At 41.8% G+C, this 576,716-nt stretch overlaps 7 protein-coding genes and 2 long non-coding RNA genes across 33 annotated transcripts in view; 6 read left to right on the top strand and 3 right to left on the bottom strand.

The window, feature by feature from the left end:
* PTCH1 (patched 1) overlaps positions 1-1,446 on the top strand; it is a 97,321-nt gene extending 95,875 nt beyond the window's left edge. The window contains 1 exon segment of the mRNA XM_080972264.1: positions 1-1,446. This exon segment is cut by the window's left edge and continues 1,420 nt beyond it. The gene's annotated coding sequence lies outside the window, so the exon portion shown is untranslated.
* A 25,131-nt stretch (positions 1,447-26,577) lies between these two features.
* FANCC (FA complementation group C) lies at positions 26,578-99,865 on the top strand. Of its 11 annotated transcripts, none has more exons than XR_013977168.1 (18): positions 26,578-26,687; positions 30,245-30,337; positions 43,521-43,693; positions 48,984-49,068; positions 51,125-51,219; positions 69,795-69,914; positions 70,912-70,976; positions 72,298-72,459; positions 77,347-77,503; positions 83,297-83,349; positions 85,110-85,209; positions 87,030-87,105; positions 87,271-87,352; positions 89,758-89,929; positions 93,106-93,306; positions 95,008-95,227; positions 97,860-97,979; positions 99,224-99,865. XR_013977168.1 is itself a non-coding variant. In XM_080972762.1 (16 exons), the coding sequence occupies exons 2-16, from the start codon at positions 30,274-30,276 to the stop codon at positions 95,149-95,151; spliced, it is 1,749 nt and encodes a 582-aa protein (XP_080828888.1). In that variant the 5' UTR covers positions 26,578-26,687; positions 30,245-30,273; the 3' UTR covers positions 95,152-95,504. The 11 variants fall into 11 exon arrangements, 1 of the variants encoding a protein (XP_080828888.1); XR_013977170.1 differs by having other exon boundaries at positions 99,329-99,383; XR_013977166.1 differs by having other exon boundaries at positions 43,487-43,693; positions 97,860-99,865.
* On the bottom strand, positions 99,578-279,498 carry AOPEP (aminopeptidase O (putative)). 11 transcript variants are annotated; one of them, XM_080972537.1, is made up of 18 exons: positions 279,349-279,422; positions 275,168-275,296; positions 273,074-274,054; positions 265,809-265,975; positions 261,345-261,501; positions 258,577-258,825; positions 218,436-218,625; positions 215,705-215,811; positions 210,885-210,987; positions 210,679-210,786; positions 202,292-202,335; positions 195,429-195,489; positions 177,525-177,587; positions 176,747-176,830; positions 126,807-126,923; positions 107,105-107,191; positions 103,349-103,551; positions 99,578-100,318 (listed from the first exon to the last, which is right to left on the bottom strand). In XM_080972537.1, exons 3-17 carry the CDS (start codon positions 273,880-273,882, stop codon positions 103,411-103,413), a joined length of 2,487 nt encoding a protein of 828 aa, XP_080828663.1. In that variant the 5' UTR covers positions 273,883-274,054; positions 275,168-275,296; positions 279,349-279,422; the 3' UTR covers positions 99,578-100,318; positions 103,349-103,410. The 11 variants fall into 11 exon arrangements, with proteins under 11 accessions (XP_080828663.1, XP_080828665.1, XP_080828664.1 ...); XM_080972539.1 differs by lacking the exon at positions 279,349-279,422 and adding an exon at positions 279,084-279,187; XM_080972538.1 differs by lacking the exon at positions 279,349-279,422 and adding an exon at positions 278,090-278,531.
* On the top strand, positions 177,924-191,659 carry LOC308458452. Its single transcript, XR_013977428.1, has 3 exons — positions 177,924-178,276; positions 180,539-180,609; positions 183,454-191,659. It is a non-coding gene; the product is annotated as an uncharacterized lncRNA (long non-coding RNA).
* Positions 279,499-279,798: 300 nt separating the features above from the next.
* LOC308458447 lies at positions 279,799-281,630 on the top strand. The gene is made up of 2 exons (XR_013977423.1): positions 279,799-280,773; positions 280,844-281,630. It is a non-coding gene; the product is annotated as an uncharacterized lncRNA (long non-coding RNA).
* Positions 281,631-305,614: 23,984 nt separating this feature from the next.
* Positions 305,615-322,615, top strand: LOC308458208 (fructose-1,6-bisphosphatase 1-like). Its single transcript, XM_080973062.1, has 7 exons — positions 305,615-305,889; positions 309,010-309,172; positions 311,256-311,348; positions 313,849-313,989; positions 317,223-317,360; positions 318,413-318,532; positions 322,247-322,615. The coding sequence occupies exons 1-7, from the start codon at positions 305,720-305,722 to the stop codon at positions 322,436-322,438; spliced, it is 1,017 nt and encodes a 338-aa protein (XP_080829188.1). The 5' UTR covers positions 305,615-305,719; the 3' UTR covers positions 322,439-322,615.
* A 6,791-nt stretch (positions 322,616-329,406) lies between these two features.
* On the top strand, positions 329,407-350,207 carry LOC308458202 (fructose-1,6-bisphosphatase isozyme 2). Its single transcript, XM_080973051.1, has 7 exons — positions 329,407-329,720; positions 334,888-335,050; positions 335,500-335,592; positions 337,014-337,154; positions 338,205-338,342; positions 346,393-346,512; positions 349,796-350,207. The coding sequence occupies exons 1-7, from the start codon at positions 329,548-329,550 to the stop codon at positions 349,991-349,993; spliced, it is 1,026 nt and encodes a 341-aa protein (XP_080829177.1). The 5' UTR covers positions 329,407-329,547; the 3' UTR covers positions 349,994-350,207.
* Positions 350,208-359,520: 9,313 nt separating this feature from the next.
* CTSL (cathepsin L) lies at positions 359,521-367,910 on the bottom strand. Of its 2 annotated transcripts, none has more exons than XM_080973061.1 (8): positions 367,779-367,910; positions 365,946-366,103; positions 364,883-365,005; positions 364,645-364,800; positions 363,298-363,522; positions 361,546-361,714; positions 360,438-360,555; positions 359,521-360,043 (listed from the first exon to the last, which is right to left on the bottom strand). In XM_080973061.1, the coding sequence occupies exons 2-8, from the start codon at positions 366,069-366,071 to the stop codon at positions 359,944-359,946; spliced, it is 1,017 nt and encodes a 338-aa protein (XP_080829187.1). In that variant the 5' UTR covers positions 366,072-366,103; positions 367,779-367,910; the 3' UTR covers positions 359,521-359,943. The 2 variants fall into 2 exon arrangements, with proteins under 2 accessions (XP_080829187.1, XP_080829186.1); XM_080973060.1 differs by having other exon boundaries at positions 365,946-366,083; positions 367,761-367,902.
* A 22,776-nt stretch (positions 367,911-390,686) lies between these two features.
* DAPK1 (death associated protein kinase 1) lies at positions 390,687-471,769 on the bottom strand. 4 transcript variants are annotated; one of them, XM_080972285.1, is made up of 26 exons: positions 471,589-471,769; positions 470,324-470,490; positions 440,664-440,885; positions 432,442-432,580; positions 431,494-431,623; positions 426,825-426,873; positions 426,710-426,736; positions 426,121-426,273; positions 425,236-425,281; positions 425,016-425,105; positions 422,919-423,011; positions 420,815-420,934; positions 419,190-419,288; positions 418,707-418,805; positions 417,394-417,492; positions 415,482-415,679; positions 413,092-413,289; positions 408,796-408,894; positions 406,132-406,209; positions 405,485-405,707; positions 403,421-403,609; positions 400,669-400,866; positions 398,351-398,489; positions 397,347-397,467; positions 393,415-393,603; positions 390,687-393,085 (listed from the first exon to the last, which is right to left on the bottom strand). In XM_080972285.1, exons 2-26 carry the CDS (start codon positions 470,383-470,385, stop codon positions 391,853-391,855), a joined length of 4,293 nt encoding a protein of 1,430 aa, XP_080828411.1. In that variant the 5' UTR covers positions 470,386-470,490; positions 471,589-471,769; the 3' UTR covers positions 390,687-391,852. The 4 variants fall into 4 exon arrangements, with proteins under 4 accessions (XP_080828411.1, XP_080828410.1, XP_080828412.1 ...); XM_080972284.1 differs by lacking the exon at positions 471,589-471,769 and adding an exon at positions 470,918-471,486; XM_080972286.1 differs by lacking the exon at positions 471,589-471,769 and adding an exon at positions 447,036-447,088 and having other exon boundaries at positions 470,324-470,487.
* Between the last annotated feature and the right edge of the window lie 104,947 nt (positions 471,770-576,716).

Consider the following 576,716-nt stretch of genomic DNA (forward strand, 5'->3'; position numbering starts at 1 on the left):
GTTGCCATAGTGCCGTATATCCCCATAGTTTCGGAAAACTTCAGGTAAATAAAAGGCAGCTTCCATTCAGGAAGTAGTTGAATTGGTCTCTTAATACCTCCAGGTTCTTAACCCTAGGAGAGGCACAGCCCTGTTTTGATCATGCTTGAACTGGAAGGACCAGTGGTGGAAAGAGAGACTTGAGCGAGAAGGCACCGCATTGTTTCAGTGGTACATAAGCTACTGTTTCGAAGGGCACCAAAGCTCAATCTACAGCTCCAGCGTCCTGTCCAACGTGAAAAATGCTTGTGGCAAAAAGGGCCCAATTGGGCCCTAGAAGTGTCACGATGTCAGACGATAAAACAAGGACAAAAGCTGTGCAACAGAACAGGACGCTACGAATTGCAAGCTACCTTTCACTGCCAAGAGTTGCAGCGGCAGAGGTCATGGTGGTGCCCCACGGATTATGCTTTGGGGCCACTCACTCTGCGCTCTAGCCCCATGATTATTATTACTGAAACAGGAAGAGAAGCAGAAAGTGGGAAAGGCTTTGATGTTCAATAGCCCCTTCACCTTAGCCTGTGTGTGTGTGTGTGTGTGTGTGAGAGAGAGAGAGAGAGATTCCCCCCCTCTTTTTTTGTGGGGTGCCTGCTCCTTGGTGCATAGTATAGACCATCTGTCTTCTTGTCACATTGGCAAAAAGAGATCTCAGTGGCTGGCTGTTCTGTTTTTTGTTTTTGTTTTAATAAAAATCTTTAATTTTTGTTGATATTTATATTTTTGTATCATAAGAATGTTTTCTTACAGTATTTGTCATGCCAGTTTATAACAAACACAATGCAGGGATTTTATTTCTATTGGAAACACTATTACAGCTATGTTTCTACTTTTTAATGGAATCTTTATTTGTATAGAATGCTTACTAATGTTAAATAGGAAGAGAGTATATAACATTTACATTAAGGACTCATTTTGTAGCTTTTTAGAGTGAGGAGTTAAAAGGAAAAAAAAATATTCAGACTGGGTCTCATTGCCTGCTTTGTTTTGAGCAGAAATGGGTTGTGTTTCAGTTACAAAGATAAAAGTATGCCATATAATTTATTTATATGAAAATTTATTTTTGTAGTGTATATAGTAGCTCTCAATTCTTTTGACAGAATTATATTTTTAAAGAGTTTATATGTAATGATGATACCATTATGTTTTGGAACATTACTGAGACATAAATACAATGCACATTTTTAATTACAAGTCCCATTTGCAAACAAAGAAAATGTTAACAGTGTTAAAAGAGAGTGTGGATATTCATGTCATTCTGAACTGTTTTAGTTGCCATTTTGCGATCTAGCATGGTTCTCAATTTTAAATCATGAGTGAAAATTTGTACAAACTCTCTAAACTTTAATGTTCAAACACTGATAGAAATTCTAACATGAATAAAAAATATTATAACTTATTGGTTACGTATTTAGTTGTTTGTGGAATGTTTATTTAAAACACGGAGAGTCGTATCGTTTAATTTGAGTCAGGCAATGCAGCAGAAACAATGGTATAGACAACCTTTTTAGATGATGCAAATTGTTAGGTTAAAATGCTACTCATTCATTCATTTATATCCCACCAACGAACTCATGGTGGTGTACCTAATTCTCCACCCCACACTTATTTTATCCTCACAACAACCTGGTCACCCAGTAGGCTTCATGGCTGAGTGGGAATTTGAACCCGGGTCTCTCATGTTTTGGGCCATCTTTCTAACCACTACACCACACTAGCTCTCAGTATTAAAGTAGGTTGCCCAAGTGCACAGCCAGAACTTTGTCTCTGATGGACTGAGACTGCTCTGCTCATCAGAAATGGCAAAGAGAACATAAAAGAGGAGGCCTACTGCATCAGACCAAAGGTTTCTGTTGCCCAACGTCCTGTTCTCACAATGGTCCAACAGATTCCTATGGAAGAAGAAGAAGAGTTTGGATTTGATATCCCGCTTTATCACTATCCTAAGGAGTCTCAAAGCGGCTAACATTCTCCTTTCCCTTCCTCCTCCACAACAAACACTCTGTGAGGTGAGTGGGGCTGAGAGACTTCAGAGAAGTGTGACTGGCCCAAGGTCACCCAGCAGCTGCATGTGGAGGAGCAGGGAAGCGAACCCGGTTCACCAGATTACGAGTCCACTGCTCTTAACCACTACACAACACTGGCTCTCAAAGCCCGCAGGGGATGCCAGGAAACAGGGAATTATGTTCACATGTGGTGGAGGTGTAAATATGTACAATTCTTTGGGCAAAGGGTGTTCAAGGAGATAACAGAAACCACTGGGTTAAAGCTGACCAAGAGTCCAGAGGCAGCATTATTAACAATTTACAATGTGGTGGAAGGTTTGCAGGCTATGATGAACTCGCTCACAAATTTATTGACAGCTGCACAAATTATAATAGTAGCTAAGAAGTGGAAGGGGCAAGCAGAGTATAAAATGGAAGAATGGGACAAAGAGGTTTGGGATATAACTACTAATGATAAATTAATGTGCCATTAAGGCAAGATGGGGAATATGCAGGAGAAATTGTTTTGAGGAGATATGGAAGGTGTTTGTATAATTTGTACTGTTAAAATGGAAAGGGGTCAAACCATCCTAAGAGGTGTTGAAATTTTGGGAGGTTGGAATGGTTACAATGGAATGGTCTCAGGGGTGGAGTGCACATTTTTATTCTTATTTATTTATGATTATTACTTTGTCAAAATAAAATGTAAAAAAATAAAAATTAATAAATTGCAGTACTGGGGGAAAAAAGGAAAGCCCGGAAACAGGACATGAGGCCGATAGGACTCTGTTTCTGGAGCACCAGAAACTGGTTTGCAGAGGCATATTACCTCTGATACTGGAGACAGTACATAACCATCATGGTTAATAGACATTTATAACCTTATCCTGCATGAATTTGATGCCTATCACTACATTTTATGGTAAGAGATTCTGTAGTAACCATATGTCATGCGAAGAAATTGGATTCTTTGGCACCAGATCCAGAGCATAAGCCGTGTTAGTATGTTGCAGCCAAAACAATAGCATTGTAGCACCTTCAAGGCTAATAAATTATATGTATTGCAGCATAAATTTTCATAAGACTCTGTCCATTTTATCTTGCATTTGGCAACGTGGGCATTTGCCCACAAAAGCTTATAGTACAAATTTAGGCCTGGTCTCTAGATTTCTGAAGGACAGTCAGACTCAACTACATTCGTCACAATACGATTTGAATGCATTATAAACATCCAACACCAGATGGCGCCAGAGAGCAAAAGAGTTTATATGGATTTTTACATAGGCTTTTTCTTTTCTTTTGTTGATTTCATTTCTGACATATTTATAGCGGTTTTTAACCTGTGTCTAGATCCACCAAGTCATCTTCATGAATCTGCCCATTTGTTAAGATGATCTTCAGAGGATTTCCTCAAGGTGGCTGGCATGCAACAGGACTATGGATTAAGCTCTGCTGGGGCGGCAAACAGGGTGCAACCTAAGAAATCTGAGAGACTGTGTTAAAGGGGTATCTAAAATTTACTTGGAGGAGCAAGCTCAGTTGGTTAGAGCATGGTGCTGACAAGAGGGCGGTGCTGATAATGCCAAGGTTGCAGGCTCAATCCCTGTACAGTGGTACCTCTGGTTACGTACTTGGTTCTTTTTGGTTGATTGTAATTTTTCTTTTTAAATTTAATAAAGTAAATATATACAGTGGTACCTCGGGTTACGTACTTAATTTGTTCCGGAGGTCCGTTCTTAACCTGAAACTGTTCTTAACCTGAAGCACCACTTTAGCTAATGGGGCTTCCCGCCACTGCGCAATTTCTGTTCTCATCCTGAAGCAAAGTTCTTAACCCGAGGTACTATTTCTGGGTTAGCGGAGTCTGTAACCTGAAGCATATGTAACCTGAAGCGTATGTAACCCGAGGTACCACTGTATTGGACAGCTGCCTATTTCTTCATTTCAGGGGGCACGTCCAACAGGTAGATCGTGATCTACCGGTAGATCACTGGACGTCTGTGGTAGATCACTGGTAGTTCACCGGCTCCCCCCAAAGAAGCTCAACAACTTAATAGTTTTGAGTCCCCTAAAAAAAAGCTCAACATTTCAGCCCTGCACCCCCCCCCAAAACGGGGCTTTCCTCCTTCTTAAAAAAAGCTCTAAAACTTTGACCAGCACCCCCAGAAAACAGGGCTTTTCTCCCCCTAAAAAAAACCTCAACAACTTTGACCTGAAAAAGGGGGTAGATCACTGCCAGTTTTTAACTGTGAGTAGATCAGAGTCTCTTGGGAGTTGGCCACCCCTGGACTAGACGATGATTGTCAGGGTCCTTTTCAACTCTATGATTCTATATTCATTCATGATGGTCAGTAGAAGGCCAATTTTCATAGGGTATAACTGCAATTTTTTTGCATTCCCTGTGGAATCAAGGAAGGGAGTTGATGGGCCTGGTGGCTCCTCCAATCTGGCTGGATTCTGAACCAGATGGGCATCTGGTCTGAATCCAGCAGAGCTCTTTTTTGTTAATCTGGCATGGTCACGTGATCAGACATTTTGCACCTTCAGTCATGTAGTATGTAATCCATATACCAAACAGGGGAGGAGCATTGACACCTTTACACTACCAAAAAAGGTGGAAGTAAAATATGAGAGCTTGGAAGAGAGACCTGATTGATTCCTCGCCATGGACGCCACCACAGGGGGAGCAGAGGGCAAGCACACACCCCCAAACAAAATGCTTGTGTTCCGAGGACTTCCGGGGTGGCGCCATCGGCAATGGCGGACTCCCTCTGAACTGGAGGGACTAGCTCTGCGTGAAACGGGTCCTTTCCGCTACGGTGAAGCAGGGACCCTGTTGAAAATCACAGGCGGATGAAGCCTGTGACCATGGGACTCGGCGGGCACCCTTAGCACCCCCCCAACCTGCAAAGGAACCCACTAACGGGCTCCGAAGTGAAGAGGGGGAAGTGGCGCGGTGCTGTGAGTCAACTGCTATTTCCGTGGAGCGAAGCCGCATAGCCGTTGCCGGAGAGCGCTGCCTTTTTCCTGGGACAATTTGGCTTCTAAAATAAGCACCCGTGAGTACTTAAACTTTGAACAATTGGACTTTAAATAAGGACTTGCGAGCAGAAAGGAATTGGACTTAAAGATTTACTTCAATTTGGTACTGAAACGGGAAGGTCTAAACAGGAAGTCAGCCTTCCGTTTCTTTGTAGACAGAATAAAGCAAAGACAACGTAAACTAGAGCTTAGAAAATCGCTTCTAAAAGATTGGCTTTCATCATTTAAAATTATTGAACCGCCCTTCAGCAGCAGGAGAAGAAGGGGGATCTTTTTTTGGACTGTTTAAACCTGCAGAAGTGAGTTTAAAGTAAAGTAACTTTCCACCGTCCTGATCCTGGAGCGGGGTGTCAGGACTGATGTTTGAAGCTCATTGACCAGAGACAAACATTTTTGACAGATAGTTAAAAGAAGAGAAACATAGTGATTCCACTGTTTCCTTTCGCACTTTAAAGGAACAAATATTGACCAAATATCTCAAAAAGGATACTTTGTTGCAAGAACAAATAGAAGTTCTCCCCCTAGAGGGAGACTGTGAAATTGTAACTAATTCTAGGGAGCTTGCAGCTGTCACAGATTACAATCGTGGGAATGGACTTGTGACCTTGTAGGACAATGTATTCAGAGGCTCTGTTGTGTGCTCTCTGTAAAACAAGTGCCCTACTGGAACAGTTAAATGAGAAGACGGATTTGATGACTAATGCGGTCAGAATTTTTGAACAGGCAGTGGGAAACTATGTGGAGCTCACCCAGGAATCAGATCAGGAGTGCGTCCTGACAGAGCAGATGAGAGAAGAGGATGTTGCTGAATCTTGGGCGCCAGAGATGGAGGGAGCTGCGGCCTTGCAGGAACATGAGCTTTTGGATTTGACAAATGAACTTGGAAAAAGCCAGATTTGGAAAGATAAAGTTTGGATTGGTTTGGAAATGGGGGGTTGGACAGACCCCCCCTATGCAGGGATGTTTGGACTTTCCGAGTCTGGCAATGGGCCGTGAGATGTTTGGAGCTGTGGGGGCTCTCAATTTTGGAGGGATTCTGAAACATGTTTTTAAATACCACATGGAGTTTAGTCTGGACTATGGAAAAGGGGCTGATTTGTTGAAAAGGGTCAAAAACATTACCAAGCTGGAGTTCCCACGAGTGAAAGGAGAATATGAAGAAGAGCTGCGGAAGGGACATGGAAGTGACTTAAGGGCCTTGGATATAAGGTTACCAGGTTAATGCGCTAGATCGATGGGAAAAAAGGACTGACAAAACCCGGGACCAGGAGGAAGGGACGCTGGATGAAGATTGGATTGTTTTTATTTCTTTTTTTTTTTATTACCAGGATTGTTTTATAAAATTGATGAATGTTAGAAAAATGCTGGAACGAAATTACTTGGCTCTAGTAAAAATGTTTAAAGAATTAGGTAAGAATATTATGGTTGTGAGAAGTCGGTAAAAATAAGATTTAAGTTTAAGTTTTAAGGTTTTTTATAAGATAAGATGAAAATAGATTAAGGTAATGTAAAGACAGAATATTATGAAATATGGAAAGGATTTGCTGCGATAATTATTAACTAGGATACAAAAAAAGGGAGGAGGAGGAGGTCAAAGAAAGAAGGTAATGAGAGTTGAGGATTTGAGAATGATGGGTTTATTTTTGTCTGTTTGCGGTGTATTTTTGTTTTTTGAATTTGTATTGTTGGATGTTGTCAGGGCTGCCTCAAGTCTCAGCTCACAAAAGACCAACGCCTTTCTTTTCTACAAAAGTGTTAATCGCAGTTCATTGTTTGCTTAAGATCCGAGGCGCGCAGCCCTACGTCTGCTAGGCTTAGACCGCTGAAGTCCCTTCTGAATCCGTCCCTCCCCTGCACCAGTTTAAGAGGCTTGCGCTGCTCCACCTCTTTCTCTCTTTCCTTTTCCGCAGGGTCTTTCTGCCCGCTGGGGTTTCGCCCCTCCTGGATTCCTCCGACGCGGAATCAGACTGCTCTTGCCCCCTCCTGCGGGCTTTGGGACCTGGCCCCTCCTCCGGGCTCCCTGTACTTCCGCGCGCCTCTACATTTGAACTTGGCGTGCGCGCCCAACCTCTAACTTTCCTTTTGACAGCTACGCTACTCCCTTCACTACTCCCCTCCCCTTCCGGGAGGGTGGCTTGCTCCGACCTCCCTCCTTTCTCTACTGCCAGAGCCGCCTCCCCTGATACACTGGAACCTCCACCCCCTTCGCTGCACTCTGGCGGGGAGGCTGGTCCTGACGCCCAGCTGCCACTTTGGGATGCCCCGCTGGCCCCCTGCTCCTGACACGTCCCCCCTGGGGCTCCCCTGGCCTTGACCACCGGCGCCCCCTTCTGGGAATCCTCTGATTCGCTGGAAAGACTCATGGAATCTCTAGAGTCATTGTCATCCTCTTCCTCGCTGTCCTGGGATTCATCCCCATCGCTCTCCATCTCCTGCCTACCCTGTGCCTCTGTCCCTGAACCCCTGACATCCATCCCCCCCTCGAAGCCCCCCCTTCCCCCCTCCCGCTGCTCGGGCGCAGGTTCCGGGAGCTCCGTTGTAGCGGGGGTAGATGCTGGATACAGTTCATCGACGTTGATCTCCTCTGCTTCCAGTTCAGTGCATGCATGCTCGAAACCGGGGTCCTCCCCCAACACATCCAAACCCTTCCCTCCCCCTGTTACTTCAGGCGATGCTGCTTGCCAAGGCCCCCTTCGCCACCCCACTTCTGGTTGATCGTCCCACCAATAAGAGCGGTCCGTGTCCACCCCCGAGCACGATCCCCTTGGAGGGCTCGATTCCGGCGTGGTCTCCTCTGCGGAGGAGAACCCCCGGAAGGTGCTGCCTGAAAGTGTGGGCGTAAAAAGCCAGTCATCAAAATACTCCTCTGGCATGGGCCTGTGTGGGAAGAGTGCATGGAACTCATCTTTAAGAAGAGGTTCCTCCAGAGCATAATCTGGCACCCAACTGTTGGCGCTGGCCGGGGTACCTTCCCTGGCGAGGAGGTATTCCACTCCCTCCTCCCCCCATCTCGAGTCCAGAATTTCCGTGACCTCGCTGAGTGTCGGGGTCCTCGGTGACTTCCCCCCCCCGGTGACTCTCTACGTGGGTCTGGTGCCGTCCCTGGCTCCTGAAATCTGTGTGGGGCCTTGTAGGGTGTAAGCACCAACCTATGAAAGACCGGGTGCATTCGGGAACCTTCTGGGAGGGTCAACCGAAAAGCTATGGGATTGATCCTGCCCTCAACTTGGTATGGCCCTAGCTGTTTGTGTCCTAGCTTCTTCTTAGCTAACGACTTGGCCGGCACCGCCTGGGCTGCTAACCATACCCAGTCCCCCACCTGGATGTCTTCTCCTGCCCTCCTGTGCCTGTCTGCCTGCACTTTGTAGGCGTGTTTAGCTAGTTCCAAGTGCCGTCGTAGCTCCTCGTGGACCTCCTGCAATTCTGCTGCTAAATGCTCAGCTCCCTGCGACTCCCCCTGCGTCGTTGTCTCCAACGCCGGGAAGGTTCTGGGATGTCGCCCATTGTTGGCGAAGAACGGTGTCACCCCCGTTGACGCGTGCTTCGTGTTGTTGTAGGCAAACTCGGCCATCGGTAAGTAGTCCACCCAAGTTGCAGGCTTTTGATTGGCGTAACATCGCAGGTACTGCTGCATGATGGCGTTGACCCTCTCCGCTTGGCCGTTGGTTTGCGGGTGTCTCGCCGACGCTAAGTTGATCTTGACATTCAGGATGCCCAGGAGTTTCTGCCAGAAACTGGAAATGAATTGGCGACCCCGGTCGGACAGGATGGACCGCGGTAAGCCGTGCACCCGGAACACGTGGTCTATGAACAGCTTGGCGGTCTGTTCCGCTGTTGCCACCTTCGCGCAAGGAATGAAGTGCGCCATCTTGGTGAACAGGTCTACAACCACAAGCACCGCCGTCTTGCCCCGCGAACTGGGCAGATCAGTAACAAAGTCCAGCGCCACCCTTTCCCACGGCTGTAGTGGCGTCTCCAGCGGTTCCAGCAATCCCGCTGGCTTCTTGTGCACTGGCTTGGACCTCTGACAAGTGTCACACCTGGCGACGTAATCCGCGACCTCTCCCCGCATCTGGGGCCACCAAAAGTCTCTGGCTACTAAGTCCGCCGTCTTTTCTTTGCCGAAGTGACCCGCGCTGGGTGCGTCGTGTAACTGCTGTAAAACCTTCGCGCGGAGATCGTCTCCCGGCACGTAGAGAGCACCTTTGCGGGTCAGCAGCCCGTCGCGTATCTGGAATTCGCCGTCCTTTGCTGTCCCTCTTCGCACCTCCTCCATCTTGGATTGTGCGAACGGATCCGTCTGTAGCGTGCGTCGTACCGCGTCCAGGTCCACGGCGGCGGAAGCGCACGCCCACGCTTGCGGTGCGAAAATGTGCCTGGCTGCCACTGGTGCCGCTTCCTCGAGATACTGCGGTTTCCTGGATAGCGCATCCGCTATGACGTTGTTGTCTCCCGGGATATACTCTATCCGGAAATCGAAATCCGCAAAGAACTCCGCCCATCTCATGTGCCTCTGGCTCTGGAGCTTCGCCGTGCGCCAATACTCTAGGTTCTTGTGGTCCGTGCGGACCTGCACGGTGTGCTTGGCTCCGATAAGGAAGTGCCGCCACGCCTTGAAAGCCGCGTGGATGGCCAACAACTCCCTGTCCCAGATGGTGTAGTTCTGTTCCGACTTGCTGAGCTTCCGGGAATAGAAAGCGCAGGGCCTCCAGTTCCCTTGCGGATCTTCCTGCAAAAGGACGGCCCCCACTGCTCTGTCAGATGCGTCAGTCTCAACCCGCATGGGCCTGCTGGGATTCACGTGTAGCAGCTGGTCTTCGGACGCGAAGAGACTCTTAAGTCTCCTGAAGGACTGCTCCGCCTGGTCCGTCCAGGTGAACTTTTTCTTCTTGGAACTGAGGGTGTCCGTGATAGCTGCCGTCTCTTTCGCGAAACCCCTGATGAACTTGCGGTAAAAGTTGGCGAAACCGACGAACCTCTGGACCTCCTTCCGATTGCGCGGGCTATTCCAGTCCAACACCGCACGGACTTTGGCGCTGTCCATGGCTAGTCCCTTGTCGGACAGCCGGTAGCCCAGGAAATCCACCTCCGTCACGTCGAACTGGCACTTCTCCAGTTTGGCGTAGAGTCTGTGCTCCCGTAGCCTCTGCAGGACCTCCTTCACGTCTCTCTCGTGAGTCTCCTGCGATTCTGAGAAGATCAGAATGTCGTCGAGGAAGCATACACACTTCTTGTAGAGGAGTCCTGCTAGCACGTGGTGCATGAATGCTTGGAAACAGTGGGAGCCATTTTGGAGACCAAACGGCATAACTCTGTATTCATAGGTGCCCAGCGGCGTGAACATGGCCGTCTTCCACTCGTCACCTTCCCTCATGCGTATTAGATTGTATGCTCCGCGTAGATCCAACTTGGTGAAGATCCTCCCCTTCCTCACCGTCGCGAGCAGGTCGTCAATCTTGGGCATGGGGAAGGCCTTGGGCTTTGTCATCGAGTTGATGGCCCTATAGTCCACAATGAGCCTTTTTTGGGGCGTGTCCTTCTTCTTCACGACAAACACAGGACTGCCCCCCACGGCCTTGGATTCTCGGATGAATCCCCGCTTCAAATTGTGATCTATGAACTCCCGGAGTTCCTGCATCTCATCTTCAGACATGGAATACAGCTTCGCAGTCGGCAGCGTCGCCCCTGGTAAGAGGTCAATTGCACAGTCGTAGGGCCGGTGGGGTGGTAATTGGTCAGCTTCCTTTTCGCAGAAGACCTCCAAAAACCCCTTGTACTTGTGGGGCACTGCCTGCACCATGCCTAGATGCAACTGTTGCCCTTCCTCCTGGCCCTCCTCCTCCTGGCCGGTCTGGATGCAATGTTGTGCGCAGTAGGACGAACCAAAGGTGAGCTGCCGCTGGTACCACGCTAATGATGGGCTGTGTCTATCCAGCCAACTCATGCCTAACACTATAGGCGTGTCTGACAGTTGGGTGACATTGAAACTGATGACCTCGCGATGATTCCCAATTTTCAGCAGCATGGGTGGCGTCTGTTGTACCACTTGCCCACCCAGCAACTTTCTGCCATCTACCGTGACGACGTTCAGAGGCAGCGTGGCTGGTAATAGCGCTATGCGATGCTGCTTGATGAACTGCATCCCCACGAAGTCCGCGTTGCTCCCTGAGTCAATCGTAATGGGGACTTCCAGGGTGAGTCCATTAGGTAGCTGGAGAGTAGCAGTGAGCTGCACCACTGGCTTGGGTGGTAAGGGGTCTGTAGGCTGCAAAAGCGCTGGGGACTGCTTCACTGACTTGCCTGGCGGAGCCCCAGCATCTCTGCTTCCAGCCAGGCATTCTCGTTTCCCTGAAACTGTTCTCCTTGAAACGCTTCCCCTGTTACTGTTGCTAAGGCTGCAGTGTGCTTCTGGAGCCTCTGGGGACACTCTTTAGCCATGTGCTGTGCACTGTCACAGATGTAACACTTCCTGGTCCCTCTAGGAGGCTTCGCCTTGACTGCTCCGGACGCTGAGGCTCCGGCAGCTGTCTGAGCCTTTGCAGCACCCAGATCCATTGGTTCCTCCCCTCCCTTCAGCATAGGCGAGGGATTTGTACGTCCCAGGTCCCTGGGAAGAAGAAAAGGAGGCGCTCTAGCTGGTGGGCGGACGTGACGCCCCTCCTCACTGTGCCAAGGGCGTTCTTCGTGGCGCACCCCTATCGTGAGTGCCCTCTGCACGACGTCTGCTAGGGTTTGAGGTCTGTCTCCCCTAGCCAGCTCATCTTTTACTGAGCCATGAAGCCCCTCCCAGAACAAGTCTCTCACTGCCAGGGAGTCCTTTTCCCAGCCCAGCACATTCAGCAATGCAAAAAAGCGAGAATGGTACTGACGCACTGTAGCCTTGCCCTGCCGCAATCCATGCATCTCCTGGCGCGCCACATCAACGTCAACGGTAGATTGGAAGCAAGCGTCCATGGCTTTGATAAATTCGTCAGAGTCCCTGCGGGCAAGACCATCTTCGCGCCACAAATTGCGTAACCATGTTCTAGCTTCCCCATGCAAATGGGACACAATAAAGCCTACTTTCTCCTCCTCATCTTTGAAGTCTTTTCGAAGCAAATGCAGCGCGTATAGGACGTCTGCTCTGAAATTGGGATAATGCTTCAGGTTCCCATCGAAGTGGGCTACTAAATTGCCCCCCCTCCGTCCGAGACCGATTCCCTCTGATCTGGACCCCGGGAACCCCTGTTTGCACGCCTGATCCCACCTGGCTTGCAGATCCTGGCATCGCGCTTCTGCTTCGGCAACTGTCTTCTGAGAGACCCGTACTGCAACGGAGAGTTCAGCGACTGCGTTTTGCAGGGTCGTTATCTGCTCCTCAGTAGTCATGTCTGCCAAACTTCGTGAGCTTTGCAAAAAATTTTTTTGCAGTTTTTGAGAAGGGACTTACTGTCAGGGCTGCCTCAATTCTCAGCTCACAAAAGACCAACGCCTTTCTTTTCTTATATACAAAAGTGTTTATTGCAGTTCATTGTTTGCTTAAGATCCGAGGCGCGCAGCCCTACGTCTGCTAGGCTTAGACCGCTGAAGTCCCTTCTGAATCCGTCCCTCCCCTGCACCAGTTTAAGAGGCTTGCGCTGCTCCACCTCTTTCTCTCTTTCCTTTTCCGCAGGGTCTTTCTGCCCGCTGGGGTTTCGCCCCTCCTGGATTCCTCCGACGCGGAATCAGACTGCTCTTGCCCCCTCCTGCGGGCTTTGGGACCTGGCCCCTCCTCCGGGCTCCCTGTACTTCCGCGCACCTCTACATTTGAACTTGGCGCGCGCGCCCAACCTCTAACTTTCCTTTTGACAGCTACGCTACTCCCTTCACTACTCCCCTCCCCTTCCGGGAGGGTGGCTTGCTCCGACCTCCCTCCTTTCTCTACTGCCGGAGCCGCCTCCCCTGATACACTGGAACCTCCACCCCCTTCGCTGCACTCTGGCGGGGAGGCTGGTCCTGACGCCCAGCTGCCACTTTGGGATCCCCCGCTGGCCCCCTGCTCCTGACACGTCCCCCCTGGGGCTCCCCTGGCCTTGACCACCGGCGCCCCCTTCTGGGAATCCTCTGATTCGCTGGAAAGACTCATGGAATCTCTAGAGTCATTGTCATCCTCTTCCTCGCTGTCCTGGGATTCATCCCCATCGCTCTCCATCTCCTGCCTACCCTGTGCCTCTGTCCCTGAACCCCTGACAGATGTGGTTTGTTTTTTCTTTGTTTTTTCTTTTTTCTGCTTTGTTTTTTCTCTGTAATTCAAAAAAATTTTCAGTAAATATCATTTAAAAAAAACAAAAAAACGCTTGTGTTCCCACTTGGCTACCCTACTGCAAAACCCCTGCCACTGACGTGTACTGTCATTTTTCTTTCAAAAGCCTTAATGTGGGACACAGCTCACCTACCTAGAAATATGTGTTACCCCTCCTGCATCTCCTCCCCATTTATTTTCTTCTGATGCCACCACTGTTCCTCGTAGACTGAACCATAAGAGGTGATTCTGGCCTGTGTGCATGAAGAATGCTTGAAACATGAGAGGTGGCTCACGACATAATGGGTAAAAAAACTAGGACATTTGACAGGAAATTTTTTTTTTTGGAGGGAAGCATGTTATCCTTAGGCCATTCGTCACAAGGATGTTGTGTTAAAATATTCTCTCACAGACATGTGCCATTTTTGTGTGCACCTAGAATTTTATTTTGAAATAATGTTTAAAAAACGCAGGCAACCAAAACAGACACACAGTACGGCAACATGATTAAAGGAATAATGACAGTCACTGATTGCAGTCCTTAGTACAGATGACCCTCAACTTAGGCTGGGGTTACGTTTTAGGGATAGCGCCAAAAGCCAAAATCACGTATTGTTAAAACACTTTGGGTTTAATGGCTGGTGGGATTGCCAAAGTGTTTCTCTCCCAACCCCAACTGCGCGCCCCCTTTCTGCCCCTTTTAAAATTTATTAAACATATTTGCCAAGTGCGTAGATCTGGATGCGCAAAAGTTAAATAAGCGTAAGTTGTGAGTTATCTGTATATAATGCTTTTGGGGGCAACTAGGGTAAAACAAGGGACACGGGTGGCGCTGTGGGTTAAACCACAGAGCCTAGGGCTTGCCGATCAGAAGGTCAGCGGTTCGAATCCCCGCGACGGGGTGAGCTCCTGTTGCTCGGTCCCTGCTCCTGCCAACCTAGCAGTTCGAAAGCACAAAAGTGCAAGTAGATAAATAGGTACCACTCCGTCGGGAAAGTTAACGGCGTTTCCATGCGCTGCTCTGGTTCGCCAGAAACGGCTTAGTCATGCTGGCCACATGACCCGGAAGCTGTACGCCAGCTCCCTTGGCCAATGAAGCGAGATGAGCGCCGCAACCCCGGAGTCGTCCGCGACTGGACCTAACGGTCAGGGGTCCCTTTACCTTTACCTAGGGTAAAACAGACTAGTGAGAAACTTGTTAACTATAGCTTGTATGTTACCTATGACATAGGCATCATGGTCAGAAAAATATATACACCTGTACATGCCTGGAATTCAGTCAGAAGCTGGAATGGCTTTTATGCAGGAAATCAGTACAAACCATAGTGCTTGTTGCACCTGTTGGGTAAGTTGGTGACCTGGACCTACGAACACAGCCAGTTATGTAAGTAAATCCCAGATGAATATCTGTCTACAGGGTGCTGTCTCCAACCAGTGGGCCATCCAGCTCATTATTGGCCACACTGACTAGTAGTGGCTCTGCAGCCAGTGTGGTGTGAGACAGCCAGCGTGGTGTAGTGGTTAAGAGCGGTGGACTCGTAATCTGGTGAACCGGGTTCGCTTCCCCGCTCCTCCACATGCAGCTGCTGGGTGACTTTGGGCTAGTCACACTTCTCTGAAGTCTCTCAGCCTCACTCACCTCACAGAGTGTTTGTTGTGGGGGAGGAAGGGAAAGGAGAATGTTAGCCGCTTTGAGACTCCTTCGGGTAGTGATAAAGCAGGATATCAAATCCAAACTCTTCCTCTTCTTCTTCTTCTGCAGCATTTCAGACAAGGAATGCTTCCAAACTCACCTGGAGATGCTTTTGCATCTGGGACCTTTTGCATACAATACAGATTCTCTCCCTAATGATACACACCCACGTACTGTGTGTGTGTGTGTGTGTATATATATATATATATATATATATACACAGTGGTACCTCGGGTTACATACGCTTCAGGTTACATACGCTTCAGGTTACACACTCCGCTAACCCAGAAATAGTGCTTCAGGTTAAGAACTTTGCTTCAGGATAAGAACAGAAATTGGGTTTCGGTGGCGCGGCAGCAGCAGGAGGTCCCATTACCTAAATTGGTGCTTCAGGTTAAGAACAGTTTCAAGTTAAGAACGGACCTCCGGAACGAATTAAGTACTTAACCCGAGGTACCACTGTATTCCTCTGTGAGTGTAAGAGTGAAACAGGTGGCCAAAATGTAACCCTGTGCCCTGAGTATTTAAGGAGCAAATAGACCAGTAATACTCTTTGTGAAGACTGCCTCTAGTGGTGATTAGGGGGAACAAACCCCATGGTTAATTTTTTTAAAAAAACTGATATTAACAGAGGATTCTTTCCATGTGTTAAACACCAGACAAATCTAATGCAAGGAATTTGTTTCATGAACAAGCCATTCTGTTCTGGGAGTTGCCTTGAAAGACCCCTAAGAAATACAAGGAAACTAAATAGATGTAAGTAAGCAATCTATAGCTTGAAAGCCTGGAGCATAAACTACAGTAGTTCATAATGAGGCTGATGCAATGGAAAATAAAATTACCAGGCCTGATTAGCTGAAAATGCCACACTGGTCATTCTAGTAACAATTATGGCTGAAATAATTCCTTCTAGTATCATCAGACTGGGGAAAAGATTAATTTGGAGACAGTTCCTTCCGCTTAGAGTATTTACTATCCCATTTTATATTAAACATAACTTTGTGACTAGAGGGAACAAACCCCATGGTTTTATTTATTATGGCCTACCTATGTTTATTATGAACATATTTTCTTACTTACAGTCTAATTAACTTTAGCTAAAGAATTTAATCAAATTTTCGTCAGAGACTAGAAATATTTGTTCAGGGCTAAAGTAAACATGTGGCTAATTTTTTTGGCATAATGCATATAGCAGCCCCAGGAATGCTGCTCATTGAGAAACGGCCCTGGATTGATGTATAAACAGGTGTTCCCTTTTTAGCAGTTCAGGTAAGTTACACCTCCGAGGAGAATCTGAAACAGAGGCTGGTTATATCCGAACAATCACATGCGTGCCAAACTTTAATTGCTTTTAATGACCAGCACAAATAATGAGAACAATTCCTAGGCCCCGTAACTCACAGAATAAATTCTTGCTCTATTTGTTGCCGTCGCAGTGGACCCCATTAGTGGAACAGGATGCTTGCCAGGAAATGTGGCATAAATGGCTTAAAAATACTTTCCTGTTCTAACTTTACAAAGTTGATTTTAGCTAATAAAAGCTCTGGGGAAGTCGTGTGTGCTCTCAGTTACTGAAACCTGAAAGCTTCAAGGGGGATATTGTTGAGCCTGGTAAAAGTCAGGCAAAATCTCCAGCTATGCAGCAAAATGACACAATAACGGGAGAAGAAGGGGCTGTTAATGATCCCTGCTTCTTCCTCTTGCCTATTCTGGTGTGCTTTTGCTGTTCTCTGCATATCAGACATGTCAAGGGGGTTAGGGAGGGAAACACGAATCCTGCTGACTTAGAACAAAGGTGCGTCTAGTCTAGGGATGGGGTACCTAGGAGGTTGCTGGCCTACATCTCTCAGCCATCATGGGATCATTGGACATGCTGGCTGGAGTTGAAGTCCAATAGCCTTTGGAGAATCAGAGGTTCCCCATCCCTGATTTTCCCCCCAGTCTCCTGCTTCCAACAGTGTCCAGCCAGTGTGGAAATCGGAAGCAGGGCATAAAGCCAATATCCCTTTCCTGCACACCCTCCAATATTCCTCAGATTAATAAAGGGACATTTCTCACTTCCTCCTGCAATGGATCCCTCTCAACCCCCCAATTTTATTTTATTTTATTCTTTGGTAGATTTACAAAAAGAAAAACACACACCAATAATTAAATTTTAGAAAGGGGCATGATTAGATAATAATAATAATAATAATAATAATAATAATAATAATAATACTAAATTTATTGTTTTTACCCTTCCCATCTGGCTGGGTTTCCCCAGCCACTCTGGGCAGCTTCCAACAGAATATTAAAATACAATAGTCTATTAAACATTAAAAGCTTCCCTAAACAGGGCTGCCTTCAGATGTCTTCTAAAAGTCTGGTAGTTGTTTTTCTCTTTGACATCTGGCAGGAGGGCGTTCCACTGGGCGGGTGCCACTACTGAGAAGGCCCTCTGCCTGGTACCCTGTAACTTGGCTTCTCGCAGCAAGGGAACCGCCAGAAGGCCCTCAGCACTGGACCTCAGTGTCCAGGCAGAACGATGGAGGTGGATGCACAAAGCATTATTTTTTTAAAAAAGTAAGACTCCTTGCACTCCCTCTTTCTTCCTGCCCAGACGGCCCTGTCCTCTGCCTTCTCCTCTGAGCCGGCGCACCTCACGGAGCTGGGCCTCAGGGCAGCAGCCTCTTTTCCTCCTCGCCTGCTCTCCAGCAACCACTAGGAGCTGCCCAAGGGAGGAGGCCGGCAGCAGCAGCCATGGAGAGGCAATGGGATGCTCCTTCACGGCAACGGCTACTGGCGCTCAGGGCAAGCGCCAGCTCATCGTCCTCCCCGAGCTCAGTGTTGGTGGGGGAAATACAGTGGTACCTCGCAAGACGAATGCCTCGCAAGACGAATGCCTCGCAAGACGAAAGAGTTTTTCGTTTTTTGAGTTGCTTCGCAAGACGAATTTCCCTATGGGCTTGCTTCGCAAGACGAAAAATGAAAACGTCTTGCAAGTTTGCTTCCTTTTTCTTAAAACCGTTAATACCCAGGGTGACTTCGAGGAGCAACTCATAGCACGCGGTGTGGTAGCCTTTTTTGAGGTTTTTGAAGACTTTGGTGATTTTGAAGACTTTGGGAAACCGTGCTTCGCAAGACGAAAAATTCGCAAGACGAAAAAACTCGCAGAACGAATTAATTTCGTCTTGCGAGGCACCACTGTAGTGGCATTCCAGGATCAAAACAGAAGCTGGGATAGCTTTCATAATTCTGGGACTGCCCAGTGAAAATCGGGACACTGTTTGTCTGTCTAGCTAAAGCATCAGAAAGAGCTGTTCCATAGATCTAGCTATGGTTAATGTGTTGAATCACCTTCTAAAGTGATCTTAACTGATAGGAGAGGACCCACAGGACTGTGCTGTAGACTACCATGGGTAGGCAAACTAAGGCCCAGGGGCCAGATCCAGCCCAATCGCCTTCTAAATCCGGCCCATGGACGGTCCGAGAATCAGCTTGTTTTTACATGAGTAGAATGTGTCCTTTTATTTAAAATGCATCTCTGGGTGATTTGTGGGGCATAGGAATTTGTCCATTCCCCCCCCCCAAAAAAATATCCTTTTACACTTGAACGTCATCTGATCATTTCTTGCATGGGAAGGTAAAGGTAAAGGGACCCCTGACCATTAGGTCCAGTCGTGGCCGACTAGGGTTGCAGTGCTCATCTCGCTTTATTGGCCGAGAGAGACGGCATACAGCTTCTGGGTCATGTGGCCAACATGACTAAGCCACTTCTGGCGAACCAGAGCAGCGCACGGAAACGCCGTTTACCTTCCCGCCAGAGCGGTACCTATTTATCTACTTGCACTTTGACATGCTTTCAAATTGCTAGGTTGGCAGGAGCTGGGACCGAACAACGGGAGCTCACCCCATCATGGGGAATTGAACCGCCAACCTTCGGATTGGCAAGTCCTAGGCTCTGTGGTTTAACCCACAGCGCCACCCACGTCCCTTAGATGGGATGGAAAGGTAAGGGGAGGTTATTGGATTACATTTGCCACCTGGCACCTACCCCAATCCCCGCCACCATTTCCTCCTATCTAATGCTTTCAGTTGCGAAGGGAAATGCATTTAAATAAAGTAATTAGAAAATGTCCTTTTTGGAGGGAGTGGAGGAATAAAACAGGTAGGAGAGAGACAAAAACTTATTCTAGGTATGTACATAGCATAAGAGTGTTTGCTGGTAGATGCTGGAAGAGAAGTTGATCTACATGGAGAAACAAATTGGTACATACAAAGCAACTTTCCTGGAATATGAGGGTGCCTAATTGTGAGAAGGCAGCACTTTGTGCGTTCTTGGTGTTATCGTGGGTGGCACTGTGGTCTAAACCACTGAGCCTCTTGGGCCTGCCGATCAGAAGGTCGGCAGTTCGAATCCCTGCGACAGGGTGAGCTCCCATTGCTCTGTCCCTGCTCCTGCCAACCTAGCAGTTTGAAAGCACACCAGTGCAAGTAGATAAATAGGTACTGCTGCAGTGGGAAGGTAAACGGCGGTTCTGTGCGCTTTGGTTTCTGTCACGGTGTTCTGTTGTGCCAGAAGTGCTTTAGTCATGCTGGCCACATGACCCTGAAAGCTGTCTGTGGACAAACACCGTCTCTCTCGGCCTGAAAGCGATATGAGCCCTGCAACCCCATAGTTGCCTTTGACTGGACTTAACTATCCAGGGATACCATTTTATCGTGTAAAAAGTAAGCCTAGATTGGGATAGCCAATGCAATGGCCTTCACATGTTGGGCACCAAGTCCCACCAGCCCCTGTTAGCATAGCCAAGGGACAGGGATGACAGTTGCGGACGGCACCACATTGGCTTCCTCTGAGTTTGATTGTGACAGCGTGCCACAGTTCACAGCCCGACTCTGCCCAATGGGGGCAGCATCCTCCATTGTGTGTTGGCAACTGCTTTTATTCTTCATTGCTGTTTTCCTGGTTTATGGTGGCTTTAGAACTCCTTGAGAGGTTAGCCTAAGATGTGATATAGAAAAACCTGTAATATATATGTGCCACCATCACACTTGACCGGGCATGCATGTTTCAGGGAGGTGGCGCCTTACCTAGGCAAATGTCCCTACTTCCACGCTGCGGCCACTTTGGAAAAACCGAGCTTTCTAAGCAGTGATCCAAAAAGGTTTTATATGTGCAACTCGCCATTAAGCTATCTTCCAAGGATATTCATTAACAGGCGGCAACGCTCCACAGTAACCGTTACAGTCCATTGATTCAGCGGTCCATGAAGTACGAAGGATTTACACGTTCATCAGTTATGGCTCCTTGGGAACTGTTAACTGTTTTTCAACATTTCATTGCCGAACTGAGACTACAAGGAGTATCACTGAGATTTGTGCTAAATTAACAATTCTCTTCCACCACAACCAACCAGCAGTTTAGCAAAACAGCAGAGTAGTTTCAGTACATCAGTAGATGCACACAAACAGCCTCTTTCTTTCTTTCTTTCTTTCTTTCTTTCTTTCTTTCTTTCTTTCTTTCTAAGAGCTGGGAGCAAACCCAAAGGTCATCTATTTCAACCCCCTGCAATTCAGGACTCTTGCCCAACCTGGTGCTCAAACCTGCAACCCTGAGATTACGGGCCTTTTGCACTACTGACTGACCTTGTATTGTATTTAAAATAGATATATCCTGTCTTCCCTCACATGGTTCCAGGCATCTATTATTCCTTAGCTTTAAGGGGTATTTCAGTGTAGTGTGGCCACACACCCTAGTTTATGGAGGCTGATCTGTTTGATGAGCTGTTAGACAACTGACCTCTGTTTGAAGGAATCTTCTATTTGAACAGCTGTCTGGTCCAAGTCCACTTCAAAGAGAAAACCAAAAGAAAGAGCCCATCAGTGGTTGCCACCCGGACAGCCAACAGAGCAGGCACACAGGTCGTCCCCAATACAATGAAATGTTTTGCACTTCCATTTATAGTAATTATTCCTAAAATAGCATATACAAATATTTCCCCCTTTTTTTTTTGGGTGATGTGTAAATGGTAATCCTCTTTGCATAATCTTCATATGGCAGCTTATCAAACTGTTACCTGATTTGCATTTCTTTATGAACCTATCGTTAAGTACCCACTGAATTCCTGAACAATGATAAGTCCAAGAACAGCACTACAGAGCTTAATTTTCTTTGGGTAAGAGGGCAATGGAGTCTTAGGGTGCCTCTGGAAGATCTGTTTCATTTTATAAGCATTGCATAATGGAAACAATGAGATGCTCCTATAGCAGGTGGTCTATCCATCAGTCTTGCATCAGATTCCTAGAGACAGGACCTTCAGCCAACTCACAGCTCTCTCCCCCAAATCACACTCCCAAAACTGGCTCTAAACTATTTATCTGTTCCCTCCCAGTACCCGTAGGGTTCCACTTTTTCAAACTCCAATGTCAGATAGAGATGTTCAGCTATCAGGAAAGCATATTCTGTCATTAGTTCTCACTGATCTCATCAGCTTGGACTATTCACAGTCCATTCACCTAACAAGCTATGGTCTCCTAGACTCCATAACACCAATAAGTTACCTTTTCTGACTGAGTCAGCATGGCTGTGCTGATCAGGATTGTAGTCCAAAAACATCTAGTGGGTACCAGGTTGGCAAAGGATGTTATAGCAACTGATGGGGCACATTTTGCTTCAACATTTATTCATTACATTTTATAAGTCCACCCTTCCAAGAATTTCAAGGCAGCATAGGTATCATCGATCCATTTCACTGTCACGACGCCTCCTTGAGAGTTAGGATATGTGGTAGTTGCTGGCCTAAGATCACGTTGCAAGCTTCGTGCCTGAGCATTCAGCTCAGTGATTTGTTGATCAAGTAATTTAATGTTTCGGTAGGACCATCCCACTTGGTCAGCCAATCAGTACAGGCCCTAGCAGCTAAGGGACCCTTGGTGCTCTGACTGCCCTAGTTGCAATGGGCCAGGGATTGGTGGCCTGTGGTCCACCAAATATTGCTGAACTGCTTCTCCTATCTTCCCTTGGCTCTGGTGATCTTGGCTGGGGCAGATGGGGACTGGACTATGGACAGCAACTGGGGGAACACCAGTTGCACATTCCTGCTCTAGGCAGCAGTGGCCGTAGCACAAAGCAGCAGGATCTGAAAGCTCTTCCATGCCAGGGAAAATAAACAAATGGCCTTCTCTGGTTCTTTCCTCCTGTGTTATCTCTGGCAAATGCCTGAGCAGATGGGAAGCCTGGTGTCTGAGGCACTATCCGGCCACTGCACTGTGCCTGAGGGGCACACAGGGTTTCCTTATAAGAAGCTGTGCGTGGACCATATAACAAATGGAGCCTTTTCCCCTGAGAGAGCCTTGGCCAATTAGAATAGGATACAGTGGTACCTCGGGTTACAGACGCTTCAGATTACAGATGCTTCAGGTTACAGACTCCACTAACCCGGAAATAGTACCTCGGGTTAAGAACTTTGCTTCAGGATGAGAACAGAAATCGTGCAGCGGTGGCACAGCGGCAGCGGGAGGCCCCATTAGCTAAAGTGGTGCTTCAGGTTAAGAACAGCTTCAGGTTAAGAACGGACCTCCAGAACGAATTAAGTTCTTAACTCGAGGTACCACTGTACTAAATTATTCTTGGGCCCTGGTATCACCGCTCACAATTATTCTGCCGAAAAGTCCCCCCCTCCCTTAACCAAAAACTCAGCCACACTTTTCAGTGCATTTCCCGCATCAGTTTCCTAAATGCAAAAAGTCCATTGTTGTTGTTTTTTAAAGTGGAATTGTTGAATGATCTACTTTAGCCATGCAAACATACCTTTTCAGTACAGTATGTGCTTGAACCCCTCCAAAAAATAAAGGCACCCCCAGTGGCATACTCTCCCAACTGCCACCTTGATGAAAGTTCAGCGCAACCTGGACATTTGCAACTGATTGCTGCAATAAAACACAGCAACTTACTGATTCAACATCTTTAAAACAGAAGGGAAGCCTTATTCAGAGTCAATGCACTGTAAACCATCCCTAACCATTAAAGGTTTGAAACTAGTGCCAGGCAGGGGTACAGCTCTGAAGGCCATTTGAGGCTGGGCCACTTGGCTATAAATAAATGGATGGTAAGAATAAGAGCCTAGTGTTCGTACCTATAAGGGAGGTGCTAATCTGCTTTGGGGGTTCTTTTTATAATGTTGATGCTGGCTTTTTGAATGTTTTTCCATAGCGTACGTGTGTGTGCGAGAGAGAGAGAGAAGGGGACCACATGAGAGCGTATAAGAAACTGTGGTTTTGGTGTTTGGAATTTGCTACTGGCAAGTTTTTATAGTACGGAATCCAAGATAAATATCAGGTAGGCCTCTCTCTCTCTCTTTTGCATACATACTTTTCATTTGGAAATGTTTTTAAAATCTCCTAAAATGCAGGATGTTGCACCTGGTGTTCCAGAATTTGCTTAGGGAGGGAGACCTTTGGGATTCATCTTCGCACTTTTTTTTATTTCCTTGCCATTTTTGTTTAGCTAACGGCTGCCTTGATAAAAGCAGTGGTAAAAGCTTCCAGCTATGCAGTGGCTGTTTGCCCCATACCCAGAAACACAGAGGAGAGGTTCATCACAGCCTCAAAACCAGGAATGGGCAACCTGTGGATTATAATTTCCATGATCTCTGATTATAGGCCACGCTGGGTTGATGGAAGTTGGAGTCCCAACAACTGGAGGGTCCCAGGTACCCCATACCTGCGCCAAAAGGCCCCCAGGAACTTGCAGCATCAACTTGCCCCCACCCTATTATGCTTACTTTGTACTTATAGGTAAAGGGAACCCTGACCATTAGGTCCAGTCATGGCCAACTCTGGGGTTGCGGCGCTCATCTCGCTTTATTGGCCGAGGGAGCCGGCGTACAGCTTCCGGGTCATGTGGCCAGCATGGCTAAGCCGCTTCTGGCGAACCAGAGCAGCACATGGAAATGCCGTTTACCTTCCCACCGGAGTGGTACCTATTTATCTACTTGCACTTTGACATGCTTTCAAACTGCTAGGTTGGCAGGAGCAGGGATCAAGCAACAGGAGTTCACCCCGTCGCGGGGATTTGAACCGCTGACCTTCTGATCGGCAAGTCCTAGGCTCTGTGGTTTAACCCACAGCACCACCCGCGTTCCCTACTTTGTACTTATACAAGGCTGCAATAATACCACAGTATACGAAAGGACCCTGGTTTATATGAGAATGTTTACCGTTAGATGCAGCTTTTCAATATTGACTTTTAAACACAAATGTATTAAGAAGTAGCCTCACAAAACAAGCAGGCCTTGTATAGCAATGCAATATTAATTACAGAGTCTTTTTTGTGGAAAATCATTTGTGAAGTTACTTATGCATGCTAATTCGCCAGAAAGCTTTGCCATGTAAGATGGTATATATTTCTTGTGAGAGGAGGCATGTCCTGAACTCCATCTGACTCTGATGGAAGGCTTTGCCTCTTTGAACAAGGGTGTGTTGAAACAAATGCATACCTTTAATTGTAAAAGGGACATGTCAGGAAAGCTGCCAGTTCCAATTCATTTAATTTCAGTCAGTACAAATTGGCTAGCGTGTTTTGCTGGAGTTCATAACCTCTGAATTTCTATAGTCCTTGTGCATCTCTTATTAAAAGATGGAACCCTGGGAACACGTCAGTATTTCTCTATGGGCCTCCCAAACTGTCTGGAGAAGGGTAGCCCTTTGAAGCTGGCAGAGAGCCTCTGTGCTGCAAGGAACGGGTATTCCTGAGCTTCTGCAAACAGCAGCTAGCTGAATCAGTACCTACAGTGGCTCAGCAGCATCCTTTAGGTAATTAAGGACCAAACGTGACAAGAAGAACAAATCCAGCTACTCGCCGCAGGAAAAAGTAGTCAGCAGCACAAACCATGATTAATCTGGGACCTATCCCTCCCAAACACTGATCCAGAGTCAAGCTTGCCACTGTTCGAGATACAACATTACTTCCAAATTTTGTCAGTTAACCATATAAATATAATTTTATATTTGTCCAAAGCTGTGATGCACCCATAGTCTAAAAAGCAATCAAATCTACTTGACGCAGAATTTTTACAAAATTATTCCAAAACAACACAACCAGTTACACATTTTATTTTTGGATGTTAGCTTTATTAGTTGTCTGAGATATCAGACACAGTCCTAAAACTACTCACCAGTGGGGAAAAAACTCATTAAGGATCAGGCTGATGGACCTCAGAAGGTAAAGTACAGGGAGTAGGGGGGTGCTATGTGAACGGGGTAGAAGACAACAGCAGTTCCAGCTGGAGCTCAGAGTGATATATATATGATCTCTGCTTCCTCTTTTATCGTCTCCACAACTCTGTGAGGTAGGTCAGGCGGAAAGTGAATAATTAGCCCAAAGCAGGGATAATAGAATCTGTCGATTTTAAGGTTCTCTCAGTTTCTCATTTTTTGCATCTTAAGTTCTGTTCTCCACATCAGTTTGCATTTTTTATTACAAAAACCCTCTTGCAAATTTACCAGCAGTTAACTGTAAATTTCTCCTAAGATACATGTTTGTATGCAACTTTGCCTAATCTACATATTTTAACAGAGCAATTTCCTGTAATGCCATGCATGTTTGTATCTTATTTTCAGGACTATGTGCACACTTTACTCCAGTATATGCGTTTTTGTAAATATTACTTGGTAGGAAAACTGTACAGTACTGTAAAATTTGGAGAAGTGAATTTTGAAGGATGGCATAGGTTCTCCTATGGTTTTGGAAAAACTGATTTGCCTTCAAAGGTGAACTGAATTGAACCCCCCCACCCCCAATTCCCAGAAAGCTTCATGCTCGTGAGGATTTGAAATCTCTCCAGACATTCTAACCATTCGGGCTGAATGTAGATATGTTAATAAAATGATTAAGAAAAACAATAACCTTCTCGGTAGTGGCACCCACCCTGTGGAACGCCCTCCCACCAGATGTCAAAGAGAAAAATAACTACCAAACTTTTAGAAGACATCTAAAGGCAGCCCTGTTTAGGGAAGCTTTTAATGTTTAATAGGTTATTGTATTTTAGTGTTTTGTTGGAAGCCGCCCAGAGTGGCTGGGGAAACCCAGCCAGATGGGCGGGGTGTAAATAATATATTATGTTGTTGTTATTATTATTATTATTATTATTATTATTATTACAATCCCAGAATGCATGGGGGGGGAGAAGGGTCAAAGAAGGAGGGAAGAGTCACTGCTGATTATCCTCGCCCTTTTGAACCAGCCTAATTTCAGCATCCTGTTTCCAAGGAAGACCCAACACTCCCTAGAGTCTTCAAACAGGACCTGAAGAACAGCCTTCCCCTGCTGTATCCGCCCCCTTCGCTTCTCAGTTCCCCGCAGCTCACATTCAGTGACACACTGACTGCCACTGAACCTGGAGGTTCTACTTCTCATCTGCGCAAGCCCCGTAGCCTCTGTTTTCTGCCCGGATCGCGGGCTATGAAGGGTTAAAGGCCGCGGCGAAGAAATCCCGCCTCCTGCGTTTAAGGATTGGATGCTACAGGCCTGGGCGGGGGGAGAACAACAGCGGGAAAAACCACCCGGCCGAGCCTTCATTGGCCGCCGCGGCTGCCACTCGCTGCTCCCTCCCGGAGCTCCTTTGCGAAGAGGCCGCCCCACCGGAGCTTTGAACTGCTGCGCGCGGAGGCAGCAGCAGCAGCGGCGGCGGTGAGTCTCGCTGCGCCGAGCAGGAGAGAGTGAAAAAGGCCCCGAGCCCGAGCGCGCGTGCAAAATATACGTCCGAACAGAGAGCGGGCCTGAAACTGGGCGTGTTTACTCGCGTGTAAAAAGGGCTGGCGTGGAAGGACCCTCTTTTTTTGTGAGGGGGGGGGGAACGGGACACAAGCGGGGCTGCGACGGGGCTTCTTCCTCCCCCCCCCCCACATACTCACCCCCCTCACAGGTGTGCAAAGCGCCTCCCTCTCCTCTTGGCGTGGCTGCCCCGTTTTGAAGTGAGGCCGGCGAATACGGTTCCCCGGTAGGCAGTGAGGGGGGGGGCGCGTTAAAAATAAAATAAAATTGCAAGTGCGAAGCTAAGGGGGGAGCGCGCGCGGGAAGAAGCCAACGGCCCCCCTCACAAGGCTGCCCCGCCAACGGCTCCTCTGGGCCAGGCGCCCTCATTGGCCTCGCCAGCGGCCCTGCTGGCCCAAGTTCCCGCGCTTTTCTCCTCAGGAGAGCCGCGCGCCGCCGCCGCCGCCGCCTCGGTCGCCTCCCTCAGGCGGTCCCGGAGGAAGGCGAAGGAAACCCCCGCCTTGCCCGGGGCCGGCAGAGTCCCATTGCAGCCGCTGGGGCTTACTCCCGAGTAGCCACGTTGAAATCCCTGAGGGAGAGAGGGAGGAAAGCGGGTGTGGTGTTAATGTGGCCGCAGCTACATATGGGCGAGCTTTGAAGGCAAGCGAGCATAAGCGGCTAGCCTGCCCAAAAAGGAAAAAAAGAGAGAGAGAGAGGCTTATTCGGCTGCTGGCAGAGAATAAGCGGCCAGGGCCACGGCCTGCAGTTGGCGAAGCCCAATAGAGATGCCGACTTTGCCAACCCCCCCCCCCCAAAAAAAAACCCACACCCCAAACACTTGGTAAATAAAAATCAGGTCTGGTTCACTGAGCAGCATTGGATATTGGATGGCTCGTTCCGGTCATAGAATCAGTTGGAAAGGGATCCCCAAGGGTCATTAGTCCAACCCTCTGCAATGCCGGAATCTCAAATTACCGTATTTTTCGCCCTATAGGATGCACCGGCCCATAGGACACACCTAGTTTTTTGGGGGGGAAATCAAGGAAAAATTTTTATTTCCCCCCTCAGGTTTACGCAGCCATCCCCAAGCTAGAAGAGAGAGACGGAGCCCCCCCCCCGCCAGCCTCCAGATCAGGTCGGGGAATAGCGGGGTGGCGGCACTGCGCCTCCCCGCTGTCCCCCGAGCTTTTGGGCTGCAGGCTGCTGCCCGCAAGCCTTGCGAGCCCGCGGGACATCCCGCCGGGCTTGCAAGACTTGCGGATAGCTTCCTGAAGCCTGCATTCGCCCCATAGGACGCACACACACTTCCCCTTCATTTTTGGAGGGGAAAAAGTGCGTCCTATAGGGCGAAAAATACGGTAGTTCATACATGACAGGCGGCCACCCAACTTCTGCATAAAAACCTCCCAAGGAAGGAGAATCCGTCACCACTTTTATTTCCCACAGTGACATAGGAGCCAACTCCTAGGGGCCAAAATAAGATACTTGAGGGGTGGCCGTGGCCCCCAAAGTTAATGGGCATTGCCATTCAAATGGTGTGTGTGCGCGCTGTGTCATGCAATCAGTTGTGCAGGGCAGGGCTTACCTCCCCCCCCCCCCCCGTATTTTATTCAATGCTTGGAGGCATTGTGGGGAAATGTAAATGGTGATCTCCAGCTCTGCTGCTGCTTTCCATTGCTGCCTGGGTAGCTTGCCAGGGTGTACTACTGACAAGGTAATGTACTGATTCAGGAAGATTTCACCCTGGGGTTTCCTCAGCCAGCAGTATGGAGTGTTCTGTAGAACACTTCCTGCAGTAACCTGCATTTCTCTGCACGGTGTAGGGGAGCAGTCTTCCCTCTGCCAGATTATCTACTGGTTGCATATGGGACAGGGGAACCATTCCACCCTTCCTCTGCCAGCCTGCTCATTTGCTTGCATGGAATTATTGGTTGTCTCTTGCTACTAGGCCAGGGGTCAGCAATCTTTTTCAGCCGTGGGCTGGTCTACTGTCCCTGATATCATGTGGTGGGCCGGACTATATTTTTTGGGGGGAAATGAACGAATTCCTATGCCCCACAAATAACCCAGAGCTGCACTTTAAATAAAAGCACACATTCTACTCATGTAAAAACACCAGGCAGGCCCCACAAACAACCCAGAGCTGCATTTTAAATAAAAGGACACGTTCTACTCATGTAAAAGCACGCTGATTCCCGGACCGTCCATGAGCCGGATTTAGAAGGTGATTGGGCCGGATGTGGCCCACGGGCCTTAGGTTGTCTACCCCTGTACTAGACTAATATATGACATACAAGACTGCTATAGGCCTAGTCAGACTTAGGGCTCCTGTACCCTTGTTAGGTGTATAGAAGAGGGAATTTCATGACTGTGTAGGTTGTCACGAAAGGTTTTCATATACTGTACAGTATATACTTTAATGCTGGCTCTTTAAGAGCTTGGAGGTGTTGCTTCAAGGCAAGCAGTGTGTGTCATACTCATTTCCTGCTCTCCAAGGAGCTTATATTTGCAGTCTTCGTGTACACGTCTGTCCTCTTGCAGACATCTGTCCCACTGGTCTTGGAACTGTTTAAAATGGTGAATGATAGCACACATCAACATATAGTTCCATCTAAAGCTGATTCTGCTGATCTGGTGCCTGTCAGCTGGGCAGGGCAACAAGGCCACCCACAGTTAAGAGGAGATACCTGCATACTTGGGAGTCCCCAGGTATGTTGGAAAGTAGTAAGTAAATTAAAAGAAAAACAGCCACTGAAAATGGACTGGCACATCATGCTCAGTGGCTTTTAACGCCAAATGTTGAGAGAAAATGGGGATGTGAGGGAATTACGTGAGTCCCTAAAAAGTTCATTGTACCCTGGTGCTGGGGAAAAGGCTGGGGGAATTCATGCTGCAAAGTTAAAGAACTTATCTCCATGCACTATATGGTGAGGTTTCAGGAGGAGAAAGGGTGCTGGTTCCCACACTAAAAGGCTCCCCTCTGCCTGCTATATAACACATTCAGGTTCAGAATCAGAACTGAGCACAATGGGGGAAGGTTTTTTGGGGGGTAGGTAGCAAATATAGCTTTCCTTGCCACACTTACCAGTTTTAGCCTTTGCTAACAAGGCTCCTGTTCGAGGCTGGTTGTTAGGGGCTAGTGGGGAATGCCCTGCAACATTAATATGACATAGGAAAGGAGAGCTGAAATATTGTAAAATGTAATGAATGCTGTAAGTTAATAAACTGCATCCCAAGTGCAGCACTTTACATTTATCTCATTTGCAAACAGGTGGATGTGGGTGTGTTGTCAGCCTTTTGAGCAGTGGTGGTGGTGGTGGGGGACTGCTCTTGTACTTTTAATAACAACCTGACACAGTTATTTAGTAAGTGAAACTTCTGTGGATCGGCCTGCAAAGGAAGCAAAAAGACTAGATATATCAACAGTTTCTTTAATTTTGAAGACTATTTATATTTGTAATGTATAACTTTTGGTATATTTTGCTGATCTGCAGGTGCAAAGTAAGATGCCTCAATAAACAAAATGAGCGTGTTTGGTGATTTTGATTCACAGATTAAAGTTGATGTCAAGAATCGCTTCAGCAGAGGTAACCTTAATGGTTTAATTCAGTCTATTATTTTTGTTTTAGCTAAAGATTAGTTTTCAGAAAGCAGAAACTCCATTTCTTTATTTTTATGATTAAAGAATGATAGAATTGTTCCCTGAATGTTGTGTGGTCATTGTTTTTCTCCATTTTGATCTTTTGCAGTGTTTCGGAGTTTTAGTATTTTCAAATGTTCTGCTGGTGGCAGTGATCCCTTCCATAGTACAACAATTATTTAAGAGAAGTTTGGGAAGTTATTATCTTGCCAGCAACAGTAACATACTTTGTGAAGGGGTTTCTTAAATTTTTCTCTCCCCCCACACCAATTTTGTTGGCAATATACAGTACAGGCTGATGATTGATCTGCCACTGCCATCTTTTGGATGGAAACAGATTTGCTAAATAAATACTGCTGTTTTTGCCCTCTTGTGGACTGGCATTTATTTTATTTTATTTTTTTAAAAACCCAAACACTGTAGTCCTTAAGCCACTTTTTCATAAAGGAGGTTATTTTAGACAAAATTGTTTCTCTATTATCCATTATTTTCCTTCATTATTTTTCTGCACAGAAAATATACTTTTGAAATGTGGATTTGATGTACACTGTATAAATGGTTTAGTTATAGTTTTATCCTGAATTAATTAAATCATCTTTAAATGGTCTTTTATCTCATAATTCTTTTTCTATCTCCAGATCATGGCGTTTTTAGAGAATTTATTTAGGAAAATTATTGTAACTGTAGAAATAGTTTTACTGACATGCTTAATTCATTTTGTAATTATCAGGTTTTAAATCACTCATTTTAAAGAATATTTTCATGTAAGTGCAACTGATGTTAGTGAGGAGAGTTAAGTTTGTCTTGCTGCTTCCAACTGAAATTAAGGAGATTTGAAACATTTGGCTGGAAAGTACTTAGTCTGGAGTAGGTGTGTAGATCTTATTTTTTTTAAAAAAAATTCTGCCTGCAGCAGGAATTAGGGATGGGTGCTAGATCAGTATAATGACCTAAACTTGTTTGAAGTTCATATTGTCATATTGGTTTCATAATTTTTGACCTGGAAATATATCATGAATCATGGTGTGTGTTTGTCATGCAGGGAAAAACGGTAAAGCCAGCCAATGCCTCTACATAGCTCCATCCTTATTTTAGACATTGTGATATGTCAGTATCTTGCAGTGTTTAGCTGGTGATATATCAAGATGTTGAAAACCAGATATCACCCAGCCCTAGCAGGAATCCTACTGAAGTGAGGGAAAAGAAAACAATACTGGGTTTAAAACAGCCTAATATTTTGTTAGCTACAGCGTCAATGAATTTGGTTGCCTAAGGACAGGAGCACACATGGTGTTGAGAGCCTGCCTGTTTGACAGAAGAACCTCAGCCTATAGTTGGGGAACCTGGGAAAAGTGGAATGGCATAAAATGTCACTCAAGTGCTACAGGAGGAAGACAGCTCTTTTAGTCTAACTCCACTGCCAAACAACTGAACGCCGTTTCACTAGTGCAGCTGCATTGATTAGTTGGGGAAGTGTGAATGAATATCCTTCAGCCAAATGTCATTGTCCATGTTTGAGGGGTGAACATTGCCTGGCCAATAGAGATCAGGAAGCTTGTGAGAACTGTCCAAATGCTGAATCATCCCATTGCTACAGATATTTATGAAGAAGTGCAATGGCCTGTTTGCTTTTCTCCACTCCTTTGAGGCAATGTGCCCCCCACCCTACCATTCCATTTTCTCTAACATCTCACACCAGATTATGCAGTTGCCAGGAAACTGCCATAGGCACTAGTCCAAATTGTGCAACACTGCCAAAGGAGAGGTTATGGCTTCAACCTGGGTGCTTTGTCCAGATTTTAGCATGTGCAGATCCACAAGAACATGGCAGAACTAGTTGCAACAAAATAATAGAGACAGGTCACCAACTTAATAGGCTGATGATCACCAGCTTTTCATTGCTCTAGATTTTGCTTATATTCCCATGCCACAAAGGATATGGCCACAATCCAAAATAAATAGGTGCTGAGCTTGCCTGCTGAGGCTCAGAAATACAATCCCCAAGTGTAAAACTGCAGTAACTGTTGAATGAGAAAGGGGGGAGGATCCATTGATGGGAGAGAGAGAGAATTTCTGGCAGCTGACAATGGGCATGGGCTGGAAATAGGAAAGGCCAGCAAATAAATGTTATTAATATAATAGTTCACTAGCTGCCTAATACCATCCATCTGTACACAATCTACATCAAATTGAAAACACACAAATGTTAACACTACACTGCATCTGGTTGAGTTTTGACCTAATATGTTGAGTGAGCTCATTATGGGTTGGTGCATATGCCCCCAAAGGTTAATGCCCTCAGGCATCCCTCAGAAGAGATAACTAAGGTGGTAAAAGGATGAGAAATAAGACCACTGTCTTTACTGCTGGAACTGCCTGCGAAACTCATGGCACTCAAATAAGCAAGCCAGGAACACAAAAGTTAGCAGCCTCAGAAGGTGGTGAACTCTTCTTCATTGGAGTTTTTTAAACAAAAGTTGGATGGCCATCTATGAGGGATTATTTAGCTGTGTTTCCTGCATTGTAGGGGGTTGTGATCCCCTCCAACTCCACAATTCTTTGATTCTATGTGCAGTCTGTCCTGTTGGACTTGACAGTGCACCAGCCTTGTTCCTGTGTGGCCAGTAGCAGGTGCGTTTCCAAAGAAAGCCTTTGGCTTAACTCTAAAAGGAGAAAACATCCAAAGAGATAGTAATTGTCTTAGGAGTGAGACTGCTCACTAAAGGGAGACCAAATGTAGCAGTAGAAATGGCTCAGAGACCGACCATTTCCCCACAGTGTGCCACAGGATTACAAAAAGGCATTAAGAACTGAAACGCTGCAGTATAGGAATGCGGAATACTTGTACTATCTGTGCAAGTGCCTGTTGAATCAGGCCAGTGGTCCATCTAGTCCAGCATCTTGTTCTCACAGCTGCCAACCAGGGGCACTGAGTTTTATTCTTAAGGTTGAGTTTTAAGAAAGGTTTAAGAACCCTTTCAAAAAGAGATCTAGACTGCAGCTTGTACCAGGTTCTGAAGAGCAGAACCTTTCTTGCTGACAGCAAGATTGGTATAGTGGATATATCCTGTGTTCATATTTTGTATGTGGCAGGGACTCTCTGAGCGTAGGAAACATAAAATTACTTGTCTAGGTCTTACTCAAAGGTTGAGGTGCAGTGATTGGTCAATCATAACTCTAAGGTCAGGATCCACCAGTAAAGATGAAACAAAAGTTGTATGATAATGCAGGTATTTGGCAGAGAGTACATCTTGCTTCAGGGACGCGGGTGGCGCTGTGGGTTAAACCACAGAGCCTAGGACTTGCCGATCAGAAGGTCAGTGGTTCGAATCCCCGCGACGGGGTGAGCTCCCATTGCTCGGTCCCTGCTCCTGCCAACCTAGCAATTCGAAAGCACGTCAAAGTGCAAGTAGATAAATAGGTACTGCTCCGTTGGGAAGGTAAACGGCGTTTCCTTGGGCTGCTCTGGTTCGCCAGAAGCAGCTTAGTCATGCTGGCCACATGACTCAGAAGCTGTACGCCGGCTCCCTCGGCCAATAAAGCGAGATGAGCGCCGCAACCCCAGAGTCGGCCATGACTGGACCTAATGGTCTGGGGTCCCTTTACCTTTACTTTACATCTTGCTTCAGTTCCCTGACTGGCTATATATTCACATATAGACTTGAGTAGGCTGCTATTTCTTAGACTCAGTTCTTCCGTGGGGCAGCTATTTAATGACTTCAAACAAATATTGAAGGTGCTATGTGTCAATGCCATTGGATTGAGGAAACGTGTACATCCAGGGGGACCTTGGACCCTTCTTTTAAGGAGTACCCAGCAATATATACTAACACCCTTTTTATTTTGGGTTGTTCCTGTACTCAAAGGAGGAACACTGTCTTGCAGGTGCATAGTTATCTATCTTACCACTTCTGGCTTGAATGCCTTTTATTTTCTGGCTATTTTCAGACACTACAATGTAGACTTTACATAGTATTTAGTTGCTTAGTGTTAGGTTTTGGCAGCATTGATCTTGGCGGATACCTAGAGGCGTCAGTTGCCTCTGATCCTAGTATAGCTCCTGCACTGAGAGGGAAGACTTCAAATGTTGTACTTCATTCTTGGCACTTTTTTCATTCAGTTACATAGTACTTTCCATCTATAAATTTCAGTGGACTTCACTACTATTAACAACTTAAAATGCAAATTTTATTGAAGAATAAATGTTAATTAAAACAGTATATTTATAATAAACAATTTTTTTTTGTTTTACTATTTTGTTTTACTTTATTTTGTCTCAAATGCATTTCTTGTGTTGTAGACTAGAGATGCATGTGTTGCAACCTTAGAAAATTTGGCTTTCCCATTTTCACTGCTTTTCAGATTCTTTATTCACATTTTTAATGTACAAAAACACATGAAGCTGATTCGTGTTCTTGGTATTAAAGGAAGCTCAGTCTACATGTTAATATATCGTTTCGATTTTATGTTCTTTCCTATGCATCATAAAGTGCTTTAAAATAAACTGGAATGTGATAAAGGAGACCCCATCAAAGGAATGGTTTTCTTTGCTTTTAATTTTGAGGATTATTTTTTTCTTACTATTGTCACTCTGAAGATGCTTACTTTGTGGACTCTTTTCTGTAAAGTTTGAAAAACTTCATTTGCTGATTTAATTTAGTGTGCTCCTCTGTATCCTCTCTTACTGACTCAAGGCTTTTACAATATCTGAGGTTACAGATAGTCTCTGTATCCTATGCAACCCATGATTGTAGCTTTTGGGTGTACTGTAGGGAACTGCCTTTAAAACATGACAAAAGTTACTGACTATAATGTTACAATTCAGACACTAATCCAGATAGCTTACTTGATGGAATAAAGTTAATCCGTTCCATGTTAGAAATGCTGCTTACAGCCTCTGAAGGATGTAACAAATACCCCATGCCTAAACTCCACAGGGTTCCCAACTTCCTAAAAGTATAGAACAACAAGCACTTGACTGGGTGGTTCTGAGGCAGGAGCAAGGCTTTATTTTGTTCTCTCCCCGAAAGCAGCTGGAGTAAGTGGAGGAGAATTATAATTGTCTAGAACTCCTCAGTCAGTGGTAATTTTGTAGCAGCATGAAATGTAATAGGAAGACAGACTCAACGGTCACAGTTAATATGGGGGAGGAGAGGAGTCTACCCTTGCTGTAGTGTAGGCATTAATTGGAGGAACTTAATTGTAACTGAAAATAAACCAGAGGGAATAGTATTTCATTGTCAATGGCAAAGGTTACGTGACCTTTCCCATCTATATAATATATGCTAACAAACTCGGTTAAGGTCTAATGTGTCAGGCAACCTGATCCTATGGTGCCTTTTTCAGCTGCTGCTGGGGCAGCACAAGCAGGATTCTATTGTTTTCATGCTCAGCATCTGTGTGGTACATCAAGTCAGTCTTCACAGTCTTGCTTTCGTTTGGAAGACTGAAAAGGCCTTTTCAAGAGAACTATTCTAGCTCTGTTTGCACCTTCAAAACATGTTCACTGAATACAGGGGATGTGGGATTCCGTGCTTGCCATCTCGGCTCCCAAGCTCCATAAGCAGAAGGTATGAGTTAGGCCCCATATACATTTAACAGTACAGGAGTGGACTCAATACAGATTGAGGTTGAATCCTGACAAGACAGAAGTACTGTTTTGGGGGGACAGGAGGTGGGCAGGTGTGGAGGACTCCCTGGTCCTGAATGGGGTAACTGTGCCCCTGAAGGACCAGGTACGCAGCCTGGGAGTCATTTTGAACTCACAGCTGTCCATGGAGGCGCAGATCAATTCTGTGTCCAGGGCAGCTGTTTACCAGCTCCATCTGGTATGCAGGCTAAGACCCTATCTGTCTCACGAGAGTGGTGCATGCTCTAGTTATCTCTTGCTTGGACTACTGCAATACGCTCTATGTGGGGCTACCTTTGAAGGTCACCTGGAAACTACAACTAATCCAGAATGCAGCAGCTGGACTGGTGACTGGGAGCGGCCGCCGAGACCACATAACACCGGTCTTAAAAGACCTACATTGGCTCCCAGTACGTTTCCAAGCACAATTCAAAGTGTTGGTGCTGACCTTTAAAGCCCTAAACGGCCTTGGTCCAGTATACCTGAAGGAGCGTCTCCACCCCCATAGTTCTGCCTGGACACTGAGGTCCAGTGCCGAGGGCCTTCTAGTAGTTACCTCGCTGCGAGAAGCCAAGTTACAGGGAACCAGGCAGAGGGCCTTCTCGGTAGTAGCATCCCCCTCCCGTGGAATGCTCTCCCACCAGATGTCAAAGAGAATAACAACTAACAGACTTTTAGAAGTCATCTGAAGGCAGCCCTGTTTAGGGAAGCTTTTAATGTTTAACAGACTACTGTATTTTAATATTTTGTTGGGCGGGGTAAAAATTAATTATTATTATTATTATTATTATTATTATTATACACACAATTGGGATCTCCTGTCTTTTGATTTGTGCTCTGCAAATAACATGGATACTGTTCTGAAATATTTTATCACTCTTAAGTTATTAAAGGCATTTTGCTATTTTTAATCTTATAGAAATTATTAAGCAAAGATCAATCTTCATTCCTCTCCCTCCCTCCTTCTCTCTCCCTCCCTGCTTTCTTCCAGTTGTGATGTTTTGTTTTTTCATAGTTCAAGAGGAGGTAGAAAACTGCTTCCCATTCCCTATTCCCAATCACCCTTCTCAATTGGTTTTTTGCCAGAATTCACTCAATGGACCTATTTTTTAAAAGATTTGAATGGGAAATCAGCTTAGGGGTGTGGATTTGGAGTAGGGAAATGGTGGTGTTTCCCCAACTGTTTCTCTGTTCAAAATCACTTGCAAAGCTTTTTTGTTTAATCAAAATACAGTTTTCTTTGACACAAGCTTGCATGTAGTGTGTAGTTTGCCAGACTAAATTAGAATGCTGACTCTCTGAAAATTGGGCGGGGGGGGGGACACCTTGAGTGTTGGGATTTCTGAAACTAGTCTTTAAACTAGTCTTTAAAGAATTTAAAGACTTTGTAGTTCAGATGGTCTCTTTCATTTGAGTGCCATCAAGGCTGAGTGGAGTTTGTTTTAAGCAGTGTGCTGCTTAAACAGCCTGTACGCATAGTGTTGAGTTCCTTCCTTGATTTCACTTAGTTTTGGTAATGCAGAAATTCTTTTCTTCCCTCTAGGGAAGTGGCAGACTTCTTTGAGAGGTATACATGGAATGAGTGAAATCATTGCTTTTCTTGGCCTCTTGGGAAGTATATAGGTATATTAGAAAGTTATAATGAAGAAATGGAAAAAGGGATTTCCTCATTGGTTTCCATGTTCATTTACTACTAAGATGTCATATACAGTAAAGTGCATTTTAAGTCTCTTTTTGCCAACTATCCAGAAGCTGTTTGTGAATATGGCCTTATTTTCAAAAGTAAGTCATAGTTCCCTTGGGTCTCTTGCTTTTTGTTTTTTTAATTTATCATTGCAAGACCTTAGACTCTCTGGTGCTAACAGAACTGGTACTGATAGTAAATATAATTTACTGTTTGGATATCTGTTTAAGTTGCCTTAAACCTCAGCACATAGCAAATTCAAGTGGAGCACTTAGCATGAGAATTCCTGTGGTAAATAACTTTGTAAAGCACCATGTGCAGTGATAGAAATGCTCTGTCTTTCCCTCTCTAAAGCACACACATACGCCTTTATGAAAAAGACAATGAGTGGCATTCAACTAAGTTTACTCAGAGTAGACATATTGAAATTAATTCACCCAACTTAGTCATATTAATTTCAGTGGGCCTTCTCAGAGTAAAACTCAGTTCACTACTATCCCATGTTAATTTTTAACATGTTAATTTTTTTAGATTTCACCTGTAGCAAAGGAGGGTATCTGACAGCTCCCTTGTTGAGAATATATAAAGGAAAAGTTTTTACAGGTGATGGATAGTTTAAGCTCTCTGAGGTAATAGAAAATACATTTTTGAGAACATTACTGTGCATCCTCTGTGGTGCTTAGTTGAATACCAAAGTTTGGATTCCCAGCCCTAAAGTTCAGGTGCATAAAACTGACAGTGTCAAATGACAGACTCCTTAAAAATGCCTAGTGTAGCAGCTGCAAATTAGTAGCAGAGCTAAACAATGCAAATCTCTAATGGCTAATTAACATATTTCCCTGGACCAGTTGCAGATTACTGAGACTGTTGAGAGACAGGTAAAAGATCACATTTGGAGAATATGTTTACTAAAACATGGAGGTCATAATGCTCAACCGATTTTCACTATAGTGTTGCTTTTTATATAAAGCATCGACATCCTCTTTATATGGCTGAAATGCTAGCGTAAGATGTTCTTAATGTTATTCATTCAGATTTTCTGGATAATTGAAAAGCCAACTGTGTTTGGGCTTATTAGCCTTCTTCAGTGGCCTTGGCTTTTTTCAGCATCCTTTATGCTGAGTTCAGATTATCCAAAAACACACACATTCTTTTAGGGAAAATATGTGTAATGAAAAACCAAATCAGCCATTTTTTTTTGAATTGTTAAACTAAAAGCTATCTTCTGCTCACCAAATTATATCCCAGTATCACCCTTGCTTGTGTCAATATCAAAAGTTATTATATCTAGATTGCAAGAATTTGCAATCATCTGTTAAAAAAACAACATCTAATCTTATCTCAATTTATAAATGTATATATTTGCTAATGTAAAATTGTAGGACTCAGTGGTTATTAGTTGTTTCTGTGAACTCGTGTAAAATTATATGCTATTGAAGTACCAAAATAATTCCATTGTACACCTGACCTTACAGTGTTAATCAAGTTTCTTGCTCTATTCCATAGATTCATAGAATTTCCATGTATTCTGTAAAGACTCTCTGTGACAGCAATAATCAATATTCCATTCACATATATCTTAATACAGTGTAATAGCCATAATGGCAAGAAGTGCGGCATAACTCCTTGGAAGATTATATCTTTGAATTATAAAATAACAGATATCCATTCTTTATCCTCATTAAGTCCATAGAGCCAGCCACCTGACCTTCCTTTTTCAATGTGCATATAATTGTTTCCCTGACCACAAGAAAGATTAAGCTCATGATAGGAGAACACAAAAGTTGTATTAGGACCCAGAGGCTTCATGCACCATTGGTTATACATTTTATAGAACACTGTGTTAAATCTCTAAAATTTTGTTGCATTAAGATGGTAAGAATTTGAAGGTCTAGTTTTAACTAATTCACTTCAGTTAGAGGAACTGCTTGAGACACATCTAAAGGATTGTTTTACTTGTGAAGAGTTTATGGTCTACATATTACACCTGTGCACTAGTTGTGCTTCTGATTGATGCAGTTTTGATATTATTCATGGTGCATTTTGTTCTTTGCAAGGAATCATAGAATCAGGGCTGTTTTTCTAGAAAAAGAGGTGCTTCTCTTATGCCACCACCCTTCGTCACACCAATTGCCACCTGCAGCCTCCATCACACAAAGCACCATGTTTTATAGGATAAATAAGTATGCTTTTTGTTCTTCACTGCTGCAATGGCCCTTCAGCAACTTGAATGCTCATTATCTTTTTTTCCTCCAGTAATTGACTAATAAAGAATAGGAACTATAGTTTGACTTAATCCAGATCCATAAAAAACTTTAATAGTAATTGCAATGAAAACAACATGGCCTTTGTGTATACTTCCTTTGATATATATAATGCAGACATTGTTTGAACACTAGCCACCAAGTTGAATTGTTGCTTTCCCCACTTTGAGTAGTATCCAAATTCATAAAAGTGTATGGAAAAATACTGTTTTCTGTTATTGTTGTTTCTCTACCTCTAAAAAAAACTCAGCCAACATCAAGATTGGCAACTACATATAGGTTGCTAAGTAAGGTGTTGCTTTCTATTTCTTTTTCTGGCAGCAACAAATTTCTGAATATAAATATTCCCTTCTCCTGTTGATTCACCAGGGCTGTCTACAAATCATGCCTCGCACCTAATGAAACTGGTACAATGTGACAGACAGCTGAGCTAGACCAGAATCTGGTGGTGTGATACTTTGAAACTCCAGCAGGGTTCTGGAGCTCCTCTCTCATTGACTATGAAGACAGCTAGCCAGTGGGGGGTGGAGACAGCACTTTTTCCGTTTCTAAGAGAGTGTTCAGATAGGGAGATAGTTTGAGGAGAAGAGCTAGAGAGAGCGAGAGCTGGAGAGTTGGTTCTGATCTGTGTGTAACATCCACTCTGAGGAAAATGTCTACAGCTAGAGAAAGGAGTCTCTGAGCTTAGAAAGAAATACAGTGTTTAGTGTCTTGTTGTATTTGTAATAAATCTTTCTTATTTGTTCAATTTCTGCCTGAGTCTCCACGTATCAAAGTTTAACCTCACACAAAAAGATAACCTGTGGTGACTATAGGGTACAGTATATGGAGGGGGGGTTCGCCTCATAGGATGTGGAACCCTGCCCTAGTTCTCTTGTCCCTTTGATCTTGTCCCTACTCCTAATAGCCAAAGCTAGAGAGCATAAAGTTTATGCACCCGACTTCCCCACTACCCCAGGTAGGAATCTAGGGAGGTAGTGTTGTCTGCACCTGGGTCATGACACCCAGGTATCAACAGCAGTAATCTATAAAGAAGTATTGGTTTGCCCCCAAAGCATGCTCTTCAGTCACTGCTTCTTCTAAGCCAGAGGTCAGCAACCTAAGGCCCATGGGCTGGAAGCAGTCCATGAGGGTTGCTTAACTGGCCCATGAGCTGCCCCCCAACCGAGCTGTGTGCTGCACTAAACCAGCAAGGCGCGGGGACTCTCTTCCGCGGCTCCGGAAATCACTTCTGCGCACGCCCAGACACAAAAAATTGCTTCTGTGCAGGTGCGATTTTTGGCATCTGGGCATGCATAGAAGTGATTTCTTGCGCTGCGGACATGCGCAGATGTGATTTTGGGTGTTGTACTGCTCCAGTCCGTCCCATGGAGAATGTCTGCTGGAGTGATCCGGCCCATGCCCGGTAAGCCTTGCTGACCCCTGTTCTAAGCAGTGTTTGAGAACTGTGATCAGATCTCCTGTATCTTTAGTTAGGCACCTCCAATTCACCTCTGAGATTGGGATGTTAGGGAGGGCTTTGTTAAGTGTTTCCCCAGTGTAAATCTCATCATGCCCCTTAAGCTCCTAGTTTCTTGGTTAGGGAAAATCATTTTATCCATAAGTTTTCTATAAAAAAGCAAATGGCACCTGAGTGGATGGGTATCTGCAAGAGTGCAAGAGTGCAAGAGTGAATAGATTTTAAAAGACCCACGAGCCCCAAGTATGATGGCCCCAATGTGAATTGGAGGGCCCTGTTTACTTTTTTTTTTTTAAGAGCTAGGAGCTCTCAGGCAACTGGCTCTCAGGTTTCTCATTTAATTTGCTTTTTAGATTTTTCCATCTTGCTACTTAAAATGCAACTCCAAGCTCCTTTTCTTTGCCACACATACATACCACATTAATTTGTCTTGAGTCATACCTTGATTTGTATACATGCCCTAGCTAGTAGTAGCAGTAGTAATATAGTAGTCTACACCTTAACGAGTGTAGACTACTGTACTACTACACCTTATACAACTGGCAGAGTATTCGTCGGCCCTGTATCCTTGGTAAATACAATAAATTTCCACCATGTGGCATAGTTTTTTGTGGTTTTTCTGCAATACAGATTTTAGTTCCAATGGCATGAACAATCTTTGTCACTTTCTGGCTCACATCTTAGAAGTTTTTTTGGCTTAGCGTTAGCTGTGATCTTGATCTTACGTGTTGGAGAAACTTGGCTGTCATGAACCAAATGGCAACTTGTTGGGGGATCCTCACATCATGGGTGTAGCCAAGGGGGGCAGCTGACCCCCCTAGATCAAGTAAAACAATAAAAATACTTAACTAACTCACCAATCACATCAGTTCTGCCCCTCTCACAAAGTCCTTGCCCCCCCATACAAAGTCCTGCCCCACAACAAAAATCCTGAGTATTCCCACATCTCACATCACCATCATATAAACAAATAAATCTGCCCTAGGGGGGCATGGAAAGTGAATTTATTATTATTAATTTATTTATTGAGCTTATATACCATCTTATACCTGGAGGTCTCAGGGTGGTTCACAGAATAAAATCAAAATATAAGACCACAAAATACATAATCAAAATAAAAACTACCCAATAACACCCTGCTCCCCTCAAAAACCCACATTTTAAAAGGGAATAGGATGTCAATTAAATCAACCAAAGGCCTGGTTAAAAAGGAACGTTTTTGCCTGGCACCTAAAGGTGTAGAATGAAGGTGCCAGGCAAACTTCTCTGGGAAGAGCATTCCACAGAAGGGGAGCCACAGCAGAGAAGGGCTGTTCTCATATTACCACCCTCCGGGCCTCTTGAGGAGGAGGTAGACGAAGAAGGGCCTCACTCAGAAGATGATCTCAGGGTCCGGGTACGTTTATATGGAAAGAAGTGGTCCTTGAGGTGTTGCGATTCTGAGCCGTTAAAGGCTTTATAGGTCAAAATCAGCACTTTGAATAGGTTATTGCAATTTCTAGGAAGAAAAAGGATAACCTGCCTTCTCTCCATGTGAAACATTTAATTTGTGGTTGAATTCTGATGTGGTCATAGAACATTCAGATATGTATCTTACATGGAAAGTTGTGATTTATGATATTTTAAAAGACTTCTGATTTGTGAATTCTGGGAATTAGTATTGCTCTTGTTCCAAACATGTGGTTTCTGGGTGAAGTATTGCAGCCCAAGGGTGTCTTAAGTTTAAAAAGTAGAATTCGGACTGTGCATTTGTTTCCCAAAGGTTACAGTTTGTACATGCCTCTGTGTGTGTCTGTTTCCTTAACTATTCATACCAGAATGCTGTTTCACTGCTGGTTTAGCAAATTATTGATTAGAAAATAGTAAAAATGCAGGAACATGATAACAGTTTTTTTAAATATATTGTGATGATGATTCTTCTTCCACTTCTACACAGAAATGTAGAAATGTTCCATTTTAGGAGCCAATAGATTCACATGCATCATGCAAACTGCAAATATTTTTAATCATGTACCTCATGTATTAAATGTTAGCAAAGTGTTACTGGTTTTTTATCACAGAAGAGCTTTCTCATACTTCTTTTTAACTATCAAGGTGAGGGGATGGCCAAAGATACTAGAGTCACTAAATTCAGCTTCGAGTTTTGGCTGCACAAGACTATTGAATGGGGGCAGACAAGCACTTCAGAATCTCAGCAAGATGTCTGCCTTCACTTGCCTGAATTACAGGAATTTCTACTACAGATTTATGGAGCTTTGAAACATATGGTAAGTGAATTAACTGGAAGAATGAACTGTTTTGAAGACTGTTACAGAAACGTTCTGCACCCCACATTTTGACAAGACAGAAAGCTAACAGTAGCAGAGAGCCTTGTAGCATTGACCTAATGTATTGCTGGATCATAGAAGCAAATTGGTGAAACAGCCACAGGTAATGCAAACAGGAATGTGTTTCCTGTGTTCCTGATTTATTGTGAAAGGAGCTTTTTCTTTTTGATTGGTTATGTTCTCACATGAGATTTCCTACTCAACACAGTAACCTTTTTAAAAATACTTTAAAATAAACAAGTATTTGATTCTGGTTTTCAGGTCATAAATTGGATTATTTAAAGACTCTTAACATGCAATACTATAACTTATCTCTTAAATCTTAAGGAGTCTGCTGACACAGTAACCCTACTGATGTGGCATTCAAAGAAATTTCAGGCCACCATCGTTGGATCACAAGCAAATATTTCTTATTTCTAGTTGCGCCTGTGCAAAATTCGTATTGCCCTGGAATTCCTTACCATTTTTTAGAAGACAATTTATTAATCATTGGGGCATTTTGCTATATCTGTATGCATGAAAATGTATTTTACTGCTACAGCATTTAGCTTACATTACTAGTATAAAAGATGAGAAAAATGTTTATAGATAATTGTCAAATATCTGATGGACTATAGAAAAATAAACTATAGACCAGTGATGAATTACATTATGTGTTTGTGAAACTGATTCCCACCCCCTGAAATGCCTAATTATAATGAATGTCTTGTGAAACTTGGCCACAGATTCATTTTATGTATTTGCCCAATATTCATTTATTTGTTTGTTGAATTTATATTCTACCTTTCTACAAAATCTTGCTCAAGCCTAGCTCCAATTATGGGATGAATCTGAAACATTTATTGCAGCAGCTTGTGACAATTTTCTTTTCTGCTACTTATATATTATCTTAGGTTAGTACCATTTTAAAAGCCTCTGTTTATTAGACAGTAAAACTACAAAAATGGAAAAAATGGACTGATTGCGTAAGAATGTTTATAAACTACACCATGCATTACTTTTATAGCAAAGCTGCTTTCCATTTGGTTAAACGTTGTTTAGGTTTTGTAGCTTTAGTGTCTGTTAAATTTCAGGTTATAACTGACTTAAGTATGATGTCATGTAGAATATAGCAAACAGTAACAGAAACTTCATGACTTCTTTGTACTGTAGTTTCTACTCAATCCTTCGTATAATCCATAGTATGATGTAAGAGGCATGACATTTTGAATAATTTGTTATTTTTATTTATTTGACTTAATCCATCCCATCTTGAAAGCTAGGGAAAATAGCAATATATCAAAACCATGTGTTAATTTTTAATTTCTTCTTCTTCATGTAACAACTATTAAAACCGCACGCTTTATAAGCATCATCCTAGCCACACACAGAAAGTGGGCTAAATAGAAAGGTCTTGCAATATTTATTAAAGAAGTTTGATCTATGATGAGGAATTATTGCCAGTTTTGGAAAGGAAGCCACCAAACCCACCTCTTTTTGCCCTCAGGCAGGCCAGGTGCAAGTCTCCAGCCCTGTATTGCAGCCTTCAATGTGTTCTTGCACTTTTAGGCATACAGGAAGCTTTATTGCAGGAAGCTGGTGGACTATGTTGTATGTTGATACACCCAGAGGGTACTCTTGGTCAACTACAGATTATGTTTGAGTGTCATGAACATGTGACTATCTCACGTTACATGTGGATTTCATGCTTTCTAACCTTGAGTTGTATGAGGTTTTTGTGTCCTAAAACAGGGATAGGGATTCTGTGGCCCTTCAGATGTTGCTGGACTACAGCTTGCATAATCTGACCACTGACCATGTTAGTTGGGGCTGCTAGTAGGTGGACTTCAACCATATCTGGAAGGCCACTGAATCTCCATCACTGTTCTTGTTACTGTCTCACATGTTTTTAACTGCATCTTGCAAGAAAGAATACTGAAGTGAGTACTGTTTGGCCAGCAGTTTCTATGCAGGATAGGGGAGGGGCACATTGTCCACATGCTCTCCACCCCGCCCCCCCCAGTGTATGGTGGGAGCTTAACCTACTGTATTTTGAATTTGCATTTGTGTCCCGCAAAGTTTCTCCATTATGGTCAGTGCAATCTTAAAAGTGCCATCCAAAGATGTTATTTTTATTTTTTTTTTATATATATAAAAAAAAAAAAAAATTTTAAAGATAGAAAATAGAAGAAGATTCCAAAAGTTGATTACATAGCCTTTGGATTCTAGAATTCCCCCTCCCTTCCCCGGTTTAGATTCCCTATGTCCATCAGTCTGTATGTTGTCGGCCTGGAGGTCTCAAGTCCACAGCCAAACTTTCTCAATTCATCTTGCCGGTTTTCTTTAAATTTACTTATTTTGATAATATTTAATTTCAAAAGTCCAGTCTAATCGAGGCCTTTAATTTCCCTTGATCATTGTTACTCCTCCCATTGTTCTTGCCGTGGCGTAGTTGGTCCTTTACTCTTTTGTTTCTTACTTTCTCAGGTTTCTGTCTTGTTCAGCTGCAAAACCATTCTTATTCTGAAATCTAGTATCTCTACAGAGGTTTGTTATTCAGGAGCTTACTTAAATAGAAAGATTCTATTGTGTTGTCACCTCTGTAGACAAAACAAATATTTCAGTTTTGCTACTTTCCCAGGAGCTAAGACCAGTAATACACATCCCAGAGTAGTTTTCCATATACGCCGCTTGTAATGTCCCAAAGCCCCTCTAGAGGGATTGCAATAACTTTGTGTCCTCTCATCCAAAAGTCAAATTGTTGTTTCTTTTTCCATCCGACATTTTGTATCCATATTTATATCCAATTGTATCAAAATCAACCAGCAAAATACTTGTAGCGAAGTCCTCTTTATATTCTCAAGATTTGACAGCTACTTTGACAGCTGTCAAACTCTCCATCTCTCTCCGCCAGGTTCTCTGAATCGCCCCGGTTCCCGGGGGGGGGTTGCCTTTTCCCTCTCACCCTCGACTCTCCTCCAGCACAATTCTTGTAATGATTCCATCGTGGAATTTGGTATTTTTAGTCAGCAATAAACTTCAGAATTGATCTTGGTTTCTCAGTCCTTGTTTTAGCATGTTTACAATCAGGGAGGGGACTGACTTCCTTTTTAGATCCCCCCCGCTCGTGCCGAATCCGAAAAAAAAAAAAATTCCTTTTTTTTTCCCCTCCTTTTGTACCCGGTTACCCAATTACTCACGGGTTTTTGTTAAATGTCCGAATTTCAAATGGAAGAAGCCAGCGCTCTCCGACGAATGGCATGCGGCTGCACTCGGCAGGGGAAGCGATAGACTCAAAGTACCACGCCACTCCCAGGCACCCAATCCGTAGCCTTTAAAAAGGCTCCTTCACGAGTCGGGAGGGCGCTGACGGTACCAGCCGAGTCCCCATGTCCACGGGCCCCGTGCCCGTGGTTTTTAAGGGTCCCCGCGTCGCCGGCGCGGTAGGACCCAGCCCCTGCCGAGCCGGCTCCCTCCGGAGCTCGGAGGGAGTCCGCCATTCGGCGATGGCGCCAACCCGGAAGTGGGCCAAAGATGTTATTTTTATTCCAGACTATCCCTATAATTAAGGGAAACAAGATTTTCAAAGAATGGCAAAGAGCAATTTCAAGATATATTTGGCAGGGCAAAAAGCCGAGAATTCAGTTTAAGTTATTAACAGATGCGAAAGAAAGAGGAGGCTTTGCCCTGCCGGACTTGAAATTATATTATGAGGCATCTTGCCTTTGCTGGTTAAAAGACTGGATAAAACTAGAAAATAAGGAACTGTTAGATTTAGAGGGGTTTGATAACAGATTTGGGTGGCACGTGTATTTATGGTATGAGAAAAAGAAAATCCATAAAGGTTTTGAGAGCCACATCTTCAGAGGTCCTTTGATTGAAGTATGGAATAGGTACAAAAACCTATTAGAACCTAAAGTACCACACTCGTTATCTCCGTTAGAAGTCATGAGTGTAAAGAAAATTAATATGAGAGGCAATTGGATCACATATGGTCAACTGCTATTTAAAGAAAGGGGTAAATGGAAAATGAAACCATACGAACAAGTTAAAGAACATGTATATGATTGGTTGCATTATTTTCAAATAAATGAAATGTTTAGGAAAGATATCAAAGAGGGTGGTTATGCTGATAAAGATTCAAAATTTCAGATTGAAATAATAAATAATGATTACAAAATTCTATCCAAAATGTACAAGCTGTTGTTAGAATGGAATTTAAAAGATGAGGAAGTTAAGTCGGTAATGATACACTGGGCCAGAGATGTTGGATATAATATACAATTTGAGGATTGGGAAAAACTATGGAAAGAAAATCTAAAATTTACAGCATGTATGACGTTAAAAGAGAATGTTATGAAAATGTTTTATAGATGGTATATAACACCGGTGAAATTAGCAAAAATGTATAAGACATGTAATAAGTGTTGGAAATGTAAAGATAAAGAAGGCTCTTTTTATCATATGTGGTGGGAATGTAAGAAAGCGAAAGGCTTCTGGGAAAGGATATATAATGAATTGAAGAAGATTCTAAAATATACATTTACAAAGAAACCTGAAGCCTTTCTGTTAGGAATATTAGGAAATGAGATAAAGAGAAAAGACTGTAAATTTTTCCAATATGCAGTGACTGCAGCAAGAGTGTTACTGGCTCAGAAATGGAAACAACAGGAAATACCGACAGTGGAAGAATGGAGAATGAAGCTGTTAGACTATGCTGAGTTGGATAAATTGACTGGGAAAATTAGATACCTGAGAGACCAAAAGTTCATCGAGGACTGGGGGAAATTTGTGGAATATCTGGAAAGTATAAGTGAGGGACAGATAACGCTAGAGGGGTTTAAAAAAGCACTGTGAAAAACTAAGAAGTATTGTTTAAAGAGAAAGGAAACTAAGGGTATGAATAATGACAATATAAATTACGAAATGCGCACTTAAAATAATGACTGGATGATTTACGGAGAAGCTGAAGGAAGTCCAGAAAAGAAGCAATTTGTGAAAATTGGATGTGAAAATTTTATGTATGTTTTGTTTTGTTGTAAATTAATAAAAAAAATTATGGGGGGAAAAAGTGCCATCTTTGTGGAAGCATCTGCAGAGTTCTTAGGGTGAGCTCAACAATGATGGAATACAAGCTTAGTCTTTGAAGAGGCTCTGCTCTACAGATACTTTCTCCAAACCCCTCTTATTTTGGGCCCCCAATACATTTTGACACGCAATATTTTTGGTTTACTATTCCCTTTAATTTCAGAACTGTACTAGTTCAATCCAAGAGTTTCCACTAATTGGTCAATTATTGGGAAGACTTTGTTGGAACCCCTTTGTCATTGGCTATGGTGAGTTTTTGAAGTCAGCTTTGTGAAATAAAAATATTTGTTTTTTTATTTTGTTAGTTATTGGAATATTGACTATTGGAATATTGACTATTGGACTCTAACTCGCATCAGCCCCAGCTGGTATTGGCAGTGGTCAGGGATGATGAGTGTACTTATCAAACAACACCTGGAGGGCCACAGGTTCTCCATCCCTGCACTAAAATAATAATACCTTAAGTGATACAATGTTTTTTAAAAGATCTTATTGTCCTCCTATCCACTTGCAGTTAGAATGTCTTAACTCCTATTGAAACCACCGAGACTTGAGTTGTATTTTCTGGAACACATGAAGCTATCTTTATGCTGAGCCATAGTTAAAATAGACAGTGGTTTAATGTGAACTAGCAAATGCAAAAGACTATTCTCATGTTCTCTAAAAGGGTCATTTATCACAACTTTTGAGACCAAGGGTCTGTTGAAAATTGTCTAGAGCAGGATTTCCCAAACTTAGGTCTCCAGCTGTTTTTGCACTACAACTCCCATCATCCCTAGCTAGCAGGACCAGTGTTCAAAGTTGATGGGATTTGTAGTCCAAAACCAGCTGGAGACCCAAGTTTAGGAAACCCTAGACTAGAGGATTTTGTTGTTCAGCTGTTACTAAATATGCAGGAATAAATATGATACATGTTTTCAAGAATAACTCTTTGAAAGCACCATTAAAGCTAGTAAAGCTAGTTTGGGGATCCATCATGTCGCTATCTTGTTAACGCATACATTACAGCATAAACATTTCCCCCAAAACACTCTGACAACTGCCCAAGACCACCAGAAATGAAATTATGAATCCTTTCCCTCTCCACCAGTTACATCTGTTGAAGCTGCTAATATGAGATAAACCTAATATGAGATAACAGGTACCACCTGTGAACTCGTTTGAAAGCAATAAAATGATTTTGGGCAGAATTGTTGTATTTACTGCCATAATGTGGTCCAGCCATAATCTACCCCACCTCCTGTGCTTTAGGTTCTGTTTAACTTTCTTCATCACTCACCCTTCATTAAGCATCCTTAGATAGCATATAAATACCTGAGAACTTGGTCTAAGTTACTTCATAGATTTGTGTGTACTGACAGTCCCAGAAGCATCTTAATATTTTACTGAATGGCTAGGTTTATGCCCAGAGTACTTCTGATTTTAGATAATTGAGTTGCAAATTAGCTATAAATTTGCTGGCTCTGACCATACGTTAGTTGTAGGTGATAGTAGCAAGACTATTGTTTCATCATTGTACAATCTAATGACTTGAATAATTTCATTAATTTTAACATCCTTTACTATGCAACACATTAGCTAGTGGCTCTTTAGAAATTGCAAAGAGCAATGGAAATAGTGGGCTCTCTGGTTTTGTTCCCTCATTAAAATTATTTACCCCTATTAAATGCATTCATTCTAATTACGGCTGTGAAGGCTTGCTGAAACTGAGCAATAATTTTAATAAATATCTATCCCATATTCATTTTTTTCTAACTTTTTTTCTAAGACGGCCCATTATAACCTGCTGTAGTCCTTATAGGCACCAAGAGCTGAGATTGAAAGTTGTCTTTTAGTAGCCCTACTAAGATGTTTTGCATTTAGAAGCTGTCTGGCTGGAGTATAAAGTTATCTACATGGCAGAAAGCCAGCTTGGTCTGACTTGATATAGCTTGTAATAAAAAACATTATGCTGGACCGTTTATATGATGAGTTAATCATTCTCCCATAGTTCAGGGACTGCTGTTAGCACGGAGGTCCTCAATATATTAGGAATTCTGCCCCTTCCCCTTCCAGTATGTCATTGAAAAGCATTGTTAAAAACAATATTAACAGGTTCCTACATTGTTTAAACCATTATTATATGGGACGAATGGAATTACTTTGAAATAATATATATATATATATATATATATATATATATATATATGGATAAAGACTGGCTTTAGACCTTGGGATTTTTTTGTTTATTAACATGAACAAAAGATTACTCTTGCTCTGCTTTGATTTTTTTTTTAATATTCTTATTTGGTTTGCTATCTGCAGACGAATGCCAGAAGATTCTAATGTGGTGCTTATGTTGTCTGTACAGTGGTGAACCACAGAACCCTGTGGAATTGAAGGCCAACAGCTGGATACAAGTAAGCAAATGAATCCTCTCCCTGACTGCTTTAAATTAACTTGATTATTTAAAGGTGCAGCATCTACAGCACAGAGACAGTATGTCATTTTTAGAAACCACTCTAGAGACATCCTACATTCACATTGTGTTGAAATATGTTCTACTTTAATTAAAATACAGTCTGTGCTGTCTCTCCTTTTGAATGTTAAGAAAGATGTGGTGTTTAAGTAATTTTAATAGCTCTTAATACAGTGGAGCTTAAACTGGCAACTTCAAGTGAAGACCAAAGTCTACAAATCAGTAAGCAAGAGAGCACTATAAAAGCAAACTTTCAATTAGGGGAAAATAATGTAATCTGGAGGAATGCTTTTGTTTGTTTTGAAAACAATTTATATATGCTCTATAATTTTGCTCTATTGTTTTTGTTTAATCTTTCTAGTCTTGGGAGAAACTAATTGTATCCAAGTTTTATTCAAAGACAGTGAAAGAAAATATTTGTGTGCAGCTTAAATTTTTTTTAGTTCACTCTTAGTTAAATGAATCCACAACTGCTTGAAGTCTTCAATGTAGGCCTTTATGGTTTTTAAAAAATACTCATATTGCGCATTTACTCCTTAACCTAGAAAAATACTTAAACTCATGCATTGTTCCATTTTCAGCCTGTTTTATGCAGAGGTTGAGCTGCATGATTCATAATTATATTTTCATGGAACAGACTCCTTTTTTTCCAGGAATATATTGTGAAAACGTGAGTGGCACAATAACAATATTTCTCTTCAGTCACATATAAAATCCTTCTGACATACTGTCTCAGTTTAATAATTTTGGAGAACTGTTTGCTTCTTAACAGTGTCACAAAATAATACTTGCATGTGTATCTATGCATTAAGTCATTTAAATTTCAGTGATAATGGGAGTGTGAAAGGCAGAATTGCTTCAGTGTGAGAAATGTTTACTATTTTTCTGGGTTACACACAACTGAACAATTTGATAAGTTTTATTTGTAAAGTAAGTATGGACTTTGCTGCTGCTGCTGCTGCTGGAGGTTCTCTGTATGTATCTCAGGGTAGCTGTTTCTACATTTGTACAGTTTTAATAGTAATGCCGTTTGAGATCTTAATAGTGCAGTTTATAATCTGATCCCCTTCATGGATCACTGCCTTGCCGTGGCGAAGGGGCTTGAATAATTCAGAGAAGCTATGAACTATGCTGTGCAGGGCCACCCAAGATGGACAGGTCATAGTGGAGAGCTTTGACCAAACATGATCCGCCTGGAGCAGGAACCGGCAAGCCACTCCAGTATCCCTGCCAAGAAAACTCCATGGACAAAGGCAACAGGCATATAAAAGTTATGGCGCTGGAAGATGAGCCCCTCAGGTCAGAAGGCATCCAACATGCTACTGAGGAAGAGCAGAGGACAAGTACAAGTAGATTCAGAGCTGATGAAGCGGCTGGGCCAAAGCCGAAAGGACGCTCAGTTGCGGATATGCCTGGAAGCGAAAGGAAAGTCCAATGCTGTAAAGAAAAATATTGCATAGGAACCTGGAATGTAAGAACCATGAACCTTGGTAAGTTGGATGTGGTCAAAAATGAGATGGCAAGAATAAATATTGACATTCTGGGCATCAGTGAACTAAAATGGACAGGAATGGGCGAATTCAGTTCGGATGACCATCATATCTACTACTGTGGGCAAGAATCCCGTAAAAGAAATGGAGTGGCCCTCATAGTCAACAAAAGAGTGGCGAAAGCTGTACTGGGATGCAATCTCAAAAATGATAGAATGATCTCGATACGAATCCAAGGCAGACCTCTTAACATCACAGTAATCCAAGTTTATGCACCAACCACTGGTGCTGAAGAAACTGAAATTGACCAATTCTATGAAGACTTACAACACCTTATAGAAATGACACCAAAGAAGGATGTACTTCTCATTATAGGGGATTGGAATGCTAAAGTAGGGAGTCAAGAGATAAAAGGAACAACTGGCAAGTTTGGCCTTGGAGTTCAAAACGAAGCAGGGCAAAGGCTAATAGAGTTCTGCCAAGAGAACAAGCTGGTCATCACAAACACTCTTTTCCAACAACACAAGAGACGACTCTACACATGGACATCACCAGATGGGCAGCGTCGAAATCAGATTGATTATATTCTCTGCAGCCAAAGATGGAGAAGCTCTATACAGTCAGCAAAACAAGACCTGGAGCTGACTGTGGCTCAGATCATCAGCTTCTTATAGCAAAATTCAAGCTTAAACTGAAGAAAGTAGGAAAAATCACTGTGCCGGTAAGATACAATCTAAGTCAAATCCCTTATGAATACACAGTGGAAGTGAGGAACAGGTTTAAGGATTTAGATTTGGTGGACAGAGTGCCTGAAGAACTATGGATGGAGGCTCATAACATTATACAGGAGGCAGCAACTAAAACCATCCCAATGAAAAGGAAATGCAAGAAAGCAAAGTGGCTGTCCAACGAGGCCTTACAAATAGCAGGGGAGAGAAGGCAAGCAAAATGCAAGAGAGATAGTGAAAGATACAGGAAATTGAATGCAGATTTCCAAAAAATAGCAAGGAGAGACAAGAAGGCCTTCTTAAACGAGCAGTGCAAAGAAATAGAAGAAAACAATAGAATGGGATAAACCAGAGATCTATTCAAGAAAATTGGAGATATGAAAGGAACATTTCGTACAAAGATCACCATAATAAAAGACAAAAGTGGAAAGGACCTAACAGAAGCAGAAGACATTAAGAAGAGGTGGCAAGAATACACAGAGGAATTATACCAGAAATATATGGATGTCTCGTACACCCCAGGTAGTGTGGTTGCTGACCTTGAGCCAGACATCCTGGAGAGTGAAATTAAATGGGCCTTAGAAAGCATTGCTAATAACAAGGCCAGTGGAAGTGATGATATTCCAGCTGAACTATTAAAAAATTTAAACGATGATGCTATTAAGGTGCTACACTCAATATGCAAGCAAATTTGGAAAACTCAGCAGTGGCCAGAGGATTGGAGAAGATCAGTCTACATCCCAATCCCAAAGAAGGACAGTGCCAAAGAATGCTCCAACTACCGCACAATTGCACTCATTTCACACGCTAGCAAGGTTATGCTTAAAATTCTACAAGGCAGGCTTAAGCAGTATGTGGACCGAGAACTCCCAGAAGTGCAAGCTGGATTTCGAAGGGGCAGAGGAACCAGAGACCAAATTGCAAACATGCGCTGGATTATGGAGAAAGCTAGAGAGTTCCAGAAAGACATCTACTTCTGCTACATTGACTATGCAAAAGCCTTTGACTGTGTCGACCACAGCAAACCATGGCAAGTTCTTAAAGAAATGGGGGTGCCTGATCACCTCATCTGTCTCCTGAGAAATCTCTATGTGGGACAAGAAGCTACAGTTAGAACTGGATATGGAACAACTGATTGGTTCAAAATTGGGAAAGGAGTGCGGCAAGGCTGTATATTGTCTCCCTGCTTATTCAACTTATATGCAGAATTCATCATGCGAAAGGCTGGGCTGGATGAATCCCAAGCCGGAATTAAGATCGCCGGAAGAAATATCAACAACCTCAGATATGCAGATGACAGAACCTTGATGGCAGAAAGTGAGGAAGAATTAAAGAACCTTTTAATGAGGGTGAAAGAGGAGAGCGCAAAATATGGTCTGAAGCTCAACATCAAAAAAACGAAGATCATGGCCACTGGGCTCATCACCTCCTGGCAAATAGAAGGGGAAGAAATGGAGGCAGTGAGAGATTTTACTTTCTTGGGCTCCCTGATCACTGCAGATGGTGACAGCAGTCATGAAATTAAAAGACGCCTTCTCCTTGGGAGAAAGGCGATGGCAAACCTAGACAGCTTCTTAAAAAGCAGAGACATCACCTTGCCAACAAAGGTCCGTATAGTTAAAGCCATGGTTTTCCCAGTAGTGATGTATGGAAGTGAGAGCTGGACCATAAAGAAGGCTGATCGCCGAAGAATTGATGCTTTTGAATTATGGTGCTGGAGGAGACTCCTGAGAGTCCCATGGACTGCAAGAAGATCAAACACATCCATTCTTAAGGAAATTAGCCCTGGGTGCTCACTGGAAGGACAGATCGTGAAGCTGAGGCTCCAATACTTTGGCCACCTCATGAGAAGAGAAGACTCCCTGGAAAAGACCCTGCTGTTGGGAAAGATGGAGGGCACAAGGAGAAGGGGACGACAGAGGACGAGATGGTTAGACAGTGTTCTCGAAGCTACAAACATGAGTCTGACCAGACTGCGGGAGGCAGTAGAAGACAGGAGTGCCTGGCGTGCTCTGGTCCATGGGGACACGACTAAACGACTAAACAACAACATAATCTGACGGTTACTTCAGCATCAGGCATTTGGGAGTTTTTACAGAACTGATGGTAGCTTGCTGTGACTTGTTTGCAAAGCATTTTAAGGATCAAATCGTTTGTATCCACTGGGATCTTGACTCTGTTACAGCAGATAAATCTTGAAAGGTGTCCAGAGCACTGTCTAGTCCTGCTATGTTGAATGAATTTCAGTTAGTAAGTTTCGAGGATATGGACAAGGTGCTTGGATCAGTTATTTGTTTATTTATTAGAGAATAAGATCTAAGGGCAGTTCACAGAATAAAATACAGGATAAAAAAAGTAAATAAGTAGAGCAGCAAAACAATAACTCTGCTTCCCACAGACACATTTAAAAGGCTGTAGAATATTAATTAGCCAAAGGCCTGTTTGAAGAGGGAATATTTTTGCCTGGCGCCTAAAAATATTTAATGAAAAACAAACTGAAGCTCAATCCAGATATGACAGATGCACTGTTAGTGGTTTGTTTCCTAGACTGAATGGATGAGAGGTTGTCTGCTCTTGATGGGGTTACACTCCCTCAGAAGCAGTGGGTATTTCTGGATCTGCTGTTGCCGCTTGAGGCTCAGGAGGCCTTGATTTGGCTGGTGGCCTAGTTGCACGCCTATCTGGACAGGGATCGCCTAACATCTGTTGTCTGTTAGGCCTGGGCAATATATTGCCCAGTACCGGTATGAGGAGCAGACCACGATGTGGGCTTCACTCAGCAGTATATATCACTGGTGAAACCGCCGCCGCTCCTGAGTCCCTCTCCTAGCAGCATTTGCTGGAGGGAGTTGTTCCTTCCTCCAGTGAGCACTGCTAGCAAAGGGACTTAAACACTGCACCACTCAGCTGGCGGGGAGGGAACATTCCCCCTTGCTGATCTGCTGTCAGTCAGTGTAGATAGTACAGAGCCGGATGGGCCAATGTCAGCTCCTGTGTTCCTGTGTCTCCAATGCTGTGATGATTTTTTAAAAAACTGAATATATTCATTGTTAGCTTAGAGCCTAAATATGCATTATGTGATTATTGGCTTTTCAGATGTCATTTGCTTCTTACTCAAATTGTTCCCCATTCTCCAAAGATATATAATTGTATCACCAAAGTATCATCTGATTAGGCTCACCCTGTTGGTTTAGAAATGCTGTAAAAAAATACTTTTTTGACATTGTGTGAGTTGGTGTTTTCTGGACTAGGAGTCAGGACACACCTTAGTACAGTGGTACCTCGAGTTACAGACGCTTCAGATTACAGACTCCACTAACCCAGAAATAGTACCTCAGGTTAAGAACTTTGCTTAAGGATGAAAACAGAAATTGCCCAGTGACGGTGTGGTGACAGCAGGAGGCCCCATTAGCTAAAGTGGTTCTTCAGGTTAAGAACAGACCTCCAGAACGAATTAAGTTCTTAACCTGAGGTACCACTGTATGTGCCTCTTTATTGCCACATCCTGTTTCAGTCTTCAAGTCTTGTCAGCAAAACGTCCACTTGTAATGACACAACCTGCTGTTTCTTCATCCTTTAAGCAGGCTTCCCAGTGTAATAGCAGCTGCCAAATATAAGGGTGCTTGTCTCTTCCATTTCCTTCCAGAATACTGCATAGGAAGGAAATGGAATGGTATTTGCACTTCTTTCCGGTTGCCTATATGCGTTCCACGATGATGATGATGATGATGATGATGATGAATTGCAGTTCTAAGCTTTGTGTTGCATTATGCAATCCAATTAATTCTGCCCTGGCATCTTTGCCGTGATCTAGCTTCTGGCATCTTTGCCATGACAATTTTTTCTGATATTTGATAAATGGTAACAGGTATGGATAAGAAGAACCTCTTAATTCCTCCTTCTCACTGCAGCCTGCACATGCCATCTCATGCTGTTCCAGAGGGTCACTTTAAGTGGAATTCAAATGGGGTGAAGAGGGTTGCAGTGAGGGAGAGGAGTGCCATATTCCCATTGCTCAAATGGAGGTCTGCTTGCTCTTCTTTAAATTCAAATCTAGTGTTGTTAATTAATTTACAAAATCCTTAAGGATTTATCATTCCATTTTGTTCTGAAGATAAGAGTATTTGGAAATTGAAGGTGTGCTGCATGATGTCAAAATGAAATTTTTTAGTGTTCTTGAAGGATCTATCCAGATTTTTTATTCATGTATTAACCAGATGTAGTGAAGAAAGATGTATTCCTCAGATAGCTAAGCCATGAAATCAGCCATGACCTGGTGAAACCACTCTATTAATGAATAGAGTTTCTGTTTTAATCAGCATCTGGTCTACCTTGCATGAAAGTTTTGGAGCGTTGCAGCGTGTGTTTTCTACGGTTGTGCATAGGCTGTTGTCTAGAGAGCTGAAGGTTTTTTTTAAAAAAAAACTACAACAAAAACCTAAACTCCTTCAGGAATAGACACTTAATTCTTAAATCAATATTTCAGATGAAAAAGGTTCCTTCTGCTCTAACTGTAATCCACATTAATCTATTTTCTCCTCGGTAGTTTCTCTTGTAGCAGGCAGCAATGGCCTAGAATAGCCTTAGGGTTTGTTTTGTTATTTTCTCTTCGTGTTAGATACTTTATACTGGAGATGAGGAACCTGTGACCTTCACTGACCATTGGCCATGCAGGCTAGGACTGATGGGAGATGGAGTCAAGCAACCCCTGGTAGGCCACAGGTCCCTCACCTCTGCTCTTAATCAAACCCAGGTTTCAAAAGAAATATTTTTAATTTCTGTAACCACAGTTTCCATTTTCATGAGGAAGCCTTTCAGATAAATGAGCTAATAGTTCAGCTTGTTTAGTAATATGCATTTAGCATGCTGCTTTGTGGTGATGATTCATAATAGCCATAGTACTAAATTATTTGGTAATCAAAAAAACCTTAATGAATAATTTGCTCCAGTGAACATATGTAGGGTTTTTTCTTTTTTGACAGTACACATTATGGTCAGATGATGTTATTATATTACCTTGCAAATGGCAGTCTCACAGTCTGAGCACCACACACAGAACATTAAGCATATTCAACCCAAATAAAATAAATGGAATTTAAGCACTTAACTGTCCTCTCCAGTTCTGTTCCCATCGGAAACTAAAGTGCACTTACCTTCTGCATTGCTGCCAATGTCTTTCAGTGGCTTTGCCTTTTGTGTGTACCATGCCAATAGCTAGTAATAATAAAAACCTTCCTAGTGAGTCAGATATCTTTGTATACCTATTATGCCCCATATTTTCTACATTTCGTGTAATTTTAGCTTAATATATTTTCCCCCCCACAACTGAAGTATACCTCTCTTTCTGCATAGTGATTAAGCCAGTTTTTTAAATGCCTCTGTGATAAACCTGCTTTATATTCCAAAATATTGGAATCTTTTGGGACTGGTTTCATGCCTTTTTCTTGACGCTAAGAATTATTTTAGACCTTTGCTTGCAACATTACCTGCAGATTGAACACATGACAGGGAGAGCAGGATCACATCCAGTGGTCCTGCTCCATTTGTATTTGAAAGTCAATACAGTGACTGAACATGCAGAAAAAGATTTGTGGTAATAAGTAAATTTGTGTTTATGAGCCTCATTTTAAGTACTTCAAACCTGTCTATCTCTACTCATAAGTAAACCCAGCTGAGTTCAGTAGAGCTTTATCCCATGTAAATATGTGTAGGATTGTAGCCTAAACGTACTATTTTATATTGTAACAGGTTGTTATTCCTAAAGTAGACAGCTACTGCCAGTTAGGCATAGACTATTTTAGTGATGATTTGTTGCTGTTGTCCCCTGCCCCACCCCTTGACCTAACAACTGTTTTAATGGCATTCTCTCTCTGTTATTGATAAAGCAGCATAAACAAGTGACTAGGTCTAGAGTTAAATACCCCTTGAAGTGAACGGATGTATCAGAGTGAAGTGACTTGGAAGAACAAACAACTCCATCTGAAATTAGGAACTCCTGCTATGTTAATAGTAGCAGGAGTTGTCATCTGTGTTATGCCAAAGTGGATAGAATGCATAATTTCAGATAAATATGCAACGTATGCCTCATTCCATGGAGAGGATGCAGTAGGTGTGCTAAAGTATATAAAAACCCCTCACTGGTTTAGGGGCTTCAGGACAGCAAGGAAGATTACTTCTAATGTGCGTGGAGTGTCAACATTCCTCATTCCTGTGCCCTTCCAATCTTGTTTATGGGAGAGTAGGGTATAATATAGATCACAGCCCTATTTTTAAATTGTTCATCACCTGAGCCTGTTTGTTTCCCTAGCATTATTTGACATTTTTGGAGTTATCAGGACTAGCACTTCACTTTATAGGATGAGGCTTGGGATCGAAGTTCAAAAGGTTCCAGTTAGTGATAGGCCCACCAGTTTTTCTGTTCCTGAGCTTATAGGACTCACAAATTTATGTTAATTAAGGGCTGCCTCCTAATTATTCATATTTTGAAATCCTTGTGCTTGTAATTTTCTGCAGTGGCAAAGACCGTGGACATTTGGAAGTTTAGATAACTGCACCACCTGAACAACAAGGTTTAGTGTGATTGGCAGGGCAACTGGGCAAAAAGCTTACCTTGTAGAACTGATAACATATTCACCGTATTGTCTTGTTCCTCTTTGGGCAATGCTGAAAAAGAAGCCAGAAATTGTTCTTTTAGAGCAAAGGCAGCCAGCATGGTGTCTGTCAGATGCTGATGGACTACAACTCCCATCTGAGGCTGATGGGAATTTCAGTTGAACAATTAAACAATCTGTGACCTTTTTAACTATGTGTTTGTGAGAGGGTTATTGTTTGTGTTACGTTGTGGGTGAACATATCAGACAACACAGCGATTCTTCAAACAGCTCTTGTTTATTCACAGGCCAGAACAGAACTGACTGAAGGGTTCAGCCAGCCTGCTTATATATACAGTGGTGCCCCGCAAGACGAATGCCTCGCAAGACGGAAAACCCGCTAGACAAAAGGGTTTTCCGTTTTGGAGGTGCTTCGCAAAACGAATTTCCTATGTGCTTGCTTCGCAAGACGAAAATGTCTTGCGAGTTCCTGCGGGGTTTTTTTCCTCCCCCCCCTTTTTCCCAAGCCGCTAAACCGCTTACCAGCTGATCGGCTAAGCTGCTTAACAGCTGATCGCTAAGCCGCTTATCAGCTGATCGTTAAGCCGCTTATCAGCTGATCCTTAAGCCGCTTAACAGCTAATCGCTAAGCCGCTTATCAGCTGATCCGCTAAGCCCGCTAAGCCGCTAATACTGTAGCGCTAATCCGCTAAACCGCTAATGGGCTTGCTTTGCAAGACGAAAAAACCCGCAAGACGAAGAGACTTGCGGAACGGATTCTTTTCGTCTTGCGAGGCACCACTGTAGCTCCACTACAACGCAACTGTAACACTTTCTGTAACTATCCAAACACTGAACGTCACTTTCAATCCCTTATTTGCATATGTGGACCTGAGTGAAAACTATCTACCCTGGCCCAGGGTGAGAACTTCAGTACATAACAGTTTGCTACTATGGTATGCACATATTTGTGTTCTTATATTGAAAACTGCCCTGTGACCCTGAGATGAAGGAAGGTATAGAAATTTAATAAATAATGGATCACTTGCAGTAGTTGGAAAAATAGGCTTATGGGCCCCAGATTTTGAAGCAACACTCCCAGTTCTTAGTTGTCTACTTTCCCATCTTCATCACAGCCAGTGAGATTAGAACTAATATGCTGATCTAATCTAGTCTGAGCTGCTTGGATAGTTGATGTACTGTTCACCTGTAGGTTTCCTTTAATCGCCAAAGGCTTTTAATGAGGTTACAGAAAACTCTTGTTACTGTTTATCCACTAAAAATAAATCTGATATTGCTATCAAGCAACATGCTGCTATTAAAAGTAAGAATATGTCTCTGCTTTAGTTTTTTTAAAATAAAACTTCCACATACCTAAGATGAATTGCGCTCTTGCAGAGGTTCAAAAGTTAAGATAACTGAGTATCTCATAAATGCTATTGCCATATTTTATCATAATGTGGACAAACCACAAGAGCTATCTTATTAGCTTGTGGGTCTAAATTACTTAGCTGAAGTAATTTGATATCAAATATTGTGGAGTGAAAGAACAAGATCCAGCTCTGTTCTGTAATCTTGTTCCACCTTGCTTTTCATATCTTGCAACCTTTGGGAAAGCTAATTTGGAAGCAAGCTGTTCTAGTTCTTTCTTCAGCTCACTTAGATGGTTATAAATGGATGACACTGTCCTAGCTATGAAGCACACTGCTTAGCCAAAATGCTTCCATACTACCCATTAGAAACAGGGTTAGACAGAGCAGGTTTAGATGTCTCCATGGTGTGTGTAAGAATAGACTCTGGTTTAGATGTAGGTTTAGATGCATCAGGTGAGCATGTGGCAATGCACAGAATGCATATTTAACGCGGAAGAGTTAATGAGATTTTTTTTATCTTAAACATTTCAAAAGAAAACATTACTAAAAGAAGTTAGATATAAAATGCACATTTTAAACAGCATAATTAACAAGAGAATAAAATATGATCACAAGCAGGGAGCATATCTACTACTGTTGCTGCCAATCCTGCCAATGGTGGTTCATGGTGGGTGGTGGCTGTGGAACCTCAGGCTCAGTTACCTGGATCTGCACTAAGAGACAGACAAGACTGTCTCTGACTTCTTCAGCAGCCTCAGCTTTCGTAGCTGTAGTCAGGGCAGGCGGGAAAAGGTCTGCAAGGTCTACCAGGACTCAGCCAAGAAAGAGTTACAGAAAAACAAGAAAATAATAACTTCCGCTAAGTGGAGGCAAGGAAGAGGACATAGTATAGATCTTTTGTCACTGGGTATGAGAGGATGTTATTGCCCAGGAGGACCCAAGTGGCAATTCTCTTTCATTTTAAGCTGTATTGGGCACTGCCCCCATGTACCTTAGCCCATCTCATGTGATGAACTGTGAAGTGAGACATGGGTTCTCTTCTTTTTGTTTATCTCCGCGTATATGTTAATTCCACTTCTTATACTTTTTTTCTTGTAGTGGCATGTATGTATATATTTAAAGGGTTTATATATTTCTTTTTAGCAGTGTTTGCAAGTTGTTTTTAAAATAGCAGCAACATTTAAAGACTTGCACTTTGTAGATCTTATTTGATGCAATTTGACTTACTTCTGAGTACTCAAAGAAGGATTGCACTGTTAGTCTTTTATTTTTGTAAAATAAAAAGAGATCAAAGAAATGCTTAAATCATGCTGTAGCTTATTCATGCAAGCATTAAAGCAAATTCTTTGGTAGTGTTCATTGTCATTCATTAGCAGCCATTACAGTTAGCTGCTGCAGAGGAAGAGGTTAGACAGCACATCCCACTTGTATCAGCTCCTTCCGATCTGGGGCCAGCTACCATTAGCTGCCTTTCTTTCCAAGTCTCCCTTAGTGGTCATTCTGCCTAGGCATTAAACATTTATGTACGTTTATAAGAAACAGGGACGCGGGTGGCGCTGTGGGTTAAACCACAGAGCCTAGGACTTGCCGATCAGAAGGTTGGCGGTTTGAATCCCCGCGACGGGGTGAGCTCCTGTTGCTCGGTCCCTGCTCCTGCCAACCTAGCAGTTCGAAAGCACATCAAAGTGCAAGTAGATAAATAGGTACTGCTCTGGCGGGAAGGTAAACGGCGTTTCCGTGCGCTGCTCTGGTTCGCCAGAAGCGGCTTAGTCATGCTGGCCACATGACCCGGAAGCTGTACGCCGGCTCCCTTGGCCAATAAAGCGAGATAAGCACCGCAACCCCAGAGTCGGTCACGACTGGACCTAATGGTCAGGGGTCCCTTTACCTTTACCTTATAAGAAACAGTGCCTGAATTGTCTTGTTTCTTTCCCATGTCTTTTTCCTTTTGTATCATCCATATTAGGCTGTAAGTTTTCAGGCAAAGAGCATTTTGTTTGTTTCGTTTGTTACTCTTTACAGTGCCTAGAAAACTTTAGGTACTTTATAAATACTGCTTTTTTCATAATGTTACAGTATAAATTGTTGGTCAAAATGATTTTTGTTTCTTTTAAAACAAAGAATAATATCCAGCATACATTGTATAATTGTTCATGTACTTAAAAACAGGAATGTTCATTGCTTTTCAAGTTAGTGTAAGGATACATGCTACAACATGTGAAAGTAATTAAAAGATGACTGCAGATATAATAATTACAGCATGGAGCAGACTGTGCTGGCCGATATAGGAACACAGAACTCACTTTAATCATAGTGCTTCCCATAATGTGGGTGGTCACAGCATGCAGATATTTGTCAGTCTTTCCCTCTGCATCACTGATGGTAACAGTTCTGAAGTAAACAGCATTACACAGGCCTCTTAGTACTTTTTTTGCTTATGCCAGTTTTTCTGATAGGTTGATTCCCTCCACTTTCTTTGTCCTCCTTGTTTTTGTCAGTTGTAATTATACAGGGCATGCTCCGGGGTGGGGGATGGCTCTCTTTGAAGTAAACATACTACCATTAATTTTTTTCCACCCCTCAAATGAATGTGTTAACTCTTTCGCCAAATATGGTGCCTGATTGCTGGAAAAAATCCAGTTAAACATTAGGAAGAACCTTCAGATAGTAAGAACTGTTTGACAGTGGAATGGACAACTTCAAAAGGTGATGGACTCTCCTTCATAGAATTGTAGAGTGGGAAGGAACCCCAAGGGTCATCTAGTCTGCTTAAAAACCTCCAAGGAAGGAGAGTCCACAGTCTCTTGAGGAAATCCATTCCACTGTCGAACAGCTCTTAATATCAAAGTTCTTCCTGATGTTTAGTTGGAATCTCATTTCTTGTAACTTTAGGGTAAAGAGACTTTGTGTTCATCATCAGGCAACTGCCTTTCCACCTGTCTTGCCCCACCCTCCAACCCTGGAAGCCTTTATAAGACAGCTGCTCCAGAGGAAGAACTGTGTGTGGGGGGAGACTTTCTGTTCCTCATCAGGCAATGGTGTTTCCTCCTGCCTTGCCCCACCTAGCCTTTCCCAGACGATGACTTTGAGAACAGTAGCAGCAGCAGCTGGGAAGAGAAGAATTCAGTGGGTTTTTTTAAAAAAATAGTTTTATAAGTTGTGCAGTCTGGTGGATTGTTAAATGTTGCTTTGTTTGATATAAATTGTTTAAAGTTACTGTGTCTTTTATATTGGATCAGATTGTTTCTATTAATGTTTAATGTTTTATTATATTTTTATGTCTTGGAAGCCGTCCAGAGTGGCTTGGGCAACCTAGCCAGATGGGTGGGTTGTAAATGAATTATTATTATTATTATTATTATTATTAAATTAATTTGTGGTGCCCAGAACTGGACACAGTATTTCAGGTGTTGTCTGACCAAGGCAAAATAGAGTGGTACTATAGCTTCCCTTGATTTGGACTCTATATTTCGTTCATTTGAGGTTTTTAAAGAGAAGTTGGATGGCCCTCTGTCAAGGATTATTTAGCTGTGATTCCTGCATTACAGGGGATTGGACTAGATGATCCTTGGATTGGTATATATAGAAATATATTTGGCATCCCTCTCTCAAAGAGATATTTAACTTGTTAGGTTAGTTCATGTGACTTGTAGACTTTGAGTTGGATACATAGATGGTCTTCCTCTGACAAAGAATCTTCCTTCATAGTTTCTCATTGCGAAGATCATGGATGAGAAACTTGATGTTGTTAGAATACAACTTTTGTCATCCTACAACCCTTGCCATTGTCCATACTGGTTGGAACTGATGAAAGTGTATAGAGGTCTTGGGCTGTGCAGACACCAAGCCCCCATCTTGACCTCACTGATGTGGTCCAAACAAAAGCAGAGCAATACATTTGGCACCAGCTTGGCTGCAGGAGTTGCCAGAAAGAGGCACAGAATGCACCATCCAGTCATATTAGGGATTCCACTCCAGATTTGTGTAGGGTTTACTCCTTAGCCTTTTCTTCTCCCAACGATACCCTGCAAGGCAGTAGAGGGTAAAATCCAAGAGTTCAGCATTTGTAATTATGCACTTTCAAACCCTAATTTGTTCAAGGTTTTCAAATGGATAATATTCGTATTTCCCTCTTTGATTCATTTTTTGTATGTCGGGAAACAACACTTAATGTTCTGGTTCTATCAGCATACATGCTGATAATAAATTCTTGTTAAGTTTACTGTTAGGACCTTAATAAATATTAGCAGAAATATAATTGTGTAGTGCAAGCTGTATTCTGAAACTTATTGTATTATTTAATGTATTTTGGTTAGTAGAAAACTGATTTTACATTCCCTCCCCCAATGGACTAATGAATAAGCATGCAAGAGGTCTTGTAAGCAAAATTAGGATCTGCAGACTTTGTTATGATTGGATCAGAGTGTGGAAAATCAGTAAGCTGTATTATGTCAGCATCCTGCTCATGGAATAGGCTATATAAACAGAGGGTGTTGAGACAGTCTGCAAGTGAGCAGGCTTCCTTCTCAGTTACTTGAACCACTATAATTCTCTAGGTTTCTGTTTGTTTTGTAGTGAAATGGATTTTTCCAAATACTAGTGTTTTATTGTTACTAATTTCATTTAAATGGCATGGGGGACACAGAATCATGTAAGCAGGATTTTAAAAGAAAAGAGGCAGAAACACAGCAGTAAATTTAAGAGGTTCTAAACATTTCAAGAAGAAAGTTAAGAACTGGTAGATTTTAGTGTCTTAAAGACCTCAGAAATGCATGCTTTAATCTTGCTTTTTTAGGAAGTGGCTGAAAGTAAATGTGAATTAAACTAGTGAATTAATAGGGTTATTGACAAGGAGGAAAAACATGAAATGCAAATGACTCACCTTTTTCAGAGTGGTCCTCTTCAGGATGTGAACGCTATAATTTGAGAGACCTACTTTGGACATGACTGAAAATAGCAAGATTCTTTGTGTAATTACAGAGAAGTGCAAGATTGGGAGAGACGGTAGCCCAGTGGTATAGCACTTTGCATGCAGAAGGTCTAGGTTCAATTTCAATTAAAAAGATTAGGCAGCAGGTGATGCAAACGATCTCTGCCTGAAACCATTGAGAGCCTTGGCCAATTAGAATAGGATAGTTTGGGCTACATGGACAAATCATCTGCCCTAAGGTATAAGGATGACTTCCATTCTTTTAATGTGATAACTTGTGTTTTCTTTGTAAACTTTTGAGATCTGCGCTCTGAATGTTCTCCCCATTACCACCCACCATCCAGTCAGCTAATGGTTTTACCAGCTTTTCCTTAAGGAATTGTGAGCACACATTCCTTGTTGGTTTGCCACTGTTTGGAAGAAGAGGCTTAGAGAGGTATCTGATGACTTCAGCAGTTCGGAAATTTTCATTGGACAAGATAACTGTTAGGTGGATTTGTATCTGGTTGACTGACTGAACTCCAAAAGTACTAATTAATAGTTCTTCATCATCCTGGGGAAAAAGTGACAAGTGGGGTGCCGTAGGGTTCTGCCCTGAATCCATTGTTGTTTAAAATCTTTAGAAATGACTTGGATGAAAGTATTGCTCGTCAAATTTGCAGATGACACCAAACTGGGAGTAGCCAATGCCTCTTGAAGACAGAAATTGGGATTCAATATGACCTTAACAGATTGGAGAATGGGCCAAAACTAGCAAAAGGAATTTTGATAGGGACAAATGTAAGCTTCTAGACTTGGGCAGGAAGAACCAGCTATACAAATATAAGACGGGGGACACTTTGCATTCCAGTAGTACATTCTAAAAAGGATATAGGGGTCTTAGTAGACTACAGCTTACCATAAGTCAGCAGTGTGATACAGCAGCAAAAAAAGCTAAAACTGTTTTAGGCTGCATCATAAGAAGTATAGTGTCCCGATCAAGTTGCTCTCTATTCTGCCTTGGTCAGACCACACCTGGAGTACTGTGTCATTCTGGGCACCACAATTTAAGAAAGATACAGTCATACCTTGGTTGCCAAACGCCTTGGAACTTGTACGTTTCGGCTCCTGAACAATTGAAAACTGGAAGTGAGTGTTCCGGTTTTCGAATGATTTTCAGAAGCCAAACGTCCGGTGTGGCTTCTGCGGCTTCCAAATGGCTGCAAGACATTCCTGCAGCCAATCAGAAGCCACGTCTTTGTTTTTGAACAGTTCCGGAAGTCGAATGGACTCCCAGAATGCATTCTGTTCGAGAACCAAGGTACGACTGTAATGACAAGCTGGAACATGTGCATAATAAATGAAAAGGAAATGAAAGATTTTATTTATCTGCCTTTGATTTCCAAAGCACTTAGAAACAACCAGAAAATGTGAGGGAAGAGAAAGGTTTCATGTTATCCATAGCATTGTTGTGAGCCTATTCTTTGCTTATACAAAATTAGGAGGAAGCTGCCTTTTACTGACTCGTTGCTCTATTTAGTTCAATATTGTGTACACTGATCAGCAATAAGAATTCTAGGATTTCAGAAAGGAATGTTTTCCAGCCCTGTCTGGAGATGTCAGGAATTGAACATACGACTTTTTCTGGACAAAGCATGTGTTCTACCAATAAGTGAAGGTCCAGATAGAAATTGAGTTCTCATTGGGTTTGATGGTGGACAGGAGGGTCCTGATTAATGGCCTTTTGATGGCTAGCAGTTAGACCAAGCCATTGGAATTAGTATGGTACTCTGCATTCTACGTTGTGGCAGAATAACAATTTGTGCAGGCTTGAATTGGGCTAGAAAACACTAACATTTTTTAAAAATTAGAGCTGATCTGCACCTTCAAAGCAATTATAGAAGACTAATGACTGAAATTAGGATAAATCATCAAAATATATTGGTTTGTGTTTGTTTTTATGTGTGAAGTTTGGCCACTATAATGATCAGTCTAGCTTTAAATCCAAAGCACTATTTCCTGCTTTAACATTTAAGCCACTAGATGGCAGTATAACAGTTTTCTTTCTGCGAACTGTGGGTAGAACAAATACTTTGTGTTCTTTCTTTTTTTACAGTAGTTCTATGAAAGTATTGATTTTGTCTGTTCAACTTGTGCTCTGCAACAGTAAGAAATAAAGGCTTTGGGGTTCTACTTTTTGGAAGCTATATTTCTTTTCCTATATATTGTTATGTATTCCATTTTATCACACTGTGTAACAAAACTGCATGTGTTTAAAATATATATGACTCATTGAGCAATTCACTTCAAATACACACACACACACACACACACACACACACTTAAAAATAATTTATACATGGATAATCCTGGTTTCATATTACTATACTAGTTATGGAGTCAGATCTAAAATGTGCAATATGCCACAGCCTTGATCTACTTCATACAGAATTGTGGGAGACACTGGGCTTGAAGAACACATGCAGACATGGATGTTTCTGGTGTGGCCTGTAAAAAGTCACTGTAAATAAGCCTGTGCAGGATCACAAACTATTCTAGGATCTTGTAATTTTGAAGAAACAAGAGATATAACTTCGCAGGGAAGAGGGAACCTTGTAAAGGGTTGCCAGAGCACTTCTATTTAAATCACAACGCAAGAGACAAGAGGTCTGAGTCCCTAAGAGGAGCTCTCAGACTGTCTCAGTTTGGGCCTATCAGATGCAGATTCCAGAGGGGATGTGCAGCACACATCATTCATAAAGTCTGCGGCTATTCAAGCCCTATCAGGGAAAGCCTTTCCCCACAACCTTTAAGGCTCTTCATAGTCTACACATATCCATAGGATGATGCATCTCAGAGCTATGTCACACAATAATGCTGTGCAAATGATAAGTGTGTGGAACTTTACCATGTCCTTAGAAGGGGAAAGCTGTGACTATAGAACAACAGGAGAATCTTCTCAGTGGGGCTGGAATAGCAGCCCACGGAGATAGTATTAGCATACCATAATTTCCCCATATACTGCCCTTCAGGCTTTGTGTTTCTTATAGCCCATTTGATTCTGCCATTTAAATCATGTTGGCATATTTTTCAGTTTGTGCCCTTTCAAATGTGTGATAAATATTTTATCTGAGCATTCATTACGTAATTTTATATACATTCCCAAGATTCATGAAAGGATTTGACACTTGCTAATTTCCATTTGTTTCTTTTAATTATTCGTTCCCTATTTGAGATAAAATGTTTTGGATTCATTGCCTCCTCTGTAGGTTCCATAACTTTGTGTTGAAGGTACAGATGTTGAATTGAATTCAAGTTATATAAAGCCTGTAATCGGTGCATATGCTTTCCTGCTGCCTGTGACAATAACAGAAGTTGCTTAGTTTTTAATCAGATATTTCTCTCTCCTGTTGACTTTTCCTCTAGGGTTCATTGTGCCACTTGCTCTCATTTTCTGGGCTGAGAAATCATGACACTGATATCAACAACTTTATTTCAACTCTTGGGTTCACGTCTGCAGATTACTATTCTAAATTAATTGAAAATGTGAGTACTTAGTACATTTAACCTTTAGCTGCAAGCATGGTCAATTGTATCAGGAGCCTACAAATGTGCTTACCATGCTTGCCATGGCAACTGTTGGCAAGTGCCCCTTTTCATCTTTGCCTTCATGGAGTGCTTCAGAAGCATGCAAAATGCCTTTGTAAATTCAGTGTGTTAGTTCAGAGCCATTCTCTAAGCCAATTGACACATTATGTTGCCATAGAAGCTTGAGAGATGGAGGAACATATAAGAAATCGCACAAGATTAAGAGAAAGGCAGCCACTTCTTAGCTAGAGTTTATTTGTCAAGGATGTCTGATAACCATTCCCCCACCTTGCAGAGAGTACAAGGACAGTGAGAAGGGGGAAAGTACTTAGCACTCCTCCAGCCTCCCCTGCCCAGAGGGACAACTTGTTAGCCACCTTCAGTCTCTTTGAAGAGAGTTAGGTGTGATATAAGTTTTTAAAATAAAACAAATAAATTCCACCCATGGTTTCTTTTCAGTTCTTGATTTACGGTCAAGACCACAGGTCACAAAAAGTACAGAGATTATTAATTCACTTGGAGATGCAAATCATAACAACGAGAAAATACTACTTTTTTGTAAATATTTTTTATTAATTTTTCATTAATAACACTCCAATTGATAGAATACCAAATCTTGCCACATCATAATACTACGAGAAAATACTACTGATGCAACCTTCACTGAAATATGTCTTTCTTTGTAACATGTAACAAACTACAAGAAAGAAGATTCCACCTAAACATTAGGAAGAACTTCCTGACAGTAAGAGCTGTTCGACAGTGGAATTTGCTGCCAAGGAGTGTGGTGGAGTCTCCTTCTTTGGAGGTCTTTAAGCAGAGGCTTGACAACCATATGTCAGGAGTGCTCTGATGGTGTTTCCTGCTTGGCAGGGGGTTGGACTCGATGGCCCTTGTGGTCTCTTCCAACTCTATGATTCTATGATTCTAACATGTGATTGACTTTATTAAACAGGTGGTCTTATCATTAGTGACAGAACTCAGCAGAAATCAGTTTAATAGAGTTAACAGACAACAAAGGTTAGTATTATCTTTCTGTGATTTTAGTATATAGATGACTAGAATGAATGTTCTGTTTCTTTTGTGGAAAAGCACTTATACTGGAAAAAAAAATTAAATATGTCTATTTCAAACTGTTCTTAAACATTATTTTTGTAGTAAGTATATTACTTAGCAAAACAGCTCACAGTGAATCCTCAACCTGCACTGCAACGGTGCCTTTCTCCCAGCTAAAATCACAGACATATGTACTAGCTAATTGAACATTGCATCATCCTTCAGTATTTTACTTGATTCAACTGCAACTCACCCCAATCAGTGTTTCATGATAATCTTCCCTTGAGCCTGTGAGCAATTGGGGGACCACGTTCTGCAGTATTTAGTTACTGAACTGTCTACAAAGGCAACCCAAGGTAAAGCACATTGCAGTAATCTAATATTGAGGTTACCAAAGCATAGATAGATCACTGCAACCAGATTATCTCAGATAGCGTCATAGTTTGGCAGTTGATGGAAAGCACTTCACACAACCAATACCAGTTCTGCCTCAAGTGGCAGTGGCAGACCGGTTGTCTTTGCATATTTTATTTCACATGCCTCACAGCTCAAACAATGTTATCTGTTTCTATATCGAGCCATAGCCATGCAGCCAATGTTCTGCTCCAGGTATAGCACTTTACTGCTCCCCACTGCAGCTAAGTCATGCAGCAGCTCATCTTGTATATACGCTTGCAGATTTGAATGAGCTTTGTTTTCTTTAAATGTAGATTTTACTACTACAATAATGCAGGGCATTTCTCCAGTAATCTCCATTACTGAAACTATACTCCTATTGCTTGGAGACTTGATTTTACAGTTTTTGTCTGTCCACTTGGAAACCATGGAAATTAGATTGCATTGTGCACAAATCACAGAATCATGGAAAAGAGCCAGAGAAAGTTCATGTTTCTTTCAGCTGCACACCTGATGTCAGTCAATAGCAAAATTTCTGTTGAGTTAGGATTTCACTGTGAATCTGCTGAAAGCTCTGTCATGGGTAATATGTCTCTGGTGTTCTCTTGAGCATTGTTCTATACAAGTCCAAGTGTTTATTGTTGTCAGAGCCTGAACATATGAATGTAATTGAGGTATGTAATGTGTTGTGAATGTAGCTGCATTTCAAATAAATATTTAATTTTTTAATTTTTTTAAAATTTTATTTATTTTGCTAGTCCTTAGGATAAAAATGTCTTCCTTTTAGCTACAAGTAGGTATTTGTTCTAGTTCTCTGTGTTTAATGTTTTAGAAAAGTAAAAATATAACTGTTTCATCCTACAAAAGAAACCTTATTTTGTTTCTCCAGTATGTCTTCACGAGTAAAATCCATATCCCTTCTCTGTATACCTCTTATTACATTGCCTGATGTAATGCCACTGCTGGAAGCGCTTCTTAGCTATCATGAAGACAGATCACAAGAGGTCCTCCATACTGAATTTTTAGAAGCGGTGAATGAGGCTGTGTTACAGTAAGTAGCCTAAAAACTCCCCAGTTCCCCTTTCATTGAAATTATGGTTAACCATCTGTTGAAATTTCATGTTTGATTCTTCTGATATCTACCGTATTGGAACAGCATACAGTGGTACCTCAGGTTACATACGCTTCAGGTTACATATGCTTCAGGTTACAGACTCCGTTAACCCAGAAATAGTGCTTCAGGTTAAGAACTTTGCTTCAGGATGAGAACAGAGATTGTGCTCTGGCGGCGTAGCGGCAGCAGGAAGCCCCATTAGCTAAAGTGGTGCTTCAGGTTAAGAACAGTTTCAGGTTAAGAACGGACCTCCGGAACGAATTAAGTACTTAACCCGAGGTACCACTGTATATTCATTCCATAGCACCTCTATGTAGCTAATATACATGCTTCCATATAGGAGTGCACATGGGCTCACAGAATGTCTGGCTGCTGTTTGATCTTACCCTCTTTGACAGGCTTTTGTGTCTCCTGTATGGTTGATACAGGTGAACAAATTTATTTCTGCTCATGAATTGCATTTTGTGGATCAGGAAGAGCATGTTCTCCTTATGGATTGCATCTCTTAGTGATCACATTACTTAATTCTACCCTGCAGTGACTTTTTGCAGTGATGATTCAGGTGAGTCTTTGAATTTGTTCCGCCTGCTGCCACCCAGCTATCAACTGAGGTGTTTAGGGCAGGTGAATGCATTTTTTATTGTTCAGGCAAGGAAGTACAGGAGTCTCTGGCATAGAAAAATATGCAAGTCCACTCACAAGAGAGAACATAGTGAATGGTTTCTCCTTGCCAAAAAAACCCAGGGAAATTATTCATTAGCACATTTATTTCTAAGAAATCCTGAATTATTACTTAGCTTCTTTGAAAACTCATACATTTTCTTCTAATTGACAATTTCTGCTCTTAATCAAAGGGGAGTAGTTAATCACACCCTATGTGCTCCTGTTGCATTTCATGCTTCCGTCCACACCTTTACTTGAAGGGAGATCCGTTTCTCTCTTTCTTACAGCATCTTCTCCTTTGTCCTCAGAATGTCCTGAAAGTGGGCAGCCAGGTACACTTGCCCCAGGCCTTGGAGGGCTAAGCTGTCTGGGGGCCCCCACCAGGGACTGGCTGCTTTTTTGTTTGAGTTTATAACTTGTATTCTAACAAGATTCCTGTTCAGGCTTCAGACAAGCTCTGCACGGGCCTGTTGAAAGGAAAGGAGAGTCTTCTGGTTCCTGACTGATGTTTTCATTGTTGGGCTGCCTTTTGCACCAGTGGGTTTTATATTTTTGATGCTGATGATACAGAAGCACTCTTAAATCTGGGATTCTGAATGTGGCTCCTGAGTGCACCCACAGAGACCTACCAGGGCACCTGCCAGACACTCTAATCCCTTCAGCACCAGATTACAAAGTATAAAGTTTCATTTCATTCTTCCTGCAGTGTCCAAGCTTTCTGATTAAGACCACCACGGTTCTAACTGGTCAGCACACTTGGAAAAGAGAACAGTTCTCTCTGGGTAGCGTCCAACTAGACATGAACAGCAAGAGGAAGAAAGCTATTTCATTGGGAGGGGGTGGTGTGTTGGCTGGCAGAGAGAGAAGTTTCCTTCTGTGAAATGGTGGGTGGCTTGCCTTCTACGAAATGAAAGATCTGATAGAGCAAGCAACACTGAGTACAAAGGAGTTGTTTTGCATTTTGGGGCTCAGGCTCTATATTGTCATTGTGGCCAACCAAAGTTATGATTTTGTGTAGCGATCAAGCCAATTGATTAAAAAAATTAAAGTCGACTACTTCATAGTAAGTTTTAAAGATACTCTGTTTTGTCACATAGCATCACATTTATGTGGGGGCTTGGCTGATCCACAGGGAAAGGCAAGCTCACTTTATTAGGAGCACCTGCCCTGCCACAAGGAAGGCCCGATTCAACACACATCTATCTCAAAACAGCAGTGTATGCATTAATGATGGCATTAGGGGCCAGACCACACCCCAAACAAGAAGAAGTGTTGCTTTGTTTTGGGAAGAATGTATGCCTCTTGGCATTTTATGCACCAAAGGGCACCATGAGAGAGGCAAGCAGTACACCACACAAGAAGAAGAAGAAGAAGAAGAGTTTGGATTTGATATCCCGCCTTTCACTCCCTTTAAGGAGTCTCAAAGCGGCTAACATTCTCCTTTCCCTTCCTCCCCCACAACAAACACTCTGTGAGGTGAGTGGGGCTGAGAGACTTCAAAGAAGTGTGACTGGCCCAAGGTCACCCAGCAGCTGCATGTGGAGGAGCGGAGACGCGAACCCGGTTCCCCAGATTAGGAGACTACCGCTCTTAACCACTACACCACACTGGAAAAGTATGTTCTATCAAAACTGGATGTACCCCTCAAACTGCAATCTATGTCTTTGTAATGTTTGAATAATTCAAACAACTTCATGATGAAGCCAACATAGAATATATCACAACCTTCGGTATGGGACCATGGGCTGAAATTGATCTGAAACTGAGAAGGTCTGCAGGTAGTGGGAGACAGCAGCAACATTTCATGGCAGTGTGAAAGTCAGATTGTTACCTGTTCACAGTTGTCCACAAGAAGCAGTGAGCCACTGACCAGAAGGAAGAATTTAGGTTAAGTCATCTGAAAAAAGCCTGTGAGGGGAGAGGGTGAGGGCGACTGGCTATTGGTTTAGAATACGGAAGAGAACTAATGCAAGGGAGATAGCAACCAAAGTATCATTTATCATGCAGCATGCTAATAATCCTATTATCTGCTATTACAAATACACGCGAGGACGCGGGTGGCGCTGTGGGTAAAACCTCAGTGCCTAGGACTTGCTGATCGTATGGTCGGCGGTTCGAATCCCCGCGGCGGGGTGAGCTCCCGTCGTTTGGTCCCAGCTCCTGCCCACCCAGCAGTTCGAAAGCACCCTTAAGTGCAAGTAGATAAATAGGTACTGCTTTATAGCGGGAAGGTAAACGGCGTTTCCGTGTGCTGCGCTGGTGCTGGCTCGCCAGCTGCAGCTTCGTCACGCTGGCCACGTGACCCGGAAGTGTCTTCGGACGGCGCCGGCTCACGGCCTCTTAAGCGAGATGAGCGCGCAACCCTAGAGTCGGACACGACTGGCCCGTACGGGCAGGGGTACCTTTACCTTTATGCTAATAATCCTATTATCTGCTATTACAAATATTAATAAATCATATTTAACTCTCCTGATCTATTAGTTCCTTAGCTTAAACTTAGGTACTGTGTGATCATTGGCAAATAAGGTAATATATAGAATTAAATGGTGTCAGCAGAGATTAAAGGAATAAGAAAAGCAGGCACCTTCAATATGCACTGAAGGGTCCTGTCTGAAATAACTTAAAGGTGAGATCTTATAACTAGAGATAATATAATGAAAAGTAACAAACCATCACACCCTCATTTCCCACCCTAATTACATCCAAGTTCAACTAAGCAATGTTACAAGGTGTACAGCAGAGCCCATATGTATTCCTACACACTCTCTCAAGAGGTTTAAGAACCTAAACTGTTAGATTAAATGTGTGTCCACTATGACTATGTTCCCCATCCTTGTGCCCACAAAAAGTCCACACATCTGAGGAATACATAAAGATTGGATTATTCCTTGAAATAAGAGTAACAGAATATGGCTGCTGCTTTTAGACAGCAAAGTTACAATATAAGTGGGCAGCATACCACCTTGATCTTGAGAGTAAAAAGATGTTCTAACTCCAAACGCCTGGAGAGTGAGTGTGATTGTTTGCCGCAGTACCCACAATAAAGTGATGTGAGAAAGGGTGGAGAAGGGGTATACCTGTCCTGAAGTAAGCAGAACCTAAATCAATGGTTTTGTTTGAGAGTTAGGTTCTCCCCGTCAATGTACTATACGTACAAGCCTACAGTGTCACTCTCTTCCCTTTCTTGGTCCATGATCCAGTGAAGTGTGAGGCTGGTCCTTGAGAGTGTAGAGTGAAAAGGGGGGGGGGGTATTTTTCACAGACAGTTCCATTTTCTGTGCAAAACTCCATTTTTTCCTATAAGAGGTGACAGTTAAACTTTGCTGGTAACATGGGATTCATGTGCTGATCTTTATTTTAGGTATTCAGAGATCGGAATATTTACTCATGCCTTCCGGGCCATATTTAAGATATGGACCAGTACAAAGGTTAAAATAGTTTAAAATTCAGGGGTATGTTTTTATATTAAATTATGCCAACTTCAGTAATGCCATGATTTACAGAAATAAATCATAGAAAAAGTTCACATTAGCACCCATCATTAGAACAGAACAATGTTTCTGGTCATGAGCATAGTGTGCTCGCAGTAAGTTGGAAATGGTTCATAAAATGAAGAAAAGGTTGCTAATTATTATTCTTACTGTTCTGTAATTATTCTAATTCCAGCTTGCTTCAGTTAGCACAGCAACTGGAAACAATTATGAAAGGGCAATGAAAAAGGAAATTCTGGACTTGCATATGATTTTATGTTCTTTTTAAAGGAAGGAGGGCAGTTTTGTGGCCAGGAATGTGAACTCTAAGATTAAAATGGAGGAGGAGAAAATCTCATTCACAACCAGACACTGGAAACTTAGAGCAGGGGTTCCCAACCTTCTGGGCCCATTTGGAAATTTGAGACTGTTTTTGGCCATCACTATTGCAATTGGGGGGGGGGGGCATGAACAATGGCTTTATTGCCCTCATGTCCTGTTTGTGAGTTTCCTCTAGGCATCTGGTAAGCCATTGTAGCCAGAATGCTGGACCAGATATGGCCTTGGCTGATATAGCAGGGTTGTTACGTTGTTATGGCACAGCATGGCTACTGAGGTGGGCATTGCCAGTCACAAGACATCTGTTTCATAGTAGGCTGAGATGAACATTTTATTTATTTTTCCAATACAGAAAAAAGATTTTCTTGCCTGAATCTGCTGTGCTGCAGTTGTGGCTTCGCCATCTGCCTGGTCTGGAGAAAGCTGTGCTGCAAAATCTTGAAATTCTAATCTCTACTCAGCCAAGTTCACTGGAAGAGATGGCATGCCTGATAAAATCTTCCTTATTGGTAAGTGGGATGTACTGGCATTAGAAAACTATTAAGATTTTGCTGTTCCTGTTGTACCAAAGGTCCTTTAAATATTTCTAAAATACACAATATAAGTATATTCAGGAGCAAGCAGTCCAAGTGGTACTTGTAGGCTTTGTGCATATGCAATACTAAATCATGGTTTATTTGTTCATCTGAATGTGGCTTCATGGCTTGACCATGAATAAACCATGCTAATAAACCATACTTTGGTGGTAGTTTCTAAACCTTGGTTTACATTAACCATGGTTTAGCGTTATGTGCCAACGTGGCCATATAGTCCTAGCAATAAGTAGAAGAGTAAATAGCATAATGATCCATGGCTTTAAGGTTTTAATATGAGAGTGCAGTATTATTAGTAAGAAAAAAGGGTGTGATTTTCATTTTTTAATTGTTTTTATTGAAAGATTTTCAGGGCTAACAAAGGTATATATAACCTCTCTGTTTTCAGTTCATGGAGTCCTATTGATGAGTTGACTTCCTGTTATACATTTTAACAACACAATATTATTGTTGGCTAAAACTGATTGTGAATGCATCTGTCAAAAAAAAGCCTCTAATTGGGCTGTAATTAGGGTTGTTTGGTGCTGAGGGATGGGCCCCTATCATCCAGAGCAGCCAGTTAAAGATGGGTAGGAAGAGAGAGTGGTTTGGAAGCAAGGATTCTTTTTGTTTCTCAATAGTTATATGCCTCCCCTCCAGGTTACCTTCCCACCCATCTAGTAGGAAGAGCTACTTCAGTTTCATAACCAGGCAAGAGATTTTTGCAATTCCAAGTGCTTTTGTCCTTGGTTTCACATTATAAGCCTGGATATTCAGACAACCATAGTCCTTTTAAGAACCAAAGAAATAATCCCAGAGATAAGCCTGTTATTTTAAGTTACATGCAGCTGCTGGGTGACCTTGGGCCAGTCACACTTCTTTGAAGTCTCTCAGCCCCACTCACCTCACAGAGTGTTTGTTGTGGGGGAGGAAGGGAAAGGAGAATGTTAGCCGCTTTGAGACTCCTGAAGGGGAGTGAAAGGCGGGATATCAAATCCAAACTCTTCTTCTTCTTCTTCTTACAATTAATTTAAATAAATAAGCAACCAGGACAGTAATTGATAATATTTCTAATGCAACCATGAATAGGGCTTTGCCTGAATGATGTAGGACAATGTTATATATCCGCATCTTGTAGAATACAACATCGAGCAGTATACAGAGCAGCAACTTTTAAAGTTTAGTCTTGGTAGTGGAAGACTGCTGTGCTTTATTATGGAAGAAATATGATACTCAACACTGTTATATTAGGGCTCCAAATGTAATTAAAGTGTGATGGTCTAGTAACTTCTAGTTTATGTGGTGTGCTGTTACTTGTGTTTCCACCCCTTGGGAAAAAATGAAATTGGTAATGGAAATTCTATAGTTACTAGGAAGTATAAAAACAAAAGATAAGTGTTATACAGGTTGCACATAGTGAAATGTCCTCTATAAATACTGTTTTGCTTTTCAGGAGTAGGTAACACTAGTTCTTTTTCCAGATGGTTAAAGGTGTGTGCATAAAACATACCAAAATAATCAGGCAAATACCTTGTGTGAACTGCATGGGGAAGGGAAACAGTTACAGGTATTGTCAGAAATTAGTTGTATGGATGTTGCAGTCTTTTTGCACTGATGCCCAGCCACAGGTATCACCAGAGTGATTTTCTCATGAATGCAAAAGCATTCTGCTGGCTCACTGGTCTTCTGTGGCCAACTCTGTTCAGTAACACCAGCAGGCAATGCTTGTGCAACTTGCAACAGCATGAAAATTGTTTGCATAATAGCATGAGAAACTGGAGACCGGGGCCCACACATGGGTATATATCTGCTGGGATGGACTTTTAGCTCAGTCCACCAGTTAATTTCAGCTGAGCAACTGCTTTTGGAACACAGTCTGTTCCCAGCTTTCGATTTGATGTGATTTTGTTTTTCAGTCTTGATATCTTTGCCTCTTTTGTGTCAAGAGATCTGAAACTGATCCCAAGGTGTTCATCTGCCCCTAAGATAATTTATTGCTCCACAACTGTGAGGAAAACAACATTCACAAATGGCCAATCTTGTGGATTTTGGGAGTTGACAAATATGAGACTTTTGCTGTTTTGTTGTGTTGCTAGAGAAGTGGACAAAGTGTCCCGGCATTCTGATGGTAGCAGCTATTTCAACAAAAGTTAACGTAAAGTAACCAGTTCGGGGTAGGGATCTCTCCCTGGTGTCTCATCTTGGAATCTTTAGTTGAAGCTGCTACTGTTGCTAAATAGAAACTGGTAAACACACTTGTCCCGTATCCTGTCTGCATCAAACTAAGTTGGTTGCAGCTGCTGTGACAGTGGTGGCTTCGTTACAGGACTGATAGATGTGGGAAGAGAGCTCTCTGCCTCAGAGTTCTGAAACAGGTGCCACCATCGGGAAGAGGAGCACTTGGTCCTTTTCCCTTCCTGTGACCTCAGTGTTTGGTGAAGAGTTGAGCTGACAGCAGTATGAGTGTGCCTTCACAATGAGTACTAGGGAAGAGGAGAACAAAAGCCTTTATAGCTCACTGGCTAAATATGCACTACAACCTGGTGTAGCACAAGGCTTTATTTTCTGCCCTTTCCTGGCTACCCATGTAAAAAGATGGAGTTCAGATAGAGATAGGGGCACTGACAAGGAAAAGCACCTGCCAGTTTCTGATGCTCTTGGGCTAGTTTAAATAAAGTCACATTTCACTTTGTGCAGATTTTGTCAGATTCTTTCAGTTGACAGCTTTTTATTTAGATTCCACTAACACTGTATATTGCTCAAGAGATTTTCTGTCTTCTGTTAAGAACCCTTTGAGCATGTAAACATTCGCTGTAACATTTCAAATAGAACACAATCAGTGTTTGAGACTAAACGTCAGCTAAGCTTAACTTCAACAGAAAGTTGTAGAATACCAAAAATCAATGCAGGTGATACTGCAGTGCAAGTCCACGTGACATCAATTTATTGCTAGCTAAACCAAGCTATTAGTTAATCTTACATAGAATTCTTGACTGGTTCCAAAATGCATTTGATATTGCAGACTCTGCAAACTAAAATTACGTATGGCCATGATCAAGCTTATTAATAAGTTGTTTGTGTCCAGCAAAGCCTGGTGTTTTAGCTTCACAGCAACTTTATGAGGTAGATTAGTTTGAGAACTTCACAGCTGAAAAGGAATTTGAACTTACATAGTTCACTTTGGCACTTGCATAGTCAAACTAACCACCCATGTGTAAGAAGGCATCTGTCAGAACTGAGCATGCTCATTGGCCATGAAACATACTTGTGAAGGAGAAAGGGAAAATGGGATAGGGGGTGTGTGAATGGAATGGTTAGGATCCTGAACAGAAGCAACCCACAGTGCAACATTTCATTGCAGGGCCCCACTTGTACACTTTTATTACCAATCTCAATTCTCCGAGTGCTGATCCATCCGAGAGTGGGCCATCCACCCACACAAAGGAGCTATCAGTAGGCTTGGGGGAACCACAAGATTTGAAAAAGTGCAAAAAATCTTTAGCGGGGGGAAACCACAAAACCATTCCACAAGTAGTGAGGATGCTCAGTGGTCCCACAATAATAATTGACCATTGGGGGGAGTGGCTAGAATCCTGAATGGCAGCACTCTACAGTGTAACATTTTGTTATGGATCAACTTTTTCCGTACTGTGTTTAAATATGTGTATGTGTGTGTGTGCGCGCGTGTGCTACTCTTCTTGGCAAAGAAAGGTGAAAATGCAGGAGCATTGCTAAAGTTAAGGAAGTGTTAAAGGCTGTCTAGTAAATAAGGTTCTATGGTATGGTTAAAAAAGATAGTGGTGTTAACCTTAATATGAAAACTACCAGCCTCCAAACTGTACAAATATGTGAAACTGAGCAGTCTAGTAGCAGTTACTGTGTGCAAGAAAGGCACTACACCTCCTGCCTACATTTTGTCATTTTAACATATATCACCCAATTCACTTTCAAAAGGAATTTGGAAATGACAGTTCTTCAACAATCTGTAATTTTTATTTTTTAATTTTTTTTTAGAAATACGTGATAAAGCCAGCTGTGAATAGTCATGAACACTAGGTGGCATACATTTAATATGATAACTTAAATGCAACTATATGGCAAAACACTGGAGTACAACATGAAAATGAGGTGACATGTAATCTTTTCAATATGATAGTGACATGTGAGGAAAAATGAGAAGATGTTTAGACTAACGGTTCTCTTCTCATTTCCGCCTTTATGCTTTGTGAGATCTATACTTCCTCAAAATATTTTCCCCTGTGTAGCTGGCTTGGCTACATGAATATTTGCTTTGAGCACTTGGAGTGGAGCTTTCCCAACATGAAAGTTGGATGGAACAATTTCTGTTTGCTCAGTGCTCCAAGTTGGGGCAGCTAGTCATAAAAACTGTCTGGAAAGCCATTAACCCATCTTTTTATCCTGTGGCTGATTTTCTTTAAAAGGAAACGAAAAAATATAAGAAAGTGGACTTTGCATCAATAAGGTGAATTTGTGTATTGTAAATATTAGTATCTTTTGAATGCTGATATTCATTAATTTTTAACTTTGAGAGTAATAGTAAAAGTTAAAAATAACCTCTGACAGTCACTGATAAATCTCAGATGAAACAGTCTTTAGCTAAGGACCAAATTGATACAGAACTTTTACTAAATCATATTGTTAAACACCCAAAACAAGCCTCATGACAGCATCATTTCAGATATTTACCTGCCTCCTGTGAATTTGGTTACATAGACCTTAGAAATAGACATTCAAATCTATAATGGATATGAAAAATGAACCCTGGGAAAACCAATGGTACTTTGGGGAAACTTTTATACCTGTTAAAGGTTTGATAACACTCGCCCACAAGTATGGGGCCACATTGCTCGGAATAGACCCATGGAAATGTATGGCTATGATCAGCTTAGGTCAGTTAATACTCTTACTAAGCCCCTTTCCAATTTGCTTTAGCCTTCCAGAGCAGATTTCTGGTTAAGGGTTAGGAAAGAGGGGCTGCAAGAGAGGGGAATTTGCTGGAAAATGCTTCTTCCCCATTCTGCCAAGCCCTGTATGATAGCCCACAAGAATAAAGTGTACATCCTAGAACACTCAGAATCCTCAGCAGCACGCAAGGGTTCCATAGCAGGTAAGTCAATGTGTCAAGTGTTTCATGAAGTTAGAAAGTTTAAACCATTGTCCTTGGAAATTCAAAGACTAGGTAATTAACACAACAGGCTTGGAAAGGGTCCCTCCCACCCCCCGCTGTTTGGTTTTTTAACATGTTAACAGTAATATAAATTGTGACCCTACTGGATTCTCTTCTCCTTTTTTGGGGGGGGGGGAGTAGTGTATTGCATCATGGTCTCTAGAAGTTATGCATCTTTTATTTTATTTTTTACTAATTTCAGTAGCTTGAAAACAACCAGGCTCTCATCATTAATTTCCAGTTTCCATTTTTATTATAACAAACCATCCTCACTTGCTTAACGTCACTGTTAGTCTCAGTCATTCCCCTGAAGTCACTGCATCATGGGAGAGAAGAAGCACATGTAAGTTATTGGACTAAGATAGCCTTCTCCAACCTGGTGCCCTACTATTGTTTCAGACTATCAGCTCCAATCTATCGAGAACTATATTCGAGTTACATGCTTTGGTGACCAGCTGTTGTTTGTCTTGTTGCTTTGTGTTGAGTTTATGATACAAGCTCTGTCTAAACTATCTTACTTGTTCTTTTGTTATTTGCAACAGCACCAAGCTGCATGTCATCCGGCTGTCTTCAGAACTATAGACGAAATTTTCAAGTAAGATTACATACAATTTACGTGGAAGGATTTTGCCTATCCATCCCAAATCAGTAAACAATATAGAACTGCATTAGAATGTCCCAGCGTTCCCATATTTTAAATATGGTGCATCTTGTGATAGCATTCACAAAATTATGAAGAATTTCTTAATATCGAGAATCTGATCCACAGAACAACATACGCAGCTCAGTTCCACTGCTGGCTATTCAAGGCAAAGAATTAAATGCAAGATGTTGTATAACTGATAGTAGAAAAACCAGCCTGTGCTTGAGGTACTTACATACACATTTTATCATAGCAGCCCCCACCCCATGCAAGTCCAAGTATAATGGAATCCATTTTTGTTTAATTGTTTGATTCCACTACATGTCACAAAGATACTGGTTTTTGAAATTTATCTACCCATGAAAACTAAATAAGTTGTAGAATTCAAAAGTGGCAAGGAATATTCAGGAAAAGAAATTTGAATGATCTTGAGGGAAGTGGTTTTCTTTTACAATTATTTTCATTTCAGATAGTTTGAAGGGGTATCAAATCAATAATTAGCCTGTCTTTGAGTTCTGAACTTGAGAGGGAGCTTTAGGAGCAAATCCCTGGCTAAATATGGATGTGCTAAAAGTGAACTCTTCCCCCACTCAACAATTCAGAAATCACTGAGCCATTTACCCCTCCCTGTTTTGGATTTGCTTGTGGTGTAACCCTCCATCAGTTCTAGAGTTCTCTGCTGCCCATTCCTCTCCCTACTTTCTGGACATACTAAGCTGCAGGATGGGGAAAGAAACCTGTAGCAGCAAAGACTGGCAGCAGGAGAGCTTGTCCTAAGTTTCTCTTGTTTTTATCTGCAGTTAGAACTTATGAGATGCTCAGAACCTCCATTGTTGATAGGAATTTGGGGAAATTCCTAATTCCTTAGAAGGAAGATTTTCAAAAACAAAACTAGTGTAGAGTTCTCCTTGGCGGTAGACACTGAGCATGCAGGCACTACAGACTGGAAGCATGGGAACTAAGGGTGAGCTCTAACCTTTGGAGACCAGGTGAGGAGAGGTAGCAGAGACATCAGATGAGTTCTTTCAAAGCTTCTGATGAATGTTGGAAGGTTGCCCAAGCTTCCTCCAAGTAAACTTGAAAAGAATGAATCACTTACAAATCAAGATGGGGGAACGAGAGCGGAAATAAATCCTAGTGCACACAAATAAATCATAATCCACATACAAAATGCCTATTGCGCATCAACTATTAATATGACAGCAAAAACAGATATGCTGAAGAGTTGGGAGAATGAGGATTAGGAAGATGGAAACATGTTTAACCAGAGCCAAGGGATGAGCTCAGAGGTTTGATGCCACCAAACAATAGCTGTGCCATTTCTTCCTTTCATGTCCCTGCTTCCAGAGCAAACTCTAGTATGAGATTTAATATGTAAAAAACTGAGCAACTAGATACTGTGTTTACAGTTGTAGCTGGAGGGTTTGCAGTTGCCAAAACAAGGTAAAACAATTGTAGCTTGACATTGGATTTGTAATAACAGCAATTATATTGCAGAATGGTATTTGTATGTTCGTTTAAAAAAAAGAAGAAGAAGCAAAGTGAAGTTAGTGTTTTATTTCCCAGGTTGCATAATAGCTAGATAGGTTTAAGACCACAGCCCAAGGCATGGGAAGAATGCTCTCATTTGTTTTTACCTTCTCTCAATTAATGGTTGCATGATTGGCACACTCATAATCTGACCTGTCATACTTAAACTTTTTGCTGCTCAGGAATGCACTGCTGGAAACTGATGGAGCACCAGAAGTAATGACCGTAATGCAGGTATTTACACAGTGCTTTGTTCAAGCATACCACAAGAATAATAAGCAGGTTAGTTGAATTCCATTTTTCATTATTATTTTTTTAAATGAGATGCTTCAAAATGTAGCATAAAAAACAATTTTAGGTTGCAAAGTGCTAAAAGAATACAATGAGCAAAATAATGCCTTGCTGCTATAGTAAATGAACGCCAAGATAAATCTGAGGTGTCTTAAATGGAATCAAATGTAAGAGGGTTTTTTAGGGGGAGGAGGCTTAATCCACAAATTATTTTCACAGCATTAATTCACAATTGTAGATTATATACTTGTACAAGTTATAAGAAACTGTCCATTTGACAAAACTATGCTTTTTATTTCTGTACTACATCATGAATCTAGTGTGCCTTTCCGCCTCATAGGGATGTCTGCTAGTTAATGATCTCTCTTTTCTCACAAACACACTCTCTTTCAACAAATATTAATGAATAAATATTTATTCTAGATTTACACCTAGAAAAACTGTAACAACTTGACCCTACTTCTTAACACCCTCATGTAACGTCTGATTCTTCCCTATAGTTTTGTACCTGTAGTACCATTGGGATTACTTCATTTTCCTTTAGGCAACCAAAGTATCCATACTTGGTAGTCTGATGCTTTAGTTTGGGGCCACATAATCTTTTCAGGTTTTACTCCCATAAAACTTTTCAGAGAACCAAATACTGCATTGTGACTTTTAAATTTTATTGGGGGAACTGTTAGTTAGTGAAAAGATGGGTCTTACTGGAACTAGTACAGTAATTGACTAATTAGCATTGTGATTAAATCTCTCTTTTAGTTTCAAAAGGTATAAATTAGAGTTGAAATTGCAGCTGTCTCAGTTAATATGTACAGATGCCACTCCCATTAATTTTATGCAGCTTTATGTCTACGGCAGCAGCACATTTTGCAGCCTCAGGGTGGCGGGGGCGACTGAGTGGAGAACGTAATCCAAGATCCCACACACCCTTCAAATAGCTAGGAGCCAACTATGCTGTAGAGGTTGTTTGTGTGCTTTGTTGTTAAGCTCTTTTTAAAACATTAACTAGATCTTCTATATGTTGTTTGCATGAGATTTCATTTTCACTCTTTATTAGAGAAGAGAAATACTTGGCTGTGCTTGCAGGAGTGCTTGCAGCTCTTTAACTGGACATGTCTTGAGTTCTGTACAAATCTTTAATGTAGAGGATGACTGCAAAACAGTTAGAATTTCTCTAAATTTTTGTGTATATGGATATAAAATATATGGACAACTTCTGCTGGAAACAAAATGTTGTTTTGTTCATTCAGCCTTGTGAGTACCACATGTTAGTCTTGTAACCATATGCAATTGTTGTGGGCAGATATGTTCAGGAAGTTCAGATAGTAATATTACAGAAAAACTCACTCACAAAAAATGCTACAATGCTAGACTATCTACATGTGTGCTGCATTCACACATCTTGGTTAGCCATAAACCATAGTTTACTGTGCATTTCTTTGCTTTCCTCCCAGCTCACTCTGGGAAGGAAACCAAGACAAACCAGGGAAGGTTTGCTTCGGGTTACTGATTGCAAAACAAATAATGATCCCTGGATCAAATACAACTCTCAGCTTGGGATCATGGTTTTTCCCCTCTAGATCACCCCTTACAACTCACCAGTTCTATGTTGAGATGGAAAGGATTTTTTAAAAGTTGGCTAGGAGGACTTTGAGCAAAGTTGTGAGGTTTGTGGCATTGTAAGAATGCAATCTGTAGGGTTCATTTCCTTCAATATGAATAGCATGTTTTGTGCTGTATTTGCATATTTTCTGATGGGGCAAGTTTTAAGAACTAGTCCATAAGTGATACTTGTATTGACTTTCTTTTAGCTTAAGTTTCCACTGAAGGCCTACTTTCCTAATAATCCTCATTCACTTGTGATGGCTTTCCTTAAACATCCCTCAGGTAAGATCAGCTATGAAGTGCTTTCCATATTACCAGCTGTGTTTATTTTTGAGATTGATGTACTATATTACAAATCCTCTAGTTTCTTAAGAATTTTCTCTAATACAAAATAGTGCATATTTTGGTTTTCACTTCAAATGGCTCCTATTAATATTTATCTTTTAGACTTGCCAGCTACTGGTTTGCATCAACACTTGACCCACATTGCAGAAATGCTCAAAGCAGCAGTAGAAGCCAAGTGCACTGGGTAAGCAACAGTAGCAATGGTTTCTTTTTTGGCTTTTTCCCTTTTTCTTTTATTTTGGGAATGCCATTGGCTTGGGATAGCTTGATGGTTTAAATTTCATTCCCTTTAGTTTTGATTTATTACTGGATTGGTTTAAAAAACAACAAGGCAAGCTTGAAATTAAACAAATGGGAAGACATTAGTAGCCCAGACCATTCATATATTGCTGTCTTAGAGCACTCTTGTCTACAAGGGCTTCCCATTTAGTTCAGTGGGGTAGCATCTTCTGTGCTCAAAAATACAGCAGGTGGAGCTGTCTGTTTGCATGGAACCGTGAGTGGGGAACCATTTTCAGCCTGAGAACTGCATTCCCTGGTGGCTAATCTTTTGGGTAGCGGGTGAGGCCAAAACAAAATGAGTTTAGCCAAAGCAGGAATGGGAGGTTTGCACCATAATCTCTCATTGCTGCAAGCCAGATTTTCTTGAGTGTAATGACAGCAAGATTGGGCTCAGAAGGTGAGCAAAATCCTTGACCAGGATCATATGGGAAGGAAATGATTCCTGAGATATGCTGTTCCCTAGTGATGATTTTTCAATTGCTCATTTTTCCAGTTCTCAGTTTGCTGCATTTTTGTATTGGTTTCTGGTTTGTGGGGGTGGGGGGTTAAAGATGTCCTCATGAAATTTTGTCAGTCTTTTAGTGTGCATTTCTCTTAAAACACTTTCCCCCTCCAAGCAAATTCCCCTACAATACTGCATTTCTGCATGTTGTTTTCACTAATATATTCACTATCATGTATACTTTCACCTAATATGTGTATGTTTATATACTCTTATTTGGTTGGGGAACTGCATTGCTTTTAAGCAGTATTTCAGTTTGCATATTTCAGAAAGTGCAAATTGGGCAAGTGTGAATTAAAATATGAAGCAAATTAAATTTGGAGTCTTAAAGATAAAAGCTAACACCTTGAATTGAGTCCAGATACAAAGTGAAAGTTAGTGAAACTAAACTAGCATAACTGGAAGTGATTTGGACACAAACTACCATGGTCAAGTCAGCCTTCTCTAGGAAATGGTGGTGTTGGTGAACCAGAGTTGGTAAAAAGCATTTCTGGCTACTGTTGTCTGTACTGTACATATAAGCAGCAACAGGTCCAGAAATACCCCAACTCTGTGAACCGGGTGCTTCTGGGCAGTGCACTGCTGACCAGCAGTGGAGTTCCAGGGTTTCAGGAAGGAGTCACTTCCAGTCTAACCTGGAAATTCCAGGAATTGAATTTGGGACTTTCTATATGCGTAGGGACGCGCTGTGGGTAAAAGCCTCAGCGCCTAGGGCTTGCCGGTCGAAAGGTCGGCGGTTCAAATCCCCGCGGCGGGGTGCGCTCCCGTTGCTCGGTCCCAGCGCCTGCCAACCTAGCAGTTCGAAAGCACCCCCGGGTGCAAGTAGATAAATAGGGACCGCTTACTGGCGGGAAGGTAAACGGCGTTTCCGTGTGCTGCGCTGGGTCGCCAGATGCAGCTTGTCACGCTGGCCACGTGACCCGGAAGTGTCTCCGGACAGCACTGGCCCCCGGCCTCTTGAGTCAGATGGGCGCACAACCCTAGAGTCTGTCAAGACTGGCCCATACGGGCAGGGGTACCTTTACCTTTACCTTATATGTGTAGCACATGGTCCACCACTGAGCTATGGCCCTTGCACAGTTATGTTGTCTATATTTTTTATGTCAAGAGTTGTTGTGTTATGTCAGGTTTTATCTTTTGCTTTGCTTTGGATGGATAGTTGATCTGAAAACTGGCCTAAAATATTTAAAATAAAATACATATAAATAAATAACCATGGCCGGCTCCTCAAACACTATACAGTGGTACCTCGGGTTACAAACACTTCAGGTTACAGACTCCGCTAACCCGGAAGTAGTACCTCAGGTTAAGAACTTTGCCCCAGGATGAGAACAGAAATTGTGCGCCGGCGATGCACTGGCAGCGGGAGGCCCCATTAGCTAAAGTGGTACCACAGGTTAAGAACGGTTTCAGCTTAAGAACGGACCTCAGGAATTAAGTTCGTAACCAGAGGTACCACTGTAATCTCGTAACAGAAATGAGAAACAAAAGTTTGTGTTTCATTTGCATGTAAAAGTTGTTCAAGGCAGAAGAGTTTTCAAAGTGCAGTTTTAAGAAAAATGTCTAAAATATTTGTGAGCTTTTTTATTATTTAAGTGCATATTGGAAATTAATTGCTAGATACCTCTCTGCTGAAGGAATTACTTTTCCTGTTATGAAATATTATTATTGTACTGCCATGGATTGCCTTGCCTCATGTGCAGATAAGACTGCACAGGTTCCAAATGAGCACCTCTTGGGAATCTATGATGAAATTTAAAATTATAATTAATGGAAAAACTGAAATACATTTTGTGCTATTCCAGATATTGTGGAGACCTCTTTGAGAACTGGTTTTTGTTTGTTCATTTTGGAGAATGGGCTGATATCGCAGCAGAGCAGTTGTTGTCACAAGTGGAATCCTCAGATGCTTTGTTGTGGCTTTTGGCATTTTACTATTATCCAGGTGAAGAGAATCGGCGGAGAACTCAAACAATGGTGGGTAGTTCTATCTATGCGTGTGAGAATTCAGTAATCGCCCATATGTCTGAAATGTGAGGCATTGGTGTAGAACAAATATTTTGCCACAGTTGTTATTTAAGCCAAGGCTGTAAAGGCTGTTATTGAAATTCAGTGATGATCGCAAACCCCACTTTCTGCAGGGATTGGCTCCATTCAGGAGCTTGGAAAGTGGGCCTTGCCTCTGGCAGGAAATTTAAAAGGCACTGAATGCAACACAGTTTTGCCAAGGAATAATTGGGAGTGCATTTGCAGTCATGGCTTTGCCTGCCCTATACCTGATTTCATATGACATCAGGCAGCTGTGACTTAGAGAAAATGGCCTTTTGGGCCAAATTAGGAGCCCTAGCAGACCTAATTTGGCCCGTGGCCCAGATGTCCCCTGTTCCTGGTTTAAGCTTAGAGATTCTTTCTAAGGATCTTCCATTCATTAAAATTTCCAGTCACAAGACTTTCTATTAAGTCTGTTGCTGGCCACAGCAACTCTGCTGTATCAGTAGTGGAAAATAACAGCAGCTCTGAGGATTAGACTATTAGTAGGGCAGGTGAATAAAATGCTAGCTGTCCATTTAGCATTTATAATGTAATAATCTCTATTCAGCTATCCTTCTACACTGCCAGTTGCCACTCTTGAATCATTCACTAGTAAAATTGTATAGCTCTTGGCAGTCTCACAGTATGATCACGTTAAAACTTTGTGTGGTGGTAACGAGACAGTTCTTCCATTATCACCAATAGCAGTGACATTAGGTTAACCTTTCCTGTCTAATATACCTTTAGAAATCATAGTGATCTTGTGACAAAGGAGCTGCAGGCATCCTGACTTACCGCCAAGTACCCTTTTCATATAAAGACATGGGAGCTATTATTCAGTTAGCCAATTAGTTGATTTCTATCCTGACTTTTTATCCAGAAAGCTCTCTAAAATAATTTAAGTTAAAAATAAATGAAACACAATTATGTTGGGCTATTTCTTCCCCTTCCCAACAGCTGGCATTGTTCTAGGGTAATGTACACTCTTCGCATTAGTCCATTATGGATGTTTCCATCAACTTTATCCCATGGCATTCCTTTGAATTCTGGCAACTGGGCGGTCTGTTGCCTGACTGTGCACTATGTGCTCACTGCCCAAAGGCAAAGAGGGACAGAACCAGGGGCTGCTGCAGCTGTGACTCAGGTAACCTGCTAAGTGATAGCAGTTATATGTTCCATGTTAGTATGTGTGCTTATTAATACCTCTACGTGCCTCTTGTGTTTTGCACAAGTAAGAGTGTACACAGTAAGTTTTCTGTACATTAATGGCCTCCCTGAAGTTTAGGGAATAGTTCTGCTTCTAATGGTAGTGACAGTAGTAGTAAAAAAATGCAGTGACACTAGAATGCAGTCTTCTCTTGATGCAAAATTGCACTACAGAGGGGAGCCTGGCACCTTCATTATGGGCACCACAAAATAATAGTAACCTCTGGAAATTTTAATTGTCACTTCCTTTACTTACAGAGTCTTCTTTCATTAAAATGCTTCCAGGGGTTAGTTCTGTTTACACCTTTTAATTTCTTTAACCGCTCATGCCCTAACTTGACCCTTTCCAGTAAATCTCTCTCCTCCCACACTCCTTTTTCTTCAGTTGCAAAACTGAAATTAAGGATAAAAAAGAAAAAAATTCCTTAAGCATGTGGTTTTGCAGCCGTTTCCACAGAGAGGAAAATTTTAACCCCTGAGTAGGCAAAATAAAAAGAGTGAAACTGCAGTCATTATATACATGTTGTGGGGGCACCAGAAGTTACATTAATGTTGAAATCAATTTATGTATAATTACAGAATGGAAATAGACCTGTAGATTTTCTGAGACCAGGGAGGGATTCTGGAGGAGTGGTTTTAGCACTGCCTCCTTCAAGCTGGCAGGGACCACCCCATATTGCAAGGAGGCCTTAATCTGGCCCAGTCTACTTTGTTACCTTCCCTGCCACTAGTCCTCACTTTCATTCGACCAAAGTTTTCCTCCACTTGTGTTTAAACTGTCTCCCAACTTGTTTCCTCATCCTAAGCTCTGGGGTATACCAGGAGGCTAAATGGGTTCCATGAAGTGAGAGAAAGACGCTCAGGGGTGATCATCTCAATGGCTTGAGCTATTTGGATGTCCCAGCCAGGGCTTTGACAGAAGCACCAGCCATATCAGCCAGAAAATCCCCTATAGCTGTCTGGAAACCCATTGGACCCATTAGCCTATGATGGCGGCCCATCCTAATAGGTCCCCCACCACTGCAGAGGGGAGAAGGTGCTGAAAGCCTAAATCTGACCATGACAAGGGGCGATGTCAATATCCCCCACTTTCAGATTGCCCTCTTCCTGCCCAGTTAAGAAATCAAGATCCAGAATGCAGCCTGTTGCATTCGTTGGGCCAATGACATAGACATTTTTAAATCAGGAAGCATATTTATAAATGTTAACAGAGGGGGAAAGACACAATACGGAAATAAATTGCTTAAAACTAGTGCGCTTAGGGTTGCCAGGAAGGAGATATTTTCCATTTCCTGCCATGCCTTTTATGTAGCAAATGTTTTTAGGTAATACTTCTTAGGATCTAGCCAATAATTTCCTTTAATGCACAGACTCTCAAATCCTGCCTCTGTTTTGGCTCCAGAAGCTGTTTGTTCTGGCTGCTCCAAGAGGGGAAGGTGTGGGGGGGATGTATTTTAAACAATACTAGAAGGAAACCAACCCCCCCTGGATTCATATTAGATTTTTTTTATCAGACGAGGTCAGATTGCATGGGGATTAATTGATTTGTAGCTGCTGTATTGTCATGAGCTTTCAAAGAGCCTTCTGTTCTTTTCCCCACAATAGAACAACCAAACTTCATTCCACTTTGTGACTTTCACCATTTCCGTTTACCAAAAAAAGAGAGAGGTCAAACCCTGTATCATGGTCCTTGGTACTTAGTTTTTCAAGACTACCAAAAGCGGGGAGTTTCTAGTTCTTTTGAAATCTTCATTCTGCTCTTTGTGGTCCAGAAAGTAAACGATGCAGAATCTCTCCCTCTGTGACCCTCCGTCACTGGCCCAGGAATCAGTTATGTGCTTTTCTGCAAATCTCAAGAAAACAAATATTTATCTTTCACCTTGCAAACTTTTATTCCTTGCAATGCTTCTCAACAGGTGGAAGCAAGATCTGTATGTGACCATCTGACTGCCCTGTTCAGAATTCCAACTATTTCTGTCACAGATCTGCAGACTGCAGTTAGCAGTGGAACAAAACAAAACAAATCAAGTAGCAACCTGGTAGTTACACACCTGATTATCAGCTTTCTGCTGTTTACTCCTACTGGATACACAGTAGCCAAAGAATTTATTACCCATGTAAGTATTTTTCTTCATTTTTTTACTGATAGCAAGATACCTACCAGTGTGAACAAATAAAAATTCTGCAGAATGTCCATTGTGAACAAGGAAGCCCCTGCTTGTGCCTTAGTTGTGTGTGCACTCATCACAGCCTCTCTGTCACATGGTGGAGCAAACCAAAAGGGTGTGTGTACCATTTTCCTACACCTGGATTAAAGTTATGGTGGGGAGAATTCTGGTTTGATGATGATTATGATTATTTTCCCCAGCCACTCTGGCCAGCTCACAGCATATATCAGAACATGCTAAAACATCAAACATTCAGATGTCTTCTAAAAGTCCGATAGTTGTTTATTTCATTGACATCTGAAGGGTGTTCCACCACCAAGAAGGCCCTCTGCCTGGTTCCCTGTAACTACGCTTTTCACAGTAAGGGAACCAGCAGAACACTTTCGGAGATGGACCTCAATGTCCGGGCTGACTGATGGGGGTGGAGATGCTCCTTCAGGTATACTGGGCCGAGGCTGTTTCAGGTTCAAAACCGTTGAACTCAGAAAATTTAGAGTGCTCCTAAAAATATTTTTAAATACCGTATTTTTCGCCCCATAGGACGCACTTTTTCCCCTCCAAAAATGAAGGGGAAATGTGTGTGCGTCCTATGGGTCGAATGCAGGCTTTCGCTGAAGCCTGGAGAGCGAGAGGCATCGGTGCGCACCAACCCCTCTCGCTCTCCAGGCTTCAGGAAGCTATCTGCAAGCCTTGCAAGCCCGGCGGGAGTTCCTGCGGGCTCACAAGGCTTGCGGGCAGCAGCCTGCAGCCCCGGCGAGTGTCCGCAAGCCTTGCACGTCCGTTGGGAGGTCCTGCCGAGCGTGCAAGGCTTGGGGCGGCAGCCTGTCGCCCGAAGCGCGGGGAGCCCTCCGGAGGGCTCCCCGTGCTTCGGGCGAGTGTCCACAAGCCTTGCATGCCCGGCGGGAGGTCCCACCGAGCGCGCGAGGCTTGGGGCGGCAGCCTGTCGCCTGAAGCACGGGGAGCCCTCCAGAGGGTGCCCCGTGCTTCGGGCAGGTGTGCACAAGGCTTGGGGCGGCAGCCTCGGCAGGGGGGGAAAATAAATTTTTTTTATTCCTCCCCCCCCCCAAAAAAAGGAGGTGCGTCCTATGGGCCGGTGCGCCCTATAGGACGAAAAATACGGTATGTGTTGCGAACTGCATTGTGGAACCCCCTCCTCTGTGAAGAGGAACTCGTTTCTAGTTTGAATGCAGAACCGAGAAAAGAGTTAGGTCACCATATCACTTTATTTTTAGAGGGTTAGAAAGTTGCTTTGCTGCCTGCCTTCTTGCAAGGCCCCAAATGGTTTTTTTCTGAGATGGGGGCAGGGTGGAAAACAGATGGGGATTATTATCCCTGTCAGTTCACTGACCCATGTGCTGCTGAAGGTAGCGAGGTGATGGTGCCTGCAATGCTACAATGGGCTTTTCTCCCAAGTTATGTGTGGAAGTTAGAGAAGCACTGGGGATGACTTCCCTAGTCACTTTGCTGCCTGTCTGTGTGCAGCTTGAAGACTGTTCTGTTCTGTTGTAAAACCCAAAGAGCTTTTTCTCTTCGTGCTGTAGATTGGGATGGTTTCCCTGGTTGTTTTTTCTTTGTCTTCTACAGTGTAATTTTCTACTAAATACTAGCATTTCTACTTTCTCAATTCTGTTGTTTTTTCTCCCTTTTCAGTTTGTAGTTGCAGGCAGTGAAATCCCAGAAGTTACTGGTCTTCTAACTCGTCTTGCAAATAGAGTCAGCCAACTTGGAATGAAATATCAAAGGACTGTAAAGCTGGTGAATGATCTCCTCCTAAAACTAAAATGTGGATTTTAGTTTTCTTTGTGATACTCAGCTTGGCCCAATAGTCAGTCTAACTAATCAGAACAGCCAGATGGAGGATGGAGAGAAGGTAGTTGGTCTTTTTGCTTCCTTAAATATGAAAGCGTTTTGTGTCTATGTGTATGTACAGTTGAATGCTAAAGATAAAAATATTGATGTAGAAGTTGTGAGCAGTATTATATCTGACCTTTCTCAAGTCACTCTCTGATTTAATATGGTTGCATCCTAAAAGGACCTTCTTCTAATTAACTTTGTCCCAAAAGTCATAAGGCTGAAAACAAAATGTAATTGTACTGGAGGGTTTTCCTTATGTAGCTGAATACCAGTAAATTTGAAGTGATATTTGAGCATGGATTGGATCAATCTTTTTCTGTCTTTGCGTTGTGAGAGAACTTGTGAGAAAAGCTACATGATTAATGGTGTCTTTCCATACTCTGGGAGCTACACAACTGTTTGTTTCTGAGACACTGCTTTGTAAAATATAAGCCCTATCACAAGCGATTGTTAATGATTCCTTTTGAAGTAAATCCCTGTGTCAGATTAGTGACCAATCACCTTCTTATATTTCTTCTGATCCCCCCCCCCCCAAGGAAGCAGATCTATATTTTGTTAAAAGGGCATTAGTCAGCAAGTGTACTACGGCAATGTGCACCACAGACCTTTCTAAACCACAGGCCGCCTTTGAGCAATGCCAAGAAAATACTTGTGCAGCTTAGAAATGAATTTTGTTTGATTTTTCCTTCACAACAAGCCTCTTTACACCCTACCAGTCAATTCGCATATTTAGAAGCACCAAGTCATAATGTTCCCAAGTTTGCAGCTTAAGAGTCTTCAGTGGGAAGAAATCGTAGATTGGTCTGGAAATCCTTCACATTTTTTATTTACAGAAAGGACATACTTCCCAGAAAGTACGCACTTAGATGTTTACTCATTTCTGAGTTCACTTGGCAAGCTTTCCATTCAAGACTTGTCCCAAAGTGTGGATAATAAAACTCTTACACACACATACTTCTTAAAATATGGAATATATTGCAATAAAACATCTAGAAAAGGGAGTACTTCCTTCACCACTCCAACTATGATGTGGCTATTTCAGATGTTGGGTATTTTGTCAGCAGACATCTCCATATGCAAACCAGCCAGTACAACAGAGCTTTCCAAACTTGTGTGTCGTGACACAATAGTGCATCAGCTGCAGTGTGCAAGCATGTCACATAAACCCTCCCCACAGGGCTAGAAAGGGGTTAGTTTCACCTCCGGTTTGCTAGTAAAAGTGAATTACCATTTCATGAAATTATGCAAAACTGAATCACTGTGTCACAAAATGATGCATGTCTAAAAAGTGTGTCCCCAACATGAAAAGTTTGGAAAGCTCTGCATTACAAATTAGTGGGTTCAGTGTGCAGCTCAGTATATTGGGATGGAATTTAATGGGTTCAGCTCGGATCACAAGACTGTGGAACAGGCCTGAAGTTGTTCTACCTAGTTGAGGCAGCCAGAGGAGGGAGCTTTCCAACAATGTATAAATCATGCCGGATGAAAGATAGGGAGTTCTCTCCCTGTGCTCTCTAATTGGCATGTGCTCTTCCCACTCATGCATACAAATTATAAACTTTTATACAAGTGTATTTATTCATTATACTTTGCATATTCTAATATGATCTTCTACAAAAATTTGTATTTCAATACGTATATTAATTTAGAGGCAGGGCAGTATTGCTTTCCTCCCTTTATTTAGAGAATGTACTGTTCCTACTGCTCTACACCTGTGGAGCTCCTAGACTAACTATTGGACGCTTTGCAGTCTGTGCATTGCAATCTTCACCAAGGTTAGAAAAACAGCATATTGGCAGGTGCTTCAAGTGCTCATAATTCTCAGTAACATCAACATGTGGGTCTGTTTAAGTCCACCTACCAAGCAGCCTAATGCTTGAAAACTGATGTGTTTTTTATTTCAAATGCTTGCCTGAACTTTTAAAAAGACGTGTTCATGGTTGCAATTTCAAATGCTACCTTAGCTTTGATTCCAGGAATTTGCATTAGGGTGGTCCATGTGAGAGCAAATGCCAAAAAGGAGTTTCCCTTGCTTATTCTGGCTATCTTCCTTCAGCCATCTGTCTGACTCTTTTAAAGGCGTTAAAACCTCTAGAGCTGCTTTCTGAAGGGCTTAAGTGTACTCAAAACTGACTGGGGCCTTTTAATGCCCAACATCATACAGCTAACTCAGGCTGAAGCTGCCTCCCTCCCTCAAAGCAACTCAAAACACCCTAGGCTACTTTCAGCTGACAGCAGCAAAGCTTCAGTACTATAGTCCCTACCAAGCAATTGCTTTGCTTTAAATAATAGTAAGAGAGGAAAAAGAAAACAATTTCATGAATTCATTGCTGCTAAGAATTTGGTTTTTCTCCTGTTTATTTTAAATTTGCTTTTTGCTTGTTTTGGTTTAATCATAGTAGTTCTCTTTATTATCCAATTAAGCTCATCTGTTACAGTGTGGGATTAAAAAAAAAGTCACTACAGTAATTTCCTGGATAGTGTTGTGGATTCCTAAATTATTCCTATTTTGACATCACTCCACTTTCCATGTTTCTTGTAAATTTTAATTGTAAATTATGTCACAACTCCTTCATGCACTGGGTCAGGCAAATAGTTCTATGTTTGAAGACAGCATGCTTGCTTCTTTTTCCCTGAGGGTTTTGCAGAGCTTGCATCTATTTCTGCTCTCATTTTGTCTTCTTGGAAACTACACTGCCATTAGCTAAATGAAAGTCCTCTGCAGTGTTTTCTTCAAGCAAGCCTCCTGGTTCTGAAGAAGGAAATAGGTACACTACTGTAATGCTTTATGGGCTTTTATATTTAGGTTTTGGTAGCCTCAACATGAAGTTGACTTATTCCAATTTGTGGTAGAAATCTTAAGATTCTTCAATGCATTTTTTTTAGGAAAAAAAAAGTGCATGAAGAAGCAGCCTAGGATTCCTAATTTACTGCATCAACAGTCTCTAAAGACCTTACCAGTAGGGTTGGGCAATGTATGAATACATCGCCCAACACTGGTTTGTAGACCATATCGTGAGAACAGTTTCAAAATAACTGAGCTGGCAAAGCACAGCCTTCAGTCGCAATGTTTAGCTGCTGATACATCACGATGTTGAAAACCAGATAACGCCCAGCCCTACTTACCAATCTCTGACTTCAAGTTCTATCTGTGTTATTTGGCATAACTTCTGGATTGGTTTACTCAATTTCAACATGTCATAGAACCAACTCGTGTCAGCTCGTCACAGCAGTGTCTTGTGTGGCCCTTTAAAAAGTAAAGATTGTAGCATATGCTCTTGTAGAGTTCAGTGTATTAGATGAATTGTATTGCCTTAAGCAATTATATAAGAATTATTCCTCAATGTCTGATGTACTGCCTTTTCTACACTACCATGATCCAGAGTTTTACATGGTAAAGAAGGTGCAAAGGGTGCTGCTCTAACCCAGAGAGACAAAGAAGTTGCCTTATACTGAATTAGACTACTGATCCACCCAATTTGGCAAATCAGCATATAGTTAACAATAGTATAGCGTAATCTATTGTTATGTCAAAATAAGAGCCAGCACAATGTGTTCTTGCCCACCAGAGAGGGTATGATATTTGGGAGACAAAGTTTATTTTATTTAACAAATGGAAGTTGGCATATCTATGTAATCCAGGAGGAATTATTAACTCAGTGTAGGAACTGTAACCCTTGGGCAAAACCATACCTGTTGTTTGACAGTGAAACAAGCTAAACATGAGCATCCATAAAGGATGACGACGACAATGGTGCTGCACTTAAGGCAATGCTTTTTCACTAGGTTAACAGGCTGTGCTGAGAGAGATGCTCGGCAATATAATTTATATGTTGACATTTAACAAATCAAAATAAAATCACAAGGACAGATAAAAAGGCAACAGCTCCTTCATGTACAGTGGCAAATACATTTGAGTCGCCTTACTCAGCTTTTGCATCTTTCACAACTGAACAACAAAAGAATTACTTGCCTTCTCTTTGTTATTTTCTGCAAAAAAACTGTGAAATAGAGCATAACTTGCTTCATGAATGCAGCAGATCCTTTCTTGAATACATCAAAAGGTCTACATTAACTGTGACTGCAGTAACTCAGTATGGTGCCATACAAACTCCAGATTTCTCCTGAATTTGGAAGACTGAATCCAGGACTGCTGTCGGAGCATATTTCAGCTAATTAGAGTTTGGGAACTGAACTCCTCTTGTGTGCATATGGGCACTTGGTGAATGCCCCTAAGGAAGGTAAGCAGGAACAGCATTTCTGGTTTTGTGCATTCATAAAGGTTTATTATTCTCTCCTTCTCTTTTCGTAGTCATCAGTAAACCAACTGATAATTTTGAGACGAAATAAAACTTTGGCACATGCATGATTTACAAAATTGTTTATTTATAAAGCTTATTGCCATTATTTTACAAGACAGGACTTCCACAACTACTGTGATTAATAAGTAACATGATTAGCTTCATTCATAGCAAAGTGATGTGACCAGCTTGTCACTATTATATTTCATGGTTAAGAGTTTTAATGATGTGCTCACAATATTGTGGCAATAAGTTACCCATAAAAAAGACCTTGAGAAAGACAGACATCTTTGTCACTTCAGTTTTCTTCAGATTATTTTATTAGTGAAAACATCCCCCAAGAGTCCATTTTGCATCTAGTCATTTTCCCCTGTGGCTGTGCTAAACATGATAAAAATGTCCACAATCTCAATATTAACAATTTAGATTAGTAATTACTTTTTTGCAGCAGATTTTAATTATCAGTTTGCTAAATGCAAAAGTAGTACAAAATACCTATTTAAATAAATCTGTCTCTGGTGATTTTCTGGCCTGGTTTGCATAATACCTCATGATAAATATTACAATAAAGTGTCTTCTGGCAGATAATAAGTTGGCGCCACAGACACTTACAGAAGTGAAGGGATATTGGAGTTTTTTCCCGCTTCATTGCCATTACCCTCTGGCAAAAAAAGTATGGGGTAAAATGTTTGTCAGCTGATTGTTTTTTAGCAGTCACATAAATTGTTCCTTTGATGTCCAAGGTCAATGAAATCTTAGTACCACCAGCCTTTGCTAGAAGATACATTAAAAGTCTCTGATCTTTCCTGCAAGGGAAACAGTGGTAAAACTTATTACTCTGTCACAGTGAAGGAATGCTTGTAAAAAAGTTCAGTAATGTAGGGGATGGCTTTTCTTTACTATCCTTCTTGAAAGGGGGCATCTCTCTCAATCTCATTTTCCTTGTATGCATGAAGTGGGAGAGAATCGCAACAGATGTAATGGAGTAGAAACTGGAACTTGATATCCATGTGAATGTCACATGCTCTGTCATAAGGCTGACTGTAACTTGAGAAAACATCAGGTCCAGTATTCCACAGCATAGTATAAAAAGTCACACCACAGTATTATTCTGTGACCACCAGCACAGCTTCCTTGAAAATAGATATTAATTGGAAAGAAGAGCAACAACAAAACATTCTTCCCCTGTTCAGAAAATAGCAACTAGTAGGTTGAATGCCAGAATAAGTACCCAGGATGCTTCCTCATTGAAGGAGTAATCCTAACTTGACACAGCCTACACATACCTCACCCACCCACTGGCAAAGCTACTAGTTCCTTTTGCGAGAGCATGGCATGTAGTCCATGTAAGGATTTGTTTGTGATCCACATCAAAGTACTGGTCTGTTCTATCTTTGGTTTCAGACATGAAGTAAGAGTTAGGTTTTCACAGACGTCTGTGCATTTAGAAAAGAATCTTTTTTGCTTTAGGGCTCGACTCCTGTTCCTGCTGAACTGAGCCAGTATATAAAATCAGAACTGATATCAGCTCAGTAGGCACCGGAGGACGGGTCCATCGACAGCCAGGAACAGTATCTGCTGCAAGGGGACAGTTCCAATAAGAAACAGCCATTTAATATCAATATACACACTGGACTTTGCACCCATCGGGGCTGCTTTAAGAACGGCACACTCTTTTATAAAATACAATACTTTTTAGCATTAGGCTCTTCCACAGTTATTGATTACTTCTATACTGTAGCCAAGCAAGGGTGTTTTCTCACGTGGATTCTTTGCATTCTTGGCAGGAGGAAGGGTACAGGGTTTGCATCTTTCCCACGGCTTCTTCGCCTGTTACAATCTGCAAACTAGATTCCAGGCAAACATGTGCTATGATACTACTACAGCAGCAGTCAACATTTTAAGAGTTTTCCATCTCACCTTCTCTTCAGGTGCAGAACTTAGCCACTGTGAACAAAGAGGAAATCAGTCACTGTTCACCAATCAGCTAAGCTCTGCACCTCGCTAGAGAGGTCTTCATCTGAACATAGTTACAATAGCAGCTGAAGTCCTTCAGTGACTTGTCTGTACATTTTTAGGAGAAGTAGATTCAGGGGTTCCAACAGTGTGGATATGAGATTGCCATACCCACATGCAGTTACAGATGCCAATGTCATGGTTATGTGGTAATCCCTGGCAATGTGATTTTAATCTTAAGTCACAAATCAGCATGCCAGGAACCCAAACAACCAAAACGAAGGAAATGTGGGTGGCTTTTCTCTTTTCCATCAAGATAACTTGAAAAAGCTAATCTTTTCACTCATTTCGTTTACATGCTAGAATATTCGTTGGCTCACCATTTGGGCTACTCAAAACAAATCATACGTATCAGCTCTATAAAACAGTATAAAAAGTTCATAAAACAGTATGAAGAGTATTCTATTGCCAACAGAGTTAAGTGTTCTTAATATAAATTGTTATTTTTTTAATAAAAAAAATTAGGGTGGTGGATTGAATGAATTGCTCACCCAGCAGAAGAATAACCCATTTTAAATTTGAATTTCTGACTCTGTTCTAAAAAAATTAAGGTGAAACTGAACATGTTATCAAATCACTAAACCACATTTTGCTAGTTCCTTATAATCTACATTAACCAGAAGCCAAGCTTGAATATATGTTTGCAAGCAAAGCCCACCAGTTTATTTGGTATATCTTTGTCCTCCCACATATGAAGAACAAGATTTTCCATATTCAACTTCATAACCAGAGCAGCCCTTTCTACAAAAAATAAAAATACACAAACACAATTAACACTTTTTATATCCTGGTGCATCCTTTCCTAAGCATTCATTTCTAGTGGAACAATTTTGTTACTGGTTGGTCTTTTAATACTACCTCGTTTAAAAGTTATGTGAATAATCCAAATTATTTGTGTCTTTTAAATTGTTAACCTCGTTAAATGAAAACCTAGGAATACTAGCCTGGAAAGGATCCTTCTACTAAACTTTAATTATTCTGTATAACATAAACCAAATAGAAAATGAAATATTTCAGAGTAAATTATCCACTTACGACAGTATGAAAATAGTTGCTGTTTAATGCATTGTCCAACTGTATCACAGGCTGTCAAAATGCCCACCATAGGATGACAAAGACCAGTTCTATTTAGCATTACACAACATGCTGATCACATAAAAACTGAGGGAACGCCGATGATTTATAAATGGGTTCAGGCTGCTTCAAAAGCCATATATAAGAAATGGCCAACCCTCACCTGGTACTGCCAAAACTGGCCAGCAAAATGATGTTCAACTTGGTATAAAGTTGTTATTTTCCCTTGGCAATCCTGCCTCAAATGAGGCATTAAAAAGGTTCATGTTAAACCAATTAATTAAATACAATAAAAAGTTACCTATTTCTACCACAGATATATCCAAATATTACATGTATTTAGGAGCATAGGTAATTTTTATTTGCTGGGAGCTCCCATCAAAGATACCAGCAACTATGCAAGAATGTAAGCTATAACACTTGCCATTCTCACATGCTCCAAACGTATGTAAAAATTGTGCGGATTCTTTTCAGCCTCAAGAGTTCTATGTTTTGAACACAGTTTGTGTATGATACACTATAACAATCTTAGCCGGAGTCCCGATTTCAAAATATCTGCTTGCTCATAGAAATACAGATACCATGGAGAAAGCTGCTTCTTTCAAAAACTTACATTGAAGCATTCTTGGCCATCTTTTATGATTTTACCCTATTATTATCCTACTTTTTAACACAGCTCCCTCTCTGGATAGCTTTCTTTACTTTGAGGATTTTAAGAAATTTTAGGTTTTGATAAATAAACTTACTCATTCAGAAACTATTTTCTTCCCCTGAGAAATGAACTATCTGGGAAAGAAAAACCACCTCATCAAAACAACATCTCTGCCACTACTTTAGCGGAGGACGCATCCATTTGGTCACGGGTTGTGGCAAAACTTTTACGTGCAATTTCTTGTTGTTTTGCATCCTCATTCACCATTAACTCTCCATATAGGTAGACACCCATTGCCTGAAAGAGGAAGAAAACAATAATCCTATAATATAATCAATTCCAGTGTGGTGCTTTTCAAGATAACAGCAGCTGTACCAAACTTACAATTTAAACATGCACAAGCTTTCCTTCCTAAGAACTTTCAGGGTTATTTGTAAGACTTTTTAAAAAGCATAGCACAACTGGAAACCCACAAAGTTGTTTCCTACTATGGTCTACTCAAAGTAGATCCACTGTAATTAATAGTTCTATGTTAGCCATGCCCAGTAATATCAATTGGTCTATTCATAATATTATTAATATTCTATATAATATTTTATAACAATTTTTTTTGTAGTTGAGGTTGAAAAGTAAAAATCTTTATAGCCAAGTGAGCTTCACTGGAATAAAACTGAGTCTTCTACTGAAATATTTTTACAGAACCTTTCTGCACCCAGACAGTAATTCTGTACTATCCTGAAAATACAAGATTGTGCCTGCTGCACAACCATGGGGAATTTTAAAAAATAATCTGGATGATTGCAGCAGCAAGCAAGCAAGCAATTTATTATGGATATAGACCAATATCTATTTCCATTTTCTAGAACTTGCAGAGTTGGTTCTAGAAGTGGGAGGCATATAGCTAAGAAGTCACGTTTTGCAAAACTTGGGTAGCCATATTGTTAACTAAAATTTCACTTTTCCTCATGCAGTTGTGCATTTAATACATATGAATATGTTATTTCATTTTTTCAAAACTTCAACAACTTTATAAGTTTCAGTCGCTGGCTTTGGGCCAGAATCTAGTTAAAAGACAGAAAACAGAGGGTAAAAATAAATGATTTTTGCAATGAAGAGGTATAAGCAGTTGGGTTTATGAAGGAGCTGTTACTAAAATCAGTGCGATTTAACTTTAAAAAATGATCTGAAAAGAGATTAACGGAAAGTCAAATTAGCATGTGATTCTAGATTATTTATGATGGCAAATCCTCAAACTGAGTAGCTGCAACAGCATATATCCAAATTGAGTGATTAGGCAACAGAATGGTCACGGAAACGTAATAAAAACCCTAGCTCCATATGCATTTGGATGGGATCTAAACTGGTTTGAACCATACAAACACATACAAACCTAGGCTCATGATTTGCCTGTCCTACACAAACCACAAGCTGTAGTCAAGTTTCACCACAGTCTATGATACTAGTCACTAGTGGAGGGCTGGGGAATTTGTGGTCCTCCCATTGTGGCTGGACTCCAGCAACCATCATCTCTAACCACTGATTGTATTGGTACTGGCTGATGGGGGTTGGAGCCCAACAGCTGCAAGACCATAGATCCACCCCTGCAGTGATGAAGGATGTATGAGACAAGTTAATAGTTTATAGCTCTAACTCAATTACTGGAACCTCCATGTATCAAACAGCATGCTAGGGACAATCCAGAATGGGGGACTAGCTTCATGATTTCCTAAAATATTGCTTCCCAGGGGCACCTGGCTAGCCACTGTTGTCTTAGATGGCCTCCTGGTTTGACCTAACAAGGTGATTCTTGTGTTCTTACTATGAAAATTGCACTAGTTTCAGTACAATAGTTAACAGTTACTCTGCAAACTGCAATAGAATAATAGGCATAAAATATTTTTGGGACATCTCTCTTACAAATACTAACTGACTAGTATGTAGTCATCTAGGGGAAACAGTGTTGGTTAGTGCTGTTTTGCTAGAAAAAGAGGTGTTGGAACTCACCATGAACACCTCCCTTGTTCTCTTGGAATGGAAATGGCGCCCACCTGAGAGGTGCCAGAACTGAGTTCTGGTGAGTTCCGGCTGGAAAAAAATCCCTTCTGTTGGCAAGATTCCACCAACCTACCATTTACTGCCAAATTGGAAAGTAAAACCGACACTGAGAGTTCTCATTCTGATTGACTATTCCATGAGCCATAACTCAAACATCCAAATTTAGTAAACACTGCTGGTTCTGTTACTCTAAATGTTAATGGTTGCATTTGCATTTTCTTCAGACTTCTGAAGCAACCAAGTCCCCTTTCACTACTGGAAAACACATAAGACTTCAGTTTCATGCATTATCATTCCATAGATTGCACAAGTTCTTGGAGATGATTGAAATAAAGGACCGATAGTGATCTGCAGCTTTAGTGTCAGGAATTCTACTCCTCAAACAGCACACAAATGTAAATATACAGTATAAGTGTTCTGAAGTGGGAAATCTGGAAAATTGCAGAGGCTACTTCTATGAAAAGCACAATGCATTTCCACCCACCTTTCACGGAAGTACCGTATTTTTTGCTCTATAAGACTTACTTTTTCCCTCCTAAAAAGTAAGGGGAAATATATGTGCATCTTATGGAGCGAATGCAGGCTGCGCAGCTATTCCAGAAGCCAGAACAGCAAGAGGGATTGCTACTTTCACTGCGCAGCGATCCCTCTTGCTGTTCTGGCTTCTTAGATTCAGAATATTTTTTTTCTTGTTTTCCTCCTCCAAAAACTGGGTGCGTCTTGTGGTCTGCTGCATCTTATAGAGCGAAAAATACGGTAGTTGCTACACTCCAGACATTAGTTTATACATAGAAAAACAAAATCATAACAACACTATGCTTACTTGAGACATAATTATTTTTCCAATTGGCGTGAATATTGCATCTTTTAAAAAATCTGAAATACGGTTTTAATATAATTAATCTATGCTAAAATGTTGTCATGTGCCCTTATTTAAGGTCTGGACATGCAGGCAGGGGAACAAACCAAGCAACTAAAATAACTTGGATGATACTTTATCCCATGGGCTCAGGGCAATATTGTTACAAGCTAGTGGATTCTGCAGCGTTCAGGAGCCCAGCAATGTCCAACTACTATTGAACTGAGCTGCTCTGATGTTAGGGGCTGAACTCGTCTAATCCTAAGTACCTTTGGCTGGCCACTGCTGAAGTCTGAAAGAAGAAATGGGGCAGGCAAAACATCTTGGAAAACAACAGCTTAAAGAACGAGGAAGAAAGTTAGCCCAAACTGGTCCAGAGCAATGTAATGAAGATGAGAGGAGTAGAAGAGAAGGAAAACTGAAAAAAGCGGGAACAGAGGAGAATTGCAAGTGACCAAGAGTTAGGCTAAGGGATGCAGAGTTTAAGTAACCAGCCTCAGGGTCTCTAGTAGCGTTTTTAGCCCAGACCTTGCTGCCTCACCCCTTCCCCCATTCAGTAGCAACGCTGCTGTCAGAAGGCTGTTGATGTGGTCCACACAAGTTATGACAAATACAATAGGATTTATTGGTGGGACCATTTAAGGGTAATTTCCAATGAGCAGTGGGGGAGAAATCAGTTTGCCTCACATTTTTAATGTGAACTACATTTCACACCACCTGAAACAAAACACAGAATTGAAATGCAGCTACCCTTTGAAATCTCCTTGCCTCCAAATTTTATGAAGTTCTCCAGTCAAAAATGTATTCTTGTACAAAAATGCATCAAGGAAATTTGTTCATAAAATAAGCAGTTTCATCTATCTCTTTTTCAAGATACCAACACTCACATACCTATGATACTCTGGCTAAATGCAAATGTTAGTAAATAGTACTGACCTGGTCTTCCTTGAGGAATTTCTCAACATCAACATACCCTGCTGTGTATTTATGTTTGATAACAAGCTCACACCATCGATGTCGAACCTTTAGCAAATGAGAAAGAAAAGTAAAAGATTAGCTTCAGAAACTACAACTGGTTAAATGAAGCTCATTAAAATGCAGTTTCCTATTTTTAACACCAGTTGCCATCTTCAGAACTTGGCCATCAAGCCTTTCTCCCTGACAGATCATTAATACTAACCAGACATACTAAACATAAAATGTGGCTTAATGAAAAACACTGAAATTCTAAATAACCCCTCTCTAGGATTGTTACAATAGCCAATATCTATAGATAGGAACAATGGCAAATGAATTATATTGATATATAAGAACTTGAAAAATTGTTTTATACTGAAATGCCTTATTTCATTAAATTATTTATTATTTCTCAAACTGTTTTTTTTAACAGGTCAGTGTTTAAAGTGAGAGAAGTATTGCGAAATAGTGTGGTGAAATAGCTTTCTCTGCACAGTTGGGGCTGATAAGACTGCTCAGAAGAAACAACTGTGCCATCAGTGTTCACAGAGGGCTGCTTCTTTGGCGATCATTCGTAGCTGAGTATGATTGTCTTCCATAAACACGGTTTATGGAAGGGCACACTCCTAGTGACTGGAACTGTCACAGCCAGCTTATAATTGGAAGCCCAAGCTTTATATGACTGGCAGGTATGGTGAAAGGAATGGAAATGGCCCTGCTGGTCAGCATCCAACAGGGGTTTATGTATTCATAGCACTGATAAGTTGCCTTTCCAAGATGGAAACAGCCCATTATAACATTACAGAATAGAAAGAGCAATGTATATAACATACATAAAAGGTAAAGGGACCCCTGACCATTAGGTCCAGTCGTGGCCGACTCTGGGGTTGCGGCTCTCATCTCGCTTTATTGGCCAAGGGAGCCGGCGTACAGCTTCCGGGTCATGTGGCCAGCATGACTAAGCCGCTTCTGGCGAACCAGAGCAGCACACGGAAACGCCGTTTACCTTCCCGCCGGAGCGGTACCTATGTATCTACTTGCACTTTGACATGCTTTCGAACTGCTAGGTTGGCAGGAGCAGGGACCGAGCAACGGGAGCTCACCCCGTCGCAGGGATTCGAACCGCCGACCTTCTGATCGGCAAGTCCCAGGCTCTGTGGTTTAACCTATAGCGCCACCCGCATCCCTATAACATACATACAAACAACAAAAATAGAAGAGGCAGCACAGCCATGAAAAAAATAAAAACATGGGAGGTAAATCCAGGGAGGGAGGGAGGGAGGGGGAATGGCGATAATTCCGCAACATTGCTTGGGAAGGGGGTACTGTCAATGAGTCTGGGCGGTGGGCCTAGACTCTTTCACAGAAATGCCTTGAACGATGAAGACCAAGCTGGGAACTTGCTGTCCTATGGTGCAATCAGGTCACTGACAATGTGTGTGAATGAAGCAACTAGATGGACAGGCCCAATCGTGCTGGTCTTTGCCACCCAACAGTTGGCTTATGGTATGGCACCACAAGGAAGCAGTTTCCATGTTAGTGCAGGGGCAAACAGTGAAGATGCCAGTATCTTTAAGCCTTTGGGAGAAAGGGGAGAGTACTGCTATTATGGCCCCTCCTCAGCCATTAAACAAAAAGGGATATCCATTTCAGTCCCTAATGCTTTTAAACAGTGTTGCAGCAAAAGCATCATGGAGAAAGCAAACCCATTATGCAATGGAGTGTAAAAAAAGAAAATCGTAAGAATACTTAAGGTGACATTCTATAGCCCAGCACACTGCCTGTGCTGATTATCTAGCATAATAACTCCTCACCAAAAGTTTCCTGCCAGAAGGTCTGATGCCAAGGCTGGCCCTGCCGTGCAAACAGGTGGCATGGCCTGCATCGGGTGGCACCATAAGGGGAACAGAAGAAGGCAGGAATTGGTGTGCGAATGTTGTAGCCAGGCTAGCTCATTTAACAGAAATTGTTTGGAAGGTTAGCTACACATTTTATTTCATAACTAAAAGGGCTAGGAACGCTTTCCCCCTATAATGGAAGCTGAAGAGTCTTTTTGAAAAAATGACAGCTCCGAGTCCAGAGTCCCTATTGGGGATACCGATAAAGGCTGCTGGGTTGGTGACCCCTGATCTAAACTAATGTTTTTCTGCATGAGTGTCAGGTAACAAGATAAATGTCTGCAGATCTAACACAAGGTCAAGCACCTGATTGATCAAGTTTAGTCTTGAAAACACTTAGAGACAGATACAGACTGGAGGACAGAGATTACTTAAGATGTTTTGCTGTCTGAGGTGGGACAGTAAATGGACTCCCATCATACCTTAAGTCAAAGTACCCAAGGGCAGCCAATTTACTTTAGAACCTATGGGAGAAAATCCCAAGCACATCCCATTTCCCTGGCAGCAAAATGCAAAGATAATAAAATTATATAAATCAATTTGCATTCCTCTCATGATTCCCCAAAATACATACTGCCTATTGATAGGGCCATTCTTGCCAAGTAAATGGTGTCAACCTTTGAAATATGAAATAACTGTTATAATGGTTTGTGCTACAGTCTATCTGGACTGTGCTGAAGTAGTTAGCCATTTTTCTTTTACAAGCTGGGCTACTGCTGTTTTACCATATCAGATACATAGAATAAATAAGCCAAGTAAATGATCAAAACTGACCACTGTGGGCTCATAATAAGGATTTATCTAAAAGGATAAGCAACTCTACAGACTGAGCAAGACTGATTAGCAAGGTCGATTACAAATAGATGATGATTACTGCAGCAGGATTTAGCTTTAATGTGGGGTTGGGGAACACATAAAAGAAATTGTTGCGCCTGCAAATAAGCATTTATCGTGGAATGTTCCATACAACTGCTACATCCACACATCAACACATTAAATCACAAAACATTGCATTATGCCAGCCCTGCAAGTGAAAACAGCATCAATATTCACCACTGACCTACAATTTATAGTGCAATCCTACGCATGTTTATTCTGAATTTAATGCAACACGCCCAAAGAATTTATGTACAGAACTGCAGCTGTAGACATGATTTCTGTGGGATTTCAGCAGCCTAAGTACAAGAATTCAGCCTTGGGTGTTAAAATTTATAGCTTTTAAATACAGGTGTATTTTTATAGCATACTCAAATGTTTGCTCCGTCATATAAAGCTGCATGCATATGGCTGGAATTCTCTGCACACTTACCTGGGAGAAAACCCCACTGCATACAGTGGCTATGTTCAGACAGTTGTATCTTGGTTTGCAATCCTTGTTTGGATTACACTCACTGTGTGAGTGTAAGTGTAAAAAAGGCCTGATCAAATGAGGATGTACGAATGGAAGAAAAGAGTATGAGAGGAAGCACACAGCAAAAACAGTGCTCCTTCTTGATCCTTCAAACCATGGAAGATCATAAACATTACATCTGAATGCAGCTGCTTCCTGTCTGGAAGGAATTCCCACTCGAATCAATGGATCTTACAAGCGAGTGTTTTAGGTTTATTTAGTACATTTCATGTAGACTGGAAATGAGATAGTTGCATCCACTTCTACTTGCCCCCCTCATCTGTTCTGAAGAGAGAGGAAATCCCATTGCACATGCTTAAGTCCTTGCGCTAATGTGATGATTTTGTTGGAAACAAATCACAGTCTTTAACTGGCAGCCGCCACCCCACCCCCCAAAGGTTTTCTTTAAGGTGCTTTTAATGAAACAACAAAATTAAAACTTGCCTATAATTTGATCATTCCCCATTAAGGCAAGTAGCCCATCAAAAATGGGTCAATAATACACACTTAAAGGTTACTGAGTCTTTCCAAATACGCTGGGTTGGTATTTTGGAAGAAAAGTTTGGATTAAAAGTTGTATGTGCTTGTATCCCTGCTGCTCAGACCCGGAAAGGCACCTGGATTTGCCCCACACTCGGAGAGAACAGATTACAGTTTTAGCACCATGGTATCCGTTTCCTTGAAGGTCTAGTAAATAAAATTTGTGCTACACCAAACTTTTGTGAAGTTGGGTTCTTTTGCTGCAAAATTGCAACGAGGAACTAGTGAATGGGAAACTTCTTCTACACACCTGTTGTTCTTGTCTGAAGCCATGCTTTTCCCACCGCTGTTATTTGGTGTCCCTGTATGAATGTATGGATTATAAAAAGGGCTTCTTCATGGTATGATCTCAACCAATCACAGATCATGTGATGAAATGCCACAGTGCTGTGATCTGGATCTGTGACCGAATCACGGAGGGCAAACTCTGCTACCTACAGTCCTTACATTGAAGGCGGGAAGGAAGGAATGCCCCAACCACATTCCGATTCAATTAGTCAATGTGTGATTGGATAAGGAAGCAATGGACCGGTTGCCTTGGAAATAGGTAAGCCTTCCTTCTTTCACCAAACACCCATCTCCTTTTACCCCATTTTGGGAATATGTGTGAAAACAAAAGGTAAGACATGTTGAATGGGAAGCAAAAAGTATTCACCTAGCAACTCCCTATCCCTGCTCAGCCAACTTGAAATACCGTAATAAAATTATTCCAACTTATATCTTTGTGCCTGCAGTTCTTGTAGAAATAGCTGTGGTGTGTGTTTGATGTGTTTGACTATAACCAAATATGTGCCTCCTATGCTTCCTATTAAAAATATAGGTCTTGGGCTTGGCATATGTTTTTAGCTGGCATTTACTTGGATTTTTGTTTTGGCATGGACATTGTTCCCTTTCAATGAAATTTCCAGCAATGCTCAATCTGGGAGAGGCAATGATGATATAATAAAAAGACCATGTATGTCACAACTGCCCTGTTCAGGTCAGTAATCTCAGAGGAAAAATTCTTTTAAAAGGCCTATGAACAAGACAAACAATTTGAAGTGTTATGCAAAACTGGTGATTATATAAAGTTTACATTCCAACCCAACTTTCTTGAATGGTTTTCTGGACTAAATAATGCTATGTTTGCCAGGGATATGTCATTAAGCAGCATGAGCCAGGACCTGCTTTTGACTTTGGCTTCTCTTGTACACACAAGGGCTGAGCTCTTAACCAAATATCACCAAATATCAAAGGGAACTTGAATATATTCTATACCCCAAGATACATATAATGCACAGAACCATTAAATGATGGACATTGACATCCAAAACGTATGGAAGGCACTAGGTTGGAGAAGACTGATAAAAGCCAAGCAAAACAGCAAGGCGGTTCCTGGAAATAGACTAATGGATTCCCCAGAGTTCCATTCTTGGTTTCTGAATTAATGAGTCTAGTCCTAACACAACTTTAGATCAGTACTTATTTCTGTATAGTTATTTCATTTCATTTATTCTTTGCTTTGAATATTTACGTCCTGCCATTTTAGTACAAAGTCCTCACAAAACAGCTTGCAAAATAAACACAAAAAACAATATAGAGTTGTACATTGGATCCCAAACACCCTGGATCTCGGACGTTTTGACTCCCGAACGATCAAAATCCGGAAGTGACTGTTCCGGTTTTTGAACATTCTTTTGGAAGCTGAACGTCCGACGGGGCTTCCGCAGCTTCCGATTGGCTGCAAGAGCTTCCTGCAGCCAATGAGAAGCCGCAATTTGGTTTTCAAATGTTTTGAAAGTTGAACGGACTTCCGGAACGGGTTCCATTTGACCTGCAAGGTACAACTGTAAATGTAACATCATCTCTAAAACAGCAGCCATCAGTTAGTTACAAGGCATAAAAAGCCAGCATAAAAAACAATAAAAGGTTTTACCAAAAAAGAAAAAAGTTAGTTTTCTGGGTGACTATATATAGACATTACTATTGTTCCTTAGCAGCCTTGAAACATGTCTATATACGCATTGCTATGGTGGGACTATGACTGCCACCTTGGTTCCCATGTCTCCCATCTGAAACCCTAGAGATATGCCCCATCAACAGGCACCATTTAATACTTGTTCGGCACTTGCAGGAAACTGATCCTTTAGTATGGCAGCACCTACACTTTTTGGAACTCCCTGCCTATGAACACCAAGCTGTTTTCTTTCTGGCAACTGCTTGAAATATTTTTATTTAGGCCAGCCTACCCAGACATGAAGTTAAACGTGTGTTTTATTTCTTTTTAGCTACTGTTATCATTTTTGAATATTTTAAAATACCTGTTTTTATCTATAATAAAGAATTTTATTATATATATTTTTGTAAACCACTTAAATAGTTAAAAACAGCAGATTTACAATGGTTTCTTTTTGGCCCAGTGGCAAAAGCACACCTTGCCATCCTCCCTGCCATTATAACCCAACAGGTACCAAAGGCTTCTGGACTACTAAGAACCTCAAATGATATCAATAGGCAGACGCCAAAACAGGGCAGAACCTATAATATGTGAAACACTCCTATCTTTCCAAGACTCCCTTTGCCTGAATGAACCTTCCCTCGTGCTCCCACATTTTGCTGCAGGATCCACTAGTTCCGTTTATCTTTCACTATAAACAGATAAAGGGATACAAGCCTCACAATAAGGACTGGAGTGAGAGGAGACAGATTGCAAAATACCTTCTTGAAGAAAGAACTTTCCCTTTCTGTGTCTGCTGTCCCGTCCCCCCGTCATGTCATCCTCCTTCTACTGAAGAATGAGGCACAAGACACTGACGCAACACAGAGCCTGCAGTTCTATGACCTTTAGGGTGTCCTACATTTAACACAGTATATTGAAATGAGAGCATTAAATGCAACACATTTCCTTGCCACGTACAAATAAGGAGACACATATATGCTCTTTTAGCAGCATTCAACATACGGAGGGAGCTTTCTGAGGCACAGCTGTGTTTATTGCCCTATTCCAAACATTTATACCACACACATCATTGTGATCTCTTGGTGTCTTGGTAACTGTTGACTTTCCATAAACTATTCCCGAGAGTAGGTATAACTTTTACCATTAATATACTGAAAACTCTGCAAGGCAATAAAGCACAAAAAAGCCAGACGGAATAACTCTTGCAGATGGAGGGATGGATCAGATTATTAGTGAGGAAGACTCTCACTGTTAGGCAGACTGAGTGGCTCATTAGGAAACCAGAGCATAGTCTGGAAACTACATGCACAGTTCTTTATTCCACTACCAGAGGTGGAGGCACACTCTGCAAAAAATCTGGTCAGTTGTGGAACAAGAAGAAGACCTTTACATGCTAAGAACCCCCACCCTCCCCAACTGTATGATTATAGTTCTGTCTCAAAGGATAGTTCATTTTCACACAGATTAGAACCCTTCTCTTATAGTTTCAGACAACTCCACAAAATAGTCCAATGTGGATAAATAATGGAAGACGGCTATTGTTTTCATGCACTGCTTGTGATTTCCCAGTGGCTGTTACTGTTCGAAATGAAGTGACCAGCTGGAAGGATCTCTGGTCTAATCCAGTATAACCCTTCTTATGTTCTCACATCCCTCAAGCAGAGGACATGATATATTTCCAACAGTGTTTAGCCTTTCAATTAAGGCAATGAAGTAATAGCATCCTTGGATCCTAGCATCAATTTTCAAGAGGATTATTACCATTTAAACATTTACCTTTACAAATCATGTACAGTGGTACCTCGGGTTACAGACAATTCAGGTTACAGACTCTGCTAACCCAGAAATAGTACCTCAGGTTAAGAACTTTGCTTCAGGATGAGAACAGAAATTGTGCGGCGGTGGCGCAGCGGCAGCAGCAGGAGGCCCCATTAGCTAAAGTGGTGCTTCAGGTTAAGAACAGTTTCAGGTTAAGAATGGACTCTGGAATGAATTAAGTTCTTAACCTGAGGTACCACTGTATTCATGAAATGTGAAGTTTCAAAATTTGAGTTTGGACTGTTAAGTCAAATTTATATTTGGAATTGTTTCAGTTCTCTTTTAAGAGAGGATATGAAGCACGACTCTATTACATGTGGCAGACTGCAAACAAGGCTTTATTGGAAAACAGAGCAGCTTTCTCCAATACAAGGCACCCCCTATGCGCACAAAGCAGGAGTGGCTAAGCCTTTTTCAGTCCGGGAACTACATTCAAGGTTAGCCAACCCTCCAAAGGCTGTGCATGCGTTCATGTAAGCATACACATGAATGTGTGCGCTCGCCACACCATATGCAGTACACACCAATCCGCACATGGACACATACACAGGAACACAACACACAATCTCTCATTCACACACACAGCACACTGCGTGCCTCTGATGGGCAGGGGAGGGAGGGAGGGAAATCACATCCCTATCATTCCTCCAGTCTGGGAGGAGAGACTGAAACCTCTCCACTCGCCATAGCTCCCTCCTCCTCCTCCTCTGTTATCATTAATCAATTATTGTTGCAAGTGGCAGCTGTTGTTGCACGTGGTCGCCTCAGCTGCTCTTCAGAATGATCTTGAGGTCATATCTTAAACAGCTGAAGCTTGTGGTGCCAGCAGTAACTAGTGCCACCTAGTGACTAAAGCAGAGAGCAATGGAGAGTGAGATCTCTCCAGCAAACATCACCAAAGGTTCCCAAGCACTGTGGTAATGCTCTCCATTAGGAAGTGGACAGCTGAAATTTTCAAGAGGGTTCTCTCCCCAAAAAACCACTGATTAACTATTAATTGCAGAGGGAAGACTGGACTGGCCACTACAAAAATATAAATATAAATAATATAAATAATATAAATATAAATATTAACCTGCCCCTCCTGACAAAAGGGGGGGGGTACTTTTGGGAGCTACAAAAAGACTTCCAGGAGGCTAGATATATCATGCAGGCTAGCTACCCTTGCCACAAAATTAAGGGGGAAATGACCCAAAATTCACTTTAAAGTTCTATAGGTCCCTTCACCACCACCCCCCCCCACTAAAATTACACAACCATGCACAAACCTTTATTTACTACAGGGTCACAAAAGTAGTTTTTTATAAAGCACAGAGATGTGCTTTACTAAGAATATAAATATATTAGGCGAGAAATTCCCCTCTGAAAAACAGGAACATTATTGCCCACTACAATTCAACATACATACACACTATTTGATTTTACACAGTGCCTCTTTCTGAATATCAGTGTGGGCATGTAGGAGCTGTAAGAAATAGCTGATTGCCTTTGCTTTGCTCAGGTCATTGTGCAAATCTCCTATCTAGGAGACACAGGCTGATAAAGAGTTCTGTAGATATTTCCCCAATTCACAGCACAACACAAAGCATGCTGGTATTTCACTCTGCAATCCAATATGACCTTGACTCAGTTAAGAAGGCTAAGGAACTTAAAAAATTTGTGTGCATGGAATGAAACAGGGAGGATGGGAGGCCTTAGTGTTTATAGAAGGAAACCAATTTTCATACAGCATCAAAAGGTAGTTAGGCGCCTTGTTTTACAGAACTGTTCCCTGCAAGGCCACAGGCAAATTCTTAAGACTATACCTACTTTTCCAAGGGAAGGGGAACTCATCACTTTTGGCAACATGGTAATTGACTTTCTTTCTGTTGTGTAACATGTTATACATGAAGCTGCGGTGCTGTTTTTAAACACTACTTGGTCACAACCTGCAGAATAACTAGGAAGGCAGATAAGACAATAAACTTGAATCCATGACTGGCAAACAGTGGCATTGCTATGTGGTTAACATGTTGTATGCCTGCTAGTTTTCCCATGGTTTGGGAAATAGATAAAAGTGGCATGCTTATAAATTTTATTTAAAAACACAACAACTTGAGAACTCTACATTGTTTGTAGTAAGTAAGGTAACTTCATTTGGTCTGTTAAATAAAAGGTCATCAGTTTACAGGACCATGTACAATGAAGCTGTTGTAGGAGAAAGGCTACGTACCCCTGGATATGATATATGGACTTCTATTTTTCACATCTTCTGCAAAAGCACTTATATTTCTTCAGTCCATTCTCTCTCTCGCTCTAAATATTTCATCTGATGGCCTTGGTATGCATTGCACATTATGAAACTGAACATTATTAACCAACTTGATGAAAGAAGAAAAAATGTACCAAAGTAACTTTCCATCTGCTGTGAAGACTTTTTTGGGGGGGGGAAGTAAGGACTCAGGAACATATACAGGAAGGAATATAAAGCTAATTTTAGAGCCAATTTTATTTTGTGGAAAGTACTAAGGCGATTCATATGCAACATTTACCAGATGGTGGTAACATAGTCATACCACTCAGTAAGATGGGGAAGCAAGGAACATGGAAAATCTTGGTTTATACTTAACTGTGTGACTGGAGAGTACAGGTGATCCAAGCTCAGTATTGAAAAACTTCTTATCCTCAGCACCTCATCTCTAACTGAGATTCTAGCAATCTCCTAGCTGTTTGGATTAATTAGACAATAGTGATGTATATCTGTATAATTAGCCAATGAAGATCTTCTGGTGAAGCCTGCTGTACATGCTACTGCCATCTGAAGTACGGTTGCTAAATACATGGGACAATTCTTGCCCTCAGAAGAACTGTCAGCATGTATAAGGTTGATAGAATACCTCCTTATCTAGTGGATCTTCAGTGTTAAATTGTTTCTGGATTATGTTTTGTTCATTGGTTGCCTTTTTGGTTGAAAAGGGATTTAGTACATTTTTAAATAAACAAGAAAATACGTAACATTATTATATTGCTGTCTCTTCCTTTGCAGTGGACAGGAAAATAGGCTATAAATCTACTTTTCTTACAATTTACTGTTTTAAATGTTTCTACTAAAGTTTAAACTCAAATAGTTCTGAAATGGTCAGCTCAGATATTTAGTCCTGCGCATGCTAGGTTGCAGACCTGAGCTTCAGGAATGTCTGGGCCCACTGCTATGCTATGTTTAAATCACATGAAATCCACCCTTTTTTTAATCCTTCACCTCGCTCCACCAATCACAGAAATCAAGTCAACAGTGTGTACCTTCTGCAAGCCACTGTCCAGTTCACATAAGACTTCATTAATGCAGAAGCAGGCATAAATGTTCACAAAGTCTGAGTCACTTCCAAGCTAAGTTCTTACCAATCTTGACTTATTTACGGCTGAAGCTATAATTGTTCTGCATATTTCTCTGCATTATTTTGCAAGATTTTTCCCCAACTACAATGAAGTACACAAAATAAATCTAGGAAAATCTATGGGATCTGTTTAACATAAAGATATTGCTGACTGGGGATAACTGCAAAGTCCTTTTCTGGTTTCCATGTATATTTAATACAGTTTAGAAATGCAAATGCTCTTGGAGGCAGGAGGGAAATAAGGCAAAATGTTAAACTAAGGCTGCAATCCTAAGCACATTTATTTGGAAATGAACACACAGCGGGATTTGCGGTGGATAAGCATGCATACATTTAGGCTGCATGTTCCCTCAGAAGCTTATGGTCAAAATTGTATTTTAAAACTACCACCCATGATTCTGTTTACAAAGCAACTACCATAATAATTCAGTTCTGGCTCCCAACACATCTGGAAGTTCCAAGAAAATATTAAGACAGTTAATACAATGGACCTAAAACCCAGGGTTAGTTGCATTATCTCAAAAACATCCCCATGTAGTTGGAAAGGCTATTATTATTACTAATAATAAGTTACTGTGTTATTTATTATTTATTTTATTTTTATTAGTATAATGATGAATACAACATAATTTTATAGGGAGTTCAATATAATACTATTGAAATCATTCTGTCGGTACAAACATTTCAGCTTGCCAGTCAAAACGATCAGGGAACCAGGCAGAGGGCCTTCTCGGTAGTGGCACCCGCCCTGTGGAATGCCCTCCCACCAGATGCCAAAGAGAACAACAACTACCAGACTTTTAGAAGACATCTGAAGGCAGCCCTGTTTAGGGAAGCTTTTAATGTTTGATGCACTACGGTATTTTGATATTTTGTTGGAAGCCGCCCAGAGTGGCTGGGGAAGCCCAGCCAGATGGGCAGGGTATAAATAATAAATTATTATTATCATTATCATTCCCCCCCCCTCTCCTCCCCCTACGACCTGCTATGGCAAGTGCAGCGGGAGGGGAGAAGAGATGGGTAAAGTATCACTGCCCTAGTGGAAGTCTACCAGTGGGACCCCTAACAATTAGTGTTTCTTACGAGCAGTAATTATTTGATCTAAACAGTAATAGTTAAATGATTAGTGCTTTTCCTAGACGCTTGAAGGATTTCACGTGCATTATTTCTGAGTTGAGTAAATGTTACAGTAGTGCGACTGCCACTGAATGCAGCTACCCTCGTATTTCTTCTTTCTACTCAGTAATGTCTAATAACAAAAAGGTGCTCTCTAATCGTACAATGCTTTGAGTTTTCTTAGCCAGCTGACATGCACAGGGGCAGGGAACATCAAAGAGCAAAAGAGTGCCTAGTTCTGCCCAAAGTAATTCTTACAACAGCACCATAAAGTAAATCACAAGGGAGACTTCTTAGGCCAAGTAAAACCATGTGCCCATCTAGTCCGTTAACACCTGCTCTGGCTAACTAGCTGCAGATCTCCATCATTTCAGACATAAGTCTTTAATACCACCTGCTACCTGATCCTTTTTTAAGTGGAGATGGCAGAGATTGAACCTAAGCTTCATGCGAAACAGGGGGCTACTGAAGCTTCCCTGGGTACCACCCTCTTACTCTGAATTCAATTCAGGCTGTAAAAGAAGGTTCCAGAGGGCACTTAGAGGGTACTCCTGGTCTCCCTTTCCAGCTGTGAGTCAGTGTTTTTAAATTTGGTGCCTTTTTCTGCTGCCACAGGGCAAACAAAGAAATAAACAAGAGTCAAATTCAAAAAGCACCAAATTGTTCCAGTGGCTTTAAGGGAAGAATCCAGAATGCATGTAGCGTGTTCCCAATTATTCCATTTCAGGTTGCACCCACCAGTTTACCTGTCCTGCACCTAACGTATTTGACCCCATGCCAGGGGTCAAATGAAGAGGCCTGGTGAATATAATCAGGCCCAGGGGCCAGAGGCTCTCCATCACTATTATATTCCATGATTTTACACTTCCTCTCAATGATCCCATTTGCTAAGCGGAGGAGACTTTAATAACATTTTCAGGCATTTCTCCCATGTAAGCCTTTTACTATACAGTTGTAGCTTGGATCCTGAATGCTTTGGTACTGAGATGTTTTGGCTCCCGAATGCCGCAAACCCGGAAGCGAGTGTTCCAGTTTGCGAATGTTCTTTGGAATCTGAACATCCAGCGGGGCTTCCGTGGCTTTCGATTGGCTGCAGGAGCTTCCTGCAGCCAATCAGAAGCCGTGCTTTGATTTCTGAACGTTTTGGTAGTCAAACATATTTCTGGAACGGATTCCGTTCGACTTCCAACGTACCACTGTACTTTATTTATTGCTCACACCTACACACTTTTCATCCCTAGTCTGGCATTTTTGAGATGGGGTACCCCAAAAACAGCAGCCCTCAAAATTCACGTATATCACGGATGGATTTTTGTTTTTAACAGTGGATATCCCTATGTAAAAAAAACAACCACCACTTAAGTCACTCTTCAAGGAACAAACACACTTGAACAAAAATGAAAGGGGTTGTTACGTGAGCCCATAACACACTTTAATTAATGCCTTCTACAGAAGGACTTAGGAGAAGTAGAAACCTTGTAAAAACACAGCATTACTCACTGATCTCTAGCCTTAAAAGTAGCACAACAGGAGAAAGGAGTGAGGATTAGGAATGTAAAAGCTGCCTTGTATGAAATCAGGCTAATACCTCATATTGATCAGAACTGTCTGCACTGGCCTTTCCCAACCTGGTGCCCTCCATATGGTTTGGACTACAATTCCCACCAGTTCTATCTATCATGGCCAGGGCTGGTCCTTTCTTTCTGAATTAAGCAGCTTGTGATGTAGGAATCATCCCTTCTTTGACAAGCACTCACAGCTCACTAGTGAAGCCTATCTAGTGTGAAAACTTTTCATATCAAGCTATTCTGCTGCTTTCTGAATTATTCTGCAATATTTCATGTTTAGCTTGTAAGTTTTAGTGCACACCTCAGGGGTTTTTCTATCAAAGCTCTCTAAAATGGTAAGATCTTTTAAACTAGAATAATCAATTTCAATACCCCAACGTGCAAGCTTAAGCACCTCTAACATCTGCTTACGGTATACAGAAACTGTACAGTGAGTCATTCACAATCTCTCTGGTTTTTATACAATTAAGACTAGCACACTTACTAAGGTGTAAGCCCCACTGTACAAAGCAGGACTAATGTCTAACTAAGCACACACAGAATGGCACTGCAAAGTTGTTTTCTAAGCTTCTCTAAATGTCAATTCATTCTCTGATGAAAATCTGAAGCAAAAAGATCAATATGTAATTCTTTCCCAGAACAAGCCACCTCACTGGAACATACAACAGATTAACACTGATGGTTAATCTAGGTGCCCAGATGCAAAAGAACAGCCTCTGCACATTTCACAGTTGTGTAGAAGTTTCAGCAGATGCACCTAGCATGCCCACAAGCTGAAATTTCCTCTTTTGTAACATCGTCACTAGCAAGGCAACTTGCAAATTCCTTCGAAGTTGATTCCACTACCACCCCACTACCAAAACCCAAGACAGTAGGAATCTTACAAAAGAACTGTAACAGTATTTCAACAATATTTCAGAGGCAAGATATCTAGTCTAGAAGCTAGAAAAAACAATCAAAATCCTCTAAGTTTCTGATAGCAAGCATTGGGCAGGAGAAGTGGTAAACATACCTGAAAACTATTTAAAGTCTAACAAAACAGATAGGCTAATATCTTACATACACTTACCTGGGAGCAAGTCTCACTGAACACTATGGAAGCTTCTTGTATAATATTATTAAGATTTTAAAAATACTTTTCTTATTTGTATGGTGGCTTCTAAATTGACATACATGGAGGAGTGCACACTTAGGTTCATTCTTCAGTCTTCAGCACCTCACTCTTTGTTTCCATTATAGTGTCCAAAACCAGAGTGTATACATTTATATTCATTTTGCTCATATTTCTACTGCTTTAAATCCAAGCTTAGAAGCTCAAAAGAACAAATGAAACATTAGTCAAGTCCACTTTGTAAACTCTAATATAGTCTAAAAATAATTTTTAGAGCCAATTTTGCTAATACTGAAGAGGTAGATAGTTCAGATAAAATGCCTTAAAAGCATACTTCAGATTCGACCTATCTAGCAGGAAAGGAAGGAAATTAGCCTTAAAATTGTTTTTCTCCTTGCAAAAATTTTTGGCAGTGAAATGTCCTCTGTGGTAAAGCCAAGACTGTTCCAATTATGTATTGTTTAGAACCACACAGCCTCTGTAAAAAATATTAATTTTTTAATATTTAAACATGAATACAACGTGCTGCAAGACCAAAATTAACTGAATGCAGAATATGGGCTATACGAGATGCCATTTTAGACTTGGGGTTCTCTGATTAGGGCCCTATAATAAAGTCAAATTACCATCCACATGGATGGTTCCATTATATGCCATCAACGTTTTGAACAGCAACACATGCAAAAGACACTGGTGCATATCCAAGGTCAGCTAGTGCATGTAAGCATATTCAGTGTAGATTACAACACACTATATAAATACATTCAGAGGCAAATCTTCGTAAATGAAGCTGCGGTGGCCTTTTATTTTGGTATCCTTGCTCCACAATTTGAGTGTTTTAATAATGGCTGTGGTGTATGCCTGAATGCCCTAAAGGTAAAGGTAAAGGTACCCCTGCCTGTACGGGCCAGTCGTGACCGACTCGGGTTGTGCGTCCATCTCGCTTAAGAGGCTGGGGGCCAGCGCTGTCCGGAGACACTTCCGGGTCACGTGGCCAGCGTGACAAAGCTGCTCTGGCGAGCCAGCACCAGCGCAGCACACGGAAACGCCGTTTACCTTCCCGCTATAAAGCGGTACCTATTTATCGACTTGTGCTTAAGGGTGCTTTCGAACTGCTAGGTGGGCAGGAGCTGGGACTGAACGACGGGAGCACACGCCGCCGCGGGGATTCGAAACGCCAACCATACGATCGGCAAGTCCTAGGTGCTGAGGTTTTACCCACAGTGCCACCCGCGTCCCTACCACGTGCTTATTTAAATGCCCTACCATGTGCTTATTTTAAAAATAATAATAACAACAGGATTTAAAGCATAAATAAATGTGCAGGCTCTGTTTCTTGTGCTAATCATAGTACAACTGAATGGGTGAGACGTGTGTCTAAATGTCGGTGTTGTGGGTCATGTGTTGTAACAACGTTGTTGACCTTTTGGGAGGCAGGTTGGGTGGGCGGGGCGGCATGTCATCCGAAACCTAAAGTTCTACATTCCCTCTTTGATCTCCGGCCCTTCCCAATAGCTCATCAGGTTTTGTCAGAACACATGCTGTCAGCGTGCATTCTCTTCTCATTGATCTTCTGTTCTTACAAATAGCCCCTGGTTATTTGCATTTATGTTCTACACCCAGTGATCCCCCTCCTACCCAAGGGGAGTTTCTTGTGGATAGATGCACTCTGTCAGCAGAATAAATAAAATCAAACACATCTGCAGAAAATATTCTCCTCTGTTTCAGTGTCTCATTTACCAATCCATGCTTTAAAAAAAAGCATAATCTGCTGAGTGGAACTTATCTCTGAGTACAGTGGTACCTCGGGTTAAGTACTTAATTCGTTCCGGAGGTCTGTTCTTAACCTGAAACTGTTCTTAACCTGAAGCACCACTTTAGCTAATGGGGCCTCCTGCTGCCACTGCGCCACCGCTGCACGATTTCTGTTCTCATCCTGAAGCAAAGTTCTTAACCTGAAGCACTATTTCTGGGTTAGTGGAGTCTGTAACCTGAAGCGTATGTAACCTGAGGTACCACTGTACATCTCAACATTTACAGCAGAAAATTACGGTAACGTAAAAATTTCTGAGTGACCACCTGAAGCCTGCCTACACGATCTTCTCATTTCTACATTTTAGTTTATTTATAAATTGTTACTTTTATATCCCACCTTTCTGCCCAGGAGCTGAAGGTAGCATACATCGCTCTCCCCCTGGCCAATTTTATCCTGGCAACAACCCTGTGAGGCAGGCCAGGGTGAGAGGCAGTGGCAGGCCCAAGGTCACCGTGTGAACTACATGGCCGAGTGGGAGTTTGAACGGCACAAAACATCCTGAATAAAGCAGTCGCCCTAAAAACTTGATTTTTATTTTATAACCAGGAAACTCGCCCTCTTCAAATTGAATGTTGTTGATTAAAATCCTCATGCTCAAAACTTCCACACTGGTCCTAGAACTTGCCAACATTACAAGGAAAAAACCTTCAGCAGAGTGCTAACTGTATTTGAAGATACGAAAAGCCCCTCGCTTCGACAGGCGACAGTATGTAAACCAACATTCCCTTTTGAGGGGCGTAGGTGCCTGTGATTCAGTAGCTGCAGAAACGTTAATGGTAATGTTATCTTGGTTGCCCTTCTTAAAGGGTCTAGTTAAGCCCTTGATTTCACCTTGCAAAATAAAGCCGACGTAGTGTTTCTGCTACAGAGGTTATAACTTTGTTTCAAAGGCCAAAACTGCATACAAGTTCAGTAGCATGAATTTGACACAATTTATGGTAGAAAGGGGAAATAATAATATCAGTAGGGTGTGAAAATCTCACAGGCCTAGATTCTCTGGCATGAAACTGCAACAGAGGAGTTACAGCTTTGATCTTACCTCCTCAGTTATTTCTCTTCCAGATATAGAAGTCCTGACATTTCTCTGGTATTTGTGTGTGATTAAAATATACCCTAAATATATCTTAATTCCTATAAATAGCAAAGTGAAACTTTCAAGGCTAAGTAAAAATAAATCTGGCATTCAGAACACCATATAAACAAATAAATAAAAGTTGAAATAAACTTGCAACTATTATCATATTACACTGAGCATTTCCTTGGAGAAAGTAGAAATTTTTGAATTGTGTGGTTTTAAATCTGATGTTCTGATCTACAAAAGCTCATGCTAGCACTCCAGAACCTGCAAAAACAAATTACTACAATTATAATGGCTACTCCCCCTGCCATATTCAGTTCTAACCACAGCAATAATTTTTAAAAAATTAAATTCCTACAGACACTTTCTCTTGTCTTCACACACAAGTAGTTAAAAGTCAAGTTTTGAATTTTTTTTCCTTTATGCCGGGATAGGCAGTGGCCAATTGGCAACTACTTCTGAAATGCAATCAACGAGCTCTCAAAGCTATTTAATTCTTCTTTCTGAAAATGTATGTATCACCGGTTTTTGCTTTGGACCAATCCCCAAAACAGAGGGAAAGCAGGATACCATGGAGGTACTGAGGGCTTCTTGAAGAAGGCAAAGGATAGCTACAAGATGACACCATTCAAAGCAAACACCATTTTGGCAATCTGAACATTAAACAATGCTCCAGACAAATATCTGCTGTAAATAATGGTACTGTCTGTAAAGGTAAAGGGACCCCTGACCATTAGGTCCAGTCATGGCCGACTCTGGGGTTGCAGCGCTCATCTCGCTTTACTGGCCGAGGGAGCCGGCATACAGCTTCTGGGTCATGTGGCCAGCATGACTAAGCCGCTTCTGGCGAACCAGAGCAGCGCATAGAAACGCCATTTACCTTCCCGCCAGAGCGGTACCTATTTATCTACTTGCGCTTTTCACGTGCTTTCGAACTGCTAGGTTGGCAGTGCTGTCTGTAAGCTTACCATAATGCCAGGTGGGATGACAGGAGAAGCGACAGCAAACACTTGAGTAGGGAGAGCGCACAGAGCAAGAGCTCCATTGTGATTTTCAGGTTTACCTTGTAATCATAAGGAATGGTTTTATCAGTGTTTTCTAATCTCAGTGGGTTTTGGGAGGGGGAGCTCAGCAAGAGTGAAATCTATATGTCCTGGGTGCAATGAAGAACAGAAACTGGGTAAGCCTCTGGGCCAGAAGCACTATATTTCTGCCTGTCCAGCATTATGATGCAGTTTTTCCTCTTTTTTCTCAGCAGAAGTCCCTCATAGTCCCTCAGTTGCCAGAAACAAATTATCACATTTGCAATATATGCTATAATTACAATGCTTGTTGGCTAAGAAACAACTGTTGCTTGGAATTCATATCACTGAAACGGCATTTTAATTTCTCACAAATGTTAAATCTTTATCCTGTATGGATCAAAAAAGAAGAATTATGTGGATATACAATGAGATACCCCCGGTTAGTGGGGGAGAAAGGGAGACAGACTCAATGATTTGTTGTAATCTCTATGTCTTTTGTATGCTTGTTATACCAATAAAAACCAAAAATTAAGATAAAAACAAATGCTCAGCCTAACATTTGTGCATTACAATTCTTGATCATGGCTGAACACAAGCATTAAACAATTAAGCACTGGACAAATATGAGCAGGTACTGGATCACAGAAAGCATTGAATACCAATGTGAGACTTTTTTTAAAAAAAAAAACACCTTCTCTTGGTGAGTGATTTTTCAAACTCAAAAGACAAAGCTGAAGGATGAGACTTGGCTGTACTCAACTAACCATGGGTTCATACATGTACACACATGCTTAATTAGAAACAAAAGCTTATTAAAAACATAGTTGCACAGCTGAAAGCAGTAAATGCAACCTATGTACTGCCTATACTGCCTCCAGGATAGATTTAGACTTTTTTCATTTATTAAAAAAATTCAGATTAACTCTTGATGTAGCATAATGGGGATAGTCCCCCACTACTGCCTTATTTGCCAAGTTTATGAGCTCACTATGTCTGTAACTGGATTACCTCTGCATCCTGCTCACGGAGGTGGTAAGTTTTCTGTAAGCACTCCAGCGTTTTTGAACATAATGTCTTCTTTTCCAAGAGGCACTCCAGAAGTAAGACCAGCTGGTCTGGGGAAAGCTAGAAGAAAATAAATAGCTTGTGAGGGGTTTTTTTTTTATAAAAAAATTGCTTAGTGTATAATTTGACTAAAAGAGACTAGACAGTGAATAGTCTGAGATAACCTGTGTAATTATATCATGTGCATGAAATTCAGGAACAGTTTATTGTAGTTCATTTCTGAAAAGCCTTACATTCTCTGTATTCCAAAAGACTCTTTCCAAAAGGCTAATCAAAACTTATCTACAGTAGTTTCTCAATCAATATTTAGATTAGATGAAAACCATATTTAGCTTAATGAAATGTTTTTAAAGTTTATTGGGCTCCAAGCTTTATGGAATACATATGCTTGTGACTCTGTTTTGATAAAGGCAGAAAAACAAGAGTGCAAGTTAAACTGCATTCAGCTCCCGAAAGCTCAGAAACACAGAAGACTGCTGAACTAGACAGAGGTCTGTCAGTTTTATGATATGAAGCATTCGTTTGTACGACTGAGAAACAAAAACAAGTTTGGTGGCAGACAAGTACATATTGTGATGGTACATTTCCAGTGCAAAGTTGACCAAGTTCCCTTTCAGTTGTACAATTGATGAAATATGCGAATACTTGCATCTTTTATGGTGCAACTATATGCCTATTTACTCAGAAACAAGTCCCACTGTGTTCAATGAGCCTTACTCACAGGTAAGTGTGCCATGGACTGCAGCCATCTTGTGTTTACAGACAAAAAGAGCTAAGAATTTAAGTTCAGGTAATCTGAAGGAAAACGTCTGATGGAGCTTAAGTGTTCCATTTACTCTGTTTTTATCGGATGGAAAAATAAATAATTCATTGAAAACTAAAGTACTAATATATGTCAGCTACCAGAAGATATCATTTGATTTGGAAATTCTGGGTCCTGAATGTCCTGTAAAGGTTTTCTTATTTACTCTCTACAAGTCTACAGCATAAAAAAGAAAATAAAAAATGCCATGTGTAGAAATAAGCTTGTGCATGCAAAACAGAAGCATGGTATTACTCAGTAATCCCACTTTATCACATCTGAACACCAACTGTTGAAATGCTTCCAGATCTTTTTGTGTGACGACTTTGCCTAGTATACCCATACTTGCTATATTTTGGTACGGGGATCAAATTCTAACAAATAAAGAACACGGACTCCATATGGATAGATTGATTACATTAACCCACAAATTCCCACTTAAAATCAATACTGTACAGATAATGCACTTTAAAATCCTAACTGTCAAACCAGATGAAAAAACAACAACAAATTTAAGCAGAAGGCCCACTTTCCAGATTCTTAGAATAACCCTGTATCGCTTGCAGTCCTAACCATGTTATGATTTTCTTCACTGGTGTCACTTGTGACACCCTTAAAACAAAAAAGGAACAAGGTAATAGCTGATTATCCTAGACATTTTTGGTTACTCAAATGTCCCAAACCCTGAAGATTAAGCTCATTTGCAATAGAAAATACTATGGAATGAATTCCCTATCTTGGGAGAAATCATTGTTTTCTCTTTCCATCTGCTTTGGTCCCTTCCTCACCAGTCTGGTTGTTGTTGTTGTTTAAATATGTATACTGCCCTTCATCTGAATATCACAGAGCAGTTCACAACATAAAGATACAAAATGAGAACACAATTTACATAGTAAAACCAAAACAAAAAACCCCAGTAACCCTCCTCCCACAAACACATTTAGAGACCATAGAATCTCCAGCCAGCCGGCCAAAGGCCTGGTTATAGAGAAATGTTTTCTCCTAGTGCCAAAAGATATGTAATGAAGGTGCCAGGAAAGTCTCCCCGGGGACAGCAATCCACAAACGGGGAGCCACTGCAGAGAAGGCGTGTTCCCGGGTTGCCACCCTCTGGACCTCTTGTGGTCCTTGAGGTGTTGTGGTCCTGAGTCATTTTCATTTAATTAAGAGTCTCTTGTGTATGAATCAGCCATGAAGGGACAGATGATTTTGTGCTCATTGACTAGCCTCTACATGTCCTCAGGTAAATGTAAATTTCTCATCACTTTGTAACCTGCAATCATTCTTTGTTAGTCTCCTTAAATTGAAGAGATGACATGCCATAAAAGAGTACAGGTTTATAGAATGATTTGTTTTTTGAGTCTCTGGATGGCGTCTCAAAGGGCCAATTTACACAACTACTTCAGTACATGGCAGCTGACTGAGAAACCTAGTCCGAGCTGACTTCCAGCTTCTCCAGCCTCAGCTGAGCTTGTCACATGCATTTTACTTGTCACAAGCATTTTACTAGCCATAATAGTGCCAAAACAAAACAAAACAAAACAAAACAAAACCACTGTGGTGGTGCATGAACCTGACTGGCTTGGCATGCTCATCCGAAACTGACCCCTGCTTCTCTGCGTGATGATGCATTAAAACACTGTACTTAAAATATATTTCTTAAATATATGTGAGCACAGATACACATATGTGCATGTTTAAAGCTGCAACCCTAAGCACACATACTACAAAGCAAACACCACTAAACTCAATGGAACTTGCTTCTGTTTGGGATCATGAAGCAAACTACTTGTTTCTTGGAAATCAGAAATGCACCAGTAAGAAAACATAAAATAAAAAGTTCTTAAAGGCAGCAATATTTTAAACATAGGTTTTTATGCCCCCCCCCCTTTAAGTTTACTTCAACTTTAGTAAAGGTAAAGGGACCCCTGACCATTAGGTCCAGTCGTGACCGACTCTGGGGTTGCAGCGCTCATCTCGCTTTATTGGCCGAGGGAGCCGGTGTACAGGTCATGTGGCCAGCATGACTAAGCCGCTTCCGGCGAACCAAAGCAGTGCATGGAAACGCTGTTTACCTTCCCGCTGGAGGGGTACCTATTTATCTACTTGCACTTTGACGCGCTTTTGAACTGCTAGGTTGGCAGGAGCAGGGACCGAGCAACAGGAGCTCACCCCATCACGGGGATTCGAACCGCCGACCTTCTGATCGGCAAGTCCTAGGCTCTGTGGTTTAACCCACAGCGCCACCTAGCAGGGGTTGCCCAACCAACATTGTGTCCTGCAGATGTTGTGGACTATGACTCCCAATGCAGACCATTGGTTATGCAAGACTGAGCCAATGAGAGTTGCTGTCCACTATATCTGGAGGGCTCCATGTTGGCTCTCCCAAGTTTAGCAGATAGGTCTTAAAGATTAACTGTTTTGAGGACATAGGGAACCTAAACTAAAACTAAAAAGCTGGGGAGACTTCTTGGAAATTAATGTCTTGGCAAGGGAATTACTTCTGAATGTAAATTGAATTTCAAATGCTGCATAACACCATCTAATAAATGTCACTTCTAAAAGGAAACGGCACCAAAGATTTAGAAATTGAAGGGTAGTTGCGGTTTCTTTTGAAATGTATCTTTGGCAGAGACCTTACATGCTACACATACAAGGAGCTATTGTTTAAAAGAAAGTTCATTAAAGATCTAACTTTGGCCAAGAAAAGCAGAGAAATGTAGAAGCAAGGTAACCACATGTCCTTGCTTTACCTCACTGAGCCTCATATATAGCTCTGTATTTCGTGGCGGAGGCCTTTGGCTTTGAACAACTGTGAAAATCTAGAAACACAGCAGATCAAAGAGTTGGCTATTTTTCATGCATTCCCCCAAGAAGTGACACCCCCCGGTTCTTAATTTCATGTTAAGAGTTAATGCTGACAGATCTGTAACTAAAATAAAATTAATGGGTGTATAAGTACTAATAACATTAATAAAGCAAGACAGAGTACTAATGCAAATGCTTGACTATAGGCCTCTGGGCCTTATACTGATTCCAGGACTGAACTTGTATAGACACAACAAAGCCTACAATGTTATACCCATGGACCCAGGAGTAAGCTTCATTGAACCAGTGGAACTTGTCGAGTTGACACGTATAGGATTGCACCAAAAACCACACTGAAAAATGTGTTTTGCTCCTCTGGTTCCTTTGCGTACGAGGGACCCTTTTCCAATAGATTTTAATCAGTTCAATAAACTTCCAGTCCTTGAGGACAAACTTGGTCCATTTTCACATAAGGTACATTTGTGACATTCTCAAGATTCCCTCTCACACCAGTATTGCTACATGTGAATAGTTATTGCAGAATACAATGCAGAAAACAAAGGAAATGCACACTGTAATCACTATACTGTTATATTCACATTATAGATTGATTTAAGCAAAAACAACCAAATAAATAATCATATTAAGAAAAACTCTCTTAAAACTACCAGTTTACCTGATGTGACAAGATTTTCATTTATCAGCTTTCTCCATTGACACATAATTTGTTTATGACCAAATGTTCCCATGCATGATGTCTGATCTGCAGCAGCAGTTTGAAACAACTGTAACCATGTGATTTATATCTTCTGTATTCCTATCACTTTCTTGTCATCAACACACACTATTCTCAGCTGTTTGCTTATATTTTCCAAAAGTCAACAATACCACCGAAAGTGCCTTTTGGGCAGAATGCCACAATTTTCAAATAACCTACGTCAGAGTACTTCCACAGAAGGCAACACAAGTTGTTTGCTGTCAGCACTCAAAGTGGGATAGTTACATTTCAAATTAAGGTGAGACTCAATTACAGCTGTTGAAAAGTGGTGGAATGTTTTCAGATCTACCAGGAAAAAAAGTGGGAATACGTCTTACCTATCATCAGGCTCTGCCTGCTGTAGAAGATAAAGACTCACCACCACAACTCTAAAAGTGTTACTGTGCAAGTGAGCTTACTTCTTGATTTCAGTGAAAATCATCCATATACAACGGGTTGGATCAATATATCGTTTACAGAGGTGGGAGCATTCCCTGAGCAGTGATCTCATCACTATGAGGACTCTCCTACCATCCCATCAGCAGGGTGGGAGGCAGGGGCAAATTTACTCCTCCCCTGTAAGTCTCCAACACCACCTACTACACCAGGCATCCCCAACCTGCGGCCCTCCAGATGTTTTCGCCGACAACTCCCACGATCCCTAGCTAACAGGACCAGTGGTCAGGGATGATGGGAATTGTAGTCCAAAACATCTGGAGGGCCGAAGGTTGGGGATGCCTGTACTACACTGTTCCAGGGGGTTCCTAATCTGCCAGGAGGATCTCTCTGCTGGATCAAAAGCTTTCCATGGATGGAAGGAGCCTTTCTGCCCGCATGAGGTGAAGTCCAGACCCAATCCATTAGGCATACATGCTGTGACTAAGCTGCTTCTGATATAAAAGCTAATGAGGAGATACATGTGCCCTTGAGACCTTTACGTCTGCAAAGTGTTGGTAAAAGCCTAGAGCAACTGAACAGGAGTGAAGATATGCAATGGTCATTTCTGAGAGCTTTGGCTAGGAAGTAGTCCATAAAATTTAACAAGCAAAGCAAGTTAAAAAGAACTGGCATGTGGATGATAAAAATACAGCGACCTCTGCTGGTATGAAATGTGTTTTGCTGAAACACAATGTGAAGCAGACACTTCTAAGCCTAACCCATCTTTATCCCATAAAAATAAAGTTATTTTCCCATGATTGTTTGTACCAAATGTTCTTTCAAGTAAGCGTACTAGGGAGAGGACATAAATTATTACGCTGTGATTGAGCACACTGAAGTATCTTGTAACATTCCAAAGAACAGCACCATATGCCAGCTAGAAAGCCATTTCCCCTGAAATGGAACCCTTACTAGACTCTGGTTTTTAAAGTCAAATAATCCTATAACTGCAACTATTAAGGTTTTAAATCATTGTTACTGTGTTACAAACAAAACATGCTGAATTGTGCTCTACTTCTCTACAGGATCATGAACCCTCCCTGCTTTTTGCAGTTTGCATTACTTAGCCTTTAAATTTCAAAGATGACTCAGAATAATGCAATAATGCAAAATAAAGTTTGCAAAGAGCAACAAATATAAAAAGATGCAGTCAAACGAAAGATAAGAAACACAGCACCAGACTACTGCTAGATTGACAGATTGTCTGATTCCATATAAAACAGCTCTGTGTGCTCTTACTAAACAGCTCGTGCATAGATTTGGGTTTTCCAAATACTAAGTCTGAGTTTATGCAACTACTGGATAAGAAACAAGACATGCACCTTTGCAATTTTTCATCTCCGTCAACAAGCTAAATTTTAAAATGTCAAAATCATTGTTCTATATTTTGTTATAAAGTGCTGAGCTGCCAAGTGTTTTGAGAAAGTTTCCACAAAGCAAGCACAGGATTTTTTTTTGTAAAGCATTATCTGACAGTTTCCCTGGCTCCTTCTTCCCAATAACTTGTAAAAAACACAGTGAAAACCAACCTTGCCTCTTCCCAAGCTTTCTCGCTGCTTTCTACAAGGTCATTGGCCTCTCATCCCAGAAGACCACCCACCCTAAAAGAGACTATTTGTCAACCCTTGTATTAGCATAATGTAATAAATGCCAGGTCCACAATTTATGCTAGAAAAAAATGTCATTGAAACATTTGACTACTGACCTTCAACAGCCATAAAAATGTGACACAGATAAATGCACTTGAGCATCCAGCAACATTACTTGCAGTGCGCCCCTAAGCCAGGACACAAATCACCAAAGGAATACAGCTGGTATGTTGAATATCCCATTTGCTACAGCCTGCACTTGAATGAAGTCATTGAAAGCCTCCTCAAAGGGAAATGTGCCCTGGACTAATGCAGCAACCAATTGACGGTGGCGTGATTTCTATTATTACTCCATTATCACACTGGGATCAGTGCCTAAATGAGCATACTTCCTCCCTGATGCCATTTCCTTTTATCCTGGCTGTATTCTAAAAGCGGATCAATGGTAGTAATACATATGATGTCACTTCAATTTACAGCTACTGCCTCCCTCTCCTACATCTACAGATAGATCAATTCTTTCCAAAAATGGTTAAGAAATGCACGAGGAGTCAATTCTCCAAGAAATTGGTTCTCTGCTATATTTGACCATGTTATTGTGGAAAGGAACTGTTTATACTGACTGAAAACAGCAGTTGGGTGTGGGGAGAGAAGAGGAGGCTCAAAAAAATAAAAAAAAATTCACTACTGTGTACTGGAGAATGCTGGCTAAAACTCAACACAAACAAGTCCCAAAACAGAATTAGAGAATTTGACCTTTGAATATTACAAAGAGAAGCCTTCTAGCTTCAGACACAACAGTCAAGCACTTTTTTCCCCTGCTTGAAGGGGCGTTTGTGTAGAATGCTTTCTCAGTAAATTTCTTTTACAAGATTTCCCAAACTAAATGCCTTCCTACCCTTCTCTTTTAAAAAGAATGAGAGGGTGGGGGCAGCTAACCCACAGCTTTGATAGTGAATGGCTCCCTTTAGTTAGAGCTTCCTCATTAAATACAGATAAGAAAACAGTGCTAGTGGTCCAAAAAAACAGGGTTTATAGGCTCAGGGTATCTTTCACAGCCTGTACTTTCAGTCGAAACCAAAAAGAATAAAAGGGAGACCGTTAAGACACTTTAGTCATAAACTCTTTGTCAATTTGCCTTCAGGGCTGTTTTCTGCTGGCTGCAATTAAACTAAAACATTCTTAAAACAATTGCTTCTCCTCACAAGGACAAAAATAAAGGAAAATGAAATATTACGAAGAGCTCAAAGCGCCGTTTTTTTTTTTTAACAGCAAACACATTTAGAAAGACATTGTCACGGTATACCTCAAATGATATTTGTGAATGCTGTTGTTTTAATCTATGCTCCTTTCTTTCAAATGAATGCAAGCAGTTCTCCTTCAGGGACAAACATACGCTCATTTTAGCCAACATATGAATTTAATAAAAGTATCCAGAAAACCAGCTGCTAACAAGCGTATTGATACACTGTAGTTAAAAGATTCAAATACTGTACTGGAAAAACTTCTATGGATTTGAATTAGGACGCATATGCAGAAAGAAGTCTGGAGCTGTGCGTTTGACTTCAAATGAAGCTAAAAGAACCGAACTGGTTTGAGGCAAATAACTCTGGTCTACCAATTTATTTATCACATTTATATCTCACCCTTCATGCAAGGAGTTCAAGTCAGTGTTTACATCCTTATCTTGTCTTCACAGCAACCTTGTGAAGTAGGTTAATATGAGAGATCACTTGCGCAGTCACCCAGGTTGGCTTTGTTTGTTTTCTTTTACACAAGAAGTTTAAATTGCCTCTCTCACACTGTGCCCATAGGGAAGAGATGCATTTTCACTATGAACAAGCTTTCTAGTCAGTGAGTGTTTTACACCTGCATTACAAACCTGGACTTGAAGCTTGAACTACCTTGGGTCTCAGTGTGAAAACATCATTTGATTTACAGCTGAGGGGAGATTCGAAACCAGGTCTCCCTGAATCAAATCTGGTTCTGGTTTGTAACGTGTCATGTTATATTTAATATACAGTATGAAATGACAGAAAAGATTGGGGGGGGGTTTCATTTAGAAAAAAAATGTATCTTTTGAATATAAATGGACAATTTATCTCACACCTCAGAATTACTGATATTTTTCTACTAGCAACATTGTTTTTCAGTGTCTTAAAATGAGGCCCGTAAATGATCTGATAAGAACTTTAAAAAGGGATCTGCAATGCACTAGAAAGAGGTTTGTGACAGGCAGCTATTGTGACATGTCACCTATATGCTGGGCAGATTGTATGTCAATAGCCTTCTTAAATTGTGGTGTCCAGAACTGGACATAGTACTCCAGGTGTGGTCTGACCTAGGCAGAAAAGAGAGCAACTATGACTTCCCTTGATCAGGACACTATTACTTCTGTTGATGTGGCCTAGAATAGCATTAGTTACACTGTTGACTTATGGAAAGCTTGCGGTCTACTAAGACCCATAGATACCTTTCCACATGTACTACTGGTTTGCCAGGTGTCCCCCTTCATTTATTTGTGCAGCTGGTTCTTCGTAGGCCCAGTTCTCCAATCTTTTAAGGTCATCTTGAATCCTGTCACTCTGACTACACCTCCCAGTTTGGTGTCATCTGCAAATTGGATGAGCATCCCCTCAGTACCCTCTTTGTAAATAACTTGGATGATGCTGAACAACAATGAACCCAGGACAGAATCCTGCGGCACCCCACTTGGCACTTTTTTCCACAATGACAAAGAACAGTTAACAAGCACTCTATGGGTTTGGTCAGTCAACCAGCTACAAATTCACCTAATAGTTATCTCGTCCAGTCCACACTTTACCAGCTTTTCTGAAATAATATTATGGGGGGAAATCAAGATACACTATGTCCATAGAATTCCCCTGATCCACCAAGCTTGTAACTCTATGACACGACTTTCTATAGTAGATGCACATGGGGAAAAATATATCATGATGTGTCAAGATGTGTCAGTAGAGGTTACTACCAATCAGGAAACTCTCATTAAGGATAGCAGAATGAAGTCAACTAGGCCTCTTTGCAATATGTGTTAGAAGAGGCTGGTCTATACCTAGCAGCTGACCAGATGGACTTCAACAGGCAAAGTTCTCAACAGTATGTAAAATATATTTCCGATAATTCACATAATGGAAAGATCTACTTAAGGAGAAATCTGAAATCCGCAATGCAATCTAAGTGCACTGAAATGTCATAAATGATTAAACTTATAAGATCTAACGAAGTGTTGAGCTAGCAAAATGGAAACCAGGTGGCTTCTAAGCAGGTTTGGTCAGGTTATATGGCATTTTCCTCCAGCCCTAACATTCAAGAAGAAACATTTCATCAGAACGTTACCCTTGAGCATAATAATTCCATTTTAGAGATAATAGACTCTATCCCAACCTTTAATGCATGTCCTATACACATAGATTTTATGTTGATTGCCCTGTATATCACAAGCTGTCTATGTAGGCATAACCTTTATTTTAAAAACAGATTTTTTTTCAAAATGACGTGAAAGAGATTTAATGAATCCTGTTATAAGAAACAGAATTTATTGGTAGTCCTTTTTAGTCGAGCTGATGACATTTAAGTGAATTTGTATAATAATATTACCATTTAATAAGAGGGGACAAATTGTGTTGCCATAGCTACCTCAAGGATTTGGAAGAAATTTCTGCTACAAACTCATGTTTTTGAGGTTTAATAATTCATCCGTAAACATTTAATCCAGGGTGAATTTTTCTAGACAAGAATTTGGCTGAACAGTGATGTGGTTTTGCTGTTTTTTAAACTACAGTGCAAAGGAGGTTTTATATTAACATCAGATATGCTGTCACAAAAATGAGCCCAGTTTCTTTACACTTTTCAGATACTTGAAGTAGAAATTAAATATTGTTTTTGTATGAAAACTAGATTGCCATTGGGCCATACTTATCCTTATTTGGGGGGGAAGGTGAGAAATCAACAAAGGCACGGATAGCTCACTGTGTTTGTCTCGTGTTTAATTAGAATAGAGACAAGTTACTTCACTTTCATTTGAAGTGCTGTTAATTTAGTCAGAAGATACCTATAGAGACAAAATAATTTCTTTCAGTACCATCCCATGCACTACAGGTTTGCTATAAAAAGCTCAGGTTGCTGTAAAGCGAGCAAAGACTTTTTAAAAATGAATTCTTTTTAACACCTTCTTTCCTGGGTCTGCAACACTGGAGACTAGCTTCCATCATTTTAAAGCACAATATCCTATGACTGTTTTGCTGTGCTATTTAGTAAGAAAGTTTTGATATTACAGTGGTACCTCAGGTTACATACGCTTCAGGTTACAGACTCCGCTAACCCAGAAATAGTGCTTCAGGTTAAGAACTTTGCTTCAGGATGAGAACAGAAATTGTGCTACGGTGGCACGACAGCAGCAGGAGGCCCCATTAGCTAAAGTGGTGCTTCAGGTTAAGAACAGTTTCAGGTTAAGAACAGACCTCTGGAACGAATTATGTACTTAACCCGAGGTACCACTGTACAACCATCTTGTCCATGTTTCACTTCCCATTATTTCAGAGCCAAATATGTAATGACGTGAAGTGCATCTTTGGTTTTAACTTGCATATAACATCAGCTGAAGGGCGGTGATAATGATCAAAATCACAGAATCTGTGGAGAGCAACCCACTCTACAGTCCTAAGGAAAACCCATGCTTTGGTATTTGCCTTTAAGAGCAATTCCCTCAATGGTACTTAGCATCAGAAACGTCTGCCTAAGCCTCAGTTTTCATATAGTTTTAAATACAGATATGTTATGGCACTCGGGTCACATTACTGTCACCCCCTTTGACCAAAAAGGACAACTTGGTTTTCGACACAACAAAAATAATTTCTTTAAACAACCTTAAAACCTGAACACTGTGGCAATTCACTTAAAAAATCATGAACTTTAGTCCCCAATTATTTTATATTCTCAAGAATGATCTAATATGCAAAAAATGTCCAGAAGTCTGCCCATTCTGTGTATTTTTAGAGTCCATTCCAGATATTTTCCATCCCTGATTAGCTCAGAAATTTTTATACGAAACACAATAAAACATTCAAGTATTAGCGACCACCTTCTAAAATCAAATTAAACAGAAGGCCAACCACAACAATTAAGCAGAGATTCCATCAACTTGTAAGAATGTAATAAGCTATGTTTTATGTTTTCTCTTTTCTTTATGCCCTGTCCCTTTATCCACCTTCTGCCTATTCCTCTTCACTCCATCACTCATTCATACAACAGTTCATTGTAACACAACACAAACATACACTGCCCCAAAAGTTAAATATAGGATTAATTTACGACAGGAATATGGTAAGAAATTTACACACAAACAAATATTCTTAAAATCTGCGTAGTTTGTGCAATAATGGCTAAATTAAGGAAAGTGTTTCAAGAGCTATTTTAAATCTTATCTTTGAAAACTTTGAGAAATAATATTTGGTAGAAATTGAATGCATTCAGCATGGAGAAGAAAAAAAACCCACTGACTATTATGATACAAAATGCTAACTTATTTTTCATTTTAGCAGCTTATAACATGATCAACATGAATAATTTTATTAATATTATTTTGTAAGTGGCTCCAAGACTCATGGCTTTCCCAGAGCAACTAGGAGATATTTTAAATAAATATTTTAAATAAGCAGTTAGACAAAATGTGGATGTTCAGTTTGAACCCAGATGTGCATCTGAATGTACATCCCATTGAAAGCAATACAGATGTAAGTCCCCTACAACCAAGTGCACATTTGATTTACACCTGCTTTCAGTGCTTGAACTGTCTTCTTTAGATTAGGCTAATCAATTTTTGCTTTAATTTCACTACTGCAAATATGAACTCAACAGTCCAAATGCTTCCAGACTACATGTGCGATTCATGGAAACTCTGGCAACGTCAATTCAGATAAAATTGCCTAAAATATAATCTCCTTTACAGAATCCTTTGGTAGCCTATTTCACGATTTAACTAGATTTTTTTATAACTGGCAGATGTTAATTATTGGATGCTATAGAATATTATTCTCAAGGTGTTACAGTTACTTACAGAATCATTTCTATAACATTCTAAGAGGTCGCTAACATTGTTTTTCATACAAAATCAAAGAAATCTGCAAACCAGCACTATATAAAAAGTGTTCCCTATTCAACTATTGATGTTCTTAAAGTTGGTACTAAAAACTATTTGACTGTCATCACTTTAGTGAATAAAAGTTTCCATCAGTAGGTTTTTCTTTTGACTTTTATCATACTTTTTATAGATGCACAATTTAAGTAACATAAAAATTTAAAACATTGCCTGTAAGCAGAAGAGAATGGGAACATCTCCTACATCTCCTATATTAATGTTAAAAGATGCTGGGCAGAACACAAGTTCCATTTATTATAACAGAGCTTTCATAGTAAAAACATTTCTGGGGATTATACCCACAGAAATAAGAAGACTGCAAACTTGTCTTAGATCTGTCCAAGAAAATCAAACCAATCTGAGTTTGGAAGAGATTGTATTAGGTATGTAGGGACTTAAAAGCCAGAGCAAACTCAGTTCATGAAAAACACTCCTAAGAAAGAATGTTGCATATAAAGTAATTTAAAAGCACTTTGTTAAAATTAGCTTTAGAAGTGAAATACATTGGTTAGAGGTTACTGACGAGTTTGTTGAAACTGATACTTCTTTGGTGCATTTGAGTTCCCTTCTCCCCCGCCCCAGAAAAAAGCATTGTCTAGAATTAATATTTTTAGCAAATGAGCATTAGTTTGTTTCTATTTTGCTTTGTTATGGGAGTGTTCTGTGAACTAAAATAATGCTAGAGTATTTGAAATAAATTAACGTGAGGAAACAACTACCCTTCTTCTACCAAGTGAATTGACTGGAGGCATAGAAGTCGAAGAATTGCCATTAAAAATACATACATGTTATATATAGGGAGAGAAAGAGAGAGTGAGTGTTCTGAAAACACAAGCTTTAAAAAAATGCATTGCGTACTAATGGCTTTTCACTCAATCAGTTAGATGATAACTAGAGGCCTTTTCTTTATGTCAGGTGCCAATACTAAGGTGTATGTGTGCGTGTATTCTCCCCAGTATTCCTATACCTGTCCCACTGTTGCCCCACCTTTGAAATTACATAGTGCTGATCAGCAATTAAGTTCCCCCAAACTTTAACTCTTAACTTTAGTTAAGAGTGTTTCATTTAGACGAAGATCAGTAATAACATTAAGTAGAGAAATTAACTTTAAGAATCTAAGCTACAAACATACGAGGTTGGTTTCTACACATTCTGGTATTCTAATGGCCGCAGGGGGGGGGGGGAAATATAGAGATATTTTCTCCACTTCCTCTCCATTCAAAAATGTCCAGTCATGGGTAATTTTGAAAGAAGCAGATCTCTTAACTTTTGCATTGGAAACCAATAGCAGCGAACCCGTAGCCTTTTTTAAAAAAAAAAATAAAGTTAATTTACACAAGAATATTTTTGCAAGACACAAATTTGATGTTTGCCAATACATGTCTTGAATTTCAGAACTGTAACACACAAAACATAGAATATCACTATAAAAAGTTGTTTGTGGTTCTTATAAGGATGAGTAAAATAAGCATAGCATACAGATACATTGTAATTTAAAGTTATGCTCTACAAAGGTAATTAGAAACCAACAAATCTGTGTTCACATTAAACCAATGTTATTTGAATACAGCATGAGTGTATTTTATTTGGAGAAGCGTGGAATTAGTCAAGAAAACACTGACGTTCAAACTAAATCTGTTATGCTTCCATTATTAACACAACCCATATGGATAAAAAGATCTTTCACTTGTAATATTTCTGTTCTATTCTAAAGTTCATAACAAATAATAATAAAGTTAAATAAAATGAAGCCTAATTAAACGTTTGTATACTTTCCCAACTTGGTGTTAAGAAAGGGGGATCAATTTCTTATCCCTTTAATCCACAGGTGAATATCTCCAGAGAAATATGGAGGGGCTCAAGATCATGCTGCGTTCTAAGAACATGCAGTTGAGTTTCACAATGTAAAGTAAATATAGCAATCTAATTTACTTGTTCTTTATATGCACAAACCTGCTTTTGATCTCTTCTTTTACAGATGTGTCTTTCACTTTAGTCACAGGCTGAAAAGAAATGTTTTTAAAGGCGAGACACCTGACAGATCTATCCCACCCCCCTTTAATAGCACACTATAGTCCAAGGGAAAAGGGACGCGGGTGGCGCTATGAGTTAAACCACAGAGCCTAGGACTTGCCGATCAGAAAGTCGGCAGTTCAAATCCCCGCAACGGGGTGAGCTCCCATTGCTCGGTCCCTGCTCCTGTCAACCTAGCAGCTAAAGTGCAAGTAGATAAATAGGTACCGCTCCAGCGGGAAGGTAAACGGCGTTTCCATGCGCTGCTCTGGTTCGCCAGAAGCAGCTTAGTCATGCTGGCCACATGACCTGGAAGCTGTACGCCGGCTCCTTCGACCAATAAAGCGAGATGAGCGCTGCCACCCCAGAGTCGGCCACAACTGGACCTAATGGTCAGGGGTCCCTTTACCTTTATAGTCCAAGGGGGATATCCAATTGGGTCCATGCAGGAATGGAACACACTTTTGCTTCCACAATAGGACTTCACATTCTTCTCCTTCCCCCTGCAGCCCTTCATGCACCCCTAAACTATGTTATGGAGCATACTGGAAGCAGAGTCTGGAAGAAGTAATGAACGGGATGAGAGCTAATAAACTGAAACTCAATCCAGATAAATCAATGGTCCTCTTAGGAGGTGGTTTGTCTGCCCAAGGATGTGCTATTCACCCTTTTCTAGATTGGGCTGTGCTCCCCCAAAGGATGAGGTTTGTAGCTTTGTGAAGCTCGCTGTTAGTGGAGGCTCAAAGGGTCTGTGGTATGTGGGAATGCAAGAGTGTTCGAAATTATTGGGAAATGATATATAATGAATTGGAAAAAAATGTTTAAAAAGACTTTTGTTAAGAAACCAGAAGCATTCCTCCTAGGAATTTTAGATCTAGATTAAAAAAAATAAAATTATTTATGTATGCAACAACAGTGGCAAGAATTATATTAGCACAAGCTTGGAAGGCAGAAGAAATACCAACGAAAGAACAATGGCAAGGGAAATTCATGGACTATGCAGAACTGGCAAAATTAACAGATAAATTACATGAAAAGGACAACAAAGACTTTAAAAGAGAATGGGAATCATATACAACATATATGAAGAGGCAACATAAAGGATTGGACTCATTGGCAGGGTTTGAACAAACAAACACAATTGTATGTAACAAAAAGTAAGACTATATGTGTTGGGAAAAATTTGGGGTGAGTAATATGGAAATAAAACAAAATGGGAATATAAGGGAAGTCCAGGGGAGGGGGGGATATGGAAAGTTGTTAGAGAAATATTGTTAGAGGATGTATACATGGAAAAACCAATTAAAAATATTAATTTTTTTTAAAGGGTCTGTGGTATGCACAGCTTTTCACCAGCTAAGGCTGGTATGCCAGCTATGACCCTCTGCTAGACAAAGGTAGCCTGGCTATACTGGTCTATATGGCCTCATCGTCTTGTAAATGCTAAGGAGTTCTGTACGTGAGATTACCTTTGAGAAACTCCAGGTAATTTCTGCTAGCACCAAATTCAGATACTGGATTACTAACTGGACTAGCTTTAGGGAACACGCTTTCAATAGTGCTTAAAAAGTTGCAGTGTGGGAATGCCCAAACAGTTTGGTGATGCAGTATTCCATGAAACTGGAACTACAGTATTATATAATGTCAGGTGACACCCTCTCCACAACTGAAACTCCTTAAATAATTTACAGAGCATGTACAGTATAGTCAGGAATTAGTTGGGACACACTTATTGCAGCACAATTCCCAATTCCAAAATTCTTGATTTTTCTGGATTACTGGTATGCAAAAGTATGGGACATGTTCCCTTATTTCCTAGAGGCCAAAGTAAAAAAAAGATGAAATTATTTTGGTATGGTATGATTTTGTGATATATATGCAGGAACACTGACTGTCTCCATCTCCAACTTTTAAGTGGATTTGGATGACTTGAGGTATCAGTGTTCACACATCCCTTTATAATGTCCTTTTGTCCCCCCTATACCCTAAAACAGAAAATTTGGGGGGGGGGATTCAGATGCTTATTTGATGCACTTATCTGAGTAAATCCCTCAATCAAGACATTTATTATGTGTCTGCCCAGAAAGCTAATTTTCATCCAAATTTAATTTTTTTGTGGGTTTGTTATATGCTGTGTTCTGGGGTGGGAAATAACCAAGAATTCATATTTAAAAAATAGCCTCATTTTGTATTTTTATAGATAGCTAAAAATATAAAAATACAAATATTATAGTTGGGTTTTTTCCTTTTCTGAAGAGCAAGGTAACCATGCTTTGAGTGTGCTTTACTGCTCAGCCTTCTGGGTTCTGGCTGTAGTTTCTATTTAATGATGTTAATAAATGAAATTTAAATGCATTCTGTACATCAGATATAAAAATATGCTGGCTGCCTATTAATAGTAAATGCATGTCAATGACACAAACCTCTGATAGTTAAATAGACAACTGTTAGGAGATCTTAACCAAAAATATCAGGAAGAATCTTTAATCAATAAAATAAAGCAGTGAAGATTTCTATTATTCTTAACTCAGTACAAGCTCACTGGGCTGGAGGTTATCAGAATCCATTCTTCAATTGCACTAAATCAGAATCCTTTTTATCAGCGTATCTTTCCAGCTTAAATGAAACGGCATATGGTACTAATCACACTTAATACAGCAAGTTTTGCAAACACAAATCAAAATTCAAAAGACAGGGCAAAAAGATTAGGCGTGAATATCCCAATTTCTACTCTTCATCTACTACACAAGTTTATTTTCTAACTGAATAGTAAACTGGGAAGAGCAGTGCGGAGAGAGAGAACAACTCTCCCTATGTGAAATGAGTCAATTCTCTTTGTTCCTAGTGAAAGTTATGCACATGAAAGGGAGCTGCAGTCACAATTGCTGTGCTTGTTGGCCAATGGGCATGAATGGGCATGGAAATTGAATTACACCCTTTCTCCCTATAGGTGGTCTCTCCAGCTAGGCAACAACCAGAGATTCAGGCAGAACTGCTGCCTTTGATCTAACTGTTCTACACAGAAGTAACATACAGGTCCCGTATGTATAGTTTATACATATACTTAAAACGAGCGTCTTAGAAAAAATAATTTTAAGTGAAGAGGTCTAGAACATGTGCAAAATACGTTTTACTGCAGGCTGCTCCTAATCTGATTTAGACATGATTTTGTTTCCACTCAGGAAGTTGAAATTAGTTTAGCTATTCCTGAATGGCGTACAGAAAAATGAACATGTAGCTGCTCATTATTTCAGCCTCAACAGTCATATTTGTTACAAAACCAGGTTATACTGAACAATTCTGTACTTTATCTACTGTTACATAAAGGATTTATATTATTATGCTATTATCCATAGAATTCAATTTCAGATGAAATTGGATTTAAATCTTTGTTTATGCCAAATTACCAGTTAAAAAAAAAAAGGCTCATTGTGTTCTGGCAAGTTTAAATGCATTTTAAACCATTTTTATCTTTAGCTAGAAAGTTCTGAAAGCCCGCATGTGTATTCTTGCAATAGATACCTATTTAGCTCTGTCTGCTTAGACTTGAATTCAAGACAGAGCATCCATATTCCATACTGTCCTTGTTTCCTATTTACTTAGTACATTTATATCCTGCCTTCCTTTTGTTGCATGCGTGGGGCTCCCAGGTGGCCTTTTACTCAGGCACAGACCAGATCCACACCTGTTTAGATTTGGCAAGGTGGTTTAATTGTGTGCCCTCAAACCACACCCTAGGATTATATAACTGCATGGCGACCAGTGAAGGTAAGTCTGGAACTGGGCTAGTAAGATTGATGTGGGCTACTGCCTTTGCTGACTTCTTTGCAAAGCTCAACGAACGATTTTAAAATGGCCTCATGCCTTCCAGAGAATATTAGGGCAAAGTGCTAAGGGAAAACAAAATTAATTGGTTCTTTTAAGAAACTACAGGAAATGAACAGCCCAGAACGAGCACATTCAGACAGGAATCTGTAAAAGAATATTTCAATGTCTGCCCTTTTCATAATCAGTGATAAAAATAAAGGAGGAAAAGCAACAGATTAATGCCAGTCTTCAAAGTGCCACCGGCCTTGTTCCCTATAAACATATAGTCTTTCCTGATTTCATCTCCTCCAACAGTCTCTATGTCCCCTGTTCTTCCCATAAGTTGGGGGTTCTTTTCAAGAGGTTGAAGTACAAGGAAGTACAAGTAAGTCATCACAATTCCTACCACCGTATGTGCATGTGCGTTATAGCTGGAAACAATCTCACTGAAATTACACTGAGCAAGATTCAAATGTTATTTTACCTTTGAATGTTTGGAAGCTTCAATCTAAGTGTGGGTAACAATACGAGCACATTCATTTCTTGAAATTAAAAGTTACAAAACAGCACATGGAATAGTTACCATATTAAAAAATCTTTTTATTTAAGTCCTTTTAGGCTGACATACAAGTCATACAACAAATACAATAAAGAAAAGCAAACCACAACAAGAAAGTCAGATAACTATAATTTGAAAGTATCAAGAAAGATAATCAGTTCTTATCTTCTTAACATTTTGAAAACACCCATTTTTAAAAAAGGAGGAAACAACCACCAGCAACTGAAAAATACACCAATTAATTCATTATTAATAATGAATAATGCTTATGATGATACAAGAACAACAAGTGATGTATAACTACATAACATGGTCTTTGTGGTACAAGGTTTTGTGTTGCTTATCAATATTAACCAGTTTAACCAATGCTGATAGGTTATTTCATGATATTCACACAATTCAATGGAGCAGTTATAAACAACAGCATTGAAAACATTATATTGTGGGGTGAGTGAGGGGGAAATAATATGTTCCCAGGTACAAAACACAGCACACTTAGTTCTTGAAAAATACTTATGCAATAGAAAGGGAACTTAAAGGAAGATGTTTAGATAGGGTGCAATAATTACAATTATTGTTATAATTATTGCGACTAGAGTTATAATTGTGCTCTAGTCGCATTCAAAAAAATCTTTTTGAAAGTCCAAAAATAATTAGCTTACCATTATTGTGTTGATCAACATGTTGATCAGGACATATCACCATTTTTTAATTTTTGCTCTATTTTAGCCCATGGTGATTTGACATTCAATATGTAAAAGTTATTATACATACCTACTGCAAACCTCAAGATAAAAGTTGAGAATGGTTTCCAGCTCTACTATTAAAGCAAGACAGGACGTGGGAGCTAAGGAAATTTCGTGAGGTGAAAACTGGCTGCAATTCTTAGAGGGGGAAATTACAGTAAAACCGAAATTTGTACATAAATCACACCTTTAAAAATAACAGGAAAAGGTTGAATTACCTAATGTCTGAAAACTCACAGAGCAAATTCATTCATGGAAAATACTATTGCAGCTAGCTGAAGCAAAATGTATCACATTGTGTGCGTGCAGTGTAGTAAATAGAACATTTCTCCTCATCTCGCTTTTTTAATATAGTAAAATTAGATCAATGTCATTTCCCAGGTGGGTAACTCAACTAAACAGAAAATACGCTTAGTTAGTTGAACCAAACACACTATTTTAAAAATGCATGCTACAACTTCCAGAGTAATGTCTCCCATAAAAAAACCCACCATTTTTTTTTCACTTGATGCACTTTCAAAAACTTTCTGAAAAATACTTTCCTGCATTGAGAACTCATACACTTCTTATCATAACATATTCTGTTTATTTTCATGCTGATCACAACATTTTCTGTGATAATTAAGATAGTGATTACTCTTGGTGGTGGCCGCATGAAGGTAGGCAAAGAAAATCAAAACTACAAAAAGGCAGCACTAGAAGCCTGCTATAATTATGGAACTTCTGACATGATTGCTTTGTTGTCACTGCTTAGATTCGGTGGATGAGTTATGCCATGCATAATATTCAGATCAAACATTAGATTTGCCCCAACCACTTCAGGAACCAAGTAGTTAATGAATAGACATTGACTTAGTGTAATAGAATGTCTTGCTGTTTTATCTTAAATAAGGAACATCTTCTTTCAAGAGAGCATAATACGAGAAGTGCAGTCTTTCACAAAGAAATAAAGACACCAGAGTGTTTTTTATGCTCATTTTGTGGCATACTATTTTTTTAAAAGTATATATTAAAAATTAGACTTAAAAATTTAAATCAGATCATTTTAAAAATCCTTTTAAAAACAACCTATTTTAAAATGTAATATGGATTAAATGCAAATAAGCATGCTGAGGCTATATGCCGAATATATTTTAAAACTGATTCAGTCACCTTCTGAGTTAAATTTTGCTTTCCTATAACTTAACTAGGTTCAAAAAGACCTGGCTTTTGAGGTCAAATATACAAATACAAATATTATTGGGCAAACAATGAATATTTAGACTGTCAACCAAATGACATGGACATTTACTTTTCAACTCACAAGGAAATACTGTTCTATCCAGTAACTACTAGTCCTTCTTTCTTGAATGTTCTGGGCACTTAGAACTCTTGCATAATTTCACAATTGTCCTCCCATCTCTAGGCAGATGTAATTTCTGTTGCATGACCCATGATTTTGGATTATTATACCCCTGTGCAAATATAAATAATATATTAAAGGAACAATCCAAAGTAAGGGAAGCCAGTGTGATTACACCACATCCAAACTCTGTTCAGGAGCGGGTTCTGCCGAGTTGCCAGTCTGAGCTGAATGGAGTTAGGATCCAGCCCAGGGCTGCCCCTTCACTCCCCTGGTATGCCCATTTTTCAAGGCTTACGGTGGCATAAGATCTGTCAGTCTTGGCTCAGCCCTGCTGAGTCTGAATGAAGGAATTATGCCCATACAGCCCAGCTGTGCTGGGAATTGGCTGTCTGAGCTGGAGATCCTCTGGATTCTTACTCACCATAGCAGATTTGGGGTTTGGATTGCTCTCTTAGCTACAAAGCAGTGTTTTAATTATATCCACACTGGTGGAAATGTGATTTATTACACTGGCCTTTTTTCTTGGTCCCTGTTATGTTGCAATAAACAGTTTGTTATATGATTTTAGTGTGCCCAGCTGTATGTGGGTACTCTGGGATTTTTGAGTGGGGGCTGCATGTGCCACCTCATCTGGTCTCTCTTCCCACTGTGACATCAACCCCTACCCCAAATACAGATTTTCAAGTTGAAGGGTAATACTTTTTTTTCCAGCTGAAAAGTGATAACGAGGGAAAAAAAATATTGTTCTTCAAAGAATGAAATAGGGAAAGGATATGCACAGTGCTTTTTTGGGGTGGGTGACGCAGGGGTAGGCATACCCCTAAACATTTTGTGAATCTAAGTTTGGCCTCATTGAGGGGCAGTATTTTGATATGAGTAGGAAAATGAGACTACCCCTAAACATTTTTTTTTTAGAAAGAAAGCACTGTATATGCATATACACACATGCAGAAATGAGAGAGTGCAAAAGCAAAACGGGACAGACCCAAGGAAAGAGTAAAATGAAGATGGTCAGAGTTTAGGAAGACGGGTGTTAAACAAAACAGAAGACATTATTAAAATGGCAGAAACTAAGCACTCAGCTATACAGCTACAAATAAAACATTTTAAGTGTGTTTGAAGTGCAATATACAATGTGACACTAGATGGCCTTATGGAGAATTCAATGTATTTTTAAAAATGCTTTTTTTAAAAAAAGCATGTTCAGAACAGTTTTTATACGTGTGTAGATTCCACCCAAGTCTGGCAAGTTAAAGGAGGAGACAAAACTGAAAATGGAGATGAGAGGGGAAGGGAAGGGAAGACTGTTAAATATTCTGCAACAAAATATGTTTAAAAGTCTGGAAATTAAACCAAAACAGAGCACATAGGTTGAAAGGAAAAGTAGAAAGAAAACAAGTATCAGGATTGTGGCATGATGACTGATGGAGAGATTATGAAAGCTTTTTTTGAAAAAAACATTTCTTTAATGTAGAAAATGAGAATATTTTAGCAAAAATAGAAGACTTCTGAACAAAGCCTTTGAGTGGCAACAAGGTAAAGCATGCTTAAGAAGATAAAAGGAAGGAAATCCCTAGGACCAGACAGGAAACTTTACAAAGCATTTTAGATATTTAGCAATACTTAGAAATTTGCTTTTAATGAAACAGAGGGTGCCAGATGCGTGTCAAGACAGTCCCTATTTTAATTATTTTTTTGAACAGCTTTCAGGAATGTGGAAAATATAAATATGTTGTTAAAGAACCACATAATACAAATGAAGAGGAAAAGAAAACAGTAGGTCAAGAGTATAAACAAGAAGCACAGTGAGCTATACACAGCTTGGTTTTAGGTTCAGCAAGAAGTACAATCAAGATTTATTTATGTCCTCTTTGTAACATTTGTATCCTGGCTGGGCAGCATACATGGTGCTATATTCATTTTAGGAATTTAACTTGCTGGCCAGTGAAAATAATGGTGCAAGAATATATGCCAAACTGGCACATACACTGGAGCTTCATGCAAAACAGCTGGTGAATTTTGCAGTCAGTGGGGCTGGATTGGGGTTTATGTGTACAGTGTGTTGCACAGCACTCACTGCTTCATCACACCTGTGCATCCTTTTGGACACACCAATCTTTCATCCAATGAATAATCACAGCCATTTCCACCTCCTCACTTTCTCAGATCACTTGCTGAGATGACATCGTTTGGCTATCCTAGTTATTATGACATGGCTCAACCAGCCAAAAACAGTGTCTTTGAGTAGAATGAGGTAAAGGTAACTTTGGAGGACATCGTCTGCCATTAGGGGCCTGTGAATATTTCACAGATGAAAATTCCCTCAAAATAAAAAGGATCATTTGGGGGATATGCTGGGTTCAAAAGACACTCATCCTGTGTTAGCCATCCTCAGAGCCCAATTCGTTCCAAACTCAGCCTGTCTTAGACCCAGCCTGTCCCCATCATCAAATGGATTGTGGTTTTGCTTCTCTCTCCACTGCCAGGGTTTAAATTTAAATTTGCAATATTTTTTTTTTTAAATCCATGATAAAAAGGGATTTCCATTCTTTCAATTCCCCCTGGAGTTCTTCACACACCAACAATCTGTTCAGGAAAGTCCAGCAACATTCCAGAGCAAAATTTGGAGGCCTGTGAAAGATAAGAAGAGGGCAGGGTAATCATGGAAGTCTGTTTTGCAAGTGGGGCATCACAGATGGCTATCATCCATCCTTCACAGATCCTGGAACAGAGATGTGGTTCTTGTGAATGCAATTTTCTAGGGTGCTGAGCGAAGCAAGTACCGTATTTTTTGCACCATAACACTCACTTTTTTCCTCCTAGAAAGTAAGGGGAAATGTCTGTGCGTGTTATGGAGGGAATGCCTACAGGTGGCATGCCTACGGATTTTCCTCCTCTAAAAACTACGTGCGTGTTATGGTCGGGTGCGTGTTATAGAGCGAAAAATACGGTATGTTGTGCAGTTGAAAAGCACAAGAGAAGTGGCATTGAAACTATGCAATATAGAGAAATGTTGGTCTTTTTGGAAGAAACAGGTTGCTAAATGGGAACAGCTGAAACAAGATGACTCAGGTTCAGATGTTAAGGAGAAAGCATTATGAAATGAAGATAAATTGCAGCAGAGTTCAGCTAGCACAAGCCAGATCCTAACAACAGGATATCAATAATATATGTTTAAATGTAACTAAGAGTGGCACCCATAAGCCCATGCAAAGCCCTGATGAATGGCCCAAAATGAGAACTCTCTTTCTCAAACAACTACTATACAATCCACAAGAAGGGAAGCTGAAGCATCACACTCACAAAATGGGCTACAGACCTGGGAGACAACTAACGCTGACCAGTAGCCCATTCTCTCTATATTTTAACATACACATTGTATCAATTATGTACATCAGGACTGAAAGCCTAGAAGGTGAAGAACAGGCATAGGCAAACTCGGCCCTCCAGATGTTTTGGGACTACAATTCCCATCATCCCTGACCACTGGTCCTGTTAGCTAGGGATGATGGGAGTTGGAGTCCCATAACATCTGGAGGGCCGAGTTTGCTTATGTCTGGTGAAGAATATTACTTACTGTGCTGCTCACGTCTCCCATGCACCTCTCAGCCAAGGCACCGTGTGGTGGGGGCCCTACATTTACAAGTAAGCTGGCAGAAGTCGCATAGAACTCAGACTAAAGTGTCTAACATGATATATTCAAATTGCACTTCTTAATATGTATATTATTATGTAAACTTTTCAATATTAAATACAAGTCTTGATATTAACTACATTATTTATCAATAATAGATATGCTGCTGTGGCTGACTAGGAAACTGTATTACTGTATTAGAAAAGTATGCATGAATGCAATTGGCTATCACATGGGATCTTTCTTCAGCCATCACTGAACGAAGCCTGGTCATAGGCAAACTGATTGACAAACATACCTACATCATTCTGTTCTGTTAGTAAAGGTAAAGGGACCCCTCTGGGGTTGTGGCGCTCATTTTGCTTTACTGGCCGAGGGAGCGTACAGCTTCCGGGTCATGTGGCCAGCATGACTAAGCCACTTCTGGCGAACCAGAGCAGCACACGGAAACGCCGTTCACCTTCCCGCCGGAGCGGTACCTATTTATCTACTTGCACTTTGATGTGCTTTCAAACTGCTAGGTTGGCAGGAGCTGGGACTGAGCAACGGGAGCTCGCCCCGTCGCGGGAATTCGAACTGCCGACCTTCTGATCGGCAAGTCCTAGGCTCTGTGGTTTAGCCCACAGCGCCACCCGTGCCCCTTCTGCTAAAGTACCATTAATAAACCTTTTTTAAAAGATTAGAACCCACAGATTGCCCGAAGTGTAGGCTGCGCACAAGGTCCCTTCCCCCCTCAATAAAATATTTGAGGGGGCTGCCCCCCCCGGTGATGGGCTTTGCCATTCAAATGGTGTGTGTATGATCTATTATGTGAGGCGGCACTTACCTGGCCCCTCACAATATTTTATTCAAGTTGGCACCCCTGCCCTGAGTACCCACCAACTCCAGCTCTCATTCCCTTGCCAATGCTTTGAACCACAGGCCCTGCTGCTAACACAATTCTGAAGCCATGTCACCATTTAGAGCTTATCTCAGGGTTCAGAAGTTAAGCTCAGCACTGACTGTCCTTTCATCTGACCACACCCAGGTATATTGCAAATGATTCCTCACAGCATCTCAAGAGATTCAATGATGTAAAACACAGAAGGTGGAAAAGTTGTCTAGCCAGAAAGATGTTGTCACAATGGCAAGCTTTGAGGGTGGTAAGACCACTACAGCGAAACATCTGCACTTCAAAGAATTCCAACAACACACTGGGGAAACTCACCTTCTTGGGAAAAAATGACAATTTGAAGGAATAAATATAGGATTAGTCAGTGAAAACGACAGTGGTGTGGTGGGGAAACCCATGGAACACAAAAGTGGATAATGAATGTGAGGTTTTAAGGACTAAGCCAACATAAACTTTGGTAACGACTGTAAATTAATTCAGGCTAGTACTGCATAGTGAACTAGTGTTAAAATATTGTTGTTATACCAGCTGCGGCCATAAAGATAGCTGCTTTGCATTTCATCTGCCTGTCTGACATCCTCAGCTTCCCAAAAGAAAGTGCAAAGAGACCAGAAGAAAGGGACCTCAGGCTACCAGAAAGAAAGCTTCCTGACAAGCGCTGTATTTTTTGCTCCGTAAGACGCACCTGACCATAAGACACACCTAGTTTTTAAAGGAGGAAAGGGGGAAAGCCCTGGTTTTTTTGGGGGGGGGGTCAGCTCACAGCTGTGCAGCTTCTTTTGCAAAGGGGGAAAGCCCCATTTTTTTTGAGGATCAGCTCAGTGGCGTAGCGTGAGTTGTCAGCACCCGGGGCAAGGCAAGTAATTTGCGTCCCCTAACCCGTGGATTTTAGCACTCGAGTCTCTTCCGCGCCCCCCCCCCGATGTTGCGCCCGGTGCGGCCGGCCCCCCCTGCACCCCCACGCTACACCACTGGATCAGCTCAAAGTTGTGCAGCTTCTTTTGCAAAGGGGAAAAGCCCCTTTTTTGAGGATCAGCTCAAAGCTGATGAGCTTACTTTGCAAAGGGAAAAAAATCCTGTTTTTATGGGGTTCAACTCACAGTTCTTCAGCTTCTTTAGGAAAGGGAGCAGTTTCTACAGTTTCCAGACAGATAATCTAATCAGCCAATCACATGTCGCTGGGGAAACAGCCTCCGTCTGCAGAACATTCAACAATGGAAGCCTGGGCAAGGGGGCGGGGCCGGAAAGGGAGCCAGTGATCGACCACACATTCGCTCCATAAGACACACAGACATTTCCCCTTACTTTTTAGGAGGAAAAAAGTGCAACTTGTGGAGCAAAAAATACGGGTAGATCTCTCTTCAGATTACCACCATCATAGTCTAGGACCTGAACTTTCTTCTGTCTAGGCTGCACTTGTGGCTTAGATGCAAGACCTTCCAAAACCAAATGCTCCTACAGACTTCTTACTATACAGAATATGGTACACCACACAAGGAAGCTGGGGGATAAATGGGGTTCACTGTGACAAAGATAATGGACAGGCAAGAAGTAAGTTTATAACACCAGCACAATTGCCAAAAGTGAACCAAGTCATAATAATGCAATAATGGAAATAAAAGAAGGAAAAGTTCTGATCTATCACAAATGTTCAAGGAGCAATTTATAGCAACAGAAACACGTTTGTGTCATAAAATGTGCAATTTTCCTTTTAAAGAAACAATCGCCTTAATTTTGATGGCTCTGGGTTGGATTCAGATGCCCAAATTCCAGGGGGGCTGTGTGTGTGTTTTCCCCCTCCCTAGAATATCAATTTACCCTGTGATACTAAAACAGTATGCACACCTCATTGTAAACATTTGTTTTATGACACAATGAGTATTAAGTCCACACCACACAATAACACTGTGCAGTTCAGACATGAACAAGATGGGAGATAGGAGACATGAATCCCTGCCGCATGCTGTTATTTACCCAAAGTCTGAATGTGGAATTTTGTGCATTTCACACTATGGTATGATTTGCAGGTTGGGTTCATAATATATCAGGAACAGCTACAGCTGAACGGGAGCTGAAGTGGAGATAACACAAGTTCTCCTTCAGATTTTAAAAAGAAATTCAAAGAACAGGAAGTACAAGTGATTCACACTTCCTGTCCCTTCTTCTCACAATATCCAAAATGGTCCTAGGGTGAGAAGTTTCTGAAAGCAATGTCATTAAATGTGAAAGACACATTTTTGTTTTAAAAAACAACAGAACAATCAATTGTTTCTTATGCATGATAGAATTAGGGCATCATTCCAAGAGGAATTATAAAAGATGCCCAGAAGAGGTTTTGAGTCAGAGATTATGGAACTCTGTTTACTCCGTATCACACAAATCCACTCCATTTATAAGGAAGCAGCCAGATGTTCTGGTGTAGAAAGCAAATAAACTGTGCATAGCACACTTAAACCGAGGAGGCTTTGAGATACAACTTTATCCTTATAAAGACAAGGTTTCTGGCTGAAAATATGCCAGTGAATATAAATAGATTACTACATTTAAAAGCCTGCAGCAACTACATTTTCAAGTGATTATAGCCATTTAGATTCTTCTAATGGTAACTGAAGTTTTTATATGCTTGTACACACACACACACAGAGAGAGAGAGAGAGAGAGAGAGAGAGAGAGAGATGCACACACAGACAAAGGTGAACTGAAAGGGGGGGGGTTAGTTTCAGTAAGATTCCAAATGAGCCGACTACTAGAGGGCACTACTTCCTAAACTTTTGATGATAGCATTACAGCTCTTGCAAGCATCCAACCAAACAGACTGTAACTGAGCCAGCTCCTCTGCTGAGCAGCCAGCAAGAACTCCAGATAAAAGGGGGAACAGCCGCATGAAATGAAGAACAACAGCCTTTAAAGAACCCATCAGGGGGCTAATCCCAACTCTGACACATTCTTCCTATGCCTTAGCCAAGTTGCACAGACCAAGATGTTGATCTCTTAAATTAGCTACTTGAATAGCAAGACATTGAACAACCCTTAGCTCCTGTAAACATCACTGTCAACTGCAGGTGCTGAGCTCTTCTGTCATTTTATATTGTAAACTCTCTATGGAAAGTTTAAAACATGATGAGATAAATTTCAGGGCCATGTTCAGTGGGACCAGGGAATTCTTTACATGCTTAATATATTTGCAATGCAGGTGGGGAAGGAAGACTTGTGCCAGTATCAATTTGTGCACGGAGTAAAATTGATAATTTAAGGTGGAACTCAGCTGGTGGCTTCTGATGCAATAAAGGCAGCTACAATTCTTAAACATAATAGCATAAGAAGAGCCTGCTGGATCAGGCCAATGGCCCATCGAGGCCAGCATCCTGTTCTCACAGTGGCCAACCAGCTCCCTGTGGGAATAATAATAATAATAATAATAATAATAATAATAATAATTTATTTATACCACGCCCAGCTGGCTGGGTTTCCCCAGCCACTCTGGGCGGCTTCCAACAGAATATTAAAATACAAAACCTATTAAACATTAAAAGCTTCCCTAAACAAGGCTGCCTTCAGATGTCTTCTAAAAGTCTGGTAGTCATACCTCGGGTTGAGCATTTTTGGGTTGCGCTCCGCAGCGACCCGGAAGTAACGGAACATGTTACTTCAGGGTTTCACGCTTGCGCAGATGCTCAAAATGACATCACCTGCATGTGCGGAAGCGGTGACCCGTGCACACGCGGGTTGCATTCGCTTCAGGATGCGAACGGGGCTCCAGAATGGATCCCATTCGCATCCAGAGGTACCACTGTAGTTGTTTTTCTCTTTGACATCTGGTGGGAGGGCGTTCCCCGGGGCGGGTGCCACTACCGAGAAGGCCCTCTGCCTGGTTCCCTGTAACTTGGCTTCTCGCAGTGAGGGAACCGCCAGAAGGCCCTCGGAGGTGGACCTCAGTGTCCGGGCAGAACAATGGGGGTGGAGACACTCCTTCAGGTTTACTGGACCGAGGCCGTTTAGTGCTTTAAAGGTCAGCACCAACACTTTGAATTGTGCTCGGAAACGTACTGGGAGCCAATGTAGGTCTTTCAAGACCGGTGTTATGCGGTCTCGGTGGCCGCTCCCAGTCACCAGTCTAGCTGCCGCATTCTGGATTAGTTGTAGTTTCCGGGACACCTTCCAAGGCAGCAAGCAGGACTCAAACACAAGAGTATTCTCTTCTCCTGCGGTTTCCAGCAACTGGTATTCCGAAACATGACTGCCTCTAACTGTAGAGGCAGAGCATAGCTGTTAATGGCCAAAAACCATTTCCAGCTACATAAACTCCCAAAATATTTTTATAAAATGTTCCTCAGACACCTGGTGCCAAGATTAGGCCTCTTGCACTGTTGCTGCCAGCAGTAACAGCAGCAGGAATCTCAGATCACGTCCACATCATGCACTGAAAACACTCTCATACCACTTTACCAGTGATGGCTTCCTCAAAGAATCCTGGCCACTCTAGTTTATTATAGCTGAAGAGAGTCTGTACTTAATTTTTTTTTTTTTAAGGCAGTCTCCCATGTGTCTCCTCTGAAACTCAGGAGAGCTTCCAAGCAGTTTATAATATTATATAGTGGTTTGATGCTTAAAGGGGGTGGGGTGGGGAAAGAAGACCAAAGTTCCACAGCCCCTTAAAGTACCTCTCTGGATTGGACCCAAGTTATTATTGGCGTAATTTATTGATTTGTCAGCCCCGCTAGCTACAAGGATTCCTGACATAACCTTCAAGATCCCACAATGAAAAGCAACATGGAGAGTACCCTGGAAAATAAACTCTTAACTATGCAGTAGTCTTCATTGTTTCAAAATTCTGTTGAACAGCCCTAATTCTCATTCAGGTGAAAAACATGTGTCTGGCTGAAACCTTCAGACGTCAGGTGGAGAATCACATGACTGAATGCTCTTTCATTTCTTGTACACACAAAAATGTCGCCTTATGGAAAAAGCCATAACTGTTCTCCCTGGCACCTAGAAGAAATGTATGGGGAATATTTGGAACCTGATCAGACAGAGGTACAGTTGGTCAGCAATTCCTAGATCCAGGAGTTGGGAAGATAGCCTGTTCTGGACAGAAGCTTACAAATGTAGTGAAAACTATGCCTTACAAAGGAGGAATCATATACAGTGGTACCTCGGGTTACAGACGCTTCAGGTTACAGAGTCCGCTAACCCAGAAGTAGTACCTTGGGTTAAGAACTTTGCTTCAGGATGAGAACAGAAATAGCGTGGCAGCAGCGGGAGGCCCCATTAGCTAAAGTGGTACCTCAGGCTAAGAAGAGTTTCAGGTTAAGAATGGACCTCCCGAACGAATTAAGTTCTTAACCCGAGGTACCACTGTATTGGTCCAAGAAGCAATGAACAGATCAGGCCTCAGAAGTAACCATAGCTCAGTGCATTGCATGCCAAAGGCTCAATACTGGCATTACCTGTTAAAAGGATCAGGAAGCAGGAGAGCTGCTAGTTGTCAGAATAAACAATACTAGGTTAGTATTGTCCTGGCCAAATAGTCTGATCTAGTAAAAGGCAACTTCCAACGCACCAGTAGCTAGCTAACTAGCTTCAAAACATCCCAAAAATCTGAATCCAGTTACGTACCAAAAACAATTATTAATAGGAAACACAGATTAATCAAGATATTTGACAATGTGGAATAAAGGACTCTCCACTGAAATGCCTTTATAAAACAGAATTATAGCAGGCACACCACTCATGTGGAAAACCTGCACAAAGCCCATCAAGAGAAACAAGGAAAGAACAGTGCTTTAAGGAAACACTTTCTCTAAATTGAAATATCATTCTCTCAACAGATTACCTTTTGGATCTGCTTGAAAGAAAGTATGTAACATCTGAAATAGACAGAATAATGGTGCACACAAAACTATGTGTGTGTCTGGCAGACAGATGTTTGATCATGAGTTTGTCATATCTTTTTTATTAGTATAGACTGCTTTAGTACCAGAGATTTTGAAGGGGGGATGTTTTAACCTTTTCTTTCGGAGATCTTGGAGAAATCTGTAAGAGGTAACCATTTCAATGGGCTTGCACAGCATCATAGTGGTCTGTCAAACAAGAAGATAAATGCCCTCACCTTCTCAGTGTTCTTCCATGCTAAAAGTGCCCCAGCTGAGAAGCAGCTATTACCATCATAGCTGGACTTGCTGTAGGTCTGAGTTTGGCCTCCTCACACCAACACTTTGTGTTGCATTTTAATTGACATTTGTGCTGGTTTTTAACTGTTGTGCTATATTGCTTGTCTGATCACAGGGTAAAAATGTAATACATAGGTATATGAATCTAAATTATGTGTTGTATTGCAGCAGCATTTAATCAAGCTATAAATATATAATTAGTTTTATAATTGGGATTAATTTCCACCTCTTAAAAATGAAATACAAGAAAAAACCAAACCGCTACTTCAGCTCAGATATGGGATAGTTTTGAGCCCTGGGTGCACCTTTTGTGCAATTATTCAGAGATTAGTGTTTCTCTTCCAACTTTTTCCCTTTAGGCACTCACATACACAATCTCATCAGAGAACAGCAATAGTTGGTTCTCTGCAAATGAAAAAACTAACCAGTGTAACCCGATATCCCAGACATGAATGGGTCTTTCCATATGGAGCAACAACTTTCCCTAAGTCCATGTTAATGATTGGGGTACTTTACTGAAAAACAGCTTTAAGATCATTACTGTTTTCTAGGATGCAAGATCATTGTCACCCCAGATTCACCTTCTCCCATGGCCAGGAAATCATATGCCTCACCTCTGCTCTTTGCAAATAAATTAAGCTTATTAGCATCACTTGGTAGAGGCACAAAGTCTACAGGAGAACAAAGGAGTAGCAAGTAAGAAGAAAACTAAGATATGGTGTTTGCTTCAGTGTTCAGGGTTTCATTCCAACAGCATTACCTCTGTTGATCAGTCTCTGCATCTATAGGTTTCAGGCTGTGTGGTTTCAGTGGTAAGGGAGGATGCTAGTTTCAAGGCCAAGTTTTTTGGGAAATGCTTGCTCATAGTTTCTCTGTTAAATGTGATGCTGGCTCCTCTGACAAGAGTAATTGGAAGGAGGACAAGTGGGAAACCTCTAGCGCACAAGTCAAATTAGGCCCGCCAAGCCTGCTCACTTGGCTCACAAGGCCATTTTGACCAAGTCACACCCACTGGCCCTTCACCTAACAATATATATAATATATGATGTCAGGTGTGTGGCAGGTAAATACGTGGCTGGCCAAAGTGGGGTTGCAGGTACTGCAGATCAGCAGCAGCTGCAAAACCTGTGCACAATGCTAGCAAGCACCAACAGTTAGCTGGGGGTTTTCACTGCCCTGTACACAAAGCACCAAGAATCAGCTGACCATTAAGGCTTACGTATACGTGATACTTGGGTGACCACGTGGGTGGCGCTGTGGTCTAAACCACTGAGCCTGGGGCTTGCCGATCAGAAAGTCAGCAGTTCAAATCCGCGTGGCGGGGTGAGCTCCCGTTGCTTGGTCCCAGCTCCTGCCCAACTAGCAGTTCAAAAGCATGTCAAAGTGCAAGAAGATAAATAGGCACCACTCTGGTGGGAAGGTAAACGGCATTTCCATGCGCTGCTCTGGTTTCGCCATAAGCGGCTTAGTCATGCTGGCCACATGACCTGGAAAAACTGTCTGCAGACAAACGTCAGCTTCCTTGGCCAGTAAAGCGAGATGAGCGCCACAACCCCAGAGTCGTTCACGACCGGACTTAACTGCCAGGGGTCTTTTACCCTTTTTTATCACTGTTCACAGAACCCCTGACAATCAGATGGTCATCAGGGGTTGCATAGTTTTGTAGATGATGCTTAGGTTACTGGTGTGGCTTCCATGCACTGAACTATGCCATAACATGTCACCAGATGTCAAAGTGATGTCAAAGTGACTGCCCGATGGAGAGCTGTAAAATGTGGCCTTTTGGGGATGGAGAAGATAAACACTCCAGCCTTATTAAATGTGTTTAGAATTACAAACTTATTTCTTTTTCCTAGTAGAAACACAACCATTGATATTTTTTTTACTCTTCAGGGCTATATTTAACTGTGCAAATTCTCTGAACTCAGAATTGCAGAATCCTAGACCAGTAAAATTTTGATTACCTTGCCCAAGGACTCCAGTACCTCTTTATACAGTGGTACCTCGGGTTAAGTACTTAATTCGTTCTGGAGGTCCGTTCTTAACCTGAAACTGTTCTTAACCTGAAGACCACTTTAACTAATGGGGCCTCCCACTGCTGCCACGCCGCCACTGTGCGATTTCTGTTCTCATCCTGAAGCAAAGTTCTTAACCTGAGGTGCTATTTCTGGGTTAGAGGAGTCTGTAACCTGAAGCATATGTAACCCGAGGTACCACTGTATATTTCTTTATTTATTTCTCCAGTAGTTGCAGCAATTTAAATAGCACTAAGTTGATTTAACAGGCCTCTGAATCACACTGTGCCCTTTGCATTCAAAATACTGTGCTTTTCAAAAGTTCACATTTAGCCGTTGCATACAATATCACAGTGCACTTTCATTTTTCCAGCACTGACTGTTTTCAGCCTAAAACCATTCTTCTTATGGTTTTAAAATGTGCAGGCACAAAGAAAGAACTGACCTCTTCAATTCAGAGGGTAAGAAAGTTTGACTCTTTGTTCAGCCCAGCCTTTTCTATTTCTTGTAAATGCTTCCAGAAACACTGCCAGAGATTTTAAACAAGACATGAAACATTAGCACGTGAGAACACCTATTCCATAATCCACAAGAAAACATTTGAACAGCAGTCAATATGAAGGTGCAAAGGAGCACTATACTAGGTCTAGTCACTGGAACTAGAAATTCATTTTAGAAATTAGTTTCATATACTGTATGCCCTAGTTTGTTGTTGCTTGGTGTTATTTTCCAGCATTTCCTTGCTTCTGTCAATATAATTCCTTCTTTATTCATTACTGAATGTTCATTTAGAAAAATCTACAGAACAATCCAAAACCTCAGGCGAGAGCAGCTGGGCAGAACTTAAAACTGGATCCACCGCTACATTCAAAGTCCCCCTGATCACACCACGCAGAGCAAAAGGGGGCTGTTTTAGGCATTTTTGTGGCACCATCTTCAGGCTGGTGCAGCAGAAGGCCCTTGTCTGAGAAATGGGCAAGCTTAGAATCCAGCAGATTCATTGCCAGGAGTGTTCCACCTGAGCCCTACCCCTGCAATGTCCTGTTTTGAGTCCCACAGGCATGGCCAAACTTGGCCCTCCAGCTGTTTGGGGACTCCAACTCCCATCATCCCTACCTAACAGGACCAGTGGTAAGGGATGGTGGGAATTGTAGTCCCCAAACAGCTTGAGGGCCAAGTTTGGCCATGCCTGCCTTAGGATAACTACCATTGGCAGGAACACCTCTGCCTGTAGCAGACACTCTGCTGTAGTTTCAGTGGGTGGAGCAGGAACTTTTGCTTCCATCTAAACCCCAGAGTCATCTGCAACTGGACCTAACGGTCAGGGGTCCTTTTTAAGCAGAGGAGGAACACCTCTATCTCAGCAGTACAGACTGGGAGTTAGGATTGCTCTGGTGACCTCTTTTTACACTGTCAGCATGCCTGGCTGTGCTAAATGCCAAAATATGCTTTAACTTTCAAATACTTCTCCAATTTGGATGCTATTTTATTTATAGCAATTGATTTCTTTCAAACAAAGTGAGAGAGAAGCTGCTGCATACATCATTTAGCGGCAGAACAGACAGTAAACACAGCACCCACAAACACAAGCTCTGTTTCTTACCAGGTTTGTTGCAACTAGGATTATTTGCTAGAAACAAGCAAAATGTCACACAAAAAGTGAGTTGCATGCAAGATTGAACGATGCTCTACACCCTTTACCCCAGCCAAGCTTCCTGGAGTCAGTCAGTCTGTCTCATCTGCAGTCATACAATAGACAGAGATTGTGAACACAAATTGTTCTGTAAGTTGAAATGTCAGTGCAGTCTGTCCCAGTCTTAAGGCTACAGGCACTTCTGTTTTACAGAAGACTTTAAGAAAGCATATTTTAAACAGTACTACTTGTATCAGGCAGTGAAAATACAACTTCAACATACTGAAGTTGTTAGGAGTATAAACTATTCATTCAAACATTAATTTAGTTTAGATTCTCAGTGTCAGCAATACTGAGCCTTCCTAGGCAAGCTCACTGCAACATTTCTTCAACTTTCATGATCAGTTTCTTATGCTTCTGAAATGGAGGCAATGTGGTAACAACCATATGAAATGTCCATGTGAAATCAATCATGTGAAATTCAATCATTTCAAATAAAGTGAATATTTTTGAAAAGCCTATAAAGGCAGGTTCATTGTTATGTTATTCACATGATAACGGCAATTTCCACTTGGTAAGCTTACTAAGTGAAATTACTAGAACGGTTGCCATGTGCTTAGTCCCCATGTGATCACTACCTCTTAAGCACATTAGGAAATTAATTGCTCAGAAACAACATACAAGTGGGTAGCCAATGCCATGTGCGATAGACACCACTTAAAGTGGTTAACTCATTAACACATTCTTAGAAATGCCCTGTTTCAAGGAATATATGTTTGCCTTTTACATCAAAAGAAAAAGCTACAGTATGTTTTTGATTTTTTTAAAAAATTACATCCAAATGTTTAACTGCTCACAACCATTTTTTTTTACTTTTCTGAATGCAGAAGTATCTGTATATGTGCTATAAAATAAAGCCCTCTTCAGATATTTAGTACGGAACGAGGCTCTCATCCATGGGTGGGCTGCCCCCCGCCCCAGCCCTGCCTCCTGTACCATACCCTGGGCCAACTTGTAATCAGCTTCAGAGTTAATGGTCTCTAAGTCGGGGGGGGTGCTTTCTCTGCATGGATACACGTTCCCACTGAAGGAGCCCTATGGAGTGGGGCTGGTACATGGGACAGCACCTGGGGCAGTGATGGTGAACCGTTTAGAGACCCAGTGCCCAAACTGCAACCCAAAACCCACTTATTGGTCATAAAGTGCCACCATGGCAATTTAACCTGAATACAGTGGTACCTCGGGTTAAGAACTTAATTCGTTCTGGAGGTCCATTCATAACCTGAAACTGTTTTTAACCTGAGGTACCACTTTAGCTAATGGGGCATCCCGCTGATGCCGTGCAATTTCTGTTCTCATCCTGAAGCAAAGTTCTTAACCCAAGGTACTATTTCTGGGTTAGCGGAGTCTGTAACCTGAAGCGTATGTAACCTGAGATACCACTGTACTGAGGTTTGAGTTTAGAAGAAAGAACTCATACATGCTTGGAGCATGAGGAGCAGTTCGTGTGATATGTTCGGTTGGCTCCACCTGACTCAGTTGAGGGGCACAGAATGGAGCAGGAGCAGCTGGGCTAGGAAGAGGTGTGGGTGATGTGAGAAATGTCCTCAGGCGCCCATGGAGAGGGGGAGGGGAGCAGCCTGGCTCTGTGTCCCCCTCGCTTTCTAGTACAGTGGTACCTCGGGTTATAGACGCTTCAGGTTACAGACGCTTCAGGTTACAGACTCCACTAACCCAGAAATAGTACCTCAGGTTAAGAACTTTGTTTAAGGATGAGAACAGAAATCGTGCGGTGGCGGCGTGGTGGCAGCAGGAGGCCCCATTAGCTAAAGTGGTACCTCAGGTTAAGAACGGTTTCAGGTTAAGAATGGACCTCCAAAATGAATTAAGTTCTTAACCCGAGGTACCACTGTAATGAACTCTGGCGAACTCTGTGCTGGGGAGACGTCGTGCGTGCCCACAGAGAGGGCTCTGAGTGCCCCCTCTGGCACACGTGAAGAAGAAGAAGAAGAAGAAGAAGAAGAGTAGGAGGAGGAGGAGGAGTTTGGATTTGATATCCCGCTTTATCACTACCCGAAGGAGTCTCAAAGTGGCTAACATTCTCCTTTCCCTTCCTCCCTCACAACAAACACTCTGTGAGGGGAGTGGGGCTGAGAGACTTCAGAGAAGTGTGACTAGCCCAAGGTCACCCAGCAGCTGCACGTGGAGGAGCAGGGAATCAAACCCGGTTCACCAGATTACGAGTCTACCGCTCTTAACCACTACACCACACTGGCTCCCAATGTTCACCACCAATGACCTAGGGGGAAGGGTTAGTTCACTCATGTATAAGTGGGCAGGAGCATGGTTTCATACTGATACATTTCCAACCAACTAGTTTCAGTACCAGGAATTGAGAAGTGTCAGAACAACAAAGCAGAAAGCTTTACAGTGGTACCTCAGGTTACATACGCTTCAGGTTAGAGACTCCGCTAACCCAGAAATAGTACCTCAGGTTAAGAACTTTGCTTCAGGATGAGAACAGAAATTGTGCTCCGGCGGCGCGGCAGCAGCAGGAGGCCCCATTAGCTAAAGTGGTGCTTCAGGTTAAGAACAGACCTCCGGAACGAATTAAGTACTTAACCTGAGGTACCACTGTATACTCTGTATACCACTGTATACTCCTATGAAAAAGACCAACACATGGACCCTTCTGGGGCCCCCGAGAGCTGCCCAGAAGCACTGGGCGCTGACACTGGCCATGTTGGTAGTACACCAAGACTACACAGGTCAGTTCTGAATCAGGTATGGGGAAAATTGGGCATGCTCACATGACTAGGACAGAAGGGAGACATGAATGAGAAATGAACGAGAGCACTTGACTCCTGAATTCACACCAACTGTAGAGAAGTAGGGAAGGGATAACAGGACTGATGGATAGGAATACATTGATTACTACCATTCTCTGCAGAACACAAAGCTGTGATATTAAAAGCGGGGACATAAGAGAATACTGCCCACTAATTTAAAATGTGGCCTAATGGTTACATTAACAGAACATAAAAAAACAAACATCAACAATGTACTTTTTTCAATGTCTTTGTCTCTATGTTAAAAAAACAATTCATTAGAAAGCTCAAACAAGAGATGAAGGATGGGGTTTAACTATTTCTAGTAAGTGTGACCTTGGCTAAAATGATATTAGAAATCCTTATTTTGGAATAAAATGCCTTTAGCACATTCCACACACAAAAGCTTTTCTCGTCTGGCTACATTTCAGACACCCATCCACTACACAACCCCCCACAAAAGCACATGGGAATGTTTTGCATCACAGTTGCTTGCTCCATCAGTCACATGCTCCACAAAAACTTCAAATGATTCTTGCCTCGTAACCATGCCTAATTTAATATGAAAGCCAGAATTTCTGCTCAAACTCTTAGAGACACTCAGCTGGATTACTGTATGATTTTTGCCAATACTTTCAAAAGGGGACAGTGCTGGGGGGGGGGGGAATCCACTCTAGTCCACTCCCATTGTTCCAACTAAGCCAAGATGGTAATAAATTCAACGAACTGGAAAAAGGCCACACTCTAGCTTCTAAACTATTAGGGATAGCCTTGTAAGGGCATATTTAGCATTACACACATTTTCTCTCTCTCTTCCCCCCCTCTCTATCACACACACACACACACACACACACAGAGAGAGAGAGAGAGAGAGAGAGTCTTCAGATCTCCTGGAATCAACCAGCAATACAACATACGCAACCTGCCAAATCGCTTCTTACCTGTAACTTGAGGCACATGGCTTTAATGCCCTACTTTCTTCATAAAGCCAATAAAGCAAGCACTTTTAACACCAAGACAACAGGTGTCTTCCTAGTGGAGTTTGTACGGATGCAAAGCTTTGCTTTATTTTCCACCCCCACATCTCACTATCTCTCTAAGCCAACACACAAGAAGAGTTGGAGCTTAAAACTATTTTTTGTTCCACTAGCTACTGGGAACTCTTAATTTCAACCTTATTTGTGTTTTCCACAATGTGGTGTACAAGTAATCATGTTAAGGAAATCAGCTACACTCGCTTGTCCAACCAGGATTGTCTTTCTAGTCTTGTCTCCTAGCATAAACGAACTGGTTGAGATTTGATTTCCATATGAATGGGGCTAAATCCATTTAATAAATCAGACATGAGAATCCCCTATGTTTGACTGCAGAGAGAACAAGAACAGCTACTCACAACTTTCAGTCAGCTGGATTTAGGAGTTTATATCACAAGCGTACAATCACTCAGTATCATTTTAGCTAATAAGTGAATCAATGCGTGAAACACCTCCATTAAAAAATGTTGTATGCTGAAGGGTTTTCAAACTGTCTGTAGTGCCCAAATGGCTGTCTTCACACATCTGACAAGGGCATTTGAGTTGCAGTTTGATAACCCAAAAGCAAGATACTGAATTGTGGGTCAAACTACACATTACATTAAACACATAGTTGCCCTTAAGCTCAGGGTTTATAGCAGGCATGAGAGTTCCCTGGCATGGAGTGTTGCAGAGTTTTTTGACTTTCCGCTCCAGTGTGATCCCCGTCAGAATTGTCCCCATGCCTACTATTACATTAAGTGGGAACCTGCCCTCCCCCCACCAAATAGCAGGTGTGGGGAGCTGAATTCAGATCAAGAGTGCAGTGAGTACAGGAGACTAAAGTCCTCTTTCCCCTCATGCTAGGGGCCTGATCCAAATCACAGCCCCCTATTTGCAAAAGAAAAACCCTGTACTTAAAAGGAAGCTATGTGAATAACGTAATGTCTAGCTTGCCCTGAGCTTGATAAAGAATGCCGTTCTACTAATGAGATGTTTACTAAAGACCCACACATTTTGCTTTCAAGGCCATTATTTTCTCTACAATAAAGTTACCTCAGTAAACACAGATCTTGCCCATAAAATATAATCTAATGCACAAATCTATTACACCAGACATGAATTTGAGGGAGGGGGGAAGATAAAAGTACAGATCCAGGACGGAGCAGTAATTGAATGTAAACAAGTAAGGAAGGAACTGTTTCTGATCTTCCTGATTCAAGCAGAAAGGGTTGCAACAAAGCAACCTCAGGAGTTTTGCTTTATGTGGGATTCTGACATCAGTCAAGAGACATAGAGAGCTAAATGATTTTCAGCTCCCCAGTACGTGAGAAAATCAAAATGGATATATATATTTTTAAAGAAAATCTAAGAAATAATTACAAGAATGCTCCCTGATCTGCAATAGAAAAGAGGCAACAAATGAAAAGACAATCTACTTTCAATCACTGGAACAGCACCATCTCTATTTTAAAAGAACACTTCAAACAAATTTCTACGTGGGATGTTTGTTGGCAATAACTGATGTACAAGATACGCAACAGAACTTGGAAGTCCAAAATATGTTTTCGTCATCACCCTTTCACCCTCCCTTCCCAGGGGAAGAAAAACCACAATGTGGGAAAGTTTAACAGTGTCACCCAATACTACATAGAATTAATATTATTTATGATAAAAGGGATATAATGCAGCAAACATAAGCAATGTAAGTTTGATGATCTGATAAGCCATATATATCCTACTGATGTTTTAATTAATGAATCATTCCAACTTATGGATTCTAAACACAAAACAGCTGGGAATGGTAAACTGGCAGAGATTGCGCTGAATTAATGAAGAAGAAGAAGAAGAAGAAGAAGAAGAAGAAGAAGAAGAAGAGGAGGAGGAGGAGTTTGGATTTGATATCCCTCCTTTCACTCCCCTTAAGGAGTCTCAAAGCGGCTAACATTCTCATTTCCCTTCCTCCCCCACAACAAACACTCTGTGAGGTGAGTGAGGCTGAGACTTCAGAGAAGTGTGACTGGCCCAAGGTCACCCAGCAGCTGCATGTGGAGGAGCAGGGAATCGAACCCGGTTCTCCAGATTACGTGACTACCGCTCTTAACCACTACACCACACTGGTTCTAAACACTAAACACCACAATGGCAGCAGGGCTGACAACTGAGGAAGGGGAGATATGAGTTGGACCCAGGTGGACCCACCTCCACTTCCACAGCCCAAAAAGGAAGAAGATAAACAGCAAGAAATGCATGTTTTCTTTTATGGATATGAGATATTCCTGCTCAAGTTAAGATATAGGTGAGCTCCCGTTGCTCGGTCCCTGCTCCTGCCAACCCAGCAGTTTGAAAGCACGTCAAGTGCAAGTAGAGAAATAGGTACCGCTCCGGCGGGAAGGTAATGGCGTTTCCGTGTGCTGCTCTGGTTTGCCAGAAGTGGCTGTCATGCTGGCCACATGACCCGGAAGCTGCATGCCGGCTCCCTCAGCCAATAAAGCAAGATGAGTGCTGCAACCCCAGAGTCATCTGCGACTGGACCTAACAGTCAGGGGTCCCTTTACCTTTACCTAGTTAACTAGTTCCATTAACACAGGAATATGGTGTCACATGGCAACAATTGGGAAAGGAGTTTATGCAGGGAATGTTTATACTGCAAATGGGTCATTCAAATCCAGTTTTTATGTGTATGTGATTGGCATTCTGCTCAGAAAGTAATTGTTATTCAGCCATTTGCTATCCTCACCACTGATGTACTGTGGAGATGGTTTTATAGTCAGACTTAATTCAAGACAGCATGGAAGGAAGGACAACAAAAGGTAGCATATTGGCTTCCAGGAGAGTGTGACACTTTTATTTTAACAAAGTATAGCGCTAAGTTACCCTATTTTTAACCAGTCTCCTTTCTCCAAAAATTGCCACTCGACCTTTGCCCTTATCATCTATTCTCTTGATAGCATCTATTCTGGTTTCAATTTGGCACTATTCCTTAGAGCAAGGATGGAGACCCTTGTGGCTCTCCAGATACTGTTGAACTTCAACTTTCATCAGGCCCAGTCAACAGGGCCAATGGGCTGGAGTGATAGCAGGTGTAGTCCAATAACATTACCCATCTCTGCCTTAAAGGAAAAACTTTGATTTTTCACTGGCCTAAACGTCTTCATACCCAGAAGCAGATAAATCTCCTAAGAACTGGTGTATGGATTCAGGAAAGTGTCCAGGTTTTACATGAAAACTATGGATGATTCCAAACTAAGGCTTTTAATGGTCTGCTTACTACTTTGTTCTCACTGTAAGCTTCCTAATGTCCTATGTTTCAGCAGGTACCTCCGATCAATTTTCATTTGCTTTTTAGTGGAAATTCAACATCAAGATAGCGTGGAAGTATCAGTAGAAATTAATCTTAAGCTACTCTTCCTAAAGCGCCATTTGGTTAAAACTGGAATACAACTAAATAAAAGACTTAAGGAGTTGTTGTTGTTGTTGTTGTTGTGTTGTTGTTACAAAAATTAGGAAGCATGAATACAGCTCATAACACTGAGCTTGCTTCCAGACACTGTATGGACATAATTTGCACACTATCATAGCAGTCCTGTTGAAGTAAGTTCAAAAGCATTGTAATGGATGAGACATGAACATCAGCCATAAAGCCTGGTCCTCAAGACCACAGGCACCATGTTGCCCTGAACCAGCGGTTCTCAACTTGTGGGTCCTCAGATGTTGTTGGACTAGAACTCCCATCATCCCTGAGCTCTGGCCTTGCTAGCTAGGGGTGATGGGAGTTGTAGTTCAACAACATCTGGGGACCCCCAGGTTGAGAAAGGCTGCCCTGAACTCATACTGTCTTGCTAAAATTCTGGAATAGCCTCAGTACTGGCAAACCTACCTACAGAATGGCCTTGCAATGTCCTACTCATGGCTGGGCTGAATTAATATCCCACTGCTAGCAGCACATTCTCTCACCTTTGCAGCTTATAGGACCAATTAAAGACCTCTGCAGGGGCCATGTGTGGTTCTTTCCCATTCCTGGCATCTTCTCTATTTTTCTCCACTTACTTGAAACTCTACACCAGCCTAAGGGGGAGCAACATCTCAGAAGTCTTATAAAGAACAAATGTGCTTCTAGTCTTAAAGGCATTACCCTAAACTAGGTCCCCTAGAACAGCTATTTGCATATATGAAACATGCTCATATGTAATAGTATTAAGGCACAATCATGCATAAGATTAATAGTTTTTCATGTTCTTATATAAATGTAACTCATTAAAACGTCTCCAAAGAGAGGAACCACCAAATAAAAAGGACGTACTGCAGCAGTGCAGCTAATTTTTCCTTCAAATAAAAGACACAACAATTCTGTTGTCTTTATTTCTTTGGAAAACTTGTGTTTTGCATTAGGTGGCCTTAATCTTTCACTTTGCAGGAGGGAAATGGCTGCTGGCAATGAACCACACTAATTAAGTGACGCAATTCTATGTAAACTTCAAGCTACTTCCAACACATGGCCATGCTGGTTTGTATTTTCTGAATTTAAAAAATGGCCATCTCAGATTTATGTGTTTATGTAGGTATGCACATACATGCATGTGGACATATAATAACTAAGTATTTCAATAATACCCCAAAGGGTGTTCAAAATTGTTTCGCTGATGATGCCACATAAATTTGGGACTTGTTTCCTTAAGAGCTGTAACTGTGTGATGTACCTTGAATTGCAACAGAAAGTCAGATACAGTTAAAACGAAATGAACCAAAAAACAACATCTACATTTAATCTTATAGATCCATACATATTGTGAACCTGGTGTTAAGTCTTTTATTCATGTACACACTTATACAGCACCTTGTTCTTCCATATTCATTTAATCAGAGTAACTGTGAAGGAACCAAAGGCAACTCAGAACCAACCTACACACCATAGTGTGTGTAACATAGAACATGCCCCAAAGGGCTACAGCTTCAGAATACAGATGAGGAGATGCATCTTTGAATGCTTCCCCTTGTCAAAATCTCTCTACCTATGGGAAGTTGCCGTATCAGGAGGAAGAAGAAGAAGAAGAAGAAGAAGAAGAAGAAGAAGAAGAAGAAGAAGAGGAGGAGGAGGAGGAGGAGGAGGAGTTTGGATTTGATATCCTGCTTTATCACTACCCGAAGGAGTCTCAAAGTGGCTAACAATCTCCTTTCCCTTCCTCCCCCACAACAAACACTCTGTGAGGTGAGTGGGGCTGAGAGACTTCAGAGAAGTGTGACTTGCCCAAGGTCACCCAGCAGCTGCATGTGGAGGAGCGGAGATGTGAACCCGGTTCACCAGATTACCAGACTACCGCTCTTAACCACTACACCACACTGGCTCTCTTTAGCCTTGACTTTTATCTGATCTGAAGAGAAGTTTGTTGTTGTTAAGTAGAGGGGAAAGAAACTGCACTTAGCATGCCGTGAAATGCATTCTGAACAGATACGGTGTCAAGATGACCAGAGGAATACCTATGGTCCCTTGCACCCTCGGTAAACAGCTGTATCAGCCCCCCAGAAAAAAATCAGCTTATTGCAATAGCCACATTAGAAATTGCTAATTTTATGAGGTCCAAAGACTTGAAGTGAGGGTGAAGTGAGGGCAAGGCGAGGAAGAAGGGCAACAACAAAAAATGAATGCCTTTGTGCTGAGGTTTGAGAAGAACGGGAAACGCCTCCTGTATTTGCTCTCGCTGCGATAGCAGCAGCACATCACCACACACAAACACATCGTACTTCATAGTCTGATAGCTGATTCTACACAGGCACACACACATACAGGCCTGTGTCCCTGTCCAAGACCCGTTTCACCAACCCCTAGGTATTCCTCAGAAGATGACTATGCCAAGTGGTAGCTTTGAACTATGACTGAGATCCCTGCCGTAAGCTTCTCCTCCAAGGGTTTCTGAACAGCTTTATTACATACTATAATTTTACTAATGAGTCAAAAACAGTGTGCTTTTCAAAACATGAACTATTGAATGCCAACACATCTAACCAGCATCACATGTATGCAATAATTAGACTATTAGTCTAAAAAAAGAAATACCGCATTTATTCTAATCTAATGCTCACCTGTTTTTGGCCAAATTACGTTGCAAAACTTAAGGTGCACATTAGATTTGATGGCATATTTACATTCACCAGCAAACACTTGTTTTGGTTTCAAGGTTCTGAAAGTTGAGATTTGCATTAGATTCGATGGCACATTAGACTAAAGTAAATATGGTATACCAAAATGCCACATAGATTAGATGTAAAATGCCTTAAGATCTACTGTGTTCAGTGCAGAATGTGGAGACTCTGTAACATGCAATATCTATCAAATATATAGCATATTAATTCTTCCTATTCTTTCTCTTTCATATTTCTACACACAGAGAAAATAACTTTTATTTTGTTAACCTCTTTAATATGATGGCTAATCACGTATCCCACTGTTCGTGAAGTCAAAGGACAACTAAATGCACAAATTAAGAAGTCCTCCATGTTCCAAACAGCTTTGTTGTTCTTTCAAGGGTCATTAATCTTATAATATACCCATTAGCCCTTTCCTAGAATGCTTTCCTTACATTCATTAATAACAGCTCTTTTGTACATGGGTAATTTATTTGACCGCTGAGGGTTTTAAATATATTTGTCAACCATTTATTTGATTTCAATTTTTGCTCCTCCCTTGGCATTTTTAGATTATCTTTTCTTTTTAAATGTACCTATTAATTTTATAAGCTGCCTCCTCAGCCTACACAGGCCCTCAGAGCTGTACTAGACTTTTCTCTATGACGAGTTGTGGAGAGAAATTTAAAGGGCGAAAGACAGAAGTAGCAGGCTATGTATGAAAAAATTAAAGAGACAACAGGGGATGGGGAAGGGAACTAATAAGCAGAAATAGTGATATTAGATTATAGAAGTAAAAGCAAGGAAAAGGCACAACCAATATAAGAAAGTTTTTTAAAATAATGGGGGGGGGGGGAGTCAAATGAAATGGGAAAGTAAAAGGGGGGGATTTAAGTATCTATGTGTGAGAGGCAAAAATAAGCAAAATCCTGAGGCAGGACTTTGAGTGGAGTGAAGCATAAGGAAGCAAAATAAAGAAGCGTAAACAAGCTAATTATCCAAAAATTGTCTCTATTTACAGCAGTTCATTACATGGTTTTGCATCTATTTAGGCAGACACTGCCCAATGGTTGATACCTTCAAGGCTTTGTTTTAAATCCAAAAGTGAACTTTGATGGTTGAAAAGCATAATTTACCTAGTTGTTGCAAAACTATTTCCATAATGGAATACCTTTTGCTCCACGGAAAGAAAAGTTACCTGACATAAAGAGGCTTTATGCTCAAGGCGCATCAGTGGCAACTTTGATTTCATGGTGTCTCACACAGGTTAGTATAGTGGTACCTCGGGTTACATATGCTTCAGGTTACATACGCTTCAGGTTACAGACTCCGCTAACCCAGAAATAATACCTAGGGTTAAGAACTTTGCTTCAGGATAAGAACAGAAATCGTGCTCCGGCGGCGCGGCGGCAGCAGGAGGCCCCATTAGCTAAAGTGGTGCTTCAGATTAAGAACAGTTTCAGGTTAAGCACAGACCTCCGGAACGAATTAAGTACGTAACTCGAGGTACCACTGTAACGGCAAAAGTAATTCATCCAGTACAGGTAATGTGATTATCTTGTTGTGATTATAAAGGAACGACACATGATGGGGAGCGTTAAGTCAGAGAGAATACAAAGGACTTTCACAGCAAAAACGGCCAGCACTGTTCAGTCTTTCAGCTATATTTGTGTTCAGCCCATATTAACTGCTAATATCTTTTTTTGAATGCCCTGAATCTATTTTTCTGACCTGCTTCTTGTCTGCATCCCCCACAAAAAATGACTGCCTTTACACACCATAAATCTGGAAGAGTTTTAAAGCAGCATGTGCCAGGGAGAGTGGGACCTTTATGACTGCGACACCCAGCATGTGGAATTCCATATACGGGGAAATTAGTTTGTGTCTGAACTTTGCCAGTGTCCCATCACTGCCTGAAGACTTTCCCTTTCCAGTGAGCCTTTGATTTGTCTGCTACTTCATTTGTTTCACGTAGTCATGGCTCTTCTTTGAACATTAATTTTAATATTCTGTTGCCATTTTTCTTCTAATTCCCCCCCCCCCCCAAACAATGGATTCTTTTTAGTGCTGGCCTTGTGTAGTGTAATACTTTTTTAAAAACAAAACACAAACAAACAAATCCAAGAACTATTTTTGTCATCTCTGTTTTCAGAGAGAAAAGCAGGATAAAAAATATTATATAAAGAAATAAAGATCATGCCGCATTGCCACCCAACAATAAGTTGAGAGAGCATACTCCTTAATCTCAGTGCTTGGGGTGTAATACAAATTATTCCATTTAAAAAACCCTATTTCAAGCAGTTGGCTTACAAAATGGCAACCAAATCACATGGAATACCTGAATGCCTTAGGTTGCAATTGTAATAATATCTACTGTGAATTAAGTCAAACGGAAGAAAGGGCCCTTTTTCTACATTAAGATGGTTTAGGATTGTCGCCTAAATGAAGCAGGAAGATTGTTCCTGGGTCTGAGTAGCAATGCACATCAGTTCTTAGAGTTTGCGAACTGTAGGTTCCAAAGTCACTTCAAGCATGCAAACATTAAAAACAGCAGCAGGTATTTGGTGTGAATTCCAGTATTCAAAAAAATCTGAACATTTTCATTTAATTTTCTTGTGACAAAGAAGAGCATATCCATTAGTCAACAGTGCGTTGAAGTATCACCTGTAACATTAATGATTCTGGAACTTGACGAAGCATTAGTTGCTTCTTGTTAGTATTCGCTACAATAATTATACTATTTTACTAATTTTATCTGTACAAAAAATGCTCCAGTATCTTAGGAAACAAACTTGTTTATAGTGACAGCAGGCAGAAGCAACCTTCAGCTGAAGCAATTAAACCCCACCTTGGAAATACGAATCCATTTCTGTGTACATGCTAAATATGTAATATCCTGGCAGACTGCAATTTAATATTAGCAAATTGATTGAGAATCAGAGGATCATTCCCTCACATCTTTTATCACAAAAATGAAACTGAACTATAATCATCCATTTCCTCAGTTCTTCCATTGTCCATCTCCCACCACTACACCACAAGGAGCTGTACGATCCGCAAACATTTGTCGAATACAGTAATGCCCATACTAAGGCAATATAACCCAGGAGTTGGCAGCCATACTACCAGCAAGAACTTGGCTACAAAACCAGCAATGAATCATCAGGCTGCAAAGTAACACATTGCCTTTTTAATCCTTCCAAAATAATAAGGAAGAAAGGAAGAAAGGAAGAAAGGAGGGAGGAAAGAAAGAAAGAAAGAGAAAGAAAGAAAGCCCTAAAGCCTTTTTCTAAAAGAGAAAAAACAGTTTTACAGAAGTTCTAGCGTGTTTCAACATTGGATTTTTACTACTAAGTGTTCTGAGAAGCAGTTTTGTTTTAAGCCATTCAACACACGACAAGATACTTACTCATCAATCTACACTGTACAACAATAGTCCAATTCACAAAACAGTTAAGTCACAGTCTTTGGCTTGGGTCCAAAAAACTAATGGCAGAAGGGGTGAGTAGGAAGTGTCTTTCTCGACCCTCCTTCCCTGGCAGCCTCCGCCCCCCTCCAAAAAACAGCTTCTCCTGAGGGTCAGAGAACCCTACAGAATGGGGTGAGTTGGGCCATGGTGCAGGTGTCTGCAGAAGACATGGGGTTTGCTGAAAATCAGGCAGAGGCATATTCTGTGCGCAAAAAAATCAGTAAGACTTATGTGTAAATGTGTCTAGGAGGGGGCTGCCAGCTACACTTATTTCAATGGCGCTTGGACTAAGGAGTAAATCCCACTAAAAGGTGGGGTTACGTCTGAGTAAAACATGCACAGGATTGTGCTGCAAACCACCTTAAATCCAAATATTTCAGCTTAACTAGTCATGGACTAGGCCATCCATAACTAATATCCTGGCAAACATATAGCACAACTCAACGTATTTGTGGCAATACTATTTGCTGAAACAAGAAATGTTATTCAAACTAAACAATAATAATAAAGCACCCACCAGGCAAAACTTTCATGCTTTCCTTAAACCCTTCCAAATTCTGAGTGTACAGTCTGCTAAGAACTGCTTGCAATAGTTGTATTATTTTTATTTTTTAATATGGACTTACATAGAAGCAGGACTGGGTTGCACCAAACCTGTTGAACACCTTAAAGCTATACATGCAGCCACCAACAATTTATTTCTGTCTATTTTGAAACCTGCAATGTACCTATTTGCTATATTCTTCATTTCTGTATCTCTAAGACATCGACCAGACTTGTTCTCAAAGGCAGAAACATTTTATCTGGGTGTATAAAGAGCCAATAAAAAATTACTGAGAAGGTGCTCATTTTCTCTAAAAACTATTTCAAACGCTCTCCATTCCACCAGGACAGCACAGTGAGTATGAATGCAGTGTATCAAACAGTATTCTATAGAAATCTTGCTAGACAAAATGATACTTCCATCTAGCAAATGCTTACACAGACTTATGGTTTATGTTGTACTGTTTCCGTATCGTTTAAAAGTTTCTGTCTTTAACTTCTTGGGTTATTATATAGAAGAGATGCCCGCTTGGAGCCCATACCTTTTGGAAACCAACTTCTTCGCATCCCCTTTTCCTTTTGCTGCTTTTTCTGGCTCTCTGATTTACTTGAATCCATTTTACAACCTTCGGGTCAAAATCATAGAGCTTTTCTTAAGAAGAGGCAACCTGAGTACAACTATTCAGCATGAGTAAGAAACTATAAACAGACTCAAGACACATTTTTCCATTGCTTCACCGGAAAAGGAAAAGAAGAGGAAAATGGAGGGAGGGGGTGAAAAGCACTTTTCCAGTCTGCAATATCATGCTCTTGGATAATCCATTTAGTAATTTGTGCCTGGTCTAAAGGGATTCCACCCCCCCCCCCATCTTAATGCAGTAAATTGTGTGTGTTGCTCAAATGCAGACAAGAGCAGTAGCACTCTTACTCAAAACATAAAGAAAAGACCAGGCTATATCAAAACAGTTTGTTGTATAGCCACAAAATTCTAAGAGCATTCTAAAAACAAGTGCCACTGACTTAATGGGACTTTCTTTCCAAGTAGCGTCTATGGGTCTGGCTGCACTTTTTCAAAAAATTAAAAAATGCTGCCCATTTCTCACACCTTCAGCTTCACATAATAGAACCTATTATGTGAAGTATGCTAAGGCATACTTGTATTATCAGAGTTAATATAAAGGAACAGCAGATTTTAAAGTGACGCTCTTCTTTATATAAATTGAAGGGAACATTACAGAGCAAAGACTCAAGGCAGGCACGGATAGGAAAAACAACAGTAAGCCTAGAAAACGCTGTTATTAACCAAAATAAGCGTGTTACCTCTTCGTTCACTTGCTGGGCTAGCCGACAATCCTGCCAAGCCTGACTCTCTTCCAGCAAAGGCTAGATGGGAAAGACAAATAGAGTGCAAGTTTACTGAGGTTTTCTAGGTGGCAGCTCGCTTGGGGGGGTGGGTGCGATCCGCTCTCTCCTTGCCCCTCGCCTCCAAATTCCCCGAGATCGGATGCACAGATTCTTTTAGAAGGCTCCCAGATCTGGCGCAAAAACTTTCACCGCTCCGCTTCTTTATTTACCTCCGCGCAGCAAACCAAAAGAGCTCGGGGATCGGGCTAGTTAGTCCCTCTCACCTAGACATTTCCCAAGTCCTAGCCTGGCCCACCTCTTTCTCGTTTCTTTTTCGCTACGAGGGAGAGGCGGGCGCGCAAGAAAGCACTACCTTGACTCGACCAGCAACTTCCCCGCGCTTCGTTTGGTGCGTCTTCCTCCTATTTGCACGCGCGGTTTGGGATCTGGCTGCGTTCGCCCTGGGCGCAGAATTCTCGCTTGGGTTAAGGGATGGCTATGGACGCCCCTTCCCGATTGCATACGCGGGCTGCAAAGAGCGAAGTGCCGCCGTGCCTCTTTTTGCAACGCAGCACAAGGGACCTCCTTAGGAAACGAAACACCTACGAGAGAAGGAGGGGACCCCCCCCTCCCGCTTCGTGTTCCAGCCTCCGAGATCAGAGGAGAGGAGGAGCTTGCCTTAAGGGTATACAGAGACCGATCGGCTTTGTTCAACCCGTCGCCAAAAGGTACAGAGGGGGGGGGGACTTACTCTCGAGCAGCTAGCTCGGCAGTCGCGGCTCACGTCACTATTCAAATGTTATAGCGTCCGTCTGTCTGTCTCCTCTGCGCCCAGCTCCACTTGCCTTGCGTAAAACGCTCGGTTTGGAATCCTTCGCTGCCAGCAAACTGCCCACCCTCTTCCCTCCGAAGTTTCCCTAAAACTGCGTGCAGACGACAGGTTGTCGGGTCTTGCACGCACACGAGGCTTGAGCAGAGTCAATGCGATCAGCCTGGAATACAATTGTGCGGTCCAGGCCGAACTACACAGAGAAATCCCCGAACAGTGAGCAAGCGCCAGCTAACCAGGGGCAAATCTCTCTCTTTCAACTTCAGCTCTCCGCCCATAAAGGAAAAATACGGTTTCTCGCTTGAGCTCGGCTCAATTAATCTCACATTGCTGGAGAAAAATAACAATCATTTCCTGCTATAAAGTATACAGATAAATATGTTTCGGATACAAGCTGAAAATACAGATTGGAAAAAGAGAGGCTGCAGAAATAGAGGGAGGAGAGAAAAGCAAGAGCTACGTATTTCATATTATACCATTCAATTTTGTATTAGAATGCTTGTTGTAATGCGTTATTTGCCATCATCAGGCAGCTATTATCAGCCCTAATTCCAACCAGAAGTATTTTAACAAACTTTCTAACTTTCTTATTGTTGAAAATACATTGCAATGCAAATAATAACTCAAAACTCCCCACTCCAGATACCTCCTTGACCTCTGTGGAATCCAGAACTGTATCAGATGAATCCCATGGAGACTCTGAAGTGCATCTTAAAAGCAAGCATTAAGTTTGCTTTTTGCAACTGGAATCCTGCCATTTCTATTAGTCATGGGCATTCCACAGCTGACTCCTCCATCAGGCCTCAGATCAGCAAAGCCAGTGCTTTGCTTTAAAGCTGCAACCCTATACTGTGCACACTTACTTGGGAGTAAATGCAACTGAACTTTGCATTACCAAGTAAACATGTCTAGACTCATGATACTCATGAAAACTCAAGGTTCTTTGCTTGCTAAACTGATGGCTTCAAGGAAAACTTCAAACCACTGGAAGTCACTGGCAACGAAGAGCTGGACTTTTTAAACTTCACATTTAGGGCTGTGCTTTCATATTTTCCAGTTCTATGTGCAAAGAAGAACATAACTCTGGAATAATTATACTTGGCACACTTAAATTACATGTGCATTTATGAATTCCCTGAAAGGTCAAAAAAGAAATCTGTACTTCTGAAAAGTCAGACAAAGCAGACTTTCTCCTACATAGAATTCAGATGCATTTACAAACAGATGTCACAACATAAATGTATGTCAAATGAGAGCACACTAAATCTTGACCACCTCTTTAACTTTACTGCTTTTAGTTTTTAAAAAGATACTGTCCTGCCCTTTTCTTTATTACCACAATAACCTTTCAAGATCAAAAGCTTTAGATCAAAGCCAAGATCAAACTCCTTGCTTTAAATAGAAGCAACACTACCATGAAATATATTATTCAAAGAAGAATGACTTAATGGAGATATCACAGTAGAAAATCTTATTTCAGCTTTTTATTTTTACATATAATAGGATACAAGTAGTAACTGAAAGCTGCTACTTGTTAACGATTATGCCATTTCATGGGCAAAGGCTAATAGGAAAAAAGGCAATAATCAAAGGAAAGGGTGTTGAAAAGCACATGTTTGGTACACGATCTACCAATGCTTTCAGGTCCAAAAACAACAAAGAACCCATCATGAACTAAGTCCCACTTTGTATATTCTAGTTTGCTAGAGTGTTGCATTTGGATGCTGAAGAACCTTTCCACCATGAAGCTCACTGAGCAGATTTGAGCAAGTTAACCCAACCTCACTAACTGGAGGGTGCTCTTTACACATATTTACCTGTGCTAAATGGAAACTACTTTTCTGACGTGGCCCACCTAAAATTGGTCTTAACCACTTAATTGGAATTCATGTGATTAGCCCCCACCCCTATAGTTTGGTCTTTTAATTATTACCACATTTGTACTCAAAATGCTTGTAGAAACAGTAGTTTTCGCACAGTCCACATAATGTGGCCCCAGCGTGACTGATAAGATTCATGAACTAGCAGTTTCCAGGTTTCCCTTATTCAGACAAATGCAACATGTTCAAATTATGCAAATCAGTGGTGTGAATCACTTTCTATCTTATAAATGCTACAGAAAAGTTACATACATTACTAATGTTAACATTTCTTTATTTAGTGCTAGGAACTGCTCAGAGGGCAGAGGTTATATGAGCATGCTTTGCGTGCAGAAGGTCCCAGGCTCTGCAGGTAGGACATGGAAAAACTGCATGCCAGAAACGGTCTCCATATAAGGCAGCTTCCTGTGGCCCAGCAGGTTTAAAGTCTCACAACCTGATCCTTAGGGTTACTACAGTCCTTTTGCATTTCACTGTCTCAGTTCTGGCCCAATATGTGATAACAGTGTGGTTATTATGCAGACATAATTGGATATGCGTATGAATCAAAGCAATGGGAATAGCCTTGCAGCAAGGAAAAGGCTGTTTCTAAAAGGAGATATGAGTTCTAGATCAGCTATGACGACGCACCAATAATAAGAGCTGCCCTTCTAGACCACACAGTCCATCTAGTGTGGCATCCTGTTCTCAATAGCAGCCAAACAGGTGGCTCTGGGAAGATCACCAGTTTATACTGAACAGTGGCAGTGAATGAGATGGGTAATCACATTAAACGGGGATGTGTGTTAGCATCGCATGAAGATACAGCACCTCAAAGTGAAGAGCACAGATGGCACGCCTATTTTTTATATTCTTAGTCTTAAGAAAAAGTGAAAATTATTTGAATGCCAAACAGTCTTGAAATGTACCATAAAATATCAATTTGAAATTGTGGTGCCCTCCCTGTAGAACGCCCTTCCATCAGATGTGAAAGAGATAAACAACTATATGACTTTCAGAAGACATCTGAAGGCAGCCCTGCATTGGAAGTTTTTTAAAGTTTGATGTTTCGTTATGTTTTTTATATTCTGTTGGAAGCCACCCAGTGTGGCTGGGGCAACCCAGCCAGATGGACAGGATATAAGTAATATTATTAATATTATTATTATTATCATCATCATCACACCACCTGCAACCTGATCCCTTTAACTGGGACTCAACCTGGGGTTTTCAGCATGCAAAACACATGCTATGCCATGAAGGTATGGCTTTTCCCCAAGGATTTGTTGGGTAGTATCTGTCATCAGCCAGGCCTGAGTCCACATGTAGCTCTTTCTTTGAGGAGTATGCAGTAAACTGTGAGTGGCTGGAATACAGCACATCACATACCGTAGTTTTCCAGCTCCCTTTCTCATTTGCATCTCAGTTATAATTGGACTCTGAGCCTTGCCTCCCTTCAAAGTACTCGGTTTAAGTGCTCTACATATAAAAAACAAAACACATGTCACTCAGTGTAATTTTAAATGCCCCCTTTACTGTTTTACATAATTTGTAATCTGACTTGCGTGCTCTTTAGGTAGAAAGGCAGCATGAAAATGATTTTTAAAAAATAACAATTCCAGCAACATTTTCTGTATGTGCCTATGATCTCCCACAAACATACTCAAGAATCACGCTTAGAAATAAGAGTTAAGCTTGTATAAACATTTGGTTGTAGCATGGTGGCCATCTAAACAGGATCACATATGACCAGCATCATTTACTGTTATTAGCCAATCCCAACTAAATAATAAAAACCCAAATGCCTGTATTTTATAATTTGGAAATAATAGATTTGTATTACAACTACAGAAGTGTTTTGAAGTGCTTGTGGCCATGCTTGCTAACGAACATCTCTAGAATCAATAGAAGGCTATCATTGGCAGGCATCTCTTTATACCTATTGTATTTGCAACCACACCGTCTCCACTTCAATCTATCAAGGATCTTTGATGCTGAAAACAGTCAGTGCTGAGGAAGGTCACGCTGTCTGAAGTGAACTCAGCTGCCCTCTTTTATTGGCATGACAGAAGTCTCCAGAGACTGAAAATCTTGGCAAAGAGCTAGAAAGGGGTGGAGTGTAAGTATTTACTGTAAATGGCCATCATAAGAGTTTCTCTGAAATGAGCAGACATGCATTGCCCTGTGGAGCTATATTGCTTGAATCCTGGGAGGTATTTTCTGGCTTCTTAGGACAATGAGAACAGAAGCTAGGAGCCTGGAGTGGCTATTCACCACCACATTAAATTCTACAGCCACCTTATATACTTTATAAATCAGCAGCCAAATGGCTGAAATTTATTGTTCCTTTTTTAAAAAACTTCTTTTATGTGTGTGTTTTTTACTGTTTATTACTGTATACAGAGGAAAATGTTCACACTGAATATTTGTGTGAGAACTTCAGTAAACAAGGAACAACACGACTGCTGAAGTGTTCTAAAATAAAAGCAGTTAAGGGGCAGCATATTTCTCTTCTCCTTGAATTGTTTTGGATGGCCAAAGAAAACAGAGCAAGAGTTAATTGGTAGCTAATCTCTTTGCTTTTCTTGGGATGTTTTTGCAAGGCCCAGATTAAAATAGGCTTTTAATATAATGCAGGCTCAGCTGTGTCCATATTAGGAAAGTCTCAGCTCACATCCCTGTGCAAGAACGGACCTTTCCTCCCTCCTCTGTGTTTCCACCCCTTGCATATGTAGGTGGGAGAGAGGGAGCTTGGGAATGTGAACTTGATCCAGCATTGACCAGCCAGGCAGCAAACTCTTATTGTTCTGTAGATACCAAACATATTTCCTTTCTACTAGGGATAAACTCAACCATTCTGCACATAACACAGCTTTTGTGCTTAGCAGTGTGATTAACAGAAAAAGGCGAACCACAAAGAATATTCAAGCTTTATTAAAGCTACCATAAACACCTTAGGGATCCAGTTCATAGGCTTATTCAGGAAAGAGAACACATGTTCCCATTTCAGGCTCTTGTGAGTAATGCTGCCTCAGGTGTACTATACCTTTATTCCTGGACCTCATTGTTTTATGGGGGGAGGAACAATAAGTTTTCATAACTAGATTTTCTGCTTCAATGTGCTAAATCTAAATTCTGGATTGTACCCAATGATTGTACAAATGGAAAGCAATTTGCACAACTGATCTTTTCCCTCTTCTCCTCCCTCTGATTGCAGGGGGGAAGCTGACAGGAGCTGAGGAGGGTCCAGTCTCCCTTGTGATGAAGATAACACTGATGAAAATGTGAATGGGGAAGCCGTACAGCTAGGCATTTTGAGTGCAGGGACACAGAATAGCAATTCAGAGAGGCCCACACACTACAGGTGATAACCTAAGTGCCAGAGAACTTAGAAGGGTAAACTGGAGGACTTGGTCTTAGACGATGGCCTTGATATAGTGGGCATAACAGAAACCTGGTGGAACAAGGAGACATGGTGCAACATGGGTATATCTGGATATGAGCTTCAGAGGAAGGACAGGGAAGGATATACAGGAAGTGAGACCTTAAAATGAAGAATGAAATCAAGTAAACATCCCAAAGTAGAAATGCTGTAGTAATGGATGACTTCAACTACCCTCACATAGACTGGCTATGTATGTGTTCCAGTCATGACAAAGAAGTAAAATTTCTAGATACACTAAATGACTGTGCCCTAGAACAGTTCGTCATGGAACCGACCAAAGGATCAGTGACCCTGGACTTAATCTTGAGTGGTGTTCCAGGACCTGGTGTGCGATGGAAGTTTGAGCTAATTGGGAGCAGTGACTAGAATGCTCTTATATTAAATACACATGCTAATGATCAATTGCCCCAAAAAATCCAGTATGGTCACATTTGGTTTCAAAAGCAACAATGAACCTACCATGAACTAAGCCCCCAAATGAGAATATTGGTAAAAAGCAAGTTGAAGCTAAGGGGGTTAAAGCACTTCAAAGCACTTGTAAGTTGGAAGTTCTTTAAAAGCATGGTATTAGAAGATCAACTGGAGTGTATGCTGTAGATCAAGAAAGGTGAGGAACAAGAAGATGCCAGCATGGTTAACAAGCAGAGCCGAATGAGTTATTAGAGGCAAGAAGGCTTCCTTCAAAAAACTGAAGTCTTGACCAAGTAAAGGGGGGGGGGAGAGCACAAACTTAGGCAAAAAGAAAAAGTGCAAGCAGACAGTAAGGGATACAAAAAAATTTTTTTGGGGGGGAGCACATTGTTGAAAACATTCAGAACAACAAGGCATTCCTTAAATATATTAACAGCAGGAGAACATCTAGGGAGGCAGTTTGACCCTTGGATGACAAAGAAGTCAAAGGTGTACTAAAGGAGGATAGAGAGAAGCTGAATGAATTATTTGAACCTGACTTCATAACAGACGATATAGGGCAGATCCCAGTGCCTGAGCTAACTTTTGCAGGAGGGCAGTCTGAGGCAGATTGTGGTGACCTAATTGACAAGTCTGTTAGACAAAACAAAAGCTGACAAACCACGAAGTCCACATAGCAAGAGTTCTCAAAGAACTCAACCTGAGGACTGGAAATCAGCCATTGTAACACTGGTTTTTAAAAAGGGATCCAGGAGGGGGATTCTGGAAAGTAGCTTAATTCAGAGCTATGCTCTGCCTCTATAGTTGCAGGCAGTAAGAAGTCTAAAAACCAGTTGCCTATATGTATCTGGTTGGTCACTGTGAAAACGGAATGCTGGACTAGATTCGCCATTCTTGAGCCCCCCCCAAAGGCTCTCCAGAAAATTGGGGCCCCTCCTGAGCAGCAGGGAAGGCAGGATCTCCTGAAATTCGGCAGAAAAACCTTGTACAAGAAGTATTCTGCGGTCTGCAAGATTCCTCTGCCTGGTATCAGAAAATTCTCAAAGCAGTCAGGAGGGTCCCCAACCCTCTGGAGAGGTGTTGCGGCTACAGGAGCTGTAGAGGAGGAAGAGAAAGATTGTGTGCACAAGCTGCCTTCTGGCCATGGAACCAGTGGATGTAACCTTCAGTGTATAAATCCACAGTGTAGTGGTGCAAAAATTAAGTGTAGGTGAGTTTAAGTTTCAAAATTAAGGCACTGGGTAGACTAACTGTTAAGCTTCAGTAGAGCAGAAAAAAGGGAAACAGTCTCCAAATGATGGGTTATAAAATATGCTTACTGGGCAGAAAATCTGTATTACCCGTTTTGGGGAAATGTACCTGACCTACACAAATAATGAGGTTTTTAGATGGTTGCTTCAGTTTAACTGTCCTCATTGTGTGAAGATAAATCATGCTCAAAACCAAAGTCTCTGAAAGGCACGAGAAAGAATGAGAAGAAATAGCAAACATTAAATCTGAGCAAGAGTGGTGATCCAGAATGGCTTTTACTTCTCTGCTGAATACATCTCTTAATTTTAACTAAACAAAGAAAACCCCCAACAACTTTGAAATATAACTTATATATTGTGAAAATATGCTTTTGAGCTACAGTATTATGCCATTTAAAGGTAAAGGACCTCTGACAGTTAAGTCCAGTCGCGAACGACTCTGGGGTTGCGGCACTCATCTCGCTTTACTGGCCGAGGGAGCCGACATTTGTCCTCAGACAGTTTTTCTGGGTCATGTGGCCAGCATGACTAAGCCGCTTCTGGCAAAACCAGGGCAGCGCACGAAAACACTGTTTACCTTCCTGCCGGAGTGGTACCTATTTATCTACTTGCACTTTGACGTGCTTTTGAACTGCTAGGTCAGCAGGAGCAGGAACTGAGCAAAGGGAGCTCTCCCCGTCACAGGGATTCGAACCACCGACTTTCTGATCAGCAAGCCCTAGGCTCTGTGGTTTAGACCACAGCGCCACCCGCGTCCCACGCTATGCCTATTTACCTGACAGTAAACCCAACTGAACTCAATAAGACTTATTTCTGAATAGACACATGTAAAGGATTGTACTGACATTCTCAAAATGCATTCATTAGGCATTCTCTCAGACTAGGAAACAGCCAAGGTTATGAGCAATTCAAGAACTATTTTTCAACATCACTTATATTATGTTGAAACTTTTAAAGTAAAAAATATAAAATGAACTGTATATGTTCCAGCAAAAAAATATACCTTGAATTAACTGGGCATTTTAAAAATTTAAGAATTTTCCTTACTCGGTAAATGCATTCCCTAAAGTCTGGAGGACAGATTTCTAATAACCATAATTAGACAATAATAGCTGATTATACCTCAGTGCTAACTCAGTTTCCTACTCATGCTGAAATGTCCAAGAGGCAGCCCAAACAAAACCAGAGATTTGCTAAAAAGATCTGTAACCAGTTACTGCAGCCCGATTATAGATTCCCATTAACAGAGAACATAAAGATCATTGTGAGTATCAGTAGGGAAATGTTTGGGCCTGATATTTGGAAGAATGCCATTTACCTATGCTTCATTCATTAAAAAATGGTGACAGAAGTCTTTAGATTAGAGCCTTCATATACAGCTTTAGATTAGAGCCTTCATATACTAGTGAATATTCATAATTTGTTGCAAGTGAACTATAAACAGTGTAGAGCTGATGCTACTATTAGGCAGAACGAACAGTTATCCCCAAACAGCTGGTCTGGGATGTCATGAAAGGGTGACAAATGGTTGATTATTTAATTGATTAGATGTGCTTGTAGGATTTTCTGCCTCAGGTAGCAAAATAACTTGGCCAGTCTTGGGTAACTTGACTTGGGGAGGGGAGAGTGTCATTTGCTGTTCTATCTCAGGCAGTAAAGTATATTGGGCTGGCGTACTTAATATAGCACTATAATACAACAATGAATGTATTTTATCATGGCAAAGATCATTCTATTCCCAAGTAAGTCCGTTTAGCAAAAGTCCCTTCTAATTCTAATTTAAAGCTTCCCATTTGCAGGTTCAGCTCATTTTATGGCTTCCTGTTGGCCAAAACTGAAGGATTAGTGGCTAATAGCCTCTTTAATTTCTCTCAGTGCCAGTTTCTTTTCCACTGGCAGGTTTTAATTATTGACTTATTTATTTATTTACAATTGCACTATTTTGCTATATAAGGTGTTTTTACTTTGTTATTAAAAATAATATAAAGAATGAAAGGAAAAATAGTTAAAATCTTCCCCTTCCATGGGAAGATAAACCTAAATAGGGGCAATTTAGAGAGACAATTCAAAAGACAAATCAGAGGCTATTGACAAGTTAAAACAAACAAGTTACTGGGTCCAATGGCACCCACCCAAGAGTTCTTAAAGAACTCAAATGTGAAACCAGTGATCTTCTAACAAAAATATGTAACTTGTCCCTAAGATTAGCTTCCATATTTAAGGACTGGAAACTGGCCAGTGTAATACTGTTTAAAAAAAGGAAGCCTGGGAGATTCAAGAAATTACAGACCAGTTCATGTGATGTCTGCTCCAGGAAAAATAGTAGAATGCATTTTTAAAGATATGGTTACCAAGCGCATAGAACATGGGTAGGCAAACTTGAGAGTCCCATGGACTGCAAGAAGATCAAACCTATCCATTCTGAAGAAAATCAGCCCTGAATGGTCACTGGAAGGACAGATCCTGAAGCGGAGACTCCAATACTTTGGCCACCTCATGAGAAGAGAAGACTCCCTGGAAAAGATCCTGATGTTGGGAAAGATGGAGGACACAAGAAGAAAGGGACGACAGAGGATGAGATGGTTGGATAGTGTTCTCGAAGCTACCAGCATGAGTTTGACCAAACTGTGGGAGGCAGTGGAAGACAGGAGTGCCTGGCGTGCTCTGGTCCATGGGGTCACGAAGAGTCAGACATGACTAAACAACTAAACAACAACAACAACAGGCAAACTAAGGCCCGGGGACCAGATCTGGCCCAATCACCTTCTAAATCCAGCCCATGGACGGTTTGGGAATCAGCGTGTTTTTACATGAGTAGAATGTGTCCTTTTATTTAAAATGCATCTCTGGGTTATATGTGGGGCCTGCCTGGTGTTTTTACATGAGTAGAAAGTGTGCTTTTATTTAAAATACATCTCTGGGTTATTTGTGGGACATAGGAATTCGTTCATTATTATTTTTCAAAATATAGTCCGGCCCCCCACAAGGTCTGAGGGACAGTGGACCGGCCCCCTGCTGAAAAAGGTTGCTGACCCCTGGCATAGAAGAACAAGTCTTGCTGAAGAGGTAGCATAGATTTTGTAAAGATATGTCTAGTCTAACTAACCTGTTAAAATGACAATAAGCCTATAGATACAAATAATCAAGTGTACTTAGCTGTGTACTCAGGATTTAAAAAAGCTGTCAATGAAGTCCCTCACCAAAGAGTCCTGAGTAAACCTAGCAGTCATGGAATAGGAGAAATCCACTTAAGGATCAGTAATTGGTCAGGGGACAGAAAGCAGAGAACATGAATGAATGGAGTTTTTAGAATGGATGGGTGTTCAGTTGTGTATTCCCCCAAGTCTCAGTATTAAGTTACGTATGTATAATGATCAGGAGCTATGGCTGAGCCAGGAGGTAGCCAGATTCGCAGATGACATCAAGTTCTTCATGGGGGTAACAAAAAGAGGGGGATTATGAGGAACTACAAAAAGATCATTCTGAACTAGGTGTATGATCATTAAAATGGAAAATGTGATTTGACGTAAGCAAGTGTAAAGCTTCATTGGATAACGTTGTGTTCTAGTATTATTGGGGGGGGTGCTATCTATATCCACTTTCTGCACACCATGCATAATTTTATAAACCTCTATCATGCCCCCCTTACCTTTTTTCTAAACTGAAAAGTTGCAATGTGGAACTCTGCAAAAAAGTGGGAAAGGATTGCAATTCAAGAGAAAGGAGCTGGCGTGGATGCATGAGGAAGATAAACGTTTCCCCTCATTTGCAGAGACATAGTTTAATAGGCAGCCCTGTATCAGTAAGTTTTTAATGTTTGATGTTTTATTATGTGTTGATATATGCTGTAAGCAGCCCAGAGTGATTGGGGAAACCCAGCCTGATGTGTGGGGTATTATTATTATTATTATTAATGATCACAAAAACAAAAAAAGAGCAAACATACTCATGTCTTTTTCAAAACAAAAAACCACCAGCATTTCCAGCAGAGACAGAAGAAAACATAGGCCAACCAAAGAGGTTTAGTCAACTATATGAACTGATTATAGGGCTGGGTTGGTTGTGACTTGTTTGAACAACTGAGAGATGCTTAAAGTGGGCATGGCCATTGTTTGTGCATAGTTTAACATCATCCATTACTTTGGGTGGTGCACTAGTAAACAGATGACAGAAGAGAAAATGTATGTTGAATGGGGGGGGACAACTTTGTTCAATGATTAAGGCTTGTTCTAGTGTTTTTCAAAGAATGCAAAGAAACCACAGCTCTTGAAATGTTTAAGAGCAAACAGGAGGACAAGAACAAAAAACTGGAATGGTTGATTTCAGGAGTGTTGGGGAATGTAAGGCTGCACCATTGCTTAATAGGTTCTTTCCAGCTCTAAAATCAGCTGTTTCTGAACTACTCCATGTCAATTACACTCACAGACCAGAATTGCTGGCATTAAGTCATTATTAGGCTAGTGGAGGATGAAAAGCTACTCTTGTGGTGAGTCACTTCGTGAGGTTGCAGTACATCCTGATCTGATAAACAGCAAATTCAACAACACAATGTAGTTGACCTTATTTAACCCAGGCCCAGCAGGTTTCAGGAAAATGCCCTCCTGAAATCTTCTGTGTCTCACACAATTGCTTGTTTTTCAGCACATGCATATAATGTGATGCACAGGGAAACCTTATTGCGATCCAGTCACTAGACAAACTTGCTGCTGTATGGGGGGAGACCAGTACAACATGTCCAAATTTGTAGAAGAAACCTTCAAAATGAAGTGGGAAAGGTTTAACGAAACAGCACCTTCTCTAATTCATGACAGCAGGCTTTATTTTTAGCAAAATATTATTCAAGATTTGCACCATCAAGCGTGAGGCCAGAATATAGTTTATGTGGGAAAAGACTCTTTTATATTGGGTGATGGGTTTCTTTTAAAAAGAACTTAGATTTGCTAATGCTGTAGCACCTAGTATTTACAGAATATTAAATGGTCCCATATACTGGATGGTTGTGAGGAGTTTTGATGGTGCTTGCTTACATTGAAGACAAAATAAACTGAGCAATTTTTGAAGGGAGACTCTTCATTAGGTGATGGAGGGATTAAAGTGAGGCCTCTGAACTCTGCACCCTTCCTCCTCTTCAGGTTATGGTCTTTTCTCCTTCTTTGCCCCCTCAACCAGCAGTGTGGCGTGGTTTGCCACACGAGCTGTCACCGCCAACGCAACGCTAGCCTTGAGACTCTTTGTGAGGCTGGGACCTTTGCACACAAAGCAGGATCTATGCATTATGTAGGATCTACAAGTATGTAGCTAGAAATATAAAAGTAACCAGTTGTGGAAATCCTTGACTATTAATCGTTCTTGTTCCATTTGGAATGGTTTTAGATATTTTATCATTGCAGTGGTTTTGTAGCTGTACATCCTATTATTGTAACCTGCCCTGGGACCTTATGTTGAAGGGCAGGTGAGAAACCTGAGAAACATACAATACAATACAATACAATACAATACAATACAATACAATACAATACTAAGCAAGCACCATCTGTACTTTGTTTTGAATGCCTTTTTAAGGCCCTTCTGTTTACATGAGCCTTTTCTGATGTATAGTGTAATACACACATTATTGTGGCTCGCTCTCCAAATGTTAAGGACTTTTATGCTGTTTTATGGATGCGTTAGGTTCACTGCCTAGATACTTTATTCTGTGGTATATAAAACAAGCAAGTATCAAATTACACACACATATATATATATACACACAGTATAAGACTAAATAGCCTATTTAAAATTACAGCCCAACATCCAGCATCCTCTGCCCCCAAAGGACACAATAAAGAAATTAGTATTGTAAGACCTGTTTGAAAGAGCTCAGAGATAGTTCAGTTCCAAAACTGATCTATATGTACCTACCCACCCACCAGCTGGCTGATGCTGTCAGATGAGACATTGTCAATCACTTGTTCAGCGGTTTCAGTTCTTTGATTGGTTTCGTCAAAGCTGACAATGTCAGAAATCTGCTAAAGGGTGTGTATGGAATTCCCAGTCCAGCAATGGGAACCACATAAGGAGCATCTGGTGCTGGATAAGGGAGTTAAAATCAGGAACCATAAGCACAACATCCATTCGCATAAGCAATTCCTGATCTAGCAGAGGATAGGTGCTTGGGTATCCTGTATATAACTGATATCTTACTACCACATAGTGCTTGAGAATTAAGTCAATTTTCTAATAAGAATTTTGGAGACTTACACAAAACTTTCTGTACTTAGTACAATATTAAGAAAAGTTGCACACCATTTAACTACCCTCACTACAGACAAAACAGTCAATAAATTTAAAATTTAACAAATAATAATAATAATAATAATAATAATAATAATAAATTTTATTTATATCCCGCCCTCCCCAGCCGAAGCCGGGCTCAGGGCGGCTAACAACAATCAAATAATCAAAAAATCAAATAATCACACAATCTAAAAATATTTCATTATAAAAATTAATTAAATCAAATTGATGGCAACCAATTAAGCAAAGTTCTGTGCAGGTTGCCAGAGGAGGGAGTCAGGCTGCGCCCTGATCAAAGGCCTGGCGGAACAACTCTGTCTTGCAGGCCCTGCGGAAAGATGTCAAGTCCCGCAGGGCCCTAGTCTCTTGTGACAGAGCATTCCACCAGATTGGAGCCGCAGCCGAGAAGGCCCTGGCTCTAGTTGAGGCCAGCCTAACCTCTCTGAGGCCTGGGACCTTGAGGATGTTATTATTTGCAGACCGTAGGTTTCTCTGTGGGGCATACCAGGAGAGGCGGTCCCGTAGGTACAAGGGTCCTAGGCCGTATAGGGCTTTAAAGGTTAAAACCAGCACCTTAAACCTGATCCTGTACTCCACCGGGAGCCAGTGCAGCTGGTATAGTACCGGATGAATGTGATCTCGCAGCGAAGACCCCATAAGGAGTCTCGCCGCGGCATTCTGCACCCGCTGGAGTTTCTGGGTCAGTCTCAAGGGCAGCCCCACGTAGAGCGAGTTACAATAATCCAGTCTGGAGGTGACCGTCGCATGGATCACAGTGGCTAGGTCAGGGCGAGAGAGATAAGGGGCCAACTGCTTAGCTTGGCGGAGATGAAAAAATGCCGCCTTTGTTATAGCTGTAATCTGCACCTCCATAGAAAGGGAGGTATCGAAGATTACACCCAAACTCTTAACGGACGGTGCTGGCACTAATTGCACCCCCGCAAGAGATGGGAGTTGCCCCCTCAATCCCATATCGTCCCGCCCCAGCCAGAGGACCTCTGTCTTCGAAGGATTTAACTTCAACCGGCTCCCACGTAACCATCCAGCCACAGCTTCCAGACATCTGGTCAGTGTGTCTGGGGCCGAGTCAGGATGGCCATCCATCAACAGATAGAGCTGGGTGTCATCAGCATACTGATGGCAACCCAGCCCAAAACTCCGGACAAGCTGGGCGAGGGGGCGCATAAAGATGTTAAAAAGCATCGGAGAGAGAATCGCACCCTGAGGCACTCCACACACCAAGGAGTGGCGCGATGACAATTCCCCCCCAAGCGCCACCCTCTGTCCCCGACCAGAGAGAAACGAGCGCAGCCATTGAAGGACTGTGCCCTGGATCCCCACGTCGGCAAGGCGGTGGTCCAGGAGTTCGTGATCGACCATGTCAAAGGCTGCTGACAGATCTAGAAGAATCAGCAGCCCCGACCCACCTCGATCCAGCTGCCTGCGGAGATCATCTGTTAGGGCGACCAGAGCCGTCTCGGTCCCATGACCAGCGCGGAAGCCGGACTGGAATGGATCCAAAGCAGATGTTTCATCCAGAAACCTACCAAGCTGTTCAGCAACCGCTCTCTCAATCACCTTACCCAGGAATGGAAGATTCGAGACCGGGCGGTAATTGGATAGATCTGAGGGATCTAATGATGTTTTCTTTAAGAGCGGACGCACCACTGCCTCCTTCAGTTCCCCTGGGAATATCCCGGTGCCAAGGGACAAATTGATAATATCCCCCAGGGGGGCCCGCACCTCGTCTGGACACGCTCTAATCAGCCATGACGGGCACGGGTCAAGAGGACAGGTGGTGGGCTTTCCAGCTTGGAGGAATCTGTCCACATCGGCTGGAGATATCCGGTCAAAGTGGTCCAATACTGGACCCGAGGACAGTCGAGGGGCCTCCAGTTCCTTTATTGTGTCCAAATTGGCAGGGAGGTCATGGCGGAGCAACAGGACCTTTTCCGCAAAAAAGCTCGCAAATGCCTCACAGCTGTGTGTCAGATTGTTATTTAAATTTGGCTGTCCTTCAAGGGACGTTAAAGACCGAATTATACTAAATAATTGCGCCGGGCGAGAGCTAGCGGATGCAATGGAGGCCGAGAAGTAAGACTTCTTAGCGGCCTTCACTGCCATCTCATAGGTTTTCATAAAAACCCTATAAGATGTTCTTGAGGCTCCGTCACGGGCACCCCGCCATACTCGCTCTAGCCGTCTGAGGTCCCGCTTCATTTTCCGAAGCTCCTCGGTAAACCAGGGAGCCCGGTTTCTGCGGGGTCGCAGAGGGCGCTTAGGTGCGATCTCATCGATGGCTGCCAGGAGCTGGGTATTCCAGCCCTCAACAAGCTCAGTCAATGAGTCGCCAGGGGGAGCAAGGTCCCGCAAGGCTTGACGGAATCTATCAGGGTCCATCAGCCTCTGCGGGTGAGCCCAAATCGGCTCGCCACCTAAGCAGGGTGGGGGTGGAAAGTCAATCCTGGCTTTCAGAGCGTAGTGATCAGACCATGGCACCTTCATCGAAGGAGACATGATCACATCTATACCGGCGCCAAAGATCAAATCCAGCGTGTGGCCTGCTTGATGTGTGGGGCCCGAAACAAACTGGGAGAGCCCTAGTGTCGCCATGGAAGACACCAGGTCCAGAGCCTGTGAGGAGGGAGTGGCATCAGCGTGGAAGTTGAAGTCTCCCAATACCAATAGGTTAGGGAACTCCAAGGCCCAGCCGGCCACTGCCTCCAGCAGGCCTGACAGGGTGGCTGATGGTGCGCTAGGTGGCCGGTACACCAGCCAGACAGCCAAGCTCTCCTCGGAGCCCCACACTAGGCCAACACATTCAATGCCGGGGATCGATGGCGAAGGTAGAGCCCTGAAAGAACAATCTTCCCGGATTAATACTGCCACCCCTCCCCCCCGGCCCACAGTCCGTGACTGGTGGAGGACGGAGAAGCCCGGGGGTAACAGTTACCCCTTCGCGCACCCAGGTCTCCGTCACACAAGCCAGGTCGACCCCCTGCGAGGTAAAGAAATCTCGCAGGGTAGCGGTTTTGTTGCCTATAGACCTGGCATTGCACAGCACCAGTGAAGGAGGTGAGTACTCCTTGCTCACCCTACCCTCGTCTCTCGGGATGGGGCGCAGATTGGAAGGGGTACGAGCATATCCGTATCTCGATCCCCTTCGCCTATAACATCTGCCCCCACCGCCATACCTCCCTCGCCCCTCCACGGTAGCAATCCCAAGCCTCATACTAACCTCCATTTACCAAATAGAAAGCAAAACAACCTAAAACAATTATGCCCAAACAAAACCAATCCCCACCCCACTCAATGTTCAACCCCAAAAACAAAACAAGACGGAAGAAACAAAAATACATAGATAAAAACCACCATTCATGGTGGTACAACAAAGTGAACAATAAAAGCACCTTTAAAACACCTTAAAATATACATATAAATATTTAATTTCCCCCCTCTTTGGCAAAAGTAATCCACAAAACTGATACCTTCCTCTTTTTAAAACAAGATGTGAAGCATCACTACAATACTGCAATAGAACAGTTTCCAGTGAACAGTATGTTTAGTAATAAAATAAGGTTTAAGAGATTTTCCTCTTGGCGGGATCTCTTTGAGGAAGACAGAAAATGAAATCTGCAACTGATAAAAATGGATTCCCATATGTGTGCAGTCTAAAGAGCTAGAGTGGATATCATTAAACCTGGGTTTTTATTTTATTCCATACCTGTTACCATACAAACAGTAATTTGAAAAACATGCTCAACAAATTCATAATCTGGATCCTATTCAGAACAGATATTTTGCATTTACCTTTGGGATTCCTGTGCAGTCAAGCCACTTCTGGAAAATGTTTTCAACTGACAGGCCATACCTTCCAAGAAAATTAAAAATTAACCTTATTCATGGAACATACATAAAATATGTCGTTAAACAACACTTTGTTAGAAACGAGGTTTGCAATCTAAACAGTGATATCTCAAACTGATTTGAGCCTGGTTTTGTCCTTTCTAATTACTAATGTCTGAGATCATGACACCTGAAAATGAAAAGCAGATTGGACTGTACATGTAAAAACGAGTGATGAATTCAATGGTTATGGAAGCTGACAACATATGTTTAAGAAGCTCAAATGCACTGATGAAACATTTGGAAAGAATGGACAGGTGTTCTGCAGTTCTTTTTGTGTGGCTTTTCGTCTTCAGCTTGCAAGAAGAGTGGAAAGGAATGAGGATCTGTTTAAGTGAAAATCAGAAATGGGCAGTAAAAAACTGCCTGAGACTAATTAATATAACCTCAATAGCTTTAGAATCTAAAATAATAATCTTGTGCGCTGGCCAAAAACACCCCTATATCACATCAATTATTCCAAACATACAAAGAATGCACTTCTGAAGCATAACAGCCTGAAAATGGCAAAGGCTTCCATATTTACACTCAGTGGGAATAAAAATAGGTTCAGATAACAGATTAGAAATAACTGCTGATATTGTAAAGCTATCATAGGCATATATGCATATATACATTTTGCCTTCTCCACCATTGTGTGATCAACCCCCCCCCCCCCGATTTTCATAATATTTCTAGCTGTGCTGCAGAAAAGCAGAAATAAGTTCTGAGACATATGATTAGCAAATGTTTTCATTTTGCTGTACCGTGGGTACTGAATATTGTCCACAATGAGTAGCACACCTCACCGAAAAAAATATGTTTTTTGCAATATGTTTTTAGTTCTTAAAAGGATAAATTCACTGGATGGGAACTGACTAGACCAGAAGCTCCTGTTTTAGTTAATTTCATCCTTCCATTGCCTTCTAAGATACATGGATAAGGAGCTGAAATAGCAGGAAAAACGGAAGACTTTGGGTTGAATTAGGCGTTTGACAAAAGGCCAAGGCCAGGGAACCTAGCTCTCTGCTGAACATCTAAAAAATGGTGGGGAAGGTATGGCAGTGGTGGGTAAGAGGTGCTTAACTTCTCCCCTGCTTCTTCCATGCACTCCTGTCCCTCAACTGCATTTCCTAGATACATGTCCCTTGCAGATTGGACAAAAGCAGGCAAGGGAAGCAATGAAGAGATTAACTTACAGAATTTAAAAACTGTAATTAGCTTTCAATGTTCCTTCCACTGTTCACACATCATATAGCAGTGATGGTCAAATTTGGCTCTCCAGCTGTTTTGGGACTACAATTCCCATCATCCCTGACCACTGGTCCTGTTAGCTAGGGATGATGGGAGTTGTAGTCCCAAAACAGCTGGAAGACCAAGTTTGGCATCACTGTCATATAGCAGCAAACCCATGTTTGCCACGAAGTATACACTATGACAATTGAACCTGCAAAAACCTGTTTTCGTATGTTGCTTTTAGCTTAACCAAGCTACATTATAAGGTAGCGTAGGACTTTTTACACCTAAAAATGGGAATAATGCAGAGGCCCACAAGGAAAGGGAAGTTCAGGGAAAGTGATACATCCGCAAGGGAGATGACATGGACCAAGTTAAAGAGGCAGCCAACATCCAGGGCAACTTGGTTCTGTATCTCTTCTCTTAAGATTTTTCAGTCCATGGAATACCTTGTCTCCTCATAAATATTTAGATAAGAAGGCAAGCTAAAAGTAAAAAGCATTTCCTGGAATGTCAAAGGAGCTCTAATTTAGCATTTGCTTATAAACCCAGCACTTTCCCAGACACTTAGATTGTCCATTAACCAGATGCAACAAGAGTAACACAACTTAGGAGAAAGATTTTAAACAAAGAATGAATTTATTTTCATTTTTTAAAGTGTGCCTTTCCCTTTAATATTGTTAATTATGATTATGATTGTGATTCATACTGTGCCATCCATGAACATAGTACTTCGTAGACTAATTTAAGCAAGCCTCTGAAGAAGGCTCTGTTAACAAAGAATAATGAATTTGTGTGTATTGTACAACTGAGACAGAGAAATCACATTCCTCAAATGGAAGAAGCTCCCCCTGGATCCAACCAATGTGCCAAATACAAAGTGTTATATCCAATAGTGGCTTTGACTTAAAGGAAAGCACTTTTGCTCACACTAGTCAAGGATTGTCACCAATCCCCCCCTACTCACTAAAGTCTACTGCTCACCCTGAAAACTGCTGCCCAAGGGTTGGGTGATACTTCAGAAAATAATGGGATGTGGCACAGAGGGCTGCATTAGGTAAGAGGATTTGACAAAAAACTGAGTGTCCCAACTTGCATGAAAGGAAGCAGCCAAGAACTGCAAAGCCTTGAAAAAATGGAGCCATAATTCCTATATAAAGGCTGTATCTACATGCAAACATAAACCATTTCGTAGGTTTTCCAGGATTGCATTAAAATTACAGCCCTGTGGTGTCTAAAGATTCTGAAAATCCACAAAAAACAATAATTGCCAAGGTTGCTTTGAATAAGTTATGACACTAAGCCATCCTAAGACTGATAGAGAAATATAGCCAAATAGACAAGAGCTGGTTTACAAGCAGAAAATATTTCAATATTGGCATAGCATGTTATGTTTTATAACTTAGAAAACAGACAAGATCATCAAGAGTCATACTTTATTAATAGCTAAAACAAATGCTTTGAATAGAGAGAATAGGAAGAGAAGAGCAACTACACCCATCCACTGTTGTGATAAAATTCTGGAAATACAAAAGTGAAATTCATAGGCAGTGCAAAAAGTTTCCTTTCAAGGCATGTTCATGTGAAGGCAGAAATGGCTCAGTAATGTCTAGTGAGGTGAATGAACTTCAGCTGAACCATGGAGGCAACCCACTGACTAAGAACACTGGTCGCCTCAGTTATAGAGTTTTCTTTCAACACTAGCCTTTCCCCATCAGATCATGTGCCTTAAAGTATCCTAGAAAAAACACTTAGGCATCCTCAGAATACAAAAATGTCAGGAAATTACAACTACGCAGGTCTGATTGCTATGAAAATTATTTCATTTAAAGATGAATGTAAGCACATAGAATATAGATCGAACTTTATTTGCATTTGCATTTTATGTTTTTCTGCTGTGAATCACCATGGGATCTTTGGATGAAGGGCGGTATACAAATTTAATTAAACAATTGTTGTTGTTTTATATTCCACCTTTTAGAAAATTTCTCACAAGGCAGAAAACTTTCCTTCCGTATTTACACAGAGCACTGAATTACTTTTAATTATTAGTTGCTTTAGGTGTAGATTTTTTAACACCTAAGTCTCATGACAGCTTTAATGCAGGAATTATATGCTATTTGTATGTGAAACATATTTTGAAATGGCTTTCTTTAATACTAATACCTTGAGATGCCCATTTTACAGTTATTCTGAGCAATAAGAACATAAAGGTAAGATTTCAAAGTTAAAAGTAATAACTTGACACTACTAGTTGTTTACCATTTTTGCCAAGAGCAGACGTTAGATTAAAAGTGAAACTAACAAGCTACACAAGTTATACAGAAATACAGTGGTACCTTGGTTTACAACCATAATCCATTCCAGAGGTTCAGTTGTAAACCAAAACAGGTTGTAACCCAAGGCGCGCTTTCGCCAATGGGGCCTCCCCCCCCAAATTGGTTGTAATCCCCCCCAAAATGGGCTGTAATCAAAAAAAGAAAGAAAGAAAAAGGAACACACACTTCCAGGTTTGACATGTTTGTAATCCAAAACGGTTATAATCCAAAAAGGTTGCAAACCAAGGTACCACTGTAAACATTATTTCCTCCCCTAAAAATGAAGATAAGCAACTAAAGGGGTAAGATCTACCGAAATGAGCAGCATAGCACCCAGTGAATCCATAGAGCTTGAAGGTGCCCAGCACAGACAGACTACATTGGCAGGCCTGGTACAGTCGAAGACATGCCACCCAACATCCCTCTGCACCTGGGATCCAGCCAATGCAGCTCCACATACCAAAGAGATGTCCTTTCTCTATCAGCTGGTTGCAGCCAATGCTGAGATTGGGCTGTGTTCCAGGGCTGGGACGGTGCTGCAGAGCATAGGGACCACTGGTTCACAGTTGCCAGTGCATGGATCAGCACCCTTGTCAAGGATCAGCAACCCTTGCTAAACGTATATAAGCATATAGGTATATGAAGATATATATATGTAGTTTCATTGCACTTGAATGCTGCCAATTCAGTGCAAGCCAACAATACAGAAATAACGACAATTGGGGTATGGCTCTATATAATCTCTTTGGTTTCACTTTATTGATTCAGATATCCAATATTAGAAGAATGACTTTATGCCAAAAGAATAAGCCACATGAAATAATTAGTGTGCCCTGTATAATTATTGCAAGTAGATCAGCACGATGCAACAGCATTCCTTGTATAAACATTAAGTGGTCTAGATATTTCCCTTACACTTACAACACAGTATGTGATTGCTGGGGACCACAATAATGGTAAACTGTTGAATTTAGGACAAGGTTTGCCAAAATTCATGGTCATCTTAGGAATATGATTCAAAATGATCACAGATGCATATTGAAAAAAGAAAGGAAACTGGGAATGTGTTGTCCCTTCCAAGAAAAACACATTTCCTAGCTTCAGTATTGGAAAAGACTGAATAAATATACTGGCTAGGATCCCTAAAACTGCTTAAGCTCATACAAAAATTTCACACCAGTCCAGTGGAATTTTTGACATTTTCCTTTGAACAACAGCCGCCAATGCAGTATCTATCACAAACTGGTTTTGAAACACCCCTTGATTTCAGAAGAAGCCTACCATGAAGCATAATGGCTTGGTGTTACCAAAAACAAACAAACAAAACAAGAACCCCAAGTCCAAAGTTCCCTTTGGCTCACAGAACCAGTTGCATGGCTTTTTGAATCCTGACCAATATTTTTAAATATGTGAACACATTCCAGTAATGACAATATTTGGTCATTATGCACATACTTCATTTCAGATGGACAAAGTATAACTCTTCTCCCATATTATACAAGCAAATGAAATGTGTTGAGCAATGAGTGGGAAAATATGGTTACCACTACAGGGAGCAGGTGAAAGTGTGGTTTTAGATAAACATCATGTTCTGTTGCTCTTGGCATCACACTGTAACTTTTTACCATATATAAAGCTGGCAGCATAGTATATTCACAGCTATACAGTAAATTATCATAAAACTAAAAGCTTCTCCATACTTTCTTAAGGGAGAAGTTGAATAAACAGCTATTACAACCTTCTTATTTAAAATTAAAATGTTCCTGGCACATTAAAATTGATACAAATAAGAAATGGGAGAATCAAGTTTATTCAAAGATCTAAGAACATTAATAAAATCAAAACATACTAATTTAATTAACCAGGTATCTCGATTTTCCCCCAAACATTGGGGGTTAGAAATCCATATTATTTCAATAATTTTGGTTTTTCATAAAATGTTTATTTTATAAACCAAGGCTTCACAACAAAAGCTTCCACAATATAGTCAAACATCCTAGCAGAAACAAATTAATAGTAGAATAAAATTTTATACCACACACGACTGTTAGTGATCCAGCAGTCTGCTTTATGATAAAACCAAACCATTGAATATCGGTTATGTTATAAAGAATATGAAAAGGATTTCCTAATGAAAAGAATTAGCTGATATCACTATGGTATCCTGCTTATGTAAGTCAGTGAGGCTGGATGTTTCCATAGAACTGTGAAAGTGTTTTAAAATCAAAGACCTACAAACTACGGTAATTCCAGTTTTAGAATATCAAACGCTTTCCATTTCTCTTTGCCTACATTTCTCTTTTCCTTTAAACAAATGATACTAATTAAGCTTATAGTGAAATCCTATACATGTCTTCTCAGGAGTAAGTTTTACTCCCAGGTAAACCTGCACCCACAATGTTTGTGCAGTTCACTGTAAGCTCTTGGGAGGGGCTATAGATGAGATCTGCAGGTGAAGGGCAGTATATTAATTAATTAATTGCCCTTGTTTATTTTATTAGATGTAGGGACGCGGGTGGCACTGTGGGTAAAACCTCAGCGCCTAGGACTTGCCGATCGTCAGGTAGGCGGTTCGAATCCCCACGGCGGGGTGCGCTCCCGTTGCTCGGTCCCAGCGCCTGCCAACCCAGCAGTTCGAAAGCACCCCCGGGTGCAAGTAGATAAATAGGGACCGCTTACTAGCGGGAAGGTAAACGGCGTTTCCGTGTGCTGCGCTGGCTCACCAGATGCAGCTTGTCACGCTGGCCACATGACCCGGAAGTGTCTTCGGACAGCGCTGGCCCCCGGCCTCTTAAGCGAGATGGGTGCGCAACCCCAGAGTCGGACACGACTAGCCCATACGGGCAGGGGTACCTTTACCTTTACCTTTATTTTATTAGATAGGAGGCATGACAATCACATTGGGCAGAATTCACCTAACAAACCCCTTCAGGGCTTCTACTTGCCCAACAGGGACTCCCCTCTCTCTCCCCTGCCGACTCCCCAAAATTGGCTCAGGGGCAAAAAAGCACAAGGGGGAGGGGTAATTGTTCCATTTGGCAAGCTGATATGCTGGTATGTCTGTGCATGCTATCTGTAATAGCATGACGCTGAATTCCACACATTAAATTTTGTTGTCTGTGTATAAGTTGATGGAAGATTTATATACAAGCTTTTCATCTGCAGAGATTCTGGAGACAAAACCATTTTGAATATATACCCATTATGGTCTTTCCAAAGCTGATTCCAACCTACCGTTTTAGCTGTGGGATGTCGCTCAGTAATAAATGAAGAAAGTCCTGGAAGAGTAACAAAAGACCACAATTTAATAACATGAATTTAAAAATACACACTTAACAATACTTGAACTGTTTATTCCGTTTTATAACATTTAAAATAGACATGTGAATATAATGTCAAGGCTTACAGACAGCTATCACAAGAGATCAAAACACTTAGCAATGGCAACTAGAAAATTAAGAAGACGAAATGCAGGAACATAATATGAAGTCATAAGTAAGAAACTGATAAACAAACATACTTGTGCTGGGTGGATCATTCCCTCTATTTCCAAACTTGAGGTGTGGGTACCTATCCTTTTGCAGCCACTACAGCACCAAGTTGGTTTGGGGAAACACCATAATTTGCATACCTATTTAACATCATGATTTGATATATATATTTAAAAAAGACAAAATCCCAAAACAGCCCAGTGAGGTCTTGGTGTGCTCAGCAGCCTCCGATTGCTGACTGACTGCCGAAGGGTAAGAAAATGTAGAATTTGGGATGACAGAGAGGAGGGATGTAGTGACTTAGAAGAGGGACAGGATAAATTGCTACAACCTGGAGTGGAAACACACCACAGTGCAACATTTTGTTGCAAGTCCTCTTGTATAAATAAATTACATTTCAAAGGCTTAAGTGTCAATAATTTATTTATTTATTATATATTCTATACCGCTTTATGTTTTTAAGAAAAATATCAAAACGGTTTGCAGCATATTAAATCAATAAAACATAAATAAAACAATCTGAAAAAGTCAAACATAGAGTATACAGTCAACGCAACATAACAGAAAACTAAAATATTATCTTAAAGATTTTAAAATAAAACATTACAAAGGAGGTCAAGTACAGAATACATATTTAACATAGTAGGGCTGGTGGGGCCACCCCCTAGGCCAGGTGGAAAGGGCCTTGCAGGGAGCGGTCTTCAGCACTCACAGCCAGGCGATCTTCCTCTGGCCTCATGAGGAGCATCTTTTAACAAACACAGAGAATAATTACAAAGCCACCTACTGTATATTACTATATTTATATTTTGTGTGCATATTCAAAATTGCACTATCCGAAACAAATCTTTATACCTAGACAAACACAATTTCTCCATCACCACCACAAAAGGATGCAATCTGCCTATTCTTATTGTGTAGTCAAATATGTAATTTGTTTACTGTATTGTTATTGGGCTGGATCAGTGCTGCTGCTCAATGACAGAAGACTCTTTGATTCAGTGGCATTCATCAGTGGAATAGGCAGGGAACATGATTTTTGAATATTTCCTCTTCATCTGCAGCCCCTGCCCCTTCAAATTAGCTGGGGTGTGTGTGGAAGGGCTCTTTGGGACAGTGCAGGAGATCATGTGATAGGGATGCAGGAAGAATGATGAAGCAGTAAAGAGAGTGTTTGCAAGGACCCAAGGGGTTACAGAACTCCAGAGGGGTACTTTTGTTTTCCCTACCACAATGTTCCTACATGTGGTACATGCCGACTTTTTCACTTTTATGGAAGCAAGTAAATGGGTGAACTTTGGGGTGCTATTAGAGCAGTTGAGGTAAGTCTTCTATCTGCAGAGCCCTTCATATACATAGCCAAATTTTGACTTGTTTTTTTTGGGGGGGGTCACATTAAAGTGTGTCCTAAACTTTGGAACACAGAACGGAATGTTTGGAACTGGCATATTATTAAATTGTACAGTAATCATATTTGATTCATTTAAAGGATGGGCTAATCATTGGGATGCATACCATGATGAAAATATTTTATCTCTGTAAGGCACATCTAGATAAAACAATTGCTAAGGACAAAATGTTGTTGCACACATTCTCATTTCTTTTTGCTCCAGCTGAGTCAAATGTATCCGGGTAGTCTTTATTATCAAAATGCACCAGTACAATATGCCTTCCTGTTGGCAGACAGATGGAGACACTGAATACAAACAAATTTGATCCTAACTAGCCAAACAATAATAATCCCAAGTTGTCTAAATATTAAAATGCAAAAGCAATGATCCAATGGAGCAAATATTTTTGTCTGCCTGATGAAGTTTTAGTCACAGAAAAAGCTTCAATCAACTCTGCAGTTGCTAAGTTCTAAAAGAATAGAACTGGAACAATACTTGTTATGCTTTCTTGGAACAAAGAAGACACATTCATTTTCATGCTTGTATATCTACTTTAACCGAATTATGAAAACTCTATGTAGCTAGCAAAATACTTTCCATGAAGATAAGGATCAGTTAAAATGGAACTTGTAGAACACTTTCACACACAATAGAAAAGCTTAGATATTTTAGCATGCATATTAATAAGACTGAACTAATAATAAGATGCGAAATTATGATCTCAACAAATGAATCAGTATTACAGCTGGTTACTTGTTGAAGCAGATGTTACAATGAGAAAATTAAAATCTGTGAAGTATTTTATCCCCAAGATATTCATTTTTCATCACCAAACTAAACATCAACCTTAACTGCACTAGTGGAATCAACAACTCATACTCATTTCTATTTATTTATAGTTACCAACACTCCATTCATTACACAAATTTCATCGAAAGGTGTTAGTCAATGGATTCTCTCACAGAAACCAGAATGGACTTTTAAAAAATCCTGCCCTAAAATTCCAGACTTTCTTGCTACTCAACTAAAATAAACAAAAACTACTATTAAAAACATACCGAGCATGCAGTCAAAATGAAGGAGAAAAAAGCAAACTGATTAATGTTTCACATGTGAAGTCATTTCCTTGCACCTGTGGCTCAGATCTAGGAAAAATACTACAAATGCCACTAGAAACAAGGCTAGTATTCAGAATGCAAGCAATTATTTATACTTTAGATGTTATACTCTGTTCTTCATAGTTTTAAATGCTGGGAATCCATCCCATTATTTTTTATGGTGTAGAGGAATACTAAACATTAAAACCTTTTAAAACTGTTATTTATTCTGTATCTGATGTTTGGTTAAAGATTCTTATTCATATTTATGCTAGGTAACCCATAAAAATCTGCATTTGCAGCCACATTTGTCTAAATGTGCATATATATATATATATATATATATATATATATATATATATATATATTTTAATTACCTGTACAGAGGTATGCAGGCCAAATAATCAAATCTACCATTCAGAATCTCTGTACAATGAGCTCAAAATTGACTATAATTTTCCCATGGCACAACCAAGATGTTATATCACAAAATGGCACTTGAGAATGCCCAAACAATTCTCACCACAGATTTGTGGGAGACCAAATATGGATTTGGCCAGGGCTTTTTGGTGAGTTCTTTGGCAAGTTCTGGTGTTGCAGCCCAGCAATTTGTGTCATAAAAAGCTCAACAAGTTTGGCTGGGTGCCCCCCCCCCCCCGAAAAAGGTCAACAAGTTCCGGCACCTCTTTTTCTAGGGAAAAAAAAGCCCTGGACTTGGCTGCATTTTATCCTCAAGTAATAGATTCCTAAATGTGAAGGTCAGGGTATTTCCATTGGCTTTAGTTGATTCTGGTTCAAATAATGCCAAAGCTGATAAAATAAAATTCAATAAAGATATAGAACTTAGTGTAATCCTTTTCCTCCTGTCTCTGATTCCATTTCATCGTTGACAGACCCTCCTCAGATCTTGTCAATCTAAAGGGTACCTTGAGCTCCCATCTCAACTTGCGTTATTGAACTATATCCCAGCATCACTGCAAGAAATGCATGCTCTTTCCCCCCAGAGATACACAGATTGCATGCTTACTAAATGAATTATGCTACAGCGTTACTGCCAGGAAACACTATAAATCAAAAGGTTAAAAATGCAGCCGGCTGCAACACAATTGGATGCAATGGTGGGAAAGGGCAACAAAATAAATGCATTTGTATCTTTTTCTCCTTTCCTTTCCTTTGTTCTGGTGCTCATCATAACACCAATATGGGGATCCTGGGACATCAGCACCCTATGCAACAATCCCAACCTCTCATTAAACATATTTTTTGGAACCAAGCATGAAAAACCAAATGTAAAATTAAGCAGGGGCTTTCTGCCACATCTACAATAGCTATAAAAAAATAGATGACAATTTTTCAAACTCTTGATTAGTAAACATTTGCCTCAGGGTTAGGGGCATGTTTGAAAAGTTTCATCTGGTCACAACAGCTGAACAGTTTATAAAGCCACATTTCACAGCAGGCTGCTGGGGCGCAAAAGAAAATGACTAGTGGATTAGCAACTCTATTGTAATATGATCTTACAATGATGACTAATAGCCTTATGAGCAGAGATCTTCCAACATTTTGCAATATTTGTGTAATTTGCTAAGCAAATTGATTTCGCATCAAGCCTGCAGATTTATCTGAAACAAATTCAAGTCTCCTACCCTATCTAATACTTTCTGTGTAACTGAAATAATGCATTTTGCTGCCTTGTTTTCAACCAACAGCTAGGGACCATAGGTTTCTAAGGCTCCAATCTGAATCTTATTTGGTAGGAAGTAAGTCTACTGAGCTCAGAGAGAATCTAAACATTACCAGCTTTGGTAACCATAGCTAAGAAAAATCTATCATGATAATGAGGCTATTGTCATCTTGATATGATTCTCCCTTCTATCCTTACTTAGCTGATGGCAGTACAAGAGTCCTCCCCTTCTTTCTAGGCCTGAGAATGAGTAGATGGGAAGGCAATGTGCTTCTGCAAATTCCACACAGAGAGCCTCACTGCGTTTCTCTCCTGAAAAACTTATATGTGTAATGTTGGAAGCCATACTGTACTGGGGAAAGTGTTGATTTTATTTCATTCATATCCTATCCTCATTTCTCTACATTGATTCAAGTAATATTTCTAACTACCAAGCTGAATTATTATTTTTGTGGTATTCCCATTTACATCCCACTGTGGAACTCTAACTTTAACATTTTATCTTTAGAAAGTAATTTGCTTTCTTTGCTCCCCCCTCCCCAAGCCTTTATCATCTCTCCTTTTGGTTTTATGTTGCCATGTTTTGGTCTGACCCTTTAGGGTCTGTCTGAGCACCCTATTTGAATTTTGTATCATGCAATGAAAAAAGCTTTGATTTAAGATTAAGGAGATGCAAGCTGAAATCCCAATTTAGCCATAATTCTCACAGAGCTGAACTAGGGCAAGTTAGATGTTATGAGAAAAAGGCAGGTAAATCAGAAAGCAGACCATGACAAATTCTGGGTTATTGACCTGATTTGTTAACTAAAATTACACCAAAGTTCCGCAGTTGTATCCATCTAAATCTGAATGCTTGGAACAACTTCTGTGAGTGCGGGGGAACTTCTACTGTCTCCTTCCTCCACATATCCCAGCACTTCCATTAAATCTGTTCCAGCGGGTTACAGGAACCCCCATAACATATTTGGGGAGTGCATGGGGTTGAGGGAGGGCACATTGCATTGCTTTTACAGATGCTGTTCTGCGTGCACAATGATTTAGTTGGAAGCAGCCCCTTGGACAAAACTGAGAACATTGGTTTAATGCAAGCAAGAATCTCAATGTGAAAGCTGGCATACAAGCAGAGAGGAGGGACAACAGAGAAGTAGGTGGTCATGATGTAAATCATAGTTTATGAAGCCAGGGACAGACATACAAATCCACCCAAGACAGCATTTATTTATGGAAGCCACTGCAAGAAAATAATCTAAAGAGTCTTTAAAAATGGCCTAAAGGCACACAATTCAACTGCTGAAGTGAAGTGGGCTCCATATGGAGCTGTACCTAGATAGCAGACCACGTAGGAGCCATGTGTAGGTCTCTCTGCTCCATGGAGCAAGAGTTAGTTAAAAATAAAACTAACCAACAAATAAACAAATAAATAAATGATAAAGAACATGTAGGAACAGTTTAGGTGTCTTTTGAAAAAAGTGTGTGTGTGTGTATTCATCTTGAATATGGCTTTTCTACACTCAGCAGTGCATCTTGACTCAATTATCTTTACAGTCAATGATGGAAGTAAAAAGAAATTTTCTGTTTTGTAACAATAGGGAAATATTTTGTTCAGCTTGAAACCTAGTTGTATTTTATCTTATTTTCATGCTTTTAAGCAGGTCACCACAAAAATATTATGAATGCATGCTGGCATTCTTATTTCATAGGTTTAATGTCAATATCAGAAAGAAAGCAATGATTTTTTAAAAATCTAAGTCCGTTTAATTTGGTCTAAATGAAAATATCAATTATCTGATGGTGATGCGTCTCATGACATGCAGAAGTTCTCTTTCAACACAGTGCAGTTGTTCACAATATGGCATGCTATAAATCAAGATTGAATTTTTAACCTTACATTAAGATACCTTATGAAAAGAGAGGCTTCTGTGTGCCTCCACTTGACCCTTTTAATACTCCAGAAGCAATTTCTCTCTATAAAGAATAGCAACCTTGAGTAACAAAGCATGACTGAAATGTGTTTCCATAAGAATTTAACAAAGCCATCCTGGAAAGAAGCAGAAGGCAAAAAAGATTATCTGCTTCTGTTGCTACAGTTCATTTTTGTACGTTCACTCTTATATTCAAACCAAAGTTTAGTTTTTGAAATATTCAGTAGAGGTTGTGTTAATATAACTAAGGATGATTTACAAGGGGAAAGTTGGAAACATAATGACTACTCTGTATCAGATGAAGGTCAATCTAGTTCAGCATTCTGTTTCCAAGAGCAGTTAGAAGATCCTTGGAGGCTCATGAGAATGGCATTAAGATATCTGGGATTTACTCTGTCATGGATGCTTTAGTTGAGATTCCTACAATGCAGGGGTTGGACTAGATGACCCTTGGGGTACCTTCAAACTCTACAATTCTATGATTCTATATTATATTTGAGCAAAAAGATTCCATTTTGACATCATGATTAGGAGCCCTTGATAGATCAATTAGATTAAATTATAGCATCCATAACATACTTCCCTGTAGCTTTCATTATGGCCAGCCACCAGTTCTGGGGAGCACACATCTTGCATACCCTGACAAATGTATTTTCTATGCCTGAAGTTTTCTTAAAATCTTAAGATAAGAATAACAGCAACAATGGAACACCCACCTTAGTGTTAAGCACATAAGCCCCGTGGGAGCAAACACAGGATCCATGTACCCCAATATCCCATTTCCAACACTGGCCAACCACCAGGGCATGAAAGTAACAGCCCTCCAATTCTCTTTGCCCTTCACTTCTAGTAACTGATACCGAGAGGAATAGGTTGCCTCTACAGTGGTACCTCTGGTTACGTACTTAATTTGTTCCAGAGGTCTGTTCTTAACCTGAAACTGTTCTTAACCTGAAGCACCACTTTAGCTAATGGGGCCTCCCGCTGCTGCCGTGCCGCTGGAGCACAATTTCTGTTCTCATCCTGAAGCAAAGTTCTTAATCTGAGGTACTATTTCTGGGTTAGCTGAGTCTGTAACCTGAAGCGTATGTAACCCGAGGTACCACTGTATAGGTTGCACTTAGCTATCGTTCTCTCTAAAAATAAACTCAGGTGGTTTAGAGCCACAATGGGGCAACTGATAAACGAACTAAGCCCAGTATCCAGAAGAACGTAAAAACACAAAGGGGGGAGGATAAAAAAGCAAGAAAAAACACTCTCAGAGGCCTCCAGGAGCCATATAATGTCGAGCACTTGGAATGGAAAACTGGAAAACCAGGGGAGCGGATAAATTGTCCTTCCTGAGCTGCTTACAATTTATAGTATGCTGAAGGAGGACATGGCTGGCTGGAACTCTGAATGGGCCCATTCCTGTTAGGGGGTGAAGATATACTGTGACATTTCATTGCAGGTTCCACTTGTCATGACTGTTACCGACCAATGGAGCTGTCCTTGATGAATTTATTTAGTTCCCTTTTAAAGATGCAATCCTCAGGCAACAGCGGTGCTTGATGGAGTGGCACAGCCAACACTGCAATCACAACACCTGGTGCTTATGCTGGTTGGCTGAGGGGTGGAAAAGGAATCCTTTCATGGCTCTAGTTTGCAAGCAAGAGACCTGGTTCAAGCCCACTGCCACCACACGACTGCAGCATACTCCACACAGAATTCAGCAGACCCTATGCTGGCCCAGTCCCATGGGCAGATGGCCACCTCCACAGAGGATCAGAGAGTTGAATAGTTCTGCCTGCCATGGGTCATCACCACATCCTGCAATGTGTGAATAAGTACTTTCCCTTTTCTGCTATGAATCAACTGCCTACAACTTCACCAGGAAAGTTCCAGTGTTATGAAAGGGAGATTAAAAATGGTCTCTGCTCACTTTGCTGCACGCTCCCCCACCTCCAAGCTTCTAAAACATAAATGCTTAGCTTGTCCTCATAGGAAAGGTTCTTCAACTCCTGGATTATTTTGACTTAAGTTAAAGATGCAAGTACCTGAGAGAGTATCAGCTGTCCATGAAAAGCCCGCACAAACTTCTTTAAAAAGGCAAAATATGCAGCTTCTCCAGCCTTCCCTGCAAAAGACCGCAGAAGGAAATAACCCTGGAAGAAGCAAACAAGACATACAAGATGTTATTCCTTTCTTATGTGTACAAAATACTGATTTGTCGTATTGAGAGTACCGGTTTTAGCATTCTGACCTTCAGGTAATGAACCTGCATGAATACTTTTTCTGCATTCAGGCCATGTTTGATTACAGCTGCTCCAGATTCACTCGCTTTGCCAGTGTTCTCTTTCTTGGGCCTAAAAGGGCACAAATAATTCAAGATCTGGATAAACAGATACAACGAGGATGTTAAAAAAAAGTCTCACAATTAAAACACTTAATTACAACGTTCTGTTTTTCTTCAGGCATTGTCTACAATATAGGAGGTTTCCTACTTACTCAGGTAACTTCGTTCGTGGGAAAAGTAGTACAGCAATGCATTTTTCTAATGTAATTTTATATATGGCTACACAAACAGCTGAAGTTTAAACTAGTAGCCAATTCTAAGCTGGTGTGAAGCGACTTAACTCTTCTCCCAGACATGACATCATATCACATGGCATTCTGCTAAGACATGCTACACAGGCAGGAGTGTCACACTATGCGCAAAGGGAAATTAGAAGAGATGGAGACACTTTAGATGGAGGGAAATGGAAAGGAAGGATATTGAATTCATTACATCCAGTAACATATTTTGGCTGCTCTTACCTGAACATAGGCTTAGCAGCTCACAAGGCTACACCTGGAAGGATGAATGGGCTCTTTCATCTATGCCCAATATGTTGAAAAAAAGGACTTAAGCTTTCTCTTTATTTTTCTTTAGTTTGCAATTTTCCATGCACGTCAAAGAAAAGCAGCCAGAGTTTTTGAAAACAAAGCCTGAAACATTCAGCCCACTGAATTATCACCCATGAGGACAATATCCAGAACAAATTCAAACTGTGTGAATTCTTCATCAATGGTTGTCCAGTTTCCAAATTTGTGTCAGAAAACTATTGCTTACTAGTGCCTGACCAATTTAGTTTAAATCACAGGGTTGGGAGGGGGAAAAGGGGCAACCTTCTTCTCTCAGGTAGAGCCTGTTGTAACAGAGTAAGTAGCTAAAGGATGCTTGCACTAGCTATTTTTCCCAGGTTATGTCCAACAAAAGCTGGGGTTTATATTGTGGTGTGCTTTAGTGCATCTACATGAAAGTGTTGACTGAGGTCATATGGAGATCTGGGGTGAGCAGAAGTACTAAATGAGTATCTGGGATCAGTAATAGAGTGGATAAGGGCCAATAAACTACAACATAATCCCGACAAGATTACTGTTGGTAGGTGGTACTCAGCCTGTTCTAGATAAGGTTGTAACTCCCCTTAAATATCAGATTCACAGCTCAGGAACTCTTTTAGCTCCAGTCTTGTGTATACCGTAAATGTCGAAGTGGCAGGAATCAAATGAGGCTGGAGTGATGGAGAGATAGCTTGGCCCCAGTAATCCATGTCCTTCCCCCTCGTATTAAGATCTTCATCTGAATACCTTTTTCAAGTCCCTCTCCCTTCAGAGATGAAGCTGTTGGTGAGCCAAGATAGAGTCTTTACAGTGATGGCTTCTCATTTTCAGATGTATCCCCGGGGAGTCTGGCATGGCAGATTCTAGTGCCTTTGTGGCACCAAGACATACCTTTTAATTTGTCCACACCTTGTAGATTTTTTTAAAATTGCATTTGTTATTTTAACCTGTTGGAATATTAACTTCCCATGTTTTATATTTACGGCTCTACTATTTTTATGTAGTTTTAGTGTGTTTTTAAACTATTGTTAGCTGCTCTGATATGTTGCTGGTTAAATGTAATTTTATTATATACTTTTAAGATAGGTTTTTTAAACAGTCTCTGTTGTAAAATTAATGCACTATAAAATCCATGTGATACCTTAGCAATTGAAGTAGGAAAGCTAATGTCCAGATAAGCCTCCTATCAGAGCAAGCCATGTTCACATTTTTTTAAAAAATGGAACAAAACAAAATACACAAAAAAACCAGCCAACCTGGTAATCAGCAGCTGTGTTGGCTGCAGCTAGCGATAAGGCTGTTTCCTCTATCTGCACCTATTGTCAAGCTACACACTTGCAAACGTATGACTTGTCTGATTTAGCACATATACAATAACACGAATAAATATTAATGAAAGTAGCTTATAACACAACTATAGTAATGTGAGAACTTGATGTAGAGGGAAGGCTCAGAAGATGGACACTGGGCCGGGCCACCGTGGAAGGCTTTTAGAACTACATTTATTCCAGGAGCATGTTTATTCAAATCTTTACAAAGCCACAAAGCTTACTTGATGATACAGTGGTGCCTCACAAGACGAAATTAATCCGTTCCGCGAGTCTCTTCGTCTTGCGGTTTTTTCGTCTTGCAAAGCACGGCTATTAGTGGCTTAGCGGCTATTAGCGGCTTAGCGGCTATTAACGGCTTAGCGGCTTTAAGAAAAAGGAAACAAACTCGCAAGAACTCGCAAGACATTTCGTCTTGCGAAGCAAGCCCATAGGGAAATTCGTCTTGCGGAACAACTCAAAAAACGGAAAACTCTTTCGTCTAGCGAGTTTTTCGTCTTGCGAGGCATTCGTCTTGCGGGGCACCACTGTATTGGGCGAGCCACTATCTCTTGGACTAACCTGCCCAACATGGGATTTTATAAATACAAAAGTGGGATGAGGGGGCAACCATGCACACTGTCTTAATTTTTGGGGGGGAAATAGCAGGATAAAAGCTAAATAATAATAAAAAGTTCAAGTGCACGTGGCGTTGACTACTGGGTCTGTATCAGCCAGGAAAATATTCTGTATTAGGGTCAGTACTCTCTGTGTAGTGTTTAGCTTGTTGCATGAGGCCGGGGTTACAACAATCCGGTGAGTCCCCTGAACTGCATTACAAACTTTTTTTCAGACTTTAGAAATTAACATGCAACACAGCATAAGGGAATACTGTTTAAAAAAAGGAGATGCTGTGCTCTGCACATAGTCCCCCCCCCCCCGCCCAGGTCCCTGGATTAGAGATTCAGGCTGCAATCCTGTGCATAGGATTACACATAAATACATGGATAACACTATAAACAAGTCTCACTGAATTCCATGCATAATTATGCACCGGATTGGTGGGTTGCAGACATTTTATGAAACAACAAAACTGAAAGCTAATAGTCAACTCAACTTTTTGCCATACAACTTTATATACTGGAATTTATACTTAATACATTGTCTATAAACATAGTATAAAATCTAGCTTAAAGGCTGTATTTAATTGTAAAATAATCAATTCAACATGTTTTAGTATGCTTAGAACCAATGAATGAAATTCACATATAAAAAAGGAACATTAAACAAAAATAATGAAAATCATGATTAAAACAAAGAAGAATTTCCTCACTAAAACATGGTTTAAATTAACCCGCCCCATGCTTAAGTATTCTACACCCACAAGTCTATGGGGTGGTGTAGCCTAATATGATGTGGTAAGCAGATTGCTCTGCAGCCAGACAAGCCGAATTTCAGGTTGCAAAAGATAGATTGAGTCTATGATTGAGTGGATTAATTTCAAAGAGTTGACCTCAAAAGTCACCTAGCCCTAGCTACTGCAACATTTCTCAGAGGTAACCATCCAGCAACTGCTGGAAAACCTCTAAAGAAGGACAGTTCACCACCTTCCGAGGCAGTCTGTCCCACTGTCAACTCACAGTATCAGGAAGTTCTCCCTAATGTTTAGCTGAAATATCCTTTGAGTTTAAACTGTGGGTTCATGTCCTATTCTCTGAGGCAGGGGTGGGGAACCTTTCTCTCTTTTTTGTCAAGGGCTCCATTCCTTCAGAGCAACCTGTCACCATGCCAGTGATGGGTGGGGCTGAAGCCAGAAGTGGGCGAGGCTGGACAGTGAAACAGACAGAATCACCCACTTCTCCTTCTATCCAACCAGCAGGTTGCCAGGGGAGGAAAATATCAGAAGTGAGAACTAATCACGAGTACCACATTCTTGTCCATCTATTTTGGTTGCTCCCATTCCACTCCTACCCACCTTGATTCCTATCTCTGAGCTCCCCACCCTCTGAGGTGGAATCTGCAGGCAATTATTGGGTTTCAGGCTGTCCTACTCTTGCTCTGGGATAAGCAGAAACAAATGTCTCCATGATCTGACAGCATTAAAACAAATTTGAAAATGGCTATCACATTATCTCTTCTTCAGTAAACAACTTATTTAATTTTTTATTTATTTTATCTTCTTCAGCCTAAATATACCCAGTGCCTTCGACTTCATAGAACTTAGCCCCTCAACCATTTCTTTGGATATGTTCCACTGAGCAGTAATTTCTGAGAAAAGAATTTTTTATAGGAATCAATATTTAAGACTTCCTCCTCATTTTTAAAAGGTCAAGTGCAACCCTATGCATGTTGAATCAGAAGTACATTCCACTGAATTCAGTAAAGCTTACTTTCAGAACTGTGCATAGGATTGCAACCACGTTGTTTTTCCTTATCCTCTCTCCAACCTCAACCCATTTGATTTTGTCCAGTCTTCTCTTTCTACATTTCAGCTGGTGAGGCTCATCTGACAGCAACACTTAACCCAGCCTTCTGTGTTATTGGCCTACCCCTGTGGAGCGTTCTTCCATTTGGGGCTGAGCAGACGCCTTCTGTTCTAATTTTCAAACCTTTGCTGTATACTTCTATTTGCCACCAGGATTATGCAGACAATTAAAGAAAAACTTTTTCCGTAATAGTGAGCTGTTTTAATTTTTGTATTATATTTTAAGTATTGTAAACCTCTTTGATTTTTTTTTTAATGAAACTGTGGTACACAAATATTCTAAATGTTTGCTTTACAAACCCTTTGGAAGATGTAATAATTTAATCAGAACACTCCAATATCCTTCTTTTGGAGAGGGAAAATGTGATAAGGAGAGAAGAAACAATAACTGAGCAGCCTTTTCTGTACCTTAACACTTGCAGATCTCCTTCAGAATTCTGCACCTCATCTCTAAGGCGTTGCCAGCGCAGTACAGCTTTCAGATCTTGCTGCTCTTTTGCTTCATCAGATGACAGCTACTTGGGACACAAATATTCGGTTTATTGTTAGAGGCTTCTTCAATTTCTTAGTAGTTTTTAATGGAAATCACATCAGCTTAGAGAAAGCCCTGTAACCCTTTAGAGAAGGCAAGAGCAGGCACTTAACCTATCTCCTACTACCATGACCAATAAAAATTATTATTACTATATGTTTTGTTTTGGGATATCTCCTGATCCCCACATAGACAATTTCAGGTAGCGCAGGGTGCGCAGGGGAAGAAGAGCAGAGGCAGAAATCCTCTTGCATAAACAGAAATTTTTCACAGATGGGGCACATTAGATGAATTCCACCCCTAGAAAGCTGCTTTATACCAAGGCAGACCCTAGACCATCTAGCTCAGTACTGACCAGCAGTGGCTCTCCAGCTTTTCAGTCAGAGAACATTTCCAGTCCCAACTAAATACACCAGGGATTGAACAAGAGACCTTCTGCATGCAAAGCAGTTGCTCTATCAGCAAGCTTATGCCCTTATCCAAACGCTGTGTAGAAGAGAGGAACTATATGGTATGTGTGCAATGGAAAGCACTTCTAAGCATGCATCAATACATTATTTGCTTGTGGTGCTAGCCCCTTGGACTTCTGTGGGTGCTACTTCAGAGGGTCTCTTCACCTTCTATATGGCATGGGGGCATACAACTCAAATGAAGGAGTTGAACCACTAGGTCAAAGCAGCGGCATAGCGTGAGTTGTCAGCACCCGGGGCAAGGCAAGTAATTTGCGCCCCCTAACCCGGGGCAAGGCAAGTAATTTGCGCCCCCTAACCCGGGGCAAGGCAAGTAATTTGCGCCCCCCCCAACCCCTAACCTGCCGATCTGAGTCGAGTTGCTGCTGGCGCTGCCGCCCAAACCACGCCGCTTGCCCGGAGGAGGAGGGGGGCAGAGAGGCGAGGAAAATGCAACATGGCCCAGCAGCTGCAGCAGCAGCAGCGGAGGCGGGGCTGTGAGGAGGGGCTGCCTGGCACGTCCTCCGCGGCCCTGACGCGCGGGGCTGAGAGCCGCTGCCTGCCGGACGCCTTCAGCCCGGGCGCGCGCACAGCTCGTCGGTTCCACGAGACATGGGGCTCTGCTACAGCCTGCGCCCGAGGCTCTTCGGCGACTCCGGAGGCAGCGAGCGCGCCCCCCCAGATGTTGCGCCCGGTGCGGCCGGCCCCCCTGGCACCCCCCACGCTACGCCACTGGGTCAAAGGCATAAAACAGTGGAACTGGGCACTGGGTTTTTTGCCATTTGTGTTTTTTTCTGCAAGATGGGGGCCATGACCTAAAGCTTTAAAGCATAATTACACCAGCATTGAACAGAGTGCAAAAAAAGATTCTCAGGTGAGCTGTTATTTGGCTAAAGACGTCTTAGTCAATTCTTATGAGATTTAATCCATTAATTAACTAATTCAATTTGAAAATAAGTGCTGAAGTGAGAAGCACCAAATAATTGATTTTATTTTATTCATACATGTCATCATAGGTATTATCTTAAAAGAGGCAAACACCCTGTGTGTGCAATGGTGTGCAATGGAAGAAGGGGAAATGTATTCTTGCTCTTATATTTTAATATCTCATATATTAGAAATCACAGTTTAAAGAAAAATCTGTCCAATGGATCTGTGAGACATTTTTATTGATTACATATTTTAATCAATCAATCAAATAAATTACTTGATTAAATACTAAGTTAAACATTGCAGTCCTTGCCTGCATAGGCTTGCACAGTTAACAAGGAGCTAGACGGATCAATGGTCTGACAGTAAAGGGCAGCCATACATGTTCCCACCCTACAAAGTACGGTTCTCTTACTCCTATATAACATGTTAAAGAATATGAACACCAGACTGGAAAAATTTAACTGAATATTCAGTTAAAACAGTTGACATATTATTTCAGTATAATAATACTGCTAGTCACAACCTTGAAAGTCAGAATATTTTTTTGCCCTAAATCTTTCTGTCTTCTCTTTGATAATATACCTGTCCCACAACCCACAAGAATAATTACAGTGTTGTCTTGAAAAATGAATTATATACCAATTTATCAGTTCATCAGTGAACAACTGATTTTCTACTTATGATAAAGAATGTTTTCACACCTTTATTTATACTTCACCTGCCAGGATGCATCTACATAGCCAAATTAGTGCATGACAACAACATTACCAATGCATTAAAGATAAAAGGGAGAACAGAAACATTTGATAGTGTTGCAAATTATTTCAGGTACCACCAATTACAATTTCACCTAACAGATTTCTCTACATATGGAAGTTAATCAAGCCAAGCTCATGGCCAAGGCCATGATAAATTTAAGGAGATTAGATAAGACATTACCTAAGACAGTTGCAAACAGATTGCTCCTGCTCAGAAGCAGTATACCTCTGTTTACTAGATTCCAAGGGCGTTAGGTTATCCTTACTACCCTACTAGTGAAATTCCCTGGGGTCTGGACAGCTGCTGTCAGAAATAGTCACAGTGCTGGACTAGATAAATGTTTGTTCTGATCCAGTATAGCAATACTTATATCCTTAAACAGGGAGTCTATTTGCTCTTTTTGTAAATGTGTAAACTGAAGGTTATCCTTATTTCTACATTATGAAAACGACTATTCGAGCCATACCTGTTGTGCGGCTGACCAAAATGCATCTTCTAGGTGAGTGGCAAATCCTTCACTTAGCCACTCTTCAGTCCAGTCACGTGCACCAATAGCCAAGCCAAACCAGGCATGAGCAATTTCATGGCACAGGCGTGTTCCACAGAGATGGCTCCCTCCAGATAATGTGCTCTGTGACATGAAGATGATGTGTGGGCTGCATAATATGAATGAAGGACAAAATACATTATGAACCTGTTACAGCATGCATTGCCTGGCTATAGCAATATGTAGACTTTATTAGCCTTGTCAGCCTGTTATTACTGTATGCATGCTATGTCATGACAGTTAGTTTATAGCTCAGACATTTTTAGGAATTAGGTTGCACTTTATTGTTTTCTGGCAGAGATTCAAGCTAAATATTCTGCCAAGCATTTGTTTCACATTCAACCATCAAACAGCTATTACCTGTAATAAGTAACTTAAACCAAAGTTTTATATTTTTCAAATTACAAGGCTGATTTATTTCAGTGGAAGCATTTATGCCTAAGCCAAGATAATAAAAGAAGGGCAGGTGTGAATACAGACCATAGGTATTTTCGGCTAAATGATCAAAGCAACCAGGGAAAACAAAGAGAGAGAAAAAAGAGAGAGAAAGGCTCTCGTTCAAAAAGGAACATTGTAAATGTTGAAAACTCTAAGCTTTTAGGACAAAAAGTGTGGGAAAGTGAGCACCTAATGAAGCTAAAATAGGCACTGGTGTTGAGGGGGTGTCTGTTGTCAGTTGTCGATGAGTGGGTTCTTAGATCTGTACAGCATTCTACGTGCAAGAGTAGGTGTCAATTCCTGAGTGCACATGGATTTTGTTCTAACATGTTACAGAAATTGGGGTAGGGGAGCAGCTATAGCAAAGCACCACAGGAAAAATGAATGAATGATGAATGATCCCTGTTTCAAGCTATAGGCTTCTCTCTGAGATAAAATTAATATGGCCATTTCTATAAACCGCCCAATGCCTCCTTTTGCATGATACAGGTTTTGGGGATTAAGACTTTGGATACCCAAAGAAACATCATAGGCAATTCTGCAAAATATCTGAGGAGGACTGTGGAAATGGCAGTTGAAATACAGAAAGGTTGCCTACAACTAAGTTAATATGATTTATTGTTGCATTTGTGATTTTTTTCTTCTCTTAAAAAACTCATTTCCAATAACAATGAACATGTCTTCCCCATTTCAGCTTCTATCAGGACCTACTAAAGTGGCTGATCAGCTATGTGTATGTGAACACAGAGGATTTCATTTTTGTTACGCATGCCACTTTTGTTGTGTAGCCTAATGAAGTCATTGCTTTGCCACTTTCCAATATCTAATACAAGGCATTATATGGAGTTGAATAAATAATATAGCTAGCTGAAATTTGTAAACCATGGACTTTTTTCACGCTCTGAAATACATTTCAGATTCTTTTAAAATCATGCTAATGAAATGCAACACTTAAAAGCAGGACCAAATTGCTGGTGTAACATTTCCCTCGAAGACAACTGAATGGTGAGTGTGCTTCTGGAATTACCGTATTTTTCGCTCTATAAGATGCACCAGACCACAAGACGCACCTAGTTTTTGGAGGAGGAAAACAAGAAAAAAAATATTCTGAATCTCAGAAGCTAGAACAGCAAGAGGGATCACTGCGCAGTGAAAGCAGCAATCCCTCTTGCTGTTCTGGCTTCTGGGATAGCTGTGCAGCCTGCATTCGCTCCATAAGACGCACACACATTTCCCCTTACTTTTTAGGAGGGAAAAAGTGAGTCTTATAGAGCAAAAAATACGGTATTCACAAAATTTGCAGGATTTGGGGTGTAAAGGGCAGATAAATCTTCGGGGGGGGGGGACTAAAACTTGTTGCATTATTTATAGGTTGTTCCTACCCAGGATGTTATTTCCAAACACCACCTAGTCAATGTTATATAACTCTTGCTTATTTTAATCAGTACATTTATTCTACAATGGGATTATTTCATTAAAGTTGCATGCATGGCAGATCTTCTTTGCTCACATAAAAATGATTGAAAATGCAGTTCTTGACTGAAACCACACCAGCAAAATTTTCAGTACAAAACCAGGACTAGCAGAGTGCTATAATTCTTCAATTCACAAGTCAGGGCTGGAGATATGCCAAAATATTTCATAAAGTGAGGTTGACCTTAATCTGCCTTGTGTTCTCTCAACTGCAAGGCAGAGCAGGTTCTTTTCCGAAGTGGCCCCAAAACTCTGGATTGCACTTCCCCGTGAAAAACAACTGCAAACTGGACTGAAACTACAAGGAAGTTTCAAAGTACAAAGCTAACACAACCTTTGCACAAGAATTTACTTAATAAACTCCTTCCCCAACATCCTAACACACGCAGAGCAAGAAATTAATCACTAGGTTACCACAAGAACATACAGAGCACATCTTTGCTGAGCTATAGTGAAACAACTATAAAAGCTTCTTTTTTTGACAAGCTTACAAGAAAATTTGAAGGAAGCATGTAATTTTATTGCTTCTATATATATACTGATATATGTTGCATTATTGTTGTCATTTATTAAATCTGTATACAGCCTTCTATCCAAAGATCACAAGTTGGTTCACAGACAAAAATGAGAATACAAAATACATAATAAAACAAAAACAAACCAATAACCTCCCCTCCCACATTATATGTATTTGATCTGTTGATTGCTTATTGATAAAATTTTATTGTCTTGTAATTTGGGAGAACACGTGAAGTAAAAAATCTGAAGAGTGATGGACATGGGCCAGGAAGATCTGGGTTAAAATACCTGCACATCAGTTAAGGTCACAGTGTGGTAGAAGTCACTATCTCTTACCTACACTGCCTCAAAAGTTTGTTACGAGAATAAAATTTCATAAGCTTGTGTATGACATGGTGTTCTTTTGTAAGTTTTATTCCCATCCCAAATTTTTCTCAACTTCTTCTCCACTGGTAGTCAGGCAGCATGACAGACACCTTCCTGAATACAGCTAAACACATTCAGCAGTCAAAATGGAAGTCATATGCCCTGCCATTATGACATTTTAACTAAAGGAGTTCCGATATCACAGGACACATGGTTTCTGCTTCTCAAAAGTATCTTATTGAGCAGCATCTTACATCAAGTAGCTGCTTCTTCACCAGCTATGTTTTTTTATTTATTTTATTGCATTTTTACCCCACCTTTTTGTTCAAAGAGTTCTAGGAGGCATACATTGTTCTCTCTCTCCCCCCCCCCCATTTAATTCCCACAGCAAACCTGTGAGGTAAGTTAGGCTGAGAGAGGCAGTGACTGGCTTCATGGCTGAAGGGGGATTGAACCCTGGTATGACCAGTAGGGCTTCACAGGACTGGGGCCATCCTAAGTTTGTTCTGGAGAGGCAAGACATGGCCACACAGGTGAGGCCGCTTGGTAACTCACTGCACCTGGTGGCAAGAGCCGGGAAGGGATATAAGGTCAGCATTTCCCTTTGGCTCTTCGCCACAGCAACACGTTTTCTGCCTTGCTGCGTTTGGCTTCTTGCTTCCTGATCCTCGGACCTCGGCTTCCTGACTCCCTGCTTCTCCACCCTCAGACCCACGACTTCGTGACTCCTTGCTTCCTGACCCTCGGACCCCTGGCTTCTGGACTCTCGTTCCTGCTCCCACCCCTCCATCTTGCCCCCGGTCCTGACGTCCCCAGTCGGGACTTTGATCACCCATAGACTGGACCATGACACCTGGTCTCCCAGATCCTAGTCCAACACTCTAACCATCCTGGCTCTCATGTTTTACAAAGCTGTCCCTGTAGTTTGATGTAACATAATGCACAGGTCAGCTCAAAAACTATATAGCTAAAGGGGGCATGGCATATCAAGGGCTACACCTTGATTATGGCATAACTGAAAAGGTAAAGTCTTCTTCCCATGTGTGTAAAGTGCAGATATGGCCTGAAGACAGTTTCAAGATGTACTAATCCATGTTCCAAAGAACCTCTATTATGCAGCCCAACCCTTCCCTCAAAAATGTATGAACACCCACACTTCTCTTGAAAGAAGTTTATCTGTCTGGATCTGTCTGCAGAGTAGTGTTTTTAAGAGTGGTTTCTGCTGGAGGAAAAACACACTCGCACATTTATAAGTAAGCGTCTTAAAATGAAAATTCAGAAAAGCAGGTCAAATGGAGTTAAATCAGCTAGTATCACAAAAGATACCACAAGACACTGAAGCCCTAGCAAAGAAAGAAAGTCACAGAGAACAAAGAGCAAGAATAAACAGCACCTCCCCAAACCTCCACCCAAACCAAATCAAATTATTAAGAACGAAAAAGGCAGTGAGGGGGGGAAAAGCACAGAAGCTACAGTACATAATGAGACACTCCCTTTTATTACAAAGCCCCCATTGAGAAGAATAACTGTGCAGCTTGGGGGTACTGCATTGGTCATTTTTAAGTAAATGACCCCTAGCTGTGGTGTATGCAATGCTACAAAGAAAGAGCCTAGAAATGTACCAAGTAAATAACATTCCAGACATACTGCTGGCAGCCTTTTGGCCATTTGGCTGAAACAAAACAAAAGTAACTTCAGGCCTTATAAACAGACACACAGAAGGGGTTTGCATTTTAAGCATCTGTTGTATTTATATGAAGAAATAAGGCAGAGATTATGTTTTCAAGTACCTATTTTTGATTCACTCACTTAAGTAATAGAAAGGTCACATACTGAAAAATGTCCCTCTTATGAGAAGGCGAAAGAAACAAGATTGCACGCATGTACATAAACATATGTGAACTGCACTGCAAGCAGGTCAGCAGGAACAGAATTTCATTTTAAAGCACTTCCTCTGGGGTTTGGAAAGGATTACTTGGGCTTTATTCCCACTCAAGCCTCAAAAGTTCCTCTTTATTTCTCTCACCAAAGGCATGTAGGCTGCCTCTCCAGCCCAATATCCTCAGCCACTTATCAAAGACACTTCTGAATTAGGTGTCACTACAGGGCAGCAGAAGGTAATTGTTAACTTTGACACAAATTGTCTAAAGAGCTGGACATATTAGTTCTATATTACTTCCAGTGCCAATTGTTCTTTGGCAAGGATCCTGAATGGCCTGGTGCGATTTCACACTCGGGACACAAAAGACCCACATAACAAACTTTGCTGCCTCAGTAGAGCTTTTGATTTTGAGGAGTTCATGTGCATGCATATTTTTAGCTGCAGTCCATGTGGGCTTCCTTTTGGTCATTGCTTTTTATCTTTAGTTATGTATACTAGATAGAATCTAGTTGGTGTTGCTTCACTGATGGAACGCATCCATCAGCGGAAGCAGGAAAGGGAGTCTGGGATAATTCTTCTTTCCCAAGCACCACCCTAACTCTCTTGCACAGATGAGGAGGGGGCACAAAGCAAAAGGAAAAGTATCTTTTCCAGATACTTTGATGAATGTGTTTGATCAGGAGATCAAACCCCATTGTATTCTATCCATTATATTTTATTATCACTCCTTTTCATTATGACTTTTTTTAAAAAAGGTTTGCTTCTTGCTAAGCCTGTCCATCCTAACACCACTTTTCAACCTCCTCCTCCTGCTCCTCCTCCTTGTTATTGAATTTATATAGCGCCCTATACCCAGAGGTCTCAGGGCGGTATACATATAAACATCAAGTCTCTGCTCCAGCCTGGGAGTCCACAGCAGCACCATACTAATAATTTAATACATACTTTGAAATTAAGAAAAAAATACTACAGTGGTACCTCGGGTACGAATTAAGTACTTAATTCGTTAAGTACGAATTAAGTACTTAATTCGTTCCGGAGGTCCGTTCTTAACCTGAAACTGTTCTTAACCTGAAGCACCACTTTAGCTAATGGGGCCTCCTGCTGCCACCGCGCTGCCACCGGGCAATTTCTGTTCTCATCCTGAAGCAAAGTTCTTAACCTGAGGTACTATTTCTGGGTTAGCGGAGTCTGTAACCTGAAGCGTATGTAACCTGAAGCGTATGTAACCCGAGGTACCAGAAATCTCAAATGCTTGGTTTTAATTATAGTTAGCATGTAAAACAGAAATATATTAGGAAACCCTGTGAAGTTAAGTTGCCCTTTAAAATAACCTCAGTAGTAGTGTAGTAGTAGTAATTTATTTATACCCTGCCCATCTGGCTGGGTTTCCCCAGCCACTCTGGGAGGCTCCCAACAGAATATAAAAAATAGACTCAAACATTGAAAACTTCCCTAAACAGGGCTTCAGATGTCTTCTAAAAGTCAGATAATTGTTTATTTCCTTGACATCTGATGGGAGGGCATTCCACAGGGCGGATGCTACTAATATTTTTTTTTTTTTTAACTTTTTGACACTGATTATAGATACAGTGTATGTTTGCTCTATTGCTCTTTGCAGGCCTTTTCTACCTGGCCTGGGAGGGCAGGGCCCTGACTGACTCCAGCTACAAAAGGCTGAGGTTTTTGAAGAGGCCAGAGACAATATTGGCTGTGAGCCCTGGAACGCCTGTTCACTGCTTTGTTGGCCTTTTCCACCTAGCCTGGAAAGGTGGGTGTGCTGAGGCTGCTGAACTGACTCTTGGGTTGGGGCATGGTTTAGGGTAGGGTTGTTATTTGCTGTTATTATTGCCCTAATTGTTTAAAATGTTTTGAATTATTTGTAACAGTTTTTTAACTTGTGTGTTTTTAAATTTGGGGTTCTTTTTGTTTCTCAAAGGACATAAGATGTGTCTGGGAAGAGAGGAGCTGCAGAGAGCAGGGCTGGTGCCAATCACAGTAGCTCTGGTGAAGGAGTGGGGAGTGGGGTGGGGCAGGCTGAGAAAGGGGCAGTTAGTGACTGTGTCATGTGCCAACCCCTCCTCCAACCAGGGCAATTGTGGTTGTCCTGCAGCTACCATTCTGTCACAAGGTGATTCCCCCCCCCCAACCTAAGATGAGATCCACATGTGTTGGATTTTCTGTATACCACATGAATGCTGAATTGATTTTCAAAGCTTGCCATTTGCGTGGAGAGTGGAAGAACAGTGCATGTGTTTAGCACTTCACAAAAATATTCACATCATAAGTATGGTTTCCCTGGCCAGAGATCTTGGGCACCATAACAATTTCCATACAAATACCCACAACACATCAGTGTGGGCAACGCAGAACACCATAAGAACAGCATACAGATTCCCTAGTATCCAGTGCTGCTATTATTATTATTATTATGGTACCTTGGGTTAAGAACTTAATTCGTTCTGGAGGTCCATTCTTAACCTGAAACTGTTCTTAACCTGAGGTACCACTTTAGCTAATGGGGCCTCCTGCTGCCACTGCACGATTTCTGTTCTCATCCTGAAGCAAAGTTCTTAACCTGAGGTACTATTTCTGGGTTAGCGGAGTTTTTAACCTAAAGTGTCTGTAACCCGAGGTACCACTGTTTACCACCCTTCATCTGAAGATCACAGGGTGGTTCACAACATAAAAATACAAAATGAGAACACAAAATACATAATAAATCAAAAACCAAAACAAACCAATAACCCCCTCCTCAAACACATTTAAAAGTTAATGTTAATCTGCCGAAAGGGATCTGGCCATGATAAGGGACTGATTTCACTATCCCTCACTTTCAAATCCCCCACTTACTGCCCAGTTGAGAAAACAAGGTCCAGTGTGTCATGGCAGAAATGAAGTCCTGAACCACCTAAGAACCAGTTTCCTTGGCATGGATGTTGAAGTCCCCCCACAACCAGCAGTCTGGGATTTTCAACACCACCTCCAAAACCAGCTCAGGCACCGTGACTGCTGCTCAACAAGGTGGGTGGTAAACAAGCAGAATCCCTAATCTGTCCCAGTTGCTCAGGGCCAGGAACACAAACTCTAGATCCCTCCCCCTCAACTGGACAGATAGCCTGTTGAGACAGATGGAATCTCTATAGACTACAGCAACTCCCCCTCCCTGACCCTCAAGTCTGCCCTGATGTTGCACCCAGGTTGGCACAGCTAGGTGAGACCAACTTCACCCTGCGCATCCACCCAGGTCTCAGTGAAGCAGACCAGATCGGCCTCCAGGTTTGACTTGCCTGGCATTTGGTAAGAAAGTTATATGAAGCTAAGGCCTCGTACATGGCAAAAAAACAGTAGCAAAGACACTTGTGAAACTTCTCCACAGGGTGGTGCTGGGATTTTGATTTATATAGCCTTATAGCGGTGGACTGATGTAGCTTGTTCAGTTGATGCTTCTTGTTGTAACGTTAACCAATTCCGGACTTCTTCCACAACACTGGTAGTGTGGTTGTGCTTGGGCAGACTACCATACACCTAATTTTGTGTCAGACACAATATCTTTAGTGGATTAAAATTGTGTAACTGAATTATCTTAACCTAATTTATATAATCTCAAATCCCAGCAGTGCTCTTTAAGTGTTTTCACTGACACTCATTCACACTGTGGAATTGCCAGGTTTTCATGGGAGAATACCATTGAAACTTCTTGTATTTTGCTGCAGTTAGGCAGATTCACCAAGCAAATGTGACTTGATAAATGTGTTTTCTTGATGGTTTTCGGAGCTGTCCTCTCCCAAAGTTCTTTTATGCATCAAACTGATTCCTTTTAACAATGAAGTTGTGAATATAATGAGTAACAGTTAGGGGAAATTAACTTGTTTCTCTGGTTGAAGTCAAAAGAAAGAAAGATTACAATTTGACCAAGTCTTCCTATATTATGGAGAGCCTCAGGGTGCTATGCTTTCAATTTATAACACAGCATGAACCCAAGTTGCAGGCAACTTCAAAAGCAGGCTAGAACAGGTTCATGGGTGGAGTAAAAAGGACTGAAAACCGCACCCAGTTAACAAAAAATTAGCAATCCCTCCCAGAAAGTTGGAGTGGCTCCCAATACCCCTATAGAAAACAAATTAATAGCTTGTTTTCTACATGTGCACTCTTGGGTACATCTTTCAATAAAAGGGGCATTATAGTGATCAAATCTAATGTTTATTTTTCACATCATTCAGTTGAAAAGGCAATCTTATGAAATCTCACCCAACAGAATATATTACAAGAGAACCTGAGAACTGACTCTCAGTGTGATTCTCTTTTTTTAGCTACGATATAAAATGAGATGAGAATCCTCTAAATCCATCATATGTATTAATTTTGATCCACAAGACCAAACCATTTCATAGAATACACAGGAACCACTCCTACCACCACCACAAATGTAAATGCACTTTTTTCCACTAAGCTCAAATCTTTCTTATTTATTGAAGATCTAAAGATGTAACTTCTTAGATTTCCTTAACAAACTCTTAAAGAGCAACTGAAATCCAAACCATGGTTTAACCAGCATGAGACTCCGCTCTCTGTCAGCAAGTCTATACAGCTCGGCTTCAAGACTAATGAGAGTAACAGGTGCCAATTTGAAAATTAGCCACAGGGGGGAAAACATTAGATCATTCTCATGTACTACTTAATCAACAAAAACATCATAGACACGTTAGCTTAATTTAGTGTATATGCTTAAAGTTTAATGAAGCTATTTGGTAAAAAACAAAAAACAGAGAGACTGCACACAAGGACAAAAGGTTTTCCTAACATACTTGATTCATGTTCTTAAAACCAAAACAGGTATGATTAGGGATAAAATTCACAACAGTAAATATTAACACACTGAGGTAATCATACTTGTCACACAACCAAAATGACTCTGTGCACACAAATACATTTTTATCAAAACTGACTGAATCCAAACAAGTTACATATTATTAATGAAATAAAGACACCCCTTTATAAATTAGATAGCTATCAATTGGCATATACAAAGCACAAGGCTCATTTTATTTAGTCTTTTTAGAGTACCAGAAGGTAATGTTTTCTGCATTATATGCATAAGAGTCAACATAGTTCTGGAGCACTGAATGTAGTGACCCCTCATTCCCAGGTAGCACATTCCCAGGAGCAAAAGAGAAAAGGCTGCTCTCATGAAGGTTGGTGAGGTAGGAAGAGTTGTAACACTGTGTAATAGTAGATTCAGATCACATTCTGTGTAAATGGAACTTGCATATGCAAAAAATCATTGATCTGTTGCAGGGTCAAAACTGTTTTGCTACAGGAATTGGCCATGTTCATGGAACAACTTCATTATTGTAGTTTTCTATCCTCAAAATGGATTTGCAATTGACTGTGCCATAGCAAATTAATTACTGTTTGCAAAACAAATACTAGCTGGGAAGAGTGGTTTTAATCTGGACCTATCCTACAGATAGACATGTACATATTGGATAAAAGTTAAACATTTGTCTGTTCTGCTGATTTCAATGTAACATTTTTTAAACCTCTGCTTCACTGTTACACTTAAATTAATGGTACATTAACATTGGCCCTATAACCTTTGGGAGGATATAGATCTTACTTGTTTGATGAGACCAGGTGAACAGAAATGCTCTTTTTGCTGCACAGTTGTAATTGTTGTTGTAATTGTTGTTGTTGTTGTTGTTGTTGTTATTTATTATATCGTCCTATACCTGTAGATCTCAGGGTGGTTCACAACATAGAATCACAATATAAAAAACACAGAATACATAATAAAAACAAAAGCAAACCAATAATCTGCTCTTTCACCATCATCAGAGACAAGCCCACATATAGCACCATGCAGTAATCTAACCTAGAGGTTACCTGAGCATAGACAACAGTAGCTAGGTTATCCCTGTCCAGATAAAGCCACCAGCCAAAGCTGATGGAAAGCACTCCACGCCACTGAGGCCACCTGAGCCTCAAGCTATAGCAGAGGATCCAGGAGTATCCCCCAAGCTATGTACTCCCTTCAGAGGGAGTGTAACCCTATCAAGAGCAGGCAACCTCCCAGCCATCCGGTCTAGGGAACCACGCACTAACAGTGTCTCAGTCTTATCTGGATTAAGCTTCAGTTTGTTGGCTCTCACCTAGTCCATTATCAAGGCAAGACAACGGTCGCGCACATCCACTGCCTCACCTGCAGATGTAAAGAGCTGTGTCGTCAGCGTATTGCTGACAACATACTCCAAACCTCTGGATAATCCCACCCAGCAGTTTCATGTAGATGTTAAACTGCATAGGGGATAGAATCATAGCCTGTGGAACCTGACATTGAAGGCTCCACAGGGCTGAAAAACACTCCCCAAGCAACATCCTCCAGGAACAACCACCCAAGTAGGACTAGAACCACCACACAGCACTGCTACCCACCCACTAAGGCAGTCCAGAAGGATACCATGTTCAATGGCATCAAAAGCTGCTGAGAGGTCAAGGAAAATTAACAGGGACACATTTCCCCTTTCTCTCTCCCAACAAATGACATTATACAGGGTGACCAAAGCAGTTTCTGTGCCAAAACCAGGCCTAAACCCCAATTGAAACGGATCTAGAAAATCAATTTTTAAGTAGTTGATTGTATTAATTAAGTTAATTATTATCTTATGACTCTTTTATTGCTATTTTCATATGGCTATTAAAACCACTCTGTGATCTTTTGGATAAAGAGTAGTCTGGAAATATAATAGACAAACAAACACAAACAAAACCTCACCGTGGACTCCCAGCCTTTCTTCTTGACTTTCATTATATGCTCTAAAAATGCTCTGAAAGCTCCATGATAATACACAAATGAACCTAAATACATTTTATGGCACATTTGGTCTTTTTCAAGTTTGCCTCCCTTCAAAACAAGTTGGATTCAATATGGGTGAATTAGGTTGTAATCCTATACATAACTAGGAGTATGTATGTATGTACTGATTAATCGATTGAATTCACATCCCGTTCATCCACCCCAAGAAACCCACTGAACTCAAATGATTGAGAACTGTAAATTTAATGTTATATGAGCAAAGCAACACCAATGTACTCTGTGCCACAGCAAACCTTTCTATTTATTCACAGTTACCAATGTGGTCTAGAATCTCTACTTCATCCATAAGCATTTAATGAAATAATATGGGAAAGACTCTGTATGAGAACATTTTGTAACTGTGAATACATTGCTGAAATGTCCAGCTAACCCCTTTATTTAATACACTACATTTAGATAGCAACAGGGAACTTTTTCCCCAAACAATGAAGAGTAATTCAGTGTACTGAATTAAAAAGTAAATTCACAAAACCATGATTTTAGGCATATGACTCACTTCAAAGTTAAAGGAAGTCATGTGGGTAAAGCCCACAGATGTCTTTGAAATTTTAGCTCTAAGCCTTTTAAGTCCGGACTTCGATTCCAGTCGGCAAGAGACTACAGACAAACCTATTTTTGTTTTGAAAGCAGTCTCTACGGATTCTGCACATTACAATTCCCTCCCTTGAGAATACAGATAACAATTTTCCTCTTATCGCTTGTCAGCTTCAGGACCAGCTTATCACTTATCTATTTATTTCAGCACATCTGATATTCAGTCTACACAGGCAATGCTGCGCAGCCTGCCCTAGTTTTCTACCAGCAAAAAAAGGCTAACAAAGAGCAGTGTGCACTATGCATTCCTACTATGGCTGGTTTCCTGGTGTTGAACAGAGTCAGAGGTTGCTCCAGGTACACTACTTGCCTCTTCCCATCAAACTCATACAATAACATAAGAAGAGCCCTGCTGGATCAGGCCAAAGGCCCATCTAGTCCAGGATCTTGTTCTCACAGAGCTCAGCCAGATGCCTACAGGAAGCCCACAAAATGGTTCTGACTGTAGCAGCACCCTCTCCACTTGTGATTCCCAGCAACTGGTATTTAGAGACACACACACATTCCTGGTTACACACTACATTGCCTGGCCAAGCTTATAGTACCGTATTTTTCGCTCTATAAGACACACCCGACCATAAGACACGCCTAGTTTTTAGAGGAGGAAAGCAAGAAAAAGAATATTCTGAATCAAATGTTGTTGAAGAGGCTTTGCGCGGCTATCGCTGAAGCCAGAACAGCAAGAAGGATTGCTGCACAGCGATAGCTGCGCAGCCTGCATTCACTCCATAAGATGCACACACATTTCCCCTTACTTTTTAGGAGGGAAAAAGTGCGTCTTATAGAGCGAAAAATACGGTATAAGTTACTGACTACGCAGAAGCTCGCTGTGGATAGAAGTGCATGATTACAATTAATCTACTTCCTTCACATTGTTATGCCTAGGATCTGAATTATTTGATATATGTAATATCACGTAGACAAGATCACCCGGGGAGTAGTTTACTCCAGCAGTTTCACAAGGAAACCTTGTTCATACTACAGAGGGGTAGAGGACAGAGTCAGTGCCCCTAGGCATTCTCCCAGTTACACAGGAATCTGAAATGACCTTCCAACCACTCTGTGGTTACCAAAAAGAGTTTTACTCTTCCCTGTATTTCTTTGGTTGAACTGGGAATTACAGTAGCAACCAGTTAATTTAATACCAAAGTGCACTGGGGCTTCTTAGTTCATACAATTAATATGTCTTTTCATGGGTTCAATTCACAAAGGACTGTTGCTCCATCACTTAGGAGCCTGCTTTATATAGTGTCATCCCATTGATCCACCTAGTTCAGTAATGACTGCAGTAAGTCATTTCACTTCAAGATTTGAGGAGGAGTATTTCCCAGCCCCACCTGGAGTTGCCTGGGACCAACTGCATTTAAAGTGTTTGCCCTACCACCAAACTACTGTCCTTTATTGCATAGGAGACTTACACAACTTAAATGGGTTTTTTCAGTTTAATATGGTAAAAGACACTGAAGTAATTAACCAGAAAGGACATTTGCCACTTCTCTGATCCTGTTCTAAAGGTGAATAAAAGCCCTGTCTTTTGACATGGGAGTATCTTTGCCATTGCTCCTATTTATTGTATAACTACAAACATACAACAACCCAATCTAAAGCCTTTTGATCAAAATGTACATTGTCCTTGTAAGCCTCCAAGTACTTTTACTAAATTGATAAACATGATAAATAATCCCTAACAGGGTTTTTTGTTTCAGTCTGACATTTGTCACATTTGTCATTGATGAATGTTATTATTTGTCTCCAGATGGATTTTGTGCTTTGCAGCTTTCCATCATAGCTATTGCTGGAAGCTCTGGACTGACTTTCGTGAGGGCTAACCTCTTAAATTATGGCCAACCCCTTTCCCCAAGAGGGGAGGTAAACAATGGAAACATACCATGGCCGCGTTAAAAGTTGTTACCCATGTTGCAATTATTTTCATAGTACTGATCCCTTTACCAAAATTAATAAAGCAGAATCAACTTTTAAATCTGGCTTGTGTACAGCTTGTGAGAGAGCTGGTGTGGTGTAAAGAACATCAGATGGAAGTCTGATGGGGTGACATTAGGAAAGCTCTCAGGGTCTGCTTGAGAATAATAGTACTGGTTGACCATACATGGATGTTAATATTACTGATGTTGAGAAAGCTCTTAAAACAGATCAGGCAGAAATCTAAGGGAGCACAGAGGGAGAATCTATCCAAGTTTGGAATAAAAAGAAGACGATGCCGTTTCTTTAGACCAGAAGGAAAATCATGTAGCTTTGAATACCCATTTAAAAAGGGGCAGGGGGGAGATTCAGTGGACCTATATTAACTGTGAAGTCTACTTCTGGCAAAATAAATAAATAAATAAAAAATCATGTGCATGCACACTTCTTATACTCAGAACAAACTTAGTTGGTCTCTAAGGTGCTACTGGACATTTTTTATTTTATTTTGACTGCATCAGACCAACACACCTACCTACCTGAATCTACTTCTGTCAAGCTAGCTAGTAAGATGACATAAAAGAAATAAAGGACATGAAATCTGTTTGAAGGGATACATCAAATGTATTCAGAAAAATTTTAAATTACTGGATACCTTTTGTGCTAACCCATGTTATGTTTAAAAATATTGTTAAAAATTCAGTGCCTAGTCACACAAACCAAAGAACAAAGAATTGCTTTCTGTGTTATAAGCAATAATAAAAAAAATTCAACTGCTTTGCAATGGGTTTTTCTAGCAAAAAATTGGGGTTGGGGCAATGAAGAAAAGCATTACCAGCACCTAAATTTATACACTTCAGTTAGTATATCTTGAGAACCAGGCAGTAATTTCTGTTTACCAAGAAAGGAGATGTATAGTTTTCCTTTACTAGATCAGATCACATCCAGTTAAACTTTCCATGCCACAGAACATTTCAATAAGTAAATAGAATTATGAAGTCTTCAAACTGCCTGATTTGCATGCAATATCTGCATAGTCTTACTGAATATTCTGCACAGTTTCAAGCAATGAAGACATCAGGAACTAATAAACTGTCTTCCCCTTTTCTTCTGCAAGAAACAAGCAACAAATCAGCATGACTCAAATGTTGTCTAACTCCATCTTAACATACAAGGATTCTCTCCATCCACACAGCTAGTTTGTTATATCTTTGCCTTATACATTCAACAAGTTTTAGAACACCTATCTTAGATCTCCATTGGTAAAGATACTTTTCATAATAAACCAATCGTACTATTGAATGCTGTTTGTGTTTTGCTTTTATCAGCTTCCGCAAACCATATGCATACTGCTCAGGGTATAAAATAGAATGTCTTCCATTTACCAACTGAGCATCCACCAATTCTCATTATTTTGATTAATGAGATACATGTTAACAAAAAGAAAGACACATAGGGAGAGAGAACACAGAATAAGCAATGACTTCAAAATTATTTTCTTAGCTTATTTTGTGCAACAGCTATACAAGCCTTCCTTTTTATGCGTGTCAGTCAATAAGATATCTGTTGTGTGTTTTGCACAAAGAACAAAGATGCCTTTATCGATTCTCAAAGTCTGTAGGACAAACCATTCATGCTGTCAAACTCCCCTAAAACCCTTTCAGCAAATAATAAAATCCATCAGTGACAAATGTCAACATGCTAATTTGTCGAAGAGGAAACAAAAGCAACATTCAGGCGAGGTGCCTCATTTCATATTATATCAGCCCTCCAATTTGTAACAACTTTATGGCAACCCACAGATTATGCAATTCTAAACAGAGCTGTGGAGCAACTAAGGCCAGTAAACATTTTTTTCTGAACAAAATTGTGGGGGGGTTAATAGCCCCACATAAGTTAAACAACCAAGGTCTTTAAAATATATTTACTACATGATTTTCAGAAATACAGAGCCATAAATTCATTTGGAATAGCCTCATTTATTAAACTAGAAGGGAAATAAGGTTAAATGATATCATAAATGAAAGGTCCATCATCAACTGTACACTGAAAATCTGGTTTACCATATGATGCAAGACTAAAGAGTCATCCTGTGTACTGTAGGTAACAACTTCTTGTAAGGATTTTTTTCTTCTTCAGTAGAGTCACTCTCTAGGCATACTGAAGAATGCATGCATTTCCAGAGAGGTTTGGGTCACTTACTAAAGTATAAATCTTCCAATTACTCCAGCTCCACTGAAGTGATTAACCTTATGACTACATAAGATCAACCTACTCATTAGAATTCTTGTGGGCAAAGCTCACCTGTTTCAGTGGCCTCTACAAAAAAATGTGGCATCATTGCAACTGGTTTAGAAATCTGCAACAAAACATTGCAATGTGTCCTCAGCTTCAAAAGGAGCATGTTTTGGGGGTAAGGTCTGCAAGGTATTCCACATGGCAGAGTTGATGTTGCCAGCCTTCATTCGTTGCAGACGTATTTTCTGCAAACGGGCCTGGTGTCTGAATCCAGCTCCCCATAGAATATGTCCTTGGAGATCCTGCCATCTTCCATTTGTGGACATGGCCAAGCCAGCATAGACATAGCTCAGACAGGAATGTGAATGTGATACCCAAAATCCTCCTGATGTAGAATGTGGAAGGTGTTGAGGGATTGCTCCTGGTGGTTGTAAGTTGCCCACGACTCGCTTCCATAAAGCAGTGTGCTCAACAAGCAAGCCTGGTATCAAAGCAACCAATTTTCTCTCTCCCTTTCCATTATCCTTCATACCTCACACTGCACCATCTGACACCCTAAACATAAACAGGTTCTAGAAGCTGCTAATTCTTGAGTTTTTATTTTAAATTACAAACCAATATCCTTCTCTATACCTAAGGTGTCCCCCAAATATGGCCACCACCCACGTTGGGTTTAAGAGGGAACAAGTGGTACCTGCAAAAAATATTGCAGTGTGGCAAAGTGCATTGGAACAATGGCTTGACAACTACAGTAATACTTCCGGTTACAAACTTCATCCGTTCCGGAGGTCCGTTCATAACCGGAAACTGCTCATAACATGAGGCGTGCTTTCGCTAATGGCGCCTCCCGCTGCTGCCGTGCCGCCGGAGCACGACTTCCTCTTGCATCCCGGGGCAACGTTTCCAACAAGAGGCATCTACTTCCGGGTTAGCGGAGCGAGTAACCCAAAGCATTCATAAGGGGGACAGTACGTAACACGAGGTACCACAGTAGATACTAGCAATAACAATGGGTGCTAATTTATAATTTTAAATCAAGTGATCACTCAGATGAGTAAAAGGGGGTTAAAAATATCAAGATGTGTTTGACATTGTTTGGGGTTTGTGGCAGATTTATTCTAAATGTGAATATTACAATCACCTACTATTAAGAAATGTGTGCGTGCATCACATTCAAGTGTCAAAAAGCCTGAAAATTATGAGATCAAGAGTGGTTTGTAGGTGAATGATACTCTGTAGTGAGACATGAGAACAGAACAACAGGGGACACTCAAGCTGGTATTCATCTTCCATCCAGCTATAGTCCTAATGGTGCTACCTGCCACCCCTTAGCCCACAACAGCCTCCAAATAAATAGGATTCTCCCTAAACAGGTATTACTGTAGCACCACCCCAAATGGATATTCCCGATTCCTGTAAGGAAAAAAAGGCGGAAAAAACCTCTACGCACTCAAATAAAGATTTATTTCAGGCCCGGCATGTTTTGGACTATTTCTTCTTTGAGGGCACAATAAATGTACAAAACATGTTTTCTACAAAAATCCTAAGGAATAGGATAGTCTTTCTCCTAACCAAAAGGGTATCTGATAGAAAGTCTCTGAAACTGTTGGTGCACTCATCTACACACCTACTAAAAAATAAGTCCAAATTAATTTAATGGGGCGTATATGCAGGGAAATGGCTACAGGATTATAGCCTAAAACTCCTTGTTCAAGCCATTTCAAGACATCCAAAATTTGTTATAGAATAGATAAATAGTCTCTGGACACTCCAGCCAGACCTGAATGAGCATCGAAGAGTGTACCATCTACTGGATCAACTTCTTTTAAAATCCTAAATGTTTCAGCACTGGGGAAAGGGTTCCACCCAGTCTTTGATACATGAACGAATCACTACATTACAAATCCTTATAGATGACTAGAGGGCATGCAAGAAAAAAAGCCAATCATGTTTCTATTCCTCATGCTAATAAAGGAGTATTTCCATTACTTAGAAAAGGAAAGATAGAATTTCTGCCTGACACCTTTCAGGGAAGTCTGACGAGTTTTCTCCAGTTGTTGCCTAGGTGACAGACATAGCAATACACACCAAACTAGCTATGCACATCCAAAATTGAATTTTTAAACTTTATAAAGGCAATAAGAACATAAGAAGAGCTGTTGGATAAGGCCAATGGCTCTTCTAGACCAGCCTCCTGTCTTCACAGGGGCCAACCATATGCCTATGGGAAGCCTGAAAGCAGGAACTGAGAACAGCAGAACTGTCTCCACTTGTGAAGCAACTGGCAATCAGAGACATATTGCCTTTGACAATATAGCCATCATGGCTAATGGCAGTTATAGCCTTACCCTCAATTAAAGTATCTAATCTCCCTTTAAAGCTATCCAAACTATGCTAAGCAGGCCAAAATCAATCACACTACAATACCTTATTAGTTAAGTCAACAAATTTCCATTGATCTGAGTGAAAGTAAATTGTCATAAGATCATGTGAATGGGATGAATCAAATTTTACTGATGTGGTCCATCTTGTAGATTTTTAATTCTCCAGCTTTAGAATGTTTAATAAAGATATAGGTATTCCTGTCCATTGACAAGTTGTGTCTCCCAAAAATAATGTGCTTATCTGGGTTCTGTTCTCAAGGGGAGGCTGCATTTCATTAGCAACTGTCTTAATTTATCATGTGAGCAGTGCAGTCTGTACTTTCTAGCCCCAACTACCTGTTCCCAGTTCTGTAGCTAACAATATATTTTATTGTGATATTGTGACATGAACAAATATTCACAAAACACCAAAAACATTTACATTTCAAGACCAACCACCTATTCCCCAGACACAGAAATATCTGAGACACTACTGTGCACAAACAGCTTGTTAGTCTCTATGAGGAACTGCTATAAGACATGCACACAAACAAACAAACAAACATACATACATGGAACAGGGTAGATTTTAGTGAAAAATTAATGTACCTTGATAAAATAGTTCAATATATTTGAATATTTTTTTAAAAAATAACGTGCCCTTCTGGCCAATAAAATGTTCAAAAAATTAAATATAATACAAAAATGGATTTATTGTCTTTTATCTGAATGTCTGAGGCAAAATTTAATAAGAAATATCGAAGAACCTGCTAGCAGACTAAATAAAGCCCATAATCTAATGACCATTTTTCTAATGTAGTATTACATCATTAACTTTACAACAAGATTACAGTGTGCAGTATTATATTCTGAGTTGGATAATCAATGTTTGGCTCTGGTGACATGCATACAAAGAAATAGGAGTAAGAACAAATTCTCCTGCCTCTCTCTCCCCAATGTTGCAAAATCAAGGACAGTTTAAGATGTTAAGCATAAACAGCAACTGAATGGTACAGGTAAATTGTGCAACTGTTTTGGGATTTTAAAAAAATCAAGGCTGTTAATTTTTTTATCAAATTCTTTTTCTTTGGGGATAACATCAGCACTAGATGAAAGTTTAACAAGAATTTGGTGACTTAATGAAATTAAAGGTGGGGTGTCCATTCGCAGGAATGTATGCAATGCAAATCTGGAAATGAATTATATTGCAATCTACAAATTGCATTAAATGGTATGAGATAATATAGTGAAGACCTATCTTTGAGAATCTGTTGAGGGATAAGAGAGTGAGGAATAACCCTCTTCCATCAGGGAATGAAAATGATGGAAAGGAAATTGCAAGTTGGAAAAAGCAGAGAGAAAGCTGGGGGCAGTAGCAAGGAACTCTCAGAAGCTGCACTCTTGTTACCACTGAGGCACTATACCTGAAGAAAAATCCTGGATTTCTAATTTATTTCACTGGGCAACACTCACTTTTCTACAAGGAAAGATTTAAAAAAACTTCTTCAAAATGAGCCAGAAAGCTCCTTCCAAAAGAACCTGGGAGCTCCATGTATATTGTCTGAATCTAGTAAAAAATATAGGGCGGGTTTCACCTAACCAGCCCCATCAGAGGAAGATGTACACAAGGACAGTGTACCAGCCCCAATGGAGTCCCCCTATCCTTCCCCCAAGCACACCCTGTAATTAGCTGCCCGGCACATTTTGCTTCATAAGCATCCATTCTACAAGTGTTAGAGATTTACTTTAAAAGAAAAAGAAAGCACAGAGTCTGGGGTCTCTGCTGGCCCTGGGACTTCCACCCTCTTGAATACCCTGGCAGCTAGGCCAGAAGGAACTTCTGTAAGTACTGCAAACTTGATCTCTGTCTACCAAAAGATTTAAGGAACCAGTGGTGCTTCACTTTCCACTATAAGCTCTCAGAACATTCTCCAGCTATTTACTCTGAGCAACTCTTCACTCTTAGTTGGATCAAACTACTCACCGACATACTTTCTCAACTGCCTGCCACTTGCTTCTGTTCCTGCCTCATCACTACAAACTGCTCACACAGCTGGAATGTATTAACTGCTATCATCACCAGGAGTTTCTGTATTCTTCTAGGTCACATGTTCTGATTCTGCTGTGACTTAGGAACCAACTGCAACCCTCATATTTACCTTTTAAACATACAGATACCTGCAACTTTATGGGCTATAAACCTGTTATATATCTAAAATAAAACTGGAATTCAAAGGATTCCACTGAATGAAGAATTTTGGGAATACAAAAATAGCAATGCAGTCAGTTATTACCCCTACGGAAGGTTACCTACCTTTATATGATTATACCTATGGCTATAATCATAATATGAGCCACACTAAAACTAATTTTTAAAATTATTGCTAAGTGTGCTGGAATACAAACAAGAAAGTGGACCACATCAGAACATAATAATACAAAATAGCAAGCCTGTTTTCTGCTATCAAAGTAATTATTACTGTGAAGAAAAATGTTTGCTCTGACATATATCATATTCTTGTCAAGTGGGAGGCAAACTGTTTGGAGTATGGTTTTATATGAGAATTCAAACAGCTGTCCATATGCGATCAAATTACACTGGGATTTTACAGATAGAAATCTATAAACAAATGCAGCTGTCACAAGTCAAAAGTTTTTCTCCCCCATAACTTTGATAAGTATTTTTCCAATTGTATTTCAGAATTCAAATGCAGAAGGATAACTTCCAAGTGCAAAAACGTATCTGAATCTCTTTAGGTATCATTTTTATGTAAACATCTCTCCCAACCAAACCTTTTCAGAGGTTCCATAATCAACTTATCCAACAACACAAAAGCATCTGAAGCTTGAATTACTTTTTATACATATATACATAATCACTGAATTACAGTTATGTGCAATGCTTTTCTTTTTTTAAATGTACATGATTAGAAAGCAATATATCAGATAACGATAAGAAAACACTGTACGCATCTCAGGCTAAAGAGCTATGATCAGTACATCATTTTTCCTAAAAACCAAATTGAGAAGTGGAGGGCAACAGACCAACACAAGTAATAACACTGACTAGCACTAGCTTCAAGTATGTTTGCAAAAAAACAGGGTGTGCTAGACAGGAGAAAGGTGAAATGAAAAGATTTCCTGTTCCCCTCTCCACAAATTTGACAAGTTGTTTCAAGAAACATGGAGGAAAACAGAAAATGACTTTAGGCTGGCACCTGAGAGACAGTGCAGAGCAGTAACTGACACAAGGTCATTGGCTGTTGATTCTTGCAATGGGAGCTATTGGGCTGGCAGAATAAAAGGAAGCCTGCATTTATTACCTAGCATAAACACAGTCAAGCCTGCCAAAGAAGTAACCATGAAAGAAAAGGAAGTAAAATGTTCCAAAAACAATATGATTATGAAAGAAATAGAATAACACTTTTAAAACTGAAATGTAAATAAAATAGAATATATTTATATATATATATTGTCCACATAGACATCTAGTATACGAAGTTTACACAGCAATGTTTTCTATATGTTCCATAAATTGTTTCTTGATAAAGATGTACTGTTATAAGCATTACCATCCTTTTAATGGATGTCAAATGTTTACTTACTCCTGAAAATATGCATTAACATTGTGTGCACTGAAGTCCAGGATAGAAGTGAATGCTTTAATGAATATAAACATACATCAATATATAAACACGGTTAAAGCTTAAAACCATCCAATTTAAACAAATCCTATATGTTAGCAGTCCTGCTAAGAAATCTTTGGCTACATTTCATTTCCGTTTCCTACTCAAGATATAAATCAAGAATGAATCCACTGACTTCAGTCCAGTGGGTCTGTATTTTCATCACTAATGCTTAACACAAAACAGAATTTAGTTGATATGCTGGCACTATGCATACATGTAAAAAGTTATAATTTTAACTTTGTAATTTTTAGTTTGCAGAACCCAGAGAGAGACATAACCAAGATGGCTCCCTCCATTGGACTTAATAAGGAAGCCATTACAGAACTGTGGAATTCCATTAATGTCTGAATTCTACTTCTGAATCTGACCACTGGCTCAGGGCATGACTTTATTGCAGAATTATCTGCTTTATAACCCAACCCAATGAAGAATACAGTCAAATGAGAGATCTGCAATAGACATTTCACAGCATAGACTGTACCATCTTACTAGCCTCCAAAGAATGAAGCTTTCCAAATACTTGGTTATTGTAACATCATATATTAGCATTCAAAATAGTAACAGTAGTGCAAGTTCTAGCCTTAACCAACAGGCGTATAAATTGTTGCTCTATTTAACACTTGATGGCAAATGAGTGGCCAGGCAGGCTGATACATATGATGGGAAACCTTTCAAAGGGAGTCCCAGGACATACTTAGCCTGTTACTTCAATCATATCATGCAAAGCAGGGATGGGGAACCTGTGGCCCTTCCAATATTGCTAGATTCCAACTTCCTTTGAGGGTTTTAAGCAGAGGTTCGATGGTCATTTGTCATGTATGATCTAGTTGAGATTCCTGCATTACATGGGGTTGGATCAGATGACCCTTGGGGTCCCTTCAACACTACAGTTCTGTTCTATAATTATGTATCGGCTGCCTTCTTTGCTTGGTCACAGTTACAATTTCAAAAGGGTTTTTATCAGATTATTATTAACTCAAGTATTGCTATCATAAAGACCTCTGCTATATACCTCTTCTATGTTTGTGTGTGTGCATTTTCAATTTTGATATATTTGCAGAATTTCCTTTTACTACATAAAGGACCCCTGACCGTTAAGCCCAGTCGCGAACGACTCTGGGGTTGCGGTGCTCATTTCGCTTTACTGGCCGAGGTAGCCGACATTTGTCCACAGTTTTTCCGGGTCATGTGGCCAGCATGACCAAGCCGCTTCTGGTGAAACAAGAGCAGTGCACGGAAACGCTGTTTACCTTCCCAACGGAGCAGTACCTATTTATCTACTTGCACTTTGACGTGCTTTCGAACTGCTAGGTTGGCAGGAGCAGGGACCGAACAACGGGAACTCACCCTGTTGCGGGGATTCTAACCGCCGACCTTCCGATCGGCAAGCCCTAGGCTCTGTGGTTTATATCACAGCACCACCCGCATCCCTTTTACTACATACAAAGTGCATAATGGTTACCCCACTTATAGAAAATGCACCTGTTTGTAACAACGTGGCAGTGCTGCTTTCCTTCCATATCCTGAAATCTGCTGCTGCTCCAATTGTATTCTTCTAACTTTAAATTTAGCTTCTCTCTTTCTTTCTTTCTTTTTCCTTTCGTTTCTTACTAGAACAGGGACTAAAATGAAAGACAAGCAGCAGCCGTTCTGTGCTTGCACAGCTTCTAGTTGGCCGCTGTGATAAGTGCCAACTGAAACAGGCTAAAAACTGCACTGTTCCCATGAGAAAAACCATGAAATGAATGCTGCAATATATTGCTGAGAATGAAAGCAAAAATTAAACAGAAGAACCTAACTACATGGAAGGTGTTTTTCATGAAGCTGCTAGATTTGGGAAGAAGGATTCAAGGCATGGATAATAATGCACAGGGCATCTTGGCCTCTACACAGAGACTGTCTTGTGGATCATGGAATATGGCCCCTAATACAGAAACCAGCTGCCACAAAATCCTGAGAACTGAGCTTTAATAGATAGTTTATTGGCCAGAAGGGGTGATCATTAATATCTGGAGCAAATAAATGAGGTAGCTTTTCCTGTGCCCTAGGAAAATAATCAGCCATTCTGGCCACCAGTTAGGGATGGGGGAGAAATTCAACTGAGTTCATATTTAAAGCTGAATATCTCAAATTTACACTTTTTGAAACAATATGAGAACTAAAACACAGTCACTGTTTGAAATTCACACTTTTAAAATTTTGTTACGTAGTTCTCCAATCAATGTTTGCTAAAGTATGTATATGAGAGAAAGTGGCCTAGAACTAAAATGCTAAATATTTTTCATGGTGATTTTTGGGGGGAGGGGGTCACAAATTGCTGCAGAAATGTAGAGAACTGAAGTGAAGAATGGAAAAATTAAAAATTGACATAAGTAAAATGGGCAGATCCTTTCATCCCTACCAATAATTCATAGTTTTCACACACAACAACTTTCTCTGCCCCCCAACCCTACAAAAGTAAAAAATATCTGCTACCTAGTTTGGGGCTAGATATTTCACAGCTTTTGCTCTATTTGGACTCAAGAGGGTGCAAACTGACCTGAAAAGATCCATAATGTATTGAAATAATAACAGAGATACAGCTCTAAATATTATGAGGAAAACCCTGATTTTTCAGATTTCACTTATGGATAAAACTGTTTATCAAGGCCAAGGTGTGAGCTGTCATCTTCATACTTATATACCAAAATTTTCCTCATTGTTTTGTTTTTGTTGGAACCACTCATTACAATCAACAACATTGCTGATAATCTTACTACTGTAGTGACACATGCTTTTTTTAAACAAGAAACTTTGTTTATTCACCCAAGATGGTAATGATCACCACATATTCACACCCCTAGTCTACAGACTAAAATAACTGTCCTACTCTTGAAAGCCGGTGAAAGAATAGTAACATATTGACAGTTCCTCTTGAAGGATCAGAACCAGCAAAGTGTTAGTATGAACTTCATAAGATTGCACATATATACATATTAGCCATGCTGCTATATTCTAGAATAATTCATAAACAAAGTCACAATGTAGATTTCATATTTTTAAAGAGATGAGTTTCTATCAATTTAAAAATATGTGTATATTCAATAGGATTTTCATTCATGATCAAATTTATCAATGTTGACTGAAATAAACGTTCAAATATTTAAAACACTTGTACAGTGTTAATTGTAATGATCCTAGCACGCACCACTATAATTCCAGTCTCAAAATGCAATAAACTACAACCATTATTCTAGAGTAGTACCACAAAGGTCCCTATTTACAATCTGAGCACATTTTCTACAATTCAGGCTGAGAGAAAGAACATTTCTTGTTCTGAAAGAGATCTTTAGACTATGAAGGTCCACTCCAAAGTATGTAGTGTTCATCTTACACTATGCTCCCTTAAACAAGTAAAGGCTTTGACACCTTTAAAAGAAGATATAAGGAACTCATGGTAGGGGGTATAATCAAGTAAAGTGTAACCAAGGGTCTGTGTAATGTTCATAGCATGTTTTGACACTACAAAAAGGTTCTCAGAGGCAATGGAAATGCTTGTTAAAAAGCAATAATTCTACAGTTCATTTGATATTAATGCAACATATATACCACTAAATAGTACAACCCAAGCCTATGCAAATTGACTCAGAAGGTGCACTGAATTCAATGGAATTTAGTCCTGAGTAAGCATATTTATACTTAACTACACAATGTCACCCAAAAATCAAAAGAAAAAGCCTTTCGATTTGTGTTGGTCAAACAGCAGTCCTATCTCTCAACCTCCCACCCTATCTTAAGGAAATCTCAAAAACAGTATCTAATATTTTATGGAATGAGTGTCTGCTGCTTCAAGAAGTGAGGTGGTCAGTAGACACGTGCAGCTTTCTGGATTGCAAGTTATGCCTTTGTATTCCCCTCACTCCAAGTGTTACTTGTGCTGAAGCTTTTCCTGGTTAGGCAATAACATACAAAGGTACAAATAGCAACTATGTACTGCACACTGCTTCAACAGTTTTGTGATTAAGTGGTCTATAAATCTTTCTTAACAGATTACCGTATTTTTCGCCCTATAGGACGCATTTCCCCCCTCCAAAAATGAAGGGGAAATGTGGGTGCATCCTATGGGGCGAATACAGGCTTTTGCTGAAGCCTGGAGAGCGAGAGGCTCTCGCTCTCCAGGCTTCAGGAAGCTCTGCACAACCCTCCGGAGCCCGGCGCCAAGCCGCGCCGGCCTCCGAAGGGTTGCGCAGAGCTGCCTACCCTCCCGGGGTCCGCGCAGCTCTGCGCGACCCTCCGGAGCCTGGTGCCAAGCCGCGCCGGCCTCTGGAGGGTTGCGCAGAGCTGCCTGCCCTCCCGGGGTCCGCGCAGCTCTGCGCGACCCTCCAGAGCCCGGCGCCAAGCCGCGCCGGCCTCCGGAGGATCGCGCAGAGCTGCCTGCGCTCCCGGGCTCCACACAGCTCTGCGCGACCCTCCGGAGCCTGGCGCCAAGCCGTGCCGGCCTCCGGAGGGTTGCGCAGAGCTGCCTGCATTTCGAAGCCTCTTCAGCGCGCCCGGGCTTCGCACAGCTGTCCGCAAGCCTGGGGAGACCGGCACGGCTCCCTAGGCTTGCGGATAGCAGGCTGTTCTGGGGGCTGGGGTCGGGTGAAACTCGGGCTTCCCCCACGCCAGCCCCGTGCCTGGGGGGGAAATATTTTTTTTTTCTTTATTCCCCCCCCCAAAAAAAACTAGGTGCGTCCTATAGGGCGGTGCGTCCTATGGGGCGAAAAATACGGTAATTACTTTTGAAAAACGCAGGATACCTAGAGCTACAAGATTTATCTGAATGGGACACAATATGTGTCTGAGATGAAGAAGACATGTCATTGTCCACTTTTTTTTCTAAACCCAATTCAGATTTCAACAAATCCTGAGAGATGTTCACAATCCCAGAACTTGGAATCTCCAGTGATACGTAAAGTTAACAATTGTAGTCATTTTCCACCAACTTTATCAAGCAACATACAGAAATTATTTTAGGTGGGAGACTGTGTAGTTGCAGAATGACAAGCAATGTGGATCTTGGTGCAATCCATATTTTGTTGATATTTTAATCTTCTCTGCTCCCTGTAAGACTATAAATTATGACTGCCCACTAAACATGAGAGAGAAAAGAAAAATATTTTCAGTTAAAAGGACAGTCAATTGTTTGCAAGTGAGACACACTAAAAATAATTGATTTTTTCCATTTTGCCATGGCATCCAATAGGGTTATTTGTTCAATTCTCTGATCCACATTAACAGGGTTATAATTAGCAGTTTCCACAGATTTCAGTTGTTCAAAAAGTTCTAATTTAAACTGAGGTTCTCTCTTAAAAATAATGGGTTATGAAATGAGAAAACCTGCAAAATTTCTGTTCTATCCATTAACTAGATTTAATTCAAATGTGTTTCAGGGACTATATATTATTGTTTTTGAAGGTTGTTTTTTTTAAAAAAAAAGTTGAAGTTTTGGAAATACTTGAATAAAAAAATTGAAATCCAATTAGAAGCATCACTGCAATGATCTCACAACTTGAGTTCAATCATAACAGCCTCATTTTTCCTACATCTTTCTTTTAGCTCCACCAGAAGGTAATTACTGTGTGTTCCACCCTATGATAGACTTGGACTCAAAACACATCTGTTACACATTTATGGGCTAAGTGGTTCAGCATGCTGGTAAGGAAATATTGTGTGTTTGATGTACTCCAAATCTTGTTTTGATCCCCAATTGACAACTGAGTGGAGGGCCATTTCCAAAGAGGTAGCAAATTTGACTTTAGCTTTAGCTAAGAGGTAGAACATTTTCTCATAATGCTCCTACAGATAATATGAATAGGCATGCCTCAAATCATCACTTTTATCACTTCACATACTGTAAATGATGACAGTCCTTGAATCACTTTGTCATAGTAATCTTTAAAAACAGTTTACCACATGAACGTGACTGTCCCAAAAAAGGACTTCTGGACTTAATGCATGACCTGCGGAATGTTTAAAGAGTCAAGCTAATGATTGGGCAGTTGGCAAATAAAAGTCCACGGCAACCAACCAGCTGTGATTCACACACAATTAAAAAATCACTAAAAAATTGTGTCCTAGAACAGTAAATACAATAATAATAATTTATTTATACCCTACCCATCTGGCTGTGTTTCCCCAACCACTCTGGGCGGCTCCCAATTGAATATTAAAAACACAATACAGTACAGCATTAGGTATCAGTTACATATTATGTAAAAGTAGAGAGATTATGTAAGTGGGAAACAAGGAAATTCCACTAATTAAAAGGTATTAATAACGCAGTTGAGCCCCCACGTAACATTAGTTTATTAAAAAAAAAATCTAAGTCTTAAGCTTCTGAAACATGTACTGGCATTTCTAAAGCAGAAAACAAAAAGATTCTGAACAGGAATTGACATGAGAATGGAAAGATAATGAGCTAGATTTGCAGGCAGTAGGTGGAGACTTCATACACCTGAAGACCCAAACTAGTAACATTTCTGAAGAAATGTGGTATAAGCAGATTCTAGAAATACTATGTAAAAATAAAAACAGGGAAGGTAAGGGAAGAGAAGGAAGCAAAACCCTTATCTACATGTTGATCACAACAATCACCCTAAAGCCATTTCAATTTTATCCTATCATTAATATGAGAGGTCCCCAAGGACTAGCAGCAGTTCTCCAGGGTTTCCAGGTAGTAGTGTGTCCCAGACTTGACTGGAGATGCCAGAAACTGAAGTTGGGATCTTCAGCATGTAAACCACTAACTAGTGGCCCTTCCCCTATGTATGAGGTCCACATAGCAAAAGTTTGAGAAGATGCATTCTCAGGGGCTGCCTTCCTCACCACAAGTTACAGAACCTCCCTAAGCAGGTCCCAAGCTTGAAGCCTTTTCAAAAGGTCAACCTCTTTGGGACTGGCTTTTAAGTGGTCATCAGATGTTGGACCACTTATAATGGTTATATTATAATGCAATAGAATGTTATTCTATTTTGCTGAAGTGTTTAATGTGTTTCTTACCCTGAATATTTGAGATAGGGAGGGTTCTGCATCTGTGCCTCTAATCAAGGGGACATGCTTCCCCACACTCTACCCAATTATTTCCCAAATTCCCAAATTCATTCCATGCTACACTGTGGTACTTCCCTAGTAAAATTCTACTCCAAACCCCAATTTTAAGACCATAAAACTCTTCCCAATCACTCTAGTTCTCCTGCCTTTTATATGAAAGAGTATATCTTCCCTGTTGCTTCATACTTCCCATGTTCATGTACAATGCAGCAATGTACAAGTTCTCAATCTGTATACTACAAAATGTTGAAGTGTGGAGTGCTCCTGTTCAGGATACTCCATTCCATTCTTCTCCCAGCAAGTTTTCCATTTCTCTTCCTCTCCTCGATAGTTGGCCAATGCTTTGTGGCAGCTGAACATGCTTAGTCTTCATAAGGCTGTATTGGACTTTACCACTCTCCCCAACTAGGATTATTTTCCTAATTTCCTAGGGTCCCCCTAGTCTGCTGATAACTCTCCTCTTATGCATGGGTAGTACATAAGATCCAGCATTCAGAAAACTGACTTCATCAACAGTATGCTTGATTCAGGAAGCACAAACAATTAATGCCATGTTAATCAGGCATTCTGTCATCATTTCTCTATATCTGAAGCCACCCTCTGTTTGAGGCAGTTATAAGAGTAGCAGAGAATATGCTGAGTACTAAACATCTCAAACTAGTTTTAATGGGAGTTAAACCATTTTTGTATGTTTGATGAAGAACAACCACACAGTATAAAGCCAAAATAAGAACGCTAAAGCCTGCCTCTAGGCAAGCCTTTTAAAAAACTAAGCCAGCATCTGGAATACACTGGAGTTAATGTCCCAACTAGATACTGACTGAATTTTCATATGATTGATACAACAAAGGGCCTATGTTAGCTTTTTGTTTGCTACTAATATATAATGAATGCTTCAAGAATAGTACTTACTATTTATCCCTACATTATACTGACAGTCAGCTGCTGTTATCTTTCTGGGACGTTCCTACCTTATGTCTAATTAATTACTTCTAGCCATTACTAAATGTAAAGATGTATAAAACTTGGCAGACACTTGTCAACGCTCCCCTCCCCCCCCCCCACTCCTGCCATCTATTTAATGCTATACTGGACCTTAAAGCCTGGAAAGACCACATGGATAAGCCAATGTTGCTCTTTCCAGGAAAACACCAGTTTGTGTTCAACAAGAACTGCATACTGTATATCTTTTTTCGATCTCCTTTTCTCTCCTCACTTTCAAGGGAGTGGGAGAGTCAAACCATACTGGACTGTTTAGTTTTGCAAATGTGCTAGCAGTTTTATTCCTGCACCACTAGAAGAAGTGCATGAACAGCTGCTACAGGGCTGCACTGCTATTGCCCCATCTAGAGAAAACACTGCAGGTAACCAGAGCATGTAGCAACAGCTTTAGCATCTTACATAGACAATTGGTTACAACTCAAATGATCACTGCTCTACAGAAAAACACATAACGGTCAGAGTGCTGGACTGGGACCTGGGACACCAGGATTCAAATCCCCATTCAGCCATGAAGTTCACTGAGTGTTCTTAGACCATCTCTTAGCCTAGCCTAACCTCACAGGGTTGTTGTGAGGATGAAATGGGGTGGATGAGAACCATGTACACCATCTTGAGATACTTGGAAGATAAAGGTGGTTGGTTAGTTAGTTAGTTAGTTAGTTAATTAATTAAATGTTGCTGAAACAATCAAAGCTCAAAACTCAATAAATCTCAGGATTCAGAGAAGGCAAATATGTTTACAGTATTATTTTTTAACTGTGACACTTTCCTCCTGCTTCATAAAGAGCACATCTAAAAATTTGCTTGTGATAGGCACCAGTGGGTACGAGGAGCCTCTGAAAATAGGAAGTGTGATGCAGAGCAAGAGAACAGGGCTAATGCTGGAAACAGCAACTGTGGAATTTCAATTCACTGTTCTGTTGACTTGAAAGGAACCACTGGATGATGGCAATACTAGCCTAGGCATTGTCAAACAAAACAAAAAACCCACCCCTAAGTTTCTATTTAAGATCTAGAAGCAGGCGGGGCTGCCTCTAATTATTTTTTTAAAATAAGTAATCAGGTTTCTCTTACCATATAAAAGTCCATAGCAAATTAAAAACATAAGGTGATGATACATGCAAGACATATAAGTAAGATTTCAAAGGAAGATTTTCCTTTAAAAGGCGTCGGCAGGTCTTGAAAGAAAATGCTGCTGAATCTGCTGTGGTGGCCACTGGAAAATACAACCTCAAGCCTCTAATTAAGCTCTTCTGCGGAAGAAGCACCATCATTTCTTCCTACTCTGAAATGTGAGATAACCATCCCCCTCAAATAAGAGATGGTACTACTTTTGTGCATTAAAAATGAAGTAGCTACAAGGCTAATGAAGAACAGACTTGCCGACGTACATGGACACACACATACAATATTCCAAATCTAAAGATAATGACTGAAAATTTATGGCTCTTTCCTTCTCTGGCAGGCTGGAGTACAATTAGAATTCTCAGAACAGCAGATCCTTTGTGCCAGCAGGCTGCGTTATGTTTATACTACTGCAGATAGGCCAGATAGATGATTAAATAAATACATAGCACAGCATCCTTTCTGCATCAAAATAATACATAAAGTAGTAAAGGAGCGCTGGAATACAGGAGCATATCTGAACTGATGTCATTGCATTGTTACAGTAAGGACTGACAGGAATTAGATGTACAGAATATCTTGCACCATCAACCAGAAGAACATGATGTTATAAATTTCATACGTGTATGTGTCTCTCTCTCTCTCTCTCTCTCTCTCTCTCTCACACACACACACACACACACACACACACTTTTAGGTGTCAAAAAGTAGTCAGATATGTAACCATCTTACACTTACCTTATTTTTCGCTATATAAGATGCACATTTTCCCCTCCAAAAATTAAGGGGAAATGTGTGTGCGTCTTATGGAGCGAATGCAGGCTCCTTGGCTTCAGCGATAGCAACGCGAAGCCTCCGAAGTGAGTGGGAGTGCTCACGCCGCACTCCGGAGGCTTCGCGTTGCTTTTGCTGAAGCCTGGAGAGCGAGAGGGGTAGGTGCTCTCCAGACTTCAAAGATAGCCGCCTGAAGCCTCCGGAGGCTTCGGGTTCCTTTCGCTGAAGGGTAGGTGCCTCTTCAGCTAAGGTGCAGTGCCCTTCAGCTAAGCGGGAGGAGAAATGGAAGGGGCTCCATTTCTCCTGCCGCTTCGCTGAAGGGGCGCTGCGCAGAGAGGGGGAGAATTTTTTTTCTTGTTCTCCTCCTCTAAAACAAGGTGCGTCCTGTGGTCGGGTGCGTCCTATAGGGCGAAAAATACAGTATGTAACAGCACAAGAAACATGGAAAAGTGCTCTTCTTTTCACTTCCTGCTTGTAACTGAGACATTAAAAAATTGGAATTATTAGAATAACCACAAAAATATTTCCTTATGCACAAAGACACATTCACATGTAGCACTTTACTCTAAATTTAATCAGGTTTTACTTCCATCATAATTACTTTGCTTTGGTTTCATTCATGAACTCATTTCTGATGCACTTACTCCCCACTTGCACTATATCCTACCAGCATGCTGGGAATTCACCTGTTATTTTATCTGAACACGCACTGTATTATCTTGAACAAATACTACATACAAAGACCTATGAGCCACAAGTAGTTAAACAGTCTTACTATCCCAAAAGGAAACAAATGCATTAACAATGGTTTGCCTGTTCAGAACATTAACCTTGTTTTCCCAAGTGCGTAATGACATAAGTCAATTTTACCATGGTTCCTATAGTCTGTACTTTAGTCAAACCAATGATCAGTGTCAAAATATGAAAAAACCCAACAATCTGAGTTTATGGTGACCTTCAGGGCCACCTTGAGTGAGAAGCTGATGTTTGTGTCTGCTACCAGCACTGATTATCAGGTGCTGAGGTTGTGCAGTACTGTGCATGTTATGATTATACAGTTGGAACCTGGAAGTGGATAGAAGTACTGTAGTTCTATACCAGTGGTAGGCAACCTAAGGCCCGTGGGCCGAATGCGGCCCAATCGCCTTCTCAATCCAGCCCAGGGATGGTCCGGGAATGAGCATGTTTTTACATGAGTAGAATGTGTCCTTTTTATTTAAAATGCATCTCTGGGTTATTTATGGGGCCTGCCTGGTGTTTTTACATGAGTAGAATGTGTGCTTTTATTTAAAATGCATCTCTGGATTATTTATGGGGCATAGGAATTCATTCATTATTTTTTCCCCAAAATATTTATTCTGAGGGACAGTGAGGGACGGTGGACCGGCCCACGGCTGAAAAAGGTTGCTGACCCCTGTTCTATACCCACCAGAGCAAGAGCTTGCTCTGGTAGATATGGGCCCCTCACAGGTGAGAGATAGGAGAGGAGTATTATTTATTAGCACTCCTAATGTTAGGAGTATGAGTTTATAAGTGCTCCAGAGATTAGGCTCAGCAGCGGACCTTTGTATGTGGGTTCAGGCAAATCAAAAAATGTTTATTCGGCTTTACGCCCATCATAAAGCACAACACACAAAACAAATCAAATAAAACAGCAGTCTCGTACAAGCCACAAGTAATATAACACAATTCACAGCTCACAAGGACAAATATTGGCAAATCAAAACAGAAATTTAAGATTAAAGTTAAAAATTTGGGCACTACGCTAAAATCAATATCTGATGTCAATATCAAAAATTCTTATAACTATCAATAATCAGCTAACATTCCATTCCGTCTCTTATACGAGAGAACGGCTGTTAGGAATTTAGCAACCTGTAGAGTAATATAAGGATCTACATCTTGAAGAACCCAGGCAAGCTGTAGGTCTACTGGTTTGTCAGCCATAGGCTGGATTATGGAGTTTAGTATACTAGCACGAGCTGAACTGTACATAGGGCAGATAAACATAACATGATGTAAAGATTCAGATGTTTTCATTTCACAAGCACACATTGAAGGGACTTGGCCCTTAGTGAATCTATGTCTCAGCACATTTGTTGGAAAAACATTGAACCTGGCTCTAATGAAGGCATATCGGTGAGATGCGGCTATAAGCGATGTTAAATAGGACGGAGCACGATAGATAGGGGTTATGCCGAGATTTAACGGCGAGCAGGCTCCACCACCAGCTAAGAAATTTTGGTATAGCTCCACATCATCCAGCCTTTGATTTATACACCTTTTTGCCGCGTTTAGATCCAGTTTGAGCAATTCCGTGGGCGAGATCTCATAGGACAGCAATTTGGCATGGATTTTTCCTGACCACAAATTTGTGAAGTCATCCCGCCACATGCATTGAATGAGATAGTGGTTCGGGAGTTTATGCCATAGGGATATCCAATAAATCAAAACTCTCCTCCATAAAACTAACTCCACTGAGGGGATCTTCATTTCTAAGCGAATAGCCGCATTACTTACGCATGTTGGTAGTTTTAAAAGTCGGCGTAAGAATTGGCTTTGAAGCGACTCTAAAGGTGAAAGGTTTGCAAAGGCAGCCCATAAAGGTGCAGCATAGGCCATTGTGGCCATCACTTTGATGCTATACACTTTCAAGGCCGCAGGGATGAATAAGGCCCCCTCAGAGTAGAAAAAACGGAGGAGGGAGTGTGATAGGGCTTTTGTCTTGTTTTGAAGATATTCAACGTGCGCTTTCCACCCTAAATTATATTGAAAATAAATTCCTAAATATTTAAATTTATGTACTTGTTCGATTTTCGTGCCCTCCAATTTCCATGAATATAATTTTCGACTCCTTGAAAATATCAGTACTTTGGACTTGGTGTGGTTGATAGACAGATGATTAGAATGGCAATATGACGCAAAAATCTTTAGTGCCCTCCTTAAACCCACTCTGGAGTAAGAGAGTAGTACCGCATCATCTGCATAGAGAAGTAAAGGACAACGATAATCTGCTATACGGGGGGTGTGGATAAATTTTTGTGAGTCGATTAATGGGTTCCTCATATCACTGATAAATAAGTTAAAAAGAAGAGGCGCTAAAATACAACCCTGGCGTACACCCTTATTTACTGGCACTGGGTTAGTTAGGTCTCCAGCAGGGGATATTCTTACCCTGGCCACGGACCCGGCATGAAGTTGGGAGATAAGCCACAGGAGCCTTCTATCTATTCCCCAGCAGGCAAGTTTATCCCATAGTAATTGCCTCGGAATACTATCAAACGCAGCTTTCAAATCTATGAAGGCTGCGCAAAGTTGGCCCCGTCGAGGTGTCGAGTATTTCCGGGCTAAGTGATAAAGAATAATTGCCTGATCTGTTGTGGATCGGTTTAATCTAAATCCAGCTTGCTCATGCCCAATCAGGTCAGCCTCAGCTGACCACTTCATCAGCCTTGCCAGCAAAAAACGGGCATATATTTTCCCAATGGACGATAGCAGACTGATATTCCGGTAATTCCCTGGGTCACCGGGAGGGCCTTTTTTGTAGATAGGAATTATAATGGCCTCCTTCCACGTTCCTGGTATTAAGCCCGTGGCATTTATTGCGTCAAACGTTTTAGCTAAAATCCCTGCCCACCATGCAGAATGTAGCTTTATAGCCTCAACAGGGACCAAATCTGGCCCAGGGGCCTTACCAGTTTTCAGCTCAGCTATCAATTCTAGGATTTCAGCAGGGTCGGTATTGGGCCAGACGGGAAGGGGATTAGAAGGTCTCCAGTGAGTGGCCGGAGCTTCTGCCACTGAGAAATATTTTCTCAGGAACTGCTCCCATGTAGGGGCCGGGATCACCGTTAAGGGGTATTTTGTGTTTCTTCCCTTTATTAAGGACCAAAATTTCCGGGAGTTATGAGATTTTGAGGCAGAAATTATAGTCTGCCAGCGATTTAAATGCCATTCCCGTTTGGCCGATTTCTGGGCCTGTTTGTATGCTTTTTTAGCCAGGGAATAAGATGGAGGTAAGGCCAAAGCGCCGGAAAGTTTATAGTCATTATATATTGTATGTAGATGGAGTCTGGCTAGTTTACAAGCAGAGTTGAACCAAGGGGCGCCAAATTTAAAATAATCGTTTTTAACTCCATAGCTTGGAGAAGTAAAAAAGCGAGTTAAAACTTCTATCAGGCAAGAGAAAAAATTCATACAGGTGATAGGATCACGCGGGACTATTCCTACGTCCGGCTGATCACCAGGAAACTTTTCTCGGATAAAATCCGTATATCTATGGGCGAGGGCAGGGGACCATCTAATCCCCTTTATTTTAGTGGACGGCTCCACAATCACCGGGATTGGGTGGGAGCGCTCGAGCAGGTGCCAGTCAACACATAACTTGGTTGTCAGGGGAAGATGGTCACTAAATTGGGCATTATCAATTTTAAAAGAGGTGACATTCAAAAATAGATCCCGGGAAACCAATACATAGTCAAGAACACTGTTTGATTTTAACCCCAGATGGGTGAACTCTCCTGGTTTATCTGGAGGACACCTGCCATTTAATATAATTAAATTAAGGCGTAAAGCCATCTGGTAAAGCATCACTCCCGCCTTATTGACTTTTACATCCTTTGATATTCTAGTGGGGATATATACTAGATCGTAGGTTTGAGCGCCGGGGTCGACCCACCATTTAGACTTTATAAGAGCCTCCCGATTTGAGGCTATCCGAGCGTTAAAATCGCCTCCGGTAATGGAGGGGACATTAGGATATTTAAGATAACAAGAAAGTAAAAAATCCTCTAGGGATTCCCATCTAGAAGTAAGATCAGCTGCTAACCCTCCCGGGGGGAAATAGACATTTGTAACCAATAAAGAGAAGTTTCCACCAGAGATCAGTCCGGTAATAGCATAAGGCGGAAATGTGTGCACTAGTGAAAGTTTAGCCCGAAGTTTAAGGGAGATACCAATTGTAAGGCCACCTTTAGGGCGGCCACCATTCATTGACGGGCTAGCAGGCAGACATATAAACTCAAAGCCATTTAACTCAATTTCCTCCTCCACCCAAGTTTCTTGTAATAGTATGATAAAAAAGGAATTAATATATTTTTGGAATTCTGGATCTGATTTTTTACTTTTCCATCCAGCAATGTTCCAACTTAATATTGAAGGCTGGGGTTTCCTCGTTCCTCCAATTGACTGTCATTCGGAAGGTTGGCTCAACTTTAATACGGGAAGAGGGGAGCCAATAAAAAAATCAGTTATCTTCCTCTGATGAAAAACCTCTCGTAAAAGCTGAGAGGGAGGATTTACAAGGTTGTCTGACTGTTGAACTTGGCCACTCGATCTACTAGGAGTAGGACCTTGAGCAGGGGCGGCCCCCTTTTCCAAAAGAGTTTGGTGGGCCACCCGGTGTGGTCCATCTATCTCGTCAGAAGTTTGGTCTCTCTGTAGCCTGCTACTGGTCTTTTGGGCTACTTGATTTATGTGGCCTGTTGGATCTTCAATCAGTTCCGTCACTGGTCTTGCTGTTGAATCCATAATACTCCGCAAAGAGGAATAAGGCTGGGCGAGTGGGCTATTTGGGAAGGTTGGCAAAGGCACCTCTTCTCTTGATTGGTCAGTGCTATAAGAAGGTTCCAGGTCTGGCATCGATGAATGTGTAGAAGGGGATTTTTCCTGTTGTGTGCTGCTTTCTTCAGGTATGTTTATCAAGGGACGGTCATGTAAATCTATTAAGAGCACGGAGGGTTGTTCTGGTTGGAGGGAAGGACTGGTAGTTGCTTCTTGGGGTTGTATCTTATCCTCCATTACCGACATACATTTAGCATTAGATATTGCGATATCCATATGAACTGGTTCTTCTAGGATGTCATGCTCGCTGTACATAGGTATTCTGGTGCTGAGCTTCCTGATAAGTTGGGTTTTAAGCGATTCGAGTCTATTAATAATTTCTTTTTGTTCCACCGCTGATAAATCTGCAAAGGAGGCAATGAGTTCGATCTCTTCTGGTGGTGTCAGGCCACTTTCCGGATGGTCATTGTTCTTTGCTAGGGGAGTGGAGGCCACATGACTCATCTCCTGGGGGAGAACACCCACTCCGGTGGCCACTGGTGGATCGGGTTTAGCAGATTTTAAGCCCTCTTTGGTTATTGCCTCCAACAGTAGGGGTTTAGGCGTAGGGTCTATAAAGGCTCTCGTTGGTGCTATACCACAGCGAAACAAAAAAGCTTTCCTTTTTATTCTGAGGGAATAAAATATTTATTCTGAGGGACAGTGAGGGACGGTGGACCAGCCCACGGCTGAAAAAGGTTGCTGACCCCTGTTCTATACCCACCAGAGCAAGAGCTTGCTCTGGTAGATATGGGCCCCTCACAGGTGAGAGATAGGAGAGGAGTATTATTTATTAGCACTCCTAATGTTAGGAGTATGAGTTTATAAGTGCTCCAGAGATTAGGCTCAGCAGCGGACCTTTGTATGTGGGTTGTAATATGGCTACATGTCAGTAATTTATGCATGAGTTGTTGATGGAGGTAATGAATGATTGTAGTGGTTGTGTGAAATAGGTGCTGAGTGAGATTCCGTGACCATATGTATGTTGTATTATATTGCCTTGCAGGTACTGTAGCTTTATTTATTTTGGTATTATGTTTATGTACATGGTATTGTTTCTGTATTTTGTTATGAAACATTTGACATGGTTTTATTGTACTTTCTAGGTACAATATATATGCATTTATCTACTGTAAACCTCTTCGAGATCTTTCAGAGCAGTCTATAAATGGAAATAACATATAAATCATCATCTGAAGGGGAATCTCCTTGTTTACAATACAGTGCTATTAGTAGTTCTGTCAAAATATGGAAAAACCCAAGTGCTTATTAGGACATAACATTTCAAATAACCCAATACTGCCACCAGCTACCAGTATTAGAATCTCAGAATCTCTTTGGTAAGTATATAAACAATGCTTCCACATATCCTTTCTGTCCTCGTAACAGCTCCAATGGGAAGGTCTATTTTGTGCTCCCTTTTCAGAATTCCCTGAATAGCTCTTTTGTGTCTGCAGAGCCCAAGAAACATAACTGAGGGTCTATGTGAATCATTTGTACCATCCATTAACTAGATTCCTCCAGGGTGCTCAAAATCAGAACAGGATCTCTTTCACTTAAGAGGCTCACTACCTCCAGACTACACGCCTATATTTTAAGGGTGTCATTTGTGGCCTTATGTTTTATATTTGTTCCCATAAATCAGCTAGCACAGCACACTGCTAACACCAGTGGAATAATTGGTATCTATCATTGCTCTCCTTCTGATACATATGTTGAAGAAAGATATTTCAAATATAGTAATTTACACTGCAGTTAAACAGTTGATATAGTCATTACTTATATGCCTATTATTACATTTATATCCCACCTTTTATCTTATCTGGCCACTAATTAGCCTCCAATAGCCAAAAGGTAGTAGACATGGTCCTTGCTATCTCCACTGGTTCTCTTTATCTTAATGAAGTCATAATTTTCAAAAACACATTTTCAATTTCCAAATGGCTACAGCTGAGCTATGATTTACTACTACTGGTCTTGCATCTCCTGAAGTACAGCAGGTATGACAAATATAGATAGGATTTTAAACAATGCTCTTCTGCCTGGTAAGGATAGCAGAGCAAGGTAGATACCGAGAAGAATTAGCAGATGAGTAAACATGCATTAAAAAATAGAAAAATCTCAATACCTGGCCATTCCAAGACTGGAAAAGTTGGGTGGAACAATCAAGACATCAAGCCTAGAAAAGGGATGGGTACCCAGGAGATCATAAGCAGCTGAGAGACACTGAGGAATCAGTTGCAGCAGAACCTCTTCGCAGGATTTCTTAAGGCACTGAGGAGCAAAGACACGATGAGGAATGACCACCTGAGAAGTGGCAGCAGGATCTTGGAAGCGGCAAGGATATGGCAGATGACCACAAGTCTGTTCCAACAACCTGAAATTGAAAAATAATATCTTATTTCTAGTAAGTAAAGTTCTGAGCATACTTAGGTAATGCAGCTACGGATAACCAGAAGTGGTCTGCTGCATTAGGAAGACCAATTCTTTTCTCTGGTGGAAAAAAATGGGACTGCCACAACTATTGATAGAAAATGGGATGGCATGGAAATATGATGCTCTTAAGAAGATTCAATATAAAGATTAACATTTTGCTGATATTCAAGATTTCTGTTGAAATATTCCCTTCCACATCAAGTTGGTCTAGTGACATGTGGCTTGGCTGACTTGCTTGAGTCTGCAGGTCTGTAGGAATGTCTCTTCTGTACAGCCAGTTTCCAACTATTATATATCCCACAACCTTGAGAATATGTTTTAATAGTGATTAAAAAAATAAAATAAAATAATGCTCAACGTCATTAAAGGGGTTCAAGTCTAAATTAATATTTGAAGACCTGAAATTAATATGCCATCCACTGATCCATGTTGGTTCTCACACAGGTATAGTTAATAAAGAATAATACAAAAGAAAAAATAGATGAAGCAAAAAAATCAGGAATATATCGGAAAAAATCAAGATCCTAAGAAGAAAACTGATGTTTACTTTAATCAGTTGGAATGACATCTTTCACATACTACAAAAATTCCTAATTCCTAGTTCTTCAGGCTTATTAGGTACTAATGTAATGTAATGTAGGCTTGAATGTAAATTGCTTTTGAGTCTCGTACTTTTGTAAAAGCTGAGATCCAGCTCTGAGGACTTTTCAGTAGTTCCCTCAATGCAAAAAGTGAGGTTTTAGGGAACAAGGCAGAGGACCTTCTTGATAGTGGTGCCCGCCCTGTTAAACTCCCTCCCATCAGATGTCAAGGAAATAAGAAACTATCTGACTTTTAGAAGACATCTGAAAGCAGCCCTTTATAGGGAAGTTTTTAATGGCTGATGTTTTAGTGTGATTTTATAATTTGCTGGAAGTCGCCCAGAGTGGCTGGGGCAATCCAGTCAGATGCACGGCATATCTGAGACTGAGGCATCCCATGAGAACCATGTCTAATATTTTATAGTCCAATGCAAATTGTTGCACAACTGACCATGATGGTGTTTTCTAGGTCTTTCATGTTGATTCATTTGCTGCTTATCACAGGCTAATGCCCTGTTTCCATATCCTTCTAAGCAGAAAGCTTCTCCTGAAAGTTAATCCATATGTATCACTGTTGCACTTATTTTCTTAGCCTCTTCCTTCATTTGTATCACAAAAGGGACATTATTGCTCCGAATAACTGACTACATGGATACATATTTCTGTTTCTAGGATTGTTCCTCTTCAATCCAATCATAACTTCTAGTTTTTTTAAGACCTACCCTATAGGTAAAAATTATGATGTACTTCTGTTCCAGGGCTACAGAATTTAAACTACACATCTTTCCTTTCCATATTTACAACTTTAACAGCACCCAAATTGCTCATTTATCAGAAAAGGAGGGTGGTTCTTCTTTATTATTGCCAATACCTCCATGCTCTGAAGAGAACATGAATACGCTAAACATAAACCATCTTAACCAGGGTTCACAAATCCATTTAAAGCTGTTGTTAAGATGAGAATTCTGGTCAGCATTGATGCAATTAGAACAGTAAGGCATAGCTAAAGCAGACATGAGAAAGGAAAGAGAGAGCAGAGCTCACTCCTGACTCTTAACCTGTTTATCATCTGTAGAATATTGGATAATAAATTCTTATTGCGTGAAGATGTTCTGAATGATGTTTCTAATCTTGAATAGTATACAGTCAGAACATATTAAAAGCAATGTATTTCAAAATCCTTTGAACAAAATCTTGCCATGAAATTGATGATCTGTTACAGACTCAAAAACATTAAAAACAAATGTATCACAACTGCAATATGTTTGTCTGTGAGCCTATCATACTACAAATATGTGAACAAACAGCAACTATTAGAAACAGGATACTTAGGACATAGTTGAATTGGAAAAAGGATGGAAAACATGGGTAGAAAGACATAGTACTGCTTCTCTATGAATTTTAAAAAATCCAGAGAGTCTCAGAAAGTAGACTGCTACTGAACTAAAGGATGCCCACTTAAGGAGCACCTCCTTAGTATTATGAATGCAAATAGAACATTTGCAACCATACAGATGTTAACTGTAAGTGTTTTGTTTTGAACAAAAGCAACTTAAGTGATTTAAAAACAAGATTATAATGGATTATAATGAAGACAAAAGAATAGTTCATAGTTTAGGAGTTCACTTTTCACATACTTCAGCGAATCCATGTAGAAACAAATTCTATTACTCAAAGAATGCTCTCTTTTTTTTCCAACATAAGCAACATGCCGTTGCTCATCCTTGCCCATTGGAGTAATTTCTCTTATATGGTTTCCCTTTGCTTTGATTAAACATGTTCTGCTATTGTTCCTTGACTATGATGACTCATTTTCTTGTATAACAGAAAAAAATGGAATGCTCTCTAAAGTACATATTTTTCAACTGTAATCACCGACCTGACATCCGCCTTTGACAACAGTGGAAAGAGCCCATCATTCCTCTGAACATCAGTTGCGCAAGTTTTTCTTTTAACTTCTGCCCAGCATCCTGCAGCAATAGTGAATGTAGATGCTGGCATTGGCATGGTCACATAATAAAACCAATTTAATACACCTATGAAAAAAAGAGCACAAGTTACACTCTGCATTGGCACTTGAGCTGCTAAATCCAACACATTGTTCTCTGATTCGACTTCCCACCAAGCCTGAAGGTTAGATTTCTTGTTGTTATTTTATTATTCAACCATAGTGTTTTTAAAATATCATACTTTATGACTATATAGAAGTTATTTTTTCCACTATCTAGTACAATAATGGAAAAGTAAGCCTTTCACTTCATGAAAATATTAGGCAAAAGTGCCATGGTAGCGTTCACATCTCCACAATCAGACCTGTTTCCATTTTAATAGCTTTGGTTCTATAGAAATAATCCAATACACTCAATTTGATACTAAGGGTTGAATCAAGAAGGACCCTCTAATAGCTTCCTTTCTATAGTACGGTTGAATTTTAAACATCAGACGTAACTATTTCTCAAGCATCATTTATCTCAGGTATGGGGAACTGGATCTGGCCAGCTAACCAATTGCTCTTTGAAACTTGTCTTTGTACATAACAGATGAAAGGGAGCATGGATTTTTCCTTAATCTTGAGATCCAGTAAACTGGGAGGAACCAAAGTAGTTCTCAGTCTCTGAATGCTGACAGGTCAGCTCTGTTGTCCTTGAAGCCTGATGTCCTAGTTCACAAATGCATGACCGCGATGACTGAAATACCAAATGAAGATTTGCACATCTGAAGCAGCCATCACAGATCCAACCAACACTACAGACAGGGGTTTCAAATCACACAGTGATTTTCAAACACAATCAGTATATTGTGCAATCAACTTATACGTGCACATATGAATTGGTTTCAACTGGACTTCAACAGCTTCAACACACAGGTTCCAAGACTAAAAGCATTTTGCTTTACCATATCCTCCCTCATTCATACTTCCCCCAAATTCTACAAAATAAACACTGGGTGCTTCCAGACTGTCAATATTTTAGGGCAGGATTCAAGCACTTACTGGCAAATTGAGGGTGTTGATTAAATTCAATTGTAATTGATTAAGAGGTCTAGCAAAACAAAATCATTTCTCAAAAAGATTTCACTTCTTGAGATAAGGAATGTGATGAGAAAATGTCCTAGAAATTGGAATAAAACAATGTCATCTAACCTCTCCACAAACAAATAAGAATAAACCCTCATTAAATAGTCAATGTAATCTAATCTCCATACAAACAAATCATGATGAATGCTCAGTGGGTTGCCTGGAAGTGGCCACAGTGGCAATTTTCAAATCAAACAGTAAACTGAAATTATATGAGAGATAACAATTGAAGAAAACTCATCCAAACTGAGAGTCAATGATCCCAAACAAAAAAGATGACAAGGGAGAAAACAGTATAAAGAAAACAGGGGGGTTAGTACTTAAACAGTGGTTTAAGTACACAGCTTTGCAAACAGTGTTAAAAGAACAGGATAGTTTTACCAATCCTGCACTACAGTGTAATGAAAACAGTTAAATAGAATAAAACACCTAGGTTGCAGGCAGCACCAGCAACATTAATCAGGAGTGAAATTGCAACATGTGAAGTTTCATAAAACAGCTGTTTCTCTTTTTATCTTTTTCTCTCTCCTCACGAAGAGATTCCAGAGAAAAGCTGCTTACATACTGCATACCACCACCACATCTGCTATACACTACTCTATCATTGTGGCTTAGAGACAGAGCTGTGAACCAGGAAGTCCCTGGTTCAAATTGTTCATCTATTATAAATTACTAGGCTGCCTTAGGGCCAAAGTAGACAGTGACGTAAAATGGAGAAATGTCCCTATATTCACATGTGTGCACAACATTTGCTGCATATAAGAGACAGCTTCCCCTAATTCTAGATGTAAATTGATAAATAAATGTGGATTCTCCCATCATGCCAAGTTTGACTCTTGGGTAAGTCACTATTTCTCACCATCAATTTTTCTTCTGAAATACAGTGGTACCTCGGGTTACAGACGCTTCAGGTTACAGACGCTTCAGGTTACAGACTCCGCTAACCCAGAAATAGTACTTCAGGTTAAGAACTTTGCTTCAGGATGAGAACAGAAATTCCGTGGTTGCAGCAAAGGGAGGCCCCATTAGGTAAAGTGGTACCTCAGGTTAAGAACAGTTTCAGGTTAAGAACGGACCTCCAGAACGAATTAAGTTCTTAACCCAAGGTACCACTGTATAGGGATAATTGTTGCTTAATTATGTTAATGTTCATCTCAGTAAGGATTACTAAGAAAATGCATATGAACTGTTGTGAACACTTCAAAGTTATGAAATGATAACTACGATTTTAGGACCCTTCCTATTGACACATAGGCAGTGATCTTGAGTTTGTTCGCACTAGTAGGAGTACCCTGAGCAAACCTTGATTCATGTGATTCTCCCCTCAATGAAAGGGTGGGTGTGACCCTTCCTAATTCCCTCTCTCCCTTCAGCCCCCTGTGCCACTGGAAAATTTGCTCTGCAGGATTGGGGAAGTCTCCCGGACAGTATGAGAGGAAGGGGGGGGGGGAGTCAGTAAAAACTGACACTCTCCCTCCCCTTCAAGCAGTATGATCCTTCACTGGATCTTGATCCCTTCATGAACGAAGTCCTCTTGTGAACCCAGCCCTTCCATTTACAGAAGCCTTGCTATGATCCAAGCTATAGTTTATTATTATCAAGGTTCTACAGGACTCGTGGATTGTAGCGGCTGAAGTCCTCACCACAGCTAGAAATTCTGAAACTATGTTCACATACCTATGTTGTACTATTCCTATTGTGCACTCTATTTCCTGAAACTACAAAGGATTCAGTCATTTGCCTATTGTCTTTTGCAGTCTCATTAATCTCTCATTTTAATTCTTATTATTCCTCCTTTTATTGTTTCGAAGAACTCACTGAACTTTGAAAAAATTTAGTAACTAAACTTGATTGTCTTCTTCTCTGTTCCTGATGCAGCTTTTCTCTTTTCTTTGCCTTTCTGCCCTTAATGTTAAATCTTCCTTTAGTATTTTTGGTGCTATTGTCTCAATAGTATGCCCTTGTGCGGCTCCCTTGGACACAGCACCACCTAGGGTGGAAATGAAAGAAATATTCATGGAAGCAATGCAAATTTCCACGTGACACTGAAATGGTCCAACTGGTATGCAGAAACACTGGCAAGACTTTGAACTGTGACTCAAGTTTCCTGCAGTTCCTACAGCACATTTTAAACAAAACTTTACATGTAAATAACTGGTGGAAGATTCCAATCTGTTCACAAGCTATGCAGAAATATATTATTTGAAGCAACATTATTTCTACATTTGGAACAATAGTGCTATATGTGAAAATAGCATTCTAAGTATATTATTGCAATTTAAATTGTTTTAGGATTGATCATAATATATTTTACATCACTTATTCTCATCGAAAACACATTAAAATAGATTTGATTTAATTTAGCGGTTCTTGTATATGTTTCCCCGCCACTTATCATCCCCTTCAATTAATGATATTGCTGACTTTGGTTTAAGTTTGGATTGTTGCTCCCTGCACTCAGAATAATGTTGAAAAATGTTTTTTTTAAAAAATCCACTAAAATATTATATTAATCTGACACTGAAATTAGCACTGATTTGCATAGAACTTTTTTTTACCAAATTATTAGCAAAATAATGTCAGAATTGGTTAAACTGCTAAAATATGTAGCATTTCATAAACATGATTTCAGTTAAAGAAATCATTCACATACATTTTCACCATATATCTTAAAGAGTATGAGGAAGGTTCTAAGATTCCAGTTATAAATACCTATATGAGGAAAATGTCCAAAATGAACTTAGTGGGATTTACTTCTGAGTAACATGCATATAATCAGGATAAGAACAGTTAAGCACATAGGCTAGATCTAGACATGTCAGAGAAGTGATTCAGTTAAATGTGTTGTAAAGTCATACAGGGAAATCCAATAGGGAAAGATGGGATTCCACAGCGCCATCTGGTGTCACAGTGTTATATCGCATATAAAACGCATATACAGTGGTACCTCAGGTTAAGTACTTAATTTGTTCCGGAGGTCCGTTCTTAACCTGAAACTGTTCTTAACCTGAAGCACCACTTTAGCTAATGGGGCCTCCTGCTGCTGCCGCGCCGCCGGAGCACGATTTCTGTTCTCATCCTGAAGCAAAGTTCTTAACCTGAGGTAATATTTCTGGGTGAGCGGAGTCTGTAACCTGAAGCGTATGTAACCCGAGGTACCACTGTAGTTAAAGGACTACTGTATGTGGCAGAAGCTCTGTTCTGATATAAAACACTTATTAAATGTCATTTTGTAGCATACATTCAGATGGCAAATACATGCTGTACCTTCTTCAGATTCTGTTGGTTCCGCTACATTTTCACCACTCATTAAAACAACAAAGCATGCATCTGCTCGGACTGTAGCTTGCCATGTTGACATGGCAACAGGCGGTTCTTGGCATGGAAAAAGGGCCCTGTTGTTTATTGGAGACCCCGCTGTATAAACACATGGCCTATAGGGAAGAAAAAAAATAAGAGTGAAGTAATGTACACCATAACTGCAGAAAACGAGTTCCCGGTAGGAATGGAAATTAAAAGTATCAATACCCACAGTGCATCTCATCTCCTTCTGTCCTCAGAAGAAAGAATAAAAACACTGGATGTTTTTTTAATGCATCTTTAAATGCAATTTAAATAATGTCTGGGTTGCTGTTTCATTTCTTGGCAACCATAAGGCAGGACAGAAACACAAGACATATTTGCTACAAAAGAAGAACACTTTTTCACTACTTAGAATCATGTCATAGTACGGAAATATCCACGAACTGATCAAATATCAGATATATATGATCAAATGTCACTGATATTATGGAAATATTCATAAATTGATCAAATATTTTATAACAAGAAAATGCCGGCCATTAAGGCAGGTTTGACTGGCTGTGTGAAAGGATGGTCTGGCTGCTGTAGTGCAATTCTCCAGCGTGGGAGCACAATGACTATCAGGGCAGTCCTCACACAGTGACACTGCAGCTTCCTGCAGAATCCCTGTCACTGAGGGTCAGGTCACCCAGTATTAGTGAGGGAAGGCAGGCTGGGTCCTCAATGGTTTCCCAAGTCCTGCGCTATGCTTTCCCCACACTAGTGAATGGCAGCCACTCACATATGTAGAAAATAGACAAAGGTTGTACTCAAGGAGTTGTTTGGAATGGGGGCTAACCCTGTCCATTTCATGGTCTGAACTGGGGTAGGTTTTGCCATCTTTCTATCAGCATAGGTCCACCTATATGGCACTAGTCTGGATTCAGAATTTTCATTAGCATGCCAGTCTGGATTAAACGAAGCGTGGTTGACTAACAGACCAGACACAGGATTCGGTTTTTGTACACATGACAGCTAGAATGTTGTTAATTCTCTGAAATGAGTAGTTTACAATCTAATTAATTTATTCTGGTCACACTTCTTTACAGAGATACAGAAAGTCTATTCAAATTTTCAAACTTTCACGTATTAAGTACAAATTTTAAATGAAATAGTTAGGAAGCTGCATGGCCCAGTGACCTTTTATTTCTGTCTTCTCAAGACTTTTACTGCAGTAGCCCAGCAGGGCCCACTCTTTTATCATGATATTCACTGAAGGGAGAGGAAGCACAGCCAGACCACCTGTTACCTGACGCATGCTGTTATCCTTCCACACAGAGAGACTTTAACGCTAGAGCTAAAAATATTCATAAGAATGCCTTTATGGAACTGACTGCCACTCTTCTCTTTTTTAAATCCTCACAAACTCTAGTGGGAAACGTCCACCTATTCACCAGGCTACACTACATTAGGCAGTGATTTAATGAACTGTTAATTCATGGAACAGAAATATTAGACTTGTTAAGTCACTTGTTAACTAAAAGGTCTCCAAGCAACCTACCTTTAAAAACATAAATATACAGCATCTTGTTTCAAAATCATATAAAACATTAACATTTTCAAACATCACCTACAATTCATTACACTCACACCTCATAACAGCCATAAGAAGCTTTGGCAGTGCACTAACAGTAGGCCAAAATCATCCCAGTCCATCAGAAGTCTGTGAAAAAAGCTAAGTATTTACCTGGCACTGAAAATACGTCAACAAAGGCATTAGACCTCACTGGGTAGGACATTCCATAGGTAGGAGACAACAACTGAAAAGGCCCTCTCCCTTATTATCACCCTCAGAAGAGGAATCCAGAGAAGGACCTCAGAGTGCCTGGGTAAGTTACCCAATAACATGTTTAGACAGATCCATGGTTGTCATGGTGACCATGAAGTCCCAAACAGCCCCTCTGTGTGATGGTTGACATTAACAGTCTTAGGACCTCTTAATGCAATGTCAGAGATCATATGTGTCAGCTCAGGTAGGGAGACGGTTGGGCAGTAGAGTGGGCAGTACAGCAACAGTATCCCCAATCTGTCTCATTAGCCTAACACAAAGTACAAACACTCCAGAAAAACCAAAAAGATGGAAAACAAACTGAAGCTCAATCCAGATAAAACTGAGGCACTGTTAGAGGGTGGTTCCCTAGACCGAATGGATGGGAGGTTGCCTGCTCTTGATGGGGTTACAATTCCTCTGAAGGAGCAGGTACGTAGCTTGGGAGTACTCTTCACTCATCTGGTGTCGCTTGAGGCGCAGGTGGCCTCAGTAGCATGGAGTGCCTTCCATCAGCTTCAGCTTGTGGCCAAGCTGTGCCCCTATCTGGACATGGATAGCCTAACGCTCCAGTGACCTCAAGGTTTGATTACTGCAACACATTATATGTAGGGCTGCCTCTGAAGACGGTTTGGAAGCTTCAGCTGGTGCAGAACTCAGCAGAACTGGGGAAGACGGTTTGAACATATTACACCGAACCTGGCCCAACTGCACTGGCTGCCAATTAGTTTCCAGGCCCAATTCAAAGTGCTGGTTTTGACCTAAAAATCCTTAAATGGCTCAGGACCTCAAGGATAGCCTCTGCCCATACAAACAGTCCCAAACTCTGCATTCATCATCTGAGGCCCTTCTTCATGTGCCTCCTCCATGTGAGGTCCAGAGGGTGGCAACGCAAGCACGGGCCTTTTCTGCAGTGGCTCCCCATTTGTGGAATGCTCTCCCCACGGAGGTTCACCTGGTACCTTCATTTTATATATGTAGGTGCCAGTCAAAAATGTTACTCTCCAACCAAGTCTTTGGCTGATTAATATTCTACAGCCTTTTAAATGTGTTTCTGGGAAGGGTGGTTATTGGGGTTTTTTCCGTTTTAGCTATTTACTTGTGTTTTTACCTTGTTTTTACTCTGTGAACTGCCCTGAGATCTTGTGATGAAGGGCAGTATATAAATTTAATAAAAAATAATAACAGTCACATCAGCCCAGAAATTTATCTCCCCCACCCCACTTAGAAGTATTGGCCTCAAGACCAGTGGTTGCAAATCAATTGGGGTTGGTCTTTCAAGGAGTATCCTGCAACTCTCCTCTCCTTGTACGGAGAGCAGAAGTAAATGCAGTCCAGGAGCAGATGAACAAAAACAAAACAAAACAAAAACCCTGCTTTGCACATTTGCTGCCAGTGCTGGGGGTCCCAAAAAACCATACAGTCAAACAACTTACCAATTTTACCAGTGATGTAGGGCAGAAAACTTTCCAGTGCTTTATTTTTCTGCTAATACCTATTCATTAGCGATTATGAATGGATGCCAACCGCAAATGCCATATTAAGCAAGCTTGGCAGTTTCATTGCTTTTAACTTTTACTAAACATATGTAAAATAAACATGATGGATTAAATCACCCTCAGAAAAGGTTCCAATGCCAAACTGAAAATTTTCCCATGAAAATTAACTTATGCAGATTACCCTAATTCAGTTTTTTTCCTGGAAAACCCACATCAATGAGCTTTACTCCAGCAGACTTCACCCTATTATTCTACCAGAGTCAAAAAGTGTTATGATATAACTTTATGATTTTGCTATGTACAATGCTACTTCTGTATCTTCCTAGATCGCCCTCACAAATCCACATTAAAAGAGCCCCTATTGGTATGCAAGTTTTCTATGTGCATGTATTTTCATTTAATGGAAGTTCATTCAGTCATGTGAGCTTCTTCCAGAAATATGAAGTGGTAGAACTCAAAGGCAACTTTACAATGCAAAGGAAAACCAGCCTAGTCTTATTTTAAAACAACACTTCAGGGACCACATATTAATACATTCCCACACAGTACAACATTAATTTCTAGTTTGGCAGACCCTCTGTGCTAGAAAATCCTTAAAGTGGCTCCAGATATACAAACTTTTGAAACATCCCCAGGTCCTAATGGAAAAATTCCATGGAGTGTGTACACAGCCTTAGTTTGGAATATAGTCATCCAAATGTAAAATTATGAATTAATTAATTATTAATTGTTATTGATGCTTTAAAAATAATTTACCATGTTGTTGCCTTTATGGTTGTTGGTTTTAATTTAAACCACTTTTCAGCCACAATGCCTCCCAAAACAACAAAAATGCATATGACTGATACTTTAGTGGTACCTAAGTGGGAGCTTTATTGTAAAAGCAATAGGAGACATCCAATATCACATAAATGGATTTGTGTGCCTTTGCCACAGGACTTTGGGCCAGATTCAACTAAGCTGCACTAGTCCTAGTAGCATAATGGGACTCCCCCACTTTCTTCCCTGTATGCTCCCCACCATCCCCAAATCTGCTTGGGAAGCTCAGGAAAAACTACAGAGCAGGGTACAGCAGGCAGCAGAAGAGAGGAAATTCTTATGTCAGGCAGTCAAAAAATTGTTTCGCTGACAGAATGATCTCCTTAGTGTGAAGTTGAATTTCACCCTGTGTCTTCCTCTCCTCCTCACTGCAGCTCTCCATGCACCCCCAAAATCCTCTCTGAAAGATTTGAGGACCCTTTAGAATGGGCTTTGAAGATGCATTGAGAGCTGCTGAGGAGAGAAGAAAAAATCCAATGCATATGTATAAATTCACTGGGCAACTGGGCAAGAATCATTGGATGTGACTTAAAAACAACCTATGTTGAAAGCATTACTGTAAAAAGTTTCACTCTCACTCAACAGCAACTCACCTTAACAGGCAAGGGACTCACATCACTATTTACAAAAAGTAAATAGTGTGTCTGCGACACACAGACACACACACACAAAGAGAGAGAGAGACTTCATTATTAGCTGTAGCAACTCATAATCGGTAAGGGAGGATGTAAAAGTAGTGGGGCAGAATACACCATTTCTTACTCCAGCAACAGGAGTATAAGAATGGAACAAAGTAGTGCTTGTCTCCTCCATACATCCAAGCTTGAGGTGCTTGGCAGTTCATACAGGGACAAAGTGGTTGACCCCCACTGACATGGAAGGAACCAGGAAGAAGGCAATGAAAATATAGTTACAGTGTGCAGATAGGTGATTACAGCCACATGTGTAAGTTTCACTCTGAGCTTTATAGGCAAAATACAGATTTGAGGACGGTTTATTTCACTGTGTAAGGTAAAGGTACCCCTGCCCGTACGGGCCAGTCGTGTCCAACTCTGGGGTTGCGCGCCCATCTCGCTTAAGAGGCCGGGGGCCAGCGCTGTCCGAAGACACTTCCGGGTCACGTGGCCAGCGTGACAAGCTGCATCTGGTGAGCCAGCACAGCACACGGAAACGCCGTTTACCTTCCCGCTAGTAAGTGGTCCCTATTTATCTACTTGCACCTGGGGGTGCTTTCGAACTGCTAGGTTGGCAGGCGCTGGGACCGAGCAACGGGAGCGCACCCCGCCGTGGGGATTCGAACTGCCGACCTGATGATCGGCAAGTCCTAGGCGCTGAGGTTTTACCCACAGCACCACCCGCATCCCTTATTTCACTGTGTACTGTGGGATAATTCAGAGAACTAATACAAGCACAGTCTAGGAGAAAGGAAGCTTTTCTCTCTTGTTATTGCAGAAACACTACTGGCCAATATTAGCATAGGATTTTTTAATAAAAAGCAAGCAAGTCATAACAGAGGTCTGTAACAATCTGCTCCACTTAGAATTCCAGGACAACCCCAGCTTGCCACAAAGTATATGTGGGTAGTACTGAGCACATCTCGGAAGAGATAAATGCTTCCTAGCATAGCACTTATCAGTAAATGAAGTTACCACTATAGTATGCTCATTTACATGTTACAGTGGTACCTTGGGTTAAGAACTTAATTCGTTCTGGAGGTCCGTTCTTAACCTGAAACAGTTCTTAACCGGAGGTACCACTTTAGCTAATGGGGCCTCCCGCTGCCGCCACCACGCAATTTCTGTTCTCATCCTGAAGCAAAGTTCTTAACCCAAGGTACTATTTCTGGGTTAACGGAGTCTGTAACCTGAAGTGTCTGTAACCTAAGGTACCACTGTATAGTCAAACTAGACATTGGGACTCATGAGTTATCTCTCCATGGGTTTTCAAAATGGCAAGGGCAACCACAGGGAAGCAATTTGGATCATGGCTGAAGAAAGGGGCATTAACTCATTTTCTTATACAAATTTTCCAAGCTAAATTGCCCCATCCTTTTCTGAAGTTGCTGCTTGTCCATGGGACAAAACATACAGGTGCTTATATGTTTTGTCCCAGGGCAAATAGCAGGTTCAGGAGAATAGGAATTAGGAAAATGGCCCCAGGAGAGGGAGATTAAGCTTGCCCTTCCCCCAGTGCTTATCCTACATGCATGTATCCTTTTAAAAATATGGTCATAGATTTCCCTCGGGCTTGCCCAGTTGCACTCTTAATAAAGGATTTTTTTCTACATAAACAAACATTTATTTAATAGCCCAGGTGTCAAGGGATGAAAAAATACACAAATAAAAGGCTTGTCTCTTGTAATCTACATTAGATTGACAAAACAGCCAAGAGCCCAAAAGCTGCCATTAGATAAGGTGAGCCAAATGACAACAGAGAAGTAGACAAGGTGTGTGGTCCAGGAAAATGATATACTACATATATTTAAGCTGTTTAAGTTCTTAAATATTTCAGATTTTTACAGCTTTAGGCTTTTAGTACTACTAAATAATATATTATATTATTAATGTTAATATTACATATTATATTGTTTATATATGCATAGAAAGATAAAATTGCTGTTTGGCTTCTGCTAAGCCATGTTCAGATTCAAATTAAAATAAGTTGGTTTTTTCACGTTAAAGAAATTTACAAAGCTACCACATCCAGAACATTTTAACTTACTATTAACAAAACATATTTTGCCTTCACTACAAAAGGATTTGTTATATGAACTCTTAACTCTAGGTAATTGAAAAAATATATAGTAAAATATATAGTAAAGTGAAAATGCTTTACAGAATATGTTTCTCTCCAATACCTTTTATCCAAAATGCACCAAGCAATTGTTCCCTGGTTTAAATATTTAGACTTAAAGAAATGCATTCACTTGTTCCAGACTTAAAAGTGATATAATCCTGCTACACTTTCATGAGCACTGAACTCTGCCTGCTTTGCTACCAATCTGTCTGAATTCAGCCTCAAAAGGAGATTGTTATTTATAATTCAACTCTGCCCCATCAGGCACAGAACACAAGTATAGCAGAACACCAAAAACTGTTGCATACCTGTCACATTGGTCTGTAGTCCAGCTCAGTGATTTTCCTTCTGGCTTTGTTTTGTAATATATCCTTATGGCACGAGGGAAGTCTTTCGGCAGCTGGACACCTGCTTTCCTGATCTCCAAGCTCCAAGTGCCAGTAACAAACAGAAGCTCTCCACAAGCAGGTGCCTGGCTGCACAGTCTGTAAAACTGAAGCTGCTCCTTCCAATGATCTGCAGGTAATGTCACAAGTTCATGCACAATCTGATTTCTAAGATCCCTTGGATCCTTGGAAGCATCCATTAACTTGGCAGAGCTGGTAAATTTCTCAATGCCTGGAACTACAGCAACATCTACCTCTTCGACCTTTAACACAGATAAATCACAGCAGTCCAGGACCAGCAAAAAATCTTCACTCCCATGAATCTCAATGTCACAGCAGTTCTTTGAACTAGAAATCCCAGAAGCCAGTTCCTTGTTGCCATGACTACCGTTTTTATCAGAAGTATCATTTTCACCTTTACCACAGACAGCAAAATCATTACATCCACTTTTAGTTGAGCAAGCACTTGCATTTGGCACAGGAACGTAGCAGGCTTCAGGTGCCTGAATACAGCAGGTTCCATCTGACTGAGAATGACAAGCTTCTTCCACCTGTTCACTGTCTCCTTTTCTGCAACTGCTGTCAGTGTCAAAGAACAGAACTATAGTGCCATCAATTACATGGCTTTTTAAGTCCACATCCAGATCCAACACATAATGCCTTACCAGCATGTGGCTAGTATTTGCCATTAAGGGCAAATCATCTTTGGTAATGTCAAGCTCCATCTTCATATGCCAGACTTCTATACAGCCACAGTCACTTCTCTTTTGTAATCCTTGTTTTTTCTTAAATTATCTTCCCAATTGCCAGTATGCTACGTTTTCCAGTTTTCACAAACAGCTATTACATCAAATAATGTGTTCTTTATATGACGAATGGAACCATAACAACTTGTATTTTACCCTGTGAAGAAGAAAGCAATCAACTGTCAGGTGTCAATTTAAACAAGAGCTATAAAAATGGAACCAGCCCACACTGAAGGTTATTGCTAAATAATAAATATTTAAAGAATAGATATTAAATTTTGCTATTCATGTGATATATACCAACCATGCAATCTGCAGAAGAATGAGTTCAGTGAAGAAAATTAAAAGGAAAAATCATCTGCATAAAAAACGGGGAACAAAAAGTGAAAGAGAGTGCAATATCATGTCAATTGAATATAAGAAGCCTCAACAATATAGCAGCACTAACATGATCTTATTGCTACAAACCTACAGAAAAGTTGAAAGTATTATTGCTTTTCCGTTTTCAAGAAGTGAAATGTATCATGTCTAATTTCTCATCTCAGAATGGCATTGCTTATTATTGTGCTATGAATCTAAGTAACAAGCATGACTGAAAGCTAAATGGCCTCACGTGTCTCATACCTCAAGAGAGCAATAATTTAATACATACAATGTAACTCCAGGGATTAATGTACTTTTCACATTAGGGCTGCACTCATATCAGCACTTCTGGTAAATTACAAGAAAGTCAGTCAATTTACAAGTAGTGCATTATAAATATTCTTTTGAGATTGCTCATGGAGATTTTTCAACTTCATACTTAAATACTCCAGGTATATAATTACATCTTAATAGCTAAAAAATCCATTAACATTCTGAATCAGAGACTTCTCACAGCAAACAAAAGACTACCATTCATATTCAAATACCTTCACACTGAAGAAAACATAAAATAAAATTCACCAACACCAGTTGTGATAGAAAGCAGTTTTTCATGATTGTACAAAACATGTATTTATTACTCTTCACACAGTAAATTAAAAATTGCACACCATTACTGAGCTTGTTGTTTTTTCATTATCTTCTAATCAATACAGTACTGCATTCTTTTTTTCTATTTTCTAAGGTAGTATGAAAGAACAATATAGTTGTTTTAATAAGGCATAAACTAACACACACATCATAAATACTCAAGTTTGAAAGTCTTGGTGACAGTCTTCCAAGGCAAGGACATAGTGCATGAACAGTGTTTCCCATCCACAATTAGATCAGTTTTCTTTGCTATTACCTTCTTCTATGTAAATATGGATGATACAAAACCAGACCCATTTAGAGTTAAAATAACGATACTACTCATTCCATGAAAACAAATCCACTGGCTGTTGATTATCAGACAACATGATTTTGTTAAATGGATCTAAAAACAAAGAAAGGAATTGCTGTCAGTATATCCCCATGCCTTTATTCTTTGATTCACAATATTTTAAAGCAGCTATGGCATCTGTTCATGTTTTGTCATTATACCAGACTCTAATGTAATGATTAGAGGCATTAACCAAATTCAGAAGCACAAGAAAACTGTATTCTCTAGCAAGCTGGTTTTACAAAGCACAGGGCACTTAGTACAGTATACAAATCAATAAGATGGTTTTAGACATTGCTACATGCTGTTTATTACTCTAATTAAGATAATTAGAAATGTTTATACAGTTATGAGCAGCAAAAAGCACGCTCTCATATTACTAGGTACATATTTGTTTTTCTGCCCTGAACATGATATCTACGCATTAGAAATGGTACTTCTCATGACTATAACTATTACATATGTGTACCTATGTGAACAGCAAATAGCTAATCTGAATGTAGAAAAGAAATAAGAGAAGCAGACAGGACAAGGGAAGCAAATTGATAGTTAAAACGGACAATATAGGAGCAGAGTTATAAAAAAGGGAAAAACTGACTTTGGAACTTGTTTAAGCACAGGGAAACCAAAAATTGAGGTGAAATTCTTGAGAAATGCAAAAGGGTGGCTCTATGTAATTAATTTACAGTTCAGCACTGAAAAATGAGCACCCATGGATTTGTTTTCAATCACTTTTGGCAAGCAGAAATTGAAACCAGCTTACAAATATACAAAACGATAAACAAAATTAAAGTATGTTTAACCCAAACATTACAACTGGGTTAGATATGAAACCATGAATTGAGACCTTGGAAAATGTTCTGTAAGGATGCATGCTACACTTTAGATTTCATAGTCACATAGTAAGGTTGTTTGTTACATTATACTGTTGCTTATTTCCAATTTATAACAACTATGTCCTAGTTATGCCACAGACAGCCAAGTTACTATGTTGATATTGTTTGTTGCCCTGTTGATGCTATCTGGCATTAGACAGAATGGAACTGCTTCTCGGGCCATATGGGATTGTGCATGTATGAATCCCAACCATAGGTCCCAACCATATTTTAGTATTCGTATAATGTTCTACGTATCCTTGTCAATAACAATGTATTGTATATTGTCTCCATATCATACCCAGAAGGGATATAACCTTCCTATTGCTGAGCACTCAAATTATTACTGTTGGTAATTTAAAACTCTATTTAAAACACTTTCAAAGCACATGGTCATTGGAACTTTTTATAAAAAGCAATAAATCCTTGCTGGTATAAGAGAAAAATAGATAAAGAGATTTGATAGGTAGAGTTTATATAAATAATGCACCAAAATAAAACATCATTTCAAAAAGGACAAAGCCTAAATACTAAAATTTTACAGGAACCCATTCAAAATTATAGGCAATGATGTAGTAAGAAAAGTATTTATTGTGTAAAAAAAAACCTTTTGTTTTGGGCAAAGTTACCAGTATTCAGTGTGCTAGTCCTGAGCACTACCAAGATGGTGACTCGTACACAAGATTACTACCAGGTTCTGGTGGGTCATAACTGTCCCATTTGAGAATGTGTGAGTTAAGAAATATGAATGTAGTATAGACTGGAATAGTGTTATAAAGTATCACAAGTATAACAAGTTGACAGGTAACAAAGCATAAAGAACAAGAGAAAAGGTGTGGAAAGTGAAGATAGAGAAGGTAGAGACAAAGACACTGTATAAGAAATACACTCTATAGTCAATACCTATACAATCATCTTGAGTACATGTGAGGCTGCTGCTGGTAGCACTGTTAATATGCATGGGCCACCTTCAGGTAGATGTGGTATATGCAGCCACCAAATCTCACTCACTGGTATCATTTCTCAAGTCACTACTTATTAAGAAATCTCACAACACAATTACCAAGATTGTGTGCTGACACAGTTTTTTCTGAACCAACTCTAAGATGCATACTCAAGAGCTTGGTTTGCACATCATGCTATACCAACATTTTGTCTGTTCTTGGTTATAGCTTGTGGTTAGCCTGAAGGGAACTTAACCATGAGCCCAGGTTCAGATGACATGCTAAGTCAAACCTTGGCTTAGCTCAGTGTGCTGTGGCACCAAAAAGGATCAGAGAGTAGCAAAGCGGCTTTGTGAGAACACTCACATTTGTGCCATGCCATAGTTTGGCTTTGAGTGATGGATAGAAACCAGGCAAGTTCCTTCAGAAGTAAGTCCTACTGAGTTCAATAGGATTTACTCATAGGCAAGAGGTTACAGGTTTGCAGCCTTAAAACTGATTAGATATCAATTATTCATTTCCATATTTTTACCGCACCTTTCCATTCCAATGGAGGGCTTCAAGCTTCTTAGATCATGCAGAAGAAAATCCATAAAATCACAACAAAGCAAAGCACTAAAGCACTTAACATCCCATTAACCACGTCTGTTGAACTCACTGTCATTAAAAGAGAATTTCCCACATGCTCAATGCATTTTTGTGTATACTAATTTAAACGATGCCAGCAATACTATATACACAAGAACACAGATGAATAATCATCCTGATATCTCCACAATCAAAAGACTTGAAACAGTGATAAAATAATTCATAATTTGCCCTCATATTTTCAATGCACACTCATGGGTGAAAAGGTGGGGGTTTTCCCCAACAAGCATTAGAAATTTCATGTATACGGCAGGGGGGATAAAAAGGGACGGGTGCTTTGTACACACTGAAAAGACGTGACATGTTTAACTGTACGACAGGGTGGGGTACTGGCACAATGCTATGCATGTTTACTCAGAAGGCCCTTCCCTGAACCTTACCCCTAGGTCAGGCATGTCGAACAGGTAGATTGTGAACTACCAGTAGATCACTGGACATCTGCAGTAGATCACTGGTAGATCATTGGCTCCCCCCAAAGAAGCTGAACAACTGGGGCTCCCCTAAAAAAAAGCTCAACATTTTACCTCCTCCCTGGAAAAACTCAACAACTTTGACCTGAACCCCCAAAAAGGGGGTAGATCACTGCCAGTTCTTAACCCTGTGAGTAGTTTGCAGTTTCTTGGGAGTTGGCCACCCCTGCCCTAGGTCATGCGCCTACACTATGGTTGTATTCTTAGGCCAGGGCCGGATTTAGGTTTGATGAGGCCCTAAGCTACTGAAGATAATGGGGCCCTTTATATGTCCAGCTGTCCTTTGTCAACAACAAATTGTCGCTATTTTTTGTGTTGAATATATGTTATCTGGTAATTTATGGACCTAATAAAGCCATTTGCGCGCGCGCGCACACACACACACACACAAATATATATATATATATATATATATATATATATATATATTATCAAAGTAATTGTTGAACTGAAATACAATTAAGAAGAAGTATATGGGGGGGGCAAGAGAGTGGGACCCTAAGCTATAGCTTGTTTAGCTTATACCGTACGTAAATCCAGCACTGTCTTAGGCTGCAGTCCCAAAGCCACTTGGTGCTACAACAAGGCAATTGTGGGACCCTTGTGGCCCTCTACGCTGTGGGACCACGACTCTCTTCATCCCTTGACCACCGGGCTGGGCTGACGAAAGTTGGGAGCCCAACAACATTTCGAAGAAGCACGTACAAGGGTCGCCCCCCCGTTGATGTCCTGGGCGGTATTAGAACCGTGGGAAGCTGTGCGTGTATTTCCAGATAAGGGAGGAAGCCGTGAGGAAACGGCAGCCTCGCGAAAGCGCCCGAGGAGCCACACGGCAAAAAGGGAGCGAGTCGCCGCCGCCGCCGCCGCCGCCTGCCTCACAAAGCGAGCCGGAAAGTCGCCTCACCCGAGGCCACCCGGCTCGAGCGGCTCCCCTCAGGGCTCTGGAGAGACGAGGCGGGAACGCAGTCCGAACTGGCGGATTCGGGAGGGGGGAAGTCGCGGCTGGAGCGAGGGGGGTGGTGGTGGCGGCAGCAACTACCTCCCCGCCCGACCCCGCTAGTTTCTCCGCCTTTCCTTCCCCCCCCCCGCTCCCCCGCCGAAAGTGGTACAGGCCATCGCCCCGCGCCCCTCAGAGGGGAGCAACGGACGAGCGCGTGCCTGTTGTTTACCTGACGCACCGCCGAGTTCTCTGTTTGTTTTTCCCACCCCGGCTGCGACGGCGAGAGGCGGCGCCCGATGACGTCATCGGCGCGGGCCCGGCTGGCTGAGGAGCGGCTCCGGGGCCCCGGGCTCACCTCTTGCCTGTTTCGCGGGAGTAGGCCCGCCCGCCGCCCGCCCGCCGGTCCCGGCACCACAAGGCGGTCCTTATTCCGTCCGGGGAGCTTTGCTTACGGTCCAGCTGTGGTGCAGGAGTCTCGCCTCGCAGGGGAGTCCAAAAATGTGCTGATCCCTTTATTATGCACACACATGACCTAAAAATGCCCGTTTACTTGGGATCAGCGCAACTGCAATACTATGGAAGTATAGGTCCTGATTGTATAGGTCCCAGCTGGTAAAAAAGATAGGCTGAAAAATATAACACAACACGATGGCCAATAACAATGGCACTAAACACTACAGTGTTACCTCAGGTTACATACACTTCGGGTTACATACGCTTCAGGTTACAGACTCCGCTAACCCAGAAATAGTGCTTCAGGTTAAGAACCTTGCTTCAGGATGAGAACAGAAATTGTGCTGCGGCAGCGCAGCGGCAGCAGGAGGCACCATTAGCTAAAGTGGTGCTTCAGGTTAAGAACAGTTTCAGGTTAAGAACGGACCTCCGGAACGAATTAAGTACTTAATCCAAGGTACCACTGTATTTATAAACTAATACAAATGATCAGAAATTACAACCAAAGTCTCTAAATCTTTTCACCAGTTGCAGTAGAAAAATTCAAAAGTTTGATATATACATAATGTGTCACCAAATATTGCCGGTCTTGATCAATTCCTCATCAGCCAGTCTTGTAAGAATTAATATGAGAAGGCTGCAGTTCAATTTCTTAACAAGCCAATCTTACATGTACGGTAAGCAAATATAAACGCTGTAGAATATATTCTCTGGATCAGTGCTCATATGATACTGTAGTCACTGATTGTATAGGTCCCAGCTGGTAAAAAAGATAGAGCTTTAGCAAGCTCAGGCTGAAAGTCAGCCTTTAGCTTTTGGTTACACATACAATCTTTCAGATAAGTGTTACTGTTCAGATCACCAGCGTCAAATAGAAACCACATGAAAAATTATCTTCCATTCCTTGCTTTTCTGGCGCTGTTTGTATGCTTTATATAGACATTAATGCTTCCTCCTCAGAATACAAGCCTTTAGTATTAAAAACAACTACTGTTTGCACAATTGCACCTATGCCACTGTAAATCTCAGTAGATTGATCCAAAGGAAATTGCGAAGAAAACGAGAATCGGGCTCATGGCGTTTCTTCTCTTGTCTTCCTCCTTGCAGTTGTATGGAAATAATGGACATGCCTGTATACTAATGTTAACAGATCTGCAAAAAGAGTATGTTAAAATACAGTTTTCATCATGCAAAGATCAGGGTGGGTAATGCTTTCTGCCTAAGAATGTTTTATATAGTTCTTTTCATCAGCCTCCCTTTTCATTTCACAGTTGGGGCATATACACATAGGGTAAAGCAATTTCAGCGCCTGAAAATAGAATATGTCTTTAACCAGCAGGGTGGAACTTCTCAGCAAACATCAGAAACGGATCTGAATTTATACTTTAAATATTCATAGCTTAACAGAGAGGAAAGGCAACAGTGACCGTTAATGCAACAGTGCTTATGTGTGTCTCTAAGAAGAAAATAACATGAACCTAAAACTGCAATTGCAATGATCAAAATTAGCATGCTTCAGATATTTCAAATAAACAGAGCATTGCTTTTATTTCCATTAAAAAGGGGGCACTTGGATTTGAACCAGGGACCTCTTGATCTGCAGTCAAATGCTCTACCACTGAGCTATACCCCCTGCTCCTTCAGTTCTGCTCTGTAAAGCTAACTCATTTTCCCTGCATCAGAACTGCAGTGTTCATATTATTGCCTGACATTTACAGAAAGTACACTATGATTCATTTGCATCACTTTAAAATTAATTGTTTCACCTACATTTCTCTAAATGCTTCAGTGATTTATGGAGTAGGGTAGACTAAAAATACAAACTACTCGATTTTACATCATTGGGAAAGAATGATGGGCTGTCCTGGCAGTGAAGTCCCCACCTACTAACCTCCTGATATTTCATCAGCCAACATACACACAAGTTTGTCTTTGATAATATAGTAGACAGGAACTTCCTTTTTTCCCCTTTTTCCTTTTTTTTTTAATGACAGCTGAGATTCTCAGGCAGCTGAATTCAGTAACCAATACAACAACAAATAAAAGTGCAAAATGTTGTACAGTAGTGTGGTAGCCTGTTTCTGTTCAGGGTTCTAGCCAGCCATGCCCTCTTCCAGGATTCTCAGCACACAAACAGGAAGAGGGGGATGGAGAAGGCAAGGAGTATGTCAGCCTAAGGCTTATATATGTAATATTTATAAAGGTATTTATTTACCGACATCTCATAAAATGTGAGGGCAGTGTACAATAATGTGTACATAATGAATCACTGATACAGTGCAGAATAATAATTAAAATGATTAAAACAATATTAGCACTTATGAAAACAGCCATATTTAACATTCCTTATTCATGGTTTGACATGATGTCTGAACTAAGCCATAATATACAAAATCTACACATGAATAGGTTTACTTTTCCATATGCAGCTGGCAAGCACATGGGTGCTGGCTTTTCAGTGGTGGCCCCACAACTATGAAATGCTATCCCAAGCAATATTAGGCGGGACCCATCCCTGGCTAAACCTTGGCTTGCAGAAAATAATTGTGGCTGGGTATCTGATTGTGTGGCCAGTTCTTGGTTACTATTTTATGCTCCATTTTTTATATTAGATTGTTAGTTGTAATAATATAGGGTTGTATTATGAAATTGTTTTTCTACAAGTTTTTTTTAAAAAATCTATTGTATTTTATGTGAAATGTCAAGGGAGGTTTAGGAATTTATTAAATATATAAACTTGTATAGTCTAGATAATGAATATATTCATACCTACTCTGTGCATACCGTATTTTTCGCTCTATAACACGCACCCGACCATAACACGCACGTAGTTTTTAGAGGAGGAAAATCTGTAGGCATGCCACCCGTAGGCATTCCCTCCATAACACGCACAGACATTTCCCCTTACTTTTTAGGAGGAAAAAAGTGAGCGTTATGGTGCAAAAAATACGGTATATAAAGTCTCAAACAATTCAGTTTTAGAATACTATATGTCACTGCAGCATAATCTAACACTCAGCCAGAATGAGACACAAGAATACTCAGCCCTCCAGTTAAAATCTGACACTTGCATAACCATTTGTACAGCTGCACTACATCAAAATTTACAACTCCCTCCACATGTGTAGCACAGTCAGCTGTGACAAATTATAATATGACACAATTCCACTCCCCCCAAAAAGGGCTGATTCTGATTTGAAATCAGCTAAGTCAAACAACTTTGAAATTTATGAGACTGGCTTGTTCCAAGATTAGACAGGAGCCGCTAAAAAAGCAAACGTTGGGGTGGGGAAGATGTTTATGCTAGCTAATTAAAATGAGGAATAGCAACAAAAGGGAAACAGGGTGTATTGTACAGTACTGAATTTGTGACCATTGCAAGGCTAGACAAGGAAGCCAATAGCTATACTTGATGAGCAAACATTTTAACGAGAACAGATGAATAAATAATGAGGAACATCCCTGAGGGTTGATTTTTAAGGAGTCAACATTATTTTTGTTTGTGATGTGTTCCCTTCAGTACTTGACACAATACATAGGTACAAGCACCAGATTAACCCCTTGATATCTTCATTAGGCTGGGAGGGATGTGGAGAATGGTAATCTCTCTTTCATATGTGGTGGAGTCACAAACATGGAAAACTCCTGGGTTTTGCCACACTATCTGACATCAGTGGCCAGCCTCTCCACCCAGATCCAGGCCTTGCTCTACTATCGCTTGGAGGTGATCTAAATCCCTAAATAACTAGTAGCTTTGCTTCTTGCAACAGTATGCTCTGAGATTATGCTGAAAGACTAGGGCAGGCTTTTCAATTATGACAGGATCTGATCAATTGTGCATTCTGAGCATCTTAGCTATCATGCTAGAGTTATCTGAGGCACCTCAAAAAGGGATAATTTTTGAAGTGGTTGGGTTCCCTTTCATAAGTTATGTGAGATGACAGGCATAACTAAATCCTCTGGTCACTCAGTTTTCACTTTCAAGAGCTCTGATTCTTCCAAGAAATAACACCACACAGAATAATGTGTTGTAATCTTTCTTGAATGGGACAACACTTTTTCTTCTTACTTTGTTTCAAGCTTTGAGGTATTCTACTCCGGTTTTGTGGTTGCATGCATTATTGTTCTAGTCTGATGTGTACGGTATTTTCACATTGTTTTTATTTCCATAACATCTGTCTTTGTAAGACTTATACTTGCAATTGAAAATCCAACAAAAACTATTTGAATGCATGAGTGAATGAATAGGTACAGTAGTGTGAGGGAAAAGCTCATAGTACTGGGATAAAAAGTGCACAAAAACTTCTTACAATTATATTGATGACTGAGGTGCCCTACCATGGAATATGGGGGGGGGGGGAACATCCCAATACAAAAGTAGGTTATTATTTTCTAAGTCCCACCTCACAAAGGTGTGTTTCCCTCTCATCTCTCTAAACAAAAAGTTCCATTTAAAAAACACTACTGGCTAATAAAAGGAGTTGCTTCTGATTGTGTAAGTCTAGATTTCGTGCAAGGGAACCTGGCTTTGTGTAGCTACTAAGGCCATTGCTTAAGGAACTTGTTCTTTTGGTGCCTGGAGCTTTGAGGCATGTTTGAATGAGAAGCCACATGCTTCTTTAGTTTTAGGGAGTTTTCCCAGTCTGGATTTTTGGTTACCAGTGAGACAGGTTATAAGTGCACCTTCTATGGTTTGTTATCCCTCAAGCAGAAAATGAAACAACCTTCAACATGGTAGTAGTAGATCCTAAGAAATCCAAATCAAATTTTGCCATACCACTAGAGCTTGGGGCTGGGAAATTGCTATGACTCCCATCATCCCTGACCATTGGTCATGCTTGCTGGTTGTAGTTCAGCAACATTTGGAGGGTAGTGGGTCCGACACACATTTTACACCTTGGGAGTTCCATAGTCTCTTGCCTCTTCCATCTAATGCAGGAGACCCAAGGACCAACGCCTCAAGGCCTCTCTCTCTAGCACACAGAACTCTCACCAGGCCACCCCTCATTGAGCTTCCTTGAGTGTTCTTTGTCTGGCTGGAGTGTCCTGAATTGTGATGATACCTCTTATTAGCCAGGGTGGAGAAATGGGTATGTTTGAGTGTATAGGTGTACAAAGCTCTGACTTCTGTGCAGATGGAATGCAGCCTGAAGTACAATGGTAAGAGTCACATATGCTGCATCCCTGACCATTGACCATGTTGGCTGGGGCTAACAAAGGGGAGCCTAGCACCATTTGTTGGGCCACAGATTCCTCATGCCTTCTGTAGACGGAAGCATCAGGCATAGCTTAAACAAGGGCTCCCTGGCTGCCAGTTATAGTCCAGACAGAGACACAGTAATGATGAATTGATATCTCTAATTTTCCATTTATTTGGTTTCATTGCTTAGAGAAGCTACACTTCCTGTTTGCCATATGATTATAATTTCTGATCAACTGCCGCATGAATGGAATTGAGCCTTGGAAAGACGACTCTGAACAATGTCAAACTGGCATGTTAGACAGCTGCAACCAGAGGGCTTCAGATAAATGTTTTGACTCGAGAACAATTCAATTACTCATCCGGTGGTGATGGGAACTAAATTTGGCTAATGGCTTGTGATCTGATTTTAACCCTTCCAGCACTGCTTCCTCTTGTTATAAAGGCTATTATAAAGGCACGAAGGCACCAAGCATTGGAGGATAAATCATGATGCTCTGTTAAGGGTTAACAGGCTCCAAACAATACACAAGCCTCCTGCGTTTCATCTGCTGCTTTACTGTAAAAACAAAGGCAATATTTGCAAAGAGATTTACCGTAGCTCTTTAAAATTTTATGATTGCCAATGCAGTCTCGAAGATGCAATCCCAGGATGAACACAGATCAGCTAGGTAGGGGGCTGTTCTTGGCATTTAATATCCTGACCTTTAGCTATCATAATGGTACAAGATGAAAGAAAAACTGTACCAGCATCACAGACTGGCAACGTTTTACCTAATTGTTTTCTCACTTATTCTTCACACACACTCTCTTTCCCCTCACCCCCACCCCAAGATTAAATGTGAAACCAGCCACTCAGAAATACCCCGGGCTGCAATCATGCTGCAATCTAAAGACAACACCCCCCCCATTTTGTTCTCCAGCCACTGACAGAGCTTTTCACCACCAATTAATTTCACTGGCTGACATTAAGGGTTGGCTGTCATTAAGGAAAGCAAAACAACAACACAAACAAATGTCTAACCCTCTTTAACAGACTCTGGAAATCTTTAAGATTTCTTTCTCTATTAAATTTGTACCCCGCCCTATCCCAAAGGAGCCTTCTTACTGGGGCGTAGCTAACTGCTCTGGCACCCAGAGCGGCAGGGGGCGGGGTGATCCGCCCAGAAGGTTGCTGCGATGAGCTGCCCACGGAGTCTGCCTGGCGGACGCAAGCCCCATGCTGCTGTTTTGGGCAGTGTAGGGTTCTGAGCCACCACGTCACTCCCAGGAGAGACGCGTGGCTCAGGCCATGACCCACAGTCCATGACCCACAATAAGTGCTGCCCTCCACAGTGTGCCATTTTGTCACCCCCTCAGGGATGACACTCCGGGTGGGGCGCACCCCTCGCACCCCCCTTCCTACGCCCCTGCTTCTTACGCCTTTCTGTTAGGCTTTTGGTGTCTTCCATTCCTTAGCTGGTAGAGTGCTCAAGGCAGGCATTTAGTTCCCCTCGGAAAACCGACCACTGGGGACTTAAATAGGCCAGATCATAAGAGCTACTTTTGATGCTTCCAAAGGCTTGGGACCCAGTAAGACTTGGAGCCTTTTCCCTTGAGCAAACTAAATAACTCTATGTGATTTACAAAAATCCATTGACAGTAATGTACAACACCTTCTAATACTTAGTTTTAAATGATATGTACAGTGCCAAAATAAGAATGACATACACAACTCAATATCTGAAAGCCAAACAGTCCAAATATTCCTGCAATAAGTCCAAGAGAATAACTCTCTATTTGTATACTTGTTGCTGGTGCAATTCTGATGGAACTCCAACAACGAGATAACCGGATTTCAATCTCTGATTCGTGACTCTTCTTCTGGTTGGTCCAAAAAGGAACTATGGGATGGCAAGTAAATGCTCAACCAAAAAGGTCAGTTCCAACCTTGAAAAGGCACTTTGCTCTCAGCCTTTTCGAAAAGAGCAACCTGGGAAGGTAGCCCATCTAGGAGAAGGAAAACCTCTAACCCTAAACCTCCACTGCCTTGTGGGATATCTTCAAGAGAAGAAAAGGCTACACAAACCCTACACAAATCCAGAGTGGAGTCCCTAAGATGGTTGGATGGCACCTCACACGCCTCCTTCTGACAACTCCTAAGCCAAGCTGGCACCAAACATATTGCTCTGCTTTCCTCTGGACCACATCAGCGAGGCCGAGAGGAGGGTCTTGCCATCTAGGCAGCCAGGACCAACATACACACTACCCAGTTTTGCGACCTGGAGAGGTGACTTCAGTGCAGCTAACGCAGCCGTTTGACTTCATTCCCAGAGGTGCACTCCATTGTCTCTCAAAACAGATGGATGCCAACAGTGTAATATTAGATATAGATGATTATATATATATATATATATATATATATATATATATATATATAGCTAGATGATAGATAGATATAGCTAGATGATAGATAGATAGATAGATAGATAGATAGATGATAGATAGATGGATGGATAGATAGATGATAGATAGATAGATAGATAGATAGATAGATAACCCCTGGCCTGATCCCAATCACCACAGGATGGGGAGAACCAACTCTTGAAGTCTGATCTCTCACCTCCAGGGTTTTGGTGGTGGTAAATCTCTGTGTCCATAATCCACACAACGAGAAAGTAATATCTAAATGCCATTGCTGCAAGTGTTAGTCAAAACTGAAGCATTTGTAGACCACTGCCAAAGAGTGTATGAGTAAGCGAGTCATGCCCTTTGTAAATTGCCCTGGGAATGATCAATAAGGATGAATGACAGTTTGAAAATGTTTCTAATAAATAAATAAATAGTCATGAGAAACACTGGCCCTGGCCATGTTAGCATTACATGCATCTAGGCTGGAGCATGCTGCGTGCATTTAGATGGATGAAAGGGCTTTTTGCAGCCACCACAAGCAGTGAGCAATGGACAATGGACCCTTAATGAGAGATGGAAATGCTTATAATTCTCATCCCTCGAGGTACATACAGCTTCCAGCTACCTTCTAGGCAGCTTGGAAAAAAGACATTCAGGCCTCCGTTTAATAAACCTGAAATGCTGCCATTTGTTAATGGCTACCATTATAGGCAGAACTCCAGAAAAAGGGGCATAAGCTATATTGACTATTATGTTACCGTAACAGTCAGAGTCCTAAAAAAATTCCTTCCAGTAGCACCTTAGAGACTAAGTAAGTTTGTTACTGGTATGAGCTTTCGTGTGCATGCACACTTCTTCAGAAACTTCGTTTGTATCTGAAGAAGTGTGCATGCAGACAAAAGCTCATACCAATAAGAAACTTAGTTGGTCTCTAAGGTGCTACTGGAAGAATTTTTTAAATTTTGTTTCGACTACGGCAGACCAACACGGCTACCTACCTGTAGTCAGATAATAATAATAATAATAATAATAATAATAATAATAATAATAATTTATTATTTATACCCCGCCCATCTGGCTGGGCTTCCCCAGCCACTCTGGGTGGCTTCCAAAAAAATATTAAAATACTGTAATACATCAAACATTAAAAGCTTCCCAAAACATACTTGCATCACTGAGCAGTCAGTATTTTTTATCTTTCTGCCCTGTGCTATTGTACAGCCTGGCTGTGGCTCTCCAAGGTCTGGGATAGAGACATCTCCAGCTGTGTTTCCAGGATCAGTCCCATCACTAGGCAGAATGAAGCAACTGCCTCAGTCGGCAAATGTTCATTGACTGGATATATATCCTGACACCCTGGCTGCACTTTTCTGTTGAAGGGCAGAGCTGCGTGTGCCACACAGCCTGTCCTGCTCTCAACATAATTCATCTGCTGCCATCAGGCGTAAAAGAGGACACTATCCTGTTATCCAGTACTCAACAGTATGTAACTGCGGGCCTGGTCGATTTCTGTAGATGGAACACTGGTGTTCACAGTACATTTTTATACCTCTTAAGAGAGTTTTGTGTTTAAGTAATCAGTGTGGTGTAGTGGTTAAGAGCAGTAGATTCGTAATCTGGTGAACCAGGTTCGCTTCCCCGCTCCTCCACATTCAATATATCCTTTCTAACTATCATTAACATTCCCACATACCTGTCATTGGCTCTAGCCCCAACTACAGCTGGTCTCACTTGCTACCTTCTGAGAGCCAGTGTGGTGTAGTGGTTAAGAGCGGTAGTCTCATAATCTGGGGAACCGGGTTCGCTTCCCCGCTCCTCCACATGCAGCTGCTGGGTGACCTTGAGCTAGTCACACTTCTCTGAAGTCTCTCAGCCCCACTCACCTCACAGAGTGTTTGTTGTGGGGGACGAAGGGAAAGGAGAATGTTAGCCGCTTTGAGACTCCTTCGGGTAGTGATAAAGCGGGATATCAAATCCAAACTCTTCTTCTCTTCTTCTACAGAAATATTTCTAAATTATTATTTTTTAAAAAAATTAACTGGAGTTGGTAGGATTCATCCTGTGTGTCCTTTCATCTGGAAAAAAAAATGTATTTCACCATGGGCAGATGCTCAATCCTGCATATTTTTTCCAGAACCATTGTAAACTCTTTTCATTCCAAATAGTTTCTAGAGACGCAAGCAAGAAGGGCTAAACTAGTGAAGAAGGGGAAAAGATTAGGATGAAATGTTATCTTTTGTATGTTTTAAGGATACGCTCTGAGAGATGGAGAAAGGGCTAAAAATCTAAATATAGCATAATAACTGTTGACTGGGATATTGATGTTTGGGACGTGTAAATTTCATGCTCATGACAGGCAGAGAATGTTCTCTGCCATTTTCCATATGCTTCTTTTATCTTTTACTCCCAGTCTTTTCTAATCAATGGAAGATTAAAGTACCATTTTGAAAGGCCACAATATGAACATCTTAAAATGCTTAGTGCCTGTACTTAGAGCAAACAGTAACCTTCAACCACTTCTTTCACAAAGTATGTTTTGTTTACTATTTGTAAATTTTCCAGCAGCAGAAAGCAAACCCAGAGGTGTGCCTCCGGTCCCTTGCACCTTTGGCAAAAAGCTGTATCAGCGCCCCTCCAAAAGGGAGGAAATCAATTTTCTGCAATAGCCACATTAGAAAGGTACTCAAAGCATCTGGAGTGAAAGCAAGTTGAGTGAAATATACTCGGAGTCGAGAGTGGATTTCATGCTCTTTATTCAGCTCATAGTGGTGAGGAGGAATGGAAGTTCCCCCAGAATGTCTGCTTTATATACATTATTTACACAATGGGCCCCACGTGATTGGCTGATTCCGGAATTCTCCTGTAGGCCAATCAGGTTGCGGATTCACTTCCACCTGGAGCTGGATTGGGTGGCTCCTGTGGACCAATCAGACTGCTGCATTCTGGTTTTTCAAAAAAATAATCTTTATTGCTTTTAAACCTTACAAAAAGAAGAAAAGAAAAGAAAGAAGAAAAGAAGGAGAAAAGCAAAAGAGAAAACAATACAATACAATATATAAACAATACAAAACGCAACATTAACATTAACACATTAAACAAAACAAAAGCAAAAACAATTCAAAAAACACACATCATACCATCTCAATATTCTCTCTTTCATTCCCTTGTTTCATCGACCTCCTCTCACCTCCCTTTTTGTATTCCATTTCTATTAATTGTTTCAGCAAATCCTTTCCATCTTTCTCTATTTTCTGTCATGTAATTATCTTAACATATTTTAACCTTATTTTCCATTAATACTATAATACTTATTTATACTTAATTCCTTAAAATATTTCTACTAAAGCCGTATAATTCCCTTCCAACATTTTTCTAACACTCATTAATTTTACATTATTTCCATATATGGATTTTAAACTTTTTCCAATATTCTTCCACCGTCTCTTCTCCCTGGTCTCGGGTTCTGCCAGTCATTTCCGTCAATTCCATATAGCCCATCAACCTGGTGATCTTCTGTCCGAGGCTCTTAACTCTTTTCCAGGTCCCTTCTGCAAATCTTCTTCATGTTTATACATGCACTTTACTTTGTCTTCTCCTGATCTTGTTCTTATTTTCCTTCCTTTGATGCTGAAAAGTAGATCTCCGGGAAATTCCCATCTAGCAATGTTTTTATTCCTTCTCGACAAGTCAGCCAAATCTCCATAGTTAGAACTGAAATTCAAAAGATATTTCCAGTCGTGTTTCAAAGTTCCTCCAAGTCTGGCAGTCCCCACAACTCCAGTCTCCTCCTGACCCAAGTCCAGGTCCCAAAGGTCAATAAACCCCTGCATGAGGGGATCTATCCAACATTCTTTCTCCAATCCAAGCGGGGCTCCAATCCTAAAAGTCTGGCTTTCTCTAAATTCAGTCTTGGAAGGCATCAACTTATAATCATCAAATTGCAACTGTAAGGCTGGGGCCCTCTCCCTCACCACTTGTGCCACTTTAGGTTCCACAGCAAAAACTTTCTCCCCCGCCTTCTCCTCAATTTGCCATGTCAAAATAGATCCCTGTATCGATTCCTGAATAATTTCTGTATTCATATTGACTTTTTGTGCCAAATTAGTCACTTTTTGTTCCAAGTTATCAATTTTTATAGTCCTCGCATCCGTCTTCTTATAAAGCTGTTCCAGTGAATCATTAATCTTACAAAATGCAACCACTAAGGCTTCTTCTGTCAACATTCTTAACGATTCAAGGTCAATCCCAGATTCTCACAGTTTTATCTTGCAGGTGGAAAATTCCCCCAGCTCAGCTCTTGTAACAATTTCAAAGGCTTCCTCTAGGGGGAAACAATTTCTATTTGTATCAGTCCTTTTAAGCACAGTTCAAACAATAAAGTTAGTTTCAATTTTCAGTTACTTTTACTCCTTTTTAAACGCAGAAGGAGACAATGGAAACAATGTATTTCTCTTCTTTAACTTACTGTCAGCAAACGATCTATTCACAGTCAATGAGCATATCCGAAACTTCAATCTTACTAGCAGCCCGTTTCCAGGTTCAGAGCGGTGGTAATTTGACTTTCTTCACTCTCTCCTGCAGGCTTACGCAATCTTAAATTTCCCCCCTCTTCTCCTGCTTCCAAGGGGGGTTTGATGATTTAACCGATGGAAGTTTAATCCTTTATGAGAGACTTTCCAAGGCTTTAGCTTGCAGCCTCTTTGCTTCAATCTATTTACAAAAGGGGAAGGCGGACTTCCTGTTTGAAACCTCCCCGTTTCGGTGCCAAATTAAGACGTTTAAAAATCCAATTTTCCGTTCTACTCACGGGTAGCTGTTTTAAGATCAAATTGTCCACAGGAAAAAGTCAGCGCTCTCCTGCAACAGCAATGCGGCTTCACTCCGTGAAAGAAGCAGTCGATTCGAAGCACCGCGCCACTCACCCCACGTCGCTCCGGATCCCTGAAACCGGGTTTCCCCGTGAGTAGGGGAGGCGCAAAATGTGCCAGCCGAATCCCACGTCCACAAGCTTCTCCCACCTGTGGTTTTTAGTGGGTCTCCGCCTTCACCGTGGAGGCCAGACCCTGATTTCCACGGAGCGGATTCCTCCCGATCAGAGGAATTCCGCCATTGCCGGAGGCGCTAACCCGGAAGTCCCAGACTGCTGCATTCTGGACCCTCTTGTTCTAGGACCAATCAGACTGCTGCCTTTTGGATCTTATTCAACTCAGTACATAACATTGAGGAAGAGCAAAAAAAAATTCATGCAGCTTTGTGTTGTGGTGTAAGAAGGATGGGACGCTTCTCCTGCATTTGATCTCACCACAGTAGCAGTGTTGTGATGCCACACACATATGCCTCATGCACTCCATAGTCTGCTAAGTGATTTGGGGGGGTGGGGTAGACCTGCACTCCCAAGCAGGGGCTTGTTTCCGCCAACCCCTAGGCATGCCTCTGAGTAAACCACTTAGAGTTTCCAATTCACAAAACTTGGGCAAAGATACCATTTGAAAGTTCACACAACTGTTGGCGACAGATAATTTGCACAATCGGGATGGCGGATGATCGCCTGGGTTAAATAAGCAGCCAAATTAGCATACTGAAACCTGAGGTGGTAGAATGGACTTTACCACTTCCCTATATTTAAACAAATCAAAACCAACGGTTGTACAAATAAAACAACAGGCATCTCAGAGCAAAAGTGTTGGTCCAGCCCTCTCCTTGCTTACAAAGGAGGTTTTTACATAAGGGAGGATTAACAATGTGATTCTGATCCATGTACACAATGCACTTTTTCTGTGCCAATAAAGGAGATTTATTGATTAACAATGTGATTACCCTTGCTGCAGAATAAAGTGGCACATGCTATCACCTCATATTAAGACCAAGTCTCAACTTCAACCTTCTTTATTAATGTTGTTGTTGCTTCAAGCATAGGCCATAAGAGCTACTACTCTATGAGCATAAGGACCCTCCTACATCAGACCAAAGGCATATCTAATTCAGCATACTGTTTCCCACAGTAGTGAATCTATGGGAAGCTCACCAGCAGAGCATGTGTGCAATAGCTTGCACCCACTGCTGTTCCCCACTTACTGGTAGTCAAAGGCACGGGGCCTCTGATCCTGGCAGCGTGGTCCTGACCTTCCTATACCAAACTAAGCTTGAGCTGTCATCATTTTCATAGCACACTTTTGACAGGGACAAATGACAAAATCAAACAGCCACGATTCAATTATAAACCACTTCAAATTCACCTGGTAGATTTAGCCACACAGCTCTTTAATCACCAGACACGTTCATGGCATGTTAATAGCAGGGGTGAAATTAATCAAGTGAGCTTTTCCCTAATGGACTCTTGTGGGGCAGAATTGGAGACCGGCCAAATCACATGGAGGAGAGGGAAATCACCAATGACATCAAGCTGCTATTCCCCCTCCCCACAAACTTCCCAACTTTGCTTCTTGTGTCTCCCCCCCCCCCTCAACTTACTGCCTGTTAATGCAAAGCACAAGACTAGCAGTGGCTGAAAACCTATCAGTAATGCTTTTTGAAATCAGTTTATCTTGGGCACAACTCTGCCAACTAATTTATATATATCTACACTGGAGGGGCCTACACACAAACCTCTCCACAGGTTGAAATAACATGTGGACGAATCTCTGGGGCCACAAAGTCTAGTTCTGCCCACCAGCGTTGGGGTGCTCCACTGATGTATGTGAAGGGATTTGTGTGGGCAGAGCTCTTCCATTATTAACAGTGAACATTCCCAAAATGGCATTTGTGAGCACACAGACATCCGGAAATTTGTTCTGCCAGTGATTTCCTTCTACATTCTACACGGGAGAAAGAAGCCAGTCTACACCAGATAATAAATAGCTGTAAATCTGACATCAGAACTGGCAATATATTCATTAAAATAAAATAAAAAACAGGGAACATTTCAGTCTCCCAGCATACTCTGTCACTGGACCAGTGTGAGGGCCAGATTGTGGGGACTATGTCCAAGGTCCATGCAGTCAGGGCCCCCAAATGAGGTGGCAACATTGGCAGATTGTGAAGCAGTAGGAAGTGAAGTGTTGTGCCGCCATTCAAATTGAAAGCATTTCCCCAGAGTTATGAGAAGTACGGCAAGCGGAATAGTCACACGTGTGTGGTGGTGTGGAATCACAGAGCCACCCTCCTGACAGTGTCATCACTGCTGCTTGCCTGGACAGGGCTGGGGCAGGGCAGTTGTTATGTACTGAAGTTCTCACCCTGGGCCAGCAGGAGGATACTGTAGATAGTTATGCAAATAAGGGATCGAAAGTGACGTTCAGTGATTGGATAGTTTTAGAAAATTGTTACAGTTATGTTGTACTCGAGCTCTATATAAGCAGGCTGACTGAACCCTTCAGTTCAGTTCTGTCCTGGCCTGTGAATAAACAAGAGCTGTTTGAAAAATCGCTGTGTCGTCTGATATGTTCACCCACAACGTAACAGCAGTGGCAAGACTGGGGTCATGTGGATTCACTGGCAGGATCAGATTAATTACAGCAGTGCATGTGTGAGGCCTAGCCATGCTGCTGACCTGCCCCAGCCCTGTCTAGGTAAGCAATGGCAATGCCAGTGTCAGAAGGGCAATTCTGCCCCAAGATATGCAATGCTACTGAAGCTGAACACAGGCATCACAGATGGGCCCCCTCACACAGGGACCCCAACAGCACCTCTGCACAGACTTCAAGATAGCTGTTCTCAAAACAAAGGAACTTCAAAAGCTGAATTATAGTTTATCAAAAGGTTTAGTTTACTGCCTGTGGCAGGAATTGGAATAACTGTTTATTATCACACTACAAGTGTTGATTCGCTCGCCAATTATCTCCAGTAGTAGTTTCTAAATGGCCACTGTCGGTAACTGTTGTTTTCTGTAATTAACTTCTCTCTAACCTCACTGTCTGTCCACACACACACACACACACACACATGCACACCGTGTGTGTGTATTGAGGTGGACTGTAGTCCATGAAAGTGTATGTGTCATGGACTGGCTGGAAGCAGAGAAGTGGTGGGAGGCACCAGCTGGGGAACCCCCAAGGGAAAAATACTCAGAGTCCATGGATTGGTGGTGGGGCAGTGATGAGTGGTCAGAGGGAGCAGAGAAGAGGGAGGAGGGGGTGTTGGAAACTGAAGAGGCAAGAGGGTTTAGTGAGCAGGAAGAGGCTGTGGAAGAGAGCAATCTGGAATCAGAGGCAGAAACTGAGGCTGGAGAGGAGTGGGGCCAAGAGACAGAGATGAGACAGGCTGCTGAGGAAGCTAGGGAGTCTCCCCCTCCTGCTGTGACCAGCTCCCCTGCCCCTCCACTTTTCTCGCAGAACCCACAGAGGTATGAAGAGGGCGGAGCAAAGACAGGCAAGATGAAGGAGTCTTAGATTGCTTGGGAAGGAACCAGGGGAGGAGGAGACTTAAGAGCAGTGTCATCGAGTTGTGCCCAACATTGGGGGGGGGGGGCTGTCGCACATGCATGACATCACATGCATGATACCCACTCCCCGATCTGGCCAGACCAACTTGGCCTGTCATCTCCCACTCTCCCACTGCCAAATGCCTTACCTTTTTGAAAGAGATACGTGGTGTGAACACGCTTCACCCTGTATATCCCTGGTGATCCTCAAAAGGAGGCAGCAAGGCAAAGGATATTCGTCCTGGTGCATCCTTTTAAGGATCAAATTGGATTTGGGAGGCAGCCCCTGACCGCCCCCCAACCCCCCGTAGATGGCACCCCTGACTTAAGAGAGCTGTCGGGAACTCACAACTGCCTCATTGGGGCAAGACCTACTGGGAAGAGTTGCTGTGTCACTAGGCCTGAGTTGTTTTGTTTCTTTGAATAAAGAGTTAACTTCGCTTGCGCCTTGTGAGTTATTGCTGGCCTGCCCCTGATACGCACCCAAACAATATTCCACAGTAAAAATGTTAGTCTTTAAAATGCCCCAAGTCTCTTGGCTGCTTTTGCTGCAATATGCAGAAACCCTTCTTCCATACATGTACGTGCACTGCCAGTTGTAATGATGGGCACTTTGCTGTGAGATTTTTATGATAAAGCAAAGGGGGAATTGGTGTCTCTGAAAATCTTCCAGTTTAGGAAGGCTACACCGCTATATGCTCTCCTCCCTTCCTCTTCTGTCTGCATCTCTCTCTCGCTTTCACACACACACACACACACACACACAACCTTTCCCCTTTCACTCATAAAATTCCATTACCGGTTCTTCCCCAGAGTAAACAAAAACCATCCAACAAAAGTGATACAGTGAAGATCAAGAAAACACATGCTAAGTATTTGGGTAATGTATGGAATGCTAGGTCACCCAAATTTGCTGACAAGTAGACTAATTTCCCGGTAGTGCCTCTAATCCATAGAACTGGGATGTACCACAGCGAAAACCACAGACCACACCTATGCAAGAATTTTGTACTAATTCATTCTGGCTTTCGTGCTGAAGTTTCATTTGAAGAGACTGCTGTTAAGAGTTAAAAGAGATTTTCTTGCTTGCTGAGTTGTAGATAAAGAGGCATTTGGTGAAATAAAAATCCGGGAGGGGATCTTTCTAGTTTCCAAAACAAGCATTTGGAAACAACAAGACCAGATCAGTTTTTAAAAGAAACAAAAGATACAGCTCAGTGTGAGAATTGTATTTTGCTCTATTTTGTTTTAAGAATATTATTAGGCATTCTGGGAATGGCAGGTGGCCAAAAAAGCACTCAGTGGAGCTTTTCATCCCCTCTGTTCCCCGTGTGTGTGTGTGTACGTTTGCAGTTATAGTCCTTAGGGGGAGTACTAGGAGGCCGGACTGCTTTATCAACCATTTGTACTATTTATTTCCCTGCCTCTGCTCTCAGTTTTCAAATCATGCTTGTATTAAGCTGGTAGTTTAACTAGATTTATTCTGAAGATTCAGTTTTAAAATCACCCATTCTCAGCCATTACAAATGTACTAAAGCAACTATATTTGCACCTGATGAACCCGCGAGTTCTGAATCATAGACCAAGAGTGATTCCAGCAACAAAGCTGAATCTGGGCACGTAACAATAAGGCTGACCATTTTTATATAGTGCTTTCAAATGTTTGAAACATCGTACATATGTTATCTTGCCATTTTTACAACCCCCCTGTAAGGTTGGCCAATATTATCATTCATCAGCTGCAAGCTGAGGCTGAGATCAAATTAAAAATTATTACTTTATTTATTTCATAAAAGTTATACACCATATGGTTGTTAAACACCTCAAAGCAGTTTACAAAAAAAGCAAAAATAAAATAAAATACAACCCTACTTTAAAACATACGTAAGTTCAAATAGTAAAGCAGATTAAAGGTACCTCAACTTTCAAACTTTCTTTAGCTCAGTCAGTAGAGCATGAGACTCGTAATCTCAAGATCATGTGTTTGAGTCCCACTGGGCAAAAAAGTCCTGCAACTCTACAATTCTATAAGCATCTGGGTAGGCTTGTCTAAACAGGAATGTTTTTAACAGGTGCCAAATAGTACAATGAAGGCTTGATCTTCATAGGCAGGGAGTTCCAAAGTGTAGGGGCTGCCACACTAAACTGAGTTCTTACAAATGTGGAACAGGTATGATGTGGCAGTTGTAGTGGGATTCTTTTTATCAGTGCTTTTTTCTGTGGGTACGCAGGGGTACACATACCATCAGGCAAAGGCAAACTCGGCCCTCCAGATGTTTTGGGACTACAACTCCCATCATCCCTAGCTAACAAGACCAGTGGTCAGGGATGATGGGAGTTGTAGTCCCAAAACATCTGGAGGGCCAAGTTTGCCTATGCCTGCCCTAAACATTTTGTGTATCTTTGTACTTTTGTCCATTTACTGTACAGTGGTACCTTGGGTTACATACACTTCAGGTTACAGATGCTTCAGGTTACAGACTCCGCTAACCCAGAAATAGTTCCTCGGGTTAAGAACTTTGTTTCAGGATGAGAACAGAAATCGTGCTCTGGCGGCGCGGTGGCAGCGGGAGGCCCCATTAGCTAAAGTGGTGCTTCAGGTTAAGAACAGTTTCAGGTTAAGAACAGACCTCCAGAACAAATTAAGTTCTTAACCCGAGGTACCACTGTATTTATTTTTCCCAGTTTGAACTATAAAATGGTGGTTTTCTTGAGTCAAAATGAGAGTACCCCTAAACATTTTTTTTAGAAAAAAAGCACTGCTTTTTATTATTATGTTTTCGCTCCCTCTCCTTCAGATAAATTCCAACCCCAACTGAAGGGAAGCTGAGAGAAATAAGATAGTGAGAAAGTGCCTTTCAGGCTGATCTGGCCGGGAAACCCCTGGAGCTCTGCAGGTGGAGTTCCTGCAGGTGGCAGACCCTGAAGCCTTGGATCCACTGGATTACCTCGTATCCCAACTGCCACCCAGTTCAGGTCTCCCATCTATGCCAGTCTGGAGCTCCATTGGGAGGGAAAATAGTAAAAATAGGGACTGCTGGTTATTTTTTCTTTAAAAGAAAGTGACACACAGAGAACTCTGCCCTCACCAGAGCAAGCTGGCGGGACTCTGAATGTGGCACTGGCTCACCCACATCTTTTTATTTTGATGGGATGGTCCTGTTGTTTCCTGCCTGACATTTTCTACTCCTGTCAGCCCAGCACAGCATAAGGCTACCCATCCTATATAGGCACTTACCTGCAACTAAGCCCCACTGAAGCCAACGGGGCTTTCTTCTGAGTAGACTTGGAGAGGGCTGCACTATAAATAGCCTCGGTTATGGATTTTCTAACCCTGCCCTATCGTCATTTCTTAATGTTATTCGTCTCCCTTTTTCCTAAGACTTGCTGCACTGGAACAGCAGCTGGGGAAGCTGTCAGTTGTTATGCCTAGTGTAACCAAAGGCAGATAGGATTTCTCAATATCCTTCTGTGATGAAACTTGCCTTGGTTTTACATACTGATGTCTAACCTAAAACAAATAGGTTATTTATTTATTTATTTATTTAAGGAAGATTCTTTTCAAGACTCTCTTAAGACAAAAAGACTTGATTCTCTTAAGGGAGTTCTTTTTGGATCATCTTTAAATAAATAATTTTAAAAAAATATTTCATCTTGTTATTTATTGTGACTACGACAGACCAACATGGGTACCTACCTGAATCTAAAATACAGTGGTACCTCGGGTTAAGAACTTAATTCGTTCTGGAGGTCCGTTCTTAACCTGAAACTGTTCTTAACCTGAGGTACCACTTTAGCTAATGGGGCCTCCCGCTGCCGCCATGCCGCCACAGCACGATTTCTGTTCTCATCCTGAAGCAAAGTTCTTAACCCCAGGTACTATTTCTGGGTTAGCGGAGTCTGTAGCCTGAAGCGTCTGTAACCTGAAGCATCTGTAACCCGAGGTACCGCTGTAAATAGATGAATGCAGAAATATGTTCTGTTCGTCTTGTCTATTTGCCTGTTTAGCTTCACCTTCCTGTCCTTCTGCTAGCAGTTCTCAGTCACTCTAGCAAACAGGATGAAACACTTTCAGATTAGCAAGGCGGCTGCAAATCCGCTGCGTATCACTTGGTGTCTCTCATCCAGATGGCAAGCTGCTGCGGTCTCTTACTGTAATGAAATACACACAGAGGACCTAACCTTTTAAAAGAATGTGCATGGAGTGTTCCCTCTGCTTGGCCCATCTCGCATCCAGGGCCTGCAGCATACTGGGTTTAATAACTCTTCTGACAAGTGGGCTTCTGAGAGCAGTATCTGGCATGTCAGGAAAAGGACTGTGGGTGTGAGGTTTTGAGATTCATAGAATGAAAAAGCAATGCCTCCTGCTGCTAATCTTGTGTAATACAGGCAATGCCACCTTTCCAAATGGAAGACCGTAAAGGCAAACAAATGCTTATCCTTATTGTGTTATTACAGGGGTCAGCAAACTTATTCAGCAGGGGGCCGGTCCACTGTCCCTCAGACCTTGTGGGGGGCCGAGTATATTTTGAAAAATAATAAGAATGAATGAATTCCTATGCCCCACAAATAACCCAGAGATGCATGTTAAATAAAAGCACACATTCTACTCATGTAAAAACACCAGGCAGGCCCCACAAATAACCCAGAGATGCATTTTAAATAAAAGGACACATTCTACTCATGTAAAAACACGCTGATTCCCAGACCGTCCGCAGGCTGGATTCAGAAGGCAATTGGGCTGGATCTGGCCCCGGGCCTTAGTTTGCCTACCCGTGGTGTTATATGGGATCAGGTTTAACTGATGTAGTCTATTACTAGAAAGCTGTTAAACTTTGTGAAGTTTCATCCAACTTTTTGTTAAGGTATAGTGATCTTGGCAGTAGTATGTACATGACATAATTGACAAAACCATGTATGTGAGAGAGATTACTAAATTTAACTATATTAACTATATAAGATTGCAAATGGGAAAATAATGAAATGAAAGCCAGGCGTTATTTTCAGTGGGAGCTCAGTTCTGGCACTTCTCAGGTGGGTGAAATTGCCATTCTAAGAGAACAAAGGAGAGGCGTTCTTGGTGAGTTCCGACACCTCTTTTTCCTGGAAAAACAGCACTGATAAAAGCTAGTATTGAACAAACAAGGAGTGTGTGGGGATGTGCAATTATTTTTTTTCTTCATTTAATTTCTACAGCATTTGCAATACATTAAAATACAGACTGCAAACAACCACACCACCTTAATTAGCTGTATATGAAGCTAAAAAGCGGTGTGGGCAAGTTATGCTGCTGTTCAAGCCTCTGACCGATAGTTTTACACTCCAGCCCTATGTTTAAATTAACAAGGACACTCAGTGGCTTGGGCTGGCACTGCTGTTGTCTTATGCTAAGCTTAGTAAATGGGGCAAGACTGTGCAGCTACGGTGCCGGGAGTTTACTGGAGTTTCTAGTTGTAAAACTTTTTTTATTTACGCTGTATAAATAGAAAAGAGCTTGCAGCTAGCATGGGCATAACGAGGATTTTTGTTAGGAGGGGCAGAACTGCAGTTTGCTATGTAGTTTTATTGATTTTCATTTATTTGGGTGGGCAGCTGCCCCTCCCTGCTGCCCCCTTGGCTACACCCATGGCAGTTAAGAACTGAAATAAGCTGCTGCTGTGTGCTTTTCTTTCTTCTGAAATGTTCTCCCTTTTTATTCTTCCTTCCTCTTTCTTTTACACGCAGTAAATAACAGTTGAACATATACTTTGCACCTAGACATTTCATTTTTTTAATCATTTTTATTTTATTTTACCAATACAAAGTTATAAAAAACCAAATTTATATCGATATACAGAGATTTCCCCAGAATCTCAGGACTTCCCTCCACCCCTTCCATGGAGTCCCATTTTAAAATTTAAAACTGCATCTTTTTCCGACCTCTAACTTTTATATCAATCCATATTGTCCATGATAATTGTTATACTACAAGTGAAATCAAAATCCTGCCAATGTTTCCATCTGCTTACGGTGGTCTCTTAGATAACTTACAAAAAATTTCCCATTCTTTTGTAAAGTTTCTGTCCTCTTTGTTTCTGAGTTTTCTAGTCAGCTTTGCCATTTTGGAATAGTCCATCAACTCGAATTGCCATTCCTCTCTGGTAGGGACCTTGTCTTCTTTCCATCTCTGGGCCAGCCGTTGTTCTGTACATAAAAAAGTATTTTCTGTGTGCCTAGACATTTCAAAAGCCATCTTTTCATGCATGGCTTCTTAGTGCACTGGAAGTTTTGTCAGATGAACCAGAAAGTCCTTCCAAATGTAGAAAGAGCCTATAATGAGCTATTGCATTGCAAAAAGATTGAGGCTGGAGCTGAGTTGCGGGGAGTTACGTGCTTTGAAAAATACTCTGATTTTGTTTAAAGCATCTAAAAATCTCAGGATGGTTTCATTACTTACATTCAATGAGGAAAAGTATTACAGTTTTGACACAGACAAAGTTCATTTCTCCATGAAAATAGAAGTTGAGCTAATTTGAAAATCTGATTCATGATGCTCCCTTCCTGTGTTTAGCAGGAACAGCTAGGAATAAAACAATTAAGCACAATATTGCTATGTATTTGAAATAAATCATTTATGGTTTAACTCATGAGCTAATGTTGTGTATGAAGCTTAAATCCTGATTTTTTTGCTTTAAAAATAAATAAATCGGGCATATGCATTTATCTGGAATATTTTTTGTTAAATAGCCCTTTTGGTCATGTGTATATATATATATATATATATATGAATGAACATATTTTGTTATGTGTTAAACAACTTAATGGGAATTCCATTTCAAAACGTTTCTATAGGATTTGAGGTTGCCCATGTCCAAAGTATGGAGTTGCATGACAGCGACAAGCTTTTTTTACATTAAATATAAATATGTAGGATAAGGGGGAAAGAGAGAAAATTAATTTCCAGTTAAGGAACAAATATGATATTCAGAATAAAGTGACATATACTATTGCAAAGATAGAAGATTGGACTCATGGACATCCAGCGAAACTGAACATTGGGAGATTCAGTATAGTCCTTCTTCACCCAGCACACAGTGGAACCATGGAACTCTCCTACAGGAGGCAGTGATGGCCAGGGACATCTTGCCCATAGAGGCAAGTGGTGCAGGGCGCCAGGGTGCCAAGTTCTAGAGGTCGCCAGGGAAGAGGCGGAGGCTGGGTGCGGTGCCTGCTGGCATCAGCTCACTGCCCTCACCTGCCCCCACCATGCCACGCCAAAGCAGTGCCACGCCCGGAGCCTCCGCCTGCCCTGGCCACCGCGACACAGGCGCCAGGGAAGAGGTGGAGGCTGGGCGTGGCCCCTCCCAGCATCAGCTCGCTGCCCTTGCCTGCCTCACTGAAGTAGCGCCGCACCTGGAGCCTCCGCCTCTTCCCTGCCGGAGGAGCCACCCTTCAGCCGCTGCCTGCCTCCTCTAGCCCCACAAAGCTGCCAGCAGTGCCATAAAATGGTCGGCAACTCTGGGAAACGGGGGGCGCCGGAGGGATCTTTGCACCACAGCACTGGATATACTTAAGACAGCCCTGGTGATGGCCACCAACCTAGATTGCCTTAAAAGAGATTTGATTCATGAGGAGAGGGCTATTGATGGCTACTAGCTACGTTGGCTGTCCTCTGCCTCCACAGCTGGAGGCAGAAATGCTTCTGAATAGCAGCTGCTGGAAACTGGGGTGGAGAGCCAGTGTGGTGTAGTGGTTCAGAGCGGTGGACTCGTAATCTGGTGAACCAGGTTCGATTCCCCGCTCCTCCACCTGCAGCTGCCGGGTGACCTTGGGCCAGTCACACTTTTCTGAAGCCTCTCAGCCTCACTCACCTCACAGAGTGTTCGTTGTGGGGGAGGAAGGGAAAGGAGAATGTTAGCCACTTTGAGACTCCTTAGGGTAGTTATAAAGCGGGATATCAAATCCAAACTCTTCTTCTTCTTCTTCTTCTTCTTCTTCTTCTTCTTCTTCTTCTCTTCCTGTGCTCATGTCCCACCTGTGGGTTTCCAGCAGGTTGGAACTGGGAGAAGAGGATGCAGGACTGGACGCACCCATTGACCTGTTCCTGCAGGCCCGTATGCTTAGCCTCAAGAAGAGAAGATTAAGGGGAAACATGATGACAGTAGATTTCATCTATCTGAAGGGCTGTCATCATGAAGAGCATGAAGACCGGATGGTTCTCTGGCCAACTTGAATAAAATATTGGGGAGGCCCACAAAAACTCTGCCCTGAATAATCAATCACAAGTCATTGTGTACACAAACCATTTGAATGACAATACCCATGAACTGTTGGGGGGGGGCTGACCCCTTCAAATTTTTAATGGGGGGGGGGGCTCACAAAGGGACCTCGGCCCCTAGGAGTTGGCTCCTATGTTCTCTGATGAAAATGACAAGCAAGTTGATTTCAGCTAAACATCAGGACAAACGTCCTAATGATAAAAGCTGTATGAAAGTGAGAAACAGCCTTTGGGAGGATGTGGGGGTATTTAAGGGAAACAGCAGAACAGTTGCCCTGGGGGACCATGGGGGGCTCTCCTTCGCTTTACAGCCACATCTTAGAGCATGGGTAGGCAAACTAAGGCCTGGGGGCCGGATCCTGCCCCATTGCCTTCTAAATCCAGCCCATGGATGGTCTGGGAATCAGTGTGTTTTTACATGAGTAGAATGGGTGCTTTTATTTAAAATGCATCTCTGGTTATTTGTGGGCCCTGCGTGGTGTTTCTACATGAGTAGAATGGGTGCTTTTATTTAAAATGCACCTCTGGGTTATTTGTGGGACATAGGAATTCGTTCATTTTTCTTCTTCAAAATATAGTCTGAGGGACAGTGGACTGGCACCCTGCTGCAAAGGTTTGCTGACCCCTGTCTTAGAGAGTTGCATCCTGCATCGGACCTCCTATGGCCCTTCCAACCCCATGCATCTTTGACAGAGGAAGGCACCTACTTTGAAAGTAAAAAGGCTTCTTCCTTTGGAAAGTATTCCTAGTAGTCATTAGTAGTAATAGTAATGTCACAGGCTGGTTCTAGACACATCCAAAGAGTGTTTCAGAAAAATGCGTTGTAACCTTTATACTGTAATGAGAAATCGCTGCTGGCAAAAATGGATTTCCACAGCGCCATCTGGCGTCACAGTGTTATATCGCATACAAAACGCTTTTTCTTTACCGATCTACAGGTGAAACTCGAAAAATTAGAATATCATGGAAAAGTTCATTTATTTCAGTAATTCAACTTAAAAGGTGAAACTAATATATGAGATAGACTCACGACATGCAAAGCGAGATATGTCAAGCCTTTATTTGTTATAATTGTGATGATTACGGGGTACAGCTAATGAAAACCCCAAATTACGGTAACAATCTCAGAAAATTAGAATATTGTGAAAAGGTAGCTGAGTCCACTAGGATGCAGAAGCTACCAGCCGACTCAAACGTTGTTGCACCTGAAGAATAAGGCGGGAATACATGACGCTCCAGAGGCTGTAACATTCTGAAGCCCCTACGAATCCTACTTAATTTTCTTACCACTCTTTTTATTTCTATTTTCGCCTTTGCAGGGCTTGAACGAAGTCCCCAAGAGGATCCCTATGCCAAGTTCCGCCTAAACTGCCACTTATTATCACGAGGACAAGGAAGTTCCCCGCCCAGCGCTAAGCAAACAGAAGGCGGCAAAAAAGACGCCCAGCGCCGCAGCAGAGAGCCAACCTCCGGCTCTCCCTCCCCACCGCCTCGTCGACCACTTCCCCGGCCCGCCTTCCTCTTCTCTGGTTCCCGCTTCTCCTTTCCCCCTCCTCCGCCTCTCCCTTCCACGCGAGCGCGGCTGCGGCTTCGCCCCGTTCCAGCATCTCCAACAGCGTCGGAGTGGTCCAGCTATGGAACGTTGCAACACCTGGATACACAAGGAGGTGCCTAAGTTTCTTCCCCCGCCCCTGCACCGCCCCCACCCCGCCCCCTGGCAGGATTGGTCCGTTGAGCGAGGGAAGGTCGACGCCTCTTTCCTTCCACCCATTTTTCCCGCCCCGGAGTGGTAGATAGTTCCGGGCTCCAGAGAAAGCTGTCGTCTCCAGAGCGCAGCTACAGCAACTCTCTCGCCGCCGCTGTTTTCAGTGTCAGTCACCATGACGGACCGATCCACCTTCGACACGAACGTGACCACCCTGACTCGGTTCGTGATGGAGGAAGGCAGGAAAGCCCGGGGCACCGGGGAGCTCACGCAGCTCCTGAACTCGCTGTGCACGGCTGTCAAGGCCATCTCCACCGCCGTGCGAAAGGCGGGCATCGCTAACCTGTGAGTCTGCCGAGTACCATTCTCCGCAAGGAGAAGCATCCTTCGCCTTGAATTCGCCCGTCGCTGCTCCTCCCTAAGCGGGGAGAGGCGCTTTGGTTTGCCTTTCTCAGTCCCCCCACCCCAGATCTTCCGTCAAGTGTCCCGGGTCAGCAGCCCAGGGCCCTAGCGCAGGAGAAGGCGTGGTTCCCTTGGGTGTTGTACTCCAACGCCCATAAGCCTGATCAGCATGATCAATAGGTAAAAATGATGAGAGCTGTAGTCCAGGAAAGTCTGGAGGGCCACAAAACCGCAGGAAACCCCTTCCCGGAGTCTAGTGGCAAATCCCCCCCCCCCCCAATAACCTGGAAGTGGTCTTTCCCTATATTATATTTTCTTGACATCACCTCTTTCCTGAGGTTTCTGCTTGGGACTCTGAAGCAGTCCGTGATCCACCAAGATGCCAGCAAATGTTGTCTTTGCTTGAGAAAGAGATCAGCCTTGAGTCCAGGGCCCAAATATCTGTGTGGGCCGGGTGCTCTCTGTATACTCCCTGGGTGGTATTCAACTAGGGTTTTCGTAGAGTAGACCTGTTGACATTAATGAGCTTGCTTAGTCGTGTTCATTAATTTTAATAGGTCTAAAAGGTCAAGGGCCATTAGGTCCAGTCACGGACGACTCCGGGGTTGCGGCGCTCATCTCGCTTTATTGGCCAAGGGAGCCGGCGTACAGCTTCTGGGTCATGATTAAGTCGCTTCTGGTGAACCAGAGCAGCGCACGGAAACGCCGTTTACCTTCCCGCCAGAGCGGTGCCTATTTATCTACTTGCACTTTGACGTGCTTTCGAACTGCTAGGTTGGCAGGAGCAGGGACTGAGCAACGGGAGCTCACCCCGTCGTGGGGATTCGAACCGCGACCTTCTGATCGGCAAGTCCTAGGCTCTGTGGTTTAACCCACAGCGCCACCCACGTCCCTCTTTAATAGGTCTACTCCTGAGTAAAACTTAAGTTGAATACCCACTCTTATCTTTATCTGGGTCTCTCTAGGGCCCAGTCCAGTGTTTATGATGCCATTTGCCTTCAAAATCTCCTTAAATTAGCATCTATCAACTCCCAAGCCCTAATTTTCTACCGTCCTGGGTTCCTTTCTTTCTATCACATACTTCATCTTGGCAATGAAGTTTCATTTGCTAACTATCTAATACCATATCCCTATTTACGACATGCACTAGGATATTTCACATCCTGTCTAATGGAAATCTTGCGGCTGCATTTTAATCTGGTGGTGTATGCCAGCATGAAGGTTACTTCACATGATGCACTATTTCTTCATAACCTGTATGCACAACGTAACGTAAGAGCAGCTCTGCTGGATCAGATCACAGGTCTGCCTAGTCCAGCATCCTGTTTTCAAAGTGGTCAACCAAATGTCTATGGGAAACCCGCAAAGTTGACATCTAGGCTCTCCCCTTCTGTTCCCCAGCCAACTAGTATTGAGAGGCATACAGTCATAATGACCAGAAGTCACCAACAATCTATGATTTTTTAATCTCATTTTAAAGCTGTTGGCGTTGGTGGCTTACTCCTGTTTAGTTTTTCCCTCTCCATGGAAACATAAATTAATGAACTGAACATAAATTAAACTGGATATAAAAGTTAGTTGACAGTATTTCAGAGCACTACAGGAAAGAGGAAAAGCACCCTTGCTTAGGAAGGTTTGGTTTAGTCCCATATTTCTCCGTCTTTTGGAACACAATATAAATGCATTTTTTCCCTCCCTTCCTAAAACCGAAGAAAGCCTCGAAGTACAGATCTCACAATGAAACCTGAGCGCGACTGCCATTTTACTATGTTTACTCTTTAATGAGCAAGTCATGATGAAAGTGCAACCTGTTGTAATTCCATCTCCATGGAAAGAGGAAGCACAGAGACACTGATGTTGTCACTCTCCATGTGTACATCTGTTTGCACATATTTCGTTAAAACTCTTTATCAGGCGGTTATGTTGGTCTTTCCTCAATTGCAATATATAGCTAATTTAAAGCAAAGTTGAACAGTAGCTGTTTATGGTGCTATTGATACACTGACTCTCTTATCTGCATTATTGTTAATGTGTTACTCAGACAACATTTCAGTGGTATTTCTTACTACGTGGTCCTGGGTAGTATTCACATTTTATCTATGTGATTTTATTATGGCATGAATTCATTACAATTATATGATATTAAACATTTAAAATACAAGGTTACATAAGCAAAACAGTAGCATTAAAAGAATTTCAGGGAAATACAGAAGCAAGCTTTAGCCTTTGCCCCATTTGATTATAATCTGGACAGCTTTGTTGCATTGGAGCAAGGTAATATTTACAGTTCAAGGTACGCTTTTTTTCATATCTGAGTGCTTGCTTCAATCACACATGAGTTCCCTTGCTCAATTCAGCCTTGAAATGGCTTTAAAGGACAACAAAGATCAAATAATTAGTTTGTCTCCTGTTTGAAAAAAATATGTATATATTTGGCAGTTTAAAAATAAGCCATTTTAAGTCCCATTTATTTCAGATGGAAGTTAACCATGAATTAAAGTCTTGTTGGTTCAAATCAGTGAGATTTAAAAGTGCTTAACGGGTTGGATCGCATTGGGTGGAGACTGCTAGGTGTTGACTCTCTTCAGGCAATTCTCTTTCAGGGAGTGGAAATAACACTATTGGCATCTTTTGCAGCTATTTTTTAATTTGTTAAATTAAAATGCAGTTGTCAGCATTTTCTGAAGAAATGTAAGAGAACTTACTAGTGTATTAAGATTTTAAGAATTAAAATGAAAATTAAGAAGGGTGGTGTGATCTCTTTTGAGAGTTACAAAAGAAACGTCAGTTTGGAAATATATATATATGAATAAGTCAAGATACTTGTCTATGTGTTTCTTGCCTACCTGTCTCAATATAGAACTCTTAACTAATTATTGAAAGAAAGGGTGCAACCCTCACTGAGGATAACAAGACCTGATGGTACCAAATTATTTGGGGATCTGTGTGAGATATCTAAATCATATTTGATACAAGAGTGGCTGGGACATGTGCCCTACTTATTTAAACACACACACACACACACACAAATCTTTTACTGGTCATCTGTTCTTCCCTGTTCAGATATGGAATTGCTGGTTCTACCAATGTCACAGGAGACCAAGTCAAGAAACTGGATGTCCTTTCCAATGACATGGTGATCAACATGCTGAAGTCATCTTTCACAACTTGTGTGATTGTCTCTGAAGAAAACAAAGATGCCCTTATAGTGGAAGAAGATAAACAAGTCAGTACCTCTCAAAACTATCCTGATGCTTGCTTTCCCGCTGGCATTGAGCAACAGCTGTCTCTTCAAACATGTAAAAATTAACCTAAGATACAGAAACAGGACAAAGAGCAGTGCCCTTCTGAGGTCAGAAAAACGTAAGCAGGCTCTGCTCTGTTGCCTGTGGTGCTAGACATTATGAGGGAAAACGCTCCCTTCTTGTGTTGATAAATGGTAGGGAGGGCATTGGTGGGGAGAATTGGTAGGCAAAAGGGGTGCGTATAAGCCTTTCAGTGCCTGTTGATTCTCCCAAGTTTTTCAAAGCTGGAAGTGAGCCCAACTGCAGGAAAAACAGCCAGGAAAAGGCATTTTGCAGAAGATAATTGATGAGCGGAGAGAGTAAATACCCTTTCCATCCACCTGTTTCTCCATGCTAAGCCCTGTCCAGTCTCTGATTCCCATTATCTTGTCAAATGTAGGATTGGTATTCCATGTTTCCTGATAACTCCTGTCAGGGCTAAACTAGATGATGTCCACTCTAAACTCTTACTCCCTGTTGCCTGAGCTACAGTAAATTCATTAATTTGCATTATATGAGGAAGTTTTGAAGAAGGTATGTTGAAGCAAGTCTGCTTATCAGCACCCAGCCCCACCGGGATGGACCTGACTTCAACTTCCTTTGATGGGACCAAATACAAGACTGGTTTTCCTTGCCGTCTTCTATATGCCAGCATGGACTCTTCAGCAAACACATAACACTATATGTAAAATCACTAGTTGCTTGAGATAGTCAAAAAGTATCTTGTTACTGATGCAGGAGGCACACATTTCCTGGGAGGATAGAAGTGGCAGGGCCACACCCCACAACTGCTGCACAGCAGGGCCTGAGGTCCTCCCCATGTTACTGGACTACAACTCCCATCGGCCCTGACCAGTGACCATGCATGCCTGGGGCTGTTGGGAGTTGGAGTCCAGCAGAAATCAGTACGTACAGGCTAAAGCTCCTCTGTTGGCTAGCAAGGCCGATCCTACACCTTTATAACTGTTGATATATGCTGTTGTTGTACTGTGTATTTTGGGTCTATGGACCGCAATAAAGCTGTGCATGTGTTACTAATGTGTGTAAGGGACTGGGAGTGCAGCACTGTGAAGCTGGCATGGGCAATGCCCTTGAATGCCTGATAAGATGGTGGGTAGATTTGGGAGAGTGTGATGGTAGCAGAAAAAAGCAGAGGGAGGAAGACAAGGAGCACGAGATGTTGGTAAGTGCACAGTAATGAGAGAAGGAACAAGGAGAGAATCTCTGCCCCAGCGAAGCCACAACGGCTGGGGCTGATGGGATTTGGAACTGAGCAACATATTGGTGGCACCACTTTGGCTATCCCTGCCATCAACAGTTTTCATCAGATTAACAAAAGTTTAAGTAATCAGTTTTGTACAACAGCCCTTCCCTGTTGGCCTAGGGTGTGGTTGTTCATTTGTGATTGGCTATGGTGAACTTTGTTTTCATGTGTGAGTGGGGTGGGTGGGTGTTTTTGAATCAGGTTAGCCATATTGATTTGTATGCTGTCAATCTTGTCGTTGTCTTGTTGGGCTGTGTATGTGATAAAGGGGAGCCATACCGGGCTGAAGGCATCTTCTTCCAAGAGAACCTGCACAAGCGACGCTGACACAAAACCCCACACATACATTGAGTAAAATAGAAACATGCCACCTGACTCCACCCCCACTCACCCTTTTCCACCTCTTTCCCCCTTTTCTTCCTAATGTAACACCAATGTCTCAGCAAATTAAACTGATCTGTAGAAAATGTAACTTGAAAAAAGAGACATTGCACATACTTTTGTAAACCAAGAAACTTTTAATTAAAAATACGTTTAAAAAAAAAAAGGCTGTGGGTACCTAACGCATATTTAACACGATTCTCCTTTCTCACTTAATCCTCAATCTACATAAGAGCCATGGGCAATTGAGCCATCATTAGTGTGAAAGTTGCCTAAAATCACCCTCAAAAGCATTATTCAGTTGGAGTATTTTAGCACTGAAACAAGCACTATACGTATCTAGTTTATTTTAAGAATATTTGAATGTTTCTATCTTCTAGGGCAAATACATAGTCTGCATGGATCCACTTGATGGCTCATCTAACATTGACTGCCTTGTTTCTATTGGGACCATTTTTGCTATCTACAGAAAGGTAGGATATATTTAATGGTTGCTTACGCAAGTAGTGAGGTAATAGGAGTAATGAAGAAAATACACTGCTTTGAGGACTGGGTTTCTTCTTATATTAATATTGAACATTTTACATTCTCAGTGTCAGTCAGTAGGGACAAGGGTTAACTGAACAGAGTGAATGTTCTGTGTGAAACAAAAATAAAATTATATCAGATTTTCTTTTGTTGAAGTGGATTGGGGTTAGCTGGTTTAATGGAATCTGTTCCATGGGTTTTAGCGGTGTAAACTGACTTTTCACACAGGGAAATGATCTTGCAGCATAACCTGCAAACTTGCTATGTAATCCTCAAAGCACTTGTGTTTGTAAGAGTTCTGTTAACTGCAGAGAGGATATTACTTGCACCTTATTTTGACAGGCAGTTAAACTGTTTAAAGAGACCTGAAGTTCTGGATTAACATGTTGTTAAATAAGCAAGCTGATTGTGTTTAAGGCACACACCCCGTTTTAATTGTTTAGCTTCTAGAATAGGATGTCTTTGAATCATATACTCTGGAACTTAAAACCTAACCTCAGCCAAACAGCAAAATAAGATAGTGCATTGACAGCCAGGTCTTATCTATTTTATGCTCATTTACTATATAAGGGTCAAAAGGAGCTTCCAGTGGCCTATCCAGCTCAGTGCTGTCATTCTTGACTCTCAAATATCCCTCCATTACAACTTTGGCGTGTATACAATTGGCTTAATAATTCATGTAACTTTTCCATTTTCACTCGCATCTGGGTATGCCAATCAGGGATGCACTTGGAGCCGAAATTGGAAGGTGGATAATGTGGGCAGGAGTCTCTACCTTTTGTTGGGGACACCTTACTCTTGTAAAAAACAGTTGTGAGTACAGTCATAGGTAAAGGTAAAGGGACCCCTGACCATTAGGTCCAGTAGTGACCGATTCTGGGGTTGTGGCGCTCATCTCGCTTTACTGGCCGAGGGAGCCGGCGTACAGCTTCCGGGTCATGTGGCCAGCATGACTAAGCCGCTTCTGGCAAACCAGAGCAGCACATGGAAACGCCGTTTACCTTCCCGCCGGAGCGGTACCTATTTATCTACTTGCACTTTGACGTGCTTTCAAACTGCTAGGTTGGCAGGAGCAGGGACCGAGCAATGGGAGCTCACCCCGTCGTGGGGATTCGAACCGTCGACCTTCTGATCAGCAAACCCTAGGCTCTGTGGTTTAACCCACAGCGCCACCCGCGTCCCTGAGTACAGTCATACCTCGGGATAAATGTACTTCAAGTTAAGTATTTTTGGGTTGCGCTCTGCGGCGATCCGGAAATAACGGGGCGCACGCACATGCACAGATGGTCAAAATGACGTCACATGCGCGGAAGCGGCGACCTGCGCACACACAGACGGATCCTATTCGCATCCCAAGGTACCACTGTACAACATACCACCTCCAAGCTCCAGAACTCTAAAAGGGAAAGGGGAGGGAATCGGGCTTTGTGTCACATGTTCCCTGAATCCAGTGCCCACCTCCAGAGATTCTGAGACAGAATGCTTGTGGACATGGCAGCTGCAAGCAGCATGACTTTTAAACCCACAAGCAGGGCCATACGTGAGGCTGACAGTCACGTGATTCCTTACTCAACCTAATTTGAAAAGATAAACAGTCACACAAACCAATAATGAAGTTGTTTGCTAGCCAAGCAGAAGTCTTAATGAGATACTTCAGATTAATAGTTTGCTACAGTGATGAGGAAAGGGACGCGGGTGGCGCTGTGGGCTAACCACAGAGCCTAGGACTTGCCGATCAGAAGGTCGGCTGTCCGAATCCCCGCGATGGGGTGAGCTCCCATTGCTCAGTCCCTGCTCCTGCCCACCTAGCAGTTCGAAAGCACTTCAAAGTGCAAGTAGATAAATAGGTACCGCTCCGGCGGGAAGGTAAACGGCGTTTCCGTGCACTGCTCTGGTTCGCCAGAAGCGGCTTAGTCCTGCTGGCCACATGACCCGGAAGCTGTATGCCAGCTCCCTCGGCCAATAAAGCGAGATGAGCGCCGCAACCCCAGAGTCGGCCACGACTGGACCTAATGGTCAGGGGTCCCTTTACCTTTACCTTACAGTGATGAGGAAAGGCAAGTGTCCCACAGAGCCCTTACTCCTCTCCAGCACTAAATGGAGCCGTTAAACTTGTGCCAGCGTCATAGAATTCTGTTTTAGCTCCTGACATTGATTCTTCCTCTTTCTTTAACCATCTCCATATTTGATGCTTCATGGGAAGAGAACAACAGCTTAAAGTTAAAAGCTTTTAATGTCCAGATTTTAAGGTTCTCGGGGAAAGGGTCATAGCTCAAGTGGTAGAGCAGTTTCTCTGCATGCAGATCCCGGGTTCGGTCCCCAGAATCTCCACACAGAGCTGGGAATAACGGCTGTCTGAAACACTGGGAAGCCCCTGCCAAAGCTCAATGGACCAATGGCCTTTCTCTGCATGAAGCAGCTTCCTGTGTTCTTCTCTTATTCAAGGCTTCTCCTGGTGCACCGTCTGAGAAAGATGCTCTGCAGCCTGGGCGCAACCTTGTGGCATCTGGTTATGCCCTCTATGGCAGTGCCACCATGCTTGTTCTAGCTCTTGAATGTGGTGTCAACTGTTTCATGCTTGATCCGGTAAGGAGTGCTGTTATGGCCTATGAAAATATTATTGTTTGTTGTCATGCTTTTTTAAAAAAACATTTTAATCATTTTATACAAATGGGAATTTTCAAATATTTTTATCATTTTATACAAATGGGAAATGAGTTTATTCTAAGGGAAATTAATAGAGCTTATTCCACCGTAAAAATGTCAAGTGAAGTAATACTTTTTAAGGACTAAAACATGCATCTGTGCATCAAACAAATGGAGGGGTTGCAAATACTTGGAATCTTTCAATCCCTATTTTCTTTTAAGTAAAATGAAAATTAAAAAATACAGGGTTGTTGTAGGACAAACAAGATAAAAATTGTACAGAATTTTCAACATAATAATTGGAAGCAGTTGGTGTCTCTAAAACACAAGTTGCTAACCAGTGGTCCTCCAGATGTAGGATTCAAACTCCCATCAGTCACAGCCACCATAGCAAATGGTCAGAGATGATGGAAGTCATAGGCCAACAACATCTGGAGGACCAAAGATTACCCAACTCTCCTCTAGAAAAGAACAACAATTTTATTATTTGTACCCTGCCCATCTGATTGGGTTTCCCCAACCACTCTGGGCAGCTTCCAGCAAAATATAATAAAACGTCAAACATTAAAAACTTCCCAATACAGGGGTGCTACATATCCTCTTCGCCCTGCCAAGTCACTCCCACCATTGCTCATCTCTATTCATGCAGAGCTCCTTCAGTCTCTTCTACTTCAGCACTATCCATGGATAGCTGTCAACCAGGATAGCTAGACATTCCATATTCAGATGTTATATCATTCAGCCTGGACACTGAGATCCAGCACCGAGGGCCTTCTGGTGCGAGAAGTGAAGCTACAGGGAACCAGGCAGGGGGCCTTCTTGGTAGTGGCACCCACTCTGTGGAGCATGTCACAGAGATGAGTAACTATATAACCTTTAGAAGGCAGCCCTGTATAGGTAAAGGTAAAGGGACCCCTGACCGTTAAGTTCAGTCACGAACGACTCTGGCGTTGCGGTGCTCATCTCGCTTTATTGGCCGTGGGAGCCGGTGTGCAGCTTCCGGGTCATGTGGCCAGCATGACTAAGCCACTTCTGGTGAACCAGAGCAGCGCACGGAAATGCCGTTTACCTTCCCGCCGGAGCGGTACCTATTTATCTACTTGCACTTTGACGTGCTTTCGAACTGCTAGGTTGGCAGGAGCAGGGACCGAGCAACGGGCGCTCACCCCGTCACAGGGGATTCTGATCAGCAAGTCCTAGGTTATGTGGTTTAACCCACAGCGCCACCCGTGTCCCTCGCCCTGTATAGGGAAGCTTTTTAATGTTTAATGTTTTGTTATGTTTTTATATATGCTGGAAGCCACCCAGAGTGGCTGGGGCAACCCAGTCAGATGGGGGGGGGGGTACAATTATTATTTTAAAGCTCTGAAGAGCAGATAGGAAGAACAAGGTGCCAGCCAGCCTGTTACTTGCAGGTGCCAGTAGGGGGCCCTGGATTCCATCACAGTGGCCTACTGAGTGCAAACCAAGTGTACACTTTGTGTGCAGCTTTATTAAAGAGCTGGTGCTTGCACTGTCTTGGTTCCTTAAAATATCCCAAACTTGAACTGCTCTCATAAGGACAAAAAGAAGGGGGAAAGAGTTGACTAATTCCCTACCCCCAATTATCCAATATAAGCTTTGCATGTCCTGCAGGTTGTTTAATAAGACACAGCAGCATAGAAAACAGAGGTCATTATCCCCACAGAATGCAAGCGATTCTGAAAAGTGATTATGCATCATATTCGAATTAAGACTTCCAGGAAATTTAAACCCTTTTGGTACATGAAGGCTGCCTTTCGTTTTAGCACTAGTGTGTAGGATGGCTAATCATGATGCTCCAGGTGTTGCTGGACTCGCCTCCCATCATTCCTGCTAATTGGCCACGTGAGATTGGGCAGATGTGAGATGGAACCCAACAACCTCTGGAGAGCCACTGGCTAACCACACATTTAAGGAGCTTGGAATTTAAGGCAGCATGTTGCCCTCAGCCTTGTTTTGAAATGGCTACTATCTTCTGTTCATCTACATCTCAACAAAACCATGTTAACAGATGTTCTTGTACACTTTCAGATTGCATCTGATGTCTTAAAGAGTAAGTGGGGTGTTTACGTGTGTGTGTGTGTGTGTGTGTGTGTGTGTCAGAAAAAGAGGCACCTTAAACACCCTAGAATCTTTTCATCTTTGTGCTTCTACGATAGAAAGCATGTTTCAACATAGCTGATGCCATGCAGCTTCAATTAAAATTGCTTTCTAGATGAAGCAAGGTTGCATAGCCTTGCTTGGGTTTTTCTATGTTTGTTCAGTTTAAAATGAGTTTATTTTCTATTGTTAGAGCCCGGCATTCTCCAATATGTATATCTCAAGTAGTTGCATGTCCTTTGCTTTATTTTTGTTTCTTTTTTAGCAGCTAGACTGTTAAGTTCTATGTATGTAGTAGCATTTTTTCTTCAAACAACTGTGAAGAAATGACAGTGTGGTCATTGCCTACAAATGGTTTCATGAGCATTCTAGTTTCAACAGGGCAAGATTGATAAAGGCTGCTGCAAACTCTTTTGAGGCCTTGTCCTAGTTAACAGGATATTGGAAAAGGTATTCCTAAGTGCCTGATGTTTCCCACCCCAAAATTTATATACTGCTTTTATCAGAAAGGAACACAAGGCAGTTTACAAGAGAAAACAAAATTAAACAATATAGCATACAAAATGGATAAAACATCAAAATCCATAAAACCAGTTTCCGCTCTACGCACACAAATTCCACATTCGCTAACTAACCTGTAGTTCAAGTCAACCTGTGCATATTCACCAACCTTGCAACACACACACCTCTCGCGCTCAACAATTACAGATCCCAACAGTCCATTCTACAACCCTGGCAGCCTAACATGCTAAGAGACAAAAAGCAAATTTAATCTGTGACTCCACCAAACCCAGTTAAAACCTCACGCTCCTTCACATAGGGCTCTCGTTAATACCTTCACAAGGGAATTGCAGTGAACTGGATGCACTTGGTAAATATGCTCTGGCTGGTCCTCATTTGTAGACATGCACTAATTTGCCTGTGTTAACTTGTCCGACACTGATTCACATGGCGGTATTTTTTGTTTTGCCTTGTAAATGACGAATGCAATTTACTCAGGAATAAAGTGTATGCTGTACAAATGATAAGGCTTGCTTTTTTTCTTATGCTAGGCCATTGGGGAATTCATTTTGGTCAACAGGGATGTAAAAATAAAGAAAAAGGGAAATATCTTCAGCCTCAACGAGGGATATGCTGCATACTTTGACCCTGCTGTCACAGAATATCTCAAGAATAAGAAATTTCCACAGGTAAGCTTTCACATCCTGCAAAGAAATTTGCTGTCCAGATATTCCAGAAGACAACATTTCTTTTAGTCCATATATATTTGCTTTATATAACTTCACAGTGAGTGGGACCCTCACTTGTGCGTTGGGTCAAAAGCACCTTTCTCCAACAAAACAGGCTCCTCTGGATCCAACCCAATCTTTTTTGTACAAAGCTTAGAAACAATTTTGTGGGTGCAAAGTGAACCCATGGATGTAGCCATTGTGTCATGTCCAGAGACCCCTAAGACTTGGTTCACACATTAGAAGTTTCCTGGTGTGAAAACTCTTCTTAGGGAAATGGATGGGAAGGTGTGTGAATTGTTACCTGCACACAGTACTCAGTTTCACACCGTTTATAAGTACAGTGGTACTTTGGTTGTTGAACAGCTTGGCTCCCAAACAAATCAGCTCCCGAACGCTGCAAACCTGGAAGTAAGTGTTCCCGTTTGCGAACATTTTTCGGAAGCCAAATGTCTGACTTCTGCGGCTTCCGATTGAGCGCAGGTAGCTCCTGCAGCCAATCGGAAGCCGCACCTTGTTTTTTGAACGGTTCTGGGAGTCGAACAAACTCCCAGAATGGCTTAAGTTTGACAACCAAGTTACCACTTGTACTGTCTGGGAATTTCTGATGGGCAGTAGTAAACACAATACCATAGGCACATGAGTGATCATTGCACAGACTGACTGGCTTGCTTTTCCTACAGCTTAGGAACGTTGTAATTTGTTGCAGTCTGCACAGATGGTGTGCTTCAGCATTTACTGATTCCTTGTCTTCTTGTGTGACTTAGAGGCATGACTGACATTTGCATGGCTGGCTTCCCTATAGTGAGCCTAGTGATGGCCTGGGCAAAAGGGCTTCTTCCATTTATTGGGAATACCTCCTGTCCTTCCCATTGGATGCTACAGCACCCAACCAGGAAGCTGCCATCTGGACCCAGCCAGGGACAGAGGCAGCTGCTATCCATTTCGCATCAGTCTGGGGAATGTAGAACTTCAGAACACTTATACAATATTTCACCAATCTTCTCTTCTAGGATGGTAGCGCTCCCTATGGCAGCAGATACATAGGTTCCATGGTTGCTGATGTGCACCGTACCCTGGTCTATGGAGGAATCTTCCTATATCCAGCCAATTCAAAGAGCCCCAAGGGAAAGGTAACATAGCTAGCACATGCTTAATTTTTTACAAGAATTCATCATGTGATGCTTCTATTGTCTTCATGTTTTACAACTGAATGTCCTTCTAAACTACATGTTTAGTTATCAAAGTCTGGGCACTCTGCTCAAGGTCATAGAAAGGCACTGTTATATTTAACAAAAGGCAGGGAGAACTCATGCTTTCCCTTTGTAAGTTGAGCGGTAGGACTATCCATCGTCATTTGGTTTCCCCCGGTACGCATCTGGCTTCTCTGCTATGCAAGGTAGGACACAATTGAGCAGCGCTGTGATGGTGTAACGTCCAAGGAACTGGGTGATGCTCCCAACCAAAAGTGTAGGGAGTTCTGGGGGAAGTGAACTGCTCTGAGACCTCCAGGTAGAGGCTGGTATAGAAATTAAATAAATAAATTAAAAGTGCACCTGGACAAAAAGTAAATAGTAAGGGGCTCATCACATAAGTAGAGCACCCATTCTAAAAGGCACAAAATGGGGCTCGGTGGATCATTATGTTGCCCTTTTCCAGGCAAGGATTTACTGAAATAAGTGGTAGGTAAAATGTCATCAATCCTTGGGAAAAATCTCTGCCTCTTTGTGTGCTTGATCAGGGGCTCCTGAATGAAATACGCTTGGGCTAGGCTGTTATCTATAAGCACCAGCTGGATTACTTTCCCCTTTCTAATTAGGTTAATACTGGTTGCAATACTTTTTGGCACCACTCCTTTAGGCGCTCAGCTTTATTTCTCTCACACACCCTGTCCCAAATCGCCTGTGACATACAGAGCTTTCCCTGTCCCCTGGGTTCGGGGAACTTAAAAGCTAAAATTTTATGAGCTTACAACTTGAAACTGGGGCTAAACTAGATATGACACACTAGATACATGAATAGGGGTATCCTATTGGGGGGAGCGTTCTTGTTTTCATTTGCTAGTATGATATATACATATTTGTTTTTTTATATTGTAAACCACCCTGTGATCCTTGGATGTACCAGGTTTCCTGCAGGAATTTAAAAAAACAAAATTTAAAAATTAAAGTGCTTATAGTGCCCCTCCCCCCGGTGTTAAACCTACTCTGCAATCAGTAAACTAGCACAGCAGGGAGTGAACTGGAATCTTTGTCCTGATGTGCTAGTTCTTTTAGTTTTGCAGGAAACTTGGTACATGAGAGAATAAATTAAAAATGGCACCCCCTGCCTGCAACCTGAAGTGGTACAGTCCACACCACCGTTCAGGATTGTACCACTTCATTCTGGATAAACTAAAACTGGGAAATTTGGGAAAGACTATGTATCTGACATATGAGACCGCAGCAAGACTAAACTGCTTAATTGTTGAATTGCCAGTTTTGATATCTAGTATCATTACAGTGGTACCTCGGCTTAAGTACTTAATTCCTTCCGGAGGTCCGTTCTTAACCTGAAATTGTTCTTAACCTGAAGCACCACTTTAGCTAATGGGGCCTCCTGTTGCTGCTGCGCCGCCAGAGCACGATTTCTGTTCTCATCCTGAAGCAAAGTTCTTAACCCTAGTTAATATTTCTGGGTTAGCGGAGTCTGTAACCTGAAGTGTCTGTAACCCGAGGTACCACTGTATAAGGAGTAGAATATCCTGCTCCACAAAAGAGCAACCATTGAGTTGCATTCAGTTTTCACAGGTTTTTCTAACATGGCATTCAAGTTTAATCTCAGACTTCCAACAATTGAGAAGAAAGTGCAGTGGTTTCTACGGCAAACTCTTTCCCAACTCTTAACTGGGCAAGGGAAGGACCTGTGTTTATTGAGCCAAAAACTAATCTGAACTACAATTCAATGCTTGCTCCAGCCTGTGGATAAGAGGCAGTTACTCATTTACACAGAATGTCACAAACAGGACCTTTTCCTCTACTTATGAGCAAAGCAGTACTACTTCTGTTAATAGGCTTTGTCCTCTTGCATAGTTTGGTTGACCAGCTGTGCATTTACCTGTGTACCTTTCCCACAAAAACTCACGCTGATATACATCATTCCCACCCTTCTCTCCACTCTCCCAACCCAATTTTTATCCTTATAATATCCCTGTGAATTCAGTTAGCCTGAGAGATAGTGACTAAATAAATATCATCCAGTGAACCTCATGGCTGAGTGAGGACTCTAACCTGGCTCTCTCTGCAGTTCTGATCCAACCAACTAACTCAGAAATATGGAAGTTATGGCCCATAATCCCTGACCTTTGGCCATGCTGTGCCGTCAACAAGTCCGTCAAGAACTGGCTGCAGCTTCTCCATTCCTGCTGTAACTTCAGCCCTTCCAACTGACCCGATATTACAAAAGCAGTCCTGGTTTCTGACTTGATCCCAGAATGTCCCGTGTTTCCCTTATCCTCCATGTCTCAGGGGACAATTAAAAGTGGTGAGTGCAAGTGCAGAAACGGAAAATAAAATCCCTGCACCAAATGAAGAAAATGGTGACGCTGGCATACAAAGCCTTTCCTATAATTTCGAAGGAAAAGGTCACCAGTCCACTTTAAAAGTCTTTCATCGCAATGCTTCTGCAGCCAGACATTTCTTAGGAAACACGGGGAGTGTCGAATCCTTTATTGCAAATGGAGTCTGACACTGTCTACTCAGAAGGAAGCCCCACTGTATTCAATGGAGCTTACTCCCAGGTAACTGGGTCAAGACTGGGCAGCCTTACACGGCCATCTGAAGCATTTTGACTCAGAACTAAGTCCCACTGAGTTCCATAGGATTTACTCTCTTGTATGTTCCTAATCATAGGGAGGCGGGTGGCGCTGTGAGTTAAACCACAGAGCCTAGGTCTTGCCAATCAGAAGGTCGGCGGTTCAAATCCCTGCGACGGGGTTTGCTCCTGTTGCTCGGTCCCTGCTCCTGCCAACCTAGCAGTTCGAAAGCACGTCAAAGTGCAAGTAGATAAATAGGTACTGCTCCGGCGGGAAGGTAAACGGCGTTTCCGTGCGCTGCTCTGGTTCGCCAGAAGCGGCTTAGTCCTGCTGGCCACATGACCCGGAAACTGTACGCCAGCTCCCTCGGCCAATAAAGCGAGATGAGCGCCACAACCCCAGAGTCTGTCACGACTGGACCTAATGGTCAGGGGTCCCTTTACCTTTATGTTCCTAATCATTCTCACAGTTTTTATTATTTATTATTATCATCATCATCATCATCCCACCTTTTTCCTTGACAGGGACTCAAGGCAGCTTATCGCTAAAATTTTGTATCATTCCCTTTATCTGTGGAAGGTGTTGTACATGATCCCTTCCCTTACATTTTTTCTTTACACCAGTCCTGTGACAGGTGAGGCAGAGAGGTTGCAATTGGCTTAAGGTGACTGATGTTGATGTGTCTGTGTGTGCGCGGTGAAATCAAACATGGGAGAAGCTTCCAGATGTAGAATAGGATGTCCCTATACTCATCGGAGAAATGTTGGAGGGGATGTAACTATGATATCACACTGCCTCTCTAAGCATAAACATGGAATGAAAACCTCAGTTTCCTACCTGCACCAATACTGCCATTAGAAGCATGCTTGTTGGGGAGCAATCCCCTTTAGACACAATGGAACTTATTTCTGAGTAATCATGTGGACATTTGCAATGTAGAAAACCTGTGCAGAGAGCACTATACAACTGTAGCACACTCTTCTTGTGAGTATAGCATTTGGCTCAAGTGCAGTGCTGATGCTTGATCTGTTATTTTTAACATATGTATTTCCAGTTGAGGCTCCTCTATGAATGCAACCCCATGGCTTTTATCATCGAGAAGGCTGGAGGTCTTGCAACAACAGGCAAGGAGGCTGTCTTGGACATAGTGCCTGAAAACATTCACCAGCGTGTGCCTATTGTCTTGGGGTCTCCAGACGATGTACAGGAATACCTAGCCATGGTCAAGAAGCATTCAGCTAAATGAGGAGAGGGCGGCTGCATCTGCCATTGGAATGCCTTTCAACTGGACCAAAGACCATAACTGTGCAAAACTACGGACTGAAGCAAATTTATAGTATGCAAAAGAGCCATTACTTCATTATGCATAAAAAGCAAACTCAATGCGTTTTGCTGTGCCATTAAAAACAAATCTAAAAAGCTATTTCATTTGTAACTTACACAATCCACATAAATAGTAGAAGGCTTGCAATTTCAGGGCAGATCAGAGGGATACATGAGTAGTCTGAAAAAACTAGAATGTTTATGATGTGAGTGATGGGTTAATCCAGAACATGGGCGGAAACTGTTATAGCCTCTCTTTATTTCAGCTCACATACAGCACAGTTAACAGTGGTCATCTCCAGCTTTGGGAGAACAAGCACAGGATTATACAGCTACAGCTAAAGTCACATCCCACCCTTAGGCAACTGGGATAGAGCTACCCTATTCTGTACGACCAATAATTTCAATTGCCCTAAACACTGGTTCAGGTTACACCTAACACAAAGCCAAACCATGGCTTAGTGTGACCATGTGGATTCCTGGATGAAGGATCATGGCTGCACACACGTTCTTCATTTAGGGCAGCAATTGCCAAAGCGAGGTAATAAGACAGAGGATACTGTGTCATGAAATATCTATGGTCGATATTACTCCTAGTTCGATAGTTGGAATTTAGTGGTAGATCCCAAATGAAAAAGTTGATTCATCTGTTTAATTGGATATGTCAGCCACAGCTACAATTCAGTTCCATTTCTATATTAGCCAAAGGCCATAAACAGAATATAGTACACAATGGAAAACAATAAAACCCTAGTCATACAAATGATCATAAAACAAGTTAACTAATGTAGTTTTCATTCCAGCAGTTGTGGCAGTTCACAATTTAAGGCTCAACAGCATGAGAGTTAGATAAATGTGTTAAATGGTGAATTGCATTCGTTGTTGATATCTAGACTTTGTCCAGACCACTGGTCTGTACAGTTTCTTCCAACTGCATGATCACATCAAGATTCCTCTTTTGTGCTGTGATCTGATCAGTGTGCGTAGGTGCAGGTAACTGAAAGCTACTTCAAACTCACACACATACTAAATCAGTTAAACCAGAAGACGGGTAGCTCTAGATATGCAGTGATGCCCACAAAACAATAGAAGAAATGGAGAAATATGTTAATCTCTACAAGCCACACAGAAATCAGCACACATTTTAGTTTCTCTGCTTTCTGTAGAGAGGAAAGCATAAGAAACTCATCCTCAAAGGAAATTTCAAAACAAATGATCACCTAGAGCAGCATTTACCACACCGGTTACTGTCCTTCCAAGTGACTAAAGAACTTTGGCATTTGGTGAAAGGTCAGTGTCTCTCATTACAGATGGTGTCAGTAACACGGACGACTTGCATCTGCATTCACTTGGAAGAAAATAGCATCTCGTAGGAGCTGCTTTAGCCCATTGGATAACAGAAATAAGTAATGACTTGTATTCTATACAGGTGGAATACAGTATATAAATCCAATATATGCATCAAAGAGAGAGACCCCCAACCTCCATGGGTTCCCGGTGTCCCACATTCTCTGGGGCTCCTCCATTTCTGCAGTACAGCAATGCCACCCCCATGTATGTATGTATGAACATGGGTGTGCCTCAATGTGAATGAGAAGAATGTGGGCCAGTGGTAAAGGGAACTTCATGTGTGACTAGGCATTAAGGAAGAACTGGGCCATGTTTTCAAAGCCCACTCTTCTCTGGCCTTAGGAAAGAATAATAGAATTGAACGATGTTAAGCAATTTTCATTCTTAATATATTTTCCATAGCATTTTCATGAAGTAAATAATTGGAAGGCTGCAAACAGAAAATGGACCTTATCAGAAAATTGCATTTATGGACCAGTCTTAAAACTCAGTAGGCCCTCAGCTTCTCATTGCTGACTACACAAAGGCACCACCCAAATGCTGGTAGATACAATGGTGCAAATATGAGACAAGGATGGAGTCTTAATCCATATTCTATTTAACTGTTCCATAGAGTTTAGTGTGTTGTAATAAGTTCCTTGAGAACTGCAGGATTTGACTGCACATTAAACCGCCAATCTAAATCATAATAATCTGCAACAAACAGGAATTACTTCTAAGTAAACATAAAATATGGCTGAAAAATGTTCTAGTTGGGAAATGCCAAACTTATTGCCACTCTTCTATAGTGTATGCCAACATACATACAAGGTAAGCATCTTTAATATGATTTCTTCTTTAGAGATTCTTACAATTCAGCTTTGCAAGCCGCTACACCAAGGTACCCCCAAGCTTTTAAAGACTTTATGGTGTGCTTTGGTCACATTAACTGGAAGACGATTCTTACCATGGGTGACAAAATAAATTGAATCACTCACTTTGCGGAGTTCAAGCGCCACCAGATTGGAATCAACACAGAAATGGGTGTCCAGTTTGTAACATCATTGCTACCATTCTACAATAATGCTGTTTTGTTAAAAAGATACTTCAGTGTCCTAAGAGAAGGGGAACAGAAACCATAATGAAGAGCAAGAGCACTCCAGGATCTACAAGTAGATCCTCCTTAGGTGCTTTTGGATATTGCTAAATCATCACAGGCACAACTTTCCTCTTGCCGAGCTAAAATTAGAATTGCTTTGGGCCAGTTTCAAGACTCTGGGAAAGCTCTTCATTTGCCATCCTGCCCTTCTTACACAGCTACTGCCGACTTCATTCTCAGGCTGATGCTTTAATCCTGCCCTGGATATTCTATTCATTTTGCTAGCCAATGAAACAAGGCAAAACACACGCAACGCATTTTATTTGGTTCATTTAATTTATATCCTGATTTTCAGTACCAAAATATACATGTAAAAGCAGAACGCAATTCTGTAAATCAGTGGTGGGCAACCCATCAGTCCACAAGACAAATTAGACCCACCAGCCCAGTCCATTTTGGCTGAACCACACCCACCTTTTCTGCACTTGACATCACAGTGTTATGAGGGGTTTTTTTGCAGAGGAGTAGGCTGTGTGTGAGATAGTTAGAAGGCCAAAGCCTGAGTTTAGAGTTGAAGGTTGCAGTGATCGGGGCCAGAAGCAGCAGCAAGCTGGAAAGTCAGAGCAATGCTTGAGAGCAATGTTTGTGGTCTATTTGAATCCAAGGCTGTGGCTATGGAAGAAGCAATACCTTTTTGAGATGTAGGCTCTGGTTGTAAAGGTAAAGGACCCCTGACAGTTAAGTGCAGTTGCGAATGACTCTGGGGTTGTGGCACTCATCTCGCTTTACTGGCCGAGGGAGCCAGCGTTGGTCTGCAGACAGTTTTTCAGGGTCATGTGGCCAACATGACTAAGCCACTTCTGGTGAAACCAGAGCAACGCATGGAAACGCCATTTACCTTCCTGCCAGAGTGGTACCTATTTCTCTACTTGCACTGGCGTGCTTTCAAACTGCTAGGTTGGCAGGAGCTGGGACTGAGCAACGGGAGCTCACCCCATTGCGGGGATTTGAACCGCCGACCTTCTGATCGGCAAGCCCTAGGCTCAGTGGTTTAGACCACAGCACCACCCCCACTCTGTTTGTACATATGTGTAAATAAACCATAAACCATAAAGACATCACAGATTCCACCGTGCCTCATTCAAAAAGGAAACACAAACTCTGGGTGACGACCTGGAACCTCACACTGCTCTGTGAAACAATATAATTCCAGGCACAGGAAAGTTCAAACTGGAACAATTCAAAAAGGAACTCAACCCATAGCTGCAATTGCTTTGTAGCTGTGGCTCAAATTTGGCACTTACTGAATTTGACACCTCACAGACAGGTGCCTAATGTGCCACTTTAGATAATACAGGTTGTGTTATCATTATATATTTCATATATAACATTTCATGAGTGGGAAAGTAGCTAACCCTCTGTGGTTCACTCTGGCAGACAGAGTTGTCCAGGTGTCACTCACCAGTTGTCATAAGATTCTTCCTTTGCAGGCTGAACTTTAATTCAGTGCTTCAAGCTGCAGCTTGAAGTTTCAGTCATGCGATGTCACATGGCCCAAAAGAGGGTTAGCCACTTCTGGATGTAGCCTTCAAACCTAATGACTCACTGCAAACAAACAATACTGGGGTAAGGGATAACAGAACATTAGTATGATGCGCTCCAATTATCAGACTCCAACCCTAATTCTGACACCCACCTTTTCTACCAACTGCAGTTTCCAAATTGTCTTTAAAGACACACCCACATAAATGTATTATGGTAGTGCAGTTTACTTGCAGGATATAAGTAGGGCATGAGTAACTGAGGCCAGGTTGATTTTATCCAGGAAAGAGACCAAGTCATCCAGGCAGCTGATAAACCAGCCAAACTAGTTGGTGAGCATGTGATTGGCAATGGTCTTATTGGCAATAAATGCCACATGTATTCTGTGGACAGATCGTCCTCGTTGACGTAGCTAACTTGCATCACATACACTGCTTATCAGGTAAAGATGTGGGTGGCGCTGAGTGGGGTCACTCAGAGGAGAAGATGGTGAAATGCAAACAGGGGACACAGAAAGGGCTGAACTCCTCAATGCCTTCTTTGCCTCAGTCTTCTCCGATAAAGAAAACAATGCCCGACCTGAAGAATTTGGAGCAAATGATTCAGCAAAGGAAACACAGCCCAGAATAACTAAGGAGATAGTACAAGAATACTTGGCTAGTTTAGATGTATTCAAGTCTCCAGGGCCAGATGAACTGCATCCAAGAGTATTAAAAGAACTGGCAGATGTGATCTCAGAACCACTGGCAGTCATCTTTGAGAATTCCTGGAGAACAGGCGAAGTCCCGGCAGACTGGAGGAGGGCAAATGTTGTCCCTATTTTCAAAAAGGGGAAAAGAGGGGACCCAAATAATTACCGCCCAGTCAGTGTGACATCAATACCAGGGAAGATTCTGGAGCAGATCATTAAGCAAACAGTCTGTGAGCACCTAGAAAGGAATGCTGTGATCACCAATAGTCAGCATGGATTTCTGAAAAATAAGTCATGTCAGACTAACCTGATCTCGTTTTTTGACAGAATTACAAGCCTGGTAGATGAAGGGAACGCAGTGGATGTAGCCTACCTTGATTTCAGCAAGGCATTTGACAAAGTGCCCCATGATATTCTTGTAAAGAAGCTGGTAAAATGCGGTCTTGACTATGCTACCACTCAGTGGATTTGTAACTGGCTGACTGACCAAACCCAAAGGGTGCTCATCAATGGTTCCCCTTCATCCTGGAGAAGAGTGACTAGTGGGGTGCCACAGGGTTCTGTCTTGGGCCCGGTCTTATTCAACATCTTTATCAACGACTTGGATGATGGACTCAAGGGCATCCTGATCAAATTTGCAGATGACACCAAACTGGGAGGGGTGGCTAACACCCCAGAGGACAGGATCACACTTCAAAACGACCTTGACAGATTAGAGAACTGGGCAAAAACAAACAAGATGAATTTTAACAGGGAGAAATGTAAAGTACTGCACTTGGGCAAAAAAAATGAGAGGCACAAATACAAGATGGGTGACACCTGGCTTGAGAGCCAGTACATGTGAAAAGGATCTAGGAGTCTTGGTTGACCACAAACTTGACATGAGCCAACAGTCTGACGCGGCAGCTAAAAAAGCCAATGCAATTCTGGGCTGCATCAATAGGAGTATAGCATCTAGATCAAGGGAAGTAATAGTGCCACTGTATTCTGCTCTGGTCAGACCTCACCTGGAGTACTGTGTCCAGTTCTGGGCACCACAGTTCAAGAAGGACACTGACAAACTGGAACGTGTCCAGAGGAGGGCAACCAAAATGGTCAAAGGCCTGGAAACGATGCCTTATGAGGAACGGCTAAGGGAGCTGGGCATGTTTAGCCTGGAGAAGAGGAGGTTAAGGGGCCATGTTCAAATATATAAAAGGATGTCACATAGAGGAGGGAGAAAGGTTGTTTTCTGCTGCTCCAGAGAAGCGGACACGGAGCAATGGATCCAAACTACAAGAAAGAAGATTCCACCTAAACATTAGGAAGAACTTCCTGACAGTAAGAGCTGTTCGACAGTGGAATTTGCTGCCAAGGAGTGTGGTGGAGTCTCCTTCTTTGGAGGTCTTTAAGCAGAGGCTTGACAACCATATGTCAGGAGTGCTCTGATGGTGTTTCCTGCTTGGCAGGGGGTTGGACTCGATGGCCCTTGTGGTCTCTTCCAACTCTATGATTCTATGATTCTATGAAACCACTGAGCCTCTTGGGCTTGCCAATCAGAAGGCTGGTGGTTCGAATCCCTGCGGTGGGGTGAGCTCCTGTGGCTCTGTCCCAACTCCTGCCAACCTAGCAGTTTGAAAGCACGCCAGTGCAAGTAGATAAATAGGTACTGCTGCAGCAGGAAGCTAAACAGCGTTTCTGTGTGCTCTGGTTTTTGTCATGGTGTTCCGTTGCGTCAGAGGCGGTTTAGTCATGCTAGCCACATGACCTGGAAAGCTGTCTGTGGATAAACACTGGCTCCCTCGGCCTGAAAGCGAGATGAGCACCGCAACCCCAGAGGTCCTTTACCTTTTTTTTTTTTACTGTTTATTACTGACATTTTCCCATCAGAAAATTATTGTTCTAAGAATTTTGTTTTTAATTTTTACAAAAATCACCTAGGAAAAATCTAAGGGGAAGGGGAACAGCAACGGGGGGGGGGGGATTCAAAGCAGTTCACATAAAATATTCATTAAAATGCAAATAAAAAGGCAACAAAACACTAAACAAAAAATTATCAAAATAAAGTTAAAATAAATTTGAAAAACAAATGTACATAATTACATAGTTGGGTAGGCTTGCCAAACCAACTTTTTTTTTTAGCCGGCATTGAAGGTTAAGGTTAAGATTAATAGGATCTCTTGCAGACTGGAAAATTCAGAGGAGTTGCACTGCCCATCTATTCCAAGCCTGTAAGTCACATGGGCTCAGAAACCTTTTACTAAACCGCTTCTCGCATGCAAGCCAACTGCTTCTTCTTAAAATAAAACTGCCACTGAACAGCAGCAACACTGCGGGTGCAAAGGAACTGCTAAATTCTATTGAAGAAAACAGACCCTTTTCACCAGCCAAGATGTCGGACAGAAGCCCCTTTGAAACAGACATGTTAACCCTTAACCGATATGTCATGGAGAAAGGACGGCGGGTTAAAGGGGCCACAGGAGAACTGACCCAGCTGCTGAACTCGATGCTCACTGCCATAAAGGCCATCTCTTCGGCGGTTCGAAAGGCAGGCCTTGCTCATATGTGAGTTGCACAGAACTGGGGAGGATAAGAATTGTTTTAAATATAATGGGGGGGGTGAGCATTGGGAATTCCTTATTTTAAACACAGCATGAAGCTTTTAAACTAAATGGCATGGCCGGAATAGCAGTATGGGAATTCCATGTGCCTGAAATGAAAGAAGGCTAGTATTGCAGTCATGTTAAATTACAGAAACTCCACAATCAAATGGTCACTGATTTTAGTTTGGCCAAAGTTTTAAGAATAACTACTGCAGCTAACTACTGACTGCTTTAATAATGGGAGTGGCAGCACCTGCAATTACCTGTATTACTATTTACTTTTTAAAAAATGGGAATAGGCTGCTTTTCTTGTGTGCCCCATTTCTATTGCCATCAAGGTCAAACAAGAAGGTCAAGCAGTTAATTTGGCTTAATCACAGTCTGAAGTGATTGGAATGGCACTGTCTTCATTCAGCACGGACATACACGTTGGCCATTGCATAGAAACCCACTCTTATAAAATTCATATTAAAATGAGTGACTCATTTCTTCATCTCATGCATAAATTTTAAAAAAGAAATTGTCACCACAACTCTAAGTGGCACTATAAAAAATGTGAGAACTTCGGAGAATAGTATACAAAACATGCAGTTGTTGCGCATCTTTATTCAGAAGCATATCCCATTATGTTCAGTGGTACTTAACTCCAGTTGCTAGACTACAGTTCCTATCATTGCAGATTACCATTGGCTGGTGCTGACGTGAGCTGTAGTCCAACAACATCTGAAGGATATCCCTTCTGGTTAAAGAGTTATAATTAACATGATGACAATGTTAAATGTAAGCTAGTATAAAAACAGCTTTCAGAGATTATACTCCGATTATTAGTTTTGTTTGGTTGGCTCTCCCATTAGGCTGGAAAAATACCGCCAAGGAGAATCATTGTCACACAGTAATTTTAACTGTTCCTTACTTTTTTCAGCAACAGTTATATATGGAGGTTTCCCCACTAGGAATTTTGTGTGGAATTTTGTGTCATCCTTCATTTATTCCAAGGGAACCCTATCCCATCATTGTAATCCTGTGTTTTAGCTGTGACTCTTCCATCTGTCATGCTCAAGAGCAGGGGTCGGCAACCTAAGGCCCAAGCGGCCCATGGGGGTCGTTTAATCGGCCCATGGACCCCCGCCACCCACTCGGTCGGCTCCCATGCTCCGCGCTAAACCAGCGAGGAACAGAGCAGGGACTGCCTTCCCTGATGCTGGACGGATTCCCATAGGGTGCAGGAAGTTCCTGCAGCCAATGGGAAGCTGCGCACGCCTCCTCCGCGCTGGAAGGAGCACCGGAAATAGCGTTTGCGCATGTGTGCGCGCGCACACTCTGGCTCACTGCAGCGTCTGCAGGACCATGAACCAGCCCAAGCCACAAAAACTTTGCCGACCCCTGTTCTAGAGCTTTTTTTGCCCAAGCTTTTTTTGCCCAAGAGAGCAGAGTTCAAGATGCAGCATGATCTCAGCAAGCCAAACTCAAGGGAACTCACTCTGAAACTCACCTACAGATGGTACTTAACACCACAGGAACTGGCGCTGATACGCCCAGGAACCTCACCAAGATGTTGGGGAGGCTGCACTTCCACATGTACCTACCTCCACATGTGGCGGGAATGCCCTAAAATCCAACCCTTCTGGACAGCAGTCCTACAAGAGATATGCAAAATAACTAAACACGTATTGGAACTTACCCCAGAACTGGCCCTACTGAACACCTTCCAAGATCATAATGACCACTCACATTATACAGAGCTTATAACTCACCTACTCTCAGCAGCCAGCAGCCTCATAGCCAGACATTGGTGACACCTGTCAGAAGTAAACCTGAACCAATTACTGTCTGGGAAATGAACTTGCTAGAAAAGCTAACCAATAAACTGAAATTGACACAGGGACAATAGAAGAGGATACCTTCACCCCAGTATGGCTCCCCTTTATCACATACACAGCCCATCAAGACAACAAGAAGAATTCACCGACAGCATATGAATCAATCTGGCTTACCTGACCCTAACCCTAACCCCCCCCCCACTCACAAATGCAAAGAAACCCCATTGCAGCCAACCACACCCTGCCCCCCCAATCCCTCTCACTATCAAGGAAATGTAACAAATGAATAGAAAGAGAACCTACCTAGTTGACACTGACACAAAACCCCAAACATACACTATAGAAAAGAATATAAGCCTCACCCCCCTCTTCTTCCCCCAACCTTATACTGTACTCAACACTGATGTCTCACTACAGTCATACCTTGGGTTACAGAAGCTTCAGGTTGCGTTTTTTGTGTTACGGACTGCTGAAACCCAGAAGTACTGGAACGGTTTACTTCCGGGTTTTAGCGGTCACGCATGCGCAGAAGCGCTAAATTGCAACCCCCGCGTGTGCAGACAGGCAGCTGCAGATTGCGAATGTGCATCCTGCAGATCACATTTGCAACACGAGTGTCCACTGTACAGTGGTACCTTGGGTTAAGTACTTAATTCGTTCCGGAGATCTGTTCTTTACCTGAAACTGTTCTTAACCTGAAGCACCACTTTAGCTAATGGGGCCTCCCGCTGCTGCTGCTGCTGCGCTGCCGGAGCAGGAGTTCTGTTCTCATCCTGAAGCAAAGTTCTTAACCCAAGGTACTATTTCTGGGTTAGCGGAGTCTGTAACCTGAAGCGTATGTAACCTGAGGTACCACTGTATTTGTAAGAAAGACTGTACCACCTGAAAAAAGGCATGAGCTTTTGTAAACCAAGAAAATCTTCAATAAAAATAAATCTTAAAAAACAAGCCAAACTCAAGCACACAGAATCAGTCTAGGGCCAAAGCATTATCCGGAAGCAAGGCTAGAAAACCCCCCAAAAGGGAGCTCAGCCAGGCAGGGGAACTGTAAGCAGAAACAAAGAACCAGAAAACTGCATTGTTTCCAGCAAAAGGAAGACTCTAGAAGGAGGCCTTAAATACTTCCTAAACCACTCTCTAGCCACAGCAGCTAACTGTGAAGGACCATCAGGCACTCCTTGCTCTTGAGTAAACCCCATACTCAGGGGTAGACTGGTAACTCTGGGTCTGTAGACATTTGCACTGTGCTCTTTGGCCTTTTCCTGAAGTTGTTGACACGGTGCTTTCAAGGACTAGGGCTTATTCTACCTCCTCTTTTGACAGCTCCAGGGGTTCCTTGTCTGGTAACGACCTAGAGGTCCCTCAGGGGGATCCAGAACACTGGATTTAGGGGGCTCTCTCTGCTCCTCAAGGTTCTGGACCTATGGGGAGTCTAGTTCATCTTTTACCAGACAGCAAAATATCTGTGACTTCCCCCCACCCCCAAGGAACTGAAATAGTAGAAGAATCTCCACAAGTTTACATACCTTTAGCACAACTTCTGTCTTTTTAAAAGGGTGGTTTTTTTTACATGGGCACCGATGTATCAGGAAAGAGAACCTATCGCAGATCAGCCACACATATTCATTATTTGTAAACAGTGGTTTAAGCTTTTAGGATGAGCCCGACATTATCGTTCTGCATTGTTTTTAATTGTTTTTAACTCTCTTGCAGTTTTGTTTGTACACCACCCCGGCTCTATATTTTATTTAATATCTATATGGCATTTGCAATGGGAGCCATTTTATGAGCCAATTTTTAAAAGCAACTTTTTAATTATGGCTAACACACTTTTCTGGCTATACAGTAGTCATAAGTGTGTGTGCCAGAGGTGTTTAGTAATAATTAAAAATTAGGTGAAACAAATAAAGCAGCACCTACCTCAGGGTTTGTAGTGAGTGTGTGATGAGCTTCAAATTGCCCCATCCTTAGCATAAGTAGAATGTACACGCAGGAACTCAATACTGTGGATTGTCAATGGCAATTTTGCTTTCAGCTTACAGTGGAAGAGCAAAGACGGAGTAAAATAAGTCCTTGTGAAGAGAGAAGCAGGATTGCTAAAACCTAACTCAATGCAGGTGTGCACGTTGAGTTGAATGCCTGCATAAACTTGGTGCCATAAAGCCAACACCTGCAGGGCTTACTTCCTGTGATCGTGACCTCTATTTCCCCAGGGTTTGCAAAAGTTCAAAGAGTTGTACAGTTGTCTATGCTAGGGACATTCAAGTGAACAAGTCATGTGTGAATCCACCTTCCCTGCCATCCATTTATAATGGTGTTTGCCCACCCCTTCCTTGTCTCTAAAATATTATGAACACTTCCAAATGAAGTACTATTATCTGTTTGTTTTTAGAAATCTGTATGCTGCCCTTCAAAATTTTATTCCAGGGCAGGGTACAACATATTTCACAATTAAAAAATAAAACAATAAAATATGCACATGAAAACACTAGAGCAGAGTGAAGTCATAAGCTGGAAGCTTGTGAAAGGAAGTAGATACCTCTAGTGAGAAATGAATACATGTTGAAGACTAATCAGTCAGGCGGCCAAATTGTTATTGTGCTGTTGTTATTACTCCATATTTTCTGTTTTTAATTTCCAGGACAGAGGCTTCCATTTCTCTCCCACAATATTTTTTTATCTGTTAAGATTGCATTGTCTCTGCTCCCTCACACACAAACTATTGTTATCATGTTTAGAGTCTCAGGTCCAGCTCACTGAATCAATGGCGATGTGTCAGTCTTCACGTCCTAAGAATGCTTACCCGAAATCAAATCAATAAGGCTGTCCTCTGAGTGCATAGGAAAGGGCATAGAAACTTCTATTTAAGCTTTCTTCTGCGGTATGAGGAGAATATTTTATCACTGATAGTTGATTCATGTGCTATTAGCTCCATACAGCCATTGCATCATGATTGTAATTCTCTCTTGACGGTGTTGTGCAAATACAGATTAGGATCACCCATGTATCGTGGGGATTATCCTCAGGCTGTCAAGCAAAATAAAACTATAGTGTATTGCTGTAACTAGCATCCAGCTGAGTTTTCTGAACATATGAGTTCCAACACAGGTTTTAATTAGTATTTATCACTAGTAAAAGGTTTGGGAAGTCCTTATAAATCTGAGACAATTACATGAGGGACAGTTTGAGTCATGTCAGTGTGAAAGTCAAGTAAAAGGGAATAGTAAGGAAATAATGTAAAACAGTATTGCAGTATGATGTGTACTTTTCGGTGTTCCCTTATTATAATAACGAAGCCCTTTCCTATAGGTTCGGAATAGCTGGCACTGTGAATGTGACTGGGGATGAACAGAAGAAGCTTGATGTTTTATCTAATTCTCTGGTTATTAACATGCTACAGTCCTCCTACAGCACATGTGTCCTGGTCTCAGAGGAGAATAAAGAAGCTATTATTACTCCAAAAGAGAAAAGGGTCGGTACACATTCAGATTGACTGGGAAGAGGGGCTGTTCTCTCCTTTTAGCAGCAGATGGCACAATTGTATTTCTGAAGAGAAAAGAAGTCGTTTGCCTGATTACCTGAAAGATGCTAAACACAACTGCATACCAGAAAGGGAGACAGATTTAATAAATGGAAACTGAGCAATGGGGGTCTGTGTGATTACGAAACTGAATGAAGTGATAAGTACATGAAATCATGGGAACTGAAGGTAGTGCTGAGGCAGTGTTCTCTGCCTCTCAGAAAACTATAACTCACAGGGTTCTGGGGAGGGTGGTGAAGCCATGAAAGTTATACCAGTGTATTTTAGTATAATACAAAATTGTTTCAGTGCGTAGTACTCCAGCCAGATCTGAAAGATTAAGAGAGAGAAAAGATTTTTATTTGCTTTTCTTTTCATTTGATTTGTTCCTCCTCTTTCAGGGTAAATATGTCGTGTGCTTTGATCCACTGGATGGCTCTTCCAACATAGACTGCTTAGCTTCGATAGGAACTATATTTGCTATTTACAAGAAGGTAAGTTGAGAAATGGAACAAAATGGGGGTTCAGCCCTCTTCCTCCCCACCCCCCCAAATGCATGATGTCTATGACAAAAGTGTGTATCACTAAATGCAAGCAAAGTGTGAAATAGACTATGAATTGCAAGTGGAGACAAGGGATGTACCTTTCCCTCTTTATTTGTTTTGTAACACACAAAAAAACCTTTAATAAAAACTATTTTTAAAAGATGGGAGTTTGGTAGAATTTATTCCCAGAAAGTGGGTATGAGATTGCAGCTTCAAGTCTCAAAGCAATACTACAACATTATTAATAGGGGTATGGAATGTAAAAATATGGTGATTCTCTAATTATTACTTGTTAAAGACATTAGTAACTTGGCAGCATTTTTTTTTTATATCTTCGCTATGCTGTGGGTATCCAAATAAATAGTTTTCCTTGCAAAAGCCATACATATACTTGCTAACTCCATGCTAATGATACAGAAAATTACCCCTAGAACTTGAATCTCAACAACAACCCTATAAGGTTGGTTTGGATGAGAGGCAGTGATCGGCTCCAGATTGTATATTAATTTCCTAAGATTCAGAAAAAAATCACCACAAGATGATTAGGTGAGAAAATGGGCTTGTGAAAGGGGTTTCCATGTGGCAAGATTAGAAGTTAAGGTGCCCTGGAAAATGCTAGAACTATTAACAATATTCTGAAGTTTGAACAGCAACAAAAATATTTTAACATGTACAGAAGCATTGTGAATTGTTTCCAAGAGTGCTTCATTAGATGAATATTCTATTGCCACTAGCTGCCAGTTAGATACTGGGCTCAGTTCAAGGTGTTAGTACTGCTGTACAAAACCCCATACAGCAGCCGATCCATTCTGTACAATGCAAGAATTGGGCCTTTAGTGTGGTGGCACCTAGCCTTTGGAACCTCCTCCCACTGCATAGCAGACAGGCACCCTCTTTACTCTTTTTGGCACCTGTTGAAGACCTTCCTTTTCCAACAAGTCTTTTATCCCAGCCTATCTACATATTGGATTTGAAATGGCTTTCCTTGCTCCTGTTTTTATTATTATTAAATTGCTGTGGGATGATTCATGGGAAGCAATTGGTGAGTGAAATAAATAGATAAAAACAACACTGTCCGTTTACTGGCATTTTATAACTACTGCTGGATGTGCCCCTCCTGTGGTTCTCTATTTGCAGTTTGTCACTGAAATTATCACTCGAGATCCTCTTACAAAAATGCCCCCAAACTCTATCTCGTTATATCGGGTGTCGATACAAACCTTTCACAAGGGCCTGTTGTACAATGTGCGCCATAACTGGGAGAGAGTCCTATTTGAATTTGTGGTTTTATTTTTCTTCTTCTTCAAATGCGTTTTAATAATAACAGCAAAATACTTGAGATTTGAGTACAACCATCACTTTCCCCTTAGACATCAGAAGACGAGCCTTCCGAGAAAGATGCCTTGCAGCCGGGGCGCAACATCGTCGCAGCCGGCTATGCTTTGTACGGGAGTGCAACCTTGGTAGCCCTTTCCACGGGGCAAGGAGTGGACTGCTTCATGCTGGATCCGGTACCTGTGCAAACATTCCTTACTAATACTATTTTCTGCTGCCCTCTCGTATTCATATGAAATTCACTCCACCCTTTCAGCATGTAGAGTGTAGCTCCCTTCCTGGCCACTCATTTTGAGTGATTGTATTGCTTCCTGCCCTCACTTTGCATCACGCTATCATCGTGGCGAGAGTGCAATCCCTTGTTAGGTAGCTAGAAGAACAACTAAATTATGTCAGCAGCGAGAAGGAGGAATTCGGTAGAGAAATGCTGCTCAAGTCTGATCTGATGGGTGCTTCAAACAAGTTGCAAAAAAAGTAACGGAAAGGGTGAGGGCGGTTGAGAGTCAGGAGATATCTGTCAATTTGGCAAATTGACAGACATAATAAGACAAAAACCAAAAAGTGAAGTAAAAAAAGAATGGGAGTGCCTAAATGAGGTTCAAGGGCAGAAATCTAGCTGAGTCTGGAATAACCTTGTGAAGTGAAAGGATATGAAAGAAGGATTTATATCTAGATGTTAGGATAGAGATGATAAAGAAAACAGGAAAACAGGAAGACACAATGAGAGATAAAGGAGGTGCTGTGGGATTGGTAGAAGTCAATGTCTTGTTGTTGTTGTTTTAGTGTTTATAATATTAACTTGTAAGATATGGATTTGTTTTTGTTGTTTTGTTTTTGTTGTTTTGTTTTTAGTTTTTTTGTTGTGTGGAAAATACTAATAAAATTCATTTTAAAAAAAGAGAGAGTCAGGAGATATCTGAGTGCCCTTTAAAGCCCTCTTTTTCCACAGCAAAAAAGCAAATGTTACAAATGCACTGTAAGTTTCCTGGACTCTGTTTTTGAAAAGGAACTCATATTGCAATCCCATGCATGTTTATTCGGAAGGGTGTTCCATTGGTCTCATACCCTGGCAGGTATATTTAGGATTGCAACCAAGCCTTATTACTCTTTGAAAGAGTAGGGAGCATGTAACTGTATATTAGGGTCGTAACTGGACAAGCCTCTGAATGTCAAGGAAGTAAACATAAGGCATTTATTACTCGTGACATCCTTTAACTATTCTGCAGGCTCTTGGCGAGTTCATTCTGGTGGAAAAAGACGTAAAAATCAAGAAGAAAGGGAAAATCTACAGCCTCAATGAGGGCTATGCCAAGTACTTTGATCCTTCAGTGACAGAGTATTTACAAAAGAAGAAATTTCCTGAGGTAATATACCGTTTTATTTCAACTCTATCACGGGTGCTACTACTGTCTGTGAAACTGGGCAAATCTCATCATCATTATACATAAAGCACAGTTTACGCCGGGATTCATTTACGTGGGCATAGCTAGTTTTTTTGTTGACTGTTGTTAAGCTTTTTGGCAGATTGCCAATTTTTTTGGCAGATTGCCCCCAAAAGTTGTTGAGCTTTTTGGGGGGAGATAATGGGTAACAGGACATTACGGGGGGGGGGGGTTCTGCTGGGGGGGGCAGAACCTCAGTTAATTTAGTATTTTAAATGCATCTCCCTCCCCCCCCCCGGGATACATCCATGTCATTTTATCTTCCAGTACCATGGAAATCCTACACCATAACAATTGCTATTTCCTTTGAGAGGGAATGTGGCATGGTGCCAATGGAAGCTTGGGGGGTGAGGATTATTCGCCAGGATGGGATTCAGGGGAAAGGTTGCAATCTTGATTTAGATCCTCCATGGCTGTTATTTTTAAAGCAAAAGGCAAGATACATTAAATGCACATATGAATTTAATGTCTCATCTTTCTTGCCTGCTTCTGCTCTATCTGGCTATACCAGGGGTCAGCAACCTAAGGCCCATGGACCGGAAGCAGCCTGCGGAGGCCATTTTACTGACCCACGAGCCGCCCCCGAACTGAGTTGCCCGCTTGCGCGCTGCGCTAAACCAGTGCAGCGTGGGGACTCGTTTTCGAGGCACCGAAAATTGTGTCTGTGCAGATGCCGAAAATCGGGGGGGGGGGGCGCTCACACACACATGTGATTCGGCCCACGGAGAGATCTCTGCAGGACTGATCCAGCCCAGGCAAGATAAACCTTGCTGACCCCTGGGCTATCCCTTCCTATACCAGTCCCAGGCACTTCCCAGCAGTTCCCTTCCTCTTCCTGTAACCTAGGTTGTTACATTTCCCTATCCTTGGGAACTAGGTGAGTCGAACATTCAAGTCAATGTTGACACCAAACCACAGAAGCGAATATAGAACCATGTGTATTTAAATTGCAAAGTCAGAAGCTTGAAATATGAAAATGCAGAAAGTGCACTCACTTTGCAGGTAAAATAGCTGTATATGCTATTAGCATAGCTGTCAACTTCTCCCTTTTCTTTTCCTATTCGGAATAAGGGAATTTCCCTTAAAAAAAGGGAAATGTTGACAGCTATGGCTATTAGACGCGGGTGGCGCTGTGGGTAAAACCTCAGTGCCTAGGACTTGCTGATTGTAAGGTCGGCGGTTCGAATCCCCGCGGCGGGGTGAGCTCCTGTCGTTCGGTCCCAGCTCCTGCCCACCTAGCAGTTCAAAAGCACCCCTAAGTGCAAGTAGATAAATAGGTACCACTTTATAACGGGAAGGTAAACGGTGTTTCTGTGTGCGGAACTGGTGCTGGCTCACCAGTGCAGCTTCATCACGCTGGCCACGTGACCCGGAAGTGTCTTCGGACGGCGCCGGCTCCCGGCCTCTTGAGCGAGATGAGCGTGCAACCCTAGAGTCGGTCACGACTGGCCCGAACGGGCAGGGGGACCTTTACCTATGGCTATTAGACTCGATTCAAACATACGAAGCTCCTCAATCTGTGCAAAATAATTGCACACTTGTGGTTCCTATCTCTCCCAGAGGACCACATTCTCTTCCCTTATCTCTCACTGACGCTAAAAGGGTGCACTTTAACTGGGGACAAACTGGAACGCAGCAAGAGAGGTCAGAACATGGGTGGTTCCCTTTGGTATGGGCAGATTGCAAGATGCTTGCAACGTAGGAAGTCTGCATCAGAAGCCTCAGTTATTTGCACTCAAATCTACTTTAAATAGAAGGGAACAAAAATCAATGTTGTCATATTTGTTGATTTGAGAGTTCTTAAGATGTGTCTGCAAATGAAGACCCATGACAACATGTGGCAGATAAGGGCAGGCAAAGGAAAGAGTAAGGTGCTTAGTGGAGATTAAAACATTCCTATACAAAGGCAGCTTCACTTAGCTTCAGCTGGAAAGGAGTGAGGCAGCAAAACAGTCACAACCTTCCAGCCACTGAAAATACCAGTACAAATGGTGACTGTTATGTGTGTGTCCAATTGACACATGACTGCCGATGTGCGGGTCCTTTTGAACCCAGAAGAGGGCAGAACGGGCTTATGCTTGCTCTGCCAACATGTGTGGGGGCCAGGAACAGAACCCCTGCGCAAAATGTTAACTGCCTGCACTCAGGAAGCCTGCATTCACATGGCTGTTTATTCACAGCTTTCCCCTAACTGTTAAGTTCTGCATTATATTTGAGCTTTAAAGGTAAAGGGACCCCTGACCATTAGGTCCAGTTGTGACTGACTCTGGGGTTGCGGCGCTCATCTCACTTTATTGGCCGAGGGAGCCGGCGTACAGCTTCCGGGTCATGTGGCCAGCATGACTAAGCCGCTTCTGGCGAACCAGAGCAGCACACGGAAACGCCGTTTACCTTCCCGCCGGAGTGGTACCTATTTATCTACTTGCACTTTGATGTGCTTTTGATCTGCTAGGTTGGCAGGAGCAGAGACCGAGCAATGGGAGCTCACCCCGTCACGGGGATTTGAACTGTCGACCTTCTGATCGGCAAGTCCTAGACTCTGTGGTTTAACCCACAGCACCACCCATGTCCCTTTGATTTGAGCTTTAACAGCATGCAAAAACTGCTTCTGGAACTATAGTGGGATGTAGTGCAAGTTTAGGACTCACTTCCATGTTATTTGCTTTCAGAGAAAAAACCTGTTTGTAAATAATATAGATATCAGGAGTGCTTTTTTTCTGGGGGGTACGCAGGGATACGCATACCCCTAAACATTTTGTGAATCTTTGCAATTTTGTCCATTTACTGTATTTATTTTTCCCAATTTAAACTTAAAACTTAAAAATGTTCACCTAAACATTTTTGTAGAAGAAAAGCACTGGATACCAGTACTAAACTTGCATTCTATTCCACTATAGTTCCAGCTTTGGCTTTTACATCATATGAAAGCTCAAATATCATGCAGAAGTTAACAGTTAGCAGTTTATTTGACTGCAGCCCAACTGTTCTCAAGGGACAGCCCTGATTTTTATGGAGCAGCCCCCCCACCCGAGAAAAAACAACAACCCCCAGAGCTGTCCTTGTGCTTAATGAACCACAATTTAAAAAATAATTTTAGGTAGAAAAGAACTAAGTAGTATTTCCTTAGTATCAAGTATCAATGGTATGTTGGTGTTGCTCTAGCAAATACTAACATAATATTTATGTGTCATACAAAAATAACTCAAGATCTATGGTAGAAAACTTCCTGCTAGTACTGTAATGGTTAAGTACTGAAGCAACGACACCCTTCCTGCTCTTTGCATCTATATTTTCTTTGGAATGCTCTAAACTCAATACAGGTATTACCTGATTCCGCTTATGAAATAACCTATTGTGTTAAAGCCAGTGCAACAAATAAAAGAAAAATAAAGAGGTATTGGTACTCTGTATTGGGTAATGACATCACAAAAATAACCAAGTAAAGCTATATGTTAACAATTTTCTAAGCTTGTCACACTGAATATTTTTTTATTTATTAATTTGTTCGTTAGATTTCTTAATGGCCCTCCACTCACATGGATCCCAGGCTGGTTAACAAGGCAGTAATAAAACATGAAAAATCAAAAAGCTATTAAAATAACACAGCAGAGTCTATCAACAAGCATAAAGCAGGACTTAACAATGGGCAGGATTCTCCTATAGGATTGTCAATTTACACAACCAACTCTTAAGTATATTTACTTGAAAGCAAATATCACATTTTTAAATTGGGTTTCCTCTAAATTAAGCGTACCTGGGTTTGCTGTCGTCAAGACAGATGTAATGCAAAACCATAGTTTACTTTTACATAATGAGCTTTAGAATTGTGAACTCTCCCTTCCTTCCTGCTATAGTCCATGGCCTAATTAAAATAAAAATAAAAATCATTAATTCACTCCCCACTCCTTTCTCCTCCTTTTTCTCATGACAGAGGAAGAGATCAAAAGCTTCTTTTGAAGTTTTAAAGTAACCAGAGAGCCTCATGTCCAAACTTGAGAATCTATAGGTTCCCCAAGTTTGGACTTAAATGAGATTTATGGTTATTTTAAAGGTTTAAAAAGGAGATGTTTCCTTTTTCTCTTCTGGCATACACCAGAGCAGTGGAAAGAAATGAGAAACACACAAGCGTGAGTTGCACTGTGACTCGTACACAAAACACTTCTTAAACCATAGCTTAGCTTTACCTCCGAACCTGGCATTGGGGTTTCAAGACCATGACTTCCAATTGCCCTTGTAAATTTGGTGTTCTTTTTATTCTAATCTGAGGATATCCCTTTAAATAAATTCCTTGCATCATCCCCCGCCCCCATAGTGAGATCATAATGATTTCATTGCTAGCTGAATGGATTGAGGTAAAATTAGCCTTATGCAAAATGTATAAGCACTCTTTAGACTGGAAAGGATATTGTTTGTGCTGTAATGCATTACAGTAACTTACAGTTTCTTGGAAACAGAGAAGTGGGTTTGATTTTGTAGAAACCCGAACTGCTTGGCACAGGTTTCAAAAAGTAAGCAGTTGAGTAGGATACAGGCACTTCTGTTTTATCCTGTCTTATTTTTGTAAACTCCGGGTACATTTGTCAGAACATGACCTGAAAACTTGACATTTAAAATCGACTGCTTGTGCAATTTGTAACAAACAAAAAGAGCAAGCACAAAACAAATCAAGGAAGTGACATCACTCTGTCACCATGCTACCTATATTTCAAACATGGAATCATACTGCGGAATCCAATGATAGTTCAGTTGTGTTCCCTAACTTGCTCTCATGAATATCAGTTCACCTGCCGTAATTCATATCCAGTAACAAAATGAAGCAGGTAGACGTAAACACGGGCCGCAGGTGGCGCTGTGGGTTAAACCACAGAGCCTAGGACTTGCCGACCTAAGGTCGGCGGTTCGAATCACCATGACGGGGTGAGCTCCCGTTGCTCGGTCCCTGCTCCTGCCAACCTAGCAGTTCAAAAGCACGTCAAAGTGCAAGTAGATAAATAGGTACCACTCCGGTGGGAAGGTAAACGGCATCTTCGTGTGCTGCTCTGGTTCGCCAGAAGCGGCTTAGTCATGCTGGCCACATGACCCGGAAGCTGTACGCCAGCTCCCTCGGCCAATAAAGCGAGATGAGCGCCGCAACCCCAGAGTTGTCCGCGACTGGACCTAATGGTCAGGGGTCCCTTTACCTAGATGTAAACACACCCTGTACAAACCAGTTTAAGACGGTGCTATTTAGAATTTGAGCTATATGAGAAAGCATTTATTTGAAATGTTAGAACCTTAAAATCTCTAAGTAGCTGTCAGGGAACTGCCACAGTGTCCGAGGGAGAGAGCAAGCTCCAAAGGGATCCCAGAGAGCGTCCCGGGAGTGGGAGAGGCAGCCCGTCTTCTGGGGAAGAGAATCAACGTAGCTCCAGTGGAGAAGGGGGGCAGATGGGGGAAGCGGCGAGGCGGTCCCATGACTCCTTGCTGGGGACCATCGGGGAGAGGAAGGGTCCTCCGCTGCCTACGCCCTCCTTGCGCAGAAGGCTTCCGCGCAGGGAGAGTAGGAGGAGACTTGGCGTCAAAGAGCTTCTTTGCTGGAAGAAGTTTAAGAAACGCCCACTGACGGATTCTGCCAGCGATTGAGACAGCCACGGGTGAGTGGCTGTCCGGACGAGAAAGGTTCACTCAGGCAACCCAGCCAGGTGTTTGCACCGGCTTACGCACGAGCAACCCCTAGAACCATTACAGTAGCCAATAGGGTTGCTACCTTCTCTCGTCCTTGCCACCACCCGTCTCCCAGTAAGTCATATTATGTCAGAGTTAAACAGATGCAGCTGTCCCAGACATTTCATTGCAAAGTTATTGTAGAACTTTGGTCAGGAAACCAGGTGGCAAATCTCCTTGTTCCACAATCATCATGATCACAGGGCTTCCTGTTAATGGTGATCAGATGCTTGGTTTTCGTTAGAGCTGCAGACAGCTCAAGCATCAATCACTGGGGTGGGGGGAGGGGAGAATCACCTCCCAGTTATTCATTGGGGCTAAAGATAAAGGTAAATGGACCCCTGACCATTGGTCCGGTCGTGGCCGACTCGAGGGTTGTGGCGCTCATCTCATTTTATTGGCCGAGGGAGCCGGCGTACAGCTTCCGGGTCATGTGGCCAGCATGACTAAGCCACTTCTGGCGAACCAGAGCAGTGCACGGAAACGCCATTTACCTTCCTGCCGGAGCGGTACCTACCATGTTTTTCACTCTATAAGATGCACCAGACCACAAGACGCACCTAGTTTTTGGAGGAGGAAAACAAGAAGAAAAAAAATTCTGAATCTCAGAAGCCAGAACAGCAAGAGGGATCGCTATGCAGTAAAAGCAGCAATCCCTCTTGCTGTTCTGGCTTCTGGGATAGCTGCGCAGCCTGCATTCGCTCCATAAGACACACACACATTTCCCCTTACTTTTTAGAAGGGAAAAAGTGAGTCTTATAGAGCAAAAAATACGGTATTTATCTACTTGCACTTTGATGTGCTTTCACCCCGTCGCTGGGATTCGAACCGCCGACCTTCTGATCAGCAAGTCCTAGGCTCTGTGGTTTAACCCACAGTGCCACCCTCGTCCCTCTCATTGGGGCTAGCACCATGTAAAATTCTGGAACTGGGACTTCTTGAAAATTTCATGCCACATGGCTGAATTTTCCATCTTCCCTGTGTCAAGCACACAGTCCAGCTTAAGTAATTAATCTGTACTCAAAGCTAATGAATTGTTTAAAAGCAGGAGGTCATTGAATCACAATTACTGGATTCACTGCCTGAAAGCCACCGAGCTGAGTTTCAAAATTCTTTAAATGCCTGGCTGCTCTCTTGGCCCCCCCATTGTAAGAGTTTCATCTTTTAAAAGTAAAAATGGTTCCCAGGTGCTGCTGGGGAAGTCTTATGGCCAAAAAAGAATGTTTCCTATGCAAGAAGCCATTAAAGGAATTGAAACTCCATCAGATGTCCCTGTAACCCCAATATCTCAAATAACCTTTGAAGCCTCTTGTAACAGCTGTGTATGTTGCTGACTTATAGGAGACTGGTATCTATGAAGGGAAGCAGAACATGCTGCTCTGCTGCTCACTGCAGAATCATTTCTTTTGAGTTTTATGGCTGGTACTTCCTCCTTAAAATGCAGGTGCAAAGCCAGGGAACTCAAAAGCTGAGAACAAGTAACAGTACTTTCTTGGTTTTAAGCAAGAGCACAACAGATGGAACCAAGAAGCTTTCTCATGTTGCGGAATCTACCCCACAAAATGTGGGTAGATGACTCCTATTAGGAGCACTTAAGAAATGTTTGATTGAGTGGCATCACAGAGAACAATACACTTCTAGGATTCCAAGCAGAAGGAGACAAGTTACTACATCAATTATGACAATTCACACTATTGCTTTTCCAGGAAAAGAACATTGAATCCTTCCAAGTTTGTCAGGTAGCATCAATTCCCTTTGTCATCTGAAAGGGAAATCGATGAAACATGACCATTTGCCTTCTATCCTGATCCTCCACTGATACTGTTATCCACCCACAGCCTTTGCCTGCAAGATTATATTTCTGTCCTACAGCAGACGGGGATAACATGAGATTAACTGGTGAAAGAGCAACAACTATATCAGGTGTGGGGAACCCCTGGCCTTCCAAGTGTTGCTGAAATACAAATCCCATCAGTCCAGCAAGGATGGCCAATGTTCAGCAGCACGTGGAGGCCAAAGGTTTACCACACCTGGGCAGTGTCTTTGTTGGTGTTAAAAGCAAAAGTCCCATATTTGATCAAGGATTTAGCAATCCTTAATATCTAACCAATCTTTTATACTTTAAGCCCAAATCATCATTTCATGTGAGCAATAGTATTTTTGTGGACAGGTGTTCCTTGCATGGTTTTCCTCCACCTAGTTTCACCTTTTCCATTGCAAATCAATGTGTGCAGAAACTGGCCAATATATCTACCCCTCTTTTTCATAGGAAGGTGTTTCTCCTTATGGAGCCAGATATGTGGGCTCCATGGTGGCTGATGTTCATCGTACCCTGGTGTATGGTGGGATCTTTTTGTATCCAGCTAACCAGAAGAGTCCAAAAGGAAAGGTAACTTTTTCTCATCCCATACTCGGTGTATAATTATATTGAAACAATAAAAGAGTTTTGTGGCACCTCAAAGAATAGCACATTTATCATGGCATCATGGCATCATGGTGTGAGCTTTTGTGGATAATAATAGTATGCTATAATAATATATTATATAATAATATAATTTATATGCCGCCCACGTGACTGGGTTGCCCACAGATCTCTCAGGATCCCGAAGGGATTAAGAAAATAGGCAAAATTATATATTTGTGAGCCTATTTCATTTGATCACAGAACACTTTCTCTGAGTCCTCAGCTTTAAAAATATGTCAGGGTTGGCGATGCAGATTCAACCACAAGTATTTCTGCTCAGGAAATCCTATTGGCTTATCTGCTGAATGATCGTAGGGTTTTCCTCTGGTGAAAAACAGAGCAAATACGCAATCTTAAACATACTTGGACCGTACCTCTGGGTAAACATACATTTGATTGTATTGCATTGTATTGTTACTTGCAAGCCAAGTGACATAATAAGGGCTCATGCATCATTTTTGGAGACCTAATACAAAGTTGTAATATGGGCCCTTTCCAATGCATATATGGCAATACCATTCATAGAATCTCATGTGTTATGCAATAAAGCTTTGTTTTTTAGTGCTACAATCTTCTACATTTCTGAAATTACAACATGATGCCCACTGGGGCTTTTCTACCCAGCATGCTCTCCCATTATTATTTTTTACATCTGGTTTGAAGAATAGTTCTATAGAGCTTCCTGAGTACTTTGTAATTTTAGAGTTGGCTTTATCTTCAAGGGTTTTTTAAAAATCTGATGGATCAATGCAGCTGCAAACATTTTATAAATAGACCAAATCACTGTAAATCTTTGTTTTTATTATAGACTTTTCCATTGCAAAATCATTAATTCTTTCCAAAAAGTAAACTTCTCTTTCAGATAGCATTTGATGAATAAAATAGCTAGGTGGCTTAACTGTTTTTGCTGCATATGTGTGAACTAGTGATTTACTCACATATTTTTTGTGCCTTTAAATCCTACCAGTAGCATTGTCTCACTGTGTCCCTGGGATCAATGTCTTTGATTAATGTCCACCCCTGGCTTCAGACATCCCTTCCTCTTGTCTCTGTACAAAGAGTTCTGGGACTGGTAGTTCCTGAGAGATCATGTCACTGCTTAGGGAAGCCCAACTTGATCTCTCTCAGACTATTAGTATGATCTCTGTGTTCTTGAGAAAGGCCATCAGCGCACTGTTTAGAATACTGCTGGTTCTGCTCTAATGCAGCTTCTGATTGGCTCCAGTGAATCTCACAAGATCTGGAAAATAGGCACATAAATACAGCACATAAATATTTCTGTTAATATCCTTAAGTTGAATATCCAATTTAGCATCAATTCACTTCCCCCTGGCATTGTAAGAGGGTGGGCTCTGGTAAAGTTTGCCCTCCCCACCAAATACTTTAGCCCTGCCATGCAGTTCATTAGTGAGCAAAATACAAGGAAGAGGAGTTTGGATTTGAGATCCCGCTTTATCACTACTCTAAAGAGTCTCAAAGCGGCTAACATTCTCCTTCCCCTTCCTCCCCCACAACAAACACTCTGTGAGGTAAGTGGGGCTGAGAGACTTCAGAGAAGTGTAACTAGCCCATGGTCACCCAACAGCTGCATGTGGGGGAGCAGGGGAGCGAACCCAGTTCACCAGATTACGTGACTACCGCTCTTAACCACTACACCACACTGGCTCTCATTTCTTTGCTGGAAATTACTTTGCCTAAGCCTAAAAGATTGCACCTCAGCCTGTAACCCCAGCCAGCCTGCTGTGTGTGTTCCACAACCACAGCAAAGCCCCAATGAATAATAATAATAATAATAATTATAATAATAATAATAATTTATTATTTATACCCAGCCCATCTGGCTGGGTTTCCCCAGCCACTCTGGGCGGCTTCCAATCGAATATTAAAAACAATACAGCATCAGACATTAAAAATTTCCCTAAACAGTTGTCTTTTAAAAGTAAAATAGGTAAAAGTAAAATAGATGTCATCTGCTGGGAGGGCGTTCCACAGGGCAGGCGCCACTACCAAGAAGGCCCTCTGCCTGGTTCCCTGTAACCTCACTTCTCACAGTGATGAATTCAATGGTTTTCTCATTCCGAAATAGTGGTTGGACTTGTTAGTTCCACTGATTGAATTTCAGTAGCAGAATGCTCAGTACTAAGAAATTTTATAAGTTAGTTGTGGACTGAATTAGGGTTATACAAGATTAGCGATTCTGTAAGAAACAATTGGTTAGTGCACAAAATGTTTTGTGGCCAGGAGGGAGAGGAAGGATGCCATGGTTGAACTGGCAGAGAATGACTTGACCGGCTGTACTCTTGTACTATGAAATGCAGCCCGTATTGTACATTTCTGGGCACAGACGCATGTTTGTGTCACATGCCTTTAACCTCTGCAAACTGCTTTGTCAAATAATGCAGAGTACAAAGGGAAACAGTACATGATGGAACATGGCCTTTTGCCCACCTATTCCTGAAGAGAACACAAGCAGTTTCAGATTCCTGGGCAGTTAAGAGAGCTGCAGGAGCCATTGTTAAGTTAGCAACAAGAAGTTACAGTAGTTTGGAAGAGTCCGAGAATGGATAAATAAGCTGGGATGCCAGGGTAGAATGTATTCCATATGGAAAAAAATAGCCTAATAGTATGTAAATTCCACTCCGGTGGAGCTGGGAGCTTTAGAAAAAAGTCCCCAATGGGAATTTTTCCACCCTAAGGCTCCTAGCTAGTGGGAGAGGGGCCCTTATCTAGTGACAAGATAAGGGAAGTGATTGTGGCAAGTTCTTTCTTCTCCAACAGAAATAAATGGGACTTAGAAGTACTTAACGTTGCCTGGATTGTAGTATTTTTAAATAATAATAATAATAATAATAATGATACAGTGGTACCTCAGGTTACATACGCTTCAGGTTACAGACTCCGCTAACCCAGAAATAGTGCTTCAGGTTAAGAAATTTGCTTCAGGATGAGAACAGAAATCATGCTCCGGCGACGCGGCGGCAGCAGGAGGCCCCATTAGCTAAAGTGGTGCTTCAGGTTAAGAACAGTTTCAGGTTAAGTATGGACCTCTGGAACAAATTCAGTACTTAACCCGAGGTACCACTGTATTGTAATATACAGAGTATCTATAATTTGAAAAACTGTTTTAGTTGACAGTAAGATCCCTGGTTGCTTTCTAAACTACCACCAACCACCTAAACCAAATAAAGGATTTTCTCTTCCGCCACAGCTCCGACTTCTTTATGAGTGCAACCCCATCGCTTTCATCATAGAGCAGGCTGGAGGAGTAGCTACCACCGGGACAGAAGCTGTGCTGGATGTGAAGCCAGAGTCCATTCACCAAAGAGTCCCTTTTGTTGTTGGTTCTCCGGATGATGTTCAAGAATACCTGAGCTTCGTGCAGAAACACGCAAAGAGCACCTCGTGATCTTCTTCTTTTCACTGCACACTGGGAAGAGGGTGATGCTTAAGAGTGAAAAAATTCCACCCTGCTGACAAGCAATAGAAAAAGCCATTTTTGTGGGGTTTTTTTTAAATAAAATGGTTTATTTTCTGCTAATGCAAAATATGACACTCCTCACCTCTGTTTCTGTGATGCACAAATAAAAATGCAGCCTGCAGAATGGCGATTAGTGAACCAAGTGAGTCATTTGCCATCTTCCTCCTTTACTCAGATAAAACATTTGTCAATGTTCAAACCATCAGTTCAGCTAATCAGTCTGCTGCAGGTGTTTGTTTTCCATTCAGCCACATGAGACTACCCTTAGTCTTGTGACCTGTGAGGTAACATGTTTATTTTCCCAATTTTACGGTGGGGCAGCTGATCAAAATCAGAAGGCAACTGTCCTTGGCTGCCAGGCCGCAACGACTGGACTTTTGCATAACCAACATGACCCAACATTGTTCTGATAAAGATGGCCCCTTTTTGTTTTCCAGTTTGGTAGCTTATTTATGCTTATTATTAAAAGTATCATATCTCGAAGCATGGATTTTCTCTCCAGCTAGCTAACATAGATCACTTCTGTATATCAACCTTCCCCTGTGTTTTCCCTCCAAAGAAGAGGCCATGTTGGTCTGTTTGGATCAAAAGTCATGAAAACTCTTGGATAAAACCCTGTTTATTCCACATCCAGTGCACTCCCAACCACTAGTTTGAGAAGCTGTATACACATGATGTGAGTCACAAATATCTAGCCTCTATTTATCTCCTTGTTTCTTATACATCCTGTATTTTGATGCACACACCCACCCCACCCAACCCAGCTTCGATCCAGATTGAGAAAAATGACTACCTAGCTGTTCTTTCAGCCAGTAATATGTACAGACCAACCTCAAAGTTAACAACAAATATTTCAGAGGAAGGCTCCAATATAGAATTGTTTAACTAAGAGTTGTTCACAAATTCATTTTCATTCAGTTTGGACTTAATTGGAATGCTGGACCTCTTACTACAAGTGTTAAATTCACAAAGTATATAGCTGGAATAATAATAACATCATCATAAGGACAGCAGTTATGAATGGGGGAAGTGGGTTTGTTACACAAGACCCCCAAATCAACTTTAATTGCATAACATGAATGTTGATGTTGTTGATTATTTATATATGCCCCACCTTTCCCCCTGTTTTTTAATAGTTCTCATTTTTACATGAGTCCTGTCTCATGTAAAAATGAGAACTACTAAAAACATATTTGATGGTATGTGATTGAATCTCTCCCCAAAATGGCAATAGTCTGAAAGCACCCTTGGTCCTCTGACAATGGGTTTGGGTATATCATATGTGTGTTTGTGAATACATGGTTGTTGCAGTCCTAATACACATAAACACCTTAAGAATAACTCTCCCCAAATCATTATGTGTCAAATGAATTTCAGCATGGACTGTTCCTCACCATAGCTAGGGAAAAGCAGTCTCTCATTTGCAGAGGAAAGAATAAACCCATGGCCACATGCCCAGCTGAACTTGAAACATAGCAACATGTGCACATGCTCTGAGGAAATGCATAGATATATCTGCTGGAACATAGATATATCTGCTGGAACATCTGAAGAGTCCAGTAAGAGTCCCAGCAAAACATTAGCATGCAAACAAGTCTTCTTTGGAATGCTTGAGATTATTATCTCTGCCTGCTGGCCCCAATTAGCATAGCACTAAGGTGACTGAGTTTGACTGAAGCCTGAAGCTCTACTTCGTCAAGTGTAAAGGTTAAACTTTTGACGCGAAACCATTGTTTGCAGCATGAGTCCTGCCAGCCCAAACTTGCAGAAGGGAAAGAACGACTGAGAGGCTTGGAAGAAGGCAAAGCTGGCAACATTATATGGAATGAAAGAGTATATGATGAATGTGCTATTTTACTTCATTGTCAAGGCAACTGTGCTCCTTGATTTATTGATTGGTTTAATTTACAGACTGCTTCTCATGGAGCATCCGAACGTGATTAACAAATGTGTCTTAAGCATGTTTGACTCAGACATGATATCAGTGCCTTTCGTGTGGGTGCATTGCATGATGCACCTAGGCTTATTTCTTTTTGCAAAACAGCTTCTATGCATTTTGATTAATCTAACTGAATTTGCTTTTGAAATCCACTTAATTGGGTGAAACAGCTGCACACGCTTCCAGGATTGCCGTGGTGCAGTCAGGTAATTTCTGACTCTGTGGTCTGACTGCTCTTTAGGCAGTAATATGCATTGTATGCATTCGAGGTGGGAGGGTACCAACTTTTGGGGGGTCAAAAAGCACATTTTTTGGGGGGGGGAGAGTGTTGTGTGAATCACTCACTTCTAGCCGCTTTGTGGCTCTTCGTGATTTCCCCCCTCGGAGTGTAAGATGCTTTGTTCTGTTTGGATCAGGAAGTGGGTCAGAAATATCCTAAATAAATAAAAGAGGACCTGAAATTCTAAGCTGAAGCCTTGAAAAAGCTCAATATGGAGGTCAAATGGCCGAAATATTGGGAAATTTTGGAACAAGATGGAGATAGACTGAAATTGCAGAGTTTTGAAAAACTAAAAAACAAAGTGTGAGGCTAGCTTCATTATTTTCAGATAATGGAGGCATTTAAATTGGACAAGAAAATTGGCTTCCAGGTGGAAAAATCAAAATTAGAAACTGAACTGTTAGAACCCAAAACCAAGAATTTGTCAAGAATGTATAACTTGCTGCTGAAATGGAACACTCAGGATGAAACGGTAAAATCGGCTATGATTAAATGGGCACAAGACGTTGGACACAACATTATGTTCGCTGACTGGGAACAGTTATGGACCACAGGTATGAAATTTACGGCATGTAATGCCCTAAGAGAGAATATTATGAAAATGATATACAGGTGGTACATAACTCCAGTCAAGCTTGCAAAAATCTATCATTTGCCCGATAATAAATGTTGGAAATGTAAAGAAACTGAAGGTACATTTTTTCACCTTTGGTGGACATGCCCAAAGATTAAGGCTTTCTGGGAAATGATATATAATGAATTAAAAAAGGTATTCAAATATACCTTCCCCAAGAAACCAGAGGCCTTTCTCCTGGGCATAGTCGGCCAAATGGTGATAAAAAAGGATAGAACTTTTTTTATGTATGCAACAACAGCAGCAAGAATACTTATTGCAAAGTATTGGAAGACACAAGAGCTTCCCACACTGGAGGAATGGCAGATGAAACTGATGGACTATATGGAACTGGCGGAAATGACTGGTAGAATCCGTGACCAGGGAGAAGAGTCGGTGGAGGAAGATTGGAAGAAATTCAAAGACTATCTGCTGAAACATTGCAAAATTAAAGAATGTTAGAGTGATGTTGGGTTGAAAATAAGTGGCTTCCAGCTGTACAGGATTTAAAGTTATGGATAGATTAAGATTAAGGATTAGGATTAAAAAAGTTTAAGGAAATGGAAATTTGTTTTTTAAAAGGTAAAATTTTAATGTTATATTATATTAAGAGTAAAGATTGGGATTAAAAAAGAGGGAAAGAAATTGCTGGACAAACAATTTGAACTGGAATACAAAAGAGGGAGGTACGAGGAGGTCCAGAAAATAAGTAAATTTAAAAATGGAGATGAAAAGGTGATATTGTTTTTAATTGTTCTATTTTCTTTTTTGTCTTTTGGTTTTTTTGTTCCTTTTTTTTCTTTTGGATTATGTATTGTGTATTTTTGAATTGTGTATTTCTTTTTTATGTTTTATGTTTAATCTTTTATTGAAACTTTAATAAATATCATTTTTTTAAAAAAATGAAATTCTAAGCTGAAGGCCTAACTTCAGTTTAGGAAATGAGATTAAGGCAATATGAAACCACTTCCTTAAAACGAATTAGGAATCTAAAGTCAAAAGGCTAAAATAAATTATGGCCACAGGGGAGAACAAATGCAGAAAATATTCACACAATTGACTTACGCATAATTTTTGGATGTAGCTTGATTTTTATTCTGAAGGCAGCTTCCACAGTGCACACTGCCATTCCTCATACAGAACACAAATTCAGGCTGTGGAACTTTGGATCTCAGCCCAGTGCAGTTTATGGTGGCTCTAGCACATGCCCACCACTGGTGTTTGAACCTGAGTGCACATGGTGTTAGGCACAATCCACATGTACACTGCATTTTTTAAAATAGAATGTTTGTGTACTTTCCCTCAAACCAGCTCCATCCAACAGAGATGCAACTGTTAAACTGAGATGCCTACATTTCAGACAGCCATTGCACATGACTGCTTCATTGAATTGGAGTTCAGGGCTGTGGGGATTACAGACACAGAAACAAATCAAGTAATGCACATCAGGAGAAGACACATCCACACACACTCTCTAGTGTGTGCAGCATGGGTCGGCAAACTAAGGCCTGCAGGTCGGATTAGGCCCAATTGCCTTCTGGATCCGGCCCGTGGTCGGTCCGGGAATCGCTGCGTGGATCGCCAGCGCGCACACTCTTTCCCTCTCCCTCCCTCGGTGGTGGTGCCAGCGCCTCCTCCCTCCCTCCCTCCTCCTGGCTTCTCCCTGACCTGCCTAGAGGAGGAAGGGGGCTGGGCTTTGTTGGTGCTAACAGCAGCAGCACTCAAATGGCCGCCATTTTAAGCAGCCCCTCTCCGGAGCCCTTTCGTGCTCCGCTCGTCGTCCCGCCGCTGCTGCTGCCAGCCCCTGCCACTTGCAAGACACACCAGGGCTTGTCTGGTGCTGTGGAGAAGGGAGGGGAGAGTCAGTGGGGGGTGGCTTATAGTCCGGCTCCCCACAAGGTCTGAGGGACAGTGGACTGGCCCCCTGCTGAAAAACTTGGCTGACCCCTGGTGTACAGCATCATAAGAATGCGACTTCATGCACAGCTAATTTCAAGATACTAAGGTGTACATAGGCAAGGTTTTCTTCCTGCTGTGCACTGCCTGATAGAAAATGAATGAAGCCCAGCTGCTGCCATTTGTGTTATCTCAATGGAATGGAAAATATCTCTTCTCCATACTATGGTTCAAAGATATGCCATGGATAGTGATAAGGGGTATGGTTTGCGCTTTGGGGAAGGAGGTAGGACCTGAGCTCTGCTGGATGTTGGAGGGGGTAATCTGATCAAGGGCATTACTGCGCTTGGGGCACAAGTCCATGGCACAAATTTCCATAAAATTTCAATATGTCCATTGGGCATATTTCAATATGCAGGGGAGGGGGCAGGTGACAAACTCCTGCTGTCAGGGTTTACTCTGAGCTATGGGGTGCCAACAGAATATTTTGGACCCAATCCATTGTATGTGACTTGGGCTCTCTGTCCCAATCCCATCTCTCTATGCAATCCATAGGGAAGAACTAGAAGGGTAGGTGTTGGGACATGAGTGGGCCATGACATTGCAGAGCCCTTTTAAAAATTAAACATTATTTCTGTTTACCCTTTTCCTTGTAATTTCTGCTCATTTGGTATGTATGGCATAAGGCATGGGTAGGCAAACTAAGGCCCGGGGGCCGGATGCGGCCCAATCGCCTTCTAAATCTGGCCCACGGATTACATGAGTAGAATGTGTCCTTTTATTTGAAATGCATCTCTGGGTTATTTGTGGGGCATAGGAATTCATTCATTTCCCTCCCAAAATATAGTCCGCCCCCCCCCACAAGGTCTGAGGAACAGTGGACCAGCCCCCTGCTGAAAAAGTTTGCTGACCCCTAAAAGGTTAAGGTGAGACCAGGTTTTTTCGTTTTGTTGTTGTTGTTGTTGTTGTTGTTGTTGTTCTTCTTCTTCTTCTTCTTCTTCTTCTTCTTCTTCTTCTTCTTCTTCTTCTTCTTCTTCTATCAGTCTGCAATCTTCAACATTTTCTTTTAGGTTTCAAATGCAACAACCCATCTGAACAAGAATGAAAATTATTAAATCTTCAAAGATGGGGTGCTCTTTGCTGGGCCATGAAACCTAAGAACCGAAGCCAAGCGAAAATCTTCTTGCTTGGTTCCTGTACTGATCACCAGTGGAACAGTTTGCTCACTGCTGAGAAAGAGATCATATCCCCTGCTCAACTGCTCACTCAGTCGTGGGCTGTGCAATAACAAACGCACTGAGCAAGCCTAATCCCAGCCCAGGGCAGAACTGCTTGCTATGCCCCATTGATTCAAAGTGAAATTCAAAAATGCATTATCAGCACAGGCTCCAGAGAGACACATGCCAGTTTACTTGAAAAACCCAACGGCAGCAATTTATAGGCTTCCCCTCCAACATTTGCTCTCTCTTTCTTAATATCCACTGATACAAAAGCAAACCTAGTGTAGGAGGATGTCTTCTTTGTTCCACTTCCTGTTCCAGTCGAACCTTTTGGGTCACCCCCAGCCCCACTGTCTTAGTGAGAAATAACTCGCTTTCCTGTCATCAACGTTCGCGTGTGGGCTTTTTAAAAAAACTAGTCTCATTGATGTGAAAAGGTGGTTGGAAAACCTCAAACATAAGTTCCAACAAAACAAAAACAAAACTTGGTACAAGTAATGCTGCAACCTTCATCACATGTGCTAAGAACTAAGTCCTCCTTGGTTCTTGGTAACTGTGTACCTAGTAAACATGCATCTGATCAGGCTAGACGGCTTTGAAGGTGTCTTGTATTTCAGTGCTAACCAGTCCAAGTCTTCTTTTAAGAGAAGGAACCATAGAGAGAGGAGCTTGATGCTAGCAGACTGAGTAGGCATACAAATCACCTGGTGTCTCCACCCCCACCCATGGGTGAAGTTCTATTTCTATTTATAGTAATTATTTCTACATTTGCTTCTACATATATCATTGCCATATGCAAATAACTGCCCTCTTTGGGGTGATGCAGACCCTCTTTATGTGAACACATAACTGGACACCCTAATGGACACATCACAGGCAGATTTATTTTGTTATTTAATTTTATATCATGCCCGTCCTCCCAAAGGAGCCCATGGCAGCATGTGACTATAGTTCAATCTCCCCATTGAGTTGGTTTAAAAGCTACTTCAGTCTGCTGCTGCATATTTTCCCTTTGCAGGGTTCGAAATGCTGAAGGTGTGCAGTTTGGGGCAGGAAAATAATGAAAGGTCTTTCTCCATTGCTGCATCTCTGCTATCCATTGTAAAGCCACTCTTTTTTTTTCAGTTTTGCAATGGATGTCTGTCATGAGCACCGACGACTATTTATTATTTTATGTATTGATTAAATTTGAATGCCACCCTTCGGCTGAAGATCTGAGGGCAGTTCACAGCATCAAAACACGAAATATGAATGCAAAATTGTTGTTGTTTAGGCGTTTAGTTGTGTCCGACTCTTCGTGACCCCATGGACCAGAGCACGCCAGGCACTCCTGTCTTCCACTGCCTCCCGCAGTTTGGTCAAACTCATGCTGGTAGCTTCGAGAACACTGTCCAACCATCTCGTCCTCTGTCATCCCCTTCTCATTGTACCCTCAATCTTTCCCAAAATACATAAAACTAAAACCAACCAATAACCCCTTCACCACTCAAACACATTTAAAAGGACATAGGGTGTTAATCAGCCTAAGGCCTGGCTGAAGAGGAATGTTTTTGCCTGGCACCTAAAGATGTATAATGATGGTGCCAAGCGAGCCATCCTGGGAAGGGCATTCCATTGCAGGAAGGGCCTGTTCTTGCGTTGCCACCCTCTGGACCTCTTGTGGCGGTGGCACACAAAGAAGAGCCACAGATGATGACCACAAGGTCCGGGTCCTATCAGGGATAGTTGTTGGACTACAGCTCCCACCATCTCTGACCACTGACCATGCCTGGGATGGATAGGAGTTATAGCTCAACTCCCGGAAGACAGCAAATTGGCTTCCCATGAACAGTTGAGAGAAGTTGGGGAAAATGCATTATGTAGACTTTCAGGCAGAGAACAAGGGAGGCCATGTGCTCTGCTTTACAGAACACAACCCTCTACTCGTGGGTGTTCTATGTGAGAAGAGCTGCCCAGTCAAGATCTGGTTTATAAATCAGGGAAAGCAGGGACATTGAAATCACCCATCAACAATTAGCACCTGGAGAGCACACTGAAAAACTGAGCAGGCACACAGCTTACATAGCAAGTTTTCTCCAATATGGGGCTATGAATTGTATTTCGGTTTACTTTTTATTATTTCTAAATTTGCATATACATATTATTTTATACAAAATCTGTGCACCCTTTTTTGGCGATACCAAATAATCCACCCTATAGAAAACACACACACTCTCTCTCCATTTCATTGGGAGTCTCCACGGGGCAGTGGATGAAGAACAGGAAGAAAATTTCAAATAGAAAAAGGCAAAGCACAAAAACCAAAGGGATTTTGGCCCAATCCATAAAGGCAGGAAGGCCTTCCTTTGCACTGTACCCAGTGCCTCTTTTTTCAGGACAGCATAACCAAAGCTACAAAAACAGGAGCTTTCCCATTTCAGCAGTTTACCTTGTCTACTACCTAGAGGCTTTTATAATACAGCATTAGGTTCTCAGTCCATCAAGAAGGGGGCCTTATTGGTCACAGAATGCTACAACCATTTTTATTAACACTTTTCACTGTGCAAACTGCTTAGAAGACAATCTTCAAGACAGCTCTGTAGAGGCAAGATCACTACTGCCCCCCTCCCCCATATTGAAAAGGGTAAAAATTGTAGATTTTAATATTTAAAGAGTTGGTTTTTTAAAAACTATTTTCTTCTTTTTGGAAAAGGCTTTGTTTTATTACAATCGGTGCTTATTTTTATTTCACAAGATTCATAAACAAAATACTAAGCCGCTGTGGAGTTCTTTACTTGTTTCTGCATTCTAAGGCCTGTTCTACCCATGCAGGAGGTGGTGGCATAACCTACATCAGTTCATAATGTGGGTAAGATTTCAACTTTACTGTTTTCCCCAAGTTAACACAACAATTTTTCCTAAGACAGAAAACTGCACAGTAGCTTTCTTCAGCTTTAGATTTCCAGCTCTACTGGTTTACTGACTGCAAATCACTTTGCTTGCAGAGCATTCAAAAAAAATGTATAACTCACCAACAGACTGAGCTGGTACAGTTCACTCTGCTCTGCTTGCGGAACAGGTGTCATTTTAGCAGATGGAAAAGATACCCTATTCAACTGTCACCCAAAGGAAAACTTTTTTTCATATATCTGCATAGCAGAGAGATCAGGTCCCTTGGCATTTAATTGTATAGTCCTTTTGTGAAGTCATTTGAAGTCTGTTGCAGCAAAGGCTGCCAAGGAGCTTTGTGGAACGTTCAAGATTACAAATATATTGTGGTGTAAGCCGGTTTGCATTGTAATGACTTTTGCTAGAAATCTTTTAAGGTACTCATTACAGATGGAGAAGCTCAACTCCAATCCCATACAGAAAACATTGCATTACATGCTTTGCACTACTGTTCTGTTATTTTGCAGCTTTTATTACCACACCAGAAACCAAATTGGTCCAAAACTAATTGATTTGATTGAGAAGGGGGATACAGGGTGAAGTTCATGTACAAAAGAAAGCACACAAAATCCATTTAGGTACATTGAAATGTTTGGTGTTTTATTTTAAAAGCTGTAACGTTCTGTGCAAGTTGTTGCCTAAAAAATAAAATTAAAAAAAGAAAATCTACATGGTTTAGCCAGTCTGCAAGCTATCAATATTACAAGCTTGTGCACATAAGCAACATTTACATCAAGTAATAAAAAACATTGGAAAAAAGAGGGGCACATGTTGCCATCAAGTAAACATCAGAGAGGTTCAAGGTTAAAAAAAAACAAAACAACCGAAACAACAATCTTGGAAGAAACAGATACTAGTCAGTTTAAAGTCTTTCTGCAGCTGGAATGCTTGGTGGCCTCAGAAGATGTCTGGCGACCAACAAGCTGGAAAGCTTATTCCAGTGGTTCATATTTCCTCAAGTTAACGGCTGTGGCTGTTCCAGTGGCTCCTTTTTCTGCAAAATTATACTAGGGGATAGCTAGCTGCTGTAGCAATTCCACAGTGGTTTTTTCGATCTTTAGCCATGTAGATGTAGCCTTTGAGGCCCCACTTCTCGCTCCAGCTGGATAAAACAAAAACACAACATTACAACTTTGCCTCTTGTTACAGGATTTACTTTTGTACCTCCACCCCGTCCCCTGCAGTTTTGCACAGAATGCATAACAGATGGGCTGCTTCTCTGGCTAAAAGCAATACGACTAGCCGAAAGTGTTTGGGCAGCCTAGAAATTATTAGGCCCGAAGGAATATTTAGTGCCCTGCGTATCTGTTTTTGGGACAGTTTATACATTCAGCGGATTTCAAACCGAAAAGCTGTTCTTGGTTTGTACAACTTCCAAGACTCAGGTGGGAAGTATGTCCCCGGATGTCCCCAAACCTCAGCCAGAAGAAAACCAAACTTGTATATAGAAGCAGTTAAGTCTGCCAGAGATCAAAAGATTAAAGAAGTCTCAGTACCTGTTTTTCACAATCCAGTATTTCTTGCCATCTTCATCTGCGCCCTCAAAGCCGTAGCCAACGACAAGAACACCATGATCCAAGTCTTCACTGCTACACTCCGGCTCATAATAAATACCTAGAAAGGAAGGAGTCAAAAACAGTGGGTCAGCTTCCAGAAGAACAGCAACCTTTCCTCGTCTACTAGGTCCCAAGTTATCCATCTGAATGTTCAGTTATAGGAACTGCCAGTGGCCTATGTAGCTTGGTAATGCCTTATACTGACTGCAGGCAGCTTGCCCAGGCTTTTCAGACAGAAGTCTCTGTACCACTGAACTATAAAGGTAAAGGACCCCTGGACGGTTAAGTCCAGTCAAAGGCGACTCTGGGGTTGCAGCGCTCATCTCGCTTTCAGGCTGAGGGAGCCAGCGTTTCTCCACAGACAGTTTTTCGGGTCATGTGGCCAGCATGACTAAACTGCTACAGGCGCACAGAGGACCATGATGAGTGCCAGAGCACACGGAAACGCAGTTTACCTTCCCGCTGCAGTGGTATCTATTTATCTACTTGCACTGGCATGCTTTCAAACTGCTAGGTTGGCAGGAGCTGGAACAGACCAACAGGAGCTCACTCTGTTGCAGGGATTCGAACCGCCAACCTTCCAATCAGCAAGCCCAAGAGGCTCGGTGGTTTAGACCACAGAACCACCACTGAACTATAAGTCCTTGCCCTCTCAGTTGATGGGTGCCCCTTGTCCAGAAAGTGTTAGCACCAAGCTAGTTTTGCCCAGTGGAAGAAACTGACACAGGGCTCTAAGCCTTGGCAGCTTGCAAAAGGCAACTATCTCCCCGCCAAACCTCTGCATGAACTCACTAAGAATACGAGGAATGGGGTGTGTCTTATCTTTATGCAGAAGAAGCAAGAGCCTTGCAATGCTTCTGCAAAAACCATCCATGCATATTGGAACAAGACCCAGAACCCCACTACACCTCATAGATAAAATGGCCTAAGGATGTGCAAGACTAGCACGCACCAGAATATTGTTGCCCACACTGAAATCAAACTGCACAATACTCCATTCAGCCAAGTCCATTACAAATCACTTTCAGACCCTTAGACTAATGCTCACCTGACTCATAAAACTGGAAGGAGGTGTGTCCTGCATCGATCGCCACAGAGACTGGTCCAACTGCAGCGACGGCCTTCATGAGGGCTCTTTCCCGCCCTTCAGGGATGTCCACAAAGCCGGTGTCGTTAGCAGAGTTGTATTCAGACTTGTACAAGCAATCTTCGTCATCCTTTGAAAGAACAACAGTCATGTTGGTTGTGGTTCAGAATTCAGAAAGTCGGTGAATGCAAAAGAAAAGAAAACCCCAAATAGAAATAAATACACATTCAAATTTAAATAACCACAAATGACAAAGAGGTATGTGCCCCAACAAGAAAATATCACATCTGAGCTTGTGACTAGGTCTTCCCAACTACTCTTGTTCCCAAACCCAAAGATATTTCACATGTGAAAGAGGTGCCAATTTTAACACGCACACACAATGCTCTTCTTACAGAAGATATACTGGACCAAACCATCCTCCTCCCAGATGTCATTACTTCAACAAAGACTAAATCAAGGGGCGCTAGAATAGTTGATTTCTTGCATCAGCAGGGTGTTGGACTACATTACCTTTGAGGTCCCTTCCAACCCTGATTCACATACATCATGGGTGGAAAACCCATGTCCCTCCAGATATCGCTGGATTCCAACTCCCATCAGCCCCAGTCAACAGGGTGAATAGTCAGAGGATGGGAGTTGTATTCCAGTATCTGAAGGACCACAGAACCCCTACACATCTATCAATTCCCCACCACAGCACTTCTGACAAGTCTCACATTCCACTCCTAGGAATCTCTACAATGCATGCAACGTCTGCTCAGGCAAAACAGAGTTATGATGCCAGGGGAAAACTATGGATAACAGGGAAATGTTAGCAGAGACAGAGTTCTTATCTGAACAGAACTGTCCTTTCATCTCCACAATGAAACAGCACCAGAGGTGAGCAGTATTGGAAAGGCACTCCTGAATTCAAGAAACACTTTCTGAAGCAACTCCGTATACAGCAGAGATGGGAAAACGAGGGCTCCCTGGAGAATGCTAGACTAACAGACTCAGCCATCATGGCGGAGGGTCAGGGGGTAACAGTATCTAGATGGCCACAGCTTCTCCCTTTCCAAAGTGTTAAGAATTTTATTTCTTTGCTGCCCAAGTCATAGGTGGGCCTTGAAGTTAAAACTTCAGATTCAGTTTAACAAGCTAACAGTAGTTTAATGTTGTATTACATCCGACTTGCCACCCAACAAGTGGTATTAGAGGCAAGTAGAAAAATAAAACAGAATGTTCCATTAAGAAGTTGTGGAAGAATGGTTTCAGTAGTGTAACTCTGAAAGCTATATAGTTTTACAGGTATCTGCGGAACACTCAGCTGTTTAAGAATCCTATCAAGTCCTTGGAGATAATTAGCCAGCAGCAACTCACTGATGTGTCAACAATGTAAACCTGTAGTTATATTTTTAACTTGCATTGCGCAAGTAGAGCTTTAAAGGGTTATCTAGCATGTGCAACCTAGTTAAATTAACCACAACACTATCATTGCTCAAGTCTTTCAAATCAATTCAGGCCAATGATGAAAGAGGGGGGCAGGGAAAGGCCTAGTTGCCATTTTTATCTGCTGGGCTGCCAACAACTCAGTGAAACCCCCATGTATGCTTGGGTTCAACCTCTTCCAACACAACTTTTGGAATTTCTTTTCCTGGGAGGTATGTTGACCTGGTAGATCTGACAAGAGAACAGACAAGGAAGAAGCTGTCAGTCAGGAAGCCATTTCACCTTTCCAATGTATGGGTAGGAGTCCTCAGAATCAATGCCGCCGTTGTCCTTTATGTACTGGAAAGCCTGGTCCATGAGGCCCCCATTGCAGCCCTGGTTCCCTTCCGGCCGAGAGCAATCCACAAGGTTTTGTTCACTCAGAGAGACCAGCTTGCCAGTTTTGCGGAAGTGCTGTCCTTCCAGGGCTCCGGTGGTACTGAATGCCCAGCAAGAGCCACACTGACCCTGAGGGCAAATGGGGAGAAATGCATTGGTTTAAAGCCAGGAAGAAGTTCAGCACATGCTACTGTAATGCTTCTAGTAAAGCAGTGGGAGAAAATGCTGCTTTGGCAGTGTCACTACTCCTTTTCTCAATTTAGTATTTAATGGATGGGACTGATGGGAGTTGCAGTCCAACAATAGGAGGGAGCCAGGTGGGAGCTAAGGCTGGCCTAGACAGAAAACATACAATCTAGAGGCATTATTCAAGCTCAACACATTCCAGTTGGGCAAAAGACACCCAAGGAAGGTGCAAAGCAGGGCTTGAGGGTCCCCATCCCCTGTGCCAAGGCAACTCAATTTCACTAGCATCAAGTAAGAAAAATGCACTTTGTATTTTTGACCCCATTGCAAGCATCCCTCAACCAATTCTCAATGGATACTCATTGAGTACGTTTCCGAGCACAATTCAAAGTGTTGGTGCTGACCTTTAAAGCCCTGAACGGCCTCGGCCCAGTATACCTGAAGGAGCGTCTCCACCCCCAACGTTCAGCCAATTCTGAAGGCCGAGGGCCTTCTGGCGGTTCCCTCATTGCGAGAAGTGAGGTTACAGGGAACCAGACAGAGGGCCTTCTCGGTAGTGGCACCCTCCCTGTGGAACGCCCTCCCTTCAGATGTGAAGGAAATAAGCAGCTATCTTCTCTTTAAAAGACATCTTAAGGCAGCCCTGTTTAGGGAAGTTTTTAATATTTAATGCTGTATTGTTTTTAACTTTGATTGGAAGCTGCCCAGAGTGGCTGGGAAAACTCAGCCGATGGGTGGGGTATAAATAATATATTATTATTGTTGTTGTTGTTGTTGTTGTTGATGAATGACAGCTCTACACTGGGGACAGAGAAAGTGCTGCTGTGCTCAGGCATTTAGCTGGTCACTCTGAGATTGGGAGCTTGATCCAATAAGCTCTTATGTCCTCGAGTTCTTCAGCTGCCTCCCATAACTAAATTAAGGTAAAGGAGCTATTTTTTTCTTGGAATTGTAGCTACGTTTAAGTCCTACAGAAGCTGAAGTACCACTTAGAAATCCAACCACAGACTAAGCTGCTTGTGTTAGGCAAAGGAAAAGAAAAAACCCAGAAGATCAGATACATACTTGATCCTTCACTGGTGTGACATATCCTCTATCTCTCCAGTCAACAGATCTTGGCGCCTCCAAGAAATTTGGTTCAAGGAACTGTGATCCTGAAAACTTCCTTTCCGTTTTGGAGCGTTTAAATCCATTCATGACTTGCCTAAATTCTTCATTAGTCTGAAGAAAGAGGAAATAAGTCAGCATGCCATCTAAGCAGTTACTCAAGAGATGCTAGCTGTGCAACTTGGCATTTACGTACCATGTCTCCAAAATGATTCATTCCCAGTCTGTAGCTGTGCTTGCCCAGGCTGTGGTCCAGGTTGTGCAATTCAATCATCTTCAGGTTCTTCTCCCAGATCATTCTTCTCCAGCCTTCCTCCTTCTAAAAGGGGAAGAAAGCAACAAGGAAAACTGAGCACCCAACATCCTCTAACAGCTAAAGACATAGGCTCAATTCAGACATCAGACCATAGTTTGTGACAAACCATGGTTGGAACCTCTGCAAACCATGGTTGCCTCTGTTTTGGTTTCCCTATCTATTTGGTATAGCTATGGCTCCAATTGCCATAGGCTGCTGCAACTATGGTTTGTAAAGTCACACACCACACCAAATCGTGGTATCCAGTTCTGGTTTACTGGCTCATTACAAATCATGATTTGTCCATCCAGGCATCATGCCAAGCCAGACTTCTTAAATGTGGCTTGCAATGACATCTGAATCGAGCAATGAAAAGTATGCCTAGCTTTTCTTTGCTGCTCTAAGCAGCTTACCATTGCTATGAAAAACATTTCAAACATTAGCCCTAATATTTGAGTAGTTCATACTTAACATGACTACTCTTGCTAGCTTGGTATTCCCATATAAAAGGAAGCTACACTTTTTGTTCCCAAGATGAGACTTATTCAAGCAGCAAAATAATATTGAGAAATTCTTTTTGTATCTGATAATAAAGTATCTAGAGCACTTGAGTCTACCTGTACAACTTCTCTGCTTGCTGTATGCCTCTGAATCACAACTGGGGAGAACAGCACTTCAGATCCTGCTTGCCTGCTTCTCAAAGGAATCTGGTTGGTCACTGAGGGACCAGGATACTGGACTAAAAAGGTGTTCATTGTGTTCTTAACTATGATCTGCTATACTAATAACTCTCAGATTATTGAAGTGTTCTCTGTGTCCCCTAAGGTGGCAATTATACCCAAATACCTAGGCTGGCAGATGGTTTCACCAACAGATACACGAACCATTCATACAACTTTTGCTACCGCACCTTTTTTGAACACCTTTTGCCCATGCACACTGAGAGTTATGTAGTGACCCTTACCTCATGGTACTTCTTGTTATGCCATGATTTCCACATGCCCCAGTGATCATCCAAAGCAGGGTCCAGGCCTGGGGCGGCAAAGCACGCCTCCAAACTTAGGGCCAAAACGCACAGATAGAACTTCATGGTGAAACCTCTCTATAGGGCAAGAAAAAGATCTGATTAGACAGGAATCTCTCCTTCACTTACAGTGACGAACCAATAGACAGAAACAGTTTAAACCCCTCTGATGAGGCCATGCAAACTATACAGAAATGAAATTCACTGAAGTGAGAATAAATTACTTGTTTAAAGTTTTGGTATAAATGCACCACAGCACTACCACACAAGGCACCTAGTATGTATATACAACGTGTTTCAGATCGTGGTTCTGGGGCAAGTGCAAAACTAGCACCAGAAACTAACTAAATGAGATACAGTGGTACCTCAGGTTACATACGCTTCAGGTTACAGACTCTGCTAACCCAGAAAGTGCTTCAGGTTAAGAACTTTGCTTCAGGATGAGAACAGAAATCGGGCTCCAGTGGCACAGCGGTAGCAGGAGGCCCCATTAGCTAAAGTGGTGCTTCAGGTTAAGAACAGTTTCAGGTTAAGAACGGACCTCTGGAACGAATTAAGTACTTAAGCCGAGGTACCACTGTATATGAAAGGCCTGTTCAAGCAACAACTAAGCCTAGGTTCCCCAATTCTGCCAGATGTCCACAAATCACATCTCTAATAATCCTATACTTTATTATTACAGCCCCCACCCACCGCACAAATATTCAATAGGAGTGAATTAGATTAGCTGCTTTACAAACAGATTTTTCCTTTGAAGGTTAGATCCCCCCCACCCCTCCCCAAATGTACTTTTCTCAAAGCCCTTGTCGAAGGCTGAAGAAAAACAGGAGGGATCTGTAAGCATTTTAATAGCTGGCGCTTTCAGAAGCCTCCCTGGATACCGATATGAGTCATCAGGCATTTTCCAGGAATCACTTCCGCTCTCCCGACATCTCAGTCTGGGGCGGAGTACCAAGGGGGGTGAAGGGGGGGTCCTTGCAAAAAAAAAAAAAAAAAAAAAAGCCCAAACCCAGCACGTGACCCCGCTCCAGTAAACAGACACGCGAGCGCCCCTCACATGATAGGCGGCCGAGGGGGGAGGGCGCTCAGGCGCCGGGCCCAGTGTAAACAAGCCCGTTTGGCTGCTGATCCGGAGCCAAATCGCTTGGGGGAGGACGGCGCTGGAGCAGGAGCGCGCGGCGGTCTAGTTCAGAAAAGGAAGAGGGGGAAATCCCTCAACCCAGGAGAAGATGAGAAATCCCAGCGCTGGGCTGCCTCGAAGGGAGAGAAGGACCCGCGCAGCAGCCAGCTGGGAAGGAAGGGTCGCGCCAACCCCAGTTGGGTGCGCCCTAGAAAACGCGCACAAGCAAATTGGGCGCGCCCCAAATCCCCGCTACTCCCACTTCTAAAAGATGGGCAAGGGGGCTCATCGGAGCGCCGGCCACCCAGGGAAAAATACGTAAGCTCAGCCGAGCGCCCAGGCGCCTCCTTGCCCTTCGCCCGCCGACAAAGCCACACACAAAAACACCCCGTTAAACGGGCAGCGGCGCCTCCCGGATTCCTTTCTCCACCGGGGAGAAGGAACCCGAGTGGCTCCGAGCATCAGAGGGGCAGCCAAAGGAGCCCCCTTCTTCTCCCCAGGCCCCCGTTAGCGGCAGGGACCGGGGAGGCGGCGAGGGATGCTGGAGACCCAGCGCTCAGCCATTACGCAAAAATAGCCCGCGGAGAGGAGCGAAATGGAGGCTCTTGGCGACCCGCCGGCGCTTGCAAACCCACCTCGTCGGCCCCGAGAACAACACCCTCCTCGGCTGGCCCCTGCTCTGGCTTGTTTCGGGCCGGGGGCTTTGCTCTAAATGTGCCCGGCTTGCCGAAGCCCGGCCCCTGTTGCGCTTCGATTGGCTGCGAGGCGCCGAGGCGGAGCGAGGGCTAATCCTGCCGAAGTTCGTGACTCCCGATCCCGTGATCCGAGCGGTGCCCGGACCTGTTCCGTGATGGAGGAGCGGGAGGGGGTGGCGGGTTGTTTTTATGGGAAGCAGTGGGGCGGCCGAGGACAAGGACCCGTGCCCTGGCTCGGTTGTGGCTTTTGCTGGGAAATCATAGAGGCACAAGCTTTTCGATATGGAATTCAATTATAATAATATAATCAGCAAGGCGAGGGAAATCCTGTTTCAAAACAATGCCAGGGGGGAAAGGAGACGTTGCAAGCAGATATGATCTCAATGCCCCGAAGCGCAGTCAACGCGCATTCAGGCCATTTCACCTCGCAAGACAAGGCGTGGTTCTCTTCGTCCAACTCAAAAGCCTTCGCCGCCTGCAAAGCGCAAAAACAAACCAGCAGATGTGACGGTGGTTTACAAGACATCGGGCTACAACTAAATAAAATGCAGATGAACTCGGGTTTCTTTATGTTTTCTGCTATGCAGATCTCCTGGGGCGCACCTAAGGGTTGGTTGTTGTTGTTTAGTCGTTTACAGTGGTACCTCGGCTTAAGTACTTCATTCGTTCCGGAGGTCGGTACTTAACCTGAAACTGTTATTAACCTGAAGCACCACTTTAGCTAATGGGGCCTCCTGCTGCTGCCACTGCGCTGCCGGAGCACAATTTCTGTTCTCATCCTGAAACAAAGTTCTTAACCCGAGGTAATATTTCTGGGTTAGCGGAGTCTGTAACCTGAAGCATATGTAACCCGAGGTATCACTGTAGTCGTGTCTGACTCTTCGTGACCCCATGGACCAGAGCACACCAGGCACTCCTGTCTTCCACTGCCTCCCGCAGTTTGGTCAAACTCATGCTGGTAGCTTCGAGAACATTGTCCAACCATCTCGTCCTCTGTCCTCCTCTTCTCCTTGTGCCCTCCATCTTTCCCAACATCAGGGTCTTTTCCAGGGAGTCTTCTCTTCTCATGAGGTGGCCAAAGTATTGGAGCCTCAGCTTCAGGATCTGTCCTTCCAGTGAGCACTCAGGGCTGATTTCCTTAAGAATAGATAGGTTTGATCTTCTTGCAGTCCATGGGACTCTCAAGAGTCTCCTCCAGCACCATAATTCAAAAGCATCAATTCTTCGGCTGTCAGCTTTCTTTATGGTCCAGCTCTCACTACTGGGAAAACCATGGCTTTAACTATACGGACCTTTGTTGGCAAGGTGATGTCTCTGCTTTTTAACATGCTGTCTAGGTTTGGCTAGGGGTTGGTTAGATTGGCCCAATTGGCGTAGACAGGATTTTTGCTTGGGGGGGACAGAACCAACGTCATTGGTCAGTAAGTTAAGTACTGTACAGTATTTTTATTGTTTAACTTGAAGGGGGGCAGCTGCCCCTCCGCCCATGGTTGGCCCCCACCATGGGCACCACAATAATGGCACGGGCAGGTAATCTCTGCATTGTAGCAATGGTGGCTCCATTTTTCTCCATGTCTAGGTGTTTGTACAAAACCCAACTGTCTGTCAAAAAGGCAGAGCTGGTCACCTACTTCTCATTTCCATTTATGCCACATCCTATCATCATACTCAGGACAATACGAACTAGGCCTGCTCAGTTAATGATATCAGAAGTTGCTTTGAGAAAACAAGTCGGATCATTGGTACTGCTTAGGCTGGCTGGCTGCAGCGCCTAAAGATCTCGGGTGTCATTCTCAAGTTTGCTATCTGAAACCCCAGATGGCAGAAGTTGAACCCACAACTTTATTCCATGCCACTGACCTACGGGCTCTGAGCTCTGCTGGCTACAGATCAGGCCTGAAACATGATTTAATTCCCCGCAGCAAATAAATGAAAAACTCTTATTGTGTTAAATGATTGTATGGAAACCACTCTGGGAACCTTTTTGGCTGAAGGGCGGTGTGCAAACACTCAAAATAAATAAAATTTTGAGTTGTGCAGCCCAAAATTCTCCTTGATTTTACTGCTAAGCAGTTTATGTAGGATGATAGTCTTAGAAAACATTTTCATTGACATCTGTACCTTTCCCTCACAGAGGAAAACATTTTCTTTATTTATTTTAATGAAATAAAAGTAACAAAGTGATGATAACTAAATTTAACCTGTGTCAGACTCTGTGGTCTAGTATTGTCTACTCAGGCTGAAGTTGCTAGGGGCTCCATCTGAGACCTTAAAATGCAAATAATGTCATCTGTCATGGACTGTCCTTCACTCATTATCAAATTCTTTATTCGTCTTTAAATTTACTGGTTTTGATATAGATTTTTCAATACATTCAGAACTCACAAAACTGGTGCACACACATATTTTTTTACATAATTCCATTGGTCTCTCACCTTCTTTAAAGAAGCTCAGATGCAGATTAATATTGTATATATTAAAACAGTCCTCTGAGGCCCGGAGATTTTCTTTTGCCCATTATCACCCAAAGAGCTTCATAGCCAGGCAGAGATCTCAATGTTCATTTCTTTGTGCTTTCAAGCATAACACAGTACTCAAACAAAAAACTCCAAAATGCAATTTAGAAGTTATTGTAGCATTTTAATTTCCTTAAATGAATGCATAAAATTTTGAGGTAAACACCATAATACTCTCTGTCTGGTGTTCTAATAGTACTATCCTATGCAGGTTTACTTGGAAGCAAGTATCACTGGATTCAGTAGAAATGCTCAGTGGGATTTTGCTGTAATTCTGCAATCCTTTCCTTGAGTCTTATTTTTGACTAGGCACACATAGAATTAGGATGTTGCTTAACTGTAATCCAATGCATTTGATAAATACAATTAGTATTACACTGAAAATAGCATTTCTGTTGAGAAGTAATTTCTGTGTACAACCATGCAAAGGTTTAATGTTGAACAAAGCCCCAAATCTAAACACATCTGTACATGTGCACATGTCAGCCTCTAGTTCTCAGTAGGCTTACTTTGACATATATTTTACTGAACCATTGTAGAACATTAGTGTAAATCTCAATAAATTCAGTGACAGTTGCAAGTGGGTAGAAACATAAGACTGTAACAGATTTGCTTTCACATGTGTAACTTTAATATGCAATATTGTGCAAACAATAGTAAAAAAAAAACCACAATTAAAAGTTTGACAGTGAAATTGTGTAATTAATAACCACAATTGACTTAAGTTGCATTTAAGTTCAGATATTATTTTTGAAACCAATAAGACTATATCAGTGTAAGTGTAAGAGGGGTCCCCTTAGATAGGTTCACATTATATAAAGTTTCCAATCCTTTGCTTCTTTTATATTTGGACTTTTACAAACGTCTGACACTTTAAACAACATTCAGGAGATTCATCTGGTAATTATTGTTATTTATATCAGGCAAATAAGTCAAATTATTTATTTAGTAATTACCAGTTGTCCAGAATTGAAGTTTTCGTGTTGACAAAGTGGGTGGGACAAATGGAGGTCATTTACCCTTAAGTTCTGGCAGTATTCAGCCACTCTTATGTTAAAAAGCACATGATTTCTGAAGTCATGTGAGGATTTCAGCTGGTCTTTGAAATGATTGGATTTTCACCCTAAACTAAACTGAAAAGCTTCAAAGCACATTTTCTTCTATTTAAAAGTTAAACAGTAGCGTAGTTAGTCTGAATAGTCTAAGCTGAAAACCAAAGGTCCTTTGAACTGGGAATTTTTTGTGTAAATTTCCACAACAGCAGTGATTATTGTAGTAGGACATATGTTGGCTCTCATTGAATTGGCAAAATGGCTTGTTAGCTAGCCAAGCATATAGAATTGTTACTAGATTTTAGGGTACACACACATAGCAGACACACACTCCACAGAAAACCACTCCTTCACCCTTCATAATGAAAGACCAGTTAACCCACCAAGGCCAAAATAATTCATTTATTGCATTAAAACTCTACCTTTTTCTTCATGGTTAGGCTGAGAAAACTGGCTCAAAGTCACCCAGTGAGTTTCCTGGCTGAGTGGAGATTTGAACCCTGGTCTCCTTGGTCCCAGTTGGACACTAACCACTACACTGCACTGCCACTTCTGTGTCCACTTTTTTTTGGAACCTATTAAATGAAATTGGACTTTACATCCCCATAAGCAGGAATAGGAGGATGGTTAAGATAGTATTTTAGGCAAGTCCTTTCAAACTAAGTATTACTTATTTCCTAGTGAATATGTATAGGATCCTTAGCATACATTTCATGAAACAATTACCACTTAACTAAGTCGAATTTAATTCTGAGTAAACCTACTTAGCAGAAGGCTGCAGCAGGCATTTAAAGCCATGCTGACTGTTCTACAGAACCATGTTGGCAGGTACTATGCATATTTAACAAACATATGTAAAGGCAGCATATAACGGCAGCAAAGCAAAACCCACTTTCATTCTTTTAATAATACCAGAGCAATATGGTTTTGAAGGATCTTGGATTCAGGTAGCAGCCCATATGCCAGGGGTCGGCAACCTAAGGCCCATGGGCCGTAAGCAGCCCATGGGGGTCGTTTAACTGGCCCATAGACCCCTGCAGCCCACTCGGTCGGCTACCATGCGCTGCGCTAAACCAGCACGGAGCAGAGTGGGAACTGCCTTCTGCAACGCTGGCCGGCTTCCCATTGGCTGCAGGAAGGTCCTACAGCCAATGGGAAGCTGTGCACGCCTCCTCCACGCTGGAAGGAGCGCAGGAAATAGCGTTTGCGCATGTGTGTGTGCACGCACACACTCTGACCCACCGCGGTGTCTGCGGGACTGTGAACCAGCCCAAGCCACAAAAACTTTGCCGACCCCTGCTATATGCTATTAAGGGCTTGTCCACATTGGAATTGATAGTGTATTTGCAGAGGTTTGCATTCCCATTTAATGTACAGGTACTTAGTCCACATGATATTACCACCAAACAGCACCAGTTTCAATGTTTGCCCCCTGTAAATTTGGGTTTACCCAGTGCTTTTTTTCTAGAAAAATGTTTAGGGGTATTCTCATTTTGAAACCACCATTTTATAGTTCAAATCAGGAAAAATAAATACAGTAAATGGACAAAAGTAGAAAGATTCACAAAATGTTTAGGGGTATGCGTACCCCTGTGTACCCCCAGCAAAAAAGCACTGGGTTTACCCAATAAAGGGATAATCCGATAAACTGATGGAAATCTCCAAACCACTTCACTTGGGACCGCAAATGTTTTGGGGTAGGTTGATCAGCCAACACTTTCTGCAACTCTCCTTCCCACTGCCATTACTTATTAAGTGCTTTCATTTATTTATTTTTACGGCCATGCTCATAACTATTGCCATATCAACAGACAACTGTCTGGTCTCTGCTCAAATCTCTGTTTCGTCACATTGGATTCACCTGGAGGCATATTTTAAACCTCAGTTACTCATCTGCAAAATGGGAACTGCAATAGTTTTCTGGCACGTGGCTGGATAAAGATGAATGCATACTTTGCGCATTACAATAGGCCGTGGTTACACAGCTGCTAAAAATAAATAGTGCCATGAGTTGAGCAGGCGGCAGCTGGGGCTGGAACTGCGTCTGGCACCGCATCTTCAACAATGAAACAACATGCAGATATCAATCAGTTCTCTACCGCAGTGGAAACTTGCCTTCTTTGGGTTCTAATGTTGCACAATACAAATTGCAGAGATCATGGGACCTTCAGTTTACTCACTACCCAGATGCTAGCACTGTGGTTTTGGGGAAAACATTCCCTCCCCCTAATTTGTATGGGTCCTTAAAAACTGTTACTGGTATGGATATTCTTTTTAGCAGCTCTCTTTAGATCTATGGAGGGGGCAGATCTCAGCAGAAATATGGGGCCCAAACTTATTTTGCTAGTCGTGCACGATGCACAGTTCATATTATGTGCGGCTGTCTTTGAAGATGGTCTGGAAATCACAGTTGCTCCAAAATAAAACTGCGAGACCACGTTATGCCTGTACCGGCTCTCAAGTCTGTTTCTGGCAAGAGTGGACACCCGACAGTGGCACAACTGCCATGTCACCATCCCTGTATGAGTCTGCAACACTGCTGTTGGGTGGGTGAGGGCAGATCCATGGCACTGACCCCGCCAGGGGTGCCAGCTTAAATAAAATATTGGGGGGAGGCAGGTAATCTCCACCCCACATAACTGATCACAAGATGTGGCACGCACACACTAACATACACCATCAACTTTGGGGGAGCCTCAGTCCTTCCAATATTTTATTGGGACGACAACGAAGAGAACTTAGGCCCTAGGAGTTGGCTCATATGCCAACAGCTGCTCTTGGTTTCTGGGCCAAATTTAAAGTGCTAGCTTTAGCCTTTAACACCCTGAACTGGTTGGGACCAGGTTACCCGTTTATACTTAACTAATCCTTAAAATCCTTGTCATGTGCACTTCTCTGTGTGCCCCACAAGTTAAGATGTGGCGAATGATTAATTCTAATTGGTAGCATCCATTATATATATATTAAAACACAACAACTTAAACTTCTTTGGCGCGGATGTCCTGGTTAGCTGTTGAAAGCATGGTTCTTACTGGACTTTACTCATCATTTTAATTCCATTTTCATCAATTTCAGGAATTAAACATCTGCCTCAGAAAAGAACAGGGACCTTTTATAGAAAGTGGAAGGCGAGGCTAATTTTACGCCAGATGGGAAGGTACCTTTTACATTTGAACTACACAGTACAAAAAATGGTCTACAAAAATTGGTTAAGGTGGCCTGGAGACACACTGCTCCGCATTGAGAAATTACATTGTAACCTTATCTTGAAAAAGATGTCCTTGAAATGGGAGGCACCTTTTTAACTCATCAGTAATCCTTCCCTTTTTGCATATCAACTGCCCCTTCTGGTCACAAGTTTAGGTCGTCAGTAATCCTTCCCTTTTTGCATATCAACTGCCCCTTCTGGTCACAAGTTTAGGTCGACAAACAGTTGCCAGAGTCATGAAATTAAATGCTTGTCTTGCATGAGGGGGGTGGGGAAGAACTGTAGAGTCACTGATAGAAGTAGACTGGTTGGGAAACAGCAAAACCTTCTCACTCCCTGCCCAGGTCCTTGTCTTTTTATTTATTACACATATTTATTTATTTATTTATTTATTTGCTTTACAAAGTTATAAACTGCTTCAGAGCCTAAGGCAAGCATGGCCAAAATCCGTTTCGGGGGCCTGCTGGTCAGTTTAATCTGGCCCCTGTGGCAGTATTTCCTGGGGTAAAATCCTAAAAAAACTTTTTAACAACTTCAATCCTAAAAAAAAGCTCAAAATCTTCAATCCTAAAAAAAGGTCAACAATTTTGGTTGGCCCCCACGGCCCTTCACTTCATCAAATCTGGCCCTCTTTGAAAAACGTTTTGGACACCACTGGCCTAAGGGAATCAAAGTATAGATGGTTTGGGGGGGGCGTGCAGGAAGGGCAACCCCCCCCCCCACAAGCCACTGACTTCCCCACTTGCCTCCCATTGCTGAACTCCTGTCATCAACATATGCTGTTATTTTCCTTTCTCCCCTACCTAGAAGTTTCCTTCACCTTCCCATAATTTTTTTCTCATGCTGCCCCTGCATCAAAGCAGTGTACAACAAGATTAAGAAAATAGAAATTCTAAAAATAGTTAAAACCATTTCTGCAAACTATTAAGAAACCCCATAAAATAATCCCCACAGATGTACACTGATTAAATGGGTCATGCCTCACAGAAAGCTCTCTTAATAACAAACTGTAAGTCATTTCAGCTGGAAAATCCCCCAGAGGGCTGGAGCTGCAACGCCAAAAGCCCAGTTTCTAGTAGAAACTAAGCACACCTCTGGGGCAGTCAGTACTTGCAGGAGTGCCCCACATGAGGTCTGTGAAAACATGGCCTGAGTGTTTGTAATCTTATCCTTTTCCTTTCCTTTTGTTCTAATATCTGCAGACTCAGCAATGTTGACACCAGCACAGTTGTATCATTGCACTGAACCCCTAAGATTCATTCCTGAAAGTGCTCCAAAGTGGCTTTTTTGACGCTTTTCCTGTTGTTGCTGCTTCTTGTTCTTGCTGTTAAAACCTATCACTCAACTTGACAGTTTGCAATTTTGCGATAACCAATGGTTGTTAGCAAATTTGACTGGATGACTGACTCAACAGTTGGCTTATATTTACGATTCTGATTTTTACCATCTGTTGCCATTTTATGGGAAGCCACCATGGATACACTTTGGTGTAGAAAGGTGCCTTAGAAATTATTTAAATAAACTTTTAAAAAAGCAAAAAAATAAAATAAAAAGGTTGGTACTACTTGAAAGATTATTTCCAGTGTGTCAAGTGACTAGCTGGTTCCACAAAAGCTATTATTGCATTTACTCTGCGTTTAAATTTTTACCTATGGAAACTACTTCTGGTAAGAATCAATACAATGTTGAAGCTTTAGTTCATAAAATTTTGTCCAGAGCATCAGAATTGAGTGCAGATCAGCTCAGCCTATAGGCCAGGGGTAGCCAAAGCAGTGACCTCTATATGTTTTGGAGTACAACTCTGATGCTTGGGGCTGATGGGGATTGTAGTCCAAAATACACAGAAGGTAATATGTTGGCTCACCCTACCGTAACCTAAGTTTTTAAAACTGATGGTTACTTGTATTTCTGCCTACGTTAGTCATGACCTTTACTTTCAGTGGGACTGCTCTGAATATGATGCTGTAGCTGAGATTTCTGCACGGCAGATTAAATGACACTCCCAACTCTACAATTGTATGATTCTATGATTCTGTGACTAACATTGGAAAAAACCCAGAGCAAGGAATTGGACCTTGTGGCCCTCCAGATGTTGAAAACCACTCCCATCACCCTTGACCATAGGCCGGGCTCAGTGGGGCTGCTGGGATTGACACCACATGCAGGGTGGCAAGTTCCCCATCCCTGCCCTAGGTGAATATTCCAACAGTCAGACCATTCAACAAACTTTTTAACCTTTTTTAAAATATTCATTTTTAAAGCTCCTAAAGTAGTTTAAAACAAAACAAAACACCTTGCAACATTACTTTACCTTTCCACCTATTCTGTACCAGGAAGCCTGTTTACATTTCAAGCCCTCAGCTGGTCTTTTTGTTAAAAATAATAATATCACTGTCGAATTTGGCTTGACATTAATAGCGCAATACTCTTCAGCCATCAGCCACAATTGCCAGCCTGGGAAACAGCTGCCTGCCATAACGAAGCACCAATTAGTCATCCTTGCTGCTGAGAGAATAAAAAGCCATGGAAACGCAGACTGTGCTTTCACTGCAGTAGCAGTCCACATACCCTCGAGAAATTCACCACAGTCAATGACAGTTGAACTATTAATATACAAGCATCTTGTTTGTGCACTATAATACATATAGCATTGTACGGCTAGGATTCATGATTGCCAACCTTGCTTTCATATACAGTGGTACCTTGGGTTAAATATGCTTCAGGTTACATACGCTTCAGGTTACAGACTCCACTAACCCAGAAATAGTACCTTGGGTTAAGAACTTTGCTTCAGGATGAGAACAGAAATCGTCCTCTCTATTACCATTGGTTGGCTTTGCAGATCACTTAGGCTGAACATAGGCACATGCGACTTTTCATATTCAAGCCTCCTTAGCAGGTTTGAAAATCTTTTTATCACAGACCTCTGCTACCCCAACCCCTGCTATGTGAATAGCAGTTTTAAAATCTCTCTCTCTTCTCTCTCTCTCTCTCTCTCTCTCTCTCTCTCTCTCTCTCACACACACACACACAGTATAAACCTCTTGGTTATAAGGATTGTTTTGAAAATAGGGTATTAGTGTACCAGTGTACACTTGCACAAGAAAATCCACTTTTGTAGGCTATGATGAATACAAAAGGATAGTAACTGGAGAAATGAACTTTCCACTGCCTTCTTGATGTACACCAGCTGAAATATTCTGTAGGAACTACCAATATGTATGACAGATTGCAATCTTTCTGAAGACACAAATCAAGTGACTAGGGTTAAGATTGGTCAATCAGTCTACATTCCTGGGTGTTTGTCATACCTTTGTCATTCAGATCTTTGCTCTTTCTCTCTCCCTTCAGAGATGTCACATGCCATCTGCCCTTCCCTAAAGTGCTTGCCTTTTGTTTGACCAGTCAGTTATTTACCACCTCAGCCAACAGGAGATAAATCTGTTATTTTCCTGCAACTAAAGAATGCAATATTGCAATCGCTTTTTAAAACTAACTTCTTAAAACTAGCACCTCTCCCATCCTCCCTGTTCACTAAGATTTCAGCCCCACTTAACTTCCCATTAGATAAATATTTGTTCACCTGTAAGTATTTTAAGAGTACCTGAAATAGTTTTGTTAAGTGAAGCACAAAATGTCAAAGAATGACTAAGAGACTCAGGTAATACACATGTTCTGCTGCTGGTAATGCATGGGTACATAGTCATTTTGCTAGTTTTAAAGAGTCCGAATAAATATTTGTTATACACAAACTTTAGCAAAAGAGAAGTGGTTTTTTCTAAAAACCTGGAACCATTGAGAACACATTTGCTATTTATTATAGGTTATTGCACTATTTCATCAGTCTCAGTTAGGAAACGTATACTGGCATTTACACGGGGGTTACATTCTAGGCCCCCACATACATAAATGTAGGTTGCATTAGTGGGGATCACCCTCTAAGAAGCCTCTAAATGTTTGTTTTTTCCCTGCTCTTCATCCACAGAACTATGTCTTCAACTAAAGTTTAAACTCTGGGGCTGGCTGGAGGCTGACTGGCTGCGCTACCGCACATGTCAGCTGCTAGGCAGGGAGGCTGAGTAGCCTAACCAAAGCCCTCCGGTCTTTACAGGGCTGGTCTTCACAGGGCTTCCTCTGCCCTCACTGACATCCTCTTTGGGCTCTGGGGAGGGTCCCTTCATGAGCCACGATGACTCCAGTTCTCTCCCGCCATTTTCAGATTTGAATATTTTTATTTTTCTATTTCATGGCGCAGAGCTTCTGTGTGGTCACATGTGAGTTGATCGTATGTAAATGGGGAGACGCCTGTATATTACTTGTGATTACCCATCCTCAAGTCACCACCATCGGTAATCCTTGCAATGAGACCCAGGGCCACAGTTCAAGATAGTTAAGTGCATGTGGGGGAAAGATATCTTCAGGTATGCCTGAAATTATCACCACATGTCTGTGTATATTATTTACCAGTCTGCTGAAATCATGAGATTCATGCTCCCTTCTGGACGACCTTCCAACAGCCAGAGACAAAAGTGAGTAAAGCAACAACGGCACATAAAGGTAAAGGTAAAGGTAAAGGGACCCCTGACCATTAGGTCCAGTCGTGACCGACTCTGGGGTTGCGGCGCTCATCTCGCTTTATTGGCCGAAGGAGCCAGTGTACATCTTCCGGGTCATGTGGCCAGCATGACTAAGCCACTTCTGGAGAACCAGAGCAGCACGTGGAAACGCTGTTTACCTTCCTGCCGGAGCGGTACCTATTTATCTACTTGCACTTTGACATGCTTTTGAACTGCTAGGTGGGCAGGAGCTGGGACCGAGCAATGGGAGCTCACCCTGTCGCGGGGATTCAAACCGCTGACCTTCTGATCAGCAAGTCCTAGGCTCGGTGGTTTAACCCACAGCGCCACCCGCGTATTGCCCTTGTACAGTTGTCTAATTTCTAGACACAACCTTCTTTATTATCCATCTATGCAAGCAAGAGGCATCCTAACACACCAGAGTTGTTGTGAGGATAAAATAGCGAGGGGAATATGTATGCCATATGCACATAAATATGTAAGCCAGCCTGAGATCTTTGGAGGACATATAAAATAAATCTAGAGTTTGCACTGTCGCCTACAGTATTAGTTGGTTGCTAAACTGGCAGAGAGTATCCCACACTACGACTCCCTCAGCAATTTATCTTCATGCAATGATCTCAAATACGTATAAAACGGCAGGCGAGACTGTTACGCCAATTTTGTGCAATATGCAGCAGAGTTCAAACAGCTCAGAGATATACCTTTTATTCTGTACTATAACTTGCTACCGTCTTCACAGTTAACCAAGTAGAAATGTTGAGATGCTTTGAATGCATGAATAATTAAAAACTATTTACTGTGAACACAAATAAAAGGAGATGCAAGAGAACATTCCAGAAATGATTTGGAAATGCAATTTAGATAGCAGAAGGGCAGCCTGCCAGAGGCTGCCTAGATCAAGGTAGTGTCTCAGATCTATTAACTTCTTTTCATTTTATTCTGGAAAGTCTTTTTGAAAAATGGTTATTGAGTACAGTGGTACCTCGGGTTAAGTACTTAATTGGTTCTGGAGGTCCGTTCTTAACCTGAAACTGTTCTTAACCTGAAGCACCACTGTAGCTAATGGGGCCTCCCGCTGCTGCCGTGCTGCCGGAGCACGATTTCTGTTCTCATCCTGAAGCAAAGTTCTTAACCCGAGGTACTATTTCTGGGTTAGAGGAGTTTGTACCCTGAAGCGTTATGTAACCTGAAGCGTATGTAACCCGAGGTACCACTATATTATATACTCTCCTAATTTTAGTGCCCAAATATTTTCATAATATACATGTTCATGGCCAGTGGGCTACAATCTCTGGCCGACTCCGTGCTCTTTATAGAATTTGTTAAACAAACCATGGTTTAGTGTTACGTGTGTCTGAGGCTGTACCACTTCAGAGCTTCACATCACTGAATGCACATAGAACATCTCCAAAAACTAGATGTCAGGCACAACACGAGTCTGGTAAATTTTGTATGGAGTTGTATTCAGTCATGTCAGCTTACACCTGCACTAGGCAGTGTGGTATAGACTAGGGGCTCAAGAGTAGGGAATCTGTGTCCCCTCCAGATATTGTTGGCCAGCCACTTCCAGCAGCCCCACTAGCATAGGCAGTAGTCAGAGTTATTGTCCAGCAACATCTGGAGGGCAACATGGTCCATACCCTCCAACATTTCTCTGATGAAAATAGAGACATCCCATTCCATAATGATAATTTTACTATTTATATCCCACACATCTTACTGGGTTGCCCCAGACACTCTGGGCAGCTTCCAGCATATATAAAAACATAATAAAGCATTAAACATTTTTTTAAAAATCCCTATAAAAGATTGCCTTCCAGAAAACCATGGCTAAAAAAGCCACCTCTATTGGTCTGTCTCCCCCCCAACTGTATTACCTGGGCTATGAAGGCGCCCAAAAGGTTTTAAAGCAAAGATTATGGGACAATGCACACAGTGACTTGCGATCTCGGTCACATGCAGTCTGTAGTCCGCTGGCAGCAGGAGTTCAATATGGGTATGTCTTTGAGTTAACATCTTACATCAAAAACCTAACAGTACCTAACTATCGAAGGCTTTTCACCAAAGCCAGACTGAATGTCTTCCCCTCTGCAGTGCTGGATGGTAGGTTGAGAGGAATTCCCTACCAGGACAGACTTTGCTTGTGTGCTCAAGACATCGATTCCATAGATCATATTTTGTTACATTGTGCGAAGTATGAGCAGGCCAGGGCTGAACTGATACTACCCTTGCTGGTGCCTTTCCCAGGAAAGTCAGAGGCTCACTATGTCAGGTTCCTACTGGAAGACCGGACAAAAGCTAGAACGTTGGCAGTGGCAAAGTTTTTATCGGTGGTTGCAAGAACAAACGAGCCCTATATTCCAAACAAAGTCCTTGATTAACCTGGAGGTAGACTGTATGAACTCTGTATTAATTTGTAATGTTTTGTTGGGTCTCTGGACCGTAATAAAGATTGATGATGATGATGATTGATGATTGCCTTCAAATGGCTTGGGATTTGGCAGAATATCTGCATACCCTCCAAAATATCTACAGTGAAAATAGGGACATCCAAAGGAAAATTCCAGGATCAAATCAGAAACCGGGACGGCTTTTCTAAATCAGGGATGTCCCTGGAAAATAGGAACTTTTGAAGAATATATTCCATCAATTGTAAAGACAATTTTGACTTTACATTTTATGCTCAGGCTATGGCTAGCTAATCTATTATATGACTTTTCTCCCCAAAGGCAGGATAAACATTTCTCCAAAGTATTTCATTTCACTTCACAACAAAGCCCCTTGGGGCCTTTAAGGTGGAATGTGTTAATATTATGGGATTGCAAACGGAAACATTGGTACTAAAGATAGGTGGTTTGTTTTGAAGTAGTTGGCTTCTGTTCTACTTAATAACGTTTCGGGGGGGGGGGGAATGGATAAAAGCACATTACCTCAGGGGAAGTGTTTTGTATACATGAGGGTCTGTTTCTCATTTCCATCAAGCCTGCTGAGAGAAAACACTGCCGTGTCCGCAATCCCGGAGGTGTGGTTCCTGCTGAGTCACCAAAGAGCCTGAATATGCTTAGTCAAACCAGTAGAATCTGCTACTTAAGGAGCTCAACCAGCTTGGCAAAACAATTTCACCTCATGCATCATTTTGAAATAGAAGAAGCACCACCTTTTTCCCTATTGTCAACAAGACAAAGTCAAGGCTGGTTTACAATCAATCATGTTCTATTGTGGTCTCCAGCATACGGACCAGATATTCTTCTCCCATAGCTGTCAACATTTTCCTTTTTTAAAGTGAAATTCCGAATAGGATTCCTCGCAAGAAAAGGGAAAAGTTGACAGCTATGCCTTCTCCACTTCCACCAGGGATCAATAGAAGAGATCTGCAACCAATCTACTTCGTGTGGCAAGAACCCCAACATGGAGTGAATTAATACATTACGTGAAAGAAGGAATGTGTAGGCTTTTCCTAAGTCACTTGCGATTGTGAACAACCGCATTAAAAGTCAAATAAGAATTTGCCCGAAAGAAATAGAATAAATCCCAATTTGAGGCACAACAAAACCTGTTCGTCTTGCTTGTGAAGGTAGTGGATCTGTAGCTCATTGGTAGTGCTGTATGAATGGCATCAAGAATACAGTTGTACCTCAGGTTACATATGCTTCAGGTTACATACGTTTCAGGTTACAGACTCTGGGTTTCCTCTCAGCCCTCTGGGTATTATTATTGCTATTGCTATTGTTATGGTTATACATTTATTAAGCATCCTTCACCAACAGTTCCAGGTAAGGTTACAACAATCTAAAATTCAACATTAAAACAAATCAGAGTCATGGGAATAGAGTGGAACCCCAAAACACATCTCAGAGGTCAAAGGCCAGGGTCAAGAGGTGTGTCTTCAGCATACAACAAAAGCTGTACAATGGAGGTGCGAGCCACACCTCTGTGGGGAAGGAAATTCCACAACCTAAGGCAGACATAGGCACACTGGGCCCTCCAGTTGTTTTGGGACTACAACTCCCATCATCCCTGACCACTGTTCCTGTTAGCTAGGGATGATGGGAGTTGTAGTCCCAAAAAACGTATGGAGGGCTGAGTTTGCCTATGCCTAACCTAGGGGCTACCACAGAGAATGGTCTCTCACTGGCCTCTACTCCCCCCCCCCCCAAATTCTGCGGGTGGTGGAACTACCAGGCTGCCCCCACTTCACTGATCTTAATACTTGAGAGGGTCTGTATGGAAGGAGACATTCTTTCAGATATTTGGGGTCTAAGTCATGTAGGTCACTGATGTGAGCACCTTGAACTAAAGACTCTTTATGGACTAATACGTTGTAAGATAGAAATGTTATGTGACGGCTAATGTTACCTCTTGCAATAAATGGTTAGGAAACTTGAAGATGAGGTACACGTTGCTAAAGTCTGTATATTCTGTGGTTTCTATGTGCAGTGTGTGTGTGTGTAAATCTACATATCAAACAACACCCTTCTCTAGGAGGCCTAACTTGATTAAGCAAACAACTGCAAAATAACTTCAAGTCTATTTCACCTTGAAGAACCAGAGGAAGTACTTCCTCAAACGTGAGTCAGTTTTTTAAAATAGGATGCAGCCTGCTAGGAATTTATCTCCTCCACACCTACATAATAGAGCATTCAGAGTTCAGTCATACCTGCTATTAATAACACATCACCACTGGATTTACTGATACACTCCTGCAGCCATTATACCAATGTAAACCAGTGATGCAAACATGCTGCATTTGATAGACCATCGATACTGTTTCCTTTCTTCAAGCAGATCAAGTTGATCGGGTGACAGCAAAAACTGCAAGGTTTTTAGCAGGGGCAATTAGAATAAGCTCCATTTTTTTGATTATTGATGTAAACCTCCAAAATGTATTTTGTATCGTTAAGTTTCTACCTCTATCTTCAGTACATTTTATTTTATTGCTGTGGCCAGTGGCTGAGGCAAATAAAGATTCTTCTGATCTGATCTAAGTAGGGTGAACATTTGGAGTGTGTATGTGGATTTAAACACACACACACACACACACACACACACACACTCTTAACACTTATGCAGAAATGTGATGGAATGGTCCGAAGGAAGGGCCCACATGGAATGGAAATAGGAGGAAACTAAACTGGTCTGTTCATCCCAATAGCGTTTGTTACACCGAAAAAGGAATGAGAGCCAGGGCCACACAAGACAGTATGTTGAACACACAAAAGCATTTGAGGCATTTTTAAAATTTACTTTGAGAACAACAGCCTTTGGAGAGCAAGGTGGTAGGAAGGAGAATTAGGATAAGGGCTACAGTATGTGGAGGTGTTTCCCAGTAGTGATGTACGGAAGTGAGAGCTGGACCATAAAGAAGGCTGATCGCCGAAGAATTGATGCTTTTGAATTATGGTGCTGGAGGAGACTCTCGAGAGTCCCATGGACTGCAATGAGATCAAACCTATCCATTCTGAAGGAAATCAGCCCTGAGTGCTCACTGGAAGGACAGATCGTGAAGCTGAGGCTCCAATACTTTGGCCACTTCATGAGAAGAGAAGACTCCCTGGAAAAGACCCTGATGCTGGGAAAGATGGAGGGCACAAGGAGAAGGGGACGACAGAGGACAAGATGGTTGGACAGTGTTCTCGAAGCTACCAGAATGAGTTTGACCAAACTGCGAGAGGCAGTGGAAGTCAGAAGTGCCTGGCGTGCTCTGGTCCATGGGGTCACGAAGAGTCGGACACGACTAAACGACTAAACAACAACAACAAATGTGGAGGTGGGTGTAATTGTATTGGAGCTGTCCAAGTGAATAGCAGATGAGTTGTGGTGTTGGGGATCACAGCGCAGGAGCAATGTTCCTTCTCCACCTGCCAATCTGCTCTGTCTGGACAGAATGACACACCCTCTCTGCAAGAAGCTGATTTGGCTACCATTTGCCACATTATGAAAATTAGTGGTTTTCTAGAGAACAGAATAAATTACAGGTGGAGAAGAAAACAAAACCCTACAATGGTTCAGAAATCACTCTATAGGTTGTGTACTAAATTATATCTCAAATGGAAAGTTCTTCAGAACCCTGTCAGTCACTCACACTTAGTGGGCAGCAGCCATGGTCAGTTATGAGCCGCCATTTTAAATGTGCCACAGTTCCCAAAAGCAACACGTTGGCAGCATTGTGAGACATGGTGGCTCACAGATCCAGTTGCCTGGTAGATGTTGTCATTAGGCCTTCAGCAGCATTGGATTTGAAAAGCAGTTTTTTTTTATTCACTGGAAGTAATTGGAGTCAATGATTGCTGGAAGGGTAGGAAAGGAAAAACAGGAAGTGGGTTAGAGAAGGTTTGAAATGTGTTTTTATATATGTTCAGTGTAGATTACATTAATTTCCTAACAGTTCAGCATATAAAAGTAGCAGACCCTCCAAGTGTCCCTATTTTCCAGGGTCAGTTGTGGATTTACAGAAGCCACCCTGGTTTTCATTTGATCCTGCAATGTCCTGCTTTTCCTTAGGATATCCCTATTTTCACTGGAGAAATGTTGGAGGGTATGAAGTAGGGAATGAACAAAATGAAGAGATCAGTCTTCCTTTCTACTTTATGTTAGCTAAAATACAAGCAGCAGCACAAACAAGATATTTGACTGTGACGTGTTGCAGCTGTGAGTCAGAAGATGGAAACTGCAACCTTAACAAGATCAGCACTATCTATGTCAGTCCCTTGCTCCTTTTTGTCGTTTCTCAGCAGGACAGTTGGGAAAGAAAAACACTAAACCTCACATTTCAGTCACAGGATTGATTGTTGCACAAGTCATACTTGCTATTCTTCACATTCTTTCAGACTGTAAGCTTCTTGAGAACAGGCACCTGGCTTTTACAAATAAAACCCCTCCACAATGCCCCACATTCATGGTATGGTGCAAATATAGGCCTAATAAATATTACATTCTCAGGGAAGGACTTATGACAGTCCTAAAGAGAGGTTTAAATGACACACACATTGATTCTACTTAAGTTGCACATTGGCTACAATAAGACTACAGTAAATGTTACATGTAAAACATATTCCAGGTAACATCTAAACATATTTCCCTAATGCTAAGATCCTCAAAGGATGCGGGTGGCGTTGTGGTCTAAACAACTGAGCCTCTTGGGCTTGCCGATCAGAAGGTCAGCGGTTCGAATCTCTGTGACGGGGTGAGCTCCCGTTGTTCGGTCCCAGCTCCTGCCAACCCAGCAGGTCGAAAGCACACCAGTGCAAGTAGATAAATAGGTACCGCTCCGGCGGGAAGGTAAGTGGTGTTTCCGTGCACTGCTCTGGTTTCGGAAGCGGCTTAGTCATGCTGGCCACATGACCCGGAAAAACTGCCTGCAGACAAACGCCAGCTCCCTCGGCCAGTAAAGCAAGATGAGCGCCACAACCCCAGAGTTGTTTGCGACTGGACTTAACTGTCAGGGGTCCTTTACCTTTACCTTTAAAATCCTCAAAAAGAGAAGGAAGTTGAAACAAGGATTTTCTTTCCATTTTTTGAGGGGAGGGGTATTTGCTTATATCACCAACGTAACACCCTCAGTGAAGTAAGTTTGATTGTCCTAAGCTCATCATTTATTTATTTATTGCCCAATATATAATTTTTTCCTCATTCACAAAATGAGAAAGCTAAACTATGAATACAATAAAGGGTCATTCATCTATCATCTGTTTTTCTGGAGTGGTCTTTAAACTGAACTTTATTAAAAAAAAATTAAGAGAAATCCTGAGCCATTTTGTACATCACACTTCTGGTCGCTTTACTCATTTTTAAAATGCCACTTTGAAAAACTGTGGCTGGAAAATTATCTTTAAAATGATATAGAACAGGAGTACTGTTATGTACTGAAGTTCTCACCCTGGGCCAGCAGGGGGATACTGTAGATAGTTATGCAAATGAAGGATCGAAAAGTGACGTTCAGTGATTGGATAGTTTGTATGCAAATGAAGGATCGAAAAGTGACGTTCAGTGATTGGATAGTTTTAGAAAATGGCAACAGTTACATTGTTCTGGAGCTCTATATAAGCAGGCTGACTGAGCTCCTCAGTTAGTTCTGTTCCAGCTTTCAATAAAGAGCTGCTTTGGAAGAATCGCTGTGTCGTCTGATATGTTCGCCCACAACTTAACACTGGCGACGAGGATGGGATCGATGGACATCAGAGCACAGCCAGATGCGGCCATCCTATGAACTGAGCTGAATCACTGAGCGAAATCACTGGACAGAACCAATTCAGAGCTGACTGTTCTGGCTAGAGCACTGTGTTCCATCCATCGCCCTTCACGCCGGCATCGGAATCATGGCTTCACTTGTGCATCTACCGCCGATTGCGCCAGCCTCTGAATCATGGGACTCCTACCTCGCTCGGTTCGACTGCTATCTCCAAGCCAACGAGCTGACAGCAGCATCAAAGGAACGGAAGCGGGGCCTATTCCTCAGCCTCTGTGGGCCTGAGGTGTTTGAGATGGCCCGAGCATTGGTTGCGCCTGAAGCAGTCCAGGCAACACCATGGGACACGATCCAAGAGAAGCTCCGCAACCACTACGCGCCAAAGCCGTCCAAGATTGCTGCCCGCCATGCGTTCTACCACCGGAACCAGGCAGAGGGGGAGTCAATCAACAACTACACCACCGCCCTGCGACAGGCTGCAATGCACTGTGAGTTCCGAGACTTAGACGATGCCCTGATGGATCGAATCGTCTGCGGGGTCCGGGACATCCATCTGCAACGGCGTCTCCTCGCCAAGCCAGACCTCACGCTACAGAAAGCCATTGAGGAGGCTGTGGCCTCAGAAGCTGCTGAACGCTCTGCCCAGGAGATCCGCAAGTCCAGCAGCCCGCGTCTTGCTAGGAAGCCAGTTCCAGTGCATCACGAAGAGGCCAGCAGTGATGAGGCATCCTCCAGAACTTAACAAGTACCAACTTGAATAAAATTCTTGGGGGGCCCAGGTAGGGCCCCACCCCACATAATCAATCACAATACAGCACCCTCATTTGAATAGCAATGCTCATCAACTCGGGGGGCAGCCCCCTCAAATATTTTATTGAGGGAACCGAAGGGATCTCAGCCCCTAGGAGTTGGCTCCTATGACATAGAATATGCAAATTAAAAACGGTTCTGTAGGTTTGCCATTTTCATGGAACTACCTATTATTTTAAAGGTAGTTCTCACTAACAAATAGGAAGCCATTAAAAATGATTGCTACCGCAACAATGGTCTTTTGATTGAAAATGGTACTTCTTGGAAGGCATTACAAGGTCCTCATGATGAAATCTGTCATAGTTTGATTTGCACATTCCTTTGCTGTGTGGCTTGTTTTGTGCGGCTGCGTGCAGTTGAACTTTTCTCAGTTCAAAGGTTAAAAAACAATTATAGCTAAGCTATGTGGAAATGTCACTGAGTTTAACAGGACTTAAATCTCAGAAAACACCTTACCTGTGTAGGCACAGGCCTGGAATAAACTGGAACGCTGATTCAAATAGGTATAAGGCGGCTTCCTTCCCTTGAAGACAGGAGAGGAACATTGATCTACCTATAGAGATACTTATATATTATATATAATAAACAAACAGGTCCTCAAAAGGGCCACATTGAGGACCTTTGAAAATCTAACTTTTCATACTCTGCCAAAATATAGACCCTGCAAAGGAGCCAGACCACCTGGCTACCAGACCTCTGTCAAAACAAGTATATTCTGCCAGAGGAAGATTTGTTTTAAGTGCCGAATAAGATATGCCTTAAGGCATATTTTCATTATAAGCAGTGGGTTTTATAAAATCAAGTAATTGCAAAATATCTTATTCCTAGAAGCAGCACTGCCATCCCACTGTGGATTTGTAGGGTGCAAGTAAGTATTAAAATGAACACAGAAAAAAGAAATCTCGCTGCATTGAAAAATCATCTGACACATCGTTTATGCATATGTGGTGGGAATGCGAGAAAGTGAAGGGCTTCTGGGGAAAAATATATGATGAAGTAAGGAAAATGCTACAATATAGCTTTGTTAAGAAACCAGAGACCTTTCTACTAGGGATAACCAGAAGGGAAATTAAAAGGAAGGATTTCAAACTTTTCCAATATGCAATAACTGCCGCGAGGACGCTGATAGCTCAAAGGTGGAAACAAGAACAAGTACCGACTCTGGACGAATGGAGAAATAAACTAATTGATTATGCGGAACTAGACAAACTAACGGGGAAAATTAGACTTCAAAGAGACCATAAGTTTTTGGAGGATTGGGGAAAATTTAGAGAGTATTTGAAAACTATATGTGAGGAGAATACAACTCTAGTGTGTTTTAAAGAGGCTTTGTGAAAAGTGAGGAATATCGCAAAAATGTAAATAAGGATATAAAGAAATTACTTAAAGGTGATACTATATATTAAGAAATGTGTAAATAGGAGAATTATTATGGATGACTGTCAGAGGAGTGGAGGGAGGTTCAACAAACTAAAATACGTGATGTGGAAAATGGAAAGATGGAAGTTTTTATAGAAAATGTAATAAAAAATATTTGCAAAAAAAAAAAGAAAAATCATCTGACTTTTAGAAGACATTTGAAAGCAGCCTGCATAGGGAAATTTTCAATGCTTGATGTTTTACTGTGTTTGATCTTTTAATTTGTTGGAAGCCACCCAGAATGGCTGGGGCATCGCAGTCAAATGAGCAGCATGTAAATAATAATAATAATAATAATAATAATAATAATAATAATAATAGAAACCGTGAGATTCCTGTCCAAAGATCCCTGGAAATTGAAACCGAGATCCCATACTGATAGGAACTACTGCTGAAAAAAGGAAGCTTAATCACAAATTACGTTTTATGCACTCATGAATGCAGCACATACCATCTGCAGAAAGTAATCCTGGATTCTGCTGTCTGGTGATGGTGATTCACTCTGCATACGTAAGCAAAGCCACACCCTTCACTATCACTGCTGTTTCCAACTATGCAGAATAAGCACTTTTGGAGGAAATTAACACAGACCTTGGCCAGAAATCATTGTATTTACACAAGAAGTCATTTCCTCTTCACACACTTAAAAAAAAAAAAAGGATGATTCAGCAGAGGAAACTCTTCAAAAACATGTTTGCATATGTTTTCACCTTTGTGTCTTCCAGAGTCCTCCTCTAGTGTGCACAAGCTGTTTGTTCCCTTTCTGCTTGACTTACTTGCAATATCCGAATCACTACCAGGAGCAAATTACAGCCTTTATCCTAAATGTTCTAGGGATGGCTCACAAATCACGGCAGACTTTGGAAGAAAGGTGGAACATAAATGTAATGGTGGCTACCAGGCTGGCATGCCTGCAGGTTAAAAAAGCAGGGCATGCCTAAAGGATAGCCTACAGCAACCTCTTAATATAAAAACTGCAGGGAGTAATATAGTCCTGCAGAGTTCACAGCTGCTGCTAAAAAGTCAAATTGTTGGAACCAACAGCTAGCAATGCTCAGTTTGCTGTTTTACATGAATGCAGCTAGGAAATGAGGAATGATGAAAAAGTTGCAACAGGCAACCATTTATTTGTAAAAAAAACTTTAAAATTTTACTACAACAAAGATTAAGGAAAAACAGTATTAATATATATACATACATTGTATATGTATATACACATAATGTATCTTGTACAATTAAAATTACATGCTTTTCAGAACAGAAGAGTCTTGATCCCTCATACCAACTTTTCTTACCACAAGAAATTCTTGCTTTCCTTAATTAAAATAAAAATAAAAATCAAACTTTCAAGTATAAGAAATAAGCACACTAGTATCTGAAAGTGAAAAAAAACATTTGCTTTGCACAAATGATCACTGTTAAGTACAGAGTAAATCTGTTTAGCTAACACTTGTATATGTGCCTTGGTGAACTTTACAACTGTGTAAAATCTTTACCTGAGATATGTGGAAAGAATGGAAGGTGCAAGTTCATGGGGTTTCAATTTTTCCATTCCACTTCAACGGAAATAAAAACTGATAATGTCTTAATGTTTGTACTCGCACGGTATTCAACATGAGAGCTCTTCAGCAGAACAATTTTCATGTTACCAAGTATCTTAAACTCCAGAAAAACACAGAGGCAAGCACCACTTGTAGCAACCAGCATGCAGAGACAGGGAAATAGAGGTAGCATTGTCTTATAGCTTCAACAGGATCACTTGATTTTAGCCACATTATCTTCTGCAAAAGGCACTCACTTTTTCATTTCTAAGTCTGGTGTTAAAATTGAAATATACTAGCATTGTTTTACTATAAATGGTTTTTTCGTTTTTAAGTTAAACAAGCACGATAAAAAAGGAGAGGACTTAGGAAACGAGGTTTGTATCACTACGTATGCTTCTTCTGTTTGGAAAAATGACTTTAAAAACCTCTAGGTACCGAAAAGCTAGAGTCCTCCCAGTTAAAACGCCAGTATTTAAGCAGCACGATGTATAATCAGAAACGAACTGTGAAATACCCAGAAATACACCAGCCTTTTATAACTAAAATAAGAGCAAGAGGTCACAGTAAAAAAATAAGATGATTGGTCACTTAAAAAGTGGTGCTGGGAGGCAGCGGCAACCCATGAATGTAGAAACTTATAAATACATACAAAACTGTCGTACTTAATCCTTTGTCGCTATCTGCTATTCGAAAAGTGTGTGCTTTCTCGTGTTTGCTTTTACCGAGAGACAACTGAGCTAATTGAATTATAAGATGTCCCGCTGTTACAGCTTGAAGCATAGGCTTCCTGGCCATTCACATCTAAACTGACTCTAAACACAGAGGATGCTTTCATTAAAAAGTCAGCTGCATCTCTGCGCCCCAGTTCCCTCAGTTTAGACATTAGGGTGCCCACAGTACTTTCAGGGCTATTTCCCCATTCCTGAAGAAGAGCATAGGATGGGCTCGGGACAAAGTCATTCTGACTCCCGTTGTTTGTATTGTATTTCGCAACCAGATCAGGAAGACCCAAGTTCATAGCAAGAAGGCACCAGTCCTTGCCCATGGGATCAGGGGGATCCAGAAGTCGACTCAGTTTCCTTCGTGTAAGCAGATTCAGATCAGACACGTGGATATCCATCCCCAAACTCCCCTGTGAATAGACATCTAGACACCCAAAGCACAGTATACTGCTAAAGCTTTCTTTGTAGCCACCCATGGTATTAGTCAATGAGGTCTCCTTTTGACTTTGTGCGCGGAAAAAATCTCTCGGGTGGTAGATCATTATTGGCTCATGGTGTTCCCTCAGCTGCTGAGGACTGAGATAGTGTTTGACTGTCAGGAGTCCTGGTAATGTTGTGGCCATCAGGTTATCAATCGTACTGCACACAGAGTCCAGGAACAAGCAGCATTTTATCTTCTCAGTTTCCAGGCCTCTAACTTGAACCTCAATACCCTGACCATTGTTCACAAGGAGGACAAGGAGCTCAGCTCCACGGTTCACAATCTTTGACCCATTGATCCACAAGCGTATGTCTGCATCTCCCTCTGTGCTCTGTTGATGGATCCATCTACAAAGGTTCACCTGAACTTTGTGGAATATCCCACAAGGCAGTGGGGTGAGGTGTTCCACAGGAACAATTCTAACACCACCATAAATCATAACTTCATCCTCCTCGTCAGCCCAAGACCTATGGAGGCTATCAGTCTTGATTAAAGCAGGAATGTCAATCATTGTTCCACTGCTGAGATCCCTGGCACAGATGTCCATAGCGTCCAAGATTTGTATGAGTTCTTCTATATCGCTATCTGGGACCAGGCGCTGGATGTCCTCTATGGTGTAACGGCCTCTGTAGTGATGGAGGGCCTTGGGGTTCTCCACGGACAGGAGTCTTCCAAGCACATTTGAGCACAGCCAGCGAGGATCCAGCAAAACAACATCTTGGACTGTCTCGCTTTGCATGATATTGATCTGTTGAACAGAAGAAAAGCCACAAGTCAAATCCAAATACGAGAGAAAGGAATAATTTTGGAGACATCGCAGCTTTAACTGTAAGAGGACTACAGGTTCTCATATGGTCCATTATCTACATCCAATGAAAAATCTGAATTTGAGAAAGGGAGGAGAGCTTCTCCTTGGGCTGAGTTCTCTGGCATACAGCACTTAAAGGACAGTGCAGACCACAAGTTATGGCTGGGTATCAAGCTGAGCCAAAATTCATTCACCTCTTTTGATGGCCAAGCTGCAAAGAATGCAGAGTTACCTACAGAATTAAAATTGGATTAATGCAGTTTACTTACTTCTCCTATACTGTGTAGTTGCTGGGCAATGTGCCTCAGCTCATCTTCGCTTGCTAATGGGTTAAGCTGATCTTGCACATCATACACAAATTGCTGCAGTGACATGAGCTGGTTGGGTCCATTCACTTTTCTCCATGAAGGTAGCGTGGAGACGATTTTTTCGCACAAGTGTGTCATGGGTGGACATGTCTATGGAAAACACCAGATTGGACATTAGCTCTAATTCGAGAAGGTAAACTGTTATCTTTTTGCTGAAAAAAAATATGCCATCAATCACTCATATCCTAGCAGGAACAGACCCAGTGCGGTGGAACAGAGCCACAGAGCTTCTGAGACTGCTTAGCCAGATGGGTCTGTGGCAGGGCAGGGGTGATGCTACACAGACACAACAGCAGAGCCAATCTGCTGCCGCCACTGGTGCATCTGCACAGTCTCTACCTGGCCAGGTAAGCTGAAGTACTGTGTGAGGGCTGGCTCCATGGCTCTGCCACACCTCACTGGATGCTGAAGAATAGAGCATTGATTCTATTTGGCCATGCATGCTCCTCTATTGGTAATGATGCTAGAAGTGGAAGTTATTTCCACAACTGATGCAGCCCTAGCAGTACTGGCTTGCATGCTCATTCTGCTGAATGTGAAGGCTGTGCTATTCTGTCATTCCCATTTCAAGACGATGCATTCTGTAAAGGAATACAAGAATGAAAGAAGCTATCAAATCACAGATTATGCTAAGTACTTAGTCATAGTCACTCCTGCTCCAGGCATCATGTAAACTGTATTTTCTTAAAAAAACAACAACGAACAAACCCCAAAGCAAACTGCGACAGCATAACTGTAACACTCATCCTTTTTATATTTGTAATGTGAAAGTATGTCACAGTACATTTTCCTCAGTTTTTGACAAGACAGTTAACAAGCCTTTTCTTTTATATTACAAACGTTTCATAAAGACAGCACAACGTGTTAGTATGGCTTGCATTAAATCTGTACTGGCATAAGCAGACAGGCTCTTGAAGTCTTTTTAATGGAAAAACTGTGCAGCACCACGAACTTTCTGGAACAAAAGAAACCCCGTTTCTTGGCACCATTTGCACAAGTTAACAGAATGAACTTCAAGTGCATGCATATACTGCAGAAAAAGAGCAGTGAAATAATCACTAGTTTAGCTGAGTGGTTCTGGCAAAGAAGGACCAGCTTTTCACCACAACATTGCAATCTATGAAAGACGTGAAAGCAGGAATCAACACACACTGCTTAAAAGGGGTTGCATTCTTCAGAATCCTGCCTCTGGAGAAAACTCATACTGAAACAAGCTGTATAGCTGATGCCTGTTTGACAGCCAGGAAGAAGAAGAGGAGTTTGGATTTGATATCTCGCTTTATCACTACCTGAAGGAGTCTCAAAGCGGCTAACATTCTCCTTCCCTTCCTCCTGCATAACAAAAGCATTGTTAAATACCGTATTTTTCGCTCTATAACACGCACCAGACCATAACACGCACGTAGTTTTTAGAGGAGGAAAACAAGAAAAAAAATATTCTAAATGAAACAGTGGGTGTATGATTTTTGTGGTTCATGCTGTGGCCACAGACATGTGATCTGACAGTGAGTTTGGAGTAGCCCAATGCAAAAATCCTGAGGATCCATGTGGATCCATGCTTTGTAACCACGTTTTTGCACCATTGCAGCCCCAGGCAACAGTGGGTGCGTGATTTTTTTGGTACAGACTGTAGCCATGGACATGTAATGTGATCTGATGGTGAATTTGGGGTGACCCAGTGCAAAAATCCTGAGGATCCATGTGGATCCGTGCTTTGTCACCACGTTTTAAATGGGGAGGGAAGGAAAGCAAAAGCCCCCCCCCCAAGCCAGACAGGATATACGAAGTATGATTTCTTTTTTATTTACGGTATTTCTTTTTTGGCCACCTCTGTCACTGCAACCTTTGCTCTGTGCTTGCACACTTTTGGGCAATAGGGCATGTAACACACTTTTTTTCATCTGCCAAGATGTAGAAAATCAATTTTAATGTCCCTATATAAAATGCCTAGTGAAGCAGAAGGGTATTACATCAGCCACTGTATTAAGGCTAAACGTTTGAAGAACAGCTCTCTATTGGGGGGGGAGACTAAATTCCATTTTCAATCAATTGTTATTGTGGCAGCAATTATCAGTGTATAGCGCACAATGAGGAAAAGAACTTTAAAAAATATATATAAAAAACATTCTCACGTTATACTTCAAAGAAGAGTATTAGGCTTTTAATGAAGGGGAGAGGAGAGATGCTGTAATCCTCCTGGCTCAGGAGATTCTGATTTACCAGCCGCGTGTAGAAAGTATAGATTAAGATATTTGATATACAGCATATAAATCCAGAGATTTCCATGTCTCACTCTGCAATCCAGCCTGCTGTTACTTACGAGCAGGGAAGCAGGGTTTCTCTTCCAAACAAGCATACTGTCTCCCTCCAGCAGTACATTGCTTGGAGAAGCTGTAATTTGGAGGGGGCCTGGGGGCAGGGCTCCCTGCTTTTGGAAAAGAAATGAGAAACCTACCATTGTAAAGCAAAAGTCCCCCCCCCCACCCAAGCCAGCCCTCTCTCTCTCTCTCTCTCCCACCTGCATGCTTTTGCTTTTCGGCTGCCTGCGAGTCCCTAGAGCACGGAGAGGAGGAAGTGGTGGGCTGGAGCCTGCACGCAGTGTGACTAGGAAAGAATTAGAAGGAAGGACTCGATCCTTTCCTTAACCCTCTGCTTGCCAGGAGGGCAGGGGATTCCCTGCTCTTTGTTGAGTTTGAGCAAACGCAGCAACAGAAGCGGGTGGGCAGTAAGACCCTGAGGCAGAATGCAGGAAAGCTTCCGCCTTCCCCCTTCCCTCCGCCCGCCCGCCCGATCTTTTTTTTGCTTGATTTTTGCCTATTTTGCCCCTGCGCTCCGGCGAGTCAGCTCCAGGGTCCACACATTCGCTCAATAACACGCACAGACATTTCCCCTTACTTTTTAGGAGAAAAAATCTGCGTGTTATAGAGCGAAATTTACGGTACTTATTCTGGGAGTGAGAAACATTTTATACACCAAAAAAATCTGGTGGCAAACCCAGCAGTAGGAGAGTGTAAGAATTATGCAGCAGAGGAGAGATAATTGATCTACACAGAAAAGTATGCTTCTGTATGTATACTATGGTGTTTTTTTTTCAAAAAAACCCACACACAATTGGATGCCAGACAAATTAATCCCTTTTTCAAATTTGTTGAAAGTGAAAGTGGCTGAGTAAATGATGTGCAAAATTGAACCGAAGCAGTGAGAGCACCACTATGGTATACTGTATAAAATATTGGACTAGGACCAGTGCTCAAACAACCACTCAGCCATAAAGCTCAGTAGGTGGGCAACTCATGTGATATGAGAATAAAGTGGAATAGCTCATTTATTCCACCATGAGTTCCTTGGAGGAACGGCAAAGTATAAATGAAGAAAACAAAGATGACTCTCACTGAAAGGTTCAGAATGGTTTGGTCACATGGAATTCAAGAGGCCCAAAGCTTTCCAGAAGAACTAGTTCAACACTGCAGACACATGTTTAAAAACTTGCTATACTTCAATAAAATATTTATTAGGCTGTTTCTGCAGAATGAGACAAGTATATTTTCTATCTAAATTTACTTGCCCCTTTTTTTAACAAGGCGTAAGAAAGAGCTGAAAGAATTTATGGGCTCATGATCTATTTAATACTTCTTACCACCAGAGGGCACTCAGACCAATGAATCTAATTTATCCCATACAGACCTTGTTTGTACTTGATTCATATTTCTAACTCTCTTCCTTTCTTCCCATATTTATAACCACAAGGCAGCTTCATAACTCAAGGTGCACTCAAAATGGAAACACTCTCATGAGGCTTGGGCCAATGGATGCAATAAGAAGATGTGACTTACAGAAATAATTTGACTACGTAATTCTTGGAGGTGGTTGCGGAGAATCTTCATATCTTTAGAACCAGATGCCCCAGCATCCAAAATAAATAACCTGTCTAAAATGTGAAGGTCATTTCCAAACCTGAAAGGAAAAGAATAAAGAACCTGTTTATCATTTTACAGTACTGCATCCATCCTTTTCATTCTTATTCCATGTATTAATTGAAGCAGTTTGAGGAAGCAAGTTCTACTAGTATCACATATCTAGTAAAAAAACCAACCTTGTAACTTGATCCTATTTCTATATACTCAGATCCTTCCAAATTTAGTGGTGCTTATCCCACAGTAAGTGTGCATATCTTTGTGGTACACAGTGCCCTGGTTTAGTTGAAAATACGTTGAGCATGAGCGAAGGAAATTGAAACCTTCCCACTTTCTATTTTGAATTAACTGTGGTTTCCCATTATGCCCGGACTAAGAAAGCTGTGGGTTATGCTAACTGTGCTCACTTCAAACATGATCTGAAAACCATGGCTTAATGCTGCTTTGCTTGACTCAAGAGTTCAAACAAAATAGAAAATGGACGTGTGTTCAAAGTGGAAAGCAAGCAGATGCTTCTACGTGGAAGTAGGGAATGCCTGAGCTCAAGTTTGCTGTGCCACATTTTCATAATGGAAATCCATTGTTTTAGACATTAATTTTTTTTTTTTTACTGATTTTATATCTACTGATTTTTGTATTTTTTACTTTTGCTACAATAACTGCTTTTGTTTCTGATGTTTTTGATCTGTTTTATATTTGCTTTATGGTTCTCTTTAGTTAAAGATCAAAAAGGAAATCTATTGTTTCCTTTCTGCATCTGAACCAGTCCAATGAAAGGTGTAGATTTTCTTTATTTGTATGCAAGTACAGCCTTTTCTTTTTAAAAAAAGTTTATCTCAAGGTCCTAACATGCACACAAGTTTTAAAATATACTAATTTCTTAGAAAAGCAATCGTTCCTTTTAAAAATAATACAGTTCTTACCTGTTCCTGATTTCTTTCAGAAGAGATGTATCTTTGTCATACTGGAACTCTCCTCCAGCAGAACGCGGAAGATTGACAATGTCGGCATGAGTAGCCACCAGTGCAACATGTAGTGGGTTTTTTAGCTTTCCTCCAAATGCTTCAGGAGGAAAAAAAAAACACAAGGAAGACTTTGAGAGGAAAAGCTTTCTCTTCTAATGGCATGGTTCAAATGTAACATTTTATGGTATGTTAAACTGTTATAATTAGTTGACCATTTTAACTTGGACCAGCAGCTTAACCACGGTTTATTAACCATGAACAAACCATACCTGTAAGCCATGGTTTGTTATTGGTCTATAAACTTTGGCTTAGCGTGATATCTGAACCTGGCGCTCAAGTCAGGGATTGATTAAATGTTTCCCCAAACTTAAGAGGCTGACTGTGGCTAGTGTGATTACATTCATAGCACAAAAAACAGACGTTCGTCATTCCAAAGCAAAATTGATGGTCCATGTCATAAAACAGAGACATATTACAAATCACAATAAATCTTTGTAAACCATCTATTTTGTTTCTAACAAAATACCGGTATATATTTGGAGAAGGGCCAATGCTTTTTTTCAGCTATAGCTACTTTTTAAAAAGATCATCCACTGACCGCACTAGTCTACAATACTATGGTTGAGATTATTATAGGCAGGAAACAAACGATCTAAAAAACATTCATACAGTGGTATGAATGCAAATTTACAGTACTTACACAAACAAAGAATTCTCACATAAGTGAGAGTTAAGAAGGAAAGCCTGGGAGATACCATGAAAAAGAATGAGAGAGAAAGAGATACAAATGGGATATGAATGAGGTAACAGAACTGAACACAAATTTGTACAGCCTGATTGCTTATACATCATCTTGATAAGATGAAAGTATTTTGCCAAATTTCGGAAAATACTGAATTTAACTTTATTGCTATTACCTGTATTGTGGCACATACTCTAGAGGCAATACCACAAAAATCCGAATGAGCAAGGGCCATCATATGCTAAACACATACATTCTTCAAATGCAGAATACAGATAAGCATACTTCAGACTTCCATGGAACATAAGCATGCCCAATACAATCCTTGGTTTCTGTTTTGTGCTCTTTGTAAATTCTATGCAAATCTAAAGGTAAAGGTAAAGGGACCCCTGACCATTAGGTCTAGTCGTGTCCGACTCCGGGGTTGCGGCACTCATCTCGCTTTATTGGCCAAGGGAGCCGGCGTACAGCTTCCAGGTCATGTGGCCAGCATGACTGAGCTGCTTCTGGCAAACCAGAGCAGCGCACGGAAACGCCGTTTACCTTCCCGCCGGAGCGGTACCTATTTATCTACTTGCACTTTGATGTGCTTTCGAACTGCTAGGTTGGCAGGAGCAGGGACCGAGCAATGGGAGCTCACCCTGTCACGGGGATTCGGACCACCGACCTTCTGATTGGCAAGTCCTAAGCTCTGCGGTTTAACCCACAGCGCCACCCACGTCCCACGTGCAAATCTAGAACACCCCAAATCCCTATATTGGTTCCAGCGCAAATATGATCTGTATTCATTCTAATGTGTAGCAGATCATGTGCTTTGCATGCAGAAGGTCCTATGTTCAATTCAAGTAGGACTGGGAGAGAGCGCTGTCTCAAACTCCAGAGAGCCATTGGTAGCCAATGAAGACCAGGGGTGTTGTTAGATGACAACTCCCACCAGCTCTGACCATTGGCCATGCTTGCTGGGCTGTTCAGCAACATCTGGCAGGCCAAAGGTTCTCTACCTCGATGTAGACAATGCTGACCTAGATGGACCAATTAACTGGTTCATCTTATATTCTTATATTCATAACAAGCACTATGGTCTTTGTTAAACCGTCAGTCCCATGATCGTTTAATTAATGGCTTTGTTGAACACATATCAGAAACTTTGCTGTTGACGAAGTGAAGACAGACATCATGACTTTGTTCTTCCAAAAAACTTCCACAGTAGGTGAAGAGTAATTTACCATAATGAAGCTAGATTTATGATGTTAGCTAAACCTATATATTTAATATTTCTCCAAAATATGGAGCAATTAAGTTCGTTGGTATACTCAGCTTTAAAGCAACATGCCCAGTTAAAATATTTGACCAGTGATCTCATTTAAGAAGTATATTGAACAGCAAAGAATTCTAAAAAGGTTAATTTGTATGAAGGCAGTAGAGTAAAAAGAAGGATGGAATGGTTCAACATAGCTCTACAAAACCATGAAGAAATACTGCTTTCTCTCTCCCATGTTGAAGGGCTGGCAGAGATCAAGTACTTGTGGCATACCTATGGATTCTTCAACTGGAACAAGAGATTTTAGGAAACTAAGCCAAAAGGTCACTTGGTTCAACTGTATTTCATAGGGCTCTTCAAGACTAAAAAGTACAACGTGAACTGAGGTGGGATCATTTGCAGCAAAATAGTCATAGCAGCAGAAATACACAGGATTCCCAGAGAATTCCCACACACTGAAATCACCAACTCCTGCAACAAGCAAATATATATTATCAAGACATTAAGTAGAACAAGCTTTACAAACATGTTTATTGTTGTTGTTGAAGTATACATAGCAATTATTATTATTGTTATTATTATTACTAGCTATTATATTCAGAGACAGAGGCTGCAATCCTGATCACAGCTACATTCACTGATTTCAAAGAACCAAGCCATGCATACTGGGTGCAAGACTGCAGTCAAAATTAGACAGGTTTATCCACTGAAGAAATTCAAGTCTTTTTTTTTTACCACACTGGGTCTTACACTAGAAGACAAACTTTTCTCCATAACTTTTCTGTAAAAACTATAGAAAACATGGCACAATACATCTACCACTAAAGCTGTAGTTTGTCCAGAAGTACACGTTAAGACCAGTGCAAGAGAGTTAATTGCTAAAATATTAAATGAGTAATTTTACTGGTTTTGTCTTGTTTGACAGAATCTGAAGCATACTATTACACAGGCATATTATTGTGCTATATAAAGTGTCAAAACTGGAGGTTTTCTTTTTTAAAAAAATCAGAAAAGGCCATTTTGTTTCACAAGACAGTAGAATAATAATGTGTAATTGTAAACTCAGAGAGAGATTAGAATAGTCATAGTTCATTACTAACTGCCATTTTATGCAATACTTTATCATGCAATTTTTATTTTTTTAAATTTTCTGAAGCTGAGAGAAGCATATGTTTATTCCCTGTCCTCCAGAGAGTAATAGGCATTTTTACAAACTTTAATTAATAGGATTTATAAATAAATGCATCTCAGGAAGGTGGGAACACTAGAAAAATCCCTCAGCATTTTAAAAGGAATTATAATTTCAGATATTAGTAATTCAGAAATGTTATCTTTATTAATCTGGAGGATTTGAGCAAATACTTTGGCTAGTGTAATAATCTCAATCTGCATATATAAACAGGATGTCAGGCTACAGCTGGTAGTGACAGTATGCTCATTCCGGGCTGGAATTTAAGCCCCGATGCATACTATCTATATGAATTCCTTCAAAAATTGTGACATTTTCCTAAGCTCATAATTTCTATGACAAACCCCTGGCACTTTGGACAAATACTGTGTCCTACGATGGTGGAGATGCAATCTATTCCTCCTTCTCGTGGAATATTTGGCTGCTGTTTTTTGAAGCTTTGAAGAATAACGAGTAAACATCTGAAATATCTACCCATTAGTACACCTGCAGGTTGGAATTCTTTCTTTGGGTACAGGTTGGCTGAATGAGAGCTTCTTAAACAGCAGTCTAGACCTGGCCCTGAGTAAGCGCCTCACAGTGTTTGTTCATCAGTGGCAGAGTGAATTCCTCAGACTAGAGATAGAATGCTCCCATCATGTCTGTTCAACCCTGCGTTGAATACCCTGGAGAAGACTGTCCCTCGTATAAGGGTTTCTTTGCAGGCTGTAAAAGGGCCTATATCTCCTCAGACAGAGAATGGCTCTCTCCAGCTTGTATTCCTCATAGAGATGCTTGTACAGAGCACACAGCAAGTTAAATCACACTTCTGGGATTCCATCAATAAATGCAGCTCTTGCTGAAAATGTAATACCACCACTGGCTTTGGCCAATATCTCTTGGCTCTCAGAGGATTAGTGCTGGATTGAGATACTACGCTGACACTGAAGAAACTTTAAAATGGTAATGTTTTTTGAGATATTGTGTTGACATAGCAAATGTTACACCTTATCGCAAGCTATTATTGTGCTGGTAGAGAGTCTGAAATTAGGGATAAAGGTAAAGGGACCCCTGACCATTAGGTCCAGCTGTGACCGACTCTGGGGTTGTGGCGCTCATCTCGCTTTATTGGCCGAGGGAGCCGGCGTTTGTCCGCAGACAGCTTCTGGGTCATGTGGCCAGCAGGACTAGGCTGCTTCTGAGAACCAGAGCAGCGCACGGAAACGCCGTTTACCTTCCTGCCGGAGCAGTACCTATTTATCTACTTGCATTTTGACGTGCTTTCGAACTGCTAAGTTGGCAGGAGCAGGGACCGAGCAACAGGAGCTCACCCCGTCGCGGGGATTTGAACCGCCGACCTTCTGATCGGCGAGTCCTAGGCTCTGTGGTTTAACCCACAGCGCCACCCGCGTCCCTGAAATTAGGGATAAAGCACTGGTATGCTTAAAGTGTGCCCTCTCTTAGAGAGGTTTCAAGGGTGGAAACTATAGGGGAGACTTATGTCTGTAGAATGCTCTGCCCAATGATGATCACCTGTTTTCACTGCCAGGTTAACACTTTCTCATTCCTAGGACACTTGATGGAACATGATCCAGCTGTGCTCTGGGTTACTGATGTTTGTTTGTTGGTTTTCTGTGGCGGCTGGCACTGTTCTATGTATTTTATTAATTTTTCATGGGCGTTTCAAACAATTTTGAATTTTTTCAACCCAGTGTAAGCCACCTAGAGCTTGCTCTGTGTTCGGCAACTAACAAAATAAACCAATAAATAATTTAAGTGGATTTTAGACTGAAGCGTTTTTGCACAAAGGACCCAATTAGTTACATTGAAAGAAGAGGATTTAAGTTCATGTTTTACCATTCAAATATGCATTCTGAACGTCAATGGCCTTGGTTGACTGGTCATCTGCTGAGCAGTGGGAATGGTGAGAGGGTGAAACAAAGACTTCCAACATCCCTTTGGTAAGGCCTGGCTCAAACATCATGCTCCGGCTTCTCACACTAACATTCTCACAGCCAGGATACAGATTTGTAATACTTACTGAAACTGGATCGCAGGAAGAAAAGGAGAAGGGCAAAAGAAGATTACAAACCTTGAATTTTTAAAAACAGCATTATTACAAAACCATGTGGACAGACCATTGTGGTAGTTTGAACAGAGCAAGTTCAAGCGTTGGTGGCAAAAATAAGGCGCTGGTGCTATCAGCAGCTGCCTGGAATATTCTCTTTTCAGATATACAAGTATACAACAATCAATCACAACCAAAGCCCTCCTATCTAGAGGTGAATCAGCAGTTCAGAACAGCCCCTTGGTGACAAAGGAGGTCATTCCCAGTTCACAGCTGGGTAGATTACATATGATTGGAGACCTTCTTTTTTGAGGGGGTAGAGGCATTGGTACTTTACTTGTGAGGGCAATATTTTATCCCTCTCCAATTATCACTGCAGAGATCAATGATTTCAACATGTATGTTATTATCTAAATATTAGGGAGACTACTCCTTACTAGCAAAGCTGTATCTTTTCCAAGTGGAAGCATGAAGGAGCAGAGCCATTTAATTATCCATAACTTTTTCAGGATTAACAGAAACCATGCAAATTTAGTAAATATGTATAATTAGTACTTTTGGTATTGAACTAGCCTCCTCTAGTGGTTGAAATAATTAAGGCACCCCTGACATTTCTGAAGGTGCAAGTCAGCTTTGATCAACTTGGTGCCCTGTTTTTAGACTACGACTCAAATCAGCCCCAGCCAGAACGGCCCTGGAGGGCACCCAGTTGAGGAAAGCTGAAATAAATATAAATACATATTTTAATATGAAAAACAGTTTTATCTTAACTGCACCTTTAATGCCACACTGTAAAGCATTCTCATCCATCTGAACAGTGGTGCATCCACTCTTCTTAGAAACCAAGTACTATGCTAGTGTACTACTGAAATATAAAATGTCAAGAGCCAAAAATGATTGGTGCAGACCATCTCCACTCCCCAAGCAAAGCTCTGCCATTTTGTGGGCCTTTCCTTCTAAAAAACCCCAAACATTTCTTTTCAAGAGTTTAACACCTGCCATCTTTAAAGCTGGCATGCACCGTACTTTTCCGTATTTTTCCACCTATAAGACGCCCCCATGTACAGTGGACGCTTGGGTTGCGAACGTGATCCGTGCGGGATACACGTTCGCAACCTGCATCTGTGCACACGCGGGTAGTGATTCAGTGCATCTGTGCATGTGCAAAGTGCAATTTAGCACTTCTGCGCATGTGCGACTGCCAAAACTCGGAAGTAACCCATTCTGGTACTTCCAGGTTTTGGTAGTCCGCAACCTGAAAAAATGCAACCTGAAGTGTCCTACGTGACGTATGACTGTATAATTTTTGGGGACTCAATTTTAAGAAAATGAGGGGAGCTGGCCCAAAATTGTTGAGCTTCTCCCTCTATGCAGGAAACACTCCCTAGATCTTTCCCCACATGCAGCAGCATCAGGGGAAGTTGCGTGCCCGCCAACCAGCTGCCTGGCGGGTGCGCTGCTTCTCCCCCCCCCCCGTGCCACTATCCGTGTATAGGACAACCCCTGTTTTTGACAGGATTTTTGAGTCAAAAAAACTCGTCTAATACACACAAAAATACGGTATCTAGCAAGCCCCACCTTCCTGCAGGAAGGCTACTCTTCTGCCTTCTGCAGCTTTGCATGAAAAGCGATCACTGCATTACTGTAACTAGATTAGGCCCAGCACGAACACCACAAATTAAAACAGTTGCTGTAAACTAGTATGTTTACAGAAGAGTAGCCTTCCTGCAGGAAGGCGGGGCTTGCTAGATACCGTATTTTTGTGTGTATTAGACGAGTTTTTTTGACCCAATGCACTGAGGTAAAAAACAATGACTATTAAGAGCGACAACATAAAAAGCCTTAAATGGTACCTGATGGCTTATTAGATAAAGGTGAAGGGGGAAACCGGACAGAGTTTGTAGAGGAAAGCCTTGGTCTGCGCCTTCTGAAAAAGCTCCTCAGGAGCCCACACTTCAGAGACTCCACAAGAGTAGTTTTCCCAGATGCTGAGTGTCCAAAAAGCTTAAGTTTTATTCTCGGCTGCAGATTATGAGTAGCTCTAAGATGCTGGATGAAAAGTGCTCTGTGTGTATCCTATAAGGCGAAAGCAAAGAATAAAACAAACACGTAGTTGTGAAGAGAAACGCCAAACATCAAAATGCTTCTACTTCTTTAAACATCCCATATTTTCCAGAGTAAAGCAGTTGAGCAGGAATTAGTATTCTGATTCAAGTAGCAGAAATATAACGAATGACGGGAGGGATAGGGGAGACAAAGCCCCGTGGCACAAGGGGAAGCCTTTGTGCTAATGGGACAACTTTGCTGGATACGACCCTGCTTTCCTCTAGGGAAAAGGGAATGCTTTAGCCTTAGGGGATTTTGTTAAAATTAAAGTGATATCTGTCAATGAATTACAAACCATTACTAAAAATTATTTTTTTTATCTATTATTTTTCATAATATTTTAGGTCCAAGTAAAAAACTGAAATAAAGCTCGATTTCTCACTCATCTCCTCACCTTTTTTAATCTTGTAAGCAGACTGGCTACGTGTTCGTGTTGCTCTGCTCTAGCCAGGTCTTCTGCTGTTTTTCCATCCTGTTAGAAGACAAGTGATTAGCTACAATGACTTCTGGCCCACAACAGAAAAACAGAAACAAAAATGTTCCAGTATCCTCAGGGTGGTAAGAAAATAAATTATGTCAGAAGCAAATGGATTAAGGAAAGAAATAGCAAGGACCTCCTAGCTGGAATCTCTATTTTGTTCTCTTTCTGTTCTTTTTTCTCTTAATGCTTCTTTTATAGAAGCATCCTGATATTACAGAAACACTTGAAGCATTTTTTTTTACCACTTTCAGCATGATTGCTCCCGTCTTTACAAAGAAACACACAAAATGCTTTTTCCAAGCCATGTGTTCCTAATATTGCGTATGAACAATATGAATCTTTAAAATGCAACTACGATGATCTGTTGGTGCTCATTTAAATAGGATGCAAGAAATCAAGAATTGTGTTTATATAGCTATGAGAAATAGAGAGGGGGAAATGAATTACTTGGTTACTTTGTCTATCATCTCTGGGAGGTGTTAGTGCAGGGAAGATGACAGCGCAGCTTTAACAGCTTAAGCAAACTCAGGAGCGGAGCAAATCTGTCTTCAGCATTCTGCGTTTGACTTTTAATTACCCACATTCCATGAGTCAGCAGTTTGGTGTGAAATGAAGTATAAGAAAAATTGCTTACTGCAGTAGCCTCTTAAGGCTGCATTCGTGCAACTGTTATACCTTGAGGACCTACCCATTCTGTATTTACAATCTTTTCTGACACAGAACTGCATTTTCGATTTAAGCAAGGAGAGCTAATGCAGTCCTTCTGATAGTGTGTTAGCATGTCTTCAATTAAGACCACCAAGATCAACAAAATACTGGAACTCAAAGTGGTTCTTTTCTGCTAACCATTTGAAGACACTGTGCTACCTCATCTATCCAAAACTATGCTTCCATAATCACATATCCCTTAAGCCACTTAAATGAATGCACTTTATACCCATCCATTAAATAAAACACAAGAGTGTGGTGAAAGAATGAAAAAAGCAAACTCGCCTCCCCCCCCCCAGTTTTTCAATACAACCTTATGATGCTGACCAAGTAGTAATTCTAATTGTTATTAGCTAGCGTGCATGCAAGTGTGGACATAGGTGGAGTTATTCTGGATTCTGGGTTCCAAGTAAAAAGTTAAAATCTTCAAAATGAGGCCACTTTATTTCCCTGCTCTGTAGTACAGTTCATGGAGATTCCTTTGAATATGTGAATTAGCTTTAAATCACTGCAAGTGCTGCAGGGGTGATGATGATGATGATGATAATGATGATGATGATAATGATAATAATAATAATAATAATAATAATATATTATTTGTACCCCACCCATCTGGCTGGGTTTCCCCAGCCACTCTGGGTGGCTTCGAACAAAGATGAAAAATACAGGCACATAAATTGCACACGGGACGTGGGTGGCGCTGTGGGTGAAACCACAGAGCCTAGGACTTGCTGATCAGAAGGTCGGCGGTTCAAATCCCTGCGACGGGGTGAGCTCCCGTTGCTTGGTCCCTGCTCCTGCCAACCTAGCAGTTCAAAAGCACATAAAAGTGCAAGTATATAAATAGGTACCGCTCCGGCGGGAAGGTAAACAGCGTTTCCGTGCGCTGCTCTGGTTTGCCAGAAGTGGCTTAGTCATGCTGGCCACATGACCCGGAAGCTGTACGCCGGCTCCCTCGGCCAATAAGGTGAGATGAGCGCCGCAACCCCAGAGTCGGCCACGACTGGACCTAATGGTCAGGGGTCCCCTTTACCTTTACCTATTATTTGTACCCCATCCATCTGGCTGGGTTTCCCCAGCCACTCTGGGCGGCTTCCAACAAAGATGAAAAATACAGGCACATAAATTGCACGCAAACATTCTCTCTTTCTGTTTCTCTTTACAGCAATGTTGTGAGCCTACGACATAAAACTCTTTGGCTTGCAGCAGGAGAGCCCTGACAACTCGGCAGGTAGACCGAGGGGAGAGAGCACACATTTTGGGTGCAAGCTCTGTGCGCCTCCTGCAGAAAACCCCCACACGTTACTTAGTTAAAGTGCAGGCAATGATGTGTGTGATAGCTATTTGGTCCTTCAAGAAGGTCAGTTTTAGGAACATTACTCAACCCTGGTGAGAGCTGAAAAGACAGCAGGTGGTGCTGATTGGAGGCAGTGGCGCAGATCCGTTGGACAAGCAGTAATTGTTTTACAAGTTCACCTGCAAGCTTGCTGATCCATTCACTCTGCCTCCCACACATGCCAGTACACTGTGAATTATCCTTCTTATTTTTAGCATGAAAGCTTTCCAGAGGAACTAATTTCAAAAAGGCCTAAATATTGTATTTATAGGTTTTCAACACACATTGTCAGGGGAATAGCTAACATGTTACTGGAAACGAAGTAGACGGGTTCTGAGCAAGAATACTGTTGCTAAGCTAGGAACCGCGTTCCAAATTAAATTATTTTAGGCTTAGTGTCAGAAAAGCCTGTATATTGTGTGTAAGATTTTTTAAAAACCTAAGTGTTATAGCTCAGAAGCTGTTTGTGTGTGTGGGGGGGGGGGGGGAAGATTTCAGATAACTGCCAAACCCATATACTAGGTCATACTTACAGAAGTTAACGCCTCCACGTTTGCTCCACTTAGGCAAAGGTACCGGACAACATCGAGAATTCCATTGTTTGCTGCCAGATGTAAAGGTGTCCTACCATACTATAAAATATAAAATAAGACTTTGCTGAAACAATAATCCAGTCAAAATATTAAAATGTTGTGATTGGCTTGCAGACAGAGACATGGTCTTGCACTCAGTCCTCCTTCCATGCAGCTGAAAGGAGGCGTTTGGTGAACAGCAGTTTCCTATTTTTCCCCAAACTGGGAATCAAAGTTTATCACTAACTGCGGCTGGTTTAAAGACGTCACATTTCCTGAACCATGGTTTGAAGTTAGCTTGTTTTGAAACTGGACCATATCATATTAAACTACGATTCCTGGATAAAGTGGATCGTATTAAACTATGAGAGGGACACGGGTGGTGCTGTGGGTTAAACCACAGAGCCTAGGACTTGCCGATCAGAAGGTCGGCGGATCGAATCCCTGTGACGGGGTGAGCTCCCGTTGCTCAGTCCCTGTTCCTGCCAACCTAGCAGTTTGAAAGCACGTCAAAGTGCAAGTAGATAAATAGGTACCACTCCGGTGGGAAGGTAAACGGCGTTTCCGTGTGCTGCTCTGGTTCGCCAGAAGTGGCTTAGTCATGCTGGCCACATGACCCGGAAGCTGTACGCCGGCTCCCTCGGCCAGTAAAGCGAGATGAGCGCCGCAACCCCAGAGTCGTCCGCGACTGGACCTAATGGTCAGGGGTCCCTTTACCTTTATTAAACTATGATTCCTGGTTCAAATGAAGTGGGTAGCTGTAGTTAAGCAAAAGTGAAAGGTTTCAAACGCTTCCTCTTGGCAATGTGAGAGAAAGGAGAAGTGGGAGTTTGCAAGACCAAGGCTCCTTGTGTCTTGTATCTGAACAGGGTCATACTCTAGGAGCCTCTCAATATACCAGTTTGATATAATCATGCCTCTTGCAGTTTAGTGACTAAACCATTCAGCACACCATAATCTAGCAAGGCGGTTTGTAACCCAAGAAGTGCACTCCCAAGGCTTAATCTTCAGCAGAAGCAAACAACTTTACAGTGGTGCCTACTTACTTTTTCCTCCTTAAAGAAACCTTTAAAACTTCCATGAATCAGTGTTTAGAAACAACATCTGAAAGGAATGTTGAGGTCACAGTACTATAGTAATTCATCTTGCTGTCTGGAGAGGGGAACTATGGATTCACACTAAACACATTAAAGGAATTCCTACACTTGTTGATAACTTTTGCTTGAGGGCACTCTACTGCCCAGTACTAAAATCCTAGATATCTGCATTGTTTTCTATAGGCAGCTCTCATTTCCTCAGGGGGGGGGAGGTGGAGAGAGGGGGGAAAGCATCTAAAACAGCAGTGGCATCACACACACACACACACACACACACACACACACACACACTTCTGCTATGACTATATAATTTAGGGATTTCTATAGGAGTGCAGAAACACAAGTGTCTGCATATTTTAAAGCTTGTATTAAGGCTTCTGGAAGTTTTACTTCTAAAATACGAAGTTGTTGCAAATTACATACAAGTCTGTGTTCTTTTTGTAGGATAATTAGAACCATGTATGTTGTTACTTCTTCCATCGTTTTTGTGAAATCCTGGCTTTACTGCCAGACACAGAATGAACATTTACTTGGTTAACACATTTTCTGTGCACCTTCTGGGCAAAGCTGCTTAGTGATATTACCTTATCTGTGCTGCTGTAATTTCATCAAATATTATGACCTTTTAGAGCACATGCACAGTAATATTTCACCTTTCCTTAATTAATCTGGAGAAGCAGCAAAGAAAGAAAGTTAATAAGAGCTTGGTGGTTTGAGAACTACTTGCATTTATAACTCCTGGCATCTCCAGTCAAAGGATCTTCAACTGAAGAGCTGGGGAAAATATTTTTCCCAAACTCTGCAGAACCCTTGTCAGTTAGAGTAATCTCCACTAGGCTGAACAGATTATTTACCTGACACTATACAAGACAGTGACATATCCAATAAACTGCTTAATGTCACGTTTAAGGATCCAGAATGGATGCTTCATTAAGTCCATTATTCCTTGTCAAAAGATTTGATTGTGAAGATGATTTACAGAATGTTTTGTGCTCAAAGTCGAACAAGCTAGTTGAATAAAATTCATGGCATCTAATGATATCACAAACCGAAAGAGCTTAAGGTACAAACCATCATACATGTGTAACGAAACTACTTGACCTCTTTAGATGTAGGGGTTTGCTTTTTTTTTCATGGTGCCAAGCCACTGAGACCAGTAGAAGATTTTCAGCCATAAAGTCAAGCCTTTAGCTGTATTAACTCTGCTTCCCTGAAAACAGAATTTCTATCATGGTTCTGCATTTAATTGCTCAATCAGTCAGGATTAAGCTAACGCAAGAGGGCAGAGGGCTTATTATCATAAGCTTTTTACTTGGCAGCTGGTGATACTTAAATTTAAAAATAATCCAAATAAATGATTGCACAGGGTCAGCCAAAAACCCACAACTTTCCATGGTGGGTTGTAGCACAGAAGGTCATGAAGGGTGTTTAGGTGGTCAGGCTGTAACTGCAATATTACAATGTTCCTTGAAAGGAATGCAAGGACTCTTGAATTGAACCGATTTGTGTCATATAAAAGCTGCATTATTCAAAATATCCTTCACTTTTGTAGCATTATAGAATCCAAGATTTGCCTCCCTCCCTACCTATACACACAGAGTGTGTCAGCTTTAGGATCTCTAAAGCCATTGAAATTAGCACCAGGAAAAATCCTGAAGTTCTACAAACTCCTACATGGAAAGTCACAAGAGTCAAACCTGTTAAGTACTGTATTTCGCTTTCCCACATACTGCCGAGCCATTTTCACAAAGAAGTAATACCAACACCACAGAGGCATACAATGTTTTTGCAATGCAATTAACAGTAGTCTTCTAATGCACAAAGGAACAAGAGTTGCTGAGATGTATTATTTACCAGCTGCATGGAAGCAAAATAAAACATGAGAAGCTGTCTAAGTGATCTAAGCCTTTCCACCTTAGGACCTAAAAGCATCCTTACACCCACATGCTACCTATCACCAATGCACCTTTTCCCCAGTTAATTACTTGTTTGCTTAATGCAGCAACTTTCTTGCTCGCTTCTGCTACCTCAGAAGCAGCTGAGCACTGCCAGAAGGTGAGTGGCCAACCTGCCAGGAGGTGGGTAGGCAATGTTGCTGAAAAACAGCTTGAAGGGGTCTATATGCCTCTATAATGTCAGAACCGAAAACTGCACTGATAAATTTCTGATTGCACAAGAACAGTATGAAGAATTTTGTGTAAACTGGGACAACAGTTGTACCTCGAGTTAAGTACTTAATTTGTTCCGGAGGTCCGTTCTTAACCTGAAACTGTTCTTAACCTGAAGCACCACTTTAGCTGCTGCGCCACTGGAGCACGATTTCTGTTCTCATCCTGAAGCAAAGTTCTTAACCTGAAGCACTATTTCCGGGTTAGCGGAGTCTGTAACCTGAAGAATATGTAACCTGAAGCGTATGTAACCCGAGGTACCACTGTATGTGTCAAATTCAGATTCTCAGCAAATAAAATGAAGAGTGACTTAACCTGGCATGAGGAAATAAAAATACATGTCTAGAAGATACAGTGGTACCTCAGCTTAAGAACACTCCTGTTTACCAATGATTCGGTTTATGAACTCCGCAAAACTGGAAGTAGTGTCCTGGTTTGCGAACTTTACCTCAGTCTCCGAACGATGGAAGGGCACCGGCAGCGGAAGGCCTCATCAGGGAAAGCGCGTCTCGGTTTTAAGAACGGTTTCAGTATAAGAACGGACTTCCGGAATGGATTAAGTTCGTAAACCGAGGAACCACTATATAAGTATATTAGCTTAGTATGTGAAGAGACGAGGGATTCTCTGGATACTGAGGCTATTCAAGTAAAATAATATAAAATTCACCAAAGGACATGGGGGGTAGACAATCATGAGAACTACCTAATAGGTACTAATTACACTGAACAACGAGCATTCACTCTTGAAATGGAACCACTAGCTGTAGAGAAATATCCCCTTTCCTCCCTCAGAGATTAGCAATTACGTTTTCGGTACTCAGAAAATGGGAGTTTTCATTTAATTGTAGCCTTTTTTGGGGGGAAAAGAACTGTTTGATCCCTCTCAAGTGCAAACCTACTGTGCATTCAGTGCTGGAACAATTTGTCATCTGGAAAAGCCCTTAGTACAAACACTGCAGGGTTGCTGGGTGTTTTTTTTTTTTTTAAAGTACCTTATTGGTTATATCGATGTTACAGTTTGCTTCACAGAGTGCCATCACAATGGGAATGTTTCCATCTTTGCAGGCCACATGGAGAGGAGTGTTCCCATGTCTATCCTGGAAATCTATGGAGCATCCCTGTATGATAAGCATTTTAACCACTTCCAGCTGACATCTTCGGACTGCAAGGTGAAGGGCTATGTGTCCGTCCTAAATGCACACAAAAAAAGAATGACCAGCTATTTCTTGCGTTGCAAACAAAATCAATAACTGTTTTTTAACAGGTTTATATCAGAAGCAAATACAATAATATTCAGTCATTTTGAGCACCACAGAGCTCCTTTTGGGCTTTGTGGAACCCGATAACTTCCTAGTTAAGTCAGTGTCTACAGTTGGATGCAACACTAAACCGTGGTTTAAAATTACTAGAACAAGATTAACCTCCCTCTGGACTGCTGTGCTCCCTCTGTCCTCACATGACTGTGAGCAGGAACATTACTGTGATGCATCTGGAATCTTCCATTTCAGATTAACTGCCATTTGGTGTGTCAACTGAACTCTAAAGTATGGTTAATGTCAACTATGAATATAAACCAGCTTAATAACTCATTAACCAAAGTTAAGATTAATCACACTTTAGAGGTTTCAGAAGGCATCCTAAACTGTAGTTAATTCTAAAGATGCTTCCATTCTTCCTTGTGGAAAACCAAAGAAGGAGGGAAATGCAGGAACAAGAGGCTAGGATTGTTCTTGTATGCTAAATTATCACTTTACTTCTGAACCAGCCCACTGTGGTCCAGTGGGCTGTGGGCTGGATTGTAGAGGAATGTTCTTAATGCCCTGCTTGACCATGAAGCCCATTTGATGATTGGGAGTCATCAACTTCAGAGTTGCGGTTAGGATAAAATGGCAGTCACCATAGGTTTTCAACCGTGACCACCTTGGACTGAGGTACAAATGGTTTGTCCCATAAAAAGTTACATCCTTTCCTGGCTTGTTTGGGACCCAAATGAAAAAAGAAATGTTCTAGATAAATGAAAGAGTAGATTTAAATAGCACAGCTTAGCCCATGTACATTTCCCTGGTACTGAAAGCTACTCCCTTACAGGTGTCAAGAAAAAGACCAAACAGGAACTTCAGAACTACCTCATGAAAAACTAGTCCTGTTTAATTAGCTGCACATTCAGTTAGCATTGTGCAGTGCTTAGAAGGTTATGAGGAAATTTCTATATGAATCTATCACAGACAAAACCACTTGAATTTCTCCACTTTCCACAATGATTCTTTTGCTGTAAGTACAGTACAGATGCAGAGAATTGCAAGTAAGACTCACAATGAAAACTCTTAAACTGCAAAAGAAAGAGCTATTTAAAGAAACCCCGAATTTCTAGTAAGAGAGATAGAATTGTATTTTTCTTCCTTCAGTACGTCTTGATGATAATGAATACTGCTGAGTTTGTACTCATTGTGACACTTCTAAGCAGTAAGCGGAGTTTTGCTGGAGAGACTCTAACCTCATATATGGGAAAGAGACCTTGTGGTAAACGGAGGACTCACAAACACACTAGAGTTTCCTGGATTTCAGATACTTAAAAGTTGGAAATAAAAGCTTCGTTTGCTTGCTTACGGTATATGGGAAAAGATCTCTGAGTTATTCAAAAAGGGGCCTCAAATCTAGGGTTACTGTCAAAGACTTTTACATTTTTTGATTTGTTTTTTTATGCTGCTCTATGTCTTAGAAGTAATTCACATTGAATTCAATGCAGCTTACTCCCAGGAAAGTGGGAAAAGGACTGAAGCTTGAACTTCTTATTCAGCTAAAAATGCCTTGTTTCTTTTACCACTTTGCCTTTTAAGTGTCTCTCTGATTGATAAAGAACCAAACTGAGCTCCTGCTGCAGGCAAGATAGAGGGCTGTGACCATGGATGAGAGCCCATCAATCCAGACTATGGATTATCCTTTCATAGGGTCAAGCTGGAGTCGGAGTTGGATCAATCAATCTTCAAAGACTGGATGCAGACAAGGAAGAAACTGCAAACTTCTAGTAATCTATCTGTATGCTGAGCATCATATATTTTCACCATCTTATTTCTACTTCAAGTATTTAATAAAAATTAAAAAGTCTTGCTATCATTTGGGATGTTCTGGTGGAAGAGCCTTATGTCTCCCAAAATGAACAGCTGAACCACAGAGGAGATCACTATACAGTTATATGAAATAAGCATAGTAAATGCAATTAATTAATTTTTCATAGTGCTGTATCCTACTTCTTAATTTAATGATTAACAATGACATGCAATATCCAAACAAGTTATGAAAGCTATTTAAAGCTCTTCTCTACTATTCAAAACCTTTATAGACAATTTCTTGCTAAATGCGACTCAATTCAACCATAACTAACCTTGTCAGTTGCATCAAGGTCAGCGCCATGCTCCGCCAAACATTCCACAATATCATGGTAACCTCTAGCCGAGGCTGTCAAGAGTGGAGTTTCCCCTTCCTTATTTTTAACATTCACATTGCAGCCTGCCTTGCAGAGTGCTTTGGCAACAAGGTAGTATCCATGCCAAGCAGCACAGTGCAAAGGAGTTTCTTCTTCCTATAAAACAATTTAGTAACATTGCTATTAACAAAGCTGACATAATGCTTAAACAACACTTCCAATTTTGACTCAATAAATCTAACTCCTAGGCAAATGTTGCAATCCCATTAAAAGGTTATCAACAGGATGTGCTTCGTATTTGTGAATTAGTGCCCTTCAATGCATCAAGCAGGCATAATGGCCCATGTACTGGGGTCGATATCTGAAGGAGGAAGCACACACAAGTAGGAGATTTGTGCATAGGCTTCATCCATGCAGATGTCCTTGTCATGATCTCCAACAGCAGTGTGTTCCAGCTCCCCAATTGATGTGCGGCAGACTTGTGGAACTGCAAATTTTATTAGTTTCATATCTATAGATCACAAACAATCCCAAGAGTTAATTCCCCCATCAACAAACACTGAAAAGAATATTATTACTACTATCATGATTAAACTGGATGATATCACTAGTAATACATGCAGTGAATTACTCAAGGGATACAGGGTAAATCCCACGTAGCATAGTTATGAATGGTATAGGGAAGGGGGGACTCTTTATAAAAAAGGGGAAAAATTTTTACTTAGGACCAGATAGCCCAACAATCTGTGTGAACACATGAGACGTCCCAACCATTCTGGAGCAATCACAGTGGGAAACAACTCATAAGACTGCACTAAACTGAGGAAATAAGAGTTGCAATTTATTAAATCAGCAATGACTATATTTGTGACTAACTGGGTCCCATATGCTTCTCTACCAAGTTGGCAATTATAATATATTCACAGAAACATTCAGTGAGAAGTAGCCTTAAACAGGCCTTTTCAATCTATTTTTAATATTTAGTGTTGGTGATTAGTTGGTGAAGGGCCAAAGTTCAGCAGTAGAGCACGTGGTTTGCATCTTCAGGTAGGCCTGGGAAGGACTGCTGCATGAAACACTGGGAAGCTGCATGCTGTTACGTAATCTTGCTATATTTATAGTACTGAAATGTGGCTTTTTGGTATGTTATATTTTGTTTTGCTTTGTTACTATGAAATTGTTTTGTAGCTTGTTAGAAGTACATCCCTGTTTCTTTGCTGTAAGCCACCTGGAGCAGGCTTTCTTGTGGAAAGTAAAGGTAAAGGGATCCCTGACCATTAGGGTCCAGTCGTGACCGACTCTGGGGTTGCGGCGCTCATCTCGCTTTATTGGCCGAGGGAGCCGGCGTACAGCTTCCGGGTCATGTGGCCAGCATGACTAAGCCGCTTCTGGCGAACCAGAGCAGCGCACGGAAACGCCGTTTACCTTCCCGCCGGAGCGGTACCTATTTATCTACTTGCACTTTGATGTGCTTTTGATCTGCTAGGTTGGCAGGAGCAGGGACTGAGCAACGGGAGCTCACCCCGTCACGGGGATTCGAACAGCTTACCTTCTGATCTGCAAGGCCTAGGCTCTGTGGTTTAACCCACAGCACCACCCACGTCCCGTTCTTGTGGAAAAGTGGCATACAAATAAAATGAACGAACGAATGAATGAAATCTGCTACTAGTACGTGCGTAATATGGACTACAGGCCTCATTAGGTGGTTGTCAACTAGGTTTTACTCACAGTAGACCCATAGAAACTGGAATGTTAGGCCCACTAATTTCTACTCTAAGTAAAAAACCCACATGGTGATTTCAAGCACTGAATGGGAAGGAATCCTGGTTTTGCTTAGCAGCAGATAAAAGGCTTAATCTCTACTACTCACCTTATCTTGAAAATTTGGATTTGAGCCAATGCTACACAAGACTTGAACCACATCAACGTGACCATACCGAGATGCCACATGGAGTGCAGTTTCTCCAGACTGAGAAGAAGACAAAACACACACAAGCGTTATTCTTCATGCCACACTGTGGAATACAGTGGTACCTCGGGTTACATACACTTCAGGTAACATACGCTTCAGGTTACAGACTCTGCTAACCCAGAAATATTACGTCGGGTTAAGAACTTTGCTTCAGGATGAAAACAGAAATCGTGCAGCGGTGGCAGGAGGCCCCATTAGCTAAAGTGGTGCTTCAGGTGAAGAACAATTTCAGGTTAAGAACGGACCTCCGGAACGAATTAAGTTCTTAACCCGAGGTACCACTGTACTCCCAACATCATGGATTATATTGGTTCCTATAAATACTGGATGGGAACAATCTATAGAGAGAGATTTGCCCTTTTTCTCCCATGCCAGTTTCAAAGAAAAACAACAACAGCAGCAATAATATGAATACTACAAATAAACAAAAAGGTTCTGCTTTGGAGCTTGTTGTGGGCTACTGCTGGCTGGAAAATAGCTTGGGGTAGCATTACCTACAGGCATCCACACTGACTGGTGGAGAACCCACCCCATCCCAGTGCAGGTCAACAGACCTGTGGCACATACTAACCTTACTCTAACAGAAAACTTTAGGAGTTAGCATAGAACAAGTACTTTAACAGAATTAATGTTATTTAATTTTTAGAAACACTGTAGCCTGCCTTAAACCTGAGCACTGGATGGGTCAGGCTGCATTCACATACACATTTATTTCGGAGTAGGCCCCACTGAAAGCAATGTGGGTGGCGCTGTGGTCTAAACCACTGAGACTCTTGGGCTTGCCAGTCAGAAGGTCGGCGGTTTGAATCCCCGGGACGAGGTGAGCTCCCGTTGCTCGGTCCCAGCTCTTGCCAACCTAGCAGTTTGAAAGCATGCCAAAAAGTGCAAGTGGATAAATAGGTACCGCTCCGGCGCGAAGGTAAACGGCATTTTTGTGCACTGCTTTGGTTTGCCAGAAGCGGCTTTGTCATGCTGGTCCCATGACCTGGAAAAAACTGTCTGCGGACAAACGCCAGCTCCCTCGGCCTGTAAAGCGAGATGAGTGGCACAACCCTAGAGTTGTCTGTGACTGGACTTAACTGTCGGGGGTCCTTTACCTTTCTTAGGTCCCACTGAAGTCAGTGGGGATTATTTCTGAGTAGAGAAGCTATACGATGGCACCACAAGGCTATCTAAAATAGCCTCCAACAGATTTAAAAGTTTGCCCTTACCTTGTCTCTAACATCCAAAGGACATTTATTTAGATGGAGGAATTTCAGAGTTTCGACGTGACCATGTCGAGACGCCCAGTAGATTGCATTAGATCCTGCCTGTCCAAAATATTTGATGATGGCAATCAATAAAACCATAAGCAAATTGCAGCAACCTATTCCAACACACTTAGGATAATGTTACACGATGAGGAGAATTATCAAGATCTAACAAAGCGACTTTTCCAAAGTGGAAACATTTTGTTTAGGTATTCATTCAAATAAAATGAATTCATATGGGTATTAACTTGCTGATACTAACGAAAGGGTGAGAAATGCAATTGCTCTTTGCCAAATTTAGAATATGACTGACTGAGCTGCAGGAATGATTGCAATCTATAATCTTGATTTACAATAATGTAAACAAATGTTCGATCTGTTTCCTTCTAAAATGCACTGCAAATAAGTAACAAATTTAGATACCACTCTAAACAATTGTCTCACCTTATCTTGGACATCAATGCGGGCACCTCGCTTTAAGAATAACTGAAGCATTTGAATATTTCCACATCCAGCAGCAATCAGAAATGGAGGTGTCCCATGCTGCAATGAACAAACTGTTAAAAACTGATCACTTTTCTCAATAATAATAATTTATTATTTATACCCCACCCATCTGGCTGGGTCTCAAGAGATTATGGGAGAGAACAACATATATATATATATATTGGCCGCCGCGCCGCCAGAGCCCGATTTCTGTTCTTATCCTGAAGCAAAGTTCTTAACCTGAAGCACTATTTCTGGCACACACACACACACAGTGGGACCTCGGGTTACATACGCTTCAGGTTACACACTCCGCTAACCCAGAAATAGTGCTTCAGGATAAGAACAGAAATCGGGCTCTGGCGGCGCGGCGGCAGCAGGGGGCCCCATTAGCTAAAGTGGTGCTTCAGGTTAAGAACAGTTTCAGGTTAAGAACAGACCTCTGGAACGAATTAAGTACTTAACCCGAGGTACCACTGTAGCTAGTTGGTAGTCTCTGATTTAATTTTTTAACAGATTTTATTATATATGAAGGCAAGATTGTAAACCGCTTTGATTTTTTAATGATATAGTGGTATATGGATATTTATAAATACATATACATGTTTTAGCTGATGCAAAATCTGTGTACGAAGAGTAAGCATCTGCTTTTGAAGAGCTGCGTCAAAATAGCTCTGAAAGTCCAGATACATTTAACAAACATCCAAAAATGCAATGCTATGAGTTTCTGAGAAAGATTTAGAGTGGGTCCGGTGCACCATGCACAATAGCTCTCTGTATGTAATAAAACCTATAGCTAACATGCAGAGTCTTTATTTTTCATTATTAGGATTATTGTTTTCATAATGTAGTAAGCGACAGTACTGCTAAATTTAGCTTTGTGAACATTGTGTAAGTTGGCATCGTATTTCAAAAAGGATATTGACAAATCATGAAAAGCCAATTCACTGGAGAGATGCAAAGACAATGAAAGATTTGGAAGATAAATAATGATTGAAGGATAAAGGCACTGAGTATTTTAATTATACAGAAAAGCAAGTTTTTCAGGGCTGGAGGTACACTGCTGGTTTTCAAGCATTTATGAAAAGGAAGAGGAACAGCTAACCCCTCATTCTCACAGTAACAACCATCCATTCCACCCACTCATGCAGGCAGCACCAGATACCTCCCTCCCCAGGACCACCCAATGAGAGGCAGCAATGGTAGCTTTTGGATCCGACATGGTTTTTTTTGGAGGGGAGGCCTAAACTGCACACAACAGCCTTAGCTTTTCCTTCTTCTCCACTCATCACTGCTGGCAAATCTGGGCAAAGACATCAAGAATGGAAGTAACTGTCTATAGATGTTGTGATATTTTCTCAAAACGGGTGTTGAAAGCTAGATATCAAGTGGGAGAGATAGCTCTTTGTCCACACATGCAAATAAAACCCCCCAGACAAAACTGTGTCCTCTGTAACCTTCCCAGGAAGATTTTCCTGAATTGATATTGGAATGCTCATGAGTCTTTGGGCTGATCTTTGTCTGTCAGTAAAAATGATAGCTTCTTCTTCTTTAGCTGCTAAATCTATACAGCAACAGCATACCTTATTAGGTTGATTGACATCATAATTGGTCAAAGAGCCCAGAAGGTGCTGGAGACCAGGAACGTTGTCATCATTGATGGCATGAATGATGGCTTTCATTACAAATGAATCTTCCTCGTCCTCATAAATTAACCAGAAAGTAGATGGGAAGGGAAAGACAAGAGAAAAGAAGTTATTAGTTTTGAGAGGGAAGAGGGTATGGAAAGGAAATAAACTCTTCAGCAACAATATATTGTCATTTCACAGTATGACTGCCATTCCCAATGGGAAACAAGCTGTTATAACATCTCCTTAAATTCTGGAGGTAATTTACTTTCTCTAATAAGAGTCTCCTTTTTTATGCATCAGCACATATCACTGACCCTGATTTAAAAGAGCTCTATTATGCATTTCACAATTCGTTTTTTAAAAGCTACATCAACATAAAAACAGGAATAAGAAGCATCTATTTCCCAAGAACGACATCTTAAAGCAGAACAGTGCTATAAATTACTCCTATCTAGAGTTTATAAGGTTTTAAACCACAGTGGCACGAGGCTACAATTCTACTGGGAGCTGGTTCTGCAACGGTTACGATTACTGATTCAACATTAAAAAATAACAGCACATCAATAAACAGAGATTTTATTTACAAAAATGTAGAAGTTAGCGAAGTGAGATAAAGAGAGAAAGACTTGCCACTCTGCAGAATTTTTAATGCCTAAGGACTTTTAATTCTAAGGGAAAAAATGTTTGCATGATACTTATTAAAACTAGTACAGTGGTACCTTGGTTTAAGAACAGCTCTGTTTACGAATGATTTGGTTTACAAACTCTGCAAAACCGGAAGTAATGTCCTGGTTTGCGAACTTTACCTCGGTCTAGGAATGGAATCCGAATGGTGGAAGGGCACCGGTGGTGGGAGGCCTCATTAGGGAAAGCGCGCCATGGTTTAAGAATGGTTTTGGTTTAAGAATGGACTTCCAGAATGGATTAAGTACGTAAACCGAGGTACCACTGTATTTAAGAACACATTTCATAAAGTACAGACTCAAACCTTTAAAAAGAAATCTACAGGATTTATGCACCTCCAAGTGTAAATCAGAAAGACTCAAAACAGATAGCGTACCTGCTTTCATGTGAAAGCATAAAAAGGAAGTGTTGCTGGTTTAAACTAAACACGCAATACATTATGATGTCTAAATTAAGAACAGCTGTTTCAACTATGGTTTATTAAAGCAAACCTAAACCAAATATCACAATCTGAGCCTGGCTTGTTTAAAAAAAAACATAGTTCAAAGTAACCACACTTTTGCTTAGTGTAGACATGATGAGAATCTAAAGCAAGTTTAAAACCAGGAAGCAAATGCTTCCAGTTTTTGCATTATGGTCACTAAAATATGGTTTAGTCTTAAAACCAAAAACTATGGGTGTTTTACTCAGCAGACCCACTGAAATTAATGGGTCTAACAGTTATGTTTATTAATTTTAATGGGTCTGTTCAAGGACCTGGGAAACCAGAGTTCAAATCCTCACTCAGCCATGAAGTTCACTGGGTGACCAACAACTTATTGGGAATGGCACAGAGTCTCTTCTCACATCTCTTGGCCAGCTACACGGTTACACTAAAGCAAATAAGGTGGCCGCACCTCTCAACTGTATCACACTGATGGCAGCTCAGACAAGCGGAAGGGGGAGAATCTTCTTACACTTTGGTACCCCAATGTCCGCCAGCCAAGCTACTGCTGTAATTAAGGTGACCAGTACGAAGGAGGGAGACAAAATGCCAGCCCAATTTTCTGTTTGATACCTGCTGTTCTCCTCTATCTACTTGAGAGACTTCTGGCTTGTTTCTAGATTTAACCCATTAGTGGTGCTCAAATAGCATTGCAATGAATTAGCTTCGTCCAGAAATATGGAAAGCAGAACTGACTGAGCAAAATTTAGTCATCTATCTTAAATTAGATTACAGGTATTGTCCACATATTGTCTTTTGTCTGTATTTATTGCTCAGTTCCTTGGGATCAATTTGAAACACCTGCAAGGGACATTACAGTTCCAATTACTGCAGTTCAGAAGATGTTATATGCTATGTTAATCCCCATACTCCCAAGTATTTACTTACCAGAGTGTCATCGCTCCTAGCCACGCTCATGTTACTTCTGGACAAAAAGGATCTTGATAATCTTTGGCATAGCGATATTAAGCGCACTGATTGCTTTTGTAAGAGAAGAGACAAATATTTATGTGAAACCATAAAAACTCATTATAGGAAACATTTCTGATATGAGTTCAGTTCCGCAAGCAATATGGCTAAACTGTTAGTAGTTTCAATCAAGCTAAGTCTCAAAGGTCTGTATTTTTATATGGTCCATTTGCCTCAAGATAATAGTATGGTTACACACTCCATACTTCCCTGAGCATTCCAGGGGTCATGCTCTAAAATATAGTGTCCTCTAGATGAAAGAGGCTGCAGACTCACAATGTATCTGCAATATTTGTTCAGCAGGATCGCTACAGAGGGCAGCAAAAAGATTTGCTCCTACATGAATTTTGCAGGAAGGAAGTGCAGACACCCTGACAGTTGTTTGCAGTCCAGGTTAAGTCCTGATAAAACCTTTATTCCCCCTACCCTTGTTGTATCCAAACTGAACTGCCAACTCTATTTCTTCCCACTTTACCTTGCAGAACGATCCTCTCAGATCTGATTCCCTATAGACAAATTGCCCATCCAAAATATAAAATAAAATAGTGTCGTCTGATGGTGAGTTAGCCAATGGTACCCCCTCCAGATGTTGCTGGACTTCAATTCCCATCAGCCCCAGAAAGGACAGCTGATGGTCCAGGATGATGATTATAGTCCAACAACTTCTAGAGCAGGCTTCCTCAACCTCGGCCCTCCAGATGTTTTTGGCCTACAACTCCCATGATCCCTAGCTAGCAGGACCAGTGGTCAGGGATGATGGGAATTGTCTCAAAACATCTGGAGGGCCGAGGTTCAGGAAGCCTGTTCTAGAGGGCACCATTACAGGCAACTCCCCGGTTGTGTGGGGATTGCGTTCTGGGTCACTGTGCGCTTGTGTGAAATCACATGTAATCAGAACACCCATTGAGAAAGCCTGCAAACACCACACTCTGTCCCTGCCTTGCCTCTTTTGGTGACGTTTTCAGGTCACTTTTTGGTCTGGAATGATGCAGTTGCACACATATCAGACACACCTAAAATGGTCACTGCCTGTATTTCCCACTGAGGAAAGATCCACTGATCATCAGTGAATGATTGCTAATAAGCATATTAATAAAACAGGGTTGTCAAGCAGCAACACAACCAATATTACCATGTTAGTACTATGTGGCATATCGTTCTATGTGGCATATGGTTCAATGTGCCATTGTGGAATGCTACATTTGCAGAGGCATCTAATTTTCGAGGGCTTCTGTCATATGGTGAATATGACAAGGCATACTGGACATTAAGTATCTGCCACTGAAAACTGATGTGGCCAAATAACCTTGGAATGCCTTATTATCACATTAGAAAGTCTTATGAGAGTCAGATCTAGGACAAATTTGGAATCTATTTTTATAGGGCTGAATTCATCAACAGCCACATCTGCCTTGCATTTGGTGATCTCGTTTCCAAGAAGTTCTTCTCTTTGGTTGGACTTATTTGCTAACTCTCTCTCTCTCTCTACTAACAGTTATTATCCCCTGATGATAATTATGCACACTGTTCCATATCTCTTTCTTCCAAGTTATCCTACACGTCCTCAACTCCTTGCTGCTCTTACTTCCTCCTGCTCTTCTTTCATTTCTCACGATACACTGGAAATACTATCTGCTGCTCAGCTGTAATGCCCCGTACCAATTTCACTCGAAAAGTCTAACAAATATACAAGAAGTTCAGGACTGAACTTAACCAAATCATTTAAGGCCCAGATGAAGCTCTCAATAGCTTTCATGTGTTAATATATACTGGCTATGTTGACATGCCATGTTAAACTACACTTAATCTTTAACCATTCATTCGCACTTGCTCCTTCTTTACTCCTGGCCCAGTTGTGCTGGGGACAATAAACGAGGATGAGCCGTGGGTACCATCATGCTGCTTGTTCCATGTTAGAGCATAGTTAAGCATTATGATTTCATGTGAGCCGCTGTTACATGTACTTATTCCAAAGCCAAAGAACAATAGTTACTATAAAGAACTGTTAGGTCTTACTTTCCATTTCCTTCGTGCTGCGAACTTCTTGAATTTTTCCATATTCACGGCAGATGCTTTTCTACTAAGTGCTTGAAGGGTATCCTTCGGCTGTGAGAAAATTAAAACAACACTTTGAAATGCTATATCCTTCTGTGAAGAAGCGAAGAAGATATTGCCTTCTACATGGGCAAAAGAAAGAGGTAAAACTAATATAATAATCTATGCATTGCACACTAACCTTAATCCATGGGTGCTGCAAGCTGTCTTGAATTGTCATTCTCTTCCTTTTAAAGGAGAAAAAAAAATTCATTTCATTTATTACTTTTATGGTCTGTATTTCCTTCAAAGGCCTCAAAAAGGCATATACGTACCCCTATTTTTATTCTCACAACAATTCTGTAAGGTAGGTTCGGCTGAGAAATGATCCCATGGTCAGTTTCATAGATTAGTGGACACTTAAACGTTATGTCTTCCTGGTTCCAGCTGGAGATTCTGAACATTACACCAGACTGGTTCTAACATATTCTTCAGGCGGTTACTTCCACTACATATTTATACAGCACTGAAAACATGCTAGAAGTAACTAATAAATAAGCAAATGCAAATTGTATAAAGTGGTGTGGTAAGGGCAGCAATGGGATGCGGGTGGCGCTGTGGGTTAAACCACAGAGCCTAGGACTTGCCGATCAGAAGGTCGGCAGGTCGAATCCCCGTGACAGGGTGAGCTCCCGTTGCTCAGTCCCTGCTTCTGCCAACCTGCTCCACTTCGAAAACACGTCAAACTGCAAGTAGATAAATAGGTACTACTCCGGTGGGAAGGTAAACGGCGTTTCCATGCGCTGCTCTGGTTCGCCAGAAGCGGCTTAGTCATGCTGGCCACATGACCCAGAAGCTGTACGCTGGCTCCCTTCGCCAATAAAGCGAGATGAGCGCCGCAACCCCAGAGTCAGACACGAATGGACCTAATGATCAGGGGTCCCTTTACCTTTACCTTAAGGGCAGCAAACTTGACAGCTTGGATCAACAAAACAGTGAAGATCTCCTTCACTTTGAAAGGCATAAGGGTAACTACCAAGTAATCCTGTTTGCTTGAATCACAAAATGAATCCTGGAAGAAACTTACTTTGGATCCTTGATTAGTAGTCTTCTTATAAAATCTTTCGCTAAAGCACTGGTGTTGCTGAAGAATTCCTCCTCGAAGTCATAGTTCACTGCAGACACATTGGCTAATGTTTCTTGTTTGGTCTCTCCCAGAAACGGCGATGCACCACTCAGACTGCAAAAAATAAGTTCGGTCACAATGATATAGTATGACTCCAGGACAAAAAGTTTGGTTCCAGGATTGAGTTTTAAAAGTGATTCTGAAGCTCAGCCCAATAACTTAAACAAGGCCTCCACTATCTTCTCACAGTGACTGCAACTCTCAGAATTTACATATTTTCGCTTTTCATCATTTATGCTGACTGCATGGAAAAACTCACACTATTCAAATAAAATAAAATTATGTTCCCATATAGAGGAACATAATAATAAATCGTAACATTGAAAATAAGGACAGCAACAAATTATATTTGTAATCAGTAGTTTGGAAAATTATGTACAACTATCCAAAACATGGGCCTGGATAGATAAGTAACCTTGACTATAACTTTGTGGAGTTGATTTAATAACCAAATGGGTAAAACTAAGTGATTTAGAGTGTTAATACTTACAGAATATACGTTATTACACCAATACTCCTGAAAAAAAGAAAGAGTGTCTATCACTATTCAAAAAGACACAAAAAAATCACAAAACTTTCCAAGTGCAGAAGAATTGTGAACTTACCACATATCTGCCTCAAGGCCCAGTGGTTCATAATTTACTATTTCAGGAGCTAAGAGACAAAGCAGAAGTTTTAGTCCATAGCAGAGCGGTTTGACACGAAACAATATTTTTTTTCAGCTATGAAGCATACATACCACAAGGGTAGGGTCTAGAATGAGCAAATGGAAAAAGCAGATTTTCCAACAGGAATCATCTGTACATTAGTTTACAAGCTGCATTAGTTTACACAAATGCAGAGCCACAAATATTTTATCGTTCGTTTATTTTACAATTCATTCTATCACAACCTCACCCCCCTTTTAAACTTTTTATGAAACTGATTCAGACTGTTCTGTAAGATATTTATTCATTATGATCCCCTGTATTTGAAAACAACACATTCCATGTATATACTATTGCCAGATGTATTCACGTTCCCAAAACATCTGCTGTGTATTGTATCCAGGGCTGATTTTGAAGACTGTCCAGAAACTTCAGCTGGCCAAGATCATCAAACCAGAACTAAAAATTGCCACATTTGTATCTGGAGAGATGTAAAAGTTTTTAACTTATAAAACTATATACATTAGTTTGGGACTGTCTGCTTCCATAGGAATCTGTGCATCAGCTTTGGGAATGACCTGCCTTCAGTGATTAGGTGCAGAGTAGAATCATCCTGGAGGGGGTGCTATTTTCTCAGGAGGAGGAAAAGGTCAGAGCAGCTTTGGATCAAGTTTACTGTGCGATCTGCACATGCCTACCCCAAAGTAAGGCAATGCCATTCCACTAAACTGATTTCCTTCTCTCCTTTTGCCACTGCTGTTTTACTGCTACTTTGTCTGTGGTTTTGTTAGGGATTTTAGTTATAAAGCAATCATGTAAATACAAAATTGCTTTTTTATATTAAAAGTATTGTTTTAAGTTGTTTTTACCATCTTATCCACCTTACAAGCTTTATATTGAAAGGCAGGAAATAAATCTTTCAAATTAAAGATATATACTGTATATAGACAGTCCAGGCAGAAAATCATGACTCTGACATACAGAAAGGAAAGGGCGTTAAATTTGCAAATATTCAAATTCAAATTAGTTTGAATGCAGGTAAATATTACCTACCTAGAAACAGTGTTCAAGAGGATGGGCAACATTTAAAGAGAACTTGTAAAGACTGAACACATGTAATGATCACCACTGCTCACATATGAAATGGAGCCCTAAGCAATACTGACATGTACATATCAAACTGCCTAATAATAATGTGTTTGGCACTCTGAGAGGCTTATGTTTTTCCTAACATATAAAACACTACCACCCACTCTCATACCATTTTCTTCTTTTATTTCTGCTTGATGAACATGTACATGTTCAACATTATTTCTCTGTTAACCTCTCTTCCACTTGTTATTGTCCCCTGTTCTGCTCTCTTAACGTATAGAAACATACAAGCCCCAGAAGTCTGATTTTAATGTTTTCCTCACTGTTCCTAGTTTAGTTTATGGAATATAAGTCACTTTAACTCCTTTAGTCTTGTGGTCTTGTGTGCAATGTTTTTGTGTGGTTATCTTTGTTTATTATCTTCATGACATTTTTTTCTTGAGTTAATTTTGGAAATATTCCTTCTCTTCCTGCTGTTCAATAACACCCCCCAATTATTCAAATGCCTGATGTCTTTGCTTTATGTTAACCTGAAGATTTTCCCTTTATCACAGCCCTTGTTCTATGCTCTCCCCATTTTCTTATTTCGATATGGAAACAACTTTGCTTTCTATGGTTTATTTATACAATGCTTCCTTCTGTCTTCCTTCCCTATACTCTACAGTAGGAATGTTCTACATTGTTATTGGTATTTCAACATATTTTCCAAGTAATTATGGAGTCTATTTTAAAAACTTGCATTAGTTCCCAACAGTTTCCTCCCTCATGTGGACTATTTTTAGTGCCTGGAAGGAACTTAAAATAAAACATCCATTTTTTCCTTCTCACTGTCTTTGTTTTATATGTTGCTACATGCAAAGAGATAAATGAACACTCTTTTATGCATTAAATTAACAGCTATTCCTTTTATTCAATCTACGCACTTTTGTCAACAGCTTTTCCTTTCCACAGAATTTCTATTTTTGCATTAACACTCATCCACCTTGCTTAAATTCCTGTATCTTTTTTCTAATATGAACCACTTGCTGGTCTCTGAACTTTTCTTTTTCAATTAAAAGTGTCTTGTTTCCTTCCTCCTTTAGTGGCACAATGTTTTTCATCTGTGTTCTTTTTATAATTTGGTTATCTCTCACTTTTTCTGTATTTGTTTACCTTCCCTTTGACTACTGCCTATCAGGCTACTATCAGGCTACTGGCCTGTAGCTCAGTCTGCACCCTTTTCACATATTCTAAAATGGATGCGAGAATTTTTTTTTTAAGAGATCTATATATTCCACACATGCTTTAGAACAACTAGAATAAAAACAATAAACCAGCATACAACCAACTAAAGAACAAATAAGCAAAAAATGAGCAGCAGCAGCCAGACAGTAATACTAAAAAAAGCTTTGGACAAATTTATTTTTATTTAACAAAATTTATATACCACTTCATGGTAGCAAAACATCCAAATGGTTTACAAGAATCATAGAATTATAGAATTGTAGAGTTGGAAGGGACCACAAGGATCCTCTAGTCCAGGGGTCAGCAAACGTTTTCAGCAGGGGGCCGGTTCACTGTCCCTCAAACCTTGTGGGGGGCCGGACTATATTTTTTTGGGGGAAATGAATGAATTCCTATGCCCCACAAATAACCCAGAGATGCATTTTAAATAAAAGCACACATTCTAGTAATGTAAAAACACCAGGCAGGCCCCACAAATAACCCAGAGATGCATTTTAAATAAAAGGACACATTCTACTCATTTAGAAGGCAACTGGGCCGGATCCGGACCCCTGGCCTTTGTTTGCCTACCCATGCTCTAGTCCAACCCCTGAAATGGAGGACTCTTTTGCTCAGTCTCACAACCTTGAGAGTCTCACGCTCTCTACCGACTGAGCTGTATTAAAAGTCCGATAAGAACAGTTACAAACAATAACATTGAAATATATTTAAAATCAAGAGTAAAAAATAGCAAAAACATAAACATGTCTGAATAAGCATGCCTAAACAAAAATGTCTTAAGCGTTTCAAATTATCCATTTAAAATGGGTGTCAGGATACCATAAATGCTGATCAGATGTTATTAAAAGCTTAGAGTAAGCTGCAATAAATGTGCAAGGTGAACATACCTAGAGAGAGAGTTCCATAATTTGGGCACCACCACTGAAATGGACCTCTCTCTGGTAGCCACCCTTCCAACCTCAAAAACCAAAGGAACCAAGATTTTAGTTGATGGTTATCTGGTAGAAAAGAATCTCCCAGATACCCTGATTCCAAGCCATTTAGGTTTTTAAAGGCCAAAACCAGAACCTTGAATTGAACTCAACAATGAACTAGCAGCTAGTGAAGTTCTCCATACCACTGAAGTATTCTTGTGGTGCTGACTCAATCTTGCTGCCATGCTCTAAACTAGCTGTAATTTCTGGATGTCCTTCCAGAGCAGCCCCATGTCTAACACATGACACCAAACCTGGATGTTTTTGGAGAATGGGTACAAGAAACATAGGCCACCTGAGTATCCCGTAGCAAAGCAGGGGCAAGCAGAACTCCGAGAATGGAGACCTGATTCTCATGAAGCTCAACCCCATCCAGAATAGGCTGAATACCACTTCCCTGGATTGATAAATCATTCATCACCACCACCGTCTTTATCTGGATTGAGCTTCTATTTATTAGCTCTCATCCAGCCCATTACTGATTCCAGATACCAGCTGATACCATGCCAACACCTGGGTCAGATATAAAAGAGAAACAGAGCTGGGTGTGTCATCAGCAGATTCCTGTAAACCTCTCTTGATATTTCTTTTGATGAGTAAGCAGGATATAAGTATTTTTAAATAAATAAAAGGTCTCCCATCTGGCACCAGGAATGAGCTCCAGGTTACCAGGCATTTGCGAATGGGTAGAAATGTTTCTTATTTTCTGTTTTGAAGTCAGGCCATCCATCTGTCACAAATTTCTAAGATGGGCATATGGAGACAGGGCTGGAAAAATGTGTGTGAGCTTGTAATGTACCGTATTTATTGCTCTATAAGACTCACTTTTTCCCTCCTAAAAAGTAAGGGGAAATGTGTGTGCGTCTTATGGAGTGAATGCAGGCTGCACAGCTATCCCAGAAGCCAGAACAGCAAGAGGGATTGCTGCTTTCACTGCGTAGCGATCCCTCTTGCTGTTCTGGCTTCTGAGATTCAGATTTTTTTTTCTTGTTTTCCTCCTCCAAAAACTAGGTGCGTCTTGTGGTCTGGTGCGTCTTATAGAGCGAAAAATACGGTATGTTCTTTTATTTGCATGGCAAATGAGAAACTGGGAGAAGTACACACTACAGTATCGTCCTAGGTAAATTATTTTGCTGTGCAATCTGGACAGGTTGTGCTTGCCCATCCACTGCCCCTGTTCTCAGCACAGACAGTACAGGCGAGAGACGGAGTAGACTGAAGTTTCCAGCTCATGTGGAAAATGGAGGTCAGTTCTCCTCTGACTATACGAACCAGTCCACTTCAACACTGTCATGCAAACACATCACAACAGCTAAATAGGGAAGTAAAACACTCACCAACAAATTCAGGCGTCCCAAAAATGTTCTTGAACTCATTACTAAAGTCTATTTTATGTGCTAAGCCGAAGTCAATGATCTTGATACGAGGCTTTGGTACATTTCTATCCAGCAGCATTATGTTCTCAGGCTTTGAAGAAAAAAAGATTGGTTGCGTGTGAGCAGTTGCAAAACACAGGAACAATTTGGAAAGATAATCTCTTCCTGACAAGTACTCAAACTCATATGCTCTAAGCACCACACTCAACGGAAATGGCCCTGTGGCTGTGAAAACACATTGGTTCCTCACACTGAATCCTGACTGACACAGGTTCCCAGATGATGATTTATTATATCCAAACATCATAATATAATGGTGGGTCCTGCACAGAACAGCTGCAAGATTCACATTTGTTCTTTACAAAATCAGGAGTATTCCTAAGTGCTTAAAATAACTGAGGTAGAGACTCATAAAACACACATTTGCACATGCTAATTTGTATATACAAACACAAGTTTGGAAATAAACTTCACAGCAGCAAGCTAATTTATTTCTCATCCAAATGACCCTAAGTAAAATAAATTCTTCAATTAATTTGAGCCCATCCCCCCAATCTACCCCAAATCAGCGAGTCTTTAATTAAGTTCTCCTCAATTCATTTTCCACATCCAGTTCAAAACCAGAGTCTTCCTTCAAATTAATAATTACTCACATTCACCAATCATTAAATCTGGTTTGGAACTGAGACTGCACAGGTTCTTTCAGGTGGGCAAAGTGAGTGGAGTAGTAGGTTGGGGCACAAAATATTTAGGAAATAGTGCAGAAGCCCCGGGGCATGCTCCGCCACCACCATGATACTCTTATCAATAGCTACCTTCTACATAAATAATGGGGATTTTTATTATGCTATCCAAGTTCTAAGTGTTGCTTTAGGCACTATTCCCAAACTTAAAATCTATCCAACATACCTTGAGATCAAAGTGTGCAATTTGCAGAGAGTGCAGATAGTTAACACCATTGAGGATTTGCTTGAGAAATTCTGTGGCCTCCTCTTCAGACAGAGATTCCTTTTCAGCTAAAAAATCAAAGAGCTCCCCTCCTGCGACACTGTGAGAATAGGAGCAGCAGTTATTGACTTTAACCTATTGATTTTTTTCCAGCTTAAGGACTTTGTACAGCCATATTAAGAAAGGCAATCCATTCTTAAAAGCTTCCTGCACAGGATCTGAACACGTTTGTTTTTGTTTTTCTAATTACAATTCAAATGTTTATTTCAGTCTGCCATGTAACAATGCAAGCTTGAAAATTCTAGGCACCTAGAAAATTGACTGCCTCTGAAGAATTGTTCTGGTATACTGAACTGTTTTTCTAGCTATATTATCATAGGTTGTACTTTAATTTATGAAAATCAATGAGGTTCATACATTGTTTTGGATGACAGGAAGTGGGAGTATTAGCAAGTTTCCGGTGGCAGGAGAGAAATAGCAATATTATATGCAACTATTGATTTTAAAGCAGAACACAGAAAAGTCACACATTGTTTCCCCATAACTCTATAAACGTTGACTCCTGCCATCTCCCAACCATTTCCATACTTTGGTTATAATTTTCAGCACTGCAGCAAACTTTATTTTAAATATTTCTGTGTACCCTTTGCCTGCATAAGGACTACTTTTTAAAGGTTCTCAAATATTTTGATTGTAAAATCTGTCAAGAAACTCTTACAAATGAATGTGTACACGCATAGTCCTTTTTCCATCCATCACTTTCTGTGATGATGAATAGCAGCTGACAATAACAGTTTACTGGCTCACCATCACATCCTTTCGTTCTATACAAAATTGAATCGCAACACTCTCTGAAAACAACTGAGCAATGTTCTTGGCTTTTTTGTTCCAAATGTTACTTCTTTGTGTCAGCATCTACTTTATTAGCAACAAATATTAAGTGACAAAGGCGGATTTTAAAATGAAACATTGATGAAAAGATCCTTGCCTATTACCACTGTCTTTATCGTATTTATTACTTATTTATATATCTCCTTCCCATTCACCAAGCGCTCTCAAAGCAGCAACTAACCCATAAAAAGAAGAAACTTGGCACTGAAACTCAACAGTGGTAATTAAAAAACAAAAACAAACAAAAAAAACCAACCCAAAGGGGGAAAGATGCAGATGCCTTAAGCAATCTTTAGAAGACAAGGGAGAGGAAGCCAACTGGATGGTTTTCCTTGTGGAGATCCACAACACAGAGATGGAAAAGACCTTACCTATAACCGTATATAAATTGGAACCGTATATAAATTTGAATTATGGTGCGGGAGGAGACTCTTGAGAGTCCCATGGACTGCTAGAAGATCAAACCTCTCCATTCTGAAGGAAATCAGCCCTGAGCGCTCACTGGAAGGACAGATCGTGAAGCTGAGGCTCCAATACTTTGGCCACCTCATGAGAAGACTCCCTGGAAAAGACCCTGATTTTGGGAAAGATGGAGGGCACTAGGAGAAGGGGACGACAGAGGACGAGATGGTTGGACAGTGTTCTCGAAGCTACCAGCATGAGTCTGACCAAACTGCGGGTAGCAGTGGAAGACAGGAGTGCCTGGCGTGCTCTGGTCCATGGGGTCACGAAGAGTCGGACACGACTAAACGACTAAACAACAACAACAAATTGGAAAGGTCTGAATGGAAATCAGTCTTCCCTCAAGTAACCTGGTTTTAGGCTGTCTGTGGCTTTAAAAATTAACACCATTATTTTTTATTGTGCCTGCAAACTACCTTGTAGGCAGTCAAGCTTCAAGAGGCACAATATGTGCTCTGTGATCAGACCCAGATAACATTGTCGCTGATCATTCCCAACAAGCTGAACTATTCCAGCCTTCCAAAAGTAGCCTTATACAGAACATGGTATGCAAGCCAATCTGGAAGCTACCAAAGTATGTATGAAACAGCCAAGCCCATATTTCTATTTACTTTAAAGCTCTAAACCAATTGTAGTACTGTCAGGGGTAATCATGGGTACCTTCATCTCACCACTGGGGTGTTGTGCAGGCATTAGAACAGCCCATAGACAAAGTGCCATTAAGTCCACCAGGGGTTGGTGAGATGTATCTGGAAAGTCCCATAACAGGGTGTGAAGGCAACAGCCTCCTCTGTCCCACACTCCATCTTCCCTGCAAGAAACCACTAGCATACCTGGCGCACAAATCTCAACAATGGCCTTATCTTTCACTATCTGACGCAGTGAATCCCATAATGATTTCTTGTTCATATGAAGACATACAACCACACATGCAATCACTGTCCTATATGGCTGGCTGAGGTGTTTTTTTCACTCTTTTTATGTTAAAAATGTTTTGCGATCATGGCTGACATATGTTTTATCCTTCTACGCTGGGTTTGGATTCAGTGCTAAATTTACAGTGGACCCTCGAGTTATGTACCTCTCTGGATACGTAATCTTCGGGTTGCGAAAGCGGCAAACCCAGAAGTATTTTTACGGGTTTTGCTGCTCATGCATGTGCAGAAGCACTCTGCGTGCCATGCGCATGCGCAGAAGCAGCGCCTCTGGTTATGGATTTTTCGGGGTGCATATGGACCCCCGGAACGAATTAAATCCGTATCCAGAGGGTCCACTGTATTGTATTTTTGTTGTGTTTATAACCTTGCTTACAATATTTGATGTATTGTACATTGGCAAGAGAAATTATTTTATGAGGCGGCTAATATATATGAATAAATGCAATGTGCCCTTTATGTGCAATCAATTCTACTTTATAGCACAGCTGTGATCGTACATTTGCATGTATGTAGGGCAATATGAAAATTTCATGTGAAAGGCAGGCATGCATATGGGTCTCCCAAGGATGTACAGAGTGTTGCCTTCCCTAGCAATCTGAACTAGTCCTGAGTGACCATCAGTCGCAGAGCATTATTAATTCTTATTGCTTATGCAGCTGCATCATTTTTAAGCAGCTAGAGAGACATGCTCATACCCAGAAGAGCTTAGTCTAAAACTGGATAGAAGACACAAGGGGAGTAAAGGGTTGCAGACAAAGATTACAAATACTCCACATGTCAATCCATATCCCAATGCTCAATTCAGTTCTCTGCCTTCCACTCAACTTTGAATAGCTCAAGAATCCAAATATCCCACTCGTTAGGGCCATTCACTGAATATCCTTTCACAAATCTGTGGCCTCCAGGTGCTGATGGACTACAACTTTCACCATTCCTGAGCACTGGTCATACTGGCTGGGGCTGATGGGAGTTGCAGTCCAATAACACCTGGAGAACCACAGGTCCCCCATCCATAGCTGTCAACTTACAGATTTGAAAATAAGGGACCAGCAGCCTCAAAAATAAGGGATCAGCAGCCAAAATAAGGGATTTTCCAGGCACAGGTATGTTCAACTTCTGAGCCCCTCCGAGCCAAAGGCAGAAAGCCCAGCCAGCAGCCAAACGAAGCCTCAAGCGGTGGTTCCCACAGCGCAGCAACCCGGCAAAGGGGATGCAGCAAGGAAAACCACCATCACCTCTCCGCTGGGAAGCGCTGAGCAAAGGCGAGTCCCCAGGCAACGCAGCCGATTTGATCGGCACAAGGCATGCAAGCTCCACCCCCCCAGTCATTCTTAGACTCCTTATTGGGTGAGCAATGCAGCCAAGCAACACAGTTAGAGCCTCCCTCCTCCCTGGCTGGTAGGCAGGGAGGGAGAGGAGCTGCTTCCTTTGAAACCCGGGAAATTTAAGGGACATCATCAATAAGGGACAGCAGCGGGACACAGCGCTAGGATAAGGGACTTTCCCGCCAAATAAGGGACGGTTGATAGCTATGTCCCCATCCCTAATTTTATAGAATATAATTTCATTTTACAGTTTGCTAGTATGACAATAGCCCACGCTACTTTCATTTTCTACTGCAGAAGTTTGCTTTGTCCAAGATACATTACCTTTGAATCTCTACATCATATGCCTAACATGAATAGCTGCACTGTATAAAGGCTGCTATTCATGTTAGGTGTATAATGTATACCCTGTACCCGTGGCTCCTAGAAGCTGTGAGCATGCAACAGTGGCCACACACAAGGAAATGGCTTTGACTGGTCAGCTAAACCAGGAGAGGGTAACCTATGGGACTTCCCCTGCATGCGAAGAAAGGCTCTGGTGCATTGAGTGGTCTAGACCAACAGCGGGTCCAACGGTCAAGAAGGTGGTTACTGCACATGTTGTAGAGGGAACTGAGGGGCAGATGGGGCTAGTCAACCTGGGAAGGTCGCCCATCTAGGAAAAGGAAAGCTCTGATCCTAAACCACTGCTGCCTTGCAGCTCTACTCATTCATGAGAAGGGCTTTGGCAGCAAATCTGGAGGAAAAAATCTGTATCTGCTAAGGAGTAAACTCCACACAAATCCAGAGTGGAATCCCAAAGACAGTTGGATGGTGTCTCATACGCCTCATTTCAGCAACTCGTTTCTGCAGCCAAGCTAGTACCAAATGTACTGTTCTGCTTCCCTTTTGACCACATCAGTGAAGCTAAGTGTGGGGTCTTGTTGTCTGGGCCACCCAGGACCTTCATACACACTGCCCAGGCTTGCACCCCAGAGAGGTCACTTCAGTGCTGCTAAAGCAGCAAAAACAACATGGGAGGCAGGCATTGTTACCTGTCTCCACACCCACAGCAGGCGCTGTGATTCTCCAGCAGTTTGCCTTCACCCCCAGAGACACACTTCATAAGTCTCTTGAGACAGATAGATGCGAACAATAAAGACTGTATATACCGGTACTACAGAAAAACAACTTAATAGGAACAATTAGAGGAGACAGTAATGGGCATAACCTATGGTTGGATTAGAGGGGATTGGAGTAGTATTGAAGAAATGAAGAGAGGCGGAAGAAAAAAGTAGCGGTAGCCATGGGCAGGAAACAACCTTTGCTTCTCAATGTGAAATGCAGGAAAGGTGAAACCATTGTAAATGGGCAGGCATTTCATCAAATAGAAGCATGAAACAAAAGCCCACATCTAAGAGGTTTACCTAAGCAGGGTAACTGCTAACACATCCCACATTTCAGTGCACTGCTGCTTTGTGATTCATTATAATGCCACAGCATGTACCAAGTTAAGCTTGAGCAGTTTATTCACCTTAATGGAACTAAAAAGCAAATTATAAAATTAAAATGTGAATAATCTCCATTTCACCCAGATGAAGCCAGTGGAATGTTTAAAATGCTGTTTTCAGAAGTTCACTTCTTGAACATCTGCTATAAATATTTCTGAAAAGAAATGCAGCGCAGCAAAGTGGTCTAATTAGTTGATGATTAACTTGTCCTTTGAAGAAATAACTTGTCCCCTACATTAGCCGCCATATTTTTTCCACACAGGAGATTTTATTTGCAGCATATTTATGACAACAGCTGAGGGCAAGTCTAATTGATTATTTTCCTTCTGGTTCTCTAATAGGGATTACTGACTAAATTCTGCATAGCTCCTTAAAGAACTGCATGCTCTTGAACTCTGATTAGCAGAACATTATAGTGAGTGCCACCCACAGACTCTAAATACTTCTAATGAACATAGCATATAATTACATTAAATTCAGATCATGTATGAACCCTGCAGCTTTCTCATTCAGCAGCAGAAAAGTAACCATTCCAATGCAATTTCTCCGATTCGTACCTAAAAGTTTATACTGACTGCTTCCCCAAGCATAAAATAACACAAAGATCACACTAAGCAAACAGCAGACACTATTAGTCACTGGCATGTGCTGTATCCTCGTAAGGATAAACAACTATAGAACCAACGTTTCAGCAACCTAACATTTCATTTTTGTTCTAGTTTCATCCTTAACATAAAACATTTTCCAGAAACAAGCTCTTTGAGAATTGCTTTTTCTGACATGTTGGTTAATCTCTTGTATGGAAGAAGCACCAACAACCAAGACCAGCACTCTGATTACTGTATTGGAGGTAGAAGCAACAAGAAGCCATTGCAGAGTTGGTTTTTCTGAGACCTATATACCCAGAGCAAAACAGCTGCAAACCTAATAAAACCCCTCAGTATTTAACACACAAGAAAGCTGTATCTACAGTACTCCCTCTCTGGATCACAAGAGGCAATTATATTTTTATGCATGCATAAGGAGTTTACAAATGGAATCAACAGAAAACATACATGTGGAGTTGGCTATAGGTTCTAGTGCAAGGTTTAACTGAGAATCTTCAAGAAGATCAAGTACTGTGTTTAACAGTAACAAAAAGATGCCTGCAGTCAACACTTCCATCCTCTGGGAGGAAAAATATATCACACAGCACTAGAAAATAATTATTTTTCAAAAGAAGCAAACAACTCTTTCGCAAGCTTTGGGATTAAATGCTACATCCCATAAGATATAATTATAGATTTTAAACAGTAACCTTGAAACAGATTAGCTTCAAAAACCAGCATCATCATTCCTTAATGAGCTAGTAGCATTGTACTTACATGCCTTTATTAATGAACTGATTAAATAATTAAGGCACCAGCTAAATAGTTATTGTCCCATGGAGCATTTTAAGCCCAGTGCGTTTAACAAAATTAAAATGGCCTGCATTGGAAATGGAGAGTAAATCGGAACAAAACAGAGATTAGCCCGATTGGTTTTGCTATTGGGGAACCTATCCTTTTTCATTGATCATTCATGGTGAAAAATGAGGCCTGAACGTTTAGTTAATAGCTTTTCTTCTTGCTTGATAAGATAGAAAAGAAAAGAGTGATAAAGTCGGCATAGGCGCCGACTTTAGTCCAAGATTGAGGGGGTTCAGCGGGTGTCACGTGTTTGTGACATCGTGTACCCAATGTTGCTTCGTCAGGAGGGGGTCAAGCATGGACCCCAGTGCAGTACGGCTTCAATGGCCAGCAGCTCCTCCTCTCTGGCTCTCAGGAGGAGCCAGTCACAGAAGCCACACCGCACTCTGCCTCCTCTGCCCCCTCAACACTGAGTGCACTCTCATGTTAAATGTGTATCCTTTTCAGATTCATCCTATGTATACTGAACACTAGATGAAATCCCCGCCCCCACCCCCATGGGGCTCAGCAGTGTTAACTAGTTGACTAGAAGTGTTAACTAACTAACTAACTAAGTCAGCTAAGAGCGTTAACTAACAAGAAGGAATAAATTATAGGGAAATATTCAGCAATAGCAGACCAGATGTCTGGCAGCTAACCTTTATTGAAAATTGTATTTTTAAATGAGTAAGTTTGAAAAATTGATGGTTCAAGTTTCCAGCCCGACTCCCCAAACTAAATGAGTTCCTTTTTCATGCATTTGAGATATTTACTTAACAGTGCTTCGTTTCTGTCAGGAGCCAGTGCCAGGAGTAAATCAGCAATAAAAAAACACCACTGGTGTCAGTGGATGCTTTATTCAAAGAAACCAAATCAGTGTAGGCCGAGTGATCATACTTGCAAGGACTAAAGGTCCCTGCTTTCCCACCGCTATATTAGGCTCCTCCCTCTGTGCCTTCCCCAGCAGCCTGAGGCTCCTTCGCTTTGTCTCCCTTCACTCTGCCCTCTTCATTTCTCTGTGTCCTGGGAGACCAGAGAGGAGGGGAGATGGCCGCAGCAGGAAGCAGAGACCCCTTGATTCTTCAGCAGCCTGCTTCATCTGTCTCCTCTCCTCTCCTGCCACTGAGTCTGGAAGGCTCTCTGCCCCAGCCTCTTCCTGCTCACTAAACTCTGTTGCCTTTTCAGCTTCTGGTGCCTCCTTCTCCCAGTCTGCTCCCTCTGACCATGCATTGGTGGAGCAATAGAGTACTTCTGTTGCTCCACCAACAAGCAAAATGCAAGAAACTGGCAACCGGGGGGAAGAGAAACCTAATTGCCACATGTAGGTAAAAATGACAGGGATTTCCACTTCACTACTCAGTTTGATTCTCTTGTTTGTTTTCTCACTGTTTAACTCTCAAATCATTGATCTGCTATAAAACAAAATAAATTTTCTAACTCACCTCTGTGCACACACACAACACAATTCTTTTTCACAATTCTACCACCCAGAACTACCACCCTTCTCTCAAAAAGCTGCAGATATTTTATTAAGATCCGTACCACAGTTTTTTCTAGCACAAACTGACAGAAGGTGCATTTCCAAAAACATACATTTCTGATTTTCAGAAACTGCCCCACCCCCTAAAAAGCAATTTCAAAACTACTTACAGTTCAAGAATAAGAATTACATCCATTTTACTTTCATAAACATCGTGCAGAGTAATCACATTGGGATGCTGGATTTCCTTCAATATGTTTACTTCTCGTTCAATGTCTTCTCGGGTCACTCCTCGGCGGCTGGATTTTGTTCTTCGTTTCTTGATGAATTTTGCAGCATACTGTGCTCCAGTGCTCTTCTCTCGACATTTCCTTACTACTGCAAACTGTCCACTAAGAAACACAAGACAGTAGGAAAGGTATTTATTAAGTATAGTACAAAAATATTTTCTATTGCTACACACAACAAGGTAAAGGTAAAGGGACCCCTGACCATTGGGTCCAGTCATGTCTGACTCTGGGGTTGCGGCGCTCATCTCGCTTTATTGGCTGAGGGAGCCATTAAAGCAGCTTCTGGTGAACCAGAGCAGCACACGGAAACGCCGTTTACCTTCCCGCCGGAGCGGTACCTATTTATCTACTTGTACTTCGACATGCTTTCGAACTGCTAGGTTGGCAGGAGCAGGGACCGAGCAACGGGAGCTCACCCCGTCGCGGGGATTCGAACCGCCGACCTTCTGATCGGCAAGTCCTAGGCTCTGTGGTTTAACCCACAGCACCACCCACGTCCCTGCTACACACAATAGAAATGACAAAAATTCGGAATTCATTGGCATATGCAAAATTGGGTTAATATTGGAAAACTGATAAAAAATTATTCGGCAAAAAAGAAAGAAAGAAAAGACAAAAATTAAATATGAAAGGAACACAGAAGTGTGCTCATACCTGGTGACACCACTGGTCCATTTAGCTCACTTGGTGCTAGCCACGGATTCAACCAATGAGCTGTGATCTTTCCCCAATACAACCACTCATTTAAAAAGAAATAAATCCCTAACTGCAATGCGGAAAATGTTTGGTGGGTGGGGAATCACCAGAAAAGCAATTTAGCACTAATTAAAATAGGCTTTAAAATGCTGCACATAACAAAGGTTAGAGTGAATGTGTACCAAACTGATACCACCTTTTTGATACGTCACTACCAGAGTCAAAACCCTGACATTTCAACAAGAAAGAGCAACACTTTAAGGTGGAGTCCAATGTAGCACCAAGTCTCTCGTTCCATTAGCATAATTATTTATCCATGTACAAGGGAACACCCTCTCACTCTCCTCCTCTTGTGTGCTCCCTAAATTTGCTTTAAGGATTCCACCAACCTTCTGGAGCAGATTTGGGGAAAGTGTGGAGTGTGCATGAGAGAAAGGGGGGAGGGAGTCCCTTTGTGCAAGTGGAAATCCTTGCACTGAATACCACCCTTAAGGGCATCTATACCTGTGGATAGTGCACCCAATCTTCTGGGGAAAATACAGGATGCTGACCACTGGATGCCCCAATGCCCCATAACAAGCACAGTAAGCCTGAAACTTGCTCTCACTTTACTTAGGCGATTGACACCTGCAACCTTACATGAGTGAGGTGGGGGAAATAAATAAATGGAGAACTGGGGGAACCCACTGCCCTCCGTGCCCCATTTATTTACAGTCATGGGAAAAAGAAAGTATACCTTCTTTGAATTCTGTGGCTTTACATATAAGGACATAATTACTTGTTCCTTAGCAGGTCTTAAAATTAGGTAAATACAACTTCAGATGAACAACAACAACAACAACAAATAATAATAATAATAATAATAATAATAATAATAATAATAATTTAGTTGTATCCCTCCCTCCCTGGCCTAAGCCGGGCTCAGAGCGGCTAACAACAAGTAAAAATAGCACAATGTACAGTGGTACCTCAGGTTAAGTATTTAATTCGTTCTGGAGGTCTGTTCTTAACCTGAAACTGTTCTTAACCTGAAGCACCACTTTAGCTAATGGGGCCTCCCGCTGCCGCTGCACGATTTCTGTTCTCATCCTGAAGCAAAGTTCTTAACCTGAGGTACTATTTCTGGGTTAGCAGAGTCTGTAACCTGAAGCGTATGTAACCTGAAGCATATGTAACCCGAGGTACCACCGTATATAAAATCACAGAGTAAATTAATTCTAAAATCAATTCAGAATCAAACTAATGGCAATCACAGGGTTAGAGTTCTTTGAGGATTACAGAAGGAGAGAGGGGGTCAGACTGTGCCTTGGCCAAAGGCCTGGCGGAACAGCTCCATCTTGCAGGCCCTGCAGAAAGATGTCAAGTCCCGCAGGGCCCTAGTCTCTTGTGACAGAGCATTCCACCAGATCGGGGCCACGGCCAAAAAAGCCCTGGCTCTGGTCAAGGCCAGCCTAACCTCCCTGTGGCCCGGGATCTCCAAGATGTTTTTATTTGAGGACCGTAATTTCCTCCGTGGGACATACTAGGAAAGGTGGTCCCGTAGGTACGAGGCAGACCCCTAGAACCAAACTCTTGCAAATGCAGTGTAAATGAATGAAGCATGGTAATTCCACATTAAATGCCCAGTGTGGAAGCATCCCATGATAACCAAAACTCCAATGTAAAGAAGACTGTTATTTCATTTGAAGGGTGTATTTCATTTGAATTTAGTGTAACCAGTACAGCGATTCAGTTACATGTTGATACATATTTCAAAGGTGGCTAAGATCTTCCTTTGTTCATAAGCAACAGCAACCCGGGGGGCAAACGTTCTGCAGATGATCTCAGTGACTGAGCTGCAAAATAAGGTTCAGGTGGTCCCTAAGGTTCCTTAGACCTAAGTTGTTCCGGGTTTTGTGAGTTAATACAAAAACCTTGAACCTGACTTAGCAGGAGATATTTCTAAATATTATGGAAAATTTGACATTGTTTACCGCATATGCCTATTTTCCATTTCCATTTGCTTTGTAATGAAGGAATATCAACAATATATATTAATGATTCATACAATTAAGGACTTGTGGGATTTTTATTACTACAGAGGCAGGTATAAACTGAAATAAGAGAGCTTTCCATGGGTGTTTGTGAGCTGAAGTGTGGGAAGAAATCCTGAAAGCCATTTTGCTAAAAATTAACTACAACATTAGTGTGCTCTCATTTCATTACTATGCTTCGTCACAGCTGCCCGTGCTGCAAATACAGGAAACACTCTGCAGGTTTCAAAAGTATAGTGCCAAGTGTCATAGGTTTTATTAGAATTGAAGAGATAATTTTAATAATAATAATAATAATAATAATAATGCTGCCTAGCACTCTACTTAAATAATATTAACTAGCGTATATAATTTCCCTCAAGGGAGAATATCAGTTGAAGACAGTGAGAATCACAATGAAAGCACTTTGCAAGAATAAGTGCTGTCTTTTAATAACAGTGATTTGTTTGTGATCCTGCAATTCTCTTTGAATTGGTGGATAATTGCTACTCTAAATCTCCTCTGTTCAAGGTGCTTGGCATCAGCCTATGCAAGTGTTGTAGGCGTAATGATTTTTTCAACCATCTTTCTGACCAGTTAGCATATCATCTGACAGATAAAATTGTGTTTTAGCGTTTAATCCAGGAAATCATAAGCCGCTGCTTAAAACAAAGCTTGGGGAGGAAAGATAAGGTGAAGAGGGAATTCACAAATTTACGTAAATGGGCTCTGTGTCCCAGCCCTCTTGTTGCTCTCCAGCACGGATAGGGTGCACACATAAAGGATTACTAATTAGCACAACATGGGCAACAATAACTCCCATGGCAGCCCAACTTCCTTCTCTTTATAAAAAAAGACAAAAAGAATCAGACATTGGAATGTTTATAAAGCTATTACTACTAGATGAAATTATAGTAAGTTGTATTTACCATTTCCACCCCTGCACTGTAATTAATTTAGAAATTCCGTAAGACTTTACAATACCAGTTTATTAGAAGAAATTTCACTGGGGGGAAAAATTAAGCCTATATGTCTTAAAGGAAGCTGAAGTCCCATCAGTTAAATGGATCTGATTGCATTTAGTTCTTTGTTTCATGGTCCGGACGATACTCAGAAGTTGCTTGCCCACTGAGGTGGATCCACAACACAACCTTTCTTGCAGCAAAATTAGTGTCCTTACTGAAAGGGTTGAGATGGACAGGAGGTCTGCATGGTGTAGGCAACAGGGACGCCGGACTGATTCTGCTGGTGTGTGAACACAGTGCTGACCTTCCTGTCTCCTCACCCTTCCCAGTAAGGGGCAGTGACTCTACTGACAGCAGGCTGGGTGAGGTGCAATATGGGGCATATTTTTTAAACTTAATTTTTGGCTTTATGTCTCTGGAAAATTATTATGTCTCATTTCTTAGAAGGAGGGGAACGATGAAGACAGGCAAATGCACACAGATCAGTCTTGACCAAATAGAGATTAGTCTGTTAAGCGACAATGGAAAAGCTATTGTTCTGTGAATAGAACTTTAGCAATAAAGATGGTAAGGGACCTCTTTCAAACCCTTCAATTTAAAGCCACAGCTTTTTAAAAAACAGATAATACTGTCTTTTCTTTTCTTTTTGTCAACTGTGTGAAAGGCAAAAATTAACAGAGGCAGCTGGAACTTAGGGAAGTTGAAAAAGGAAAATGCTAAGAAGTCAATTCACGATATATTCATAGAATGTATCACTGCCCCCCCAGGGAGATATATACAAGATTTTCCCTTATTAAAAACACTCTCTAGTATAGTAATATTTACAAAATGAACAAATATTTTTAAACCAGTTTACACTGCCTCCCACATCTGTCTGAAGGGAGTACAAAAAAGCCCAACACAATGATAAGATATTACAAAATAAATGCAGCTGAAATTGAAAATGAACAAATTAAGTGACATGCTGGATTAAAAAAACCAGCAGACGCCTCTGTACACAAATATGCTCTGACGGAGGTGCTGAAAAAGTATAAATGATTTTGGCTTAGTTTGGAGGGAATGCTGAAGATGATTTAACATATGGGATAGCACCATAGTAAAGGCTCTCCCCCTAGTTGTACCACTGCTTCATCCTCTTCATGAACCAGTGCAGATGCACAACCTCCAATTTCCTAAACATGCTTTATGGGGTGGGCTTGGCTTGTGAGCTACCTTCCCTTCTGTCTAACTTCTCTGTTCTAGCATCAACTCATCTCTCCTTTCCAAACATTAAACATGATGTAGTGTTACATCTAAATTGGCACCAACAGCATTAGCGCTAACCAGAATTTGAAAAACAAAATCAAAAACAGCTTAAATCTTCATTTAAAGCTCTGGTTAGTACTAAGGTGGTGTACAGACTGTCTTCCCCAACCTCACATCCTCCAGATGTTTTGGACAACAACCCTCATCAGCTAGTACGGCCATTGGCCAAGGATGATGGAAGTTGTAGCCCAAAACATCTGGAAGGCACCAGGTTGAGGAAGTCTGATGTAGCCTTCAGTCTGCATTGGTGTGAAGCCTGGCTAACACTTACAAGAGAAGGAGGATTAATATGGAAGAAGGGAGGGTGTGCACGAATTCCCTCACTCATTCCCTTAACCATGGGATCAGCATGGTTAAGCGATTGTCAATATTACATCGCTTTCAGGCGATGTATCCATAAGCTCAGTTATGTTTGAACCTATTTCAACACACAAATCATGCTTTGTAAGGAACAGACAAATCAGGACATCAACCACAGTCTGAAGCTGGTTTGAAAACCAGTTTCTGCTGCTGACATATGAATTCACAAATCGAAGTTAGAGCCACGCTTCTCAATCTCAATGGGCTACTACAGAGACACGAAGTGAAGAACTCAAGAAGTTATGTGCCGCACATGGAACAAAGTTGGGAAAGGCTGTTCTAGATACTGCAGGAATGAGTGTGCACAAAATAATCAAATACAAGAATCCTTGCATAATATTCATGTTGAGCAGGATGTAAGGAAGGTGTAGTAAAGGTATTAAGGGATGTGTCATAAATCTCTAGATTAATTTGCTGGAATTTTAATGCTGCCTGACGCCCAAGGCTATGAATTATAACACACTAAAAAGCCAATATGAAAACATTAAAAGCATTGTCCTAAAAAAACAAAAACACCACTTACGAACTAATGTTATGTTAGTTGTATCCACCTTGTGAAAGTGATAGAAAGCTGAGTTTAAGTGCAAGTAATAATGAACAAACAAACAAACAAACAAACAAGCGCTTCAAATTGCACATGTAAAACACTAACTGGTGCTATTTAATCTGTTTATATTGCAGTAATTCTTAGTGATAATCTGGCCAATACATTTTATATTAAATATCAGACAGGTACATATTCTCTGTATCGTTCCAATTTTAGTATATGTGCTGCCGAAGCGAGCACGACAGGTACATATTGTGAATGACAGATTGTGGAACATTCCCTAATCAGAACAAACTGGTTGCCTAGTTTGATAACCTAGAACACACTGTAAATATGTAACATCTGATAATAACAATAATTTCACTACCTGCTTTTTTCCAGTGGGGGAAGGAGGGTTTACTCCTACAAGCTTTACTGCAACTTGTTGCCCATGAGAAAGAGAAAGAAAGAAAGAAAGAGTTTGTGTGAGTGAGAATTAATCTAGTAAGGAATCTGTACACCTTTTCACCACCACTGGGCCTGTGAGGGACTTTGCAACTATGATTAAGCATTTTGCTGACTAAAATCACTCACATTCAGTCAGTGAATGTTAAACTGGGCTTGTTAAACTGTAGGAACTTTGTTTTGTTTGACAGCTTTTGCTTTTTGTATTGATGCTTTTATTGAAAGTCACCTTAATCTTAAGCCAAGAAGGAGTGCTAACACAAACATTGCCATAGCTAGATAAATAAATGGAGCACACTCGTTTGTTTACTTTTTCTCACACACCTTCCTGAAGAGACACTAGTCCTGGTAGACAGTGTATGAAAAAGAGCAACTGATGCAAGTCCTACTGTTTGTAACTTTTAACACACAAACGCACACACAGAGAGATTCAAGGCAGATCAAATTTCCAAAGTTGATCAAAGAAACATTCAACTCAGCACCATGAATCCATGACCACAAGTAAACTCAGTTCTGATGTCAGAAACAGAAATTAGAAAGCCAGCATTTTACGGTCAGTGTATGGAATTAGTTCCTCGAATATAGTAGGCTGGGATCTACCAGTGAGCCTTGTGCCAGAGCCTGGCAGGGCCTGGCATAGCCTCGCCTGCTTTTTGTCCTCAAGCCTTTTCGTTGGACCAATGCCAGCACCAGGCAACTCCTTGGCATGCAGAATGAAGACGGCCAGGAAACAGAGGGGTTCGTGGGGGAGAGGGGAAGAGGATGGAAGAAATATGTTCCTCCTCTAAGGGCTGGAGAAGGTATTGAAGATAATACAGTATAAATAAACTGGGAATATAAAGGAAGGGTATTGAAGGAAAGATATCATCGGAGGAAGAAGTGAATGTAAAATGAACAGGGAAGAGCAATGAAAGAAATTTGCCATTTGGGGAAAAAAGGTATAAGTTGAATGTGAGAAGGAAATTACAAGAGCTTGGTAAAAATACTTTGAAAGGGATGTGGGGTTGTGAAGGAAAATACCAACAAAAATGCCTTCTCCATTTATGAGTCTGTGGATTCTACCTAAAATGACTAGAGGCAAAATTCTCATCTCAGCCTTCCTGACTTGAGGAAAAGGACAGGTACTTATTTCTCAATAAATATGCATAAATTGCACAGATAATTTAACTATGCCCAGCCACACGACCATCTATCTGTGGCTTTGGCAATAAGTCTAATACATTACAAACTGCAGTGAAACTACTGTTGTCCTGTGAATGGCCACAATTGGTGTAATTTTCACCGTCTGTATCTTCTGTATTTCATTTCCTCCTTGACCTCCCTGTTCACAATTCCTACTGATCCACAACTGTGTCTGTATATACGCCTGTAGCTCTGGTTAACACTTCATACATCTGATGCAGTGGCCAGTGTTAGAAACTGAGATATGAAAGCAAGGAGCTAAATGGCACCTTAAACCGAGGTTATGGGCGCAACAATGGAATGTCTAAGCACACTTTTTTAATATAACAATACAAAGCTGAAAATGAATGAACTGCAGCTAAAATAAAATGTTAATTTTTCACATGGTCTAGTCCTTCCCTTGCCCTCCCCCCTAATATTCTTAAGAGGGTCTCTTCTCCAGTCTTCAGAGTAGCTGGAAATGGGGAGGCAGGAAAAGGTCCTCCTTTCCTTCCACTCTGCAGTTTTTAATATGAAATCTTAGGTGCAGTACTACACCCAGAGCTCAGAAACTGCTTGCGCTAATGAAATTCCCTGTCGCAAAATGCACCTAGAACAATGGGAGTTTTGAACACTGGCAGTGGATTGTAGTCCATAAACATTTATTCAATAATAAGCGTGTATGTCTTTAACATGCCAAAAATGTTGTTTTTGCTGCAGGAAACTATTACAGCTATGCCTCTGGAAATTGTTGTTAAAGTTTCTCTGTTCTCTTTTTTACATCCTCTTTCCGTTTCCTGTATCTCGTAAGAACTTCAGCATATTTGTTTCTTCCAGATTATCATCTGTGGATGCTTCAAGACCAGGCAGCTCCTAGGAGCTAACCAAACATTGGTCTTCTGTTGTAAGCTACATGTTGAATTTCAATTGACTTCCTACACTTTGGGGCAGTGTAGCACTTTTTAAGTGTATATATTTTGCTGTGCTTCATCCATACTCACAAGCATAACATAGTCACGTGAAGAGGGGACATGCAATGTTTAAAACCATTTCTTAATTTGTGCTCAACTACCGTATTTTTTGCTCTATAAGACGCACCAGACCACAAGACACACCTAGTTTTTGGAGGAGGAAAACAAGAAAAAGAATATTCTGAATCCCAGAAGCCAGAACAGCAAGAAGGATCGCTGCGCAGTGAAAGCAGCAATCCCTCTTGCTGTTCTGGCTTCTGGGATAGCTGCACAGCCTTCATTCGCTCCATAAGACGCACACACATTTCCCCTTACTTTTTAGGAGGGAAAAAGTGAGTCTTATAGAGCAAAAAATATGGTATTTTTAAAATGTCAGTTCCACTGTGCAATTTAAAATCAACAAATTTTACATTTGAGCTAGAACACTTTCAATTAAATTTATTTAATGGGAAGACCCACACAAACTAAAAAATCGGTTAAGCATCCAACTAAAATGACACTGGCAAGAAAAACACGAGTGAAGGTGTGTGGAGGTACATAGCAATTCACATAATGCAGCTCTCTGAAAGAAAGAAAAATGCCCAAGAACTGGGCACAGTTCCAGTTACGTTTATCAAATCTGAAAGAGGTGTTTATCTTCTACAAGGACTGTAGACTCCTGCTTAAAGGTTTTTCTGTCCAACAAAAAAACAACTGCCTCATGGGTGCAGTACTCAGACCTTTGGCCTAGTTATTACCATAGGTTTAATCCAAAATTCACTACACAGTCTAAATATCAATCTGGTAACCAGGTGCGCACTTAGCAGATTAATACTAAGCTCTAAGTACATGGCTTGGTGTTAAGGTAAGACATTATCCCAACACTTAACACACACGCTGAGCTCCCCTTTTGAAGAGCAGGCACAGTCTTACATGCAGATCATTGATCCACAGGACTGGGCAAGCAGGCAGGCACACCTTTGAGTAGGCAGAGTTTATTCACACCACCACAGACAGCAGCACTGTGTCCTTGAAGATGGAGGCAAAGGTGATTGTGCCAGTTCACTGTTCAACCTAGGCTCAAGTGCCTACCTGGAATGGGACTTTTAGTCAACTAAAAGGCAACTTTTAGACTTCATGAACATGTAGACTTCATGTACAGAAATAGGTTACTTGCCTAATAGGTCATTTCCTAATCTCATTATACGTTGTTTGCCTCTATTATACAAAGCAATAGATAAAAGCACAGCAAGACTCACTTTTGCTTTCATCATAAGGTACACCAAACTAAAAATGTAAAGCAGGTTTGACTGAAAGCAAATTTGACTGTGGCTTTTCCAGAAAGCAAATTATCAGTGTACAATTACAATGCATTACTGTTAATAATATTCCTAAGAACAACACCTGCATAAACCATCATGGAAGGGAAATTAATGTCTACTAAAAGTATTGCTTACATAAAAGAAGGAGAAAAATTTCTGAATCATCCTATATTTATTTTAATATACATACATACATAATTGTATTTGTATGCTGCATTTCCATAATTCAAACCATGCTCAAGGCAGCTTACAACATGTAAAAAATACATAATTCTAAATGCTACAAACGGAATCACGAACAATAAATAAAACATCAAAAAATACACAACCAAATTGAAATTTCCATATAAATCATAATATTTTTTTAAAAAAGAAAATAAACAATTAATATCAATAACAGCAGCAACCCCCCCCCCCCATAAAAGTCCCTAAACAATATCAAACATAAGAGTCTGGACATACAAGGAACATAAATAAAAGAAAATAAGGCAAGTATTATTTAGGGATTAAGACTTCCAACTTGAAGTCATGGCAATTACCCTGTTGTATTGACACCAACAATGAGAGACAGGTAAGACAACTAAATGCATAAAATGGAAAATAAACTCAACATTATTTCCTTTAAGCAACAGGACTTTCACTTTGAAGCAAGTCACCAACATATATTTAATTAAATTAACTGATTTAATTCATACACACATAAATTAATAATTTTTATTTAAACGTAAGGAATTATAAAAGTTCTACAACAGATACAAAAAAGAACAAGTAAGCTCATCAATTATTATCCTGTTACAAATGGAGGGGCGACAAGTAAATGACACATCAACTACTCTGCAAGAAGGCAGAATAAAAAGGAACTATAAACCATAATAAGGTTCAAGAAGTTAATAGCAGTACAGTACTAGAAACTATTTTTCTTTTAGAAAAAATATTTTTACCATTAAGTCAATTATATCAATTCCATCTTTTACGCAAGTGCATTTAAGATGGCTCAAAATCTTAAAAAAGGTTTTTACACAGTGCAATCACATCCCATGCAAGGGATCTTTTCCAGAGGCAGCCTACATATGCATAATCGCATGCAGCCCAAAGCTGCTGCTAGGCAAGAGAGGGTACCTTCGCATGGAGGACTTCTGGTGACTCTGATGCCTTTCCTCACTCCTCCATACATGATACCTGCACTGAGAGGGCCATAGCAGATTGTTTTCCTTCCTCTCCAAGGTATCGGGCAAGGAGGAGAGAGTAGGGAGTGGAAACCAGCCTCCCTTAGTTCCAAGACAAGCAGTGGAGGCAGACAGAAGAAGAAACCCCATTCCGTTCTCTTCAACTGCAGAAGGGAGGAGAGGCAGGCAGAAGCTGCAGTTCCATTTCAGAGGCATCCCAGCCTTTTTCTTGAAATGCAAGATGAGAAAAAGGTGTCTTGCCCAGCACATCCAGTGTGTCTTCCCTCACCATCAAATCATCACCAGAAATAGCCTATTCCCTGGATAACAGTTGCCATGTCAGGTGGTGTGGCTTCCAAGCATGCTGGAATCTCATTATAATAGATTAAACAGAAGCATACTGCGCTGCTTACTTATGTTAATCATTGGGAGCTGTCTGTCCTGCAGACAGATTTTTGGAGCCCTTCTCTCCATTTGTGGCATGCAGCAATGAATGGCATTTTATGGATTAAGCTCAGAAATGGACCTCGATAGGAAAAAAACCATCTGAGGCGATATCCACTGTAGACCCAATGGAAATCAATTTCCTTGATTACGGTGGGTTTCCTCCCAAGTATGACTGATGTTGGGTATCTCCCTTGGTGACCTTATGTATAAAATATCACTCCTTTCATGCAAATTTACTAGCTAATAATAGGCAGTCATAGTTGACTAAGAATGAGGGGGAGAGAGAGATGATGAAAGCTTGAAATGAAGATAAGCGTATCTGTGTCTCTCTCTTTTCCTGAGATTTCAATTTAAGATTAAACACACAAATACTGATAATCCCGCTTTATTGTATTCTGCATTTGGAGCTTTGCTAAAGCAGTGCGCTAAATATAAGCAGTATACAGCTGTCCTGAACTTGAAACAAAAATATGGATAGCAGAGTTTTAGAGAGATGAGGTTTCCAACTTCCACCTTAGCACTCAGAAAATTAAATACAGGAGTCTTTAAAAGAATTAATTTAAGGAATTCTCTTCCCTCATCATCAATATAATCACATCTTTAAACTGCTGATCCAAATGGGATGACAGCTCAATTTATTGTGAAGTGGAAGGAGACAGTAGCACTTTTACTTTTTTTCAGAAATTTTAGAATAGTCAGTGATCCTGATGTTTGTAGAATGCTTGGCATTGGTGTTCCAAATATTATCAAACCTCCTTAAAGGTTATTTAATGAAATGACTGATTAGCCTAGAATTGTTGTTATTTCAAACCATGGTTTTGAAGACTGATATAAAATGTTTGAATTTCTTTCGTTTCTCTTGGTTTGCCATAATGCATTAATTGGAGACACTGTGGTTAGCATTAACCAGGACTGACTTGGAAATGGAGGAGTGCGAAAGCCTGTGGCACATTCTCGGTCCTTCAAACTATTGTTTGGCATATTGGGATCAGGATGCTCAATGACTCTTAAACCAGGCTCAAGTCAGAAAACCATAGTTTCCTGCTTTTCAAACAAGACACAGAAAGACCTGAGATCATGTGCTTCTTCCTCACCTTCAGCATAGCAGGAGACTGGAAGCTTCTATTTCCTATACAGCTCTCTGTTCTGTCTTAAATTAGGGACTATTGTCTGTTTAAACCAGTGTTTCCCAAACTTGGGTCTCCAGCTGTTTTTGGTCTACAACCCCCACCATCCCTAGCTAATAAGACCAGTGGGTCAGGATTGATGGGAACTGTAGTCTGAAAACAGCTGGAGACCCAACCCAAGTTTGGGAAACACCTGCTTAAACCCTAGTTAGGAAAAACAAACCAGGATGAGAAATGAGAGTTTGATATTTGGTGGTAGGAAACATCCTATGGAGATTCAGTCACTCCTCTTGGTGTGTTGTGCTCATATGCTGTGGTGGTGGTAGGAATCTCCAGTTATTTATTTACTTAGTAAATCTAAACCCACAAAGTGGAAAAACTACTTGGTCAAATAATTACTTTTATTTCAGGTACTGGAAATAAAATAAAATAAAATACATACTTAGAATAATAGAATCATATTTGGAAGGGACCAAAGGGTCATCTAGTCCAACCCCCTGCAATGCAGGAATCTCAACTAAACTATCCAGGACAGATGGCCATCCAACCTCTCCTTAATAACCTCCAATGAAGGAGAGTCCACAACCTTCAGAGGGAGTCCGTTCCACTATCGAAAAATTCTTAATGTCAGAAAGTTCTTCTTGATGTTTAGTCGGAATCTCCTTTCTTGTAATTTGAAGCCATTGGTTCATGTCCTACTCTCTGGAGCAGGAGAAAACAAGCTTGCTCCATCTTCCATGTGACAGTCGTTTAGATATTTGAAGATGGCTATAATGTCTCCTCTGGATCTCCTCTTTACCAGACTAAACATACCCAGCTCCTTCAACCGTTCCTCATAAGACTTAGTTTCTAGACCCTTGATTGTCTTAGTTGCCCTCCTCTGCACACATTCCAACTTGTAAACATCCTTCTAAAATTGTGGTGCCCATAACTGGACACAGTATTCCAGATGTGGTCTGATCAAGGCAGAATAGAGTGGTATTACTTCTCTTAATGGGACTTGGGTGGCGCTGTGGGTTAAACCACAGAGCCTAGGGCTTTCCAATCAGAAGGTCTTCAGTTCAAATCCCTGTGATGGGGTGAGCTCCCATTGCTCAGTCCCTGCTCCTGCCAACCTAGCAGTTCGAAAGCACATCAAAGTGCAAGTAGATAAATAGTTACTGCTCCGGCGGGAAGGTAAACGGCGTTTCCGTGCGCTGCTCTGGTTCGCCAGAAGTGGCTTAGTCATGCTGGCCATGTGACCCGGAAGCTGTACGCTGGCTTCCTTGGCCAATAAAGCGAGATGAGCGCCGCAACCCCAGAGTCGTCCGCGACTGGACCTAATGGTCAGGGGTCCCTTTACCTTTACCTTAATCTGGACACCATACTTCTGTTGATGCAGCCTAGAATAGCATTAGCACTTGCATTATACCTACCTAGTTATCAAATAGGAAGGGGCCACAGGCTTGTATTGTATTCTTAAAGTATGCAACTAAAAGCAACAACAACACTCACTCACTATTCTCTACCTCTTTCCCCTTTTCTTCCTAATGTAACACTAATGTCTCACAACAAATGAAACTGATCTGTAGAAAACGTAACTTGAAAAAAAGAGATATTGCACATACTTTTGTAAACCAGGAAATCTTTAATAAAAATATATTTAAAAACAAACAAACAATACTCCAGCATTAGGCATCATTTAGCTACCTTGCATGGAAACAGCAGCAACAAGTAAGAAAAAGAATTTGCAGCCATATTCCTAACAAGCTTTGAGAATTGTAAAATTTAATACCTAATGCCTGTTTCTCAGTTAAAGACACTAAAAGAGAGCAACCTTACTAATAATTTTATTCTAGCCATAAACTCAGTTGCTTCAAGGCTACTGAAAACACTGAAGCTATTTTCTAAGTTCTAAATGTATCTGTTCTTGGGATAAAACTGTAGCTAGAAGGATACACAGCGATTCACAATATATTCCCAAGGAAAATACAGCATCTTTGTGTGCTTTGAAAATGGGGGTATGTGGACGTTGACCACCCTGCTGATATGCTGCTGTTACTGACATCTCTAAGACACCCATAGGAATTCTCCAATTCATACGACTATATTCACATTACTGTACAATAATTTGTTTATGGAATTAGTTTTCTCTTTCAAGCAAAAAAATCATTGTTATTGTTCTCTGAGCAGATCATTAATGACCTCTGCAAACTGGAAAGGGATGGAATTGTAAATGGCATGCACTTTATATTGGCTCCATGTACCGCTCAATGCTATGAATGCAAAATTTGAAGTTGAGGTACAATTCCAAAGTGGACACTAGTTTAACACCATCAGGAATCAGTGCACTGCTGAATTACCTCTGGTTGAACACAGGTACTTCAGAGAACAGACTGTAAAAACAGGACAAATCATACTAGAAAAGAGAATACAGTTCCAAAGTACAGCAGACGTGCTATGCTGGAGCTGAGGGTGGTGTGGTAGGGGACAAACATGGGTCAACTGAATAGATCATGTTACAGCCATCACAACAGAAATAATTTCCCCAGCAAAATGTATGCACTAGTCTTGGACAGAAAGATGTGTGTATGTGTGTGTGAAGGGATGGCGATGCTTTGGAAATTGGTGCTGGAGAAGACAGCTGAGAGAATGTTGTTAAGCAGGCAAGTAATCAACTATTTGAACTCCATAGGTAAAGGTAAAGGGATCCCTGACCGTTAGGTCCAGTCACGGATGACCCTGGAGTTGCGGTGCTCATCTTGCTTTACTGGTCGAGGGAGCCAACGTACAGCTTCCGGGTCATGTGGCTAGCATGACTAAGCCGCTTCTGGCAAAACAGAGCAGCGCAAGGAAACACCGTTTACCTTCCCACCAGAGTGGTACCTATTTATCTACTTGCACTTTGACGTGCTTTCGAACTGCTAGGTGGGCAGGAGCAGGGACGAGCAACGGGAGCTCACCCCATCGCGGGGATTCGAACTGCCGACCTTCTGATCGGCAAGCCCTAGGCTCAGTGGTTTAACCCGCATTCCTTTGAACTCCATAAAAGGTAAAGGTACCCCTGATCATTAGGTCCAGTTGCAAACGACTCTGGGGTTGCACGCTCATCTCGCTCTATAGGCCGAGGGAGCCAGCGTTTGTCCACAGACAGCTTCCATAGTCCATAGCAGTAGCCAAATTACAAAGTGACGCCACAAATAAAGTCATTTTGCCAGCAGTCACACATGCGAGATCTACTGTATTTGGGACAGTGTCCTAGAACTCTGCTGAGAGGCAGGTGAACTGAAAGGCAACATAGCACAAGGACAGAGCTTTGCATAGCAAGTTACATTTGCACTCAAATTTGGCTTCTAAACCATGATTAGTGCAAACCATAGCCTGTCACGGTATGTGAACCAACTCTGTTGAGAAGTTACCGGACTTAACTGAGGACTACTTGCCAGGAATACTAGCTAATGTTTTAATCTTCTTTCTTTAGGTTTAAGTCTCCCAAATTTAATTTATTTATATCAGTTGGGGGGGGGGAATTACTTGTCTGATAGCTGAATTTTAGGCATAAGTAGGAAGTAATCCTCCAAGCACATCTATTTAGCCATTATTGTTTGCAAGGCCTGTTTCATCTACTTTTACTCTACAACTGTCAATTCATTTGCTCAATTTACTCTGCACTTGATCAGGGGATATATTGTGCACTCCAAAAAACATTGTGGCAAACAATGATAGGAAACATGAAAGAAAGTGGTGGGAAATCTAACAGCTGTAACTTAGATCTCCTACTGATGCTAATTCACTAACTAAAAAGCACAACTTTTAAAAAAGAATTTATGGCTAGAGGCCTAGCTGATTAGATGTAGGGAACAACTGTGATCACATGGAACTAAGCAATTAGGTCAAAGCCTGCTCTTTAAATTGAGACAGATGAAGGTCAAGGAATGCATGAATGGAGACAAAAGAAGATTTATTCTGTCCTCAGAAGTTATACAAGACTTCCAGCAAATAATAATTAGAACTTTTGAAACTTTATGTAAGTAACAGATACAGTTTTGTCCTAGAACATATAAAATAAAATACACTTAAGATTTCCCAGTAAGCCAGGAACTGACAAACCAGTACTCAAGCAGTCAGATGCCAATCCCTCATAGCTAATGTTTTCTGAACATGGATGCATTAATTTTTTTTTAGTGGATATTAAAATCAAAGAAAGAAATTTCCAGGGTGCATATATGGTTGATGTGCCTATTTTTCTAGCTACTGAATGATGATGATGATAATTTATCAATAAGGCTGACTTTGACTTCCAAGCAAGCAGGCTTAGAACTGCAGCCTTAGAGACTAGATAAGGATGCTCTGAGACATGATGCAGAATGCATCCATTGGTCCATTCACTGGTGGATTCATCAAACCCTTCATATTGTGGAGTAGAATATGATTTCTTTCAGCCACAGCAAGCAGAGGAGGTGGGTGAGGGATGAGATGAAGGAACACAGGCTGTACACAGTGCCTCAGATCAAAGAAACCATGGGGTTCCTACACATCACCATTTCAGTACAAGGACATGGGACTAGGGTAATAAGCGTACTATAATGGGGTCAGAACAACATACCTAAACACTTTTGTAGGAAGAAGATTGATGTAGGATCTTGATGCAGATGGTTTTGAGGACCCGTGAATCATGCGCATTTATGAGGGATAGCAAATTCATGAGGATTATGAGGTTTTAAAAAAAATTATTCATGTTTCACAACATGGTGCAGTATAACACATCAAACAAAAACGAATATAACAAACAGAACTAAGAAAACACAGCCAGTTAGACAATCTAAATGGCAATAAAAGGGAGTTAAACAATGGGTGGGGTAGAACATTGTGCCAACATAACTGAGTCCCTCTAAAAGGAGTTTTGAGATCATGAAGGTACCAGTCCCCTTTCTACCTTACTAAGAGAAAAGAAAAGAAGGGGAACTAAATAGATTCAAAACTCTTATGGTTTCAGAGCTCTCAAGCACTTAACTGCACACTTCAGTCATAAACACTGTCTTGAGAACTACCGGTAGCATTGGGACACGGTTCATATTTTCTTTGTGGCGCTGCCAATACAAATGAAAACACACATACAGACAAGTGGATCGTTTCTTCCCCCCACCCTCAAACCTTCCATAGGGGACAATCAGAACAAATGCCACAACATTCCCAAGGCAACTCTAGCTTATAATACTTGTTTCAGAAGATGCTATAGCATCTTCTTGTTTTCTTCTGAAAACAAGAAACAAGTACAGCAAGATTAATTCCTCTAGCAAATGCCAAGTAACATTGTTATGGTTAAAAGGGGTTTGGGGTTTTTTTGCTACACAACTATTTTTTCAACAACATATCATGGTTAAAGGTAAAGGTAGAGGGACCCCTGACAGTTAAGTCTAGTCACGAACGACTCTGGGGTTGAGACGCTCATTTCACTTTACTGGCCAAGGGAGCCAACATTTGCCTGCAGTTTTTCCGGATCATGCGGCCAGCATGACTAAGCCTCTTCTGGCAAACCAGAGCAGCGCACAGAAATGGCATTTACCTTCCCACTGGAGCAGTACCTGTTTATCTACTTGCACTTTGACGTGCTTTCAAACTGCTAGGTTGGCAGGAGCTGGGACCGAGCAACGGGAGCTCACCCCGTCGCGGGGATTCAAACCGCCGACCTTCCAGTCAGCAAGCCCTAGGCTCAGTGGTTTAGACCACAGCATCACCCTCACCCCACATCATGGTTAGGTCCCATTTATTAACACTTGTAGTAATAGTAGTAGTAGTAGTAGTAGTAGTAGTAGTATGGATCAGTTATCAGTTGGAAAAGGCCAAGAGACTGACCCTGTCCATGAATTCATACTATTCAGACGTATTACTGCTGCAGCAGGTGCATGTAAACTGGGTCTTATGCACGATGAATTTTTAATGTGATAAAACCTAATTTTTGAAATCCAGGTCCTTTCAGCAACCTGGTGTTTACAAGTGGGAATGCAGCTGCTTTCACAAGTGTTTCTGCCTGGCAGTTTGGCAGACCCTCTACCTGCCGTTAACTTTCAGATGTCACAGTAAACCATAGTTATTTACTGTGCATGACCTAGTCATGTCCACTACCTCCTTGCTAGTGCTGGGGAGAAAGAAACCATGGCCCTTGGGCTTAGAATTAAGATTGTAACCAGGGTTTGTTTCTATAGATTGTTTTGTTCATACAAGCTACGATTAGGAAGCCAAGAAAAGCCTAGGCTATACCTTGTGACTTTTTTCTGAGTGAAACAAACCAAACCCTTTGTCTTGGACACAACACTAAACTGAGAATTCTGATCTGATTCTTCCTAGAACAATAAATCTTTAACTATAGTTTACTATGATGTTCATGACTGTTGCCATCGTCTCCTTCCTAATGAGTCCCAAAAGGGAATGTCGTATAAAGGAATCTAGCACCAGAACTAGCACACTGTACAGGTGTATCAATGAGATCTCTCCTTGCTGAACAGGTAACAATATTAAGAAATCAAGTGGAAATGTGGATGGGCCCCTAAACGGCTTTAAAAGAGGATTAGACAAATTCATAAAGGATAAGGCTATCCACAGCTACTACCCACAGTTGCTATGTTCTACCTGTCAGCATCGCCCTTGAGCCAGTGCCACCAACTGGACTCATCCACTTCAGCCCCGACTGGGCTAGGCGAGCTGGGTAGCACTTCCAGAGACCACCTTCTGCACAGGAACAGGTCAAAGTGCTGTGGACTCACAGCTTAGAGTTGTGAGCACCGGATTCACTCCCACAAGAAGACAGTCATCGCACAGCAGAGTCTAGCAGAGTATATAAACAACTCGGAGAGCAGCTCTGTAGAATATCTTCTTTATTCTATCTACAACTATTATACAACTATATACAGAGCTAAATAGGTCTAAGCATAAATAAATGCTGCACTGCACTGAGTGTCTGCAGCTGCTCTTAGCCGCAACCTTATCTCTACACACGATCTCTAACACTCAGTCTCTCTCTCTCCGACACTGACTGACTGACTTGGTGCTGGAGCAGAATAAGTAGAGAGCAGAACACGCCTCCTCCTCTCTGGAGAATCAGCAGACTCCTCAGGAGATTCTTGGATATGGGAGGGGTGAAATCTCCTCACTACCTCCACTGTTGGAGGCAGTTTGCCTCTGAGTACCACGAGTCAAGAGAGAGCCACTGCACTTGGGTCCTGCTTGTGAGCTTTCCACATATATCTGGTTGGCCACTGCAAGAACAGAATGCTAGACTAGACGAGCCCTGGTGCCAATGCGGCTAGATGCTTTTTATGCTAACTCAGTCTCCAACATATGAAGGGCTGCAAGAACTGTGATGTGATGGAGGTAGTGTTCTCCCTGGCACCATCCCCATGAGGTGTTAATCAGGGGGACGGGGATTGATAAAAATGCCTGAGTAGTTTCTGGGCTCACCTACAAGTCCCAATCAAACAGGAATTCTACAACTGCAATGCCCCCTCCTCAAGCATAACTCCCACTCCCACACTTAGTATGACTAGCAAAACCCTATATACGAGTGCTCAGAAGCAAGTCCTACATGTTCCATAGGATTTACTCCCAGGAAAACACATGCACGATTGCAACTTTGATTTCAGTGTGCTTCACAGCTTCTTTGCAATCCTCCTCTAAATACTCTGCAAGGCAAGGCAGCTCATTGTTCATCTGGAGAGTAGAACAGTGGGAATGGAGGTTAAAATAAATGGCTCTGAGTGTGTCAATCAAGCTGAAAAGCAGCCTTTTCCCTAGATGATTTAACATCACTGATTTAAAAATCAATCCACCCAACCTCAAGCCTGTTTTTAAATCATTTTTCTCAGCCAACTGCTGAAACTGGAAGCCAGCCCAACTTTGGGTGGGGAGGCAGAAGAGTTGTAGGGGAGGACTGCCAGACATGGGTTTTAAGCAGCCTTATCTCCTGCATGCCCACTGCTTCTTTCCTACAAATGCCATCTCTGCCGTCCACCCCTCCCCCCCAATGCATCTTGGCAAACAAAGAACTGGAAACACAAGTTTGCCAAGATAACGTTAAGGTTTTTAAAGCAAGGATGTATTTTAATTACAGACAGTTACAGACACAGTTTAGTCTACTGTTTCGAAAAATCTATACAGTATAGCAAATAGTATGGAACTGAGACGGGGAGAGACGTTTAATTTTCACGTGGCCCCATGAAATTTAATTTGTGTTCCTCCCCTTACTTTAGACCCAGGTCCAGTATCAATTGTCCTTTTATGTTCTAAGTAATATGGGCAGAGCACAGGGCACTGTGATAAAAAGGCAGGTAAAATAGCATCAGTGATGTAACCTCAGGGGCAAGCAATACAGAAATTTGGGCTGAGTGTTGCTGGGGTAGCAGATATGGGTTGTCCACAGCTGTAAATCAACTGGGATATGATTTATCAATTATTATTTGACTTGCATTTAAAAACAGAACTGCTGTAAAAGTTTTTCTAACACGTTTGATGGGGGCGGGGCACAATAAATTGTGCCTAAGTGTGGTTGAAATGTTATATTCAAACAGATTCAAAGGTTTACCAATATGTATCTAACAGGTTTTCTCCATGGCACCACTCTAGTTATGGACTTCCCTCTCAGCTTTGAGCTACTCAGTCCCAGCGCTGTTTTGATTTAGGAGGCAGCTTAAGACTCATTTATTTTTGCAGGTCTTTGGTTCATAGTGGAAGTGGCCCTGTCGGTTTAATAGCATCTGTTCACTGATTGCTAGTGCTGGTTGTTATTTCACGGTTTTTTGTTGGCTTTCTTCCCTTCTTCTTCTTCTGTTTCTCATGAATTTACTACTTGATAGCCACCCCAGGCTGTTTGATAAAGGGATTCATTAATTATGGTGAGTTGCAATAAGAAATTATTTTTATTAGAATACTTGTAGATTTTAAAAGATGACAATTCATATTGCTAAACTTAGTTTGCAAACCCACTTCAAAACCTAGATTCCAATTTGCAAATCATATTTTGTTAATTTGGTGAACCCATACCACAGGTAAGTTGATTTGAGTCAGTGGTTGCATTTGAGCTCAAGGATAAAGCCTGATGATCTTCATCTCATACACTCCCTCAGTCTCTCCAATGCAGCCACTAGAAGAAGTTAGGAAGCTTTAGAATTTAGCATGTCCAAACATTGACAAACTCTGATTAATCTTAACTATTGTTTGTTTGAAACAAACTGTGGTTTTTGAAGCTGGCTTGTTTCGAGCGAACCATAATTGCTGCTAACCATAGTTTAGGGTTCATATAGAATACTGTATTTTTTGCACCATAACACTCACTTTTTCCCTCCTAAAAAGTAAGGGGAAATGTCTGTGCGTGTTATGGAGGGAATGCCTACGGGTGGCATGCCTACGGATTTTCTTTTTTTTTTTTTTTTAAATAATATTTATTAAAGTTTTCAAAAATACAGAAAGTAAGAATTAAAATACATTCAGAACCTTATTTTCATATATCCACTTTCTGGGACTCCCCCCTTCCCCCACCCCTACCATATTCCTTTTTCATGTTGTTGGCTCCACAAGCTCTCGGTTCTGATTAAAAACTTAATTTGTTTAGACCATTATTCAAATTTAAAATTTCTACACTCCTCATCAATACCCTTAATAAAAAACCAAAAATTTCTTTCCCAAGGCCCACCCCATTTTTATTCCACAATTTCCCTTTTTTTTTTTAATAATAAAGACACCCCACATAATAGAAATATCAGAAATAAGAAATAAAAGGTATAATAGATGAAACAAAGCCAGTTCCAAAAAAAAGAAGTTGACAAGCCTTTGGATTTTAGTTCTCCCCCTCTGTCCCCGGTTTAATTTCCCCCTGACCACCAAACCATGTTATCCGCCTGGAATTCTTACAATCCATAAATCGCCTATTTCCCCCAACTCCTTGCTGGCTTTTTTTTTTTTTTTTTTTTCCTTTCATAATTATTTTTTAAAACACTTAACTTCAGATCTTTAATAAAGCTCCCCCCATTGTTCTTTCCAAATTGTAGTCCAGTTTCCTCTTGTTCCGCTGCTGAAACGTTCTAATTCAGAAGCTTAGTAAGTCTGCAGGGATTATTGTTATTCAGGAACAAAAACTTGCGTTCAGTCCCTTCCTTTCTTCAATAGAAAATTCTATTGTCTCCTTTAGCTGAACACCCTGTAGACAAAATATTATTTCCGTTTTGCAGCTTTCCCAGAAGATAACCAGTCCTGTAAAATTCCAATGGTATTTTTCCACTTACAACCATCTTTGTAATGTCCCGAAACTCCTCTAGGGGGATTGTTGTAACTTTGTTTTCTCTAGTCCAAAAGTCCGATTGTTATCCATGTTTTCGCCATTTTGTATCCAAGTTTTAACAAGTTGTAGCAAATTGTAACAAATTTAGCCAACAAAGTTCTCATAATAAAATCCTCTCTGCTTTCCGACTTTGACAGCTACTTTGACAGCTGTCAAAATCTCCGACTCTTTTCACCAGGCTCTCTCTTCAATCACCCCGGTTCCCAGGGGGGGGGGGTTACGTTTCTTCTCCCTCAATTCGTCCTCCAGCACAGTTCTTATAATTCCCCATCGTGGAATTCTTAGTTTTTATCAGCGATACAAATCTTTTTGGACCTTGGTTTCCCCGTCCTTGTCTTGGAAGGTTTACAATAGGGGGGGGGACTGACTTCCTTTTTGGATCCCCCCCCGCTCGTGTCCAATTCGAAAAGAAATTCTTTTTTTTCCTCCTTTTAAACCCAGTTTCCAAATTACTCACGGGTTGTTGTTAAAAAGTCCGAATTTTCAATGGAAGAAGTCAGCGCTCTCCGCCGGATGGCATGCGGCTGCGCTCGGCAGGGATAGCAGAGGACTCAAAGCACCACGCTTCTCCCCGGCACCCGATCCGTAGCCTTTAAAAAGGCTCCTTCACGAGTCGGGAGGGCGCTGACGGTGCCAGCCGAGTCTCCATGTCCACGGCCCTCGTGGCCGTGGTTTTTAAGGGTCCCCGCATCGCCGGTGCGGTAGGACCCAGCCCCTGCCGAGCAGGCTCCCTCCGGAGCTCGGAGGGAGTCCGCCATTCGGCGATGGCGCCAACCCGGAAGTCCCACATGCCTACGGATTTTCCTCCTCTAAAAACTACATGCGTGTTATGGTCGGGTGCGTGTTATAGAGCGAAAAAATACGGTACTTTAATGTGGTTAGTCAAAAATGGAAGCTAATGCCTTAGATCTCTGCCTTGCACCCAAAGGCTTGGGTGGCTTATTCCCATCACAGTGAACCATAGCTTACTGTGATGTCCAAATGCAACCAGTGTCAAAGCAGCAAAAGTTGTATTGAATAGCAAAGCTCTCATCCCCTAAAGTAGATATAACAGGACGTTACTAGAGGAAGGGTCGTTGCACAACTCTAGCTAGTCTGCATAGTATATTCCTTCTTTTTTAAAAGGCGTCTCCAAGCATATTAGAATGGATCTGCATGCATCAGGCTGTGGGCCTGCAATTTCACAAAGCGTTTAGCTTAATATAAGTACTTCAAACACAATCTTATTTTGTAAGCCTCTTATTTACCACTCACTGTATTAAAACACACAGAACAGCTGAAGCCAAGAGCCAACTGAAAGGTGCACTGCTATGAGTGTTTATTCCAACAAAGTTGAAAGTTCCATGGTTACTTACTCTATACAACATACCAAAGTAGGACTCAAATAGTTGTAGCTACTAAGTATTTGCTCTGTGAGATAACATCCAATTCCTGGATAGGGACTCAAATATGGGTGTACATTCCATCAAAGATAAGATTTTTTAAAGTGCTAACAACTTTCAACTAGACACTTCAATGAAATCATTGGGAGTTTCTGAACTCTTTCTGGACTAAAGTATACTCTGATTTTTTTCCTGGTGGTACTCAAAAGTGCAGTACTGGCACCTTTTTCCCCTAGAAAAAAGCACTGATAGTGCCTAATAAAGTAAATAAAGTTCCTAGGTAGGTGTGGGAGGGCACGATCCAAAGGCACCCCAGTTGCTGACTTGCACCACCAGCTCCAGCAAAGCAAAGGCAACAACTTCCAAAGTACGGAGGGAAAAGAATCGAAGGTCTGCCTTGGCAGGAACTCAGCAACCCAGGCCAAGAAGTGAGGGAAGCAGCTCAGACCCAAGAAGCAGCCCTCACTTCATTTCCCTCCCTTGCCTTCCATGCATGCCTCTCGCGTTTGTGAGGCAATGTTGCAAGAGACTCTCCTAGGCCTTCCAGAGAGGCAGAGAGGAGAGGGAAAGTTTCTTTTGGGGAGGGGGGAAGCCAAGGGGAAAAACTAATGAAGTGCAATTGGGATGGAATAGTAATTGGAGATATTAAATCAAACAAATCTATTTTGGGGCAGGATCCTGCCATCTGCCTTCTGCAAAATGGATACAACTGTGCTCAGTGGGTAGAGAGTTTGAGTTCCATGTTGGGTTTAAGATTCCTGCAGGGCAAGGGGCTAAACTAAATGATCTCATGGTCACTTTCAATTCTGTGATTCTGTAAACTTTCTAGCACCTAATTTAAGTTGTCGTGGGGGCGCAAGGCACTGGAGTTCAGGCCCCACCTCTGCCTTGTATTCTGTCTGCCTCCTTACGTTACTTATGTGCGTTTAGCTGAACACAGTGTTTGCAGCAATGACCAGTGGAATACCTATGAAAAACTGTCGAACAAGTTTCATTGGCAACTGCGTTCCTATTTGCCTGCAGCAACTGTATTCAGAGATTGAGAGAAGGAACCTGCGCATTAAATGTGCAGTTGTATGAAACTTGTCTGTATGCATGAGAGAGGCAAAGCTGCATGAGTCGTTGTGAGTCAGGCTTGCTCCAGTTCCACAATGGGAACATTTTTATAGATGCCTTCCACACATTTAGCTCATTTAACATATCATGAACGACTTGACCAGCACTCTTGCAGTTTCAACTTTTCTGTTTTTTAATGTGTGTTTTTTCCTAGATGCAGGGCTGGTCTTTGTAAAACTAAGCCACCTTCATGAGGATTAAGTGTTTTGACTGTTTTGATCAGGAGCAATGAAAAAAGTTTCAGAAGAATGCAGCACTGTGGCAACCGCATACACAAAGTCCTTGAAACAACAAAGTATCATAAAAGAACGGCAGAATTGTTTATTTAAAATGCACAGCCACACTGCTTGCAACCGCAAGAGAACTAAACAGAAACAGGCTTATATTTGCTTGCATTTCATAATCATTTCCACCGAAATCTGCTTTGGTCTTCTGAAATTGCATGATGAGCCGATTGCTTAAAACATCTGTTTAAAAGATAAGCAAGGAAGTACTTATCTTAGTTTTAAGTTTGGTATTTTAATGGAGATAATGTGACTAGTGAATATTTTACATTCCAATCTCAAATATTTTTAACCGGGCGTCTCATTGATTTTGACAGAACTACTCTCAAGGTGACAAATATAAGGCCTGATTCATATAGTTACTGCCGCCCACATGAGAAAACATTTGGGTAATTACTTGATTACAGCTCCACAAAGCAAGGCATTTGTGTGAAGTGGCTTCCAGTCCATATGGCAAGTATTCAGGACACTCTGTCTCGCTGGTTTAAAACAGGTAATTATGCTGCAGCCTTTGCCTATATGGCTGTAGGTTCAAATCTCCTATCACTCTGTTTACTGATTTTAAAAAAGATAGGGTACCTACTTCTCAGTCACAAGCATCCTCAGTTAAAGGATCTCATGTACCTTTGAGGTCTTCTGCTAGTCAGAATAGACTACACTGGATCAGATGGTCCAGTGATTTGACTCAGCATAGGGCTGCAACTTAATCCCTTAATTAAGATAATCCAGTTCAGAGAGCTTTCTAAAACAGCACACAAATGAACATGCTAGATTCCAACTTAACTAGAAATCATTTGCAACTTATTTGCTACACTACGTATTTTCTCCATGGTGCATTATTTTTATTTTGCTTTGGTAGCACTCAGTGTTTGAAATTCCCCAAGCACCAGGCATGTTTTGCTACTGATGCAGATCCAACTGTGACTACGTGGAGATTGCTGGGCGCCAGGTTGGCAGCTGACCTCTCTATCGAGCCAGCTGACTCGTGTGTGGCAAAAGAGGTGCTTCTTGTGCTTCCATGTGAATCAGGGGCCCCTGACCCAGAATATAACCTCCATACAAATCGGGGTTTGCCTGCGTTCGGAAACATACTTCCTCCACCTGCAGAGGCACAACATTGCTATCATGGCTAGTAGCCCCTGAAAGGTTTGTCCTCTATGTATTTGACCAAGCTTCATTTACAGGCATCCAAGTTGATGACCATCACCATCTCCTGTCACAGCAGCAGAGCTTCCTAGTTAACTACGCACTGCATTAAGAAGTACTTTATCTGCATAGCTGTCAACTTACAGATTTGAAAATAACAGACCAGCAGCCTTGAAAATAAGGGATCAGCAGCCAAAATAAGGGATCAACAATTACTTTGATAAAATACATATTTTGTTGCGTGCAAATGGCTTTAGATACCTATTAGGTCCTTAAATTACCATATAGCATATATTCAACACAAAAAAACAGCAACAATTTGTTGTTGACAAAGCAAGCTGGATATAGAAAGGGCCCCATTACCTTCAGTAGCTTATTTAAGAGACATCATTAATAAGGGACAGCAGCGGGACATGGCGCTGAAATAAGGGACTGTCCCGCCAAATAAGGGACGCTTGACAGCTATGTTTGTCTGTCCTGAAGCTTCCAACAAAACATTTCTGTCCACTTTCTCCATGCCATGCATAATTTTATATGCTTCCATCATGCCACCTCCAACTCGCCTTTTCTCTATATTAAAAAGTCCCAAATGCCGTGACACTGCACATGCTACAATCGTCCCAATTAGTTCTGATCAGTATTCTGTTGAAGGATGCATTTCTTTATTCACTTACTGGGAACAAGTCCCACTGAGCTCAGTGGGGCTCACTTCCAAGCAGACATGCACAGGCTTGCACTGTTAGTGACTACCTGTTAAGATGGTACTTGGGAATCATCAGTACTGATGCAATCTGCACAAAAAGAAGCACTGCCCTTAGTAAAATGGGAGAACATCCATGTTTAAATTTAAGCTGAATTATGGGAGCACTACTTTTGTTTTCAGCCACTGTATGATGATTGCCAGAAACCAATTTAAAGGTTACTGAATTAAAAGCGATCAACTGTTTTACTGTGCATTTTAGGGAGAAATGGATTCCCACATAACATGTCAAGGTACGGAATTTAGCTTTTATACACTAAATAGTGCACATTCAATTCACAATAATTGAAGGGACACTGTTCCCCATCTCCACTCCCCCCAAAAAACCCCCAAGTTTACAGCATTGAAATAAAAGGCTGCAGCATCAGATTTCTATTTTTGTATAACAATTTTGTATGATACACACATCACTGGTAAAAGTAAACTCATTTAAGCAAGAACAAAAATCAAGATGGAAGCCAACACGAATGCTTTTTTCTCCAAGTGTGAAAGCCCCTTCATCCACAGGGCAGGCTCACAGTATAGACTTTGGTCAAGCCGCTAGCTCAGTTTAGATGTAATGACAAACAAGAGTTTGGTGAATAGGAGCATCTCTATAGGTTTAAATAAATGCAATGTTCTCTCTTTGGATGCAAGTTCCCTACATCCACTTACTACTTTTTGCTAACCATGGCTTGCCATGATGTCCACATTGGTACACCATGGTTAATGCTCATCTCTAAACTATTGTTTGCAGACCCACACCAAATCATGGTATGGAGGTCAGTGGCTCAACTTAATCTTCCCAACAGAGTTGTTGTGATGGTAGTGAAGAATAATAAAACACTTAGGGGCAAATTTAACTTCACACTATGGTGAATGTGCAAGTGTATCAGCTTGCTAGAGAACCCTCCCATTCCTACGCTGGCGGTTCACCCAACCATTTTGGGGGTTCAGGGAAAAAGCCTTATTGGGCAACCCTTGTGCAGCTTACAGAGTTTGTTAGGTAAATCTTACCCTTAGTGTACTGCAGAGTGCTATACTGCAAAGCACCAATAGTTCCCCTAGTTTTTAAATTTAAAAATTAGCAATACCTTAAAAGATAAAATGCAAGCAGCAAACACAACACACTGTAAAAAGCACACACTTCATTTAGCAATTAAGCTAGGAGATTTAAAACCAAAAGCAAACTATAATCTCTAGTCAATGGTCTGGGTTTTCCAGCACAAAGCTGTGGCATAGACACAGCATTCTGTAGTATTCAACTAACAAGCTTTATGGAGACCGTGTTAAATCTACACTGCTTAATGACTATAAATCTCTTGATCTGACATTTGACTGGAATGGAATAATTGAACTCTGATACCTTGAAACAGATCGATCTCCACTGGATTGAAAACAAATGCTAGAAATTATCCGTATTCAGGCACCCTCATACTTAAAGAACCAAGATGAAGCTGGAGAAATTATTAATATTGCATGCTAGTATTAATATTGCAAACTGGTTTGCATTCTTCCACATACACTAATAATTCACTACTGTTATCATCAGGACTTAGTGTGCATACAAAATCCACCCGCCTATGCAAACCACTTTTGCAATCAACATAAAAATAGACATACAAGTATCAACTGTAATGTTTCAATCCTCCAGCCTTACATACAGAAGAAAATCGCTTTAGCTTAGAATCACCTTTCTACGCAATGTCATCTGAGTACATATATGTATGCAAGGAGACACCTCTCTATGAAACACTAATAGCGATGCCAAGTGTAACACATTTTGCTTCTGGCTTACATATTAACTCTTATAAGGCGCACAGGCTCTAAAATATACCACAGAACATTCCTTAATCTGAGGCACATAAGCAGCTCACTGGGGTTAGCAGCAAATGAATTTACACTCCAATCCAACACAGTCTGCTCATTTCTCCTGCTTCCTCCAACAGAACCGCTGGCTTCTCTTCCTCCACAGACCCTCTGCTGGGGGTCCTTACTGGGGGACAATCTTACTGATACAGGCCCACCTCGCATGCACTTTTCCTTCCAACAAGTACGGTACCTTCCAAGTTCCTCCCCGATCTCATAGTGATCATCCAGGTTCTCTTGCCTGAAGACAGTCATGATAGCTGCCACTCCTCAGAAAGGAAAACAACACACTCGGCCGTCGCCGCCTTTCAACTCATCACATCCCTGGTAAAATCCTCCAGCATTTCGCGGCTGCAATCCCTGAAGAAACAGAGGTGGGGACGGGGAAGGGGAAAGACAGTTGTTTAATTCAAACGCCTGCGTTTGCAAGAGGGGTGTGGTTATCTGCACACTGCAACATGCACCGGTTAACGCTAGATATCAGCAGCGGCGGAGGCGGCGACCCCGGTTTCAGAATCGCGGTGCGGATCAGCCCGCGCGCGGCCTTGGGCTGCTCAACTTTGCTCTCCAGGAACCGACGGCAAATGGAAGGCGCCGTTTCTTCCCCGGCCTCCCGTCCATACATAGGAGAGGGGCTCTCCCTCGCCTTCCCCCTTCCTCCAAAGCTGCCAAACGGGAAACGCGCCGGCCCGTGGGAGGGAAGGGGAGGGGAGAACCGACGCTCGTTTCCCGGATCCAGCCCCTCCACGGGCGAGAGAGCAAAGCGCAGCGCCCAAGCGCGCCTCACCTTTCGCCGGCCGAGAAAGCCGGAGCAGCGGCGCGAGCAGCCACCATTTCCACCTCAGGAAGGCGCCTCCGAGCCGCCCGGGCGCCACATTCCTCAGCGACTCCCCCTCCGTTACCCGGTCAACTAGGACGTGCTACCGGGAGGAGCCTCCGCCGCCGCCGCCGCCGCTACTACTACACGGTTTAAAAGGCGCCTGCCTCAGAGGAGACCACATCCATCTCGGGAGGCAGCCAGCGCCGGCCTGCCCAGGTTGCTTCCCGGGGCGCGCGGGGACCTTTCCTCCTTTCCCCTCCTCGGCGCTCGCACGAGGCCTCCTCTCCCCCACACGCAGCGGCGCCGGAGAAGGAGGGAAGCGGCCAGCAGCTGGGCTAAACGAACCGAGGGGAGGGAGCGGCGGAGGGAGGGAGGGAGGGAGAAAGGGAAGGAAGCCCTCCGCCTCGCCTCGCCGCGCTCTGCTGTGGCGGCGGCGGCTGCTGCAGCTGCAGGGGGAGGAGCGCGCGCCCCGGAGTTCTCCTTTGGCGCAGCGACCCTCTTCCCGGGTTGGGGCAGCCCGAGAGAGAGAGAGACAGAGAGAGAGAGAGAGAGAGAGAGAGAGAGAACCCGCCCCCTCCTCTTTCTCCTCCTCCTCCTCCGACATGTAGCGCTCTCTTTCTCTCGCGCCGGCGACTCACCGGCCGCACTGGCTGCAGGCGGCGACAACCGCCCCCGCCGACGTCCTCGCTCCCGGGAGAGCCCAGCAAGGCAGAAGGACTCCGGCCAGCGGCCAATGGGAAGGCAGCTGCGCGCGGCGCTCCCCCCCCCCCCCGCCGTCCTCCTCCTCTCCTGACCTGCGCTCGGCAGCGGCGAAGGGGCGGGGAGCGCGGACGCAGGCGCGCGACGCGGCCGTACAGGTGTCCAGAGCTGCCGGCGCGCGCGCTTGGGCCGCCCGAGGGTTGGCCTCGGTTTGCCCAGCGGGGAGGAGGAGGAGGCGCTTAGGCCCGCTGCCGCACCTGCGGCGCCCTTTGGAGTGGCTTCGACGGCCAGGCAGCTGGGCGCAATGGCTCCGCTTGGGATTAATCGACGGCGAGAGGGCAAAGTGCTAAAGCAACCGCCTCAGATATGCAGGTGACACAACCTTGATGGCAGAAAGAGAGGAGGAATTAAAGAACCTTTTAATGAGGGTGAAAGAGGAGAGCGCAAAATATGGTCTGAAGCTCAACATCAAAAAAAAATGAAGATCATGGCCACTGGGCCCATCACCTCCTGGCAAACAGAAGGGGAAGAAATGGAGACAGTGAGAGATTTTACTTTTTTGGCCTCCATGATCACTGCAGATGGTGACAGCAGCCACGAAATTAAAAGACGCCTGCTTCTTGGGAGAAAAGCAATGACAAACCTAGACGGCATCTTAAAAAGCAGAGACATCACCTTGCCAACAAAGGTCCGTATAGTTAAAGCCATGGTTTTCCCAGTAGTGATGTATGGGAGTGAGAGCTGGACCGTAAAGAAGGCTGATTGACGAAGAATTGATGCTTTTGAATTAAGGTGCTGGAGGAGACTCTTGAGAGTCCCATGGACTGCAAGAAGATCAAACCTCTCCATTTGGAAGGAAATCAGCCCTGAGTGCTCACTGGAAGGACAGATCGTGAAGCTGAGGCTCCAAGACTTTGGCCACCTCATGAGAAGAGAAGACTCCCTGGAAAAGATCCTGATGTTGGGAAAGATGGAGGGCACAAGGAGAAGGGGACGACAGAGGACTAGATGGTTGGACAGTGTTCTCGAAGCCAGCAGCATGAGTTTGACCAAACTGCAGGAGGCAGTGGAAGACAGGAGTGCCTGGCGTGCTCTGGTCCATGGGGTCACGAAGAGTCGGACACGACTAAACGACTAAAGAACAACAACAACATTGTGACTTTAGGCATGCAGGAGCTGGAGCCTGTGGTTGAGAAGAGGCTCTGAATCACAGCCCTCTCCTCAGCTTGCCCTTTCAAGTAATGCTCTCTGGCCTGATAAGCAAGATAAGCTTATTAGATAAGATAAAGGACCGTATTAAAAAGGATTGTCTTGTAGCTGCACCAGGTTAAGAAACATGAAACTTTCTTGAACATAAAAGGTGAACAATAGCAAAACTGGAACAACTCACATAGTTTTTTTGTTTACTTTCACAAAAGTCTGGGGGGGCAGAAAGTATTGTAATGTGTGCGGTAGATGAGCCTTTCCGAAAGTGTGACTGACTCCAGAAGGCCTAAAATGATTTAAAATTGGCTGATAATGTGTGTTGGGGAAGATGGCAGAAGGTGCTAGTTTAAGTCTACTACTGTGCAAGGGACTGCTATTTATAGACTTTGAGATTTACAGCAACACCTACAAAACCAAATTAAAATACTGTAAATTTCCCCATCCTTCTGTCAGTTTCACAACAAGTGAGTCCAAATAGGTCTTGCAGTGCTTTTGAAAGGTGCTCCACCCTCAGCTTCGAAGGGTATCTGAAGAGAAGGAGTTGCATAAGCAGGGGATGACTCTTATCTACATACCTTGCTAAATTTGCCTGAAAAGGGATGCTGATAGGACTCTACCATTGGCTGATTTCAGATAACTAGCATCATTGCTCAGCATAGGGAAAGAAGTGATTGGTTAAGTTTTGTTGTGCTTAGTCTGAAGCCTTTTAGCTGTGTATTGGTCAAAACCAGCGGCTTACATTCTTTTTAGAAGCAGACACTGGAACAATGTTGCCAGTGATCGATTGCCATTAGGAGGAGATGGGCTGATTTGCTCAGCACCAAAGACGAAACTCATATTAAAAGGACATTACTGTTCACAATATGTATGTTAATTTAGTTTGAATGAATTTCCAGAGGGATATCTGTGTAAATCAAATGCAGAAAAAGGAACAACATAAATTGAGCCCTGCTGAATCGTGCCAGAGGCAAATCTTACCCAGTATTATGTCCTCACAGTTGCCAACTTGATGACTGTGAGAAGCCCGCAAGCAGATTTTGAATGCATCAGCAGTCTCCCCACTTGTAATTCCTAGTAGCTGGTATACTGAGATTATACTTACTCGTGAGAAAGGTTTTGGGAGTAAACCGCAAGGAAAAATCCCTACTTGCTGCCTAGTGGGGCATCTTCAGGAGACGAAAAGGTTAAGGAGCAAATCCTACACAAATCCAAAGTGAAGTCCCTAAGACGGCTGAATAGCATCTTGTATGCCTCCTTCCGGCAACTCCTGCAGCCAAACTGGTGCCAGAAGTATTGTTCTGCTTACCTTGGACTGCATCAGTGAGGCCGAGTGGAGGATCTTGTTGTCTGGGCCGCCCAGGACCTCCACACACACTGTGCCCAGGCTTGCGCCCTGGAGAGGTCACTTCAGTGCTACTAATGCAGCAAAAACAATCAATGCAAGAGGCAGCAGTTATGAGTTATCCGTCTCTGCAACCACAGCAGGCGCTGTGATTCTCCAGCAGTTTGCCTTCAATCCCAGAGGCACACTCCATTGTATCTTGAGAAAGACGGATACCAACAAAACTGCCTCCAACAGTGGAACATCTCTCATGGGCTAGTAACCATTGATACCCTTGCCCTTCATGAATTTATCTAATCCCCCTTTAAAGCCATCCAAGTTGGTTGGAATCACTACCTTTTGTAGGAGCAAATTCCAATCTAACTATGCTCAAGGTGAAGAAGAAAGAGCCTTGTATAACTCTGAAGGCTAAAGCATTTCATTACGAGGTTTTTAAGGTATATATTGAGTTTTCAGTCAATGTGAACTGTGTAAAACAAATCCTGTATCCTGCTCCTGTTACATATTGACAGTACTGAAATTTAAATTGCCAAAACAAAACCAAGAGAACTGCCGAGAATTACCGTAGATATAGCTTGCTTCACCAGCTGGCTTATATAATATGATGAAACTCTTGGTATGACTCAGGATTGAAGAAAGGAAACCAAATGGAGGCAGTTTGGAAAACAAAATACATTCCTAATTATACAGAAATGTTGCAGTATTTATTAAATTTCACACTTTATTACCAAGATGAAAAATGTGATTTTTTTTACTCATTAGTAAGTAAAAAGTAAGCATTAGATGATGGTTCTACAATGCTACTAAATGTTTTTTTACCCATTCAATTCAGTTCTATCTTGCCCATTTCTTTTCATGATTGAGATTGTGATTCCACGATTCTACTAAATGTTTTTGTACCCATTTAATCCAGTATTATCTTACCTATTTCTTTTCATGCTTGAGACAAGTTTTCAACCCCAAAGGAGCATAAAACCTACTGCAGATGAGCAGCTTTTAATTCTTGTGTGAACTCTTTTATCTCATAAAAAATGCTGATCATCAAAGGTCAAGGGAAGTACAACAATCAGATAAGGCATGTCTTCATACACAAGGAACCCCAGTTGTCTAATGGCTGGTGTGTAGGTGTACATATTTTGTCTCTCCAGGACTCAGTTTATCTGAACTGATAATTTGGGTAATTCTGGGTGTTGGATACAGCATGATTAAGAACTGTCGACATGTAGTCTTTCTCATCCCAAGAAATATGGGATCCATGGCTCCCAACTTCCTCCACATAAACTTGATAAATAATATGAAGTTGTGAATAATAAAGATGGTGGAGAAGAGAACTAATTTGATGTAGCTGAATGAGGTGAACAGGTCTGATTTCTCCTTGTGCAAGCACCCAGGGTACATTTTGTCTGGCATTGATTATGGGTTTTTTTTGTATTTTTCTAAGGACAAGTTTAACATTCTGCTTAGTTTAGCAACTTCCCAGGGAGCTAGCGGATTCTATGATCAAATAGATAGAGGTGATCTTAAGCCTGGTGTTTGAAGCATTCTTGCTTATGGTACTGGATGTCCTCTGACATTCATGCCAAGGTCATCTGACTTAGGACTGTTGGGAATTCCATTCCACCCTTGCTGCAGATATGTGGGATTGTTACATGTCACATGTCTGTTTACATTCCAGCACAGATTGCTGGAGTCCCATGAGCGGAACATCCTCTCTGTATTGCTTTTGTTTTCTCTCTCTCTTAGAAGAACGACCATGTTTTTCTTTGTCCTGATTTATGTATAATAAATGCGTAGTATAGTCCAACAAGGACTTCATGGCTGTCATAACTTCCAATGAGTTGTCCTAGGTTATATTGGGAATATTAAAAAGTTACAAAGTTCAAGCTTTAGATTTACTTTTCAGTATTAGGCAGACTCCATTAATCTAAAATTATTAGTGACATTGATATAAGGACGTTGTTACAGATAAGACAGCTACCTAATCAAGGTTGCTTACCTCTGCAAGGATGGTAAACTAATTGGGTTGGTCTGTTACAGGGATCCTAATGTAACTCTAATATATTCTATAATTATCATGGTGGGGTTACTAATGGAGAATGGAAAGAGGTTCTGTGGATACCCTAACCAAACGGTGAACATAGTTCCTTAAATTTAGCAAAGAGAAATGCTGTTGCAACCCCCCCCCCCCCACTAACGTGAATACCATTCTATGTCTGCTAACATGGGCCACCACATTCTTCAGTAGCTGGAAGTTTCCAAATCTTTTTCAGATGCACCTCCAGGCAGAGTGCATTACAAGAGTGTAATCTGGAGGTTGCCAGAGCATGAATGACAGCCACCAGTCTCTGTATTCAGGAAGACAGTGTAGCATTGCGTACAGCTGCATTCTGATGGCATAGGACCTGCGAATGATGAAGTATTATTGCAAATTCTGTGTCTCTTGCCCAGAGCATTATCTGGATTTAAGACCATCTGGGAACCATAAAGTTAGCCACTTAAGAGCAGAAGAGCAGGGTTACAAGTGCAACAACCAACTGCAGCCATTCAAAATCCAGACAGTTAATCTGCTAAGGCTATCACTTGAGAACAACTCTGTTGAATTTTGTAGAGGGTAATCTTAATTGCCTGAAATTTGCTAGTTGTTCATTAGGGCAAAGAGAGACAAGTTATTAGAATTATCTGGCCATATTTATTTTAGCAATAAAATATATTCTGTTATTGTGCCATCATTTGTCAGGGTCAATTAAAAATTTGCTGTATTGAATTGAGATGTAGAAAAACTATATTTTCTCCCTAGCAATAAATAGTTGATCTTGTTTGAGGCAAATAATGGCTAAAGCAGTAAATTGGAAGTCAACAAGTAATGCATTTAAATTGGTATCTTCTATTTGAAGGGTCTCTCTCTCTCTCTGTATTGTGCAATGGCAACCCATAATTATTCCAACTCTAGGGTTGGGTGCTGATAGCACCTACACTGAATATCACAAGCATTAATGATACTGTTCACATAGTAAGAGACATAAATATATCTAATGGTTCAGACCACGCTTGTTTCACTTCCTTAAGTGTTCCTGGACATATTTAAGGGAGAAAGTTTTAAGTCGTCTTAAAAGCTGCATTACTACTGGGTACAAATATAGATTAGTTTAATATCAACTGCATGATTATGTGCAGTGTGTTTAATCTGTGCCACAGCTCCAAATAATGCAGAAATTATCTATATAATTCAGAGCAGTTGGCTGTAATCATTGTTGCTGTCCTGGGATCTCCTTGGTACCAGAGGCTGTGTCAGTGATGGCTTATTCCATTCCACAATATTGTTCTTCCTCTCCAGTTTCACTGCGTCATAAAAAAATACTGTATGAGGATATCCTTTGGTAACCTGCTATATCCTGCTGGCTTGTTAAATGCTGTAATAAACAAGCAGGAAGGAAAACAGGCTTATCAGGCTTGATTCTAGAAAAGCTAAGTACTCCAGATTATCAGGTATGGCAACAGCCCGAAAGGCTGGGCAAGTACAGCAAATTATTTTTCACACAGAAATAAGCATTAATTATCATTCATTGTATTTCTTAAGCAGTAGTTTTCTAGCATTTCCCATCCTCAAATAACTTTCTTCTAGATATAATGTGTGCATTAAATATCCTGCTTTATTTGCCTTAGCACAGCTTTGACATACAATGTGATATAAACCAAAATCTCTCTCTATGGATTTATTATCTTTCTTAAACTCTCATGACATTCTATCACACTCTAGTATGAGACCCTGAGAAGGGCTACCAAAATATTGCGGTTCAATCTGGATATAACTGGAGGGGGGAAGTGTAAGATCTGCTGGGATTACCAGAACAGGGAACAAGTTTAATTGTTCTGCAACAGTATGATCTTGAAGTTTCCAAAGCAAGGATCACATTGGCTAGCCTATGTCTCTGAGACAGTGCCTTTAATAGTTATATGTACGATGCAAAGGATGCAATAGTTATATGTACAATGCAAAGCACCGTGCATAAATAAACAAAGCATCACTTTTTAAAGGAGAACAGAATCAAATACCCTGGAATCAGTAGCCTAAGCCAGTGGCATATTTCACAGAGGGGCACTGCAATTGCAAAAAGGAAGAAAACCAAAGTCCTTCTTGGCTATAAGAACACCAACTAATGGAAAATGCTAATTTTCACAGTAGAGCTCACAAAGGAGGGCAAGTGATGTTACAAAGGACATGGCAGCTATGTGTGGAGTTCTCACTTCCCTCCCTCTGGTAAGTTTCTCAATTTATCTTCTGTCCTGACATCAGGATGCACATTCCCCCCACCCAACCCTGAACCAATGGCAGCCAATGATGTGAAGCAGGAATGGGTAAATGCGCAGTCCAACACAGCACAGGATGAGTTCCATTCCTTTTTACAAGGACTCATGATGGGCTTGCTGCTTTTAATCATGCACGGGTCTGCTATCCCTGGGTAAACAGACAATATTCTTCCCTTCTTGCTGAAAATGCAAAGGGCCAATATTATCCCACTTGCTGATAATCAAGGAGGCTTAACCTTCTAAAAGTAAAAGCCAAAGAGGATAAAATTGTGTTGCTTTGTTGGCTAACAACCAAATCACAAAAGCAGCTGTAGTGCAAAGCCAAAATTTATGTGACTGTTTGCCTGTTATTTGTATGTAAAGATGACTGTGTAAATTGAGCATAAGTGATACTGAAGAGGGTTGTAAATCATTTGCCTAGTTGAGATAATGGGACCTTTATTTCCGTGGACCATGCCAGGGAATATAAAGGCTTTCAGCCAGACTGGATTCCCTGTAATTAATAAAAGGCATTGTAATGAATCAAACACAATTCTAGAACAGTTGGGAATTGAAGGTGGCAACAAAACATTATCATAGCTTGCTCATTTGGGGATACATATCTGTATGTCCTTGAATGGTTTATACACTTAGGCACTGGGGAGAGAAATCCTATGCATATTTTGCAGGAAGTAACGGCCACTGAATTCTGTGTGATGTTCTTCAGGGTAAATTTAATGGAGGCTCACCCTGTATATTACCTTCCTATAGAGTTCAGTATTACAAGGTTTCTGTGCTTTTTGCTAAGGATAGCATTGCTGTTTGTCAACTTTGTTCGGTAAAATAAATCTTTCTTATTTGTTCATCTTCTGTGTGAGTCTCCAAGTAGCTAAGTTTACCTTCGCACAAAACTAAAAGATAACCCATGGCAGTATTATAGAGGGGGTCCACCGCAAAATATTACGAAAACAATACCACAATAGCACAGCAAGACAATGACATAACAACAATTTCATAATAGCATAGCAAAAGCAATAATGTAGTAAGAATTTCATAATAACATAACAAAACAAAAATAAAACATGCAAAAATCCACATTTCAATACTAAATATAACCAGGTTACTGAAACAACATGCAACATCTAATAGCAAAAATTAAAAAGGGAGCTTCACAGTTTCACCTTAGTTCTCAAACATCCCTCCCACGATGTTGCTCATCCATGGTCATCAGTTTAATGTGCAGCAGGTGAAGAAGAGCCATCTGAAACACAGGGCAAGAGCTTAGGCAATCCTCCTTGCTCTAAGGACAGGACCTATTTACAAGCCCATTTTATCTGAGTAAACATCAGTTCAGCAACCTTAGATTTATTAATTTTCTCCGTTCATTTAATTTGAAGCGAAAACACCGAAGCCTTGCACATTAGGAAGCTAAATGTAATTCTGCATGACTATAACAGTTCCTTTTCTGTTTTGATACCAGACAGCCACAAAATGTTTTGGAATACACTGTCTTGGTTCTGTTGCCTTTTCTGCATTATCTAGTGAGGCAGGCCGTTTAGCATTTGTTGCCATGGATGCTGAACAGCACAATGAACTGTTTGGAAGCTTTTTTTAAAAAATAAAGACTGCAATCCTGCCCACATAGACTATATTTAAATTCCATCAGCTTCACACTGTGCTTCCAAAGCTGCTTTACATAACTCCAAACTATACATGAAGGTGGCAGATAAACCCCTGGATTTTCATGTGTAAAGTGGGAGTGTATTTTAAAAGGCTAAAGAATCACAGGGGGGAGGGATGTTAATCCATCTTCTGACCAATAGTCTTATTCCTGATTCCTGAAATCTATTCCGCTGTCCCCCGCCCCCAGATTGGTGTGTTTTGCAGGTGTAATCTGGAACATGTTGACATAATAGTACAGTTGTGGTGGATTTGTATCAGACCATCCACCCATCATTCTGCTTCGTTAGTTCTGTGAAGCTTCCTGAAACCACATCATTGCACTCTTGCACTATAGCACAAGAGAAACGGGATACAAAACTCACAGCCAGAACACTTGTGTTATAAAAAGTTATATGATTTTAGCAGGAAGTTACAGGACAGGCAGCAATGGGTATGGCTGCACCAAACCTTTTGCAGACGCAAAGTGGAAAACTTCCATCTCTGCCATAGTGTCATTCCTGGTCCCAACACACACAGTTGCCATTTTAAAGCAATTTAACCCAGTTCTAGGTATCACCACAATACCTCAGACTCTGGCTGAACTTGTCTTCTTTGTGATGAGTCCCAAAGTGCGTTCATCAGAAAAGAGGACACTGACATTCTTTGCCGTTTTTAAACACATATCAGATAATGGACAGTGGAAGAGCACTGTTGGTGAACAAGGAAACCTGGTGCCACTTGGAAACACACAAATAACTATGAAAAATAACTTTTCCCGACATTTGGTCTTGCATAAGTGATGCGGAGTTAACTTGATGGACCAGAGGATCTGGTCTCAAGAATGTTATTAGCAAGGGTAAAAATACCAAGCTTAAATTATACATTTTTTCAGTCTTTTATTTTCTTTTTGCAGGCAGTTGCATTTAGATCAGAGGTCTCAGGACCAGGAGAATAAGCCACTTGGTCTGTAATGACATCAAGAGCACAGGTCCTGGTTATAGGTAGTTGTTGTTGTTTAGTCATTTAGTCGTGTCCAACTCTTCGTGACTCCATGGACCAGAGCACGCCAGGCACTCCTGTCTTCCATTGCCTCCCGCAGTTTGGTCAAACTCATGCTGGTAGCTTCGAGAACACTGTCCCACCATCTCGTCCTCTGTCCTCCCCTTCTCCTTGTGCCCTCCATCTTTCCCAACATCAGGGTCTTTTCCAGGGAGCCTTCCCTTCTCATGAGGTAGCCAAAGTATTAGAGCCTCGGCTTTAGGATCTGTCCTTCCAGTGAGCACTCAGGGCTGATTTCCTTCAGAATGAATGGGTTTGTTCTTCTTGCAGTCCATGGGACTCTCAAGAGTCTCCTCCAGCACCAGAATTCAAAAGCATCAATTCTTCGGCGATCAGCCTTCTTTATTGTCCAGCTCTCACTTCCATACATCACTACTGGGAAAACCATAGCTTGAACTATACGGACCTTTGTCGGCAAGGTGATGGCTTGTGTCCAATGAACCATATATAATGTTCTTCCTTTCATTTAAACAGCAAACCCCATGAAGGTCTCATTTTACCAGAAGATTGGACAATTTAATGGCAGACAAGGCTACCAGTGGCTCCTGGCTACAATGGCTGGGCTCTACCTCCACTCTCAGAGGCATGATGCCTTTGAATAGCAGCTGGGCAGAGTGTAGTTGTGTTCCTGTGATGCTTGCAGGCTTCCTGTAGGCATCTGGTTGGCCACTGTGAGAACAGGATGCTGGCCTAGATGGACCACTGGCCTGATCTAGCAGACTCTTCTTATGTTCTTATGTTTGAAATGGATTACAGCCATCATTTATACATTATATCACAATGTGTTATGTTGAAGCATATTATTTATATTTTCTATATATGGGGCCATGGGTTCAGAGTGCTTCCATACACCCGTGTCTATCCCAAGGTCAGCTTCTGAGTATCTATCATTCTGTTGTTCTCGGCAGTGACTCACCCGAGAGATCGTGATTCAGCCAGTTCAATAAGGATATTTGTATCATTATTCAGTCAAGAAGATCTGAGGCACAAGAAGTACCTTGCTCAAAATTAATGTATCCATTACATCTAGAGAAAGGAAGGAACAGCCCTGCAGACTTTCTAAAAACGCTGCAGTGGCTTTCTAATTTTAAAAACTGCAAGATAGACTCATTCAAAGTCTATCACATGCTTGTAGGTTTATTTACATTCATCTTGTTTTATGTAAATTACCTTACCTTACCTTTATAAGCAGAAGGTGTTGCCTCTGTGTTTCTGGCAAAAAGCTCAGAGACAGCTCAAGCGATTAGAACCCGCAACGTGTCATTTAAAAACCTACTGAATAGCCATGCTCTGGCACTGCTTAATTTATTATAAAATTGCCTGTGAATCTCAGAATTCAGACTCAACAAATTATAATTAGAATCAAAGATTTCTACATCACTATAATCCAGCTGCCTGGATTTCAGCTCGCAAAGACCATCTGTGAAAACAGATAGCCTGATACAAGCCCAGAGACTTTTGTTGTCTTAACCTTTTCCCTGCCACATCCTTACATGTTCTGTGGTCAGGGGACCTTGCAAGCCTTTGTTTGACTGGGGTCAGGGTGGCAGTGTTGCATTTGGCCCAGATCTATTTTACTTGCCCTTCCCCACTCATCTGCTGCTGCAGCTTTTAATGAGTGAATGCAGGGAAGGCAGTGAGAGATTTTACTTTCTTGGGCTCCACGATCACTGCAGATGGTTACAGCAGTCATGAAATTAAAAGACGCCTGCTTCTTGGGAGAAAAGCAATGACAAACCTAGACAGCATCTTAAAAAGTAGAGACATCACCTTGCCAACAAACGTCCTTATAGTTAAAGCTATGGTTTTCCCAGTAGTGATGTATGGAAGTGAGAGCTGGACAATAAAGAAGGCTGATCGCCGAAGAATTGATGCTTTTGAATTCTGGTGCTGGAGGAGACTCTTGAGAGTCCCATGGACTGCAAGAAGATCAAACCTATTCATTCTGAAGGAAATCAGCCCTGAGTGCTCACTGGAAGGACAGATCCTGAAGCTGAGGCTCCAGTACTTTGGCCACCTCATGAGAAGAGAAGACTCCCTGGAAAAGACCCTGATGTTGGGAAAGATTGAGGGCACAAGGAGAAGGGGACGACAGAGGACTAGATGGTGGGACAGTGTTCTCAAAGCTACCAGCATGAGTTTGACCAAACTGCGGGAGGCAGTGGAAGACAGGAGTGCCTGGCGTGCTCTGGTCCATGGGGTCACGAAGAGTCAGACATGACTAAATGACTAAACAACAACAAAAGAGAAATTGTTAGGACATAGTTTATTGCAACGCATACATAAGCCCCATGGAGGATTTAGCAGTGGTGGCTGGTGCCTATAGCAGGCTGCCATATGTCCCGGACATTACTGGAATTTTAAAGGCAGAAGTGACGTTCAGGGTGGATTTCTGGAAGGCAGCAGTTTGTCCTGGAACATCAGCATGCAACAAAATTGGCGTTTTTTGTAATTTTGGGGTCTGTCTAAAAAAGGCTTTCGAGGTGTCCTGGTTTTTTAAAATACTGTATGGCAATCCTTGGGACTGGTAGGGTGGAAAATGTGGAGCCTAAATGTGGGAAGAGCGAGAGCCAATAAGAGGCAGAGCCAACTAATTCTAGTTTTGTCTCCATCCTTCTCCCTGCTGAATTCTACATAGGCAGTGCCACCCCCAGGAGGCAGGTAAGGACTGGCTGAGGCCAGAATGAGATTTGTGGGCCATGCCCCATTATCTCCAATAGAGCAGCTTCCACTAGTATTTAGCAAGGGAATTCTGTAATTCCTAAGTAAATAACTGGGTCATAGAGTTATTAACTGGGTTTTCACTGTGATTTTCCTATGTGCATCTCACAGTAGTCAAGAGTCATGACAGATTAGCTCAAACATAAAATCAGCACCTGACTGGAATTAAATGTAGCTAAAAAGAAGAAGACATGATCACTTGAGGGTTACATTTTAAAAAGAAAAATAGCATTGTGAGTGTACATTTTGTCCTGTTCCAGTAGCAGAATATGAAAGGCAGATTTATTTTCAAATTCTGGAGATCTGGAAATAACATGTCTGCAACAAAAATGTATGATAGCTGCTTCTGCAGTACCCAGCTACCCCCACTAACAAGCCAAATATTTCCAAAAACTGCCCTGTGCAGCTGTTAACTAAATGCTTCTTGCATGGTCTTAAATTAGCACATGAATGCACTATTTTCTGTGAGTATTTACCCACATCCCTTGGTATTTCCTAAAGTAAACACTCATGTATATGAAATGACAAGGATCAAATCTATGCAAACAGTGTCACCAAGACGTTTTAGAGATATTATAATCATGTGTGGCATATTTCACAGACGTACACTCCACCTGTCTATCTTGCACACAAAGGCACAGATCAGATTAAAATATCTGGAGCATGATATTTACACACACAGAGCTGTTGCGCTTCTTTCCACTTGGAACAGAAGTACCCTCATATGCGAACACAGTTTGGACTGAGGAAACTGATGTGTGGATAAGAAGCTGCATGGATCCCACCACGCATTTGGACAAGGAGTGTCTCTAGGCAAAATTTGCAATGGGACACAAGGGCCTCTAACTCCTTACCGTCAGGAGTTTCCTGCTCTTTAACAATCCTGTCTTCTCCTGAAATGGTCTGCAGCCAAGTCTGTTCCCCACCCATGTCCCCTGAGCCTTGCTAAGGTCTTCTGTCTCTAAATGTCCTGGGGGCCTGTCACCTGCAATTCCAGTGTACATGTGGCAGTAAGCCTTCCTGCTGTCACTGAGCATCACACGAAAGAGCTTTCAAAACCTGACCACTGGAGCAGAAAACAGCTATGCTTTCTATGTGGCTAATGCCCTCTTCCCCCTCATTTGACTAGGATTTTTAAATATAGGTCATTCTCATCCTTTGTCACAAAAACTTTTTTTAAAAAATGGCTAAAATTGTTTCATTTCCTGAAAAGGTGCAGCAGTCCATTTGAACTCTTAAGGTGGGTGTAAAAGACTGTACTTCATAGTCTCAGTCTCTCGTTTTAGTTTTGTCTCTTGCATTTCTTGTTTTTGTTTTGCTTTTTAAATATGACACCGTGCATGATTGTAATGTGCTAGCTGTAAGTGACTTCTGGGCAGTTTCTGTAGGCTGGAAAAGTGGATTATAAAAGCTTTAACTAATTTAATGAATAATGCTTCGAATTCAAAGTCATTTATAATAGAGTGGTAAATTGGCCATCAGTCAGCTGCCAATGGATAGGATAACTTCCCCTCAACATGGTACCTTCCAGATGTTTTTCACTGCAATTCACAGCATTCCTGACTATTGGCAGTGCTGGCTAGGACTGATGGGAGTTGTAGTCCAAATCATCTGGGGGGGCATTAGGTTGTGGAAAATTGGACTAGGACATGCACCTATTCATAAAGTCATGGAATACTTCGCTATCTTGCCACCTCCCTTTTGCTGTCACTTATTAGTAGCTTAGGGACGCGGGTGGTGCTGTGGGTTAAACCACAGAGCCTAGGACTTGCCGATCAGAAGGTCGGCGGTTCGAATCCCCGCGATGGGGTGAGCTCCTGTTGCTCGGTCCCTGCTCCTGCCAACCTAGCAGTTCGAAAGCACTTCAAAGTGCAAGTAGATAAATAGGTACCGCTCTGGTGGGAAGGTAAACGGCATTTCCGTGCGCTGCTCTGGTTCGCCAGAAGCAGCTTAGTCATGCTGGCCACATGACCCAGAAGCTGTACGCTGGCTGCCTCGGCCAATAAAGCGAGATGAGCGCCGCAACCCCAGAATCGGCCACGACTGGACCTAATGGTCAGGGGTCAGGTTGGAAAACTAGCCCCCTTCGGAGAGGCTGGCCCCTCTCCAGGCTCCCGGGGGTTTGTTTGCCGGTGATCTGCTCTGGCTGTCATCCCCGCAGTCCAGGCTAGATCTTGATAGGCGACATCTCCCAGCGTGGAAAATGCACACCCCCTTCTTCCTTGCATACCAGCAGGAGAAAGAAGAAAGTCAGAAAGTCTGTTTCATCTACGGTTTATTTCTGTCTGTACATCTGTACAAAAACATGTCCGTTTAGTTCAGTCTCCTCCAAGCAACCGCAAGAGACTACCTTCACAAAAGCAACAGGAAGGTCTCATATTACACAAAGAACAAATCCCTGTGAATCGCCCTGTGAATTACCTGGAGCTTCCTGTCCCACTGTCAGGGCCATCATGTGATGTAAACACCGAGCTGCTAGTTTGCAGCTGCGTAGTACTCATATCCCAACACCTTTACCTTTACCTATTAGTATCTTACAGTACAATCCTATACATGCCCACTTGGAAGTAATTCAGTGGGGCTTACTCCTAAAAACTGGGTCTAGCATTGGAGCCTTAAGGGTTTTTTTAAACAATCGAAGAAATTTCTTTCAGCTGTTTGAGAGTGGAACTGACTCCCTTGGGATCTAGGAGTCTTGGTTGACCACAAACTTGACATGAGCCAACAGTGTGACGCGGCAGCTAAAAAAGCCAATGCAATTCTGGGCTGCATCAATAGGAGTATTGCATCTACATAAAGGGAAGTAATAGTGCCACTGTATTCTGCTCTGGTCAGACCTCACCTGGAGTACTGTGTCCAGTTCTGGGCACCACAGTTCAAGAAGGACACTGACAAACTGGAACGTGTCCAGAGGAGGGCAACCAAAATGGTCAAAGCCCTGGGAACGATGCCTTATGAGGAACGGCTAAGGGAGCTGGGCATGTTTAGCCTGGAGAAGAGGAGGTTAAGGGGTGATATGATAGCCATGTTCAAATATATAAAAGGATGTCACATAGAGGAGGGAGAAATGTTGTTTTCTGCTGCTCCAGAGAAGCGGACATGGAGCAATGGATCCAAACTACAAGAAAGAAGATTCCACCTAAACATTAGGAAGAACTTCCTGACAGTAAGAGCTGTTCGACAGTGGAATTTGCTGCCAAGGAGTGTGGTGGAGTCTCCTTCTTTGGAGGTCTTTAAGCAGAGGCTTGACAACCATATGTCAGGAGTGCTCTGATGGTGTTTCCTGCTTGGCAGGGGGTTGGACTCGATGGCCCTTGTGGTTTCTTCCAACTCTATGATTCTATGATTCTATGAGGTTGTAGACTTTCCTTCCTTGGAGGTTTTTAAGCAGAGGTTGGATGGCCATCTGTCATGGATGCTTTAGCTGAGATTCCTGCATTGCAGGGGGCTGGACTAGATGAACCTTGGGGTCCCTTCCAACTCTACAATTCTGTGATTCTATTCATAGATTTGTATGGTATAATAAACTAGAATATATGGTGCAAAAGAAAGGCTGAAATCCTGTGCCCAGTTTTATATGCTAGGGCTCCTTGGTATTCAAGATATGTTCCAGGGAACTTGAGATTCCTTGGAAGCCTTTCAGTAGTTCCTATATGAGAAGATCAGAAGTGATGGACAAGTTCCCCCAGAAGGCAGTTTGTCTGTCTTTATTGATCTCCCCCTTCAGCTTGAAGATGTAAGACGTATATTCTAGCTCACATTCTCCATTCTAAGAAGAGTAATTGTGATGCTCAAGTAGATTTATCAACTGTGGTGGAAGAAATTCCAGAAGATCCCCCCCCCCCAAAAAAAAACTGACAGTGAATTTCTACCCAATTTGACCCCTTCAGCTCACCTTTAAACCCCAGGGAGAGTGGTGGGTCTCCCCAGAGTCAACCTCCAGGGCCATGTCTGTCCCCCTCCCAAACTTGTTGTATTCTCCCTCCCTGCAGCTAGGTAGTTGACGTGCCACCTTCATAGTGAAATAATTGAAATTAAATGCTTTCTTCAGCCTGAACATCACAGCGACTGATACCAAGAAGCATCAGCACACTTAGGGATCCGCAGAGTATTTGCAGTTTGCATAACAGAACTCAGTAGCTCAGCATTTTGGCTAATCTACGTTTATTTGCATATAATACACTCAGAGAATTCTCTTTCTCATCAGACAGCAAAGAGAGAGAAACAAGGGACAATAGCCCCACTTCAAGGAACACAGTAACACCCAAACATCCTATCTCCGTCACTTCCCACACTGCGGAATGAAAACATACACCGTCATGTGATAGACAACAATCCCATGACTGCAAACACGGAGCAAGAATCCTAACAGTTTTTACCTGAAAGCTGGGTTGGCTTGTCCTTGCCTTCCTTCCTTTTAAATTTGTATTTGAGCTGGCCTCTTGCTCTTCTTAGCAGATCTGGGTTCTTTTCTTAAGCAGTCAAGAGAATCTGCACAGGCCATGTGAATGTTCAGCTGCACTTGCACCTCAGTCTTCACTACACTATTTCTCAGCCTGTTTCTGTCCTTGGACTTTATTTATGAAAACTTTCTCACATTAGATCCAGGAATGGAAAGCGTGAAAGAGTCTAGTTTGTTTACCTCTGCCCTCTGGCATTCATCTGCAAAATCTCCCCTCGTCTCTGATTTATATTCTGCTCCTTCAAGATCATCTCGTCCCTTGTTTGTTGCAAAGCGCAGAAGAAGTCATCGTACAGCTTGCAAATGTCTACCTCAGTGTGGAGTGCTGTAGAAAGAGACTCTAAAGCTGTCCATTTCATGTCATTGTAAAGTGAGAGCACTGACATCTGTTTTTATAAGTGATGTTTCAACACCATACAATTTCTCCAGGTATTCAGTGCACCATGTCAAGGATTTCCATCAGGTTGTGCAGAAAGTAAGCAAAACAAAGAAGTGGGGATTTGTGTTCTTCCTCACCGAATGCTGAACACACAATCTGAAACCCTCCTCTGAAAAAAAAGTATGCCCTCACTGTTGGCTGGCATGGTAGTATGAGTGCAATAGCATATAGAAGTGACAGCTACCTTGCTGGCATGTGCCTAAGTACACCTTTGTATCCTGGTTATACAAAGTCAAAAAAGGACACAAGCAAGTCTATCATATTGACTGAGGAGGAAAGCACACTGTTTACTTTGAGGGCAAATCTTCCTACATCAAATTTCAAAGCCTTCATCTCATGTTTGACACAATCGTGGATTATATGACATTTGCATTTGACTTGTACCAGATGCTGATAGCCTTGATAGCTTTATCCACTGTGAAGTTGTCTAATCCTCTTCTGGAGATGCAACCATTACTTGTGGTAGCGAACTTTGTACTGTACAAATAAGCACTTCCTTTTTGTCTGTCCTGAATCTCCCACACTTCAGTTTTAACCTAATTGGATGAGCAGTTTTATGGAGAGGGAGAAAAAAACCTATGCACAAGTTTTCCACACTGTACACAATTTTATTCATGTTAGCTCCTCCCCTGCACTCCAAGCCAAAATCTCCTCATTGGAGAGTTGCTCCAGCCCCTTGGTCACTTTGGTCGACCTTTTATGCCTTAGGACATGCCGAATCTGTGGAGTTTTGTGGCAGATATGCAGTGGTTCCGCAGCAGACAAGATGATGTAGAAAGGGATCTACTGTACCCTGAAGGTAGACAATTTTAAGAATTGTTTATTTGAAGACACCTGGCTTAAATGGAGGCAGCTATAGCTCAGATACAGGACTACAGCTGTACTTCCTGATCCAAATTTGTGTGCTCTCTAGTGCTTCCCTGTTCAGCTTTGTACATTCCTTTGAAGCATGCCATTTCGCATTTTGAAAGAGGAGCCAAGTTTTGCAGCAAGGCTGGAAGGCCTTCCTCTCCAGCATCTAGACAACATTAAATTGTACAACAATCAATACAGACAACATAAGTTAATTTGTTGCACAATTTGCTGCACAACTTTTTATGCTAGAGATCGTTGTTCCTAAGAAACAGAGCTCTGAAATGAAGAGGGAGATGCAGACTTCCCCGCTGCTAACTAAATACTGTCCCAACAGTTTCTCATGTTGGGTGTGATGGGGCTGCCTCTGCCACTGAAATGGAAGTAGAAGCATTTCAGAGCTCCCACTCCTGCAAGGGACTCTTGGATCCTGGCACTATTGTTTAAAGGCAACTTTAATGGAAGGTGCACAGAGCTTGCAGCAAGCAGTTCATTGTTTTACTTATTTCATATTTTAGTGCTTGGCCATAAACATATGGTCCTCCTGATGTTGTGCTTCGAGACCCCCAACCACCCCCCAAAAATGAAGACACAGTGACACAGGATTTTAGTTTAAGTTATTGGGCAAAATTTAGGCCACAACTTTATTGACTACAGAATGTGAGCGGTATTGGCTTAGGCATTGGAATCATCCAAACGATATCAGACTTCCACCTACATTGCGGGGAATCTGATAAAAGGGTGAAACACCTCCAGAGGGAGCCCCACCGATGCGAACCAACTCAAGCTCCCCCCGGTGCCCCCGTGGGGTCCTGGTATGGCCCTAGCCCCTACCACGGGGTTTTGGACAATATCCAGGCCAACCCCTGATTCCTTTAACGGAATACCCTTGAGCTTCGAGGGGCAGGTGATGGCTGCACCTCCCCTCCCCACACATGGCTGATCCAGTGCCTAACCGCCAAACCGTACAAAGTTGTGACGATTGCTACGTGGTAGGCGAAAACCAAATGGCTCTGCCAATCTGCCAGATGGAAAAATTCCTACCAGGCCCCCATTGCAAAACAGGGGACCAACAACGTCCATAGCAAGGCCAACACACCAGATAAAGGGGGGGTGGGCGAGTGATCCGCTGCGCAAAGGCAAAGAGGTCCAGCAAACATTGCACAGGGATTAAAGAACATTTCATGGCCACCCCCCAAGCCAAGCCATTGGCTTTAGGGACCAAGATGCCTGGGGGCCCAAGCACAACGCGTACCCTCCTTGAAGAGGATCCGATTTACTGAACTCCTGGCACCCATCTGCTACAGCCGGTACGACTAATGGTTAGGGATGATGGGAGCTGTAGTCTATCAATGTCTGTAGGGCCACAGGCTCCCCATTCCTGCTCTCCAAAATCAGCATGAGAGTTGCTTTGTTTCACCACCCTTTTCTCACAGAGACATTCACATAGTTAACGTTAAAAAAATAAGAATACTGGAAGTTTCAACATGCAGGTATAGTTCATGGTGACATGAATGCATCCTCAGAGGCTCTCTCTCCTCACATGATTTTGTCACATGTCCTGGGTATGAGCCTTTCAACTAGAAACAGGTTGTATGCGAAACTCTCAATTTTCAGGTGTTGATTACATGGCTCAGATTAGTACCTGGGTACTAAGTACACTTGATGTTCCTCATCTTCAGCCCTCTGCTTAAACATTGTAAAATTAATGATCAATCTAGCATTGACATCAAACATCTCTAAGCATCTGAACAAGCCCTTGGAATTGTAATCATCACACATTTCCAAGGAGGACACTAATATAAAACCATGTAATGTCATCATTAGGATGAAGATATGGAACAGAACACAGAGCACCATGCTTGCCTGTGGCTCCACTTTCCAGCTATGAGAATGTATGACTCATAGTGTTCCTGCACAGGATTACAAACATTGTATGAAAGGTTGAATATAATTGGTGGCATCTTTGCCACTGCAGAAGGTCTTGCCGATGACAAATGAAGGATTTTTGCTCATTCTATGTGGCATCAATTCTGCCTCACTTGAAATGTTTAAGAAATGTGCCATCCTTATAATCGGTCTTTATTTAGTCGGACAAAGTTGTGCTTCATATTTCATATGCTTTTATTTGATATATCGTACCTGAACCTTGAAGTGAAAGCAGAAGTCGTTGACAAGAGAGCTTTATGTGCAAATCAGAATTCCCACACTCAAAGCATATTGAAATGGGGCAATTGTTCATCATTGCCAGCGTTTTAGCCTGTTAAACAAAGACCTTTTTTGCATTATAAAAGTAGCTCATCTAATGAAAAATGAATGTCTCCTCTTAGCTAAAATTTAATGCACTGCTTTATGCATGTCTCTTGTGCACATTAATTTATATTAGGTCTTTTGTAATCACACACAGCCTGGAAGTCTAAAGAGATGTAAAAGAACCAGATGATACAAAGAGTTCTTATTGCTTGTCCATTTAAACCTACTTACTATTAAATGGCGGTCTGAGCACAAGGCAAATCAATACTAATGTGAGCCTTTTTTATAACTTGGCAGCATTTATTCCTCACTATAAGCTGACTTGCTCCTTCAATGCACTTTCAGAAGTTTCTTAATGGCTGTAATAGAATCTAATTAAACAATATCCAATACGGATATTCAGTGTGACATAATTAGCAGCATATCTGAGTGAGTTTTCTTACTCCAATAATAGCTGAAAAGGCACTGCTTAGTCTCTGCTTGGGAGGCGGCAAACAGTGCGTTTTACATCCAAGGTTGGGCTAAAATTGCTTCATCATCCTGCATGTGCTGACTCAGAAGTAAGTCCCATTATGTTCAGTGGGACTTACTTCTGCGTAAACAAGCATATAATTGTACTTTTATGTCTGGTCCCACCTTGGCTGCAAAAATGCAGCCAGATATATGGAAAAGATCAATGTGTTTTGCTACATGCTACCCCTCTCTGAACGGTGAGAGATTGCAAGGGTTCCAGGCGCTTACCTGGGATTTGGTTCCCTTGGGATAAAGGCCAGTGGAGACTGTGGTGTCTTTAGGAGAGATGGTTTTATCTGCACATATCTATGACCCGAGCCTGAGATGGGGGAGCTCACAACATTAACAGAACTTGCTCCTTCCTTAGTACAGCCTTAGATACCCAATCAAGCATGTCTCTGTCTTTCTGTCTCTGTACCTGCTGTCTTGCTCAGCTGATACACAACTTACCGTATTTTTTGCTCCATAAGACACACCTGACCATAAGACGCACCTAGTTTTTAGAGGGGGAATGCAAAACAAAAAAATTCTTTAATGCATCCCAGGCTCTGCTCAGCGCTCCCTTTCATGAGCCGCGTGGAGATTGTGTGCAGGCTTGCAGGCTTTTCCCTGAGGAGGGAGAAGCCCCCAAGACCCGCACACACACTTCACACGGCTCTTTAAAGGGAGTGCGGCTCTTGGGGGCTTTTCCGGGAGGTGGGGGAAGGGATGGAGGGGCTATCTCAGAAGCTAGAACAGCAAGAGGGAGCACTGTGCAGTGATCCCTCTTGCTGTTCTAGCTTCTGGCTTAGCCGCGCAGCCTGCATTCGCTCCATAAGACGCACACACATTTCCCTTTACTTTTTAGGAAGGAAAAAGTGTGTCTTATAGAGCGAAAAATATGGTACTTTGGCTCTTGTCCTTCTAACTACCAGCCAGGTGAGGAGGGGAAAGGCTCACCCATTTGTTCAGAAGGCACCACCTCTTCTTTGGTTATGCTAATCATGATGCTCAACTATTCTGGTGCTCAACTATTTACAACCATTGCCTAGATAAAGGGACTGGGATTGGCAAGCCTGTGCTCATACTTTCTACCCCCTCAAACTCACACTATCCTCCTTCATGGTTTCCCCAGCCCCAGTTAATTTTCTTATGCTGCAGCCTTGGACTTCCATGGGTTTATTTGTTTACTGCATTTATAGATCACCTTTCCTTCAAGGAAATCAAAGTGGTATACATAGTCCTCCGATATTATTCTTGCAACAAGAATAAGGCTGAGAGTGAGTGATTGGCCTGAGGTCAACCAGTGAGCTTCATGGCTGAGTGGGGAGTCAAACCCTGGTCTCCCATGGATCTTAGTCCAACACTCGACCCACCATGCCACACTGGTTCTTAAGTGGAAGGCTGAGCTCGTATGGAGCTGAGGCAGCAAAACAAAGATGGGGGAACTGTCGCTCCAAAGACGATGCTGGACTCTGGTTAGAAAAGGCCAATGGAACTTTGTTACAATATGTGATTACGGCTGTGTGTCGTTTATATGCACAAAGATGGAAGGACATATTATTACCAACAATGCGAGAATGGCTGTTAAAACTAACAGGCTTAGCTGAGAAAAGTCATTGTTAACATTTGTTAAAGACTAGAAACCCCTTGTAGACTCTGCGTGAAAAAGAAATAGAAATAATGATATCTGAAGTTGATGATTGAATATAATATTTGTTTATAGAAAGTGGTTTAGTTGGGTGTTATACTGATTGGACGAAGTGAATTTTTTTTTTTTAATAGCAGACAGATGAAGAATAGGAAGTTCTTTATTTTCTGAATCTTATTTTTCTATCTGTCTCTTTTAACCTCTTTTCTACTCTTTTTCTTTCTTTTTCTTTCTCTATCTCTCCTCCACCTTTGCATTTTTATCGTATTTAGATAAAATTAATGGTTTGGTTTAAAAAAATGGAAAAAGATCTTCCTCTATGAACCTTATTTTAAAATAAATAAAATGATGCCGGACTCCCAACTCCTCTCAACCCTGACCATTGGCTTCTGGCTGGGGTTGATGGGTATTGGAGTCCAGCAATATATTTATATCCACAGGTTCCACATACCTATTAACTATGTATCCCTAAACCAAGCTCACTGCAAACCATACCATACTAATTTGTGTCAAAATGGTTTTTGTAGCCAATTACCTGGTTTTGGTCCAATAAATTTTAATTGCACTCAGATTTTCATGCATTTATTGCATTGTTGTCTTTATTTTTTATCCTGAAAGTGTCAGTTTAGACAAAGTAGAGTACACATGTAACCTGTTTTCCTACCCAGTTCTGTATAGGTATTTCCCTTTTTATTGCTGCATTAATCTCAACCTTCCTCTTTCCTTTCCCAACTCCGCCTGCTTCCCCTATCGCCCACGTGTGTGGAGATCTTTTTCTATTCTTCACTTGTAATGAAAAACTCCTTTCAGTAGAAACAGACCATTTTAAAAAACAGAGGACGTGAAAACACTGGGAAGCAAGGAGTAAAATTGCTTTTGCTGTGTGTTGTGGGATGATGGAAACAAACTCAAAATGAAGGGAGAGAACAAAGTATTGCTAGACTAATTGTACAGGCTCTTTCTTAAGTGCTGAAATGCTAACTACAAATCTTTTAAACCACAGAGTATATTCCCCCCCCCTTCGGAACTAATTCAGTTCCTTGGCATGAAGGGTATATTTTCTCCTGGTACATTGGAGATTTCTGCCCCTCCCTTTAATCCTGTAGAGATATCAAATGCTGGTGAACGAGGGAGGCAGAAGCACACTGTGTAAATGCAGTAGTATTTCATCTCAAGAGAACAAGATGCAGCTTCAAACATTAAATTGCCTTGGCAGCATCAGTCTAATAGATGTTGGTTCTCATCTCATCATCAATAAGGAGAGCCGCCTTCAATTATACGTGAAAAGGTAGCAAAAAGTATTCCTAAGGATTCCTTTGCACTTGGATCGCTGAAGAGGTATTTTGCAAAATAGCTCCCTTTTAACAATTCCAAAATCCATCTTCGTTCCCTACTGGCTTGCTGCATAGCTAGCTAGCTACATGTTACACTCCTCCCCCAAATTTAAACCTCGTATATAGTTAGCTACTGGGGAATATGATGGCAGGAACATTATTGACAGACTGAAGAACGAGTGGGAGTTGATTGCACATTGCTGAAAACCTGAAAGAAAGCCAGTTTGATATAATTTCACTGGGAATCTATTGCTATAGCAACAAAGAACATTTTTTAGGAAAAGGTTCCAGTTCAAAAGAATCACAAAAGCATAATTAAAACCCTCTTTTAAAGTTGCTGGTTTATAGTCTTATTAATTCAAATATCTGGAGTGGGGGAGCTATTTCTTGTTCTTTGGCATCAAAGCTCAAGGATCTCTGCCAAAAAGTTCTCTCTCTCTTTAAATGTTATTTACTTGGAAGCCAGACACAGCGTGGACGGAGCTCTGTTGCCACCTTCAATTTGTTTTCCGCAAGACGACAGTTATTCCTTGGCAAGGCTATGAAGTTTGAGAACCAAAGCAATACTCTTAAAAACACGTGTGCACACAGATACATGCAAATGTAGCAAAACAAATGTTATTCAGTCTATATGGTTGCATACATACTAACTGATGCTTCACAGGTAAGAGTCACCTTCTGTTTTTTTGGGCAGGGCAGTCCCTCCCCCTACCTGGCCAGTCCCCTGGCAACACCTCCCCAGGCAGGATTGGGCGATTGGCTGAGGTAGGTGGAGACCTCCAGGTATTCAGCCTGGGGAGGGTGAAGCCAGCCCATACTACCAGGAGCTGCACTGGGATCTGGGGGGCTGCGTGCGACCACACAAAAGGCGCCCCCCATTTGATGTGGGGAGCGGTCATTGTAGAAGGAAAATGTAGTTTTTCCTCAGTTGGGAATCGGTCATGCTCTTCCTCATCCGCTTGGACTACTGCAACGCGCTCTACATGGGGCTACGTTTGAAGGTGACCCGGAAACTGCAATTAATCCAGAATGCGGCAGCTAGACTGGTGACTGGGAGTGGCCACCAGGACCACATAACACCGGTTCTGAGAGATCTGCATTGGCTCCCAGTACGTTTCCGAGCACAATTCAAAGTGTTGGTGCTGACCTTTAAAGCCCTAAACAGCCTCGGTCTTGTATACCTGAAGGAGCGTCTCCATTCCCATCGTTCAGTCCGGACACTGAGGTCCAGCTCCAAGGGCCTTCTGGCGGTTCTCTCACTGCGAGAAGTGAGGTTACAGGGAACCAGACAGAGGGCCTTCTCGGTAGTGGCGCCCACCCTGTGGAACGCGCTCCCTTCAGATGTGAAGGAAATAATCAGCTATCCTATCTTTAAAAGACATCTGAAGGCAGCCCTGTTCAGGGAAGTTTTTAATATTTAGCGCTGTAATGTTTTTAACACTTGATTGGGAGCCGCCGAGAGTGGCTGTGGAGACTGAGCCAGATGGGCGGGGTATAAATAATAAATTATTATTATTATTATTATTATTATTATTATTATTATTTAAGTTGTTTTCAGTCCAGATTGATTCTAGATACTGACATCCAGAATGGCAAGAATGATAATACTTCTAAACTGTGTGTGTACTATTTTAGAAAAACAAGTACTCGGTCTGTATTAATTCTAGGATAAAATGTTATGTGTACACAGGCTATCTCTACCTATGCTTAAGAATAAGCAGAGTTTTATATGAGCCACAGCTTAGACCTAGAACAAGATTGGCCCTAGGAAATAATAATAAGGAAGAATAAGTAATGGTGCAGAATAGCTGCAGAGTGCATAAGAACATGCACAACGATGCTTTTAAATGAAAATTGAGGGATATATGTTTTCTGTGGATTTGAGAGCTGTGTGAAAAGCAACAGGGCAGCGGTGTGCAGGGAAGGCACACCCACAGTTAGGAAGACAGATAAGGCATTGGCCCTCAGTAGCACAGCTGGTCACACAGGAGCTGAACGGAACTGGCTCGCTTGCCATGATGCAATTCAACACCAACCCAACAAACGTGACATGCCCTATTTGTTCCTCTGCTGTTGCAAAACGAATACAGAGCGGAAATGTCAGCCAAAGGACAATGGGTGGATGGACAAAATTGCTCAACTTGCACGTAAATTTGGATTACGATTCTTAAATAAACAGGCCACGGGACATGTTGGGCCAGACTGGAATGATGACTGAGATGGACAGGCCATTAATCACAGGCATATTTCTTCCATGTTATGGATGATAATGATACTGACCCAGAACACTCAGAAACCAACGAAACATGCCTTATGTGTTGTTTCAATGTATGTCTTTAATCCTTATTGTAAAAGGTTGGGGTGGAGGTCTGTGAATGGAGTCTGGCTTATGGAACAGAAGGCTCTCAGCTCCCATTAAACCTATGCACCCCCAAAAGACTGCTTTAAGAGCTTGAGTGCCACTGTTGGGGTGAGGGGGAATCTACACCCCCCTTGTCTGCAGAAGCTCTGCTTGATGCAAGGCCTTCTATGAATAGGCTCCCTCCATTCGTGGAAGGGAACCTGGATCCATGTTTCTAGCATTTCATCGCTTGTTACAGCTTAACAAAGAAAAGCATTGCATTAAACATGTTGCAGTAATCTATACGTTATATGCAGGGCTGCCTCTGATGATGGTTTGGAAACTTCAGCTAGTGCAGAATTCAGCAGCCAGGTTGCTCACCAAAGCAAGACGGTTTGAGCATATTACACCGATCCTGGTCCGACTGCACTGGCTACCAATTAGTTTCCAGGGCCAATTCAAAGTGCTGGTTTTAACTTATAAAGCCTTAAATGGCTCAGGACTGCAATACCTCAAGGACCGCCTCTTTCCATATGAACCTACCTGGACCCTGAGATCATCTTCTGAGGCCCTTCTTCGTGTGCTTCCTCCCCGAGAGGTCTGGAGGGTGGCAGCACGAGAACGGGGCCTTTTCTGCAGTGGCTCCCCATCTGTGGGCAGTTCGCCTGGCACCTTCATTATACACCTTTAGGCGCCAGGCAAAAACATTCCTTTTTAACCAGGCCTTTGGTTGATTTGATTGACAACCTATGCCCTTTTAAAATGTGGTTCTTTTTGGGTTGTGTGTGTTATTGGTTGATGATGATGATATATTGTGGTTTTATGTTTTGATTTTGTTATGTGAACTGCCCCGAGACCTCTGGGTATAGGGAGGTATATAATTAAATTAAATTAAATTATTAAATTAAATTAAATTACATATTGCAAGGTAAATATGCAAACTTTGTCAGTATTCCTTGCCTTCAATGTAAAATGGCATTTTCCTGGAAAGCGTACAGGTTATCATGAATAAGCGTTGTAAATTGCAATCCCACATATCTTTAGCATATGAAACAGCCCTTTGAGGTTCAGGTAGGTAGATAAATAGACCCAGAGCCTGGACTATCAGAGCAAAGGGACTGACAGGCCAGCAGACCTCTGAACAATCCCGACAAGGGAGGCTCCTCTGAGATTTCATTAGAGCAGGTGCAAAAGCAGCAGTTCCACAGCTGAAGTTTCAGACTGCGCACACAGAGAAGACCTTAAATGCACTGGCTTGTAAAGCTGCAGCTGTTTCCTATTTGCTTTCTGTGGGCACTGTCAGTAATTACCACAACTGTGATCATGAAGGCTAATTACACATCATTTAATTTTTTTACCTTTACTGCTGGAAGAACTGGACTTAATCATAGCTAACCTGGTGGCTCTTCTGTACGCCAGGCCCTTAGGCAAAAGGCTTCTGCAATGTTCTTGCATCGTGTTAAGACCTAGGGCTTGCCGATCAGAAGGTCGGTGGTTCGAATCCCTGCGATGGGGTGAGCTCCTGTTGTTCTGTACCTGCTATGCCAACCTAGCAGTTCGAAAGCACATCAAAGTGCAAGTAGATAAATAGGTACCGCTCCAGCGGGAAGGTAAACGGCGTTTCCATGCGCTGCTCTGGTTCGCCAGAAGCAGCTTAGTCATGCTGGCCACATGACCCGGAAGCTGTACGTCGGCTCCCTCTTCCTGTAAAGCGAGATGAGCGCGCAACCCCAGAGTCGGCCACGACTGGACCAAACTGTCAAGGAGTCCCTTTAATTTTATGTTAAAGGGATGGTCACATCCTATGTGAGCCTCTCAAACGCTATCCTGATGGTACCTGAATGGCCTCTTTTGCATCTTCCCATCTTCCAAGGTTAGGGGATGACTGGAGAAGAGGGGCTTTTCAATTTTGGGGAAAGGGTTGCAGCTCAATAGCAGAACACCTGATATGCATGCAGAAGGTTCCACGTTCTGTCCTTGGCATCTCCAGTGAGGACTGAGAAGGTCACCTTTGTGAAACCCTGTAGAAATGCTGCCAGTTTGTGTAGACAATACTGAGGTAGATGGAGTAGCTGTTTGACTTGGTATAAGGCTGCTTCTTGTGCTCCTATTTGTACCGCTTAGAATTAAATCTGATGCCATTTTTCAACAAGCTGGAGAACTTGTTTAGTTGCCAAGGCATTCCATAACCTCAGCTGATTTTATCCAATTATTTTTATGCTTTGAATGGTTCTTACCACTCTCCACTGTTTTTCTTGCTTCTGCTGAGTTAATTTCAAACATATTTTTTTATTCTGAGTTCTGTACTGGATATTCTTTTGTTCAGAGCTACCCTGAGAAATTTTAGCAACCTGGTGTACAAATGGTTTAAATAAATGAACAAACAAACATTCGGTCAGATTGCCATGACAACTGCAGAATCATCTTAAATTCACCAGTGTAATGACAGTTGTGGCCCTGGCTGGAGGGTTAATTGTAGTCACCTCCAGTTGTGACAGTAGGGCAGGGTAATTTAGAAGGAAGATTTCAATATATCCTGCCATGGAGGTGCCCTCATTTCTCGAATAAAAGTTTATCAGTAGAGAGCAGCAATATTTGAAAACAATAAACTTGATTGTATGTATGTTTGTATTTTATAAGATGACTAAAGCTTTATAGACACTGTACAAAAAATTAAAAAATGTCAGAGGCCCTGCCCTCAGGCTTACAATCTAAAAGATACAACACAAAGCGAAAGGAAGATAGCCCCATACACCTGTACCCCTCCTATAGGTCACTTATGATGTTACCTTGTACTGAAATATTTTGTGAGGCCCCTGTCTCAATATGTATGTCACTGGTACGCACGCTGAGACCCTACCTGCCCGCGGACTGTCTCACCAGAGTGGTGCATGCTCTAGTTATCTCCCACTTGGACTACTGCAATGCGCTCTATGTGGGGCTACCTTTGAAGGTGACCCGGAAACTACAACTAATCCAGAATGCAGCAGCTAGACTGGTGACTGGGGGCGGCCGCCGAGACCACATAACACCAGTCTTGAAAGACCTACACTGGCTCCCAGTATGTTTCCGAGCACAATTCAAAGTGTTGGTGTTGACCTTTAAAGCCCTAAACGGCCTCGGCCCAGTATACCTGAAGGAGCGTCTCCACCCCCATCGTTCTACCCCGACGCTGAGGTCCAGCGCCGAGGGCCAGCGCCGAGGGCCTTCTGGCGGTTTCTTCATTGCGAGAAGCAAAGCCACAGGGAACCAGGCAGAGGGCCTTCTCGGTAGTGGCGCCCGCCCTGTGGAACGCCCTCCCATCAGATGTCAAAACGATAAACAACTACCTGACATTCAGAAGACATCTGAAGGCAGCCCTGTTCAGGGAAGTTTTTAATGTGTGACATTTTAGTGTATTTTTGGTCTCTGTGGAAGCCGCCCAGAGTGGCTGGGGAAACCCAGCCAGATGGGCGGGGTACAAATAATAAATTATTATTATTATTATTATTACTGGACATTTCACACCAAGTTCAGGGGCAGGATTGGGGTTCAGTGGTTAGAGCATCTGCTTCGCATGCAGAAGGTTGCAGTCTTAATCCCTGGAATCTCCAGGTAGGACAGGGAGACACCTCAGCCTGGAGAGCTGCAGTAGACAATACAGTGGTACCTCCGGTTGCGGACGGGATCCGTTCTGGAGGTCCGGTCGGATCCCGAGGTTTCCACAATCTGAGGACCGCTTCTGTGCATGCGCGCATGGCGAAACCCGGTCAAATACTTCCGGGTTTGCCGCTTTTGCATCCTGAAGTTTACGTAACCAGAGGGTTACGTAACTGGAGGTACCACTGTACTGAGCTAGATGGATCAGTGTTCGGACTCATATAAGGCAGATACTTGTGTTCCTTTTTTCCAAACAATAGACAATATTAACAAAAATCAATCCTGTTTCCAGTCTAAAAACTTGTGTGAGGGGGTGTCCACATGATTTAGAGGTTAGTGGGTGCTGCACAGCTGACCATACATTTAAGATATGGTGACACTGTGCACATAGGCTATCCCTCTGAAGAGATCAGAATATAAAGACAGGATACTGGGGAAAGCTCATGATTTCTTTTTTTTTTATTATAGATTTTCTTGTTTTACAGAAGTATGTGCAATGTCTCTCGTAATTTTTTCCGTGTAACATTTTTTCAAATCAGTTTCATTTGTTGAGACATTGGGGGGGGGAGGGGTGGAGGGGGGAAGATGGGTGGGGTCGGGTGGCGATGTTTCTATTTTGCTTAATGTATGTAGGGTTTGGTATCAGCGTTGCACGTGCAGGTTCTCTGCTGTTCACTTGTGTTCCTTTGGTGGTGAGAGAGGTTGGGGTTGGCCTAGGGTGTGGTTGTTTGTTTGTGATTGGCTGTGGTGGTCTTTGTTTTCGTGTGTGAGTGGGGTGGGTGGGTGTTTTGGATCAGGTTAGCCATATTGATTTGTATGCTGTTGGTGGATTCTTATCATTGTCTTGTTGGGCTGTGTATGTGATAAAGGGGAGCCCTACTGGGGTTAAATGCATCTTCTTCTGTTTGTCCCCTTGTCAGTTTCAGTTTATTGGTAAATTTTTCTAGTAGGGCTGTTTCCCATACTATTTGGTACCATTGGTCCATGCTTACTCCTGACAGGTCTCTCCAGTGTCTGGTTATGGTGTTTCTGGCTGCTGAAAGTAGGTGGGTTATGAGTGCTTTGTGGTGTAAATGGGCATTGTTGTCTTGGAAGATGTTTAGTAGGGCCAATTCTGGGGTGAGGTCTAATACTTGCTTAGTTATTTTACATATTTCTCGTATGGCTGTTGTCCAGAATAGTTGGATTTTGGGGCACTCCCACCACATGTGGAGGTATGTCCCTGTGGAGGTGCACCCTCTCCAGCATTTTGGTCAGATTCCTGGGCGTATTAGCGCTAGTTTTCCTGGTGTTAGGTACCACCTGTAGGTGAGTTTCAGAGTAGGCAAAGAAACCCCGCTGCCCCTTGATTGATTGAACATCTCTTCACACAAGTAACGTCTGAAGGGAAGTACTCTTGCAGTCAGCATACAAGGGAGATGTTCTTATAATCCACATCATGGATGATCTATTATAAAGAAGAAAGAAGTGTTGAACAGAGCAGACTAATAAGGTCTGGTTCTCATGTTCCTTGCCAAGAGGAATAAATCACATTATTTCCGTGTTTTGGAAATGTGTCTGGTTGCTTCATCAATGCTTCATACGATTCCTACATATTCACAGAGTATTGCTGGGCTGCTGGAAAAGGATTTTATTGAGTTGGTGAACTCTACATTTCACATGGCAGGGCTGCAATATACGAAAAGAGGGTGATTGCTTTTTTTGCTTGAAAAAACAGGGATTGTCTATATTGTCTTGTATTTGTAGCAGTGAAGATGGATTGGTTGGGCAGCTGTGATGGTACATGGAATGTTCATGGCTATTCCATCTGCCGAGGGAACAGACTTCTCAGGAAGTTGTGGAGGACTGTTCGTGAGATAAAGAAAAGTTGCCTGTCTTGTTGCAGTTGAAACCTCACATGGACCCTAGGAGCAGGAATAGTTTGGGGAAGGCTGAGGACCAGAAGAGGTCCCAGAATATAGTGAAGCTAAAAGGCAGGATGCCCAGTGATAAAGCAGATGAACATAGGATACAATGAATGAAAATAAAATAAAAAGAAATCTCAGGAATATACAGGGAGGGCTTGAGAAAAAAGGCGGAGAGGTTAGAATTCACATAGCAGTTTAGTCTAACCAGCTAGTTCTTTGGTTGTAGGCTTCTACTGTAGATATAAAACAATTCATGCTTTTTTCCATAGGATGCACAAAGACGAAAAGCATGCTCCATTTTTATTGTGTCTTTCAGTATTTATCTGAACAGTAAGTGTAAGATGTCCAGGCCTGCTATCCTGCCTCTCTTTAGATTATTATTATTATTATTATTATTATTATTATTATTATTTCTTTTAGATGCAGCACCAACAGCAGAAGGTCACATTACTTTCACCTGCCATGAAGTTTACCAGCAATTCCAAAGGCAAAATCAGTTTACAGCTCTTACGAATCTCTTTTCTCTCTGTAAACGGCCTTGATTATTAACTGAGGACATAGCACACTCGCTGTTCTCATGTTGAAGTGAGGGTGCACTTTTTGCAGGCATACAAGCAACCGGAAAAAATAGTTTGCCACTCTTCTATGGACTGAACTGCAAGTTGTGCCCTCTGACTTACGCCATTAGTTGGGTTGTGCGTTGTGATCGAATCAATGCTATTTCATTCCCAAGTAGGCTCAAATAAATATTGATTTAGTTGCATTGATGTTTGTTAGCCAACTGTGCTGTAGGCGGCTTCTGCTTTTTAAACAGAGGCCTATGGTTGAGCATAAGATTAAAGGATCAAGAGGAATGAAAGGTATGCCTGAACGAAAGATAACATCTCCCTAAAAGTCAGCAAATGTTTTCCCTTCACTTCCTCTCTGAGAACCACATTTTCTCTCACCTTTGTGCCGCAGGCCAGGAGAGAGCAAGCATGTTTCTGCCACTAGGCAAGTTTCGCTAGGCTATATATGGTACAGTTCAGTAGGAGAAAGTATCAAATGTAGAGGAAAATGAATTTCAGGAGCATGGGGACATGTTCTCTCATACATTTTTTTTTAGTTTTTTTTAAATTCAAAATTATAACAAGACATATTATCCAAAAACATATCATCCTTGTTCCCCCCCATTTCCCCCCTCCTCCCCACCCCCACCCCCAACTTCCCTCAGTTCCAGTCTTGGGTTTCTCTAAGAATGCTGTTTTCTGCATGTTACAAAGTTGTATAGATCCTCAAACTATTTAGCTGATTATTATCAATAAAAAGTTTGTGAATGTTTACTCAAAGCCTGCCAAGGAGTCCAGCTCACTTTGTTGCGTCTTCAGATACTTTGTAAAGGGTTCCCATTCATCCTTAAAGTCACAGTTATCCTTATAGCTTATATGTCAGTTTTGCCAGTTCTGCATAGTCCATCAATTTTTCTTGCCATGATTCTTTAGTTGGGGTTTCTTCAGTCTTCCATCCTTGTGCTACCAGAACTCTCGTGGCCCTTGTCGCATACATGAAGATGTTTTTCAACTTTTTTGGCAAGTCCTCTCATACATGTTTTTACCTCTGTCCGGTGAGTGGATCATTAGGTCTTCCCACTGCTGAGCAATATGGTGCACAGATCTGCATGTTTATCTGCTGAGAAATTCCTAAATGATACTGCCTTATGTCAGGGCAATGGCCATTAGGAATGCTCGTGAATTCCAACAGAAATAGGAGCAGAAATTGCCAGCGTTTGCTTATCAATATCTGGAACAAAAACCAATCCAGTTAATACAATTATTCATTGTTCTTGAGAGGAGTAAGCAGAGGTGTTTAATTAATATTATTATTAGAGTTAAAACAAGTGAACCAAAACAAATACAAAATTCAAAATATGCATATAAATAAAACCAGCAGTTATAACATACACTGTAAAGTAAAATTACGTGTTATAATAGATGCCAACTTTATTTATTTGGGTAGCCTTGCCTAAACAGCACCACAAAGTTGCTCTTGGAAGAAAAGCTGTTCCACCCTCTTCCTTGGAAGCATATATAGACCTATAAAAAACGGTTTTATATTGTGAAGGAGATAAAATAGGCTTTATTTTGTGTTTTGGTGGTTTTGAAACATTTAAAGCAAATACTATAAATAGGGAGGTGATGGTGATCTTTTCAAGAGCAGATGGTTCTCTCATGCCTAATGTGGGAGTTGACTTCTGTGCAACTGTTAGGTTTTTTGTTTTCTATTGCAGTTCAGATATCTGGGAGTGCACTGCTGCAAGAAAAAAGCTTCCCCAAATTCTGCAGCTTTTCATTAAAGTATTTGTCAAATATTCAGAAGTTGTCGTTTTGGATCACTAATCTCAATTTCTGAACATTTGAAATACAATACAGTCATACCTTGGGTTGAATGTGCTTCGGGTTGAGCGCGTTCGAGTTGCGCTTCGTGGCAACCCGGAAGTAACGGAGCGTGTTACTTCCGGGTTTTGCCGCCGGCGCATGCGCAGACGCTCAAAATGATGTCACACGCATGCGCAGAAGCGGCGAAAAGCGACGCGTGCGTGCGCAGACGTGCCGTCACTAGTTACGTTTGCTTCTGGATGCGAACAGGGCTCCGGAGCAGATCCCGTTCGTATCCAGAGGTACCACTGTATTTGAATTAAAAACATTATTAGGGGTTGAAACTAAGATTTCACAATCATACCTTTATAAAAGCAAACCGAGAGCCCAAACACGAAGTTTGCCAAAACTCAGAAAATATATACTCAAATGTGCAAAAATATCTTTTTGATAATATTTGGATTTCTAAATCGAAATTACAAGCGTGGTATTTCTCTGCAGATATCAGTCCTACACTTTCTTTTGCCAATTATTCTGGTATGTGAGTTTTCAAAGGAGGCAACTGTTAAAGTTAATGCAGAAAGAAAATGTCAACAATTTAACAAGGCAGTGTTGCAAAACATATATGGCATCTAGAAGTCCCCCCCCCCAAATGGTGTAAATTCAAGAGAAAGAAAGAGAAAATATTATTGAAACGGAACCCTAAGGTTTAATTAAGCAATAATTTTTCTAAAACTACATACGGATGTTTCTGGATTAATCTACAAGTAATTCCAGGCTAGGATTATGCAACATTTGTTCAAGGCAGTAGAGAAAGGAATAAATCCAGCAATAACTCTAGTTGTGCCACGTTTGGGGGTTTGACGTTACTGAAATTGTCAATGCAATAAATGGTTGAGCTGGAAGAATCTGCATGTGTGTACTCTATGTCCTATAATGACAGGAATGTATTAAGGGTTATTACCATACTTATCTTGTAAATGTATAAGATGCTGTTCAGCATGAAACTCCTAGGCCATGCAGGAAATTCCCACAAATTTAGGAGTAACCGCTCAAAGGCTCCTTCTTCTGTAGAAATGCCAGTAGATACACGACAAGCTATACCAGGTGGAATCTCTTCTTTTATGCAACGGTTAAAGGTTCCAGAGCCCTGTCTCCTTTTCATATACCCACAAGCCCTCAGGAATTTTAGCAGATATCTGTAGTCCTCGTGACGATGGAGAAATGCTTGAACGTGGGCCAAGATAGTAATAGCTACCAACTTGGATATCTTCAAAAAGGGTTTAGGCAAATTCATGGAGGTTATCAGTGGGTACTACCCGTGACTGCTGTGTAGTCCCTTCAAAATGAGAGGTGGTATGCCTCTGACCTGCGTATCACAAATGGCTGTTTGTGGTTGACTACGGTGAGATCGTGGGACGCGGGTGGCGCTGTGGGTTAAACCACAGAGCCTAGGACTTGCCGATCAGAAGGTTGGCGGTTCGAATTCCCGCAACGGAGTGAGCTCCCGTTGCTTGGTCCCTGCTCCTGCCAACCTAGCAGTTCGAAAGCACGTCAGAGTGCAAGTAGATAAATAGGTACCACTCCGGCAGGAAGGTAAACGGCGTCTCTGTGGGCTGCTCTGGTTCGCCAGTCCTGCTGGCCACATGACCCGGAAGCTGTAAGTTGGCTCCCTCGGCCAATAAAGCAAGATGAGTGCCGCAACCCCAGAGTCGGTCACAACTGGACCTAATGGTCAGGGGTCCCTTTACCTTTCCCCTTCCAGTGAGATCAGGAGACTAGATCAGGGGTCAGCAACCTTTTTCAGCTGTCTCTCAGACCATGTGGTGGGCTGGACTATATTTTTTGGGGGGAAATGAACAAATTCCTATGCCCCACAAATAACCCAGAGATGCATTTTCAATAAAGACACATTCTACTCATGTAAAAATACGCTGATTCCTGAACCGTCCGCGGGCCGGATTGAGAAGGTGATTGGGCTACATCTGGCCCACAGGCCTTAGGTTGCCTATCCCAGGACTAGATGGTCTGTTAGGCTGATTCAACAGGGTTGCTCTTATGTAATATCCAACCTTCTTCTTTCCCATAGTTACTGACCATTTTCTGCCTTTCATCCCCCAATATTGCACCATATATCTTAGTCACTTTTGTGTGTGTGTCTCTCTCTCTCTCTCTCCCCCTCTCACATACACATATATATAATTTATGATTTTCAGTTTTATACATTTCAATAATTTTACAATCATTCTAACCAGTGCTTTCCTCCCTAATAATAATGTTTAGGGGTACTCTCATTTTCCGACTCATATTGAAATATTGCCCCTCAATGAGGCCAAACTGAGATTCACAAAATGTTTAGCGGTATGCGTACCCCTGTGCCCCGCCCCCCGAAAAAAGCACTGATTCTAACATTTCAAAACTTGACTTCCTTCTCCCTCTTTCTGCAGTTCCTTAAATTTATTTTTAATATTTTCTGCATATCCAAATTAACTGAATTTGCTCATTTATTCATCTACTTTAAATATATACTCTTATAAAACTGCAGGTTATTACAACAATCCCGCCAATGTTCTTATCTGTTTACAGTTTGTTTGTAAGTATTCAATAAACCATTTCTATTCTTTTATAAAAAGTTTGTTATCTTGATTTCTTATTTTTCCGGTAAGTTTCGCCATTTCTGCATATTTCACAAGTTTTTGTATCCATTCTTCTTTTGCTGGGACTTCTTCTTCTTTCCATTTTTGGGCAAGCAACATTCTTGCTGCTGTAGTTGCATACATGAATAAATTTCAATACAGTTTGGGTAGTTCTGTCCCTATAATTCCCAAAAGGAATTTTTGGACCTTATTCCAAGCTGCCTAATACAAGGCCATCAATGGATGACAGATATGCAATCAAAGCTAAATCTCTGGATTGAATGTTTTGAAATCATTACGCTTACTCGGGAGTCGGAGTGCCCACTCTACAGCTAAGCCTTCCTTCTGCAGCCTTAACCTGGCCTTCTCTAGGATTCTCTGGAAGCAGTCAGCTTTGCGTGGGCAGGCGGAGTCCCCCCAACCCCAGGCGACCCCCGAGCGGAATAATGACTCAAGGCAACGTGCTGTGTGTTAAGTTGTGGGTGAACATATCAGATGACACAGTGATTATTCAAACAGCTCGTGTTTATTCACAGGCCAGAACAGAACTGAACTAAAGGGTTCAGCCAGCCTGCTTATATAGAGCTCCAGAACAACGTAATTGTAACAACTTTTTGTAACTATCCAATCACTGAACGTTACTTTCGATCCCTTATTTGCATATGTGGACCTGAACTATCTACAGTATCCCCCTGCTGGCCCAGGGTGAGAACTTCAGTACATAACACTATGGGATTAAAATTGGTCACAACTTTATTAAGTTTCAGATGTAGGGAGACCTTGGCTAAGGCATTGGCGTTTATCCTTCCCAGTCCCCAGCCGGGGATCTGGGAGACATCAGGGTTATCCAGAATGTGTGGGGATTGGGCAAGCTCTGGAGAACATATGTTCAAGCAGAGAGCCTGCCCCCGTTTCTCCGCTGTCACAGGGGAGAGCAATGACAACCTCTCGGTGTATGGCCAATGCCTCCCCTCAAGACCCCTTTGCTATGGGGAAGGCAAAACCTGCCAATGCAGGAAAATTCCTTTCCGGCCCTTCAACAGCAACCATGACGTAGCAGCGCCTGAGTACCTGTGGAGAAGAGGTTAACCTGCAAAAGAAGGATTAACTGAGGGAGGGCAGGGTGGGAGAAGCTCTGGAGCCAACAGATGCTTCACAGGTAAGATTCACCTTCTGTTGTGTGGGCAGGGCGGTCCCTCCCCTACCTGGCCAATCCCCTGGCAACGCCTCCCCAGGCAGGATTGGGTGACTGGCTGAGGTAGGCAGAGACCTCCCGGTATCCAGCCTGGGGAGGGCGAAGCCAGCCCGTACTGCCAGGAGCCGCACTGGGCTCCAGGGGGCTGCACGCGACCATGCAAAAATGTGGGGAGCGGTCATTCAAGAAGAGAGAACAGAGATGAGATTCAGACAGCAGTGAATCATTTTATTGCAGGTTTGTTGTTTATTATAAATGTGTTCACTTCCACAGCAAAAAAAAATTGATGGTGCTTAAAATACCAGCAAGGTACCTGTATTGCTGTACCACAGACCCTGAATCCATTGTATGTAATCTGAAGACACACTCAGCCACCCACCCTCCAAAAACCATGCTGAAGCTTGCAGGCAAACAGCGAGGCTGTTCTCACAGGCCAGATGCACAAGAATTACGTGACAACACATTGACTGCTGCCAGGCAGAATTAGGAAGGAAGGACGCTGCAATGTGTATAATCCAAAACAGTTTGATGTACTTGCAAGTGGAACAGCTTGTTCAGGCTTTTGTATGAAGGATTAAAAAAAAAGAAAGTTGTGTTAAATTGTTCTTTGTGAGGCATCTGCAAGAGGCAGAGCACAGGTTCTCGCCACTTTCCGCCCCTCCTTTCCTCAGTTATTTCCCACATCTCAGCCATGTTAACCAGTCTTCTACTTTGTAAAATGTGCCATTTCAGAGTGGGGGAGAAAGAGGGCAATATGGAGGTCTAGATGCAGTAAGGTCCATCATGCTGGGGAAAAAAATATCATGAACATTTTTGAAATGACCCCTGCTGTACCTGTATTATATAATCTATTGTCATTTCCCCCCTTCTCTTATATATCTAACAACAAACTCTATAGCAATGGTATCAGCACAGGGTAAGCAAGCACCTTATGGAGCAGAAATATACAGTGCTTTTTTTTCAGGGGATACGCAGGGGTAACACAGCCCTAAACATTTTGTGAATCTAAGTCTGGTCTCATTGAGGGGCAGTATTTAAATATGAGTAGGAAAATGAGAGTACCCCTAAACATTTTTATATATATATAGGAAAAAAGCACTGGAAATATGTATAATTAGCATATCTTCATTTTATTTATTTACAAGATTTCAACCCTGCCTTTCTGAGGGTTTATACTCCACTCAAGCCAGCTTCCATAATTTAAACCTTGGGATCTCAAATTCCAGTGGCACCAACATTCAGTGCCCACCGCCTCTCGCCTTCCATTCTACATCATAGTTGTGGCGCCCCCTATGGCTCCCCCGAGGCCCCGTGCGACTGAACTTGTTGCTCTTGCTGAAAGGCAACTCTGCTACCACCCGGGTGCTGGCCTCTGTTTTTGATTAGCCTGACCCCTTCGTCTTTCCTTTCATGGTTCCTGTTTCTCTCCAGTTATGTGCTGAATATGAGCAAATCTTCCTCTTTTGTCTGGGAACAGTTTCTAATCCTGTTGTATTCTTAGCATCTTCCTTGGGGCGAGCACTTCCTTAAAAGCAGAGGGCTATGTGCTCTTATCAAAAGGGAACAGTGGTTTGGAAGCTCCAGGTGGTGCAGAATGCTGCAACTAGATTGTTGGTGGGGACAGATAACAGCCAGCACACAACTTTGCTGCTTAAAACTTACACTGGCTGCCCATATGTCACAAGGCCAAGCTCAAGGTTTTTGTATTCATTTACAAGGCCCTTAACAACTTGGGTCCAGGATACCTCCAGGACCACCTGATCCCTTTTATCCCTGACCCATCACTGAGATGTTCAGAGGAATCTCTGTGAGTTGTCTCACATTGTCTCAGATGCCTGACTCATATCCACCAGAAACTGCGCATTATGGTCTGTGGTTCCATTTCTGTGGCATTCCTTCCCTGCTGAGATTAGACAGGCCCCCTCTCTAACTTCAGCCATTTGACTAAGATCTTTCGATTTCAGCAGGCACTTTAAGCAAGTTTTCTGTTTTTCATAATTAATTGGAATTGATTTTACCCATTGCATGGCAAGGCCCCAGACCCTCCCGGGAAGTGGAATAGAGACATGAAACAGTATTTTTGGTTAATGGGCGAGAAAGGCCACAACTTTATTGGTTACAGAATGTGAGTGGTATTGGCTTAGGCATTGGAAACCACACGACTATATCTGACTCCTGCCCGTCTGCAGGAGTCTTGGAAGGGTTAACCACCAGAAAGGGGAGCCCTGCTGATGCACATCAACTAGGAACTCCCCCAGGGTCACCATGCCATGGCCCTAGCCCCCCTCCCGTCTGGGGCTTCAGACATCGAGCACTCCCCCTGGATTCCTTTAATGGAACACCCTTGAAATATGAGGGGTAGGAGATGGCCACTACCTCCCCTCCCCTTCAACCTAATATTTCAATGCATAACTGCCAAACCTTACAAAGTTGTGATGAGGTACGAGGTAGGTGGAGGAAAAAAAAGGGACGCGGGTGGCGCTGTGGGTTAAACCACAGAGCCTAGGACTTGCCAATTGGAAGGTCGGCAGCTCAAATCCCTGCAACAGGGTGAGCTCCCGTTGCTCAGTCCCAGCTTCTGCCAACCTAGCAGTTTGAAAGCACGTCAAAGGTGCAAGTAGATAAATAGGTACCACTCCAGAGGGAAGGTAAACGGCATTTCTGTGTGCTGCTCTGGTTCTCCAGAAGCGGCTTAGTCATGCTGGCCACATGACCCGGAAGCTGTATGTCCGCTCCTTCGGCCAGTAAAGCGAGATGAGCGCCACAACCCCAGAGTCGGCCACGACTGGACCTAATGGTCAGGTGCCCTTTACCTACGTGAAAAACCAAATGGCCAGTGCCAGTTTGCCAAGTGGAAAAAATTCCTACCAGGCCCCTGTTAAAAAACAGGCGACCAACCGAAGTCCATAGCAAGGTGAGGAGAAAAAGAGCCTAACCTCAGGGAGGGAGGGAGGGAGAACAGGGAGGGAGGCAGGGAGAAAAGGAACATGTCCTCAGCCATGGGCAGTTTAAATAGCCCGCACCACGCCCCCAGACTGTCTGGATTGGACAGCCTTGGAATGACGTGGCTGAGGACCAACCAATGGCACAGGGGCTATCTCGCCCCATGCGCGTGAGGAGGGCTTGCTCCCAGCCCGCAATGTCATCTCCCCAGGGACGGGAAATGGCTTTGTATGATTTTTATAATTTTTATGTACACCACTTGCAGACTGTAGTGCTTAAGCAGTACATTAAAGGTACAGGGACCCCTGACCATTAAGTCCAGTCGTGGCTGACTCTGGGGTTGCGGCGCTCATCTCGCTTTATTGGCCGAGGGAGCTGGTGTACAGCTTCCGGGTCATGTGGCCAGCATGACTAAGCCGCTTCTGGCGAACCAGAGCAGCACGCGGAAACACCGTTTACCTTCCCGCTGGAGCGGTACCTATTAATCTACTTGCACTTTGACGTGCTTTCAAACTGCTAGGTGGGCAGGAGCAGGGATGGAGCAATGGGAGCTCACCCCATCATGGGGAGTCGATCCGCCGACCTTCTGATCGGCAAGTCCTAGGCTCTGTGGTTTAACCCACAGCGCCACCCGCGTCCCAAGCAATACATTATGAGTACATTAAATAAAGAAATAATAGTGAGGTTTCCTTCCTTCCTTTCCCTCTGAGGCATAGCCTGCAGTCACAGGCTGGATAATGACTTGATCATGTGGAAATCATTGCATGGCTGGAGGTGACAGGCAGTCTAGTGCCTGGCACCTATATAAACTGGCCTTTTAGACAAATATCTACATTGACCAACGATTGGGCTATTCCATCTTTCGATAGCACCCCCATTAAATGGCTCGTGCAAACAGCTGTGTATGTAAACTAAATATAAAACTAAATATAAACTAAATATAAAATCAAGGTTTTACATCAGACTTTAATTTTAAAAAGCAGAATTTACCTTCACTTAGTTCTGGAGGTGAAATTAGCACTTGAATCAGCAGGGTTAACATTTTTACAAGTTACAACTTGGAATACATTTGGGGTATTGAATTTCTAACATGTTCGGATCTCTAGAGTTTGGAGCCTAAGAAGTGATGGTAACTTTGATAATAAACCTCCTGCTGTGATTCTACAAGTTTGGGGGGAAAACTAGAGCAGACTTTCTTAATGCATTTCTTTCATGCAGACATGTTATGATAAACTGCTCATTTAACAGTTTCTAAGATACTGTAGCATGCAGTGGCAGCGTTTTAATGAAAAAGGTTTCTGGGAGACGAAAAAACCCTCCTGTGTGGGCAGGTACATATATTTTGGCAGCAAAGAGAACAGGGGAGGAAAAGAATATGTTTTTGGAAATTTCTAGAGAGTTGAGCATTTAGAGAAAAATTTTGTCCGGAGAACCACATGCTCTAAAATGCTGCATTTTAACACATATAAATTAGCATTTCTGCTTTAATCTTGTTATTTGTCATTTTGCTATTGCTGGAAAAATGCACAGTGTCCTGCAAGACACGTTTTCCAGGGACATTTTCTCTGCCACCAGGCCATTTATCTCTATTGCTATGTTTTTAGGTGCCACAACAATATTTGATTCATGATGATGATGGTAGCGATGTTATAATGTGCAAAACGACTAGGGAGTTGTCTCCAGTGCGGGGAACTGGTTGTCATTAGTGTGTGGCCACAAGATGATGCTGACTTGGCTCCACTGTTGCCACCACGTGGAAATTTGGTGGGGCTTTGGTGACGGAAATGGATTGTGTACAAAATGTGTCTCTGTGTAGGTGGGTTCGCTGTGGACTTCCAGACGTTGTTGGATACCAGCTTTCAGCAGCCCCACCATCAGGGATCAAAATAGTTTCAGGAAGGAAAGATGCTACAAGGCCTGGAAAACTGTGGCCTCTACATCAGGGAAGATGGGTCAAGGTCCATCAAATTGAGCTTCCATTCCTATCATTTCAGAAATTCATTAGTCAACAAAGTGCTGCATTTTTTGTATAGTCCTTGCCTTCATGACACATACTAAACAATTTGCTAGGTGGGTTTGAGGAGCGTATGAGTTCATCTGTTAGTCCAGTGATGGCCAAACTTGGCCCTCTAGCTGTTTTGGGACTACAATTGCCATTATCCCTGACCACTGGTCCTGTTAGCTAGGGATGATGGGAGTTGTAGTCCTAAATCATCTGGAGGGCCAAGTTTGGCCATCACTGCATTAGTCTTTCCTTAAAGGAATATTTCCTTGGAGTTGTTTGTTAGTATGATTTTTATTGGAACCTCCAACTGCCAAAATATACAGGGATAGGAAACCTACATTCCTCCAGTTATTGTTGGAGTCCATCAGCCCCATTCAGCATGGCTAATAGTAAGGGATGATGGGATTTGTAGTCCAATCTGGATGGAACTGTCTAGGCAACCCCTGATTTAAAGCAGAGGTAGGGGATCTGCACCTCCAGATGTCATTGATCTCCAACTCCCAACAGTCTCAGCCATTGTGACTGATAGTCAACGATCAAGGGAATTTAATCTAACAACATTTTGAGGGCCACGGGTTCCCCTGATGTATAGGATGCAGTTTACCAGACCTTGTAGCATTTTCCCTTCCTGAAACCATCCTGAAAGAACTAGATTCTTAGTAGAAAAGGCAAGCCCTCAGACCAAAAGTAATACTAGACAGCGACTGTTTTGGGGAAGCGGTTGGTAAAAAGTTCAAGGTGTCTCAGTAGATAAGTGTTCATTTGAATAAAATGGAGAACCAGCTATTTTTGGATCTAATCATATAGACTTTGTGGAGAGTCTTATCACATTCTCATGGCAACAATTGATGTGATTCCCATCTAGAAAGTGAAAGTATGGAAGCCACATTTTTCAGGAAGTCTGAGCCAAAACTTGAGGTGTGCATGCGAGACCAAAGAGAACTGAACTATTTATTCTCTGTATTTAAAGCACAGCACATTGTCAGTTAATAATCAACTGTTTTCAAATTAGCCAAAACGGTTGGGTGTGCTAACCATATGCTTAGATACTGACTTCTGGGATTTAATCTACCAAAATATTCCCTTCAGATATTCATGTCTAAGTTTTATGCCCTGTTTTTCATATGGTATCAGGTCCTGGTATTTCCAGAGGATCTTGATGGCTTATCTCCTGCGCTGCTGAATATTTGGGATTCTAAAGGCTACTGAAGATGGGTACAGACTTCCTTCCTTATATGTTTGTAGATATATTTTTAGTTGTAGCTGCTGCTGATTATAGGTCAATGCATATTCCTCACCAACCAATGTTGAGGGAGCATATGTTAGATATAGCTGCTGTGAGGCAGGGTCTAAGGCAGGCATAGGCAAACTTAGCCCTCCAGATGTTTTGGGAGTACACCTTCCATCATCCCTGGCTAACAGGACCAGTGGTCAGGGATGATGGGAGTTGTAGTCCCCAAACAGCTAGAGGGCCAGTTTGCCTATGCCTTTTCTAAGGTGCCTTCTAGTTCTGAGAACTCAATCCAGTCAGCAAGACATTCCCTTAACTCTCCTTTAGCCATTGAGAGTATGTCAGTTCCACCTGAAGACACCAAATAATACTTGTCTACCTGTACACTGAGGTTTTTGGTGGAGAGCCTTCTGCCCACCAGGTGAGATGAGATGGGTGGCTACCAGAGAGAAGAACATTTCAGTGGTGGTGGCAGCCAGATGCAGAACTCATTTTTCAGAGGTTTTCCTGGCACCCAAGGTCACATCCACGGCATCTATTTAAAGCACATTCAAGTGCATGGCTTCTCGCCAAGATTCCTGAAACTGATTTTATCCGTCACAGAGCTCTAATTCCCAATGCCCTGTTCTCAGGAGTCTTTGTGGGAAGCCATGTGCTTCAAATGTGTGTTCAGTGTGCTTTATGCTATGGATGAGACCTTATTCTCCTTTGAGAATGTGTCCCACTGCATGTGTTTGAGATATAAATTTTGCCAACTGTTTTATGATGCATTTGTGGTTTGTGCAGCCCTTTATTTTATTTTCAATGACCATTCTAATTGTTTTATTCTTCCTTGTAAATTGCCCTGGGAATATGGTTGAAAAATGGTATGAAAACGTCTACAGTAGATAATTTATCTAGAATGAAGAAAGAAAATAAATACATTTTAAAATGTTCTTATCACAAAATGAAGTGAAGCAAAGGGCCCTCTGTACTGCTATTGAACCTTCAGGATTGAACTTCAGACCTTCTGCCTGCCAAGCAATAGCTCTGTCCCTGAGCCATGACCTTCCTCCAATATGCCTTGTTTTTCTGACAAACAAACATTCCCAAATAAGCTGAAAATTCCAGCTGCTCTCTTCCCTTGGGCTTATTTAGCAAGTCAGCTACTTCTTGCTGCATTTGCTTTATTATCCAGAGTGATGGGAAGGATGATGACGGACGGGGGAAATAATTGCCGAGCCTATAGCCTCAAAATAGCTTTTTTAAAAAAACACCAACTGCCCCTTTAAAAATCAATTGGTGATGAATATGTATTAAACGCAAGAGGATTTCCCCACAGCGATGGTAATGTGGCAGCAATTGCTTAGGTGAGCCAGTTCCTTCCTATCTCTTGGGATCTGGCAAGGTTATAAGATCAAGAATGCTCCCTCAGGCATATGCAAAGCATGTGGATAATTCTTTTAGAACAAACAAACAAACAAACAAACACCACAAATTCTGAAGTACACAATGCTGAGGGGGGAAGAAAACATTTAGGCCATCCAAGCCATGAAGTGACCAAAAAGTGAGATGGCCTCATTTGCAGAGTTGCCTTCATCAACCTATCTAACCAGCTAGTGGCCCCTCCATAGGCTTGTCAAAGGTCTACGCCAGCCTTTTCCAACTAGATATTTTAGACTACAACTCCCATCAACCCCACCCAGTACGGTCAATGGTCAGAGATGATAGGGGTTGTAATCCAATAACATCTGGAGAGCAGCAGGTTGCAGAAGGCTGGCCTACAAAGACACACACTTCAGTTGTCAGGTTGGGAGACACTAGAAGTATATGGGATGAAGCTGGCAACCTCCACCATCCCAGTGATTTACAACTATATCTCTAGAGAGGAATGTTCCCCATTTGAACTAGTGAGGCCAGAGAGGGAGAACTTCATTGTAACTGACAGGGCACACTTGTAATCGGAGGGAATGCTTTTCCCTTGAGAGTTAATCTCTTTTAGTTCTCTGCCTAGCACAAACACCCCTGGACCAATTTGCCTGCAATTTGGCAGGAAGCTCACCCAGGGAGATCACTCCCATATCTGAAATATTCAGACTGGTTTAGATAGATAAACTTTATTCGCATTAGCCAATGGCCATAGCAACATAAAACAAGCAATATGTACAATTAAAAAGACAACAATGGGTAAAAAGGACAATCAAATGACCAAGGTTATCGTTCAGATAGTGGCCCTTAATCTCACTGCACCCTCGATAAACCTAGCAACCTTTGCTGTTGTCTGATCCTTTTGATCTGATAAAAGAAAGAACAATGTGGCCTCAGATGGGCGGCCTGGGATGGTAAGTAAGAGTGGGGTGGTGATTTCATTCCTCAGATCTTTATAAAGGGGACAGGACAGGAGAACATGAGCCGCTGTTTCCAGATTGCCATCTCCACATTGGCAGGGTCGTTTCTCAGTTGGAATCTTTTGGTACCTGCCCTCAAGTACAGCAGAGGGCATCACATCCAGTCTGGCCAGTGTGAAGGCACGTCTGTATTTTGGGATAGTTAATTTATACAAATATAGTGCCAGGGAATCAAACTGAGAAGGGGGGAAAAAGGCATACCAAGGACAGAGTTTCTTTATAATGGCCAGATTGTTCTGTTGCTCCAAGTCCTTCGGATGCTGTGATCAGACCGGTTGCCCACAAAACACTTGGGGTGACTAAGCAATTGCTTTTTAAAGCCATCCCCAAACTGTAACAGCAGGCCCTCCAAGTGTCTCTGTTTTCCAGGGACAGTCCCAGATTTACAGAAGCCATTCCGGTTTCTGATTTGATCCTGGAAAGGCCTGCTTTTCCTTAGGACGTCCCTATTTTAATCAGAGGAATGTTGGAGGGTATGGTGAGTCTTGTTGTTGAAAGACTAACATCTCCACCAGGCACCGAAAGGGCTACAGGGAGGTCAATAGTGAACTGGTGTAGGGAAGTAAAATGGACTCAGAACCAGTGGCGTAGCCTGGGGGGTGCAGGGGGGGCCAGCCGCACCGGGCGCAACATCTGGGGGTTAGGGTTAGGGGGCGCAAATCCACGGGTTAGGGGGCGCAAATTACTTGCCTTGCCCCGGGTGCTGACAACCCACGCTACGCCACTGCTCAGAACCTAAACTCTCCTAGTACCTCTTACACAGGAAGGCTATCTTCCAAAGTGCCACATCAGGATCTAAACCTAATCTTGTGGTGCACACCCTACTTAGAACCATTTTGTTTTCTTCTTGAAGATCGATTGGTTTGTTTGTTTTCAAAAATCCATATCTCAGGTTCGTTCTTTGGAAGCTCTCTGCAATTATTGTAGAAATGCACATTAAGCGTTGACCAAAAGAAACCACACAAGGCTCTGTCAAGAGTTTTGGAACATGGAATTAGCTCACCTTTGAATTAATAATATTCTTTAATGTGTCTCTATGCATGAATGTGAAATATCCTATATGCTTGAGCTGTTATGGATCAGTGAGGTGGGGGAACCTCTTGAAAGTTACCTTGTGAAATGTCACCTAGATGAGGCTTGTGGAACTGCTCAGTATGGCATATTTAAGAGGTCACTTGATAATTTATGGCGACAAATGGAATTGCTGTACCCTTGCAGCTGGGCATCAAAGTGCCTTCCACATACATCCATATTCCCTTCCACAGGAATCTCTCGAGGGTGGTTGCTGAGCTAACAGTGCCATGTCTTTGACAGTATGTCAGGCAAGAAAAATGTCCCTCTGTGGTTGCTATGTATGTATTAAAATGATACGGGGTGATCTGAATTGCAACAAAGATGCATAGAAATATCCAAGTATGCACCTCACAAGCGTATACAAACCCTTGCAGTCTTGTTAACATTCAACATGTGGAATCTGCAACAAAATTGCACTGTATGGAATTCCCTAAAATACTCCATTCCATTTCTGTTTTATACCCAGTTCTCCTTTCCCCTCTCCATCCCCCCACCGTCAGTCAGTATTCAAGGCCAGTGAGCATTGGATTGTTCTGACATTCCCCATCCCTATTGGGGTTTCCTCTCCCCTAAATATTTTTGTACTTCTGTACACTTTGGGTTCCCTCATCTCTCTCTTTCTTTTGTGTGTGTGTGTGTGTGTGTGTGGTGCCATTTTGGACACTCATTCCAGAACACTGAAAATAGAAGGGATGATATGGTTATGCAAACTAGGAAGTTATTTAAGCAAGATAACCAGGAGTGCAAGGAGACCCTGAAAAAGGAGAAAAGTTGTGTCCTCTTGAAGGATGTAAATTGCATTGGCCAATGCTGTCCCTGTAATCAGCAATTTCCCCAATCCAATATTTTAGACAGTCTCTGCAGCACATTCATCACAAACTACAAGCTGGAACACCTGTAGTTTTTATGCCAACTGGAACAATCTCTCCCCCCCCCTTTTTATTTGAAGTGTGCCTGCCTAAATATGCATTCTTCTATAACAGATAGTTATGATAAAACATAAATCTATGGTTCATTCAAATGCTTAAGATTCAATTGTACTGTATTAAAAACAAACCCCTATATGAAATTTATCCATGCTTTATTTATTATTCTGTGGTTGATGGCTAATCCTGTCTTCATTTTAAGTGATTTGCACACTTAAGTGTACAACACCACCCTCTGCTGGGCAGGTTTACTCAAGATTAGAATCTGAAAAAACAGAGAAGAAAAGTCTATACAGTTTAAAGATTGAGTTGTTTTAGATGGTATTTATTATTATTATTATTTAAGCAAACTCTTTTTATTAAGCTGAAAAGTAAAGAGAATGTCTGTCTCTCAGAGTTGTTCCTTATACAGCAGTGACAGGAACACGAAGGAAATCAGACACCTTTTGTATCAAGGAAAATGCATTTACAGAACATGTACTTTTCTGAAAGGTCGTGCCACTGAGGAGCTTGAGTCATACCTCTGGGGAGAATACTCTTTGCCCGAAGAATAACTGGAAATCTAGCAATGGTATGTGCGAAAATTAGACAGATAAATGAAGTCAAGTGTTTACTGAAATGAAGTGTTTCATTTTCCTCCACCTCCGTTCCAACTATCAGAAAGTCTTGCATGGTAATTAGTGACCCAAAGCTTATGTTCCTGATGAGCAGAAAACAAGCAATACTCTATTGAGTTTGAATCATTTCCTTCTTTGGGGAAGGCTTTTTTTTTGGGGGGGGGGCTTTTTTATGTATTCCTACTTTCTGGATAAAGAGGTCTTTGAATGGGTGATTTAAACCAAGGGGGAATGTTCAGTTTAGTGGGGAAAGTGGGAAGAGGAACTCCATTGAACACAGTGGGTCTTACTCCCAAGTAAATATGCACAACCTCATGGAATAAACTTGCTTATTCCCAACTTGAAGGCAAATCTGCCGGTTTTGGTTTCTCTTGTTTTCTCATTTTCCTAATCTTCAATTCCATTCTCTTGTTTACACATCAGCAAGCAATAAAAAAAGAAAAGAAAGACCTCATGTAAATTCACAAGCAGTTTAATGTTAATTTATCCCGATATGCACATTTAGTATGCAATTTTGCCTATTTTTTAATGCAAATCAGTGCCCCCTGCTATAATGCATTCCTGTATGTCATTTTCACTGATATGAGCATTTTTATGCACACTATAGCTTAGCATATGCATTTTTCACACACCTCTTAGCTGGAGAACTGCACTGAAGTGTGAACTGCAAAAGATGGGTGTGTTTTGGTCCTCATATTGTTTCAGAAGGTGCAGATGAGGGAGGCTTGCCTTTAAATACAAATTGAATCCAGTTTCTTCACCATCCCTATGTATTCCAGCTCTACAAGTCCATGAAAGAAAAATGCAAGTTCCAATAATGCTATAATAAGTTTATTATTACTATAATTTATTTGTAAATTTATTGATTCATACATAGATGCATTCGTTACATTTATAATCTGCCCTTTCTCCCTGAAGGGTGGCCATGGTGCTTAACAACATATAATCGAATGAAACAATATCCAGTATACAATAAATGAAGCGATGGTGCCTAACGAAACCTGGCCCCTTTTAAAGGCCAAATATATCCATCTTGACAGCATCTTAAAAAGTAGAGACATCACCTTGCCAACAAAGGTCCGTATAGTTAAAGCTATGGTTTTCCCAGTAGTGATGTATGGAAGTGAAAGCTGGACCATAAAGAAGGCTGATCGCCGAAGAATTGATGCTTTTGAATTATGGTGCTGGAGGAGACTCTTGAGAGTCCCATAGACTGCAAGAAGATCCAACCTATTCATTCTGAAGGAAATCAGCCCTGAGTGCTCACTGGAAGAACAGATCCTGAAGCTGAGGCTCCAGTATTTTGGCCACCTCATGAGAAGAGAAGGCTCCCTGGAAAAGACCCTGATGTTGGGAAAGATGGAGGGCACAAGGAGAAGGGGAGGACAGAGGATGAGATGGTTGGACAGTGTTTTCGAAGCTACCAGCATGAGTTTGACCAAACTGCGGGAGGCAGTGGAAGACAGGAGTGCCTGGCGTGCTCTGGTCCATGGGGTCACGAAGAGTCGGACACGACTAAACGACTAAACAACAACAACAACATCCATCTTGAAATTCCTTCTGAACATGTCCAGGGAAGCCATTTTGCATGTTCCCAGCCTCTTTGCCATTTGTGGCAGTGGTACAGTGATAAAGAACTTTTCCCACAATACAAAAATATAAGAAAGGTGCTCCTTTAAGTGCAACTGATTGTGTTGAGCAGGCATAAGCAAACTTGGCCCTCCAGATGTTTTGGGACTACAACTCTCATCATCCCTAGCTAACAGGACAGGGATGATGGGAGTTGTAGTCCCAAAACATCTGGTGTTGAGAGTATGTTCTTATGGCCATTGGCAACTAACACACTTAGAATCCCTTTGTCTTATTTCAGGCTATGAAAAAGGTGGCAGTGCTTGCTGTTCTGTAGCTAGTCAGCTGCATGTTCTGCCCAACTAAGTGGAGGTTTCTTATTAAAGGATCAAATAATTACAGTTTCCATAGCCACCAAATTGACCTTTGTTTAAGGGGCTGCTATTCTCTCAGGCCAGGGATGTCTCTGCAGTTCCTCTCTCTGAATAATGAGTAGTGTCTTTTGAAGTCAGTCATCATGTTGGTCTCCACCCCTGTCATTACTGTATCATTTAAGAGTGTTGAAATCACGGCAATCTTCGCTAGGTTGGTGGAAGCAATTTGGAAGGATTTAAATGTATTCAGCGAAGCTAGTATTACCAGTCGCTTTAGATATGCAAAAAAAGTAAATGGAACTAGAACACACGTTTTTGTTCTCTCTTTCACTTGCATCAAATGAAATATCTTCACTGTGACCAATGAATCTTGAAGTTAAATGACACTTGATCATGATAATTTGAGGTATTTTTTGCCTATATACATCTCTTTTCTTACTGACATGCATTTTAATTTGTATATCGCTGCTGAAGGCAAGGGAGAACATTTAGTACAGAAGCCCTGCGAATGTTCCTCAGGGAGCGTGCAGAGTTTGCTGACGTGACCTTTTCTTAGCCCGCTGAACAGACAGTTCATGCTTCTTTCCAAATCCCTTTGAAACCTTGGAACAAGGGGTCATGGGGTGTGTGTGTTGCCTTTTAGCAACGAACAAGACGCAGAAGACATGAAACACAAGACCTTTCTAGGACATTTTCTATTGACAGCCCCTCTTAAGCACAAATAACAATATAATGACTTGTGTATTTTTATTTCTCCCCTGGATGCTTTCAGTGTGAGAAGTTCACTCAGCCCAAAAATCTGGGGGGCAGCAGATGCTCTTTTGCATGCTTCTGACCTGCTGCTTGCTGTTATTGGCTAGCCTTAACCAACCTGAAGGGACGCGGGTGGCACTGTGGGTTAAACCACAGAGCCTAGGAATTGCCAGTCAGAAGGTTGGCGGTTCGAATCCCCACCATGGGGTGAACTCCCGTTGCTCGGTCCCAGCTCCTGCCAACCTAGCAGTTTGAAAGCACGTCAAAGTGCAAGTAGATAAGTAGGTACCGCTCCGGCTGGAAGGTAAACGGCGTTTCTGGTTCGCCAGAAGCGGCTTAGTCATGCTGGCCCCATGACCCGGAAGCTGTATGCCAGCTCCCTCAGCCAATAAAACAAGATGAGCACCGCGACCCCAGAGTCGGCCACGACTGGACCTAATGGTCAGAGGTCCCTTTACCTTTAACCAACCTGATGCCCTCCAGATGTTTTGGACTGCAGTTCTCATCTGCCCTGGCCAGCATGGGCAATGGGCAAGGATGATGGGAGTTGTATTTCAATGATATCTGGAGGTAGAGCACCAGGCTGGGGAAGCCTGCTGTTGATAGTTGAGAGCTGCCTGGTTGACTGGGATAGGCACCAGGCCTTGGGGTAAGATGCAGTTTGACTTACTTTCCTTTGTCTAAAACAAGCCCGAAGGAGGTCCCCAACCTGCTCACAGGTCCTTGTATGATCAGTGGAAACAGTTGGTCCTGGCAATTATTAACCACTCTCAATTCCACCCTGGTAATTTTTAACTTGCCTGAATTAATTTTAAGATGTATTCTAATTAATTGAGGTCTGTTTTTATGCTTATTGTGTTGCTTTTATGATGTTAGCCGCTCTGAGCCCGGCCTCGGCCGGGGAGGGCGGGATACAAATAATAATAATAATAATAATAATAATAATAATAATAATAATAATTTACCTCTCATAGTCAAATCCTGACTGTGGATTCTTGCCTGCAGGCTGGAGAAATGGCCCCCAATTGGCTTGTTGTTGAACTGCAAAATTGAGAGAAGTACAGATTTTAGAAGGATAGTTTCACTTTGCTTATTGTGTCAGAAAGTGGATTAGGTAGGATTGCCAACCTGAATTTCTACCCAATTTCTCCCCCTGCCACTCACATAGAAGGGTAAACGACAAAGTTAAACAATAACTGAGTTATAAATGGAGCCAGGGCTGCTCCTGAGCTTTTCCCATTTGTACCTGCTTGTAGTCAGCATCCTTCAGCCTTCATTTGCATCCAGTAATTATTTTGCCCTTCTTTATCTAAATTTCAAGATATGTTAATCAGAGTAAAGTGGGGAGTGAATTTTTGTCAAGTGCTAATTAACTCAGCTAGGGCCCAATTTTGCATACATTAAAATCAATGGGAGTTCTGCAGGGAGGCTCTGCTCTTAGTGCTGGATAAATAAAATAAAATATCCTCTTTGACTAGTCATGCATAATATTCAAAGCCCCGTTTTTTATTATTACTGGCACATCATTTAAGATGGAATCACAATTTATGCAAGTCTCCTCCCCATCCCTGCCATCTTTGCCAAATGACGGGAAATTCTCTGTTTACAGAATGCCCTTGCACAGGGCAGTACAGATTTCAAATGTCCTCTGAAATGGTAGAGAATCACCACAGCAGAACAGGTTAGCTAAAGACAAAAACAAAAAAACACAGAAAGGTAGATTCACTGGTACAGAACATATATGTTCAAAAGGGCTTTTATATCAAAGCTTTGAAATCACATCAGTTTACAGGATCATGGCCCAGATTTTGTTTTTGTTTCTTTGTTTTTTAAGGTAAGATTGGTGGTTTGTGGTACATTAAGAGTGAACTGGAAGGTGCGAGAGAGTGGGATTTAAATGGATTATTCGTTAAACAATCTAAAATACAGGAGGACTGAAATATGAGGACTGAAATATTGGATTATCTGCTGCTACTTGTGTAAAAATTTCTCACACCCAGGCCTTAGCACTGGGAATGATTTCCAGTTTTAGGGCTGAGTGGTTCAATGTGTGAAGCTGTAATAAAAATAAATGTCTCCAAACGTGTACAAGAAATAACCACCTTGGGTAATCTCTATAGATGTACCACTCCTTGTTTTCTGTGACCTCCAAGTAAAGCAATTTTCATGAACACTAGAGAGATCCTGAAGGAGGTTCAGGTCTAGTCATCGCCTGGATAAGTGACATCCTAGGAACCACGTGTGTGCCACTTAAGTGTTCCACGATGGAAGAAAGGTGGGCTATAAATGTCATTAAATGAATCATAAATAAATAAGCTAGACTTCTACCCGCCAGTGCCATCAAAGACTCTGTCCCATCACTGGTGTTGCAACAAGATTCCACAATCAGTCAAGTCAGCTTATGTAGATGGATCGGAGAGCACCATCTTCTCCTTTGCCCCAGGCAGCAAAATATTTTGAGCCAGCCCTGCTCTCAACATAATTCTTCTTGAAGGAAATAATACTGCTGCCCCCAGAGAAGATTGCATTTGCAATAGGTTGGGCTTTTGGTAACGTTTTAGTAAGAATGAACCTTGCAGTTTGAGGCTTGCCTCTCCCCGTGCCCGCCCTGTTTATTGATACTCCCCCTCTTGCACTTTTAATACATACACCACTGTCCTGTTCCAGAATATCTCCATTTTTTATATACTGACATTTCTTAGAAGATCTGTTTCCCCCTTTATGGCCATAAATAGAGGTCTGTAGACACAGGTTATCTATGGATCTCTGCACATAACAGTGGCAGGCTGGGCTGGATAAAAGCGAAAACATGAAACAATGCCTTCATTGTATTGCTTAGAGTACTTCCCTGTGCCCAGAATAAGCACATCATGACAATTTAGTTTTTAAGAATTATTGTTCTCTCTCAGGGCAGTCCTATACTCAGAAATAAGTCACTTGGTAACTCAAGGGGGCTTACTCCCTAGTAAACTGTGTTTAGAATTGCAGCCTTAAATTGATTTATTTGCTCACCTGAGCCAGAGAAAGCAACACCTGTTTATTAAAGGAATATTTAATCTACCTCATTCATTAGTTAGTTGCCTAGGAACAGGCACATTACTCAAGAAGTGTTTCTATTAAAGTGTTCTTTGGAAATCAAAGCTGAGCCGCTATTTTTATATAGGATTTTTAAAAAAACCAAAGTGCTTTTACACAGAGCTTCTTTGTGATATATTTAAAGTATTTGTGGCATGTAGCTGGAGGGCTCAAAAGTATTATATGTTTTTGGTGAACAAGGAACATACTATGACTGTCCAAACATCAGACAAAAATAGGAAGAACTTGGATACATAAACAAATAACAATTTTTTCTACCCAACCGCTTGTGTGTTCATGAAATGCATGTGATATTTAATTTGTGATTGACTTGGCCTAATCTTGATTAGTCTTGGGTGGATTTCAGCCTATCAATGTCCTGGTGGGGGCTATTTTTATGATAAAGTATGGTGACGTGGGTGGCACTGTGGGTTAAACCACAGAGCCTAGGACTTGCCGATCAGATGGTCGGCAGTTCGAATCCCCGTGATGGGGTGAGCTCCCGTTGCTCGGTCCCTGCTCCTGTCAACCTAGCAGTTTGAAAGCACGTCAAAGTGCAAGTAGATAAATAGGTACCGCTCTGGCGGGAAGGTAAACGGCATTTCTGTGCGCTGCTCTGGTTCGCCAGAAGCAGCTTAGTCATGCTGGCCACATGACCCGGAAGCTGTGCGCCGGCTCCCTTGGCCAATAAAGTGAGATGAGCGCCACAACCCCAGAGTCAGCCACGACTGGACCTAATGGCCAGGGATCCCTTTACCTTTACCTATGGTGACAAATACTAGTTGAAACATATGATGGCAATATTACAGTGGGAAGAGTAAGTTTATAGACTTTCTGTGTAAAGGGCCCTGTTTTATTTGCACAGCCTTTCCTCATGTAAAATAAGTGCCATACTTTTCTGTCTATAAGACGCCCCCATGTATAAGACATTTTGGGGGACTCAGTTTTAAGAAAATGCGGGAAGATGGCACAGAGTTGATGAGCTTTTTTGTGGGGGGGGGTTATCAAGGGTTGTTTGGCTTTTTTTAGGGGGGACTGCCGAAAATCGATCACCCACACGCTTCACAAAATCCGCCTCCCATTTGTTCTATCACTGGCAGAAGCTGCCAATTGCCCGCCCAACAGCTGGAGCGTCAGCCAATCAATACCACCCATTGACACAGCAACCAATAGCACGCACAATAGCCACTGACAGCTGTGGCAGCAACCAATCAGACAAAATGGTCAAAGGCCTGGAAACGATGCCTTATGAGGAACGGCTAAGGGAGCTGGGCATGTTTAGCCTGGAGAAGAGGAGGTTAAGGGGTGATATGATAGCCATGTTCAAATATATAAAAGGATGTCACATAGAGGAGGGAGAAAGGTTGTTTTCTGCTGCTCCAGAGAAGCGGACACGGAGCAATGGATCCAAACTACAAGAAAGAAGATTCCACCTAAACATTAGGAAGAACTTCCTGACAGTAAGAGCTGTTCCACAGTGGAATTTGCTGCCAAGGACTGTGGTGGAGTCTCCTTCTTTGGAGGTCTTTAAGCAGAGGCTTGACAACCGTATGTCAGGAGTGCTCTGATGGTGTTTCCTGCTTGGCAGGGGGTTGGACTCGATGGCCCTTGTGGTCTTTTCCAACTCTATGATTCTATGATTCTATGATTCTATCCACTCTATGCACTATCCATGTATAATACGACCTCCACTTTTTAGCTTGATTTTTTTAAAAAAAAACATAGTCTTATACAGGGGAAAATACGGCACCTCTTAAACTGTTATCACACATTTGTCTTAGGCATTGTGGTGCAAAAAAAGTCTGGAGTGTCACAGGTCTCCCATTGCAGTCTACAGTAGAATAATGCATAAAGGCAAGGGCTGAGTTTCTGTTTCTGAGCTGCAGGCAGAGATGGCTGGAAAATGCATTTGCTTTGGTAAAGTGTGCATAAAAATGCACATATTAGTGAAAATGGCATGCAGGCTGCATTATAATAGGATAATGTCCAACCATGGCTGTTGCAAATATAACATTTTAAGCGCATTATACAAATGTGACACTAGATGGCGATGGGGAGCTAATGGCGAGTTTGACATATATTTTAAAACTTTTTTTAAAAAGCGTTTTCACAGCATTTTTTATATATATGCCTGGATTCAGCCCATGGGACAGGGAGCATCGGTGGACCTCAGGCCACTTTCAACTGAGCCTCCGCACCACAACCCACCCCAGGTTGGCTGGATACTAGCTGTAGCTGCTCTGGACTTATGCAATGCATAAATGTGTGTGGAGACAGGATTAGGCTAGAGAGCAGAGTGAAGCATGGATAGGAAGAAGAGAAAGAAAGAGGAGGACATGGACAGTGTCGTCAACTGAGTATGATGGATGGAAAAGAAAGAAAGAGAGAAGTGGAAAGGCAGAACTGAAAGGGGCGAAAAAAGGAGAGGAAAATGAGAAGCCCCTGGGAGCTACTAAGTCTTCCACTTCTCTCTCTATCGCTCTCTCCCTCTCTCTCACCCACACACCCTCCTTCCTTCCTTCCCACATAGTCTCCTGTCAGGAAGCTTCTCCTTCCTCCCCTGAGGTGAAAAGTCCAGAGAGGGCATTGACGGATATTAGGTTAATGTTTTTAAAAGTAACAAGAGAGCAGGAATAAAGAGGAAGAAGATAAGAGAAGGAAGCTCTTATAGGAGGAAGGCCTGGATGTTAAAAAAGAGAGAGATGGATAAAGGATGAAAGAACCTGGTAATTGGGGACAGGAATAGGGTTCAAGTTAAGGGTGGAAAGAGAAGGAGAAAAGAACTGACAGGAGTGAGGTAAATACTCTGAGGTGTGTGTGAATATACTGTACAACCAAAAGTCTAAGAGCAGGAGTGGAGAACATATAGCTCTCCAGATGCTGATGGACAGCTGTAGCCCTTCTCACACAATTCATGCTTGATGCCATTCATGATTCAGGGTGATCTCTGATTAATCCTCTCATATTTTAACTACACAATATGCCAGTAATTTACTTTGAAACCCTGTGAATGTGCAACAATATATTTTTGAACTTATAATGGCTGCTCTATTCCTGAATTAGATTTCAGTTCCAGCTGCCTGCTTTTACATTTTAAATAATCTGAATGCGCTCTATACTACAAATGCCCTCTTTAAAATCATGCCTTCCAAAAATATCCCTTTAGGGAACTGCATGCTTTTAACTATTAGAAGATATTAGGAAGAAATAAAAGAACACCAAAGCTGATGTAATACTGTGGATGACTATTCATAAGCAATATTTTGCATTATTCATGCATAACTAGCATTCAGTGCTTTGCTTTTTTATTATTATTGCAAATTAGCATGCAGTATTAAGCCTCTTTGTAATTATATCCAATAGCTTCAGAGAAAGGCAAGACATTTCAGTGAAGTCTATATAGAGGCTGAGCCAAAAAGTAAATATGATCCTACACTTTGTTGTTGTTTTTTTAATAATATTTATTAAAGTTTCAAAGGGGGAAAAAATCACATTAATAAAAAAAAATTTAACAATAAAAAGGAAAAATACAAAGTAGAAAAAAAAAAAAACCAGTTAAAAGCAATTCCATCTTTTCCTCACTTCTTTTACGTTTACTTGTTTCCCGGACCTCCTCATACCTCCCTCTTTTGTATTCCAATTCAATTTGTTAATCGAACAATTCCTTTCCCTCCTTTTTAATCCTAATCCTTAATCTTGGTATATTGTAACATTAGATTTTTACATATTAAAAACCAATTTTTCCATATTCTTTTGTACCTATACAGCTAGAAACCACTTAACTTCAATCCAACATCATTCTAACATTCATTAATTTTGCAATATTTCTGTAAATAGTCTTTAAATTTCTTCCAATCTTCTTCCACCGACTCTTCTCCCTGGTCACGGATTCTGCCAGTCATTTCTGCCAATTATTTTACTTCTCCTCCAACAGCACCCAGTGCCTGTTCCTGTTCTGTCGGTGGTATCACCTTTCTCAGGCGGTCTTTTAGTTCCAGAGATAAATCTGGTGTGTCTAAAGTTTCCCTTACAAGTGCTCTTAACTCTCCTGTAACTTTCTTCTGCAGGTCTTCTCCGTGGTCTCTCCAAAATTTATCTTTGTCGTCTTCTGATCTTATTTTTATCTTCTTTCCTTTATAGCTAAAGGATAGGCCTTGGGGAAATTCCCACCTAAAAATAATTCTGTTGCTTCTCAGCAGGGTAACCAAATCTTTATAATTGGACCTAAGGTCCAAAAGGTGTTTCGGAATATCCTTGAATATATCCACTTTTGACTGTTGTATTTCCAAAGTCTTCTGGAAATGCAGGCTCAAAATTTTATCTCTCTCTTCTTTTGTTCGGAGGGTGATCAAACAGTCTCTCACTCTGTTCTTTCTCCCTCCTTTTCCAAGCCTAAAAGCACTCACTATCTTGAAACTGTCCTTCCCCAAATCTGGGTTCCAAAAGTCTAGGAATTCCTGCGTAAGAAATTCAATCAAATTGTCTTTCTCCACTTCAGGAGAAAGTGGATGAAGTGGATCCTACACTTTGTTGAAGGGAAACTCCCCACCCTATATATTGAACAGATGGAAAGCTCTTTAATCTGAGTAGGCTGAAAGCAAAGAGTAAGGTTACTGTAATTTCTGTCATAGAGCTTCAGTATGCTGATGACAACGTAGTGTGTGCACGCTCAGAGGATGATCTCCAAACCATCCTAAATATCTTCGCAGAAGCTAACAAAAAGCTTGCCCTATCACTCAACATCCAAAAAACCAAAGTGCTGCACCAACAAGCACAAAACAACCCCTCTGCAGTGCCACAAACCCAATTAAAGGTGTAACGTTGGAAAGTGTTGATCACTTCTCCTACCTGGGCAGTTATCTTTCCTCAAGGGCCAACATTGGTGCCGAAATCCAGCATTGCCTGAGCTCTGCGAGTGCAGCTTTCTCCCGATTGAAGTGCAGAGTGTTTGAGGACCGGGACATTCGCCAGGAAACCAAAATGCTTGTTTACAAATTTATCATACTACCAACCTTACTGTATGCTTGTGAAACGTGGACCATGTATAAACGCCATCTCCAATTCCTCGAAAGATTCCATCAACGGTGTCTCCAAAGAAATGTACACATCACTTGGGAAGACAGGTGAACTAATGCCAGTGTACTGGAAGAAGCAAAGATCACCAGTGTCAAAGCAATGATCAACTTTGTTGGTCTGGTCATGTTGTGCGAATGCCTGATTATCGTCTTCCAAAGCAACTATTCCGAACTTAAAAATGGAAACCATAATGCTGGTGGTCAACAAAAGACCCTCTCAAGGCAAATCTTAAAAAATGTAGTATAAACACCGATAACTGGGAAACACTGCCCTGTGAGCGCTCCAATTGAAGAACAGCCTTTAACATAGGTGTCTTGAGCTTTGAAGACACTCAAACTCAGGACGAAAGGGAAAAATGAGCCAAGAGGAAGGCACGCTTGGCAAATCTTCACCGTGATCAACTTCTGCTTTGCTCACGTCTGCCCAGAAACCTATGTCCACACTGTGGAAGGACATGTGGATCCAAAATTGGCCTCCACAGTCACTTACGGAATCACTGTTAAGATCATGTTCATGGAAGACAATCTTACTCGGCTATGAGTGATCGTCAAAGAAGTAATTTTTAAAAATCATCTCAAAAAGACTGTTAGGGCTAGGACATGGACAGAATTCTGGAGTGACTCAGGAGCCAGGAGTCAAGACCAAAGAGCAATCACACACCTTCTAACATTCCTCAGATGAAAGTAGGGCTATTTCTATTCCCCCCCCCCATCAATTGACCCTCCTCATTTTTGTGCCCTCCACAGAGCATTTCCTGTCAGAAGAAAGGCAAGTGGGACTCACCACACCCACCCTCCACCCGGCCTTAGAAAACCCCTTAATCCCATTTTATTTTATTTTTTTCTTTGGTAGATTTGCAAGAAGAAAAACACACGTCAATAAATAAATCTTAGAAAAGGGTATGATAAGACACAGATGCACAAAGCATTATTTTAAAAAACCCAGACTCCTTGCGCTCCCCCTTTCCTCCCGCCCAAGGCAGCCCTGCTCTCTGCCCACCCCTCAAATCTGCTGCATCACACGGGGCTGTGCCTCCTCCTCCTTGCTCGCTCTCCAGCAGCCACTATGAGCTGCCCAAGGGAGAAAGTTGGCAGCGGCAGTCATGGAGAGGCAAGGAGATGCTCCATCGCAGTCACAGCCGCCATTGTTGTCACTTGGGGGAAGCATCACTTCCTCTTTCTCCTCCTGGAGCTTGGTGGTGGTGCTACTGGGGGAAAGAGGGACATCCCAGGATCAAATCAGAAGCCAGGATGGCTTTTGTAATTCTGGGACTGTCCCTGGAGCCCATGATGTCAGGATCAGAGGGCAAACCTCTCACCCAGATCACTACTTTCTAGGGAAAAGTGAACAGGTGGAACATTTGCCTCAGGCTTCTCCTGGACTTGGGAATGGGCAGCAGCAATCAATCAATCAATCAATCAATCAATCAATCAATCAATCAATAGGTTTAATGGTATATAAACTCAACAGTAGACTAGAAAGGGGGAAATGTGATCAGTACTTAATGTGCAATTGAGAAGACATCTTCCTTTAGCTAGTACAGTGGTACCTCAGGTTACATACGCTTCAGGTTACAGACGCTTCAGGTTACAGACTCTGCTAACCCAGAAATAATACCTCGGGTTAAGAACTGTGCTTCAGGATGAGAACAGAAATCGTGCTCCAGCAGCGCAGCAGCAGTAGGAGGCCCCATTAGCTAAAGTGGTGCTTCAGGTTAAGAACAGTTTCAGGTTAAGAACGGACCTCTGGAACGAATTAAGTACGTAACCAGAGGTACCACTGTACTGTATACGCCTTAGTTGGCTTTGTGCTGCCCTCTCATCTTTGGATACAGCTTGATTTAGGCCCCTTAGCGGGTTCACGGCATAACTTGTTTGCTTTGTCCTTGAAGACTGTTCAGATACTACAGTTGGGAGTCTGGTTATTAATTGGAAGAGGCCAATAGGAATATATACCTCCCCTGTGTTAAAAAGCCTTCACTAACTGCCAATTTATTGATGGGCACTATTCAGAATGCTACTTTTGACATATAACGTCCTATACAGCTTGAGACTAATATCTGAGGAATCACCTGCCCTGATATGGACTGCTCCTTAAGGTGTACAACAGAGTTTGGGAGAAGCCCTCTTCAGGTGCCCCTAAGGTGAAGCAAGTGGCGACAGGAGACAGGGGCTTCTTACTAGTGGTGCTTTGCTTGTAGAATGCTCTCACCTGACAATAAGTCCCATTGAATTCAGCACGACTTACTTATGCTCAGTATCAGGGGGTTAGTATATTAAAGCCTGATCCTTCTGCACACTGTTCTATGTCCTACTTTACAAAGTATCTGATCCGGTTGCTTGACTAAATTTGCCAGAAGCAGGTTTTGTAGAAAATTTTCCACATCTTCCACAGAAGCCTTTTCCCCTATGCAATCTCATTGTTTTCAGCTGTAATACAGTGGTACCTCGGGTTAAATACTTAATTCGTTCCGGAGGTCCGTACTTAACCTGAAACTGTTCTTAACCTGAAGCACCACTTTAGCTAATGGGACCTCCTGCTGCCGCCGCGCCGCTGGAGCACGATTTCTGTTCTCATCCTGAAGCAAAATTCTTAACCTGAAGCACTATTTCTGGGTTAGCGGAGTCTGTAACCTGAAGCGTATGTAACCTGAAGTGTATGTAACCCGAGGTACCACTGTACTACGGTGCATACAGGCACAACCTCTTTTAAAAACTGAATTTTATACGATGCCAGTCTGCCAAACACCACTAGATGGCAGCCTAATACTTCTGCATCAGGATGCAGCGAAGGATTTGCTCACAAAAATCTCAGATAGATTTTGCGCATTAGGTGATACTTATAAAATGAACTCATGCTAGAAGGTCCATTCTATTAAATACAGTAGGGCTTCCAGGTCATTTTCAGGGTGCTGACAACAGTACTCTAATATTTTCTTGTGGTCTGGTGTGTATGTTTAGTCTGAGGTGCTTTTGTGATATTACTGGAAAGATACCTATACCATACAGCCCATGTTTAAGATTTTGCTTTTGAATTGGGAAAGGTTCAATTTTGCAAGCAAGTCCCAATAAGAATTGGCACTTTTCTTTATTTATAATTGATTGCACATCAATTGGGAAAGGTTCGGTTTTGCCAGCAAGTCCCAATAGAATTGGCACTTTATTTATAATTGATTGCACATGGGAGAATGCATATTACTACAGTGGTACCTCGGGTTAAGAACTTCATTAGTTCTGGAGGTCCATTCTTAACCTGAAACTGTTCTTAACCTGAGGTACCACTTTAGCTAATGGGGCCTCCTGCTGCCCCTGCATGATTTCTGTTCTCATCCTGAAGCAAAGTTCCTAACCCGAGGTACTATTTCTGGGTTAGCAGAGTCTGTAACCTGAAGCGTCTGTAACCTGAGGTACCACTGTATTAATTTCATTTAGCTCCCCAATATTTCAGAGATGCAAATTAGGACATTCTGAAAATTATTATTATATCCTGAAAATGTTACACATGTAGACAAAATGCCGGAGAGCGGTGTGGGCCTAAGCTGCTCCTTCAGTGATAGTTCTCTAGGTCTTTGCATTGCAAGGGTCTGTCAGAGAAGTTCTTTAGCTATTCAAGACTCGGCCCTTCCTTGACACAGAGGAAATATCTGGCATATAACCAGGGATTGCACCTGGAACTTTTTGCATGCAAAGCAGTTGAATAAAGGTGTTGTTGTTGTTTAGTCGTTTAGTCGTGTCCAACTCTTCGTGACCCCATGGACCAGAGCACACCAGGCACTCCTGTCTTCCACTGCCTCCCGCAGTTTGGTCAAACACATGCTGGTAGCTTCGAGAACACTGTCCAACCATCTCGTCCTCTGTCGTCCCCTTCTCCTTGTGCCCTCCATCTTTCCCAACATCAGGGTCTTTTCCAGGGAGTCTTCTCTTCTCATGAGGTGGCCAAAGTACTGGAGCCTCAGCTTCAGGATCTGTCCTTCCAGTGAACACTCAGGGCTGATTTCCTTAAGAATGGAGAGGTTTAATCTTGCAGTCCATGAGTAAAGGTAACCCAGGGCAAAAACTGCAAGTTCCCGATTCAGAAAGGGCTCCAGGGAAATATCTGGGGTGGTTTTTTTTAACTTTTCAGTTTTACCTGTGATAAAAGGTAATTGTTAAGGTACACCCAGAAGTTGCCCTGTCGACAAAGGGTTAGAGGAAGACCAGTCCAGAGAGAGCAGAGAGAAGGAAGTTAAACTTCTCAGTTAAAACTTCTGCTCAGTACAGTGGTACCGCGGGTTAAGAACTTAATTTGTTCCGGAGGTTTGTTCTTAACCTGAAACTGTTCTTTACCTGAGGTACCAATTTAGCTAATGGGGCCTCCTGCTGCCGCCACACAATTTCTGTTCTCATCCTGAAGCAAAGTTCTTAACCTGAGGTACTATTTTTGGGTTAGCGGAGTCTGTAACCTGAAGCGTCTGTAACCCGAGGTACCACTGTATATCTGTTACTATAACCATTAACTGGCTAAAGTCAGTGGTGCCCACAATTTCCACTGCCATTCAGCGTCACAACCACGTGAACAAAGCTTCACTAAGTGTAGCCACTAGCAAGACATGGGAGTGTGTATCTTGGGGCTTCTGCAGATTACCTGTTTCAGTGTTACTGTTATATAAACGAAAGCACACTTACGAAGGAATAAGCCTCTTTGAACACGGTTGGCTTTGTTTCCAATAAAATAAACATGCACAGGACTGTACTGTGAGGCTGCAGTTTTCTACACAGTTACGTGGAAGTAGGATCCATTGCACATGATGGAACTTAATTTCTGAATAAACAAGCACAGGGTCCCACTGTAAATTAACCTGAAGCCAAAGAACACACTGGGGTCTTGAACGTGCTGTGTGCTCATCCAAGCTATTAAATTCTTATTTATGTGCAGAGTATATGTTTTGAAGGGAACAGATGATGCAAGGAGAAACAACTGTTTATGCCAGCTTTTTATTTTTATTTTTAAAAGGCAGAACAGTTTTGTTCCAGACACAATTTCAAAGATGAATAGTTTGTTTTTACAAAAAAGGAATCTTGAAAGTAACAGACATTGCTGTGGGAAAGCTGGTAACCTTTCTTCCAAAGGCATATGGAAAAGTGTCCATTCTTTCAAGTACAAATAATAATAATAATAATAATAATTTTTAAGAAAAACTTAAAATTCAAAGACTGGTTTATGCATTGGGAAGGGGAAGAGATTTTCCAGTGGGCACCAGTGATGGTTTCATCAAAATACACACTCACCCACACCTCCTGTTGCTGCACTGGTTATGGTTTCGGGGAAACTAGTTTCTCCTTTTGAATGACATGATGCTTCCTATTTATATGTTTAAAATATTTACAGGCTGACTTTTTTTTTTTAATAAAAAAAAGTGGCAATAAAAAATATATGAAACACATAAAACAGAAGCGTTTTCCAGCAGAAGCAGATGAAACTGGCAAGAGCCACTGACAGCCAATTAAGAACTCATCGAAAACCAATCAATAGCTCGGAAAGCACAATTGCTTTTAATGTGGTATGTAAATGACATCTGATCTGGTAAGGGAGAATTTCATTGCTGAGGTGCCACCAGCATGAAGGCATTAGAATACAGTGGTACCTCGGGTTAAGTACTTAATTCGTTCCGGAGGTCCGTACTTAACCTGAAACTGTTCTTAACCTGAGGTACCACTTTAGCTAATAGGGCCTCCTGCTGCTGCGCTGCCAGAGCACGATTTCGGTTCTCATCCTGAAGCAAAGTTCTTAACCTGAAGCACTATTTCTGGGTTAATGGAGTCTGTAACCTGAAGCGTATGTAACCTGAAGGGTATGTAACCTGAGGTACCACTGTATAGGAAGAGCTAGCTGGATTAGGTCAATAATAATAATAATAATAATAATAATAATAATAATAATATTTGCCCCAGCCACTCTGGTCAGCTTTCAACAAATATAAAAGCATAATAAAACACAAAATAATGGAGCATCTTGACCAGCACTGTGTTCTCACAGCAGCCAACCAGACTCCCATGGAGACACGGAAAAGAATGCTCTGAGAGCAGTAGTACTTTCTCCAGGCCTTCAAAAGGCCTTCTCTCTCAGTTTCTCTAAGAAATGAAGTTGTTCCCTTGGTCCTGGGGGCTGCTTTATTATTTTGCTTTATAGTTTGCTTATTTTGATTCCTAACTCATCCCGAGGGCTCAGAGTAGATTAAAACACATTATAAACATGGCGTGCTAACACTAGCACAATAAAATGCTCAATTAAAGTATAAAATGATGTGTTTAAAAGGTGATTAAAAGTAGAGCACAGTTGTATTAACCTGGCTGTTAAACTCCAGCTGAAATGCAATGCTGTGATTTGCTTGCAATTTAGTAATTTATACCTGGAATTTATATTGCCCAATTAGAGCCACAATTAAAAGCAAACAAACAAAGTCTTCTGATAACACAAAGCTGATTGGTGACCATTTCTCTTAAGTAGGGATGGGGAACCTGTGACCTTCCAGGCATTGCTGGAGTCAAACTTCCGTCAGTTCCAACCTTCATGGCAACAGCCAGGAAAGTGGAGAGTTGGAGTCTAACAACATCTGGAAGGCAACAGGGTCCCCATCCCTACTTGAACACTGGTGTTCACAGAGTTAACACTGGCATCTCAGTGCCCACATGGGTAGACCTCTCTAACTCTATTCCCATCATAGTACAAAATGCAGGCTGAGCCCTGTTGACGTATCTGCTGTGGACAAACAGGACACTTGTTGTTGTTGTTGTTTAGTCATTTAGTCGTGTCTGACTCTTCGTGACCCCCTGGACCAGAGCACACCAGGCACTCCTGTCTTCCACTGCCTCCCGCAGTTTGGTCAAACTCATGCTGGTAGCTTCGAGAACACTATCCAACCATCTCGTCCTCTGTCCTCCCCTTCTCCTTGTGCCCTCCATCTTTCCCAACATCAGGGTCTTGGAGAGGTTTGATCTTCTTGCAGTCCATGGGACTCTCAAGAGTCTCCTCCAACACCATAATTCAAAAGCATCAATTCTTCGGCAATCAGCCTTCTTTATGGTCCAGCTTTCACTTTCATAGCAGGAAGCTAATATTCCACAATTTTTACTGAACTTCTGCAGCTGCTTGCATACTAGGCTACTGATGGAGGTGCTCTTGCTGGGAGCTATTCATATGCACATTGTAGCATCTAGGGCAGGGGTAGGCAACCTAAGGCCCGGGGGCCAGATGCGGCCCAATCGCCTTCTCAATCCGGCCGGCGGACGGTCTGGGAATCAGTGTATTTCTACATGAGTAGAATGTGTCCATTTATTTAAAATGCATCTCTGGGTTATTTGTGGGGCAAAGGAATTCGTTCACCCCCCAAAAAAAATATAGTCCAGCCTCCCCACATGGTCTGAGGGATGGTGGACTGGCCCACAGCTGATAAAGGCTGCTGATCCCTGATCTACGGTAAACTCCATAGTCCAAAATATTTAAGATCAAGCTCAATCTGCTTCTTCTAAAATCCTGCTGGTATCTGTACCTATTTAGATATTCCAGAATTAGACTAGCAGCTTCCTGTGAGATATAGCACAACTGGTTGGTTGGTTGCCTTTTGTTTGAAATGCAGATGTCTGAAAATGATGTATAGATGGTATATAACACCAGTACAGATAGAAAAAATGTACAAAACCGGGTTGAACATATGTTGGAAATGTAAAGAAAAGGAAGGGACCTTTTATCATATGTGGTGGGAATGTAGAGAAATTTTTTTTGGGGAAATGATACATAATGAATTGAAGAAAATGTTGAAAATGACATTTGTAAAAAAAACCCACAAGCATTTTTGTTAGGAATTGTACAACAAAACCTGCCAAGGAAAACAAAGAACTTATTCAGGTATGCTACAACAGCGGCAAGAGTCTTGATAGCACAAGGATGGAAGAAGGAGGAAACCCCAACAAAGGAACAGTGGCAAGAAAAATTGATGAACTATGCAGAACTGGCTAAGTTGACATACAAACTGTGAGATAAGGACAACTGTGTCTTCAAAGCAGAATGGGAACTTTTAACAAAGTATTTAAAAAGACAACAAAATGAATTGGACTCCTTGGCAGGTTTTGAATAAACATACACAAATTTAGTGATTGATAACATGGTTGATAGATAACTTAAGGATTGAAATAATTTTATAATATGCAGAGAATAACATGTGTTGAGAAATCAGAGAGAGGAGCTGAGGGAGGTCTTGGGGGGGAGGGAGGGTTTGAAGGGGAGTGGGGAAAAAGGGGAAAAATAATGAATATGATATGTTTTGATATATTGTTATGTTGAAATTGTTAATAAAAAATTAAAAAAAGAAAAAAAGAAGAAATGCAGATGTCACCTTAGTTCAAATAAATGTGAAAACCGGCGGCAGCAGCTTCCCAGCTAGACCATCTGTGGCTGCTGGCATCTAGCTAGGCTGGCTGGCAGCTGGAACACCAGCCTAGGCAACACTTTGCCCACAAACTGAGGCTGGGTCATGTGGGAAGAGGCCTTATAGAGACCTCTCCATTTTTCTGAGGTCGTTCTGCTGAACTGAGGATATAAACATTTGTCAGCCAATTCAAGCTGGAATAATTTGCATGAGAATCCCCCCCCCCCCGCCCAAAATCATGTCACTTCTAATTTCTCAAACCCAGTTTTCTAGGCTCTTTTAAAACAAAAATCTTGGCTATTCTACTTCTTAATATCTCTGGGATTAAATGTGCGGTCTCATATACATACAAAGCACTCACTTAGAACATAAAAGAGAAAACAATCAGGCGGTTCAGATTCAGCTCAAAAGCTTACATATGCAAAACACTACCAAATGAAATATTTTATCAAAGGCACAAGGGAGATGTTTGCCTTGCAATGGACTGCCAAACCAAGATCTATTTAAAACAACAACTTAATGTTGGCATATATGGATATGCATATAGTTGTTCCTGGAAAAGGCATGCATTTAACAGGGCCTCTTTTGTTTCACTCGCACTCTGTAGCAGAGGACATGTTTCTGTTAAACAGATCTGCTGCTCTCTTTTTATAAACCTTGATGGAATCTTGGCATTGAAACGATAATGATTGCGGCATTGCAAGAAGACAATAGCCTTTCCATAGACAAAGTAGTTACTTGAGTTTTCCCTTATAGGAGCAATTTCCTGACAAATCTTTTTTTATGCCTCAGATAATCCATCTGCAATATCAACCATGAGCTCTTCTTCCGAGGGAGAATTTTTACATCTGTATGGAAACTTTACTCCCTATGGGACTAGATTGTGGGAGTGCTGTATCTGTTTTTTCAATGCACCGTTCCTTTATTTCCGCTGGAAGGCAAATTATTCCCCTTCCAACTATAGAAGGCTGCAAAAGGCCTATTGGCCCGACTAAAAGTCACATTGATTTTAAATCGCAAGGGTGTCTGCAGGTAAGTCCTGTGGGAAGGTTTCATATACACAAGAGAAAAACAGAAGACTTTGGGCAATCCTTTTGATAATTTTGGACCATTCTAACAGTAGGGAGAAGAGGAGAAAGAAAAAGAACAAGGAACTGGAAAAGCAACAACAGGAGATAGATTTAAATGTTCCAGATCCAGTGCGTCAGATTCGATGAAGACACACAATCACTTTGTGCATTTCTTTTCCCATACATGCAGATCTTTGGCTGCCTAGCTATCACATCAGTCATGTGAATTGGTCACCATTCAGATAATTGGCTCACACTCCATAAATCGTGTGAGAATTTCCAAGTAATTCATTGTGGAATGCTTCCTGGTTCTGCGACATGCACAACCTGCTGAATGCAGGGGAAAGTGTTTAGGTGCATCGAAAAAGAAAACATCAAAGTAACTTTGCCTAAGTGGAAGTGTCATGATGACACTTTTCAGGAAAATATATAGCCTTGATTAGCATGCACCCGTTATCTCACAATTTTAATTCCGCTGCTTCTATGCTTCACCTACGCAAAACTGGTCTTTTTTAATTGAAGTGTTGGTATATTAGCATGCTAATTCATCTACAAGCATGCAGCAGCTAGGACTACAGATATGCAGCCCCATCATATCAGCCCTAAAGGAACTATTTATCTCTTCAGTGAGAAGAGGGGACAGTGGGTGGATCTATACACAGGAAAAAACCCACTATAAATAAGTCAGAAATTAGATCGTTATAATAAAAGAAAAGAAAAAAACCTATGGAAAATTGCGCACAAAAAATTCTACTCTCTGGTGCCATAACACCCCCCCCACTCTAATGTAGCTGACTCCTAAATCTAGCGACCTACTCTCCTTCCTAAAAAACCGATTGTACTCTCACAGAGTGCTATGTATCTGTAGATCCAGCCAGGGAATCACATGCACACCATATGTTTGCAGGTCCAGCTGGGCTTGGTAGGCCCTGCCCAGCACAGATTGGTCCCCACTCAGTACCTGCTTTCACTTTGGTCCTGTGCTGTCACTGATTCCTGCTCCCCTTTCTGCCCTTGTGTTCATCCAGCATCGACAGCCCTTTAATGGACCCAGAGTTGAGCATGACATCAGCACTAGGGAGTAAGTCTGCAAGGGAGCACAAAGGGCTGGGGCAACTGAGAACAGACTGCTGGACCAGGTGAGATCTTCTTAAGTTCCTGGTCCCTGACAGGATCAAGAAAATGGTGCTTACTGATTGTCAGTGGAGTGAGGAAAATAAATCGACACTTATATTTTTATTTTGTCAAACACAGTGCTTTTTTCATTATTAAGAGAAAAAGGTGTCGTTACTCACTTTGAAGTTGTTACAGTACGGGCCACACTTTTAACATAAAAAAAACAGGGCTGGTGCTGCAAACTTTGAGTACCCCCAGAACAAAAAGCACTGGTCAAATATTCGGACAGGATAAAAGGCAAAAACTGAAGATACTGCATTGCAGTTATCTAAGAAGGAAAAAGCCATAGTTTGCTTAAAACTTTTCTGTTTTTCTTAAGTCCGGAGATTTGTTTTTCATGCTATGATTTAGCAAAACACAAATGGGTTAATGTAACTAAGACTAAGGCAAATATTGATTTTCTTTTTCCAGGAAGCCTTGTCACAATGAGAGTATGATCTCAAAGGTAAAGGCCTACAGGAGCAGGATAACATTTTGACATTCACTTCAGTTCATGTGTTCTTTGACAAGCCAAAGTAAATTTGTTAAGCAAGCAGCAGACTACAAAAGAAGAATTTAAAGTCATTGTATTACAAACCACCGGCTACTCACGAGAAATGAAAAAAGAATGACCTTGGTCTCATGGGCAGCAAGGAATTCATTTTTCCATTTAGCTCTGTGAACTGAGTGGAAATGAAACCTTTTCAGAAGCTTGAGGCAGCATCAATCAGGGCGGCAGGATTTTTGTGTTCCACTATGGTCTCTGAACAACACAACTTTGCTGGTTTTCATTGCACTTCAAACCTAACTGCAGGATATACAGTATTTAGAAAAGCAATAACGATGGTGATATCAGTCAGATTTTTTATTATCTTGCAAATGGAACCACATGAGTACAAATGAGTGCAAAATCTCCACGTTTGAGCACTGCGTTTTGTTTGTTTTTTGCTCTGGTGCTTTCCCCACAAAAAAGTGCTCTTTTAAGCTTAACTGGAGCAAATGGCAAACCACAGAAACCCCAAATGGATGTTTCCTCCAATTCAGCTTTAAAGAGTGAGTTTTTAGCTTGGGGCAAAAAAAATATGATTAGGCACAGAGCGTTAAAAGTATGGACCTCTGCTTCGAGAGAGCATGGCAAAAGGTAAGTACGTATGGATAAGCCCTTCCTCTTGGCAGGCAAGATTAATCCCTTTCCTAGTGTAGCATAGTGGTAAAAAGTAGGAACTACAAAATATCCTATTTACGGTAAATCTCTGCTAGCTCACTTGGCCTCACTGTGTGGTCTCCGGCATGCCATACTCTTTGACATCATTCTGCAGGGCCTGAAAGATGGAGCTGTTCCGCCTGGCCTTCGGCTTAGAATTACTCTGACCCCATATATGGGTTTTGGTATATAAATTTTCCCTTGGCTTTTTTGCTGGCCCATATAGGACCAGCATGGATAGCTGGCTCAGGTGAATATCTGATGTTTCTTCGCTTTATGGTCTTGATCTATGGGCTGTAACTAAAATGAGGCTGCATTTTAAGCTGTATTTTAAGCCATACTTTAAATAACTGTTTTTTTCTATTACGTTTTATTATAATTTATATTTGGTGTTAGCTGCCCTGAGCCCGGCCCTGGCTGGGGAGAGCGGGGTATACATAAAAATTTATTATTTATTCTTATTATCATCAGGACACGGGTGGCGCTGTGGGTTAAACCACAGAGCCTAGGACTTGCTGATCAGAGGGTCGGCGGTTCGAATCCCCGCGATGGGGTGAGCTCCCATCGCTCAGTCCTAGCTCCTGCCAACCTAGCAGTTCGAAAGCACGTCAAAGTGCAAGTAGATAAATAGGTACCGCTCTGGCGGGAAGGTAAACGGCGTTTCCGTGCACTGCTCTGGTTCGCCAGAAGCGGCTTAGTCATGCTGGCCACATGACCCGGAAGCTGTACGCCGGCTCCCTCGGCCAATAAAGTGAGATGAGCGCCGCAACCCCAGAGTCGGTCACAACTGGACCTAATGGTCAGGGGTCCCTTTACCTTTACTATCATCATCATCCTCAGTCTTCTATCTATAAAATGGGATAATAAAACTGGCATTTTCCCCAGGATTTTAATCTCAGGGGTGGAATTCAACATCACACTCTTCCAGTTGTTCAGTCTGTGGAAGCATTCCAGCTTGCTGGATGGAATTGCACCTCCTTCCTGCATGTGCTGTTCTGTGGTTTCTCCTGACACACCCCAATTTATATCTGCTTCTAACAAATTTATTTATTGGATTAGTTCAAGATGCCATCTAAATAACATGTATTATTTCACTGACTTGTGTAACTTTTGGCAATTTAGTCTTCAAATGAGATTATAAAGAGTCAGAACTTAACTTATGCCTTAGATTCTAAAATCCAAACTCCACAATGAACACCTGTGCTAAATCTAGACTAGAGTCTTTCTCTATTTCAGCTGACAACGTGCTTTTGCTCCTCAAACACTTTTATTCCTGAATTAAATCTATATTTTCACCTGAACTATACCCCATTGCTGGATTTGTAAATCCTGCCTCAAGAACTGGAAACAGCAGAATGGATGATAAGGCTGTGTTTACATTACTCTTCTTCTTGCCACACATATTATTTTGCTTTCTTATCTAAGCACACCTTGAATACCTGACTCGTCATCTAAGGCCTTGAGTTGAGAGCACCATAATTTTAGTTGCTAAAGCAAACAGTTGAGAGATTTTCTTCTTTTTTTATTATTACATACCAGGTGACACTCTGTACAGATGCCTATTCTTGCCAAGAGACGGCAGGCCTGCATTTTAGCTCACAGGTTTCCTGTAAAGAATCCAGTTTTTGATCTATACAGCTCCATATAATTCCCATTCATTTCAGGGAAAATTATTCATAGGGTCTTGTAAATTAGTGATGGGGGGGAAAGGCCCATCTGAATACATTGCCAAGAAACTGTCTAATTATCCAGTGCACAATTGTTTCCTGTATTTCCTCGTCCAGTCTAGTCTAGTTTGTGCAATCTGGGATTTAAAAGTCTAAGTGCTCCCACCATTTCCTGTTGGAGTCTAAACCACATTCTCATATACCTCACTGTCTGGAAGGTTTTTTTAAAAGCAAAAAAACAAAAACTTAAAGCTGCAATTTGCTCTTTTTCTTAATTTTACCTCATTAGCTTTCTTCTCTTCTATACTGCACTAGTGTAATTGAAGATGCCTTTGCTCTTTCTCCCTTTGCAGATGTTATTACTTTATCTGTAAGCCATATAACAGGGATGGGAAACCTGTGGCCCTCCAGATGTGGCTGGACTGGAACTCCCATCAGCCCTGACCACTGGCTGGGGTTGGTGGGAGTTGGAGTCCAAGGACATCTGAAGAGCCACGGGGTCCCGGCTCCTTCTGTAGAACATACATAACTTTTGAATAGCTCAGGGAAATTACAACAACAACAACAACAACCATCTTTTAAAAACAAATTTGATCTTCCATTACATATCTACCTAGAGGTCAGCCTTGTGGCAATGATAACTTTGGATGCTGTAAATAGACTTAAGGCTGGAAATTATATGATGCTGAAGCAATTAATTCCTCTATTGTATGTAGAGTTGGCCTTATTCTAAAAACAAGGACACCGAACAGAGTAGACTTCAGAGACAGCACCATTTTCCCACCTCCATCCTTTGATGTGTTGCTCCTTTAAATCCCACCTCTTTTGCAGTTAATTGAGCATTAAACAGGAAGTAATGCTCAATTCAAAAAAAGACATTTATAATGGTTTCCTGTTTGCTGTGGGTTTCTCTGTGGATTGCCCCTCAGCTTGTTAAATCATGTCCTCCCTAAAAGAGGGCGTGTGTTGCGGTGAGATCTGGAGATTGACCTCTTGGTTGTGGGTGGGTCCATTGGATAGCCACAACACCCGACTGGTAGGTCCCTCGATGCTGGATTTCAATGGGGTTGCAGTCTAAACTGATTGAGGGACCTATACAAACCCATGCACGTGACCCAGAGCTTCCTCTTTCGGCTCGTGCATTGGAACACCCACCCACCTCTCCCTAATTTTAGGGCCTTTTGCCATTGACCTTGCTATGCCGTTGTGTGTCGTCTGTCTTTGGGACAGGGGCACGGCAGGAATTTTCCCACTTGGCTGATTGGCTGTTGCCATTTGGGTTTTGCCTGCCGTGTGGCAATTCATCACAACTTGTAAGGTTGCGGATAGGCTCTGGTTCATGTGACAGGGATGGGAGAACAGTCTCGCCATCCCTATGTGAAGGGTCTTCCGTTAAAGGAATCCAGGGACTCAACTTGGTTTGGTCAACCCCTGAGAGGGGGTTGTGCCCGTGCCTGAGTCCAGGGGGGCATTTGGGTGGCGGAGTTAGCCTGTTCCCAGCTTTCTGCCTATCCAGGTGTTCACCCTAGGCTGACCTATGCTGGTGCCCTGGGTCAGCACTACGTGCAACAGTACAGGGAGCTAGTCAAACCAGAGCCTATGCAACCACTCACTTGCTGTAATCAATAAAGTTGTGGCCTAAATTCTGCCAAAAACCAAAACTAAAACTTGAGTCAAATGTGTCTTTATTTAGGAGGGAGGTTTCTGGGTCTGAACATGCAACTTACATATATATTATACCTGGCAGTGAAGTGCTGCTCACCCCTGGCTGTCTGGAACACTTTGCTCCAAATGCACCAAGGCAGAATGCAATGGTCGGGCAGTGAAACTGGGCATGGAACAGTTTTTTGCTGCAAAAGTGGAACTGACAGCACACATTATTTCCTCTTGGAATGTGTGAAGGAATCTCCAGTTCTTGCCTTACATGTGTCATCTGAAGAGAAGGCTTTCTGCTAATGAACCCAGGAGGTCCTAGTATGATGGAACTGGAGCCTAGAACTGCCATTTAAATTTGGTGCTGCATATGCAAGTTACCACAAGCAGCCACAGGTCAGCTAGGTTAGGAACCTCTTGCGTCATAAGAAGAAACCATCAAGTGTCAGCCTAACTGATGGCCCTGGGGTTTCAACTTGTTCCTTGATGAACAGCGCTAAAGCTTGAGCCAAAATTAGATGCTCCACAGCCAAGGTCCTCTCTGCTGGGACCGCTTTTCAGATTGAGAATAAGAAGGCCCTGCTGGATCAAGCCAACAGCCCATCTAGTCCGTTATCCTGTTCTTAGAGCGGCCAACCAGATGCCTATGGGAAGCCCAAATGCAACAACGTTCTCCCCACTTGTGATTCCTGTTAAGTTGTGGGTGAACATATCAGACGACACAGCGATTCTTCAGACAGCTCTTGTTTATTCACAGGCCAGAACAGAACTGAGCTGAAGGGTTCAGCCAACCTGCTTATATAGAGCTCAACTACAAAAGCAACAGTAACAACTATCCAATCACTGAATGTCACTTTCAATTCCTTATTTGCATATGTGGACCTGAGTGAAAACTATCTACAGTATCCCCCTGCTGGCCCAGGTTGAGAACTTCAGTACATAACAATTCCTAGCAAGTAGACCGAAGGCCAAGCCCTGAGGCCTGGTGTAACTGTTTCCATTACTGAGAACATCTTATCAAGTGTTAAATCTGAGGAAGAGCTTGTATTGTAGGCTGGATATTATCCTCAAGGCCAGGGGTCAGCAAGGTTTATCTTGCCTGGGCCAGATCCGTCCCATGGAGATCCCTCTGTGGGCCGGATCGCGTACGTGCATGAGTGCGCCCCCCACGGTTTTTGGCGTCTGCATCTGCGCAGACGTGATTTTCAGTGCCACGGAAGTGAGCCCCTGTGCCATGCTGCACCGGTTTAGTGCAGTGCTCGAGCGGGCAGCTCAGTTTGGGAGCGGCTTGTGGGCCAGTCAAACGACCTCTGCGTGCTGCTTCTGGCCCATGGGCCTTAGGTTGGTGACCCCTGCTCAAGGCAGACATTTTAAGCCTATGAGGCCTGACAAAGCAACAAGGCCCTCTTGGCACATGAGGTAACATAGGCCCACAAGCCTGACTACTAAATGCGCAGGTCTCAATCTTAACATCATGGATCTGTAGAGCTGGAAGGGATCCGTAGGATCATTTAGCCCAAGCCCCTGCAATGGAGGAATCACAATCCCTTACCGCACCCCACAGAAGGGTGGCGAAGAGGCAAAGAGGTACCGTATTTTTTGCACCATAACACTCACTTTTTTCCTCCTAGAAAGTAAGGGGAAATGTCTGTGCGTGTTATGGAGGGTATGCCTATGGGTGGCATGCCTACGGATTTTCCTCCTCTAAAAACTGTGTGTGTGTTATGGTCGGGTGCGTGTTATAGAGCGAAAAATACAGTACATTCAGAAGCCAGGATGTACACTGCCTATGTACTGGCAGCTAGCTAACCCTGGTCAAGATTATAGTTTCACATCCGGTTAATTGCTACTTAGACCAGGCATAGGCAAACTCCGCCCTCCAGATGTTTTGGGACTACAACTCTCATCATCCCTGACCACTGGTCCTGTTAGCTAGGGATGATGGGAGTTGTAGTCCCAGAACATCTGGAGGGCGGAGTTTGCCTATGCCTGACTTAGACAAAATGCTACAGCATTTTCTTCTGTGCTGAAATTTAAGCCAAATCACTGGCGTATTTTGCTTGAACCACTCCACAGTATTGAAAGACTGGCTGACTTAACATGTGGTTCAAGACATAGGTAATGTATTTTATTCATTGATTTATTTTCTTACATTTATAACCCGTCTTTCCTCTTTCAGGAAGCCCAAGGTGGCATACATGTGGTTCCCCAGCTGCCATGGGCAATTGAAGGTTACCACTTTCTGAAAAAATAAAATAAAAGAAATACAAGAAGGCACTCTTGTTGAATTCAGAAGAGAAAGAGGTTTTTGAATCTTCTTGCATGCTTTATCTTTTATAGATGTTAAAGAAAAACAGGGAGCTAGTTTCCCCTTCACAAAGCAGAGGTCAGAAAAGGCGAGCAGATCGCAAACTAGGGTTAGGTCCTTGCTAATGTTCGAAGCTCATTAATTACTTGGATTTCCTCCAAAGGGAGAAGTTCTGGCAGGCCTTATCATGACGGAGACAGGCCCTGCAGGGTGCTCCAGGTCTGTGGTGAGGGATTATACCTGGGGAGATGGTGCATGCTGGTTTCAGATACGAATTAAGTGCTCTGTAGCTTGAAGAAATCAGATCTGAAAGGAGGTCTATGTTTGTTGTTAATGGGCAGGCTTTCTCTGCTCAAATGAAGAGGGCAGGCATCTGAGACAAACCACAAGGAAAATAAATGCAGGGTGAAACTTAAGCTGTGAATGCCAGATTCCCACTAAATTCATGCACTCAGGAAACCTTGATTACAGCATAAATGGGTAATAAAAAAGATTTTGTTCTATACTGCAGAGGTACAGGGGAAGGGTTGCAGCTCAGTGCAGAACATCTGCGTTGTACATTAAAGGTCCCAGGTTGAATCTCAAGTGTCCCCAGGAAGAACTGGGAGAGACTCTTGCCTGAAACCGTGAAGAGCCACTGCCAGTCCGAGTAGACAGAACTAGGCTAGATGGGCCAATGGTCTGACTCAGTATAAGTCAGCTTCGTATGATATACAGACCGTATATGGGCATCAACATGTTGTTCATATTCGCTTAACTCTGCTGAGTGGAGACGTACAGAGCTTAGGCTACCATTCAAAATCCACTTACCTGGAAGAAAGCCCAGCTGAACTCAGTAGGTCTTACTTCTGTGGAAGCATGGGATGGAAGGATCTGTCCATTTGGTTCTCTCAGTTTCTCATTTTACCACTCTTAAATGTAGTTCTCCACATTTCTGCAGCAATTTGAGAATGTTAAAAATAAAAATAGCAATAAATTACTGTGAATTTCTCCTTATAAGCACACTTTTGTATGCACCTGCCTTTTAAACTATTTCACGTTAGTGGAACAGGGGTATCTGTTGCTAGAGAGTCAGTGTGGTGTAGTGGTTAAGAGCGGTGGACTCGTAATCTGGTGAACCGGGTTCGCTTCCTTGCTTCTCCACATGCAGCTGCTGGGTGACCTTGGGCCAGTCACACTTCTCTGAAGTCTCTCAGCCTCACTCACCTCACAGAGTGTTTGTTGTGGGGGAGGAAGGGAAAGGAGAATGTTAGCCGCTCTGAGACTCATTAGGGTAGTGATAAAGTGGGATATCAAATACAAACTCCTTCTTCTATGATAAACTGTTGGGCAGATGTTCACAACAACACCGGTTATAAGCTAGTGATGTCATGGCTAGTAAGCTATGTGAGTGAATGATAGAAGACATAGGTTCGGACCCAAGTGAAGAAGTCATGACTTTGGTGTTGGCCTTGGTGAGAGGATGTATGCAGAAAGGAAGAAGAAAGGAAGGAGTAGAGTGGAGGTCTTGGGAGAAGCAGAAAAGCTCCCCGCTCGCTCCATAAACTTGGCTGAGATGCAAATCATGTCAAAAGTTCAGAACCTCAGGATCCAAGTCAGAATAGAGGAAGACATAACAAGGTTCTAGAAACTGCCTGCTCAAGAAGATAAACATGTGTACGGAGATTTATTGATCACCCCACTGCTACTCCTACTATTATCACCATCTCATCCAAGGCATTCAGCTGATTCTTGTGTGTCTTTTCTCCTTGTGGACCAAAGTGAGCTGGTAACAGTAAAGGCCGTAAAATTTCGAGTGACATTAAATCAGGGCCATGATGATGGTCTAGAGAGACAGTGATGAACTAGACCAGGGAGACCACAGTTAATATTCCTGTTCTGTCATGAAGCTGATTGATTGACCATGGGTTCAGTCTCCCTGTCACAGTCTGTCAGCCTACCTACCTCACAGGTTTGTTGTGAAGATAAAATGGGGAGGAGTGGAACCATTCTGGAAGAAAGGTGGGATATAAAATATAATGTCATAATAGTGTATGAGTTTGAAATGATAGAATCTTTAAATTACTTATGCAATTTTATCTGCTTAGTTGTGTTTATATCTGTCTGTACTTTGTGCGCAAATTGCAGTGGCTGGTGGCTGATGGAAATAAATATCTATCTCAACCCAAGATGGCAAGCAGGTGTACAACTGAGATCAGGGAAGTATAGCAGGGTGAACTTGCTATATCTCTGCTATGGGGTAAATGGGGTTAATGAAAACAGCTTTGGTAGTTGAGTCTGGTGTATTTCAAGACATCCAGAAGGCAGTTGGTCACCAGGTGGGTTTTCTGTGCTCCCTGGACTCTACTAATAATGTACTGCAGAGGGGAAAGGGATCGGCCATTAGATTTTTTGCAAAGTGTGGAGCTGAAGCACACATTCTGAGCTGCAAGAAGAGAAGCTGCTGAAATCCATCTCTGCCAAATGAAACATCTGGAAAGAGACCTTTTCAAAAAACCCTTAGCAAAATATTATCTCAGCGTTCGATAATGGAATGTGGTTTGATTTATCTCCTCTCATTTCTCGCTCTCCCCCAACTCCAACGCCCTGCTCATCCCAAACAAGACTAAGAGGGCATCTCAGCCTCAGAGAACAACCAAGAAAACAGCCGTGGTGTACGTGAGAGCAGCCTGAGAGCCTGTGGGCTGCAATCACTTATACAGCTCTCCTGGTATGTTGAGAGAGAGAGGGGTTTTTTTTGGTCTTTCCCTTCAGCATTTTTTATAGCTGGGGCCTGCATTTTTGTGTGGTAAGCTCACAGAGCTGGAATCCCTGAGGACTTGCAAACCTTTTCCGCGTTCATATTTTATATGAGCTACTCTGTGCAGCTGATCTTTCTGGTGTTTATTTTGCTTTATGTGAATTAATTTGTATTCCCTCTGCAAGACACTTGCTTGTAATGAGTGCTGGCTGCAGTGCTTCGGCAGGTCTCCACCAGTTTTTCTCTCTTATAGCTCATTCTCTCTCTGTCTCTCTGTCTCTCTCTCTTCTACTTATTGCCCCTCAGCAAGTAGGTCAGAGATGGCAAAGGCTTGCAGAGCCATGAGGATTAATTTTTTGCCCTATCATGAAATGTGGTGTTTGCACCACCAAACATTGCAGGGTGCAGTTTGCCAGTGTTTGGCGTTGCTTTCGAGTGAATCGGATGACGTTGGGTTTTTGGTGAAACCGTGATGCCGGGGGGATAGGGTGCCTAGAGATAATTTTATGGCCTGCCGTGAAATGCAGGGTTTGCACTGCCAAACATTGCAGGGGCCAATTTGCAGGTGTTTGGCATCACTTTCGAGTGAATTGGACGACGTTGGGTTTTGGGTGAAACAGTGACCCCACAGATTAGGGCGCCGAAGGCTCCTTTTACGGCCTACTGTGAAACATGGTGTTTGCACTGACAAACGTTGCAGGGGCCAATTTGCAGCGTTTGGCAAAGTTTTTGAGTGAATCGACAACGTTGTGTTTTTGGCGAAACTAGGACCCCATCCATGGGTTTGGGCGCTGAGGGCTCATTTTATGGCTGTCAGGCAGCTGTAAGCAACTCCCATGGTTGGTTGTCCAGGAATGTACAAAGACAAGGAAAAGTTCCTTACACTCCACTTTTTATTCAGTATTTACAGAGAGAGGCCTTGGAACACAGCCTCTTGGATAATGGTGTTGTCCTGAGTGACTCTCCACCCCTTCTGTCTCTCCCATTCCTTCTATTTAGCTTTGGATATGGTCTCCTTGCTGCTAAGTGCTCATGACTCACCCTTGCCATTAAACTGATCCTGATGAACTTAAGCATCATCTCAATGGGTTAGGTTTTGTACATTTGCATGTTGCATGTTGGTTTTGCTTCCCTGTCATTTGTACAAGGGATCTAACATGAGAAGCTAGATGTATCCCATGCCAGACCCATGCTCAATCTATGGTAAGATCTTGGAGACAGTCAGTCATAGTGCAGCTGCCAGCAGTGGTGTAGCGTGGGGGGTGCAGGGGGGGCCGGCCACACCGGCCGCAACATCTGGGGGGGGGGCGCACTCGCACTCGCAGCTCTCTGCCCCTACCTGCCCCTATCTGGGTTAGGGGCGCAAATTACTTGCCTTGCCCCGGGTGCTGACAACGCTACGCCACTGGCTGCCAGTCATATCCCTCCTGAAAAGCCATATGCAGTTGTTTCTGAAATAGAAAGAGAAGCCAGGAGATGTAAAGACTGAGAGAAACGAAAGGGCATGATAGCAGTCTTCAACTGTTTGCTTCAACAGCTAAGGGCTGTCACATAGAAGAATGCTGCCTGCCAGGACTAGATCTGACTGGCTTAAGTTACAACATGGCAGATTCAGTTGAACATCAGGAGAAATGTCTTGCCAGAAAGAGCAGTCAGCAAGGTACTTAGATGGTCTTCAAACAAAGGCCGGACCATCTCTCAAGGGATGCTCTAGCTCTGGATTTCCAGCATTGAGCAATAGGTTGGAAAAGATGGTCTACAAGGACTCTTCCAACTCTATGAAGTACTTGGGTTTCCTTTTGGAACTAGCAGTGTGGCCCACCAGCCGTTGGGCCAGAAACCAGTACAGGCCAGGAATCCAATTAAGCAGTTAAAAGGAGAATTGAAAATAGGGGAAGCGGGATGAACAGTTAATATACACACAACACACACACACACACCTCACAACACTACACCAGAACACTGGCCTACCTGTTCCTACATTAGATGAAACTACCATAGCAAAAGTTGTTCTCGGCGGTCATCTTTGGCTCTGTTGGCTTCTGGCATCAGTTACACAACATGGGAGGCAACCAGAATTCAGGGATGATATCAGTATTTAAGGTCTTATGTACCCAGATGGCTTTGCATGACAGGCTGCTAAGCCAAACACAAGATGGCCGCCTGCTGCTGAGAGGGGGGCTTATCACCTTTGGAAAGATGGAAGGTGGGCTGCAAGAGTGTTAACTATTATTTGAGAGTTCAGTCACAAGTAAAGCTGCATTAAACTTACTAAGGAAGTTTCTTGCCACTCACCTTTCTGGAAACCACAGGAGGGGAGAGCGCTCTCGTGCTCAAATCCTGATTACTGGTTTCCCACGGCAATGGCGTAGCGTGGGTTGTCAGCACCCGGGACAAAGCAAGTAATTTGCGCCCCCTAACCCGTGGAGCCAGGTAGGGGCAGAGAGCGGCGAGTGCGAGTGCACCCCCCCAGATGTTGCGCCCGGTGCGGCCGGCCCCCCCTGCACCCCCACGCTACGCCACTGTCCCACGGGCATCTGGTTGGCCTGGACCAGATGGGCTATTGGCCTGATCCAGCAGGCTTTTCTTATGTTCTCTCCTGACTATTGTTAGCAATCGCTGTAGGTAATGAACCACACATGATAGCAGATTCAGGCAATCAAGTAGAAAATGATAAACGTAACACAGAAATAGCTTTCTGGGTGGGGTGAAGCTGCTTTGCTAGTTTACTGTGAGCGGGAGATGGGAGGCAATGGGGAGGCTGGCATGGTGTAAATGCAGTGGCAGAAGCACTGAATTGGCTGCATTGCACCAACCTTTGCATTGCACCAACCTCCCCATTTGCCTTAAGCAACAGTGACTCATCTGCTGAGAAGCTGTTGCAGGGCTTCATCAGACCTAGACCTCTATTTCTGACATAGCATCGAATGGTCACTTCTTCCTTATATGGCAGGCTTTGTTGCCAGTACTGCGACTGAATGATGACTATGCATAAATTAAACACAGGATCATCCCAAGAATGGCTTTATCTGATTGCATGTCACTTGGAAACAAATGGAAAAGAGAATGTGGTCTCTCTCTGTGCTATGGTATTTGAACTGAAGCTATATTTGAGTGAAAGCCCTGTCTGTAACTTTACAAACATGCAATTAGGGCTCGTGGCCTTATCTAAATCCATTTTCTTGCCTTATAATTTTATGGCTAAAAGCATTCTTTTTTAAATTTTTTAGACTCTCTTTGGATGTACAGTAGCCAAAGAGGGAACCAAATATTGTTTGTTTACTTACTTGTGATACAAATTGTGCCCTTCTGCTCCCTTGACTATCTAATCTGTACTGGGTAGAGTGAGTTTAGGAGAAATCAAGCATACCCTGGTAGCCTTGAGGAAACCAGCAACAGAATGCGACATGTTACTGCCTATAATTTCAATAAACAGCACATTATAGAGGCTCATTGACTGGAACAAATGTGTGCATTTCAACATGCACTCTTATGTACCCCTAATAAACAAAATATGCTTGGCAGAATTGGAAGAGATCTTATTACTGGAATGCCTTCTAGGGTATTGTTGTGCACAACTCCATAAAATTAGATCTTTTCCCATTTACTAGATGGGATGCTTTTTGTTTAAGAAATGCACAATAGTCAGTTTTCTGATTATTGGAGTATGGAGGGAAAGAAGGGAAAGACTCCCCTTAGCATTTTTTTCCTGTTTTGTGTATGCGTGTTGCTTGCTTTCATATAGAGTTTCCCCCTAGCATTATTTGGTTTTGGATAATTGCTACTATATGAACATATCAAGTGTTATGTACTGAAGTTCTCACCCTGGGCCAGCAGGGGGATGCTGTAGATAGTTCAGGTCCACATATGCAAATAAGGGATCGAAAGTGACGTTCAGTGATTGGATAGTTACAGAAAGTTGTTACAGTTACGTTGTACTGGAGCTCTATATATGCAGGCTGGCTGAACCCTTCAGTTCAGTTCTGTTCTGACCTGTGAATAAACGAGCTGTTTGGAGAATCGCTTTGTCGTCTGATATGTTCACCCACAACTTAACATCAAGTCCAGCTTCATGTTCTCACATGGCCAAACAGATGCATATGGGAAGCCCCCAAGCAGAACACATTTATAGTGCTACAAATGTATTGTGTGAGTGTGGCCTTGTTCGCTCACACTGTGATTGGAGTGATACCATAGTTCATGTGACGGCTTATTTACACCAGCATTTGACCCCTTGATGTTGCAGTTGTCAAATGGTGAACTTGCATGTATGGACCAGGCCTTGCAGAAGGGTTTTTATGTGTTTGGGCTGCTACTTTTCCAGCCACTCAAAGCACTAAAACTTCTCAAGCAAACTGTACTTTCCTTGCTACCTTCACTGAAGAATCCTGACAGTCCAGGTCATCTGAATTGTATCTTTTCTGTTCCTTTGCCAGAGCTTGTTATGAGGCAGGGAGGAACATGCAAAGAATTCCAGTATTTGTACTTCTTGACACTTGCTTGGCGGCAGGAGCAGAAAATATATATCACTATGTAAACAGAAAGCCTTTTAGCAGTGAGTGTGCACCTTGCCGATATTTCTACTCTATTTATGTTAAGTAGAAAGCAGGAGATCTTGGCAGCAGCACCCAAGAACTGACAGGAGCAAATCTAGAACGTTGCTTTCACTTGAAAAAGAAAAACGAAAATGAATGCTAACAGCCATTGCAAGAAACTATTTTCTGATTTAATTAAAAGGCATCTGCCAATTGTACTCTTCACAGAAGAGACTGGACTGTATAAACTTTGATGCCTTTCTCACCAGTCCAGATCCCATGGTACAATCTTTTGAAAAAATTCTGCTTTCATTGATATCATTGAGTACAACCACACACTGTATATATATTGAGGCAGACACCTACAAATTCCGAGTGTGAATTAAACAAAGATACAGTGGTACCTCAGGTTACATACGCTTCAGGTTACAGACTCTGCTAACCCAGAAATAGTGCTTCAGGTTAAGAACTTTGCTTCAGGATGAGAACAGAAATCGTGCTCCGGTGGCACGGTGGCAGCAGGAGGCCCCATTAACTAAAGTGGTGCTTCAGGTTAAGAACAGTTTCAGGTTAAGTACGGACCTCCGGAACGAATTAAGTACTTAACCCGAGGTACCACTGTATTTGCAAATATCAGCCACACAGGTGCATTGATAAGGCAGCTGTAGCTGAGCATACACTTACTTTAGGGATAGGTTGATCAGTCTATTTTCAGGCTGTGTCTCTCTTGCTTGCATTCAGTCGTAAGTCCATTCTGTCTCATTTCTGCAACGATCTGCATTAAAATAAAAAAATCTGCATGAAAATCTGCATATTTTCTCACAAACTATGCATTTTTCAGTGTATTTTCTCTCAAAATACAAACACTTTATTTTTGAACTGAGAACTGCATTGCAGCATTGGGAGAAGTATTCAGTTGAAAGGTACCTCTATGTTTAAAGTCCTATTGAAATCAGTCACATTTAAGTTACGGTGTCTTAAGTCGCATTATGTTACTGTCAATGGGACGTTGTGCCAAATAACTTCTGATGGAATATCCCCCATTGTTTTTAGTCCGAACTTCTCTAATATGAACTTCCCTCTTTCTCTGTGACAGTCTCCAGCTGTTTTCCTGCTGAAAATATATATATTACTTAAAGGAAGCATGGATCTCTTTTTTAGGATTCTGGTCTGAGCTTCTTTGCTTACATGTTGGCATTCAAGGTGTACTTGTGAGGGCTTTTTTTTTCAGTCATAACTCACCGGAACTCAGTTCTGGCACTTCTCAGATGGACACCATTGCCATTCTAAGAGAACAAGGGAGGAGTTTATGGTGATTTCCGGTACCTCTTTTTCTGGAAAAATAGCACTGCTTGTAATTTCTTCCAGTGGTTTCAACTCAATGCAGATTGAAATCTGCATCCCCTATCAATAGGACTTGATCCACCATGCCAATCTTTGGCACTTTTTTTCATCAAGAAGAAGAAGAAGGAGTTTGGATTTGATATCCCGCTTTATAACTACCCTAAGGAGTCTCAAAGTGGCTAACATTCTCCTTTCCCTTCCTCCCCCACAACAAACACTCTGTGAGGTTAGTGAGGCTGAGAGACTTCAGAGAAGTGTGACTAGCCCAAGGTCACCCAGCAGCTGCATGTGGAGGAGCGGGGAATCGAACCTGGTTCACCAGATTACGAATCCACCACTCTTAACCACTACACCACGCTGGCTAAAGACTGCCAATCCACTGTTTCTGGGGGTCTTTTTCTGAGCTTCTGAATGCGCTTGGCACAAAAGAAGAAGCTTGTCGCAATGTGTGCTGCAATGTACAAAGGAGTCACAGCAAATATTTCTGAGAAATGACTCCCCTCATAACAAGTAAATGATTTTTGGTTCACCGAAGTCCTCAAGCTAATATTAAGGTGCAATCCGAATAGCATTTGGAAATATGTATTGGCAGTTCCTGTTGAGCTAATTTTTAAAAATGTCAAAAGTGTTTCTCAGCTTTTTGCAGTGGGTGTTGAAGTGACATTTTGCTGTGAGATTGAATGACATCTGGCTACAGAAACTTGAACCAGCACAGAAAAGAGAATACCAGTGAGAAGAGGGAAAACAATGTCACCGGTAACTTCCTATACCTTCCTAGGAATAAGCCCCATAGAAAATAATGGGGCTTTTGAGTAACTATACGTAACATTGCACTATTCAAACATGTAGCAGTTCTCTAGGTGCTAGTGTTATTGTTTACTTTATAGATTTTCTGAACTCCTCACTACTTAGAAGGGCAGAAGTTGTAAAGGTAATGCATTGTGACATATTAGGAAATAATCGTGTATGAGGTCCAGAAAAATGGGATGGGAAATTTGTGGATTTTGCTTTCTACTCTTAAGTTCTGTTTTCCACAGTTTCACATAAGTTTTCAATTTTTAAAAGAACAAGCCCTCATGAACATCCAGGATCATTTCACATGGCTTTCTCATAATATATACATGTTACTATATAATTTTGTGTAATATACTAATTTTTGCAAAGCAATTTCCCCATATATAATGCATTTTTGTATGTTGTTTTGACTAATATATGCATTTTCATACACACTTTACTGTAGTGTATGCATTTTTGTACGCAGTACTTGGCTGGAGAACTGCATTGCCAAATTTGGAGAAGTGCAAATTTCAAAGGATTCCTGGATGTTGGTTTTCATATTGTTTCAGGAAGCGTGAATCAAGCAAGATCATCTTTAAATGTGAACCAAATCAGATTTCTGTCCCATCCCTACCATGTATAGCTCCCATGTCTTTCAAGAAAACTTCCCAATGTCTTTCAATGTCTTTCAAGAAAACTTCCCAATGGAGTGTAATGGGCTATTTCATTTTGCAGTGGGGGCTTATTATATTTTTTATGCCTAGCACTCATGGGGAAAAAATGCTTAGCTGTAGAAGAATGCAAGACATCTCCTTAGCAATGTGAACCTCTGATCTGTCTCCCTATGAAGAGTGAGGTCAAGTCCAAGGTCACAGCAGTAATCTTCGAGCTCCTGGGTGGAATTGCTCCAGGATACCATGGGGAGCCTTCTGTTTATGACAGTGATGCCCCCTGACAGCTGCTTTCCTCAGGAATGATGAAGCTGTCAAGCTCAAGGGCAAAGCCCTTACAGTAAAAGAGAAATTGGATGTCACACAGGAGAAGCAATAACCACCATCTGATTGTTTTCTTTCTTTATCCGAAAAGCAGCCTCAGAGGCTGTGACGGCGATGCATAACTGTCTCATTTTCTGCCATTTGTCGTCCCTGCTCCCAGCTGCTTTGCTACCTAGGGAGGAAAAGATTCCATGGGAAGAAAAGCAATTGGGGAATGTAATCTTGGGCAGAGGCAAAAGAGCTAAGTAGCCCTTCTCCCTTCCCTTTGTTGCCATCACCGTGAGATTGGGGTGTACCTGTGAGATTCTTCATGGGTTCCCCGTGTAACACGAAGTATATCCTTTAGAGTCCATATACATTGTTGGGAGTAAAGAAATTGCACAAATTGAATCTCCTTCCTCCACTCCCACAGTTGCTCATGTAAACACTCTAAATCTCCTATTGATTAGACTTGGTCCAATATGTCAATCCTCTGCACTTTTTTGACTATGAAATGCCAGCTCTACTATTTTTGGAGAGCTTCTAATGAGCTTCTAAGGCACTGGGCACAGAAGGAGAAGCCTGTCCCTGCAATGTACAAAGGAATCACAGCAAAGATTTCTGAGAAATGACACTCCTCATAACAAGTAAATGACTTTGGGTTCACCGAAGTCCTCAAACTAATTTTAAGGTGCAATCAAAAAGGCATTGGGAAAGATGTATTGCTGAGCTAATTAAAGTGGAATTTCAAACAGCGATGTGTGCAGATGATTTGCTATTATTTATTAGTATGTCTGGATCATCTATACCACAATGAATAAAATTGATCAACAATTTTCGGTGTAATTTACGACTGTATGATTAATTGGTTAAAATATGAATTAATGCCAATCAGCACTATTAATGCTAATCAGCAGTTTCATTGGTCCCTATATAGGCTATAACATTTTCAGGTATTGTTCTTGGAGATACTTCTCCAATGATTGAATTTAATTTGAATAGATAAACAGGAATATCTCTTGATTTTGAAATATGGGCATTACTCAGCCATAGTGCTTGCCGATCAGAAGGTCAGCGGTTTGAATCCCCGTGATGGGGTGAGCTCCCATTGCTTGGTCCCAGCTCCTGCCAACCTAGCAGTTTGAAAGCACGTCAAGTGCAAGTAGATAAATAGGTACCGCTCCGGCGGGAAGGTAAACGGCGTTTCTGTGCGCTGCTCTGGTTCGCCAGAAGCGGCTTAGTCATGCTGGCCACATGACCAGCTGTCTGCAGACAAACGCCGGCTCCCTCGGCCTGTAGAGCGAGATGAGCGCCTCAACCCCAGAGTTGTCCGTGGCTGGACTTAATGGTCAGGGTCCCTTTACCTTAACCTAAGACACTTAGGATGAATATTTTGCCACAGGAATTAGCTAGATCAGATAGATGCCAGTGATGTCATGCAGATAATGGCTCTATGGGACATATGTCACGTGTCGTCTTGTTTCCAGTCAGAAATTATTGTTCTTATTAACTTGGTTTTCGAAAAATCATTAAATCATATTCCTGTGGGGTGTTATATTTTCAAAAGAAAAAAAATGTATACAAATGATTGAAATCAAGGCAATTAGTGTTATGCCTTTAGATTGCTTTAATTGGTTCTTATCTCATTCCTTCTTGCACTTCTTATGTGACCTGAAACTGAGTCATTTCCCAGCGCAATCGCTAATCCCTTATAGTCTGCTCTTGTGATCAAAGGTAACACAGATGTAAGCTGAAGATGAGTTCTTACAGGAAATGAAGTTCCTCAATCTCTGTTGAGCCATGTAACAACACAAGTAAGAGGCATATCACGAATTCTTATCAAGGCAGTTGGATTCAAAGGATATTTTCACATGACTGCAAATTGGACTAACAGCCTTGCTCATGTTTCATTCCAGGTGCGTTTGGTAACCGTGCAAAACAAGACATGCTAACACAGGTGCCAGCCAGCCAGCAGTAGATAGATCTGGGGTGATGGTGAATGCACTGCTGATTTTAGTGTTGGTTTTTCAGCAGTTTAACCCTTAAATCTCTGAACTGTTTCTATTTTGTACCAACAGCACCCTGTGTATTGCACAGAAAACAGATTTATAGCCATAGGGAACCTGTGACCTGTCAGATGTTGCTAGACTGTACCTCTTGTCAGCCCCAGACAGCATGTCCAATGGTAAGAGATTAAGGGAGTTGTAGTCCAACAATGGAGGGACGTGGGTGGCACTGTGGGTTAAACCACAGAGCCTAGGACTTGCCGATCAGAAGGTCGGCAGTTCGAATCCCTGTGACGGGGTGAGCTCCCGTTGTTCGGTCCCTGCTCCTGCCAACCTAGCGGTTCGAAAGCACGTCAAAGTGCAAGTAGATAAATAGATACCGCTCCAGTGGAAAGGTAAACGGCGGTTCTGTGTGCTGCTCTGGTTCGCCAGAAGTCATGCTGGCCACATGACCCGGAAGCTGTATGCCGGCTCCCTCGGCCAATAAAGCGAGATGAGCGCGACAACCCCAGAGTCGGTCACGACTGGACCTAATGGTCAGGGGTCCCTTTACCTTTACCTTTAGTCCAACAATATATGGAAGGCTCCAGATTCCCCATTTCTGTTATATTAGATGAAAAAGTGGGGAAAACATTGTGAAGAGAGCATAGCAGAGAAGTGGGGAAATGGAGAGACAAGGTAACATGAGATCGATTGTTGAATGACTACTGGAGGTGTCATTAAAAAGGTTCATAATGGGTTTGACTAGGCAATTCCATCACTGAAACCAGATATTTATGTTGTCTTCATGCATCCAGACACTAAATATTTTTTTAAAAAAAATCTCAGACATTACACTGTGTACCTTATACTTGAGAAGGAAGTCTTATCTTTGATTTCCATCTCATAAATATATTCAGTGCAGAACTCATACTTCCCCATCCCTTTTAAACAATTGAATTACATATTATTTTCACATCAGACTTGGCAGGTGGACTTTTCTTTCTTTTTTTAAAAAATGTAATCTAATACAAACGGAAATGAATTTGCTTTGTGTGAACAGGAAGCAAAGCTGTTAGTGCAATGTGAGGTCAGTTGTGTATTGAGTCAATCACTGAAGTTATGATTGGCTCTTACAGGTAAAATTCATGAGTACCTCCCCTCCTCCTCTTCTTCTTCTTCTTCTTCTTCTTCTTCTTCTTCTTCTTCTTCTTCGCCCCACAAATAACCTAGAGATGCATTTTAAATAAAAGGACGCATTCAACTCATGTAAAAACATGCTGATTCTTGGACCATCCGTGGGCCGGATTAAGAAGGCGATTGGGTCGCATCTGGCCCCCAGGCCTTAGTTTGCCTACCCCTGGTATAGAAGAGAAGAGTTTGGATTTGATATCCCGCTTTATCACTACCCTAGGGAGTCTCAAAGCGGCTAACATTCTCCTTTCCCTTCCTCCCCCACAACAAACACTCTGTGAGGTGAGTGGGGCTGAGAGACTTCAGAGAAGTGTGACTAGCCCAAGGTCACCCAGCAGCTGCACGTGGAGGAGCGGGGAATCGAACCCAGTTCACCAGATTACGAGTCCACCGCTCTTAACCACTACACCACACAACAGGGGTTTGAGGGAGGTCACAGCTCAGAGGCAGATGAGGGGGAAGTTGGGAAATCATGGGAAAGCCAGGACAACACCCAGCTGCCACGCTGTCATTAGAAAGCATTCCAGACCCACCATCTCCCAGAACCTGGCGAGCCTTAAAAGTAGGAGAGCAAAGAGCTCAAAGACAGAGAGGGCACATAGCAGCACCAGTAGAGGAGACGAATGAGGAATTGGGAGAGACCGGGGTGGGGTGGAGATTCACTCGGGACAATACCATTATCCAAGAGGCTGGGTTCTATCGCCTCTCTCTGTGAAGATTGAAATAAAAAAGGACTGTAAGGAACTTTTCCTTGTCTTTATACCTTCCTGGACAATCAGCTGGGAGCCTCTGACAGCATCCTGACACCTGAGCATCAGAAAATGTCATGTTGTAGCTACAGGAAAATGTACAACATATGCTCAGGGCAGTGACGATGGCCATTGCATGCAACTAAGGGAAAACACATGAATGCACCACAGATTGAAGGCTGGCCGCATAAACTTCGAGCATCCTGGTTTTGAACTTGTAGGCTTCCAGAAGTTGCTGGAGCACAATTCACATCAACCCAGATCATTGGCTCTCCTGACTGGAGCTGATGAGAGTAGGAGTCCAATGACAACTGCAGGACCACAGGCCCCCCATCCATCATGCTAGGTTTGGTAGACAAAAAATAGCAAAACCTTGATGGTGGCTATTGATAATGTTATCGGAATCAAATCATGGTGATATAGAGAAAATTATACACTTTTTAAGAGTCAATGCTTTCTTAACTTGACAAGGAATACTACATGACGTGGTTAAGAGACTAAATGGATGGTGGGATTAGGTATCAGTGTCCGTTTCACTTTATGGAACTGTGTATGTAACATACAGATTAAGGATCATAGATAGAATTATTGTGTAAAGGTAAAGGTAAAGGGACCCCTGACCATTAGGTCCAGTCGTGACCGACTCTGGGGTTGCGCGCTCATCTCGCTTTATTGGCTGAGGGAGCTGGCGTACAGCTTCCGGGTCATGTGGCCAGCATGACTAAGGCACTTCTGGCGAACCAGAGCAGCACATGGAAACGCCGTTTACCTTCACGCCGGAGCGGTACCTATTTATCTACTTGCACTGCGTGCTTTCAAACTGCTAGGTTGGCAAGGAGCAGGGACCGAGCAACGGGAGCTCACCCCATGGCGGGGATTCGAACCGCCGACCTTCTGATCGGCAAGTCCTAGGCTCTGTGGTTTAACCCACAGCGCCACCCGCGTCTTGTGTCTTACTCACATAATCTCAAACACAGTACTACTCATTGGAATCAATTCATAGTCTCATGGAAGTCATCAAAGTCCTGTTCAAGAAGACAAAGAAGGTATACTGAGCATGTATAGAGGGCAGCAGTCCTTGCCCCTATGGTCCCTATAGTTCTGTGATCTGCATGTATTCAGCTGAAGGTTTGCCTTCACCATGGACAGACAGAAGTTATACTGGGATCCACTGGTATTCTCTGGGTGAACTGAAGCATATCAGTTCAGGTTTCCCATGTGTTTAGCAAAACAACAAAATAACTCTTCCCACCCACCTCATCCTGGCAAATTATTCTGCTGAAATGAAGAAAGCTAGGGTAGGGAAAAGTAGATTTCAGTACGGATAGATTGTGTGCTCTGTTTAGTTCTGGTACTCAGAACAAATGGAGAATGATTTACGGTAAGTCTGTGTATGGTGGATCTTCTAGTGAAACACCCCTGCTGTGCAGAGCCTACATGCCACAAGTACCATGATCACCATCACCGTCAGATGCAGCCTAATGCCAAAATAGACTTAGTGGTTTACAAGTATTAAAATCAGTCACAGAAGCATTAAATTAAAAACAGCCACAAATAAACCATGCAATAAAAAACCCCCGTTAAAGCAACATGGGAGACTCAGGTCATGAGATCAAGGGAACGCCTTTAGGCTAGGTGTAAACCTTTGGCTGAAGGTGGAGAATTCTGGTGTGAAGCTGCCCTCTCCCGTCCTGCTCAGCCCACTTCCAGTGTACCCTGTCCATCATCTGAACAGGGTTTATGTGTTGAGTAATCAACTGACGAGTAATCAAGGGTACAGAACATGTGTGAAGCAGGGACAATAAAGCAAACTTTGTGCCTCATGAAGTTGTGGACTGGTTTTTTGTATGAACACTATCTATCATCTATCTATCTATCTATCATCTATCTATCATCTATCTATCTATCATCTCTATCTATCATCTATTTATCTATCATCTATCTATCTATCATCTATCTATCTATCTATCATCTATCTATCTATCTATCTATCTATCTATCTATCTATCTATCTATCATCTATTTATCTATCATCTATTTATCTATCATCTATCTATCTATCTATCAATCATCTATCTATCTATCATCTATCTATCTATCCATCTATCTATCATCTATCAATCTATCATCTATCTATCATCTATCTATATCTATCTATCATCTATCATCTATCTATCTATCTATCTATCTATCTATCTATCTATCTATCTATCATCTATCTATCTATATCTATCTATCTCTATCATCTATCATCTATCTATCTATCTATCTATCTATCATCTATCTATCTATCTATCTATCATCTATCTATCATCTATCTATATCTATCATCTATCATCTATCTATCTATCTATCTATCTATCTATCTATCATCTATCTATATCTATCATCTATCTATCTATCTATCTATCTATCTATCTATCTATCATCTATCTATCTATCTATCTATCTATCATCTCTATCTATCATCTATTTATCTATCATCTATTTATCTATCTATCTATCATCTATCTATCTATCTATCTATCATCTATCATCTATCTATCTATCTATCTATCTATCTATCTATCTATCTATCATCTATCTATCATCTATCTATCATCTATATATCTATCTATCATCTATCATCTATCTATCTATCTATCTATCTATCTATCTATCATCTATCTATCTACACCTATCTATATCTATCTATCTATCTATCTATCTATCTCTATCATCTATCATCTATCTATCTATCTATCATCTATCTATCTATCTATCTATCATCTATCTATCTATCTATCTATCTATCATCTATCATCTATCTATCTATCATCTATCATCTATCTATCTATCTATCTATCTATCTATCTATCTATCTATCATCTATCATCTATCTATCTATCTATCTATCTATCTATCTATCTATCTATCATCTATCTATCATCTATCTATCTAATGTATGTATAAACCCACCCTATCAGATAGTTTTGCAAGCATCTGTCTCTTGAGCATCCATCTTTTTTTCCTTCCTTTGTAATTGATTTGCACAGTAGCCGCATCCTGAGTGATTATCACCAAGAGAGGAAGCATTTAAGCAAGCCAGATGCTTCTGGTGCAGGAAGCCTTGGACACAACAGCGAGTAGCAGAAAGTTGCATGGCAGGTGTTTACACAGAGACACACTCATATACACACTGCCCCCCCTTCTCTTATTTCCTGACACATGGAGCGCAGCAGTAAATGCCATACACTCCACATTGCACGTCAACTTCAAACATAGCCCAAATCATCCGTGGAAATGGCAGCAATTAGGAGAAGTGAAATCCAAACAAACTGCAGTAACTCGAAGAGTCTCAGTGGAGGAGAGAAAACCCTCAATACCGCCCAGCCCCTGTGAATGGAGTTAACGGAAAGATAAACCTCAAACTAGCTTGGAGTTTACAGACTGTCATCGGCTAATGGCTCTGATCTCCATAATACGGAAATATCAGTGTTTGCATGGAAAGAACTGGTCCATAACCATCTGGGAGGCATTCCCCCCTGTGCTTATGGGGCAGAGAACATAGATTCCTGCCTTCCCACCTCAGATATGGAGTGGAAACATAGATCATGAGGAAGGCTTGCATTTTTAGAATGCATGTAAAAGAAGTGGTGCAGAACCAATGCCACAATTTTCTTTGGAGAGGCATCTTCAGATTATTCTGACTTTTAATATATATATTTGGTCTCTTTCCTCTCAAAGGGCACGTGGTGAAAAGGTCATCTGAATGTTTGATGGACATCATGTATCAACGAGGTTTTGCTTCCCTCAGGGAGACCCCATCAGTCACTAAATTGGCCATGGACATTGTCCCATCTATCAGAAAAGTGATTAATGCAGATGGCACAGCAGAGCCTTCTCACAGAAGACACTGATAGCATGGGATAAGCTGTCCTGGGAAGTCACCCTGTACTGCTTTTTCAAAGGAGCCCCAAGACATTTAATTGTAGGCAGACATTTATGGGGACTTGGGAATCACTTATTTTGACATTTTTTTGTGATCAGTTAAGAGTTCCAATGGTTCTTAAGTAACTGAGATTCATTTTAGAGCTATTGAAACATTTTTGTAAAAGCAGCACAAAAATGCTTAAAATGAACAAAAGTATCGAGAAGTATTCCTAAGAATACTTCCTAGTTCTGCCTAGTTCTCTCACCCTGCTGTAACTAAGGCTGAAACCTTAACCCCACTTATCTGGGGAGTAAACCTCATTGAATTCAGTAGGACTTAGTTTTGGGTAGACAGTTTAGGATTGTGCGGTAAACCTGTAACCAAGCGAAAGTCTTTCCCTGTGTCAATTTCAGATTGTAAACTCTGTGTGGCTGGGACAGGACCTTGTACACTCTGTGAAGCACCATGCAATTTTGCCTAATGGACACATTTATGCAAAGCAATTTTGCAGTATACAGTGCATTTTAGTATATTACTTCACTAATATTATGCATTTAATCATTTATGTATATATTGCTGTGTCATTAAAATATGTATCTAAATGGTTTGCAGCAATAAAACCACGAAAGCATAGAAAAGTAAAAGCAGACATCCAGTAACCACGGTGGAAGGACTTAGTCTTAAGTGCCTATATAGGCCTGGTGGAATAGAAAAGTTTTCAGCAGATATTTAAAAGCTGACCCAGGAAGAAGCCGCTGAATTTCTATTACATGCACACTTTCCCCTAGTGTATACATTTTGTACACAGTAGTTAGCTGAGTTGCCAAATGCATTGGAGAATTGCATTCCAAAAGCGCAAATTTCAAAGCTCAGCTATGCGTATTGTTTCATAATGCGAAATTTAGGTAAGATCACCTTCAAAAGCAAATTAAATTAGTTTCTCCTCCATTCCTAACTGGAGGTATCATCTGTGTCTGTCATACGAAGGAAGCACTCTCTTTCCGTTGCTTTCGTAAAACTTACATTTTTAAGAAGATTTTGAGATCCATATATGCTTTTGCTAATGTGTAGTACCACTTTTTGCAGTGCTCAAAATGTTCCACATTCTTACTTAAACAGTAATGTTAAATCTTGCAGCTGCCAGTAAAGATGTTCGACTAGCTTTGCGTCCGCTTTCAGTCTGACCATGCTGGTCTGCTTTTAAAAAATAGCACAGCCTCTGTGTTCTTCAGCCGCAGCCGCCTTATAAGCTGGTTCATCCACATAACTGCCGACAAGTGGAGATTTATTTGATCAGAACCACATCTTGGCTGATGAGGTGAAACTGCATCTGCCAAACCTGAGGGCTGAGGTGAGACTGTTCCCAGTCGTAGCCGCAAAAGACCAACTTATGCTGCAATGCTAAAGACACTTATCTAGGGAGTGAGCACCACTGAAAGCTACAGGACTTACTTCTGAGTAAATATGTGCCTAAACTGCTCCAACTAGAGAAGAGAAGGATTAAAATATATGTAAACGCTTACAAAAAAAAATAAATCATACATTTTACCAGTCCAGCCAAAAAGCTAACCCCTTTTAAGTGCCATTCAATTTAGTGAGAGGCAGATGTACACTTAGTTTCCAAGTGAAATAAAGTGTATAACTTTGGCCTACCCCTTGAAAATGGCACAGGCCATTTTCTCCACAGAGCTTAGCTTGTGCAACAATGATTTGTACCCAAGCAATGCCAGATTACAATTCTGCAAGAACATTTTACTTCTACAGAGTCACCCCTTCAGAGAGGTACAGAGAAAGTGATTACTTGATACCTCTAGGTCACTAATGAGTATAAACAGAGCAGCAGAATTTAAAATCCTTGGCTAAGTTTATGAAGATCTGTAAGCACAAAGGAAACAACAGCCTGGTTCCCTTTCAACTCATTCCACCTGATTCACTGCTAGAATGAAGTTGTGTGTTCAAACTTCTGCCATAGTCATGCATTAAGAGAATCTTTTAAGGCAGCCTGTTAAGCACATAGAAAATAAGCAGCAGCTTTGTACATCACATACATACATCCTTGGGAATCCTTGGAAGTTAGGCAGAACAGGAACAAATTTCCAGAAACGTCACTGGTGAACCCGAAGTAGATAGAAAGTGAATAGAAATCACTTTTCTCCTTTTCCCATCCTAGAGAACTGTATGGTCACCAGTACAACTGATTGGCAGTAGACTGGCAGCAAATAATGTGTCCTGGTTCAAATGTCATGCCTAGACAGTCTCTCCATGGTCTGTTTGCTTATATGTTGTTGTTGTTTAGTCATTTAGCCGTGTCCGACTCTTCGTGACCCCATGGACCAGAGCATGCCAGGCACTTCTGTCTTCCACTGCCTCTTGCAGTTTGGTCAAACTCATGCTGGTAGCTTCGAGAACACTGTCCAACCATCTCGTCCTCTGTCCTCCCCTTCTCCTTGTGCCCTCCATCTTTCCCAACATCAGGGTCTTTTCCAGGGAGTCTTCTCTTCTCATGAGGTGGCCAAAGTATTGGAGCCTCAGTTTCAGGATCTATTCTTCCAGTGAGCACTCAGGGCTGATATCCTTCAGAATGGATCGGTTTGATCTTCTTGCAGTCCATGGGACTCTCAAGAGTCTCCTCCAGCACCATAATTAAAAAGCATCAATTCTTCGGCGATCAGCCTTCTTTATGGTCCAGCTCTCACTTCCATACATCACTACTGGGAAAACCATAGCTTTTACTATACAGACCTTTGTTGGCAAGGTGATGTCTCTACTTTTTAAGATGCTGTCTAGGTTTGTCATCACTTTTCTCCCAAGAAGCAGGCATCTTTTAATTTCGTGGCTGCTGTCACCATCTGCAGTGATCATGGAGCCCAAGAAAGTAAAATCTCTCACTACCTCCATTTCTTCCCCTTCTACTCCGACATAATTCCTACGTCTGCTATATGGAGCCTTGGCGTAGTCTACAATGGTAACATTTTAAACTTTATCCCAAATTCTCGAGCATTGAAGCTGATTTTTTAAAAATGTACTGCTGTTTAAACACTTATTTAAAAAAAATACAGAATAGCTTCAGGGCATCACACCTTACCTTTTCAATGTTTGTGCACATAGAAACTGAAACTGTTTTGAAGTGAGAGGCCTATACTGTGTATATATCCAGGAAACAGACTTAAGATTTTCATTTTAAAAATAGCGGAAATTAAACTGTTTTATAAAAGCTGTTAGGGCAATAGCAAAGTGTTGATTAAACTCATAAACCCCAGGAAATTCAGTGCAAAGGCAGCTCTCACACCCGCTCCCCCTCTACCACATGAGTAGAATTTAAGCAAATACATGTACTTGAGACATCCCACACTGTTTTCATAGCTCTACAGTTTCTGAAACATAATCAGGGTGAAGAAAAGGTGATCATAACATCATTGTGCACATCAGCTTGTTGCAGATGCGCTGTGAGTCACCAATAACTTCGTACTCTAGGATGTGGCCTCTTTTTCAGCATATTAGCCATCACAATATGGTCTCGGTCACAATCGAACCAACGTAACAATTTTCCTGTGGTTGTAAAGCACAGGGTTTAGAAATCAAAACCATATTGGAAGTAAAATAGGTGGTTACAGATGGTCACAGCACTTAAAAAAACTGTTCGTGCTTAATCTAACTTGAACTAGGAATAGAAAATATATTAAGGCTGCAAATCTATACCAGCTAGGGCTTCCATATTTCAAAAAGTAAAAACCAGAACACCCTGGAGTTGTACAGCTTTTTGGGGGGCAGGGACGGACACTTCAGGTTACAGACTCCGCTAACCCAGAAATAGTACCTCAGGTTAAGAACTTTGCTTCAGGATGAGAACAGAAATTGTGTGGCGGTGGCGCAGCAGCAGCAGCAGGAGGCCCCATTAGCTAAAGTGGTGCTTCAGGTTAAGAACAGTTTCAGGTTAAGAACGGACCTCCGGAACGAATTAAGTTCTTAACCCGAGGCACCACTGTAATAAATGGAGGAGCAACAGGAGAAAAGAAAATGGAAAGAAGGAAGAAAATCTTTTAAATATAAACATAGATGTTGTTCTGAATCTAAAGGTGCTGCCAGATTGTTGCTATTTTGGGGTGAGGTTATCTCATCCACTGGCAAATTCACAATTAAAGTTGATTTGGCACTCTTGTACAATTCCCCACCAAACAAAAAACCCCATCCATGACTTGTGTTAAGGAAAGTGATGAGGAAATGCATTGGAACAGGTGGAATAACAAAGTCTCCCAGCATATAAAACAGAACTGCTGGAGTCATCTAACCTCCCCACAAATATAGGCAAACAAATCAGGATGAATTCTTGATAAGGAGGCTGTCTGTAAGTGGCCTGAATGGCTTTCTAAGTGACCTAACTTGAGCATGGAGGCTGCATGTCCATGTGACGAATAATTCCTCCTACGAAACTGATACATGAAGAGCTTTCCCGGAGACTGAGCCTTGCTCTCATTCTGCTGGAATTTATGAAAACCACAAGGCAGCCTTCGTACATCTCTACCAGTCAGCTCCCCTCCTCGCAATGGCAGCATTGTCCAGTGTGATGGAGGGTCAGACTGCAGGCTAGAGGCACATTTATAGCCCTCCGACATCTGGAATTCATTCTGGGCTTGAAGGGGACTGTGTGCAACAGGCAGAGACAGAATTCAATAACATCTCTCCTGTCTCATTGTTGGCAGCCTCAGATGGCCAGATAATCAGAGCACTACTGTGAGTGAAAGTGTTTATGTGTTTATGTGACTGCAGGTATGTGCTTTTTATCATTGAATGCTGCATATTCCTGCATGTAGCAATCAGGGGTATCATGAGGGTGAGTGGCGATGGTGCAGAACAGATAGGGATGGTAGAGGAACACTCTCCAATGGTTAAAGACTCCTCATATTTTCCCTTCTTTTTTTCAGAGCTCACCACAGGGTTTTGTGACCTCCCTTTCTCCCGACATCGCAACAGCAAGCTCTGTCTGCTTCCATTAGCTCATTTTTTAACTTGCTGCTAGGGAATCAACTTTGACCTCCAACATGTTTATGAGAATCAGAGCCATTGGTGAGCAACACTCGCCAAAAGTTGGCTCTCGTAAGATGTTTTTCTTTTCAAATTAGGTTTCGGATCCGGGCAGCATCCCCCTGAGTAAACTCACTAAGCACTGTGAAATCATTATACCAATTTCAACTCCACACATCATCTTAAATTGCTGCCAAGGTTCAGATTCGTATCTGGGCTTCACTTCCCTTGCTTTGTGGAGTAAAACAGTGAACCATTCTGGGAACCTTGGTGAGGGCAAGATGATTGCTTCTGGATCTCCTGCGGTTAGGGAGAACTCAACAACAAGCAGCATGATCAGCTGAATTTACCTGGGGAACTATTTCTTGAAACTCCTAGTCAGCTTTACAGATTAAAGCTGGAACGAGATGCTTTCAGTTAATAAAAAATATAACGGATGAGGAATGCAGAGATGTGCATGTCTACATGCATACACTAAAGGTAAAGATAAAGGGACCCCTGAACATTAGGTCCAGTTGTGACCGACTCTGGGGTTGCGGCACTCATCTCGCTTTATTGGCCGAGGGAGCCAGCGTACAGCTTCCGGGTCATGTGGCCAGCATGACTAAGCCGCTTCTGGCGAACCAGAGCAGCGCACGGAAACGCCGTTTACCTTCCCGCCGGAGCGGTACCTATTTATCTACTTGCACTTTGACGTGCTTTTGAACTGCTAGGTTGGCAGGAGCTAGGACTGAGCAATGGGAGCTCACTCCGTTGCAGGGATTCGAACCGCCGACCTTCTGATCGGCAAGTCCTAGGCTCTGTGGCTTAACCCACAGTGCCACCCGCATCCCTACATGCAGACACTGGTGTGGTGCTAAATCAGCAGTTGCTCAACTGTGGCTCTCAAGATGTTGGATTCCAGTTCCCATGAGCCCAAGCCAGCGAGGCACAGTAGTTAGGGATGATGGGAGTTATGTTCCAGCAACACCTGGAGGGCCACAAGTTAGCTAACCCAGTGGTAATTTTTGTCATGTAGGGGCTCATCATGGCAGCAACGCCCTCAAAAGAGCGTTCATAGCGACATCACTTGTGTCGATCCACATCTATCCCACAGAACATATGACCCAGTTTATTAGGATCAGTGGACAGGCACAGAATAGTGAGCTACGAAGGCCAGTCCCATGGTTGGATTTGCCTGGGGAATATTTGGGTCCACATCGCTGATGAAGTTGAGTGGGTGACCCTTAGACCACTCACCGCCAAAAGGTTCATGCGCCAGGTCAAACCTATCCTTGAACCCTGCAAATTACAGCACTGGCAAATGCTGCTGTGGCAGATGATGCCATTGCTCCTGCTGTGACAAACGTACCGGAGCGGTCTCCTCTATGTTCCTCCTTTACCACATTCAGTATGAGTACAGGGTACCCCTGTGTCTAAGCACCATTTCCTTCCCTCTCTTCACCCACAACTGCTGGCATTGCCTTTAAAACCATTGCACAGCCTGCCTTGCAAGGGCTCCTTATTTTTATTCATTCCCTCTCATGTTACATTATGCATATGTAATGGTGATGTTGTAACTAGGAAACCTGGCGGCGTGGGCCTCGTAATATGTAGGATTTTATACTGCACTCTAGTTACTCAGAGCTTGGCTACATACATGCTACAGTTGCTCATATAGGAAGCTGCCTGTTTAGAATCCCAAATGACTCGTTCCCACCATGATCTCAAAAGTTAGGGGAAGCTGGCGTGCTTTGAAGGACTGATTGACTCTCTACCCTCACTTTTTCCTGCCCTCTTGGGATGAAGAAAGACCACAGTGAGAATTAACGCAATAGGAAATTCCTTCTCTGATAGAGGGAGTCATGTCATGGTCTCCTGCTGGCTTGGTTTCCCCCCCTTCATCTTCTGGTGTTTATCAGGAGAGGTACAGGGAAGATTTGCAATTTGGGAGTTAACTGCTCCTCCCCCTTGATAAATACCAGAGGATTAAATAACAACACAGCCAGCAGTTGTCTCCATCCGGTAAGGAATTACTCCCTATGCTTTTAATTTATCCAGGGGTCTTTCTCTTTCCTGGGAGGGCAGAAGGCCTGTTTGAGGGAAGGAGCCTTAGCGATGCTAAACAGTTTCCTATAGAAAAAGATGGTTTCCCCATGGCCAAGGGTCACAGCTCATCGGCAGAGTATCTGCTTTTTCCGCAGGCAGTTCTGGGTTCAGTGCAGGTAGGGCTGGAAAAACTTCCTGCCTGAAAGCCGTAAGGGCCACTGCCAGTCACTATCAACAATACTGAGGTATATGGACCACTGGCCTGACCCAGTACAAGGCAGCTCTCTGTGGGAAGTATTCATTTAAATATTTGCACTAATGCAAGGATTAGTGGTTGTTACGAAAAAAATCTAGGTGTGAGGCTGCTCAGTCACCCAGCACGTCGGGCAGAGCCCGCGGGTCCCTGTGGAATAAAGGAAGGAGTCCAGCCACCAACTGAAGCAAATAGCTGTAGACCAAAGCTTATTGCACAACAGGTTCAAAGAGGAATTTTGAACCCCGAGGATGGGGTGATAATGACTTTTAAAACTTTCCCACCATATCCCAGAATACAGTTCATACAGCTTCATTGATACATCATTGACATGTCACAAAAGGGGAGGGGTAGACAGGAGTTACACTAGTTTAACCTTGGCAAACATGTCCAGACAAGTCCTTGGTACAAGATTAGCATAAGCAGACACGTCAGGGCAAGACCCGGGTATAAGATTAGCATAGGCAAACATCTCTGAAGTCCCACCACCCAAAGTACAATAGAACTTCCTTTGCATGTCTGGACCCCTTGGCAAGTCTGGTGATGGGATTAAGCTTTCCTTGGCCAGCAGTCAGCTCAGCAATTGTCAGCTCTGGGCACTTCCTGGAGTCCCTTTTTCAAGGGCAAAATAGCGTTGGAATGGAGGTCACTGGCAAAGGAGTTGATTTTATATGATTTTTAAAGCTAGGTAACTTTCCTGAGCTGTCAAGTCAAAAGGATACACTTATGCATAATATTTGTAAACATTTAACAACTTTAAAGATGTGCCCCCCCCTGTAATTTCCGTAACAGTGATAGTGCGGTGGAACTTTGCTCCTCCTTCCTCTGGCACATGCCCTGCACCAGGGCAGGCTTCCTCAACCTCGGCCCTCCAGATGTTTTGAGACTACAGTTCCCATCATCCCTGACCACTGGTCCTGCTAGCTAGGGATCATGGGAGTTGTAGGCCAAAATCATCTGGAGGGCTGAGGTTGAGGAAGCCTGCCCTATACCATGTGCTCATCAGATTTAGGGGGCACGTGGTGGGGAGAATATTCCATTGTGCAAAGGAAAACCCCTGCGCTGCTGGAATGTTCTCCTTAGTGCTACATTTAATACAACTTCAGGTTCCTATGTAGTCATCCTCTAAAGAGAAACCTTAAACCTGGCTCGGTAGTAGATCGGCAAATCGCGCAAGCAAGGTGTCATCCCTGACCACTGGTCCTGTCAGCTAGGGATGATGGGAATTGTAGTCCCAAACATCTGGAGGGCCGGAGGTTGCCTATGCCTGCTGTGGGACATTCTGCGGGAGCTGTGGGTCTGTTTGTTTTTAATCAAAGTCATAGCTGTCAACGTTTCCCCTTTTTTAAGGGAAATTCCCTTATTCCGAATAGGATTCCTCGCAAGAAAAAGGGAAAGTTGACAGCTATGATCAAAGTGAGGTGAGTGGACCAAGGGCTGGGTAACCATTAAGTACACCCAAGAATCCTTTACACAAAAAACAATGTCACGTTTCTTATTGCATTCTATTAAGGGCCATTTATGGCCAAGCATAAACACTGAGCAAAACTTTCCAAGGTATCTTCATGCCAATGGCTTTTTGAAAGTTTGCATTTGTTCTAGGGATGGGCAAATTTATCACTTTTCATTTCTTTCTGTTTTTCAATTTCCCAGTCTTACATTTGGTTCTCCACATCTCAGCCTCAGTTTGTGAATCTTTTAAGTCCTTGTGAACATTCACTAGCATTTTAGCTCAAACTTCTCCTAATAGAGTATACATGTTTGTATGCAATTTTGCCCAATATACAGATTTTTCCAAAACAATTTCCATTGATGTAACACTTTTTGTGTTCTTTTTGCTAATACATGGACTTTTAAGCACACTTTACAAAAACCAGTATATGGATTTTTTTTTATAAGATATTTATTAAGATTTTCAAAATATTACAAAATAGAAAAAGAAAAAAAGAAAAATACAAAATAAAAATAGTTAAAAACAATTCAGTCTTTCAATCACTTATCTTTCATTTGCTTGTTTCCCGGACCTCCTCATACCTCCCTTTTTTGTATTCCAGTTCAGTTTGTTGGTTCAGCAAATCCTTACCCTCTTTATTTGTCCTAATCTCTGGTCTTAAAATAGTAACGTTAGATTTTTACCTCTTAACAACCCATTTTTCATATTCCCTTAAAGCATTACAGCTGGAAACCACTTAATTTCTATCCAACATCGTTCTAACATTCATTAATTTTA

Source organism: Podarcis pityusensis (genome assembly GCF_964106645.2).
Source record: "Podarcis pityusensis genome assembly, chromosome: 11".
Classification (NCBI taxonomy): Eukaryota; Metazoa; Chordata; class Lepidosauria; order Squamata; family Lacertidae; genus Podarcis; species Podarcis pityusensis.

What these genes read in the sequence shown, in the direction of transcription:
- FANCC (XM_080972762.1), top strand. Translation starts at nt 30,274, where the DNA reads ATGAGCGTGTTTGGTGATTTTGATTCACAGATTAAAGTTGATGTCAAG. An exon ending in GTGAATGAGGCTGTGTTACA is followed by an intron (nt 72,460 to 77,346) that starts GTAAGTAGCCTA and finishes TTTCCAATACAG; the next exon opens with AAAAAAGATTTTCTTGCCTG. An exon ending in ACCACAAGAATAATAAGCAG is followed by an intron (nt 85,210 to 87,029) that starts GTTAGTTGAATT and finishes ACTTTCTTTTAG; the next exon opens with CTTAAGTTTCCACTGAAGGC.
- AOPEP (XM_080972540.1), bottom strand. Translation starts at nt 273,882, where the DNA reads ATGAAGATGGAGCTTGACATTACCAAAGATGATTTGCCCTTAATGGCA. An exon ending in ACCAACAGAATCTGAAGAAG is followed by an intron (nt 261,502 to 265,808) that starts GTACAGCATGTA and finishes TTTTTTTCATAG; the next exon opens with GTGTATTAAATTGGTTTTAT. An exon ending in GACAGCTGATACTCTCTCAG is followed by an intron (nt 202,336 to 210,678) that starts GTACTTGCATCT and finishes TTACTCTTCCAG; the next exon opens with GACTTTCTTCATTTATTACT.
- LOC308458208 (XM_080973062.1), top strand. Translation starts at nt 305,720, where the DNA reads ATGACGGACCGATCCACCTTCGACACGAACGTGACCACCCTGACTCGG. An exon ending in ACTGTTTCATGCTTGATCCG is followed by an intron (nt 313,990 to 317,222) that starts GTAAGGAGTGCT and finishes TTCTTATGCTAG; the next exon opens with GCCATTGGGGAATTCATTTT. An exon ending in CAAAGAGCCCCAAGGGAAAG is followed by an intron (nt 318,533 to 322,246) that starts GTAACATAGCTA and finishes ATGTATTTCCAG; the next exon opens with TTGAGGCTCCTCTATGAATG.
- LOC308458202 (XM_080973051.1), top strand. Translation starts at nt 329,548, where the DNA reads ATGTCGGACAGAAGCCCCTTTGAAACAGACATGTTAACCCTTAACCGA. An exon ending in TTACTCCAAAAGAGAAAAGG is followed by an intron (nt 335,051 to 335,499) that starts GTCGGTACACAT and finishes CTCCTCTTTCAG; the next exon opens with GGTAAATATGTCGTGTGCTT. An exon ending in AGAAGAGTCCAAAAGGAAAG is followed by an intron (nt 346,513 to 349,795) that starts GTAACTTTTTCT and finishes CTTCCGCCACAG; the next exon opens with CTCCGACTTCTTTATGAGTG.
- CTSL (XM_080973061.1), bottom strand. Translation starts at nt 366,071, where the DNA reads ATGAAGTTCTATCTGTGCGTTTTGGCCCTAAGTTTGGAGGCGTGCTTT. An exon ending in TGAATCATTTTGGAGACATG is followed by an intron (nt 364,801 to 364,882) that starts GTACGTAAATGC and finishes CTCTTTCTTCAG; the next exon opens with ACTAATGAAGAATTTAGGCA. An exon ending in CCTACCCATACATTGGAAAG is followed by an intron (nt 361,715 to 363,297) that starts GTGAAATGGCTT and finishes GTTCTTTCAAAG; the next exon opens with GATGACGAAGATTGCTTGTA.
- DAPK1 (XM_080972285.1), bottom strand. Translation starts at nt 470,385, where the DNA reads ATGACTGTCTTCAGGCAAGAGAACCTGGATGATCACTATGAGATCGGG. An exon ending in TTGCACACTTTGATCTCAAG is followed by an intron (nt 431,624 to 432,441) that starts GTATGTTGGATA and finishes TTTTCTTCAAAG; the next exon opens with CCTGAGAACATAATGCTGCT. An exon ending in ACATCGATATAACCAATAAG is followed by an intron (nt 408,895 to 413,091) that starts GTACTTTAAAAA and finishes TATATTTTATAG; the next exon opens with TATGGTAGGACACCTTTACA.